The sequence below is a fragment of the Toxorhynchites rutilus genome, chromosome 2 (assembly GCF_029784135.1).
Source record: "Toxorhynchites rutilus septentrionalis strain SRP chromosome 2, ASM2978413v1, whole genome shotgun sequence".
NCBI classification, from domain to species: domain Eukaryota; kingdom Metazoa; phylum Arthropoda; class Insecta; order Diptera; family Culicidae; genus Toxorhynchites; species Toxorhynchites rutilus.
In genome coordinates, this window is record NC_073745.1 from 140,595,410 (window position 1) to 141,172,125 (window position 576,716).

At 39.0% G+C, this 576,716-nt stretch overlaps 11 protein-coding genes across 27 annotated transcripts in view; 4 read left to right on the plus strand and 7 right to left on the minus strand.

Annotated features, from left to right (window-relative positions):
- Positions 1 to 45,011: 45,011 nt before the first annotated feature.
- On the minus strand, positions 45,012 to 46,206 carry LOC129764337 (histone H3.3A-like). Its single transcript, XM_055763310.1, has one exon. It carries the CDS (start codon positions 46,154 to 46,156, stop codon positions 45,746 to 45,748), a length of 411 nt encoding a protein of 136 aa, XP_055619285.1. The 5' UTR covers positions 46,157 to 46,206; the 3' UTR covers positions 45,012 to 45,745.
- Positions 46,207 to 52,244: 6,038 nt separating this feature from the next.
- LOC129764325 (FACT complex subunit Ssrp1) lies at positions 52,245 to 55,076 on the minus strand. The gene is made up of 5 exons (XM_055763290.1): positions 54,866 to 55,076; positions 54,638 to 54,801; positions 53,798 to 54,577; positions 52,592 to 53,741; positions 52,245 to 52,516 (listed from the first exon to the last, which is right to left on the minus strand). The coding sequence occupies exons 1-5, from the start codon at positions 54,920 to 54,922 to the stop codon at positions 52,421 to 52,423; spliced, it is 2,247 nt and encodes a 748-aa protein (XP_055619265.1). The 5' UTR covers positions 54,923 to 55,076; the 3' UTR covers positions 52,245 to 52,420.
- Positions 55,077 to 75,789: 20,713 nt separating this feature from the next.
- On the plus strand, positions 75,790 to 94,662 carry LOC129764334 (E3 ubiquitin-protein ligase RNF25). 2 transcript variants are annotated; one of them, XM_055763308.1, is made up of 5 exons: positions 75,793 to 75,902; positions 75,973 to 76,053; positions 76,189 to 76,257; positions 88,951 to 89,647; positions 89,704 to 94,662. In XM_055763308.1, exons 2-5 carry the CDS (start codon positions 76,046 to 76,048, stop codon positions 90,130 to 90,132), a joined length of 1,203 nt encoding a protein of 400 aa, XP_055619283.1. In that variant the 5' UTR covers positions 75,793 to 75,902; positions 75,973 to 76,045; the 3' UTR covers positions 90,133 to 94,662. The 2 variants fall into 2 exon arrangements, with proteins under 2 accessions (XP_055619282.1, XP_055619283.1); XM_055763307.1 differs by having other exon boundaries at positions 75,790 to 76,053.
- A 13,626-nt stretch (positions 94,663 to 108,288) lies between these two features.
- Positions 108,289 to 127,521, minus strand: LOC129764339 (high mobility group protein D-like). Of its 3 annotated transcripts, none has more exons than XM_055763314.1 (3): positions 127,364 to 127,521; positions 109,707 to 109,916; positions 108,289 to 109,623 (listed from the first exon to the last, which is right to left on the minus strand). In XM_055763314.1, the coding sequence occupies exons 2-3, from the start codon at positions 109,866 to 109,868 to the stop codon at positions 109,435 to 109,437; spliced, it is 351 nt and encodes a 116-aa protein (XP_055619289.1). In that variant the 5' UTR covers positions 109,869 to 109,916; positions 127,364 to 127,521; the 3' UTR covers positions 108,289 to 109,434. The 3 variants fall into 3 exon arrangements, with proteins under 3 accessions (XP_055619289.1, XP_055619288.1, XP_055619290.1); XM_055763313.1 differs by lacking the exon at positions 127,364 to 127,521 and adding an exon at positions 117,373 to 117,544; XM_055763315.1 differs by lacking the exon at positions 127,364 to 127,521 and adding an exon at positions 117,373 to 117,541 and having other exon boundaries at positions 109,719 to 109,916.
- Positions 127,522 to 137,535: 10,014 nt separating this feature from the next.
- LOC129764326 (uncharacterized) lies at positions 137,536 to 178,525 on the plus strand. Its single transcript, XM_055763292.1, has 6 exons — positions 137,536 to 137,650; positions 137,696 to 137,840; positions 137,898 to 138,750; positions 175,310 to 175,904; positions 175,963 to 176,229; positions 176,290 to 178,525. The coding sequence occupies exons 1-6, from the start codon at positions 137,648 to 137,650 to the stop codon at positions 176,530 to 176,532; spliced, it is 2,106 nt and encodes a 701-aa protein (XP_055619267.1). The 5' UTR covers positions 137,536 to 137,647; the 3' UTR covers positions 176,533 to 178,525.
- Positions 157,053 to 158,746, plus strand: LOC129764332 (multiple inositol polyphosphate phosphatase 1). Its single transcript, XM_055763304.1, has 3 exons — positions 157,053 to 157,114; positions 157,182 to 158,338; positions 158,403 to 158,746. Exons 1-3 carry the CDS (start codon positions 157,109 to 157,111, stop codon positions 158,584 to 158,586), a joined length of 1,347 nt encoding a protein of 448 aa, XP_055619279.1. The 5' UTR covers positions 157,053 to 157,108; the 3' UTR covers positions 158,587 to 158,746.
- LOC129764327 (facilitated trehalose transporter Tret1) lies at positions 176,536 to 398,873 on the minus strand. 5 transcript variants are annotated; one of them, XM_055763293.1, is made up of 6 exons: positions 202,014 to 202,115; positions 201,760 to 201,912; positions 200,778 to 201,105; positions 191,295 to 191,430; positions 183,020 to 183,228; positions 176,536 to 178,146 (listed from the first exon to the last, which is right to left on the minus strand). In XM_055763293.1, the coding sequence occupies exons 2-6, from the start codon at positions 201,774 to 201,776 to the stop codon at positions 177,073 to 177,075; spliced, it is 1,764 nt and encodes a 587-aa protein (XP_055619268.1). In that variant the 5' UTR covers positions 201,777 to 201,912; positions 202,014 to 202,115; the 3' UTR covers positions 176,536 to 177,072. The 5 variants fall into 5 exon arrangements, with proteins under 5 accessions (XP_055619268.1, XP_055619272.1, XP_055619270.1 ...); XM_055763297.1 differs by lacking the exons at positions 201,760 to 201,912; positions 202,014 to 202,115 and adding an exon at positions 398,851 to 398,873; XM_055763295.1 differs by lacking the exons at positions 201,760 to 201,912; positions 202,014 to 202,115 and adding an exon at positions 209,805 to 209,960.
- LOC129764329 (sterol O-acyltransferase 1) lies at positions 212,112 to 221,555 on the plus strand. The gene is made up of 5 exons (XM_055763298.1): positions 212,112 to 212,475; positions 219,469 to 219,536; positions 219,595 to 219,932; positions 219,990 to 220,135; positions 220,191 to 221,555. Exons 1-5 carry the CDS (start codon positions 212,391 to 212,393, stop codon positions 221,255 to 221,257), a joined length of 1,704 nt encoding a protein of 567 aa, XP_055619273.1. The 5' UTR covers positions 212,112 to 212,390; the 3' UTR covers positions 221,258 to 221,555.
- On the minus strand, positions 230,085 to 240,398 carry LOC129764324 (uncharacterized). The gene is made up of 4 exons (XM_055763289.1): positions 240,248 to 240,398; positions 239,985 to 240,181; positions 239,477 to 239,917; positions 230,085 to 233,159 (listed from the first exon to the last, which is right to left on the minus strand). Exons 1-4 carry the CDS (start codon positions 240,268 to 240,270, stop codon positions 230,119 to 230,121), a joined length of 3,702 nt encoding a protein of 1,233 aa, XP_055619264.1. The 5' UTR covers positions 240,271 to 240,398; the 3' UTR covers positions 230,085 to 230,118.
- Positions 242,870 to 371,681, minus strand: LOC129764340 (nuclear pore complex protein Nup98-Nup96-like). Of its 2 annotated transcripts, XM_055763316.1 has the most exons (3): positions 371,331 to 371,681; positions 243,526 to 243,645; positions 242,870 to 243,453 (listed from the first exon to the last, which is right to left on the minus strand). In XM_055763316.1, the coding sequence occupies exons 2-3, from the start codon at positions 243,529 to 243,531 to the stop codon at positions 243,178 to 243,180; spliced, it is 282 nt and encodes a 93-aa protein (XP_055619291.1). In that variant the 5' UTR covers positions 243,532 to 243,645; positions 371,331 to 371,681; the 3' UTR covers positions 242,870 to 243,177. The 2 variants fall into 2 exon arrangements, with proteins under 2 accessions (XP_055619291.1, XP_055619292.1); XM_055763317.1 differs by lacking the exon at positions 371,331 to 371,681 and having other exon boundaries at positions 243,526 to 243,658.
- Positions 398,874 to 527,418: 128,545 nt separating the features above from the next.
- LOC129770491 (ecdysone receptor) overlaps positions 527,419 to 576,716 on the minus strand; it is a 680,728-nt gene continuing 631,430 nt past the window's right edge. For 8 of the 9 annotated variants that reach the window (XM_055773363.1, XM_055773359.1, XM_055773361.1 and 5 more), the window contains 6 exons: positions 549,970 to 550,143; positions 549,595 to 549,905; positions 549,380 to 549,526; positions 540,219 to 540,371; positions 539,237 to 540,158; positions 527,419 to 539,178 (listed from right to left, as the gene is read on the minus strand). In XM_055773363.1, coding sequence (XP_055629338.1) covers positions 539,358 to 540,158; positions 540,219 to 540,371; positions 549,380 to 549,526; positions 549,595 to 549,905; positions 549,970 to 550,143 — 1,586 coding nt within the window. In that variant the 3' untranslated portion in view covers positions 527,419 to 539,178; positions 539,237 to 539,357. Of the gene's footprint in view, positions 539,182 to 539,236; positions 540,159 to 540,218; positions 540,372 to 549,379; positions 549,527 to 549,594; positions 549,906 to 549,969; positions 550,144 to 576,716 lie in introns of all 9 variants that reach the window. The other variant, XM_055773362.1, reaches the window with a different exon arrangement.

Below are 576,716 nucleotides of genomic sequence, written 5' to 3' on the forward strand. Positions count from 1 at the left end.
TCGATTGCTTGGAAACGTGGATCTATGCATAATCCTGCTGAAAAAACGACATCCTCGGTAGCGTTATTCTCAATATGGCCAATCAAAACGTCCTCCAGTAATTAAAGATACTTTTCGGAGTTCATTCGGGTGAAAATGAAACAAATGAGAAGCTTGCTATGATAGGAAACAGTTCCCCACACTGTCAAACTTCCGCCACCAAAGTTTCGCTTCAATCTCACGGCATGCTGTTGACTTAAATTGTACCAATAGCAACTGTAACAGTCCGGAACATCCAAATTGAACTCTTTTCGCTGGAAAATACAACATTTCTCCATTCTAGTTTCCATTCCATGTATTGCCGGGCGAAAATGGGATGGTTCTGCTTATGGGTGGCGGTCAGTTTCGGCTTCCCTTGAGGTTTCTTCCACATGATGTTTGGTGACTCATTCAAGATGCGCGCAATATGCCTCTTCGTTACTGGAACAACCGATTCTGCCATAATGTATGATCAGGACATCGTTTCCTGGTTGCTTCGTGTCTTATTCGACCTTTAAGACGCAAAGTAACTTTGGTGTTCCCATTTGTTGGTCGTTATATCCCATATTTCTGGCACTATTTAAAGAAATACCGTATCACTGTCTTAGACATTCTTTGTGTGGACACCGACTGGACAACATCGTTGCTGGACGAGCTGGACGGCGAGGGATCGAGTGCCTTTCTCAAGGCAAGAGGGCGGATGTGGTAGCGCTGGAATAGAGTAGAGTAGAGTTTTCAAAGGGCCTTTCTCAAGGCTAGAGACGAATGAACTGCAAAAGTTTAAAGTCTCTATAATACAATACCTTCCTTCCTTCCTGTCTCAGATAGACCAATTTTTGTTACGATCGAGCGATTAGAAAACTTTTGTTCACTGAAAATCTTCATTCTTTTCCGCCCCTCTTCCGTCAATAGAATACCTTTCGCCATTCCTTTAAATTCTACGTAAATCACTAATCTGACCAACTTCTTACGTTGCACATCTAATATTTATCTTGTAAATTGAACATTCCTAAGCATTTTGACGTAGGACTACGTCTAACCGGAAGATATAGGGGGTGAAATGGAAATCTAGGCACTGAACAAGTAGGAAAAAATGCAAGATTTGGAACGCTTATAACTCGAGCATTTCTCAATAGATCGCAAAGATTTTTGCATCAATTGATAGGAAATATATCTACGCATCTATCATAACGAATAACGTTTCATTTTTCCTGAGATAAATAATTGAATAATTGTGAAATATCAAGCATTGTCCAAATGCACTATGTGCCCATTTTTGATTGATCCATTTTGTGCTCCTCAAATCGTACCGACCAAACCGGGCAACCAGAGCAGCAACGAAATAGAATGAAGCACGATTGGAAAGGAAAAAGAAAAAATGAACGAAACATTGGTCGCAGTCTCACACATGTGTAATTCTCGAGTCAGCCAGTCAGCTTAAAAATCCCCGCTCCGCTGCCGTAACGATCATTTTCATTCAAACCGTACACCACATCGGTTCGCATCACAACACATCAACAAACCAACCCAAGCAGCCATGTCTGGACATGGTAAAGGAGGAAAAGTGAAGGGAAAGGCAAAATCCCGCTCGAACCGTGTTGATCTGGAGTTCCCCGCAAGGGTAGCTAGGCCGAGCGCGTTAGTACCAGTGCACCAGTCCACCTAGCCGGCGTTATATAGTTTCGGCCGCCGAAGTGATCGAGTTAGCTGGCAAAGCTGCTCGCGACGATAAGAAAACCCGCATTCGGAACAGAACACATTCGGTTCGGTGGACATCAAGACAACAACAGGCAGTTGCAGCGAATGGCGAGTGGCAAACGCAATCGCAAAACGGCATCAGGTAGCAGAAGAAAAAAGTTTGTTATTTATACAAACTGCTTTGGTGGCAAATCCAGAACAAGGCGGCATCGAGGTCGTTCGAAATGGTTTTTTTTCAAAACCACGAGTACTAAGTTTTCTAAATTGGAACCATTCCATAAAACAAGGCGCTTTTCAGGGCCATTAAACCTTCCAAAAAAGAGTTTAGGAAATACAGTTCAATGCTTTCTAAAACATTATCTAAAATAATAATAAAACACAAATTGATGTTTTCATAATTTGTTCGCCAGGATCTGATGAGTATGTGAATTTGGCAGTTGTTCTGAGCTTATTGATTGTCACCAATTCTTAAATTGTTTCTAGATTTAAAGTACAGTAATTTACACTTATCTCGACATTTAGCTAATTGGACGGACCTGTAATGCGACATATTTAGTTGGACATTTTTGTAAACATAGAGTTCGGGGTCCAAATTATGACCCCACATTGAAAGTCGACACTGTACCACTGTCATCGCAAATGTTCAATTACAGGTTAAAATTACCTCTAATCCGACACTGAGTGGTGGTAATACGACGTGCCATTGAATGTAATTTACTGTAAAATATGTCACAAGCTGGATGAGAAGAAATTTTCCAACTGTGAAAGCTATGGCGAGTGGCAAATGCAATCGCTAAACAGGAAGCTTTAGCCGAACAAGATGGGGATATCGAGTGATAACAAAACAATAAACTCTTTAGATTGAATATAATTTTGTGATCCTGAAAAGGACACTTTTTAGCCTGCATGTGAATCCAACGAGCGAACAAATCGTAATGAATGTATTTTCTTCTTCTTCTTTTTGGCTTTAAGAGGGTTTAAACTTTTCAGTTCATTCGCCTCTAGCTCTGAGAAGAGCCGTAGAGCACCAGTCTTGAGGAGGCTGGAGAAAAAGAAGAAAAAACCATATTCAGCGGACCTGTCTGTTCAGATGTAAAACCGTGCGAAGGTAGGAAAGAATCCTATGCCATGTAAGATGTTTAATATAAGCTGTAACGTAATTGTATTGTTATTAATGAGTACCAAAGCAGCGACAAAGCATCGTAGAACCTAGCTCTAGATCAAAAGGAAATATATGGGGAGGGGGAGGTGGGGTTAGGAAAAGGAAAGGAAAGGTTAGGAAAAGGGGTGGGATGGAGTGGGAAGGAATGATGTGATGTTGGATGATTTATAAATGTAGCTAAATTTAATGGTGTTAGTAAAATGAATGTTTTTTTTTGCCATCGCTCCCTTTTAACGCTCATTCGTTCGTCTCGTTGGACTCGCCCCTCTGGCTGAGTCTGCCGATTTGTCCCTATCCTGTGAGTGTGTACCGCTAGAGTATAAAACACGCGGACCCCAAAAAAATATCTTATTTTCTTTCAAACCGTAAACCCGTGTGGTTGTACGGCATCGGCATCGTGGACGTAACAAAGGAGGACAAGTTAAGGGAAAGGCAAAGTCTCACTCGAACCGTGCAGGTCTCCAGTTCCCTGTTGGTCGCATTCACTGATTGCTCCGCAAGGGTAACTAGGCCGAACGGATTGGTGCCGGAGCACCAGTATACCTAACAGCGATCATAGAGTTTCGGCCGTCGGAGTGCTCGAGTTGGCTTGCAAAGCTGCTCACGACAATCAGAAAACCCGCATCAAGAACAGAGCAGCTTAGTTTCAGTGAGTGGCAAAGTGTTTCTCCGGCACGTCGCATTAAATGTAATTTACTGAACAACATGTCACAAGCTGGATGGGAAGAAATTTTCCAACTGTGAAAGCTGTGGCGAGTGGCAAACGCAATAGCTAAACAGGAAGGTTTAACCGAACAACATGGGAATATCGAGTGATAACAAAAACACAACACCAAAGGTTCTTTTCAGAACCATCAACATATTCATAAAGAGTAAACAGTAAACTAATCCATTTTTCAGGTAGATAGGTAGTTATTCACGTAGGAGAAGAAAATAAAACAATATATTTAAAATATATGTTTAACAAAAGCTGTCCCCTTTGTATAGTCCTACGTCACTCCGGTTATGTCCCCGACATTACCCACCTGTCTTTTTTTAAAAAAACACAGATAAAGGCTTGGTGATTATGCGGAAACTAGATTTTTATGCCCTGCGGCTAAACGTGTGTCTAGGAACAAAACGATGTTTGAATGTTTATATCCACCGATGCCGCCTTGTGTGTGTGTGTGTGATTGTGACGCACGTCATTTCAATAAAAGTGACTTAAATATACTATCACTACAGCAAATAAGTATCCCAATAAAAAGAACATTCCTAGTTGTTTTGTAAGTGTTTCAAATTTTTTTTCAAGTGTGGCTAAACGTATGTCTATCAATGTATCACTTTTCACGAAAACCTGAGAACCACTATATCGGTTTTGCATGGAATGACTGAATTGGACTGTCCCCTGAATAGCTGCAACAGGTTTGTTAAACCTTGCAGCCAAACCCTCATGAACTGGTGGAAGTTCTACAAGTTTTTCTAGTGGACCGATTTCCACCCATATTTTCTTCGTGATTTTGGATATTTTTCTGTCATTGTACGCAGGATTTTTTAAAATAGGTATTAACTTTCGACGACATTTTTTGTAAAAAAAACGTAAAAAAAAGTTTATGGGTCTGGGCCTAGGGACACGGATGGGATCTTGACATAGGACTATGATTGTGTGTAGTAATTGCATTTGAGTTGAGTTTTTTTGTTGCTGTATTTTTCCTCTTTTGATAAAAAAATATCCTCTCGAACTTCTTTTTTGAATTAACTAAATGCATTTTTACGTAACCAAACAACATGCTCGATATAACGATATCCTGGACCACAATTACATAAATTGTTAGTAGCAAGACGTACACGATAAAACGTGAATTGAGCACGAATTGATGGCACAACAACCTAAACTTCAATCTAATAAAACCTTTGTCAACGTTTAACCTTTTGGGCCAAGCTTTCGTCAAATCTTTGGGGGGAATAGAGTGAAACCATCCAGTATCATCTTCAACACCATTCCTAGATCATCCCTCCATTGATTCTGCCAACTGATAAATGCCTATTATAGGCAAATTGAGAATAATTCATTTTACGTGTCTAATCACATTGTGAGCTAACGCCGAATTGCAGGCAAAAATATTGCTCGTTGCGTTGTGGGGGAAAACGAATAGTTAGGGTGCTCATACACTGTTTAACCGAAGCCAAATATTTGACTCTTTTTAACAGATAAAATTTGGTCAACGTGTACTGATCAAATATATTCTACACAAAACACGACAAGCAAATATTCAATTATTGGATGCCTAAAATATTTTTTCAGTCTGTTCTTCGAACCTGTCGGTACATGGTTAGGTTACCTTGGATATTTCAGTTGATTTTTTCCATGTTCGGTGTTTGATATTGTTTACTACTGTTGAAAATTGAAGAGTGGCAAACAAAATAGTGTTTGTACAAATATCAAATCAAACCTTATCTGTCAAAAAATATCAAATATTTGACCTCCGGGCAAACAGTGTACGGCCACCTTTAATAAAATCGAAATCAAATACCCATTTTAAACGTCAAATTGTTTACTTATTTTTACTTTATTCACTGTTCATGTCTTGAGCAAAAGCAAAAGCAAGCAAAAATGCTGGATAAATTCCCTGCCTAATGGTATATAACACAACATATGTCACAATGACGATTTTGAGTAATATGCGTTTGAACACTCTTAATGAATCGTTACATTTTTCGTAGAGTTACCCCCCTATATAAAAATCAAAGACATAGTCCTATGTCAAAAAGTAAAAAATTGGGGACAAAAACATTCACTAAAATTTTATTTCTAAAAATATCAAAAAATCCTGCGTACGATGATAGGAAATTTAGTGGAGAATCTGGGAAAAAAATTCATCATAATCGGATGAACCGTCCCGGAGGTAGAATTTCCACCAATTTGCAAAACAGGATTTTGAGGAAAACGCGTTTTAAATTATGGATACATTTATTTACTTTATTTAACATTGTATCTTCAGTCTGCAATCCCTGGACCCTAAAACTGTCTTTCAACGCATAAAAGGTGATCTTCCTGTCGCTTTTTTGTTGCTAAATTGGACTTGTGGGCTTCTCTAGCTATTGAAATTCATTCCCGGTCGCAATCTTAAGCTTAAGTTATTTCATTATCTCCAAAACGCCTTGTAGATCATCATTGTAGTTACAAGTGTTTGTGTTCGCCGCAATTTTTTAAAATTTTTGTGTACTACCCCCTTAAATGGTAATTCACGTGTACAAGTTAACAACAAGAACTGTATCGGTACTTACGTATTAGTGTCTCCGGATCCGAATATATGCTGAACATTTTACAATCATTCAATTCTTTATCACAATAAAAATAAAATGTTATTCATTGTGATAGATGCGTAGAAATAGTTCCTATCAATTCATGTAAACATCTTTACATTCTATTAAGAAATGTTCGAGTTACGAGTGCTTTAAATCTTTCATTTTTTCCCACATGTTCGGTGCCTAGATTTTCATATCATCCGGTTAGTTATACGTTAAAAAATTCACACGGAAGTAAATAAGCTCGCAAGTTTGTGTCAGAGAACGAATCCCGAAGCCGCCTGGGAGGATTAATTCGGTTGATTTAAGACAATAAATTTTTTTGTGAATTTTTGGGAGAAGAATAAAGTAAACCACAAAAAAACACTAGTATAAGTACTTCTGAAATGTTACTTTATTTTACAGAGTACAGAACAGAACAGAACGAGTTGTGGACATTCAGAGCCAAACACTGTAAAAGTTGACTCTATAATGACTGAAATTGCATCATATTCCGGGGTGTAAGTTCGAATTCGAAATACACTCGTCAAAAAATTAGAGCCAAAATCAACGCATATCGATGAGATGTGCATCTTTTTGAAGCTTTATCTTGGTGTGTGTAGGTGTAGTGGGAAACAATATTGAGAAGAAATGAAAAATCGATTTTTCTTTGTTTTTTTCAAAAATAATCTGGACTGACACAATTTTTCGCAATGATGAATCAAATTAACCTTATCAACCAGCTTTCATTTAGTTCCAAGAACGTTTCTGTAGGACCTTCCCACGCAGAGATGTTTCAATTTGAATGTAAAAATAACCTCTTCGTTTTTGATGATGAATAATTCAATAAACAACCATTGCACCGCAAACCGAAAAGCAGTTTTGAAACCTCCAATAAATTCTGCTCAAGGATAATTTGTTACTTTAACGAAAAAAAATTATTTATCGATTTCAAAAAAGTGTCATACAGGTTTTTTATAGTGCCATACAAAATCCACTGTAATTCTGCAAATATCGCAGTAAGTTCTAATGTTTGCAGACAAATTTTTAGCCGAGTGTATTCCCTAAACATCTGTGAACGTTTCATATTGATACGTTCAGCCGGTTTTTCTAGCCAATTTTTCAAAGTCTGTAGTACATTAAAGGGGCATTTAATCGCAAATCGTATCGGAAGTACAAAATCCTACGCGACTCTCAGAACGAATGATGCGTAACTTTCGTCTTTATGATTTTTTTTTATCTGTATTATAGTGACTTTTGGAAGAATGTCGGGAGTGAGAATTGAACTCGTGACCTTTAGCGTGAGAGGCATGGATGTTACCACTACGCCAGATCGGCTCCACTTTTATGAATTTGTGGGTGAAGAGTTCGTGTGTGTGTGGAAATGCGTATGTATATGTGTGAGTATCATCACTCCTTACAATATTTGTACCTACAAACGCATGAAAACGAAAGTTACGAATCGTCTGTTCTAATTTTTTTGTTTTTTTTGTCAAAGTAACAAATTACCCTTGTGCAGAATTTATTGGAGTTTTCAAAACTGTCTTTCGATTTGCGGTGCGATGGTTTTTTATTGAATTACTAGCTGACCCGACGAACTATAGATATTTTGATTTGAATACTTTCAAATATTCACGTTTTCTTACTCAGTGAACGTTAGTGAGTCCAGTCACTGAACTCTTCATTGATTGATTACCCTTTGACCCTTTACAATTTCCTTTTACTATAAATTGTCTAGTACTTCTACAACAATTCGTCCTTATAATATAAAATTATTTTCAGACACAATTCTCGTTCAAGATTCTTCAAACATTTGGAAATAACATGTTTCTCCGTTGCATGGAATACATGTTTGATACAGAGAATATTACAAAATAAAGACAGCTTAAATCGGACCATTCCTTCCTCGGGTTTAGGGCACACCAACAGATTTGGCCTTCCATTTTTTTTATATAGATAGAAGATATAGGAATGCGTTATTCCGTCTGAAAATCCTTTTCCACTTTCGAACAAAAATCAATTTCGTTAGCGCAAACATCAAATGGACTAACAACGCATAGCTAATTGTAGAACATATGGGAATGCAATTTTCCGAATTTTCCGATTTTTCTCTCCGCCATATTGATATACGGGAAGAGACGAATACAACGAAATATAGATGACTCAAATTGAACCATTCCTTCCTCGGGTTTTGCGCTTACCAACAGATTTTGCCTTACATTTTTATTTATATAGATATAAGATATGGAAATGCGTTATTTCAATAACGCAAACATCGAATGGACTAACAACGCTTATTATGATGTAATTTTCGAACATATGGGAATTCAATTTTCCGAATTTTCCGACCTTCCTTCAGGATTTTCCGAAAATTTTCCGATTTTTCTCTTCACTATATTGAGCTACGTGAAGAGACGAATACAACAAAATAAAGAAGGCTAAAATCGGACCATCACTTCTTCGGGTTTTCCGCTTACCAAAAAATTTTGCCTTACATTTTTATTTATATAGATTCATCATCAAAGACGAAGGGGTAATTTTTCATTCAAATGAAAATCTCTGTGTGGGAAGGTCCTACATGAGCGTTCTTAGAACCAAATAAAGGCTGGTCAATAAGGTTAATTGGATTTGCTATTGATTTGGTTAGCAAAAAAATGTGTTAGCCCAGAATATTCTTGAAAAGACAAAGAAATATCGATTTTTTTCTCTTCACAATATTGTTGCCCACTACACCTACACACACCACGATAAAAGTATGTACGTAAAATATTCTAATACCTGAAGGTTGTAGCTTCAAAATGATGCGCATCTTATCGATATGCGTTGATTTTCCACGAAGCTAAAGCATGTCAAAAATCACTTAAAATATCCGATTTCGCACTCTGTTCCTCTAATTTTTTTTGTCGAATGTATATCATATGAATAAAGAATATTTCATCATATCGAGCAGTTATAATATCATATGTACCCGAACGCCGCAATCGATTGATTCTAATTGCAGGGGAGGGGGTATTATTTGCGCTGGCTATTCCCGAGGAGAAATCGATTCTTATTTTGGACGTTAATATTTTTTCCCTGCTCAAGAAAGTGGTATGATAATCACTTTATTTGAAAGATAAAATATCTAAGAGTTATATGCTTGCTACTTATTGATCCGATAAACTTGTTTCAATAGCTTACAGATAGTTTTAAAAACAGACTATTGGAAGCAAGTGCCCGCTCTGAAATCCATTTGAGGTACGAATGACCTTTGGGTTAAAGTTCCTTTAAAAACAAGAACTGAACTGGAAATGCATTTAGTTATAATTATGAAGTTGGTGTAGAATGTTCTCGCTCGCTCACCAAAGAACCATTTCCCGTTTCTATTCTACTGTCGATCTGATCGGAGCTTCTAGTAAAAAACAAACTATCGATGATAAACCGATATAGATTGCATACAAAATGCCATTGGCTATGGTTTCGATAGCGGAGAATACGAATGATGATGATGATGTTGGATAAAGAGGCTTCAAACTTTTCAGTTCATTCGCCTCTAAGAATACGAAATGTTTGATATCTGTATAAATAAAAATGATTTGGTGTCCGTTACTCACAATTTAACTCAAGAACGGAGCAACGGATTTGAACAGTCAGTATCAGGATTGATGCGTCTTAGTCTGCGTCAGGATTATATACTAACAAAGTTATGAAAACCATTCGGAAAGTTGGAAAATGTGAAGGTAATTTTTGTATGAAAGTTGAAAAACTGGAAAGTCATTTTTAGCAAATTTGATGATTTGAATTGAACAGTCAGTATAAGGTTTGATGCGTCTTACTCTGCGTCATGTTTACATGTCAAAAAAGTTATGGAAACCATTCGGAAAGATGGAAAATTGAAAGTCATTTTTTAACAAATTTTGTATAATTATATAAATAAAAATGATTTGGTGTCCGTTCCTCACGATTTAACTCAAGAACGGAGCAACGGATTTGAACAGTCAGTATCTGATTTGATGTGTCTTAGTCTGCGTCAGGTTTATATGCCTAAACAGAAATTATATACCAGTGTTCGAAATTATTTAAATGAAAATATCAATTGTTGGTGGGACGAAATTCGCCGGCTCAGCTAATAGAGAGTATTTCACCATATCAAAAAGACCGCGTTGTTTGATAAAAGCAACAGTGCCAATGTTGATTGTTCACGAAAGCTTTGAACAGATTGGTGCGGAAGCTGACATGGGTTCCGCACATCGTTGGTTTTCATATCGTTAGATGCAGAGAGTTTATATACTGAATCGCACCAAAGGGTGGTTGATTTCAGACGTTGACAAAGATATTTTATGGTAATCGTTGAACAAATATAAAATCGTAGATAAAGGCAGTAAATCTCTAGAAGAAGAGACACATATTGACAATAATGACATATATCACGAGAATAAGGAATAATTATGTATCAACCATCTTCAATTGCTTTATCAAAGCCAATCATCGATCCTTTTCATGACACACGATGATGATGATGAGACAATGACACCAGTCAATTCAAAGGAATTTAACATTATGTTCTTCCTTGTATCAATTATAATCCAAAACTTATACTCATCAACTCCCTGTTAAAAGAAGTCCTACGTCGCAAAAAGGCGAAGCAGAAGTTTATTGAATACTTAGAGAAAGTTATGGCGACCATACTCCATCGTATTAGGGGCTGTCCACATACCACGTGGACAGAAAAAGCACAATTTTAGACACCCCCCTCTCCCCCTCCGTGGACAAGCGTGGACATTATCTATACCCCTCCCCCTGTTGTCCACGTGGACATTTCTCCATTTTTCGACAACAAATTTGGAAAATAATTCAGTTGCTATTAAATTCCATTTTAAATGTGTTTCTATTTTCTATTCTATGGCTTGACATTGATAGAAATGTTAGTTTTTAAAATAGTAGCGGTTTGTTCTCAATTTATCTGTTTAGTTTCTCTCAAATTCCATTAACGTTATTATTAAGTTATATTACGTTTTTTATTCTCATTTTTCTTAGATTTCCAGCTATCCTCTCCCCTGCTGAAACTCCTAAGCTGATTCGTCCCAGCAAGAACGATCTATCACCGATTACCAAGACCCAAGACCAATGGCGGTGAATCATGGAGGGGAAAAAACAAGGATCTTTGGATCACAATTTCTTGTTCAAATTTTCAAATACAAATTTTTTGAGAAAATAAAGCGGTGTAGCAGTTTATAAAGGGTTATCTTCAAGAATGACCACAGGCAAACACAAACGATTTGTTCGACCGAATTGCGGATCTCGCACAGATCGCAAAGGGGATGAAAGAATCTCATGTTGAGGTTATGTGATATTTTGCAGTGGCTGGTTCTTAGTCTGGACAGGATTCGCTGCCCCCTCATCGTTTTCACGTCTTTGATTCTGGTTATGGAGCCTTTGATTTTTCGAAGCCGCTTCAAAAAACAATTTTCGTGAGATGAATTAACAAAAATACATTTTAGGCCCACTAAGCTCGTCCCAGCTCTGAAGTTGTTCCTGATGGTCACTTGGTCCACTCGGACCACCAGCATCCCGTCACCTGTTGTAAGATTTTTTTTTTGTTAAGATAGTCAGATGCGTCTCCTCGCCTCCGCTGGTTTAGACAAGGAAGTTCGCAGTTCTGGAGATTTTCGCCGCGTCCACGAAGATGCCAAACGGTGGTTCCCGTACTTCAGCGCCGGACCTGTTGATATGGAATGTAGCAAGCCAAAGATGATTCGCAGTGAAGTTTACCTCTGGCCAGGCACGTCAGTTAGAGACCATCTCTGGCCACCCGTAAACGGATCATTAGGTATTACTCCGGCGAGGTTTGGTAATGGTTAAAAAAAACGAGAGACGCCGTTCATTCTCTGGTTGCCGTCGTATAGGTTGATGCGAACAATGGAATCTTGGAATCTGGATGGAATCTTGAGTTTCTTCTTGGAGGCGCCTAAAACTGGTTTACCCAACATTTACCTCGAAGGTTCGATTTGACGCCAGGTTTTGCACAAAGTGAAGCAGATTGCCGTCTATCCCCCAGTCTGTCATTGTATTCAGAACTAGAAATCCAGGTTCGGTTGTATATCTTCTCAAGTTTTAAGACTACAGTCTCCGCGTGTTGTCGATTGTTTCTAAATTTATAAAACAGAATACCCAATTCCACCAGACTCAATGAACGACTTCCTCCAAGTGAAGATCGGCTTCAGGGATAACTAATAGAGGTTCATTTCGCTTGCCCTAAAGAATTTTTCCGATCAACATTTTTATAAATAATTAAACTTTTCATCGTCCATCGCGATTTGTTTGAAAACTGCGAGTTTTCATTGCGTTTATAAAGCGAGTCGCTGATAGAGACACGATCCATTCATTTAACTTTCGATCAAATAGTGTAGAACCATACATTGCAGTGTTTTACGTAAGCAGGGTTCCCCACGTTCCAGGTTCACTCATGAAAATGAATGTTTGTAATGAATCTGCTATTTCATGTGTCGTGTACTGAGGATTACTCTTGATCGGCATCTCGATTTAATTATCATCAGTGGTGATACAAACTTCCTGGGCAAGCTAATAGTAGTGTTTTTGTGAACTTTCTTTCGCCAACCAACCCGAATGTAGCGCGGGATTTCTTGCGAAAGAGTGAAAAAAAGGAAGAACTTCCCAAACTTTTGCTTTGCTTTGACAGTTGCCTCTGCCCACATCAGAAAGTTGGAACCAGACAATCAAGATATGAACAATGTTGCTCAGTTTCACATCGATTGAACGATGTAAGTGGCTGTCCACATACCACGTGGACAACTTTACGCTGGGTAGGGGTTACAAAAATGTCCACGTTTGTCCAGGGTGAGGGGGGAGGGGGTATAAATTACATCCCGAGGAAACCCATAAATATTTTGAAAAACAAATATATATCTGTATTCAACAATATATAAAAAATATTCTGCATTGCAAGAAAATTTATCCGTGTTTCTGCTGTCTGATAGTACTGCGCGGTGGAAATTCCATATTTCTATCGTTGAAATTCTTTGCTGAAATTTGTATTCAGAGAGTATCGCACATGACCTTAGAGGGATCGATTTATTTTCATTGATTATGAAGAATCTTGCGTTATCATTATCGATCAGAATTGGGATGCTATTATCGGCAGGATTCAAATGCCGCCAAAGCATGTTGGAATGTTGTAATATTAAAAATACACGAAATTGTTTTCGATGTTTCGATTCAGTTTCCGCTCTCAATGTAAAAGCCGCTTCGTTTATGTCATTCAAGAACTCTAACAACAAATTCATTTACGGGGACCTATCTTTAGAGAAGTCTTTCTATCAGTGATGCTCTTCTTCGTTGAATTGTAAAATTTTCTGGAATACGCTTCTAGTTATTGGGTAGTCCAGCAAGTTTGTGTGCGCAACTGGTGATTATCGAATCGGGACACTGGAGGCGATCTGGCGTAGTGGTAACATCCATACCTCTCACGCAGAGATCACGAGTTCAATTCTCACTCCCGACATTCTTCCAAAAATGGAAGTAAAAGTGACGAACCAGCCGAAATGTGTTGAAAGTCACTATAATAAAGAAAAAAAAAAAAAAAAAGAATCGGGACACTGATGAAGAATAATCCTCGGTATACGACACATCAGTTAGCAGGTTCCTTACAAGTATCTATGTTCATGAGCACCTGGTGCAACTTGATTACGAAACGCTACAATGTATGAGTTCTACACCTTTTGACCGAAAACATAAAATGGATCATATCTCCATCAACAATTCGCTTCATAAATGCAATGAAAACTCGCAGTTTGAAGCAAATAGTGTCAGGTGAAAAAAAATATTACCCTTTACAACAATGTTGAGCTATAAAAAATCTTTGAGGTGAGCGCAATGAACCATCATTAGATATCTCCAAAGCCGATATTCACCTGCAGAAAGTCATTCTTTGTGTTTAGTGAGATAGGAGAAAAATTCTGCATTATAAGCTTCTACCAAACAGCCAATCGATAAATTTCAACGAGCCCGATTCGTAACTAAACGAATCAAAATCGTCAATCTAGAACAAACGTTCAAAATTGGTCAAGGCGTCCTCTTCCAGAATAATGCCAAACTTCATGTTTCTTTGAAAGCCCGCCAAAAATTTTTAGAGTTTGACTAGGATGTGATAGTCTACCCGCTATCATCAGATAGATTATTATCAATAAGATAACTCGTCTCGCTCAAACCTTTGCAGGGGAATGAGGTGGGACCATCATCATTTTATTATAACTAAATATTGCATTTTTTGTTTATCACTTGTTTAGACCCCCAATAAAAATATTGAAGTTAAAAAATTTCGACTCCGTAGCCACATTGATTGCGCGTTCACTTAGTAAGCGATCGATCGTGAGTTCAAAACTCAGGGTCCTCAATTGACCATCTTTGTGTTGTAACAGAATAACTACGTCCACGCAACAATTATCAGCGATGAAGATCGATCCACGGTCGAAATCAGATTCATCCTTACAACTGCTCTGCTCTGCAAGAAACATCGGGCTGTTGTTCTATTACAAACACAACAATGATCATATCAACTGTCTCCGCTGCCCGGTGGTCTAGCTGGACAATAGAAGAACAGATAGAATACTCTTACGCCTTAATGAATATTGTGTAATGTAACATATGCAATGGTATAAAAGGAATACTCTTACGCCTAATATGGCAACTGTGTAATGCGCTATTTATAGATTTGACAAAAACACGTTACATGTACACGATAAAATGCTAATAAACCTAAATAAATAAACAAATGAGATGAAAAAAAGAATTTCGACTAATTGGACACAGTTTTTTGACGAGAAAACAAATAAATTCTGCGATGATGAATTCTACAAGTTGCATGAAGAATTATGAAAGATTGTGAAACAAAACGGTGCACATAGAAACCTTAGTATTTTTCTTTCGATTTTTTCTTGAAAATCGGCATGATTATTCCAAACAACTCAATATTACCCAATATTTATTAAGTTGGACGAAGAAAAATCATTGGTAGATGAATCGCGGGGACTTATTATTGAAGCCCAGGCGTTGAAAAATTTTGCAATAGTAAACTGGTTTTAATGGGATGATGAATTTGAGGATCAGCTAAGTGAACGGCATCAGTTATTAGGCACTGACTTACATCTATTAGTTTGATCGGTAAATTTTGGAACTCGCCAACACTACATAGCACAACACAACATGTTTATATCCTTATACATGTTATGATTAGCGCAATCACTCCAATTACAAAGCACTTGATTTCATTGTCTGATTCTCTTGAAAACTCACAGTTCAGTCAGCTTGCGTCGGTTTATGATAGAAAATGTCCGAAATTAGATTCACATGTGATGTTTTGCTATAACGTAAATATTATGTTTTAAAACGTGATCACATGGTAAATGAAATTTGAAAAAAAAAACAGCAATACAAATAGCTTCACGAGTTGTTGTTCCACAAAGCTATTCAAAGAATTTAGAAGAAATCGCCTCTATCAATAATGTTTACAGGTTTATAATGTACACACATAGAATAGAGAATATAAACAAACATAAACTTAAATTTAGGCGCAATTCAACTATTTTTACGATTATTTTTTCCAAGAAATGGAGGAATGTCCACGTGGGCAACAGAGGGAGGGGTATAGAAAATGTCCTTGTTTGTCCACGGAGGGGGAGGGGGGTGTCTGAAATCATACTTTTTCTGTCCATGTGGTATGTGGACAGCCCCTAAGCAATATTCAAGCTTACTACAGGATAATAAATAATTTTACAAATTTCTATTTATATTCCACTGAATCGAGTCCGAATCGAGTCCGAGAAATACTTTAAGTCACATTTGTGATTGATATGAATTTCTTTCACCAGACTCGTACAACTTGTTTTCGTTGTAGGACGATTCGTTTGAATTCGTAATTCAACGTGAATGACTTTAGCGAAAACATTTCGCAAGAACCAATTTCTCATCTGAAAAATTCGCTCATTCTTAAAAAACATTACTAGGGCCACTTATCCAGAAATACGGTCTGTGCAGACCGTATTTGTTTTTCTTGCTCCATTTTCGCAAAACTTGGGAGTTCTAAAAAAAGAAACGTAGTTTTTACTTTGGTGGCGTCTTTATCTTTCATTTTCTTCAATTACTCTAAAGTAAATCGATCGCTTTCAGTTCATGTACGTCATTTTCAGAATACACATTTAGAAAAGAAATTCAATGATATCAGAAACGACTACCAGAGTATAAGGAAGCTCTACCATTTATTGATCAATATGGCTTCTCTTGGAAATGCAGAATAGGTTTCACGTATTGTTGAATACAGAAGTGATTCTTTTTTTTTTCAATATTCATTTAACGTGTCCACGTGGACATTATCTAATCCTCCTTCCTCCTCACCGTGGACAAGCGTGGACATTTTGGTTACCCATACACCCCCCCCCCCCCCCCCCTAAGGTGTCCACGTGGTATGTGGACAGCCCCTTACATGTGGTATGGTGGTATAGACGATTGAAATACAATAATTTGATTGTCAATGTAAAAACAAAATCGTGACAAACGAAAACTTCGAAGAAACTTCGAAACTCAGCCCTTTTTAATTTGTTTCAAAAATTTTGCATAGCATCTGAGCATTTTTCATCTTCAACATTGATTTTTTTTTAAACGTCTGAACAAGTATTATACGCGCTTCAGCTGCGATTTCTTCGAAAATATGTTAGTCCATAAATACATATGTATAAATACAATCTATGACAAATCATACTTCACTAGAATGCAACAAAGAACATATAAAAGTTTCCACCTTTTTCAGACGTAGTAGGAAGTAGGAAGTAGTGGAAGTAGGATTGTGCATCCCTACTACAGATTCCTATAAGCTCGGCGCGAGACGCTGAGTCACACAAGTGAGTTTACGCGTCACTAGTCGACCATCGTCAAACGCTGTCGTAGGAAAACTAACCACGACACATCTCTGAGAGATGAGGGTACATTTTCATCACGTTCTAATCCTAATCCATATGATAAGCACACACACAACAAATAGCACACCGAACCGTTTGAATGTCGATTTATCCCTTTAATGTAAAGTCGATAGTTTAGCGATAAAACGCGAGAGCAGAATAACCGCTATGAAGAGGAAGCAAACGACGTGTGCCTTATATGTGATACCTCGCAACAGGTTCTGTTCCACATTTGAAAGTGGCCGAACTGTGCGCCTGCGGAATAACGTAGAAATAAAGTGAAAGGGATTTGAGAATAGAAACTTAACTACATAATAGATAACAATGGAGTACTCTAGACCGCTTAATACTGGACTAATGTTGACTGGGACAATATTGTAAATATATGTTATTGTGGATGATGATTAGACTTTAGAGAGTGATGTACATAACTATTTTTTTGTCTAGAGTACCGTAGTGTATTTGCAATTTTTAGACTGCAAAAATGCGTTGTGTTTTCTTATCAGAGTAGGGTAAATTTTGTTGGTTTGTCGCTGTTGTGGTGAAGCTAACTTCGTTTATCATGAAAGCGCTGATGAACGGTGTCACCAAGAGCCTGTTTGTGCACCTTAGGCCGGAAGGGAATCCATCAGGAGGGGAGTGATGCCACAAACGGATCCGCTTGAGACATCGGAGCAGCCACCACACACACACATACACATACGGAACGATTTTCGTTTGGTTGCCATCCAGCATCGAGAAGATTCCGGAAAGATGTCATCGTTGCTGAAAAATAATTTCCCAATTCCCCTTGGAATTGAAAAATACATTCATGCGAAAGAGTTTATTTTAATTATATTCTATCCATATAATACTGCAACCAAATACATTTGGTTTTGTGATTTTTTCACGCAACGGAAAATGTTTCGCATCGCGAAAATCATATAATTTTCAATCATATGATTTTCAATCGATTATTGCTCAGTCGCTGAAAGTTTCAAACTCAGAGAGTTCATTCGCCTCTAGTTTACCTTCCAAATTTCCATCGTAAACTACACCTTCTCTCGATTCAATCACGGACAAAAAGCATACTTAAGCGATATTCTGGTGGTGAAACGCATTTAGAGGCGAATGAACTGCAAAGTTTAAAGCCTCTTAAAAACAAAGAAAAAGAAGAAACACATTTATTTTTCGTGAGGACATCGACAAGACAACATCGTTACTGAACGAGCTGAACGAGCTGGACGGCGAAGGGTCGAGGGATTAATTACCTGACCTGACCTGACCTGAAACGCATTCAGTTTGTTTGGAACTGTGAGGGAGGGAAGAAAAACCGATCCATCAGAAGGAGAAGAGAAGGCGACCAAGAGAGTATCAGCATCGAAAAACATCGGAGACATCGGAGCAGCCACCACACACACACACACACACGTGCGGAACTATTTTCGTTTGGTTGCCATCCAGCGTCGAGAAGATTCCGGAAAGATGTTATCGTTGCTGAAAAATATAATCTGCCAGTTCCCCTGGGAATTGAATAAAAACATTCAAGCGAAAGAGTTTATTTTAATGTTTTCTATCCATAAAACACTGCGACCAAATACATTGGGCCTGATCACGAACGTCACTTCACGGTGAAAACGAAGTAAATTGTATACAACCTTATTACGGCTGTCACCGTATGTGTAGAATCCAGAAGAGTTCATCCGTCGTGACAACTTTGATGAACTAGGTGTTATTATGAATACCACGATACTGTCATGTCACGGAGAAAAACAGGTATATTTGTCACTTGTGTTTTAGATGGTGAAAGCTAGTCACGCGGAATGGCGTAAGTTTAAATTCGTATTTATTTAGCTTTTTGCTAACATTTTGGATCTTGTCTTTTCTTGTTTAAGAAACAAAAGATAAACAAACAGCAATTTACCCGCTTGGTGGCATTTTTTTTGACGTATCCAGAGGACGTAAATTTGTTTATTTGGATTCGGTAAATGCGCTATGGGATGTAATTAAGGATTAAAAATTGTAGTTCCCGTAGGCCCATTGAAACATGGCGGAGGTCTACTTCCGATTGTCTTGAATGAACAGAAATTTTTTGTTTCTATTTTTAGGATTAAACTAAGAGAGAGTTGCAACACCATCAAATGGCAATGGAGGCCACTGGCCCAAATACGATCATGATTGATTATGTATAATGTTGATTTGTTGATATTTTGAAAAATAATAATAATAATAAAATAATAAAAATAATAACTGTAAAGTTTTTCCAAAAGTGCAGAGCTGGTTTTTTTGTAATTCAAACATTCACAATTGACGGCCCAGACCAGAATCAGGACGATAGTTATAACTTTTTACGTTATAGATATTTTCAACGGTATTGTTTTGAAGACATACTTTGAATGAAAGAATATCAAAAAAGTGATAATAAGTTTCAAACAAGGAAAAAATGAGTCAAAGCATTCACAAGATACTGTTTTTAAATTCTTCTCTAGTTCTTTTTCCATAATTTTTATATCCGTCTAAAGAAAATCTGAATCACTTTCCGCTTTTTTCAAATTCCTTAAACCCCATCAGATGTTTTCTATAAGGATTATGCTTCTGACCGACGCTGCTGACCAGTTTCTGTTTAAATAATTAAAAAATCAAACCTCATGTCCCGTATATCAAATTACACTAGAATGGGAAGGACAAGAGGATTAAACTTCAGAATCCCATATGGAAGTAGCTCAGATTATACTGATCGTGAGGTGGATAAATTCGGGTTTGTTCTGAGATATGGAAGATAATATTATTCATGAAAATTGTAGAAACGGTTCATAAAAAATGATTCTAAATATTTCTCACTATTAAAACGAGTAAGACGGAGCTAAGTACAAGAGTATGCGAGATTTCGATTATTAAACATAATAGTCATGTTTTATCTCTGGCGTAGAATTACATTCCCATATGTTTAACAACTACATTATTCCCGAGCAACCAAATATTCCTCCTCATCTTTGAGCCAGCATTTGATTCAGCAAACTAATCATCGGGGTATAATCGCAAACTTGTCGTTCTAAAATATACGATTAATTAAATGGAATATTATCTCATACGCTGTATTAATTTTACCTGCATAACGTTCAAACGTCCGAAATTATGCAACCGACACAACGTTCAAACATCCGACATTATGCATGTCTCTTATAAACGGGAATGAACACTATCACTTCACGGAGTTCATTTTCACACGCAACTCTCCGTGACAATGATGATAGGCACAAACAGATTAAGTGAAGTGTAAGTGACGTGAAAGCGTACGTGGCAGTGATGTTCGTGATCAGACCCATTTGCTTTTGTGATTTTTCAATCAAGTGCAATGAACATGTGGTTATCGAGTTAGCATTAACCACTGGTGGGCTTCGAGTATCTAGGAGAATCTGGAAAGATGTTATCGTTGCTGAAAAATAATCTGCCAGTTCCCTTGAAACTGAAAATTACATTCAAGCGAAAGAGTTTATTATGTTTTCTATCCATATAATACTGCGACGAAATACATTTAGTTTTGTGATTTTTCAATCAAGTGCGATCAACGTAAGACCACGTCTTTCGGATTATTGCAATGAATCTTAAGAAGGAATTTCCACTCTACGCGCACTGGCAAACGACTGAACAATTTCTCAAACGAGAAATGGGTGTTGTGAGAAAGGATGAACGAACGCAAAAATTATATAGACTGATTTGATGCAACAGATATTTTGTCTATTGGAAATAGAATACAAATCATATCACAATATAAGCAATGTACTTTCGTGTGATTGCTTCTTTTGCTGAATATTGTGCCTTCAACGTAACGCTCCCGTTTTTGAAGTCCCCCAAATATTCATTTATTCATTCATTCAGAATTGATTCAGATGCAACTAAAAACAAATGATCACTAACTCAACGATAGTCCTACGTCACCCTTGCGGTTATACCACAGATATAACCCACTTCCTGTTCTTTAACGATTTTTTTCAAAGATCATAATCACCTCTGATCTTGATTTGTCCGGAAAATGATCATGGTTTGTTCGGTTTTGGAAATCACCATTTTTGAATAAATAAATTCGAATTATCAATGTTGCATTTCTCATTGCTTCAGTTCACTGTCAGAATATTGATCCATTCATAATTTAGGCTTTTTTCAGAATATTGAACATTACTCAACGAAGAGAAACTTCATTTCTGCTTCGCGCGAAAGACAACAAAACAAAACAAACTGAGTGCGCCGAGCGACTGCCATAATATTCATGTGGACAAACCAACATCAGTGCATCGGACAAACCATGATCAGATTTGAGCTCATCGAGATGCATGAATTGCATGATTTAGATATATAAATCTGATACAAATGATCTGCAAGTATGATGTATACAATTTTTTTTGACGTAGGACTACGTCTAACCGGAAGATATAGGGGGTGAAATGGAAATCTAGGCACTGAACAAGTAGGAAAAAATGCAAGATTTGGAACGTATATAACTCGAGCATTTATCATCGCAAAGGTTTTTGCATCAATTGATTGGAAATATATCTACGCATCTATCATAACGAATAACATTTCATTTTTCTTGAGATAAATAATTGAATAATTGTGAAATATCAAGCATTGTCAAAATGCACTATGTGCCCATTTTTGATTGGTCCATTTTGTGCTCCTCAAATCGTATCGACCAAAACGGGCAACCAGAGCAGCAGCGAAATAGAATGAAGCACGATTGGAAAGGAAAAAGAAAAAAATGAACGAAACATTGGTCGCAGTCTCACACATGCGTAATTCTCGAGCCAGCCAGTCAGCTTAAAAATCCTCGCTCCGCTGCCGTAACGATCATTCTTTGTGTGGACACCGACTGGACAACATCGTTGCTGGACGGGCTGGACGGCGAGGGATCGAGTGCCTTTCTCAAGGCAAGAGGGCGGAGGTGGTAGCGCTGGAGTAGAATAGAGTAGAGTTTTCAAAGGGCCTTTCTCAAGGCTAGAGACGAATGAACTGCAAAAGTTTAAAGTCTTTATAATACAATACCTTCCTTCCGTAACGATCATTCTCATCCAAACCGTACACCACATCGGTTCGCATTACAACACATCAACAAACCAACCCAAGCAGCCATGTCTGGACATGGTAAAGGAGGAAAAGTGAAGGGAAAGGCAAAATCCCGCTCGAACCGTGTTGATCTGGAGTTTCCCGCAAGGTTAGCTAGGCCGAGCGCGTTAGTACCAGTGCACCAGTCCACCTAGCCGGCGTTATATAGTTTCGGCCGCTGAAGTGATCGAGTTAGCTGACAAAGCTGCTCGCGACGATAAGAAAACCCGCATTCGGAACAGAACACATTCGGTTCGGTGGACATCAAGACAACAACAGGCAGTTGCAGCGAGTGGCGAGTGGCAAACGCAATCGCAAAACGGCATTAGGTAGCAGATGAAAAAAGTTTGTTCTTTATACAACTGCTTTGGTGGCAAATCCAGAACAAGGCGGCATCGAGGGCGTTCGAAATGTTTTTTTTTCAAAACCACGAGTACTAAGTTTTCTAAATTGGAACCATTCCATAAAACAAGGCGTTTTTCAGGGCCATTAAACCTTCCAAAAAAGAGTTTAGGAAATACAGTTCAATGCTTTCTAAAACAATATCCAAAATAATAATAAAACACAAATTGATTTTTTCATAATTTGTTTGCCAGGATATGATGAGTATGTGAATTTGGCAGTTGTTCTGAGCTTATTGAATTCTTAAATTACTTCTAGATTGAAAGTACAATAATTTACACTTATCTCGACATTTAGCTAATTGGACGGACCTGTAATGCGACATATTTAGTTGGACATTTTTGTAAACATAGAGTTCGGGGTCCAAATTATGACCCCACATTGAAAGTCGACACTGTACCACTGTCATTGCAAATGTTCAATTACAGGTTATAATTACCTCCAATCCGATACTAAGTGTTGGTAATGCGACGTGCCATTGAATGTAATTTACTGTAAAATATGTCACAAGCTGGATAGGAAGAAATTTTCCAACTGTGAAAGCTGTGGCGAGTGGCAAATGCAATCGCTAAACAGAAAGGTTTAGCCGAACAAGATGGGGATATCGAGTGATAACAAAACAATAAACTCTTTAGATTGAAGATAATTTTGTGATCCTGAAAAAGACCCTTTTTAGCCTGCATGTGAATCCAACGAGCGAACAAATCGTAATGAATGTATTTTTTTGCCATCGCTCCCTTTTAACGCTCATTCGTTCGTCTCGTTGGACTCGCCCCTCTGGCTGAGTCTGCCGATTTGTCTCTATCCTGTGAGTGTGTACCGCTAGAGTATAAAACACGCGGACCCCAAAAAAATATCTTATTTTCTTTCAAACCGTAAACCCGTGTGGTTGTACGGCATCGGCATCGTGGACGTAACAAAGGAGGACAAGTTAAGGGAAAGGCAAAGTCTCACTCGAACCGTGCAGGTCTCCAGTTCCCTGTTGGTCGCATTCACTGATTGCTCCGCAAGGGTAACTAGGCCGAACGGATTGGTGCCGGAGCACCAGTATACCTAACAGCGATTATAGAGTTTCGGCCGTCGGAGTGCTCGAGTTGGCTTGCAAAGCTGCTCACGACAATCAGAAAACCCGCATCAAGAACAGAGCAGCTTCGGTTCGGCGCTCATCAAGGCAACAATTAGTTTCAGTGAGTGGCAAAGTGTTTCTCCGGCATGTCGCATTAAATGTAATTTACTGAACAATATGTCACAAGCTGGATGGGAAGAAATTTTCCAACTGTGAAAGCTGTGGCGAGTGGCAAACGCAATAGCTAAACAGGAAGGTTTAACCGAACAAGATGGGAATATTGAGTGATAAGAAAAACACAACACCAAAGGTTCTTTTCAGAACCATCAACATATTCATAAAGAGTAAACAGTAAACTAATCCATTTTTCAGGTAGATAGGTAGGTATTCACGTAGGAGAATAAAATAAAACAATATATTTAAAATATATATTTAACAAAAGCTGTCCCCTTTGTATAGTCCTACGTCACTCCGGTTATGTCCCCGACATTACCCACCCGTCTTTTTTTATCCAAAATATATATTTTTATTAAGGCTCATATGGCGTCAACCTGACGGGGCCGGGAGTTCAAGTGTTTTCGTAATTGTGATGTTGCTGTCTCCAATGCTCTGTACCTGTGCCCGACACGGGATACTTCCTATTGGGATGCAGCTGACCATTAATCAGCAACGCCCCCCTAGTCTGTACCCCATATCTAGCGTGGTGCGTCTTCTCGACTCGAGGAATCCAGGATAGAATGGTCACTAGCCGGTGCAAACATCAGCTCGTGTAGAGTTGTCATGAGCGGTACAACCTTTGGCTCTTGTTGAATGATCAGTGGACTGCACAACCTTTGGCCCGTGTGTCTGTAAAGAGTGTGTGTATGTATTGCCGCGACTAAGTAAAAGTTTATAGATTGGATAGGAGGGATATGAAACAGGGACACGGAAACATCATTAAACGTTGACATCGGCGTTTCTGAGGAACAGGTAGGGTAAATGATCTTGGTTTGTCCAGTCGAAAATATGATCATGGTTTGCCCACTTTTTTGAATGCTCTAATTCAGCGCTCCTGTGTCAAATAAGGCCTTCGAATGTTTCGAAACATATAAATGAAATTGCCTTTTACATGATTTATAGTAGTTTGATAGTATATTTTTACGAAATCACATGTTATAAAGGATTATAAAATACACCTTCTATTTGTGTCAATGCGCCCCTCATTCGAGCTAACTTTTAATCGATCACCAGATGATTATTTGGCACGTATTCAGACCTTTTCTGGATTACAACACTTATAAATATTGTAAACATCATGCTTGCTCACCATTTGTATCGGATTTACATAGCTAAACCATTAAATTAACGCATTTTGATGAACTCAATTCTGATCATGAGCTGTCCAATTCAATAATGTTGTTTTGTCCACATGACCGCTTGGCGCGCTGCAGTTTGTTTATGTTTGTTTATGGTGTGCTTCGCGCATAGCAGAAGTATGGTTTTTCTGTGTTGATTGTGTTGAGGTGAACACTTCTAAAATTCCCAAGAAAAGGCAATATTCTGAAGAAAGCCTAAATTATGAATGAATCAATATGATGACAGTAAACTCAAGCAATGATAAATGCAACATCTAATTGTGAATTCGAATGTTTTCATTCAAAAATGGAGATTTCTAAAACCGGACAAACCATGATCATTTTTTGAGCAAACCATGATCAGTGGTGGTCAAACCATGATCATAATTCTTCTTTAAGGAAAATCGTTAAAAAACATAAAAATTTGAATAATTTCAACACCTTATGGTAGTATAGGTAGTATATGGTATGGTAGTATAGCAACTAGAGACTTGGGGCTTTTCAACAAACCCAAACTCGTATCGATTATGTGTGATTTTCATGAAGAAAAATCGATTTGCATTTACTAGTTGCGTAAAAACACCCCAAATTGGACAAACCAAGATCATTTACCCTATAGATGAAGCAGAAGATCAGGATCACGGCTACCTAAGATATCCCGGACGGCTATATCCGATTGTCTGCCTTGTGCTCTCAGTGCTCTAGAGAACTGAGAGCGAGCAGCATCGAATCGAATACACGACCAGACAATATGCTCGATGTCGTGGTAGCCATCGCCACAATCACATAGATTGTTTGCTGCGAGCCCAATGCGATAGAGATACGCGTTTAGGTTGTAGTGATTGGACATAAGCCGAGATATCATGCGAATGAAATCACGACCTACATTCAATCCCTTAAACCAAGCTTTCGTCGAAACCTTAGGGATAATCGTGTGTAACCAGCGACCGAACTCATCTTCACTCCACATGCGCTGCCAACTAACGAGTGTTTCCTGACGAGGAATGTGAAAAAATTCGTTATAAGCAATTTGCCTTTCAAAAAGTGTGCCTTCTGAGGCGCCCACCTTAGCTAACGAGTCCGCTTTCTCATTCCCCGGAATCGAGCAATGAGAGGTAACCCATGCCAAGGTAATCTTGAATAATTTTTCGCCCAAAACACTCAATAGATGTCTTATTCTTGTTAGGAAATAAGATGAGCGTTTATCAACTTTCATTGAGCGGATTGCCTCTATTGAGCTGAGACTGTCTGAAAAAATAAAATAATGGTCGATGGACAGTGTTTCAATGATCCCTAGAGCATAGTATATCGCCCTCATTTCAGCGACATACACGGAACAAGGATCTTTGAGTTTGAAAGAGGCACTGGAATTTTCATTGAAAATGCCGAAGCCAGTGGTCCCGTTTATGCATGAACCGTCAGTAAAGAACATTTTATCAGATCTAACTTTCCCATGTTCTGCCGAAAATATCGGCGGAATATAATCGGAGCGTAGATGATCTGGGATTCCATGGATTCATGATCTTGCAAAGGATGAGAAATCTGTAGGATAATTCTGTGAACCGAAGAGAAAGCGGGGGTACTCCTGCCAAGACTTCGAGACTCATCGTATGTGTCGAATGCAAACACCCCATTGCTATACGCAAGCAACGATATTGTATTCTCTCCAGCTTGAGAATATGAATCCTGGCAGCTGATCGGAAGCAAAAAATATAGGAGGTTGTGTCCAAGATACGATCGCATTGTTGACTTAGAACTACACTGTTATTTTATATAAGTCGCCATACAATGATGGCTTGAAACTGCTAGGAATATAAACACTTCTCAACATTTTGCGCTCGAAAAAAGTTGCATTACTTTCTCATGCTCGAGAGAAGCGCAGCTGTCACCCTTAGTGGAGGAAGTTTTGCTACTGGCAAGCGAAACCTAATCACATACAAAATTCCAGAACGACATTTACTTCTTGGTGACTCAATAAACGAAATAAACTCTTTTTGTTAATAACAACATCGAAAACAGTAGCAATGCTTCATTATGATTAATATTAGCGCAAATGCAATCCTAGTTGATGGCAGTTTTGCGACTGGCACGCGAACCCATTCAAGATGCTTGGTATTCCCCAAATAATTTTCTGGCGCACAACCTTAACGCCTGCTTCGCCACAATGTCAGTTTAATGCATTGATGCATTCTTAAAGGCACCAACGAAGCCCTTATGATGACGGAAAACAAACAATGTTAACTGTTTGGAAAAAAACTGAATTATGCCACACAGCTTGTACACTGCTGTAACACCCATTGATGCGAATTCGCTGATGAGTTTGTCAAGAGCGACCGCCATCACCACCAGCGGGGGAGCTTGATTTTGGTTGCTGCCTGGGTAACGGCGTTTACATTTCGACCGACGCTCCGAAATCGCCTACTTCGCTGTTGTTCGATGCGGTGTCACACTCGCGAAGGCTCGGTTCAGTGCGAGTGCTTTTCACTGCACCAACATCGCGTACATCATTAGATGGCGCTTGCCTCGAAATTTTATTGCCCCTGGCAATGCGTTCGTTTTTTGCAGAGCTCGAGCCTGCTTTCCTCTTCTTCTTGCTCATCACACACTACGCGAAGCGTCCAATTTATGACGCGGGAAGAAAAACACACGATACGAATAACACGAACAACGAACAGAAAAACCAAACGACGATATCCAAGTTGAATTACCACTGGTGGGGTCCAATCTTAGATCGAAGCGCAGCGAAAGCAAAGTGAACTGGATTGCTCAACAGTCCGATGCCGAATGAAAGTTTCCCTTCTTCTTCTTCTTCTTCTTCTTCTTTGTTTTTAAGAGGCTTTAAACTTTGTAGTTCACTCGCCTACTGTTTATACTCTAGGCAAGTATTCCCCTTCATTCTTCTACTTTTCCTTTGTTCACGGAGACTTTAAATCCTACGATTTCCCCTCCGTTGGTCGTCGACAAGTTGCTCGTTATTGACAGCTCTGTTCGGGAAATCACACAAATGGACAGAACATTTGTATGGGAAAATGGAAACGCTTAAAGTTTTCATGAATTTTAACCATTTATAAACCAGGGGATTCTTATGTATAGTATATTAAACAAATCTTACGGAATTTCCGATTCGTTTAGTATGTACATCGCCAAAATCCGTTCGCGACAAAAATAGTTATATACGTGAACTTTATTTCATAAAAACGTGACCTGTTTTCTGAATTGGCACCCTTAATGAAAGACGTAGTTCTACGTCAAAACTGCCATATTCTAACACTGATAATATCGTTGTTTTGTACAACTGAATGAGGTTTCCTGGATGGGCGCCCCACCATGTTCCGGTTATTGTTTGGAGATAATTGATTCTTTGTCGAATTTCTGTTTCAAATACGCAATGTGTATTCCCCAGGTACATTTAGAGTCAAAATATACTCCAAGGTATTTGAAAAACATCGAGTGCCTGATCGCTTTGCGAATACAGGATAACATTGCAATCGGCCTATACGAATTGTGATCGCAAGCCGGCTTGTTGGGTTTTCGTATGGCTATCACTCTCACTTGTCTCCAGTCATGTGGGACTATATTCAGCTCCAGAAACGTGTTGAACAAGTTCAGCAAACGCTGTTCCGCCATGCCTCCTTTTTTATGCCTCCTTGGTTGATCTATGTTTACAATATTTGTACCAGTTATAATTCAGAAAAGGTCTGAACACGCACCAAATAATCATCTGGTAATTGATTAAAAGTTATGGGGTACCGAAATCGATTGACGCAAAAATCATGAAATGACTGAGCAATAAGTGAAATTGGACAATTTTTACAATGTGCTCGATTTTCGATTTTCAATTTGTACCCCAATATATTCCCGAAAGACGTAATCCTACGTTAAAAAACAAAACATCATTATTTTACTCGCTGCGCCATCTGGTTGCAATTCTAACGTAAATTCGTCAATTGAGCTTCGTGTCACGTCCTTGTGAAGCGGGAATAATAATGAATTTTAGATGGGATGTACACGCTTCTAAAATGAATATCTATATAAATAAAAATGATTTGGTGTCCGTTCCTCACGATTTAACTCAAGAACGAAGCAACGGATTTGAACAGTCAGTATCAGGATTGAAGTGTCTCAGTCTGCGTCAGATTTATATGCTAAAAAATATTATGAAAACCGTTCGGCAAGTTGGAAAATTAGAAAGTCATTTATTCGGAAAATGTTGCATATCTACAGGGTGGGCCATTTAAAGTGGAAGCATCTGGCAACCCCATAACTTTTGACAGAGATGTCAGATTAACAAATGTCATACCGCGTTGGAAGCGTCATTTCAGTACAATTATAACCATGGAACAATACACAACTAAACAACGCGCTGAAATTGTTCAGCTGTACATTCAAAATAACTTCTCAATTGTGTTAACTAAACGTGCGTGGAAAAATAAAAATAAAGTTAAAACATCGCCTGGAGACAACACTATACGTCGATTATATGCCAAATTTATATCGTCTGGTACTGTTGGTAATGCCAGTCATCTCTCCAGACAACGACCAAGGCGTTTCGACGAGAATATTGATGCCGTTCGAGACAGTGTTGCAGAGACTCCATCGACATCAGGTCGCCATCGTTCGCAAGAGTTAGGCATCGCTCGAACCACTCTCCGACGCATAATTCGTGTTGATTTGAAAATGTTCCCGTATAAAATTCAAATGGCTCAACAACTTAACCCATCTGACTTACCACGTCGACTTGATTTTGCGAAATGTTCCCCGGAAGATTAATATCGAAAAACGGCGATTATGACTGGCCACCGAGATCACCTGATTTGACGCCTCCTGACTTTTTTTTATGGGGATATTTAAAATCCATGGTATACACTGGTAAACCAAGGACCCTGGCTGCGCTGAAAGACAATATCCGACAAGAAATTGCTGCCATATCGGCCGAAACATTGGGCAAAGTGATGGAAAATGCTGACAAAAGGGCACATTTTGCGGTCAAGGCCAGAGGCGGTCATTTACGAGATATCATAATCAAAAAGTAGTTAGAACAAATCTCCTTGGACCAAAATAAATTAATTTCAAAAAAAATATTTAAATTCCACTTCTTTACTTTGCTATTGCAAAAACAAATCCTTCCACTTTAAATGGCCCACCCTGTATATAAATAAAAATGATTTAGTGTCCGTTCCTCACGATTTAACTCAAGAACGGAGCAACGGATTTGAACAGTCAGTATCAGGATTGAAGTGTCTCAGTCTGCGTCAGGTGTATATGTCAAGAAAAAATTATATACTGCGAATATAGATCGCGCATAGAAAAATAATTTTCGGGGAACATGAGTGTTCAAAATTATTCAAACTTCTTCTTCTTGAATGACGTTAACGTTCCCTGTGGAACTTTTGCCGTCTCAACGTATGCATTAACTAGCGTCATTTATTATTATTCATGACCCGCTCAGCTTTTGAGACGTGCAGACGTTTTTTCGATTGCGCATATCACAAGTGAAGTACCTACCGTTGTAAAATTCGAATTTATACAGTGCCGCGTCGCGTGATAAGTGTTCCGCGATGAGGCGAGAAAACACGTTCAAAATTGACTATTCTCAAATTGCCGCTAAGCCATCAGTAGAGAAACTTTTTGGCTTTTGTCGCTCAGTTCTCGGACTGAATAAAGAGGACATAAAAAGACTCCAGTGTCACAGAGGTGATGCGTGTGCGTTCGTTAAGGTCAGTGACTTGACACTCGCTCAAAAGATCGTTGACGAACAGACGGAAAAAATGAAGTGGAGAACGAAGGAAAAAAACTAAAACTTCGAATAACATTAGAGGATGGGAGTGTTGAAGTACGTGTTCACGATCTTCCCGAAGATGTGTCGGAAAGAAGGGTCGTCGAATTTCTAACACAGTTCGGAGAAGTATTCTCGATCCGCGAAGTTTCGTGGTGTGAAAACACCGAAGACGAAGGCATACCACTCGGTATTTGGTCTGCCCGTATGTTAGTGAAAAGGAACATTGACTCTTGGGTCACCATCGACGGAGAACAAGCGTTCGTTGTATACAAGGGACAGCTTCAATCATGTCGCCACTGCAAAGAACAAGCGCACACTGGCATATCATGTGCCCAGAATAAGAAACTACACTATCAAAAAAGCTACGCGAACGTGACGAAACAGAATAATAGGTCAACTACCGGTCAACAACCAAGAAAATCAGCTGGTGCGAGACCATCAAACACGAAGATCGTCGGTCAAAAGTCCTCCGTTCCATCACTGTCATCATCGAAGGCTTATCCAGAACTGCCGAGTGTCACAAGCCAAGCTGAACCTTCAGGTTCCAAATCGAATGTAAACAGCCAACCCGAAACCGCTCTAACTCCGAAAACGAACCCAAGCAGTCAGTCTGCAACTCAAATACAACGAACGAAATCTTCGTCGTCCCTACTAGCACCACCGCAAGCTGTCGTGGCGGTGGACGACTTTTTCAAAAAGCCAACGCTGCGATCGCAAAGCAAAAGCAGCAATGGTAACGAAACTGACGATTCTAATACATCTATGGGTAGCAGACAGAACCGAGGACGACCGGCTGGTAAAAAACCCCGCCGGGAGGACACCGACGAGGATAGGATTGAGGTAATGCTCATTTAAATGGCCCTCACATCGTACAACATTTCGTCCATCAACATCGCTACTATTACGAACCCCACGAAACTAAACGCGCTACGAAACTTCATCAACAGCCAAAGCCTCGACATCGTGTGTTTGCAAGAAGTAGAGAACGACCAGCTCTCCTTGCCAGGTTACGTCGTTTTCTGCAATGTAGACCACACGAGAAGAGGGACAGCTATCGCTTTGAAGGAACATATACAGGTATCTCACGTCGAGAGAAGCCTGGACAGCCGATTACTTGCGTTGCGAGTGAAAGATACGACGATTTGCAATATTTACGCGCCCTCCGGTTCTTCGTAACGCGCCGTTCGAGAGACTCTTCCATGAAACGCTTCCCTACTATCTTCGGCATCATACGACGAATGTGGTGTTGGCAGGTGATTTTAACTGCGTGATTCGAACATGCGACTCAAGCAGCCCGAATGCGAGCCCCGCTCTGAAAACAGTCGTCCAACAACTACAGCTGCATGACGTATGGGAGAAACTGTGTCCTCGTGACAATGGTTTTACGTACGTCTGTCGAAATGCTCAGTCGTGCCTGAACCGCATATATGTAAGCAGCGGTCTGCGCGACCATCTACGAGTGGCAAATGCCCATGTCTGTTCTTTCACTGACCACAAAGCGCTGACACTTCGACTTTGTCTCCCAAATCTTGGACTAGAGCATGGCCGTGGTTTTTGGTCCCTAAGACCATATCTCCTGACCGATGAGAACGTTGCGGAACTCCAGTACCAGTGGCAATACTGGACGCGTCAACGGAGAAATTATGGCTCTTGGATGGAATGGTGGATTTCGTTCGCGAAGCCAAAAATAAAAAGGTTTTTCAAGTGGAAGTCTCGAGCTGTCTTCAATGAATTCTACAGAGAACATCAGTGTCTTTACAGCGAGCTACGGCAAGCTTACGACGGGTACTACCAGCATCCAGAAATGTTGACCACTATCAACCGACTTAAAGGCGAAATGTTAGCGCTTCAACGAAGATTTTCTCACACATTTATGAGAATCAACGAAACGCACGTGGCGGGAGAACCCATATCCATATTCCAGTTAGGGGAGAGACGAAGAAAAAAACCATCATTACACAGCTACAGACAGAGGGAGATGAAACAATAACACATCCACGAGCGATCGAAGCGCACATGGTCTCCTACTTCTCGACACTCTACTCAGAGGAGACGAGAGAGGCAAATGGGAACAGATTTCTCTGCGAGAATATTGTTCCATCAAACGACGATGTCTGCATGCGTGACATCACGACGGCAGAAATCTGGGCTACAATAAGAACGAGCGCACCACGAAAGTCCCCTGGCTGCGACGGTATTCCAAGAGAATTTTACCACCGCATGTTTGATCTCATCCACCGTGAGTTAAACTTACTACTTAATGAGGCGCTCTGCGGTAATATTCCTGCAGCATTCGTGGAGGGCATCATCGTGCTGGTCAAGAAGAGAGGCGGCGATAACACAGCCCATTCATATCGGCCGATCTCACTGCTCAACAGCGATTACAAGCTGTTCTCCCGTATCTTAAAAACCAGACTGGAGCGGGTGATGAGAGAACACCACGTTCTAAGCGATGGACAGAAATGCTCGAACTCCGAGCGCAACATCTTCCAAGCCACTCTCGCTCTGAAAGATCGGATAGCGAGTCTTCGGCACAACCGTCGTGCTGGAAAGCTAATAAGCTTCGATCTCGATCATGCGTTCGATCGCGTCCGACACTCTTACCTCTTCGAGACCATGCGGTCGCTCGGCTTTAACCACGATTTTATTACACTACTCTCGCGCATTACTAGTCGATCCACTTCTCGACTACTAATCAACGGACATCTCTCTCGTTCGTTTCAAATACAACGATCGGTACGGCAGGGGGACCCTTTGTCTATGCACCTCTTCGTACTGTACCTTCATCCTCTGGTGAGCAGGCTTGAACGTGTGTGCGGCAACGATCTGCTGGTCGCGTACGCAGACGACATCAGTGTGATCGTCACATCGACAAATCAAATCGAAGAAATGTATGGTCTGTTCACTCACTTCGAGAGGGCTGCTGGAGCGAAATTGAACATACGCAAAACTGTTGCTATTGACGTTGGCTTTTGCGAAGGTGGAATTATCAATACTCAATGGCTACAAACAGCCAATGTAGTCAAGATATTGGGTGTTATTTTCACAAACTCCATACAGCAAATGACAACTTTAAACTGGAATGCGCTGGTGGGGAAATTTTCGCAACAATTGTGGCTGCAATCTCTTCGCACGCTGACGCTGCACCAAAAGATCATTATGCTGAATACTTTCGGTACCTCCAAGATATGGTACATTTCGTCGATTTTACCACCGTTATGCGTGCATACAGCAAGAATTACATCAACGATGGGATCGTTTCTTTGGAGAGGGATGGTAGCCCGTGTTCCAATGATGCAGCTGCCGCGCAATAAAGAAAAGGGAGGCCTGAAGCTACAATTACCAGCGCTTAAATGTAAAGCGCTCGCAATAAACCGACATTTGCAAGAGATCGAATCCCTTCCCTTCTATAGATCCCTTCTATTCCAAACAAATCCTCGACCGCGAATCCCAATAGATCTTCCTGACCTTAAACAAATCCTATCCAACTTGTCCCAAATTCCCCACCAAATACAAAGAAATCCCTCTGTCGGTCAAATCCACCAGCATTTCGTCAACCATACTGAACTGCCAAGGGTGGAACGGAAAAGTCCAACAGTGAACTGGTCACGCGCTTGGCGAAACATAGCAGTAAGGCAGCTCACTTCAACACAGCGGACTAAACTTTACTTGCTCGTGAACGAAAAAATCGAGCACCGAAAATTATTATGCGTGATGCGACGAGTAGACAATGAGAACTGCGAACATTGCACCAATCAAACAGAGACACTCATTCACAAATTTCGCACATGTGCTCGCGTCGTGCCGGCTTGGACGGCTCTTCAACAGAGAATTTTCGGCATTGTAGGTGGATGGAGAATGTTCGATTTTGAGGACCTGGTCAAACCTGTTTTAGCAGGAATAAGCAAAATACAAAGAGAGAAAATCTTGAAACTCTTTATTATTTACATCTGTTTTGTTAACGAGTGTAACGGTAGAATTAATGTAGATGAACTGAATTTTCACCTAGATATAAATGTTTGACGAAATGTAAGAACAAAACAATTTTTGTATAAATAAAGACAAGCAAAATAAACTACTTTTACAAAAAAAAAAAAAAATATTATTATATAGAGTTATGGCACTTCTCAGCATTGAGCTGGAATGTTCACCTACCCCCGGGCTTCTTAAATGCCAAAGGGGGATTAGGCTCTGTGGTATCTTTTTTTTTTCTTTTTTTCTCTTTATAATAGTGTCTGCACAATCATCGTTTTCTAATTATGGTGATTCAGGAACCGTCGCACTATGTTACACGTTCCAAGAATCACTGCTTTCTGCATAACCGCAAGCTGCTCTGTTACTTGCAGCTCCTCCAATGACTGCGTGAGAGAGTGTGGAACTAAACCAGTAGCAGAGATCACTACTGGTATAATACGGATGCCTTTCAAATGCCACATTTGTTTTAGTTCTTCTGCCAAGTCGTGATACTTGGTTATCTTGGCAGCAAACGTAGATTGTAGATTGTGGTCTAACGGTACTGCAATGTCTATTATCAGCACTTCTTTCTTATTTTTATCGTAGACCACAATATCAGGGCGATTAGCTGGTATTCGGACATCCGTAATAATCTCGCGATCCCAGTACAACTTGTAGCAGCTATTTTCCAAAACCGGATCCGGAATATACTTGTAGGAGGGTACCAACTGATTTACCAAGTTGCGTTTTGATGCTAGCTGTTGATGAACAATCTTGGCAACCGAGTTGTGACGATTGAGATAAGCTGATTCGGCTAGCGCTCCACAGCCGGTTATGACGTGTTCAATCGTCTCTCCTACTTTATTGCACTTTCTGCAACAGTCAACAACGTTTTCGTGCAAGATGTACTTCCGGTAGTTTTTAGTCGCTATTATCCGGTCCTGGATGGCTACCATATAAACCCTTCTGTTTCAGAAAAGAGTTCACCTCGCACCAGCCACGTGTTCGATAATACTTTGTCGATATGCGCTTGCTCTAAACGATGGGGGTGCGTCCCATGAAGTTCCTTTTGCTTCCATGATGTTGTTTTTTCTTCTATGGTCTGCAAATTGCAGCTAAGTTCGTACTGCTCCTGCGCCAGATGCAGGGCACTGAATCCACGGTCCGCTTCACAGACAGCGCGATAGATATCGTGACGGGTCTGACTTTCCACGAAGTAACTCCGCAACTGCTGGATCTGGGAACTGCAAAGCGCTCTAATGTCAGTGACACCTCTTCCTCCTTCAACACGTGGCAAGGTGAATCTTTCTATGGACGACTTTGGATGGTGCATACGGTGCTTTGTGAACGTCACTCTCATTGCTCTTTCTATTGTTTCTAAATCGGTTTTCGTCCACTTCAGCACCCCGAAACTGTACGTGAGTAAAGGAACGGCAAACGTATTGACGTATTGGTTTTTTTGCCGCCGCAGAGGTTTGTTTTCAAAACCTGGTTGATTCTGATCAAGAATTGTTCCTGGAGTTCCTTCTTGATTTCTGTGTGACAAATCCCTTTCAATTGCAGAAATCCCAGGTACTTATAGGATTCGCCTTCCACCAAATCTTGAATCACTTCACTCTCGTTAATGCGGAATCCTTCAGTCTCCACCAATCGTCTACGGTGGAGTTGTACTGCCTTACACTTTTCGATTCTAGTTCCATCCGCACATCGGAACTAAAGTCGCTAACACACTGTAGAAGACTATGTAGCGCTTCTGTTGATTCCGCAAACATTTTCAAGTCGTCCATATAGAAGGTATGGTTTATTGTCGTTGTTCTGTTGATATGGTAGCCATGGCTGCTTCGGTTGAGTGCTCTGCTCAAGGGGTTCATCGCAAGGCAAAACCACAAAGGACTGAATGTGTCACCTTGGAATATTCACCTGCGAATATTGAGAGTTCTGGATCTCAACATAGTTGTTCCGTCGGTGATACTAAGCGAGGTGCTCCAGTTTACCATTGCGTGTTCCATAAACCTGATGACGCCATCATGTATCTTGTACATTTTTAGTACCTTTATCAGGTACGTATGCGGTACTGAGTCGTATGCTTTTTTATAGTCAATGTACGCCATACTCAGGTTTCTTCTGTTTCGGCTTGCTTGTCCGACGATGACTGCATCGATAACGACTTGATCTTTGCAGCCCCGCGTGTTCTGTTTACAGCCTTTCTGTTCTTCTGTTAATATTTCGTTAACATCGCAATGGTTTTGTATCTTTTTATTAATCACCGACGTAAGTAGCTTGTACAGGCTCGTTAGACATGTTATTGGCCTGTACTTCGCCGCATTCGCTGTGTCTTGATCCTTTGGCATCAGATGAGTAATTCCCCTGGTCACGAACTCCGGTGTTGTTTGGGGATTTTCTAATACCTTATTGAAGCACTCTGCCATTCGCCCATGAGTTGAAGAAAACTTTTTGTACCAGAAATTGTGCACGAAATCTGGTCCTGGCGCAGCCCAATTCCTGGAATATCGAATGGCTTCGTTGATATCATGGGCGGTTACCATAACGGCAGGCATTGCTTCAAGTCCGTTTCCATATTCCTCTTCTTCTGCCAGCCACATCCTGTTACTTCGGTGTTGAATAGGGTTCTCCCATAAGCCTGACCAAAACTGGGTAACTTCGTCAATCTCAGGAAGACCACCATCGTAATTATTGCGTTTCTTTTTGATGCGGCTGTAGAACTCCCTTTCGTTCATACTGAACATACGATTATCCGCATGCCTTTTCGTACATTCCGTATAACGTCTTAACCTTTTTGATAGAGCACTCAACCGTTGTACATGGGTGTCGAGGATCTCAATGATGCGGTTTTCATTAAGATCCGAGAGCTCTGCCGGCTTCACAATTTCAGCAACTCCACGAATCAGCTTTCGCGATCGACTTCCCCTCTTGTACTGCGTTAGTCGACCGATTTTTACTCGGAGCGTTTGGATACGACCTTCCAGGCGTCTCATCCAAGCAGGTTTCGGTTTTTTGGAGAGTACGCGGTTCTGTCTATCGTCTTGGTGAAAGGTGCGCATTCCTAACGTCCGTACAACAGCTACAGTTCCACAATAAACGATAAATTGCAGCTCCTCTAGATTCTCTACCACTTCCAGGTACACAGGTAGAACTTCCTGGTCGAGTACTTGGACGGCACTCGTTAGTCGGTGGGAATACTGCAACTTCGGAATCTTGTGTCGGGTTAAGGGGTCCGTTCCGTAAAACTGGGTCACTGCTGCATCCATGTGGAAAGCCAATTCATTCTTTAATTGACCTCGTTGTTGATCCTCTGCCGGCTCTTGTCCTCTAGGCTCATCCACTGGATCCGGTGGTGGTGCAATAGATTCGCGCCTTTCACTAGCGAACGATGCACTCAGCCTAGCAGAGCTCCTTCTCGACATATCGCTCGATCTTCCACTCTCTCTACGCAGTTCTCGTTGCACTTCCAACTTGATGGCCTCTATTTCAGCCGGGGACAGCATGTTGTGTGACAAAATCGCTCGTCTCCGTGTGTAGAGCTTATTCCGATCTAGTTGGCCGGCAAATCGTGGGAACTGCTCGTTGAACATTTCCAGCATTCTTGGTCTGCCGGTCATGTCCGTCTCCAATCTTGTGCAGACATAATAGCAACGAATCACGAATTCATTCATCTCTCTCGTCCACATGATTCGTTGCCGTTGGCGGCCTGTCAATGTGAGCGACTGACGTCGTCCAATCGCAGCATCATTTGCAGGTGCAGCATTGCCATTGTGATTTCTTGTGCTGCGGGTTCTGTTTAGCGTTCGGTTTACGGGCTGAGCCCGATGACTAGGGGTCCGCTCTTGCACCAATTCCTCTAGCCGCTGGCCGCTCGCATGTACGCCCGTTCCAGGACCAGCTCCAGTCCGGGGGCCCTCCTCAGGCGATCGCATTACTATAATTCTCCGATTTCTCAATTGCATTATTGGTAGTTTTCCTTTTCCCGGGAAAACACGGGTTGGCACAGGTTGCTTCTTAGAGTCCTCAACCTGCCTGAAGGACGGTATCTCAGCCGTTCCTAACCTGGAATACAGACGCTGTTGTGGGCCGCTCCTAACATGGAGAACAGACGCTACACTAGTCCCCCTTCCCTGTTTGCATACGACCCAAGGTCCCACCGGGGTAGGTTACCCGATCTTTCCAAGGGTTGCTCGCATCTCAGCTAGTACCTCGTGAAGGTAGGGATCGGAGTTCCTGGGCAGAGGCTGAAGGTCGCAATGGGAACTACGAGACACGTGCACCAGGCTTAACTAACCTTATTATTATGCTTAACTAATAACTTATTAATAACTTATTATTCAGGCTTAACTAACCTTATAATAATTAACATTATTATTATTATTATATAGAGTTATGGCACTTCTCAGCATTGAGCTGGAATATTCACCTACCCCCGGGCTTCTTAAATGCCAAAGGGGGATTAGGCTCTGTGGTATCTTTTTTTTTTTTTTTCTTTTTTTCTCTTTATAATAGTGTCTGCACAATCATCGTGTTCTAATTATGGTGATTCAGGAACCGTCGCACTATGTTACACGTTCCAAGAATCACCGCTTTCTGCATAACCGCAAGCTGCTCTGTTACTTGCAGCTCCTCCAATGACTGCGTGAGAGAGTGTGGAACTAAACCAGTAGCAGAGATCACTACTGGTATAATACGGATGCCTTTCAAATGCCACATTTGTTTTAGTTCTTCTGCCAAGTCGTGATACTTGGTTATCTTGGCAGCAAACGTAGATTGTAGATTGTGGTCTAACGGTACTGCAATGTCTATTATCAGCACTTCTTTCTTATTTTTATCGTAGACCACAATATCAGGGCGATTAGCTGGTATTCGGACATCCGTAATAATCTCGCGATCCCAGTACAACTTGTAGCAGCTATTTTCCAAAACCGGATCCGGAATATACTTGTAGTAGGGTACCAACTGATTTACCAAGTTGCGTTTTGATGCTAGCTGTTGATGAACAATCTTGGCAACCGAGTTGTGACGATTGAGATAAGCTGATTCGGCTAGCGCTCCACAGCCGGCTATGACGTGTTCTATCGTCTCTCCTACTTTATTGCACTTTCTGCAACAGTCAACAACGTTTTCGTGCAAGATGTACTTCCGGTAGTTTTTGGTCGCTATTATCCGGTCCTGGATGGCTACCATAAACCCTTCTGTTTCAGAAAAGAGTTCACCTCGCACCAGCCACGTGTTCGATAATACTTTGTCGATATGCGCTTGCTCTAAACGATGGGGGTGTGTCCCATGAAGTTCCTTTTGCTTCCATGATGTTGTTTTTTCTTCTATGGTCTGCAAATTGCAGCTAAGTTCGTACTGCTCCTGCGCCAGATGCAGGGCACTGAATCCACGGTCCGCTTCACAGACAGCGCGATAGATATCGTGACGGGTCTGACTTTCCACGAAGTAACTCCGCAACTGCTGGATCTGGGAACTGCAAAGCGCTCTAATGTCAGTGACACCTCTTCCTCCTTCAACACGTGGCAAGGTGAATCTTTCTATGGACGACTTTGGATGGTGCATACGGTGCTTTGTGAACGTCACTCTCATTGCTCTTTCTATTGTTTCTAAATCGGTTTTCGTCCACTTCAGCACCCCGAAACTGTACGTGAGTAAAGGAACGGCAAACGTATTGACGGCTTTGATTTTTTTGCCGCCGCAGAGGTTTGTTTTCAAAACCTGGTTGATTCTGATCAAGAATTGTTCATGGAGTTCCTTCTTGATTTTTGTGTGACAAATCCCTTTCAATTGCAGAAATCCCAGGTACTTATAGGATTCGCCTTCCACCAAATCTTGAATCACTTCACTCTCGTTAATGCGGAATCCTTCAGTCTCCACCAATCGTCCACGGTGGAGCTGTACTGCCTTACACTTTTCGATTCCGAGTTCCATCCGCACATCGGAACTAAAGTCGCTAACACACTGTAGAAGACTATGTAGCGCTTCTGTTGATTCCGCAAACAGTTTCAAGTCGTCCATATAGAAGGTATGGTTTATTGTCGTTGTTCTGTTGATATGGTAGCCATGGCTGCTTCGGTTGAGTGCTCTGCTCAAGGGGTTCATCGCAAGGCAAAACCACAAAGGACTGAATGTGTCACCTTGGAATATTCCCCTGCGAATATTGAGAGTTCTGGATCTCAACATAGTTGTTCCGTCGGTGATACTAAGCGAGGTGCTCCAGTTTACCATTGCGTGTTCCATAAACCTGATGACGCCATCATGTATCTTGTACATTTTTAGTACCTTTATCAGGTACGTATGCGGTACTGAGTCGTATGCTTTTTTATAGTCAATGTACGCCATACTCAGGTTCCTTCTGTTTCGGCTTGCTTGTCCGACGATGACTGCATCGATAACGACTTGATCTTTGCAGCCCCGCGTGTTCTGTTTACAGCCTTTCTGTTCTTCTGTTAATATTTCGTTAACTTCGCAATGGTTTTGTATCTTTTTATTAATCACCGACGTAAGTAGCTTGTACAGGCTCGTTAGACATGTTATTGGCCTGTACTTCGCCGCATTCGCTGTGTCTTGATCCTTTGGCATCAGATGAGTAATTCCCCTGGTCACGAACTCCGGTGTTGTTTGGGGATTTTCTAATACCTTATTGAAGCACTCTGCCATTCGCCCATGAGTTGAAGAAAACTTTTTGTACCAGAAATTGTGCACGAAATCTGGTCCTGGCGCAGCCCAATTCCTGGAATATCGAATGGCTTCGTTGATATCATGGGCGGTTACCATAACGGCAGGCATTGCTTCAAGTCCGTTTCCATATTCCTCTTCTTCTGCCAGCCACATCCTGTTACTTCGGTGTTGAATAGGGTTCTCCCATAAGCCTGACCAAAACTGGGTAACTTCGTCAATCTCAGGAAGACCACCATCGTAATTATTGCGTTTCTTTTTGATGCGGCTGTAGAACTCCCTTTCGTTCATACTGAACATACGATTATCCGCATGCCTTTTCGTACATTCCGTATAACGTCTTAACCTTTTTGATAGAGCACTCAACCGTTGTACATGGGTGTCGAGGATCTCAATGATGCGGTTTTCATTAAGATCAGAGAGCTCTGCCGGCTTCACAATTTCAGCAACTCCACGAATCAGCTTTCGCGATCGACTTCCCCTCTTGTACTGCGTTAGTCGACCGATTTTTACTCGGAGCGTTTGGATACGACCTTCCAGGCGTCTCATCCAAGCAGGTTTCGGTTTTTTGGAGAGTACGCGGTTCTGTCTATCGTCTTGGTGAAAGGTGCGCATTCCTAACGTCCGTACAACAGCTACAGTTCCACAATAAACGATAAATTGCAGCTCCTCTAGATTCTCTACCACTTCCAGGTACACAGGTAGTACTTCCTGGTCGAGTACTTGGACGGCACTCGTTAGTCGGTGGGAATACTGCAACTTCGGAATCTTGTGTCGGGTTAAGGGGTCCGTTCCGTAAAACTGGGTCACTGCTGCATCCATGTGGAAAGCCAATTCGTTCTTTAATTGACCTCGTTGTTGATCCTCTGCCGGCTCTTGTCCTCTAGGCTCATCCACTGGATCCGGTGGTGGTGCAATAGATTCGCGCCTTTCACTAGCGAACGATGCACTCAGCCTAGCAGAGCTCCTTCTCGACATATCGCTCGATCTTCCACTCTCTCTACGCAGTTCTCGTTGCACTTCCAACTTGATGGCCTCTATTTCAGCCGGGGACAGCATGTTGTGTGACAAAATCGCTCGTCTCCGTGTGTAGAGCTTATTCCGATCTAGTTGGCCGGCAAATCGTGGGAACTGCTCGTTGAACATTTCCAGCATTCTTGGTCTGCCGGACATGTCCGTCTCCAATCTTGTGCAGACATAATAGCAACGAATCACGAATTCATTCATCTCTCTCGTCCACATGATTCGTTGCCGTTGGCGGCCTGTCAATGTGAGCGACTGACGTCGTCCAATCGCAGCATCATTTGCAGGTGCAGCATTGCCATTGTGATTTCTTGTGCTGCGGGTTCTGTTTAGCATTCGGTTTACGGGCTGAGCCCGATGACTAGGGGTCCGCTCTTGCACCAATTCCTCTAGCCGCTGGCCGCTCGCATGTACGCCCGTTCCAGGACCAGCTCCAGTCCGGGGGCCCTCCTCAGGCGATCGCATTACTATAATTCTCCGATTTCTCAATTGCATTATTGGTAGTTTTCCTTTTCCCGGGAAAACACGGGTTGGCACAGGTTGCTTCTTAGAGTCCTCAACCTGCCTGAAGGACGGTATCTCAGCCGTTCCTAACCTGGAATACAGACGCTGTTGTGGGCCGCTCCTAACATGGAGAACAGACGCTACACTAGTCCCCCTTCCCTGTTTGCATACGACCCAAGGTCCCACCGGGGTTGGTTACCCGATCTTTCCAAGGGTTGCTCGCATCTCAGCTAGTACCTCGTGAAGGTAGGGATCGGAGTTCCTGGGCAGAGGCTGAAGGTCGCAATGGGAACTACGAGACACGTGCACCAGGCTTAACTAACCTTATTATTATTATTATTATTATTATTATTATTATTTGTTTTATTTCATCCAACGTTATATAGTCTAAATGAAGGGTACTTAATTCTAATTTCTTCGTAGCCTTGTGCGAAACTGAGATGAGTTCTTGTTAAAATCAAATAGATAAAACACGGAATTAAAATGACGCATGATTGCTCGTATTGGTTCATTACCACTGTAGTCCTGTCTCCATCGTGGCAGGCGAAAGAATTGGAAGGTCCTAAGTGCGTAGCCAGGAACGTTTATGTCCACTAGTGCCAGGAGGTTAGGAGCGTCGAGTTCGGCGTTTAGCAGCTTAGCGGCAAAAACAGCCTTCGCATTCTTCCTCCTTTGTTCTAATGTTTCCAGTCCTAGTAACTGGCATCTGTCCTGGTAGGGCGGCAGATTGACCGGATCGTTCCACGGCAAGTTGCGAAGGGCAAATCTCACAAATTTACGCTGAATGGCCTCTATGCGATCGGTTACGGTACTGTGAAACGGATCCCATATGATCGAACCCGTCTCAAGAATGAGACGAACCAGACTGACATACAGCGATTTCAGTGTGTAGGGATCTTTGAACTCCTTCGTTACCTTTCCAATAAAACCAAGCTGTCGTCGTGCCTTCGAAATTACTTCTGAATGATGGTTTTTGAATGTTAAGCTCGAGTCCAAAGTAATTCCGAGATCGCGCACCGTCTGCACGCGCGTTAAGGGTTGTTCCATTGATAGTGTATTGGAATTGTACTTTGGAACGCTGAGAGTCATGTTGTTGGCACGGCACCATAATGCAAACTTGTCCAGTAGCTCCTGAAGCCGGCGACAATCATCTTCGTTATCAACGATCACGACAATTTTTGTGTCGTCAGCGTATATCAGATAGCACCCGTTCTCCAGAAGTAAAGTTGCGTCATTCATGTAGAGCGAGAATAACAGAGGGCCAAGATTGCTTCCCTGAGACACTCCTGAGAGATTACAGAACCAGTCTGACGTTGATGATCCAACCTTGACCGCAAGAGCTCTATTACAGAGATACGACTCCAGCCATTGAACAAAATTTTCAGACGAGCCCATTTTACGCAGTTTACGTAGAAGAATTGAGTGGTCAACCCGATCAAAAGCTGCTTTCAAATCGGTGTAGATTGTGTCCACTTGTTTGCACTGACCAACATTACTGAGACAGATCGAGGTAAAGTAAAATTTGTGGTTACACTCCTTCCGGGATAGAAACCATGCTGGTTAGTAGAAATGTGTCCTTTTATTCTGTTAAACATAAAGTTGGAAACAATGATCTCCAGCAATTTTGAACATGCACAAAGAGACGTGATTCCACGGTAGCAACTGACATCCGTTTTGCTTCCCTTCTTGTGGACAGGAAACATGTAAGATGATTTCCAGTTAGTCGGGAATTTAGCCAACGACATGGACAAGTTGAATATGCGCAGCAGTGGTCTCATAAGTTGGACAGAGCATTTTTTAATAACACATGCTGGTATTCCATCTGGGCCGGGACTATTCGACGATTTTAGTTTCTTTACAGCTTTTGCGAATTCTTCAGTTGAGACCTCAAACTTAGTTGAGATTCCTCAAGCCAAATAACAGGGGCAAGCTCTAGAATACGCGTGGTCACAATGCAAGTCGAAGGAAATTTCTCTGACGAAAAATCACCCGACCAGAACGGGAATCGAACCCGAACACACATTCAAACACGAAAAGCAATTGTGGGCGGGACGAAGTTTGCCGGGTCAGCTAGTTATGAATAAAAACTAACTTTTCCATACCGAATATGTATTGTATTTAATCGAGCAATACGTTTTTCTAATGAAATCTTGAGCAAAACTTGTGTGATAATTATTTTATATTATAAGATAAGTTTTAATACAAACATTTGTAAGGAAACTTATAAAAGAATTATTGAATAAGAGTCAACACTCAGATAACATTATGGAAATTATGGAATTATGGAAACGAGCCTACTTCTTTAAAAAGAATCTCCACAAATGCAAATATCGCCACCAGATATCGACCCTGTACCTTCTTTATCTTGAATACCATAATGAATAATGCAGCTATTCGCCGTCGATGAGCAAGGGGCAGCACGCTAAAGTGCTTTAATTGTGCGTAGAGCATGAAATGATGAAATGTTAAATGTGTGTCCACTAGTGTCCGTATATATACGCTAGTAAACAGGCGTCCGAGCTCATTTTCATTACATCACGGAGATGAAATTGTTTAGCGCTTCATTAGATATCTCAACATACGATGAACGAATTATCCAGATTCTATTTTCATTCACTCTTTTCAGCACTAATAGTATATATAAATTCTTTATTCTTGACATAATCTCTATAATCTATTTCGTATTAATAAAAAGCAATACATTAAAAACGTGTAATTTGCACCAGATTTGGCAACATTCAATATGAATGAAAAACTTCGTATAACTCTTTGTTTTTTTGGGGCCCTGAAAAGGGCCGTTTTTTTGTTAGTATGTCCTCTAGTTCTTTACGCACGTTCTCCACGGATTCGTCGGGCCAGCTGGATGTCTTTCGGCATAATGGTAACTCGTTTCGCATGGATAGCACACAGATTAGTATCCTCAAACAATCCCACTAGGTACGCCTCGCTCGCTTCCTGCAAGGCGGCAACAGCTGCACTCTGGAAGCGGAGATCCGTTTTGAAATCCTGAGCAATTTCACGTACCAATCGCTGGAATGGCAGCTTGCGAATAAGAAGCTCGGTGGACTTCTGGTAGCGACGAATCTCACGCAGCGCGACTGTTCCTGGCCGGTAACGATGAGGCTTCTTCACTCCTCCGGTGGATGGGGCGCTCTTACGGGCAGCCTTGGTGGCCAGCTGCTTTCGGGGAGCTTTTCCACCCGTCGATTTGCGAGCCGTTTGCTTGGTTCGAGCCATTGCGCCTTCTTCTCTTACGTATGCCTTTCACTGATCTTTGCACGTCGAAATCTCGAATATAACTAAATGCTGTTCTATTGGCCAGTATATACTTTTATACCCAATAAAAAGCGGGAAAATAGCGTATTCCCCTCGATGCATTATGTTTTGTTCTGTGCTCTCACGCACACACATGCAAACTTTTTTGCTTCCTAGCAATTCATTAATGGATCATGCTATTTACTACGCACCCTTCGTAATTGAAAACAAAAAGGAATGGAAAGGACGAAAGTAAATAGTCCGAAATTTAGGGTTGAGTGTGTACTGCACTGCATATTAATGCGTGACCTTGTGATTCTAAGTAAAACAGAATTCAGAAGAAAATCGAATTCAATTGTGATGCCTTTCATGTCACCAACATCTACAGTCAATCGCATATTTGATGTACACCCCGTGTTGATTTGTATGTTTGAGCTTTCCGGAGCTAACAAGTAAAAAAATTAAAAGCGACATATTAAATGTAATGTAATGTAATGTAATGATGAGAAAAAAGAGCACATTTCTACTTCATGTTTAAAAACCAAAAAAAAAATCTTCATTTCTGTCGTGACAAAATTGAGTGTAAAATTTTTCTTAAAACGAAAATTGAAATCAGTTCAGGAATGTTAACAGATGACAAAAATCTGACTGCCGCCGCCATGTTTTACTGTGGAAACCAAATACTGAACTTGGAGCACCGATCCTGGTTTCATCCACACCATCTGTCTTCCATCCGATTCAGAGAGATTGGTTTTCGTCCCATCCGTATAAAGGACCTTGTTCCAGAACTACTTAGGTCTGTTTACATATGCCTGAGCAAACATATGGCTTAGTAAACTGTAAACCTCGCAGATTGTCCCTGTATGCTACTCTCCGGACAGTGTTTGCACTGACAGATCTTCCAATGGTGCCGGCTACTTCGGTTGTCAATTTAGGAATGTTTGTGTTAGGGTTTTTTCGAAGTGTTCGCACAATTACCCGTTTATCATCAAAAGACAGGTTCCTTTTGTATCCTTTACCTGGGAGATTTACTATGGTTCTTTCGTATTTCCACTTATTTATGATTTTCTTTACTGTAGAATGCAACTTCCACAGCAACTGCTATTTTCCGCAATGTCTTTGCTCGACAAGTCTTACTTGTTATTATTGTACGTGTAACAATATCTATTTCATTTCTCTTACTTGCCATTTTGATAAAAACTTTTACAAACATCAAAACTTGAAATCAATAAAATTTTAAATATCTTCTCCAACAACGATACTTCGGCATAAAAATCATATATTCATCTATTTATAGTAGACTATCATTTTTTCTAGCATTTAACATGAAAACTACACAAAAATACTGAAGAATTAAAGATGCTTGTTTTTTTTTACGAAATTTGCTAACTCAAACATTTTATCGCTGGTTTTGACAGTATTTTTTTTGTAAATCCTTAGTATTATAAATTATAGGCTGTAAATGATGTTAAAATGAAACCTATCCCCCAAAGAATGTCAGGATTTAAGTAATGTCCGGAATTTTAATCAAGTTTCGACGCATGGTTCAAATTCCGAACAGGAAATGTTCGGTAATGGCAAGTATAGCAATATTTGACAAATTGGGGTACAATGACATATCATAAAACCGAAGTTTCTTATACCCAATTGCAACTTAATATGTTATGATAAATAAAATGAAATTTTCACTTTTCATACGATTTCAGATATACACGATGTATGCTCTGATCGACATTATATACGATACTTTTTCTACGACTTAGAATATGCCAAGTTACACAGTTAATGTTTTCTGGAAAGTGCCGGTCACAAGAAACATCCTTAGTTTTTATTTATTCATTTTGTCTTAACGTCTTTACAACATGGCCTAATTCATAATGTTTTTCCAACTGGCTACCTCTCTCCAATTCCGCGGGCCCCGTTCTCATCAGATCCTGTTTCACTTGGTCTACACTCTGTCCAACTTCCATAAGACCACCCTGATTATAGTTCATTGCAACACAAACAGTTAGAATTTCAACAAGATACATTCATGCATTGTTGAATGCTTAGTATAGGGTTGGGGAAAAAGATATGTCGTATTTCTGATCGAAATTTGACGCTTTATTTAACATACTTAAAATTGTCCAATTTAAGTCAAATATGCGCCGTTTTGTTCGCAAACTTGTTGCCATTTAGAAGGTAACTTCATAAGTTTTTTGGTCCTTAATCCATTGCTTAGTTTACTTGCTGGTATGAATAGTAGCATTGTTTTACTAGAATGTGATTTTTTTGTGACGATATCCACACAAAAATGGTAGGAGAGTGGATTCCAGAACATATATGTAACCCTTGAATTATGTGAAGGTTGCACAGAATCCCGCCCAAACCCTGCACGAAACCAAAGATAACCTGAACATTGAAGAACTTTTCGTTATGGTATATAGCAAAATGTATTCTTCTGGAAATATTTTTACATACCATGTCCCACTGTCGGTTCATGTGAACTGTAAGATGAGGAGCTTTAACCTTTTGAGTCCTCTTTATGTGAGGATTTTTTACCAAAAATCCAAATTGAATTCCGTTTGGTTTGGAGGAAATATGAGTTTTCCACAACAATTGGGAATTTTTTGACCCAAGTGTAACTTCTGGAAAGAGCGTTTCGATAATCGTACCGAAATAGTGTCAATCCATCCGATATTCGCAAACCACACTGTATTTTATCCATCTTAGCCTTACTAAGTGCTTTCAGCTTCCCGGGAAGCCGTTTTCGTCCATGATTCTCCATATTCTCAACATTGGGCCTGATCACGAAACGTCACTTCACGGTGAAAACGAAGAGAATTGTATACAACGATATTACGGCTGCCACCGTGTGTGTAAAATCCGGAAGAGTTCATTCGTCGTAACAATTTTGATGAACTCGATGTTATTATGAATATCACGATATTGTCACGTCACGGGGAAAAACAAGTATATTTGTCACTAGTGTTTTAGATGGTGAAAGCTAGTCACGCGGAATGGAGTAAGTTTAATTTCGGATTTATTTAGCTTTTTTTGTTAACATGTTGAATCTTGTCTTGCTTTTTAACCCTCCTGTACTCGCGTGCAGAATCATAACACGTATACTCGCGCACGGTGTCACAGACCGAAAATTGAACTTCTCTGTAATGTTGCCATTGTATATTTTTCAGGCTTTATTGGCATTTATTTGAAGAAGAGGGTGTTATTAAATGAAAAAACTCCGAAAAATATGTTTTCTTCGTCTTTATTACGTTTTAATAGTCATCTAATTCAGCCTCCTCAAAACAGAGTAATTTTTGATACTTCAACACAAATAACGAAATTCGATCTTTTCTGTTATTAATTAAAAGTAAGCAACTGAATATTATTCATGGAAGTATAAAGATATATAAAATAACAAAAAAACGTATTAATCGAATGTGATTTCATTGGAGTTAGAATCAGAACATAGCATAACTGCATGCTCGAAACAAACATATTTTTTACATATCATGCAGTTGTAGCGCGTTTTTCGGGTCTTTTATCGAAGAGAAGAATGTATAACGACCTTCTAGATAATTTCCAGATGATAAAGGTTCTGGAATATAAAGTTTGCATATTTCTAATATTCTTTGTCTCTGTATTCATGGTAAACTAAGAATTAATGCCTTTTTTTAGATGGGGCATAAAAAGATTATATAAAAGGATTTCTAAGAACTTCCTTTTCTTTTTCTTGTAGATATTGTTCACTATAAAAAAATATCCCCGAGACTGTAACTGTTAAAAATAACCATAAGCCACCGATTAGTTTATAGTTTACTGTTTGCAATTCTTCCACAAGTGAAACTATTTCACAAGTGTGTATATGTATGACCATTATATTTGGCGAATAACCATACAAAATTCAAACATTTATATTTCGCTTGTGAACGTATGAATCTAACGACGAATAGTTAATATATGGATCCGTTCAATTCAGGTACAGAAGGGACTGAAATCAAATAAGAATAGTCCGGTAATGACCTTATGCATTATATTCAATAAAAATTCCACGCCACTAACATTTTTTTCAACAATATTCTAGAATATGAAAAAAGGCACTTGTTCAAAAAAGTTACTCCTATACTCGCGTCGGTGTGTCAGACCGAAAGTGTTAAAAAAGTGGCACACGTCTGCTTTGTACCAACACATGCGATACGCTTAACGATGACGAACGACAAATAACGAAGCTAGAGCGAATCGCAAAGTCGTAGTGTTGATATTTTCTGAGATATGATCGAATTATTGATTTCTCGGTCTGACAGACCAATGCGCGAGTATAGGAGTGTTAAGAAAGAAAAGATTAACAAACAGCAATTTACCCGCTTGGTGGCATTTTTAGAACGAAATCCTGATGTATCCATAGGACGTCAATTTGTTTATTTGGATTCGATAATTGCGCTATGGGATGTAATTGAGAACTAGAAATGTAGCTCCCGTAGACCGATTGTAACTTGGCGTAAGATCTAATTTCGATTGTCCTAAATGAATAGAATTTTTTTGTTTCTATTTTAAGGATTAGACTCACAGAGAGTTGCAACCCCATAAAATGGCAGTGGAGACCACTGGCCCAAAACGATCATTATGAATATGATACTTCTCACTATTCAAACGAGTAAGACAGAGCTGAGAACAAGAGTATGCGAGATATCGATTATTAAACTCATGATAGTCATGCTTTATCTCTAGAGTAATTTATAGAAAGAGGAAATAAAATTACATTCTCATATGTCCAACAACTATATTATACAAGTATTCCTCCTCATCTTTGAGCCACCGTTTGATTCAGCAAACTAACGCATCAGCAAATGATTCATGGAATGAGTTGGCATTGAAATACCGAATCATCGAGGTATAATCGCAAACTTATCATTCTGAAACATACGTTCAACTAAATGGAATATTATCTCCTACACTTATTAATTTTACCTACATAACGTTCTAACGTTATGCAACTGACATGTCTCTTATAAACGGGAATGTACTCTTTCACTTCACGGAGGTTATTTTTACACGCAACTGTCCGTGACAATGATGATAGACACAAAAAGATTAAGTGAAGTGTAAGTGACGTGAAAGCGTTTGTGACAGTGATGGGATCAGGCCCATTATTAAAACATTTGCGGCTTTAAAGTCGATGAATAGATGGTTCTTGTTGTTCTGTTCTTTGTTTTAGAGAGGCTTCAAACTTTTCAGTTCATACTCCTCTAATGAATAGATGGTGCGTTGGGACTCTGTACTCACGGCATTTCGGGAGGATCTGCCACAAAATGAAGATCTGGTCAGTAGTAGACCGACCTTCGATGAAGCCAGCCAGATAACCTACCACGAATCTGTTTGTAAGTGGCGATAGACGATGGAAGATTATTTGGGAGAGCACTTTGTAGGCGGCATTCAGGACGTTGATTGCACGGAAGTTTTCACAGCCTAGTTTGTCATCTTTCTTGAAGATAGGGCAAATAAAACCATATTTCCACTCCTCCGGTAGCTGTTCTGTTTCCAAAATTCTAATAATCAGCCGATGCAGACAGTTAATCAACTTTCCGGGGCCCATCTTGATAAGGTAAAAGCGCACCTTACACGAGCATTAATGGTGAGGATTCATCATTAGAATTTCTCCAATAATGCTCAACGAATTTTCCACTGATTTTTATAATTTTCTATTTTGAAGAATATAATGATGCACACAACACTCAATTGAGAGAATATGGCGGAATACATGCAATAAAATTTCCAGTACCAATAAGAAAGTTAGAAAATAATTTCGTGTTGCTCAAATAAGTAGGTGGCAATCTAGTTAATAGCAAAAGCATGTTCTGCTTAATAGTAGGAGATGAAAATCTCGTAGTTAGCGAAATCCTGACTCGGCATAAAATGATATTCAAAATTACTAACTTTTCTAACTGTAGAATGTGGTTGATTCCTTCATATTTAGGAATGAAAAATTAATGCTTAAGAAACGTACATCATTCCGAGCTGAAAATGGGAGACATTTCTTCATGTAGGTTTAGGATGTGATCGAATTGTTCATACAGTTCCTACATATGAATCGGTTTCTTCCAGTGTAGTGTATATTAAAATGATCATGTTTTCTAATACTAGTTCGAGAGTTTATCAAACTACAAATGTGTTGCGGGTTAGTAAAGCATAGTTTTGTCCATATTTGTTGATCGATCACTCGCGATTACCATCACTCAGTCATAAGCCGCTGCCGGTTCGAGATACCTAGTCACTTCCCGCATCGTCTGCCTCTTCTTCATCTTCACCAGAATCACTCATGGATTCTTCCGACTCAGCGTCTGATTCTGATTTTTTAGGTTTCTGGCGAAAACAAGGAATTATAAATACAGACAAAATGGAGGAAACATTGTTGGTAATCTCAAATCGATACTATACCTTTTTCTCATCCTGCTTATTTTTATCACTCTTCTTGGCATCTTTCTGCTTATCTGCTTTTTTGTCGTCCTCTGCTCCAGAGTCGGACTTCTTGGACTTTTTCGTATCCTTTGCTTCATCCTCACCACTACTCGAATCATCTCCGGAAATGTACTCTTTGCTTTTGAAACCATCACCCTTCATTGCAGCAGCAGGCTTTTTGGGTGAAGCCGCTTCCTTCTTTCTCTTGGTGACAGTCGTTTTAGCTTCGTTATCACTGCCCCCGCCACCAGCGGCTTTGTAAGCCTTCACCGCCTCTACATATTCTTCTTTCGCCTTCGCTGCCTTTCCCTCCCACTCCGATTTATCCTTCATCTCTTTCCACATCTCTCCACCCTTCTTTGCGATCTCAGTGATCGAGATGCCAGGATGATCCTTGCGGATTTTCTCCCGAGTTGCATTCAGCCACAACATGAAAGCTGTTGCCGGTCGCTTCGGACCTCCGCTTTTGGCTTTCTTAGTTTTTTTCTCCGCCCGTTCTTTCGGTTCCTTCTTTTTCCTTTCTTTCTTCTCCTTTGGTTCAGGCTTTTCTTTCTTCTTCTTTGAGCCAGCATCGGAACCGCTACCATCGCCGGCGCCACCACCACCACCACCCTCTTCAGAATCCTCATCCGAGCTGGATTCCACATTGGAGTCAAACTCTTCCGCTACATCCGATTCCTGCTGGTTCGGATTGAAATCTTCGTCGGTTGATTCCTCCGAGTCGCTACCGTCGTCGTCATCTCGCTCCTTGGCCTCGGCCTTCACGCGTGCCAAGTATGCATCCGGTTCACCCTCGTTGTCCGAATCGGCAAAGTCCTCCTTGTAGTTGTTCTTACCGTCCTTACCGGTGTTTTTAACGTGGAGCTTTTTGGACGAGATGAAATCGAACAACTTGCCATACTCTTCCTTCTCGATGCTAGAAAACGTATAAATGGTACCGATTTTCAGTTCGATCTCGAAATCAAAACTTCTGGTGGAACCACCACTACGAGCAAAATTAACCGAGGAAATCTCCTCGAAGCGAATGTGCACCGGCGGTTTATGAACATAGATGAATCCACGTTCGAGTGGGTATATGTAACCGGCGGCGGCCTTATACGAGCAGCCAATCGCGGGGGTACCAGAGTGACTGAAATAAATGAAATTGTTATACTAGAAAACCACTAACGAACAATCCTCATTTACCCTATAAACGTGCCAGGTCCAGTCAATTTTCTGTTGATGATCACTTTCATGATTTTTCCGAGTACTTCATACACCGGTCCGGACAGCTCCTTGGTTAACTTATCCTCGTATTTCTCCTTCAGCTCTTCCTCTGTGAACGGCAGCTCGATATTGGTTTCCTCGTCCATCTGGAACAGTGTCACCAGGAAGTGATATCGGGTCTGGCCCTGCTTGATCGGAGGATCCAACGAAATGACGAAGAACATCTGCCGGTTGTCCTTGTGCGGGAGCAGAAACAATCGCAGCACGGACGACGTTGGAATCTTGAAATCATACGTCTTACCGTGCAGCTGGAAGAAACTTTGAAACACCTTGATATCATAGCGACCACGAGGCGTGAGACAATGAATTTCGCGGAAAATAGCAATTGCATCGCCGGAGGCAGATATGACCGACGCTTGCTTCATAACCTGCTCCTGGAATGCCTCGACGGGGTCGGTTTCCACCGACTCTGACGTTGGAATGTGGAATCGCATCTCCATCAAGCTGACGGGAGCTTCGTCATTCCGATGGAACTCGACCGTCACTTCGTTCTTGCCACTGTTACACTGGGACACATGGTTCAAAGGAATCTCAAAACTGGTTTTGCCTTCCACATCGAAGGACAGAACACTGCCTTTGAAATGGACCGTTCCCCAGTTCCATCCACGCATCGATAATTCTTTCTCCAGCATGTCGAGTTTGTAATTCTTCTTGACAAAGTCAGCAATCTTCTGCTCATCGCCCGTGAAACCCAGAAATCTAATTGTAACCAATAAAATAAATTCAAACGAATCGAGCATAGCTTCGTTTTATAATCACCTGTGCAACATTCCATTTTTCATGAAAACTCTCAACCCGAAACTTCCGACACATTTCTGATAGTTTATCAAATCAATATCCGATGCGTTGATTTGCTCCACTTTGCCGGTTTTATCATTTTTGAACACGATCGCCGAGTCAGTCATTTTCAGCTTGCCGGGGCACTGCAATTTTTTTATCAAAGGTAAACGCACCGCGAGAAATACAGAAACAATGCACAAAACTTACCATAGCCCCTCGGACTTCCGAGCTGATGGAGGAATATTCCAGGACGTCCAACGCCATTTTTGTATCCACCAATAACTACAAATCAGAGCGAAATGTGGTTTTGGGCTGCAAATAAAACCACGAATGCACAGGAATAAGCGCTATTTTGGCAAAACAAACGCGCTCAATGCTTTGCTTCGGCCGGTTTGACTGTTGTCACAGAAGGCTAGGGAGTGTATTGGAATGCTGTCAAATGTGTTTCGCGTTGGTGACAGCGACGCCTGGATTTGAATAAAGTTAACTCTGCCAGCAATGCAATGCATCCAAGTTTCTACACTAGAATAAAAAAATGTAAATTCAATGTTGAAATATTAATGAGAACCAATTCTTAACCAGATGTGAAATACATTATGGGCACCTTACACGATCAACCGGATTGACAATAAGTGTCTTCAATATCGTGACAGCTAGGCTTTCAACATCTGATCTAACCTCAATCAATATTTTTCCACCTTACACGGTCAATATCGCCCTCAACCCGAGACAACGAAAATATCCGCGATGGCTAGTGGCGACATTCGAGTTTGGGATCCAAACTATTCTCTATCAGATTAGAAGGCTAAAAGGCAATTTTCAATTGGTAAAATTTGAATGAAAATATCTACTTGGTATTATTTAATAAGTTGAAGCGCGTAGTCCTAACCTTAACTTAACCTACTTCCTCTGAATTTTCAGATATTCCTACTAAACAGTATTATTATAATATAACGTCAATTTCAGACATAATTTTTGTATGGGATTTTCTCACCACTTGCGGAAAAAAAAAAGTGATTTGCATTCACATAGAATACTAATTTGATTCGTAAAAGTTAATTTTCATTCATAATTTACACTTTAGAATTCGGTTTTTCTTCTCAAAAATACATCATAATACTCGTTTCACAAATACAGACTGTTCCTTTCAGTTTCAGAGATGCCAGATTATTTTAGTTTGCCAAAATATATGCAAGTTATTTTATCTGCAAGCAAATGTTTTTATTCCATAAATGAGACTATGACAGTAGAACCCCGATTATCCACGAGCGGGTGATCCGCCCTGCGGATTATTCGTGACTGCGAGTTCCATAGTAAATCAATAGGCCTTTCCGGAATTTGTTAGTGAGTGGTAGGCCCATGCTCTTTTGTTGTGGTCATGGCTTTTACATTATTTAGCCACTGGTGTACACGACCTTATAGATGGATAGTTGATTGATTTTTGTATTGATAGAACATAGTTTTTATGTTGAAACATCTCTTTTCGTGTTTGCATTTTTTTGTCCTTTAATGGGTCATCGCGATATTCGTTAATCGCGGTGAGTTTGCCCGACTATTCCGTGGATAATCGGGATTCTACTGTAGCTTGAATTAACACATGATGTTTTTTCATCTGTGATTTCCCCAGATCTTCTCATTCTCCAAATTTTATAGCGGAGTGTGAAGAAACACACAACCCGCTCACTAGCGCAAAGAATGACCGAGTTCAACGTTAAAAAATTCCTAAAACGTTGTTAAGTTTCATCCACTCTCTCACCATCACATTGTCAGTTTACTTTGAAGTTTTGATTTGTATCGTGAAAAGTACCGTATTTTGCTATTCAAAGTATCGGTTTTCCAAACCAAAAGCTTCCATTTATGATTCCTACAATTTCAGTAGTTTATAAATTTTAATTGCAATCGCAAAAAAGACTAACAAAAATTAAATGTGCGCTTGCATATCTGACAACTCAGTCTGGAAGTCCGTGAGGTAAAACGTCAACATCATGCATCTATATGAAATGTCACGATATTGATGCTCGAAAATCAGAAAATCCGGATTTCTGCGTCGTCGGCCATGTTCAGCTGTCATTATGCTCTCAAATGTCATCATATTGTCAATAAAGTTGACCGTGTAAGGTCCGCTTTAGAGACTGTCCACATACCAAATGGACAACTTGAATGGTGCTAGGGGGCAAAGTACGTGGAATAAGAAGGTAGTCTACTCCCTGCTTTGTTCAAGTGTGGTAGGCAAAGGAAAAAAGCAAGAAATAGTAATAAACCATCGATCGAATCCATATAATAAATTTAAACATTTTTTAATTTTTCAAATTATAATACAAGAACTGTCTCCAAAAATGTTTCAAAATGATGAAATAGCAGTTTACTTAATTATTTTAAAATTTAAAACTGTAAAATTATCGCACCTGTACTATAAAAATAATGCAATCCGATAAACAAATGTGTTGAGAGGTTATATCGAAGCAGTGTCGTTCCCGTTCCCGAGCCATGGAGCGAATGCATGGGATAACTGAAAACGTCTCCGATTAGTTTATCTCATTCGAAATTATTCTGTTCCGGCATGGCGGGACGTGGTACTTCAACATTTCGCTGAAGTAAACTAAACCTGTTCAGTATGAAATCGATAAAAAACCACATAAAAACTTACTTGCACTGAAAAAGCGGTATATTATCGTGTTTACCGTCGGCACGACTTACGATTTTGTCTCTTTTCAGGATTTTTGGAACTTTTAAAATCGAGAAATATTGAAAAAAACTTCAGTACTTCGAACTAATTGAGGATTTGTTATTACTAACTTCGTTGTGTGTGTAACACATGCGCTCTCCGTGTGTATACACAGGAGATATCCCTTACCTTCTATTCTATGTACTTTGGCTAGGGGGTGCAAATGTCCACGCTTGTCCACGGTTATGGAGGTGGGGACATACAGTGTCGGACAAAACATTAAGACCACCGCTAAAGCAAAAAAAAAAGACAAAATTTTGAAAAAAAACTTTTAGGAGGTTGTGTCTAAGATACCACCGCATTGTTGACGTAGAACTACGCTGTTGTTTTATATAAGTCGCTTGTCTATAACTTTGGATATTATTTCATAATGCTGTGAAATTTTAGAAATAACTGTTTGAAACAATGGTTCGATCGCCCTGAAATATTTTTTTATTGTAGAATCAGTTGACGATTATTGATTGATGATTCATCCTTGCCCTCGCAGAACAATACACTAACTGATCGTATGTTGCGATTTATTTCATGTTAATGCATTGAAAATTTACCTCGAACACTATTCGGTGGCCTTTTTCGACATTGACATAGACTCGGCTACAGTCCACATCTCATAACTACATCAATATATCTTTGGCATCGCATGGAAACAACAACAATGACAATACTTGCAAGTATCAAATATCATGCTACATGTTATTTAGTAAAGTCTCAGTGGAATCGCATCGTTCGTACAACGTAAACCAAGCGCCAAACAAGCGTTCGCCGTAGCATGCATACAGAGCCATACATTGGTGGTTTAAAGCTACTAGAAATATAAACACATCTCATCATTTTGCGCTATTCACAAAGGAAACGCTTCTGTTAATATTACTGGCCTCGAAAAAAGTTACATTACTTTCTCATGCTCAAGATAAGCGCAGCTGTCATCCTTAATGAAGAAAGTTTTGCTACTGACAAGCGAAACCACATCACAGGCAACATTCCAGAACATTTATTTTCTTGGTGAGCCGAAGATAGCCTAGTTTGATGGTTCCCCACACAATTGTGTAATTCAAAACATTAAGTTGAAGGTGGAAGCTAGCCACAATGGTGCTCATTTCTTTCATCTCCCTTCCTCACCCCTCGCCCAAAAATCAATAATTTTGCGAAACAGTGTGAAGAAAATTATCGTTTTCGCACACTTCTCATCAAGTAATATCAATCAAACTCTAATCGATTACTCACAAGATATTAAATTTGCATCTGCTGTCGCACTGTATAATGAAAAACGTCGGAAAACTCGAGCTGGTGCTCTGAAAGTAAATTGAAGAAAATTGTAAAAAAAATGCAGAGCTCGGAAAACTGCCACGGCTGCCTATGCTTTCAAAAACAGTAAACGGAAAAGTATTACATTCAATCAAAATATCTCGGCCAACGAAGAGAAGGGTTAAGGCTCTCCAACGTGAATATGTGAAAACAATACGATCAACGAAGGAAAATATTAAGGAATTATCAACATCGAGTTACTACGCGGAAGAACTTGTTAATACCAATAGAGCCCCAATTCGCATGTGTTATAAATTTGCTCATGTTACGTTCGCGTATAATCAGAATTTTACTTCATATGCAAATGCACTTTCTATATATATTTATATTTGCAATTGTTCATCGAAACATACCGTTCATACATTTTATTTTAGTGTTTAATTGTTATTTTTTTTTCAAATGTTTTCAAAGACTCGTGTCAATGAAGCGCCACACAATCTGATAAGTGAATTGATCTATTTACGCGTGCTTTGCTCTTCTCTCACAAACACTATTACCCCATTTTTACACGTGGGTTTATACTACTACAATGGCTAGCTTCTACCTTCACCCTCATGCAATGCCGTCAGTTTGATGCAATGATTGCCTTGCCAGAGACATAAACGAGTGAGTAATTTGGTCGCGTCCACAGCTCAATCCGAAACGAAGAAATATGATAGCGCAAAACACAAGCGATGTTCATTGCTTCGTATCTAGAACGATACTGAATGTCTCAGCGCTTATACTCAAGGTCTAGGCAAATAATCCCTTTCGTTCTTCTTCTTTTCCTTTGTTCACGGAGACTTTAAATCTTACGATTTGCCCTCCGTTGCTCGTCGATAAGTTGCCCGTTATTGACGGCACGGGTAGAGAAGCTCCCTAATCAATAGAACAAATGTATGGGAAAATGGAAACGCTTATAGTTATCATGAATTTTAACCATGTACACACCAGGGGATTGTAATGTATAGCATATCAAACAAAAATTTCCGATTCGTTTGGTATGTGAATCGTCAAAATCCACTCGCGGCAAAAATAATTATTAACGTTAACTTTATTTCATAAAACGTGACCTGTTTTTTGATTTGGCACCCTTAATGAAAGACGTAGTTCTACTTCAATAATCCAATCCAGTTATTCAATCGATCTATATAAATTTATATTTTTTTGGGGCCGGGGAAGGTTCTTATGATGGTACGCGAGAGGGTTGTTATACAAATCAAACACAAATTTCTGTAAAACTCGATAACTAATCAAGCAAATGGAGTCAAATTCGGTAATTGTAGGTTTCAGGGGACAAGAAATGGTTCTATGGTGGTTTAACACTTCTCCCCTCTCTAATGGGAGCTGCTATACAAATGAAGCACATATTTCTGCATAACACGAGATCTAATCAAGCAAATTTAACCAAATTTGGCATGTGGAGGTTTCAGGGGGCAAGAAATGGTGGTTCGACACTACTTCCCCCTCTCTAAGGAAAGCGAGAGGGGAGGGGGCTAACATACAAATGAAACACAAATTTCTTCATAACTAATCATGCAAATGGAGCCAAACTAGACATGTGAGGGTTTTTGAATACATGAAATATCTCTGTGGATCCTATAATTTTCGGAAATCTCTGAAGGAAGATGGAAGAATTCGGAAAATTGAATTACCATATATTCTACAATTTCATCGTGACAACAGTTGTTGGTTAATATGATGTTTGCGTTAACGAAGGTGATCTTTTTTTCGGAAGTGGAAATTGATTTTCAGATGAAAAAACGCTCCTATATCTTTTATCTATATAAATAAAAACGGCTCGGAAAATGTGATGGTAAGTACAAAACTCGAGGAAGAAATCGTCCGATTAGAAATGTCTTCATTTTATTATATTTCTGGATAAAACAAGTATTCTATGTAACGGAAAAAAATATTATACAGGGTGGGCCATTTAAAGTGGAAGCATCTGGCAACCCCATAACTTTTGACTGAGATGTCAGATTAACAAATGTCATACCGCGTTGGAAGCGTCATTTTAGTACAATTTTAACCATGGAACAATAGACACCTAAACAACGCGCTGAAATTGTTCAGCTGTACATTCAAAATAACTTCTCAATTGTGTTAACTAAACGTGCGTGAAAAAATAAAAATAAAGTTAAAACATCGCCTGGAGACAACACTATACGTCGATTATATGCCAAATTTATATCGTCTGGTAGTGTTGGTAATGCCAGTGTACGTATATGTAATCCGGCTAAGTGTGTTAGTGGCGTTTACGTTTTTATCGCCGGTATTTTTCGAACCGATGGGTAGCATTTACTTTTCGCCACCGACCGTTGGAATCGAGAAAAAATACGTTGAAATAGTGCATATAAGCGGAAAAACTGACATATTTCAACGCACATTTCGATGGCCAAACGTTGAAAAATCGATTTTATTACTAGTCAGTCATACGATTAGCGGAGTCTTGCTGACGTTGCTGCTAGTGTGTGCTGATAGCGTAGCGGGTGGTGGCAGCGGGGAGAGTAGAGGTGACCCTCTCTGTGGTGTGGAAGCGCAAGCAGCGAATGCTGGGACGCGCGCGCTTTACACAAACTTTGGTCGTCCATTTTGTACCAGTAGAGCAGCGATATGATGGCATATATGCTGCTTTGGGAACGCAAGCTAAAAGCACGCGCGCGTCAGCATTATTTTATAACGGCGAACGAAATTTGGTTTGATGCGCTCTAGCGATATGCGAGTAAAAAGAAGTCGCTGCTGCTAAATAATAAAAACATTGTCGAAATATTGAACTCCCGGCCCGGTTAGGCTGACGCCATATGAGCCTTAATAAAAATATATATTTTGGATAAAAAAAAAGGTCCATCCAATTATCTAACTGTCGAGCTAAATATAAATTACTGTACTTTCAATCTAGAAGCAATTTAAGAATTGGTGAAAATTGAACAATCGGGAAAATCTCCCCAAAAGCTCAGCACAACTGCCAAATTCTCATACTCATCATATCCTGGCAAACAAATTATGAAAAAATCAATTTGTGTTTTATTATTATTTTGGATATTATTTTAGAAAGCATTGAACTGTATTTCGTAAACTTTTTTTGAAAGGTTTAATGGCCCTGAAAAGCGCCGTGGTTTATGGTGGCTGCTTTTGCCACCAAAGCAGTCTGTATAGACAAACTTTTACCTTCTTCTACCAGCTGTCGTTTTGCGATTGCGTTTGCCACTCACTGAAACTAATTGTTGCCTTGATGAGCGCCGAATCGAAGCTGCTCTGTTCTTGATGCGGGTTTTCTGATTGTCGTGAGCAGCTTTGCAAGCCAACTCGAGCACTCCGACGGCCGAAACTCTACAATCGCTGTTAGGTATACTGGTGCTCCGGCACCAATCCGTTCGGCCTAGTTACCCTTGCGGAGCAATCAGTGAATGCGACCAACAGGGAACTGGAGACCTGCACGGTTCGAGTGAGACTTTGCCTTTCCCTTAACTTGTCCTCCTTTGTTACGTCCACGATGCTGATGCCGTACAACCACACGGGTTTACGGTTTGAAAGAAAATAAGATATTTTTTTGGGGTCCGCGTGTTTTATACTCTAGCGGTACACACTCACAGGATAGAGACAAATCGGCAGACTCAGCCAGAGGGGCGAGTCCAACGAGACGAACGAATGAGCGTTAAAAGGGAGCGATGGCAAAAAAATACATTCATTACGATTTGTTCGCTCGTTGGATTCACATGCAGGCTAAAAAGGGTCCTTTTCAGGATCACAAAATTATCTTCAATCTAAAGAGTTTATTGTTTTGTTATCACTCGATATCCCCATCTTGTTCGGCTAAACCTTCCTGTTTAACGATTTGTTGCCACTCGCCACAGCTTTCACAGTTGGAAAATTTCTTCCCATCCAGCTTTGTGACATGTTGTACAGTAAATTACATTCAATGCGACGTGCCGAAGCGCCACTCAGTGTCGCATTGGAGGCGATTTTAACCTGTAATGGAACATTTGCGATGACAGTGGACAGTGTCGACTTTCAATGTGGGGTCATAATTTGGATCTCTATGTTCACAAATGTCCAACTAAATAAGTCGCATTACATGTCCGTCCAATTAGCTAAATGTCGAACTAATTGTAAATTACTGTACTTTCAATCTGGAAACAATTTAAGAATTGGTAAAAATTGGATAATCAGGAAAGTCCCAAACTATCGATAAGCTCAGAACAACTGCCAAATTCACATACTCACCAGATCCTGGCAAACAAATTATGAAAAAATCAATTTGTGTTTTATTATTATTTTGGATAATGTTTTAGAAAGCATTGAACTGTATTTCCAAAACTCTTTTTTGGAAGGTTTAATGGCCCTGAAAAGCGCTTTGTTTTATGGAATGGTTCCAATTTAGAAAACTTAGTACTCGTGGTTTTGAAAAAAAAACCATTTCGAACGCCCTCGATGCCGCCTTGTTCTGGATTTGCCACCAAAGCAGTTTGTATAAAGAACAAACTTTTTTCTTCTGCTACCTGATGCCGTTTTGCGATTGCGTTTGCCACTCGCCACTCGCTGCAACTGCCTGTTGTCTTGATGTCCACCGAACCGAATGTGTTCTGTTCCGAATGCGGGTTTTCTTATCGTCGCGAGCAGCTTTGCCAGCTAACTCGATCACTTCGGCTGCCGAAACTATATAACGCCGGCTAGGTGGACTGGTGCACTGGTACTAACGCGCTCGGCCTAGCTACCCTTGCGGGGAACTCCAGACCAACGCGCTCGAATCGCGTTGCCGTTGCCGGATTTTGCCTTTCCCTTCACTTTTCCTCCTTTGCCATGTCCAGACATGGCTGCTTGGGTTGGTTTGTTGATGTGTTGTGATGCGAACCGATGTGGTGTACGGTTTGGATGAGATTGATCGTTGCGGCAGCGGAGCGGGGATTTTTAAACTGACTGGCTGGCTCGAGAATTACGCATGTGTGAGACTGCGACCAATGTTTCGTTATTTTTTTCTTTTTCCTTTCCAATCGTGCTTCATTCTAATTCGCTGCTGCTCTGGTTGCCCGTTTTGGTCGGTACGATTTGAGGAGCACAAAATGGACCAATCAAAAATGGGCACATAGTGCATTTTGACAATGCTTGATATTTCACAATTATTCAATTATTTATCTCAAGAAAAATGAAATGTTATTCGTTATGATAGATGCGTAGATATATTTCCTATCAATTGATGCAAAAACCTTTGCGATCTATTGAGAAATGCTCGAGTTATAAGCGTTCCAAATCTTGCATTTTTTCCTACTTGTTCAGTGCCTAGATTTCCATTTCACCCCCTATATCTTCCGGTTAGACGTAGTCCTACGTCAAAAACGCAACCAATGGTAGTTTTTCAGTCGGGAAGCTTAAGAAACGATATCTGTTGAACAACGCGCATATAAACCACAGCACTTGGTTTTTCGCGAGAGATGTGACGACGGGATAGCCGCGGAACAAATTCCATTAATTCTAACGTTTTTCGTCTGATAAAATTTACACATCCTGATGCCAGATGAAGAGAAATAGGTGACTCGACGACAACAAATAAAAGGGGCTTCAACTCCCGATGTTTTACTTTCTCTCTACACCGCGTTTGAGAAACGAGAACTCACAAAAATTCCCCCCTTTTATTTTGTAAGGAAGGCCATGTAATATTAACGCAAGAAAAGTAAGAAAATTTTAAAAAACAAAAAAAAGCGTCTAATTTTAAGTGATTTAAACTGTGTATGGAACAGAAATCAACAAAAAAAAGTAATCTAAGGTCAAGAAAACAAATATAAGACATAGGTGTACTCACAGGACAACAAACAAAAAAGAAGCGTAAATATACTTAGAAAAAAGGAACGTTATGAGTAGTGACTAGTAATGGTTTTTTTTTCCTACGGTGAAACTTCTTAAAATAAAACGAGAAACCAACTTGTTTAAAAAATACGACTTAGTATTTTCTCATTTTTGTTTTCTCCTCTCAATCGTGTCGATTGACTGCGGTGCAAAGAACATTCATTATTAACACATAATCTGTTACACGTGTTAGCATAGTGAGTGTGGATTCCTTCCCACTCTACTACTTGTGGGAGTTGGTATGGTTTGCTCCGATTCTTTGAATACTTTTTTCTTATGTTGCTCAAGGGGGCTCCAGAAATGTGGAACATCATACAAAATATGTGAATGTAACAAAGGAAGTTAGTTTAAATAAAATTTAAGACTGTAAACCTTAGTTCCCATTTTATTCAATCGGTGATTTCCTTGATGTGCTGCTTCCTGTTCTCTAGTGCGCTGATCATGCTGCGGAGAATATGTGGTCTCTCTATGAAGCATGAGATTATCTCCGTCTAAATCCGAACAATTTTTGCTGCATGATCAATGTAGACGTGTAGTGTTCTTCAAACATCGATGACTGTCCATTCTTGCCTAGAGATATGTATTGACGAAGAAATTCTGATAAAATTAACATTTTACAAATATTCACTCATTGACCATCTTTGTGTTGTTACAGAATAGCTACGTCCACGCAACAATCATCAGCGATGGAGATCGATCCACGGTCGAAATAAGATCGATTCATCCATACAACTGCTCTGCTCTGCCAGACACATCGGGCTACTGTTCTATAAATAACTCAACAATGATCAAACAACTGTCTCCGCTGTCCGGTGGTCCAACTGGATAATGGAAGAACAGAAAGAATACCCTTACGCCTAAATGGCTACTGTGTGAATGTACCATATGTAATGGTATAGAAGGAATACTGGCGAATGGCAACTGTGTAATATGCTAATTATAGATATGATAACCATGTGACATGTACACGATTAAAATTCGGCTCTGTTATAGCTAAAATGCTAATGAGCCTTAAATAAATAAATGGGATAAAAAAATATATATATATATTCACTCCGGAGTTCTTTTCGTTTTAAGAATTTTCAAACATGTTGGTTTCAGTTACGCTTCTTGCGACTAACGGCTTTTTCCCTAATTCTCGTGTAAGTTTTGAAAAGGTCCTTGTTAACATTTGCGTTAAATCGAGAAAAACATACATACTACGTGGACAGAAAAAGCGTGAATTTAGACACGCCCCTCCCCCTCCGTGGACAAGCGTGGACATTTTCTATACCCCTCCCTCTGTTGTCCACGTGGACATTTCTTCTCTTCTTGGAAACAAAATTCGGGGAAAAAATTGTGTTGCGTATAAATTCTATTTTAAATTCGTTTTTATTTTGTATTCTCTGTTTTTACTTGATAAAAATGTTAGCTCCATTAGTAATAGCGGTTTGTAATCAATTTTTGATTTATTGCCTAACATTGCCCGTGAAGTTATTTGTATCACTGTTTAGTTAGAAACAACCAGATGGAAAACTATCAACTCCTTTCCAAAATTTAAATCGATTTTGCATGAATTACAATCAGTTTCTAATCCGTAACTCATTTTTAGTTCAATGTCCGTTCAAATAATGATATTGCTTTTTAGATACATCTGCCCTTCATGAGATTATTCATCACAAGTTCTCGAATGGGTTTTGATCTGGGAAGTCCCTAGTCCCTGAGGACCGTCCGGATTTCGTTAACTGGTGGCCAATTATCCATTAATCGCGTTGGTTTTGACACAAAAACAGCAACAATTCCGAAATACTTCATTCTACTCCTGACTTTTCTATCTGGTTCTATAGTTATGAAACACTGACGGTTTTTTTTAATGTTTGGCGCCTGAATAGAACAAATAAATTCAAATAGCCAATCTTATACAGTAAAACCTGTTTTTGTGCAAAATTTTTGTGCGATTTACATGGCAAATGCTTACATTTTTTTTTTTTAAATTAAATTCATTTTTATTTACCAATTTTTGTTTTACAATAGGTTTTTGCAATTTAAGTGATTCCGCAGTATTTTGCTTTTCATGCTTTTGTTAAATTATTTATTCTATGTGGAATTGGATTTGATTTTACTCATTGGGATTTTATAGCTGCTTGACATCTACGGATGTATGTTTGAGTTTTAATACTATACAAAAAATTTATTATTCTAGGGGTAGAGTTCTGCAATCGTTTGCCATTCTGATTGTTGACATCTTTCTATGTGCCTTCGTTCAAAATTATTTATTCTAGATTCGATTGGGTCAAATCCCGCTAGCCGGTGTACCTCGGTAGTTCTAGTGTGCCACGGGAGGCTTAGGATTAGCTTTAAGAACCGGTTTTGAATGATCTGGAGCTTTTTCATGTGTGATTTAGCACAACTCTTCCAAACAGGAGAGGCGTACTCAAGCATCGGCGAAATTATCTGTTTGAAAATGGCGAGTTTGTTTATAGTTGATGTTTTGGCCCGCCGGGCGATGATCGGGTAAAGGCTTTTGAGTATATTTATAGCTTTAGTGACCCGGTCGTTTATGTGAGACCTAAAGAGCAGTTTCATATCGAGGATTAGTCCAAGATACCGAACCGTAGACGTCCACTCGATTTCACATCCCTGCACCTTTACCTTTGAGGTGGGCTTCAGTCGGTTCGAGTTTCGATGTGGAAACACAATGGTTTGCGTTTTGGCTGCGTTTACCCGAATCTTCCACGTCGACAGGTATTCGACGTAAGAATCGAGTCCAGCTTGCAGTTTCGCCACGAGAACCCGGATAACTCGTCCTTTGTAACTAATTGCAGAATCATCGGCAAATAGCGAGAGTGTTCCTCCATCTGGTAGAGCCGGGATGTCCGAGGTATACAAGCTATACAGCAGCGGACCCAATATGCTGCCCTGCGGCACTCCAGCAATGACTTGGTATGGTTCGGAGAGGGCACCAGTGACAAAGACTTTTGACTTCCTTTCCTGGAGGTAGTTTTGGATGACTTTCACCAGGTAAACTGGGTAGTTGAAGCGTCTCAGTTTGTGGATCAGTCCGCCATGCCAGACGTTATCAAAAGCATTTTCTATATCCATCATGGCCATGACTGTGGTCTTCGAGAGATCTTTGGAACGTCTCACCTGATTCACTACCCTCTGGAGCTGATGTACAGTGGAGTGCCCTCGACGGAAGCCAAATTGCACGTCAAGGAGAATATTGTTCTCCTCAGTGTGCTTGAGGAGCATGGTATATATGATTCATTCGAACAATTTACTTGCCGACGAGAGGAGGCTGATCGGGCGATAACTTGACGGGCTCGTGGGGTCCTTCCCCGGTTTGAGGATAGGTACCACTTCCTCAACCGGGGAGCCGGCCCCGGTTGGAGAGTAGTAGGTTGGCGTATCTGGGTGAAGAACCACATAGTGTCCCGCCTGGAGGTCCTCAGCGAGCACTGCTCCGTTTCGGTTGCCACGAATGTTCCCCCACGTGGAGTGGCGGGCGTTGATGTCCCCGGAGATGACGAATTTACCACTGCGTCGAGTCAGCCTCTGGATGTCGTTTTTAAATTGCACTGAGGTACCGTCAGAGACCTTGCACTGAATCGGACAGTACACGGCAAACATGGTTATCAGTCCCTCAGGAGTATTAAGCTCAATGCGGCCTCGATGATGGATAAGCGGAAGTCGGGCAGAGTTTTGAATTCCAGTCCTTTGCGAACGGCTATTGCAACGCCACCTTTGGAAGCTTCAGCTCGATCGAGTCTGTAAATGGCGTGATGAGGCAGAGTGAAGTTAACGGAAGGCTTGAGGTGCGTTTCGGTTAAGAACGCGACGTCGATTTGGATATTTTGCAGAAATTCGATGAGTTCTAACTTTTTGGCTGCTATAGAGCAGGCGTTCCAATTAAGGATTCTGGTGGTGAATTTTGAGCTGCGTAAAGAGATGCATCATCTGCACCATCATTTTTTGGAGTTCGGCCACGATGCTTGCCAGGTGAACAATCGTCTGATTCGATGGATCTGTGCATGTCTTTTGAAAATTTGCTTCGGACGGCCATTGATTTGTGTCAACGGAGGGCTGAACTCTAAACCCGGAAGAGCGGTCAACTATTGATGGATTTCGTGTCTGCTGATGATTCGGAAGTGGAAGGGGCGCGAAATTGGGTACCGGTCTCGGACGCGGAGGTGGCAGTTCCGGGAAGGCATCCAAATTGATGTTTTCTTGCTTCTTCTTCTTGCGCTGGATTGGCTGCTGATTCTTCGTAGAGGCATCGTAGCGGATGCGGCGATATTCCTCGCGCTTGGCACAATTCCTGTTCGTGGACATATGGGCCCCACTGCAATTTGCACATTTGAAGGCTTCAGGTTCCTTCATCGGGCATTGGTCGGTGAGATGAACAGCAGCACAAACATTGCATCTTGGTTTCAAATGGCAGTTCCGTGTGCCGTGGCCAAAGTTGAGACAGCGCATGCACTGTGTCACGCTCCGATTCGGTCCTCTGTATGCCTCCCATTTAACCTTCACGTCGCTAATCATGCGGATGGCTTGCAGGGTACGTAGTGATGCACTGCCCTTGGCGAAGTGTACCAAGTACAGGCAATCACGATATGTCAGCTCTTTGTTCCGACGGTTAATAGGGAATACCGCCAGAGGCTGTAGCTTGTACATGTCGTGCAACTCGGCTATAATTTCCTCGGGTTCCATAGCCGTAAGCCCCCTAACTACCACTTTAACCGGTTTGTCTGCTGGCACGTCATGCGTGTAGAATGGAATACCAGCCTTGGTTAGGTAGGTTTTACATTTGCTGTATTCGTCTCGGCTTGCCGTGAGGATCTTAATTCCCATCCTAGTGATTTGATAAATGGCTTTTACGCCGATCGCTAGCATTGTACGCTTGAGCTTATCCAGAGGGACCGATGCAACCACCAGAGGGGGTAGCTTCAGTTTCTCCTTTGCCGGGGGTTGGATTCCAGATAGTACTCCGCTGGGATCCGCGTTGTTGTTTCCCATCGCTGCCGTGGTTCGATTTGATGTAAGTTCTTCTTCTGCATCCGTCAGGATCGCAAATCGGTTACTGATGCGGTCTGATTGGTCTACGCTTCCGGTGAGCGAGGCCGGCGGACGGATAGACACGATGCTGCTTCGTTTACCTCTCTTCTCATCGGGACTGTTACTAGAGTCATTGGGGTTGAGACTCTTCTTCTTTCTCTTTCCCATGTTCACACTTGACTGTTCTACGCTTGATGAAAAATCCAATACGTCTTTACTCGGTGAAAGCTAACACTGAATGGCAAATGCTTACCGAATTAGTTTGGATGAATATGCAACTTTGACCGGCTATAATAGCGATTATGTTGGAATTGAATTGCGATCTAATATGAATATATTCATGAATTGTCAAAGCACCCAATACGACTTTTGCCATACTCATATACGATTTATTACAGACATAGAAAAAAAAAACAAATGGCGCAAAATATTTTCGTGAAATGTTTATTATAACCTCTCGAATCGCCATTTTTATATATGAGTATTAATGTTCGTAGAAATAATAATTGATTGATTGACTTATGTTGGGAGTGGAATATGAATGTTTAAAATGACAAAATGACACAGAGTGATGTTTGGTGGAAACTGCTCCGATGTGGGTTCGAACTCCGGTCGTCTGGATTATCATCCACCAGCTATCTCGCGCGGCTATCTGAAATTTAATTCAACAGCGGAAAAAACTTTCGCATCAGCATTTCATTGACATTTAAGTATGATGTAATATGTTCTTTATTAGGATCTTATATGATTTACTGTTTCATGATTTTCTTCAACATGCAACACGATTTACTACAGTACTGAATCGATTTAAATTATACGCTTATACGACACACAAACTGCATCAGCGTAATATACTCATATGATGCGGATTAAATATATTTTACGACAATATACATCATAAAATTGATGTTTACGACTTAATTTGATAATGATATATAAAATCGTGTTTTTACATTTTATGCGATTTCAAATATACACGATACATACTTTGATTGATATTATATGCGATTATGATTTATTCTGATTTCTTGTTGTCGTAGCCAGGTTCTTCAGCTTGTCCAAAACCAACCGCTCGCAACAACTTTAATCCAGAGAATGAATCTCAATCTTCAAGCCACAATTATTTCATGTGTCTGAACTTTCATTTTTCTTTCTGGCAGTCTCCCGTTTTCTTCTCCCTCCTTAAGTGTAACACAAATAATGAGAGATTAAATCTCCCAGTATACGTTCCTAACTTGCTCTTTCGTTTAGTTTTCTAGTCGTTGACAAGTTCGCTCTCAACTCTTTTGAACTTGTCCAATTCAAATATTGTCAAAGATCAGGACAGATGCACTGCTAATGGTTTAATACACAAATGTATTAGCCAAGTAACATATTTCGTGCAGTGTCGTGGAACTCTATAATTCATTCCTATGATTGACTCTTATCTCCCACATTACTCCCCGTCTCCATTCTACGAGATAATTCTGATTAAACATTTTTCAAAACAGAATGAACACATTCTACAGATTCTCCTTATAAAAAATATATTAGTTTTTCGTATGCTCCTTTATAAGACCATTTTGTATTCCCATGTATTTTCAGCTAAGATATACTTTTCGAATACCTTGACGAACGAAAAGATGTTACAGCCGAATTATCAACTTTTTTTTCTTCCATATTATATTTCAAATTATAACCATATCACCATATAACACATGGATTGAAATCAGTGAAGGTACGCATACAATTAAATTTAGCTCTTCTAACCAGAATCAAAATTCATGTAAAGTTATTTTTACCCTTGTATCCAAGTGTAGGTGTTGTATCGAAGAACAGTATAAATATACAATATCCATCTTAATTCATCACATTCTTCATCATCTCCTGCGCAACCCAATCATATTTAAACATACCCCATTCTTCGACGTAAACAATGTATACAAATTTAATTTGGAGGTTTTTTTTTCTAATTTAACAACTGGAATAGTCCACAAATAAAACCTCTTCTACCAGCTATACTACACCAATCTTCACTCCATCATAGGTTTACGATAATTCAACTTTTCCAGTACATGACACGGTCGCAGAAATTAATAGAACAGCATTTCCAATCGTACAACCAAAATCTGGCAACCATCAGGTACGAGGAATCTCAATTGATTTCACAAACCTTCGAAATGACATCTAGAATTAATCAACATTCAACAAAAAATGCCGTTTTAGTACGATTCTTGATTGATCACAGAATTCTATGTTACGAATTCACAAAGCCATCGCCATATTATTCTTTTCACTTTTCGTTACAAGGAATAGCTTCAAAATGATAACACTTCAAATCATCCACTTATTTCACTTTTACAATTAGCATAATTTACTTTGCAATAAAACGACCGACGAATGGGCATACGTCGATCGAAATCAACAGATCGAAATTCAGTAACTTCCACATTTTTATACAGCAATCTATATGACCGATAGATACATATTTATCCCATAACCAGTAACCGCAAATAGGCACGACTTATTTCATAAGGTATCCGTTTGCCATTTCTAAATCTTTCCGCATAGAAAAAATATTACATATTCTTCCATTAGTTATTACATACGGATAAAATCCAAAGATTATTCACAATTTCCACAGCCAACACAGTCAGATTCATCCCATTGTTAATATCACTTGATTTGTTTTTTTTATTTTCATGATTGACGAAATCATATTCGCCCCACGGTTTCGTTCTTCCGTCTCATATATATTCACGACTGACAACTCAGTGCATATAAACAATAAACCTGATCAAATTACGCGATTCCTATGGCCGATGTAAAATTATCGCCCCACATCATCACAAACAACGCTGATTTCGCACCACAATTTCTTTTATTTGTTCCACGAATAATCATGACCGAGAAAATATTACCTATTCACTTACATGGCCGATAAGTTTGAGGTTATCCCACGATTTTGTTTTCTCCATGGCCGACGAAATAATATTCGTCCCACGATTTATTATGTCCCACGAATAGTCATGGCCGACGTCCTATTTTGCACTCATGGCCGATAAGTCTGAACTTATCCCACGATTTTGTTTTCTCTATGGCCAACGAAATGATATCCGTCCCACGATTTATATGTACCACGAATAATCATGGCCGACAAAATAATTCGTTCCACACATTGTATGGCCAACGATAATCACTACCGGAACTTTCTTTCTGTGTTCCATCAATTAGTATACTCACAAACGTATGCGACGCTACCAACTGCGCCATTGTCGTAGCCAGGTTCTTCAGCTTGTCCAAAACCAACCGCTCGCAACAACTTTAATCCAGAGAATGAATCTCAATCTTCAAGCCACAATTATTTCATGTGTCTGAACTTTCATTTTTCTTTCTGGCAGTCTCCCGTTTTCTTCTCCCTCCTTAAGTGTAACACAAATAATGAGAGATTAAATCTCCCAGTATACGTTCCTAACTCGCTCTTTCGTTTAGTTTTCTAGTGACAAGTTCGCTCTCAACTCTTTTGAACTTGTCCAATTCAAATATTGTCAAAGATCAGGACAGATGCACTGCTAATGGTTTAATACACAAATGTATTAGCCAAGTAACATATTTCGTGCAGTGTCGTGGAACTCTATAATTCATTCCTATGATTGACTCTTATCTCCCACACTTGTAAGACTCGGCACGTGCAAAATTATACGATTTAATGTTTGCTGGGTATATACGCTTGATATGCGATTTAATTCCAGTATCGAGGAAAATGTGGAAATATCTAATCGTTGCTGGAAAATAATCTGTCAGTTCCCCTTGGAATTGAAAATCACATTCAAACGAAAGAGTTTATTTTAATGTTTTCTATCCATAAAATATCCATATAATACATTTGGTTTTGTGATTTGTCAATCAAGTGCAGTTAGCAGGAAAGCGTCTGAAGATTATTCTTCAGAACAAGGTTTTGGTATCCTATATTGGATGCATAAAACCTTGTGTCTCCAACGTAACGCTCTCGTTTTCGAAGTCCCCCAAATATTCATTTATTCATTCATTCAGAATGGATTTTGATTCAACTTCAAACAAATGATCTCTAAATCAACGATAGTCCTTCGTCACCCTTGCGGTTATACCATGGATATAACCCACTTCCTATTTTTTAATTGTAGAATCATTTGACGATGATTGTTTGATGATTCATTCTTGTGCTCGCAGAACAATACACCCTCGAGATAAGAGCAGCTGTCATCCTTAGTGGAGAAAGTTTTGCTACGGCAGGCGAAACCAAATCACATACAAAATTTCAGATCGACATTTACTTTTTTGGTGACTAAATAAACGAAATAAACTCTGTCTGTTAATCTCAACAACCTCGAAAAGAGTAGCACTGTAGCACAAGATAAGCGCAAATGCAATCCTAGTTGAAAGCAGTTTTGCGACTGGCACGCGAGCCCAAATAAATTAATAACTTAATCTAACCTATTGATTAACTTGGTATTCTTCAAATAATTTTTGGTGCACAACCTTAACACCTGCTTCGCCATAGTGTCAGTTCAATGCATTGATGACAGAAAACAAACAATGTTAACTGCTTGGAAAAAGGCTGAATATTTGCCTCAGCAGAGATTCATTACCAATACTCTAGTGTGAATATTTCTCCCGCTATCTTCCCTCCTTGTTTATATTTATCATTACGATTGCATAATTTGCAACACCCCACAATCGTCAATCATAGCATAAAAAAAATAACCGATTGTTGCATCGTTACAGGGCCAATGCACACGGGAGCAGTTACAAATGGGGTTTCAGCGTAGTGAAGTGAATTATTTTTACGTACGGCTTATGAAGTACGCACGTACGCATACAAATAGCAACTAAATATACATACACTTATCTCCGTTTTGCGCTCTTCTCAACAGAAGCCCTTTCTGTTAATATTGCCGGCCTGATTAGCTTAGCTGTCATCCTTTGCGGAGAGAGTTTTCCTACCGTCATGCGAAACCAAATAACTGATAAAATTTCAGAACATTTATTTTTTTGGTGAGCTGACGATAGCCTAGCTTGATGATTCCCCATACAATTGTGTAGCTCAGAACCTTAATGCAATGGCGTTAGTTTGATGCAATGATTGCAATACCAGAGACATCAGCGAGTGAGTAATTTGGTCGCGTCCACAGCTCAATCCGAAACGAAGACATGTGATGACGCAAAACAAGGAAGAACAAGCGATATTCATTGTTTTGAATACAGAACGATACTGAAAGTTAGCCTTCCTTCCTTGCTTGAGACTTTAAACTTTTCAGTTCATTCGTCTTCGCCCTCAAAAAGACCCTTGGAAAGTTTTACTTTATCGATAATATTACGCCTCCACCCCCATCGCCTCGAGAAAGGCATTCGATCCCTCGCCGTCCAGCTCGCTCAGCAACGATGTTGTTCAGATGATTTCCTCACAAAGAATAAAAGTTTGCCTCAGCGATAATGATGATGTTGAATTAGAGAGACTTTAACTTTTTCAGTTCATTCGTCTCTAGCCTTGAGAAAGGCCCTTGGAAAACTTTACACTACTCCTGCATTACACCTCCATTCTCGCTGCCTTGGGAAAGGTACTCGATTCCTCGTTATTCAGCTCGTCCAACAACGATGTTGTCCAGTTGGTATCCACACAAAGAATAACCTTTGCCTCAGCGAGATCCACTGTTTATACTCTAGGCAAATATTCCCCTGCGTTCTTCTTCTTTTCCTTTGTTCATGGAAATTTTACATCTTACGATTTCCCCTTCGTTGCTAGTCGATAAGTTGCTCGTTATTGACAGCTCTGTTCGGGAAAGCACACAAATGGACAGAACAAATGTATGAGGAAATGGGAATACTTCCAATTTTCATCAATTTAAACCATATACAGATTATGGGATTGTAATGTATATCATATCAAACAAATCTTAGGGAGTTTCCGATTCGTTTGGTATGTAAATCGCCAAAATCCGTTCTAGGCAAAAATAGTTGGTAACGTAAACTGATTTCAAAAAGAAGTCTAAAAGAAGAAGACAATATTTCGCATGTTTTGAAATGACTTCATAGTAATTCGAATGGCCTCAAATAAAGCCAAATTATCGCGTCTGGCATCTCTAGAAACTAGGAACTAAACGCACTGTCGATTTTACCGATTCGCTGATTTTACCGTCCACAATTACGTGACAGATTTGTCATCATTCTGTTGCTACGTTTGTTGTTTTTTTCCTCCTTCCCTGCTCGTGCCCACAGACTTTGATGTTCCGAACGTTGTTTCCCTAGCCATCGATCGTATCCCTGATGCTGTATATTCCTCGCAGATGTGTGTTTTCATTCGCGTCTAAAACACGCGACGTCGAGACGGATATAGGCTAGGTGTGGAAAAATTGATTTTTCCTTGTGTGGAAAACTGATCAGTAGTAAATCGTTTGATTGCGATTTTCAGCTACGAGTTTGTTTTGTTTTGCACAAATCGTCGATCCAAGGAAAGGATTCTGTTGATTACAGCCTGAGCAGAAATGGATGCGTACGTATTTTAATTTTGTTCTAAGTGAAAAATTTTGGGAGTTTTTCTTCCAAAACTCGGATTTTAAAGTCGAATACTACCGTGAAACAGTCCTACGGCACGTTTTAATGTATTCTTCGCTTTTAACCGATGCAGATTAATGGATGAGGTCGAGTCGCTCGAGGCAATCCTGATGGAGGATGTTTTTGTTACCAGGAATGACGGGTGAGTTCCAATCGGATTTGGTGTTTTTTTTATTCGTCTTTTTGGCGAAAAATCGATTGCACAACTGCAGCTGCAAGATGAACTTGGTTCTAATGCATCCTTCTTTTTTTGTTTATATGCATTCCAATTTTCATGTTTCTTTGTCCAGAAACTGATCGTAAAAGTAGAACGAGGATACGATGCCAGGCTAGCTTCCGTAACAACGTTTCTTATTGTTACATTTCTGCTTTTGAAATAACAATGAAAAGAATATTTTAATTATATAATGTTGTTTCTTAGGATAAGAATGTTTTGGATTGATAGTCTGAAACAAGTTACAATTATAACATTGGTTTTTTGGAAAATCTATCAACTCTTTCTTGAGCAATATATTCTGTGCCAAAGTCGGCGACTTTATCATTGCGTTGTATTGTAAGAATCTTTTACTCTGTTTTTACCAGTTGATGTGGTTCAAGGGTTCAATAATTGCTATATACATATAGTGACTCAAACCCGTAGTCGTACTCCACCATGCAGATCTCTTTTCCCTTCTTTTGAAAATCGGAAACAACCTTTCGGAACATTCTATTTAGATAAAGTCATAGTGTCATATGAGAGTTAAAAGGTTTGCTATCTGTTTTCAGAATAATGGTTTTTATTTCTCTAAAAGTTGCGAATGTATGAAAATTGACTCAAACTCATAATCGTACGCTAGTTGAAATCTCTGCTCGATTTCGAAGGCGTTGGCCAATTTCCAAATTCCATCACTTGAACATCCTGAAGGAAAATATGAAGCAAAGTGTCAACAAAATGGGATGGAATCGAGTATTCATATTTTGCCAAAGTTATTGATATTCCTCCGCAATCTTCTGACATCAATTCCAGTAAAAAAGCTAACGAAGCTATCTGTGTAGGAAATTTAGAAACCATTAAGTTTCTAAAAATAACGATTTTAAAAACCACTTGATGAAAAAAATGATAAATATTCCTTCCGAATACACCAAAAACTTGTAGATAAGTTCAAAGACAGCTAAAGATAGTTGCAATGAACTAATTATACTAATTATACTAATGATGGAATTCAGGAATTGGCTAACGCCTTCGAAATCGAGCAGAGATTTCAACTAGCGTACGATTGAGTTTGAGTCAATTTTCATACATTCGCAATTTTTAAAGAAATAAAAACCATTATTCTGAAAACAGATAGCAAACCTTTTAACTCTCATGTGACAGTATGACTTCATCTAAAAAAAATGTTCCGAAAGCTTGTATTCGATTTTCAAAAGAAGGGAAAAGAGATCTGCATGGTGGAGTAGGACTATGGGTTTGAATCACTGTATATTTCAATATTTTCGATTGACGCCCCGTAAATTCCCGCTGATCCCGTATATGTTAATTGGGTCCTTGTACTTCTGGCAAACGCACTAAAAATGCTCGACAAAGTTGTGGATTTTGCAGTGGTTGCAGAGTTGGTGGTCACCTGTTGAAGCCGTGTGAAACTGAGGAGTGTCTGGACAGTATTCGCTGCTCCTCATTACTCCGACATCTTCGAACCTGGTGATGGAACCTTTTATTTTCCGCAGAAATTTACTGCTCTCTTTCTTTTGGGACGAAAGGAGTTGGTGATCCATAATTTCACGTCGTCCAGCGACACCTCCCGTGCAAGAAATTGTCTCGTGTGACCAATTCCAATAAACCGGTCGGCAGTTTCGTTACATGCAATGCCACTGCGTCCAGGAATCCACATGAGGACAGTGTCAGGCAATGGGTAGTTCCTGACTGCTTGTACTCATGTGTTTGGATTTGGCTGTACCAATGAGTCGATGACACTCGCCGAGTCGGAGACGACCATCAGCAGCTCTGTTGACAGGATTGTAGCTGCCATCTAGATATCGGCAAGTTTTTTTTTTGCAGAAAAATAGTCTTTATTTCTGTTACTTAGCCCAAATCCAACTTCCGATGATCTCTTAGAGTTTTAGAGATGTATCACATGGAAATATTATTTACCTGTTGTCATGAAAGTCTGTTGCAGGTCTACCGAGCTCACCCCAGCTCGGAATCTGACGTAATGCTACGTAGTTTGTTGACAACCCCGCAATATTTAAATACAGAACATGAAATTGATTCACAATTCTTCTGGAACATGATTGCTATTTATTGAAATGTAAGCTGACTTTTTTCAATTCATAAAGTCTTTTGTATACTAAACATTCAGAACTAAATGCGGCATGGTTGACGTCCAAATTCATTTTACGTTCTCTATTCATTTTCAAACAATTAACACATTTCAATACAGTTGACCTGCACTCAGATGTCTTGTGTTTCTGACTACACCTAGAACACGTTTCACAATTTTGTTTGCAATCCGTACTCTTATGGCCAAATTCTCCGCATTTGAAGCATCTTAACACACTAATCGCGGGAACTGCGGAGCACCGATCAAACCCCACATTTATTTTTTTCGCACTCAGTAAATTATTATATGTGTCAACATCTACTTTAATCATAGCGCTATACTTGTTGTATGTGAAGCGTGGATTTTCGAAAACTTTCAATACTTTTACATCTTTAATTGCGATGTTTTCATTTTGACTCTTTAAATAGTCAGAATGCTGATCGCTCATGCCCACAATTTTTAATATTGGCACCGATATGGGAACAACAACAGTTGAACACTCAACAATGATGGAGCCATCTCTACCATTCCTAAAATTACCAATTTTGTGTGTTTTTGGATCTAGTTTCGTTTTTAAATGCTTACGAGTTTCCTCGCAAGCTTGTTTGGACTCTTTGGGTTTTATTACAATAACCGACTGAGTCTTACGACTATTTTGCTTGATACTATTACTCTTTATATTATTATCATTACCATTGTTGGAACTTTTTACTACATCCGCGAAACTTATGTTATTTAGAATGACATCATCGTTATCATTGTTCTGATATTTTCGTTTCTTCCGTTTAGGAATGTTTTGATGCGATTCAGAAGGAATTGCACCAGGTTCATTGAGCGAATCATTCCTTGCAGCTAAATTATTCTGCGCGGTAAATGTTAAAAATGAACTTGTCACAGAATCCAATCTTTCACATATCAATTTTTCAAGAGACTCACATATATTTTGTCTCAAATCTTTCATGCCGCACTTTAGCGCGCTGTCTAGCTGAGCCGTAATGTGATCTCGCATGTCTGTAAGCGAGTCAGAGAGTGAAGATAATTTCATCACCTCCTTCTCTACCTTTCGCACACCCGAGATAAGATCACTTTGCTCCCCACATCCCTGGTCTGATAGACAGTCATTACATTTGAAAAAAAACATTTACGTTCTCCGTAATAAGCTTTGCTGTCGGCCTGCTCAGAAGTGTGCATTTGTAGTGGAACACTCCGCTACACTTACCGATACAGCAAACCGGCAGATCGCTTACCATTATCCCCAGTTTACACACCGAACATTCCATAGCCAACACAGATTAAAGCGGGACGCTATACAACCATACAGAGAAGAGAAATAAAGGAAGAATGAACCGCCACGGCTGCTATACAAGAAAAACAGCAAGCCGGGGCCGGCTGAAAAAGGCAAAATTAAACAAGAATCGGTTGTTTTGGGCAACCGATCTCCTACTTATCCTGATTTCTCAACACAATGGGCACACGAACGAAGATTTCTTTCGCTGCACAGGGCAATATTTCACACTAAATATTGATAAACTATCACAGCACAAAACACAATACTATGTCCACCATGATAATTTTTCAACATTTATCCATTGTGATACCGTTGCAAGATAGAGTTACTAAGTATAGTCAAAGGTGTTTCCTCCCTACCGCTGGGTTTTGCAAGATAATTTGCCGTTTGCATCGAATCGTTACTGACGATGAATAGTGGGTCCATTACGACAATCCTAAATGTCGGGCAACGTATGAATGCATCAACCATGCATCAACATCGACGGCCGCGCGGAATATTCACGGCCAGAAGGTTATGCCGTCTATTTGGTGGGACCAGCTGGCTGTGGTGTACTATGAGCTGTTAAAACCGAATGAAGCCATTACGGGGGACCTCTACCGACGACAATTGATGCGTTTGAGCCGTGCACTGAGAGAAAAACGGTCACAATACGAGCAGAGGCACGATGGAGTTATTTTGCAGCACGACAATGCTCGGCCGCATGTTGCGAAACCGCTCAAAACATACTTGGAAACACTGAATTGGGAGGCCCTATCCCACCCATTGTATTCTCCAAACATTGCTCCGTCCGATTACTACCTTTTTCGATCGATGCAACATGGCCTGGTTGACCAGCACTTCTTCAATTTTGATGAAGTCAAAAATTGGATTTATTCGTGGTTGGCCGACAAACCGGCCGATTATTTCCGCAAAGGGATCCGTGAATTGCCACAAAGATGGGAAAAAGTTGTGATTAACGATGGGCAATACTTTGAATATTAAATTTGTAACCATTTTTGCAGAATGAATCATTAATTTTTGAAAAAAAAAACGAAGAAACTTACCAGAACTCCTATTAAGTTTGTGGTCGATCAATATTCCAAGGATCTCCTCCCTCTTTAACACGCTGACTGCCGCGTCAGTCACCGGTGACTGACATCGAGTTTTCGTTCAGGCTGCGTCGGTCACCTGCGACTGACAGTATAACATATGATTATAAAGGTAACTAATATAAGCATATAAGCTTATAATCTTTCCTTTTCGAACAAAAATACATTTAACTACGATAAAAAAAGATGGCCCTAAAGCGGCCCTTACAAGATCAGTAGCATTGACCCATCCGACATTATCATTATTCTTGAACCCTACACGATCATTTTTATTGCTTTGAAAAATGCAGCAACTCTAGCTTTCATAGTCGTAAGAGAAATAGACATATTTTCGAAATGAAAATTATCAATGAAAATCAATTTTATTATATCAAATAAATATCCACATGAATAATTTGAAAGGTTTTCTGCGACCAATGAAAAAATCTAGAACAAAAGTTGTTCCTAATAATGGTTTCTAATTATAATTTCAACAATTTGATCTGCTATTTGAATGTCTTTCAGTGATGGATGAAGAAAGTTCAGAACAATATGTTGTGAGCCATGTTGAAATTCTTTTCATTGATCTATTAACAATTTATTATATATATAATGTATTTTTCAATAGTAATCTTAATAGCTTATGCTCGATTCATTACCATTCAATACCTTCGTAGATGTCGACACCGTATCTTACCCGTATGCTTCACCCACTCATTTGGGCAATAGATGTCGACACTACCGTCGCCACCGCGAATTGACATCTCAAGTATCGTGCTTCATCGTTGTGAAGCAATCTTCGAAAATCAAAAAGTATAAATGAAAATCATTTTTCCGCATATATGTTGCTCTATTTAATAGAGTAACAGGTTTTTCGTAAATGGTTAAAAAGTATTGAGATAAAACTAATTCTGGTGATAATTTTATTTTATACTAATGAGTTTTGGTAGGGATTTCAGAAAAATTATAAAAAAATGATCAAGTAAGGTTCATTGCTACGTGTTTTATGCATTCAAGTAACAGCAAATAACAACTTTCATTCAAATTTTAAGAATTTTAAATTGTCTTGGACACACTAACCAGATAGAGTAAATTACCTCATAAACATAGATGTTAACATAAGATGTCGCACAGTATCCTAGACACCTCGAATGATAGTGTCCCTGCTCTTTTACAGTAATGATGGAGCGATATCAGAAAATCCGGATTTGCATCATTATTGCCCATCATATCAATTTTGTTAACCTTACACGATCATTGTTATTGTCATTCTGATGAAGTAGTGTAATTATTATTTATCGTGTAAGGGACCCTTAATACTTAAAAATTTCCATAGAGTCGCTATATAACCGTGGCACTCAACGTATTAAACTGTCCATTGGCCGACAGCTTTGGTAGCTACCTGAATTCTGATGCGTGGGACATCCAACAGCAAGGAAATCATGTTCCATACAAACTGAAAGCGAGAGATGTCGAACGGCAATTCTGCATGTCCGAAATGTTGTTCGAACGGCACAAGAAAAAAAAATTCGAATCGTAACCGGGGACGAACAATTGATCTACTTCGATAATCCAAAACGAAAAAGATCGTTTGTAAAGCCCGGCCAACTAGGAGCATCACCGCCGAAGCCGAATATCCACTGTGCCAAAGTAATTCTTTGTATTTGGTGGGATCAGAATGGTGTGATCCACTATGAGCTGCTAAAACCTAATCAAACCAGAATAGAGAAGAAACGGATATCCGGTGACTATACGGCATCGCGCCTATCCGGCCAATATCTCCGGCCAGGAAAACGGATAGTGAAAGTGAATTACTATTCGGCCGCATACCGGATATGAGATTTTACGGACTCCTCATCCTAGTTACATCCATGTTTCATTAAATTATCATATTAGGTATGTTTAAATATTAAATCAATGTATTCATTTGAATTTAGAATTTTCAACGTATATAAATCAACTGGAACATGATTGCTATTTATTGAAATGTAAGCTGACTTTTTTCAATTCATAAAGTCTTTTGTATACTAAACATTCAGAACTAAATGCGGCATGGTTGACGTCCAAATTCATTTTACGTTCTCTATTCATTTTCAAACAATTAACACATTTCAATACAGTTGACCTGCACTCAGATGTCTTGTGTTTCTGACTACACCTAGAACACGTTTCACAATTTTGTTTGCAATCCGTACTCTTATGGCCAAATTCTCCGCATTTGAAGCATCTTAACACACTAATCGCGGGAACTGCGGAGCACCGATCAAACCCCACATTTATTTTTTTCGCACTCAGTAAATTATTATATGTGTCAACATCTACTTTAATCATAGCGCTATACTTGTTGTATGTGAAGCGTGGATTTTCGAAAACTTTCAATACTTTTACATCTTTAATTGCGATGTTTTCATTTTGACTCTTTAAATAGTCAGAATGCTGATCGCTCATGCCCACAATTTTTAATATTGGCACCGATATGGGAACAACAACAGTTGAACACTCAACAATGATGGAGCCATCTCTACCATTCCTAAAATTACCAATTTTGTGTGTTTTTGGATCTAGTTTCGTTTTTAAATGCTTACGAGTTTCCTCGCAAGCTTGTTTGGACTCTTTGGGTTTTATTACAATAACCGACTGAGTCTTACGACTATTTTGCTTGATACTATTACTCTTTATATTATTATCATTACCATTGTTGGAACTTTTTACTACATCCGCGAAACTTATGTTATTTAGAATGACATCATCGTTATCATTGTTCTGATATTTTCGTTTCTTCCGTTTAGGAATGTTTTGATGCGATTCAGAAGGAATTGCACCAGGTTCATTGAGCGAATCATTCCTTGCAGCTAAATTATTCTGCGCGGTAAATGTTAAAAATGAACTTGTCACAGAATCCAATCTTTCACATATCAATTTTTCAAGAGACTCACATATATTTTGTCTCAAATCTTTCATGCCGCACTTTAGCGCGCTGTCTAGCTGAGCCGTAATGTGATCTCGCATGTCTGTAAGCGAGTCAGAGAGTGAAGATAATTTCATCACCTCCTTCTCTACCTTTCGCACACCCGAGATAAGATCACTTTGCTCCCCACATCCCTGGTCTGATAGACAGTCATTACATTTGAAAAAAAACATTTACGTTCTCCGTAATAAGCTTTGCTGTCGGCCTGCTCAGAAGTGTGCATTTGTAGTGGAACACTCCGCTACACTTACCGATACAGCAAACCGGCAGATCGCTTACCATTATCCCCAGTTTACACACCGAACATTCCATAGCCAACACAGATTAAAGCGGGACGCTATACAACCATACAGAGAAGAGAAATAAAGGAAGAATGAACCTGATGAAGTAGTGTAATTATTATTTATCGTGTAAGGGACCCTTAATACTTAAAAATTTCCATAGAGTCGCTATATAACCGTGGCACTCAACGTATTAAACTGTCCATTGGCCGACAGCTTTGGTAGCTACCTGAATTCTGATGCGTGGGACATCCAACAGCAAGGAAATCATGTTCCATACAAACTGAAAGCGAGAGATGTCGAACGGCAATTCTGCATGTCCGAAATGTTGTTCGAACGGCACAAGAAAAAAAAATTCGAATCGTAACCGGGGACGAACAATTGATCTACTTCGATAATCCAAAACGAAAAAGATCGTTTGTAAAGCCCGGCCAACTAGGAGCATCACCGCCGAAGCCGAATATCCACTGTGCCAAAGTAATTCTTTGTATTTGGTGGGATCAGAATGGTGTGATCCACTATGAGCTGCTAAAACCTAATCAAACCAGAATAGAGAAGAAACGGATATCCGGTGACTATACGGCATCGCGCCTATCCGGCCAATATCTCCGGCCAGGAAAACGGATAGTGAAAGTGAATTACTATTCGGCCGCATACCGGATATGAGATTTTACGGACTCCTCATCCTAGTTACATCCATGTTTCATTAAATTATCATATTAGGTATGTTTAAATATTAAATCAATGTATTCATTTGAATTTAGAATTTTCAACGTATATAAATCAACTGCAATTAATAGAAACTAATTGTGAGGAACAACAAATATTGTTGGCTGAAATGATATTTTTCTGGGACCCCTCTTCCCCTTCCAGAGAAGGGAAAGATGTCATACCATCATAGGAAAACATTTATTATACTGTAAAATCCTCACATTCCAATTTTGGTTCCATTTGCTCTATTATTTCTCGAGTTATGTAGTTTGTTCTATTATTTCTGCAGTTATGCATTTTGTTTGTACGGTTTGTACTCTTTCAGAGGAGGAAGGTATTTCAATCCATCATAGAAACATTTTTTGTCCCTCGTTCCCAACACATGCCAAATTTTACTCCATTTGCTTTATTAGTTCTCGAGTTATGCTTAAATTTGTGTTTCATCTGTATAGCAAGCCCGCTTTTAGAGAGCGGAAATGAGTGTCGAACCACCATAGAAACATTAATTGACCGCTATAACTTATATTTGCTCAATTTGCTTGATTAGTTCTCAAGTTATGCAAAAATTTGTTTTTCATTTGTACGGCAGCTCCCCTTCCCAAAAAAATGGGGGAGGAGTTTAGAAGATTAGAAGTCAAAATCGACACTGACACTGAGTGGTGCCTCGGCATGTCGCAATAAATGTAAATTACTGTATAAACGGTAGTTATCGTAGTGTTTTGTTCTCGTCACAGCAATGTTACCAGTGAGTGTACTCAATATACGCGGAGGATTCAGGAGCCCATTTGAGTTAGTGTGAGTGAGCAATTGAGAGGAAATGGAAAAGGAAAAGAAAGAGGAAAAGAGTTGCTGCTGGCAGCAACTAAAGAGGTTTAAAATGCATCACAGGTGTGCTAGTTTTTAGTGTCGTACAACACTTTGTGAATCAGATTAAGTTGAACACGCTTTTTGACCAAATTGTGAAGAAACGATCTGGAAAGCAATAATTATTACCCGTTTCGCCTTTTTGGACTTTCGCGTTTGGATTTTGATAAAAATGCGATAAATAATAAAATATATAGCCGGACTGATCTATTTTACAGGTTTCCCTTATCAGGATACCTAAATAATATCTGCTACAAAATTCAAATACAAAAAAAACAAATTCAATTTTCTGATTTTCGTTCGATAGTTCGCGTTTACATAACCACATCACTTACCTCAGTGAATTCTGATTCTTACCTCTCCCCACTAACACATATCCCTTCCTTGATAACACTAGGGAACCACGCTATAGAGGCGACCCTTCTGGCCTTCGGGCGGCGAATATCATACTAACATTCCTTCCCTTCCCCTGGTGACTGTAATAGCGAATTCGTTTTTGTTCAGTTTCAACCCCAGTGCCGCACTAACTGCTGTCAAAACGTTTTTTTTATTCACTCAGTTTCGCACTCAGTGTCGCACTAGTTCGTCCAGAAAGCTGTTAGTTTCGCACTGAGATGTTTCACGGGTTGGCACTCTGGTTCACCAATACAACTATACTGAACTGTCAAGTTCCGAGTATTGTTTTGGAAAATCTAAAAATAAAGACTATGAAAATGCAAAACCTGCTGCTTTTGCTTTTGTATTATTGGAATCGTAATCCAATTCGGGTTCTGATTTTGGAGAGTATATTCGAGTAGACGGCATTAAGCTACGTGTGCTTTCATTGGGAGACGAAAATAATGATGGATATTCAGGTGGAATAAACCTGTTTTCAAAATCAAAATTATGAATGAAAATTTACTTTAACGTATCGAATATTTATTTTATGTGATGAAATAAGAGTTTTTTTCCGATATCGCAGAAACATATTGAACGAAAACTGTGTCTGATGATGATTTTATATTATAATAGTAATTATTTGTGGAACAAACAGGAAATGCATCGACAAATGGTTAAATGAGTGTCAGAACTACATGTGTTAGGTAATCAAACAATATGAAGTAAAAATTTTCATTCAAACTTTTATATTTTTACACTGCACTTGGCCCTTCTGATCTGATAGAGAATAATTTACCTCCCAAGCACTAATATCGCCACCAGACGTCGACACTGTACTTTTGTCGTCGCAAATATAAACAAATCAGACTATATAACGCACACCAACAAACCACCGCATTCGTGAAACTGAAAACGTTTTTTTATTACAGAGCCAGTTTGGCACTGACTTAGTTTCCTAAGTTTCCTTAGTTTCCTAATAACACACTTATAGCGAATTCGTTTTTAAAACTGAGTCAGTGCCACACTGACTCTGTAATAAAAAAACGTTTTCAGTTTCACGAATGCGGTGGTTTGTTGGTGTGCGTTGTATAGTCTGATTTGTTTATATTTGCGACGACAAATGTACAGTGTCGACGTCTGGTGGAGATATTAGTGCTTGGGAGGTAAAGTATTCTCTATAAGATCAGAAGGGCCAAGTGCAGTGTAAAAATATAAAAGTTTGAATGAAAATTTTTACTTCATATTGTTTGATGAATAAAAAAACGTTTTGACAGCAGTTAGTGCGGCACTGGGGTTGAAACTGAACAAAAACGAATTCGCTATTAATTTTAAAATCGAATTCGCTTTAAAAATGTGTTCGGCGTTGTTATTGACTATTTAAAGTTCGAATTACCGAAACTTACAAAACGAGAATGATTTGCTACTCCCAAGCGTCATTCAGTGTGTTCTTTGTGCAATTTCGTTGGTTCACGTCAATCACGGAGAGCAGCTACGAATTATACAGTTTACCCAAGCTCAAACTCACTACTTTCTTCCTTCTATGGACTTTCTAACTTCTTTCGCGAAGAATCTGTAAATTGCCAGAAAGATAGGAAAAAGTAGTGGCTAATGATGGCCAATACACTGAAAAATGTGTTAATTTATTTTCTTATTCAAATAAATGTGTTTTTCACGCAGAAAAAAACCGTACAAGTATTGTGATGCATGAGGTCGTGGAAGCAGTATCCACCAATACGAATAACGTTGCAAATTGTTCAGTTGAAAGCGGCCCGTAGACATTCAATAGTATTGCGCAATATTTTGGTTTATGCAATTTAATTGTTCGTCTAGAGGCTATATTTTGCAGGAGATTTTCCAGTCGTACAGTTATTTGAACCGAATCTCGTTCGGCTTGATCATTTTTTACGAAAATTCCTATAGCCAAAAAATAGCTTCGAATGACGAAAAAATGCTTGTTTGCGGTTCTTAATTCCTCGTTTCTTCCGCTCACTTACCGACATGACGAGATATTTTAAAGCATACATAGCCTAACACCGCCCGGTGTGTTTTCAAACTAAGGAAACAAATTGCGACATATAGACAGCTTGTATATTGTTCATAGCGAGGGCAAGAATGAATCGTCATTCAACCCTCTTCAAGCGCGTCTAAAAACAATCGGCCCTTTTCAGGATCACTTGCTTGTAAAATAAATCAAGGGTACCATGAAATCCATCGAGTTAGGAGAAATATCGAGATGCAGAACATCTAGTTGACGGGAGAGTTGACTTTATTAAGCTCATTTAGCAATTTTTCTATTTAACGATAATTTTGTTGTATATTACACAGTAGTCATTTTTGGCGTAAGAGTATTTCTATTCTATCGATACACATTTTTATCTATTACACAGTAGCCATTTAGGCGTAAGAGTATTCCTAATGTATCGATACACATGTCGCTTTTTTTCGGCGTGAGAATATTCCTATTGTTCGAATTTTCACAATTGGACCATACACAGCGGGACTGTTGATATGAGGCTTCCATTGTTGTGTTATTAATAGTACCAAATACTGATGCGCAGATCGTAATGTGAGCGGTAAGGGACTGGGATTACCGTCACATGATGATTGTTGCGTGGACTTAGTAGCTAGAATAACACACAAAGATGGTCACAACTGAGGGCCTTGAGTTATAAGCTCATGATCGTTCGCTTAGTAACGGACACGCAAACAATTAGACTACGAAGACCCCCGTCTAGTTGTCTTACCAGGATCGGTTGATGAAGCCCAGAGTAAATAGAGCTCCTGCAATGGTAAACGAAAACTTGAGCGAGAAATGAACAGATTTTGAATGTGGAGTACCGATCCTTGATTACCTATTTCGTTGAATCTCGTTCTGTTTTTAATATTTATTCTTGGTACTTAGTGATGGACACTATATTGAATTTACTGTTTGTAGAATTATCTAATCGGAACATTTAAAAACCAATTTTCACTTCCAGTGGTTTTCCGGAACTGATCGAGACGACCGTATTTCCAACGGTGGGAGAGGAGTTGGACAGCCAGTATGTGTGTATCACGCTACAGGTGCTGCCCCCCGTTGGATATCCTGATCTGAAACCTAACATTAAGTTGAAAAATCCACGCGGGTTGGACGATCACAGCATCAACGCTATCGAAGCGGCCGTGAGGCAAAAATTGGAAGAATCACTCGGTCAACCGGTGGTGTTCGATCTGATTGACATCATCCGGGAGCATCTGACGGAGAGCAATCTTCCGTCGGGCCAGTGTGTTATTTGTTTGTATGGCTTCCAGGAGGGTGATGATTTCACGAAAACTGTCTGCTATCACTACTTGCACAGTCATTGCTTGGTTTGTCATCTGAGGGCTTCGAAGCGAAACTATGAGGAGGAGTTGAGTAAAATGCCCGTTTGGAAGCAGAAGGAAGCAAAGCCCTATCAGGCACTGTGTCCGGTTTGCAGGGAACCGATCGACGTCGATATTGAACCGTTGATGAGATGCAAACCACCTAGCGAGCTTGTGAATGCTCCCAAATTTCGGTTGACCGATGAGCTGAAGTCGTTGCAAGCACAAATGACTCGTCTGTATCTGCACCAAAAAAGTCGCGGAGGGATCATTGATTTGAATGCAGAGGAAGGAAATGTTATTGCGATTGAAACCGAAAATGCCAATAGTGAGGTAAAGTAGTGAGATACTCTTATTCTATTGAAGTTATAATTTGGTTTTCGTTTTAGTCTCCAAAGAGCACAAATGATACCGTTCAGGACGGTAACGTACCGGATACTGCCAATGTTTCGGTACAGCAAATGCATAAACAGAACAGTGCATCTTCGTTGAACTCGCACCATCACGATCGTGGTAGTAATTCACGTCATTCCGGTGCAGGTCCCGGTGGCAGTAGAAACTTTCATCCGAATCATAATCGCTCGGTACGTCCCCAAAACGGTGCTACCGGAGGAGCGAACGTGAGCGGCGACGCTGGCGTCGCTGATGCTTCACAACCACAACAGCAGCATCATCGTGGAGGGCATCGTCATCGGCGTGGTAATAGCCACCACCACCACCACCATCATCACCATCATCACAGAGGTTCAGGTGGCGGATCGAATGCTACTACGTCCCAGAAAAACTTGAACAATCCTTGCAGCTCCGGTGCTAGGTGACAATTGTTACCCCCGGAACACGAACGCTGGAATGGGATGCAGTTCAACGCATTGGGCACCGAGCTGCTGCAGATATTCCCAATTAATAATCAATTGAACAGGGGACACACTAAACATGACCCTGTACATCAGTATCAACTATTGCAGCAAACTCGCAATCTGCTGGACGACACTTCAACAGATAAAAATCTACTGTTAATATAACATTTCGCCCAAGGTAAGCTTGAACCAGCACCACATGCGGACCCTCTTGGGTTCCGGAATTATAACGTTGAAAGTTCTATCACCCCAACACTACTACTCATTGAAACTACTACTAGTACTATTACCCAAAGCAGTGACGATATTTGTAGTGATTGTAATTGTCAATGGATTGGTACTCATGCCAATAGCACTAGCGTAAATCGATGTAATACTGTAGCTATTATCAGTGCCAATAGCAACGCACTCAAACCCCCCTCACGACTGATTAGAATATCATCATTTTTTTCGAGCGTGCCAACTGTTGCGGCCAAAGAGGAAAAACTGCTGCGGGTGCCACTGTTGGCACTGCTAGGGTTTTTAGTTAGTTCGAATCGCAAGAAGGCGCTGGATGATTTGTGGGAGTGTTCACCCGAACCACAGTTCGCCGGTTCTAGCTGCAGTGTTCCTCTATTGGACCTTTTCGTGTGAACTGATTTGTGATTTTTTAAACTTATGTAGATTTGAAAGATTTTAGGGTTTATTCTAATTGGATAGTGTTGAAGGAAAGGGCGCTGACTACGAGAGAATGGCGATAGCCAGTGACATTAAAAACATTCGCCGGAATTTGCTCGTTTATGTTCATGGTATCGGAACTTACAATGGCAACTCACATAAATGCAAAAATGTTGCATCTCTTGGTTCGAAAAACATTATTTGAGTCTTCTATTAGTCTTAACTTCTCGATTATCGAGAAGCTTGATATATTTTTATTAATTTTATGAGGAACTAACCAAAGAACTCTCTCGGATTATAATGAGCCACTGTACGCTATCGCCTTAGTGGCAGTGTTACCACACGTACAGATTTCGTACGGTACAGATTACAGATTTTTGTACAAAGCGACTGTCCACATACCACGTGGATAACTTTAGAGGAAGTAGGGGTTACGAGAATATCCACGCTTGTTCATGGAGAGGGGAGAGGGGGCTTAGAAAATGTCTATGTGGACACGTTAAATGAATATTGAAAAAAAAACAATTACTTCTGTATTCAAAAATACGTGAAATCTTTTCTGCATTTCCAAGAAAAGCCATATTTATCAATAAAAGATTTGAACTGTCGATCATCCATATTGGTTCTGATTCTTGAATACACTTTTAGATAAGTTTTAGTGGGAAACTAATTTCGTATCCAGGAGCGTGTTCGGATTTCATGGTGTGTAATGATGATGATGATGTTTTGAATCATAGAGACTTTCTCAGACTCTCAGATTTTCTCAGTCTAATGAACTGAGGCTAATGACCTCTAGTTTTATAAAAGGAGAATTCGGAAAACTAAACTAAACACTCGGCCTTGAGGAAGGTCAAAGTGCAGTGCCATTCAAGCCGGATGTGGAAAAGGCATTTTCAGCGGTGAGAGCTGCGTTCTTCGGTGGAAAAGTGAAAGTAAAAGTTGTTCCGCAGCTGTTGCTGTAGACGCTGCCACCCTGCCATGAACCCGATTCGTTTCAGATTTTCCGTTGCCGTTCTGAGTGTTCTTTGAAGCGTTGGAAATTTATTGGCCCTTGTCAATGCTATCAAATGTTTGTACTAAACTGTTTCATTCTTGAACACTACGATCGATTCTTGTGCGTTACCCTTCTATGACACTATGACTAGCACGTGTTTGTGGCCCTTCTGAAAAAAGGTTGAGTATCACTGATCTAAATCGACAAAGCAACGATACAATGATCGTAATGTTGCATTCTAAATATTCGATCAAACAGCATAGGAAAGATCGAATCTTTTCATAACTGATGCAGTCAAGGTTATCAAGAGTGTGTATATCAATCATCAAAGATTTTGATTTTCATCGATGGTGTATTGGATCATAATGTATACTTGAACATTCTAAAGAAAAACATGTAGCAAGGTGTGAACAAAATGAGATTAAATCAAGGCTTCAAGTTTTACCAAGACAATAACCCTAAGCACAAGTCACATATAGTTCGCACATGGTTACATTATAATTACAAAAAAGTTATTGACACTTTTCCCCAATCTCCCAGCATCAATCCCAGTTCTTCTTTCTTCTTTCTTTGTTTTTAAGAGGCTTTAAACTTTGCAGTTCATTCGCCTCTAATCCCAGTTAAAAAATATGGCAGTTATCTGTGTATGAAATTTGGAAACCATCCAATTTCTAAAAATTACGATTTTAAGAACGACTTGATCAAAAAATGGATGAATTTTCCTTCCGAATACACCTGAAAAGTCGTAGATAACGGCTAAAGACAGCTAAAGATAGTTGCAATGAACAAGGGATATTATACTAATGATGGAATCCTGAAATTGCCTTATGAATCGAGTTGAAACTTCAACCAGAGTACGATTATGAGTTTGAATCAATTTTCATACATTTGCACATACATTCGCAATTCTTAGAGAAATGAAAGGAAGGAAGGAAGGTATTGAATTAGAGAGACTTTAAACTCTGAGAGTTCATTCGTCTCTAGAAATGAAAATCATTATTCTGAAAACAGATAGCAAACCTTTTAACCCTCATATGACACTATGACTTCACCTAAAAAGAATGTTCCGAAATCTTGTTTTCGACTTCCAAAAGAAGGGAAAAAAGAGCAGCATGGTGGAGTACGACTACGAGTTTGTATCACAATTTCTTGCAGAATACTGACCGCCCTCAAAGATTCAATAACATAGCCTCTGTTGCTTTTTTGGAGTATATTTTGCTCTAGATCAGCAGATTGAATTGTTTGTTCTAGGCTGACAACCCTGAATTCCCAATGCTACGTGAATAGCTGAAAGAGTTTTTTTCCTAACCATTTTCACTAATATCGGTGAAGAATTTTACGTTGTTTGAATCTCCAATGCTGCCAAATTTGAAGATATTTTGAAAAATGGCAATGATATTTATGTTGGGATGGCAACAGAAAAACTATCAGAACAATGGATGTCGAAGGCAGATAATTTTTGAGGATATTTGTAGCAGTTTTTGGTGGAGCTAATCAAGCGAATGAGGAAAAGATTCGATTTTAATTATGCGACGCTCAACGCGGCTGTTTCTTACGATCCCACTATGCCTCACTCCTCGGCATACGTCGAGCGATTTATTTTTCTGAATATAATCAAAACAAGAATAAACTTGAAAATCGGTTTACCAACGATACGAGGGAAACAATTCAAAGGATTCGAAAAGACCACGATGTTCGATGATAGCTCGAGAATTTAATTGAATGATAGTATGGAATGTACTATCATTCAATAAAAAATATAAGCAAAACATAAGCATAATAAATAAATATAAGATTGCAAATGTGAATGTAAATTTACAGCAAATGTAGCATTTGTAGTCAGTAAATGTAATATTTTGCAAATATATGCATATAAAATAGAATTTTCTCTGCAATGAATGTTTTCGATGGTAAGATTTTTGGATCAAAAAGTACATTTGAAAAAGATTTTTACCCCTTCCGGTACAGATGAAAATGTGGCAACACTGCTCAGTGGTGGAATTGGTGATATGGGCGCAAATAATGTGATGTTATTTCTAAGCCAGCAAGTTAGTTGTTTCATCAATGTGTGTCTAGTGTTTGTATTCAGTTGTAATAGTTTATTTTCTATTTTTATTTGAAAAACTTTAAAAGTAGCATCGAAACGAATGATATTCTAATTCTTCGATTCCGCGAAATATGAATTGAAAAGTATAAACAAAAACTAATCAATATGATACACTAACGTTTACAGTTAAAATTCATTAAAATAATAGATACTCTAATACCAGTAGGGAGTAACAGCAGAACATCTGTAACATTCCTAGCCCTAGAAAGTTGCGAATCCCACTTAAATGTGTGATTGTAGTAAAAATGTGTTCCTCTCGTTTTATTTGTCAAAAACACGTAAAAACATCTTTTCTCAAATGTTATTGCAATTGATTTCTTGGTTTGGATGTTTTCAATTTAAAAAAAAACAACATGATAAACAAAATTTATATCCAATTTTAGACGCTTCAAGAGTGTGTCAATATCATCACAAATAACATGAATAACTTATTGGGAAAAATCTATGAGAACATAACACACGAAATGGTGAATACGAGCAACCATTATGAACATATTATCAGACAAATATTGTAGAGAAATTTTTTAACGATTCCGACTTTGAAAAAAAAAACAAATTTCAACATTACATACAATTCAATCTACATGATCAGAATTATTATAATGGAACAAACCAAATTTGGTAAACTTGAACGCAGGTAACTCAGATATAATAATCCAATTTCAATGTAATTTCAATGAAATGAGAAAAAAAGGGATGCTGCAAATAAAAAATTGCGTATCGAGGCCATGAAGACGCATTCAAATAAATCATTATTATGGGTTTGTTCCCACTGAAACCTTCCGAAATGTCCCAAATTATGATGACAAATTACAATGATGAGTACAAAAAAATTTCACCCCCATAATAATTGGTAATCGTTTCATGATCGCAATTCATGACTGGTTTGGCGACTGTGATTTAAGGTGTTCTACATCGAATTCAGAAGTCCTTTCACTGCGGGGCGTGTCATCGACGTCAAAGTCGCCATTTTTGAACTTTGCGAAACATTTCCGTGCTGTAGACTTGCCTATGACACCTTCTCCATACTCGTCACAAATGTCCCGGATTCTACAGCTTTTTGACCTCGATGAAAAGCAAAGAATAGCAGTTGTCGAAAATGTTGCTTTTGGCTCCTGGGTATTCCATTTCTAAACCTTAAAACTAATAAAAAGAAGTTATATAATATTATTATTGTATTAGCTCAAAAATACAATTAACATGCTTTTGTAGAACAGAAAGAGTTCTATCGAATGAGTACTTACCCTTTGCCAAAAATAAACAAATCGTTGTAAAATAAAAGGAATATAAAAACGCTATGAACTTATTCCCCAAACCAATATATTAAAAAAAACACAAAACGGCTTTTGTTCTTAAATGGGTACTTTTAGGGTATGACATGAAAAATTCCACTTGCGTAAATTTGTTTTACCCTGTTTTGTTCATCGTTGTACCCCTCGATTTTGACAGCTGGTTGTGTACATCTGACACAAACATAATTTTCCTCCCAGGGGGGTCTCCGTAGCCACATTGGTTGCGCGTTCGCTTAGTAAGCGATCGATCGTGAGTTCAAAACTCAGGGCCCTCATTAACCATCTTTGTGTTGTTACAGAATAGCTACGTCCACGCAACAATCATCAGCGATGGAGATCGATCCACGGTCGAAATAAGATCGATTCATCCATACAACTGCTCTGCTCTGCCAGACACATCGGGCTACTGTTCTATAAATAACTCAACAATGATCAATCAACTGTCTCCGCTGTCCGGTGATCCAACAACGGTGGAAGAACAGAAAGAATACTCTTACGCCTAAATGGCTACTGTGTGAATGTACCATATGTAATGGTATAGAAGGAATACTGGTGAATGGCAACTGTGTAATGTGCTAATTATAGATATGATAACCATGTGACATGTACACGATTAAAATTCGACTCTGTCACAGCTAAAATGCTAAAGAGCCTTAAATAAATAAATGGAATAAAAAAAAATAATTTTCCTAGCTGTTTAGTTAACTTTTCGTGCGTAGTGGTGTGCTTCTGACGCTGAGAGATCTTTCGGAAAATGGGTGGAAGCAAATTTCAACACAGGTCCGAAATTTGATTGTACGTGACTTCCAGCGTAAGGAGGCTCAACGAAACATGACTGAGAAGTATGGGGTAAGCCGTTGTGCGATCCAGCTGGTTATTCGGAAGTCTCAGGTGCTCGACAGCGTGGCCGATCGACCGGGAAGAGAACCGAAACGTAAGACTGATGCAAGAACGGACACGCTAATTATTCCGGGAAGTAAAAAAAACAAACGACCATTCCGGCGATTAAAGAAAGGTTAGATCTGAACCTTTCCAATCGCACCATTCGACGGCGCTTGGTTGAACGGGACTTGAAGAGCCAAAAAGCCGATGATCAGCAACACCAACAAAAACGACTTCAATTTGTGAGAAACCATGTCGACAAACCGCTGGAGTACTGGATGTATGTTATGTGTTCGGACGAGTCCAAGTTAGAGTTTTTTGATAGGGGGGATCCCCGTATGGAAGTTTTTTTTTAATTGTTAGGAAGTTTATGCTTTCAGAAATGTCGTCCTACATGGATTGTTAGATAATTGATTTCGTTGGAAAGTTACAGCCAAAAGTATGATGTCCCCTCATAGGACATAGTATTGCTGCATGAATTTTTAAACACGTTTTCTCGGAACCATGTTTTTTAGCTAGTGATATCGATATTTCAGGATCTACTCGACCGATTTGGCTAAAAATTTTTATTGGCATGTAAAAGTAAATTATCTAAAGCGTTACGTAGGCGTTTTTTGATACCTATTTTTTCAGTTTTTATGAGCCTCTAAACAGTGATTTTCCATGAAAAATAACTCAGTTTTAACGAAATTGTTCGAATTTCCAAAAAACCATATGTTACACTTTAGGTATTGTCCTAAAGTTTCAAAATATTCATTGGAATTCATTCTGCGACACCCCGTTGCTTCAGAACCAATATCATCAACAAGGTGCCGTTTTTCAGACAGCATCTACTCATCCAGCTGTCAACAGTCTAATAATCATTCATCATTCATTCATTAATTATCATTCATGCTTCAAAGAACGGAAAATACATCTTCGAATATACCTTAACAACCCCCCCCCCCCCTAATATAAGCATGAAAGCTTATGAGCTTTTGGGGGGGGGTGAAGTGATGCGTAACACCAGGTACACCAGATACAAACCCTAGAAGCTTTTCACGGTATAAATTTTCTTATTTTCATTGATTTACCATGAATTTTAAAACCAAGTCTTAATTTTTGTTTTTTAGTTGTTAAGTATGCTTAAAACACATTTTTCAATGAATGACTATTGTTTTAACTACAGATGTTATAAATTTATTCGGACAATGCAAATAAATTATTATAAACTGACCTGGCAAACTTCGTCCCCTCAAAATTGATTAGTTGTTATCAATAACATCTATATTTTCTTACTAAGCGAACGATCATAGGTCCTGAACTGTTCATTGATTTATCTTCTAATTGACGTTTTACAATTTACTTTTAATATAAATTTCCTAGCACCAAAACTCGTCATTGTGATATTAAATTATTTTCAGAGACAATTCCCGTTCAAGATTTTTCAATCGCTTGCAAATACAGGGTGGGCCATTTAAAGTGGAAGCATCTGGCAACCCCATAACTTTTGACAGAGATGTCAGATTAACAAATGTCATACCGCGTTGGAAGCGTCATTTCAGTACAATTTTAACCATGGAATAATACACCTAAACAACGCGCTGAAATTGTTCAGCTGTACATTCAAAATAACTTCTCAACTGTGTTAACTAAACGTGCGTGGAAAAATAAAAATAAAGTTAAAACATCGCCTGGAGACAACACTATACGTCGATTATATGCCAAATTTATATCGTCTGGTAGTGTTGGTAATGCCAGTCATCTGTCCAGACAACGACCAAGACGTTTCGACGAGAATATTGATGCCGTTCGAGCCAGTGTTGCAGAGACTCCATCGACATCAGGTCGCCATCGTTCGCAAGAGTTAGGCATCGCTCGAACCACTCTCCGACGCATAATTCGTGTTGATTTGAAAATGTTTCCGTATAAAATTCAAATGGCTCAACAACTTAACCCATCTGACTTACCACGTCGACTTGATTTTGCGAAATGGACCATCGAAATGGCCAAAAATGAACGTGGCTTTTGGCAAAAAATCATAATGTCTGATGAGGCGCATTTCAACTTGAATGGAGGAGTGAATAAACAAAATTGTCGGTTTTATGCTACTGAAAACCCTCAATTCATCGAAACGCAACCTCTTTACGACCAAAAAGTTACTGTGTGGTGTGGCATTTATGCCGATAAAGTCATCGGCCCGTACTTCTTTGAAAACGAAAATGGAGCAACGGTAACCGTGAATGGGGAGCGTTATCGGACAATGATAACCGATTTTTTTGCCATTTGTTCGTGAAAATGAGTTGGACAATTACTGGTTCCAACAGGACGGCGCTACATGCCATACAGCGGCTGCCACGACCAAATTATTGCGCGAAATGTTCCCCGGAAGATTAATATCGAAAAACGGCGATTATGACTGGCCACCGAGATCACCTGATTTGACGCGTCCTGACTTTTGTTCTATGGGGATATTTCAAATCCAAGGTATACACTGGGGGGTCTCCGTAGCCACATTGGTTGCGCGTTCGCTTAGTAAGCGATCGATCGTGAGTTCAAAACTCAGGGCCCTCATTGACCATCTTTGTGTTGTTACAGAATAGCTACGTCCACGCAACAATCATCAGCGATGGAGATCGATCCACGGTCGAAAAAAGATCGATTCATCCATACAACTGCTCTGCTCTGCCAGACACATCGGGCTACTGTTCTATAAATAACTCAACAATGATCAAACAACTGTCTCCGCTGTCCGGTCTAACTGGATAATGAAAGAACAGATAGAAAACTCTTACGCCTAAATGGCTATTGTGTGAATGTACCATATGTAATGGTATAGAAGGAATACTGGCGAATGGCAACTGTGTAATGTGCTAATTATAGATATGATAACCATGTGACATGTACACGATTAAAATTCGGCTCTGTTACAGCTAAAATACTAATGAGCCTTAAATAAATAAATGGGATAAAAAAAAGGTATACACTAGTAAACCAAGGACCCTGGCTGCGCTGAAAGACAATATCCGACAAGAAATTTCTGCCATATCGGCCGAAACATTGGGCAAAGTGATGGAAAATGCCGAAAAATGGGCACATTTTGCGGTCAAGGCCAGAGGCGGTCATTTACGAGTTATCATAATCAAAAAGTAGTTAGAACAAATCTCCTTGGACCAAAATAAATGAATTTCAAAAATTTTTTTTTTAAATTCCACTTCTTTATTTTGCTATTGCAAAAACAAATCCTTCCACTTTAAATGGCCCACCCTGTATATACGCTTGTTATGCGATTTAATGTTTGCTGGGTAGTGTCATCTCGAAAAAAAAAATTGTCAAAGATCGGTATTCTGGGACTTTTTACGGAGTACGAAACGAGAAGTATGTATTATCTCATTCGGGCTTCATTTACTGGTGTCATAAACGTTAAAGTTTGCGTTTATTTTTTTGAAAAACAAAAACCACCGAAAATGGAGGTTTTCAAAAACAAAAAAATTATGCCAAATGTCTTAAAATTGCATTACTCGTCGAGCTTTACTTATAGGAAAACTTTTTAAAATTTAAGGGTCGATTTTTTCCCATACATTCATTGGCACCCTAGTCGTTACGTTGCCGGTATATGTGAATGTTTTCTAAGAATTGCATGGTAGAATAACTGACGTGAAGTGGATGTTGTATGTGAATCGCACATAAAGGGTGTGTCACATCAAATTGCATCACGGAAAAAACGCTGTAGAAATTTAATTTTTAGGAATTATATTATCAGCTTTGGTTTTATAATCAGATAAGAGTGTATAGATCACGTTGGCCATGCTTCACTGTCAATTTTACGTAAATTTGGAAAAATGTCGTCGAACGAAAAAGAGCGTCGTGAATTAATCTTGTACACTCATTTCGAGAATCCGGAGTTGTCACATCGGGACATCGGTAAGATGCTGGGAATCGTCCAATCCACGGTCAGCAGAGTACTTAAACGATACTTCGAGAACCGAACCATCGACCGGAAGGTGAAGAAAGGCAAAAATGGATGCTCCGTCAGTGAAAAAGATCACAAGCGCGTAGTTAAGCAGTTTAGACGTGATCCGAGAAGTTCGGTCCGGGGTGTCGCCAATAAGCTGAATCTGTCAAGTTCATTCGTCCAGCGGACCAAGCAGCGGGAGGGCCTGCGTACATACAAGGTTCAGAAGGCTCCTAACCGCGACGAAAGGCAAAACATGGTGGGGAAGACGCGAGCCCGGAAGCTGTACACCAAAATGCTGACGAAGCCGCATTGCCTGGTAATGGACGACGAAACCTACGTCAAAGCGGACTTTCATCAGCTGCCGGGCCTGTTGTTCTTCTCCGCAGAGGACAAATTCAGCGTTCCGGAGGAGATTCGCAAGCAGAAACTATCCAAGTTTGCCAAAAAGTACATGGTGTGGCAAGCGAGCTGCTCTTGCGAAAAGCGGAGCGCCCCCTTCGTGATGACCGGCACGGTAAACGGGCAGGTTTACCTTAAGGAGTGCCTACAGAAGCGCTTACTACCACTATTGAAGCAGCACGAGGGCCCGACCATCTTCTGGCCGGATCTCGCTTCGTGCCACTATTCAAAGGACGTGTTGGAGTGGTACGAAGCCAACGGGGTCACCTTCGTGCCAAAGGAAATGAACCCGCCCAACGCGCCGGAGCTTCGCCCAATAGAGAAATATTGGGCGATTATGAAGCAGGCCCTCCGGAAGAACCCAAAAGTTGTCAAATCGGAGGCGGACTTCAAGAGAAAATGGATTTCTGTTAAAAAAAAACTACAACCTGACGTTGTACAGAACCTTATGGACGGGGTAAAGAGGAAGGTGCGAGCATACGGGCTTGGGCTCGAAGTATAAATAAAAAGAAAATGCCAAAAGTTGTTTAATAGTTTTTATTTTACTGTCTAAAATTTTCAAAAGGATCGGTCTACTGGGCGAATTTCTACAGCGTTTTTTCTGTGATGCAATTTGATGTGACACACCCTTTAAGAGTGTGTCTCACTCGCACCAAGATTTCTCCCAACTAGCGCACAGTGGCTTTATATATATTCGACGGTGATAGGGAAAAGCGCATGGTTTCTCTTTGGTGAGTGATTACTATATCCTCAGTTTAATCATGAAACTCGCGCGCGGGTGTATCATATTTCAGTGAAAATGCCATCACTGATTACTAGTGAACAAAGGAAAGGTGACAGAACACCTCTTTGTAGGCAACCGTTTGTTGCAATTTACATTTACATTTATTCACAAAACGTCAACAGGATTTACATGAGTGCCCTAATGATCGAACCTTACTACTAATCTACAAATACTTCTTAAAACTAACTTATTCGTAAATTAAATCTATGTGAGGACTACAGAGTACAGAGCTTCGAGGAACGAACGAGAAAGATGACAATCGAAACAGGAACTATAAACACACGACACATACTAGAAACGGGTTCATTATAACCGTAATTATTGCGTGATGATGGGAGGAACAAGAAATTATTGGTACGCAAATAACGTCGGCCAATGTTGAAATTTATTAACCGAAGAAGTTCAGGACTATGGCAATATCACAGTCATTCAAAATTTCATTCCAATCGATGCTACGAAAAAAACCGTCCATTGATGAGAAATATGCTTTCCGATAATCATAAAAGGTTGACCCTGCGGTGCAAACGAAACCAAGAGGAGAAGGAGCAGATATAGAAACCAGAAGCGGAGGGTGATCACGACATAACTTCACCAGAGGAGCAGGTGCTTGGGTTACAACTGTGCTGTGAACGATTTCCGATCTTACGAAGCATAGGTCGAGCGTGTGGTGGTTATCATTAAGGATTTCATTCATCTGACACAATACAGCGGTACTAACGCCATCTAAAAGACTGAAATGAGTAGAGTTCATAGTAGACTATGAATAAATAGGATAAACAATCACAGGATAGCAATCACAGTATCCGACGACCCACCCAGCTCCGAGGTGATTTGTCTGTGTTTGAGCATGCCGTGGATCTATCCGACTATACAGTTATCGAAGTGTTTTCTTCTCAAAGCATGTAGGGAAAAGGGGGGAATTTGGACCACCTAAGCAAATCGCCTAATATTTCCAAACCAATACGGTCTAAATAAAAAATGTCACATTGTATAATGAGCTACACTTGTTTTCTCTCAATAAATAATGTTTAATCATTATATAAAGCTTCAATCTACCGAATATATCATAAAATAAAAGAGATGATTTTTGGACATTAAAGTTTGATGCGGGGTGATTTGGACCGTCTGTGGGGTGATTTTGTCCAGTGTGTGTTTCATCGAAAAAACATACTTATGTTTAGGTAAAGTATTTTGGGATAATGTTACAATCAGTAACAATGTTTTGAGATCGATACCAGGTGTCTTGGCCAGATTCCAGACCAGAAAAGTTGGATTGACACCATCTCGAATTCTGCATGAATCTTCACTGTTGATCGAGCATTTTCAAACGCTTTTGATGCTTAGTCAAAGAAAATCCGTTCTCGATGGCCTGCGTTGCTCTTTCAAGCTCTTCCTTCTTCCAACGTTGTCTGTCCATCCTCTTTTTGTAATTCAGCGGCATCTGGAACCAATTAGACCAAAGAAAAGTTTCAATCCTGTAGGTCCAATTCACCCCACAGAAACACGCAAAAATTAAAATGCAATTAATTTCATTCATTGTCATCAAACTTACAGTTTCGCTACATCAAATTGTTCCTCTCCTGTAGGCGAACAGAACTTTACCGCACAATACACGAAAAGTTTGTTTAATTAGCGGGAAAAACCTTCCCAGCAAACATTAAATCGTATAATTTTGCACGTGCCAAGTCTTACAAGAAATCCGAATAAATCATAATCGCATATAATATCAATCAAAGTATGTATCGTGTATATTTGAAATCGTATAAAATGTAAAAACTCGATTTTATATACCATTATCAAATTAAGTCGCAATTCGGTATAATAAACATCAGTTTTATGATGTACATTGTCGTAAAATATATTTAATCCGCATCATATGCGTATCTTTGCGTAACTTTGCACATGATAAGTTACATATAAATTCGTATCAAATCACAATCGCATAAAATATCAATCAAAATATCGATCATATATATCTAAAATCGCATAAAATGCAAAAACACAATTTACCATATATTTGATGAATTGAGTGGTAACATTGTCGGATCAAATCGCATATCAGTCCGAATAGCATCGTATATCGTTATATACGGCTTTATATGCGTACGAAATATGACATATACGTATATCCCCTCCACATTTGCGTGTATATGCTAGCATCATATATCATCCAAATGTGTCTTGGTTGTATGTATATCGCCTCCAATTAAAGCTATTCATACGACTTAATGTTTGCTGGGATATTACTCTGATGCAGTTTGTGTGTCGTATAAGCGTATAATTTTAATCGATTCAGTACTGTAGTAAATCGTGTTGCATGCTGAAGAAAATCATGAAACAGTAAATCATATTAGATCCTAATAAAGAACATATTACATCATATTGAAATGTCAATGAAAGGCTGATGCACTTGAAAGTTTTAACCGCTGTTGAATCAAATTTCAGATAGCCGCGCGAGATAGCTGGTGGATGATAATCCAGACGACCGGAGTTCGAACGCGCATCGGAGCAGTTTTCACCAAACATCAATCTGTGCCATTTTAAACATTCATATTCCACTCCCAACACAACCCAGCAAACATTAAATCGTATAACTTTGCACATGATAAGTCACATATAATTTCGTATCAAATCACAATCGCATAAAATATCAATCAAAATATCGATCATATATATCTAAAATCGCATAAAATGCAAAAACACGATTTTCCATGTTATCGATGGATTGAGTGGTAACGTTGTCGTATCAAATCGCATATCAGTCCAAAAAGCATCGCATATCGTTATATACGGCTTTATATGCGTACAAAATATGGCATATACGTATATCGCCTCCACTTTTGTGTGTATATGCTAGTTATCTGCGTCATATATCATACAAATGTGTCTTGGTTGTATGTATATCGCCTCCAATTATAGCTATTCATACGACTTAATGTTTGCTGGGAAGTCAATCAAACAATTATTATTTCTACAAACATAAATACTCATATATAAAAATGGAGATTCGTGAGGCTATAATAAATATTTCACGAAAATATTTTGCGCCATTTGCCCAGCAAACATTAAATCGCATAACAAGCGTATATATAACATCATATGCCCTAAAATTTGGTTGGCATATAATGCGCCTAACTGGCATATGCATGCAAAAGTGGAGGCCATATACATACATGGCAAATGCTTACCGAATTTGTTTGGATGAATATGCAACTTTGACCGGCTATAATAGCGATTATGTTGGAATTGAATTGCGATCTAATATGAATATATTCATGGATTGTCAAAGCACCAAAGCACCAGACATAGAAAAAAACCAATGGCGCAAAATATTTTCGTGAAATGTTTATTATAACCTCACGAATCGCCATTTTTATATATGAGTATTTATGTTCGTAGAAATAATAATTGATTGATTGACTTATGTTGGGAATGGAATATGAATGTTTAAAATGACACAGATTGATGTTTGGTGAAAACTGCTCCGATGTGGGTTCGAACTCACGTCGTGTGGATTATCATCCATCAGCTATCTCGCGCGGCTATCAGAAATTTAATTCAACAGCGGTTAAAACTTTCAAGTGCATCAGCATTTCATTGACATTTCAATATGATGTAATATGTTCTTTATTAGGATCTAATATGATTACTGTTCCATGATTTTCTTCAGCATGCAACACGATTTACTACAGTACTGAATCGATTAAAATTATACGCTTATACGACACATAAACTGCATCAGCGTAATATACGCATATGATGCGGATTAAATATATTTTACGACAATATACATCATAAAATTGATGTTTATTATACCGAATTGCGACTTAATTTGATAATGGTATATAAAATCGAGTTTTTACACTTTATGCGATTTCAAATATACACGATACATACTTTGATTGATATTATATGCGATTCTGATTTATTCGGATTTCTTGTAAGACTTGGCACGTGCAAAATTATACGATTTAATGTTTGCTGGGTGTTTTTTTTCTATATCTGTAATAAATCGTATATGAGTATGGCAAAAGTCGTATTGGGTGCTTTGACAATTCATGAATATATTCATATTAGATCGCAATTCAATTTCAACATAATCGCTATTATATCCGGTCAAAGTTGTATATTCATCCAAACAAATTCGGTAAGCATTTGCCATGTATGTATATGGCCTCCACTTTTGCATGCATATGCCAGTTAGGCGCATTATATGCCAACCAAAATTTAGGGCATATGATGTTGTATATACGTTTGTTATGCGATTTAATGTTTGCTGGGAGCTATCCCCAAAACTGGTCTTCACCCGGAGAAAGTCATCTTTGTATCTGGTGAGATTCGAACGGAATTCTGCATTATGCATCATAAATTCCAGCAAGTTCAAGTACACAACTAAACGAACCAAAATCAACGATTTATAATTAGTGAATATGATAGGTAAGCTGTTCAACCAGAATTATGCCAAATCCCATGCTTCTTTGACAGCCTGAAAAAAATTCTTGGAGTTTGACTGGGATGTGATACTCGGTGGAGTACCTATTTGGGCCGTACTCACCAGATATTGCATCTTCAGATGCCGTTGAAAAAAAAAAGCAAGAATTTCGAGTCATTAGTTGGCATAAAAAGTATCTTGCACAGTTTTTTGACGAGAAAACAAAAGGTCTGGATTTGTGGAGAAAAAACGGTGCACGTACAGTACCTTTCAAGAAGTTAAAACCACTCAAGTTTTTGATTTTTTCAACGATCAGGAAAAGCTCGGTTGAAACGAAGTGTTAAGATTAACTATCTTCGTTAATTTTATAAAGGAATGATAATGTTAAATGGGGGGTAACATCTGGTTCTAAAGTTATGAAATACAGATACTTTGATTTTTGAAGGGTTACAAAACAATGAAGGTTACAAAGTTTGTTTTTTAAACGAAAATAGTCATTGTATACCATTTTATCATTTGGACCGATATTTTTCGCATCTCTAAAAGGCTAAAAAAATGAGTGGTTCTATAGTTATTAAACGAAGTGTAGAATCGTATTAGTGTGTATCCTAAAAATAATGCTTTTGTTTTTCTCCTAAAAATTGGCAAAAATATTTCGAATGACCCTACATATCCCAAAACTTACCAAGTTGTACAGACAAATCATTGGTAGATTTTTGTAGTGCAGATTGATGATCAGACGAAGATAGATTTTTTTTTCGAAAAGTTAAGTGAACAGCATCAACTATTGGGGACAGATTAATTTTAGCGTTTACAGGCAAACTTTTTTGTGCGGGGAATAGGGACCGCATAAAAAATCGTGCAAAACTTCACCAGTTGCTTGAAAAAATGGTGTTCGGTGCACATTTTGAAAAAAACTTTTCTTGTGCGGTAGATAGGGACCGCGTAAAAGAAGTTTCCCCCCAGAAAACAACTCAAATCCACGCCGTTCGCCGTTCAATTTCCTTTTGTTTCCCTGCTTTGCGACGGGACAGTTTGCCTTTTCGGTTGCACGTGGCTGTTTTGTGCTTTTAGTTGTATGTCGAAACGTGTTGCTGTTAGAAATCATTTCATGCAAACACTTAGAAAAACTTAGAGCATTTAATGGGAGGAAAGGAATTATTTCAGATGTGGATAATTGAGACGCAAATACAGTGGAATCCGTTTATAATGACATCGAAGGGAATTGATAAACGCGTCATAATAAGCGGACGTCATACAAAGCGTTTTGTTTCTTACAAAGAATTTGAAATGAAAACCAAACTTCGTTTGTAATTACGTCATAATAAGCGGTTTGTCAATATAAACGGAGTCATACTAAACGGATTCTACTGTATGCTTTTTGGCACTGAAATGCATATAAATCATCGAAAAAAACTAAATGGACGATTACTTCGTCAAATATGCTTCTCTTCATATACCACACAAAAAAAACCGCACAAGAACAGAAAACCACACACAAAAAAATCGCACAAAAACAGGTTTTACTGTATAAGATTGGCTATTTGAATTTAATTGTTCTATTCAGGCGCCAAACATTAAAAAAAACCGTCAGTGTTTCATAACTATAGAACCAGATAGAAAAGTCAGGAGTAGAACGAAGTATTTCGGAATTGTTGCTGTTTTTGTGTCAAAACCAACGCGATTAATGGATAATTGGCCACCAGTTAACGAAATCCGGACGGTCCTCAGGGACTAGAGACTTCCCAGATCAAAACCCATTCGAGAACTTGTAATGAATAATCTCATGAAGGGCAGATGTAGCTAAAAAGCAGTATCATTATTTGAACGGACATTGAACTAAAAATGAGTTACGGATTAGAAACTGGTTGTAATTCATGCAAAATCGATTTAAATTTTGGAAAGGAGTTGATAGTTTTCCATCTGGTTGTTTCTAACTAAACAGTGATACAAATAACTTCACGGGTAATGTTAGGCAATAAATCAAAAATTGATTGCAAACCGCTATTACTAATGCAGCTAACATTTTTATCAAGTAAAAACAGAGAATACAAAATAAAAACGAATTTAAAATAGAATTTATACGCAACACAATTTTTTCCCCGAATTTTGTTTCCAAGAAGAGAAGAAATGTCCACGTGGACAACAGAGGGAGGGGTATAGAAAATGTCCACGCTTGTCAACGGAGGGGGAGGGGCGTGTCTAAAATAACGCTTTTTCTGTCCACGTGGTATGTATGTTTTTCTCGATTTAACGCAAATGTTAACAAGGACCTTTTCAAAACTTACACGAGAATTAGGGAAAAAGCCGTTAGTCGCAAGAAGCGTAACTGAAACCAACATGTTTGAAAATTCTTAAGACGAAAAGAACTCCGGAGTGAATATTTGTAAAATGTTAAATTTACCAGAATTTCTTCGTCAATACATATCTCTAGGCAAGAATGGTCAGTCATCGATGTTTGAAGAACACTACACGTCTACATTGATCATGCAGCAAAAATTGTTCGGATTTAGACGGAGATAATCTCATGCTTCATAGAGAGACAACATATTCTCCGCAGCTGATCAGCGCACTAGAGAACAGGAAGCAGCACATCAAGGAAACCACCGATTGAATAAAATGGGAACTAAGGATTACAGTCTTAAATTTTATTTAAACTAACTTCCTTTGTTACATTCACATATTTTGTATGATGTTCCACATTTCTGGAGCCCCCTTGAGCAACATAAGAAAAAAGTATTCAAAGAATCGGAGCAAACCATACCAACTCCCACAAGTAGTAGAGTGGGAAGGAATCCACACTCACTAGGCTAACACGTGTAACAGATTATGTGTTAATAATGAATGTTCTTTGCGCCGCAGTCAATCGACACGATTGAGGAGAAAACAAAAATGAGGAAATACTAAGTCGTATTTTTTAAACAAGTTGGTTTCTCGTTTTATTTTAAGAAGTTTCACCGTAGGAAAAAAAACCATTACTAGTCACTACTCATAACGTTCCTTTTTTCTAAGTATATTTACGCTTCTTTTTTGTTTGTTGTCCTGTGAGTACACCTATGTCTTATTTTTGTTTTCTTGACCTTAGATTACTTTTTTTTGTTGATTTTTGTTCCATACACAGTTTAAATCACTTAAAATTAGACGCTTTTTTTTTGTTTTTTAAAATTTTCTTACTTTTCTTGCGTTAATATTACATGGCCTTCCTTACAAAATAAAGGGGGGGATTTTTGTGAGTTCTCGTTTCTCAAACGCGGTGTAGAGAGAAAGTAAAACATCGGGAGTTGAAGCCCCTTTTATTTGTTGTCGTCGAGTCACCTATTTCTCTTCATCTGGCACCAGGATGTGTAAATTTTATCAGACGAAAAACGTTAGAATTAATGGAATTTGTTCCGCGGCTATCCCGTCGTCACATCTCTCGCGAAAAACCAAGTGCTGTGGTTTATATGCGCGTTGTTCAACAGATATCGTTTCTTAAGCTTCCCGACTGAAAAATTACCATTGGTTGCGTTTTTTTTTTTTGAGTGGTGTGTTCTGTTGTGTTTTGTAGTATTCGTGTGTAGTATGGGATTTTGTGTTTTCAATGATTTTTTTTTTTGTTTTGTATACGAGAAAGCCGATGCGGATCGCGTGAAGCGCTCAGCCGCTTCGGCCCTTCCGAGTGTCTAGAGACTGATGCTGCTTTTTGAGAAGTAAGGCCCCGAACATTTATACAATAAATTAAAAATATTTTTTTTGTTATTTTGTTTTTACTTTACTTTAGAGTAGGGTGTTTTATTAGTTCACTCGCTTTCCTCCCCAGACTCATCATCGTCATCGTCGGAGTCCTTCTTTTTGCTCTTCTTGACTACCTTTTTGGCGCCCTTGCTCTTCTTCTTGTTGCCGGCATCTTTGCTGCCACCATTTCGCTCGAACTCCTGGACGGCCTTGTTGTATTCGTCCTTCATTTTGGCGGCTTTGTTTTCCCATTCCTGTGGCGCGCAATTGGGTTGAGAGAAAGAGGTAAACATTATAGTTCCATTTGTTGAGCGGTCAAAGGATTCGTAAAATTTACCGCGATACTTACGGTCTTGTCCTTCATTCCTCTCCACAGCTCACCACCCTTCTTGGCGATCTCGGTGACCTTGATGCCGGGGTTATCCTTCTTGATCTGTTCGCGGGCAGAATTCAGCCACAGCATGTACGCGGATAGTGGACGCTTTGGTCTCTCGGCCATTTTGAATGTGGTGTTTAGAGTTTGGTTTTGCGCGGAAATATGAAGATTCTGGAATGAATAACGGAAGGGGGAAAAACGTTAGACTTTTTACAAGATGAACCTAAATTTAGTTCAATAAATTTTCATTTCTGTTCTTACGAACAACTAATGTATATCAGCGAGGTTTAATATTTATATACCACTGTGAAACAGGCACGCGTAAATTACAATTGTGTATAAATAAGCGATCCGAAATTTTAAATATAATTCAATAGTTTATAAAATCTTTATTCAAATATACACTCAAGCTCCAGCTAGCGAGCGAACAACAGTCTTTTCAAATGCTGTCGATTTTTAATGCCGTATGGTGGGGAGTGCTTCTTTATTTTTGCATCACTTGCTTTTGAATGTGCCCTGCAGTTCATTGTCAAGTTACTCCCAATGATTCTGCAAGCTCGGTTTGCGATTGACACAATCGAGTAAAGTCTCTAATTCTTCGTCTTCATTTTTTTCCGATTGAGCCGGACGCTTTTTTTCTTTAGCACTAAAATCACCTCTTTGAAAGCGACCAAACCATTTCCTCCTAGGAAATCTATCCAATGGTGCATAAAAGAGTATAGTCACTACAAACTTCCACGAGCATTCGATGCGCTGCACTCTTCTTCTATTGAAAATTAGAACTTCCCGCAAATGGTGCTTATTTGTAACGAAACTCGTCATTTTCAACGCAGTAAAAATTGAACTTGTACTCAATCATTAGTAAACGAAATATGAATCGATAAATCGATTATTTTGAGACGATTAATCGCATCAATTAATAGACAGCTGAAAATGATGAACAATATTGATTTGAAAAATCGGACATCGCTATGTATGTCACGAGCAGCTAAAAGCACATTAATTATCGAGAGCAACAAGCTTGATTTTCATATCTCATGATTAGTGACGCACACACTCACACACATGCCACGACAGAGCGCGCAAGAGCGAGACAGCAGCCACAAAAAGGGGAATAATAAATGCAAATCAAAATGGACGCCGCCAGTGTGCTCATCGTTCCCCCATGGTCCCACCCTGTGTTTTCTCCTCTATGGAGAGAAAAATGGATGAAAACCATTCACGAGAATGAATCCGGTATTCATGCGGTATAGCAACACCAGGCGCATCGTTTTAGCAGTTTCAAAATGATTCTACTTGACGAAATGTCGTTGCATTCCCCAAAACGAAGAACGTGATCAACCGACATGTTCATTTATGGACTGAAAGAAAATGAAAGCACCGCACTGATGTGCGTGAATCAAATGAATCTTCACATCAATCGATAAAAGCTGCCTTTATCGCTCGCTCTCCAGTTAGCACACATCCGCGCGTGAATTGAAAAATGTGAACAAAAATGGCGGGATTTTGGAGCGTTCGCGTTGAACGGGATCATGTGGTGGGGTGATGTGTTCTCTATTAACGTTTTCAAATGTAGTTTTTTCGATAGAACTGAACAATTATTGGCTTCTTACAATTCTTGTGTTAAAATTCGGTTCCATGTGAGACAAATCGGGGTATTTGGGTCATTTCTAACACTTCCCCCCATAACAACTGCGCGATATTTTCGGTCGATGGCGTCTGGGGACAAATAAGTGTTGCAGCGCCTTTAAACTATTAACGACCAAGCACTACAAATAATATTTTAATGAAAGCTTTTGGTTTAATTTTGATTATTGGTGTTACAGAAACCCCAATCATTAAGAATTGTTTTTTTCGTATTTCCGTTTTCCAGAAAATGACAAAAAATCGAAAAATTGCCAAACAAATCATTGGTCAGAACCTACATTTTTGTTTCTGTAAGAGGTTCAATCCAATGATTTTTTTCTACATCACAATACATGTTCATTTATTAAAGTAATACTGTAGGAAGATTCACATACTTTCCGCATTTTATAAGGTTTTGTTTTTTGTTTGGCTATGTGAGGTTATGTACTTTCCGCACATAGTTGCGTTAACCCTTTTTACGGGTAGTGGCAACTATATCGCCACCAACTATTCTATAATTTTTTTCTCTTCTTTAACAATGAATTATCACTTCTAGCCTTATGTGGCAACTAGTTGTGATATCTAGCAACATGCCTGATTTTTTTTTATATAAATCGTTTATTTTTACAGGCTCAGTTACATAAGTTTAAAGGAGCCGAACTCCGAATGCCTGATTTTTTGAACGCTAAAAAATTAAAAACTATTCATTTTGGAGTCATGTTTGTGTTAACAACTCCCAATTTAGAGCAACAAGAGCAAATTTTCCGAAAAATCATTGAAAACCAGTCAGTTTGTTGAAGATCCCAATACATATGAACTGTTTAGGACTTGCTGAGTCTGATCATGATTTTTATTAGTTGCTTTTATTGAAACAAACATCAAAAATATCATGTTTACCATCAAGTGTATGTACGGATTTCGCGCCAACTCGACCAGATGTTGGCATGACCTTCTCAAAATTGAATGAAACTTTCTGGGCGTGAAGACGAAGTGATCTATGGAAAAGTTTTAGGAGAATTGAATTTTCAGAAAAAAATTCTTAAAAATATTTTTGAAATCCTGCACTGAAAAAAACCATTTTAAAAACTAATAGTCGATTTTCTCAAAATGGTCATCTCAGATTTTGATGATTTTTTTATGGTGGTTTTTGGTTTTGGTTTTCGAAACATTTTTTCAGTGTATTTTTCTTTTAAATTTGTTAGCTATTTTTAATGAAAGCTTGTACAATTTCCTATATTTCATTGTCTGGCCCAGATTCTGTGGTTTGTATAGTCCTTAAGTTGGACTTTAAGTTTTTTGAAGTTTTAAGCTTTTTTCGACTATCTATCTAATATCTTAAAAACCTACAAACCTATAAAAACTTATTCTGAGAATGAAATACAGGACGGACTCGATTATATACAGTCTCGGATTACTTTTCACTGTATTTAATCAAATGCTGTATATAATCGAGTCAAAAAAAACATTTTTCATTCTTTTTTTTATGAATATATTTTTCGTTGTTTGAAAATACCTTTCTAACATGAAAAAATAAATTTATCCAAAATTCCTCAGGAGATGAGAGAGCACCTCCGAACCTCCTACGTACATGTTCGAATTCAACAATGACAGTTTTTTTTTGCTTCGAACTCTGTTGCCTGAAACTGGCTCTACATTATAGTATATGTATATGAAATAATTTAATCTTTCATAAAAAATACAAGAAAAAAATAATACTGAAAAAAATCATTTTTCTGGTTTTTTTCATTCTGAACGAAAATTATATGAATAATCCATAAAACTACCAACAAGTATCCCAAACATCGGATAAACGGTGCTGTTACTGGGAAAAAGATTTTTTAGCAAGCAAGCCGATATTTTTATCTATTTACCCTCAATCAACAGTATGAAAGAAACATCATGAGAAAAGTTGGCTTCACCTTCTAGTTGGATTTTTTTATCTGAGTTAGTAAACGTGTACAATTAAGCAATATGAGCCATGTTTCTGAGTTTGAATGTGAAATGTATGTTACTTCGAAGTTTCCGTGTAGTGAATGGTAGCTAATAAGCTATCATTTGATTCGAAAACCTTACCATATGGTTATTTTCCAAAGCCATGAAAAATTACCAAAGTAGCTATTCGATTTTTCGAACACTTGGCCTAATAACAGTTCAGCTGAAAGGTTCATGGCGCCTCTTGCAAAAATCTACTTGACTTTCACAAAGCACCATCTTTCAATGGACACGTGTCAAAATTTGACAGCAATCGGTCGATTGGTTCGTAAGTTACAGCATTGAGAGTGAAGCAACTTTTGTTATTGTGAAAAAAATTGGAAAATCACAAATCAATAAAAACGATTGCATGAATCGGGCTTCGAAAGTTTTTTTATTACGTTACGTACGGAAGGCAACCACAATCCCGTTATCAAGGTTGTCAAGTATTCTTCATATTTGTGAGGTTCACAATTGAACTTGAAAATTTTTGTAACATCTGTGAACATACAAGGTATGGCTATTAAATAACGAGACTGGTTACGAAAAAAGGTTATATTTTAAAGAAATAACGAGACTGGTTACGAAAAAATGTTATATTTTAAATAAATAACGAGACTGGTTACGAAAAAAGGTTATATTTTAAATAAATAACGAGACTGGTTACGAAAAAAGGTTATATTTTAAAAATTACGGTACAACGATATGCTCCCCTTGGCTCCTCACACACCTTCCCATACGGTTTTTCCATTGTTCGAAGCAGTGCTGAAACTCTTTTGTGATGGCGTTCAAAAACCGCGTCGCTTTTTCCTTCGCCTCTTCTACTGACTAAAATTGGGTACATTTAAACACGGATTTTATCTTGGGGAATAGAAAAAAAATCGCATAGCGCTAGATCTGGCAAGCACGGGGCATGCTCGAGCACTGGAATGCCCTTATCGGCTAAACATTGCCTCACCGACAACGCGTTATGGGCAGATGCGATGTCCTGGTGTAAGATCCACGACTTGTTTTTCCACAACTCGGGCCGTCTCCTTCCAACTCGTTCACGCAGTGTTGCCAAAACTGATAAATAGTAAGTTTGGTTGACAGTCTGACCCCCTGGAACCCATTCGATCATCACGATACCGTTTATGTCGAAAAAAAAAACGATCAACTTGAATTGATTTGATTTGGACATCCTTGCATTTTTCATTCTGGACGATGCAGGCTTCTTCCAATGCCGCTTTTTTTTGACATCATTTTGAGATATCCAAGTTCCGTCACATTTAATAATGTTATTTACCAGTTCTGGGTACTCTTCGAACTTCTCAAGCGTGTCCAAGCAGACCTGATGACGCACGAACTTTTGATCAGGTGTCAAGTTTTTTGGCTCCATTTTCGCACACACTTTGCTCATGTGCAAATCGTCGTGTAAAATTTTTCGAACGGTTTCCTTATCAGCATGTACGGTCTTAGCTATCATCCGGATGCTCAATCGACGATCTGCACGCACAATTTCATTAATTTTGGCCACTGTTTGCGGAGTTGAAACGCTGACCGGGCGGCCTGGACGCTGGCCATCTTTAGTGCTCTCTCGGCCTTCACTGAAGCGCTTACACCACTCGAAAACACGTGCACGAGATAAAGAATCATCGCCATAAACCTCTTTTAACAAATTATAACACTCGGTAGGCGTTTTTTTCAACTTGATGAGAAATTTGAGGTTGATACGTTGTTCGTGTTTTTCGTCACACATGATTTCCGACGCGCACTACAAACCACGTTCCATTCAAACCACTGCTGCTCGCAAACTACTATAGTGCAAAAACGTGTTTTCGTACGTTTATAAGACACTTCAAGATACCGAACGCACTATTCGTTTTACCCCAGGCGCGCAGTCTCGTTATTTAATAGCCCTACCTCGTATGAGAGAATTCATGTATGAGAAAAACAACACAAATGCGGGCAAAATCCGATCCTCAGTCGCCTTTTAGTAGGGAAAAACAATATTGTTATAGAAACATTGTTTGATCCCCTTCGATTCGAATATCATAATTAGGGGGCATTATTCCCGAATGCACTACTCTTGGAAACAATGTGGAGTGAGTAGTATCTTTCTCCGGATAACACGCAACTGTAAACATTTGGTAGAATTAATTATGAATACACCGAGTTCATCCATCGATTAAATTCTGCTATGCCTCAGTCGCAGTTTAGTTCGCAATCAATTAATTTGAATACCTCCATCAGTAGAAATGCTAAATTTGAATACATTTGATCTGTAGAGAAGTTCAAAATATTTGAAAACATTCGTATGTTTCCAGAATTATACTTAACATTGACACACACACACACATAAAAATTTCGAAAATGAAGCTAATTGACTCTTTTTTTTTAGTGTGGTTTGAGACCAATTTTTCCTATCAGTGTAACAAAGTAATCTGTTCGCGTTGGCATTGAGCTTCAGTTTCCGAGTTTGCGAAGCGACAATGGCAATCATGAATTTTCAGGTAAAATGAACACACTTTTAATATAAAAATTTTGAATGAAATCAAATTGTCGAAAAATGTGTTAAATGTTTGCGATAGAAAATGCCTTTTGATTCACATTTCCCGCTAAATATTTGTGTAAATTGTTTCGATAATAAGTACGAGCAGTTGAGAATGAAATGTTAAGGGCTTATTTTGTGTGTGCAATGTTGGAATGAAAATGTTGATTGATTAATGTTTTACTCCTTACTAATATCCCACTTTTTGGTTAGTCTGCTCTTTCCAAATATAAAATGGAGCACTCACTTCTCGAGTTACAAAACAAATTCATTCATTAATTTCATCAATGTTTCATATTTATACATGCAAATAATAAAGACACAACTATTAGAGATCGATAAAAAAATTATTCAAGCTGAGAAATGGTGGACAAATGAGACTCAATCAAATGAGCTTTTTTGTCGATGCATAGTCAACAACTATGGGTGTTTAATAGTTCTACTAACCAGGATATTGGAAGGATATATAAGAGCAGCTTGAAAACAAATTCATATAAACAGAAAATATGTTAATCTTCAGCGCTTCTGAAAATTCACTGCTTATAATGAAAATTGATAAACTTGGAAGCACTCTTTGAGAGGAAAACCAGAAGGAAATCGCTGAACATTGAACGAATTTATATAACAATTCACATGAAGTTATAATAAGATGATCAATCAACGACGAATCACTAAAAATTGTTGGATTTGGTTCACTTTTTTTCCGTTACAACAGACCTCTCTCGCCTCACTGGAGAATTAATTCATTTGAAAAGTTATGTTGCTTCGAACCGATCTGCTACTCACAATCGCTCTCGAAAGCACCATTTTGCGCGCAACGGCAGCTAAACACATCCGGATAGACTCCAAGCGGACTAAACGCGCGCTGTGCGCACACACATACACACACACACAGTAGGTAGGTAGTAGGCGTCGTCATCTTGTTATCTGAGACAAATTTTGTCCGTTACAAGTAGCAGCAGCGACTTCTTTTTACTCGCATATCGCTGAGCGCATCAAACCAAATTTCGTTCGCCGTTATAAAATAATGCTGACGCGCGCGTGCTTTCAGCTTGCGTTCCCAAAGCAGCATATATGCCATCATATCGCTGCTCTACTGGTACAAAATGGACGACCAAAGTTTGTGTAAAGCGCGCGCGTCCCAGCATTCGCTGCTTGCGCTTCCACACCACAGAGAGGGTCACCTCTACTCTCCCCGCTGCCACCACCCGCTACGCTATCAGCACACACTAGCAGCAACGTCAGCAAGACTCCGCTAATCGTATGACTGACTAGTAATAAAATCGATTTTTCAACGTTTGGCCATTGAAATGTGCGTTGAAATATGTCAGTTTTTCCGCTTATATGCACTATTTCAACGTATTTTTTCTCGATTCCAACGGTCGGTGGCGAAAAGTAAATGCTACCCATCGGTTCGAAAAATACCGGCGATAAAAACGTAAACGCCACTAACACACTTAGCCGGATTACATATACGTAGTAAGCAAGCAAAAAACGCACCTTTTCTTCAAACTGTTGTATCAAAGCTTCTCAACTGCTGCTGTTCACTAGAAACACTAACACCAGTTTAACGCGAGACTTGTAGAAAATTTTCTTCCTTCCAACAACTCAAGAGAGCAATTTTCAAAACACAACCGACTCGGTGAACGAATGGGACTACAACTGAATCGATGCAGCTCGCCAAAACCAGCTCCGTGTTCGACTACTGGTCGACCCCGCTGCCAGGTAACGAAATTTACACCGATTCTCTGTTCATACAGCCTTCGCGCCGTCGGGAGTGTGCGTATAGCTAGGGGTCTGCTACACACACCACCCAAGGCTGGCCATGTGCCGTAGAATGGATACAACCAAAGCGGCGGTAAATCAGCCTCTTTGTTCGGTTGTGTTGAATGAACTTTTCGCCAGTGTCGGGCCCGTTCAATGGCGTCGGTTGAGCGGTCTCCTCGACTCATGCGGTTTTGATTGGGACGTAACGCATGTTTGCTTGATGTGATGTTGGGAGAAACCGTTTACTGAGAAAGCACTTTTATTGAAAATTGTCAATTAAAACAGACTTGATTTCAATCAACGCCGAATAAAACAGATGCTATTCATTGTCAGGAAGCCTTCAATGCGTACAATTTTGCATACAATAGTTTTCCAAGAGAAATATCATGATTTTCTGACCAGCACATAGAAACGCCATTTTAGCTGTTAATAAGCAGAAAATTAGGACGTGCACTATGCTGGATGTTAAAATTAGTGTCACCCTACTCCCTATTATCTCCTGAACGGGTTGACATTCTCTTAAAATCAATAAAATCCCTAAAAATCAGTACCACAATAATCGCCAATAATAACCGCCATTGCCCCATACATTTTGCTTTCCAGTTCAGTTTACACTCTTGTCGAACTGACACATTTTAAAAAGTAGCGACGCCATTTTGCGACCGAGACACAGCCCGAAAGTTATTTGGCTGAGAAGAGGAACCAGCCAGCAAGCAACATATACACATCACTTTGGGGTTCATCATCATGAGGAGGGACCATTCAATCAAGCGCGCTTTGGTTCATCCCGTGCAACCACCAACCAACAACCAACCATGCGCTTGTGTTGCTTCTTGGGACCGATGTGAGTGAACGCTCTCTAGAGAGGGTTCACCCCAAGCAACGGTAATCAGGGAATAGTTGTAGATGGATGATTTGATATTTTAAAAATCATTTTCACGCAGGCGACATTTATTCACCTTAGCTATTCAATGTTTTCACAAACAAACTCTTTTAAAATTATATGTTCTTTAACATTTCTTATAGAGTAACTGTTTGGTGTTGGTGCTTTTTCGCCTAGGTTGCCTTTAAAAAGCTTCTCCTACTGTTCATTGAAACAATAAAAATTCCAAGAGTCACGCTGAAATATTTACGGCTCCAGAAACATTTGCTCTATCATCATGAGCATTGTTTTCACCATTTATAAATTATTTTATGTTGATAAACATCTAAAAAAAAATATGATTCGTTTCAACAGCAGTTGCGTTGATTTCACGTTGAAATCAGTGTTTTTTTTCACAAAAAGGCAAAGGCGATAAATTCGCACCGTCCGCCCTATATGTTTCTTTACGTTTTTCCGAGCAGGATTGAACTACAAAAATGCCGTAATGGAGGAATTTCTCTAGCAGAAGCTGCAAAACAATGATGGATTGCCACTCCCGTGAGAGTTCTGCGAATGCAACAATCTGGAAGCACTTATTGGTGAACTTTTAGGACCATACACGATATATATCGCATACATTCCGGAATATATCGAAGAATCATATCGTGGAAACTCCATCAGAGCGATTGATGGAAAAGGAATACGATTGCTGGAGGGATTCCTAAAACAATATCATAACGGTTCATCGGCTGTCCAAGGAAATTTAAAAATTTCCACTTGTAATGTGTGTCTCATTCAATGAAAATTCTAAACGTGATTTGAAGACGCTAATATTCGAACGCTATATGAACATAATTTTTACGTAGGATTACGCCTTTCGGGAACATAGTATCCTATTCCAGAAAACGAGACGAGCAATTCGTCTCGTCTCGGATTCAGTCACTATCGTGAGTAGTGATCCTCGATAATCGTTCGTTCGATCGAACGAATACTGCGCAACCAATAATCGAAAGAAACTAATAATTAACGTCGATTAATCCAAACCCAGAGAAAAAAACAGGAAGTGGGTTATATCTATGGTATAACCGCAAGGGTGACGTAGGACTATCGTTGATTTAGAGATCATTTGTATGAAGTTGAATCTGAATTCATTCTGAATGAATGAATATTTGGAAAACTTCGAAAACGAGAGCGTTACGTTGGAGGCACAAGGTTTTATGCATCCAATATTGGATACGGAAATATCCTACTGATGGGGAAGAATAATCTTCAGAAGCTATCTTGTTGATTGCGATTGATTGAAAAACCACAAAACCAAATGTATTTGGTCACAGTGTTACATGGATAGAAAACATTCAATTAAACTCTTTCACATGAATATATTTTGAAAATTCCCAAAGGAACTGGCAGATTATTTTCAGTAATGATTAGTTATTTCCACATTTTCCTCGATACTGGAAGCCCACCAGTGGTTAATGCCAACTCGATAACCACCTGTTAATAGCACTTGATTGAAACATATTTGGTCACAGTGTTACATGGATAGAAAACATTCAATTAAACTCTTTCACATGAATATATTTTGAAAATTCCCAAAGGAACTGGCAGATTATTTTCCAGCAATGATTAGATCTTTCCGGAACTTTCTCGATGCTGAATGGCATCCTAACGAAAAAAGTTCTGCGCGTGTATGTGTCGATCCTTCGCCGTCCACCTCCTCCAGCACGTTAGGCAACGATGTTGTCTTGTCGATGTCCTCACGAAAAATGAATGTGTCTCACCACCAGAATATCGCTTAAGTATGCTTTTTGTGTGTGATTGAATCGAGAGAAGGTGTGGTTTACGATGGCAATTTGGAAGGCAAACTAGAGGGGAATGAACTCTCTGAGCTCGGAACTTTCGGCGACTGAGCAATAATCGATTGCGGGCGCATACAATATTGGATACGGAAATATCCTACTGATGGGGAAGAATAATCTTCTGAAGCTATCCTGTTAATTGCGATTGATTGAAAAACCCACAAAACCAAATGTATTTGGTCACAGTGTTACATGGATAGAAAACATTCAATTAAACTCTTTCACATGAATATATTTTGAAAATTCCCAGAGGAACTGGCAGATTATTTTCAGTAACGATTAGTTATTTCCACATTTTCCTCGATACTGGAAGCCCACCAGTGGTTAATGCCAACTCGATAACCACCTGTTAATAGCACTTGATTGAAACATATTTGGTCACAGTGTTACATGGATAGAAAACATTCAATTAAACTCTTTCACATGAATATATTTTGAAAATTCCCAAAGGAACTGGCAGATTATTTTCCAGCATTGATTAGATCTTTCCGGAACTTTCTCGATGCTGAATGGCATCCTAACGGAAAGAGTTCTGCGCGTGTATGTGTCGATCCTTCGCCGTCCACCTCCTCCAGCACGTTAGGCAACGATGTTGTCTTGTCGATGTCCTCACGAAAAATGAATGTGTCTCACCACCAGAATATCGCTTAAGTATGCTTTTTGTGTGTGATTGAATCGAGAGAAGGTGTGGTTTACGATGGCAATTTGGAAGGCAAACTAGAGGGGAATGAACTCTCTGAGCTCGGAACTTTCGGCGACTGAGCAATAATCGATTGCGGGCGCATACAATATTGGATACGGAAATATCCTACTGATGGGGAAGAATAATCTTCTGAAGCTATCCTGTTAATTGCGATTGATTGAAAAACCACAAAACCAAATGTATTTGGTCACAGTGTTACATGGATAGAAAACATTCAATTAAACTCTTTCACATGAATATATTTTGAAAATTCCCAGAGGAACTGGCAGATTATTTTCAGTAACGATTAGTTATTTCCACATTTTCCTCGATACTGGAAGCCCACCAGTGGTTAATACCAACTCGATAACCACCTGTTAATAGCACTTGATTGAAACATATTTGGTCACAGTGTTACATGGATAGAAAACATTCAATTAAACTCTTTCACATGAATATATTTTGAAAATTCCCAAAGGAACTGGCAGATTATTTTCCAGCAATGATTAGATCTTTCCGGACCTTTCTCGATGCTGAATGGCATCCTAACGGAAAGAGTTCTGCGCGTGTATGTGTCGATCCTTTGCCGTCCACCTCCTCCAGCACGTTAGGCAACGATGTTGTCTTGTCGATGTCCTCACGAAAAATGAATGTGTCTCACCACCAGAATATCGCTTAAGTATGCTTTTTGTGTGTGATTGAATCGAGAGAAGGTGTGGTTTACGATGGCAATTTGGAAGGCAAACTAGAGGGGAATGAACTCTCTGAGCTCGGAACTTTCGGCGACTGAGTAATAATCGATTGCGGGCGCATACAATATTGGATACGGAAATATCCTACTGATGGGGAAGAATAATCTTCTGAAGCTATCCTGTTAATTGCGATTGATTGAAAAACCACAAAACCAAATGTATTTGGTCACAGTGTTACATGGATAGAAAACATTCAATTAAACTCTTTCACATGAATATATTTTGAAAATTCCCAGAGGAACTGGCAGATTATTTTCAGTAACAATTAGATATTTCCACATTTTCCTCGATACTGGAAGCCCACCAGTGGTTAATGCCAACTCGATAACCACCTGTTAATAGCCGCGCGTGTATGTGTGTGTAGCGATGTCTTCCCAGGGAACCGTTTGTGGCATCACTCTCCTCCTGATAGATTCCCTTCTGGCCTAGGGTGCACAAACAGGCTCTTGGTGACACCGTTCATCCGCGCTTTCATGATAAATAAAGAGCTTCACCGCAACAGCGACAACATGCTCCAATCGCTGTTCAATTAGAACTGAGTGGATTTCCGAGCGCCGCTCGCTTATATACCGATTGGTGATTTCAATAGCCTGTTTTGAAAGCAATTTTAAGACTATTGAAACAAGTTTTTGGATCAAAAAGTAACAAGTATATAACGCGTAGACATTTTATCTTTCGAATGAAGTGTTTATCATACCATTTCGTTCAGTTGTTTAGGAGCTATTAACGCTCAAAGTCTCGGTCTCCGGCGTAACGCTTTCGTTTTCGAAACTTTGATTTTACACCCCGGTATAGAAATGAAAGACGTAGTCCTACGTCAAAAACGTACGGCCGCTGCAGTTAACGGCATTGAGCTTCGTTCACGGGTTTAGGGGGGCATCAAAGATAATAATTGATTTTCAGGCGGAATGAACACTTTTTTGATTCCAGATGGCTATCTAGCAAATGAGAAATATTAGTCTAACTATTTATTTCTCTCAGTGTGACGAATAATCGATTATTTGGGGCGATTAATCGTATCTAATAACAAACTGTTGAAAATCATTCGATTAGTTGATGAACGATTAATTTGAAAAGTCGGGGATCACTAGTCAAGACGAGCAAAATATTCTATTCCAGTACACGAGTTTCATTGAATTGTTTTCTTTGGTAGACTGAAGAGACTTCTATCACTTTTTCTCGGTATGATCAGTGATGTCAGATGTGAAGACGTTTTTATTTTGAGAAAAAAAAATGAACATTTTTAAAATTGATCAATCGATACCCTTTTCTCAGTTCCAAAATATTAAAATCAAAACAAAAAGGAATAAGTTTCATATATCATTGATATTTTTTTACCAGCATATGATTTCATCACTTAGATGTTTTGTTATTATGGATTTATTCAGCCGGGTTCTATGATTGAAGAACTGGCAGTGGGGAACCCAATTCAGGGCAAAACAAAAGGGAAATTGTCAGTTAAGAACTCGATATGTTGGCTTCAGCCTGGGTTCAATTTGGACCTCACCAACGTGGATTTGTTTGTCCACCTAATCAACTATTTAACGAGAAAAGTTTTAAATTCATCTGCATGTATTTACATTAACAGTTATACAATAAAGTGATCTAGTTTTTTTCACATTCACAGTAATAAACATGGATATTTGAGGGTACGACGAATGAAACGCATTAATGTAAAATAGAAATCAGTAGAAAAAACATCCGACCGACAGTTGACTTTTCATTTGGGGTGTTGGGAAAGGAAATGATAACAACAAAGTTAGCAAATGATTTTAGAAAAGTCCACTATTTATTCATAGGGACCGACTTGAGCCGGACGAAAAGTTCATTTTCGATCGGCTCGATTCGGGCTCAACGTGTTAATCATTTGCAAAAACATGTTACATGCAATACATATTCGAGACGGAAAAGTTAATTCATCATATTATTATTATCAAAATTTTCGAATTTTTCTCGCTTTCTCCCATTAATCAAAACAGTGCTCATGGCTTAGTAGTATGACGATCAAAAAAAAAAACCACTAGAAAAAATACTTAGAATGTGATGAAGAATTTTATTTGATGATAAAAATCTTTTAACGCACATGATCAAATCTCAACTATGACAGAGTTATTGAATTTCTACGACTTTCCGTATGATTGTCAAATCAGAAAACAAGCCAGATATTTATGAAATAGTTTTGATGTTAGTAACTAATTAACAAAAAATGGAAGCAGTCCAATTTTCCCATTCATTGATTTTCTTCCATTATAGAGGCTTTAAACTACACAGTTCATTTGCTCTTAATCTTGAAAATGCTTATTAGAAGATCAACCAATGAAGAGTCAACTCATATCATCAAAGTTTTGTTCAGCTCCATCGCTTTCGTTTCGTTTCACGACTCGTTGAAGAGGGCAATGAGCTGTTATTCTCAGAAGATTCGTTTGTTTACGTTTCGAGAACACCTAAATGGTCTGACCTGAACCTCGGGTCTAAAAAGGATTTGCTAATAAAGAGCCTAATATCCGATATCCGATATCCGGTATCCAGCAAAACCATTATCCGTTTCATCACTAATTGACATAGCGAAAGATATTGCTACAAATACTCTGTTGTGCTCACGAGACAGAATGAATCTTCAATCAACCACCTTCAACTGCTTCAATATCACCACGCAAATCATTGGCCCTTTTATGTTGCTGGTCATTCTCTTGGACGGCATTAACGTTCCCAGTGGAACTTGTGCCTTCTCAACGAAGGTATTACTTGTGTCATTTTTATTAGTAGTACTTAATTCAGATTTCTATACCGGATAACACGCCTCGAATAAATTCTGGAGTGGCAAGCTCTAGAATACGCGTGACCAAAGTGCAAGTCGGAAGAAATTTTCTTTGACCCCCCGCACACTACAGACTTTTTTTCAGCCGACAGTTTGGTCGGATCGGCCTACTGGTGCAAAAACCGACCCAACTGAATCGGTGTAATGTGCGCACATGCATACCTCTTCGTACTGATTAAGAAGCCTACCGAACTATCGGTCGACAAGTCAGTCTGCAGTCTGCGGAGGCTCTAAAAGTACGCTACTTAGAACGATTATGTTTATTTTTTTTTTCATTTAAGAGATTAGACAATTTAATACTGAATGACAGTTGTAAAACATTCAAATTGATGGAATTAAATAACATTCTACAAGTAAAAACATGAGAATTAATGTTGTCTTAGGCGTTTTATTTTTTTTTTCAAATATGCATGATAAACGTGATTGTTTATCAATAAAACTAAAATTCTCTACGCTCCACAATTCGTTTTTTGGGACCCAATTCCCAAATAAATTCGTTATGGTATCGTCTCAAACACTTGCTCATCAATTATAACCTTCAAAAACTATTTGTTCTACTGTTTTCGCGTGCAGAGTTGCTCCCCTTGCGCCTCAAAACAATAACAAACCAATCAAGTATGCCGTGGAAATATAGTGGAGTAAAAATCGTGATTTTTGAGGGTTTAAAATGATATTGCAGTATCATTTGCTGCAAGTTGGGCGTCAAATAATGGATTATAGAGCGCTTAGAGAACTATTATTCGGCTGATGGAAACCACATAGTTTATCATGCATTTTTTGAAGGAAATGAAAACGCCTAAGAAAACACTTCCAAGTTTTTACTGCTAACATCCTAACCCTCCAGCACCACATTGTCTCATCTTTCAAATTATAGCAACAAATTTTTTCTAAGCAGCGTGTTTTTGTTCTGCTTTGAGCCAATTTTAGAAAGAGCCAAAAACAAGAAATGTGAAATAACTGGATAACAGTTGAGATTTGACCATTTGCAAAGGATTTTTTTCTTATCAAAAATCATCCTCTACAGCAGCGACTCTCAAACTATTTTGGGCAAGAGACCCCTTCTCCAGAATGAAGTGCTACCATCGATCCCCAAAAACTTTGTGGTTGGTCAAGTGAGTAAACTTGATATCATTTTCTCATCAATAGACGACCCCAAGGAGTATCGGGGATATTGACCACTTTGGGAATCCCTATTCTACAGCCTTCTAAACTTTGTATTGTGCAACAGATATTAGCGGAGGTCAAAAATGATTGAAGAAAATTCATCAAGCAAAGTCTGAACAGTAAGCAATCAAAATTGTACAATTTTCGTGACGCGACCGATATTTAGTTTTTAAATTCTTACCCTCACTATGTACTTGAATGACGTAATCCGACGCAAAAGCAGTTTGATAAATGAGATTCATACATGAAAACCTAGGTACGTTTTCTGAATTTGAAGTAAACAGAATCGCTCTTCGATTCACTTTAGTTTTACTTGATTCAACTTGACTAATCTTATTTTTACAAAAGCTAAAAATAATTTGATCAATAGAGAGAAAAACATAAATTTCATGTTATGTTTCATAACACATGACACCTATCACGATAGAAATATGTAAGAATTTTTAATGTTAAAAATATTTATTTTTCTATATTTTCATATTTGGTTGGAGGTAAAGATTTTTTTTGAACTTTCGATACTAGTTGACGTAAAATTTCGACAAACCGACCAAATACATAAAGCCTTGAATGTATTTATGCAAACAAAGTTAAATTTATTTTCTCCCAAATTGATTTCAAACATGAATGTCTCATCCTCTAATAGAAAACCACATAAACGAATGTATCGCAAACCCTACCCAAGCGTACAATTTTACACTGAAGAGCCATAGAGTTTACTGCGATTCATTTAATCACCCCCATTCGCTTGATTGTTCATTGATGCTTCTTATTGGATAAGGATCGCATACACCAAGAGTTCATCCCGTGCGCCACGATTGTGTGCGCTCGCTATCAGCTCGAACGCACACCAGATGCCAGGATGCCGTGTAGTGCTTCCATGCAAATGTGTGCGGCAACCAAAAGCGGCGGCGTCAGAGTGTGCGTGTACTTCCACTCTAGTCAATGAAAATCGGTTTCCACCAGCCATCGTCATAGGAGGCCGTCATGTTCGAACAAAAATTTTTGCTCGAACGATGGGCAAAGAAAAATTATTTTGGCGCGAAATGGGTCTAACTCGGAACATTTCCTCCGGAGACCCTGGAACAATGGTACCAATCGATGCGGCAGGAAAAATTAGCACGATCGTGGAACACGGTTTTCCGTTTTGGGCGACTTCGTTGAAGAAATTTATTTTTTAAATTTCGCCCCTTGCAATTTGTTCGAGGGCTAGTACTAGAGCGGTAGCCATTTGTTCGACAGCTTGAGCCATTTTGCTTTTCGATTAATTTTTTTCATCGACCGAAAATAGAAGTGGAACATGAATGGACCACCAGTGGCTAGCTGGGAGATGCGAAATACCGCTCGGCCACCGTTTTGTCCTTATCGGGCCATATTTTCGACGGAAAATGGCTCGCTCCGAGTGCGGCTCGGTCACGAACAATCGTCTATGGCGGCCATAGAACAAATTTGTTCGTGAACCCACGCCAGCCAGGCACTTGGAAATTGTCAAATTTACCACTGAAAAGCGTGCCAGATTTTTGCGACCAGCGCGAAAAAAACCCTTTGAAAGGTGTGGTAATAAATTGTAGAAAGCGAAAATTGACTTACCGGAGCAAATTCCTGGAGAAATTCACTGTTCAAATCACACTAATTTATGATCACTTTTTTCCTATGGAAAGAACACTTCGAACAAATTTGTACCGAACTGCTTGCTTTGGCTACTATGGGCAGAAGAGAAGCTCGAACAAGGCAGCGAAATCTTATTGGCCTGGCTTGCACAAGAGCTGTCGTATAGTGCTATAGTGGAAGTGTGTATAATTTGTCGTGTTCATCCAATTGCGCGCCTTGTCCGGCACGCACACAACAATCGAGCGGAAGCTTTTCTATGCGTGGCGCGTTTGTTTTTCTCGTTGGTTTAGGCGAGGGGCAATGGGAATATATTGGCGGGCCGCTGGGAGTAGTAACCCATAACGGTGTGAGTGGGAGATTGGATGAATGTTGTGCAATGAAAGCTCACCTCGCGTGATGACAGTTGCGCTGTCACATACGGGTGGACGTGGTTCGTGACTTTCCTCTAGTCTACTATGCGAGGGATGTTTATTGATAGCATGATGATAGGTGCGAATGTCTTGAGTAATTTGCTTTTAGGGATTGTTGACAAGCAACTTTCTATCCAGGGGTAATTCCAATTCGATTCAACGAATTCTAGATCAGATTGAACATTACGTATTTTTTGTGGAACAAGCATCCAAATTAGTAAGAACAATAATTGCATTCATTCATCTATTTTACTACTTCCATTCAGCACCATGAGAACAGTGCTATTTTGGCGCCAACAAAGGTCACTTTCAAAATGTTATTATTTTTTTTTTGAAGGCCAGTAATAGAACTTCGGAAAGCCTGATATATTGAACGGAAATCATGTAGTAGCATATCTACTCAATAAGGTGTCATGAATTCAAATTAAACCCCGGAAAAGCCACAAACGGCTGTTAAAATTAAAGAAATTCATAATTCAACCTAACTCCAAACGAAATATTAACATAAAACAATGTTACACATTTGGAGATTTAAGTATCCCGGTCTTCGACCATCGTTCGAATACAACCGTTGCCTTAGGAGATAACTGTTCACAGCTACGAAATGCATTTCCCGCCAGATTCTGTCTGGCCCATTCTGATGACAAGCCAACAAGAAAAAAAATAGTTTGGCGCGATCAATGAACCTCTCACATCGGGCGCACCAGTTTGAACCCCCGATTTCGTTGACTAAATATAGGGCAGATGATTGCACAATAAATCAGGACACAATCACACAGGATCGACGGTTGACGGTTTTGCGGCGTGGTGAGATTCACTCCCGAGCAGCTGGTTGCAACCAGTAGAGTGTGCAGCGTTTTGAATTTTTTGGATAATAATCCGATACTGTACCGACAGGCAGGCAGAGCAAAGCGTCGTACGGAAGGGACACACTATTTGTTGTATGGGAGAACCGAAAGGGATTGAAGAATTTACGAATAAAAAAAAGGTCCCTTTCGCATGTGCAACTGTGCACGTTAAGTGTACTGTTTTAGACCTGGACGGAATGAAATTATGAAGTTGAGAAAAGAGCGGCAAATGGCAAGCATAGAATCTTTGTGATTGTACTTCCTGGATTTTTAGCTGTGAAGCGTACTCGAGCTTATTTAACAATTGTTTCTAAAATTTATTACACAAATCTTAATGTTTTATGCTTGTGTATAGTGTATTTGTATATCGGGCCATCTTCATTTTCTGTTAATATTCATCTAGAAACGTTATGATTTCCCTCTAAAATCAGCATGCTAAAGCATGAACAACATTCTCTTGACGTAGGAGTACGTCTTTCGGGATCATAGTGAGGGTACAAATTGAAAAACGAAAATCGATCGCATCGTGAAAAATATCCAATTTCAAACGCTTAGGCGCCGTGCACTAATTACGTAACGCGAGAAGGGGGGGGGGAAAGGAGGGCTAGAGATTGCATTACTCAACGTGTATTAGAGATTGGAAATTGCGTTACGTAGGGGGGGGGGGGGTCCAAAATCCGGATTTTTAGCGTTACGTAATTTGAGCATGACGCCTTATTGCTCAGTCATTTCATGATGAATTTATGAGATTTTTGCGTCAGTCGATTGCGATACTCCATAACACTTTTTTTAATCGAATAAAATAATATGTGTCATAAAAATTACTATTAAACAATTGTAAAATCTGAACCACACGAAAATGTCTCGTTCTGATTGGTTGAAATAGAATATACAAGCTTATTCTTATATTCACAATTATTGCTCAGTCATTTTCTGATAGATTTACGAGAGTTTTGACCAATCATTTTGAGCACTCCATAACAATTAATTACAGTGAAGATGAATAAACGCCCGCTTCCACACACACTCAATACAAAACTACGAGCCCGATTCGGCTGAAATATTGACAGTACACCCATACCTCGCTATACGCCGTATAAAGAGGGCTTTTCGTTGAACAAGCTTGGAATCGATCCGATAGAGTTTGTATGAATTTGTATTGGAATAATTGATTCGTTATACGGCTTTTTTTCTTAGCGGCCCAGGAACGTATCTAGGCCGTAAAGCGAGGAATGGGTGTAGCCGTTTACGAGAAGGTACTACACGATAAGTAATCTCTCTTGCGATATTGACACCATCGGGCGACGAGGCTAAGTTCTCATCGGACCGCCCTCGTAGGTATAATAATTGAAGCCTACCCAGCAAACATTAAATCTTATAATTTTGCACGTGCCTAGTCTTACAAGAAATCCGAATAAATCATAATGGATGATGGTGGATGATAATCCACACGACCGGAGTTGGAACCCACGTCGGAGCAGTTTTCACCAAACATCAATCTGTACCATTTTAAACATTCATATTCCACTCGCAACACAAGTCAAACAACAATTATAATTTCTACAAACATAAATACTCATATATAAAAATGGCGATTCGTGAGGCTATAATAAACATTTCACGAAAATATTTTGCGCCATTTGTTTTTTTCTATGTCTGTAATAAATCGTATATGAGTATGGCAAAAGTCGTATTTGGTGCTTTGACAATTCATGAATATATTCATATAAGATCACAATTCAATTTCAACATAATCGCTATTATAGCCGGTCAAAGTTGCATATTCATCCAAACAAATTCGGTAAGCATTTGCCATGTATGTATATGGCCTCCACTTTTGCATGCATATGCCAGTTAGGCGCATTATATGCCAACCAAATTTTAGGGCATATGATGTTATATATACGCTTGCTATGCGATTTAATGTTTGCTGGGTCTAATAATAAGGTTCATTCAAAGATTCAATAACTGAGATTGATCCAACCATTGCCATTTGACGTTCATTCCTGTTATGTTTGCCGTCTGCTCGTTTAGCAGTTTTGATTGATTCTCCTGCTATATGTTTGCCTTGAAGTTGTGCACCAGTGGCCGAGTGGTTAGCGTCTCACATTATTATGCCGGATGTTCGGGTTCGATTCCCGTCTGGCCGGGGGATTTTTCGTCAAAGAATTTTTTTTCGATTTGCACTGTGGTCACGCGTATTCAAGAGCTTGCCCATCGGAATACATTCAAGGCTTAAGAAATCTCAACTAAGTATTAATAAATGACGCTAGTTAAGGCATACGTTGAGACAGCAAAAGTTCCATAGGGAACGTTAACGCCATTTAAGAAGAAGAAGAATGTTTGCCTTGAGGTAGTATGTACAAACTTCTATCACTCAAATTGTGTTCCGTTAGTAAAATCATTGTTTCCTCCAGATTGTGATCCAATGGTTTAGTATATTTCCTTTTGTCGGCCTCAGTAATATGTGGAACTGACTTGAACTTGCTAAACTTATCGTTTGCATCCTCCAAAATCTGAGCGGATTGCTTCAATGCGATTGAAAATTGTAAAGTGCCTATTAGAACGTTGAACGTTCGCTTATTAAGAAAACGTGAGTGTTTGAGAGTGTTTATAACAAAAAATGCATTTGAAGTTTGCCGGGTCAGCTAGTTATAATATAAATTGATTTTCAGACACAATTTTCGATCAAGATTTCTGGTTCGCTTGTTTGTCCGATACATGAAATACATGTTTGATACGGAAAAGTAAATTTTCATTTCTTATTTTTATTTTCAAAGCGTGTTATTTCACATGAGAATCTATTGTCATTTTCGCTTAATTCTTCTTTCCGCAAACGCGAAATCCAACTGGGTTGATAACGATGTCGTAGTGGAACACATGGGCATTTTTTTCGAACTTTCTCTCAAAGCTTTTCAAAAATTTCAAAATTTCAACCATAACATAACATTGATCTACAATCCATTCCTCGGAATTGTACTTACCAATACATTTGGCCTTCCATTTTTATTTATATAGATAAAAAACCTTTTTTATTTTATTTTTATTATACATTGAGTTGGCTCTTAAGATTTTTTTTAGAGCTACTGATTTAATGAATCAGGCGCCAAATACCACCAAATGTTTTCCCAACACATCAGAGAAATGTTTAAATTTAACTCACGAAAATCAACAGTCACATTACACTTTTCAAAAGATGGAAGACGTACCCCGATATAGTATACAATTGTATCAGTCTTCTATTTTGTCTTAATTTTAAGAAGTGACACTTCCATGGATTTATGGAAATAGCGACTCTTCTGCTTACAAAAAAACTGCTCCAGTATGTTTTAGTGCAGGTGAATAATATCGAAATCATGCATGTCTCTGCAAGTAGGTATATACCTACAAAATGAGAGAATGTTTAGGTTTTTAAAGATGCCCTTTCAATGTAACTTCGTCAACTGTGTTTTTGTGCTCTTTTACCGTTCCGCGTTGAATTTAATAACTGCTCTTCGTTCCATAATAAGATTTCTACATCAAACAAAAACATCTTCCCGAAAAAGAAACACTGGCATGTCTGTCATGACACTCAAAACTAAATGTTTCGACAGATTATCATAACCTGATTGAATTCTCAATAATTATGATATCAATAGATTGTTAGTTACTAAAATATTATTTGAGTCTCGCCACTAAAATAAAAAACTGTGTATATTAAAACATATTTAACTGTCGGTATAACATGAATTCACGTACAGTCAGTATAACTTATTGCAATTTACATTATTTGAACTTCATTCCTTACTTTCGTGTAATTGATTTTGGAAGATGGTATCAAGAAAAAGATGTGTAAAGAAAAAAGAACAGCAATATGAAGATATCCTGAGAAAAAATCATGCCATAAGCAACTTTGACTCTTAGAAGATACGAAGAAGTGTTCGGATATTAGAGAGGAAAAGATTACCTGCAATCAGGTCTTTTTTCGTGATTCTGGTCCTCAGCGAATGAGACAATACGCGAAAGAGGAAACTTGGCAACTGTCCGTTTCATGATGCTAATAAGTTTGGCTTGACTTGGTATGCTACAACACAGCGTCCGCAAAAAGGATATGTGGTGTACAGTTCTTTTTTGAGGGGACGTTATGTTGACTGCACTCAACATGTAAGCTCAAACCATGAGTAAAAAGTAAAGCTTCTGCATACAACGTTGTTTGATAATCATTGACATCCACGTTTATGATTACAACGTTTTACTTTTGATATAAAAAATGGAAATACAATACTAATTTTATGAGATAAAAATTAAACACACTTGTTGTGGTTATGTGGGTCATCTTCATCCATTTATTGCTGTCACTTATATAACAGTATCATCTCGCGGGTTCTTATATAATCAGCCAAAAAATTTTTTTCTCATTACAGTAGAACCTCAATTATTCGCGGAAACAAGCCCCATAGTAATTCTACAGGCTTTGCCTAAATTGGTCAGTGAGTGATAGACTCTTGCTCTTTTGTTTTGGTCATGGTTTTCTCATTATCAAACCGTTGATGAATACAAGCTTACAGATGGATATTTGATTGATTTCTGCATTGATAAAACATAGTTTAGAAAAATAAATTCATTTAAACATTAATCAAAAATGGTCGTACTAAAAAAAATTTGAAATATTAATTTTTTTTGAGGTATTTAGAGATTCAGTACTACTCTAATTCATGTATAAATGTGTTCCTACATCTTTAATAAATATGTGTGTTTTTTTTTTAATTTTAGCAGTGTTGCGCCGTGCAAAAAAAATCTCTTTTTTTCAACTTTAAGACCTAGAGTTTAATTTATATTCAAATATGTTCGTATGTGTTTTTTGATATTTGTAATTCTTGTTCAGAAAATTTCAAGAGCTGCGCGGTATCAAACTATCTAATAAGTTTTGAATATTTTTTTTTGTTTCTATTTTTGTATTGTATTGACAGCATTGAGGCAGTTAAAACACAATTATTTGCACTCCGTAAGTTGAACTGGACCTCATTTCCACTTCCTTCATATGGAGTACGCTGCGTGCTCATAAACATCCAAGCACTAAAAGAACGCCTTAAATTTGCAATGCTTTCTCTTGTTAATGGCCTAATTTTGCAACGAGTACAATCAGCTGAATTACTAGAAAAATTAAATTTCAACTAACTCAACTAAAAACACGCAATTTGTTTCTAACCAAAACATTTGGTCGCATGATGCGTATATACAATCAACACTGCGAAATAATTGACCCAACAATGAATAAAAAACAGCTAGAAAGAAACATGTACCGTAGGAATAATATTTAACTTAAGAAAACATTGTAACATTAACATATAAGTATGTAGTCTCTATTTGTTTGACGAAATGAATAAATGAAATCTATATATTAGGCTGTCAAAAAAGTCCTGCGGTATTTCCGCGAGGTGTCGTTGTAAGCGTGTAGTTCTAGTTGTATTCATTGTATCGAGTCATACTATAGCTTGTTGGAAAGGTATTTTTGCGCGCTATAATATAGTCCTTGACAGTGTTTTGTTTGGTTAAATCGTTCGTGAGTTATAGTGTCGCAAATATGGAGCAAAATAAAGAGAAAATCCGACATATTTTACAGCACTACTATGACAAAGGCAAAAATGCATCTCAAGCTGCCAATAAAATTTGTGCAGTTTATGGACCCGATACAGTTTCCATTTCCACCGCACAACGATGGTTTCAACGTTTTCGTTCTGGTGTACCACTGGTGTACCATGCGCCACGCTCCGGAAGGCCTGTCGTCGAAAATTGCGACAAAATCGCTGAATTAGCCGAGAAAGACCGGCATAGTAGCAGCCGTAGCATCGGCCAAGAGCTGGGGATAAGTCATCAAACCGTTATTAACCATTTGAAGAAGCTTGGATTCACAAAGAAGCTCGATGTATGGGTGCCACACACGTTGACGCAAAAAAAACATCTTTGACCGTATCGACGCATGTAAATCGCTGCTGGATCGCAACAAAATCGACCCGTTTCTGAAGCGGATGGTGACTGGCGATGAAAAGTGGGTCACTCACGACAACGTGAAGCGCAAACGGTCGTGGTCGAAGCCCGCTGAAGCGGCTCAGATGGTGGCCAAGCCCTCATTAACGGCCAGGAAGGTTCTGATCTATTATGAGCTGCTTCCCTATGGCCAAACGCTCAATTCGGACCTGTACTGCCAACAACTGGACCGCTTGAAGGTAGCACTCATGAAGAAGAGGCCATCTTTGATAAACAGAGGCCGCATTGTCTTCCATCAGGACAACGCCAGGCCACACACTTCTTTGGTAACGTGCCAGAAGCTCCGGGAGCTCGGATGGGAGGTTCTTTTGCATCCGCCGTATAGTCCGGACCTTGCACCAAGTGACTACCACCTGTTTTTGTCCATGGCGAACGAGCTAGTCAGAAGTTAGCCACAAAAGAGGCCTGTGAAAATTGGCTATCCGTGTTTTTTGTCAATAAGGAAGCAAGCTTCTATAACAGGGGTATTATGAAGTTGCCATCTCGTTGGGAACAAGTCATCGAACAAAACGGCGCATATTTGACTTAAAACAGATGATTGTAACTAATTTTATGAACAAATGAAAATTAAAAAAAAAATACCGCAGGACTTTTTTGACAGCCTAATATAAAAATGGATTTCTGTCTGTCTGATTCTTATGGACTCCGAAACTACTGAATCGATTGACATGGAAATTGGTATGTAGTGGTTTTTGGGGCCGGGGATGGTTTTCAAGATAGTTTGAGACCCCTCGCCCCTCTCTAAGGGGGGGCTGCCATACAAATGAAACACAAATTTCTACATTACTCGAAAATTAATCAAGCAAATGGAACGAAATTAGGCATCTGGAGGTTTTAGGGTGAAAAAAAATTATTTTATGGTGGTTAGATACTCCGCCCCCCTCTCCACCATACAACTGAAACACAAATTTCTGCATAACTCGAGAACTAATCAAGCAAACGAAACCAAATGTGGCATGTGGAGGTTTAAGGATGCAATAAATGTTTCTATGGTGGTTCGACACTCCTCCCCCTCTCTCAGGGTGGGCTGTCATACAAATGAAAAACAAATTTCGGCATAACTCGAAAGCTAATCAAGCAAATGGAGCCAAATTTGGCATGTGAAGATTTTCGGGTGCACGAAACGTTTCTATGGTGAATGGACACTCCTGCCCTCTCTCTAAGGGGAGAAGAGGGGAGGGGTCTGTCTTTATTCTATCATATTTTCTGTATCAAACATTTATTCCATGTAACGGAGAAACATGTTATTTGCAAGTGGTTGAAAATTTTGAACGAGAATTGTGTCTAAAAAAATATTCTGATATTATAATGATGAGTTTTGATAGAAGTACTAGGAGTTTTTTTAGTAAAAGGTAAATTCAACGGGGTCGATTAGAAGATCAATCAATGGACAGTTCTGCGATTGGACTCATGAACTTGCGCTTAGTAAGAAAACGTGAATGTATGAAGGTATTGATAACAAAAAATAAATTTTGGGCGGGACGAAGTTTGCCGGGTCAGCTAGTAAAAAATAAAAATACTCTTACTATGATTTACCACGACATATCCTGCTCCAGAATTCGGACGCGATGGATGTTTCTTAATAGACGATGAAACTGATGCGAGAGCCGCTTACAACCAAATCCTGGAAGTCAAATTATACAAGGCTCCTGCTCGTGGCACGGTTCCTAGAAGATTTAGGTTGTTTTTCGCGGATAAGTTTGCAAAAAAAATCATAATTTAGTAAAAAATCTGGTCCTGTGGCAAGAAAACCAACATTCATGTGATCATAAGATAATGATTTCGGTAGTATACCAAAGGGCCTTGTGATACAGTTTCTTTCTGCTCGGCCGGATCAAAGAAAGTCGAATCGGAACAAAACGAAGTTCATTCATGTTGACGGCATTGTGCTTCATGTGTTCAATTTGTGAAGCAAAAATGATAACGGATTGTCAGGTAGAATGAACACACATTTTAAAACAGAAATTATGAATGAAAATAAATCTTCTCATATCAAATGATTTTTCCGTTTTAAATACCTATTAAAAGTAAAACATACTGTGTTTGAATTACCGTTTAGAAATTATGTAAGGAAGAAAACACTGATATACATATACATCATCATGCATTTGAGGGTTAATACTAAGCTGCGCTGAAACCGATGGGACGTTCACATCACATGACGAACCGAACATGCCGCCCGATACAGGCTGATCGGCATCATTCTGCATAATGTGGACGCGCCTTTAGAGTTTCTGAATTAGCTACTTTAGAATCATTTACTGCCGTTTTTGTAGCGTCATGCTGGTGTATTCCAACAGGATATAACATGCTTATTAAGCAGGGGCCTAATATTCTGCTCATCTACCGAATAAAAACCCAATCCAGAACCTAGGGGAGGGATCTTACGAAGAGTGGATGCATCTAACAAACAGTATGAGAGTGTTCAAAAGCTCAAACGAGCAAACGAGCAAACGGAAGATTGATTGAAAAATAAAGAAAGACCTACGAATTATAAACTTGTTGTAATTCATGCGAAATAGTTGTGTCATCTAATTTTATAGTTATGAAACACTGGCGCTTTTGTTTTTTGAATGATTCGCGCCTGAACCAAACATTGAAGTTCATATGGTTAGTCTTAAAAACGGAGATAATTATTATACCCTGTATTATAAACATTATTTCAACCGAGTTCCTACATATCTCGAATGAAAATTTCCATATAGAATCAATATCCTATGCTATAGAGTGGCGTTACGTAATATGTGTACGAAGCCTTACTTCATTGCAATTCAAAACTGTTGAAAGCGGTGAAACTGCACCTTCGAAAAGGCGAATAGTAGGCCTGTCCGTCGAGAACATCAAGTTCGAAATTTATGCTTCATGTCTTTTAACTCAGCAGTTCATGTAATTTTTTCGTTACCAAATTGAAAATCAGGTTCTCGCAACTGTATCAAATAGATTTTTTTGAAAAAAAAATCAGCTCAAATTATCCAACCATGGTGAGTCTCGAATCAAATGACAGCTTGCTAAAAATTCAAAAATAGTTCAATATTCAGCCCAAATCCAAATTTACCGATCGGAAGTCTTCGTGGCAATCTGAGAATGAAATTTTTGATGCGAAATATAAAGCTGCGGTGAAGGCGTACCACAACTACATGGAGGGTTTTCATTTCATGCTCTCTGAGAATGGTTTGGATTCAGTTTGTGTGTACTTTTATCGATTTTAAATTATTTTTTTGCTTTCAGAACGAAGAATGGGTAAAATTCTTATGCGTCGTGCCATTCCTCTCTGGTTCCAAGAGCTTTCAAACGAACAAATTAAAACAATTGATCAACTTTTGACGGAAATCCGGGATGATTTGGATGAGGATACCGTTCATCGCTGTCAGGCTGTCATACGTCATTTGGGCGTTTATCCGCTTTGTCCGTCGACGGTTTTTCGAAAAGCTTTGATATTTTCACGTGGGAATGATTTATCCTTCATTTGGTTCCTGCTTGAACTGTTCTACTCTAAAAGCGAAACTGATGACATGGTCGTTGATTACACCAACAATGAACGTTTGCTGATGTCCTCGATCTGCCACCTGGATATGATGACCACGTTAAGAGGTCTGGAATCAGTTCTCCCACCACCAAACCAAAAGGAAGAGAAATGTTCATCATCGTGTAGTCACCACGAATCATTCGATTGGACATCGGATACTCGTTATTGCTCTCCCTATTTGAAACCGTTACATGTCTCGGAACCTCGTTCTGCAGAAATCCATAAGTTTCGTCCGAGAGTGGCATTTTGCATCGCTCGCTATGAGCGCTATCGTGATCCGGATTTCGTTATTCCAAACGAGGCTTCCCGTTGGTTTGCAAAGCAAACACGCTCGAATCAAACCTCGTTTGATAGCGTTGAGAAGACCAAACGAAGTGTTCCTCTGACCAGCGCTTGCGATAGTGCGGAGGTGATTGTGAAGGAACTGTTGAACGACCAAATAGCGCTGATGGTTGGTCGGGAGGTTGATCGGAGGGAACTTTGCAGGAAACATCAAGATATGGAAAAGAGACGCCAGAAGTTGATGAATTTGCTGACTAAGAGAACGAAAGTGAGGTGAGTTTCGTAGGCGTAGATTCGTTAATTTATATTGTTACTAGCTGAGCCGGCAAACGTTGTTCTGCCATATAAATTACTTCTAGTGAAAATTTTGACTGTTGAATAAAAAATAACTAATGTATTGCAATACATGTACATACAAGCATAGATTCCACGTGGATATCGAACAGATACGTGAAGATTTGACCGTGTATTGCATTGGACCGTGGGAACTTTCCGAACCTGAGTGTGATGTGGAGATGGAGATGAGATCTATGATATACAGTGAAATGGACCGGATCGATCGGATCTCAGGATTCGTCTTTTGCATTCAGAAATCTGATCATTCGTGCTATGAAATGTAGCAACCTTGCCTCGGCGCAAAATAAACTTCAAAAAATAAGTAATCCGTATTCGTGGAGCAATTTAATCTGTATCAGATTAGCAGACACGAAAATAATTTTAAATTGCTTAAATTTGGATGAAAATCATTACTCGATGTTGTTTAAATACTTAGAACAGTCCGAACTTACCGATTCTTCTATAAATCTTGTATACATTTCTTTTGTTTGAACACACGTGCTGTCGTTTGAACAAAGGCTGTGTAGGTGTTACTCATGATAGCGTCTCGCTATCATTCCTCGAACCGCTTCTGTTGATTGTACCATAGGAATCGCAGTCGTTCGCTCTCTACCTTTGCGAATATGTTGACCACAGCTCAAGAAATCCTAGAATGACGTTGTCCTGACTGCGCCAATTCATCAAACGACACACATAAGAATCCATCGAGGGCACTCTCTTGTTTGTTTCGTCTCCTCCAACCACATAATATTAAAATATTAATTCAAAATGAGTAATGATGTTCCTAATAATTAAAGTAACTGTGTGATTAGAATAATTTCAATAATTCATTGTGCTCATCCAAAAAGGCTTCCAGCTCGCCGGCGATATTCCTAGTTTTAGTCGAATTGAGGTTACTTGCGTATGTGTAGGGTGAAATTCGATGAAGAGGACGAAGTGCCATCTGGCATTGAACAACGTAATTAAATTCGTCCTCTTTAAAAAACGAACGACGAATCAATTATTTGGTATCGTTTATATAAAAATACAGATATCGCGATAAAAAAAGGAGATAAGGATGAAAATTGGTTATATATGGTTATAAGTTTTTTTTCAAGCCAAATTTATGCAAAAAATACGAAAACAAAGTTATTCAGATTTTATTTGCATGGAACCACCCTAATCGGTATCAAATATAAAGTAATAGGTATCCTAGCGGTATCATATATAGTTTACGACCTATTCTCATGCCTACCAATTTTTCTGAGTATAATATCATCAAAATCGGTCGAGCCGTTTCGGAGGAGTTTGACTACGATCATCGTGATACGAGCATTTTATATATAAGATTATAAATGAGTGCAGCAAGCGGAAAGCATGCTGCTTGTCTATTTCAAGTTTCAAGCCTCTTCAATACAGAGGAGAAGAAGAAGAAGTAGGCACAATTTTCACCAGACGATGCTCTGCTACCGTACATATTGATTGTTTCGATCCTGGTCGGGAGCTTTTTTGTTAAAAAAATCTTCCTTCTTTCGCCCTGGTCACGCGAGCACTATTTAGTTTCTTTTAAAAGTATTAGCGGCAAAATATCTTCATATGTGCCAGACCATGTAACGAGTAATTTCTCATTTGAAGGTTTCCAAGTAAGTTAAACCAGGTTTTGGCAACATGGGGCCGAGCATTGGTCATGATGTAGAATCACTTTTCCGTGCAACTGCGTCCAGGATATATCGAAATCGACCAGTACTTCCTGTTGGAAATATCTGTTAACTAACAGTGGGAGATTAATTGCGGAAAACTTCTTAAGATATAATAAATTCCATATTATAAAAATCATATTACTGGAATTTTTTACGTAGAACTACGTCTTTCATTAAGGGTGCCAAATCAGAAAACAGTTCACATTTTTATGAAATAAAGTTAACGGTAATAACTAGTTTTGCTTTGCTGTTTTGCTTCTCTAAGATTTCTTCGGTATGCTATGCATTACAATCTCCAGGTGTATAAAGTTTTCAGAATGATGAAAACTAGAAGCATTCCCATTTCCCATACATTTGTTCTGTTTATTTGTGTGCGTACCTAACCGTTCTGTCAATAAAGGCAACTTATGCAGACGCGAGAGTATTTGCGACTCTACTCTTGCACAGTAAGTACGCTGTCGTCAGCGTATAAATATTGCATATCCTCTGAGGAAAATTATCACAGTCAAGTGTGAACATGGGAAAGAGAAAGAAGAAGATCTGCGATCCTGGCGGATGCAGAAGAAGAACTTACATCAAATCGAACCACGGCAGCGATGGGAAACAACAACGCGGATCCCAGCGTAGTACTATCTGGAATCCAACCCCCGGCAAAGGAGAAACTGAAGCTACCCCCTCTGGTGGTTGCATCGGTCCCTCTGGATAAGCTCAAGCGTACAATGCTAGCGATCGGCGTAAAAGCCATTTATCAAGTCACTAGGATGGGAATTAAGATCTTCACGGCAAGCCGAGACGAATACAGCAAATGTAAAACCTACCTAACCAAGGCTGGTATTTCATTCTACACGCATGACGTGCCAGCAGACAAACCGTTTAAAGTGGTAGTCAGGGGGCTTCCGGCTATGGAACCCGAGGAAATTATAGCCGAGTTGCGCGACATGTACAAGCTACAGCCTATGGCGGTATTCCCTATTAACCGTCGGAACAAAGAGCTGACATATCGTGATTGCCTGTACTTGGTACACTTCGCCAAGGGCAGTGCATCACTACGTGCCCTGCAAGCCATCCGCATGATTAGCGATGTGAAGGTTAAATGGGAGGCATACAGAGGACCGAATCGGAGCGTGACACAGTGCATGCGCTGTCTCAACTTTGGCCACGGCACTCGGAACTGCCATTTGAAACCAAGATGCAACGTTTGTGCTGCTGTTCGTCTCACCGACCAATGCCCGATGAAGGAACCTGAAGCCTTCAAATGCGCAAATTGCAGTGGGGCCCATATGTCCACGAACAGGAATTGTGCCAAGCGCGAGGAATATCGCCGCATCCGCGACGATGCCTCTACGAAGAATCACCAGCCAATCCAGCGCAAGAAGAAGAAGCAAGAAAACATAAATTTGGATGCCTTCCCGGAACTGCCACCTCCGCGGCCAAGACCGGTACCCAATCTCGCGCCCCTTCCACTTCCGAATCATCAGCAGACGCGAAATCCATCAATAGTTGACCGCTCTTTCGGGTTTAGAGTTCAGCCCTCCGTTGACACAAATCAATGGCCGTCCGAAGCGAATTTTCAAAAGACATGCACAGATCCATCGAATCAGACGATTGTTCACCTGGCAAGCATCGTGGCCGAACTCCAAAAAATGATGGTGCAGATGATGCATCTCTTTACGCAGCTCAAAATTCACCACCAGAATCCTTAATTGGAACACCTGCTCTATAGCAGCCAAAAAGTTAGAACTCATCGAATTTCTGCAAAATATCCAAATCGACGTCAAATCGAAACGCACCTCAAGCCTTCCGTTAACTTCACTCTGCCTCATCACGCCATTTACAGACTCAATCGAGCTGGAGCTTCCAAAGGTGGCGTTGCAATAGCCGTTCGCAAAGGACTGGAATTCAAAACTCTGCCCGACTTCCGCTTATCCATCACCGAGGCCGTTGGCATTGAGCTAAATACTCCTGAGGGACTGATAACAATGATTGCCGTGTACTGTCCGATTCAGTGCAAGGTCTCAGACGGTACCTCAGTGCAATTTAAAAACGACATCCAGAGGCTGACTCGATGCAGTGGTAAATTCGTCATCTCCGGAGACATCAACGCCCGCCACTCCACGTGGGGGAACATTCGTGGCAACCGAAACGGAGCAGTGCTCGCTGAGGACCTCCAGGCGGGACACTATGTGGTTTTTCACCCAGATACGCCAACCTACTACTCTCCAACCAGGGCCGGCTCGACACTCGACATCACTCTTATTAACATCAGCGATGGCTGCTCTCGTCCCTCTGCAATCACCAACCTATCCAGCGACCACCTCCCGGTGGTATTTGAACTGAATCAAGCAATCAACCACCGACAGCAGTACCGCAGGCGGAACTATCATCAAGGCAACTGGTCCCGGTTTCAGCGGTTCGTGGAGGACCGCGTCAGATCCCCTGCCTGGCAGCGGTAGAAGACATCGATAGGGTGTTGCAAGCACTCTCCCACGACATCAGCGAGGCGGAGGATCGCTTCATCCCGACGACGACTGTGAATTGTAAGTTTTTACCCCTGGATACAGTAACCAAACACATACTTTCGTTGAGGAATTGCGTCAGACGCCAGTCCCAAAGGACAGGAAATCCTTCTAGGAAAATTCTTTTCAAAAAACTCAACGAAATAATCGCAACTAGAGTAGAAAAATTAAAAAAACATGCAATTCAGCAAGGAACTTAGAAATACACCTAATTATTCTAGGCCTTACTGGCGACTCGCTAAATTCCTTAAGAAAAAACCCAAGCCTGTGCCTCCCCTCAGAACTGATAATCATTCATTCCTAACATCTGGTGAAAAGGCTAACGTTTTAGCTGTTCATTTCAAAGCTGCTCACGAATTGGGTTAAAATATCGCTAGTCCGATGGAAGCGTCAGTCGAACAAAGTGTTGCTCAACTTGCATCTGTGCCAATCGAACTAGCCGAGGAACAACGGGTTACGGAATACGAAATTGCTCAAGCTATCAAGAACACCCGCAACATGAAGGCTCCTGGCTTTGATGGGAATTTCAACATTGCGCTCAAGAACCTTGGGCCCAAATCGCACGTTCTCCTAGCGAATGTCTTCAACTGCTGTCTGGAACTAGGTTATTTCCCAGCAGCTTGGGAAATGTCTAAAGTGGTACCTATCCTCAAACCGGGGATGGACCCCACGAGCCCGTCAAGTTATCGCCCGATCAGCCTCCTCTCGTCGGCAAGTAAATTGTTCGAAAGAATCATATATACAGGGTTTTCCAACTTTAAATTCCGAAAGTAAATTGAAATAAAACACACTTAGAATTCGAATTTCGATGAAACTTTTATTTCAAATTAAAGTTTGGTTTATGCCATTATGTGTGAAATACAACATCATTCAAATGTCCACCTAGGGCTTCCTCGCACACCTTGATCCGGAACAGGTAATATTCGATGACTTTTCGGCACATATGGGGTGGTATCTCGGTCATAACTTCACGAATGTTGTCTTTCAAATGTTCAAGAGTTTGCGGAGAGTTGGCATAGACACGGTCTTTCGCATAACCCCACAAAAAAAACAGGAAGTGGGTTATATCTATGGTATAACCGCAAGGGTGACGTAGGACTATTGTTGATTTAGAGATCATTTGTTTGAAGTTGAATCTGAATTCATTCTGAATGAATGAATATTTGGGGGACTTCGAAAACGAGAGCGTTACGTTGGAGGCACAAGGTTTTATGCATCCAATATTGGATACGCAAATATCTTACTGATGGGGAAGAATAATCTTCAGAAGCTATCCTGTTAATTGCAATTGATTGAAAAATCACAAAACCAAATGTATTTGGTCACAGTGTTACATGGATAGAAAACATTCAAATAAACTTTTTCACATGAATGTAATTTTAAATTCCCAGAGGAACTGGCAGATTATTTTCAGTAACGATTAGATATTTCCACATTTTCATCGATACTGGAAGCCCACCAGTGGTTTATGCTAACTCGATAACCATCTGTTAATACCACTTGATTGAAACATATTTGGTCACAGTGTTACATGGATAGAAAACAGATGCTAACATGCTGCAGATGCTAATAAACTCTTTCACATGAATGTATTTTTAAATTCCCAGAGGAACTGGCAGATTATTTTCCGGATCTTTCTCGATGCTGAATGGCATCCAAACGGAAAGAATTCCGCGCGTGTATGTGTGTGTGTATGTGTGTGTGTGTGTGTGTGTAGCGGCTGCTTCGAGAGCTTCCCGGGGAACCGTTTGTGGCATCACTCTCCTCCTGATGGATTCATGTCTAGCCTAAGGTGCACAAACAGGCTCTTGGTGACACCGTTCATCCGCGCTTTCATGATAAACGAAGAGCTTCACCACAACAGCGACAACATGCTCCAATCGTTGTTCAATTTGAAGTGAGTGGATTTCCGAGCGGCGCTCGCTTATATACCGATTGGTGATTTCAATAGCCTGTTTTGAAAGCAATTTTAAGACTATTGAAACAAGTTTTTGGATCAGAAAGTAACAAGTATAGAACGCGTAGACATTTTATCTTTCGAATGAAGTGTTTATCATACCATTTCGTTCAGTTGTTTAGGAGCTATTAACGCTCAAAATCTCGGTCTCCGGCGTAACGCTTTCGTTTTCGAAACTTTGATTTTACACCCCGGTATAGAAATGAAAGACGTAGTCCTACGTCAAAAGTCTAGCGGGTTCAAATCGCATGATCTGGACGGCCAATTGGCATCACCAAAACGCGAAATTATGCGTCCCTCAAATTTCGTTCGCAATATGGCCATGTTCGGTCGTGTTGTGTGGCACGTGGCGCCGTTCTGCTGAAACCACATGTCATCCGTATCCATATCTTCAATTTATGGCAAAAAAATCGGTTAACATGCGGTCATACCGTCTCGCCGTCCTCATTTTCAAAGAAATACGGCCCGATGACTCCACCAGACCATAATGCGCACCAAACAGTGACTTTTGGCGGATGCAATGGCCTCTCAACAATCACGTGTGGATTTTCTGAGCCCCATATACGGAAAATTTGGGTGTTCACATAGCCACCGAGCTCGAAATGTGCCTCATCGCTGAAGAAAATTTGATGCGAAAATTTCAGCATTTTGCTGCTGTTGTTCGTTCACCCAATCGACGTATGCCCGACGCTTTCCATGGTCACCACGCTCTAATTTTTGTACCAGTTGGACTTTATATATAGGATATAGGTGCTAGTCCAAATGCAAAATTCGCCACAATGATGTGTTTGACAAGCCCAATTGCTGAGCACGCTGTGGAATCGAAACATTCGGGTCATCCTCCACACTGGCAGCAACAGCAGCAATATTTTCGGCCGAACGCACATTACGATGATGCACAGGTTTCACAATATCCGCTACGAATCCAGTTTGTTCGAATTTACGCACTACATTAGCGATTGTGTGCTCTGTAGGCCGTCCATGACGACCAAAATCCGTCCGTAATGCTTGAAAAACATTTGCCGGCTTTTCATCATTTTTATAGTATAATTTAACAAAATTAACACGTTGTGCGATGCCAAAACGATCCATATTGTAAAATGGCAGACATTCAACTAACGATATGACGCTTTGGTTGACAGCTATGTCAAACGGTTGTCAGCGCAGGGCTGTATACTTTCGGAAGCCCGAAATGGAAAACCCTGTACCAGGCTCCTCAAGCACACTGAGGAGAACAATATCCTCCTTGACGTGCAATTTGGCTTCCGTCGAGGGCACTCCACTGTACATCAGCTCCAGAGGGTAATGAATCAGGTGAGACGTTCCAAAGATCTCTCGAAGACCACAGTCATGGCCATGATGGTAAAAAGGTAAAGGTAAAGGTGCAGGGATGTGAAATCGAGTGGACGTCTGCCGTTCGGTTTCTTGGACTAATCCTCGATATGAAACTGCTCTTTAGGTCTCACATAGACGACCGGGTCACTAAAGCTATAAATATTTTCAAAAGCCTCTACCCGATCATCGCCCGGCGGGCCAAAACATCAACTATAAACAAACTCGCCGTTTTCAAACAGATAATTTAGCCGATGCTTGAGTACGCCTCCCCTGTTTGGAGGAGTTGTGCTAAATCACACATGAAAAAGCTCCAGATCATTCAAAACCGGTTCTTAAAGCTAATCCTAAACCTCCCGTGGCACACTTGAACTACCGAGGTACACCGGCTAGCGGGATTTGACCCAATCGAATCTAGAATAAATAATTTTGAACGGAGGCACATAGAAAGATGTCTACAATCAGAATGGCAAACGATTGCAGAACTCTACCCCTAGAATAATACATTTTTTGTATTGTAGTTTAAGCTAGTAGGTTAGGTTAGAATATCAAATTAAAACTTAAACATACATCCGTAGATGTCAAGCAGCTATAAAATCCCAATGAGCAAAATCAAATCCAATTCCACATAGAATAAATAATTTAACATAAGCATGAAAAGTAAAATACTGCGGAATCACTAAAATTGCAAAAACCTATTGTAAAACAAAAATTGGAAAATAAAAATGAATTTAATGAAAATGAGGAAAATTATCACTTCCCAATTTGTGGTCATCGAAGCCACATCGTTGCCGGCGAGCGTCGAGTGAGAATGAATTGTCTTTCTCATCCTGTTCAATTTGTGTCATCTTCATTTTCTCTAGAACTGTGGGCTACATTGTTGATGGAACAAATATTTAATCGCACGTGACCACCGGGAGCGCGATAAACACTCAGTCCAATGCGTGCATTGACATGAAGAAACAAATTGTGACATATGGCCAGTTCGTGTATTGTTCTCGTAAAGGCAAGAAAGAATCGCTGCTTCTAGAACAGCTTCCACAAAGCCAAGGGTTAAAGATTTACTCTTTTACCTTTTTCATGCTCACCGAAACTAATCTTGTAAAGAGTGATTTATCAAATGTCTCTGCATTTATAAATAATATCCGAAATGATAAACAAGCAAATTAAATAAAACGAATGCGTAGTCTATTACTATTAAATGGTTTGTTCTATTTCGACGTGGGACTACGTCTAACCGGAGTATATGGGGGGTAAAATGAAACACTAAACAAACAACATGCAGGAAAAAATGAAAGATTCCGAATGCTTATAACTCGAACATTTCTTACTGGATCGGAAAGATGTTTGCATCAACTGATAGGGAATATTTCTACGCTTCTATCGCAATTAATAAAATGTTATTTTTCATTTGATAAACAATTGAATAACTGTAAAATGTTAAGCGTTATCTAAACTTCGTAACTACCTCATTTTGATTTGCCCGATCTACGGTTTCCCTAACACAGCCATCAAACCCAAGCAGCCTTGGGGAAATCGGCATTGCAAATACATGAAAGTCGAGGGAACTTTTGTTCCGATTGAATAGTGTTTCCCCAACACAGACTTCAGAACCAAGGTGTCTGAGGAAATTGGTATTGCAAATTCAGTGGCATTTTTGTTCCGACTGAAATGTGTTTGTTTAACACAGACTTCAAAACCAAGATGTATGAGAAAATCGGCTCTGCAAATAAATGCAAGCTTCGAGTATTTTTGTACTCGCTTGACTTTGTGCAAACTAGAATATGTTTCCTTAATACGGTCTCCTAAACTTAGGAACCTGGGAAAATTGAGCAGACACTAGAGACGAATGAACTTTCAAGTTTAAATCCTTTATAGTATATAAAGTAGAAGTTGAAGTTTTTGATTCATGCAAGCCGGGGGTACTTCTGCACCCGCATTTTTTTTGCACTCCGCAAAGTGTTTTCCTGTGCTCCCGTGGCTGAGTGGTGCGTCAAACGTAACATGCCGGGGGTTCGGATTCGATTCCCGTTCTGGTCGGGGGAATTTTTCGTAAAGGAAGTACTAATGAAATGACGCAAGTAATACTACATTCAGACGGCGAAGCTCCTCTAGGAACGTTAGTGCCATTCAAGAAGAAAAAGGGTTTTCCTAGCACGAATTACAAAAGCGGGTACGAACGCAACGCTTGGGTCGGTTATTCATTATTGTATTGAAGAATATGTCTTCATATCTTCTGCTCACTGAATTTCTACGCATACCATTTGATGATTAGGCAAAATGCTGTCATCAAATTTACTTGTAACGAAGAAAATTTAATCAATACAAACAAATGATTGCTAAGCTAAGGTAGTCCCACGTCAACCTTGCGGTTATATCATAGATATAACCCACCCATTTTTTTAATTTATTACCGAGCTCGGGAAGCTCTTTAATTTTTTTTGTCCGATGAAGTCCAAATAAAAATATTACTCATGGATCTAATCTCGCATATTTTTATTAAAAGTCGAAGCAAATTTGTTTGATTCTTTAAAAACCAGGCAATTAACTGAAGGGCTTCGTTTAGAAACAGTTATTGGAATTTATCAAAGAAAGACGAATTTCGAAACAGTGGTATAAATACAAATCGATATGGATATAATCATGCTGTTCAAGTCATTCATGTGTTCTGTTGTATTTCGTAGACTGGCTCGTTGAACGGGCGAATTGCCGCTCAAACTCATAGACGTTAGTCAGTGCCCGATTTCTGACGCCGTTCACTGAACCGATTCGCAGATTCATCATAACCAGCAAGATTAGTCTCTTTATATTAAATATTTTCCCTTCTAAGCATCATTTACATTACACAATACCAGGTTGAGTAGTGCATGGTGGCTACACTGAACCTAGTCAACACTAAACACTTGTATTATCATCGTGATTGATAATTTCATCCACCAAATTTTTTTTCTGTACAGCTTCGTTAATCGTGAGAAATATTGGGTAGCTTGGAAAACTCGTGCCGATTTAATGGAGAAAAAAATCAAGCACATCATTTTTATAGACATTAATTTCTTCAATTATATATGCGCCGTTTTGTATTTTTATTCCATCTAGTGAGCTTCTTACAGGATCCTGAACAAGTGATAATCTGAGGAAGGAATATCGGGTAAATACGGCGGGTCCAGCCAAACCCCAAAAATGTTTTGCGGATTTGTCTAACATACATTAGGTTTGGCATTGTCCTGAAGGAATACGACCCCCATCATATTGGATAATTCTTGCCTTGAGGGGGGACCCCTGTCTGGAATGTCGGAAAACAAATTCCAATGAATATTTCGAAACTTTAGGACAATACCTAAAGCGTTACATAGGTGTTTTTGAAAATTCGAAAGATTGCCAAAATGGCCGTAATTTTTGATAAAAATGACTAATTTTTCATGAAAAGTCGCAAGTTAGAAGCTCATAAAAAATCAAAAAAATCAGATATCAAAAAACGGCTTCGTAACGCTTTAGATATTTTTTACATGCAGAACGCGCAGTGAACACATCGTATAACTAATAAAACTTTAATTAATCCGTTTAATTATTTAAACTTGGCCTTTCATTCCATTGGAACCTCAGCCCAACACATTTCTGAGGGCATAAGATTCCCAAAAATGCAAAAAACAAAAATTCGATTTTTCGATTTTCTAGACCGGGGTCCCCCTTAAACGCGCCTCAGCAGTGTTCAGCTGCCATGTAGGTACTTGGACAGTTTTCGAACTCCGCTGAAAGCTGAGATTTACGCAGTTTAACAGTTTAACAGTTTCTGAAGTAAACTAACAGTTGAGATGTTGGCATTTTCCGAGCAGAGTCCATAAGATAAGGCCTAGAAGGGTAGGCGCTCGTAATACAGTTTTTTTTCCAATCCAGCCAGACACAGTGTATGTTTTCTTCGTGGCAAAACACGATATGTATTGTAGTTGCGTTTATAAAGCGAATCTCAAATGGAGATGCGTTTAATCAAATGTTTTTGGTCAAATAATATGTAACCCATCCATTACAGCGTTTGATGTAACCATACTTCACCAGGTGCTCATGATCGGTGGTTTTGGCTATCTGCTGTATCGTGTGTCGTGTACCGAGGATTATTTTTGATCAGTATCTTGATTGGATTGTCATCAGTGTTCCCAGACAACCCAATAGAAGCGTAATGCAAAAATTCCTTCATCAAAAAAAGAGCATCGTTACCAGGTATAGATCTGCAGAGATATAGCCCATGCATCAAACAATGTGTCGATCGCCTTCCATTTTCGCAAAATCTCAGTTCATAGAAGCTGAATCGAAACCCACACCTATAAAAATAATGTCGTGCTTTCAATACATTTGAGAAAAAAAATTAAAGGTACAGAGTGCGAAATCGAAATTTTTAAATAATTTTTGAAATGCTGTAACTTCGTGAAAAATCAACGCATTAATATGAAATTTGCATAATTTAAAACTTGAATTTTCAACACATACACAAGAAACGAATTGTACTTCTGGCATAATTTTTAATGAAGTGCTTCTCTAGTTTATTCAAAACTTTCATCGATTTGTTAAAAGAATGGCTAAACGTATCATTATGAAACGTTTACAGGGGTTTAGAGGATATACTAGGCTCAAAATGTTCTGCTAACATCGAAACATGCTGCAATATTTGCAAAATAACAGACACAACAACAACAGATTTTCTAAAACACTACAGCAAAACTGTTTTTGGCGCTTTTTCAAAATCGATGCAAACAAATTTTATTGAATTAAATTTCGTGCGTTTTTCGTAGAATCAACGAATTAACTTTGCACACACACACACACACACACACACACACAGCACCCGGCCCCGACGGAATCCCCAATGTGGCCCTGAAATCGGCGATCCTTGCTTTCCCCGACATGTTCAGGGTGGTGCTGCAGAAATGCCTGGATGACGGTCTCTTCCCTGCGGAATGGAAGATACAAAAGTTGGTGCTGCTCCCGAAACCAGGAAAGCCACCTGGAGATCCAGCGTCGTATAGGCCTATTTGTTTGTTGGATACTTTGGGAAAGCTCTTGGAAAGGGTTATTCTCAACAGACTGGTGAAATGCACGGAGGATGACCACGGATTGTCGAAAATGCAGTTCGGGTTCCGGAAAGGAAAGTCGACAGTGGACGCTATTCGGACAGTTATCGAGAAAGCTCAGGTCTCGCTTAAACAAAAACGAAGAGGCGACCGTTACTGCGCGGTGATTTTGATTGACGTGAAGAACGCCTTCAATAGTGCCAGCTGGGAGGCCATCGCCGAGGCGCTACACAGATTGAAGGTCCCTAGCTACCTGTACAGGATACTGAGGAGTTATTTCCAGAATCGGATCCTGGTATACAACACAGACAGGGGACAGATAGTGAAGAATATCTCGGCGGGAGTTCCACAAGGCTCCATCCTAGGTCCTACGCTTTGGAACACGATGTACGACGGTGTTCTAAGGCTGAAGCTACCCAGAGGTGTGGAGATCGTGGGCTTCGCGGACGACATCGTAACAACGGTAATCGGCGAGACGCTTCAGGAGGTGGAAATGTTGGCGACTGAGGCTGTAGACATGATCGGTAGTTGGATGGACAGCGTAAAGCTCCAGATGGCACATCACAAAACCGAGGTGCTGTTAGTGAGCAATTGTAAGGCAGTGCTGCGGGCAGAGGTATCGGTCGGAGGACATACCATCGTTTCGAAGCGGGCGGTGAAGTACCTCGGAGTCATGATCGACGACCGGCTGAACTTCAACCAGCACGTCGACTATGCATGTGGGAAGGCGTCAAAGGCCATCAACGTGGTGGCGAGGATCATGCCAAATAGCTTTGGCCCAAGCAGCAGCAAGAGGCGTCTCTTGGCAAGTGTATCTTCGTCGATACTGAGGTATGGTGGCCCTGCCTGGTTGGCGGCTCTGGAAACCCACCGAAATCGGAGGAAGCTGAACAGCACATTCCGACTCATGGCCATGCGAGTCGTAAGTGCTTATAGGACCATTTCGACAGAAGCTGTGTGTGTAATCGCCGGAATGATTCCCATCTGCATCACTCTGGCGGAAGATAGCGAGTGCTACAAGCGACGGGAAAGCAGAGGTATCCGGAAATTGATGAGAGCGGAGTCGTTGGACAAATGGCAGTATGAATGGGATACGGCAGAAAATGGTAGATGGACGTACAGGCTGATACCGGTACTTTCGACCTGGTTGAACAGGAAACACGGTGAAGTTAACTTTTACTTGACGCAGTTTCTGTCTGGGCATGGCTGTTTCAGGCAATATCTACACCGGTTCGGGCACGCAGTTTCACCCCTCTGTCCGGAGTGTGGAGATATGGAGGAAACACCGGAGCACGTCGTTTTTGTCTGTCCCAGGTTCATCGAAAGGCGCGAGGGGCTGCCTGCACTTCATGTCGAGAATATTGTGGAGGAGATGTGTCGCGACGAGATGATCTGGAATGCCGTGAGCAGTGCAATCACACAAATCATGTCGGAGCTGCAGCGAAGGTGGAGGGCTGACCAAAGTGCTGACAACGTCCGACGGTGAAAGGTGAACAACGGCGACGGCTGTTGCAAGAGATGGTACCTCACGAGAGTAGCTGTGACGGGGTGCGCGTTGTGTTGGAGGGCACCACCTAATCGGCTCTCCGCTGGGAAGAGAAATCCTGCGAGGGTGACTGTGACGGGGCGCGCGTCAAGTTGGAGGGCGCTTCCTAATCGGTGCACGTCTCGACAGGTAAACGGATACTGCCGCGAAGAACAGCAAAAGGCCTACCTGACAACGCCTGATCGTGGCCTGGATGGAGGAACACCGCGAACATTTCGAAGGAACGAGCATCAAGGATGAAGCCACGATCAAAATGGTGAATACCCCACGAGAGTAGCTGTGACGGAGTGCGCGTCAGGTTGGAGGGCACTGCCTAATCGGCGCTCCGTTGGGAAGAGAAATCCTGCGAGGGTGACTGTGACGGGGCGCGCGTCAAGTTGGAGGGCGCTTCCTAATCGGTTCACGTCTCGACAGGTGAGAAACCCCGCGAGGGTGGCTGTGACGGGTTGCGCGTCAAGTTGGAGGGCAATTCCTAATCGGTTCACGTCTCGACGGGTAAATTCAAAATGCCTGCGAAGAGGACATCAGCGCAGTGGAATTAATAACGAATGGAAAGAAAAAAATATTGAGAAAAAGGGAAGGACAACGCTAGTTTGCGTTGAAAACTCGAGAAGTGCATGAGCACAGCCGCCCCCTGAAGTAGTCGCCTAGATGTGGTCCCAGGGGGAATAAGGCAACGAGTAGAGGGCTTGGTTTTTGTGGGTGCGATCCCCACTCGACGTCTGGGTTAACCCTTCCCAGGTAAGGCTGGTAGAGCGTTCCTCACCTCTTTAAAAAAAAAAAAAAAAAAAAAAAAAAAAAAAACACACACACACACACACACACACACACACACACACATTGTAGTTCTCCAAACTGCCTCCCGATAAGCGGAGCGTTAATCATTTATTGAATTATTAACCATCGAAGAAGCGAAGCGAATGGAACGCTTTTCATACATACAAAAATAGCTTTGTAGTGAAAGCCTGGAAATTTTTTAAAATCTTATAAAAGCTGGTTGATAAGGTTAATTGTTTTTTTGCTGGTTTAGCTAGCTGAAAGTATCAAAAAACCTAGAAATTCCAGAAAGAAATCGTTTTTTCTTCTATTGTTCCTATATTGTTATTCACTACATTTACACAAACCAAGATAAAAATCCGTCCGTAGATATTCCGAACTTAAAGCTTTGAAATGTTGAAGTTGAAGCTTTGAAATTATGGGTATCCATCTTCATAGGTTGATTTTTCACCAATGGAAATAAATCGATTGCTCTCAATTCATGTGAATGACTTTTAAAACACACGTTTCAGGGAAGAAGTACAACCATATGGAAAAATATGGATGTTTGCCGCACTCAGGTAGCTCAAGCCTTCTTTTATAAACACTGAATACAAAGAGCGGGCGGAAAATTCGATAATTCTTGAAAATAAAGCACATCATTTAAAAAATATGAATAGTGCCCACGTGGATAGTATCTAAACCCCTTCCTCCCCCACTGTGGACAACCGTGGACATTTTCGTAATCCCTACCCCCCTAAAGTTGACCACGGGATATGTGGACAACCCCTTTCTTATAGTTCAATATATTGGTTCTCGAAATAATTGGCCAAATGTATTATAAAAATGTGGTTTTTCATGTTTTTTACTGAAAATAAGCAAGTCAGAAAGTAGAACGCTTTTATCGATGCGTGTATAATGGACATGTAGTGGGGGGAATATGGACAGGTTAATAATATACGAAGCGTAGAAGTTTATCGCTCGCGAGAGGAATTATTTCGCTCTCTCTCGGTGTTTGTGTGTCCAATAACTGAAATAGACAAAAAAAAAGAAATATTAAAATGAGTTGAATATTCTTCCCTTCACTTTCCATCATGAATTGGATGTGATTGTGGATATGACTGTCCATTTCAACCCCACCAGTGCAACTATTTCAATAATTTAAATTTACCACTTACAAATAAATTTACTTTTCCGCACATACCTAATATCGCTTCTCTGTCAACTCACAAATCGAAATATAATCATCAGAGAATTCAATTTTGTAATTAAACCACTCAAATGATGTTTGATTTTCAGTTTTTGGTTCACTATTCCACTTTTGATCAGCATTCATTGTCATAGAATGGTTCAAATATTATAGAATAGCATGCAGAAGGAGTTCCCATCAACAGGAATTTGAAATTCATAATGCAATTATACAAATCAACCACCTATCCATTATACCCCCACTGTCCGTCCTACGCGCGGTTCCCCTATATTGATCCTATAATGGGCACCTTACACGATCAAAATGATTGACAATAAGTGTCTTCAATATCGTGACAGCTAGGCTTTCGACATCCGATTTAACCTCAATCAATATTTTGCCACCTTACACGGTCAATATCATCCTCAACCGGAGACAACGAAAATATCCGCGATGGCTAGTGGCGACATTCGAGTTTGGGATCCAAACTATTCTCCATCAGATTAGAAGGATAAAAGGCAATTTTTAATTGGTAAAATTTGAATGAAAGTATCTACTTGGTATTATTTAATTAGCTGAAGCGCGTAGTCTTCACCCTAACTTAACCTATTTCCTCTGAATTTTCAGATATTCCTACTAAAATTTGTTATTATAATATAACGTCAATTTCGGACACAATTTTTGTATGGGATTTTCTCACCACTTGCAGAAAAAAAAGTGATTTGCATTCACATAGAATACTAACTTGATTCGGAAAAGTTTATTTTCATTCATAATTTACACTTTGAAACTCGTTTTTCCTTCTCATAAACACATCATAATATTCGCTTCACAAATACAGACTATTCCTTTCAGTTTCAGAGATGCCAGATTATTTTAGTTTGCGAGAATATATGCAAGTTATATAATCTACAAGTAAATGTTTTTATTCCATATATAAGACTATGACAGTAGAACCCCGATTATCCGCGAGCGGGTGATCCACCGTGCGGATTATTCGCGACTGCGAGTTCCATAGTAAATCAATAGGCCTTTCCGGAATTTGTGAGTGAGTGGTAGGCCCATGATCTTTTGTTGTGGTCATGGCTTTTACATTATTTAGCCACTGTTATACACGACCCTATAGATGAATAGTTTAATAATTTATGTGTTGATAAAACATAGTTTTTATGTTGAAACCTCTTTTTTCGCATTTCTTTTTTTTGGTCCTTTAATGGGTCATCCGCGATTTTCGTTATTCGCGGTGAGTTTAACCGACTATTCCGCGGATAGTCGGGATTCTACTATAACTTGAATTAACACGTGATGTTTTTTCACGTGTGATTTTCCCAGATCTTCGCATTCTCCAAATTTTATAGCGGAGTGTGAAGAATCACACAACTTAGATTAAAGTGCATTCGTTAGCGCCGAGTTCAACGTTAAAAAAGTCCTAAGACGTTGTTTATTTTCATTCACTCTCTCACCATTACATTGTCAGTTTACTTTGAGGTTTTGATTTGTATCGTGAAAAGTACCGTATTTTGCTATTTAAATTACAGTAATTTACATTTAATGCGACATTTTTCTGATTGGACAGACCTGTAGTGCTTTCATTTATGATTCCTACAATTTCAGAAGTTTATAAATTTTAAGTGCAATCGCAAAAAAGGCTAACAAAAATTAAATGTCCGCTTGCAAATCTGGCAGCTCAGTCTGGAAGTCCGTGAGGTAAAACGTCAACATCATGCATCCATATGAAATGTCACGATATTAATGCCCGAAAATCATAAAATCCGGATTTCTGCGTTGTCGGCCATGTTCAGCTGTCATTATGCTTTCGAATGTCATCATATTGTCTATAAAGCTTTCCGCTTTAAGCTAACTTCAAAGCTAAGCTAAGATTTTTTGAAAAATGTAACTTGTTTCGAACATTTAAATAGCAATCAATAACTTTCATTGTAGACTTCAAAATTTAGAAATGTCTTCAGGAGTGCTAATCTGAACGCGGATACATTCCATTTTAACTCAAAATTATTGTAGGAGGCGAAATCTTCAAAGATGTGAGTAGATGGAAGCACTATAGCATTATAACTCTCGACTACAGTGTTTCCATCTATTGGACAATATCGTCACTTTTGTAGGCGGCATGCGGCCAAAATTTGAATGAACATATATTGGGCCAAAAAATGAATGAACTGAGCAATTGTGCGCGTATTGATGAATGAATCTGGTCTACCACTATTTGTTTTGATTCCAAGCATGTTTCGCTTTGACTTCAATGCTCGTAAGTATTGAGACGCGACTCCGTGATTTGTTATAGCAGAAAATTTGCTTTTTATTTAAACCTTTAGTTTCAGTGCAATGTTAAAATGTGCTCATCGAAAATGGTTTTGCTACATTTGCTGATATATGCCTGCTCACTCTTGGTACTAGTACAGTCTCAGTCTTGTGCAGAAAAGCCTTGGGAGGTGGTCCATCGGCATTTGGCCACCAAAACACCATACAGACATTTGGAACAAGAGCGAGAAACACCACCAATCCGTTTCGATGGTTGTCAGGTGACCAAAATCTGGGGTCTGTTTCGACATGGAACCCGTAATCCTTCACGGAAAGTTATCGAACGAATGAATAGCGATTTGGTACAGATTCGCGATGAAATTCTGCTGCATGCAAGATTGTGCAGGAAAGAATTGGCATTGTTCGAACAGTGGAAACCGCGATTAGAGCCCGACCAGGAGAAATTATTGGTCAAGGAAGGAGCACACGAACTTCTGCAAATTGGGCGACGTTTTAGACAACGCTTCGGTGATGACGTGATACCGAAAAGGTACGAGAAAACACTCTTCAATATAAAATTCACCAAAACAGAGCGGGCGGAATACAGTGCCCGAAATTTTAGCTTGGGACTGTTCGGTCAACTAGAGGATATCAATTTTCCTACACCACTATCGAAAGATCCGGTTCTGCGGTTTTATAAGCTCTGTGAGCGATGGAAGGGTGATGTTAAGCATAATCCAGAGGCCGTACGAGAAGTCGATTTGTTTTACAATAGCAAAACAATGAAAGACGTCATCGCTAAAATTTCCAAAAAAGTTGGAACTTTTCTGGATGCGGAGAGCATACATTTGATGTACCAAACGTGTGCATTCGAGACGGCTTGGGTCAAGAAACATGTCTCGCCTTGGTGCATGTTGTTTGATAAAGCCACTATCAAAGCACTCGAGTTTGGGGAAGATTTGGAGTATTATTGGATCGACGGTTACGGCTACGAGTTAACGTACAAACAGTCCTGCAACGCCTTCCGGGATTTATTCCGACGATTCGACGAGGACTTAGAACCATTTACATTCTATTTCACTCACTCTGGGACACTGCTTAAGTCGTTAGCGTTTTTAGGACTGTATCGGGATGAGTTCCCCTTAACGCACCGAGATTTTGGACAAAAGAGATTGTGGAAAGTAAGCGAAATTGACGCGTTCGCGACGAATCTTGTATTCAGTAAACTAGAGTAAGTATTTAATAGATTTATTCTCAAATTGGAGCTAGAGCTGAATAGTAAAAATTGATTTCAGATGCAATAACGGCACTCACGTGATGCTGATGCACCAGGAGCGGCCTGTGCACATTCCTGGCTGCCCGAAGGGTAAAGTGTTGTGTGATTATAGCCACTTTAAACGATTATTCAGCGACAGAATCGAAAATTGTGCTTTTGAAGCGATGTGCTCAATAGGTGTGCCTAGAAATGACGAATTTTGAAAGTAAATGATGCCATATCAAAGTCTACGATAGCGATATATAATATTTAGCCATATTCAGGACATAGAACTAATATTAACTGCTTTTTGAAGGACAAATAAAACCAAATCAGTTGCTTATTTTGAGTAGCTGTAGACATAAGACAGTGGTACTCTGGAAAATAACAAGAAGATGGTTTTTCATTTTTGATCACGATACACCTGGGCAGGCGATGTTCTTTTCTTGTTGCAGAAGATAATTCAGTTTTAGGTTACGTTAATTTTGAATCCAAACTGTTCGTGTGGGACGACTGTTCTGTTCTGTTGAACCCCCTGGTTCGACTTGCATCGACTGAACAAGAGTTCTTCTGGCAACACTGCGTAACGTCATATCGTTTGTAACAAAAACGTTAATAAAATTCTCTTCTTGTCTGTAGCGTACTAGGATCTACACGTATTTATATTTTTCTCAACTGAGCCCTCATTTTCCACAGTTCCCTTATTTTTAACAGGTTATGTGTTCAGCTTTGGGGCCAATGATTGCGGAAAAGTGTGCGACGCGATTCGAAAAATAGAAAGTTTTTGACGTAGGACTACGTCTCTCATTTCTATACCGGGGTGTAAAATCAAAGTTTCGAAAACGAAAGCGTTACGCCGGAGACCGAGATTTTGAGCGTTAATAGCTCCCAAACAACTGAACGAAATGGTATGATAAACACTTCATTCGAAAGATAAAATGTCTACGCGTTCTATACTTGTTACTTTTTGATCCAAAAACTTGTTTCAATAGTCATAAAATTGCTTTCGAAACAGGCTATTGAAATCACCAATCAGTATACAAGCGAGCGCCGCTCGGAAATCCACTCAGTTCTAATTGAACAGCGATTGGAGCATGTTGTCGCTGTTGTGGTGAAGCTCTTCGTTTATCATGAAAGCGCTGATGAACGGTGTCACCAAGAGCCTGTTTGTGCACCTTAGGCTAGACATGAATCCATCAGGAGGAGAGTGATGCCACAAACGGTTCCCCGGGAAGCTCTCGAAGCAGCCGCTACACACACACACACACACATACACGCGCGGAATTCTTTCCGTTTGGATGCCATTCAGCATCGAGAAAGATCCGGAAAATAATCTGCCAGTTCGTCTGGGAATTTAAAAATACATTCATGTGAAAGAGTTTATTTGAATGTTTTCTATCCATGTAACACTGTGACCAAATATGTTTCAATCAAGTGCTATTAACAGGTGGTTATCGAATTAGTATTAACCACTGGTGGGCTTCCAGTATCGAGGAAAATGTGGAAATATCTAATCGTTACTGAAAATAATCTGCCAGTACCTCTGGGAATTTAAAAATACATTCATGTGTAATAGTTTTTTTTGAATGTTTTCTATCCATGTAACACTGTGACCAAATACATTTGGTTTTGTGATTTTTCAATCAATCGCAATTAACAGGATAGCTTCTGAAGATTATTTTTCCCAATCAGTAGGATATTTCCGTATCCAATATTGTATGCGCCCGCAATCGATTCTTGCTCTGTCGCCGAAAATTCCGAGCTCAGAGAGTTCATTCCCCTCTAGTTTGCCTTCCAAATTGCCATCGTAAACCACACCTTCTCTCGATTCAATCACACACAAAAAGGATACTTAAGCGATATTCTGGTGGTGAGACACATTCATTTTTCGTGAGGACATCGACAAGACAACATTGTTGCCTAACGTGCTGGAGGAGGTGGACGGCGAAGGATCGACACATACACGCGCAGAATTCTTTCCGTTTGGATGCCATTCAGCATCGAGAAAGTTCCGGAAAGATCTAATCATTGCTGGGAAATAATCAGCCAGTTCCTCTGGGAATTTAAAAATACATCCATGTGAAAGAGTTTATTTGAATGTTTTCTATTCATGTAATACTGTGACCAAATATTTTTCAATCAAGTACTATTAACAGGTGGTTATCGAGTTAGTATTAACCACTGGTGGGCTTCCAGTATCGAGGAAAATGTGGAAATATCTAATCGTTACTGAAAATAATCTGCCAGTTCCTCTGGGAATTTAAAAATACATTCATGTGAAAAAGTTTATTTGAATGTTTTCTATTCATGTAATACTGTGACCAAATATTTTTCAATCAAGTACTATTAACAGGTGGTTATCGAGTTAGTATTAACCACAGGTGGGCTTCCAGTATCGAGGAAAATGTGGAAATATCTAATCGTTACTGAAAATAATCTGCCAGTTCCTCTGGGAATTTAAAAATACATTCATGTGAAAGAGTTTATTTGATTGTTTTCTATCCATGTAACACTGTGACCAAATACATTTGGTTTTGTGGTTTTTCAATCAATCGCAATTAACAGGATAGCTTCTGAAGATTATTCTTCCCATCAGTAGGATATTTCCGTATCCAATATTGTATGCGCCCGCAATCGATTATTGCTCAGTCGCCGAAAGTTCCGAGCTCAGAGAGTTCATTCCCCTCTAGTTTGCCTTCGTAAACCACACCATCTCTCGATTCAATCACACACAAAAAGCATACTTAAGCGATATTCTGATTGGGGAGACACATTCATTATTCGTGAGGACATCGACAAGACAACATCGTTGCCTAACGTGCTGGAGGAGGTGGACGGCGAAGGATCGACACATACACGCGCAGAATTCTTTCCGTTTGGATGCCATTCAGCATCGAGAAAGTTCCGGAAAGATCTAATCATTGTTGGGAAATAATCAGCCAGTTCCTCTGGGAATTTAAAAATACATTCATGTGAAAGAGTTTATTTGAATGTTTTCTATTCATGTAACACTGTGACCAAATATTTTTCAATCAAGTACTATTAACAGGTGGTTATCGAGTTAGTATTAACCACTGGTGGGCTTCCAGTATCGAGGAAAATGTGGAAATATCTAATCGTTACTGAAAATAATCTGCCAGTTCCTCTGGGAATTTAAAAATACATTCATGTGAAAAAGTTTATTTGAATGTTTTCTATCCATGTAACACTGTGACCAAATATGTTTCAAGCAAGTGCTATTAACAGATGGTTATCGAATTAGCATTAACCACAGGTGGGCTTCCAGTATCGAGGAAAATGTGGAAATATCTAATCGTTACTGAAAATAATCTGCCAGTTCCTCTGGGAATTTAAAAATACATTCATGTGAAAGAGTTTATTTGAATGTTTTCTATCCATGTAACACTGTGACCAAATACATTTGGTTTTGTGGTTTTTCAATCAATCGCAATTAACAGGATAGCTTCTGAAGATTATTCTTCCCATCAGTAGGATATTTCCGTATCCAATATTGTATGCGCCCGCAATCGATTCTTGCTCAGTCGCCGAAAGTTCCGAGCTCAGAGAGTTCATTCCCCTCTAGTTTGCCTTCCAAATTGCCATCGTAAACCACACCATCTCTCGATTCAATCACACACAAAAAGAATACTTAAGCGATATTCTGGTGGTGAGACACATTCATTTTTCGTGAGGACATTGACAAGACAACATCGTTGCCTAACGTGCTGGAGGAGGTGGACGGTGAAGGATCGACACATACACGCGCAGAATTCTTTCCGTTTGGATGCCATTCAGCATCGAGAAAGTTCCGGAAAGATCTAATCATTGCTGGGAAATAATCAGCCAGTTCCTCTGGGAATTTAAAAATACATTCATGTGAAAGAGTTTATTTGAATGTTTTCTATTCATGTAACACTGTGACCAAATATTTTTCAATCAAGTACTATTAACAGGTGGTTATCGAGTTAGTATTAACCACTGGTGGGCTTCCAGTATCGAGGAAAATGTGGAAATATCTAATCGTTACTGAAAATAATCTGCCAGTTCCTCTGGGAATTTAAAATTACATTCATGTGAAAAAGTTTATTTTAATGTTTTCTATCCATAAAATATCCATATAATACATTTGGGTTTGTGATTTGTCAATCAAGTACAGTTAGCAGGTTAGCTTCTGAAGATTATTCTTCAGAACAAGGTTTTTCGTATCCTATATTGGATGCATAAAACCTTGTGCCTCCAACGTAACGCTCTCGTTTTCGAAGTCTCCCAAATATTCATTTATTCATTCATTCAGAATGGATTTAGATTCAACTTCAAACAAATGATCTCTAAATCAACGATAGTCCTACGTCACCCTTGCGGTTATACCATAGATATAGCCCACTTCCTGTTTTTAGTACGGGAGAAAAGTTTTGTCCGGAAAAGTACGCGGTGCGGGGGAGAAAACGTTTACTTTTGTCGCGGAAGTGTATTTGTCTGAAAAAAACCTTTGCGGTAACGAAGATGGATTTTTCGAAGGTCAGCGTCATCCGGCTTAACAACAAGAACTACCGTTCATGGGCTTTCAAAATGCAAATGCTGATGATGAGAGAGGGCATGTGGTCTTACGCAAGACGGGTCTATGGTACTAGGTGAGGCCGTTTCGTCACTAAGTTGGTTAGGGGAGCGGTATATGAAAACAGTACGGAAGAAAGCAGAAGGGGAATTATTTGCTTGTAGCGTGAAAGAGACAGACTGATCACGAGCGAGCTTCGGCACTAGCGTATTGTGTTTTGTTTACAAACAAAGCACAGTAGACTTCCAAGATGGCTGAAGAGTGGTTTTAGCAAGTTGGCCCACCTTAGGATATACTTCTAGGCGCCTTGGTCTTACGTTGACCCAGGTGCTCCTCCGACACCGGTCACTACGGCTTGAACGGAAGGTGATACGAAGGCGCGGGTCACCATTGAATTGTTGGTTGAAGACAACTAACATAACCTCATCATGTCAAAAACAGGGGTATGACTAAAACGTCAAATCCCTTATATTGCCAGTGTACCCAATATTGTTGCGGTTCACTGACATTTTGGTTCTATCAATTACTGTTGTTTACAACTCGGTCCGGTTACATAGTCGAATAGTGGCTAACTTTAAACTCCATGTTAAATGTAAACAGCTCCATGTGAACGAGGAGGCGATCTGGCGTAGCGGTAACATCCATACCTCTCACGAGTTCAATTCTCACTCCCGACATTCTTCCGAAATGGAAGGTAAAAGTGACGAACCAGCCAAATGTGTTGAAAATCACTATAATACAGAAATAAAAAAAAAAAAAAAAGCTCCATGTGAAACCGAAATATGAAAATCGCTCATGCAGTTAGGAATAAAGCAAACTATCTCCGTGATTTCAACGATTTCAATCCTCGCAAATGATATGTTGGTAAACAAATGACGCCATATTGATTTTGATTTTGGGTAGCCTATATTCAATTGATGTCTAACCCCTGGTCAAAAACCACATGGAATGCGCCTAAAACTCACCATCAACAGGCGACTCTCACCGGGAAGGTATCGCTTTTGAAAGAAGTTTGCAACACGAATTACCGCGAAGGTGAGAATATGGAAGAGTTTTTGTACGGCATGGAGGAGCTCTATTCCCGGTTGGAGAATTCGGGAGAAAAATTATCCGTGAGCTTGCAAGTGGCCATGATTTTGCGGAGCCTCCCGAAGGCATTCGATGCTACAACCGCGATGGAGAGCCGATCAGATAAGGAGCTGACGATGGATCTTGTGCGGGCGAAACTCATCGACGAAAGCTTTAGGAGGAGCGGGTGCTGAAGGCAAAGAATGAGGTGAAATCGGCAGGTGTGTGTTTCTTTTGCGGTCACGCCGGACATAAGAAGCGCGACTGCAAGGAGTTCCTGGCACGGAAGAATAGCAGCGACAGTGATGATAAAAAGAAGAAGAGCAAACCGAAAAAAGAAAAAGTGAAACAAGTGCGCGAAAACGACACAAGATCGTTCACGTTCATGGTGCGTCGGCATGACAGTTGGTCGACTCTGGTGCTACATCGCACATGTGTAGTGACAAGAGTGCGTTCACTGCTTTATACTTATGACAGACATACAGCTGTACTACCGTTGTACTTCGAAAATTGTATGTCTGTCACCATGTACAGCGCTAGAACCATGCAAGCAACTCGGTACAATCGCTGTACCTGTACCGACCTATTTTACCGCTGTACATGGCTACAGTTGTACTGTGCGCAGCGCCATAGATGGTTAGTGGTGGGTAGCATAAACAAATCGAATCAAAACACTTGGTAAACATTCTTTTCATTGACTTTCTCTTGAGTTAATAACTTTGACTGGAAACTTGCTTGTTGTGTTTGATAGCTAAGACGCTAAATAAAAACCTTTTTCATTGAAATATGTGGTGAAAATTGGAAAAAATTCTGATTGTCAGTTTGACATACGGTACAATGTACAACCAAAGTATGTCTGTCATGGTACGATGGTACCTGTACAACGCTGTACACGTACAACGCAAGTACAGCTGTATGTCTGTCCCTGGTATTAGATCGAAGTAAGCGTTCGAGTGTAATCGTCGCGGATGGCAGTGAAAATCGCGTAGAAGGTGTTGGCGATTGTTTGATCAAGTGTGTGGGTCACAGTGGAGAGATTATCGAACTACCACTACGAGGTGTACTGTATGTACCCAATCTAGATGGTAATTTGATATCGATCGCAAAACTTGCGTCGAAAGGTGTGCGCACAGTTTTGACAGTTTTTGAAACGAGTTTGCAACACCGGTTGCAAACTCGTTTATGACAGTACGGTAGTCGCAATCGCGGATAAAGGGAATGAAATGTATTGGCTACGAGGTGTGGAGGATCGCGTGTTGAAAACCGAGGAACGGCAACATACGAAAAATTGCCAGCATACCTGGCATCGCCGCCTGGGACACAGGGATCCAGAAATTCTCGGCAAAATCAGACGACATGATTTGGTGACGGGTTTGAACGTTGTGGATTGCGGCATTCGCTGGACCTGTGAATGCTGTATCGAAGGGAAAATGACTCGACCATCATTCCCACAGGCTGCCGAGAAAACATCGACCGAAGTGCTGGATATAATACACAGCGATGTTTGCGGGCCAATGGAGGAAAAGACCCCAGGAGGATGTCGCTATTATTAGACACTGATAGACGATCACAGTCGTTACACTTACGTTCATTTCCTAAAACACAAATACTCAAGCAAGGCACTTCGGAAGTTCTATGCGGACGTAGGGATAAAGGCGGAGTACACCGCTGCATACTCACCCCAGCAGTCGCTAAGCGAGATGGGCCGATGTATGCTTCTGGATGCAGGCATGCACAAGCGATTTTGGGCGGAATGAAATAAACACCGCTTGTTACCTGCAGAATCGTTTGCCATCTGCAGCAGTAGACCGTTCACCATATGAGATTTGGTTCGGCAGAAAACCAGATTTGAGTTACCTGCGATAGTTCGGATGCGCTGGCTACGTGCTGGTTCCGTCGACAAAACGAAAGAAGTTGGACATCAAGGCAGTGAGAATGACATTCGTCGGTTATTCCGCCGAGCATAAAGCATATAGGATGCTGAACACGAAGACGGGAGAGATCCAAATCAGCCGGGACATTCGTTTTATTGAGCTTAGAGACGGATCCAAGCAAGGCTGTGGAGTCGAACTGAAGCAGATTCCGGAAGGCAACGACGAAATCGAGTGGACTCTCGATAAAGTGATGAAGCAAGACGACGAATCCCATGAGGTGGATGATACAAACTCCGAAGGTTATTTTTATGGCTGGGACGAAGAAGACGTTGATGTGCGACAAGGCTTTTGGCAAGACAATGACAACGACTGGCTTCGCGGACTGTGGAATAATGATGACGTAGGTGATACGATGCATGTAGACGTGGTGCCAGTTCCACCTCAACCCGCTCGTCGTTCACAGAGGGCAATAGCTGGTATTACACCGGCGCGGTACTCTGAAGGAATGAAATCGGTGGAAGAATTTTTTGTTGAACCGAGATCGTATAGAGAAGCTGTATCCGGTCCGCAATGTGCTGAATGGAAATCAGGAATAAATGGATTTTTAAGTGTAAGTCAAATGAGGAAGGTAATTTGGTTCGGTTCAAAGCGCGGCTGGTGGCACAGGGCTTCTGCCAAAAATTCGGGACCAATTACGATCTGGTCTTCGCCCCCGTAGTGAAGCAGCTTACGTTCCGAACGATGCTGGTAGTGGCAAGCAAGCGGAAGATGTAAACAAAGCACGTAGACATCAAAACGGCCTATCTTCACAGCCAGCTACAGGAGGAGATCTTTATGCGTCAGCCTCCGGGGAATGAGAACGGAAGGCAGAACGAAGTCTGCCGGTTGCGACGCAGTATCTATGGACTCAAACAGGCAGCCCGCGTCTGGAACATGAAGCTCGACGAGGTGTTGAAACATATGGGCTTCAAGCAGTCGTAGGCAGATCCGTGCCTCTACATTCGGCAGAGAGCGGGTAAAAGTGTCTTTGTGCTTATTTACGTTGACGACGTCATTGTCATCTGCTACAAGGAGGATGAGTTCGCTGAGGTGGTCGAGAAACTGAAACGAAACTTCACGATCAGCGTCATGGGTAACCTGCGATTTTTCCTCGGAATACGTGTTCGTATGAATAACGGATACTACTGCCTTGACCAGCAGGCCTATTTAGAGCGAGTTTTAAAGCGGTTCGGCATGCATGATGCGAAGCCGTCCAAATACCCGATGGATCCTGGCTTCCTGAAACAAAAAACTGATCGGGGCTTTGCTCTAGGTCGCTGTTATCACCAGACCTGATGTCTCTATTGCTACGTCGATTCTGGGCAGAAAAGTACAGCAGCCATCCGAGGCGGATTGGAACGAGGCCAAGCGCATATTGCGCTACCTCAAAGGCACACTGGACACGGTGCTGCACCTAGGCGGCGATGGTCAGCAGCTTGAGTGTTTTGTGGATGCCGACTGGGCAGGCGACGTCAGCGACCGCAAGTCAAACACGGGATATTTGTTTAAGTTCGGTGGCGGACTCATCGGATGGTGTTGCCACAAACAGAAGTGTGTTGCCCTGTCTAGCACCGAGGCTGAATACGTGGCGCTTGCAGAGTGTCTGCAGGAGATAAAATGGATCCAGAAGTTGATGTTCGACGTCGGTGTACACCTGGTTCTCCCAACAGGGTTTAACGAGGACAACCAGAGTTGTATTGCATTGCCTCGAGGAGACCGATCCGAGCGCAAGGCAAAACACATCGACACTAAATTTAACTTCGTCAAAGATATGGTTCGAGACGACATCATAAAACTGCAGTATTGCTCGACCGAGCACATGGAAGCTGATTTGCTAACAAAGCCGTTACAAGCTGTGAGACTTCGACAACTACGGGAGGCGATCGGCATCAAATCATTCAGCGTTGAGGAGGAGTGTTGAACCCCCTGGTTCGACTTGCATCGACTGAACAAGAGCCCTTCTGGCAACACTGCGTAACGTCATATCGTTTGTAACAAAAACGTTAATGAAACTCTCTTCTTTTTTTCATCCAAAATATATATTTTTATTAAGGCTCATATGGCGTCAGCCTAACGGGGCCGGGAGTTCAATATTTTGACAATGTTTGCTTATAACTATGTTAGTAATATGTAACTGATTACTCGCGGTTGGCTCGAGGTTAGTATTACAAGTGTTCTCATAATTGGGATGTTGCAGTCTTCAGTGCTCTGTACGTGTGCCCGACATGGGATACTTCCTATTGGGATGCAGCTGACCGTTAATCTGCAACGCCCCCCTAGTCTGCACCCCATATCTAGCGTGGTGCGTCTTTTTCGACTCGAGGAATCCAGGATAGAATGATCACTAGCCGGCGCAATCATCAGCTCGTATAGAGTTGTCATGAGCGGTACAACCTTTGGCTCTTGTTGAATCATCACTGAACCGCACAACCTACTCTCTTCTTGTCTGTAGCGTACTAGCATCCAGACGTATTTATATTCTTCTCAACTGAGCCCTCATTTTCCACAGTTCCCTTATTCTTAACAATATCGGTTTCCAGATGCCTACTAATTCTGGTTAGAAGAAACAAGAATAATGGAGCTTAGATCATAGGGAATTCGTATTCGGGTGTTTAACTATATCTATAGATACTTGATACATTGAAATATTAGAATGGAATAAATTTGAAGTTGAAGTTTGAGTTGCATGAATTGTACGAAATTATTCCCCTTTATTACGCGCGGCGCGTGACGTAAGATTGCAAAGTTTACTACTTTATTCTGGAAGCCACCTTTCTTTTTAGCTCCTATTTGAGATTTGAAGTCGTATCGACTCGGGTGTGAAAAAGAAGATGAAAAGTAAGGTAGCTTCCACAACGAAGCGAGAAACTTTGCTATCTCACGTCACTCGCCGCGTGGAATAATGGGGGAATATACATTTAAAACATCTATCGGTGTCGGTAGTTGTGTGAATACGATACGTCTATTTAGAGACGACAATCTGTGCTACAAGTGTCGTTTTGACAGTGCCAAGCACCAAGCAAGAAATTCGCCATATTTTACGTTTTTACTACCTGCGAGGTAAAACTGCAAAGAAGGCGGCCGAAAAAAATCGTGTAGTTTATGGACCTGATATTGTAACGATTCGCACAGCACAGCGTCGGTTTGGTCGATTTCGTTCTGGTGTAGTGGCTGTCGAAGATAAACTCCGTACTGGTAGGCCAATCGTCGTGGGAACCGATCAAATCGTTGAAATCTTCCAAGTAGACCGGCATGTGAGCACTCGCTGGATTTGCCAGGAACTGGGTATAGACCATAAAACCGTTTGGAACCATTTGCAGAAGATTGGATTCCAAAAAAAGCTGGATGTATGGGTGCCACACGAGTTGACGCAAAACAATATTTTAGACCGAATCAACGCCTGCGATGCACTGCTGAAACGGAACGAACTCGATCCATTTTTTAAGAAGATAGTGATTGGTGATGAAAAGTGGATCACGTACGACAACCTAATGCGAAAAAAGTCGTGGTCGAAGTGCGGTGAGCCGGCCCAAACCATCGCCAAGCCCGGATTGACGGCCAGGAAGGTTTTGCTGTGGTTTGGTGGGATTGGAAGGGAATCATCCACTATGAGCTGCTCAACTATGGCCAGACCCTTAACTCGGTTCTCTACTGTGAGCAGCTTGACCGTTTGAAGCAGGCGATTGACCAGAAGCGGCCAGAAATGATGAATAGGAATGGTGTTGTTTTCCACCAGGACAACGCTCGGCCTCACATATCTTTGATGACCCGCCAGAAGCTACGGGAGCTCGGATGGGATGTCCTATTGCACCCATCGTATAGTCCGGACCTGGCTCCAAGTGATTATCATCTCTTCCGGTCCATGCAAAACGCTCTTGGTGATACTGAGTTGGCCTAAAAAGAGGCTTGCGAAAACTGGCTGTCTGATTTTTTTTGCAAATAAGGAGTAGGGGGGGGGGGTATAATGAAGTTGCTTTCTAAAATGGCAACAAGTTTGCGAACAAAACGGCGCATATTTGACTTAAATTGGATAATTTTAGGTATGTTAAATAAAGCGTCAAATTTCGATCAGAAATACGACATTTCTTTTTTCCCAACACAATATGTAGGTGAAATTAGGATCTTTGTGCGGTCGCATAGAAGAGGAAACCATCAGATCATGAGATGGACACACAGTTGTTACATGCTAGTGTTTAGGTTAAAGTTTCGAGACCAAATTTTCTACGCACATGATCCTTATCTCTACTCAAAAAGCAATCATGAGCTTGTGTGGATGTTGAATGTAACCTCAAGGACAAAGTTGTTCTTCGTTTTGGCTTTAAGAATGTTAAAATTTTTCAGTTCATTCGCCTCTAGCATTCGTGTTTTTTACGACTGTTTAGAACGTATCCAAAATGGCTGGGGTCAGCTGTCAGTTGAATAATGGTCGAAGAATAGTATCTAGCTATATCTAGTGCTTAATAAGATAATCTGCTGAACTATACGTTGTATAAAACTTTTTTAGAGAAAATTGAAGCTTTGTTCAATCATTGATATTTATGTAGCAGACAGAAATTTTTGCTCGGGATATCACTACCATCCTATACAGTAAACATTCGCTAACTAGGCGAAAAGGGAAGACCAGTTATCGACATTCACGTATTAACTGGTCCGGCATGCAAAACGTCAAATAAAATCAAGGGGAAATTCAATGAATTGTTTGATTCGCGTTGATTATGAAATTGGATAAACAAAAGGATTCCAATGGAAGTTTCGCATTGAGTGCGACAACATTTATAGCATATAATTCGAGGAAATCATTTTTCTGTAATTTAATCAATGTATCTGTCATACAAAAATAATGTCAATTTTCATAACATATCAAATGACATTCGAATGCCCCTCACAGCAAATCTTTATAAAAATCTGCTTTTTAACTGGTCCAAGGACCAGTTAACGTTCGCCCAGTTAAACCAGGACCAGTTAGCGAACGATTACTGTACTACTTATGCTGTCAGTTAGGTTTGTGTATCATCGTCATCCATCGCCGTCACGGCCAGTGAGCTGATCTTCATTATATTACATACGGTCAAAGCATTGAGAACAATAAACGTTTAGCTGTAGTTTTTTTTCCATTCGGTTTGTTTTATTCTGATTTTCGTGATCCGCCCCGAACGACCCGGCGACGTATTCCGGCAGTTTAAATCTCACAGGATGAAGCGGAATCTCATCTATACCACCATCCGTCGGTACCGGGAGACGGGCTCGGACGAGGACCATGTAAGATCTAGCCGGCCGCGTTCGTCAAGGACGCCAGAAGCCATCAAGGTGGTTAGGGAGCGGGTTCGTCGAAAAATGAACCGCTCGATCCGGAAGACCGCAGTTGATCTGGATGTGTCGATCGGGACTGCCCATACCATCATGACGAAAGACCTGGGATACAAACTGTACCAGAAACGCAAGGTTCACGGTGTAATGAAAGCTAAAACGAAGAAGAGGGTGGACAGAGTCAAACCGATACTTTCATGGCACGTAGATCAGGAGTTGGTGCTTTCTGATGAGAAACTCTTTGTCTTACTATAGCCGCACAACGTCCAAAATGATCTCTGACCAAAATGATTTCTGACTTGTTCTTCAACACTCTCTGGCATTGCACCCAAAGCTTCGATTTGTTCCAGGGTCTGATTTTTCCTTTAAGATTCGACGTTGAAGTGCATTTGAAGAACAGCCTTCTACTAACAGCCTCAATCGTAGCACATATTGAGCAAATCTTTCATCTTTTCTTTGCTTCACCTCTCTCAACCGATGACGTTCAACCGTGTCCTGACGAGTAGGTGTGAAAAACTCGTCCAACTTTTCAGTTGCCACATCGTACCACCTTCTATCCCATGCGAATTGTCTTTGTCTAATGGGACTTTGTCGATATCCAGGAAATTTGTGAACACACGCTGTAACTGCAGCCCCCCAGCTACCAGCTATTATGTCGTAAAAGTTCTCGGTAAACATTTCCTCTATAAAAATTGACGCAGAAAAGAATATCTTGTATTTTCATTTTTCAACACATTTTTAGAGTGTATTCGAACTTTTTGAACATGGAATTAGTGTATTTAAAGAAAATGCTTTTTCCAACAAACAATCCAGACATCGAAACACTTTTTTTTGGCTGCATTCAAGGGTTGCCTTCAGTTCACGCAGCGAATTTGTTTTTGCGAATATAATATCAATGAAAGTATGTATCGTGTATATTTGCAATCGCATAAAATGCAAAAACTCGATTTTATATACCATTATCAAATTAAGTCGCAATTCGGTATAACAAACATCAATTTTATGATGTACATTGTCGTAAAATATATTTAATCCGCATCATATGCGTATATTACGCTGATGCAGTTTGTGTGTCGTATAAGCGTAAAATTTAAATCGATTCAGTACTGTAGCAAATCGTGTTGCATGCTGAAGAAAATCATGAAACAGTAAATAATATTAGATCCTAATAAAGAACATATTACATCATATTGAAATGTCAATGAAATTCTGATGCACTCGAAAGTTTCAACCGCTGTTGAATTAAATTTCAGATAGCCGCGCGAGATAGCTGGTGGATGATAATCCAGACGACCGGAGCAGTTTTCACCAAACATAAATCTGTGCCATTTTAAACATTCATATTCCACTCCCAACACAAGTCAATCAAACAATTATTATTTCTACAAACATAAATACTCATATATAAAAATGGCGATTCGTGAGGCTATAATAAACATTTCACGAAAATATTTTGCGCCATTTGTTTTTTTCTATGTCTGTAATAAACCGTATATGAGTATGACAAAAGTCGCTATTATAGCCGGTCAAAGTTGCATATTCATCCAAACAAATTCGGTAAGCATTTGCCATGTATGTATATGGCCTCCACTTTTGCATGCATATGCCAGTTAGGCCCATTATATGCCAACCAAATTTTAGGGCATATGATGTTGTATATACGCTTGTTATGCGATTTAATGTTTGCTGGGATTATCACTACTTTTACCACTAGTAGTCAATAATAACTCTGAAAAACCAATCTTAACTGTTGTTATGTGATTTTAGTTTGAAATTGAAGCCTCCGAGCGAAAAATATTACATTGGATGTTTTGATTGGCGGCTTGGTACATTGGACAAATTACGTTGCACGATGAACATTTGAAAATAACTACTGAACAACGATCCAAATACTTACACGTCGTGCTAAAAGCAGATCATTGTTGTTATAATTCGTTGAATTGCACTAAAAACGATATCAACCCCCGAAAATAACAAAAACTCTAAATGTCTGAATTGCGACTTAGTGTTGTTTTGATTGCTTTGTTACTTCGGACGTATCGAGCGTCATAGGAAAGTGACGTCCGAAGTAACAGTCGAATGCTTAAAATTCGAATCTGTACTTTGGACATTTTTTGTATCGGTGATAAAAGGGTGAAAAGGATAGATATTTGAACGGTTGTTTTCGCAATGCATTCAATGATTGAGAACTAAGAGTGTGCATTCATTAACTCGATTCGTTTACACTTAGGACATTTTCAAAAGTTACGCGAAAATTGTTCTTAATGACGCTGTAAACAAATCAAATGACAGATCGCGCTCAAAATTGACATGAAGACAGTAGTACCAACTTGAAACAAAATACCCAGCAAACATTAAATCGTATAACTTTGCACATGATAAGTTACATATAATTTCGTAACAAATCACAATCGCATAAAATATGAATCAAAATATCGATCATATATATCTAAAATCGCATAAAATGCAAAAACACGATTTTCCATGTCATCGATGGATTGAGTGGTAACGTTGTCGTATCAAATCGCATATCAGTCCAAAAAGCATCGCATATCGTTATATACGGCTTTATATGCGTACAAAATATGGCATATACGTATATCGCCTCCACTTTTGTGTGTATATGCAAGTTATCTGCATCATATATCATACAAATGTGTCTTGGTTGTATGTATATCGCCTCCAATTATAGCTATTCATACGACTTAATGTTTGCTGGGTAACGACATTGAAAAATGTTGGCCCACGAAAAATGACCTGAGCTCAATCGGACATGATCTAGGGGTGTCTCAAAGCAGTTTTGATTTTTTAATCCTTCGAAAATCTTCAAAGGAAATTTGATAAAACGTAATTTGTTTTTTCGATTACTTAAAAATGCATGCATGAGAGATCTGGTGTCATCTCGAAAAAAAACATTTTGACCGACTTTGAGTGCTTTGAGGCACCCCTAAATCATGTCGGATTGAGCTGAAACTCTGCACAGGTAATTTATTTGGACCAAAAAAACAAATTGTAGGGGAACCGCGGGTAATAAGGACAGTGAGGGTAATATGGACAGGTGGTTGATTTGTATAGATACAATTTGAATTTCCGATTTCTGTTAATGAGAACACCTTCTACATGTTATTCTATAATATTCAAGCCACCCTATGGCAATGAATACTGATCAAAAGTGGAAAGGGAAACAAAAACCGAAAATCATACATGATTCCGCGTGAGGATGTAATTGTAACTGCTTCGATATTAAGCATTTTGAGTGGTTTAATATCAAAATTCAATTCGCTGATGGTTATATTTCGGTTTGTGAATTAACAGAGAAGCAATATTAGGTATGTACGGAAAAGTAAATTCATTTTTGAGTGGAAAAATTTATTATTGAAATATTTGTACTGGTGGGGTAAAACGGACAGTTGCCAGTGGGAGTAAGATGAACTGTGAAGAGTCTGTTTAATCTATTCCTAAGGAATGCCCTGTGTCTATAAATGGAAATCAAATCGCCAAATGTGGAGTGTTTAGAAACTCACTGGAACCAAAAGCAAAATAGTTGAGAGTCTGTCCGTTATACTACTGAAAAGCACGATATCACTTCTAGGCGGATTAATTCGATTTTTTCATCATTCAACGGACATTCGTGATGAGTTCAGACCTTGGTTGAATAAAATTATTCCTCTCGCGATCGATAAACCTCTACGCTTCATATACTACAAACCTGTCCATATTACCCCCACTGTCCATTATACCCGCATCGAAAAAAAAGTTGTACTTTTCGGTCTGTTTGAATTTAGTAAAAACATTGAAAACCCCTGTTTTTAAATATTTGGCCAATTAGGTAGAGAAAAGGTATATTGAATTGCAAGAAACTGCATCAAAGTTTTGGGAAACTTTAGTTTCCAAAGATATAATTGAAGTTCTTCTTAACACGTCCGTTTTACCCCCACCTCCCCTACATGGTCGGTTTTCGGCGCATGGATAGTAAACTGGAGTTCACCACAATAGATCAAACTAATGGTTGCAGTACAAAAAAATGGTCGGTTTTTGAAATTCGATGATGATTTTTTTTTTCCATACACTCATTGCCACGCTAATGTAATGTACCCATTCTAGGGAGCAGCTCACCGACGGAGCCGCCCGCATTCGTGCCGAGCGGAAGCATGCCGAACAAATTATTCGCGAAAACCGTATGATCCAGTTATTGCTTCGTAGGATAGTTGACCACGCGATCATCTCCTGCATGCTCACCCCGAGGAGCAATTGCCCCGAGTGTTGGGCATCGTACGAGCGCCAGCGCAGACTACTGGCTGGCACCAAATGTTCTTGCGAGGGGGAGCGTGGTGTTTTCTGCATGAGGAGCATGCTGGAGGTTAATCAAAGTACGGCACAGAAGTATTTTAAGTGTGGCTGCGGGGGTGTGCCGTACCAGTTTGACTACAAGAAAATTCTAGAAGACGACAGTATGCGACCAGTTTGTCCAGTGAAAAAGGCCATTCGAGTGGCACTCGGGATGGAGGAAGATGACTTGGACGAAGGACAGGCCATCGCGCGGTGTATGAAGGAGATGTGGCGTTGTGAACTGAAGCTGTGGAATGACAAATTTTTGAAAGGTCGTGAGGACGTTCGGAACAAAGCTACTGGAATTGATATGCTGGATTATGAGTTTGTCGATTCCAAGGATCCAGTGTGTTTACAGAATCTATTGAAGGTAATTTAGAAGCTGATACAAGATTGTGAATATTTTAATGAATGTCGGCGTTTTTCAGAGAGCTCTGCTTAAGCTATGCGAAGATTCGAAATATGTCCTAGCGACGTTTCCAGATGCCTACAAGATTCCATTTTTGAACTCGTGGATTCAAAATTACTACGGAGCACGAGTCACCCAAAAAACCAAAGATGACACATTACAAGAAAGTAAATACTTCTGGGATTGGCTCATACCAAAGGCGACCGCAATGCGATGGCCGGTTTGCAAGGATCTGGGAATGCAAGGGAGGGTTAACTGGAATTACAAAAAACGCCTGGAAAATAAGGTAAGTGTCCACAATATTGCATTTAATACTACTTCACGAATTTTATTCGTCCACAACCAGGCTCAACAAGAATTAGCCAAATTTTATCGCAAGTTCAAAAGAATTCAAATGCAGGAAGCCCGTCTATACTGGTCAACTATGGACCCTTACCACACCAATGTGGATCGATTCCGTCAAGTTTTCTTCGATTATTTGCCGAACTGTGAACCACTGATAGGGCCCATGATTCGTCCTTGGCATCCTTTTGAGTATCGTCCGGTTTCGAATGTATTGAAGGGCAGTGATAGTAAAACGCAATGTTAGGTGTTCTCTAACATCTCCATCTTCTAAATTTATATTTGTATTTTGTTCGTAGCTTACACTGGTACTATTTTAGTTCACTATAGATCTCTTGTGCTCTAATTCTGGTTTATAATTATTTTCAATTATTTTGTCATACAAATAGTTACAAGTGGCCATAACTTAGTATCTAACAAGTAATATCACAATTGATTTCTACTTTGCGGTAGCACTGGGAAGCAGTTGTCGGTGAGTGGGTGAACTTCCTTTTTTCGTGCATTTACATTTACCATATCCCATGTTTATTATGTGGAATGTTAGAAAGAAAACATTACAAGACGAATGAGTGTTCAAAGTTTACATTTTAAAGTGTTTTAGACGTCGATTTAAATAAGTGTTCCTTTGGGTGTTTTCAGATTACTTGAATTCCATTGAATTTTCAGGGATTCCAAGTGTACTCATACAAAACAAAAAAAAACTTTATTCTTCACACTCACGCATTAAAAAGGTTATTCACCCGTCAATAGTTGTTTGTGGCTTACTCAATATATGAATATCTGTTCCCTAAACTCCATTACTTTTCAACGGTTCTCTAGCATCTGACGCCTGTTCAGTATCTCTTTCCTTACTTCTCATTATCCAAAACCAGTTTCGCTGCTGGAAGTAATCTTCGATGTCGTGTAGAGTTCTTCCCTTGGTTTCGGGCAGCATGAGATACATCAGGAGCGAGGCCCCGAAAGACGCGGTGCCGAAAATGAGGAACAGCCCCTGCGTTCGGAATGCTTGCTTGGCGTACGGAAATCCTTTGGCTACCCCAAACAGTACGAGATTGAATACTGTAAATAAATACCCCGCTATCCGTCCTCGGATTTTGGCCGGCAAAAGCTCTCCGATCATGATGCCAGGCATTGTCATGAAGCCGGTGTTGGTGCCTATGTAGAGTAGGATGAAAGCAGCGGCCACATAGGTGTCAATCGGCGTTTTAATGGCGTCCAGACGCACATACATAAAAATGGAAATCGCTAAACAGCTGATCCCAGATCCGATTCCGCTGCCGATAACCATCATCCGGCGCGGCATTACCAGTAGCAAAAAGCAGTACAGGAAGGTGAAGGCAAGCCGAACGGCAGCTGTGAGAACTGCCGCCTGCATTGTGTTGATATCGGTTCCGCCCATGTCGGAAATAATGTCGACCGCGTAGAATACTACCAGGTACGTTCCGGAAAGTATTTGTAGAATGTGGAATCCGTTGATAATGATCAGTGGTTTGATGAGTGAGACTTCCGTCAACGTTTTCCAGATGCCCCCGTTGGAGCCTTCCTGAGTTTCACTCTCGAATCGTTCGATCAGTTGAAGCAACTCACGTTTTGCCTGGATAGGACTACCACGCAACCAAGTAAGTGCTCTGGCGGCTTGCTCTAGTTTATTGTTTCTAGCGAGATAAACCGGAGTCTCGGGAGCGAATGCGAGCGCCACAAAGGACAGTATCGGAAGAATGATGCCACCCCACGCCACTTCTCTCCAATGAAGATAACTGCCCATCGCATAGACCAACAGTATTCCCATGGAGTATGAGACAAAGGGAGCGCCGATCAGAAGCCCACGCAAACGCGGTTCAGCGATCTCTGCCAGTAGTACCTGCGAAAGAGAGAGAGAGTGGATACGATTAATGTGTGTTTCGGGATTGGTTCAATTTGAATATTTGAGCGCTAAGGTTTCGTCCATACATTCCTCGATGGTTTCATTCCAAAGCTAAATTCAGTCGAAGATGTATGTAATCTCTGGACCGCCTGTAATGTTAGCAGGAAAAAGCACTTAGAATCGTTTAGCCTTCGTCATTGACAATGTCGCGCTGCACTCACCCACCCTTCTTTGCACTGGTTTCGGTAAACGGTAAACGTTGCTAACCTTGACCTGTTTTTGTGGGTCTCTTCCCGACCACGCGCGTTTTGTTTTGTATGGATGTATTGAATTTGCATTCTCGTTGCAATGGTAAGGTCAGGGTCATTAACCGCGCATGCCGACTGCCGAGGTTGATTTACCAGCAGTTTCAATTTAATTTGTGAGAATTTATTCGAATTTATTCACTGATTGAATTCAGACTCAATAATATCAGTTATTTGTGTATGAGTAATTCTAATTCTTAATTCATAAAGCTTTAATCTTAAGGAAATATTTTTCTCTTTCACAATTGCAGCCATTTTACTATTTATCACGACAATTGGCAGCTTCATCAAATTTTCATTTCAAAATGTTGATTTTGTCCAATGCTTAATGTTTTTGTTTTGTTTTGTTCAAATCTGTAATTCAGAATTTATTTCCAATATTGGTGCTAGCAGATTTCCTCGTTGTTAATATTAGGTTCAGGAAAAAGAAATCCATCATTTTCTGGATAGATAGGCTGTGGTAATCGAAAACTCGCGTAATATCTATCGTACAATTTCAATTTTATGCTAGTTGTATATGTGACATTTTACACTAAAAAACTTTTGGTTTTATTTTTGTTTATTCCATTCAGTTGTGAGTTACAGGTTGTTAACAATGGAAGTTAACAAAGACAAAATTCGGTACATTTTACAGTTATCAAATGGTTTAGAACTGATCGATCTTTAGACCCTAGGCGATGCTACGACTATTTTTTTCTATTATTTTATCGACATTTTCGACGACGGGTCTGCCTGTGTGAGGTTTATCTTTAATATGCCTGAGCGTAATCGACAAAACGAATTGAACATAATTAGCTGCTACAGTATCTGCACTAGAGATGGGCAAACCGTTCACGAACGGTACGAACGAACTAGTTCGCCGAAAAGAGTGAACGAACGGTCGTTCTTTTTCAAAGAACGGTAGTTCTCCCCACGAACTGATTGCGAGCGAACGGTTTGTGAACGAACTGATTCCGAAAGAACGGTTTGCGAGTGAACTGTTTGAGAGTGAACTGATGGAGAGTGAACTGCTTGTGAACGAACTGGTTCAGAACGAACTGTTTGCGAGTGAACTGTATGGGAAAGAACTGATTGAGAGTGAACTGTTTGGGAACGAACTGTTTGAGAACGAAGTGTTTGCGGGCGAACTGTTTGCGAACGAACTAGTGCAGCTGAACTGATTTGCGCTGGACGGAATGAACAAATATAACGAGAACGCTTGTAAGGAAAATAAAACGATATTGTCATGATGAGCAAAATGCATCTAACGCAGGGTTTATTTTGTTAATGTATACTCAATTTTGTGTTAAAAGTAGCAAATATTTGTGTAGTTTTAAAAGCAAAAATATATATTTTCAATTACATGTATTCTTTCAATTCCGCCTAACATTCATATATTTCGTGATTATCAGAAAAAAATCTGGGGGAAGCTGGGGCGATTCATGGATTAGGTAAACATAAAATTTTATAGTGAGGGCATATTGAGAAAAAAGATTTTTCGTGGCTTTCAATTCATTGATTGGCCTATTGCGTGTACGTGTTATTGTGATTGTTTGTATGATTGATTGTAGTGAAAATCGCTGTTGATTTTTTTCCCTGAATGAACATTATGAAATATGTAATCTTACATGGAACCAGTGTGTTGTCCAAAAAGAGAATATGAAAAATTGCACATATTTTGTGCGGATCAAATTATTACATAAATACCATACGTACACTATCCAATCCAACGATATCAATAGCTATTAATTCTATTGATGTTGGGTTCCAGCCAACATTCTATGTTGTTCTTAATACCGCTGAACGAAAGAACGGTTCAAAAGAAACTGATTCACGTAGATGAACGGTTCACTCACTAACCGTTCATCAAAGTGAACTGTTTTGCCCATCTCTAATCTGCACCATAAACACCATTTACATTATCGGCGACTTGGCGTGCATTTTCATCTTTACTACCGTTGCACCTTTGATACCCATTTTTTGGTGATAATCGGATAAAAACTCGAAAACTTTTTGCAAATTTTAAACGGTACGCCATTCACGGCAAAGGTTCTTCTGAGAACCTTAATGCCATTCCAGGGATGATATGAAGAAAATAATTTATTGCTGTGTAGAGGCGAATGCCATACAAATGAAACATAAATTTCTGCATAGCTCGAGAACTAATCAAGTAAGTCGAGCCAAATTTGGCATGTAGAGGTTTTAGGGAATGGTGAATCGACACTCCTCCTCTATAAGGGTGGGGGCGCCATTCAAATGAAGCATGAATTTCTGCAAAACTCATGAACTAATCAAGCAAATGGAGTCAAATTGGACATGCGAAGGATTTAGAAGGCATTAAACGTTTCTATGGTGAATAAACACTCCTCCCTCATCTCTAAGGGGGGCTGCCATACAAATGAAACACAAATTTCTGAATAACTCGAGAGTTAGAAATTTTGGGCGGGACGAAGTCGTTCTATAAAACATCTAATGGATTTCTAGACAGAAAATGATGCAGATTTTCTGTAGATGGATATCAAAATTATTCTGTAGTAATGGCAATCCTGCGATAGTGGTGTCTGAGGTAGTAAATGTTTTAGGGTTGTTCATAAACTACACACAAACATCTGAAGTGGCCGTTCATGTTCTACGTGGACAGTTCAGAAAAAAATCGCGGGGAGCATACAAAATTTGCAAACCAAGCTGATGCATATTCTGATAGCAATGCCGATGTCCACATACCACAAGATGCCATGACTCGGAGTCGTCTTGTCTTGTTAAACAGCTCGAACTTGGACTCGTCCGACCAAATAACGCGCTTCCAGAACTCCAGTTGACATGGTCCCTCGGTTGATCATCGGTTGCTTTTTGGCGAAGTAGCTCTTCAGGTTTCGTTCCACCAAGCGTTGTTGAATGGTGCGATTGGAAGGGTCCAGATGGAACCTTTCTTTAATCGGCCGAATGGTCGTTGGGGGATTTTTCATTACTTCTCGGATGATTAGCGTGTCGGTTATTGCATCAGTCTTACGTTTCGATCCTTTTCCCGGTCGATCGGGAAAACGCTGTCGAGCATCTGATGCTTCCAAATGTGCAGCTGGACCGCATCACGGCTTACCCCATACTTCCCAGCAATGTTGCGTTGAGACCTTCAATCACGCACAATCACATTTCGGATCTGTGTTGAGATTTGCTTTCCAACCATTTTCCGGAAGCTTCCTCAGCGTCGAAAACATGTCTCTACGCACTAAAAATTAACTTTACAGCTACGGAAATTATGTTTGTGTCAGATGTAAACAACTAGCTGTCAAAACCGGGGGATGCATCGATGAACAAAACACGATAAAGAAAATTTACGCAAATGGATTTTTTTATATCGTACCCTAAAAGTACCAATTAAGGAACAAAAGTTGTTTTTCAGCTTTTCTAAGAAATAAATCAACGATGCTGAAATGCCACAGACGATGAACGGAAAAAAATCGCACCTGTTTTGCAAATGAATTTGTCGTTACCCATGTGTGCAAAAAGTAATTAAAAAATACGAGAAAAGGATGAAGATCTGCATACGTGCCGAGCGGCCATGTCGAAGATGTCGTATTCCTAACTCATATAGTGTACTTCAGAACACAACCAATAAAATAATATCAATCAATGAGATGAAAACATCTCGAGAACTGTTTATTTTATTAGGAATTTTAACAGTCCTCAATGAGATTTACTTATCAATTTTAGCAGTGCTATCGATTATCGAACTGCAAAAAAGGTCAATTAAATAAACTACCAAATACTTGAAAATACCAAATGCGTCCCGGAACAGAACTGTACATCGTCGTTCACACTGAATTTATGTCATTATGACTTCCATTAAAAGCTTTATCCGTCATTCAATAAACGCCACAGTCGCTCGCCGACCATTCAAGCCAAACCAAGAGTGAGGTTCACGGTCAATAATCGCTTTCTTCCACGTTGGCGACCACCGCGCATAATCGTCCAGATATCCATAAGCAAACAAGCTGTCACGTAAGTCGAACGATTTAGCATTTCCCAGCGGCTATTGCATTCGAACGGTATGGAGTGAACTCTGGCGTTGATGCGGGCGCACATTATCATACATACACAAGTCACTTGAGCGGTCATCATCGCCGTCCAGCGCCGCCACACGCAAATAAATTGAGATTTGTGAGAAATGGTTCCGGGTTTTTCGGGGCGGATTGCTACCGAACTGGGAATATTCAATTCATATGAATGTTTTGCTTTGTTGAGGCGTTCATTGTGCCAAACAACCGAATTTATGTTTAATTTAGATGACATCAACTGAAGAGGGTGTCTGATCTATAAATAGGTAGCAAAACTTGAACATCACTATTCCGTAAGTTCTTTGGAAAGCAGAGAATAAGAACTCTGGTCTTGAAAATTTGATATCGCATGGGGATTTACTGTCACACTCTGTAGTCGGGAATCGGATAACTGTCTGGCAAGGTCGTTCGTTGGCACTGCAAATGCGATGGCGCAGCGCGCGATTTTTGAATTAATATTCAACAAATTTTGTCATGAGTTTGCAGAAGCTGTGATGTGATACACAGTTACACATATATGGTTTAACGTACCTGAGCGGGGGCGGCGATTAATCCTACGGAAATACCCGCGACGACTCGTCCCACGAGAATCAGGAAATGCGATGATGCCGTTGCGAGAAAGATCCATCCACTCAGCAGAGGAACGATGGCGAGCAGCAAGGCAGGTTTCCGACCCCACCGATCCATAATTGGACCGGAAGCGAACGAACCAATAGGTGTAGCGAGGCTGTGGACGCTGGCTTGAGGATTGAAATATAGAAAAAAATATTGTAGGTTTGCGGAACGAGAAATATCGGTAAACAGATTAATATTCAAATATGAATGAAACGGTGGCTGATTGTTTGGGCTAATCAACGGTATGAATAGGAAATACTTTAAATGCTATTAAGGTCTGTATCCGCAAAATTCTGGACACCCAGAAACGGTAGTAAAATGTAACTTAATGTTAAAGTTAACGTAAACGTTAGCTTTAAAATTTCCAATGTAACCATATGATCCATAAATTTTGATTATGGTTTACGAATTCACACGTTGAGTCATTCATATGAAACACATTCTGCATTCATATGAAACACTGGAAATTTGTGCTTCACTCCATCCATAAGAATTTGTACAGACTCCTCAATGGCGTTACCGGCAGCTCTTGTCCAGGACTGTTGGAAATGTTTGACTTTTGAGTCTTCTGCTTTCAAGAAAGCGCCCACTTCATCAGAGACCAATATTTTTTGGTTGTGCGTAACTCAGGAGAATTGGGAGGATTGGCAGGTTTTAGTAAAATTATCTTATTAACTTCATACCACTCCATCATGGTTTTAGCATAGTGACATGGTGCCAAATCGAACCAATTCAAAGGAATAATATTGTGACTTAGGATGAATATCCTTCCTAATTATGCATGTGATAGGGTAGATGATTGTTCGCGCCCGACGCTCCGAGTGCCGAACAAAAATTCAGCAAACGAAACCACGCCTATCGAAAATACGCAACACTGCAATCCACTATAAAAGTGGCGAGCACGATGCGCTACACATCAGTGTTTCGATAACCACTTTAAGAGTTTTTTTACTTTAAGAGTTTAAGTTTTCTAGCGAGTGATAATTTGCAATTTATTCTGACAGGTAACGTCTGTGCCCGAACAATGATGTTGGTTTGTTCGATTTTGTATGTATTCACGCAACTAGTAAATGCAGATCGATTTTTCTTTAAGAAAATCACATGTAATTAAGACGAATTCTATCAAAGTTTTTTCACGTTAGGTACATACGGTTCAACAATAAAAAACCAAGTTGAGCCGTACTTTTTGAGATAAATGGGTGTTCCAAATCAACCCATATGACCAATTCACCCCGACTTACCCTACATTTCTACCACACAATGTTTGCATGTTTACTCAAAATTCTGTATCTATTACGATCGCGTCAAATTAACGCATATTAGTAGCGATAGGTATACCACATAGAGAATTTCGATATTTCAGCTCTTTTGAAAAAAAATAGACGTCAATATATATTTACCTCGATCATAAAAATGCACACGGTTTTTGTAATTTTTCTTATAAAATTCGAATTGCGTCAAAATGACGCGTTCAGTAAACCCAGTGTTAAAGTGCTCACGTTGCTGAGTGGTTAGCGCCACACATTATATGCTGTGAGTTCCGCTCTGGCCGGGTAATTTTTCGACAAAAAAATTCTTCCGACTTGCACTGTGGTCATGCGTATTCTAGAGCTTTCAACTTCAGAAGATATTCATGGCGTATTTTTCGGCATAGAAATCTAAACTGTACAAGGGGAACTGGGGGTAAGTTCGGTCCCATAAGCGAAAGTGTTGTTTTGTGAGATCTGAGGGCACATATTGTTATGTTTCCCTTATAGAATCATTGTCTAGATCAGTGGTGGCCAGGTATAGACATGGTGCGGGCCATATTAGAGTTTTTAATATAGCCGCGGGCCCTAATGATTTTTTTCTCACTACTTCTCATAATGAAATGTAAAATTTACATATTTTACCGGTATCTTCTAGACTCACTTTTTATTGTAAATTAGAAAGAATACAATTCTATACCTGTGAAATTAATAACTCGAGTACAAAATGAGATAAAAACCCAAATCTTTTATTGAAGGTATAGAAGTATCCAGAATTAACATTTTTGGCAAAATTATTCGACCATCTTTTCTTCAAGCAGAGTCGAAAACGTTAAGGCCAATCGTCAATCGCTTCAGCATCTCGATAGAATTCTTCAACAATTGGTAGTTCCAATGAGAATTTTCCACACGCACGCTCCTTCAACTTTGCCAAAAGTGAATAATACGATGGATTGGCAAATGGCCAATCCATTGTATCATCTCATCAGCTGTTTTTTTTGTACTGTTGTAGTGTACGGAACACGAATCGTTCATCGATAGAAAACGGCTTGAGCAGCTCCTAGATCTGTTTTGCCCGTTTTCCGCATTTAAATAACGTGACAGTTGCCACAAGCTTCACGTACAGACCGAACTTTATCGTTGCTACACTGGAGGAAAACATTAGTAAGCGCAGCTACCAAACCTTTAGTAGTCGAAACATTGGTAAAATGTACACATTTTTTGTACATGTTACCAAAACTTTGTTAAACTGATGTCAGATGCAATATACATCCCTACCAATGATTTGTACATTTTACTTCATAGGATAAGTAACCTTGAGTATTTTCATTCCTAGCAACTGTGTGTGTGCAATCGCCATTTGTCTAGTGGAAGCGAAACGATTCGGAGGTAAACATTTTGCTTTTGTTATGATTCATTTTAACTAAATATTTTCCTTTTTTCAGCTTTTGTTTATAGAAAACAATAGCAAGGGTTCACGCAGTCGTAAAAACTGCACTAGCTACTTTATTACGCAATTCGTTCTATTTTGTAGAAGTCTCGCTATTCTGTGTGGTTGTCATATTTGACAACGTATTCGCATAAGATCCCCCGCAGACTGCATACTTTTATCGGCAGAAAATTTGATCGAGCTGGACTGTTAGTGCAAAAACCAACCCAACTGAATCGGTATAATGTGCGCATATGCATATCTCTCCATACTGATTAAGTTGGCCGATCAAACTATCGGCCGTAAAACAATCTGCAGTCTGCGGGGGCTCTATGAGACACCCGTAACCAACAAGGAAAACGAAGAGCGTGCGACATGCATTATCGAGGATTACTGTTTTGATGTCCCATCCGAGTACGTACGACGTGGTGCCGATTTGAGGAAACAGGAAAGGGAAAGGAAAACCTACAGGAAAAGCTTTTTCAATAATTTTATAAAATTAAGAATGGAATAAGAATATCAATAAGAATAAAAATATTCACAATACAAAATAATTATTTGAAAAAGATCGTCATTATCCAACCAATGGAGGACCAACAAATCAGCCATTACTAAGTTCGAAATTGAGCCAACATTAGACCTACAAACTGTAGTTTTGTTTGACATTTATGCCTACCAATTTTTATTCGTAGGATGTACCAATGATTAGTAGGGTAGAAAATGACTAACGAATTGGTAATATTTACCAAAAAATTGGTCATATATACTAATTATTCCTCTCAGTGTAGGAAACAGAACAAGTATCGATGGGACCATGAAACATGGTGAGAGAGAAAAGGGGAATTGACAACACGACTGCAGTGTTACCACTTTTCTTTGCTCCAAATTTCTCCGCTGAGAGCAGTCGCGATTTCGCTGACAGAATTATGGCTATATTTGATAATATGAAATACGGTATCAAGATTAAATTGGACGTTCTTTCAATCATCAAAAAGGGTCTACAATATTTTTTGTTTGTTTCAATATACGTTTGTATAAATCCTTCAATACAAACGTACTCCAACACTGTTTCGACTTCACTCGAACTACTTTTTTGAGCCATTTTATCTAAACCAGCTTAAATGTGAGAGATAGCGATGCAAAGCGTGTTTCCGAAATGACTTTCAGTGATTTTGTTCCTTGACTTTGATTTCATAACTGAAACAATTGCTCACAAATATTTGTGGATTCAAACAAAGAAGTAATAAAATGAGCACGTTTTATTAGTTCTGAAAACCGTGCTTTTGGAACATATCTGGAGTAGAAATCCAAGACATAATGGTTTTCAAATTTGTCACGCAGCTCACACACTGAGTTTCAATGAGTTACATTTGCGGCGTATACATCATCGAAACTCAATGCGGTAGAAAAAATTGGAGAAATATTTCATGTGTTTTGAAGTACCAAAATCTGCGAGAAAAATCAGCATTAATCGGCTGGTCATTTTTCAAGTAATAGTCAATTTTCATAGCTGACATAAGAACAGAGTTTACCAACCAGTGCGGGTGAAACCGGCAGTGGTTCTTTTAAGAGCCTCGGCTTATTTGTAAAGAACCGTGGATCGTACGCTCGTTCTGACGCACCGTGGCTCGCGGCAGTGCGGGAGAAATATATGTTTCCCATTATAAATTTCCCATCAGAATATTTATATGGGCCTTATTCTCGTATCCGCTTACACTTAGGGGAAGTGGGGGCAAATTGGTCATGGGGGGGCAAAGTGGTCACCTGCTTGTTTGGTAGTATTACCATTGACTATTAACACCGTATTGATAGGCACCTTATGTTTGAAGAATTTCATGAATTTTGACTCACCCTGTACTTCAGTAGAGCTGTCGCATGTCGAAATATAAATATAAACAGAAATTGCTCTCTCGATAGCCATTCGGCCGTAGTTTTGTGCGCAAGATATCTAAGCAATTTCTCGTGAAATTTAGTTTATTCAATCTGATATGTTGGACAAATCATCAGTTTGGACGACTGTTCACATATTCTAGGAGAGGTGAACATAAATTTTGTTCACTCTCAGCGATTAATTAGCATAGAAATTACTTTGATGTTTGGGGGCAAAGTGGTCATAGGTGCATACAATTTTGGCATCACTACTTGTATATAAACAAACTGCATTTTCTGGTCGTACTATTTGTATTTTGAGTCAGCTATAAATCATCTCATACACCGATACAGCCTACTTGCCGGCGTTAATCATTGCCATCTATCTCAAGCGCAATGGCTAGTTAAGTTTAAGTTTTAAGTTTTGGTTGTATTTATCTCGTTTGAAACCACTAATCTCTGACAGTGACGTGCAAAATATTGTGTCGCGCTGTTTGGATACCGTTGATTCTGTAAACGTTTTCCGATTGGTTCCTAAAGGCAGGGATACAAGCAACATGACATTTGTGTCATTCAAGATCGGTCTGGATCCTAGTATGAGAGATTTGGCACTCGATCCGGCCTCATGGCCTGCCGGGTTACAATTCCGAGAATTTGTTGACCTGGCAAAAAACTAATTCATCACAGCTCCGCCGTTCCTATCATGTCCACTACATCGCTGGCTCCGGGACACTCTGTAACAGGTATCAAGGAAACCCCTACACCTCCCGACTTAGTCCTGCTTTCTGTTAACGCCAGTCATTATCACCGTCATCCCGGTCCTACAGTTGGTGTTGGTAAAGGGGGCTTCCTACCTGCAACTGCATGTTCTGGTTGCCGTCTAACCCGAGTACAACACCTCAAGGATCTCATAGTTATCCTGGATAGTGGACTATCCTATCGGATTCATTACCACGATATTGTTGCTAGATCCAATCGCCAATTAGGTTTCATGTTCAAAATTGCCGACGAATTTCGTGACCCAATGTGTCTCAGGTCCCTGTACTGTTCACTTGTTCGGTCAATATTGGAATCGAATTTAGTTATATGGTGTCCTTATCACGCCAGATGGATCGCCCGTTTTGAAGCTATACAGTTAGACGCAAGATCGCTCAAGCTACATTTGCCGCTAAATTAATTGCAGGAGAAATTGACTGCCATCCATTGCTGGCTCAACTGAATGTGTATGTACCTGAAAGACCACTTCGCCAACGTGATTTTTTGCTGTTGGAACCACGAAGCAGAAATTATGGATTACATGAGTCCTTTCGTTCAATCTGCCAGCTCTTCAACGACAATTTCGATCTCTTCGACTTCAATATTTCTGCCAGCAATTTCTGACAACGGCTCCTTGATCTATTCCGTACTGCTGGCCAACAAAGATAAGTATAAATATTTATTCATTGAGACACCAATTTTACGAATGTGAAATGTTTACTTAAGCTAATATACGTTATCACATTCTGCAAACGAGAAAAACGCTTAAATCTGTCCGATTTAGCTTGATATGTGCGAGTGACCACTTTGTCCCCACTAGGTGACCACTTTACCTCCATGCAAAAAAAAGTTCTATTTTTCACCTTTTTTCTAATGATGAAAAATGTACTATTTTTTAATTTTATAGTAAAAGCCGTATGCTATCCTTAACAACAATATGTTGAACTATAATATTCTTAGAAAAACGGAAATTGTAGCGGTATGTGAACGCTGGAAATGGACATATTCCTTAGGGCAACCACTATGCCCCCACTTCCCCTAATAATATTTTCTCTACGTGTAGGAGAAGTGCAACTCTTGTACACGTTGAGCCTTGCTTTGGTCTCTGGAACAGACGACTTTTCGTTTGGAGAGCTTGGGAACAACAGTAACAAAGTTATAAATTTATTTTTAGTTTAGTCCACAGGGAACCACGCAGGTCACACGGAAAGATCATTCCCAGCTCGGTCGGGGAAAAACGTGATGAACGAGGTCTATGTCATTGATATACGATAACGCATAAACAACAAAACATTTGGGGTCTTTTAAGTTTAATTCCCAATACCATGTGCTGTATATTGCGATATGGCACGATTTCGATTCACCCTGAGTTTATCCCCAACCCACTTGGGGTTTATTACACAAGTGACTTGAACCGCAATTTATAATTGATCGCCAATTGTTTGTATAACCGACAGTACAGTCCAAGTGTGAAAATCCCTTGCGTTACGGCATGTTGTGCAGTGTACAATGCCCTACATTTGTTCCAATTGATTTATTTATCATTTGCCGTGGGCAAATCACTGACAATTTGTGCAAGATTAATAGTTTGCAACATTGCACTGTTCTGTTGGGTGTGACAATACATGAAGCCCAAGTAAAATATGTGTAATTAACGAGGGGCGTCATTTGTCGGTTGAGCCCAGCCGGGTGACGTCTTTAGAGAACCCCTATTGAACTGACAGGAGCCAACATATTGGGTATCCCACTGACATTTTCCCTTTGTTTTCATATGAATTGGGTATCCCACTCTGCTTGAGATTTTGCTAACGATCCTAGCATCAATCATAGCACCCGGCTGGTTGAGCCGGTTTAGTCGTCGCAGTTTCATAGATTTATATTCAATGCCAGTAATTGACATATAACTACGTAGTGAAATAATGTCAAGAGTAGAATAAAGAAGATGTAGTTTATGGATGCGATGAAATGGAAGATTTTTAGATCCAAGATTGGGTAAATCTGTAAATCGATTGAGTCTCAAGGAATAATAGTACTAAACGAGTCTTCATCAACCATTATGTGGCGAATTTTTAAAGCATAGGATAGCAGTACAACGATCCAAGCGTTCTTAATAACACGGTTTGACATCTGTCGATACGCCACAGGCGAAAACAAATGGCGCACGACTACTTGCTATTGACCCTGGATTCCGGTTGGATGCTGTTGATGCTAATGCGCAGGAGTAGAGGAGCGACTCTCTTAGTTGTAGGCAAATAAATTCCTATCAAGGCTCATGATAGACCGGAATAAAACAGAACAATCATTTAATTTTCGACAATTTTGGATGATGGGTGAGTGTTGCGAGTCACCCATACATATTTCCGTACATCGAAGGTTGACCTCAGGCGCGCGACAACTCCTGAGGAAGAGAAATATTTCCAACAGGGGCCATACGTTTAATACGCCGGCTTACGTCATTGTTGTCTGCTGATTATCTGTATGCACTTGGCCGCTGCTGTGCGCTATCGAGTGGTTGTATTTGACCTACTTTTTTCCCGCGACGCTGCTCTCCTCCACATAAAAGCTAATAAGGTTTTTATTTTCGATTCATTAGAATCATCTGGGGGTCGGACCTTCGTCGACATTCGCTAGCATCGGGTGTAATTGTGTTTACGCAGTGGCCGCATACGGAAGGAAAGTACCATATCGCACAGCATGTAATCATTGATAATTATCAGTTGCATGGTGTTGCAGAAAAATGCATTTGTGTCAGCCGCACGAGAAAAAAATATCTGAAGAATTTCGACCCCGTATTCAAGTCGGAAATCTTTGGAATACCAATTTGTTAAATTAAACCAAAATTTCTTACCGTTTCCCATATCAGCATATTTGAACAAATTGTTAAACTTACCAATCCACGACCCCATCTCGACATCGATGTACAATGGTTCGCTCACGTTGTATAGCTGGGGAAGCAGAACCGCTGAGTATCCGATGGGCATCCCGCAGGCCGCGGCCAATAGTAGCACCGCACATGTCACCAGAATCTGTCCGGGAGAAGAAGAATCATGGAGCCACTGTGAGTTGAATGGGGTTCATCAATATAATTATTTTGTTTTTATTGCCGATACGTCGTACAAGTTTTGCGCTTTGGTTAAGTGAGATGGAGACAGAGGCGATGTTGTGACTGTAAATATCAGCAGTTGATCAATTTGTTGCCACAGAATATATCGGTCTCAGCTGATTGAAGCAGTTTGTTCCTCCCTGCTCCATGAAAGCTGTCTGACGCAATCTTCTGGACGCCTGGAAAATTAATGACGATGGGGTGAAGCCAGTTCGCCACGTGTTCTTCGTTTAACGAGTGTTGTTGATGTTATTGAGCCATGACTTGTATAATTTTTCAACGAAATTCGTTTTCACAACCGCTGCTTTAACGATCGGGTTCGTTGCGCAAGAGCTTGCAAATGCACGTGGAATCGTTTCTGTATTCTGTTTCTGCTAGCAGGGAATGAAGATTTGTTTTATTGTGATGTAAATGAGTCGCCGTTGGATGTTTTACGTCAATATTTTCAAGCGTATGAGATTTACCAAACATTTAAAAAGACATTATTTCTGAATAATTTCTTAGCCTAGTACCTCTGTGGCCGGACGGTTACCGTCAGAGATATCATGCCGGGGTTCGGGTACCCGTTCTGGCCGAGGGAGTTTCCGTCGAAGAAATTTCTTCCGACATGCACTTGTACACGAATATTCTCCAATTTGTTACTCAGAAATAACGCAAGTAATACACTGCGTTTCATAACTATAGAACCACTCCATTTCTCTGAGTTTCCAGGATATGTAAGAAGACGGTTGAAGTATGTAGTATAGGGTATAAAAAATATTTTCAATTATAAGACTGGCATCAATTAATAAAATCCGGAAGATCATGGCATGGTTTAATGATTAGGGGCTTCAGATTCTGGACTGGTTAGCTTGTTTACTAGATCATACCCCTATTGAGAGCTTATGCGGAGTGATCGTACGAATAGTAGACGCAGCTTACAGTATGAGTGATTTGAAGAGTTTAAACGAGCAGTATCCTCTCCGTAGAACAAGATACACACTACAACATGGCGCAGCTTGGTCGAAACAACATTGAATGGGTTATTTGAACTGATTGAGAACTAAAGATGACCTACAAATTAGAAACTTATCGTAATTCATGTGAAATTGACGTAAATTTTGTAAAGAAGTGAGAATTTTTCCCTCTGGTTCTATAGTTATGAAACACTGGAATTTTTGTTTTTTGAATGTTTCGTGTGTGGACACAACAATAAAGTTCAAATTGCCAGTCTTATAAATGAATAAAGTTATTATATTTTACCTATCTACTTCAGTTCAACCGACTTCTTACATATCTCTGGAAACTCAGAAAAAATGAATGGTTCTATAGTTATGAAACTCAGTGTATGCTTCAGTAACAACAGAGCTAGCGATGCGTCGAGACGAGATTTAGTACGGTTGACTAATTCATCTGCGAGTGGGACTCACGAATCGCTAGCACTATCTCAGATAGTAGTGAAATGTTGTGGGTGTAAAGACATGGGACATTTAAGCTACTTTGCATGCTTGAAATATTCGAAAAATAATTAGACAACTTTTTGGAAAATGTCAATTTTTTTTTATCCCATTTATTTATTAGGCTCATTAGTATTTAGCTGTAACAGAGCCGGGTTTAATCGTGTACATGTACATATGTTTATGTTTCTATAAATTGTGAATTACACAGTAGTTAGTAATAGCCATTTAGGCGTTATGTTTTCTGTTCCATTACATTATGGTAAATTACACAGCATTAGCCATTTAGGCGTAAGGGTATTCTTTGTGTTCTTCCATTTTTCAGCAGACCGGACAGCGGAGACAGTTGATATTGATCATTGTTGAGTTATTTATAGAACAGAAGCCCGATGTTTCTTGCAGAGCAGAGCAGTTGTATGGATGAATCGATCTTTGTTCCACCGTGGATCGATTTCCATCGCTGATGATGGTTGCGTGGACGTAGTTATTCTATAACAACACAAAGATGGTCAATTGAGGGCCCTGAGTTTGAACTCACGATCGATCGCTTGGTAAGCGAACGCGTAACCAAGTGGCTACAAAGACCCCCCCAAAATGTCAAATTGTTTTTTTAAATTTTTTACAAAAATTTATAACTTAAAAACTATGATACCTACAAAATTCATGTCAAAGGATGGAATGTAGGAAATTGTTGAAATTTTCATTTTCTGACATACAAAAGAAACTCAAATTTCTGCATTACTCGGAAATTAGTTAAGCAAATGGAACCAAATTTGGCATGAGGAGGTTTTAGGGGGCAAAAAAACATTTCTAAAGTGGTTCCTCCCACCTTTCTGAGGGGGGTGGTCTGTCATAAAAATTTTGCATTTTTGCATAATTCGAGAACTAATCAAGCAAATGGAAACAAATAAGGCATATGAAGGTTTTAGGGTACAATAAATGTTTCTATTGTGTTTAAACACTCCACCACCCTCTCTAAGGGGGGGCTGCCATACAAATGAAACACAAATTACAGAGGGGAACACAAGCACAAACTTCTGCCTAACTCGAGAACTAATCAAGCACAATTTGGGATGTGAGGCTTTTTGGGTATGAGAAATGTTTCTATGATGGTATGACACCCCTCCATCCTCTGAAATGATGAGGGGGTCCCGTAAAAATAATACACATATTTCAACCAAACATGACAGTTGAATTTTTTTTAATGTGATAAAACGCACTCCTATATCTTCTTCTATCTATATACATGAAAATGGATCACTGAATGTGTTGATAGGAGCAGAACTCGAGGAAGGAATTGTCCGATTTAGGGTTGTTTTTATTCTATCATATTTTCTGTATCAAACATTTATTCCATGTAACGGAGAAACATGTTATTTACAAGTGGTTGAAAAAACGTGAATGAGAATTGTGTCTGCAAATTATCTGATATTATAATGATGACTTTTGTTAGAAATACTAGGAGTTTTATAGTAAAAGGTAAATTCAACGGGGTCGATTAGAAGATCAATCAATGAACAGTTCTGCGATTGGACCCATGAACTTGCTCACAGTAAGAAAACGCGAATGTTTGAAAGTATTGATAACAGAAAATAAATTTTGGGCGGGACGAAGTTTGCCGGGTCAGCTAGTTTATACATAAAAATGTTACGAAATAAACATCAATAGTATTTTTTCAATGAAAAAAATGAAAATGTTGTTGTTCGAAAAACTTTTTCCATGTTAATTTACCCATCTTTCGATGTATGGGTGACTTAATAAGTAATATCAATTTTTTCAGAATTTTAAAAACGTATGTTTTCGAGAAAAAATAATTTTAATTTTCAAAATATTTTATTTTCAATGAAATTTTTTTTCCAAAATGCGATAATTTCCAAATGCGATAATTTATACATAAAAATTCAACGAATTGGACATTAACAGCATTTTTTTCAAAGAAAAACCTCATCATCATTGCTCATCGTCCGATGTATGGACAACTTATTGGAAATTTTAAGCGCTATTTACATCAATTTTTTCAGGATCTCAAAAGAATATGTTTTCGAGAAAAATGAATTTTAATTTTGAAAATTTTTTTTTCAATGAATTTTTTTTCCAAAAAATTATTTGATATTTTTTAATGAAGTACCTAATAATAATAATAAACCTAAGTAATTTCCTACCTTTCATTTTCTGACCATTTTTTTGCAGATCTTATAGTTTTTAAATTAAGATTTTTCGAAAAAAAAGTTGAAAAAACTCAAAATTTAAAAAAAAAACACACAAAACAATTAAACAGGACTACAAAATTTTAGTCAAAGGACAGAATATAGGAATTTTTTTTGGGTTTCATTAAAAATTATCAAATAATTTTTTGGAAAAAAAGTTCTTTGAAAAAAAAAATTTCAAAATTAAAATTCATTTTTCTCGAAAACATATTCTTTTGAAATCCTTAAAAAATTGATGTAAATAGCCCTTAAAATTTCCAACAAGTTGTCCATACATCGGACGATGAGCAAATTTACATGGAAAAAGTTTTTTGACAACTTTTTATGTTTTTCTTTGAAAAAAATGCTGTTAATGTCCAATTCGTTGAATTTTTATGTATAAATTATCGCATTTTTAATGCTCTGCTAATTTTTCTCTGTTTAGAAACATGTCAAACGTGAGAATTTACACACAAAAATGTTACGAGCAAAACATTATAAAACTAAAAAGATAGAAAGTTGATGAAAGTTTATGTTTTAATAAGATCTAAAACTTTGTCGGATACACTATACCGCTATTTTTACTTTAAACTAAATTAGGATAAGTTGTATTTTTTTCAAAGCAAACGTGAAAAAGTTGTCGTTCGAGGGCTGTAAAAGGGCTCATCTTCCGATTTATGGACGAATTGTTGCAAATTGTAAAGGCTATTCATATATATATTTTTGAAAATTTAAAAAAAATACGTTTTTGAGAAAAATAATTTTAATTTTTAAAACAACTTTTTTGTCAGAAAATTTTTTTTCCAAAAAATTTTTGGTATTTTTTTGAGAAAATTTAAACAATTTCCTACGTTTCATCCTTTGACATGAATTTTGTAGATATCATAGTTTTAAGTTATAAACTTTTGTAAAAAATTAAGAAAAAAAATAGCTTTTTCCAAAACAGTAGTCCAATTATTTTTGGAATATTTCAAGTATGCAAAGTAGCTTAAATGACCCATGTCTTTACACCCACAACGTTTCACTACTATCTGAGATAGTGCTGCTAACTCCCAAGACGAGTTAGCATGAAATTCGTCAGTAGCGTTTTACGACCACATTATTGACGAGGAGACCTCGTGTCTCTCGGCGCATGAATGATCTCAAGGTGGGCAGCACTGGGCCCCGATGGTTTTTAACACTTCTGACACACAAAACTGCCGAAGTACATACTAAAATAGCTGAGTGCTTCAACAGAAGCTACGTGACTCACATAACCTCGTCGCCAGTGGAGCGCAGCTGGGTCGAAACAACCCCGAATGGATTATTTGAACTGATTGAGAACTAAAGATGACCTCAATTGTAATTCGTGTGGAATTAACGTTAATTTTGTGAAGGAGTGAGAGTTTTTCCATCTGGTGGTATAGTTATGAAGCACTGGAATTTTTGTTTTCTGAATGTTTCGCGCCTGAACACAACAATAAAGTTCAAATGGTCAGTATTATAAATGAAGATAGTTATTGTATTCTACACTATATACTTCAATTCACATATCTTCTCACATATCTCTGAAAACTCAGAAAAATGGAGTGGTTCTATAGTTGTGAAACGCAGTGTATAACGAATATTTTCGATTGTACAGATTTTTGAAAGAAAAAGTACAGATAAGAAAGATTTTTAACCCCTCTGGTACAGATTTAAATGTGGCAACACTGGCTCCCACGACTTATTCTCAACGAGATGAATCCGGGCAGTACTTCGGAACTAAGGCCAATTGAGGAATTCTGGTCAATTGTGAAGCAAAACTGATCAGAAAAAGGTGGAACTGCATTTGAACTAAAGGATTTCAAACAGAAATGAAAGTCAAACAAGTGGTAACACGACTCGTGCAAAGAGATCATCTCGGGAACCTTCAACCCGAAAGTCGTTTGTCCCTTTATGGTTACCCGCAGTGAAGGCACAATTTATTGCATAGTAATTCATATTCAACTGAGGATCGTTAGGGGACTGTGGACTATACTAATAGCCCTTCCCTTCCTCTGGAAACTGTAAGAACGTGAGAATGGCTTGCCACTCTCAAATGTCATTCGATGTGTCTTCGTACAATTTCGCTAGTTCAGGTCCAACACGGCGAGCAACTAGAAAGTGTGCAGTCTACTCAAGCTTTAGTTCAATTCCAAATTTATTCCAAAATTCATCTAGCACCTTTTAACACAGGCGTAATTCTACAAAAAAGAAAAGTTGCGCTGTATTATCAATACAGGAAATTTTTGAGGCCATGTTAAATTGAATCTAGGAATACAGACCCATGTACAGCGCAAAACTTTTTTAATTTATCACTCATGCACAGTGTTGCCACATTTAAATCTGTACCAGAGAGCTCAAAAATCTTTCTCATCTGTACTTTTTTCCCAAAAATCTGTACCATCAAAAATATTAGTTGTAGGGAAAAAATAATTATTAGCATGAAAAAAAATCTACTATTTTATTTACTACAAATACTACGTTTACATTTGCAAGTCATTCGTGTGTTTGATGAAGCTTATACATAGGTTTTCTGAATCTAAATTGCAAATTCTACCTTTTTAAAAATTTCGAGCTGCCGCTACAATGTTTGACCCAATCTTTTGATCTCAAAATAGCGTTCATTGAACCCTTGCTGAACCGATTTCGAAGCTTATTTTTGTTCTGATTATATTCAGAAAAAAATCGCTTGGCAGTTGCCGATGAGTGAGGCATAGTGAGAACGTTACAAACAAGGCATCGAAGCGCCGAAAAGGCGAGCGAACCATCAATTCTTTTCAGACATCCAATTTTTGTCCACCAATCCTGCACATGCTCGTTTTCTGAAATTGTGATTCCCTTACGGAGTAATTTCATCTTTAGGGTACGGAATTCATTCTCCAGATCTTGTACATTCCCATAGTAGAATCCTGGAAACGTTACAACGTTAATGCTGGCCAAATTGGAAAAGTTTCTGGTATTCAACATGGCCGCAGACTTGAGGGTCGAATCATCAAAATTGAATCTTTTTTCTAATTTGTTTGAATAGCTCCACGAAAAAAAACTGCGATAAATATCCTTTGAAATTATTTTCCTTTCGCTGTCTATTATTCTGATAAGTTCTTCTGTTGCTATTCCAACCTGAAATTATTGTCGCTTTTCAAATGATCTTCATATTTAATAGCATTGAACATTGAAACAACGTTAGACTCCTCGCAGATATTAATGAGAATGATCAAATAAAAAATTTTCAGCTCTTCATATAGCATCGAGAATTCAAGGTTTTTCAGCATGGGACAAACGATTCAATATGTTTTTTTTATCCGATTTATTTATTTAAGGCTCATTAGCATTTCAGCTATAACAGAGCCGAATTTGAATGGTGTACATGTCACATGGTTATCATATCTATAATTAGCACATTACACAGTTGTCGTTCGCCAGTATTCCTTCTATACCATTACATATGGTACATCCACCCAGTAGCCATTTAGGCGTAAGAGTATTCTTTCTGTTCTTCCATTATCCAGTTGGACCACCGGACAGCGGAGACAGTTGATTGATCATTGTTGAGTTATTTATAGAACAGCAGCCCGATGTGTCTTGCAGAGCAGAGCAGTTGCATGGATGAATCGATCTTATTTCGACCGTGGATCGATCTCCATCGCTGATGATTGTTGCGTGGACGTAGCTATTCTGTAACAACACAAAGATGGTCAATGAGGGTCCTGAGTTTTGAGCTCACGATCGATCACTTACTAAGCGAACGCGCAACCAATGTGGCTACGGAGACCCCCGATTCAATCTGTTGATCTGGGGCAAAACATACGTCGCACCGTCCGACGGGAATCCTTTCAGACGATCCTTGTAAGGAATTCTGTCCTTATGAAACCGATCAATCATTGCATTGTAAATGATTTTATGATCAGCAGCACCAAACGATACTGCGGTGTAAAAGTCGTCATGTACCTCGATGTTTCTTTGTTTAAATGTAAGAAATTTCACACATGGAAAAAAATCTGTACCAACCTTCACTTTTTGACGAAAATCTGTACTCTGTACCGTCCATAATCTGTACCAAAAATAACGAAAAAATCTGTACCATTCCAGATAAATCTGTACTTGTGGCAACACTGCTCATGCATTTAACAATTGTTGATGGCGTTAGCAGTATAATTGCCGAGTGTTTTCCAGTAAAGTCTGGATGCGGGTTTTCATTCATTTAAAAAAAACCTTTTTAAAATTTTTGACGTAGAACAACGTCTTTCAGGGAGGGTGCCAAATCAGAAAACAGGTCACGTTTTTATGAAATAAAGATAACGATAATAACTATTTCCACTGTGAACGAATTCTCATGATTTGCATACCAATCGAATCGAAAATTCTCTAAGATTTGTTTGATACATTACAATTCGTTAATCTCTAAACGTTTTAAATTCATGAAAACTGGAAGAACTTCCTTTTTTCCCATACATTTGTTCTGCCGATTTGTGTGCTGATCCTACCTATATTTTGAATGCTTATAACTCGAACACTTCTTAACAGATCGGAAAGATGTTTGCATCAATTGATAGGATAGATTTCTGCGCGTATATCACAATTAATAAAATATTATTTTTCATTAGATGAACAATTAAATAACTGTAAAATGTCAAGCGTTATCTAAACGCCCTAACTGCCAAGCTTTGATTGGCCCGATTTACGGTTTCCCCAACACAGGCTTCCAAATCGATGTACCTGTGGAAATCCGCTCTGCAAATATGCATGCAAGTCGGGGGTATTTTTATTTCCACCAAGCTGTGTTTCCCTAACACGGACTTCAAAATCAATGTGCCTGGGGGAATCTGCTTTGTCAAAACATGCAAGTCGGGGGTGTTTTTCCCACTGAGCTGTGTTTTCCTAACACGGACTTCAAAATTAATGTATTTTTTGGTGTACTCGCTTCATCTGTACTCGCTTGTCCTTGTGCAGACCGGAATATGTAAACGTACTTTTAAACTGAGAAAAGCCTGGGAAAATCTTCATTTCGGATACTAGAGGTTAATGAACTTTCGCGGTTCGAAAACTACGTAAACATGAGATGTGCAATAATTTCATAGGGAAATGTAAAATACAATGATCGTTTGACAATTCTTCCGTTCACATATTTTGGTAGTCCTAGGCATCATATCAAACGTAAAAGGACGTTCATCAAATTTATTTGTAAGGAAGAACAAAATCTATTACAACAATTTCGATGCATTCTAAAATAATATTCGAAGTGGTAAACAAGTGGATTACATAATATAATTACGAAGTTCTATGTCAAAAATATGCGGTCGTGTCCTAGATACAACCCCTTACAATTTTTTGTTGATTGAATTGCGATTTTTTAATGGTTTAAAATATCTGATACATATGGAACGACATTGGCACACCAAGACAAGACAAATAGCTGTGTTCATAGTAAGAGTTCACATAAATAATTCTGCGTACTTATGACGCAAATATTTCAATTGAATATGATAGCCTTCCGAACGGGTTAGGCTTTCAGGTTGACAACTCAAAAATCGAAGCACTCGTGTACACAAAAGCGCATGACTTGCCAAGTCTCCAACGAATAATGATAACATCAAATCGCACTGTCATTGTTTCTAATGAGGTATTGACGCACATTTGGTTCTTACCTGATGAAACACTCCACGTGGGGTGGAATGTACCTCTCCTCCTTCGGCATGAGGAGACCTGCAGTCACCGTCTTTCGTTTGATGCAGAGGCACTACTTTTCCATTCGTGTGCAACGTTATCATCCGCTCGTTTTCCGGTTCTCGCCTGTCACTGTGGGGAAAATTTTCACCTTCACTAAGCGGTTGCAACATTGCGCTATGTGATGCATTTAGTGGCGCTAATAGGACCTCCCGCTGTTTCTGTTCGGTGTTATGCTGAAGCCTGTCATTATTGTTGTCGGCATTTCTGATATCAGGGAATATCGCGGTATCATCGGTTGGCGTGGCACTAGCAACAGAGAAATAATGACAATTATATGAAAAGTTTTGCCATACCCATTCGTTTAAAGCGTATAGACTTTATCGGTCGATCTTGAGATGTGTTATTGATTGAAGTAACGTGAGCAATTGTCAACAATAAACATGCTGCATGGTTGTCTTTTACAATTTTACAAAAAAATAATTCGAATGAATAAAAAATTGATGGTTTGGCAAAGAATAGCGAACGTTACGAGTCCATCATCGTTCGAAAACAATTTGACATTTCATCTTTCTAGAAATTCAAATTCCATTTCTCGTCCCAGATTGCCTAATTTAATGGTTGATAATACGCTCGCACAATGCCCAACAGAAAATGATGCCATTGCCACCGTTTATCGTAAATTCGGTGCTCTCATTTCTCGCTTTACTTCCACTCTCGATTGCTCGAGCACCAACGACAAACGTTCGCGACAGCGCTACTTTTTTCGCATCATCTAACACGCATCCTTCCTTTTCATCTTTATTATCCTTCAGAAAAAGGGGGTTTTCGTTTCGCGCAATTTCCGTTCATTGACCCTGTGCATACTGACACATATACACGATCGAACAAAACTATGGCGAAACTAGCTGCGTCGATTTCAACCTCGCTTCGCTACTACACTTTCTTGGCACTTGCATTTACCTTTCTTCGAACTTCATTTTCCTTTCCTTATGCTTTTATGTTTTAATCTTTATGCTTTCCAATTCACTAAGCGACCAAACAGCGAACCATTATTCAGATTTCCCGAAAAGAACATCGATGCAATGGTCTAAACTCTTCTCTTTTTCACAGAACCTTGAAAGTACAAATCACGTTACTATCGAACAGTCATGCAGGTTTATCAACAAGATTCACTCAGCCTTCAAACCGAATGGAATGTGTGTTTGGTAAGATACCTAACGAAGACACCGTTCGAACATCTTATCGCAGCGACGGTCGCGAAACGAATGCCTCCTGTTGCTAGAATTGATTTCGTATATGCACATTCCAACTTCCTTTGCGTCAACATTGTCAGTCAGCGCCACCGCTCAAATGCCTTTCTCGTTATCATCTTTCTCGTCTCGTCATCATCTACTGGATTGGGAAGAGATGATGTTGAGCATAAGGGGCGAGTGGGGGTAGGTCGAATCAACCCCCGATGACGTAGCATGTTCCAATATAATTGAGAAATGAAAGAGAGGAAGAGAAAAGACAACAAGAGAACGCATGGTGGGTACTCCACGTCGTGTAGTGACTCTCTGTTTACGTTTCGGTGCGATTATTCCTCCCTTCATGCCACGGTGTCATTGAAACGAAAGCGAAAGTTTGGTAAACAATGCCGGCGACGCTACACCCATCAGCTGACGCCACGCTTTCGAGTGTAGTGGTGGTCGCAGCGGACCCTTTCGGAACTGAGGTTCATGTTTTAACCTTCCTATACTCGCGCATAGGTCTGTCAGACCGAGAATAAATGAGGTGGATGAATCAAATGACTATTAACCCTTTCATTAGGGGCTGTCCACATACCACGCGGACAACTTTAGTGGGGGTAGGAGTCACGAAATGTCCACGCTTGTCCACGGTGAGGGGCGAGGGGATACAGATAATTTCCACGTGGACACTGTTTTTTTAAACGTTACGTCTAATCTGTATGCATGTATGTGGCGATTGGCCCGTGTCAAAACAAAAAAAAACTTTTAAGTAGGTAGAATGTATTTTTCAGAACCGACTCGCACTCGTTTCTAATCGATTCGACCGATTCAGCAGTGGCTGGCACTGTGTAAAGAGACTCTGATAGTGCCGGTCGGGCATGCTTCTCTTATTTTTCTCTTCTTGATATTTTTCATTGAAATCTATATGCTGAAACTAATGCACATAAATTGTGAGCGATCGATTTATTTTCATTGTTAGTGAAGGATAATTTATTCCGTCAGGATGAAGATAACATCACAGGCTTAGTATTGTAATATAAAAAATGGTCGACATTGTTTTCTTAGATGTGGGATTTGATCCAGTTTCTGTTCATAATAAAAAAACTACTTCGTTTCTATCTTTTCAGAACTTCCAAGGTTTTACAAAATTGGAAGACGAACAACAAATTCTTTAAAAGGTGCACGGCTCGTATCTTTGAAGAAGGGTTACGAGCAGCGAAGCTCTTTATTGCCCTCTATTGAAATGTGGTAGTTTGTGAAATACTATAGTTTGTGTTCTATGGGTTGGACCGGAAAGTTCGTGCCGCTATTTATGTCAATCAAATCGAGGAATCCATTAAGAATATTATTCGGTACACGACAGATCAGTTAACAGATTCGATACAAATATCCAAAAACCACCGTCCCTGAGCATCTGGTGCAGCTACCAAATTGCTACGGCTTATGAGTTCCACATTATTTGACCGAAATAAACTCAATGAATTACATCTTTATCTGCGACTTGTTCTATACACGTTAAAAAACGTCGTTTTTGTAAAAAAAATCGTGATGGGCGATGAAAAGTCTTATAATTTATAACAATTTTGAATGGAAAATTGTCGGTATAACCGACATAAACCGTTATCTATTACCAAAGTCAGCCCTCACCCGCAAAAGGTCATCTTCTATGTCAGGAACAGCACATGCCTGTCAAACTCCAAAATTGCTTGCCAGATTGTCGAGGAGACATGAGGTTTGACGTTCCTGTTATGAGCTTCTTACAAACAATCAGTCGTTAATTTCCAATAAATACAGCTCGACAATCATGTGGTCGAAGCTATCAAATACACTTACTGTAGCAATTATGAACATTCGACAAGCGTAAGTTTTAAAAAAGTGTGATCAGGAGTTGAATTAATTTGCGACTTTTCTGATCTTGGGATGCAATTACGAGCAATTAACTGCAGGTCATTTTGTAAATTCATAACGAAATGACCGAACAATTTCGAGATGCTGAATGTATACGCATTATCAGGAACAGTTATAGCATTATATTTTTTTATGCACAGAAGCTAACTGTAGACATCATAAATGGAATTCGGAAGAATCTGAAGAGTGTTACAAATGTGTTACAAATATCCTACGTCAACTATGTGGTCATGGTTCGGATACAACCCTACAACTTTCTTGGTTTTCCAAAACAAAAACAAATAGGAAAAAAAATCGATTTTTTCTCCAAAAAAGATAGGAATGTCCACGTGGACAAAAAGAGGAGGGGTATAATAAATGTCCACGCTTGTCCACTTTTTCTGTCCACGTGGTATGTGGACAGCCCCTAACGGCAGTGTGCTCTGCCGAAGTGCTGCCCTGTACGGAGCACTGCGCCGAAAAGTATGCACATCGCGCTGGTGTGATCGAAGAGCAGTATGAATTTCATGTCGTATAAAGAAGACGCTCGTACACACAGCTCATCGTGCGGATGTCGTCTATAGATGACACACCTAACGAAAGGGTTAAAACTAAATGAAGTTGAATAAAAATATTTTCTGGAGTTTTTTCATTCAATCAGCGTTCTGAATCATATTTCGGACACTTTGTTCTAATATCTTGAAATGCTTAATACACTGATGATATAACTATAAAATTAATATCACAATTGCTTCTTTAGAGTAATTCCTAGGTTTCACTATCATTTCACATGAGAACTACATTTCAATTATAACATAATCGGCAAAAATATTACAACACTACTCATTATCGTTTGTGTTTGACGTTTGCTTAGCGTGAGCACGAAGAATTTACCCGTTCATAAATATTTAAATTTCTCCCATGTTTCACCAGTTCTCATCATCGTTAACAGTTCACTGTGATTGCTTGGTAAGTGTTTCGCAGTTCACTATAAAATATAATCAAGTGTAATGTAATTTTCGTCCAAAAAATTACAAAATAAAGTGTCCGAAATATGAATTCAATCTGTCCGAAATTTGATTCTTATTCGCTTCATTTGAAAAGCATTTTGTTCGATGATTTTTTTATGTTTTCAATCAAATAGGTACCAAAGTAGAAAGCTTAAAAGCATATTGAATTAATTTATTAAAAATATCAACCAAATAATATCTGTGCATAAAGTTTAAACCTGTTTCCTGCATCATATGCCTTAAGCGTTCGAAATATGATTCAGAACGGTATATCTTTTTCTTTAAATAAATACCAACCACGCCTAAAAATACATAATAGCAATATTACAGAGACACGCACAGTCTGTGAGTATACGAGTTACGAGTTTTCGCGCGAGTATAGAAGAGTTAACGGCACTAAATTTTTGAGAAATCTTCTTATCGAACTATAAGGTGCCGAAAACCGACTCGAAACAAACCGAACCCAATCCGAAACAAGTGGGTCCGGTTCGAGAAAGTCGAACCAAAACAAAACGAAGTAAATTAGGGTTGACGACATGGTGCTTCGTTTGTTCGTGACGGCTTCGTACATTCGATGGGGCTTCGGCTTCGTGCACCCGATGTGGTGCCCACATTACATAACGAACCGAATATGCCGCCTGGTACAGGCCGATCGGCATCATTCGGCATAATGTGGACGCGCCTTTAGGGTTAATTGAGTGGAGCCACCGGCCCAATTCATCTTCGTTCCATTTGCGTTGCCAGTTAGCGATGGTTTTTTTACGGACTAAAGAATAAAATCCACCACCACCGCACCCACCTTTGCTAATGAGTCAGCCCTCTCATTACCCGGAAGTGAGCAATGTGAAGGGACCCAGACAAAGGTGATGACATAACAGCATCTGGATAAAGCACTCAAAATTTCTCGTATTCTCTCAAGGAAGTACGGCGAGTGCTTTTCCGGCCTCACTAAACGGATAGCTTCGACCAAGGCGCCTCTATATATACATTTATACAAGCTCCTTGGCTTCAACAGAGCTAAGACTATCCGTTACAATGTAATAGTGTTCAACAGGTCGTGAGGCGACGCTGTCCAGCGCCCAGTGTATCACTGCCAATTCAGCACTATATACTGAGCAAGGATACTGGATACTGTGTGAGGTGCTAAAAAATACGTTGAACACTCCAAATCCTGTGGACTTATTCATAGAGGACCCATCTGTGTGACATCTATTACGGAGGAATCACCCAACACGCTATGCGAAGCCGAATCACTCTTTCGTTATGGGGCGATACTTGTTGCTGTATGACTGGATGTGGGTAACGTGCGTTTGTGTGTGCATCAAGTATATGCATAAAAGGTGGGATATTACTGTGAGGCATAACAGGCGATATCGGCCAGGTTATTATTATAGCTTATGGTGCCACACATCCTCCCCCATCCCAAAAATAAAGAAGTGCAAAGTAAAACATGAAATAATGAAATGATCATTTGGCTAACCTTTCATCGGTTTCACATAGAATATTTCTAAAAAAAATCTATTGCTATACCTATCGTTCGGTAATTCACTGTCAAACTGTCAGTTTTCAAAAGCGTGACTGATCTGGAACCACACAAGATTCTGATCTGGAACCACAACAAAATTCTACGCAATCATCCCAATCCGCTATAGACAAAATTGCGCATACTCATTCCAGGCCGCTAACGATCAAATCCTGCGCAGTCATTCCGAGTCGCTATCGACAGAATCCTACGCGGTCATCATGATCCACTATCGAAAAAAATTTTGCGTGGTCATCCCAAACTGCTATCTACAAAATTCTACATGGTCATCCCGAGCCGCTTTTAACCATGCATGGTCGATTCGATCCGCTGTTGATTTAAGAAAAAAATTCAGTCACCTGCGTCATCGAGTCACCATTCCAGCCCGCTGCCGAATGAGAACAACAAATATATCCTATCAGGATCTGCTGACGACAGTATGTTGTAGATAAATTTAATATGTTTAATGAAGCGACCCAGACGGCGCCAGTGGTTGTATGGTTAGCGTAACAGCCTCACAATCCGATCGGCCTGGGTTCAATCCCAGCTGGCGTCGTTGGGATTTTCTGAGGCGAAAAATCTCTGGTTACGTCTTCCTTCGGAGCGGAAGTAAAAGAAGTTGGCCCGGCTCATGAGTTGTTGAGTCTGATAGGTAGGAGCAGGTGGAGTCGCCTCCCTGATGTCGGTGATTGGCACTAAAGTGGCGGAAATAGGCCGACGAAAAATAAGCGAAGATAAAAAAAAAAAAAAAAAAAAAATGAAGCGACCCTAATTCCTCCATATATGTGTGTAAAGATGCTTGGAGAATACCTCGCCAAACCATTCTTCATATTTCATTAAAGCAGACTTGCGCTTTGTCGTCAAGTTCCAAAAGTGCATCACCCTTGTCGAAAATCGAACACTTCTCTAATTATATTTTTGTTCAACTTATGTTGTTACCAAGTCTCCATTTTTTTACTGACATCAATTTTGTTATTTTTGTGCGAGTGAAACAAATCTCAAGTTTCCACTCGGTTCGTGGCAGTTCAACACACACGGGACATTTTTTGATTACTCGGCGCATAATTATTTATCGGCAGATATAGCAGGGTAACTCCAAGCGCCTTCCCAGAAATTTGAAGGTAGAAGAATTAGCTTGTAGAATTAATTTCGGAAAAATAAGACAGTTGAGTGTTGCACGCTAACAGGATTGGTCGAGTTTTAGTTGTATGAAAGAAAGCCAAGACCGTTCAGACACGCTACATTCATGAAATATTTCAACCACATTTGGGATATATTGAGGTTTAACTAACAAAATATCGAGTCAAGTTCTGTTCTCCATACGGTCGTCCCAAGCCGTACTTGTTCTGCGCTTTTGTTCCGATCCGCCAATAATTTTATTTCCACATTCTTAGCATTATAATTTTTTCATACGGTCGTCCCGAACTGTATTTGTTCTGCGCGGTCATCCCGACCCGCAAATAATTTTACTTCCATTTTCACACAGCACGGTCGTCCCGATCCGCACTTTTATCATTATAATTTTTTCTACGGTCGTCCCGATCCGTACTTTTTCTGCGCGGTCGTCCCGATCCGCATATAACTTTACTTCCATTTTTAACACAGCACGGTCGTCCCGATCCGCACTTTTATCATTATATTTTTTTTCTACGGTCGTCCCGATACGTACTTTTTCTGCGCGGTCGTCCTGATCCGCAAATAATTTTACTTCCATTTTCACACAGCACGGTCGTCCCGATCCGCACTCTTATTATTATTTTCTTATTATTTTTCACTCTTATAATTTTTTTATATGGTCGTCCAAAGCCGTACTTGTTTGTGTCCCGATCCGCGCATACCCACTTTTATTCTACCGTAATTATGTGTACTTATTATAAAAGATTTACCTATTTTTACCTTGCTATGTTTAAAAAAAAGTGGAACATATCGGTGTTAATAATTTGTTCGTTTTCCTTTAGAGTAACGCTTATTGTTATATGACTCGGTATCTTGAGTTTCAATGTCCCCGTCGCTCAAGAGAACCACTTACGTCCAGAAATGCCTCGTTTGAAGACATGTTCTTCTTCTTCTTCAATGGCACTAACGTTCCTAGAGGAACTTCTCCGTCTCAACGTAGTATTACTTGCGTCATTTTTATTAGTACTTAGTTGAGATTTCTATGCCAAATAACACGCCTTGAATGCATTTTGAGTGGCAAGCTCTAGAATACGCGTGATCACAGTGCAAGTCGGAGGAAATTTCTTTGACGAAAAATCCCCCCGACCAGAACGGGAATCGAACCCGAACACCCGGCATGTTAGTTATGACGCTAACCACTCGGCCAAGGGAGCACCACATGAAGACATGTCCTCATTTTGAAAACACTTGACTCATTGTGAAGATAATTTGATTTTGTGAAGTCATTTTGAAGACACTACGAAATTTGTGAAGACATTTCAGTATGATAGCGTACCTGGGTTTTTGAGAGGTACTTCTACTTCCATGAATTTTCAACTATCGCTCAAAAATATTGTAAAAAAAAGAGGGCTTTCGCCCCAGTGCTATTCGCTTGCTTTTCTATCAGTGTCACCTGTCCAGTTTCGCTCCCAGAAATCAACAGAGACCTTTGTCCCGGGGTCATTCACTTGCTTTTTCCAAACCTTTCCATGCAGAAGAATCCACATGCATATAGAATGAATTCAACAAAAAAGTGACTTCCAGCGGTCTGAATACATATTTTCTCTAGATCACATTAGTTCATTTGCACTCGAAAGTTCTTATGATTGTGACATTGTTTTTTTTATTATTGGACCTATAATATACAATAGGGTAACCTATATTTTTCAAACGCCCACTTCACAAATCGAAGATTTTCCGATCACGTACCTAATCAACAACTAGCTCTATGAACATGGTCTGGGTCACAACCAAAACTGCGAAGCTGAACAAATTGAGTTATCACAGTTCCGCTTCTGTGGGACTACATCCACTCAGGCACAGTCCATCTAGCCAACCATCATTTCCAAACCCATAAAACATAATTCGCCGTTGCGCAATACATGCATTCCCCACACCCACCGAAACAAACCTCAAAATCTCAAGGCAAGTCAAATTAAACGCGCCATACAACAATATCAATCAGAATAAACACTGAAATTCTAAACCTTGTTAAAAAGTTAGTTACGAATACCAGTCTCCCTCGATATGACTGTGAAGATATTTGTATACACTTTTTTTACGCACCATATGAAAAACATTAAAAAAAATACCTTGCATCCCTGCTTACGTCAGCGATGGCGATTTATCAGCGACCACTTTCCGGATCATGCTTCAGATTCCACCTTTTAACAAAATTTAACCTTTTGTTGGAAAACTCACCTGCGGTGTGGGTGATTCCTCAGTAAAGAAGAGAAAGCTCAGAATTTCTGCTGAAAATTCAGCAGTCTGGTAGGATCGCCAAAATGTGTGACATCTATTACGGAGGAATCATCCAACACGCTCGGCGAATCCGAATCACTCTTTCGTTATGGGGCTATACTTGTTGCTGTCTGACTGGATGTGGGTAAGGTGCGTGTGTGTGCATCAAGTATATGCATAAAAGGTGGGATATTACCGTGAGGTATGCTATAATAACAACCAGGCGATATCGGCCAGGTTGTTATTATAGCTTATTGGCGATCTAACGCAAAACGTAAACGATCGGTGAGACATCTGGATTTTGTTTTTGAACTAAGAAAATGATGGTAATGTAACCTAAAACTCAAAAACAAATCACGTATATCTTACTTCCGGGCTTTCCAAGGTAGTTCTCACATGCAAGAACCATGCATTTTTCTACTTGTTTTTGATGGTGCTCTCGAATTTCCGTCTTTAATTCAACCATTGTCAACATTTTTATAGTATTCACTACTGAAAGAGGTAAATAAATAACATGTTATATATAAAATTGCGCAGAATTAAATTTCTTACAAACTTATCGCAATCAAATAATCTTTTATGATTATAACATTGTAATTTATGGAAAGAACTACAAACCTTCCATAAGCTCACATGGCAAAATTTAAAACCATCATCACTTTCACCGCAGCGCCTCCTAGGTGTAGATTTGTACGTTAGATCGCCATATGGTGCCACACACCATCAGTAAAGTACATATTATCACAATTTATACGCCCATACTTTGCATTGAAGATCGTAGGAACGATCCTCGATAGAAGATAATCTGGAATTTCATGGATTTTTTACTTCATGAACAGATCAAAATGTACAGAGGAATTGATGTAGTCAGGAAAACAAACACGGTTGGGAATATATTTTAGATGCTTGATGACCGTTATAATATCGGTGATTGCATCAAGACCACCTTCCTCTACATGAAGGTTTATCTCAATCAATCTAATGGAGATTCTAGTAATACGGGATGACCTGCTTTTTCAGTGACACTTTCATCGTTGGACCATATCCAACAAGAAGGTATAGGTTGTAAAAGGAAACTAAAGAAAGAAGTCATGTAACGAACAAATGTAAGATTTTGAACGCTTATAATTCGAATATTACATGATAGATCGCAAATATGTTTGAAATAATCGATTAGGAATATTTCTAAACATCTGTTGTAATAAAAATAATTACATTTTTAGAAACAAACTATTGCATGATTGTAAAATGTCATATAGTAGCTGACCTAAAAATCAAAGTTTTGATTGGTTCATTGGAATGTTGTTTTTGAAATTGAACCTGTTGTTTTTGTCGAAACAAAAATCACAGAAGTGACTGGACCAACGACTGGTCGTGAGCTTCCTCAAAGCTTGGATAGTTTTAGTTTTCCTCTTGTTGGTCTTTTCCAAGACAAGAAGCGCATGAGCTGAAAAGTTGGGGCGTTTAACTATAATATAAAAACTAAACTAAACTGAAAAAAAAATCCTTCAAGAAGCGAATGAACTTTGTAGCCAAGTAGCTATTTGTGTCATGCTTCCGAATGCAGTCATCCCGGTTTTTTCGTCTACAGCCTGGTGTTATTATTTACGCTAAGATAGCCTTCATGAACTAAATAGCTATCACTTATTCTTCCGGCGACTCCAGTTTATATTACAGCACTGATAACGATTAGCATGTGCGAAAGGTTTTGGACCCTGTACTTTGTGCCTTTTTGTGAAAACATAAAAATATTACCAAAAATGGTTTACAATGTATTCCTCACTGATAAAAGAAATGCAATCCATTCATTATTTGTTAACTCAATTAAGTTATAGCTGGCTAAAATGTTCTGTCGGTACGAATGAACTGTGATGTACTGTTCGACGTCATAAGCTCACGGAATCAGCATGTGGATGTGACTAAGCGCATCGTCCCAGCATTCCTACCGACAAGCGCCGAAGCCGAGTGCGCATGTCCTTAAAGTACACGTGCACTCAAAGTGGTGTACACCGCGGGTTTTATTTACTGCCCTGTACCTATCTTCCACATTATTATGGTACAATCATTTTCCCGCGTAAGAAACGATAAAAAGAAACTGGAAGCCGGCGGTGCGTGATTAGGATCGCTACCGGCATCAATGACCTAAACTCCAAAAGTGTATCGTTCCCAGTGCATCTGCCTATTGGACATTCCGCCGCTTTTGCGATTCTGTTAGCGCCCTGGATTTGTTCTGATACGTACGTTCCCCAGGAGGCAAGCAGGGGCTTCCACTAGCTGTGGTTGGAATACAGAGAATATAAGGAACATATTAACTGATTACGCGCAAAGAATGGTGTTGCCCATTGTTTGTTGTATTTTTTCCCCATCGGTAGTATGACTGACTACTGGACGGGATCCATAGGGCACGGCTTTAGTTTGTTCTTGTCGGTCAGTCTGTTCAGAACGTATTGTTCCGATTCGAGCGGTTGGTATTTACTTTGTCCGCATGAAAGTAGATCCGGAGTGCAAGAAGATCTGTATTTGTGGGGTGCCTAAGTGAATTGGACCATGGTTGTGGATTTGAAACATCTGAACGATAGTTCCAGTTCAGGTGGGGATGCTGAAGGAGAAAACAATGGAACAGAACAGCGCGGTAATTGGAACTTTGCGGTGTAAGGAAATGTGTGGTTCTTCATCTATTGTTTACATTCAGCGACAAAAGATGTTATACAGATAAAATGCTATCCAGATTCTCAGAACTGACTCATGTGTAATGATGGATAGGGGAAAGCGATTGCCACCTAATAATTAACTGAATGATATCATATGAGGAAGCATTTCATTTGATCAGCTGAAATCTATTTAATCAATTATGTGATTTTCCGTGCAAACGATGTCAAACGATTTCTCCGTTATCGACTTAATATTTTTTACTTGGTGCACCGCACTATGTATCGAAACAAATTATAACGTGAGTAACATCCGATTAGTTCGATGAATGAATCTCCCTCGTTCTGTTCTTCTGTATAATTCTTCCTGGAGTTATTATGCTTTTATTCATGTTGTGTTTTTCTTCAAGGCGAAATGTCCTCGGTAATAGTGTCTGAAATTACATCAGTCAATAAATAATTAAATGTCCTGCGAAACGCACGAAACTAATGAATTATGCGAAATATACGAACACTTATTACAATCCGCCCTGTAGCTGTTCTATCCGTCGGATTAAAATTTATCAATTCAAAGGACGTTTTTCAGAGAGATGAACTTCTTCTTCTTCTTCTTAAATGGCACTAACGTTCCTAGAGGAACTTCGCCGTCTCAACGTATTATTACTTGCGTCATTTTTATTAGTACTTTGTTGAGATTTCTGAAAGTGAGAGTGGCAAGCGGAATACGGGTGACCACAGTGCAAGTCGGAGGAAATTTATTTGAACAAAATCCCCCCGACCAGAATGGGAATCGATCCCGAACCTCCGGCATGTTAGGTGTGACGCTAGCCACTCAGTCACAGGACCACACAGAGGCATGAACATAAAATTTAAATAAAACAGAAATGAATGGTGTTAGTTGCCATGAATTTCTCTTAGTTCAAAAGATAATGCTTTACAATTTTTATTCGAATATGACTACCGGTATATAGCTCCTTCAGCTGGCTCGGAAGAAGATCAATTTCCTATTAATTTTTACAACAGTGGAGGTTGTTAATCAGTGTTAACGTGGCGAATGTTGTTTTGCAAGGCGTCAATCGTTTACGACTGAATGGCGAAAATCGGAGACTTCACAAAGCCCGACAAAAATAGTTCAACGGTGATGAATGATCTCTCTCTTGGGATTATCGGAGAGGAGATTTGTATATGTGTTATTTGTTGCAGCTCAAATTACTTTTATTCAGGCTGACCAAGCGTACCGTTTTTTTTGACGTAGAACTACGTCTTTCATTAAGGGTGCCAAATCAGAAAACAGGTCACGTTTTTATGAAATAAAGTTAACGTTAATAACTATTTTTGCCGCGAACGGATTTTGGCGATTCACTTACTAAACGAATCGGAAATTCCCTATGACTTGTTTAATATGCTATACATTAGAATCCCTTGATTTGTAAATGGTTAAAATTGATGAAAACTTTAAGCGTTTACATTTTGTAATACAAATGAAACACAAATTTCTGCATTTCTCGAGAATTAATCAAGTAAATGAAACCAAATTTGGCATGTGAAGGTTTTAGTGTGCAATCAATGAGGTACATATAGAGGTGGAGCAGTAGGCGAAGTGTATCTGTATTGGCAAACAAAATATCGTATCGTAATTATTTGCATCCAATATGGAATGTATATGGAAGAAACACAACAATGTTGAGAGTACTCACGGTTGCATGATAATTTGAGCCAAAGTTCTCATGAAATCATTCAACTGGTTGTTTTTTAACAGATGACAATTATATCGTGGCTTATTTCAATTATTCATGTGGCAAAAAGGTCCAGAGAGCAGTCGTATGCTTAGTTCTCGAAAACAGTAACATTTTCGGTGAAATTTTGATTAATTGGCGATTATTATCTCACAACATACACACCGACACTGAGAGCCTTCGAAAAATCAACTTCATAACGGTAAAATAATGAAACTTTGTTTGTTTCCATGAACATGGGGAGCGAAAATGCCGCATGGAAATATCACTTTTATCCGTCTTCTTCGACGTGATTTCACTAGTATTCCCTCCACGCTATCACATTAGCCTCATAGTCAGCGGGAGCTCTACAAAAATGAACGTTTTTAATTGATAAATTACTTCCTGAAAACAGCATTTTCACGTGAATGCGGTGGGCAATCAAAGATAAACACAACGACTGACGTCACCATTTGCGAAATAGTTATGGCAGCGCATGCTATGTCACTCGAAACTCGACCATCTTCATTACCTTTTTTGTGTGCAATGGTGTGTGCAATAAATTTTTTTACGGTGGTTAGATACTCCTCCCCCCTCTCTAAGGGGGTGCTGCCATACAAATGAAACACAAATTTGTGAATTACTCGAGAATTAATCAAGCAAACGGAACCAAATTTGGTGTGTGGAGGTTTTAGAATGCAATAAATATTTCTATGGTGGTTAGACACTCTTCTCGCTCTCTAAGGGTGAGCTATCACACAAATGAAACACAAATTTCTGCATCACTCAAAAACTAATCAAGCAAATGGAGCCAAATTTTACGGTGCATGAAACGTTTCTATGGTGAATACACTTCTCCCCCCTCTCTAAGAGGGGCTGCCATACAAACGGAAAACACAAACTTCTGCATAACTCGAGAACTAATCAAGCACAATTTGGGATGCGAGGGTTTTTGGGTATGAGAAATGTTTCTATAATGGTATAATACCCCTCCCTCCTCTGGAATGGAAAGGGGGAAATATTACACATATTTCAACCAAAAATGTTCCAACCAAACATGACAATTGAAAATTTTCGGAAAACTCTGATGGAAAAAGGGAAAATTCGGAAAATTAAATTCCCATATGTTCTACAATTACATAGTGACAAGTGCTGTTAGTACATTTGATGTTTACGCTAGCGAAATTGATATTCGTTCGAAACTGGAAATGGATTTTAATGTGATGAAACGCACTCCTATATCTTCTGTACCAAAAAAAAAAGGATCGCTGGATGTGTTGATAAGAGCAGAACTCGAGGAAGGAATTGTCTGATTGAGGGCTGTCTTTATTCTATCATATTTTCCGTATAAAACATTTATTCCATGGAATGGAGAAACATGTTATTTGCAAGTGGTTGAAAAATCTTGAACGAGAATTGTGTTTGAAAATATGTAATCTGATATTATAATGATGAGTTTTGTTAGAAATACTAGAAATTTTATAGTAAAAGGTAAATTCAACGGGGTCGAAAAGAAGATCAATCAATGAACAGTTCTGCGATTGGATCCATGAACTTGCTCATAGTAAGAAAACGTGAATGTTTGAAGGTATTGCTAACAAAAAAACAAATTTTGGGCGGGACGAAGTTTTTTGTCGAGTCAGCTAGTAAGTTATAATGAAGATCACTTCCGCCTAGGTAGGGTTGCAAACAAGCAGAACTTTCGGTAGTGGGATGCTGCTAAGGGCACCCAATGTAATATATTTATACTCTCCAAAGGTCAACAGTCATCAACACTAATCAACAAAAAAACACTTTTATAAAAAATTATAATTAATGCGATGAAAAGGTGAAGCAAAATATCCGTACCAATTGCAACTCTTTGTGGGCAAATATTTTCAGAAAAGAAACAAATTTCATAAAGCTTACTGATTATAGTTTGTGTTTGCCTGATAGTATCGGCATCAGTCGATAGGAGTTTTCTACGATGATCAATATATGGACAAAAGAAAAGATAAATGCTATGATTGTCAATCAGAACTTTGATCTGAAATTTGTCAAATTTTATGATAAAATTTTCAAAATCTTCCTCGTAAAGTCTCTTCAGCATTCAAATATTACTTCGTTATAGGGAGCTATGCGGGTATATTCAAGAATGTTTGATTGATTGTATTTACCCTCGTTTTTATTCACTCAATAAAATTCTCCGGATAGGGAAACCGACGGATTTACCATCTGCGCTCTCAAGGCCCTTGTTTTAAAGTCAAGTAATACCTCAAATAATATTTTATTCTGCAATTGCTAAAAAAGAGTTATGAGACACGTGAATATTCTATACTCATTCAATGAAACAAATTGTATTTGCAAGCGAACTTTTAAACGATTTTATTGGATAATTCATGACATGAACCTTGTTACTTAAACTGGATTCTAGGTCATTTTCATCCTGGATTTCTGTTACATGTAGGCCAATCTGTCGATATTTCGTTCCTTAGCGTTAACTTAGCGATATAATCTCAATTAGAAATGTAGGCTTTCAACTACCTGATGTCCTCGATTTGCTTTATGTTGATCGGAGCTTTCTCATCTGGATTTGCGGGATTGACAGGAAGACTCAATTGTTGTGGTTTCGATAGGAGGAACAGAAAAGTACTGTTTTGCCGTTCTACGCATAGTTGTCCCATGTTCCAAAATCAGCATTTGAGAAAAACGTAATCAAAGTTTTCTAGCATATTTGTCTAACAGAAGCTTTAAGTATTTCAGTTTTGCAACACAACGGAGTTTTTTTATGAGCAGTAAATTATTGTCTAATGAAATGTGAAAAGTTCCCCTCACTTGAATCAATGAAGCTTGATTATAAGAATAAAAATTCATGGTGGGACAGCTGTGCCTAGAATATCAACATGGGACAATTGGACTTGATGATGTTTTTGAAACACTGAGAACAAACAATGAGTTTTTTTGGTGTTTTCCGAAAGATTATGCATGGAAACATCGTTTTGTGAAGAAGGGAGTGATCTACATCACCTATCATTGTTATTAGGCATTCGCTAACAAAGTGTACACGTGTTCTGTTAAATTTTTTTGAATTTTTTTGAGAATTGGTTCATTCTTCCAAACCAAAAATGGGTGCATTAGCCCTGCTGAAAGCGTGGCATTAAATTATTGTACTTGAACCGATTTATTTGTAATAGATCTACAAAAAATACATGGCGAGACAGTTGTGCCTAGAATATCAACATGGGACAATTGAACTTGGTATTGTTTTTTAAAATCTGGGAACAAACAATAACTTTTTTTGTGTTTTTCCAGAAGATTAGGCATAAAAACATCGTTTTATGAAGAAAAGTGAAAACTGTCAAAAAGTAACATGGGACAACTATGCGTAGAACGGCAGTGATGTTGGCGTCACTTTTGGGGTTCCTCAAACAAACGAATATTTGCAATCCCAATTTCAGGGGTTTCATAAACCTAATTTTTTTCTGAAATTTTGACAGTTGTTGTAGGTACCCTCAAGGATTCAAAAACTGCCAAAAAGTCTATATCGATAAATATGGCGTTTATGGGGTTTCTCATACAAACAATTCAATTGTGGTACCAACATGTCGTTCATCATAACCCGGTCACCACTGGTCACGTTTTGGGCGGCATCTTTTTTGAAGAAAATGATGATTCCACTGGCCCATGAAGCGCACCAAGCGTCGTCACGCACTGTACGGCGACTCTGAAAATGCGTGTTAAGAGCGATACACATACAACGTCACCGTTACCGTCTCGTCAACCATTCTCTTGGACTTATTTTGCCGACGTCTCAGTTGACTTTGATGGTGTATGTGAATGCTACCATATGATTTCCATGGCATAATATTTGATGTTTCATTCCTTTACGTTGACTTCACGGTGACGGGACGTTGTATGTGTATGGCACTATATCGTGTAGAGTAAAAGTAGTGCACAGTGATGTGCAAATTAATCGCTCTGATAAATGATTATGTCAACCATAAAATGGACGAACCTTAGGGTAAATGATCTTGGTTTGTCCAATTTGGGGTGTTTTTACGCAACTAGTAAATGCAAATCGATTTTTCTTCATGAAAATCACACATAATCGATACGAGTTTGGGTTTGTTGAAAAGCCCCAAGTCTCTAGTTGCTAATACTACCATAAGGTGTTGAAATTATTCAAATTTTTATGTTTTTTAACGATTTTCCTTAAAGAAGAATTATGATCATGGTTTGACCACCTCTGATCATGGTTTGCCCAAAAAAATGATCATGGTTTGTCCAGTTTTAGAAATCTCCATTTTTGAATGAAAACATTCGAATTCACAATTAGATGTTGCATTTATCATTGCTTGAGTTTACTGTCATCATATTGATTCATTCATAATTTAGGCTTTCTTCAGAATATTGCCTTTTCTTGGGCATTTTGAAAGTGTTCACCTCAATACAATCAACACAGAAAAACCATACTTCTGCTATGCGCGAAGCACACCATAAATAAACATAAACAAACTGCAGCGCGCCAAGCGGTTGCAATAGAAATCATGTGGACAAAACAACATTATTGAATTGGACAACTCATGATCAGAATTGAGTTCATCAAAATACGTTAATTTAATGGTTTAGCTATGTAAATCCGATACAAATGGAGAGCAAGCATGATGTTTACAATATTTATAAGTGTTGTAATCCAGAAAAGGTCTGAATACGTGCCAAATAATCATCTGGTGATCGATTAAAAGTTAGCTCGAATGAGGGGCGCATTGACACAAATAGAAGGTGTATTTTATAATCCTTTAAAACATGTGATTTCGTAAAAATATACTATCAAACTACTATAAATCATGTAAAAGGCAATTTCATTTATATGTTTCGAAACATTCGAAGGCCTTATTTGACACAGGAGCGCTGAATTAGAGCATTCAAAAAAGTGGGCAAACCATGATCATATTTTCGACTGGACAAACCAAGATCATTTACTCTAGTTTCTAGAACTAAACCATAGTTTACGAAAAAAAATTGTACAATTTGCGGGTGCTGTTCAGGTGTATCAGTCTATTTATGATGAAATTTCCAATCAAAATAAATACAAAACAATGGCCATTTATTTTTTAAATTGTTCCGTGCGTTATGTGTGAAAATTTCTCTGATTTAAGATTATCACAAAGACCAAGCATACTCATTTAAGACTTGAATACGTCGTCCTAGATAATATAGATCTGAACCACGCATTTTATGAGCCAATTGAATCATAATTGTTAATAAATTCATTACCCCCAGTACTACGTGAGAGCAGGGACCATATCGTGATGGACATGGCCATTGAGAAGATGCACCAGAAGATGCGGGTAAGCCGGTTAGGTTAATCTTGGTCACAAGCAAAACTACTCCTCTTTTTCTCCGTAGACAATCGTTGGAAGGCTTGAGAAAGACATCGAGCGCAAGCTGGATATCCTGGTAGACGACGTGGTGGATGAGGTAAAACTTTTTAACCTCAAAAACAACGAACTAAGACGGTTGTTTAAGGACACGAGTTTATCTTCCGCGAAGAAATCATTAGACAAGCGAGGGGTGAAAAGCACCGATCGACGACAACTGCCGGAGAAGGAATTCACAGCCCGAAACTCGCTCCTGACGGACCTGTTCGAGGTGAAGCACATCAAAACAATTTATCACATATTCGTCGTGATACTTATCATCATGTTTCTAAACACCGTGGTGCATGACTTCGTTGACCGTGGAAGGTTTGATTGAACCGCATTCATAATTTCGTTGTAATTTGTTAATGTATACCTTTGCAGCATTAATCTAGGTCTACGCCCTATCAAAGCCGGATTTGGCCGGTTTCACATAGCTCTTCTAGTTTGGAGTTGCATGCAAACATCCACGTTTTGTGTATATCCGTGTTTCTGTGCGTGGGCCATTATCCGGAAACGGTTCGGCAGGAGTATGTATAATAAACTAAGATCTGACAGTTCACTTATTTCAACGTATTCTTGCAGAAGTGAGAAAAATCTGGGACCTGACCTTCACCCTGGGGCTAGTGCTCTACCAAATTCTTTTTATTGTCCTTGTGATCAAAGCAGTTCTGATGTGGGATCTACCACCCGCATCTTCCGTTGCAGTGCTGATGGAGATGACGAGATTTGTCATGAAAGTGCATGCCTTCGTTCGGAGTAACGTGCCGCGTGCGTGTTCCGAATCGCGGAAAAGGCATTCCGAAGCTAAGCCCACCCATTCAACACTGGTCCCACCACGTTATAAATTTTTATACTTCTTGTTCGCACCAACTCTTGTCTACCGTGACGAATATCCACGAACGAAACGCATTCGCTGGCCGGTAGTATTTCGACACGTACTGGAAGTGGTTGGAGTAATCTTCTACATCAGCTTCATCTTCGAGAGATTTCTGACGCCACTGTTCGACCGTTTCGGAGATGCCCAAATCAGCTCGGGAAAACTTGTGTTGACTCTGTTCAGCAGCATAATGCCCGGATCGCTCTCTTTTTTGGCTGGTTTCTACTGTCTGCTTCACGCTTGGATGAACGCCAGCTCCGAATTGCTGCGATTCGCCGATCGCATGTTCTATCGGGATTGGTGGAATGCGTCGACATTTCCGGACTACATCCGATCCTGGAATCTGGTGGTACACGATTGGTTGTATACGTACATCTACAAGGACTCCTGTGAGCATTGGTTCAAGAATTGTCGTTCGCTGGCGACCATTTTGGTGTTCACCGTTTCGGCAGTGTTCCACGAGGTGATTCTTGCCTTCGCGTTCCGGTTCTTCTACCCGGTGATGTTCGTACAATTTGAATGTATGGGACTGGTTCTGATGTCTTTGACGCGCAACCTGAACAAAGGCATTGGTAATATTTTCCTGTGGTTTATGCTTTGCGTCGGAAATGGTATTCAGCTGTGTTTGTACAATATGGAGTACTACGCGAGGAGAAATTGTCCGGTTAGTGGGACTTCGCTCGTAGACTATCTGGTGCCTGTGTCGTGGACCTGTAACGGGATCTCTCATAACCCGAATTGGACAATCACTGCGCCGTGGGATATGGGATGAATGGGGGCTAGATAATTAGATAGTTTGTATAGCCGTAGATAGTATATAAATTAGGTTTATGAAATTGTAGGATATTGAATGGTTTTGCCACTAGCAATAATAGCGAATTTATGTAGTATTACATAATTTATAGTTTAATTTTAAAAGCGAGAGTTTGAATCAAACGATGAGTAGTTCATTTGCGCTAGCAGTGATTGATTCGCGGTTAATTAAGTCCTACATCATCCTACATCACTGATAAGCTGCGAAGATGAGACTGTCTATGAAACTCGGTCCTAAACAATAAATCAGTTTTCAAAACATATTCATAGCGTTCTTTTTTCAATCCAATGTTTTGTCTTTGGGGTAAATGTGGTTCGTTTACAGTGTTCGTCTGATGACAGCTTTCGGGATAACTGGAATAATGCCGAATCGCATCACTTCAGATAATTCAATGGACCGGATTTTCCTTAAATCCTACGTTTATTGGGCCTTCTACAGAAATGATTCGACGCTCTTATCAGTTGATTTGCAGCAGCCTTCACCTTCACCAGAGTCACCAAATGGGGTAAGCGTTTCGCCGCCACTTCGCGTTAGTCTCGATATTCTAGAGATAGACTGGATGGATTTGTTTGGGTTGTGGAATCAGCCAACTACATCATTCTGCAACCAGGACTTCGCTCAACCAAGACAGTCGTTGGCTATTCTCCAAGCCCAGTTCCCTGAAAGTTTTCACTAGCAAGAAGGCTCCCTTCTAGCTGATCCTCAAGGGCGATACGAAACTAGTCTTCAAGCCGAAGCGTTCGATAGCGTACTGCATGGAAGGTGTAATAGAGGATAAATTTGTCGCTTAGAGAACCTGGGCATTCTGGAGAAGGTGGATTACGCTGAATAGGCAGCCCTAATCGTTGTGGTCCGGAAACTCAATGGGACCGTCCGGATTTGTGATGAATTCTAGACTGAACAGCGTGTTTGAGCCGAGTCAGTACTCTCTACCGTTACCCGAAGATATATTCGCCAAAATGTCCGGATGTTGGGACATTTTGACTCACAGGACGAAGTTGATCCGGAAAGTCTACCGTCGCTCACTATAAACACGCACAAAGGGCCTGGCCGTGTATAGGGAGTATAAAGTGCCCCCTAACCAAATCACCAGCTCTATGGCAAATATTGTATAGGATGTTAAATGAGAAATTTTGACGGTTTATTTGAACCCCTATGTGGTTTAACATGGGATCTATAGTGAAAAACGTACTTTTTCGTTTATTTCACGCCATCCCCAAAAGCTTCGAGATAAAAATTTGAAAAAAATACTGAATGTGTATCTTACTACGGTGTGTCAAGGAAAATTATCAAAAAAATATTTCATTAAAAATTGAAGTACTAAAAAAATATTGGAATTTTTATTTTTTTTTGAGATTTAGAGATTTAGTACTACTCTAATTCATATTAAAATTAGTTCCTACGGCTTTTCTAGATATGTGTGATTTTTTTCAGTGTTGCACGGTACAAAAAAAATATTTTTTTTATATTTCCAAAGGGTCTGGCTGGGTAAGGGAGTAAAAAGTCCCCCAAACCAAGCTGTATGGAAAATATTATATAGGTATACTAAATAAAACATCTTGGCAGTAGTACCATATATTTTAGTCCTTATATGGTACACCATAGGATCTATAGTGAAAAATGCACCTTTTCCTTTTTTTTCACGCCATTCTCAATAGCTTTGAGACAAAAATATGAACAAACACTGAAAGTACATACTAAGGTGTATCGATAAATATCTTCAAACAATTTTTTCATAAAAAAATCTAATAATAATAAAAAAAAATTAAATACGCAGTACAAAATTTTTTAATATATGTTCTGGCATTTCGAAATTTTGAAAAAAATATGGGTCTCAAACTTCTGCCCTAATTTTTATTTAAATGCGTTCATATGTGTCTTTTTTTCTACATGTGGCGTAAAATTTCCTGAATTTTCAAGAGCATTGCGAGACACAAAAATAATTTTCTTCATCGTCTGCATTATTATATTTATTTTCTTGAAATCGATTATTTTATTGTTTTCGTGGTTTTCAATTGTAAGATTAAAATAAGAAAAATAAAAATAATAAAATAATTAATATGTTCTTCTCATTTATCTGAATGATCTTTCCACAAGGACTTTATTTTTTCTCACAGAGCGTTATCGTACTGCTTACTCCTATGAATATGGTAGATGGTAGACCATCTAAATCTAATGTAAAGATAATCTCATATATTTGAGGATACGAGAAAAAAATCTTTGTACACCGCAATGCTCTAAATATACCGACAAAATTTAGACATATGAAAAACAAAATTTAAAAAATATTAGAGCAGTAACGGGTCTCTAAATTCGAACCAAATCAAAAATGCCCCAAGGCTAAGAAAACATTTTTTTGCGCAATCCTCTTAAAAATTCAAGAATAAATTACGCTACATGTGGAAAAAACAACACATACGAACGCATTTAAATAAAAATTAAAGTAAAACTAGGTCTCACATAATTTTGTTTTGCAAAATTTCGAAATATATATATTTTTTTGTACCGCGAAAAACACTCTAAAAATTCTGAAAAAAATCAAATATACCTGAAATCTTCTTCTTGAATAGCACTAACGTTCCTAGAGGAACTTCGACGTCTTAACGTAGTATTACTTGCGTCATTTTTATTCGCACTTAGTTGAGATTTCTATGCCAAAGAACACGCCTTGAATTCATTCTGAGTGGCAAGCTCTAGAATACGCGTGACCACAGTGCAAGACGGAAGAAATTTTTTTGACGAAAAATTCCCCCGACCAGAACGGAAATCGAACCCGAACCTCCGGCATGTTATGTTTGGCGCTAGCCACTCGGCCACGGGAGAACATATACATTAAATAGATGTAGGAAAAAAAGGCTAGATAATTAGATGTTTATAGATATATATTCAAATTTGAATACAAACTAGATTAGTACTGAATCTCAAAATAAAAAAAAAATATAGCAAGTTGTATCCAAGACACGACCACATTGTTGACTTAGAACTACGCTGTTATTTCATTCAAGTCTCGATTAGCTTAGCTGTCATCCATGATGGAGATAGTTCTGCTACTGTCATGCGAAACCAAATCACACACAAAATTCCTGAACAACTAATTTCTTGGCGAGCCGATGATAGCCTAGTTTGATGATTCCCAACACAATTGTGTAGTTCAGAGCCTTAATGGAATGGCGTCAGTTTGATGAAATGATTGCAATGCCAGAGAAATCAGCGAGTAAGTAATTTGGTCGCGTCGACAGCTCAGTAACAGTAACTTGGTCGCGATGTTCATAGCTTTGTATCTAAAACGATACTGAACGTTTCCCTTTCCTTTCCTTTTTGACTTAAAGAGACTTTAAACTTCTTTAGTTTATTCGTCTTTAGCCTTCAAAAAGGTCATTGGAAAACTCTACTCTTTCCTCATATTACTTCTCTACCCCAATTGCCTTGAGAAAGGCACTCGATCCCTCGCCGTCCAGCTCGTCCAGCAACGATGTTGTCCAGTCGGTGTCCTCGCGAAGAATGAACGTTTGCCTCAGCGAGATACACTGTTTATACTCTTGGCAAATATTCCCCTTCGTTCTTCTTCTTTTCCTTTCTTCACGGACACTTTAAATCTTACGATTTCCCTTTCGTTCTTCTTCTTCTTTTCCTTTGTTTACGGAGACTTTAAATCTAACGATTCATTCGTCTCCGATATTCTTTTGATTTCAACTTTTTTGTTTGTTTCTCAAATTTCTTTATAAAGTTCTGTTTCTTTTAAAAATTGAATTAGATTTTTTTCTTGTGTTTTATCATTACTTAAAATGTCCCTTAAGTTCTGTCCAATATTATTCCTAATTCTAGCTTCTTTTGTGTGCTGACAATCCAGTAAAAGGTGACTTACAGAAATGGGGGCCTCGTTGCAAGAGCATTGAGGTTTTTCTTTGTTTCATTGAAAAAGATATGTATGAGTGACCTTTGTATGGCCGATTCTAAGACGGGTGAGAAGCCGTCTTTCCTTACTGTTATTTCTGTCATGCCATGGAAGAGTAGTGTTTTTAATTCTTTGAAGAAAAGTTGTTCTACTGTTTCTCCAGGCTATGTACCAACTTTGGCGAATCTGCTGTTTTACCCATCGTTTCGCATCAGAGCGAGGAATGGGAATATTAGGGGGTTCTTGTGCTCTGCCTCTACCGGCCAATTTGTCGGCGGCAATATTTCCAGTAATTCCGGTATGACCGGGAACCCAACAGAAGGTAATATTTTTATTAGAAGCAGCCTCTTCTATTTGAGTAATCCACGGGTGAAGGTTTTTGCCTTTTTGAATAGCCCGGAGACAGCACGCGGAATCAGAAAATATAACAGTAGGAAGTGAATCATGTGTGCATTCTTGAGTAGCGATTAGAAGCGAAAAAGCTTCTGCGCTAAAAATAGAACATTGGTGAGAAAGAGAAAAACTATCAGTATAACGGTTTTCAAAAATTCCGCAACCGACACCGTCAGTGCTTACAGAACCATCAGTGTATACTTGATGTTCAAACTGGAATTTTATTTCTACGAGGTGATTGAAACAGGCCTTCACTTTTGATGGGAGATCTCCTGCACGAACTTCCTCGAGTAAATCAAGGTTAACATTCGGCGGTTTTACATTCCAATTCCTTTCCATGACCGTCAAATGTACACATATATCGGGCAGATCCTGATTCGTGTGTTCTTTGAATCGGTCCTTTGCCTGAGATATTAATGGAACATCATGGTCACGGTCAGGAATTGAATGGTAACGAATAGCTCTATTTGTTACAATCTTCGTAACGAGTCGATCAAATGGTAGTTGCCCACTCTCTGCCATAACAGCGAGGGTAGGACTTGTAACAAAGGCACCGATGGCTATCTTTATTGCCTTGTTATATACCGGTTCGATCGTTTTTAGTGGTTTTTCACCACCGCGGCTGAAGATGCTTACTCCATAGAGGATTTTTGGTATTAACCAAGCATTTACTATCCGTAAAAGAGATTCCCTATGTCCGGAAGCTAGGTTACCAGAAATCGCCTTCAATAGATTCAATCTATTGCGAGCATCTTTTTTGACCATCTGAGCATGTGGTATAAAACTCAGTCTCTTATCAAAAGTTACTCCAAGTATTTCGAGAGTTTTGACTGAGGGGATTTGGGTTTCGAAAACTTTGAAGTGAGCGTTGGGATTACATATATGCAGAAGTTTTGATTTTTCCGGGGATATTTCGAAACCAATATTTTAAGCCCAGTTTTGAACTGAATCAATTGCTTTTTGAAGTCTTTTCCTTGTTGTTGATGCAGCGACGCTAAATGAAACTAGCACAATGTCATCTGCATAAACAAGGATTTTTACATTCTCTGGAATTTTTGCAAAAAGGGATTGCATAATAATGATGAGGAGGGTTGTTGATATAACCGAGCCTTGGGGAATGCCATTCTCTTGGACTTTTAATGAAGATTTCGTGTTGTTGACTATGGTTCTGAAAGTTATGTTTTCAAGAAAACTTTTAATGTAAAAACCTAGTGTTTCACGGATCCCCCAGTCGAAGAGACTCTTCAATACTGGATACCTCCATGCTCGATCAAATGCCTTACTTAGATCAAATGATGCCACATCTGCGTGGTGATCTTTCTTAATAACGTCATGTACAGTAGCCTCCAACTCTTCTAGGTGATCTTCTGTGCATTTTCCGCTGGACCATACCTCATTATAAAGTTTCAATAAGACTTTTTTTTCCAAGGTAGGTCAGGTTTCTCAACATAGGATAGCTAATCTCATCTGGTCCTGCAGAGCCTTCTTTAACTCTACTAAGTGCCCATTCAAGATCGACGATGGAAAATTCCCTGTTGTAATCAAACTCAGAATCGGAGTTGAAGTCAACGAGTTCCTTTTCACATTCGGCTTTTCTGGTTTGTAAAAGACTTTTGTAGTTATGGTTGGACGAGGCTTTGTCAAAATTTTCCCCAAAAGCTTCTGCTATTGTTTTATGGTCAATAGTATATTGACCGTCAATAAGGAGATTGTATTGTTTTTTTTTCTCTTTTTGCCATTTAGCCTTCCGATTTTACTCCATAACTCTTTCGATGACGTTTGAGGGTTGATGTCTTCAACAAATTTGGCCCAGTTTTCTTGTTTGGCTTTAAATATGGCAGACCTAGCTTCACTGCGTGCCTTCTGGAATTCCTTCAACAGAATGGGCTTGAGCGGACTATTTGAGTTGGCGTTCCTCAATTTTCGTAAAGCCTTTCTTCTGCATTTAATAGCAGTTTTTACCTCGGGGGTCCACCAAGGGACGCACCTCTTTCCAGGGTTTCCACTGGTTCTTGGAATGTGTTTTAATGCAATTTCGAGGATGGTTTGAGAAAAGGTTTCTGAAGACCAATCCTGTCTGGATAGGAGGCAGTTTTCAGTATCCAATTGGTAACTAGTCCAATCTGCATGTTCAAATTTCCACCTTGGTCTAGTGGGGACTTCCGGAGAAGTCTGACCAAGGGAAATAATAATGGGGAAATGATCACTATTACAGTTGTCTTCATAGACATTCCATAATAGCTTCGAAACAAGTTGACTAGAAGCGATAGTCAGATCAATGGCGGTTGTGAGACCATTAGAAGAGTGTAATCTGGTATGTTGACTATTTTTCAAAATTTGAAGGTAGTGATCAGAAGTGAAATCTTCAATTATCTCTCCTCTTCGATCAAGGTGTGTGCTTCCCCAAGTATGAGAGTGAGCGTTGAGATCACCCGTAATTATAAATGGTGAGCGAAGCTGGCTCACAAGATGATCCAGTTGACCACCTAGTGCAGCCAAGTCGGCATGATGTGGAATGTACAGGCTCACAACTGTAACTGCAATTGGGAATTTAACTAAAATTCCTATTGCTTGCATCGAAGTGTTAAGTTTAAGCAGCTTATAGGGAGTCCCAGTTTTTATTGCAATTGCTACCCCATTTGAAGAGGGGGTGGGACCTTCTTTGAAGTAAGTTACATAGTTTTTAATGTAATCAGAGCAAAAATTACCAGGAGTCATTGTTTCCTGGATGCATAAAACAATGGGATTTATTTCTGAAATTAGAAGTTGCAAGTCAGAAAGTCTACTTCTGAGACCTCTTACGTTCCATTGGACGGCTAGATTAGTAAAATTATTGAAATTAATTCTTGTAATATTATTGGCCATTTTTAAAATTTAGTTTTGGGAGGGGCAGATGTACTGCTACCAGAAGCGGATGACTGTAGCCTCATTTTATTAAAAGAATTCTCGCGTAACTTTTGAAAAGGTCCTATGTAACAAATCTAAACAAATCGAGTTAATGGATGCACGCTATTAGTTTTCAATCATTGAATGTATTACAAAAACAATCGTTCACGTATCTATCTTCTTCATCTTTTTGTCGCCGATACAAAAAATATCCAATGTACAGATTCGAATTTTAAGCACCCGGCTGTTACTTCGGACGCCACTTTCCTCCGACGGCCGAAACGTCCGAAGTAACAAAGCAGTCAAAACAACTCGCAGTCGTACTTCGGTTGTTTTGGAATTTGTTTCTTACAGGTGTTGTTATCTATTTCAGTGCAATTCAACTAGTGATAACAATAATAATCAGTCTTTAGAACGAAATGCTGATATTTGGATTGTTGTTTATTAGTTAGTTTCAAATTTTTATAGTGCAACGTAATATGTCCAATGTGCAAACTCGGGCAGTCAAAACGTCCAATGTAACATTTTTCGCTCCGAGGCTTCAACCTTAATCTCAAATCACGGAACAATAGTTACGATTGGTTTTACGAAGTTATTCTTGACAGCTAGTGGTGAAAACAGCGATAAAGATTGATAGCTTTTAAGACAATTCGCGAAAGAATGTTCGGGTCTTCAACTACGTTTTTCTCGAGTTGGCGAAAATGTTACATTGGACCTTTTCAAAAGTTACGCGAGAATTGTCAATTTCCATATTCGTTTCCATTTGTGTGTTGTTGGGTTCGATTATGTGTGGTTCTTTGTTAATTTGTTTTGTTTTTGGCGGAGTTTTTAAGTTTTCTCTTGTCGGAGTTTTTTTAGCTGGTTGTTGTCCGTTGTCAATGGTTAAATGTCGTTTGTGTTTCTTTGTCCGTTTTTTGTTAATGTATATGGTGTGTTCTGTCGGTTGTTCAGTGTTATTTTCAGTGTTAATGTTTTCGCGTTCACTTTCCGTGTCCATTTCTGTCAAAGATTCGTTTACGCCACGGATTCGTACAGCACAGGTCAACGACAACAAATCTTATTTGTTACACCCGCGTTCTTTTCGATGAAGTCGAGAAAAAAATCAGGTTGATTCCATCTACGTTGACTTTTCCAATAACGCTAAGGTTTTACATCGTCAATCGCTGCAGCTTTTCGATAGAATTCTTTAACGATTGGTAATTCCAATTAAATAAATGGAGAGCATCGTCAAGTAGTATAATCAGTTTTGGGATTGACTCTATCTATACCGACGGACTCAAAGTACTTGACGATGTCCACTTCTTCGCAACGGGATGGAGCTCCCAGTACGTATGAATTTTGTATGAAAACTCAAGGATTATTATGATTGACAATGCACAAGTGGTCTCATCAGCAGGCGTGAACGCAGGAAAAATTTGCCCATTTCTGTAATGTAAGCGTTAGATTGGAAGAGCATTCTTCATATTTCGGTTTCACATTTACACACTAGATATTGTTTTTGTATCTCTTTTAAATCTTACATTTCAAAACATAAAACAATACTGTATGGAAGAACCAAAATAAACTAATTCTCGAAATTATGTAGTTTTTAAGAAAGTACTTTATTTATACATTTTTACAAAAACGCAAGCCAAGCTTAGCCTCGTCACCAGCAGGCTCCACCGGCTATGGCATGTCTCGAGGATCCCGTCGTCGTAGAACCGCCGCCATCACCACCACCACTCTTCTCGTTGATCTCCGGACAAATACTGCTAAGGTTAAAATTCGTCAACGAATTACCGCCGCCGCCGCTTGCACCAGTCGGTTGACTGCTGCTGCTGCTGTTAGTTGGGTAGGCCGGCTGATTGCCATTTCCAAAGGAATAGTTTGGGTACGATTGATGGTAGCTTCTGGAGGGAACAGAGCTCTTTCCCGCGGTTGAGGATGGGTTGAAACCGAAAGCTGTGTTGAAACAGAGCGGGTCATCGGTGATAGCGGAAGGTGTTGGAATAATCGCGGGGAAATAGTTGGAGCTGGTAGATGGAACGGTCGGCAAAGATGGGTTATATTCGCTCGAAGATGCAGGTTTAACGTGGTGTTTCTTGGATTTGTTTGTTGGTGCAGCCGATGCAGGCTGCTGGTGGTTGTGGTTTCGTTTCTCGCTGGATGGAACATAGTACGGAATGTCCGAAGCGTGGCTTGTTTGGTAACTTATGTTCTGGTAGTAGCTGCTGGATTGTTTCTTCTCCGATGGTGTGTTAACGTAGCTGGAATAGGTGGCGATCGAAGAGGTTGTTGTGACCACCGGAGCCGAAAGTGTGGATATATTGTAACTGTTATCAATCAGAGAAGGCATGTAATTTTGCTGACAGCTGTAGTTGTAATTTTTGTTGTAATCCGTGCCGTAGTCGAAGTTGAAGCCGATGCCGGAAGTCCCACCGGAAGCTTGTTCGTTGTTGTACGCACTGTAGTTATTGTAGCTCGCATCGTTGAAGTATTTATCTTTCTTTGTTGAGCTACTACTGGGAGCAGCGATTAGCGCCTCCGCCGAGTAGTTATTGTTCAGAGGTTTCTGGGTGGAGGTAAAGTTAGCGCAACTGTTGGAGTAGCTCTTGGTGGTGGTATTCTTCCGAGGTTGATCGACCAATTGCTGCACCGAAAGGAATGTGCTCCCGGAATCGTGCACTTTTTGTTGAGTTGAGTTTTTGGCGGATGCTGACTGACAATTGGGGATGATGTTCAATGCCAAGTCTCCGTTGAGATTGGGTAGAGTGGAGGCAGTCGATGGGAAGTATGACGATGACGTATCGTTGAGGATGTTGGTCAATTTGTTGGGAGACCAAGAAGCGAGGTTATCTTCGCCACTTGGATGGGCGAAGAATATATCCGATTTTCGACTCAGATCGAAATTTGTCTGATAAGAGTGGGTTTGTGTGGTGTTGAAATCGAACGTTGGAACGACTTGACCATAGTCTTGGTTCGTGATTGGCTTTGGATCTTGTGATGCCATCCAACTGATGTCATACTTAGATTGTGATTGAACGTTATTATGGGTTTGAAAAGTGGACTGTGCACTTGAAACAACTGGGAACGGATGCGATTTTTGCTTTGGAGGTGTTTTATACAGACTATAATCGGGATTAGCGGGTTTATTTGTTTTATACAAACAATCCTCGACTTGAGAGCAGGATGATGTCAGAGTAGATATTGTGTGTTGGATAGTGGGCGCTGCTGATGTGATAGCATTAGATGGATATGTGTACTTGGGTAGCGTATTCGTGCTTGATGTCAACGAAAACGTAAAACTGGTCGCAGGTTTCTCCGTTTCCAAAAAGTCATACTTTTTGGGAGTGCGCGTTTCGCTTTCAGGAATATAATTGGAATTATAACTTGCCACTTTGCTGTTATTTTTTGGGTTAAATCCGTATGTACTGTAGGAAGGTGTGGTAATGGTCGACGAGCAAATGATGCTGTTTGTGTATTGCGATTGAACGGTCTTGGGAGCACTTGAAGTTGTACTTGTTAAGGAAAATGTGAACTCACTTGCTATAGGTGCTTTCAAAAGGCAATAATCATCAGCCGGTTTCGCAGTTGTTGTGGTGCCATAGAAATAGGTAGATGACGTAGAATGTCTGAAGTCATGAGACGTTTGTGTTGAGAACTTTGCGCTGGTGGATGTTAACGTGAAAGTGAAGGGCGTGGTGCTATATTTACAATCGGAATTATTCACTTGTTTGGACGGCTTATGGTCCAACATGCTGTCTATAGACTGATAGATTGTGGAAAAGTTTGTCGAAGTAACTACCGAAGATACTACTGTATCTAAATTTGTCTGCAATGGATTATCTAAAACGCCATAGACATTCGGCGTAAAATACGACGAAAAATTGTCCAGCAACAGGTTATTGTCATTGCTTTGCGGAGGATGTGTCTTTTTATCGCTTTCTGCGTCGTCCGCTACCTCTTCGTCAATAGGCACATCAACATGAATTCCACTGGCCTTTCCTCCTGTCGCAACTAGAGGAAAATTCATCAGATAAGCCGCTGTCGGGGATAGTGATCCTTGGTTGTTCCCCGACACGTCGTCGGGAACTTGGAGATTGGCAAAAATGTCGGCCGATAAATCGCCTTGATTGAGATTCATGTCTAAAGAATTTGCTTGATCCTCGATTTGATTTTCTTCACTTCCGATATTTGCATTACTATCTTTTGAAGTTTGATTCACCTCAACAGATTTTTGTGACATCAATTCCGAGCCAGTTTCCGAAATAGGATAGGTTTCCACAATTTTTCCACCTTCATCCAGTTTAGCTTTCTTTGATTCACAATGATCGATTTCCTCATGTTCAACCACCTTCCGTTTCACTCGTTTCTTCCGTCCCTCTTTCCTCACATTCTTCATCTCGAGCAGCGGTGTTCTTTTGAGCGGTGGTATCGGAATCTTCCCATTCACTATCCGTCCGGGGATTATATCGATCGATTTGATGGTAAATTTCCCTTTGCGAGACAATTTAGCCTTCGGACAGTCCTTCGCCGAAGATGCGCGGGTCTTTTTCATACATACCTTAGCTCGCACATCTTCATTGCTCACGATCAGTAGCGAGGACGAAGGTGGAACGATAGGCATCTGGAGAACGTTCCCGTTGTTGGATATCAGCATTCCGGTGGCCATTATGGGCGTTGAAAGCAGCGCCGAGGTAACGTTCACTGAAACGTAATGAAATAACTATACTCCAATTTTATCGTATAATTCGGTTATGGGTAGGGATACCATCTGTCCTGATTTAGCTGGACATGTCCTGATTTTGCATCCTTTTGTGGGGTCCTTTTTCATATTCTAGCATTTGTAATGATTTTCATAAGAAATTTAATTTCGTTGACGAATCATATTTCTTATCAGTGTATTTTGTTTTTGGGTAAAAACTTTTCTAATGAGGCATTCCACCAATCACCACGAAACCATTTTAATTTCATATTTTTTATTTAGCTGAAACTTTGCTAACTTGTTCAACACTAGCTACAGTGCCATTTTATGGTATTAGTTTTCTAAATACGACCACGATTAATTTTTTAAAAGGGCTCATGCAAAACTGGTATCACAATAAGGTTTAAAAATAGCATATCTCAAAAACAATATTTTTTTTATCTAAATTTTTGACACAATAAAGCTTATATTGTCTCTAACAACTGGTTTTTCATTTTGTCCTGTGCAAATCGGAATCTTCTTTTGGGAACATATGGGGTACAAATAGAAAATCGAAAATCGAGCACATCGTGAAAATTGTCCAATTTCAAACGCTTATTGCTCCTCTGTCATTTCATGTTGGATTGATGAGATTTTTGCGTCAATCAATTCCGGCACTCCATAACAACTTTTTACATTGAATAAAATGTCTTGAAACTAACATTTGAACAATTGAAAAATCTCAACCCCTATCCTAACGGAAATACCCACTTCTGATTGGTCGAAATTGACGACACATGCGGCGGCTCATGTACTTACAATTATTGGTTAGTTATTTCCTGATGGATATACAAGATATTTGCATCAATCGATCTGAGCACTCCATAACATTTATCACAATTGAAAAATTAATATATCATATTAAACTAATTATCAAACAATCGAAAAATTTCCAAACGGAAATACCTCGTTCTGATTGGTCGAAATTTAAGATATGGTGAAATCGGCATTGCAAATACATCAAAGTAAAGGGAACTTTTGTTCCCACCGAAGTGTGTTCCCTAACAGAGACATTAAAACCTAGCTGCCTGGGGGAAATCGGTATTGCAAACACATGGAAGTAGGGGGAGCTTTTGTTCCCATTGAAATGTGATCTCTAACAGAGACATCAAAACCAAGCTGCCGGGGGGAAATTGGTATTGCAACTACATGAACGTAGGGGGAGCTTTTGTTCCCACCGACATGTATTCCCTAACAGAGATTTCAAATTCAAGATACCTCATATAAATACCCTCGTGGTCGATAGTTTAAAAAACGACGCGGACAAAAAAAAATCAACATTTCAGCAATACCAAGGAGATATTCACCCCTATTCTGTATTTCGATCGATTCGAAATATTTCGAACGACTTGATAAAATTCCATTCTGTATTCCGTTCGAGTTGTTTTTTGCATTCCGTTCGATCTGTTTCTCTTCGAACATGAAATAGGCAAAACGTTCGAAGCAGGGGATGTGAAATTATAACTCCTAGCGGAGCCTTGCACTAACTGTTGCAGAACGTGTTAGGTGGTACAGAAAACGAAAGCTAGGAGAAACGGTTTCATTGACGTCTGACTTACCACTTCAATTGGTACAAGCCGTTTGAGGAATATCAGTCCATATAACAATCAGCTCTTTCCAGGGCCACCAACGAAACGAAAAGTACATTAAAAAAAATTCGAGGGGTTGTATGCGAGACACGACCGCTTAGGAAGTAGGACTACGCAATCTTTTTTTTTTAATTTGTTGGTATCATTTCGGATATTATTTGCGAATACGTCAAAATTCCATAAATAACTGTTCGGTAAAAAGTTCCGGAGACCTTGAAAAGTTTTAATGGCTTGCGTGGTTTTGTAGAATCATTTCGAGAAGCAACGAGTCTTCCTTGCCTTTGCGAGAATGATACACTAATTGGTCATATGTCACAATTTGTTGCTTTATATCAGTGCACGCTTTGCACTGAGTATTTAACGAGAGACATCTTCCGTGCATCGCCATTCAACAAGTTTACTCACTATGCAAAGTCGGAGTTTACTTCCCAAATATTCTCTTTTCGCTATCTCCTTTCGTTGTTTCTATTCTAGCGGCTGCATAGGTTGCCTGTTATTGACACCTCTGTTCGAGAAAGCACAAAAATGGACAGAACAAATGTATGGGGAAATGGGAATGCTTCCAATTTTCATCAATTCAAATCATATATAGACTATGAGATTGTAATGTATAGCATATCAAACAAATCAGAAAATTTCCGATTCGATTGGTACATAAATCATTAAAATCCGTTCGCAGTAAAAATAGTTATTAACGTTAACTTTATTTCATAAAAACGTGACCTGTTTTCTGATTTGACACCGTTAATGTAAGACGTAGTTCTACGTCAAAAAACCAATTGTTTCGAACAATCGCAGTACTACGTCAAACTTACGTCCGTGCCACTAGATTCAGACCCTCCAATTTTTTAAGCCCATGCTCTGCTTGGCATTGCATTTTAAGTATTCTAACAGAGTAAATGGTTTGATGGAGGATCATCGATGCAAAGTAAATTTGAATCTTGGCCATTTTTTTTAAAAGTTCATCAGACAAGTTTTATCTAGTGACTGTGAAAGCCTCTAACAAGGGTTTGTCAATGTTCTAGATAACTAATTCTATTTAGTTGTTGACTAAACAGCTACGAAAATTTTGTTTGTGTCAGATGTAAACAACCAGCTGTCAAAACCGAGGAGTGCATCGATGAAGAAATCAAATATAGGATAACGTTTTAGGGAGAAATAAACACATTTTTACATTAACATAAAAAGCGGTGATTAAATTCACCGTTTAGCATATATATTCTTTAGCCCTACCGGTCGTATTGAATGTTGTTATAGATGCCGTTTTCATCGGAATTTCACTTGAAATTGATGGATTAGAGATGTTATATGAACATTATATTTCATAGTTAACAAAATCGTGACTATCCTCTCATCTTTCCACGTTAATAATCTTTTGTTCATACCGAATACCGTTATCTATCATTCATGGTAAATTATTACTATAATATTACGTTTTAATTCGTGTTTACAACGACTGTTCTCTGAAGTTGGGCTGGTGTGCAAAGCAACGTTTCATCGGTTAATTTAGAGTCCAGTACTGCCGTTCTACGCATAGTTGTCCCATGTAACTTTTTGACAATTTTCACTTTTCTTCATAAAACGATGTTCTACTGGAAAAACATTAAAAAAAGTTATAGTTTGTTCCCAGCTTTAAAAAAAAATAACATCAAGCTCAATTGTCCCATGTTGATATTCTATTCATAACTGTTCCACTATGATTTTTTGAGCCCGTAACCAAGATTGATTGAGTCAAATGAGGGGATCTTTTCACATTTGATTATACAATATTTCTCTGCTTATAAAAAACCTAGTGTATTGCTAAACCGAAATGCTTAAAACTTCTGTTAGACAAATATGCTAGAAAACTTTGAATGCGTTTTTCTCAGTTGCTGTTTTTGGAACATGGGACAACTATGCGTAGAACGGCAGAGTAAACGTTCGGTAACTGACTCACTTCAACTGGACTGCTCTCTAACAGAGCCTTTGGTTAACTAGGCTGCATCAGATTTATGTACCAATACAGGGTGTCGACTCAAAATCCGAAAAAAACTCCCTGATATTCTCTGATTTTCCAGCGAAAATTCCAGAAAAAATCCAGATGTAGACTAGTAAACTTTAGCAGACTTTACTAGTACTTTAACTGTAGTTCCTGAAACATTTAGTTAGCCTAAACAATTAAATTTAAGAACGTCTGTCGATATCTGGCAATGAATTAATTGTTTATGGTTTTTAATTGAGTGAAGCGACGACTGAGATGTTTCGTAAAAGATTTAAAAAATGGATTTACTAATACAGTTCATCTTACAGTTATCTTGAAGAAATCTTAAACACTAGTACAGAATGAGTACAGGATCAATTTCATGAACTGTAACGATTTTAACGAAATGCTTTATCTTGCAATCTTTCGACTTTCTTCCGTGCGTTTTCCATTTTTTTTTCCAGAAGATTTGGTTTCCACACGAGAGACAGAAGACCTTTTTTGGTAAAAAGTTCCGTAAACCTATCCTTTCCGAAAATGCTCCAGTAGTTAATTTCTCAGATCATAGTGAGCAAACTTGTTTCTGTTGCCAGTGATATTGTTTCAGTGATAAGTCTGCAGGAGCTCTACTGATACGTTCAAAATCCTACAAATATCAATAAAGTCAAAAGTCAAAAGCTCGAATCGTTCTACCTCCAATTTTCTATCGAAATCAATGACGAAAAGATCAAGAATACATCAACGTTTCATAAGCTTTAAAACCAGTGCTTCGCATGCCAGACGAAATTTCAAGCTTTGTCTGTCGTAGTTGGAGAGGTTTTTTTTATTCCAATCAATCCTTTGATGAACCGTGTAAAATGTCCAATCCGAAGCTAACCAAATTCAAGAGTTTTTCTTCGCCATTTTGAAAGACCCGTTGCAGTTCGTGTAATATTTCATGTTGATACCTTCCATCGACACAAGAAAAAGTTTGTTCAAATATATAATTCCCATGCCTTCTTTAGAAGTTGCAAGCTGATATCTGATGCTCGAGAACGTCCCAAGAACATTGACGTCATGTAACCAAATCATCCCAAAATCTAGCATTCATCCATCTGCAGCCTCATCGTTTCACTTTCATCGAGGTCAGATTTCGAATTCGGGACAAAGCCAAACATCATCTTAGAGCTCATTTTATTCACGCCCTATTTAGACCTTCTCAGTTTTTTGGCTGTCATGAAACATTCTTCTTAATACAACCATGTGCGGAGTGATTTGTGACACATAAATGGTTCCAGACACCACAGGATATCAGCTTTGATAGTATGATTTTCAAGCACTAATTTATCTATAGTTTTCGATGAAGAAAAGGGAAGGGAATTGGTTGAAGCTGAACTGCAGATACTGATGTCAAAGCCGTCTACTTTTGCGTTGTTTATCCATCGAAAAGACTAAGTTCACTTACAGGCAAGGGCAAACAACATATACTGAAAAAGCTACAGAGAGCCAAACTAGTCAAATAATACTTTTTTGGTATCATTATCTTTTTAATTACAGCTATAATCAAAATTCTAATTGGCGGAATTTATTATTTTTCCAGATTGGTGACGAAATTCTTTGATATTCCCTGACGTGGTTTGAATTCCCTGATATCCTCTGATGTTCAAGGTTTTTCAAGATAGTCGACACCCTGCAATAATATGCGCCATATTCAATTTGAAGTTTTTTAGTTCAATTTACGAGCTGAATTTGATAATTGGGAGTAATGTACTGCTAATAAACTAATGATTATGGGATTTTAGTAATCAGAACATATCTTTATTTTGTTAATGAGGATTTTTCTTTTAATTTATCTTATGTGAATGAGATTTTTTTTTAATTCAGCATTCGAATAGTAGGTCACTATCCGGCATCCGGCCGGATGGGTCAGGTACCGGATATCCGTTTCATCTATAACTATAATTCAGAAGCAACTTCGAACAAATGATCACTGAACCAACGGTTGTCCTACGTCAACCTTGCGGTTATGTCACAGACACAACCCACTTCCAGTTTTTAAAAGTCTAAATATTATTTACCGACAAATTACGCCGGCAGTAACCTTGTTCCACAGAAGGACGCAATGATTATGAGGCTAAATGCAACACAATGACGATTCGTACGTTTTGGTGGCTGATAACGGTATGCACATTTTGTCGTTTTGTTGAAACAGAAATTTGAAATCAACAATGAACAATTACAGATAAATCTGATTTTGAAAAGCATATCCAAACACCAGAACAATGGCAGAAATATTCAATGAGGATCCACTTCAAAATCCGTGCTGAACCATGTGGTGCAAATATCGAATCCAATCGTTTAGAATACTCGAGCTGCAGAAGGAACTCTTGCGTATTATATCGTGATGCGTCATAATAGTTTCAAATCCATGGATTGTACTCCGGAACTATTGCGCATGATGTTTGATGACTAGGAAAGCATAAAAAATCTCCTGTGCTCGTTCAAAGACAGTAGCCATCATTTCCGGAGTGTTTTCACCGCATGGATCATCTGAGTATTGAGAATTTGGTCTCGTGAAATGCAAATCACATACAAGAATGACAATGGTTTGGTCATAATCTTCATGTTCATTGTTTTTAAGAGGCTTCAAACAGAGGCAGTTCATTCGTCTCTAGATCATAACCATAGCTGTGACATGTGTCCCATTTTTAACTCTGGTCAGATGGTATCCCTAGTTATGGGTGCAACTTACCACCACTGGTCTGCTTCAGTGTCCCCAGGATTTGGTTGTTGGACATTACAAAACAGGTATTAGGAAGGCTAGCAACAACAATTGAGGCTGCAGCAGACGTTACCGCAACTGTGTCGCAGGAAATCGTGACTACTCTAGACGAAACAATTCCAGTACTAGAAGCAGTGCTTTTTATCACAGAATCTGTTGAAACGGGGACGATCTGTTCTGCCTTTTTCTCCGACGAGTCCTCATCCAAATTTTTTCTAGAAGATTTCTTGGGTGATTCAACTGTCTCCTGAAAAGCGACATCCGCACGCTTTTTCTCGGGTGCTTCCTTCGTCTCAGGCGCTGCATATTTGCACGGAGGAACATTTATATTGGATTTCTTCAGCAATGCTGCAAGATCCTCATTCCTGGCGATCAACACTTGCAGACGTTCTTCTAATTCTTCGACATGTTCTGAAACAAAACAAGAAAAAAACAATTGTGGTTTGTTCATCCTATTCAGTTCACATTATCGTAATACTTTTCAACAGCGCATCCCGCTCTTCCAGGGATGCCTTGATCTTGTTCTCTAGCTTCTCCACGTATTCGATGGTTCGCTGGAGGATTTCAATTTTGCTGAGCTGGGTGGCTGGCTCATACTCTGGCAGCAGCTTCGACAGACTGTCGAAGGTTTGGTTCAACCGATCGCGACGTTCCTTCTCCCAAATGCGATTTTGGCTATCAAGCAGTGGATGGTATCACTATACTTATTATGGGACGTAAAACAAATCATTTTTTACTTACGGCGAGGGCTTCTTTTTTGTCATTCTAATATTTGCAGCGGCATAATGATGGGGTCAACATTTTATAAATGTTGAAAACCATTCAAAACACTTTGAGACCTAACATTTTTGCAATAACACTCTACCTGTAGGCACGGATTTGTTTATTTACATTTTGAACGTCAAAAAGTAGCATGGTGAATTTCGACGAGAAGGATGTCTTGAGCGGTTATTTGTGATGTGAAACAGGGTGGTGGTGTTCTTACAAGTTCCATTGCTGAAATATAGATGTCAGTAAAATGTGTATGGGAGAAATGATTTTTTATTAAAGCAGTTCACTTCGCTTGTTACTTTGCTGATCGGTATTTCCGGAAATATACGCACATGTAAAATTGCGCACATGGAATGAAACTCTTACTGAAAAAAAAATTCACGGGGATGAAATGAAAACCTGAACACAGAACCAGTCTTGCTAATGGTTACCATCGTATGACTATTTATGGAGACGTATGTGCTGTGTCATTAATGAACATCATAACATGAACCGTCAAAGTACCGTCGAACTAAAAATGTCATATGACATTTCGTTCTTTTTTCGTCTTATTCATTAGCTATTCATCATTCCGTAACTAAACAACAGTGTTCACGGGGAACGCTTACCGCATAAGGCAAGGCGCAAATTGAGAAGCGTATAGCGCTCGTAAACGAACACGAGACTACCAACACGATTCATACGTGCCACAAACGTAGCGTGGTGGAGCGCATATTCAGTCACAGTTTGGTGTAAATAACATGCCACTCGCATACAATGTCTGATTCACACAGATTTGCGCGATATATTTATTTACTAACACAATCACCCGACCGGTACGACCACACAGTGCCAAACTCACCGCACTATATGATTGTTCAACACAACTACCACAACCGGTACGACCAGCACGAGAAACTGTGGTTCAGTCACAGCGTCACGCGAGTCGTGCCTCACGAGCGCTCCACAATCTCGCGTCATCTGGCCAATTTGCGCCGTTCTATCTGTTTTCATTAGCCACAAAAACAGGCGCTATATCGCGGCAAGTTACTCGCGCTATACGCGTCTCAATTTGCGCCTGGCCTAAGGCCGATTACACATTATCCGGTTTCTGCCGGACCGGTTTCAAAAAACGCCGCTGGTTTGGACGGATAACCGGATAACAATGTGAAAGAGACCTCGCACTACACAAAACCGTACATCTCTCACATACACATACATGCATTTATTTATATAGTGGATTGGCAGATAAACGTCCCTGCAAATCGAGATGGAAAATGAAAGGTGGGAAGATTTTTTAAATCTGTGACGTCACAGATTTTGTTTATGTATGTTACTTTTCTTATAATAGTTCACTACATAGGAAAAGTGTTGTTACTAAAAGTAAAAATAAGCAAATGAAATGAACGAACTAGTTTTTTTTCTTCCCTAAATCAATGCTGGCGTTCAAAATCATAAAGGCCCGACATTTTAACAGAAACTGAAATTTCAGTATTTTTGAAGTGTTCTAAATTTAAGTTCAATTCAATTTTACTTCTCGTTACGTCGACCAAAAACGAACAAAGTCAGAGTCACACAATCTTTTGTTCCTTTGACGGATAAACATTTGACAGTGCATGGGAAAATGCATGGGAAAAGTTGCAAGTTTTTTTCATGTAGAATGAACTTGAAAAATAAATTCAATTGACTCCGTATGACTTAGATTGAGACGAAAAGTTTTCCGCTTGCGTCTTAATTTTAGACGACTGAAGTTTTCAGCACCTTAATTGTGAAAAAAATAATTACAATTGCTGACAAAAATCAAACTTCCATGAAGTTGCTCTAGAATCCAAACATAGTAGACATTAGAATACTATTTCTGAAATCAAAGAAAAAAAATAAACATTTTAGTTCGTAATATGTTCTGTTTGTTTCATAATGCGAAAAAAATGATTTGAAAATCTTTAATTAGCTTCTGTATATCCTCTTTCAACGTTATTCGTTGACACATTCAATTTTGTACCATTTGAGTAACTGACTGGTATGCCTGGTATGTGAACCTCCTATCTTCCTGGCTACTAACACAATCAAAGTTCAACACAACCAAAACCTGTGAATCTTCCCACCTTCTATTTTTCATCTCGCCTGCAAATATTCCTGCTACATGCAGCTGATTGCTGTTGGGTGGCTGGCCCAATTCGCTCAATTGTTCTTGTTGCCTGTGGTATAGCTGCACCGAGCTGATCGAGCCCGTGTTTATTGAATTCCTACTATTATTTCTAATTAGACATTCACCCTCTCATGATGTGCCTTTTGAGGGTGATTTTGGGGATGGGTCATGAACAATATTGCATATGGAAAATTGTGAAACCACAGCTGCTGCGGCAATCACGAGCCTACTCAAATTTACGTCCCTTGGAGAGTACATACGACCCATTTCAAAATACGTTCGCAAACCTTTTCCGTAATTCGCAGAGCACAAATTTTCATCTTAGGCCCATATGGTTCTACAAGGGTTCCCACAACGACGGCAATGTAAATTTACAATGGTAAATGAACATGAAAAACTTACTGGACAAAAAACTTGGCCGTCATCAACAGTATTACAAAAACTAACTTTTGTCCAGTTACTGTGTATGATTTATTCCACACGCTCTGTTGCCACATATTTTTTCAACAGTCTCAGCAACACGTTAAGATAAAAGGGTACAATTTTATGAACCAATAATAATAATATTTCGTAACAAGCTAGGGGAACTACGTATTTATATGTATTATGTGTTTACTTCTTGTAATTATCTTGAAATTTGCAAAAAAATCATTCTAGTGTGTTTTTTTATTTCACCATTGCAGTAATTATTTTTGCGATTAAAATTACATCATACTTTTCCTTCAAACACTATCTCATTGCTGCTTCCGCAGATCCTTGTTCAGAAACACACTCAGCCGCAATTCCTTGAGGACGTACTCCTGGGGCAGGGCAGCTTCTCGAACGTATTTCGCATCAATGCACGGCTATTAATACGCGGATCCTGGGCGACGGATGACCGGATCAGATATGCCAACAGCTGGGTGATTTCGTCTTGACAGAGCCGATGCCTCAGCGTCGGGGAGGGGAACATCTTGATCACCGAGCACAGATCGGACAGTTCGGGCTTAAGTTTCTCGAGCCGAGTCGCGGCCATCTTATCGTCGATCGTGTTCCGGGTCAGGTCGAACTGTATGGAATACCAAATGAGAATACTAGATGAGAGAACAATTTTGGTGTGTTCAAATTAACAATAACTCACCTTCATATTCAGCTGGATGAAGTCACTTAAAATCTACCCCTTGATGAACCAGTTGAACATTTGTTTAACATCCTCGAACTAGTTCAGTAGCGATATCAAATGAGGAAAGTTGTCTGTGAACTAAACAAAAACAGAAGTTAATTGAGGAGCTCGATAAATTTGTCAAAAGACAAATTAATCGATTAATCTACACATCAACGGTCCATGGCAAAACACTCCATGACGACCTCGTGCGCCTGTGATCATTGCTTCGTTTTGAGCAGAGACTTTCGTCACTGAACATGTTCCACTGCAGCTAAATAAAGAAGCGAAACAAAAATTTCAGTGTCCATATCACTTGCAAATTCTGATTAGAGATGTGCCATCCGCTCATGAGCTGTTCATTCGAATCGCTTCATCATAGTGAGCGGAGTCGGATCGGCTCGCAATAAAAAAACGCAGTTCATCAGCTCATTACGGAGCTGGAGCTGCTGAGCTGTTGAGCTGATGAGCTGATGAGCTGTTGAGCTGATGAGCTGATGAGCTGTTGAGCTGTTGAGCTGTTGAGCTGATGAGCTGCTGAGCTGTTGAGCTGAAGAGCTGTTGAGCTGCTGAGCTGTTGAGCTGTTGAGCTGCATAGCTGTGGAGCGCAAAAGCTGCATAGCTGTGTAGCGCAAAAGCTGCAGAGAGTGTGAATTGCGAGACGCGAAAGGATTTTTCGTCTCCCGCGCTTCATGGCATGACGTCAGTTTGTTTTCGTGTATCCCTCTTCGTACTTTAGCTTTAGCAGAGATGCCAGATAGGAAAAATGGTTTTTGTTTTGAAGATATTCAATCGTTCGTTACTTCATTAAATTTTTCTTATATGGCCAATCAAAATAATAAACATTATTATATGCTTGTAAATAAATTTAATATATTACATTGTTATTTAAACATTACTGTGGAAACACATACATTTATTTCCGCGTGCTGAATCAAAATAATTCAGAAAACCACCCGGCATAAATGATGATGATTGATACTGGTCCTTTTGTTACCTTTGTGATCGCGAATAATTATTTCTCGTAGCACCTATTAGTGGATTTATTTTTATATCCTCGGATGCAAAAAAAATCTCGATGGTTTTTTTTACAAAACGTTGTCTCGGCCAATATTCCTGGAGGCATTCTATTTGGCTACTGCTGGTTTTGACGTAGGACTACGTCTTACATTAAGGGTGCTAAATCAGAAAACAGGTCACGTTTTTATGAAATAAAGTTAACGTTAATAACTATTTTTGCTGCGAACGGATTTTAACGATTTGCATACCAATCGAATCGGAAACTTTCTAAGATTTGTTTGATATGCTATACATTACAATCCCATAGTCTGTATATGATTTAAATTGATGAAAATTAGAAGCATTTCCATTTTCCCATACATTTGTTCAGTCATTTGTGCGCTTACCCGAACAGAGCTGTCAATAACGAGCAACTTATGCAGCCGCTAGAATTGAAACAGTCGGAGACCAATGAATCGTTGCGTTCAAAGTCTCCGTAAATAAAGGAAAAGAAGAAGAAGAAGAATAGAAACAACGAGGAAGGATAGCGAAAAGAGAATATTTGCGATGTAAGTAAGCTGTCGCTAGCGTATAAGTATTGCATCTCCTCTGAGGAAAATTCTTAGAATCTATCTGTGCCCGAAACAACAAAGGTCACTTATTCTGTTCGATTTGTTTTATGTTTCCCCTCAAGCTGGGAACGCTAGCGAATATTTCACTTGAAGTTTGTCGCTGCAACTGTGTGCATCTGTTAGATGCGTGTTTGATGCTTGTTGAATGGCGATGCACGGAAGATGCCTCTAGTTAAATATTCAGTGCAATGCGTGCATTGATATAAAGAAACAAATTGCGGCATATGACCAATTAGTGTATTATTCTCGCGAAGGCAAGAAAGAATCGTTGCTTCTCGAAATGATTCCACAAAACCACGCAAGCCATTAAACCATTTCAGGGTCCCCGGAGCTTTTTACTAAAGAGCTATTTATGAACTTTCGACGTTCACAAATAATATCCGAAATGATAAACCAACAAATTCAAAAAAAAAGATTGCGTAGTCCTACGTCCTAGGCGGTCGTGTCTCGGATACAACCCCTCGAATTTTTTCTGTTGTTTAAGTTCAGCATATCCTAAGCATCTTCTATGTTGGATTTCAGCATTCAGTATTTGTTGTATATTATATTATTAGAATTCATATCAGTTTTATTTTGTACAATTACGAATTAAATTCGTTTATTTTTTGCTTTCCGTCTATTAAGAAAATGCACACTATGCAATGTCCCATGGTGATTACGTTTCATATGCAATTGTGTGGACAACTGCAAAATTCAACTGAGCTGAAGAGCTGTTCCAAATGAGCAGCTCACTTGTATGAGCTGAACGGCTCTGAGCCGCTCACCATGATGAGCTGATTTGCCCATCTCTAATTCTGATTGATTCCAAAATCAACAAATAAACGTCAAACGGCACACACATACTAATATATGGGGCGAAAAATTGCCTGAATTGTACTAAGGGTGCTCATACACTGTTTGACCGAAGCCAAATATTTGACTCTTTTTGACAGATAAAATTTTGTCAACGTGTACTGATCAAATATATTCTACACAAAACACGACAAGCAAATATTCAATTATTGGATGTCTAAAATATTTTTTCAGTCTGTTATTCGAACCTGTCGATACATGGTTAGGTTACCTTGAATATTTCAGCGGATTTTTTCCATGTTCGGTGTTTGACATTGTTTACCACTGTTGAAAATTGAAGAGTGGCAAACAAAATAGTGTTTGTACGAATATCAAATCAAACCTTATCTGTCAAAAAATATCAAATATTTGACCTCCGGGCAAACAGTGTACGGCCACCTTAATATTAACAGACATGAAAAACAACTGTCAATTCGCGTGGAGCTTCGTGCTACGCTTTTGGGAAATGATAGTGATAATTGATTTTCGGGTGCAGTTAACACACATTTAAAAATAAAAATTATGAATGAAAATTAACATTTTCTTATAAAATATGTTCTTAATGCAATAGAGTTACACGTTCTCTTGCAAGTGAGGGAAACCCCCTGAACAAGAATTGTGTTTGATAATGATTTTATATTACAAAGATGAGTTTTAGTGAAAATATCAAGAAAATTATACAAAAATGGTTAAGTAAGAATCAGTTCTACGGGTTTCAAGTAATCAAATAACATAAAGTAGAAATTTTCATTAAAATTTTAAACAACTTAAAACTGTCTTAAGATCTGCTAAGCTTATAGAGAATGATTTGCTTTCCCAAACCGAAGTCTCCACCAAACGTCGACACAGTGCTACTGTCGTCGCGTATAATGCTTGTCACTGCGCCGTAAAGAGGTTGGTCCGGTCGAAATTTGCCATTTGGGTTTCGAACCGGTCCGGCAGAAACCGGATAATGTGTAATCGGCCTAAAACGTTCATTCAATACATTCGCACATGATAGGGGAGAGTTTGTCGTTTATTTTGATCTAAGCAATCCGTTTAAATATCATCCATCGTGTATGGATGTATGAGTAAGAAGGTGGATGTATGTGCGCAGCTACGCTTGAATGCAGAATAAAGAGAGAGAGAGAGAGAGAGAGAGAGAGAGAGAGAGAGAAAAAAAAAGAATGCACTGCAGTTTTAATGTCAAATGACATTGAAACTACAGTCATATTAGCCGGAATAAAAGGATGGTTATGAGCACGAATAGTAGAATGGAAATAGCATGTTTTCACCGTTCTTCTGGGTACGTTCGACAGAAAGAGAGAATATATAAACGTTCAATTGATGGTCTTGTTTGCGGCTGTGCTTGAATTTCTGAGGTGACTGTTGGAACCAAGCAATGCATTCTTGGTCACATTCGCAATACATATTGAGCCGTGACTCTCGCGCAAGTGCAATATGTGATGGTTGAGAGAAATGTCGACTGACAACACTGCACAGAACATGCAGGAGAAAATGAAAGATTTCGAATGTTTATCACTCGAACATTTCTTAATAGATCGGATAGATGTTTGCTTCAATTGATAGGAAATATTTCTACGCACCTATCACAGTGAACGAAATGTTATTTTTCATTAGATAAACAATTGAATGACTCTGAAATGTCAAGCGTTATCTACACGCCCTAACTGCCACGTTTTGATTAGCCCGATTTATGGTTTCACCAACACAGACCTCAAAATCAATGTACGTGGAGAAATCCGCTTTGCAAATACATGCAAGTTAGGGGTATTTTTGTTCCCACCGAAATGTGTTTCCCTAACACGTACTTCTAAACTGAGGTGCCTGGGAAAATCGTCATTTCAGATAGTAGAGACAAATGAACTTTCAAGTTTGAAGCCTCTATAGTATAAAAAGTAGAAATTGAAGTTGTTGATTCATGCAAGCCGGGGGTACTCCTGTACCCGCATGTTTTTTTGCACTTCGTATGTTATTGAAGTAGGATTACGTCTTTCGGGAACATATTGGGGTACAAATTGAAAATCGAAAATCAAGAGTACCGTGAAAATTGTCCAATTTCAAATGCTTATTGCTCAGTCATTTCATGATGGATTGATGAGATTTTTATGTCATTCAATTTCGGCACTCCATAACAATTTCTTACATTGAATAAAATTATATGTGTCATGAAACTAACTATCGAACAATTGAAAAATCTCAACCCTTATCCAAACCGAAATACCCACTTCTGATTGGTCGAAATTGACGACACATGCGGCGGGTCCCTAACAGAGACACCAAAACCAAGCTGCCTGAGGGAAATCGGCATTGCAAAGACATGAAAGTAGGAGGAGCTTTTGTTCCCATCGAAATGTATTCCCTAACAAAGATTTCAAATCCAAGGAGTCTGAGGGAAATCAGCATGTAAATACCCTCGTGGTCGATAGTTTAACTAACGACGCGCACCAATGGATAGTGCTCATCGTAACTGGGGTGAACATTGCTGATTGCATACGTGTTGGCGAATAAGTAGGGAGCGATGATCGAGTGTTTTTTTTTTTGTTATTTTCGTTCCAATAAGAATCTTTCGATGGGTTGATTGAAGAATGATGTTGGGTTTAAAGCGAAAAGGAAATGGGTTGAATAAACATTCAGAAAATAAAAAATTATGAATGAAATTACCTTTTCCATTTCAAATATATTTTCTCTATACTAAAGTAACTTTTTTTCTGGTGAGAAAACTTGTGTTCGATAATGATAATTATCTTAGATTACATTGATGAGCTTTTTTTCTTTATTTCATCCATACATAACACAGGAGCCATCACGTCCAGGACCACAGAGGGCGACTTTGGTACGTGATACGCGCCATCTAATGACTATTCATCATCCTTCTATCAATATCACTCGGTTATGGACACTGGTGGAGTGAACAAACAATACCTAACAACCAGACAAAACAGACCCAAATCATTATCGAAGAGTTTAACAATGTTATTCTTGAAACATATCCAAAATCAGCAAGGCAGCAGATAGCCTAACGAAATCCTACGTCAACTATGCGGTCGTGTCTTGGACACAACCCTCCTGTGACTTTTATTCCAACACGGACTATAAAAGCAGGTGCGAACACATGCTTTGGCTCGATTATTTAAAACTGCATTGGAAGATATGCCTTCATATCTTCTGCTCACTGAATTACTACGCATATAGCCGGGTTCAGACGGTGCGAGTAAGCATACGAGTCGGTCTAGTCAGTTACTGCAGTGCAGCTACTCACACCGTGTGAACACATCATGCCAGTTATTGTCATGTGTGATCCGGCGTGCGAGCTACTTCAAAGTTTTTTGAATTTACTCGCACTTGCATGCTTCACAACGTCAAAAACAGAATTTAGCGTTCGAATCAGTGATGCCAAATGTAATGAAATGTCTCTATTTTTAAGATATTTGAAAATATGTGAAGATATTTATAGACTTGAAAATTATTGGAAAAACAAATAAAACCCTCATAGTTTCTAAACGAAATAATTGTTATTTCGTTTTGCACGCTGGCGGGGCACGCTTTCTTTTTGAGATAGTTTTCTTGAGAATCTCTAATATAGAATCATTATCAGATCACAACTTACAAAAAAAAGTATTGTTCTAAGAAACAGAATACATATTCGATTTAAAAAAGTACATTTTCATTCATTATTAAAATTTTTGAAGCGTATTTATTGCACCTGCAAATCGACTATCATTTTCATTTCACAAAATAAATAAAATTAAAAAAAAAAATCTTTTAGACTACCATTTATAACATCACATCCTTTCGGAATTATCTGAGCTATGGATGTTTTCGAGATTCTAAAAAATATCGACAACAATCCCAACGATATTCCAAAACAAAGGCACATCAATGTCATTTCTAATTTAACTCTTGCAGGTACAGCATCCCTCATGACTGTATCTTGGCGTTGTATTCGTGGAGCAATTAAATCCAACAGTTTTTTCACTTGTTCAGGTGTTATTATCAACACTGCTCTGTAATCTCGGGGATCCTCATCGTAGAGTTCCTTCAATATTGTATTTGTTGCTCCTTTTCTTTGCATCTAATTCCTGGCCCGAATCCTTTTCTCTTTCTGCTTTTTCGGATAGTACCTTCAGTTCAAAGAAATTCAGCACAAAGTATGTATTTTTAAACACGATCAGCGTTTGTTTTGCTATAAAATTGTGTGATGATACATTCAACTGAAAACCTAGGATGAAAACTGCCAATAAAGAAGTCGATTTTGGACCAATCATTTGACAAATTCGGACCTGATTGCTGTTTCTGACTATTTGATGGACATTTGAAAAGTCGCCTGGCATCCCTGGTAAACCCGTGCCGTAGTATCTAGTTTCTCGCCAGCAGCTCACACTGTGTGAACGGACAAGGCGAGTCAACCAATTGTCAAGCGAGTCCACCGGGTCAGTAGCTGCTCATTGTCAAGTCAGCTACTAGCAACGTATAAATGGGCCTTATCGCCTGATGATTAGGCAAAATATTGATGTACTCCACATCCCGTACATGAAATTTGGTAAATCGAAAATTTCTTTTCGATGCGAAATGACTTAAAAATACATAAAACGTCGAGATCTGGAGTCATCTTAAAACAAATTTTTGGCCGAAAATTGACTTTCTGGGACTTATGTCTATGGTAAAGGGTGTGTCACATCAAATTGCATCACGGAAAAAAACACTGTAGAAAATTTAATTTTTAGGAATTATATCTTCAGCTTTCGCTTATAATCAGATAAGAGTGTATAGATCACGTTGGCGTTGCTTCACTGTTAATTTTTCGTAAATTTGGAAAAATGTCGTCGAACGAAAAAGAGCGTCGTGAATTAATCCTGCGCACTCAGAAAACTCTGATTGCGTTTTTTTCAGTTGCTGATTTTGGAACAGGGGACAACTATACGTAGAACGGCAGACTGTACGTCAAACTTTGTGAAATTGGAAAATTACATTAGGTATACATGTGTTATGTTAAACTTTTTTTTATTGGTTTAAGAATTAGTACGTTCTTTCAAACCAGAAATGAGTGCATTAGCCCTGCTGAAAGCGTGACATAAAATTGATGTACTTGAACCGATTTATTTATTATGAATCTACAAAAAAACGTGGTGGGACAGTTAATCTTAGAATATCAACATGGGACAATTGAGCTTGATGTTATTTTTTTTCAAAGCAATAAGCACAATAAATTTTTTGTGCTTCTCCGACAGATTAGGCATAAAAAACATAGTTTTATGAAGAGAAGTAAAAATTATCAAAAAGCAACATGGGTAGAACGGCAGAGTGGTGCCGTGATAAACTCACCAAAAAGGAGATGTGAAGTTTTAAAAATTTGTGGAATTTCAATACTTTGTGAAATCTATTTGAGAAAAATCACATGAATAATGGGCCTGATTCTCGAATACACTTCACGGTGTAAACGAAATGAACGGCACGCCATTGAACTACATTTTACGAGTTAGTGAAGCGTAAAAGATAAGAATGGGTTCTCAAGCAGAATGAGCACTTTTCAAATAAAAATTATCAATGAAAATTAACTTCTCGGTATCAAATTAGTGCTCAATGCGAATGAAAAACTTTGTTTTCTTCACTTGGTAAAATAATCTTATACCAAAATTTTATCTGAAGTTAATTTTATATTATAATGGTAGTTTTAAGGGGAAACTAATTTCGTATCCAGATGTTTCATTTCCACCGTGAAGTGTATTCGAGAATCAGGCCCAATGAAATTTACATGCGATTCAACATGAAAAACTACATGTTATGAATTAACCTAGGACTAGCCGTTTTCGAGATATGATGTGATAATAAAAATTGTGATATTACGTAGTTTCCATTAGTTCCAAGTTCTAAGTCAGCGGCCGACTAATTTGGCGTGGAATTGCTCCATAGCCAAATTGTTTGGCGGAACAGTGTTGGTAGTGTTACACTGATAGGCATGAAAAGGCCACCTTGCATATTTTAAAACTTTTCTGAATTTCTGGACTATTTCATCAAGAACTACTACCGTAATTTGAGAGGATTGTATATTTACTATTACTCTTTCAAGTAATTAACAAGTTTTGTCACATGACTTCTTTAATGTGCAAATATGCGAAAAATTAAGACCACCCCCAAAAAATAATATATTAAAATCGTTCAAAACATTTGAGTAACCCTTCGTTTCCACATGTTATGACAACTAGGGTTGTGTGATAGTATTGACGCGATAGAAACAAAGCGTTGTTTAAGTTGGCACATAAAAGTAGATTGTTGTTGTCTATACAAATAGTTTTCATGCGAGTCCAAAATTTTGTTATTCAGGATCATTAGAAGCAGATTTCACAGCGAAAGGTTGCAGAATAGTTTGTAATAAGCCGATAGTTCGGAATAAGCCGGGGAGCAGTCCGTGAAATTGTGCACAAGCACAAAGGTTACGGTTCGCTTGCTGACAGATCCGGAAGAAGCTGTCGGCGGAAGACCGATAGCCGGACGGATCAACGAATTATCCGGGAAATGAAAAAACCTCCGAAAATCTCAGTTAAAGTCATTCTGGAAAACCTCTTAATGGCGGTATCGACCAGAACCGTACGCCACTGACTAACTGAGCATGCACTCAAGAGCAGATTCACAAAAGAAATGCCCGTTTATCAGCAAGAAAAATAAACTAAAACAGCTGGATTTTGCTCTGAAACATGTTAACAAACTCAAAGTAAAGACTTCTGGAAAGTAATGTAATGGTGTGATACTTTTCCTGGGCTGGTGTTGGAAATCTGGTGCGAATTCGCGAATCATGACAGTAGATATCCTTAACACTAGATTGCCCAAGCAAATCATTTTGTCTACTTTTCAATTTCATTTACAAAAATAATTATGACACAAATTCCTAATAAACGTATATATAAGTTGTACAAAAAGTCACATCTTTTTAAGAAATTGTGTCATCATTATTTTTCTAATTGAAATTGAAAAATAGTCAAAATGACTCGCTAGGGCAATCTAGTGGTCAGGACAATCTGAACCGCTTCGAAAAACTGGACCACGAAACAGCGTAGTTTTCCAACAGGACAACGACCCGAAACATAATGCTAAGAATACCAAAGCCTATTTCCGTTCGCGCAGAATAAAAGCCGTAGAATGGCTACCACAAAGTCCTGCTCTCAACCCAATTGAGAACCTGTGAGTTATTCTCGACAACAAAGCGGTGAAAGATGGTGTTACTAATAAGGACACTTATTTCATGGCTCATCAGAAGGAGTGGAACAAAATCGACCCTTTTCACTTCTAGAGCTCGGTTGATAGTATGTCCAAACGTCTTCAACAGGCCATTGAAGATTCAGGAGGCTACACTAAATATTGATGTTGCTGCAAGCTTCGAAGGATTCGAAGGTCAACGACCACAAACTTGCTGTCTTTTTGTAATTACGTCGTCGACAGCATGGTCGAAAGGTCCCAAACCGACGCTATATATACCGATCTAACAGCCGCCTTCGACAAGATTCATCACGACATCGCTATAGCCAAGTTGACAAAGCTAGGCGTCACTGGAACTTTACTAATTTGGTTCGAATCCTAACTCAAAGGACGTCGATTAACTGTTTCAGTTGGAGACAACAGCTCGGAACCGTTCGGAGCAACTTCTGGGATACCACAAGGAAGCCATTTGGATTCTCTAGTTTTCCTGGTTTACTTTAACGACATTTGTTAGTGCTAGAGGGACCCCAAGCTTCATTCGTCGACGATTTGAAGATATTTCTTCGGATCCGTTCAACCACCGATACTATCTTTCTTCAACGGCAGTTGGATACATTCGCTTCTTGGTGTTCTGCCAATTGGATGTCAATCAACCCTTCCAAGTGTACGACGGTTACCTTCGGTAGGAAGAAGGAGCTTATTATGCATAATTATACCCTATCTGATGTCAAAATTGAACGGAGAACGGAGATTAAAGATCTTACAGTGGTTCTAGATTCAAAATTGGAATTTAAACAACACGTTTCACACATCGTTGGTAAGGCATAAAAAATTTGGGTTTCATCTTTAGAGTCTCCAAAAGTTTCACCGATGTCTACTGTCTCAAATCGCTATATTGCGCTCTGGTTCGACCAACCCTGGAGTATGGAAGCGTCATCTGGAATCAGTGCTTTCAGAACGGGGCGACGCGAATCGAATCAGTGCAACGACGGTTTGTTAGATACGCTCTCCGACTGTTGCCTTGGCGTGATCCGCTTCGGCTTCCAAGCTACGAGAGTCGCATCTTGCTGATCCATCTGGACTCTCTACATACCAGACGAAATCTAGCGAGGTCATTGTTTGTTGCAGATCTCATAACCAACCGCATCGATTGCCCGCAACTGCTGGAAAACTGAACTTCAATGTTCCTCCACGACGTCTGAGAAATACACCGTTCTTGCGAATGTTACCTCAGTGATCGAACTACGGCATGCATTCCAGAATAACGGGACTACAGCGCACCTTCAATACGATTGCTCCCGTATTTGATCTCAATTCCTCCAGAAGCATGTTAAAGCAGCGATTCTTAAGTTTAATTAGGTTAAGTTGAAATCATTAGGACCTTGGAGGTCTGTTGATATAAACAATAAACAATGTAAACAACACTTTGTTGATATCGCTTCAATATCGTTTGCTAACAATACCACATAGCTCTAACTGTCATAACCTGAGGAAACGAGGGGTTACCCAAAGGTTTTGAATGATTTGAATATTTTTTTATTGGGGTGGGCTTTTATTTTTGTCAACACATATTTGCACACACTGAAGAAACAAAATAGTAGTAAACCAAATTCTATATCATTACGGTTGTATTTTTTGATAAAATAGTCCCGAAATTGAGAAAAATTTCTAAACATCCAAGGTTAATATATTCTCAGTGGTTAATTGAAGAAGTATTTTAAATGAACACCGTCTGTATCAGCTAACGCCATCTGTGCAGACAAATTATGAATTGTCGCACTATTCATTTGCAATGACAGGAAATCACAGCAAAGTTCCTTTTCCATTCGAGCTGTAATGTCCAATGAACAGAGACGAGTGGATCATCTTGACGTTCGGTGGCGACTCTTGTTTTCAGTTTCCAGTTACTGCAAAATAACACACACGTGTGCTTTCGTGGATAAGCAAAGGATGAGAAGAGGTTAAATACATATTTGCACATAAAGTGTTCATTTTGCACGATGGTTTCTCGGACCTCCTCTCTACGTAGGGATGTGCGAAATGTCCGTTTTTTATCAATATACGAGATAAAACAGAATATCAAACGTGTTTAATGAGAATAAATGTTGAACACGCATAGTTCTTTGTTGTATTTATTTTATTTGGGTTGGTATACTTTTTTTTCTGATTTTCCGTCAAACTGATTTCTCAGGAAGTATTTGAATGACTACCCCAGGAAAAAAAACCAACACGTCTTTTGAAGCTCCATTTTTGACATATTCCTTAGAATGAAGACGCAGATCAGCTGGGTTATATTGCATCTGTGAAACTGGTGCTCTACGTTGAATGATGAATAGGAGTGTCCATCGTCTTATCGAAGCTCCCAGCAAGTTTCAAACGATTCTGGTATACCGTATGCGATCCGTACATCACGCCACACACACTCATAGTTGCCCGTATAAGTCGGGATGTCGTGATCGCCAATGAATTTCGAAGTTCTACGTTCATAGTGCGATCGGTCTTATTCTTGCTTCTGATTTCTGAACACCCCAACCGACAGCCCGCATAAGTTCATGTAATTACACGATACTCACCTTGGTAATATGTTTTTCAATAGGGAATTCGGGAATTGTTGCGGGAGAGGCAATGGGGCGACATCCATTCACGCGTAAAACAATTTTCCTCCGATCGCGTGTTCGATATACCGTTGTTTTCCTCCGCTGCTGCTGAGGACGGGCTGCCGATGCGTGACGTTTGGCTTTGTTCAAAAGGGATGGGACGAATGGCAGGGATGGCGTGTGCTCCAATTAGCATACAGGTAAGAGCCATTATCTGTATACACATATATTGCTTTCGTAACTCCACGACGCGAAGCACAAAGAAGCCTACAAGGGGATGATTCGTATGTTTGTATATATATTTTTCACGCTGTGGAAATTTCTCTTTCAGTCCACCTCAACTGTGCACGGCTAGGATATTTGTCGTTCCCATGAGTGGAAATGCTCCTACTCACGCACCTATTCGGGTATTCGCGTGCGTGAGTGTTGGTGCTGCCACGATAAACGATGAAGTCATGTATAGTGCTAGACTCTCCCACTAATTGGCTCTGAATACGTGGGTGTGAAATAATTGAAAATGTTGGAAAATTTGTCACTTTGCGACTAGTTGCAAAAATCAAAAAAATCAATTTCCAGTTGTTTGCTTACTTGTTCACAATCGCAGTGATTTCCCATATATCCTTCGAAGCTTGCATGACTGCTGGCGGAATTATTTTAATATGAATCTATTTCATTCGGTCACTTTCATTGGCGTCACATGCCCCAGAACGCATTATGCAAAGCGTGCAGCCTAATTAACAGCTACAGCCCGAGGCAGCTGTAAATTTCCATCGTCAAATTAATCGTGACTGACCGGGGCAGAAGTCGTCCTTTGTATGTGGCATTTCGAAAATTAGTCATGCATCCGAAGGCTCTCTCCCAAATTGGAGTACTCCCATGGGGAGGTTTCCAGGGAATGTGTGTGTGTGGTTGTATACATATGTGCAAGGCTTACCGTATTTTTATGATTATTCAACATCACAAACGCGCCTCACGCGATGTAATGTGAGAGCTTTTCCTCAATCATCGTATTGCACCCGCCGGGGAATAAATTAACCGGTTTCAGGGTGACCACCAAATCCTGACTAGCAGTGAACAAAAAATAGGTGGTAGATTTATGGGCCTACGAGCCTCAATTATTATAATTAACATTTGAAATTCCGTGGGATGCAATCTTTGTGATTTGGCTGTTAACTTTATGGTGACAGATTGTACATTTATTAAATTAAGTTTCGGTTCTGGTCGTATATCAGAATAAATCTTCTGATGTTCGAAGAACGTTTCAGAAATTTGCAAAAATTTAACAAATTTTTCATGTGTATGTTCCGCAATAAACCACCTCTCTAAGTGTTATAAAGTATACACGATAAACCTCCCACGGTTACTTTCCCAGGTTATCCAGCCTATGGTCGTCGTGATTCGGGTCAGCGAAACCGTCAGTGAGCTGGGCAACAAAAATTGTAAAATTATATCATGCATCATGCAATATATTCGATGCCAGAATCCATAAATCCTTGCAGCGACAACAGCAGTAGACATACATGCAAGCATACCAGCACACCTGCATACCTACCACCCCCACTCGTAAGGATATCATTCGCTAGGAATTGTCGCGTGGGGATTCTAGTAGTGCTGCACCGGAATCTGATCGCCCAAAAGTGAAACATTCAATTTGACCATTGAACGCCTGAAGTTTCTCCCATATGGTGCCGCATTTCTCAGCGTTCGCTGTTCCCAAGCGTTCGGACTTGTGATCCTGGCGAAGTTTTGGGACACACTAGGAAGAACGGAAGGAAGGAAGGAAGGAAAAGACACAAACTGGCTCCCGTTCCGCAAAGTGCCCGTGGAAAGCGGAAAAAACACTTCCATATATGCTGCATTCCTACTTATCGGATTACACGTAAGCCGGCGTCCGTGTGACTGGGTCATGCAGCCGACAAATGCCTTCATACCGGTGAGTTGCGGGCACGATATGGCCACTACACTACTTTGTTCAGAGGTGTGCTCAGCTTGAAGGGAATAATTTCATGAGAATGTCGTAGTTTGCGGGGCTTATTTTAGTGTTTCCGATTTGCATGATTTGAAGAGTAGAACGGTAGCTCCCGTGGCCGAGTGGTTGGCGTCCCACACTATCATGCCGGGGGTTCGGGTTTGATTCCCGTTCTGGCCGGGGGATTTTTCGTCAAAGAAAATTTTTCCGGCTTGCACTGTGGTCACGCGTATTCTAGAGCTTGCCACTCCAGAGTACATTTAAGGCGTGTTATTCGGCATAGAAATCTCAAACAAGTAAAAGTAAGTAATAAAAATGACGCAAGTAATGCTACGTTGAGAAGGCAAAAGATCCACTGGAACGTTAGAGCCATCCAAGAAGAAGAAGAATCCACTTGTTTACAACTTCGAATATCATTTTAGAATGCATCGAAATTTTTGTAATAGATTATGTTCTTCGTTACAAATAAATTTGATGAATGTCCTTTTACGTTTGATATGTTGTCTAGGGCTACCAAAATATGTGAACGGAAGAATTGTCAAACGATCATTGTATTTTACATTTCCGTCTGAAATTATTGCACATCTCATGTTTACGTAGTTCTCGAACCGCGAAAGTTCATTCACCTCTAGTATCTGAAATGACGATTTTCCCAGGCTTATCAGTTTAAAAGTACGTTTCAGGGAAACATATTCCGGTCTGCACAACAACAAGCGAGTATAAAAATACTTAACAGCAAAAAATACCCCCGACTTGCATATATTTGCGGATTACTCCAGGCACATTAATTTAGAAGTCCGTGTTAGGGAAACACAGCTCGGTGGGAACAAAAATACCCCTGACTTGCATGCATATTTGTAGAGCGGATTTCCACAGGTACATCGATTTTGAAGTCTATGTTGGGGAAATCGTAAATCAGGCCAATCAAAACATGGCATTTAGGGCGTTTAGATAACGCTTGACATTTTACAATTATTTAATTGTTCTTCTCACGAAAAATAACATTTTATTAATTGTGATAGACGCGTAGAAATATTTCCTATCAATTGATGCAAACATCTTTCCGATTTGTTAAGAAATGTTCGAGTTATAAGCATCCGAAATACGGGTAGGGTTAGCACACAAAGCGACAGAACAAATGTATGGGTAAAAAGGAAGTTTTCCCAGTTTTCATGAATTTAAACCGTTTATTGATTGGCGAATTGTAATGTATAGCATATCAAACAAATCTTAGAGAATTTCCGATTCGATTGGTATACAATCATGAGAATTCGTTCACAGTGAAAATAGTTATTAACGTTAACTTTTTTTTTCATAAAAACGTGACCTGTGAACGGTTTGGCACCCTTCCTGAAAGACGTAGTTCTACGTCAAAAAAATCAAAACAAAACTTTTGAGCATCAACAAGCAACAAATTTTATTATTATTGATTAAATATCATTATATTTTACAAAAATTTCCTACTAAAACACCTAAAATCTACTAGCGAAATTTTACACGGACTGTTTCCACATTGCTGATCGGATTGCTCTCGCACAGACGCTCTGCTACTGGCAACGAGAAAGCATCGGTACAACAGGAATACCCTGACCCCGAAAAAGCGACATTGTACAATTAACAACATGTTATCAATAGGATAAAAATGTGCACGAATAAATTCGGCTCTGTTACAGCTGAAGTGCTCAATTAGCCTAAACAAATAAAATTTAAGGTAAGATTAATAAGTGGTAGGATGTACAGGGTTTTCCATTTCGGGATTCCGAAAGTATACAGCCCTGCGCTGACAACCGTTTGACATAGCTGTCAACCAAAGCGTCATATCGTTAGTTGAATGTCTGCCATTTTACAATATGGGTCGTTTTAGCATCGCACAACGTGTTAATTTTGTTAAATTATACTATAAAAATAATGAAAAACCGGCAAATGTTTTTCCAGCATTACGGACGGATTTTGGTCGTCATGGACGGCCTACAGAGCACACAATCGCTAATGTAGTGCGTAAATTCGAACAAACTGGATCCGTAGCGGATATTGTGAAACCTGTGCATCATCGTAATGTGCGTTCGGCCGAAAATATTGCTGCTGTTGCTGCCAGTGTGGAGGATGACCCGAATGTTTCGATTCCACGACGTGCTCAGCAATTGGGCTTGTCAAACACATCATTGTGGCGAATTTAGCATTTGGACTTGCACCTACATCCATATAAAGTCCAACTGGTACAAAAAATAGAGCGTGGTGACCATGGAATGCGTCGGGCATTCGTCGATTGGGTGAACGAACAACAGCAGCAAAATGCTGAATTTTCGCATCAAATTTTCTTCAGCGATAAGGCACATTTCGAGCTCGGTGGCTATGTGAACACCCAAAATTTCCGTATATGGGGCTCAGAAAATCCACACGATTGTTGAGAGGCCATTGTATCCGCCAAAAGTCACTGTTTGGTGCGCATTATAGTCTGGTGGAGTCATAGGGCCGTATTTCTTTGAAAATGAGGACGGCGAGACGGTAACTGTGAATGGTGAGCGCTATGGCCACATGTTAACCGATTTTTTTTTGCCACAAATTGAAGATATGGATACGGATGACATGTGGTTTCAGCAGGACGGCGCCACGTGCCACACAACACGACCGAACATGGCCATATTGCGAACGAAATTTGAGGGACGCATAATTTCGCGTTTTGGTGATGCCAATTGGCCGTCCAGATCATGCGATTTGAACCCTCTAGACTTTTGTTTTGTGGGGTTATGCGAAAGACCGTGTCTATGCCAACTCTCCGCAAACTCTTGAACATTTGAAATACAACATTCGTGAAGTTATGACCGAGATACCGCCCCATATGTGCCGAAAAGTCATTGAAAATAACCTGTTCCGGATCAAGATGTGCGAGGAAGCCCTAGGTGAACATTTGAATGATGTTGTATTTCACACATAATGGCATAAACCAAACTTTAATTTGAAATAAAAGTTTCATCGAAATTCGAATTCTGTGTGTTTTTTTTCAATTTACTTTCGGAATTTAAAGTTGGAAAACCTTGTATATAAAAATGGATTTCTGTCTGTCTGTCTGTCTGTCTGTCTGTCTGATTCTTATGGGCTCGGAAACTACTGAACCGATCAACATGAAAATTGGTATGTAGGGGTTTTTGGGGCCGGGGAAGGTTTTCGTGATAGTTTGAGACCACTCCCACTGATAGTTTGAGACCACTGTATGGCGGTCTGCCATACAAATGAAACACAAATTTCTGCATTACTCGGAAATTAGTCAAGTAAACGAAACCAAAGTTGGCTTGTGAGGGTTCTAGGGTGCAATAAATGTTTCAATAGTAGTTAGACACTTCTCTCCCCTCTCTAAAGGGAGGCTGCCATACAAATGAACACAAATTTCTGCATTACTCGGAAATTAGTCGAGCAAACGAAACCAAAGTTGGCATGTGAAGGTTTTAGGGTGCAATAAATATTTCTATAGTAGTTAGACACTTCTCCCCCTCTCTAAGGAGGGGGGCTGCCATTTATTTGTTTATTTGTTCTGGCATCAACAGACTACAGTGGTCCAAATGATACAATTATCTAACTCTAATTGATTCTAAAAACCGTTGTTTCAATGTAACACGCGAAACGTTAAAATCAAACGCCGAAGAAACTGTGTTGAATGCACGCTGAAGGCTTGCTATTGCTGTGTACATGCCATAATTCGTTCGTCGAAGTATGGTCCGCAGAAAAGGAACTCTCCGCAACCGTCGAGGTGGTACGTTGAGATTTAGGTGGCTTAAAATTTCTGGAGAATCGACGCGACCAGTGAGTGTATCCGCTACAAACAAAGACTTAGCTAGCTTTCTTCTGCAGTGCAGTGAATCCAGATGGATCAACAAGCATCGGGTTTCGTAACTTCCAAGCTAATGAAACATAAATATCTGCATAGCTCGAAAACTAATCAAGCAAACAGAACAAAGTTGGCATGTGAAGGTTTTAGGGGGCACGAGATGTTCCTATGGTGAATAGACACTCCTCCCCTCTCGCTAAGGGGTGGCTGCCATACAAATAAAACACAAACTTCTGTATAACTCGAGAAATAATCAAGCAAATTGAGTCAAATTTGGTATGTGAGGGTTTTTGGGTACGAGAAATGTTTCTATGGTGACACCCCTCCTTCCTCTGGAATGTAGAGGAGGTCCCATAAAAATAATACACATATTTCAACCAAACATATTCCAACCAAACATGACAATTGAAAATTTTCGGAAAACTCTGAAAAAAATGGAAAAGTTCAAAAAATTTAATTCGCAATTGTTTTACAATTACATATTGACAAACGTTATTAGTCCATTTGATGTTTGCGCTAACGAAATTGATCTTCGTTCGAAAGTGGAATGGATTTTTAAACATGTGATAAAACACACTCCTATATCGTCTTTCATCTATATATAAATTAAAATGGATCACAGAATGTGTTGATAAGAGCAAAACTCTAGAAAGGAATTGTCTGATTTGGGGCTGTCTTTATTCTATCATATTTTCTGTATCAAACATTTATTCCATGTAACGGAGAAACATGTTATTTGCAAGTGGTTGAAATATCTTGATCGAGAATTGTATCTGAAAATAATCTGATTTTATAATTACGAGTTTTGGTAGAAGTACAAGGAATTTTATAGTAAAAGGTAATTTTAAAGGGTAGATTAATAAGAAAACGTGGATGTGACAACGAAAAATAAATTTTGGGCGAGACGAAGTTTGCCGGGTCAGTTAGTATATACATATTTCTATACACTTCGAGTAACCCTACAGCTGTGGAAGTCGCTTTGCTGTAAAAACAAATAACAAATCAGAAACTTTCAGAAAACAGAAGACTTTCAGATGCGAGTGCTATGTGATTCAATAAGCCAACTGTGAACAGCTTTTGTTTGCAGTCGAAATACGTGCATTTTTTTGGCTTTCTATCCTTCAAAATCTTTGCAATCTTATTATGTATCATTTGCAAATATTCCGCCGTGCCCACATAGTATATGGGTCTTACTACTTTGAAATTATTGTAAAAAGTTTTCATTCGTTTATTTAAAAGTGTCCATTTTACCCACACTCTCATTTATTTCACTTCAAAACATTAATGTTTATATAATTTTTTTTCTTTCTTCATTATAGATACTTTTAGCCGTATTCTTCCAAAATTCGGGTTTTACTCAAAAATTTATCAACAGATACTGTAGAATAGTTCATGCAGAGTTTAGGAGAGGTTCTGTAACGTCTTGAAGCCGAAGAAACATGGGAGGTCTTGGGAATATGTGAAAATCCTGAGGGTGTCGGTTTTACCCTGTTTTCTCCTATATGATATAGTGTTACATAGTTATTGGACAACCATTTCTGCCGTGGGAGAAGACCCCATTTACTAGAGACGGGACAACCGGATAGAACCGATGTTTTCATTTACGATTTGTTGGAACGCTAGGGGCATATCCCACTCACAAATTACTTCACATGGAACTAGTTCTCAGGAGTGGTGCTGCTTTCGTCACGACACGTGGGCAAAGGATACAGGTTGAAAACGGAGACGTATTATCACCGATACCAACACCAAGTGAAATTCTATGAATACAAATATTCAATTATTCAAATTATCATAATACATTTTTCCTCGAATGGGACGGGGTAATTTCATTATATTAGGCTGTCAAAAAAGTCCTGCGGTATTTTCGCGAGGTGTCGTTGTAAGCGCGTAGTCCTAGTTGTATTCATTGTATCGAGTCATACTATAGCTTGTTGGAAAGGTATTATAATATAGTCCGCGCTATAATATAGTCCTTGACAGTGTTTTGTTTGGTTAAGTCGTTCGTGAGTTATAGTGTCGCAAATATGGAGCAAAATAAAGAGAAAATCCGACATATTTTACAGTACTACTATGACAAAGGCAAAAATGCATCTCAAGCTGCCAAAAAAATTTGTGCAGTTTATGGACCCGATACAGTTTCCATTTCCACCGCACAACGATGGTTTCAACGTTTTCGTTCTGGTGTAGAGGTCGTCGAAGATGTTGATGGTGTAGAGGTCGTGGTCGAAGCCCGCTGAAGCGGCTCAGACGGTGGCCAAGCCCTCATTAACGGCCAGGAAGGTTCTGCTGTGTGTTTGGTGGGATTGTCAAGGAATAATCTATTATGAGCTGCTTCCCTATGGCCAAACGCTCAATTCGGACCTGTACTGCCAACAACTGGACCGCTTGAAGGTAGCACTCATGAAGAAGAGGCTTGGGATGGGAGGATGGGAGGTTCTTTTACATCCGCCGTATAGTCCGGACCTTGCACCAAGTGACTACCACCTGTTTTTGTCCATGGCGAACGAGCTAGGTAGTCAGAAGTTAGCCACAAAAAAAGGCCTGTGAAAATTGGCTATGCGAGTTTTTTTGCCAATAAGGAAGCGAGCTTCTATAACAGGGGTATTATGAAGTTGGCATCTCGTTGGGAACAAGTCATCGAACAAAACGGCGCATATTTGACTTAAAACAGATGATTGTAACTAATTTTATGATCAAATGAAAATTCAAAAAAAAATACCGCAGGACTTTTTTGACAGCCTAATATTTGAATCGGGATAAATTTTACAGTGGTATACAAAATGCTTTTTAACGCATTAATGTCGGCACGTTTTGGGGCAAACTTGCACGCTTCATTTGTTCGGATTCTACGTTTCCCTCGGTGTGGATGAGACGAAGACGAGCCATCGGTAGGTCTCATTAGATTCTTGACAAACCAAGGATTTAACCATCAAGTGTAGAAAACATGGGTTATTTCGTGATCCATCCGCAACAGAAGGAACGCGAAACACGAGAAAACTCGTGAGCGGTCAGCAATATGTTAGAGCAAATTCGATTATGATGGCGCCACCTAGTGGTGGCTACCTATATTATAAGAAACTAGCTGACCCGGCAAACTTCGTCCCGCCCAACATTTGTTTTTTTTGTTATCAATACCTTCAAACATTCACGTTCTCTTACTATGAGCAAGTTCATGGGTCCAATCGCAGAACTGTTCATTGAATGATCATCTATTGGACCCCGTTGAATTTACCTATAAAATTCCTAGTATTACCAACAAAACTCATCATTATAATATCAGATTATTTTCATACACAATTCTCGTCAAGATTTTTCAACCACATGCAAATAACATGTTTCACCGTTAAATAGAATAAAAGACAGCCCTAAATCGGACAATTCCTTCCTCGAGTTCTGCTCTTATCAATGCATTCGGCGATACTTTTTTATTGGTATAGATAGAAGAAGATAGGAGTGAGTTTTATCACATTAAAATCCATTTCCAGTTTCGAACAAAGATCATTATAGAAACATTCCCCTCTCCTCTCAGAATGGTGGGAGGAGTGTTGAGCCACTCTAGAAATGTTTCTTGCCCCCTAAAACTCCCACATACCAAATTTGGATTCATTTGCTTCATTAATTCTCGAGATATGCAGAAATTCGTGTTTCATTTGTATGGCAGCCCTCCCTTAGAGAGGGGGGGGGGATGGAGAGTCTAACCACCATAGAAACATTTATTGCACCTTAAAACCTTCACATGCCAAATTTGGTTTCATTTGCTTGATTACTTCTCGAGTAATATAGAAATTTGTGTTTCATTTGTATGGCAGCCCCCCCTTAGAGAGGGGGAGGGGTATCAAACTATCACGAAAACCTTCCCCGGACCCAAAAATCCCTACATACCAACTTTCATGATGATCGGTTCAGTAGTTTCCGAGTCCATAAGAATCAGACATACAGACAGACAGAAATCCATTTTTATATATATATATATATATATATATATATATATATATATATATATATATATATATATATATATATATATATATATATATATATATATATATATATATATATATAGATCAATCAGCACTAAAGTTCTGACGAAATATCATGGATGGGTGACAATGTCTTTGTTTCGATGCAAGAACAAAGATCGTACATTATTATTATATGTTATGTTGGGTATAATTTGTACAATGATAAAGTGGCTCATCGACACTGACTACAACACATCCTTACATCAAACTGGGACTTGTAGAAACCTAAACTGATTTGTGAAGAACGATAAAAAAGAAATTCTGTCACAACCAGTCTATCAAAAAAAAAATCAACCCTTTCCGGTGCAGAAAATGTGTCATTGCCACTTTCTAGCGCAAGACACCGGAAGGTATAAAATAAAAAAAAATTATATTCAGGTTGCTGTCTGTCGTCGAGACAACTTATCACCGGAATGTAACAGCTATTATTTTCGCGGAAGTCATGAAAAATGAAAAAAAAACTATACATCGGAAGTACACCCGAATTCGATGATGAATTGCTTGCGCTTTGGCTTGGGTGTTTTTTTTTCCTAACGAGCCAAAACGCTTCCACCGTTCTTGCCTTGGTAATTTGTGCGAAATTGATTCACCATCCTTGGAACCAATGTTGTTGGAGCCATCATGCCCTCAACAAATTTCGGAAGGAGTCTCGATTGAAGATTGGAAGTTGCAACTGATAGCCTCTATCCGTTCCACCGTATGTATTCCATTTTTTATTAGATTCGGGCGCAAGGAATTTTTCGTAACACCCACTTTCGTTAGCATATTTCGATTATTACACTACGGTCGGATAGCTTGTCAACTTGGCACAATATTTGGCAATTGCTATTGACGGCGTTCTTTCGTTTCTCCCCGCGTAGCTGTATACACAATCTCTGAACCTCGGGGTGTATGTTTCGGTTGAAAAATACCCCTAAAGGGGATGGGGAACGAAAGCCAAGTATTCGCTGATAAATAAATAATGCTTGCGGGTCTTGAAGGTGAAGAAAAGTGAAAGCACGTCAGGATGGGAACCGTAGTGTTCTGAAAAAGTGTTCCGCGAATGACGGTTATGAAGAAACGAACGAGAATATCAACTGACAGGATAATAATGACGGCGCTAAAATATCACCCATGGTTGAGACACATGTCAAGGAACGGATTTGAAATATTGAGAATGAAAATAACACTAATTACAAAATCAATGGATGTTTGAAACTACTCCAATGTATATATTTGATGGTAGGTTGTGCAACATTGATGTTTCCATTTTGTAGTTGATAGCCAGACAGTGGATGCATTGTCTTTTTTCTGTTTTCGAATAATCAGCCTTACTTAACCTTCAACGGCATGGGGTTATCGTGCGGTTTAACCGAGTGTCTCGTGGAGATGGCTGAATGGTAGCGCCATTCTAAGACAGAGTCTCACAAGCTCGATTCAAATCAGCTGCCATTCGGGCACAGCGAGCGGATCAAGAGGTCAGCCCGATTGGACAGAATAAATACAGACGAAATGAGGTGATAATAAAATAAAACCGTTGCCTGCTCTTGCTCTGAACAGTTGAGCTGCACAAACCAAGATGGTGCTACATATTTGGTAAACATGTTGACGATTGGCGAATGACAGCAAGAATAAGCTGCTAATCGATGCGCATGCTCTAATTATAGCGGAAAATGGCAAGATTGTGTTTTCCTTTCCACCACGGTGATGCTTTGCTATTGGATGCTGCGACCCCTTATCGCGAATGGGTCAGCTGAAACGAAAGTACACGCCGCCGTGAGTTGCGAGGCGCCATTTTGGATGCTGCTATGACTGACGGTTGCCACGTGATGGGCTGGAGAAAACAGAGTTACGTAATGCATTGTGCGCATGGAGGTTGATTTGATACATTCTTATCATGGCGTTGTAGTAATGTGCCAATAACCAACCATTATTATACCTATCGACGGTTATTTTGTGTTGCAGAAATATTTTCAACATGATGTTTGTAAATATGATGGAAAGCATTCTTAAAAAAATATTATTGGGAAATACTGATATTGGCAAATTTATTTATTTATTGTCGTCAATCAAAATTGTAGACCGATACATTCTTAATACTACTTAAACTAAAAAAAAATAAAGAGAGCTGGCTCGATAATTTATCCGTTTAATTTAGAAGAGGATTTTAACAAGTTACATAATCAAAAAAAAAGTTTTTTATTTATTCATTTATTTCGTCAAACCAGCGTAGACTAAATAGGCTGCCCAAATATTACAGTGAAATTTAACTATATCTTATTCTATTCAGATAGTCTTTAAGCATTGACCATGACATGGTTACATCAATTATTTCACTGTGTTACAGAGGCTCATCATATGATTAATCATCATATGATTAATAGGACTATATTTGGCATAATTCGTATTATAATGATCAACGAAGGTTAGTTTCGAATCTAAGACCACACCTAAGTCTCTTACTCGTTGACATCTATTGATGGGTTTATTTCCCAGCTTAACACCATTGCTCAAGTGTGTTCTTCTTCTTGTAAAAGTCATCAAAGTGCATTTCCTAACATTTAGCTGTAATAAACTCTTAGTGCACCATTTATAAAATATGTCAACTTCATTTTTGAATGTTTGATAGTCTTCTTCATTCTTTATTTCCATATACAGCTTTATATCATCTGCGTAGATAAGTGCTTTAATACTGTTAAGAAAAACGGAAACGTCATTAAAAAATAAAATGAACAAAAAGCGGCCCCAAATGAGAGCCTTGAGGAACACCGGATGTAACAAATTTTGGCTCTGAAATTTTACCATTAAATCTCACCATTTGCGTGAAGTCAGTTAAATATGATTCTAGCCATTTCAATAGCTTGACTTCTATCCCTTTTTTTTAAGTTTAAGAAGGAGTAAGGGTATATCAACATGAACGAAAGTGTATATAGCTTCAACTTGATTACCATTATCCATTGCATTCAAAGTGAATGTGACAAATTCCAGGAAATTTATTGTCGTTGATCGTCCTTTGAAAAAACCGTGTTGCTTATTCGTAATTCGTGTCTTTAGTTGTTGAAAAAGTTTTTGGTTTATTATGGCTTCAAAGGGTTTTGTAATGCAAGAAATAATTGCTACTTCACGATAATTTCTTACATCAGATCTATAACGGAATTTGAGTATTGGTACAAGAAAAGAGTTTTTTCATATTTTTGGGAACCTTTCTGATTCCAATGACTTATTGAAAAGCCATAAAAGTGAATGAGTTAATTCAGATGCCAAATAATTTTATAAGAACCGGTGGAATTCCGTCAGGACCTGGCCCTTTCGAGACATCAAGCTTATTTAATACGTCAAAAAATTCAATGTAAGTTAGTTTTCTGACTCTAACATCACATGGAAATACTGGAAGAAATGCAAAGAGGTCACGATCTCGGTCATCCTCAGCTGTTACAATATAAACTTCTTGAAAAAATGTTGCAAAGAGGTTGCAAATCTTTTCTGGGTCATTCCCCACGGTATCGTCAAGGTGCATGCGTGATAGAAAACCATTGCTTTTTAATTTTGTTTTTATGTAATTAAAGTAACTTTTCGGGTTAGACCTTGTGTCCGACTCTGTTTTTAAGTTGTAACCTTCAAAAACGCTTTTAACAGTTGAGTTGAGCTGTTCGCAAATGTTCATATATTTATCGAGATTAACGTCAGATTTGTATTTCTTATAAATTTTATATGCCTTCTGTTTTTTTTAATTTTTTAGATTCTTTATGTTTTGATTGAACCAAATCGGATATTTTGTGTTTATATTTCTCCTTTTTCGTTTTGTTGTTATCTCCTCCTCTATAATTTCATTGATCATCGAGTAAAAAGTCGTCACTGCTACTTAAATGTTTTCCACACTTCTAAATAAATCCTGCCAATTGATATGGTTTAGCTTACACCTAATTGATTGGTAATTTGCTCTAGTGTAATCAGAGACTTCCTCGAAAATTCATAATCAAATGGTTTTTGGGTGTTATCTATAAATATAGAATATTTGAATATATCTAAATTGAAAAAAAATATAGAACGTTGTGTCCAAGACAAGACCACACACGATTAGCTTAACTGTCCTCCTTGATGGAGATAGCTTTGCTAGTGTCATGCGAAACCAAATGACACACAAAATTCCCAAACAATTATTTTCTTGGTAGGCTGATGATAGCTTCGTTTGATGATTCCCCACACAATTGTGTAGTTCAGAAATTTAATGGAATGGCGTCAGTTTGGTGTAATGATTGCAATAACGCCAGAGATATAAGCGAGTAAGTAATTTGGTCGCGTCCACAGTTCAACCCGAAACGAAGACATGTGATGACGCAAAACGAGGAAGAACAAGCGATGTTCATTGCTTCGTATCTAGAATGATACTGAAAGATTGCCTCAGCGAGATCCAATATTTATGCTCTAGGCAAATATTCCCCTTCGTTCTTCAAATTTTTCTTTTCTTTATTCACGGTGACTTTTCCCCTTCGATGATCGCCAATAAGTTGCTTGTTATTGACGGCATGGGTAGGGAAGCTCGCAAATGAGCAGAACAAATGTATGGGAAAATGGAAATGCTTCCATTTTTCATCAATTTAAACCATTTACATCAGGGGATTGTAATATATAGCATAAAAAACAAATTTTAGGGAAGTTCCGATTCGTTTGGTATGTGAATCGTCTAAATCTGTTTGCGGCAAAAATAGTTAATAACGTTAACTTTATTTCATTAAAACGTGACCTGTTTTCTGATTTTGGCCCCTCATGAAAGACGTAGTTCTACGTCAAAAAAAATATTCGAAACAATCGGAAATAATAATTTAACAGCTCAATTTTAATTTTCGTTCGACGAGTTTGATTGTGAAGATATTTATGAAAATCGTCTGGCAATCATCACTTGCGTTCACTCGCGGCAAAACCGAGATGAAGAATAGAAGGTGGGAAGATTCACGGGGTTTGGTTGTGTGAAACTTTGATTGTATTAGTAGCCAGGAAGATAGGAAGCTCACATATCAGGCAGTCTTCTTCTTCTTCAATGGCACTAACGTTCCTAGAGGAACTTCGCCGTCTCAACGTAGTATTACTTGCGTCATTTTTATTAGTACTTAGTTGAGATTTCTATGCCACGATTTCTAACACGCCTTGAATGCATTCTGAGTGGCAAGTTCTAGAATACGCGTGATCACAGTGCAAGTCGGAGGAAATTTCTTTGACGAAAAATTCCCCCGACCAGAACGGGAATCGAACCCGAACACCCGGCATGTTAGTTATGACGCTAACCACTCGACCAAGGGAGCACAAGGCAGTCAGTTAACTCAAATGGTACAAAATTTAATGTGTCAACGAATAACGTTGAAAGAGGATACACAGAAACTAATTACATATTTCCAAAAAATATTTTTCGCATTATAAAAAAAACAGAACATGTCATAAACTAATATGTTTAATTTTTCTTTGATTTCTTCTCATATCAGAAATAGTATTCTAATGTCTACTATGTTTGGATTCTAGAGCAACTAGGGTGCTGAACACTTCATTCGTCTAAAACTGAGACACAAGCGGAAAACTTTTCGTCTCAATCTACGGAGACAATTAATTTTTTTTTCAAGTGCATTTTACATGAAAACAAAACATGCTAACTTTTTTTCATGCACTGTCGAATGTTTCTCCGTCAAAAGATTCTGTGACTCTGACTTTGTTCATTTACGTTTTTGGTCGACGTAGCGAGAAGTAAAATTGAATTGAAATTATGTATAGAACACCTGAACAATACTGAATTTCAGTTTCTGCTAAAATGTCAATTGGGCAAGTAACATACATAAACAAAATCTGTGACGTCACAGAGTTAAGAATCTTCCCACCTTTCATTACCCATCTTGCGGCAAAACACTCCGCAAACAGTTTCACCGCATTGAGATCCACATCGCATCGCATTTACTATGTAAGGTCCGAGCGGTTTGCATTTGATTCCCGCATAAGTAAACGAAAGAGCTTTCCCGCAAACGAGCTCGCGCCCGCATCGCATCGCATTCACTATATCCTCGGCCTTAGTGTTACAATTGGAGCATTTTGGGTCGTTCTCCTGTGGAAGGGCAAAACTATTTCCTAATCCATTTTTTCATTGAGGTTTCTTCAAGGATATAAATGTATAAATTAGCTAACATTGTATCAATGATTATGATAAAATTTTCACCTTTTTTCGCTTCGAAGAAGACGCTACAAATAATGCAAGTTGCTGCTCTGCTTCCTTGTAGATCCCAAAACGTTCGCTTCGAAACGCATGGTCAGACATACCATAGAAGCGATAAGCACTTGCGCATTCGTCAAACACGAACATGTCACGACAACGATTCGAATGCTGAGAATAGATTTTGTCCAAATTGCGTTTTTCAATGCTATGCGAGTGTTTCTTTTTCGACGTGAGATTATGTCTCCGGGAGCGGATTGAGAGTATATATTGGGCTGTCAAAAAAGTCCTGCGGTATTTTTTTTGAATTTTCATTTGTTCATAAAATTAGTTACAATCATCTGTTTTAAGTCATATATGCGCCGTTTTGTTCGAAGACTTGTTCCCAGCGAGATGCCAACTTCATAATACCCCTGTTATAGAAGCTCGCTTCCTTATTGGCAAAAAACTCGGATAGCCAATTTTCACAGGCCTCTTTTGTGGCTAACTTCTGACTACCTAGCTCGTTCGCCATGGACAAAAACAGGTGGTAGTCACTTGGTGCAAGGTCCGGACTATACGGCGGATGCAAAAGAACCTGCCATCCGAGCTCCCGGAGCTTCTGGCGCGTCACCAAAGAAGTGTGTGGCCTGGCGTTGTCCTGATGGAAGACAATGCGGCCTCTGTTTATCAAAGATGGCCTCTTCTTCATGAGTGCTACCTTCAAGCGGTCCAGTTGTTGGCAGTACAGGTCCGAATTGAGCGTTTGGCCATAAGGAAGCAGCTCATAATAGATTATTCCTTGACAATCCCACCAAACATACAGCAGAACCTTCCTGGCCGTTAATGAGGGCTTGGCCACCGTCTGAGCCGCTTCAGCGAGCTTCGACCACGACCGTTTGCGCTTCACGTTGTCGTTAGTGACCCACTTTTCATCGCCAGTCACCATCCGCTTCAGAAACGGGTCGATTTTGTTGCGATTCAGCAGCGATTCACATGCGTCGATACGGTCAAAGATGTTTTTTTGCGTCAACGTGTGTGGCACCCATACATCGAGCTTCTTTGTGAATCCAAGCTTCTTCAAATGGTTAATAACGGTTTGATGACTTATCCCCAGCTCTTGGCCGATGCTACGGCTGCTACTATGCCGGTCTTTCTCGGCTAATTCAGCGATTTTGTCGCAATTTTCGACGACAGGCCTTCCGGAGCGTGACGCATCTTCGACGACCTCTACACCAGAACGAAAACGTTGAAACCATCGTTGTGCGGTGGAAATGGAAACTGTCCATAAACTGCACAAATTTTATTGGCAGCTTGAGATGCATTTTTGCCTTTGTCATAGTAGTACTGTAAAATATGTCGGATTTTCTCTTTATTTTGCTCCATATTTGCGACACTATAACTCACGAACGACTTAACCAAACAAAACACTGTCAAGGACTATATTATAGCGCGTAAAAATACATTTCCAACAAGCTATAGTATGACTCGATACAATGAATACAACTAGAACTACGCGCTTACAACGACACCTCGCGGAAATACCGCAGGACTTTTTTGACAGCCTAATATATGCCATTCCAATCAAATACAAATTTCTGCATATCTCGAGAACTGATCAAGCAAAGGGAGCCCAATTTGGCATGTGTAGGGTTTAGAATGCAATAAATGTTTCTATGATAGTCCGGAGATCATCCCCCTCTCTAAGGGGATGGCTGCCTTACAAATGAAACACAAATTTTTGCATAACTCGCGAACTAATCAAGTAAAGGGAGCTAAATTTTTTATTTATTTATTTCACTTCGTCTTAGATTTAAAAAAAAACATCTCACAGACTGACAAATCTTAAATACTACCTAATATTCCTAATTCTACGTTTAAAAACACATTTAGATACATTAAAATCGAAGTGACATTGAACTTCATTAAACGCACGGAAGCAGCTGTACGACGTACGACGTTGTATGCGGCCGTATCGCCAATAGCTGTCTTTCGCGAAGCTGTTTGGTGGGAGCGTAAAACCGTATCTTGCTGATTAACTCCGCACAGTCGATGTTTCCGGACAGTAAATCGAAGACGAACAGACGTTGAATTTTCTTCCGCCTCGCCGAAAGCGTTTCTATGTCAATAAGCATGCAGCGACTTTCGTAATCAGGAAGATGAGCGGGATCATTCAATGGCAGTTGTCTTAAGGCGTAGCGAATAAAACAGCGTTGCACTTTTTCGATCCTGATGATGTGCGTTGTATGGTAAGGAGCCCACACGCATGCTGCGTATTCAAGGACACTTCGAACCATTGAGCTGTACAGAGCCTTCAGCGTGTACGGGTCACGGAAGGACTGCGTGTTCCGCCGGATAAACCCTAGAACAGCGTATCCTTTTGCGATGACGTTGTTGATGTGTTCGGTAAACTTTAGTTTGATGTCGAGAATTACCCCGAGATCTCGAATGGAGGTAACGCGATCGATAACAGCAGAACCGATTATGTAGTCATGGGACAGAAACGATTGGCGCCTTGTAAATGTGATTGTCTTGCACTTGCTGATGTTCAACTCCATGCCATTATCAGCACACCATGCAACCAATTCATTCACGTCAGCTTGTAGAGCATAGCAGTCCAATATGGAAGAGATTTTCCTAAATATTTTTAGGTCATCAGCGTAGAAAAGCTTACCAGACCTCAGCCGGCTGGCGAGATCATTGACGAAGAGAATGAAAATCAAGGGCCCAAGAACGCTCCCTTGAGGGACGCCGGATGAAATAAGATATGTACGGGAACGAGCACTTCCAACTCTCACGAAAGCTTTTCTATCGGTTAGATACGATCTGAGCCACTCAGTTATCCATTCAGGAAATCCAATATGTTTGAGTTTCGCGATAGCCAGTTCGTGGGGGACTTTATCAAAAGCTTTCGAGAAATCAAAATAGATAGCATCTACCTGACTGCGACTTTCTACAGTTTCCGACAGAACGCTCATGTAACTCATCAGATTTGAAACGGTTGAACATTTCTTCACAAAACCATGTTGAGCATCAGTTATGAACGAACGAACCGCATTAAAGAGACTCCGGTGGACGAGTCCTTCAAAAATTTTAGCAATGCAGCATAATATCGAGATTCCTCGGTAGTTACAAATGGCGTGAACACTACCAGACTTGTGAATTGAAGTGATCGATGCCATCTTCCACACCTCTGGAAACCTACGCTCGCTCAGGGAACGATTGAAGATTGTGCTGATAGGAGTTTTTAATGCATCTGCACATTCCTTTAGAAATGCTGGAGGTAGACAGTCTGTACCGGCACCCTTGGAAGCGTCAAGGTTTTTCAAAACTGCAGCTACGTCATTTGGGGCGAAAGTTAATAGCGGAAGGTTTATGTCAAACGATGGAATGTTTCGACCAGCCGCTGATAAACTGGGAGTGTCACGATTGTGCACGCTACTAAAAAAGTCCGCGAAAAAGTCAGCGATATTCTCGGGCGAGTCCGCAGTAGCTCCATCATGCGTCATTCCTGAGAGAATTCGAGTAGTATTTTTCAGGTTCCTAATGTAGGACCAGAAAGATGCTGGATCACGTTTCAAGTTTGATTCGGTGCGGTTGTTGTAACTTCGAAACGCGTTTTCTTGACATTCATTGTAGATCGTTTCAAGGTGTTTTAATCTATCCCTGTTGCACGAAGATCTTTCGCGGAAAAAACGTTTACGTGATTTCCGAACGTAATTCGAAGGTGTCGTAGTTCTGGTGTCCACCAAGGGAGTTTTGAGTGAATTGCGGAACTCCTGTGTTTTCGTGGAACTTGATCGTCGAGTAATTTAAAAACCTTTTCATAGAACAGTGCAGCTGTCTGGTCTGTGGATGCGTCGCCGAGTATTGCATCCCAGTCAACCGCCGCAAGCAGGTCATTAAGCGCTACGAAGTCACATCGTTTAAAATCGAAATCATCAACATCACTTACGCCGATATGGTTTTGATTTCCAGCCACGATTTCAAGCCGGAGAACAAACGGGTTATGGTGAGGATCAATTTTTAAAAGCGAAGATGGTGGATCGATGAGCTCTACATAGGTAGATTCACTCACAAACGCCAGGTCAAGAAGACGTCCGTTTGCGTTACGAACTGAGTTGATTTGGTGAAGTCCGGATGTGAGGATGGATTCTGCAAATGCAATTTCAGATTCGGTAGAGGCGTTGATTGGCAGGTAACTGTTGCAGTCGTCGTCGAAACACCATGATAGATGTGGGAGATTATAGTCGCCAAGTACAACAATGACGTCGTTTGCGGAGGACAGGTCGCAAATCTCTTGAACAGCAGCTGCGTGCAATTCATAAATATCAGGACGAGAGCTCGGGCGAATATAAATTCCGCAGCCGTAAATAGTTGTCCCGGGAAGACTAATAGAAACAACCGTAAATTTGGCATGTGAGGATTTTTGTGTACGAGAAATGTGGAGGAATAGTCCTCCTCCATATTTCAACCAAACATGGAAATTAAAAATTTTCGAAAAACTCTGAAAGAAAATAGGAAAATTCGGAAATTACATCGTGATAAGCGTTTTCAGTCCATTTGATGTGTGCGCTAACGGAATTGATAAATAACAAAATTATAAATAAAAATAAATCGCCAAATGTGTCGGTAAGCGCAAAACCTCGAGAAAGGAATTGTCCGATTTGAGCTGTCCTAATTTTTTTTTATATCTTCTGTATCGAACATATATTCCATGCAACGGTGGAACATGTTATTTGCAAGTGATTGATTAATCTTGAAAGAGAATTGTGTCTGAAAATAATTTTATAATGTAATTATGAGTTTTGGTAGAAGTACCAGGAAATTAATATTAAAAGGAAATCGTAAACGGTCAATTATAAGACCAATCAATGCATAGTTTTGCGATTGGACCCATAAACGTTCGCTTGGTAAGAAAGCGAGAATGTTTGAAAGTATTGATAACAAAAAATTAATTTTGGGCGAAACGAAGTTTGCCAGGTCAGCTAGGTTATAATAATTTTTCTGCATTTTCGAAGAAATTTATAACATTTGTAGTTAAGACAATAGTCGTTGATTAAAAAATGCGTTTCAAGCATACTTAACAATTAAAATCACGCGACAAAAATTGAGACCGGTTTTAAAAATTAATAGTAAAAAAACAAAAAAAAACTCATGCCGTGAAAAGCTTCTAGGGTTAGTACTTGATCGAGTACTAACTTTTGTTACGCATCACTTCACGCACCCGGTTCGGCATGGATTCCACTAGCTTCTGGCACGTGGTGACCGGATGCTTGGTACCAACAAGCTTGGATTCTATCCCACAGATGCTGCTTATTCTTTGACTTCTCCGTGTGTGGGTTCAGATCCGGTTATTGCGCTGGCCGAAGCGTTTTCCGTTCGAGCCGGTGAGGTTTACCTTCGTACCATAAGACCACAGTATATTTCGCCACTGCTTTTCCTTCTCCGAACAGATCCAATCGAAGTGGTCTTTCGCGAACTTCAGCCGCGCCTTCAGATACTTCGGCGTCAGCATCGGGACCTTCCGGGGGCTTTTATCGCCAGCCCCTGCTCCACCAGCCGCCGATGAACTGCAAAGTTGCTCAAATGACCAATGTTTTTACACCCACAACGTTTCACTGCAATCTGAGATGGTCTGGATTCGTCCATTGGAAATGTGTTCGTTATATCGAATGGGTCCATCATTCTGGGAGCCGACCGATTTCTGAATTTTGTTTTGTTGGCATTGTAAAGCGAGAATATTCACTCAATATACGCTGATAAATGTGGAATTATCAAAAAGTGTACCACAAACGACCCAAGCCGGCGTGGACAGGTGAGGTGACACTTCATATGGTTTTATAAATCAAGGTATCTTAATGACTCAACGAAAAAAACAAAGTTTATTAGTAACATGGTATCTTTATTGGGAATCTCTAATTCTGTATATACAGCTTCTATATCTGAAATTTGGCAAAAAATCTGTAAAATACAGAACATTCTGTATATTTGGCAATCATGATGTATTCGAAATAAATTTTGCTGGTATCTCAAAAATTTTGAATTGTTTCTAGGAATAATCAGTTTTATGTTTACTCCACTGAAAGATAAACAAAACAACACTGAAAAAAACAACATGTTTACAAGCTAAAATACACAAACAATAATTTTCAATATGTAAAACAGTTTAAAACATTGAAAAAGTTAGTAGCAATACAGTTGCCATCTGTTCGGGTAGCGTAAAATGTTGGTGGCAATATAGTTGCCACCTTCCCGTCTAGCGGAAAACACCTGATGAGAAAAAGTTTTTTTTTGTATTTGAATTGAAACTAACATGTTTCAACAAAAACTACTAATAAAACTCGTAATCAGACTCAGCAGGCCCTTAACAGTTCATATGTGTTGAAAAATTCAACAAAATGACTGTTTTTCAATGACTTTACGGGAAATTTGCTCTTGATGGTCTAAATTGTGAGTTTTTAACACAAAAAGGGCTCCAGAATGAATAGTTTTTGATTTTTTCGCGCTCAAAAAAAATCAGGCTTGTTGCTAGACAACAGAACAAGTTGCTACATAACAGTCCCGCTGTGAACAGTCCAACTGCGAATATTCGAACAAGAGGAATATTCTTACGCCGTAAAAGGCGACATGTGTTGTGTATCGATAGAATAGGAATACTCTTAAGTCTAAACACCTACTGTGTAATAGATAAAACAAATGTTTATCGATAGATAGGAATACTCTTACGCCTGAAATGGCTACAGTGTAATATACAACACAAGTTCTCTTAAGGTAAAAATGTACACGAATAAATTCGGCTCAGTTACAGCTGAATTGCTAAAGGAGCCTAATAATAAAATAAACAGATGGGTTAAATTTTTTTTGATAATTTATTGTTAAAGAAAAGAAAAAAATTAAATCGTTGGTGGCAATATAGTTGCCAGTACCCGGTCAAGGGTTAAAGCTCGAATCACCGAAACTTGCAAAATGAAAATGATTTGCTACTCCCAGGTGTCATTCAATGTATTCTTTGTGTATTCATTTTCGCTGGTTCTGGTCAATCACGGATAGCAACTACGAATTGTACAGTCTACCCAGGCTCAAAATCAAGCTCAACGATGGGCATTTAGGCGTATCTATCCATACTGTCGAAGACATAAGTCACCCAACGAGAATAAAGAAAAAGGCTTAGGCATGAAGTTCGGGCTAGACAAATGCCACTGTGTCCATCTACTGAATGGACAACTTAGCGAATCCGGAGACTACGAGGGCTACGAGGGCTAGTTTGAAGGGTTTATAATTCCGGTAGCTCGCTGGGATTCGCCAGGCCAACATCAAGATGGGACTGGAAGAGAACTGCGCCCCGAAGGCTTTTCTGAACGCAGGGAACAAGATATGCGCGATCAACACTTTCGTGGTTTTCCTGTCGACATTTAGTTTGTTAAGTAGTTAGTTTTGTAGTTAAGAGGGGACTTCGCCGACATTTCTGCACTATGTGTTGTCCAAGTACGACAGCTGCGTGAGTAGTTCGTAGAATGCGCCCACCGAAAAATACTGAGCTGTCTGCGCCACGGACAGAGGTTACAGTGCTCTGCGTTTGGCGCAAGCGGAGTATCAGCTCAACTGTAATCTGCAGACATTGGAGGAAAAGTTGCAGATAGGAAGTGTCCATGGTGTCCATCCCCATGATCTGGAGCGGTCACACGTCAACAGGACCGCATCAAATCTGTGGCTAGCGCTTTGGGAACTCTCCTCTGTGATACAAGTCAACATGATAGTCATCCAGAACATTATTTTGCCGTGAAGAAACTTCAGATGATAAGTCTGGCATCAAAACGTTTAAGACGTATGTCGAAAGTGTCATCAGCAAGAAGAAAACATAGATTACACAATGGCAACCTACCCTGTTCAAACAACGCAATCTGCACCGAGCGTTTCAACATGGTGTGACATCTATAACCGAGAAATCACCCAGCGCGCTCTGAGAAGCCAAATCACTTTTTCGTTACGGTTGGTATGTTAATGGGGCGATGTTTATTGCTGTACCACTGAATGTAGGTAACGTGTGTGTGTGTATCAAGTATATATAACGTAAACTAACGAAATGATCATTTGCAAAATAACGAAAACAGCTGCTTCTAAATCTTTCGCGAATTTATTTGCTTGCTATCAGTTATCAAAAACGCGACTGAACTGGAACCACTATCAACAAGATTCTGCGCAATCATCTCGATTCGCTATCGACAAAATTGATTGCGCGCACTCATTCCGAGCCGCTATCGATTGAATCCTGCGCAGTCTTTTCCAGTCGCTATCGATCATTCCGAGGCGCGATCATTCCGAGGCGCTACCGACTAACTTCTACGCGATCAGCCTTCATAAACAAAACCATGGTGCATGGTCATTCAGTCACTATCCCGGCCCGCTGCCGAATGAGAACAACAAATATATCCTATGAAGATCTGCTGATGGCAATGTGTTGTGGTATGTTGCGTACTTGTTTTGCGCTTTTGTCCCGATCCGCAAATAATTTTACTTCCATTTTAACACAGCACGGTCGTCCCGATCCCCGCTCTGATTATTATATTTTTTTTCTATACGGTCGTCCCGATCCTCATTCCTTTTATTATCATTTTTTCATACGGTCGTACCGATTCACATATAATTTTACTTCCATTTTTATGCAGCACGATCGTCTCGATCCGCACTCTTATCATTACCATTTTTTTATACGGTCGTCCCGATCCGCATATCATTTTATTTCCATTTTTACACAGCATAGTCGTCCCGATCCGCACTCTTATCATTACAATTTTTTCATAGGGTCGTCCCGATCCGCCATTTTTTTCATTTTCTTTTCAAAACTACCAGTTCGTCAAATGTTCTTAGGATAACAGATTTGCATGAAAATTTCGGTCAGGTGCTCAAACTACTAGATCAAAAGGAGTATGTTCATAGAATTATTGGCCACTGATACGGTAGATTTCACTCAGTACTCAGAATGTTTAACGACGAAGTCTCAAAAAATATAGTACTTATTATTGCTGAAAGTCGTATAAACAGTCGATCAAAAAAAAATCCGGGTGGCGTGTTGTTGATGTTAGATGATTGCTGGATAAAAAAAAGGATAGCCTTATTCTTAACATAAGAAATGGCTCCTAGTTTTAATCATCACAGTAAACGCCTCCATTTATCATATGTATTCATATTTCGATTTTGCATTATTCGATACAAAATTACTCGATTATAAAATGCGGATATTCGATTACTTGGATAGATTAAGCGAATAACCGACATCTCTACTTACGTCGGCGATAGCGATTGATCAGCGGCCACTCTTCTAACTTTTTCACAAAATTACACTTCCTATTAGAAAACTCACTTGCGGTGTGGGTGATTCCTCAGTAAAGAAAAAGAATATTCAAATTTCTGCCTTGATGCCCTTTCATGCGATACCCATATTGATGGGGCTTTGAAAAATATATATGGCGCCATCTTGTGGTGACGGCCATTTTGCATTTTTCATAAATAACTGGGTTCTAGCCCTTTCATTTGATACCCATATTGATTATTGAATATGGAATTATTATACAAATTATTCAAAATTTCCGATCTAAAAATAAGAGAAATCTAAAATAAAATACACCGGATAATCGAATCCGGATAATCGAGTCTGACCTGTATTGTGAACATAAGGATTTTGATTTTTGAATTATAAATTATAATAAAATAATCAATTATCGTGGAAAGTGAAATTAATGCGAATAAATAATTCTATCCGTTTGTCTATGGTGTACTAAATATTATCCCACATTCACATTCACCAGCTATTATATTTGCGCACTTGCAAGTAATGTTTCATTGCTCCGTTAATCATCATTCTGTTCCGATCTCCAGCCTTTCGTAACAATTATTCTATTCACACCGATCGTGTGGGATGATTCGCAGCTAGCGAATATATGATCATCACGGCGGAGTATCTCATCTCTCCAGGAACGCAGTTGACAGTTTTACGATTGCTTCAGAATGCCCTGCAAGTTAAAGAGTTACAATACGACGAGCATTCATGTGGTGAAACATGTTTGAATGACGCACGCTGTAATTGCGGGCGGAATTTGAATTATTTCCAAAGTTTTCGGAGTGTGAACACACCGACTCGCATTCGCTCTGAAATGGTGTAATGAAATATGACAATACGACGACATTGATTATTTATTTATTCATGTACTATCATTTAATTATTTCATGCTTGTCGCAACTGACGGCTGATTTGCTACCGTGCTGTAATGGTTGAATTCACTCAATGATTATATCGTTCATTTTGTTGACGAGATCTTTATCGTAGTTCCCAAACGTATCAGCCACACCTATCAGTGGCATTTACACGCGAAAACGACTTCGGAACGGCGTCTCCGTCGTTTGCTTATTGTTATTGCATCGGGACCCTTTTTGGGAAACTTTTTGTGTATAATTTGTCTGTCGTTATGTCATCGCCGCTAGGATCAGGTGACATCGTTATTCCGGTCCGGAATTTAGTCATCAAATGGCTTTCGCAATTGTTCTTATCTCGTGGAGTACAATCCGCGAAATCGCGCTAGCGCATGGTCACCATTCGAATTTCATCATGCGAAAGGGTAATTATGAGCAACGTCATCCGAAGAACAGTTCAAGAGGAGACTGAACCCTGGTGTGTATGTGTGTCTCACGTTCTTGAACGGTTTCAAATGGGACACATAAAGTCAATAGCAGGAGGCTTTCGTCTTTCATTCTGTGGAGTAGCAGCGAAAGAAAGTCAGCAGACCAGTGGACCACATGGTACCAGCAGTAGCAACACTTGTTTCAACTTGGAATTGTTTTTTTCTGGTTCATATTCCTAGTCTTTCTGGACAAAATTGCCGAGGGTATTTATAGTCGTTCATATTATGAAAAAAGAATAATGTGAACGGTGCACATTTGGAACGAAGATACAGATGATGCCTCCTGTCATATCCTGCACATTTGAGTAGATCAGCTGAGGGAAATGCTTGAGGAGCATTCGTAGTGATTATGAGAAGGGGCTTATGAATATGATTGTGGCTAGTTCTAGTATTGGTATTGGTATTTTTTAAAATTATTTGCACCGATTAACTCTGTTATCAACGGCTATAAATATGACTGACTATTATTCTAACGGTTCATATAAATTTAAGGTGATATATTATGGAGAATATACTTACGTGATGATGCCATAACAAAATAAACGACAAATTGTTAGTGTACACCATAATACACGCGGTCCATAACCCTGGACTGGATTGATATTCAGTTGAAAACAGTCAAAATTAACGTTTCGCAGGGCATATTGATGAAAAGACTGCTAGAACTCATAGTATTCCACGATGAACGATCACCGGCCACATCTCCGATGGATGTTCTTCAAAGCTAAAGGGTATCCCACATCAAATTGCATTACAGATAAAACGCTGTAGAAAACTACTTAGTTGACCGGTCCTTTTCAAACTTTTAGACAATAAAATATAACCCACTAACGTTTGCATAAAAGGAACTTTCTTCGGATGGTGATAAAAAAAACTTAGACAGATAGGGTAAATGATCTTGATTTGTTCAATTCAGGGTGTTTTCACGCAACTAGTATATGCAAATCGACTTTTCTTCATGAGAATCACATATAAAAAAGACGAGTTTGGGTTTGTTGAAAAGACCTAAGTCTCTAGTTTCTAATTCTACCATAACGCGTTGAAATTATTCAAATATTTGTGTTTTTCAACGATTTTCCTCAAAGAGAAATTATGATCATGGTCCAAAAAATGATCATGGTTTGTCCAGTTTTAGAAATCACTATTTTTGAATGAAGAAAAATCGAATTTAAAAGTAGATGTTGCGTTTCTCATTGCTTGAGTTTACTGTCATCATATTTTAGGCTTTCTTCAGAATATTGCCTTTTCTTGGGCATTTTCACCTCAACACGGAGAAATTTTATTTCTGCTATGCGCGAAGGACACCATAAATAAACTACGGATTGCCAATCCGTAAAATATACTATAAAACTACTGTAAATCATGAAAAAGACAATATTATTTATATGTTTTGAAATATTCGAGTACCTAATTTAACAATCGTGCGCTGAACTAGAGCATTTGAAAACGAGGATAAACCATGATCATATTTTGGACTGGACAAACCAAAATCATTTACCATAATTGAGTTTGATAAATTTCCCATGGAAGGTAATTATGTTAGCATACTTGCAAAAAAAATTCTACGTCCTTGCGAGTGGCCTTCCGGCAGTTCACCGGAACATTCGACATGGCGTACGAAAATATTCGTGTAAGTATGTTTTTGAGTTCGTTTTTCGTTTCATTTATCAATTCCTTCTCAGTTTTCGCGACAAAATTGTTGGAGTAGACCTAACACTTCAGGTTTGCCCAGAAATTCTCGATGGGACGCAGCTGGGGTTTGGCCGGGTTTGCCGACTGGGGTACCACGTCGATATTCAGCCGCTCCATCTCCTCTAACGATTGCTCCGAGAAGTGGACCGACGCCAGATCCGGCCAGAACACCGCGTCTTCGTCCTTATGGCATTTCTTGATGAACGACGCAATTTGCGGCAGGCACTTCGTACTATTAATTTCCCCTTTCACGACCAGTCCGGAGCTACAGAAGAGCGGCTTTGACATCCCCTTCTCGCTGATTGTCAGCCACAGCTGCACCTTCTTGGGGAACTTGATGTCTGGAATAAACTTTACTTCGGAGCTCACTTCCTTCGTGGGGGAAGTAAAATACGAAGTGCCCAGCCAGTCGTTGCCATCAAGGGTGAGATAGATCTCGTCGTCCATCACCACCGCCACGTCACGATTCGCCGGGAAAATGGATTGACTATCTTATTCTGCCGCTGCCGCTTCGTCATTGCCTGCAGCTCCGAGACTAATGGACGGGACTTCCGCTTCCTGACATGTAGGTAGATCTGCCCGTTTAAAGTCCCGGTAGTAACGAATACATACTCCGCACGTTTGCCACATGCGCAGATCGCTGGCCAAATTATGAATTTCTTGGAAAACTTCGATAGTTTCTGCTTCCTTCCTGCCTTCGGAACATCAAACTTGTGCTGGACGATGAAGAAGAGTAGTCCTGGAAGCTGTTGGAAGTATATGCACTTTGTACATATGCAGTCCTTCCCGGTCCTTGGCTCTCTGAACGAAAAACTTGGACAGATTCAACTTTCCGGCCACATCCCTGACGCTTTCGCGATTTCTGGATTCGTAGTCTCTTTTGGCCTTCCAGAGCGAGGTGCATCTGCGGTGCTTGTACGGCATATTTTAATTTCACTAAACCACCGATAAAATGTTGTTCTCGAAGGAACAGAAGTGGAATAACATTTCGTCAACCACTGCATTGATGGTTTAGGAGTTTTCTCATCAAAAAACAATGTTTGATCAAAATTCGATATTTCTATTTTCCCATTTTCTATACGAATGTTCTTTATTCTTTATTGTTATTTAATTAATCTGACAGAAATAGTCTAATCAATAGTCAATCACGTTTAAAAACACACGCAGTCTTCTTATTCTACTTACAAATTGTGACGTGGACATTCCAAATTCAAACACTGATTCAACAGACGAAAACATGTGGACCATTGCTCAAATAGGTTGGTTGTATCCATACAAAGTACGATGAAATCTCAGCTGCATTAGGGATCGATATCTCAGCATCCTACCCGAGGCCCGAAAGTCCAAAAGCGATAAGTGATAAGAGCAGTCGACATCGCCATTGGGTAGTTTAACTACAAACGTAGCTTGTTGAATATTTCGTCTCCGATCAAGTCCAAGCAGGCGACATCTGTCAGGATATGTAGGTAGGTTCCTCGAGAATCAATCAACCAAATGAAACGAAATTTGGCATCTGGAGGTTTAAGGGTGCAATAAATGATTTTATGGTGGTTAGATACTCCTCCCCCTCTCTTAGGAAGGGCTGCCATACAAATGAAACACAAATTTGTGCCTTACTCGAGAATTAATGAAGCAAATGTAACCAAATTAGGAATATTGAGGTTTTAGGGTGCAATAAATGTTTCTATGGTGGTTAGACACTCCACCATCCTCTCTAAAAGGTGGCTGCCATACAAATGGAACACAAATTTCTGCATAACTCGAAAACTAATCAAACAAATGGAGCCAAATTTGGCATGTGAAGATTTTAGGGGGCACGAAACGTTTCTATGGTGAATAGATACTCCTCCCCCCTCTCTAAGGGGAGAAGAGGGCAGGGGTCTCTCTTTATTCTATCATATTTTCTGTATCAAACATTTATTCCATGTAACGGAGAAACATGTTATTTGCAAGTGGTTGAAAAATCTTGAACGAGAATTGTGTCTGAAAATAATCTGATATTATAATGATGAGTTTTGTTAGAAATACTAGAAATTTTATAGTAAAAGGTAAATTCAACGGGGTCGAAAAGAAGATCAATCAATGAACAGTTCTGCGATTGGACTCATAAACTTGCGCTTAGTAAGGAAACGTGAATGTTTGAAGGTATTGATAACAAAAAACAAATTCTGGGCGGGACGAAGTTTGCCGGGTCAGCTAGTAATAAATAAATCGGTTCAAGTACAAGAATTTTATGTCACGCTTTCGGCAGGACTTATTGTCAAACAACTAAAAAAAAGTTTAACAGAACACGTGTAACCTTGTTAGCGAATGTGTAATAACAATGAGATTTATATTCCGCAAAAGTGTAGCAGATCACTCCTTTCTTCATAAAACGATATTTTTATGCATGATCTTACGGAAAAACACAAAAAAACTTATTTTTTGTTCCCAGTATATCAAGAAACAACATCTAGTTCAATTGTCCCATGTTGATATTCTAGGCATAACTGACCCTCCTCCTATTAAGCCCGTAACCAAGATTGATTGATTCAAGTAAAGTGATCAGTTCACATTTCATTAAACAATAGTTTTCTGCTCATAAAAACCCAATGCATTGCTAAACTGAAATGCTTTAAGCTTCTGGTAGACAAATATGGTAGAAAACTTTGATGGCGTTTTCCTCAGTTGCCGATTTTGGAACATGGGACAACTATGCGTAGAACGACAATTAAGTTCTCAATCAATTCAAATAACCCATTCGGGGTGGTTTTGACCAAGCTGCGCCATGTTGTAGTGTGTATCACGTTCTACGCAGAGGATCCTGCTCGTTGAGGTTCTTCAAATCACTCATACTGCTTGTAAGCTAAATTTACTATTCGTACGATCACTCCTCACTCCTCACACAAGTTCTTGATTGAGCCCAGAATCTGAAGCCCCAATTCATTAAACCATGTCATGACCTTCCGGATTTTATGGATTGATGTCAACGTACCTAATTATCACGGTGTTTTTGATGCAAAACAGAATTAAATGATTTTGAAGTACTCCGTTGCATTTCTGGTTTACTTCTACAACATATCAAAAGACCCCTCGATGGACGAACTCTCCGGAAAAATCATATAAAAACTACATCTTCAAACACGTGGAGAATGTTTTTCTTGTTTTTCCTCGCATGCTGTCGCTTCGTCAGATACAAATGAAAATACTGATCTTCAATTGGATTTTTTTCTCACCAAGGGTGGTTTAAAGTTGTATCGGTACATCCTCATGGAAAACACGTTTGTTCGCTTGAGTTTTTGTGTTCATCATACTTTCAATGCAACCGTGATGACAAGTAAGGAGTTTCATTCATCAATTTGAACAAACGATAGATCACCCTGATTGAGTAATTCGAGACGAGATTTCGGGGAACTCGACCGATGGAACTCTGTCAAGCCGTATTTCAATATTAGAGATCTTGGCTTCTTGTGGAAACGAATTAGAAATTCGACTCGCGCCTTTTTTTCCATTGTCAGTTTGAATTGGGAAAATGGATGATCTCGGTGCAGCTGTCGCTGATTTATTATGGTCTATTTTCTTTCTGGTAATCATGAAACAGAAAGAAAAAACCTACAAAAACAAAACATTTGTGTTCCGCATCGTGTCGGACTTCAGATTCCTTGAAATGAGCACCGCAATTAAACGCAATCGTTTCTGGATACAGACATCCAGATTTTCCTTCTGCGATGGCGGTGGGGATTTCATAAACTCTTCTGCTCGCTCGCTCGGTAACTACGTTACGTACGTTTGGATGCCATAAATTTTATCCCGTCGCTCGCATCTGATGGAGGACACTAATGCGACCGGGGGCCATTCGTGTGGCAAATTTATGAAGACAAATTTCACACTTTGCACTGTTTTGGCGTGGCATGTGGTCAACTCGAGTCTCTCGACCGACCGTTGTTGGCCAACGGCCGAGCGGGGCTGTATTTTGGTCGCCGTTTGTGATTGACCAAGTTTGCCCCGCACAATGCTGACGGAGGCAGTGTGGAAAGGGTGTGTCCCCGAAGGCATATCCCACCATGTAAATCTTCCTTTTGGGATATTTTTGGCGAAATGAATTTAGAGAGGTTAGGAAAGACCATATGGGCACACCTAAATCAAATGAATCAAAGGCCGTGTTCAGATTGGTGACATATAGCGCGGTATCGATGCAGTTCTTGTTTCGAGTAAGAAAGAAAGAAAATAAGTGGATGTATTTATTATATTATCCGATTTGTGTCATGATTTTTGATCCGGGTACTTTTTCAATCATGATTTGAATTTCGGAACTTTTGCTTTTAATTCCGGACGCATGTTGTCTGCAGCATTTCTTTGAGAGAAACTATTTATTGATTACTAGCTGACCCGGCAAACTTCGTCCCGCCCAAAATTTGCTTTTTTGTTATCAATGCCTTCAAACATTCACGATTTCTTACTATGAGCAAGTTCTTGGTTCCAATCGCAGAACTGTTCATTGATTGATCTTCCAATCGACCCCGTTGAATTTACCTTTTACCTTTTACTATTTACATTCCTAGTTTTTCTAACAAAACTCATCATCATAATATCAGATTATTTTCAGCCACAATTCTCGGTCAAGATTTTTCAACCACTTGCAAATAACATGTTTTCCCGTTACATGGAATAAATGTTTGATACAAAAAATATGATAGAATAAAGGCAGCCCTACATTGAACAATTTTTTTCCGCTCAGAAAAGTGGGAGGAGTGTTGAATCACTTTAGAAATGTGTCTTGTCCCCTAAAACCTCCACATGCCAAATTTGGTTCAGTTTGCTTGATTAGTTCTTGAATAATGCAGAAATGCATGCTTCATTTGTATGACAGTCCCCTCCCCCCCTCAGAGAGAAGGGAGGAGTGTCTATTCACCATGGAAACGTTTCGTGTCCCCTAAAACATTCGCATGACAAATTTGGCCCCATTTGCTTGATTAGTTTTCGAAGCAAAAGTTTGTCTTTCGTTTGTATGGCAGCTCCCCCTTAGAGAGGGGGTGAAGTGTCTAACAACCGTAGAAACATTTATTGCACCCTAAAACCTCTACATGCCAACTTTGGTTTCATTTGCTTGATTAATATAGATATGCAGAAATTTGTGTTTCATTTTTGTGGCAGTCCCACCTAAGAGAGGGGGAGGAGTATCTAACCACCATAGAATCATTTATTGCACCCTAAAATCTCCACATGCAAAATTTGGTTTCATTGGTTGAATAATTCTAGGGTAATGCCGAAATTTGTGTTTCATTTGTATGGCAGCCCCCCCCCCCTTAGAGAGGGGTGCGGAGAGTATAACCACCATAGAAACATTTATTGCACCCTAAAACCTCCATACGCCAAATTTCTTTTCATTTGCTCGATTAATTCCCGAGTAATGTAGAAATTTGTGTTTAATTTGTATGGCAGCCCCCCCCCCCCCCTTAGAGAAGGGGGAGGGGTCTCAAGCTATCACGGAAACCTTCCCCGGCCCCAAAAACCCCTACATACCAATTTTCACATATATATATATATATATATATATATATATATATATATATATATATATATATATATATATATATATATATATATATATATATATATATGTATATATATATATGTTTTAAGTCAAATATGCGCCGTTTTGTTCGATGACTTGTTCCCAACGAGATGCTAACTTCATAATACCCCTGTTATAGAAGCTCGCTTCCTTATTGGCAAAACACACGGATAGCCAATTTTCACAGGCCTCTTTTGTGGCTAACTTCTGACTACCTAGCTCGTTCGCCATGGACAAAAACAGGTGGTAGTCACTTGGTGCAAGGTCCGGACTATACGGCGGATGCAAAAGAACCTCCCATCCGAGCTCCCGGAGCTTCTGTGTATAAACATCATCAAACACACGAATGAAATGTAAATGTTATATTTGTAGTAAATAAATCAGTACTTTTTGTGCTAATAAAATGGATTTTTCTCCACAACGAATATTTTCGATGGTACAGATTTTTGGTACAGATTTTCTGAAGAAAAAGTACAGATGAGAAATATTTTTAACCCTTCTGGTACAGATTAAAATGTGACAACACTGTTTCCAAGTATGTTTTGACCGGTTTCGCGGAAGCTGCTTGAGGCATTAGAAGGTTTGGAGGACCCCATAGTCATCTTGGGGGACTTCAACACTCATCACCGCAATTGGGGCATGCAATCATCAGACGTCAGGGGAAATATCATAGCAGACCTCTTGGAGGAGCAGGAGCTCACGGTCTTAAACGACGGAACGGACACTTTTTGTAGAGTCACCAGCACAACAGCCATTGATATCTCAGCAGCCAGTCTCAACTTGGTGGGTAGACTAGGCTGGAACAAAGCCGACGATCTTCATGGCAGTGACCACCACCCAATAACCATTAGCTTCAACGGCCCGCCACCGTTCACGACTCGCAGACCCAGATGGATCTTCGAAAAAGTTGAGTGGGTAGCATTTCGAACAACCTCTGACTTCTTGCTATCTAGGGACAACCCGACCACCGTCGCCACTTTCAACAAAATCATCATGGAGGCCGCCGAAGCCGCCATCCTGAGAACGAAAACCACTCCGGGCAAAAAAGCGCTGCATTGGTGGTCCGAGGATATCAAAGGGGAAGTCAGGAAGCGGAGGAAGTTTCTTCGTGCGGCTAAACGATTGCCACTCGGAGACCCAATGAAGGAAGCTGCCATGAACAGATATCGAGCGCAACACATCAGGGTACGGCGGTTAATACGGAAGGCGAAACTTGACAGTTGGACTGGTTTTCTGGAATCTATCAACAAGAACCAATCCTCTGAATGGAAAGAGGAAACCACACAACCCCATCCTTCAAGTGAACGGTAACCCTTAACGATCCGGTAAATACCTCGAACACAGTCGGAGAATATTTTGCGGGACTTTCCTCCATCTCTGAATATGACCCCGAGTTCATCCGCCGACAGGGAGAAAATACCGCTTCGCTCACCAACTTCGTGGTCCCGGTGAGCCGCCCCAATAATCCTCTTAGCCGGAACTTTATCTACGAGGAACTTTCCGTCGCTCTACGTTCTGCGGAAGGTGAATCAACCGGCCCTGACGGTATCGGCTATAAGATGCCGTAACAACTGTCCCTGCTTGGACAGTCTGTCCTTCTCAGCATCTTCAACGACCTGTGGAGTTCACACGAGTTTCCGAAGGTTGGAGATACAGCCTAGTAATACCCATACCTAAGGTCGGCCAAAGCAGCAATATCGTCAAAGGCTACCGTCAAATTTCCTTAACCTCCTGTGCATCCAAAATTCTGGAAATAATGGCGAACAGACGCCTGGTCACCTTTCTGTCCGAAAACAGAAAATTGCACTATCGGCAGTTCGTCTTCCGGCCGGGTATGGGCACCAACATCTATTTCGCGACTCTCGGAGACGCGATAGCCGACGCCAACAGGAACCGTCAACATGTGGAGATGGTAGTACTGAACCTGGAAAAGGCGTATAACAGAACATGGATCCCGTTAGTATTGAAAACTCTGGCAGAATGGGGAATTGACGGCAAACTACTTCATTCATCAAAAACTTCGCCACACGCCGAACCTTTGAAGTCAAAATCGGTAACATCAGCTCCCGAGTTTTCCTCGAGGAGACAGGAGTACCTCAAGGTTCTGTTCTTGCCGTCACCCTCTTTCTCGTCGCCATGAATAGTCTTTTCCAGGTCCTGCCTAGGGGAGTCTTCGTGTTCGTCTACGCGGATGACATTGTTCTGATGGTCGTGGGTGACACCCACAGGATCCCACGCAACAGGATACAGGCAGCTACCAACGCCATTGGCCGGTGGGCGACCGAGAGAGAATTCAAACTTTCAGCGCAGAAGAGCGGCCATATGGTAATTTGCGGCCACAGACACCAAGGTCCCACCTCCAGGATCCAACTATACAAAGAACACATTCCTCGTCGAAAAACATTCAATATCCTCGGGGTGTTGGTCGACCACAAACTTAGTTTCCTCCGCCATTTCGAGGAAGTTAAAAAGAGCTGTGTCACCCGGTTGAACCTTCCGAAAACCATTTCCAAACCGCACCGGAGCAACAACAGGAAGATCAGGTTACGGGTGGCCAAAGCTATCATCAGCAGCCGCCTCACCTATGGTCTCGAGCTGACATGTTTGGCCGGAGATAAGCTCCCAAAAACTCTGGAACCGATTTATAATAAGGCACTACGGACTGTCTCCGGCCTCCTGCCATCAACACCAACTGCCTCCGTCTGCGCTGAAATTGGGGAACCCCTCTTCAACCTAATCATCGACTCGACCATTGTAACTAGGACTGCCAGTTTTTTGTCGAAAACCAGCGGTAGGGGAGAGACCCACCTGATCGTTCCTAATAACACGATATTGCAGTGGGTGGCGCATTCCAACCTTTCCCCGATGGCAAAACAATCCTGGTTTGAGGTAAACGACTGAAGGATCCCAACTGTTCTCGTGGAGAACGGTATCAGGAACAACTTCCGAGCCGGGGTGAGCTCGACCGGTCTGCCAGAGCACTTCAATGCCATCATTGCAGAAAAATACACGAAGTCAGGTATACGGACGGCTCAAAAGGACCATCTGGAGTTGGATTTGGGGTAAGCGATGGCTATAACAGATTAATTTCCAGCAAAAAAGTCGCAGACATCTGCCAGGTCTTCTCGGCAGAGGTGGCCGGCATTTTCGAGGCAACCACCATCCCATCTCCCGAGCCGCTGCTGGTCGTTTCCGATTCTGCAAGTGCCATTGATGCCATCGGTGCGACTAGGTCCAGACACCCATGGGTACAGGCCGTCAGGAAGAACCTATTGCCCGACACCGTGCTCATGTGGGTTCCAGGACATAGTGGCATTGCAGGGAACGAAGCGGCCGACCGATTTGCCGGAATTTGCCGGTCACATCGGACCGTTTTTCACTCGGGAGGTGCCGCTTGATAACATGAAGTTGTGGATCACCAACTCTTTCCACACCTTCTGGCCCGAACTGTGGTTTGCAGAGAGAGGGCAGTTCCTCAGAAAGGTTAAGGACTCGATTGCAGGATTCAAGGACGTTAAAATGATGCGAGAACGACGAATCCTGTCCAGACTGATAACCGGCCACTTCTCGGTCTCGTACGGTTTCAACGGAGGACCTTTCCGTCTACTCTGCGACCACTGCCAAATCCACAACACCGTCGAACATTTCTTTTGTGGCTGCCCCAGATTTAATGATCTGCGAAATTGCTATGGAATCAGCGGGAGTGTACGGGACATATTAAGCGACGATTCGGCGAGGGTAGCAGCGCTTTTCTGCTATTTAAAAGATGCCGAATTGTTCTTCAGAATCTAACATCTGAACAATGGATCAGCCACGAAGATCCTTGTACCTTCCCCTCCACGATGAAGGAGAATATGAACACTTCGGCATCTTCAACGGCAAGGCTTCCTCTCCACTAGCCTGGAGCCATGGTCCGAGGACATCCTAGCTATCTGATCCAGCAAGTAGGCAGCAAGTGAAGAAACACCAATAATTTTTATTCAATTATTTAAAAATGTTTTAAAATGTTTTTAATGTTATTATTCTAGTTCAAATTGTTGTTTGTTCAATTTCAAATTTATGTTGATTTTCATATATATGTTATGTTATTTGTCTAACCATGCGGCAATGTCTACTGCCGTCGCTACAGAGGCGAACCAGCCCAGGAGGCTGAAAACCTCTCAAATAAAGAATGAAAAAAAACATGCGGCCGAGCATTGTTTTTCGTCTTGAAAGTCAAAATTACCGCTTTTAAACCGTGCACATCACGTCTGACTCGTTCGCCCAGTTGGAGCATGTTCACCAGAAACTTCCACCAAAATGCGATGACTTCCCGCAGCTTTTTTCTTCATATTTAAATAATGAAGTAACACTCCCCACAAAAATACTCTCGTTGGTACGAAATTCGACATATCTGAAGTGACAAAAAACTATGTTGTTTACGCTTCAACTTTTTGACATATACTGAAAAAGATGCGCAAAGACAGTAGCTTTCCAATGAATGTCTGGAAATTTGATTCACTGGAATAAAAATCAAGTTACGCCATCTATTGTAAAACCGAAGAAACTTACCGGTACACATAATATAAAGGCGAAAATGCGAACCAGACTGCTGAAATTGTGAATGGTGTTTATGGTGCCGATACTGCAACATTAAAATACGTGCAATTCAATTTATTTAAAAAAAAAAAAATTTCAATTTTTTTGTTTAGTGCAATACACTAAATTCAGATCTCTACTGTCAACAAATGGACCGATTCAAGCCAGCGATTGACCATTAATGTCTAGAATTGGGCAAAAGAAGAGGCGTTGTGTTCCATTAGGATAACGCCACACAATTCCAAGAGCTTGATTGGGATGCTTTAATGCATTCACCATATAGTCCGGACTAGGATTGGGCGATCTCGAATCGATTTTCAGAAAATCGATCTTTTCCATTTCGATTTCCGATTTTCCGTACCCGAAAAAATCGTAAAGATCGATCTTTTTCCTTCGATTTTTTCGATCTTAGAGTTTTCATTTCAATGTACACCGGTTTTAATTTCACCTGACAAATTTTATGAACATAATGTCAACATTTGGATAGCTTTCGAGGATGTCATATTAGTGATAGTGAATAGGATTGAGCTATCTTGGATCGATTTGTAGAAGATCGATCTTATTCTCTCCGATTTTCGATTTTTCGGATCGATTCTACCTACTTCAAATAAAATTGCTAAAATCGATCATTTCCTTGCTATATTTCCGGCCTTTTTGACCTTAGAAAAAATTGTAAATTTGTTTTTTTTGTGAAAATCCACTTGACAAATTTTATAAACATTGGATCCCTTTCAAGGTGGTCAAATTAGTGGTCGTAAATTTAGGAGAATCAGTTTTGTAAGTTTGGACATTACAAAACAAGTGGTCACAAGTTATATATTTACACCATTTACACCATCAAATTCACTTGGCTGACAGTGAAAATTGTGACGAGATGGGATGTTGACATCAGGTTCAGCTGAAGTATTCTTTTTTTAGAACTGGAACCACTAGCAAAATTTCGACTAAATGCTAGGCGTATAATACGATTGGATTCAACGGGATTATTGTCAGTAGAGTTCCGGATGAACATCAGTTGTTGAATTTATGATAATAATTTTCAATTCATTTATTTGATTAAATAATTCCATGGAGATTTTCAAGTTTTTTTGTAACTTTCATTCTGAGAATCAAACTGAAATGCCTTTGATATTTGAATAGAAATGTGAAATGTTTATTACATGTTCAAAGAAAAGACAATAGTTATATAGAACAAGTAAATAAATTGGAAAAAAGGCATTCGATTTTTCAAAGATCGATTCTTTGGTACCGATTTATTCAGTGAATCGATCCCTGCGCCGTTTACAAAATCGATCCATCAAGATCGATCTTTTTTTAAAGATCGCCCAACCCTAGTCCGGACCTGGCACCATACGATTGCCACCTTTTTATCGCATTGACAAATTTCCAGAGTGATAAGAAATTGAGATCAAGAGAAGGTTCTAAAAATCTATTGCTAGAGTTTTTCATCACTAAGGACCAAGATGACTAAAAAAAGTAGTCTTACCACTACTCAATCTATATATATAAAAATGGAGTGATTTCTGTCTGTCTGATTCTTATGGACTCGGAAACTACAGAACCGATCAACATGAAAATTGGTATGTAGGGGTTTTTGGAGCCGGGGAAGGTTTTCGTGACAGTTTGAGACCCCTCCCCCCTCTTTAAGGGGAGCTGCCATACAAATAAATACAAATTTCTAAATTTCTCGAGAATTAATCAAACAAATGAAATGAAATTTACCGTGTGGAGGTTTTAGGGTGCAATAAATGATGGTGGTTAGATACCCCTCCCTCCTCTCTAAGGTGGGAGGGGGGGGGTGTGCTCTTAACCAAATTAGGCATACGGAAACTTTAGGGTGCAATAAATGTTTCTACGGTGGTTAGATACCCCTCCCTCTCTTAGGGGAGGGGGTGCCATACAAATGAAGCACAAATTTCTGCATTACTCGAGAATTATTCAAGCAAATGAAATCAAATTAGGCATATTACTCGAGAATTAATCAAGCAAATAAAACCAAATTTGGCATGTGGAGGTTTTAGGGTATAATAAATGTTTATACGGTAGTGAGACACTACACCCCCTCTCTAAGAGGGGGCTGCCATACAAATGAAACACAAACTTCTGCATTACTCGAGAATTAATCGAACAAATGAAATGAAATTTGGCATGTGGAGGTTTAGGGTGCAATAAATGAATCTATGGTGGTTAGAAACTCCTCCCCCCTCTCTTAAGGGGAAGGAGGGGGGGCTAGTTCTGCCATACAAATGAAACACAAATTTCTGCCTTACTCGAGAATTAGAGAGAAGCAAATAAAACGCCAATTTTTTTTTGCTTGATTTTTGATAGATTCAACCAAATTTGGCATGCAACGTAATGGAGAAACATGTTATTTGCAAGTGGTTGAAAAATCTTGAATGAGAATTGTGTCTGAAAATAATCTGATATTATAATGTCGAGTTTTGGTAGAAGTACTGGGAATTTTATAGTAAAAGGTAATTTTAAAGGATAGATTAGAAGATCAATCAATGAAAAAAAATCTACGATTGGACCCATGAATAGCGCTCAGTAAGAAAACGTGGATGTGATAACGAAAAATAAATTTTGGGCGGGACGAAGTTTGCCGGGTCAGCTAGTATTCTATAAAAAAGAAACAGCATCGAAAAAATGGAAAATATTTTTAGGATCGAAACTGTTTTTTTTGTCAAACTTGTCAAAGATGAAATTATTAAGAGTTTTTTGTATCGCCATTGTTCGTCTCCGAAATCTTGACAAGAAATTCACACTATCAAATCATTCGAAAGTGAGCCTATCTCTCAAGTTCACTCTTCAGTCCCCAGTGACTGCGCTTTGGAAACATGGTCAACTATTCGATGCTGTTTAGAGCAATTCGTCGGAATATGCCGACATGGAGAAATTCCTTGCACACCATTGACCGTCCATCATTTTGAGTGTTGCAGTAGCAGAAGCAGAAGATTTTGATGCACTGCATGGCGAGAGTTATGTTTAATCTCCGCTGTTGGTGGCGCGAGAGCGTGCGTGTCTTTGCACCTCGCGAACATGCGCTCGGAACAAACGTGATGATGCATCGGGAGCTCCCCCAAAACACACATATTTCATTAATTGGACACGCCGTGAGCAAAAGTTTGCTTTTTATGATTTGTTTTGATTTTCACCAGTCTGTTGAATGAGTACTTTGATTGCCAACGGTGATGACGGTTTGTGGAAAACGGCAGGAGGGTACATGGACAGAACCAGCTGGGTAAGGGTGTGCGAAATTCCGTGCAGGCAATGGCAGGTAGCGAACGGGTGGAAATTGCATGCCGTAAACAATCAAATTCAATCAACGGAAAAGTTTTCAAGGAAAATCTATATTTAATTGTTTCGCGCGACGAATCGAAAATAAATGTTGGTGAACATAAGAACAGCATATCGTTGAGAGTTTTTTACGGCATTCTATTGAACTCGTTGTTATAGTGATTGTTTTTTTCTTGTATTCATATTTTTTATTTGATAGTTGTTTTACGAGAGCATCATCTGAATCAGGGATTCTCAAACTGTTTTGGGTAAGAAAGCCCTTTTCCAGAATGAAGTGATACCATCGACCCCTATAGCCAAATTTCTTTGGAAATTCTACCTCTTGTTTTTTTTCTTATACATACAAAATACTTTCCAATTTGAAAACTTTGCGTTTGTTTGAGTAAATAAACTTGCTAACATTTCTAGGTCAAAATTCAACAATATAAATAGACAAAAAAATCAGTAAACATCTAAGATTTAAGTAACTAAGATTTATTCATACAAATTACATACGAAAATTCAGTGTGAAGGATGAACCTGATGACTTTCTACCAATCTCTTCAAATCCGGTTCAATATTGGTAAGTTGAAGCCTTAAATCTTCCCGTTCGTTGATTTTCAATCGATTTCTTTGTTTTGTCAAAATGTTTGTTACCACACTAGAGCATTTTCGACAAGGTATGATGATGGAAAAGCGATAAGGTATTTTCCAGCAACGTTCCACAATGCAGGATACTGTGTTGCAATGTAACGTTGCAACCAGAACTTCTGATAGCCTCTGTTGAACTTCGACTTAAGCTCCTCATCCGTGCTTCGTTCATGGCTGAGATACTGTACGGATTTATTATCGATTAAGGTATTTTTAAATTTAGGAGATCCACAAACCACTCAGTAAAATCTTTGTGTAATGCATCCAAGTAAGTGACATATGATAAAAGAACATCGTCTTGAAACTTTTGTGACAATTTCGACAAATGCGGAAACTGTGAGTATTCTTTTCTGCCTAAATTTTGATTATAAAGAATGAGTTTGCTCACAAATGCCGATATTATTGATTAAGTTTCAATCAAGTTGAATTGTTACCAAATTTACTTTGATCAACATACCAAAGAGATCAGTCATGTAATAAATATTTGTTTTACAATTGCTCAGATTTTCTTTCAAATTCGGATCTCTTTCTTGTAAGAACTCCAATACAGATTCAAAAACAGCAGAGAATCATTTTAAGCAAGACCCTCTTGATAGCCAGCGAATTTCAGTATGCAGAAGTAACCGAGTGAAGACTTCTTCGTTTTCCTCACATAGCTGAGTAAATAGCCGATAAATCGAATCTTGTTGATAGCATTAATAAAATATTGTAAAGACTGATGTAGCCTGGGACTCGGATTTTTTGCTACCAAATGCTGTCTGTGAATCACACAGTGAATAACCAGTACTTTTTTTCCTTATTCAATTTATTTATTTTATTTTCATCAGTTACAATTCATTACCTGTGCTTTGAATTAGCATTTTTGTTTGCTAAAACGAGTAGAAAACCTTAACCTAACTTAACCTACCCTAACCTAATCTAAACCTAAGGTTAGCAATACCGATTACCCGCGGCAACTCGGGGTTAATAATTAACGTATTACGAACCAGTGAGACCCAATTTCTCCAAGCAAAACCTAACCGACTTTAGCAGATATCGTACTTCAGGCAGTTTTTTTTGTTTATTTGTTTATTTATTAACAGGCTAGAAACCACAATGGTAGTCTTAGTATCTAAATTAACTTTACATAAATATTGCATTAAATTACAAAATTACATTAAAAATTTGCATTGCCTAGTAAGTTGTCCAAAGTCAAGGTCTAAAAAACATTAAAAATTTACGCTTAATACAAATACGGGACAGGTTAAAGTCAAACATAGAGACTATACGGTTGAAAATGCGCAGCAGACCTGTAACAGCACCGTAAACACCGTAGTTAGTTCGCCGGGTGGGAAACCAGAGAAGTGCAGCATTCCGAAGCTGCCTTGGCCGAGCCAGAAGATTGATCCTTTGGAGAATGGCAGGACAGTCGATTAGTGAGGTTAAAACGTCAGATATCACCATGGCTCGGGCAGTGTTCCGACGCACTTCCAGAGTGTCTAAATTGATTAGCTGACAGCGGCTTTCATAGCTGGGAAGGCTATACGGATCTCGCCACGGCAGTAAACGCAAAGCGAAACGGATAAACCGTCGTTGCACGTTTTCAATGCGGTACACACTGTTCTGGTAGTACGGGTTCCAGACGGCAGAGCAATACTCCAGTATGGAGCGAACGAGGCCACAGTAAACAGCCTTCAGACAGTAAATGTCTGTAAATGATTTCGTCGTTCGAAGGATAAAACCAAGTTGTCTCGATGCCTTGTTGACAATATATGCGATGTGATCCTTGTATGTAAGTTTTGCATCCAGGAGCACACCAAGGTTGTTAACGCACTTCACGCGAGGTAGAACCACGTTTGAAAGCCGGTAATCGAAGGAGATAGGATTCCGTTTTCTTGCAAACGACACGACTGAGCATTTATTGGGATTCAGTACCATCCTATTCGTTTCACACCAAGCTGCAAAGAAGTCCAGTTGCCTTTGGAGGAACATGGCATCGTCAATCGATCTGATGTGGCAGAAGATTTTCATGTCATCAGCGTAAAGTAATCGGGGACTCTCTAATAGATTATTGCAATCGTTGAAGTGACATAAAAAAAACAAGTGGACCGAGATGGCTGCCCTGTGGTATTCCGGAAAACGATGCAAAACATGAGGATAGACGATTCAGGTAAGTCAGGTAAGATTGGAACCATTGCAGCAGACTACCGCAGACTCCCATGCGTTTCAACTTGGGCACTGCGATTGCGTGGTTCAGCTTGTCGAAGGCAGCTGTCAAGTCGGTATAGATGGCGTCAGTCTGGCATCCCTCCGAGAAGCCATCGATGACATGCGATGTGAAGACAAGCAGGTTCCTTGTTGTGGAGCGTCCAGGCATGAATCCATGCTGATCGTTGCTGATTAGTTCCTTAAAATGGAACAACATAGACGGCAGAACTACGAATTCAAACATTTTTGACGTGGCGCACAAGCTGGAAATTCCCCTGTAGTTGTCAATATTCGATTTGTCTTCTTTCTTGTGTACCGGGAACATATACGCAGTTTTCCAAAGGATCGGAAATTTTCCACTAGACAACGAAAGGCCAAACAAGTGGCGGAGCGGGGCGTGCAGCGGTTGGGCACACTTCTTCAGTATGAATGAGGGTATCCCATCGGGGCCCGCTGACATTGATGACTTCAATTTGGCCACAGCCTTGAGGATACACTCATCGTTTACGAGAATTCGGCTCAACAAAATCTCATTAACCGGAACATTTCTGGCGGCTGTCGATACTTCTTCGGGTGATAGCGTGGCATTATCAAACATTCCCGAGAATTTGAGTGCGAAAAGTCGTCGAATCTCTTCAGTATCAGTATCATCCTTGTAGAACATTGATGAGGGCATGCCGTTTTCCTTTCGTTGATCGTTGACATATTTCCAGAAGGCTTTCGGGTTTGATTTCAGCTTTTGCTGGATGCGAGTCTGATGTTTGATAAAGCTGCGTCTACTTTTTAACTTATAAATTTGGTTCAGTCTACGGTAGTGTTCTCTAAGCGATAACACAACGTGATTCGCCGAGCGACGTGTTCTAGCCCTGGTATACTGACTGAGTGCTGCTCTCTTTAAGGTCTTCATTTTTCTAAGCTCATTTGTCATCCACGGAACTCGATTATCGGGAGAATACTGTTTCGGAACATGCCTGTCGATCACATAACCGAGAATATGTGAATATGTCTGCACTGCGAGGTCCATATCATCCTTGTCATGGACAGTATTCCAATCAACACTCGATAATACTGCACACATGCTTTCGATGTCAGCTTTGAAGAAATTATAGTTGACGGGAACAGTAGTTGATTCGAAAGTAGTGAGTGTCTTCGTATTAAGGGATAGCAGCAGAGGAGGATGATGTGGGACGTGTTTCACAAGTGGCGCGGGAGCCTCGGATATGACTGGGACATGATCATGTTGTGAAACGAAACAGAGGTCCAACATGCGACCGTTCTCATTTTCGATGTTATTGATTTCACGAAGTGTGGCTGCGCTTATATGTTATTTTATTTTATTTTATTTTATTTTACAAACATCAACAGGCTTAACATGTTTGCCCTAATGACCGAGAATTAATGATTAAATAATAAAACTAATAATAAAACTATAGAACTAAATATTAAACCTATAACAATTATAACTACTTAAGAACAGCAGAATAGAGCGCTTTAAGGGACGAACGGGAAAGGTGATAATCAAAAGACGAACTACAAAGATTGAACACACGACACATACTGGTTACGGGTTCATTGTAGTCGTAATTTGTTCGAGATGGTGGAAGGTACAAGTAGTTACGGGTACGCAAATTGCGCCGACTAATGTTAAAATTAATTAAGTATAGCAATTCGGGGCAATCGATATTTGATAAAATAAAATCAGATACAAAAAGCGCATTGTTAACATTCCTTCGAGAGCCCAATGAATCCAATCCTATGAGACTACAGCGATCCTCGTAGCTGGGCAGATTAAATGGATCATTCCATGGCAGATTACGCAAGGAAAATCGAACAAATTTTCGCTGAATCGACTCAATACGTTGTACACTATTTGGGTAATATGGTGGCCATACAACGCAAGCATATTCTAGAATGGATCGAACCAATGCACAATATAGGGCCTTGATGCAATGTACATCTGTGAATTGCTTCGTGACACGGAAAATAAAGCCGAGGACTTTGGATGCTTTAGAAGTAATGTAAGCTATATGATCACAAAAGGTTAGTTTAGAGTCTAACATAACTCCAAGGTCTTTAATAATGTCTTCACGTCTCAAAATTTCACCGTCTATATTCAAGTCTATATTCAAAGCATATCAATGTGCGCTTTCGAGAAAACGAAATAACCGAACATTTGGATAGATTTAAAATCATTCTATTCGTTGCGCACCATTCAGCAAAAATATTCAGCTGCTCTTGCAGAAACTCCGCATCTCCAGTGGAATTCACACGGAAAAACAACTTGAAGTCATCGGCGTAGGAGAGCTTCAGGCACTTCAGACGAAAATTAATGTCATTAAGGTATAGCAGAAAAACATATGGGCCGAGGTGGCTCCCTTGCGGAACACCAGACGTTACACGAAAAGGAGAAGATATAGTGTCTCAAATTTTCACCGACATAATACGATCAGTGAGATAAGACCGTAGCCAGAATAAGAAGGGACCTTTAATGTTGTGGTTGATTTTGTCGAATGCTGCGGAGAAATCGGTATATACCGCATCGATTTGCTGTCGCAGCTCAAGTGAACGAGCGATGTATGATGTGTACAGAAGAAGATTCGTGGAAGTCTACCGTTTAGACACGAAACCATGTTGTTCCTCTACGATGTAATTGTTGCAAGCATGGGTTATAAAATCCAATACGATGAGTTCGAATAGCTTGGAAATGGCACAAAGGCACGCGATTCCTCTATAATTAGTTACATCCTTCCTAGAGCCTTTTTTGAAGACAGGGAAAAAAAGAATTTTTCCAAGCAGTCGGGAAAGTCCCACTCAGGATGGAGCGGTGGAACAAAATACTCAACGGTAGCGAGAGGCTACTGGAACACATCTTCAGTACGATAGATGGAATGCTGTCGGGTCCAGCATTCGTAGATTTCTTCAATCTAGAGCAGGCATTACGATTACAACATTACGATTAATCGTAGGGCAGGCTCCGACCGATGACAGGCTGGGTACATTTTTAACGGTTGCAGAGACTTGATCACTATCAAGACTTTCACTGACAAAAACACCACTGAATTGCTTACGAAACAACTCGCAAATGCTTTCACTGGTGGAAGCTTCAGTATCGTTACGTGTCATCACGGTGGGTAAACCAAACTCTTTCCTTTGTTTATCGACGTATTTCCAGAACCCACTTGGGTGAGCACGCAGATTCGTTTGAATGCCATTTAAATAGTCGGCGTGTAAAACTTTGTTCAGGCGTTTGTAGGTTTTGTTCACAAAAGAATACTGACTTCTCCAAAAATCATTGCGACACTTAGCAAATTTTCGAAGGTATGATCTTTTCAGTTGAAGTCACTGCGTTTGAGATTAGCATTTGCCCACGGAGGGTTGAGCGACTTCTTAGCCTTCTTCTTGGGAACAAACTGTTCAATCGCGTAAAGTAAAACATTGGACATTGATAACGTGGCGTTGTCTATATCCTGGTTCTCCAAAATATCGTTCCAGTTGATACCAAGAAAAAAACGGTTCATACCAAGAAAAAAACGGTTCATTGACGGTTCATCAGCTTTTCGATAATTGTAATAAGTTGATTCAGCAGTGATGGCGAAGACGAGCGGTGGCGAAATAGATATAGATATCAGAAGTGGGGGATGATGTCGACATAATTTCACCAGAGGAGCGGGTGCTTTAATGACTACCGTGTTGTGAGCGAGTTCTGAACTGATGAAACACAAATCAAGAATGTGGTTGTTGTTATTGAAGATATGATTCTTCTGACATAAACCGGCCGTGCTGACACTATCAAGAAGCCGTTCCGACAAACGATTCAGAGTAGAATGTGAATGAACTGGATACAAGTAATCTGAGGCGTGCTGTGTCCAATCGATACCGGGTAAATTAAAATCTCCGAGCAAGACTATGTTGTCACTTACTATGTTGTGCGCTATACGTATCAAGCAAATTAGAGATGATGGCGGGATGGGTCGTTAGCGATGGATCTGCGTACAGAAAACCATCGCGAAGTGGACGCCATTTGATTCCAGGTAGATTAAAATCGCCGAGAATAACAATGTCGTCGCAAGTGGAAATGCTTGATAGTACTGGGGATACTGAACGGGAATGCTCTTCAATCAGGGCTGTGTCTCGAATACGGTCCGGAGGAATGTAGACGGCTCAAAAGGTACAGCTCACGGTCACATAATGCCAGGGAAATCCAGACTTGTTCCACACCAGTCCAGTTATTGTTGTCGAGCATCAGCGCCTTCCAGTTTCGGCGAACTGCGATAGCAACGCCTCCTCCTGACGTCTTTCGGCTGTTTTTTGGACTACGGTCAGCTCAGTTGTCGCTTTAAGTGAGATATAAAACCACGATAACGACCAACCATAGATGGTGCACCATCAGTCGCAACAGAAACAAAGTTCTTCCATTGAATAGCTTTGTCGGAAAAAAATTGTCGAACGGCCTGAAAGATCGATTCTCCTCTTGTATAAGTTTTTAAATATGTAGCAAGAAACAGTTCTTGGCACATAAAGGGTGTGTCACATCAAATTGCATTACGGAAAAAACGCTGTAGAAATTTAATTTTTAGGAATTATATCTTCAGCTTTCGCTTATAATCATATAATTGTAATATATAGTTACGCACCAGACCCGTATGATTACGCTCAGCCAACAAGTATCGACATCACTATCTTGTCACGCTATCAACAAGCCGCGCTATCACCAAGCCACGCCATCACTAAGCCACCATCATTGCTTATGTCACCACTACCAACGTACCATCAGAACTAGGTAGAACGTAGCCTAGGTAAAGGAACAACTGGGCAGCATCAGAAAGCAGGAACGATACGTCAGTCATGATTTAGACACTAGTGTTTAAGTACCTTTTTTGTAAGGATTATAAGAATAATAAATGCTAAATTTATTTCCTTATAATGTGATTCTATAATTATATATAGATCACGTTGGCCATGCTTCACTGTCAATTTTTCGTAAATTTGGAAAAATGTCGTCGAACGAAAAAGAGCGTCGTGAATTAATCCTGTGCACTCATTTCGAGAATCCGGAGTTGTCACATCGGGACATCGGTAAGATGCTGGGAATCGTCCAATCCAAGGTCAGCAGAGTACTAAAACGATACTTCGAGAACCTAACCATCGACCGGAAGGTGAAGAACGGCAAAAAAGGATGCTCCGTCAGTGAAAAAGATCACAAGCGCGTAGTTAAGCAGTTTAGACGTGATCCGAGAAGTTCGGTCCGGGATGTCGCCAATAAGCTGAATTTGTCAAGTTCATTCGTCCAGCGGACCAAGCAGCGGGAGGGCCTGCGTACATACAAGGTTCAGAAGGCTCCTAACCGCGACGAAAGGCAAAACATGGTGGGGAAGACGCGAGCCCGGAAGCTGTACACCGAAATGCTGACGAAGCCGCATTGCCTGGTAATGGACGACGAAACCTACGTCAAAGCGGACTTTCGTCAGCTGCCGGGCCTGTTGTTCTTCTCCGCAGAGGACAAATTCGGCGTTCCGGAGGAGATTCGCAAGCAGAAACTATCCAAGTTTGCCAAAAAGTACATGGTGTGGCAAGCGATCTGCTCTTGCGGAAAGCGGAGCGCCCTTCGTGATGACCGGCACGGTAAACGGGCAGGTTTACCTTAAGGAGTGCCTACAGAAGCGCTTACTACCACTATTGAAGCAGCACGAGGGCCCGACCATCTTCTGGCCGGATCTGGCTTCGTGCCACTATTCAAAGGACGTGTTGGAGTGGTACGAAGCCAACGGGGTCACCTTTGTGCCAAAGGAAATGAACCCACCCAACGCGCCGGAGCTTCGCCCAATAGAGAAATATTGGGCGATTATGAAGCAGGACCTCCGGAAGAACCCAAAAGTTGTCAAATCGGAGGCGGACTTCAAGAGAAAATGGATTTCTGTTCAAAAAAAAGACGGGTGGGTAAAGTCGGGGACATAACCGGAGTGACGTAGGACTATACAAAGGGGACAGCTTTTGTTAAATATATATATTTTAAATATATTGTTTTATTTTCTTCTCCTACTTGAATACCTACCTATCTACCTGAAAAATGGATTAGTTTACTGTTTACTCTTTATGAATATGTTGATGGTTCTGAAAAGAACCTTTGGTGTTGTGTTTTTGTTATCACTCGATATTCCCATCTTGTTCGGTTAAACCTTCCTGTTTAGTTATTGCGTTTGCCACTCGCCACAGCTTTCAAATTTGGAAAATTTCTTCCCATCCAGCTTGTGACGTGTTGTTCAGTAAATTACATTTAATACGACGTGTCGGAGAAACACTTTGCCACTCACTGAAACTAATTCTTACCTTGATGAGCGCCGAACCGAAGCTGCTCTGTTCTTGATGCGGGTTTTCTGATTGTCGTGAGCAGCTTTGCAAGCCAACTCGAGCACTCCGACGGCCGAAACTCTATAATCGTTGTTAGGTATACTGGTGCTCCGGCACCAATCCGTTCGGCCTAGTTACCCTTGCGGAGCAATCAGTGAATGCGACCAACAGGGAACTGGAGACCTGCACGGTTCGAATGAGACTTTGCCTTTCCCTTAACTTGTCCTCCTTTGTTACGTCCACGATGCCGATTTACGGGTTTACGGTTTGAAAGAAAATAAGATATTTTTTTGGGGTCCGCGTGTTTTATACTCTAGCGGTACACACTCACAGGATAGAGACAAATCGGCAGACTCAGCCAGAGGGGCGAGTCCAACGAGACGAACGAATGAGCGTTAAAAGGGAGCGATGGCAAAAAAATACATTCATTACGATTTGTTCGCTCGTTGGATTCACATGCAGGCTAAAAAGGGTCCTTTTCAGGATCACAAAATTATCTTCAATCTAAAGAGTTTATTGTTTTGTTGTCACTCGATATCAACATCTTGTTCGGCTAAACCTTCCTGTTTAGCGATTGCATTTGCCACTCGCCACAGCTTTCACAGTTGGAAAATTTCTTCCCATCCAGCTTGTGACATATTTTACAGTAAATTACATTCAATGGCACGTCGCATTACCACCACTCAGTATCGGATTGGAGGTAATTTTAACCTGTAATTGAACATTTGCGATAACAGTGGTACAGTGTTGACTTTCAATGTGGGGTCATAATTTGGACCCCGAACTCTATGTTTACAAAAATGTCCAACTAAATATGTCGCACCTGTAGGTCCGTCCAATTAGCTAAATGTCGAGATAAGTGTAAATTACTGTACTTTCGATCTAGAAGCAATTTAAGAATTGGTGAAAATCAATAAGCTCAGAACAACTGCCAAATTCACATACTCATCATATCCTGGCAAATAAATTATGAAAAAATCAATTTGTGTTTTATTATTATTTTGGATATTGTTTTAGAAAGCATTGAACTGTATTTTCTAAACTCTTTTTTGGAAGGTTTAATGGCCCTGAAAAGCGCCTTGTTTCATGGAATGGTTCCAATTTAGAAAACTTTGTACTCGTGGTTTTGAAAAAAACCTTTACGAACGCCATCGATGCCGCCTTGTTCTGGATTTGCCACCAAAGCAGTTTGTATAAAGAACAAACGTTTTTCTTCTGCTACATGCTGCCGTTTCGCGATTGCGTTTGCCACTCGCTGCAACTGCCTGTTGTTGTCTTGATGTCCACCGAACCGAATGTGGTCTGTTCTGAATGCAGGTTTTCTTATCGTCGCGAGCAGCTTTGTCAGTCAACTCGATCACTTCAGCGGCCGAAAATATATAACGCCGGCTAGGTGGACTGGTGCACTGGTACTAACGCGCTCGGCCTAGCTACCCTTGCGGGGAACTCCAGATCAACACGGTTCGAGCGGGATTTTGCCTTTCCCTTCACTTTTCCTCCTTTACCATGTCCAGACATGGCTGCTTGGGTTGGTTTGTTGATGTGTTGTGATGCGAACCGATATGGTGTACGGTTTGAATGAGAATGATCGTTACGGCAGCGGAGCGGGGAGTTTTGAGCTGACTGGCTGGCTCGAGAATTACACATGTGTGAGACTGCGACCAATGTTTCGTTCATTTTTTCTTTTTCCTTTCCAATCGTGCTTCATTCTATTTCGTCGCTGCTCTGGTTGCCCGGTTTGGTCGGTACGATTTGAGGAGCACAAAATGGACCAATCAAAAATGGGCACATAGTGCATTTTGACAATGCTTGATATTTCACAATTATTCAATTATTTATCTCAAGAAAAATGAAATGTTATTCGTAATGATAGATGCGTAGATATATTTCCTATCAATTGATGCAAAAACCTTTGCGATCTATTGAGAAATGCTCGAGTTATAAGTGTTCCAAATCTTGCATTTTTTCCTACTTGTTCAGTGCCTAGATTTCCATTTCACCCCCTATATCTTCCGGTTAGACGTAGTCCTACGTCAAAAACTACAACCTGACGTTGTACAGAACCTTATGGACAGGGTAAAGATGAAGGTGCGAGCATACGGGCTTGGGCTCGAAGTATGAATAAAAAGAAAATGCCAAAAGTTGTTTAATAGTTTTTATTTTACTGTCTAAAATTTTCAAAAGGATTGGTCTACTGAGCGAATTTCTACAGCGTTTTTTCCGTGATGCAATTTGATGTGACACACCGTTTATTTTCATCTCTGATATATCGAACATACCCTAATCACTGAAGAGAAAATCTGTTGGTCCGCAATAAATTGCATAAAATATTTTCCACTGGTAACTGGCTGGTAAAATAAGTTGCTCTCCAATTGTGTGTGGTTTCCCCGACTTCGCTATTAGTAAAGATATATTGTAGGGCGCTCGCATACTATGACGTCATGCATGAATGATGATGCAAGCATCGATCTTTCTCTAATTTTTCTTTGACTGCTTGAAATGATGACAAGGGTTTTCCTTTTTTGTCAGCGTGGTTGTATCTAGGACACGACCGCATGTTTTCGACGTAGAACTACGTAATTATATAATGCAATCCACTTGTTTACCACTTCGAATATTATTCTAGAATGCATCGAAATTTTTGTGATAGATTATGTTCTTCGTTACAAATAAATTTATTGAACGTCCTTTTACGTTTGATATGATGCCTAGGGCTACCAAAATATGTGAACGGAAGAATTGTCAAACGATCATTGTATTTTACATTTCCCTCTGAAATTATTGCATATTTCATGTTCACGTAGTTCTCGAACCACGAAAGTTCGAAAACTATCTGAAATGACGATTTTCCCAGGCTTCTCAGTTTAAAAGTACATATTCATATTACATATTCCGGTCTGCACAACTAAAAGCGAGTACAAAAGTACTCAACACCAAAAATACCCCCGACTTGCATGTCGTTGCAAAGCGGATTAACCCAGGCACACTAAATTCGAATTCCGCGTTAGGGAAACACAGCTCGGTGGGAGCAAAAATACCCCCAACTTGCATGAATATTTGCAGAGCGGATTCCCACAGGTACATCGATTTTGAAGTCGGTGTTGGGGAAACCGTAAATCGGGCTAATCAAAATTTGGCAGTTAGGGTGTTTAGATAACGCTTAACAATTTACAGTTATTCAATTGTTCATCTCATGAAAAATAACATTTTATTAATTGTGATAGACGCGTAGAAATATTTCCTATCAATTGATGCAAACATTTTTCCGATCTGTTAAGAAATGTTCGAGTTATAAACATTCGAAATACGGGTAGGGTTAGCAAACAAATCGGCAGAACAAATGTATGAGAAAAAAGGAAGTTCCTCCAGTTTTTGTGAATTTAAACCATTTAGAGATTAACGAATTGTAATGTATAGCATATCAAACAAATCTTAGAGAATTGCCGATTCGATTGGTATGCAAATCATGAGAATTCGTTCACAGTGAAAATAACTATTAACGCTAACTTTATTTCATAAAAACGTGACGTGATTATGATTTGGTACGAACGAAAGCCAGGTACGGCCGTAAACAAGAATAAGGGTTATTGTTACATGAACACGTGAGCTAAAACGCAAAAGCGACGAGAAAACAAAACATCCGATTCATTTTCAACTCGAGGAAGCCAGTATTGCTGTTGCCATCGAAGTAGATGATTTCAGTAGATTCGAGGATCTCCTGGTCGAAAAGCTTGTTCTGGTGTGTGCCTTTCTCAGCTGCTATGCTGTCTAGCTTATCTTTCACTTTTTCCTCTTTAAGCAGGTAGCAATCGTACATCGAGAAGGAGAACTTCGCTCAGAATAAATTGTTGGCATTCCTTCCGCAGATATGCTGCTGCATATAAAAATCGGTGAAGCCCATCTTGGGAATTTTGTCATTTCTGTACATTCTACCAATGATTGGACTTGTTTTTTTTTCTGGGTATGCTCACGAGCGTACTCCTAGGTAAACTTAGAGTCACTTAAAGGGGTATTCTAGTGTAGAGACACGCATTTTGGACGTTTTTTCGAGCTCCGTAAAAATAAAACAAAGCATATATTTAGTATCCATTATATCATTATTTGTTCATCTATCTTCATGTTTTAACAATAGAACAATAGAAAAAAAAATTGAACGGAGAAAAAATATTCATAACTAGAATAGTTAAGAGCTGATGAAGTGAGAGGGTTCAAAAAAAGTTATGCCATGGCGTACACGATTAAAGCCCTTCTGGTGATTTGAAACAAAAAAATCGAACAGATTCTGAATCAGTAAAGATGCCGCAACCGCATGAACCTCGGACAAGCCAAAAACATTTTTAAAAAATAGTAAAACTTAAAAAATGTCATATTTTAGAGATTCATGCGATAGTGAGATGCCTGCAGATTGTTTCCATATAAATTCGACATGAATCGGTTCAGTAGAACTTGAAATATCGTGTACGCCAGTTAGAAAAACTAGTTTCGAGACAAACCCGTCTGAAGTTCATTGCTATGGCCGTACCAGGTTAGATACCGCATCACTAAAATGGCTCTAACTCGGTAAATAATGGGGTTTTCGATAAGTCCTTTCTATGGTTTATTCTTGGATGCCTAAACTACAGAAATATGAAAGAATTTTTTTTATGTTTTTCCAATTTCTAGACTAGAATGCCTTGCCTGCCTGCCTTCAAGTTATAGGATAGAGTCAATATTGTATAGAAAATTTGAATTATTTAAATTTAGACAAATATAAAAATATATATGAGGCACCCCTAAATCATGTTCGATTGAGCTGAAACTTTGCACAGGTCGTTGTTTTGAGTCAATAAACAAAATGTACATGATCGGTTTTTGAAATTTCACATGACCATTTTCGCTGCTACCCTAATGTACATCGGATTGTTTCAATGATTTGCTAATATAAAGATTTATAAAAAAGAAATCCATTGTTTTTCAACAGATGACATTAGTAATATTTATCTTGCTTATCTGTAAAAGTGCGATTTAGGAACAGAAACAGAAATTGACAAAGAGTGGTTCTATAGTTATGACCAGCGTTGCCAATGTTCCAGTTTAAACTGGATTCTTCCATTTTTTTTTCTCGATCCAGTTAAACAGTTAAATGCTGAAAATTCAAATATCATCAAGTTTTATCCAGTTTTTTTATATGTGTGCTTCAATTTAAAAAAAAAATCGCAATGCATAAATATTACCTCTTCCAGGGTCTTTTTTTGCTCCAAAAAAATCTTTTCATCTAAGTTTTTTTTTCAACAAATCTGTATTGATATCTGTATCAAAGTTTTGTCCAATTTTGAAAAATGATCTTAGCTTCAGTATCATTTAGTATCAGTATGTATAAATATTGGTCGACCTTCGATCAATATTTAGAAGTTCAAGGCACACGACACACGATTAAATTTCTGGGAAATTATTTTATTCTGGATTCTGAGAAACAGAACAAAATGTTTCGATGTTTGAATGGTGATATGAAAATGTTTAATATTTTTTGTTAGAATGAGAAGATAAATGGAAATGGCTTTCGATTTTTGGTACCGATTTATTCAATGAATCGATCCCTAAGCCGTTTAGAAAATCGATTCGTCAAGATGGATCGTTTTGTAAAGATCGTGCAATACTTGTCATATCATAGCATATATACATACGCTTATGATACGGATAGATTATGACAGAATTTTCTAATTCTAAATAAAATAATCGGGTATGTTTTGATTAAAATTAATATTTTTTTTTCGAACTTCCGTTGTTCAATCGGCTCCGCAGATAGTCTAAAAAGTTATTTTTCTACTCTCGCTCAATTATTAGCTGTTGTTCCTACAACTTCAACACCGATGTAAAGATATTAGGCTTCTTTAAATGCTGTTCGAAATCTCCAAAGTCCAAACCAGCTACCGTTCTGAATCATATATCGGACACTAATATCTAATATCTTGAAATGCCTAATGCACTACCATACAAATGAAACACAAATTTCTACAACACTCGAGAATTAATCAAGTAAATGCAACCAAATTAGGAACGTGGAGGTTTTAGGGTGCAATAAATGTTTCTATGGTGGTTAGATACTCCTCCGCCCTCTCTTAGGGTGGGCTGTCATACAAATGAAAAACAAATTTCTGCATAACTCGAAAACTAATCAAGCAAATGGAGCCAAATTTGGCATGTGAAGATTTTAGGGGGCACGAAACGTTTCTATGGTGAATAGACACTACTCCCCCCTCTCTAAGGGAAGAAGAGGGCAGGGGTCTGTCTTTGTTATATCATATTTTCTGTATCAAACATTTATTCCATGTAACGGAGAAACATGTTATTTGCGAGTGATTGAAAAATCTTGAACGAGAATTGAGCCTGAAAATAATCTGATATTATAATGATGATTTTTGGTATGGGTACTAGGAATTTTTTAGTAAAAGGTAAATTCAACGGGGTTGATTAGAAGATCAAACGTGAATGTTTGAAGGTATTGATAACAAAAAATAAATTTTGGGCGGGACGAAGTTTGCCGGGTTAGCTAGTTTATTAAAATATCAACCAAATAATACCTGTGCAGAAAGCTGAGACCTGTTTTCTGCATCATATACCTTAAGCGTCCGAAATATGATTCAGAACGGTACCTTATTTTGATTTGTGTGTTATTCTGGAGATATATTGCTCAAGAGAGAAAGATCAATTGTTCTGGTTTCCGAGTGTTTCAGTTTGTTTTGTTCAACTTAATAATCAATAGCGAAACGCTGTACAACAAGAAGGTTTGGTAATTGAGTCGTTCAAATGATACAAAATAACTTTCACTATTTGGTTCAGTCGTAGTTGTAGAGTCATATTGTTGCGGACGAGTTCAGTATTTTCAATGGTGGCTTTGTGAAAGATGAGAACTATGAATGTGTAGACCACAATAAATTGTCATAACACGGATTAGACCTAACCCGGTCTTGTCCGTGTTAGGAAAAAAAATATGGGTGGGTTATATCTATGATATAACCGCAAGGTTGACGTGGGACTATCTTAGCTTAACAATAATTTATTTGATTAAAATTTGGATTGATTGAAACAATTTCCGAATTCAATTGAATTTAATATATTTACTTTGTGAGTATAAATATTGTAAAATGCCATGTAAGGTCAATTCATGCAATAGATTATGTTCTTCATTACAAATAAATTTAATGACTGCCTTTTTACGTTTGGTATGATGACACCTTGGTTTAGAAGTCTGTATTAGGTAAACACATTTCAGTCGGAACAAAAATGCACCAGTGTATTTTGTATTTTTTTTTTACATGTATTTTCAATGCCAATTTCCCACGCTCCTTGGATTTAAAGTCAGTGTTAGGAAAACACATTTCAGAAAAAGAAAAATACCCCCGACCTGCATGAGTTTGCAATGCCAATTTTCTCAGACACATTGGTTCTGAAGTCTGTGTTGGGGAAACACATTTCAGTCGGAACAAAAATACCTCCGACCTGCATGAATTTGCAATGCTAATTTCACCAGACATTTTGATTCTGAAGGCTGTGTTGGGGAAACACATTTCAGTCGGAATACTTTTATGTGTTTGTAATGCCACTTTCCCCACGCTGCATGGATTTGAAGTCTGTGTTAGGAAAACACACCGCAGTGGGAACAAAAGTTCCCCCGACTTTCATTTATTTGAAATACCGATTTCCCCAAGGCTGCTTGGTTTGATGGCTGTGTTGGGGAAACCGCAAATCGGGCCAATCAAAACGAGGTAGTTAGGGCGTTTAGATATGGCTTAACATTTTACAGTTATTCAATTGTTTATCTAATGAAAAAGAATTTTTTTTAATTGCGATAGAAGCGTAGAAATATTCCGTATCAATTGATGCAAACATCTTTCCGATCCTATAAGAAATGTTCGAGTTATAAGCATTCAAAATCTTTCATTTTATCCTACATGTTCTGTGTTTAGGTTTTCATTTTTTTTCTTTTTTTTTTAATTTGTACTTTCTATATATTCCCGAAAACGTTATCCAAAGTCAATACGTATCGTTGGTTCTTTCAGAGAGTTTCAATCGATAATTTCAATACCAAAGTCATACTTGAGCAGTGTTGTATTGGTATTGAATGTGCTCATTTTACTAACGAAATAATATTGAGAGACGATTGTTGCAGTTTTGTGACAATCTTTTATCGACGAATTTAAGGACATGAATCAATAAATACGAGATGTTTCAAGTTTTATCCAGATAAAACCGTATGTTCTAGAGGTTCTAGAAGAAAATATTCTCAGATATTTTTCCATAGTAATGTTCGAGTGGTGGGAAAAAAAAGTATGTTACACCATTTGATGAACTACATATAAGGCGCTGTCCACATACCACGTGGACAGAAAAAGAGTGATTTTAGACACATCCCTCCCCCTCCGTGGACAAGCATGGACATTTTCTATACCCCTCCCTCTGTTGTCCACGTGGACATTTCTTCTCTTCTTGGAAATAAAATTCGGGTAAAAAATTGTGTTGCGTATAAATTCTATTTTAAATTCGTTTTTATTTTCTATTCTCTGTTTTACTTGTTAAAAATGTTAGCTTCATCAGTAATAGCGGTTTGTAATCAATTTTTGGTTTATTGCCTAACATTGCCCGTGAAGTTATTTGTATCACTGTTTAGGTAGAAACATCACTAGTGAATCTAGTCTCGGACATTTTAAGTCATAAATCAACGTAAGCTGGTTGAAGAGGCGAATGAACTGCAAAGTTTAAAGCCTCTTAAAAACAAAGAAAGAAAGAAGCTGGTTGAGCTGTTTTAGTTTTGAAGCTGGAATGTTCTTTAAGCTTCCGACTGAAATGGAGTATATAATTAGCATATAATAACATTTGTAAGACAGCCCATTTGAACTTTATTATTTTGTTCAGGCGCTAAAAATTCCAATAAAACAAAAAAATCCGATGATTCATAAATAAAGAACTAGATGGAAAACTATTACACCTTTCCAAAATTTAAATCGATTTTGCATGAATTACAACCAGTTTCTAATCCATAACTCATTTTTAGTTCAATGTCCGTTCAAATAATGATACTGCTTTTCAGCTTCATCTACCCTTCATAAGATTATTCGTCACAAGTTCTCGAATGGATTTTGATTTGGGAAGTCCCTAGTCCCTGAAGAACATCCGGATTTCGTTAACTGGTGGCCAATTACCGCGTTAATCGCGTTGGTTTCGACACAAAAACATCAACAAATGATTACGAAATACTTCGTTCTACTCCTGACTTTTCTATCTGGTTCTATAATTATGAAACACTGGCGGTTTTGTATTTTCTAATGTTTCGCGCCTGAATACGAGGTATGGCTATTAAATAACGAGACTGGTTACGAAAAAGGGTTATATTTTAAAAATTACGGTACAACGATATGCTCTCCTTCAATATACTCCCCTTGGCTCCTCACACACCTTTCCATACGTTTTTTTTCCATTGTTCAAAGCAGTACTGAAACTCTTCTTTTGTGATGGCGAAAGATATCGGTTCAAATGATAAAATGGTATACAATGACTATTTTCGTTTATAAAACAAACTTTGTAACCTTCATTGTTTTGAAATCCTTCAATAAAAAAAACAAAGTATCGGTGTTTCATAACTTTAGAACCAGATGTTACTCTCCATTTAACATTATCACTCCTTTATAAAATTAACGAAGATAGTTAATGCTAACACTTCGTTTCAACCGAGCTTTTATTGATCGCTGAAAAATTCAATATCTGGTGAGTACGGCCCAAATAGGTACTCCACCGAGTACCACATCCCAGTCAAACTCCAAGAATTTTTTTTCAGGCTGTCAAAGAAACATTGGATTTGCCATAACCTTACCTGTCATATTGACTAATTATAAATCGCTGATTTTGGTTCGTTTAGTTGCATACTTGAACTTGCTGGAATTTATAATGCGTAATGAAGAATTCCGTTCGAATCTCACCAGATACAAAGATGACTTTCTCCGGGTGAATACCAGTTTTGGGGATGGCTGATTATGGTTAATTCCGCTTGCCTCAATACCCTCAATATAGATATTGTCTATACCCCTTCCCCCCACCCCGTGGACAAGCGTGGACATTTCCGTAACCCCTACCCACCTAAAGTTGTCCCTAAACACTACACGAAACTTTGAAGGAAATTATATTTTTCAAGCATTAGAATGGACAAAAAAAATCATTCTAGATAAATCAAAGCCGATCTTCTTAAAATGGGACAGTTTTACAGGATCCAGTTTTCTTCTATTTTTTTTAAGAGCAATCTTCCAGTTTTTTGAAAAATATTATTGGCAGCCCTGGTTATGACACGGAGTGTAATTTTAAGTTACAGAACATTACGATGATCTAGAAATAAAAATCGCAAGCTTCATTTTAACTATTTTTCAGTAACAGTATAAAAATTTGCCGACAGAAACGTCAGAAGTCACACAGTTGTGTACATATCATTGCCCTCTTGCCGACCGATTCCAGAACCGTTTCAGATATTTTTCACATCGATTATGAATGAATTCAACGACTCCGTGCATGTTGACTCTGTGCATAATTTCGGTCGACATGCACAAACATGTTATAGCGTCGTTTGTTTCTTTTAAGAAGTGTAAAAAGTGATCTTTTGTTTGTAATTACGGCGTTGAGCACCTTTCTCAAGCTTCTAGAAGTGCGTTCCTTCGTTGCAATGCCATTTATACCTGTTTTACCGTGATTTTACGGCTTCATCGAGAGGAAATAAAAACGATTATGAGAAAAACGAAGCTGCGTTACGTGGAATAGTTAATTGAAACGAAACGAGAGATTTTTTTTTTCAAAATCGGGCGGGTTTTCCAAAGTGATTGGTGATCGATGCGCGTTGAAGTGCAATGAAAGTTGAATTTCACGGGAGAAAATTTCAGTGAAAATCATTGCAAAGTCAGGTGTCGAGGAGGTTTAAAACTCTTTTTTTCACGCTTCAAGCGACACCAGTGTTTGGCTCAGTGTGCGTGTTATAAACCTCTGTATGGGGTAGAGCATGCTGGTGTGTGTGCGTTTGCGTTACGTTATCTACGACCATAATGTCTACAGTATCTCGCGAATGAGTGTGCAATCTATATACAATCTAGGCGTGTACGTGTTGGTCGTTGGAAATAGTGGTTTGATATTCAGAGAACTCTGCATTGGTGCAGCCGAATTTGCGGAAATCAAATACTCGATCGGACTATTTCTAATTTCAGTTTATACTGCGAGTTTGTTGTAAATTCGTAAATAACAGAAGGCTTATATTCATCGTATGCACGAGTGAATCATCATTAATACTATTAAAAGCAGTGATGTGTCATTCTGGCGTGTTTACGCAAGTGTTTGTTTGCTCGTTCCTTTGGCGTGGATGCACTGATACTAACGGGACTTTTTTACAGGCAGGGAAGAGTCGCGCAGGGGCAGTTTTTTTTTATTAATTCGTTTAAAGTTTAAAGGAGCCGAATTCTTAAATATAATTTTAATAGGGGCAGATTTGTCTGTGATTATATTTGGTGTTTTTGTGCACATTTTTTTATTTCGTTTGTTATCTGTGATTTTTTATTCATTTGTTATTCGCGATGAGTAATTAAATACATCGCTGGCCTAACATTTGTTAGTGTATGTCATACATAGCAAGATAAGTACTTATGATAAAATTCGAAATTACTATTTAAAATCATAAATCATATGTGTAGTAATCATGTTGTTTTTTTTTTCCTTTAGAAAATCGACCACTCGAACCAACAATAATCCAGAGAATGAATTGAGTTTGTGGCTCACGTATTAAACATGAAAAATATGCCCTCGTTCATGACTCTCATTTTACCACAACCTCCAATTACATTTTACATTTCTCTCCGTCAGTTTCCCCCGGTTTTCCTTTTTATCGTGAAAAGAGAATACAAAGATTTTCAGCAGTTGAGTCAAAGCTATGTAACAGATAATCCGATTCAACGAAGCTGCAATTAATTCGAAACACTAGGATTCCCAATTTCGTTCATATTCTTCCAAAAATGTACGATTAATGCTCTCTCCCACAATATGGTTCAATTTAACGGAAGGTATTTTTTCGGTGATCTTGTCAGGTTTCCCAAAAATAACACTCCGTCGTCGCGATTGAAGTTCGATACAGAACAGGCGTGATTATTAATGGAACATATTGCCGACTCGATTGGCTCTACAGGAATTCTGTCGGTTACCTACCTTCTTAGGTTCCCCACAGTTAAATCTCCGCCGGAGTGATTGAATGATATAAGTGCGATGAATACTAGAATAAAAGCCGGACCAATCTATCTGACAGGTTTTCCTTCTCGGGATACCATAATCTTTGCCGCGTATTGTAAAACATGCTGTTTTCGGGTTTTTGTTTCGTCGAGTGGTCGATAGTTCGCGTTTAAATAATCACATCACTTACCTCAGTGAATCCTGATTTTTACCTCTCCCCACTAACAACTATCCCTCCCATGATAAACGCTAGGGAACCACGCTATAGAGGCGACCCTTCTGGCCTTCGGGCGGCGAATATCATACTAACATTCCTTCCCTTCCCCCGGTGACTGTAAGGACGTGGCCGGCGTCGTTATTGACCATTTAAAGCTCGAATCACCGAAAATTGCACAACTAGAATGATTTGCTAGTCCCAAGCGTCATTCTGTGTGTTCTTTGTGCAATTTGGTTGGTTCTGGTCAATCACGGAGAGCAATTACGAAGTGTACAGTCTACCCAAGCTCAAGCTCAAGCTCAATTCAACGACTCCGTGCATGTCTAATGGCAAATACAATTTGATGACAATCGAAAAACAATCGAGATGAACGCTAGACGTATCAATTCATGGCTCATCCTTATTCATGCTTAGTCCGATTGGAAGATAAAAACAAATTGGAAAAGAAGAAAGCATTCGTAGCGCTGGACTCAAACCAAAAAAATCTGGGTTAATTCTGGTTCGCTACTGAATTGAAAACTTTCAGCTAGTTTGAATAATCGGATGCGCGTCGACCCAGGTGTTAAATCAATGCTCTTTTTTTTCCATTTCATAAATACATTCCAAGCCGCTGTCGCTTTAAACGATTTGACGTGCGAAGGAGGGGTGAACAAAAGGAAGGTCCTCCGAAACGGGACGAATAAGTTTTCCTTCGCCTGAAAGCCAATACCGCTGTACACAACTATTGGACTATTTTCTCTTGATGGGTGTGTAAGGTTTCGACATTTGTGGAATTCCTACAAGCATTTTCTTTTTCCACTTTTGTCCGAAGCATTCATTGTTCCTTGCGCTATTTTCCAACGGATGGAAATGTCATATTTATAATTGCAAGCTGATTTACGTTAGGAGTTGTGAAAATGTAGGCGACACCGATCGGTTGCACTTCGTTCACTCGGCTGTTGACGTCCGATTCTTGATACAGGAAAAAAAGGAAATAAAAATTGATGCACCCCCTTTTCCTCACGGTGAGTCAAACGTGGCTTAAACTTCGACCGAGAGTGTGACTGCCATCCGCTGTCCGGCGGTTCCCGTGAGCGTTAGTGCGCCGGAAGAAAGAAGGGCACACAACGCGGCAAGAAAATGAATTTATTTATAGCTCCGTTGATGACCCCAGCCGACCCGGAATATCTTTGCATTTCGTCAACGCGTTGCTGCGTTGTGTTCGCGCAGGATATGGTGATTACCGTGTGTTTGGGTTCACGGCAGTTTACCGAAAAATTCGGTTAAGATCGGCTGAATTGTCCTATTCAATATTTCCTGTCGATACAGAGAACGAGGGAAATGTGGTTAGATTGTGACGAATGCATGAGCCGACAATAGAGACGCGCCCATTATCATTCCTTATAGTTGATTCCTTTTTATAAAGGATTATATTTCGATATGTTACTGTTTCAACATCAATGAAAGTTTAAAAACCCACGTTTTTTAAGGCCTTCTACAAAAATGCTTCGAGTTCTTTATCAGTTACCATGTCAGTTTTTCAAATTCATATGATATTACAATCCTTGATTCTGATTGATAAGATTCCACTAAATAAAAAAAAATCGAATATAGAAAACACATAAACGTTTGGATTTACTCTCGCAATCAAGATAAACAAAACCTTCCTATAATTAATTGCCCTATTCGCTGCACTATTTCAAACTGTTTCAGGATACTTCTTTCTCTGTTGAACGGTTCTCACTAGACAACAGAGGCACTGTCCAAAAACGACGCTATCAGCTGTTCCTATCTTCATTGAGATAAATTGCATCGTTTTGATATTTTTGATTGTTTTTCTTCCTCTCTATTCTACGGAAAGCAAACGGAGCGTGAAAAAGTCTGAAGATGAAGTCTATACCTATCCGGGGCCCGGAGTTGACTTTACGATAAGCCATCATCGCAGCGCAGATCGGCGGTTGGACATGTCACATAACAGAGAATAAAAGTGTATCAAGATAAGATGAAATGTGTCAGTTAGAAAGTACGCCGTAAATAACCACTGGTAAATGTGTGGTAAATGTATTCGTGTGAATGAAGGATTAGAACTATGATAATCTCGGTATCTCGGTTTCCCGAAATCGGACGGAAGAGATAAATATCTTATCGGAGGTCACTTCAGAGAACATTGTCAGCATCATTTTTTACGTTGAGTCCGATCAATCAACAAGATACGTACGAGTTCTATTTCAACAGATTTGATTTCCGGGTTATTTGTGAGATTATAAATCAGGCCGATCGCTATCGAAAAAAGGACTGCTGGGAATGTGTAGAGCAAGAAATGCTTTGGTTTGTTTTTGATAGAATTTATTCAACCGCCGCGCTTTCTAACCGTTTCTTCGGTAATTGCGCGTGGCGGTAGACAGTGATCTGTATGTCACTCCAACAACGACGTCTTCTCGAAATCTTGCCACCACTTACGAGTTTTCTGACAGTTTATTTTTATCGCAATGATTGTCGTTGTGTTTTTTTTGTTTCAAGAGCGGTAGGAGAGAGTAAGCACATGATTGAGTACAGGACAAGAATTAAGTTAAATTAGACACACAGTTTTCGATACAGACTGAGCAATACATCGGAATACACGTGTAAAATTTTGAAACAATTGTTAGAAATCAAATAAAACAGCCACAAATTGACAAATGTTGTGACAAACTGTATTATTAGTGAACTTAATCATAAATCAAATCTTTGTTGGTTGACAAAAAAAGGTAACAGACTATAATTCAAAATTGTGGCCTCATAAAATATGGATAAAGAAACTAACAAAGTAATTTTCTTTCCCAGATTTCTTGTTATACCGATCCCCACTCTAGTAGTTTCTTGTTCTTTTTACAACCGTTGGTGCTGGGTTGTTCACGATTCAATCTTCGGGGGAGGCGTAATTTCCATCACTTATCTCGCTAAATGATCAACGCGACGCATCGTGTTGTACAGCACACTTTCAGCTGATGTTTTCGGATTTTCCTCTGAATTAATGACACAAATGGTGGTCCCACTCCAAAAGTAGGTGGGTAGGGGAACCCGGGGCAAGAGTTTTATTTAAATTATTTCACTCTGCGATTATATACCCTAGGTTCGGGATGTCGTGTGTTGTCAGCCCATAAAATAACTTCTGCATATTAAGGATGTGACTCACGAGTTTCTCCTCCTGTTGTTTAGAAAACACAGTTTTAAAACGGCCTAACTTCTGCACATATTTGGCCAATGTTCTTTTGGGCAAACTATATTCCTCCGCAGCTTGTCTCCATGATTTACAGAATGTACAGCAACAACCATAGTCTCCATCTGCCACTGGTTTCGGAACGAAATCCGTTCATATTTACAAACCATGACCACAACAAACACAACCACGAAATCTAACACTATTTGTGTTAGACATATCGAATTCGAGATTACGACTATGGCATTTTTACCCCGGTAATAATGGCTCCTTTTGCCCCGGAAGTTGAGAGATAACAAATTTATTTTTTATTGAAATAAATGCGTACGATTTAAATTAGTTCATACAGTTAGTTGAAGCGTTCTTATATAGATTGCAGTTGTAAGAAGCTCAGTTAGTATTTACCTGTTTTCCAATATTTAAGGTTCTGGCTGATAATATGTGAGATATATGCAGTATCTGTATAAAACAAAGTTCTGTAGTTATATAATTGTAAAAGATAAAAATAGGCAAAATAATCAGATGGACACACTTGCCCCGTATGGCACTCTTGCCCCGGGTTCCCCTACGAACGATGCGACATTTGAATGATGAGCAGTTTCTATCGAACTTTGGCTCGGACGCTTAAGAATACTAAGTACAATGAGGATGAAATTGGGAATATTTGCAATTGACGAGAGTTATTCTCTATTTAATGTTAACCAGGAACTAATCAATTATTATTCGTTTGCCTTTAGCGTTTATTCATAACAATCACTTGGTTGATCCATTTACTTAAAAATTTATCAATTACAGTTTAGTAGAATATTTTGGTGGGCTCAACATTTGGCGTTGGCTAATTACTACATATGTTTTATCTCGCATTCCGAAAAATAGTCCCAGAGTGTCGATTTTTGAAAAAGAGAAAATTCGAGATTACAGTAAAACTCGATGTTTCATGCAATTTTAAGACATTTGGCATAAACCTTTTTTTTTGAAAACCCCGAATTCCTTTACATGCATGGAGATTTTTCGATTTTCAAAAAACTCAAACTTTAACCGCTTTGCGCCACTCTTACTTATGTCTCATTGAGCTGAAATTTTGCATACAATGTCTTTTCGAGGCGGTGAATCGGGATTGCATTACAGTGCCAAAATTTCAATAACCGGTTATTCGGTAAATAAAATGGTAATGAAACCCGGTGAAAAAATACTTTGAAATAAACCATTTTCTTGAAGAAACGACTTTTATTGATAATACTACTTAGGGACACAAATAATGTTAATTCTATCGTTTTCTAATCTTAATCGGATCTCATGAACGAAATTTCCAGGAGAGAGAAACGCATGTTCATAGTTCAATGATTTTGGGCGTACAGTACGAAAAGCATCGAATACCATTGTCATGTATTTGCCTCTGATGCCTTCTGTTAATACCTTTGATTGCTGCAGTCGTCGTTCAAGTTTTCTCTTGATGCTCAACTATTCTGCGGGTTCTGCATCGTCCAATGGATTTTTCCCTCCTGTTGTCCAGCTACTGAAGTCTGAAGTCACGAATGATTTCAAATGCCTGCTTGATCAATGCATTCCGTGACATTTGATGGAAGACGCCGAAGTCATCATTTATTATGTCACGACTAGGAATGGGCGCTCTTTAGAAAAAGATCGATCTTGACGGATCGATTTTCTAAACGGCGTAGGGATCGATCCACTGATTAAATCGGTACCAAAGAATCGATCTTTGAGAAATCAAATGTATTTTTTACTTTTTCTTTATTTACTCTATATGAGAGCCGTCTTTTCTTTAAACAGGGAATATAAATACAAATTTTATATTTCTATTCAAACATCAAAGACATTTAATTTTGTTACTCATTATGAAGGCCACATAAAATTATTTGGTATTTGGTCAGAACTCAGCTAGCAAACATCCCATGAAATCCGACCGTGCTACACTGGAAAACAAATATATAAAAAGTTTTTCTAAAATCGAAAAAATCGGAAGAAAAAGATCGATTTTCGCACAAAGTACAAAGTACAAAGAATCGATCCAAAAAATCGAAATGGAAAAGATCGATCTCTTAAAAATCGATCCAAGATCGCCCAATCCTAGTCGCGATCACGAGCAAAAATTCATATACGCGAGCAAAAAAATACAAAACGTTTATCCTTTCCTTCAGGGTTCCAAGCAGCTGCTTCGAAATTTCTGATGGTTGCTCCGATAGCTGTTCTAACAAAAATTGAAATCCGACGTCTGGTTCATAAAGGGTGCAGTTCTTCCGCCATAGCAGTTCAACAGCAATAAGAACTGGTTCGAGGGCATCGCTGGCATGTCTCGTCTTCAGATTGAACAGCTTTGAAGCTGAAGCTCGGAGGTCCTAGAATCGGCGCAACACTACCAGTTGTACCGGTTAACAATCCCTAGCGGTGAACATTTTTATGGGGTAACTTTTTGAAATTTTAAGGCCGATTTCTCCCATACACCCAAATCTACACACACTAAGAATATAATATGTTCGTAATGTTCCAGTTGTGGGTTACAGGGTGTTAACAACGGAAGTTAACAAAGAGAAAATTCGGTACATTTTACAGTTTTCCTTTGATAAAGGCGAAAATGCAAGCCAGACCAGGCTGAAATTGTGAATGCTTTTTTGGTGCCGATACTGTAACTTTATGAAGCTACCATCAAAATGGCAATAAATTTTACAATGAAATGATGCATAATCGACCCGAAACGAACAATCCGAAACATTTTGAATGAAGTTTGAATTTCACCCAAAAATAAAGCAATTCGTTTTTCCTAACCTAATATGTACCGAAAACTTGTATTTTTAAATCTTCCCGCTGCACATTTCTAATTTTTTCTTTTTTTTTAAGTTGATACTACAGTCAGGGGTCTTAATTTCAATTTTGAGCCGATCTGTCATTTAGTTTGTTACATTATGAACAAGTTAACTTTTTTTTTGTTTGGCGATTCTTGATATGATGTTGTCCATTCAGAATTCTTTCCGGATGGCCAAACGGTGAATTAAGAGTATTACTTTGGCGTTACGAGGCGTTTGAGAGAGAAAAAGTTCGTTTGATTCTATGAAGGTGATGGAGTGACACAAGACACAAGACAAGACACAAGAAAAAATCACTTTTATGTTTATTTTCCCGACGTAATTCTAGAAATATCCACTGGACACTGTCAAGTTATACTCTTATTTGTCGGGAACTAACAAAAAACGTATATTTTTAGTTGGTAGAAAAACTTACTGAAAATGGAGTTTTCATATGAAAGCGGTTGCCAAATGGAGACGCAGCGATCTCACTCCACCTATTTCCACCCTTATTTCCAACACACCGCACTGAACTGGTTCATCTAATGACACAGCTTGCAGTGATTGTCGAGGGTGATCATCAGAGCTGCTGTCCTGAACAGACAGCCTCCGCCACCGGTTGGTGAAATATGTGGAATATTTGAGGGTCTGTGACGCGATTAGTTACGGAAGAGATGAGCCAGTCTGCGAATGAAAATCACTTTAATAAAGACAAAAAAAGATTTGTTGTGAAATATATCATAGTTTATATATAAAAGAGAGTTCGGTAAGGCGTCCTCTTTTGCATAAACATACTTGTTCCCATAGTACAATCTGATCTTTGCTTCTCCTTTACCAACAAATATACATTCCATGATCACCACATAAGAAACCACGCTGTAGAAGCAAACTGAAGCAAACCGCTTGTGTTAGACCAACATTACTTCCTTTCTCTATCATCTCATAAGGTTCTTGTATATCAGTTGTTGAACAGAGATGTTCAGAGAATCCTGTGTCGTCACGGATCATTTGTAAAATGGATAATATCTACAAGCTCATCCTTGTATACGCTTTCTTCAACTCATTGATAACAATAACATGTATTTCTAATCAACATATGCTCCGAACCCACAAGTTCCTAATGTGCAATTCCAAATGAAATCGAACTAAAAATGCAGATTTTAAAAACTTGTATTTTTGATTTGAACGAAAGATTGTAATCCGTTTGGGTTGGAGGAAATATGCGTTTTCCACAGCATTTGGGAATTTTTTGACTCAAGTGTAACTTTTGAAAGGGCGTATCGATTTTAGTAAGAGAAATCTTCGTCAATTTATATCTCAAAAACTATGAGTCCTACCGAAATAGTGTCTTAGAAAGAGTTATAGAGTATTGATGTCCAAACGTGAAAACAATATATACGCTAAGAAAAACAATGAGTAGTTTTTTTTATTTACAAAAAAAACTTTAATTTGCAATATCTAAAATACATATTATTGTCATATTTCCTCCAACCCAAACGGAATACAAACTTTTATTTGCATCAAAAATACTCATTTTTTGTCATTTTCCGATTTCATTTGGAATTGCTCTAATGAGAAGCGGACTCTCAAACCAATAAAGAGTGCTATCATTCGTGCATGCATAATTTTACCATCACTTTCTTCGGCGAACAGCGCTTTTCCTTTATGTTTATCACAAGCGTATTTAGCATACATTGATTTCGCACTTCCAACAAATCGGTGGCATTAACTCGTGCTTCAACCCTATTGGGGCCGGGTTGGACGCGCGGCTTAGCGCACCAGAGAGACGGAGAGATCGAGAGTTTAAGGAATGTGTCGCTATTTTTATCTTAATCAAATCTGCCCCCTCCACGCCAGGCTTTCCCATTACGATTTGTTGCTTTGTGTGAAGACGATTTCGAGATTTCGGTTTTGTTATTTCAAGCGACAGTAGAATTAGGGAGGAAAAAAATCGCAGCCAATTAGAAGAAAGCAGACGATTTGTGTCGAAAACATTCGATCCGTCAAAGTGAGTGCGTCATTTTCCGTCAAGGGGGGAAAACGTTTGTCAAAATGGTAAAATAAGGTTTCAAATTACAAAACAACGCGTTTTATACTTTGACCGTCGGTTTCTCAGGCCATGTTTTACAACAGCCGTGTCAATTTTTAATTGACGCACGATGATTACACCCATTAAACCCTTCCATCTATTTTGCTAACATAAGCTTTGCTGATATGTAAATATCAGTTTGTTGCCGCTTTGAAAGTGCCTTGAGAGCTGCTTACTTACTACTGCCAGAACAACCTGCTGCTGATCATGATGATCATGATGATGATGTTGATGTTGATGATGTCCATCGTGCCGATTCGTGTAAAAACTGTATATATACACAGACGATGTTTGCTTTCTATTTATATATGAATTTATACATTTCATTGTTGATGTTAAAGTTCTAGAAGCAGAAAAACAGGTCCCCGCTATTGTCGTTGGAGATTGTGATTGATTGATTCGCGCGCTTGCGATTGAATTGCTGTTGGGTTATCAAATATTTGAACTGTAGTTAGCGTCCATAATTGAGCCCCACAGTCAATAGTTTCATACGATAAATTCGATTAATCTGTTCGTGAGCAAGCAGCGTTTTTTTTTGAATTCCATCCGTTACCTCGCGTACATATGTTTGCCTTTCCTTTCCGCGTAACACACAAGTTGAGGAGTTTTTTTTTCGTTCAACAAACGGCACACGTTTTTCCTGAAAATAATATTGTCTATGTTTTGCGTTTCTTCATCTTCCCCCCAAGCGCTAGGTGTTAAACAAGGGACCTCGTGCGTCGTAATGGTCATAAAGTTGTGACAGCACGAATATACTATAATAAACATTGAAAGAATTTAAACGGAGGCCGCCACAAAGTTGCTTACTTCTTCGGTTGCCTCTGTTGGTGGGTCATAAAGTGTATTTGGTGCGTCCAGTGACGGGGATACGATGCACTATGTGTCCAGAGCAAGAGACGAGCGAAGAAAGCAAAAAAATGTAGAGAAAAAAAAACGCTAGGAGAAATTATAATGAGATGCAACACCTCCTGCAGTGGCAAATGGACGATGGGTTTTGGGAAGAAAGTGGCCTTTTCTGTCAACTGACAGCAATGCGGTATCGTATTTCTGTCGGCTCCGACATGTGCTTGATGGCCGCATGGAAGCATGCCTCGTTGGGATGACTTTATTCAAATAATGGATTTTAATATTCGTCTTTGGGATATTTCAAGTGATTTTCAGAGACCTAAATCGAAGCTATAATTCGTAATAATTTATGGGACTCTCGTATCAAGATAGCTACTGTATATAGCGTAGACAATATATGCAATCTATATATATACATAAATGGATTTCGCTCTGTCTGTCTGTCTGTCTGTCAGATTCTTATGGACTCGGAAACTACTGAACCGATTAACATGAAAATTGGTATGTAAGGGTTTTTGGGGCCGGCGGAGGTTTTCGTGATAGTTTGAAATCCCTCCCCTTCAAATGAAACACAAATTTCTGCATTACTCGAGAATTAATCAAGCAAATGAAACCAAATTTGGCATGTGAAGATTTTAGGGTGCAATAAATGTTTCTATGGTGGTTAGACTATCCACTCCCTCTCTAAGGGGGGCTGCCATACAAACGAAACACAAATTTCTGCATTACTCGAGAATTAATCCAGCAAATGTAACCAAATTAGGCATCTGGAGGTTTTAGGGTACAATGAATGATTCTATGGTGGTTAGACTATCCACCCTCTCTCCAAGAAGGGCTGCTCTACAAATGAAACACAAATTTCTACATAACTCGAGAATTAATCAAGTAAATGAAACCAAATAACAATTTATTTGAATTGCGAACATGGTAGCTTGTGTAGAAATTGTGCTCCGTTCAATTTAATATTTTGTATGTGAAATTGTGTGCAAACGTGAAAAAAGTTGTGTCCAACGTTTAATTAAACCGATGATCCAGATAAGTATAAGTGCATGCTTTCATTTACTCTGGTTTTCATCATTTAAATTGAAAATAACGCTACGGTCTGCTATCGCTTTGGTGGCGGCTGTAGCGATAAAATTGTTTGGTTGTCCCTTTGTGTTCAATGTGTGTTTTGTTCTTAGCTATTGCTGGCGCTTGCACGGGATATTGTATGCAAGATGAGTGTGTGCAGAGTGTGTGAAAGTAAAATAATGATCAATGATGATCCAGTTGTTTGCGGGGGAATTTGCGGCGCTCGATATCATCGGCGCTGTACATCCCTCACAAAAGCAGCTGCGAAACTTATAGCTGAGAATGAAAATGTTCAGTTTAAGTGTACTGAATGTTTGTCGGATAAGAGTTATTGTTCGCGAGATGATATTCTGGACTTCGGAGAAGTGAAGAAAGAGATGGAAAAAATCTCTTCTCTCTCACTTTCTTTAAGCGAGATCCAGAAAAACATCGATGATCAAATAAAGATTGCAATGGAAAGAGAGATGGAGAAACTGATCAGATCTTTCGATGAACGGCTAGTTCAGAAGATGGGAAGTATTGATATCAGTATTTCTCAACATTTGAAAGAATTGAAAAGTTCATTTGTTGAAAATAGTAACGATGATAAAAAATTAGCTGGGATGAACAGGAAACGTACTCTGAGTAATAGAACAGCTGGTTCGGAACCGGACTGCCCTAGTAGGAAAAAACAAATTATAATGAATAAGCGCGAGGAACCGATACAAATAGAAATTAATGACAATGGTAATGACGAAAAGGTTGAAAACAATGCACGCCCGTATGCAAGTGTATTAAGAGTTCAAAATCCGTAAAAAAAACGTAAGGTTTGCCCTGTTATCGTGATTAAACCTGTCGAGTCGCAAAATAATGACGAAACCAGAAAATTTTTAAAAGAAAAATTAAATCCAAGAATCCATAAAATTAGCAATTTTAGGAACGGGAAAGACGGCTCGATTATTGTTGAGTGTGCGGCAGGGGATAACATTGAAAACTTGAAAAATAACATAGAAAGTAATCTGGGAGAAAAGTTTAGCGCTGTTGTTCCCAAACCATTAAAACCAAGATTGAAGATATTAGGAATGAGTGATCGATATTCCTCAGACGTTTTCGTAGATCTTTTAAAAAGTCAAAATGATGACATCAAGATTGGAGATGTTAAAGTTGTTGCAGAATATGAAAATCCACGTTTAAAGTACAACAAATATAATACGATTATTGAAGTAGATCATGACACTTATGGATGTCTGATGAGTACTCGTAAAGTAAGCATCGGATGGGATAAGTGTTCAGTTGCTGAGGCCTTTATTGTTCTACGTTGTTTCAAATGTGGAGAATTCGGGCACAAGAGCAAAGTTTGTAGTAATGAAGATAAATGCTCAAGATGTAATGAACAACATATAACATCTAGATGCTCGTCAACTGAGTTTAAGTGCGTAAATTGTTTAAAAGTGAATCAAGAGCAAAAATTTAAATTGGACATAAACCACCCAGCTTATAGTACACAGTGTCCAGTGTATCGGAGGCTGTTAGAAAAGAAAAAAAGCAACATTTTTTCTAGTAAATAGCAACCCAAGGAAAGAAGATGTGATAGGAAGTTTGAAATGTTGTACTTCAATATAGCTGGGCTTTCTACAAATTATGTGGCAATGCGCCAACTTGTAGAAAATTTCCGTCCACGATTAGTCTTTCTTTCTGAAACTCATATTGTTGATGAGAATTCATTTGATCAATATGGCATCCCGGGTTACAAAGTTGCTTTTTGCCTTTCACATTCCAGACACACTGGAGGAGTTGCTATTTACGCAAAAGAATCGATTAAATTCAACATTCGGTTAAACGAATCTGTTGAAAATAATTGGTTCTTGGCAATTTCAGTTGAAAGAGGTATGCAGATGGGAAATTTTGGAATTTTGTATCATTCCCCCAGTTCTAGTGATCAGCGATTTTTAGAAATTTTAGAAAACTGGTGGGAGAGTTTCATTGACTCCAGTAAATTGAATGTAATTGCTGGTGACTTCAATATTGACTGGCTCAACGTGCAGAATTCGAAGCAATTGAAGCAACTATCTGAATTTTACAACTTGAAACAGACTGTAACAGAAGTTACAAGAATTTCGAAAAACAGTAGATCTTTGATAGACCACGTTTTCTCTAATTTTAATACAGTTCATTCTTTGATAGAGGCCAAATTGAAAATAACGGATCATGAGACAATTTTTATTTATATTGAGAACGAACAGAGTGAACGTGAAGAAAATAGAGTTAAAATCAAGTGCTGGAACAAGTATTCAAAGGAAGCACTGTCTCATCTTGTTGCTAGAAACCTGGATTTTACTGCAATAACGGACAATCTGGATTTGAAAGCAGCTGTTCTCACTAATATCTTGAAAGTGTGTACCAATAGCCTAGTTTTTGAGAAACAAATCAATTTGAAAAATTCGAACAGCTGGTACACTTTATCACTCTTGCGTCTCAAACGTAAACGAGATAAAATGTACTCAAAATTTTGTAGAAGTAATATAGAAAACGATTGGAAAAGGTACACCTGCGCGCGGAATATATATTCACAAGCCTTGAAAAAGACAAGATGTGAATATATACAGAGGAAAATCGATCAACATCAGAATAACAGCAAGGAGTTATGGAAAATACTAAAAAGTTTACTTAACACTAAAAATAGTTTATCGCGGTCCATAACTTTTGAAGGTTCAGAAGAACATTCGGAACAAATCATTGCGGAAAAATTCAACAGTTATTTCGTGAATAGTGTTCAATTGATCAATCAAAGTATTGAATTGGTCAGTGAGCCATACGAAATAATACAGCCGATAAGCAGCAATTGCAGATTAGAATGTTTTCTACCCATCACATTTGCAGAGTTGAGAGATATTTGTTTTTCTTTGCATAAATCGGCTGGTATCGACAATGTCAACGCAAAAGTGATACAAGATTGCTTTCATGTTATTGGACACGAATTGCTAGGCCTGATAAATGAATCATTGCAAACTGGGCACGTGCCTGAAGTTTGGAAGGAATCTCTTGTGGTTCCCATCCCCAAAGTTAATGGGACGGATAAAGCCGAAGAGTTCCGCCCCATTAACATGTTGCACACATTAGAAAAAATTTTAGAACTTGTTGTGAAAGGCCAGCTGATGAAATTTATTGACAATAACAGTTTGCTGATACCGGAACAGTCGGGATATCGAGAGGGACACTCTTGTGAGACCGCACTAAATCTGGTGTTGGCAAAATGGAAAGAGAATATCGAGGCTAAAGAAACTATTTTTGCGGTGTTCTTGGATTTGAAACGCGCTTTTGAAACAATTTCTAGGGCCTTATTGTTGCAAACATTGAAGCGCTTTGGAATTGTAGGGACATCATACAAATGGTTTGAAAGCTACTTGTGTGATAGAACTCAAAAGACTCGTTTCAACGATTTTATTTCTACTCCCATCGATAACACACTTGGTGTACCACAGGGAAGTGTGTTAGGGCCCATTTTATTCATTTTATATATTAATGATATGCGGCGGGTTTTACGTTTTTGTGATATCAACTTGTTCGCGGATGACACTGTTCTGTTCATCGCAGCTAAGGAGTTGAATGTAATCGCGGAGCACTTGAACGAAGATCTTCATTCTCTCGCTCGGTGGTTGAAATTCAAACAATTAAAGTTGAATGTTAATAAAACAAAATACATGCTCATTTCTTCAGCAAACTTCAGATATAACGGTAATTTTGAAATCGATGGTGAGACTATTGAACGGGTTAAAGAAATAAAATATCTGGGAGTAGTTATTGATGACAGACTAACTTTTAAGTCTCACATTGATAATGTCATCAAAAAGGTTGCTAAAAAGTACGGCGTCATTTGTCGTTTGAAGAATGAGTTAAACGCAATTAGTAAAGTCAAACTATATAAATCACTCGTCTCACCACACATAGATTTCTGCTCATCCATCCTGTTTCTTGCAAATAATACACAACTATTGCGATTGCAGCGGTTACAAAATAAAATCATGCGATTAATTTTAAGATGTCATAGGTACACTTCCTCTGTCATAATGTTGGACGCGCTACAGTGGTTATCTGTGAAGCAAAGGATTTATTACTTGACAATGGTGTTCATCTTTAAAATTTTGAATGATATGCTGCCTCGATACTTGTGTGATCGAATTGAACGAGGAAGTGATTTGCATAGATATAATACAAGAAACGCGATTGATGCAAGAACACCTAACTTTTTATTTAGCAGGTCCCAAAATTCACTATTGTATAAAGGATTAAAATTCTTCAATTCGATGCCCAGAAATATCAAACGAGCGGCAACAATAGCTGAGTTCAAAGAATTGTGTCTGTCACATGTGAAATCTGTGTTATGAACTTGTAAAAATGTTTCAATGTTTCTATGTTTGCATAAGCTATCATGTTCGTATTGATGATGATGGATTTTTGTTACATTATTGTTGTTGTAAGTTAGAATTGAAAAAAAAAATAAATGAGTAGTCTACAAAAGCTTGAGCCACGCGCGCGTTTCGGTAGACATAGATAACTTGATTTTGAACACTGGCGAAAATCGTTATACAATGAAATGTTCTAGGGTCTTCAGTGGAAACCGGATTCGAACCAGGGATAGTCCAGACGGAATACTTGTAAACTATCGTATTAGCAGATGGTTATATCGAGTTTTTTCTGTACCGCGGCAGATCTCAGTGTAAGTATCTAGTGGAAACTTGAGGATATCGGGTTCGATTCCCGATCAGTCAAGGATCTTCCCGGGTTGGAAATTTGCTCGACATGCCTTGGGATTATATCTTTACTTTTCGGTTTCCGTCTTTTGTTTAATGTTCTTATGATATCAATTTATGTCTGCAACAGAACCAGTTCGTTTTATTTTGCATACTGGTTCCAGATGTGCTTTGTTAAACTTTAAAAATTATCTTAATGATAAATCGTCCTGCTCAAACCATTGTAGGGGTATGAGGTGGGACCATCATCATCATCATCATCAAATTAGGCATATTGAGGTTTTAGGGTGCAATAAATGCTTCTATGATGGTTAGACTCTCCACCCCCTTCTTAAGGGGGTGGCTGCCATACAAATGAAACACAAATTACTGCATAACACGAGAATTAATCAAACAAATTAAACCAAATTAGGCATATTGAGGTTTTAAGGTGCAATAAATGTTTCTATGATGGTTAGACTTTCCATCCACCTTTCTAAGGGGGGGCTGCCATACAAATGAGACACAAATTTCTGCATTACTCGGGAATTAATCAAGTAAATGAAACCAAATTAGGCATCTGGAGGTTTTAGGGTGCAATAAATGTTTCTATGGTGGTCAGATTCTCCACCCCCTTCTCTAAGGAGGAGCTGCCATACAAACGAAACACAAATTACAGGGGGCGCACAAACACAAACTTCTGCATAACTCGAGAATTAATCAAGCGAATTGAGCCAAATTTGGGATGTGAGGGTTTTTGTGTATGAGAAATGTTTCTATGATGGTATGACACCCCTCCCTCATCTGGAATGGAGAGAGGGTCCCATAAAAATATTACGCCAAACCAAAAATATTCCAACCAAACATGACAAAGAGAAAATTAGGAAAATTAATTTCTCATATGTTCTACAATTACATAGTGACAAGTGCTGTTAGTCCATTTGATGTTTGTGCTAGCGAAATTGATCTTTGTTCGAAACTGGAATTGGATTTTAATGTGATGAAACGAACTCCTATATCTTCTTCATTCTATACCAATAAAAAAGTATCGCCGAATGTGTTGATAAGAGCAGAACTCGAGGAAGGAATTTCCGATTTAGGGCTGTCTTTATTCTATCATATTTTCGGTATCAAACATTTATGCCATGTAACGGAGAAACATGTTATTTGCAAATGGTTGAAAAATCTTGAACGAGAATTGTGTCTGAAAATAATCTGATATTATAATGATGAGTTTTGTTAGAAATACTAGGAATTTTATAGTAAACGGGTTCGTTGAGGGTTCGATTAGAAGATCAATCAATGAACAGTTCTGCGATTGGACCTATGAACTTGCTCATAGTAAGGAAACGTGAATGTTGGAAGGTATTGATAACAAAAAACAAATTTTGGGCGGGACGAAGTTTGCCGGGTCAGCTAGTCTATCTATGAAATTGCTCATTGGGTATTTTCTCTTGATAATTTGGGTAGAAGTAGTTTAGAGTGTATTGTTTACACTGTATTTTTATCGCTGTCAGCTTTTCGAAAATTGGAAAAAATGACGTCATCCGAAAAGGAACGTCACGAATTGATTTTGTGCAAGCCCCTAAAACATCCTCAACTTTCTCATCGGGACATCGGAAATCAACTCGGAATCGTGCAGTCAACGGTGAGTCGTGTGATTAGACTTAACAACGAAACTCTGAGCATCGAACAGAAGGAGAAATGCGATCAGAATGGATGTTCTATTAGTGGTGAGGATCACAAGTGTGTCGTGAAAGCGCTCAAGCGGGATTCCAATGCTTCGGTCAGGAATGTAGCCAAAAAGTTGAATCTGTCCAAGTCTTTCGTTCAGAGAGCCAAGGACCGAGAGGGACTGTATACGTACAAAGTGCATAAAGCTCCAAAGTTTGCCAAGAAATACATGATCGATTTGCTCATATGGCAAACGGATTGCGCCGTTCGTGACTACCCGGACTATAAACGGGCAGATCTACTTCAAGGAGTGTCTACAGAAGCGTCTGCTTCCTCTGTTGAAGCAACACAAGAGCCCTGCGATCTTCTGGCCGGTTCTAGATAGTGCCACAGCCAACGGGGTAACTTTCGTACCCAAGGACATGAACCTTACCAACGCACCAGAACTAAGGCCCATCGAACAATACTGGGCTATTATGAAGCAGACACTATGGAAGCACCCCAAGGAGGTCAAATCTAAGGATGACATAAAGAAAAAGTAGGTTTACGTACAGAAGATGCTGCAGCCAGATGTTGTACAGAACCTTAGGTGCGTGCATATGGTTATGGTATTAAAGTTGAATGAAATAAATATGCCAAAAGCTTACTAATAGGTTATTTTTATTGCTTGCTATTGAGCTGAGCAGTCCAGTCTTTTTTTACCCTCTCAAGCCCGTGGCAAGTTGGTTCGTTGCGATAGTGTACGCGTTCGCACTCTATTTCGCGCTCGTTTCTGGCGCTTTTTCAAGAGTGTTAGTAGAGAGTGAGAAGGACGAAGTATCCTCGTAGTGAAATGAACGGAGAACAAGTCAATCCGTTCGTAAAATCTGACCTTTCTAGAACGCCGAGGAAAAAAACAGAAGGTAGGTTATATCTGTGGTATAACCGCAAGGGTGACGTAGGACTATCTTTGATTTAGTAATCATTTGTTTTTAGTAGTATCTGAATCAATTCTCAATGAATCTGAAATTGGTGAAAGTTCTTGTAGATCTGTGAGCGGATGAGTATATGTATGAAATTATCATATATATTTAGAAAACTTCAATTGAACTCTTTCATAGTTGTGAAGTGGTCCTGAAAAGAACCGGTTTGGTGTTATGTGGGCTTGAAATGAGTGATTGCCGGATGGTTTGATTGGTGAGCCCATGTGAGGATCTGAAAAGAAACGATTGGTATAAATAAAGTCATTACAAGATCTATGTGAAATGTGTGTGTGTGCGTGTGTGTGTATTGTCTGCTATGTGTGTGTTCTAGTTTTCTTTCCTGTCGGTACATTCTGAGTAGTTGTTTTCTTCTGCCCAAGGTTTTATGATGTTTTTCAGATCTCGGAAATCGCAAGGATATTTTTCTTTGATGAGGGGTCTTCCTGGGCAGTTAAACCGCGCTCCATCAGTAGATTAAATTTTTGATGGTTCAGGTGCTTCGATTGCGAGCGTAGACAATATTGGTCTGTGATACGAAAAGTATGCACAATTTCGTTTACATCCCACGCTGATGTGTTTAGCAAACGTCAGATCGATGCAAGAACTACCAAGCATGGTAGCCTCGTTTCGATTATTTGCTAGTCTCAAATTCAAATAGTTCTCCATGAAGTCGAGAAACTCTGAGTTTTTTGGCTTGGAAACGTCAATGTTGAATTACCAGTGACCACCATTGGCATAACCTGTTTAGCATAACAAAACAGGTTGCGCGTCTTAAAACACTTTATATTTTTAGTACTAGTACCTGATGGAATGTATACCGACACTAGCACTGCCGTGATCTCGCAAAGTGACGCAAGCGCCAAAATTGACATTTTACTTTTTATGTTATAAATCGATAAAAATTACCAAATCCTTTCAAACGACTGCGAAGTTTTATAGAAATTTGGAAAAATGACCCCGTAAAAACTTGAAAACGGAATGGCGTAAGCGCCATTTCCACTGTGATGTGGCGCAAGCGCCACTTCCCTTATAATGTGACGTAATTTGGAATCTGATGAGATATGATTTTTAATCCGTCCTGATGGCATAGAATGAACGAGAAGGGACAACAAATTTCAAATAACAACATCAATCAAGTTATATAACTTGCTTTGTGAGAAACATTTGAACTTTTCTCACGGAGATTCGGCAGTAAGTTAGGTCTCTTACATGGGCCTCCCCCAGGGCTCATGTTTAAGCCCCCTTTTGTACAACTTCTACGTAAGCGACATTGACAATTGCCTTACACAAAATTGCAGCCTAAGACAACTTGCAGATGATGGAGTGGTGTCTGTCGTAGGATCAAACGAATCCGACCTGCAAGGACCCTTACAAGATACTTTGAACGATTTTTCAACCTGGGCCATTGGGCTAGGGATCGAATTCTCCACGGAGAAAACAGAGATGGTGGTTTTTTCTAGGAAGCATAGACCAGCAAAACCAAAGCTTCAACTTTTGGGTAAACCGATCACTCATGCTATGCCATTCAAGTATCTTGGGGTCTGGTTCGACTCCAAATGTACTTGGGGGCACATATTGGGTATCTGAGTAAAAAATGCCAACAAAGAATAAACTTTCTCCGTACAATTACCGGCACCTGGTGGGGAGCCCACCCAGAAGATCTTATAATGTTGTATCGAACAACTATTCTCTCAGTGATGGAGTATGGCAGTCTCTGTTTTCAATCAGCTGCCAAAATACACCTCATTAACTTCGAGCGAATTCAGTATCTTTGTCTCCGTATCGCGTTGGGATGTATGCCCTCAACGCATACCATGAGTCTCGAGGTTTTGGCAGGCCTACTCCCACTAAAATATCGCTTCAATTTATTATCTCTTCGGTTCTTCATCCGGTGTAAGGTCATGAACCCATTGGTGATCGGAAATTTTGAGCAGATGATCGAGCTAAATTTTCACTCCGGATTCATGAGTTCATATCATGAATTCAGCTCCATGCAGGTTGATCCTTCTTCGTATATTCCCAACCGTGTTTGTTTCCCTGACTACATCAATTCCTCTGTGCATTTTGATCTGTCCATGAAGCAAGATATCCATGGATATTCAGATTACCAACGATCGAGGATCGCTCCAACGATCTTCGATGAAAAGTATGGGGGTATCAATTGTGATAGTATGTACTTTACTGATGGGTCCACTATAAACGAGTCCACAGGATTTGGAGTGTTCAACGAACTTTTTAGCACCTCACACAGTCTTCAGAATCCTTGCTCAGTGTATATTGCTGAATTGGCAGCAATTCATTGGGCGCTGGACAGCGTCGCCTCACGACCTGTTGAACACTATTACATTGTAACGGATAGTCTTAGCTCTGTCGAAGCTATCCGTTCAGTGAGGCCGGAAAAGCACTCGCCGTACTTCCTTGAGAGAATACGAGAAATTTTGAGTGCTTTATCCAGACGCTGTTATGTCATTACCTTTATCTGGGACCCTTCACATTGCTCCATTCCGGGTAATGAGAGGGCTGACTCATTAGCAAAGGTAGGTGCAATTGAAGGCGATATTTATCAGCGTCAAATCGCCTTCAATGAATTTTATTCTTTAGTCCGCAAAAATACCATCGCTAACTGGCAACGCAAGTGGAATGAAGATGAATTGGGCCGGTGGTTTCACTCGATTATCCCTAAGGTTAGTCTCAAACCGTGGTTCAAAAGTCTAGGCTTGAGTCGGGACTTTATCCGCACCTTCTCCCGACTCATGTCCAATCACTGTTCGTTAGATGCACTACTCTTTCGTTTCAATCTTGCCAGCAGCAATCTCTGCGTTTGTGGCCAAGGTTATCACGACATCGAGCACATTGTTTGGTCGTGCGAGGTGTATCTGGTCGCCAGATCGAATTTAGAAAACTCCCTTCGGGCCCGAGGAAGACAGCCCAAAGTGCCGGTGAGAGATGTGTTGGCTCGGTTAGACCTTGATTACATGTCCCATATATATGTTTTCCTTAAAACTATAGATCTTCGTGTGTGATTGTCCCTACATCCTTATACCCTCCTTTCCTTCCTTTGCGGGTAATTCGTCCCCTTGCTATAAATAGTAGAATAAGTTGAAATGTAAATACACTATAGATATACGAATAGATTTATGAAATGAGTGTTCATTTACATTGTTACAATTTCCTATATCCCATCCTTCTCCTAAAAATATGTCACCCTCCTAAACTCGAGTACACCGCGAGTAATCGGTTTTCCACCTTACTAACCATAGATGTAAGAAAATTGTTTATATATATATAGTTTTAAAATTATATTTAAGAATTCGGCTCCTTTAAACTTAAGTAACTGAGCCTGTAAAAATAAACGAATTAATAAAAAAAAACATCAATCAAGGGTCAAAGCATCTTGACGATGTTCACTTACCTCACTTGCTCAATGTCTTTTTCGGATGAATTGAAGCTGAGAGTTGATCGAAGGGTAATGTCTAAAATCTCCATCGAAACGCATCTTATAACAAAACTCAGAACATCCTCGCGTAAACTGTATTTGCTTTACATCGGATAATTTCGGACGGAATTATCTAATTCAACACGGATGTTTTCAATTGCATTTAGGATTGGAATAGAAGATGCTGTCCATAGTTGTTACAATCGGGCTCTCAACTACGTTGGCCCGCTCGACACACGCTACAAAGACGGAAAATGTGTAGAACTCTTCTCTTTGATGCTACCTCATGCTCCACTCAACGGTGACATGTTGTTGAAAATATTTGGAAACCGATTCTCCCATACTTTGATGGATGAACGCCAATCGGTTGTGGAAACAGCGATTAAAATTTGCTGTTTTCACAACAAACTGGCGTTGGTAACATAGCTTAAATAAAACTGCATTTTTTCAAAAATCGAGCCGATGGCAATGTTTTTCCATCAATTGTAAACAATTTGTACAGATCAGATTTTCGTAATGTACGCGTGTGCTGATTATACATGCAATTTTGTGAAAAGTCTCGTACTGAAAATTTCTCCCTCTGGCGCTTGCGCCACTTCGCGAGATTACGGCAGAGCAGTACTTCGGTATTCATTACTATCACCTTAGCAGCAGAAAATGTCTCCAAATCCGCCGGTTATACCGAGCATTTCATCACGTTCCTCACTTAACTGTTGGATCGTGTGAGATATAGCCAAAGTGGATGCCGTGGTTTTTTGGTAGATTGCTACACCATCAGCTCTCGTATCGGTATGCTTGAACTGTATGATGCAGCTATAACCGTCGATATCGACTGTAATATGATTATCTTGCCAAGTCTCGCATAGCGCGAATAACTCTACGCTGGTCAGAATTTTGTCTGTGGAGATGTCCAATGCGTGAGCGTTTAAACTCTGTACATTGATGCTCATCAATGTGCTTGCAGAGCCATTGCTGTTCACAACATCCCATAATACATCTCCAAGCGTACGTAATTTGTGGTTGCCTAAGTGCTGCAATTCACTCCTTAGGTCCACCATCTTAGGCAAATTACTTCCTTTAGCATGATAGAACCTAAATGAATTTTTGGAGTTTGTCAAATAAAGCCCCTGAAGCGACGAAACGCGTGACAAACCAACGTAATCGAATATCTGCCGGTGATCTCCAGGAGGACTAAATGGTTCCAAGACGTCCCAGCGATCAAGGAGAATGCACTGGTTTTGATAGTGGACGGGTGAGTCCGCGACCAGTGGATCCGAGATCGTGTAATCCGCACCTATCCGGGGAAAGAGAGAATGGTTCAGCGAGCAGACGTAGAGATATCTGACGGAGTTATGCAGAGGCCCGTCTGTAAGTTATTTGTTCTTGATGTTTGTGGGGAACTTGGGATTGAAGTACGATACAGTAGAATCAGAGGTTGGGAGATGGTTCCGAAGATAAACCTTATTCAATTACTCACGGCAGTAACGTAGATACGATCAAAGATGGTAGATAGCGTATGGTGGGCAAGTGAAGTGCACCAAAAGCAACAGGAACAACGAGGAAGCGCCTCTCTGGCAAGCCCGGATCGGTGGCCTGTTTATTCCACCTGAATGCCTCCAACAAAACAGAGAAGTATAACACAATAGATTTTGCCGTCGCGCTACAGTGTTTACCTCGTAGCGCGCGGCTTTGTATCGCTCCCTGAATAGGGGTGTTCAAGGTTGTTCGGACACATCAACTTATTTTTTTTCGAAGATTTTTTTTAAAGAAAATTTTAGTTTTGAGCATGTTTTTTAGTTTTAGTTAATCTCAAGTCTAAGTCAGTTTTAAGTTGAGTATTTGAGCGCGCGTGTTTGTGTGTGTGTGTGAGTGAGTTTTTCTTTATTTTTCATAGACGGTTGCGCACCGTTTGCGCAACCGTTACGGTCCCCAGCACAATTACAACTTTAACTTTTGGGCAGAAGCTGTAACAGGTGTACATTTGTGTATTGTAGTATTTAGCATTTCTTGTTTTTCTGGTTGTTTTTGTATTGTACATAAATACTTACTTTTGAGTTAAATTATTTATTTATTTTATTTATTTATTTATTTATTTATTTATTTATTCGTTGGTGGAATTATTATGTTAATATTTAAATGTTGTTCCGTGCATGATTTAATTTTCCTATTCACATTTGCCAAACTTCTGCTGCAACATAATAACTCAGTATAAATGAAACGGGCTTTTTCTTCGTGGAAATTGCACGCAACGGGTTTCATATATTGCATGAAATCGTTGTGTTGTTGTACGCAACACCACATCGAAGAGCGCGAGTAAAGCTCATGTTCCGCCACACCAACACATGCTAAGAGCGAGTAGCTTAAGCGACGCTCCAAGTGGTCACTCATGCGCGAGGAAAATAAAGAAGTCAGGTTTCGTGGAAGAATCGCGAGAATTAGCTCAACCTTGACAAAAAAGAGCGGACAATTATGACTTGTTTGGCTGCGTGACTGGGGGTTTGGGGAAATTCGCGGTTCAAAAAGAACATTATTTGCTCCGGCAAATATTATTCTCCTGAAGTAAAAAGGCTAATTGTTTCAAGGAACTCGAACGCTTTTGCTTGTCCACTTTGATCCAATCAGTGGAAGAGGCAGTAGTGCGATTTTTCAAAATCGCGTCGCGGTGTGACTTTACAAGTAAATTCTGTATAAACGTTTTTTTTTTCAAATGTGCTTAATGTTGTTTGTTGTTGATAGGGAATTCAACGAAAGTTTTCGAAGCCTTTAGAAATCCTTTAAGTGTCTGTGCTTGTGAAATAAAGCTCAAACAGGTAAAGTTTAGTTTGTTAGTCATAAGTTCAAATTCTTATTGCGTCGAACAGCCGTTCGACGGCTGTTTGTTAGGGATTATTTCCCAGGTAGACACTCCTTGGAAGCTCGGCGCATCGCACTCAATCAACCACTCAAGCTGGACGCACTTCTGACCCCACGGTTGGAGTCAAAGTTTCCCGACAAGCCTATTTAAATCGGAAGAGAGTGCTACGTCACTACAGCACTCCGGACAGAGCAAGCAGAGCGATAAAGTCAAAACGTGAGTACCCATCCCGTTATAACATGCGCATGTGGGTGGTTATTTTTAAACTTGGAACTGATGAGACAGTGATCACTGAAATAAAGTTTACGCTTAGGAAAATGGAGACGCACGTGGCACGGAATTGTTAGGGACATTAGGGAAAATGAAATTGTAATTTAGCTAGTTAATAAATGTTTAAATGATATTTAGTTTTGTTATTTGGAGAAACCGATCGTTTTATGATCGTTCGTGCTACTGTAGTCTGTTTGATTTTTGGGATATATGTTTGGAGTCTCACTCTTGTTTCTGAAGAGAGAGGTAATATTTGGACAGCAGAAGAATTCGAGTGTAGAGCAATTTGTTGTGCCTTTTTATCCAGGTTCAGCTGCGAATTTCCTCCGATCCTTTGAGCGAGTAGCCGAGCAAGTCATAGGAACGCGTTTAGGAAACATTTTGGAAAGAGTCACTGTTCGAGCGATTTTTTGACAATTTTCAGAGGCCAGTTTCAAGACTGGTCCTTTGCCGGGCAAATCTCGCGCAAGTAGTCCTCTTGGAGGTGGCGCTTAAGCTACTCGCCTTCAAAAATCCTCAGAACAGTGGCGGAACCGTAGCTGTGAATTCGGCACGCTACAAAGCATTACCCAATCATTGACCTTCAAGTACCTTGGTGTCTGGTTTGATTTAAAATGCACTTGGAATACCCACATTACGTATTTGAAGCAAAAATGTCAAGGGAGGGTTAACTTTTCTATGCTTGATTTGCGGCACGTGATGGGGAGCTCATCCGGGAGATAACGCTTTATAAAACAAATATTCTGTCTATTTTGGAGATGGCTCTTTCTGCTTTCTCTCAGCAGCTGAAAGTCACCTCCTAAAATTGGAACGAATTCAATATCATTGTCCGCGTATAGCTCTCGGCTGTATGCACTCAACGCATAACATGAGTCTCGAGGTTCTGGCAGGATTAACTCCTCTACAGAACCGATTCTGGGAACTTTCTCTCAGAATACTGGTGAAATGCGGAGTCACGAACATACTTGTGATTGAAAACTTTGAAAAAATTCTTCAACTAAATATACAAGCTCGGTTTATGAGAATTTATCACCACTATATTTCGTCAGATATTTGTCTTCCATCGTTTACTCCAGACCGTGCTCACTTCACCATCAGCAGTTCCTAAATTGAATACGATCTGTCGATTAAACAAGCAATACGTGGGATTTCAGATCAGCTTCGACCAACTTTCATTCCCCGTATTTTTAACCGAAAGTACCTAAATGTCAATTGCATGAAAAGATACTTCACTGATGGGTCTCGCCTCAATTGATCCACTGGCTTCGGTGTTCTCAATAGAAATTCGAGCGCAGGAACCTTGTTGAGCTGGCAGCAATCGACTTCGCATAAGGGATGATCTCCAACAAGCCTGCAGACCATTACTTCATTTTCTCGGATAGTCTCAGTTCGCTTGAGGCTCTCCAGTCGATCAAAACTAGTAGGCACTCATCTTATTTCCTCACAAAAATGAGGCAGCAGATGATTGCACTGATCGAAAGATGTTATAAGATAACCTTTGTATGGGTCCCCTCTCATTGCTCAATTCCTAGCAATGAGAAGGCAGACACTCTCGCAAAGATGGGTGCCCAGGAAGGTTGAATTGTAGACAGATTTCATACGATGATTTTTTGCGTCAGAATTCCCTCTTGAATTGGCAAACTGATCGGGACACTGGAAGTCTTGGGTGGTGGTTATATTCAATTATTCCAAATGTTTCTTCGAGAGCGTGATTCAAAGGTTTGGACGTAAGTCGTGACTTCATTCGTGTAATGAGTAAACTTATGTCCAACCACTACTCGCTAGATGTGCATCTCCGCAGAATAAATCTTCAAAGCAATGTCTGTCGGTGTAGAAACGGTTACGATGACATCGGTCACGCAGTTTGGCAATGTACAGATAATTACGCCAGCCAGAGAGTACTTTTTGAAGACAACCCTATGTTCCTGTTAGAGACGTGCTGGGAACTCGCGACATCTGCTATATGCAGTCGATCTATGTGTTTGTGAAACGGACTAGTATAAGAATTTAATGCCTTTGTGTTTTTCTTTTTCGTTATTAGTATATTTGTCTTGCCCCCTCATCTCACCGTCGCACGGTGCTTCTGACATTCAACCGAGACGGTCATGTTTTTAGCGCCCCTTTGAAAAGAGTAGCGAAAAATAGAAGTTTTCTCCTCACACAACTGGTTCTATGCTAAAGGAAATTCCTTGAGGCTCTAATCAGTCCTAAATAAAGTTTTTTCTCGCAGGTGTACAAGACGAGGACAAGAAGGAGGCCACCGAATAGCCTAGACGGTTGGTGGCTTTCGATACCGGCAGTTTTCACTGCCCCTAGCGTCGGTCCCTGTTTTTGGCGCGTTTTTTGCAGCTCACTTATATATACCCCACATTATTATTACTGGTTACTTATCTCTGGTGGTGGTTTTTATTTTCAGCTGGTGTTTGATCCTGGATTGCAGAGTGGTGGTGTACCCACACTACGGATTCTCCGGTGCGGGGGCACACCCCCCCCCCTGCAGCAGTACATAGTGTTAGTGATATTTATAACAGTTTTTATTTAAACCTCATAGACATTATAGTAGTGTTTCATTGCATTGAAAGTAGTGTTTCTAGTAAAATTTAATAACTTTTTTGAAACAAGCTCCGAAACTGTTGAGCCTTTTCTTTATTTTTTATTCTGCATTAGTGCCATTTTTAGTGTGTATCTCTACATCAACCTTCCTGGCTGTACCTCCCGGGTATAGCCAGCCTCTACCATGGCTTCCAGCAGTGCCGGTAAGTCCACAAACCTTTATAATGGCGTGCCCACCACACGCACCTCTCCTCTCTGGGCCGACCCCTTATGTGGGGAGCTCCAAATTTTATTGCTTAAAGCAACTGGCAAGAATACTCTACCATCAAACCCTTTCGTTGTTTCCAAAACCATCCAAGCTGTTACGGATCGCGATTTCAAGGACGCGAGACCACAGCGCGATGAGAACAATAACCTACAATATGTGATCCATATTCGTAACAAAGAATATGTGGATGCACTCCTGGGTATTAAGTCTTTAATTGACAAGACTCCCGTGGAGATAAATTTTCACCCTACCTTGAACCAGCGCAAATGCGTAGTATCGTGTAGGGATGTTATTGATTTGGCAGAAGCTGTACTTTTGAAAGAGCTTGCTGACCAAAGAGTTATTGCGATCAAACGAATTTCCCGTATGAACCCAACCAAGAAGGAATTAATTCCAACTCCAACCCTGATTTTGACCATCAGAGGTACTGTTATTCCTGAATACATCAATTTTGGCTTTATCCGCGCCCCCACTCGCAATTTTTATCCGAATCCGATGCAGTGCTTCGGCTGCTACAAATTCGGACATACTTCTAAAAAATGTAGGACCAAGGTCCAATTATGCCGAAACTGTGGACAAGCACACCCAGAACTAGGCAATGAAGAAACTGCCAAGAGCTTTATTTGCAACGCTCCTGCCTTCTGTGTAAATTGCAGTGGCAACCACCCTTCTACTAATAGAAAATGCCCAGCATGGGTCATGGAAAACAACATCACCAAAGTGAGAGTTGATCAAGGCATATCCTACAAGGAAGCCAAACTAAGTTACCAGGCCAAGGTAAATGGATCCTCTTACGCAAGCAAAGTCCAAGAGAGACTTAATGTAGCCCAAAGCACAGGATGCAATCGCTGCAAGTGTAACTGCACGCAGCCCAACCCTACCCCAATCACCCAAACGGTTTCCACATCGATAGTTAACCAGCCAGACATTGAATATACCATCTCCACTTCCGATTCCGAAACTGATTCAGAAATTCCCATGGAAACTGAATCAGCAAAATTAAATAAACGTAAGATCAAAAATTCAAAAACTTCAACTTCAGATGATTTGAAATCATCTGAAGATGAAAATTTCCGCGTTAATGATAAAACAAGGAAAAGATATAAAAACCAACAACCAGAAATCTCTCAACCGGCCGCCCCACAACAGGCCGACCCTCAACCATCTACTTCATACAAAACAGTACCCAATACGAATCGAACAATACTAAATTATTTAAAATTTGACCCTAGACTGAAGACCAAGACTTCCAAAGGTAACAAACAGTCAAAATAATTTCAGTTATACCTCCTTCCACATTAATTAAACCCTTCAAGAGCCTCCATAACATTTCTTAAAATTCAACACTCCACACAAAAACAGTACACCTGTTGTCCAAGATTCAACATCCAACCGAAAACTTGCCATTCAATGGAATTTGCGTGTGCTTAGTAGGTCAATGGATGAAATTAAATTAATGTTAGCTGAGGAGAAACATCTCCCACTAACACTTGTATTCCAAGAAGCCAGAGTGACTAAGATTACACCCGATTTTAATCTTTCACTACAAGGTAAATACAAGTGGTACTTCCGTGAGGGACTTACCTCACGCCAGGGTGGAGTATGCCTCGCTGTTTTGAGCCATCTCCCACATACCCTCATCCAAATTTCATCACAGTTACAGATATGCGCAATCCAACTCACGGGACCGTTACGGTTAACCCTCGCTTCTATATACATTTCCCCAACGCATAGTAACAGTAATTTGGAAGCAGAAATGAACAATGCCATCCAACAATTACCACACCCTTTCATAATCATGGGTGATTTTAACGCCTACCATACTGTATGGGGTGGCCAAAGATGCAATTTAAGAGGTAAAATTATTTTAAAAATCGTTGAACAACTTAACCTCATCATCCTGAACGACTTCCAACATACTCGTATGGATGAACACTCTGGCTCTACTTCTGCAATTGATTTAACGATTACCTCATGGGACCTTGCGCCCAGAGTCAGATGGTGTTGATGATGATCTAAGAGGAAGTGATCATTTTCCCATTCACATCCGAACACTGACCAGTAATCCAAAAATCCTCCTGCGAAGGAGATGGTTGTACCAATTTGCCGACTGGGATGGTTTCGAATCAACCATTTCGCATCTGTTACCTGCACAGGGTAACTATTCAGTAGAGGAGTTTTCCCAAGCCGTTTTCGCAGCTGCGAAAGCTAATATACCCCGCACTAGTGGTATCTCCGGCCGGAAGGCAGTCCCATGGTGGAATAATGATGTCAAACAGGCCATTAAATCCAGAAGAAAAGCGCTAGGGAAGCTTAGAAGACAACTGGACTGTAGTGAGACAAAAGTACTTGCCCTAGCTGATTTTCAATCTGCTAGAGCTAGAGCAAGGAAAATTATAGCGGAAGCTAAACAAAATAGCTGGCTTATATTTCTTGATAGCTTTTGCCCTCAGACAACTTCTAGTGATCTGTGGAGCAAGGTTAATGCAATCAGTGGCAAAAGAAGATCCACTACCGATGATCCCGGAACCATTGCTGAACATTTAGCTGACCATTTTGCTAGTACTTCTGCCACCTCCAACTACAAAAGCGACTTCAAAGCTCGTAAAACTGCCGCGGAGACTACAGAGTTTCCCTCGGACTCTGGGGAACCTCATATTTACAATATCAGGTTCTCTATGAAAGAAATGTTGTGGTCCATTAGTAAGTCCAAAGGCAAATCAGCCGGACCAGACGAAATAGAATATAGCATGTTAAAACATTTACCTTTCCACGTCAAAACGTCGCTGCTCCAAATTTATAATAACCTTTGGGCTAGCAAATGTTTCCCCGACTCATGGAAGGAAGGCCTAGTCATTCCCATCCCTAAACCGATGGAGAAAAAACCTCTAGCAACTAGTTTTCGTCCCATCACCCTTCTCAATTGCCTAGGTAAGGTCTTCGAAAGAATGAACAAACGGAGATTGATGACGAACCTTGAAGAACGTCATCTCCTGGATCCTCGACAATGGTACCAATACGTACTTCAGCCAACTTGATCAACACCTTCACGTGATCACGCGAGACCACCTCCACGGGGAACTCGCTCTGTTGGACATATCCAAAGCCTACGATACAACCTGGAGATATAATATCTTGGACCAACTCCATCAATGGGGTATCGAAGGTAATTTGTTCGAGATAATTCGCAGTTTTCTACAAAATCGTAGTTTCAAAGTTCTTCTCGGAGTAGTCACCTCCACCAGTAAACTGCAAGAAAATGGAGTGCCACAGGGTTCTGTGCTATCGGTTGCTCTTTTCCTGATAGCGATGCAATCATTATTTGGTGCCATACCCTAAAATATTGAAGCTTTGCTATACGAAGATGATATTCTGCTAATTTCAAAAAACTCATTCCCAGAACTAGCAAGAAGAAGACTTCAGGAAGGAATCTCGTCTGTTAATAACTGGGCGAATTCCGTGGGGTTTAGGATCTCAGCTGAAAAATCTCAAGTTCTTCATTGCTGCAACAATAAGCGTCACAGGAAAAAATTACGTTCTATCTTCTGAACGGTAGTTCCATTAAACGAGTCAATTCTGCACGAATTCTCGGTGTAATGGTGGACAAAAAACTCACGTTCAATAAACATATTAAGAGTACAATATCGGACATTAAAAACCGCCTTAACTTAGTTAGCGTTATAAGCGGTCGAAGCCGAACAGGATCCCGCAAAACTATCTTCAACATTGGAAGAAGCTTAGTCTATTCCAAACTTACATACGGTATTGAACTCTTCTGCCGTGCCACCTGGAAAACGCTTGAAGAACTGAGGCCTAGCTATCAAAAGATAATAAGACTAGCATCAGGGGCCTTTGGAACTAGCCCAAGTAAAGCGTTACTCGCTGAGTCAGGCAATTTACCCTTCAAATTGTTCCTCACGAGATTCTACAGCACGCGCGCGATACGAACGCTCGAGAAACATCCAACAGTTGAATCCTCTCTTGTGAGAGTGAATAACTGGTTGCAGGATACATGCCGAACCACTCTTCCAACGATTGTACCAATTCCCATTATTAACCTTCGACCGTGGTATAAACGGGAACCTCAGATTGATTGGTCAATTAAAAACTCTGTGCGAGCTGGTGAAAACAGCAGCATAGTTTTGGCCATTTTCAACGACCACATCCACAGTAAATACTTTTTTCACCACAAGATCTTTACAGATGGATCCTTTGATGGTTTACAAGTAGGTATCGGCATTTTTGCTAATAACCTGCAAGTTAAGTTCCAACTCCCAAGTATCTGTTCGGTATTTTCAGCTGAATTAGCGGCACTTCTTATCGCTACATCAAAGTGCGAACACAACAGAAAGACGGTTATTTTCACCGATTCTGCTAGCGCGCTTCTTGCTCTTGAGAGCGGAAGTAGCAAACATCATTGGGTACTCGCAATTGAAGAGAAAACTGCCCAAAATGATATCACCTTCTGCTGGATCTCAGGTCACTGTGGAATCCGCGGTAACGAAGAGGCTGATCGCCTAGCCAAAGAAGGGAGAACATCCGAACTATGGAGCACAAGCGTCCCATCTGATGATATAATCAGATGGGTTAACTCATCTATGATGACGTGCTGGGAGAACGAATGGAACATCTGCAGAGATACTTTTTTGAGAAAAATTAAAAACACTACCCATCCTTGGATGGATAGAAACCAAAGATCTTTTCAAGTATGTCTAACACGTCTTCGTATTGGGCATACCAAATTAACGCACAGGTTCTTGTTTGAAAAAACCGAACCACCCATTTGTAGTACCTGTAACGTCAGGCTGACCGTAGAACATTTTTTAGTATTATAACATAAATTGTATATTATATTCAACATTGGCAAAAAACATTCAAGCTTTGAGCTAACATGAAAAAACGTATCTCACGGAGCAACTAGCTTCAAGGACCTTAACAAAAGATGTACAACATACATCTTCAGTTCGTTGTTGGGTGAGCTTGAACTGATCCAGGTACCTTTCTTCGTCCGTCAATGAAAATAGACTACGAGTAAATTTGTCAATATGCATGTCGAATATTAGATTTTTAGATTTTAGATTTTCACGGTTTTCAGAGGCGGAAGTGATCTTCATTTTTTACCGCTGCACGTGGTGGTTGCCCGCGTTTGGCCGTTTGTCTGGGTTTTGAGTATACATCTTTTGTACAACTCTGTTAAAATAGTGTCCCCATTATCGTAACGAGAAGGATTTGACTGATTGACAAAAGAATGCTAAATTGGTTGAATGATAATGGGTTTTGAACAACTTGGCTGCCCACGTTACAACCTTATGAGAACTAAGTTTCAGATAGCTGACAACCCAAGGACAGCCCTAGCAAGAGATAACTTGGAGGAGGACAAATCACAACATTTCAGTGCGTTTGGCAACTCTCGGTTGAGACTTTACCCAATTTCCATATCCCGAACCTGACCAGTCCCACAAAATTGTTGCCCCCTTAACCTCGAGTAAACCACGAGTAATCGGTCAAATCCTTCTAACCATAGATGAAGATTAAATAATGTAAACAAAACTGAATTAGCGGCTCCGCAAAGCTTCTGCCTTACAAATAAACGATTTGGAAAAAAATAGCGTATGGTGAGAGAAATTGTCATTAGATAACGATAATGGCAATAGATCAAAATCCATATTTGTTATCATTTGATATATCAAGTGAATTGAAATTGTATTTTACTAATTATTGAAATACTAAATTTATAGTAGATTACAGATGAAATTTGTTAAACTATAAATTAAATTTCGAGCCCGATCGAGAATGTATGTGAATTATATATGAGACTAATTGTAAGGAGAGTTTTAGTATTATAACATAAATTGTATATTATATTCAACATTGGCAAAAAACATTCAAGCTTTGAGCTAACATGAAAAAACGTATCTCACGGAGCAACTAGCTTCAAGGACCTTAACAAAAGATGTACAACATACATCTTCAGTTCGTTGTTGGGTGAGCTTGAACTGATCCAGGTACCTTTCTTCGTCCGTCAATGAAAATAGACTACGAGTAAATTTGTCAATATGCATATCGAATATTCATTCATTTTTTTCAATTTGGATATTACGCTCACTTCAACGGACGATTTCGGGGTTCGGTTCATGCTTCATGTACATCCGTGGACTCGTGATATCAAATCGGATAATATTCGGCCGAGAATAATTTACGGCGTAAAATAATTGTAAAGGGTGTGTCACATCAAATTGCATCACGGAAAAAACGCTGTAGAAATTCGCCCAGTAGACCGATCCTTTTGAAAATTTTAGACAGTAAAGTAAAAACTATTAAACAACTTTTGGCATTTTCTTTTTATTCATACTTCGAGCCCAAGCCCGTATGCTCGCACCTTCCTCTTTACCCCGTCCGTAAGGTTCTGTACAACGTCAGGTTGTAGTTTTTTTTTGAACAGAAATCCATTTTCTCTTGAAGTCCGCCTCCGATTTTACAACTTTTGGGTTCTTCCGGAGGGCCTGCTTCATAATCGCCCAATATTTCTCTATTGGGCGAAGCTCCGGCGCGTTGGGCGGGTTCATTTCCTTTGGCACGAAGGTGACCCCGTTGGCTTCGTACCACTCCAACACGTCCTTTGAATAGTGGCACGAAGCGAGATCCGGCCAGAAGATGGTCGGGCCCTCGTGCTGCTTCAATAGTGGTAGTAAGCGCTTCTGTAGGCACTCCTTAAGGTAAACCTGCCCGTTTACCGTGCCGGTCATCACGAAGGGGGCGCTCCGCTTTCCGCAAGAGCAGATCGCTTGCCACACCATGTACTTTTTGGCAAACTTGGATAGTTTCTGCTTGCGAATCTCCTCCGGAACGCTGAATTTGTCCTCTGCGGAGAAGAACAACAGGCCCGGCAGCTGACGAAAGTCCGCTTTGGCGTAGGTTTCGTCGTCCATTACCAGGCAATGCGGCTTCGTCAGCATTTCGGTGTACAGCTTCCGGGCTCGCGTCTTCCCCACCATGTTTTGCCTTTCGTCGCGGTTAGGAGCCTTCTGAACCTTGTATGTACGCAGGCCCTCCCGCTGCTTGGTCCGCTGGACGAATGAACTTGACAAATTCAGCTTATTGGCGACATCCCGGACCGAACTTCTCGGATCACGTCTAAACTGCTTAACTACGCGCTTGTGATCTTTTTCACTGACGGAGCATCCATTTTTGCCGTTCTTCACCTTCCGGTCGATGGTTAGGTTCTCGAAGTATCATTTTAGTACTCTGCTGACCGTGGATTGGACTATTCCCAGCATCTTACCGATGTCCCGATTTGACAACTCCGGATTCTCGAAATGAGTGCACAGGATTAATTCACGACGCTCTTTTTCGTTCGACGACATTTTTCCAAATTTACGAAAAATTGACAGTGAAGCATGGCCAACGTGATCTATACACTCTTATCTGATTATAAGCGAAAGCTGAAGATATAATTTCTAAAAATTAAATTTCTACAGCGTTTTTTCCGTGATGCAATTTGATGTGACATACCCTTTACTAACGAGTTAGCTCCGTTTCATTATGAAATAATTTCCGAAGTAAATAGGAAGCGAATTAAATGGAAAAATTCCCTATATAATTATTTGACCAACAACTTTGTTGAACATTTTATTTTACTCAGACAGCTGGATTGTAAGCTGAAATTTTCTTAAAAGTTGTCAATGTCAATGAAAAAAATGGGAAAATAGTCATGTTTATGAATTTCTCACAACAAAATTTTGTACCAACATCAACCATCAACATCAGCAAAAAAATTCGGATAATCATTTATTACATCAAGCAGTTCATTCAACTGCTTGCGAAATGATGACCGGAGAAAACTTTGATTCAAAACCAATACAATCCAACCAGAAGTGAAAACGAAATTCTGCTAAATTGATTGCGGTACGTGTGTGGAAACAGGTGTGTGCGTATAGGAGGGAATGGAAATGATTTACGTAAATTTCGATGACACCCGAGTCGCCTTATGCTGCTGGCATCTATTAATTTGCATACCATCGTTTGATGATTTTGGTGAATCTCCGTTATGCTGTTATTCAACGAAATCATTGAGTTTCTTCGCGACTATCGCTGATCTCTGGTCTGACACCTAGACGCTGCCTGAACTGAAATGAAAATTAAACCGAATTCTCATATCGCTAAACGCAATATAAATGAGTGTAATACGAAACTGAAAAATTCGCCCAGAATTTCCGCCACACTGCACGTCTCTTGTCTAATGTCCCCATCCTCATTTGTCACACTCAGCTGAACCACACGACCATTCGAATACCGTTTTTCTTCCTCTTCTGACAGTTTTTGTGGTGGGTTTTGTTCTATCTGCGAGAAGCTCAGACTAATACAACACATTCACCATTTCAGCGAGAACAGCACCAACAAAAACTTTTACTTCTGCCGGTGGATTGATGAACATATGTTTTGTTTGAATATTTTAGCGTTTACTTCTTGTTGCTGTTCCTCTTTGGCGCTGCTCATGTCATTACTATAACTTCTTCCTCCTCCCTCCCTCGCTTTCCACCCCAACCATATCATCCACACACATAACACTCAGTGGTATTTTTCAGATATCCCAAAAAACCGCTCTCTCGTCGACATCTCCGTGACTCGGGGATCAACCAAGGGAACCACGCGGCGGAAAAGCGAAAAATCGAAAACGAACCAGAAGGAAGCGAAACACAAAAAAAATACGTAAAACAATTTCTGTTCCGCTACATTAGATATGTGAAATTTGAACAACTGAGTCAAATGAGTGAAGGAAAGCAATAAAAAATACGAACAAACGACGATGTCGAGCCAACAACGAACTCACAGTGCACCAACGCCACCGGCCAAGGAGAACCCAACCAGGCGAACCTATTTTATTCGCCTCGGGTGAGGAAGAATCAAATTTTTGTCACAGTTCTTTTTTTTCCGGGGCACACACAATTCAGACTAAATATTTAAGTAAGTGTGTTTAGACGAAAGCAAACAACGCAGCGGGAACGGGTAGATTTTTCACGGTTTTCAGAGGCGGAAGTGATCTTCATTTTTTACAGCTGCACGTGGTGGTTGCCCGCGTTTGGCCGTTTGTCTGGGTTTTGAGTATACATCTTTTGTACAACTCTGTTAAAATTGTGTCCCCATTATCGTAACGAGAAGGATTTGACTGATTGACAAAAGAATGCTAAATTGGTTGAATGTTAATGGGTTTTGAACAAGTGGTGGTCGACGATTTTAGTGGAAAATTTCGGGAAATGTGTGAAAAAACTGCTTGCATTGTAAATTCTAGGAGAAAGGTTTGGGTAATTACTCTTTAACTCATTAAATCTAGTATTGGTTCGTAGTGCAGCTACTTCATAAATCACGTTCAAACTCAATGTATGCTGTACTACTGAGCAGTTTTTCTAATTAAAGTTTTAGAAACTTAACTACTTAACTTAACTTACTACATAAACCGTTTTGTTTCAAATTTCGAACACTATATGATTTTTATGATTTTTATATGATTTTTGAATGAATTGAGTATGCTCTCCACTTAAACAAAATAAAGTTGTTTTGCAAGTCACTATCCATGGCAGATAACCAACAATTGTTGAAATTATATAAATCACTATGGTTAGTCTGATATCACAGTTTTATTAGATATATATTACGTGACAAACAAACAAAAAATGGTGTCAATTGAACTGTCCCCTGAATAGCCGCAACCGGTTTGTTGAGCCATTGCAGCCAAAAACTTGTAAACTGATGAGAGCTCTACAAGTTTTTCTAGTGGACCGATTTCATCCAATGATTTTTTTACGTAATCTTGGATATTTCCTGTCTTCGTACGTAGGATTTTTTCAAAATATTGATTTTTGACGAAATGGCGACATTTTTTGTAAAAAAAAATGCGTTTTTGCCTCAAAAATCGACACAAAAACATTCACCAAAATTTTATCTTTCAAAATATCGAAAAAATTCTACGTACGATGACAGAAAATTTAATGGAGAATCTGGGAAAACCTATTCCATCGAAATCGAATGGACCGTTGCGGAGGTAGAACTCCCACCAGTTTGCAAAACATGGTTTCGAGAAAAACGCATTTTAAATTTTGGATCCGCACTCCTAATCCACTAATCGGCTTGTAACTTCGGAACGGAGCATTGGGTAAACCTGGGCTCAAAACTACAGTGAAGTAGACATCCCAGAGAACATTTTAGGCCAGAAATATATTTTTTTAATTTTTTTCAAGTTTCCATAGTGTACTACCCCTTTAATCAGTATTTCGTCTATATGTTCCATTGACTCTAAGACTGTGTTTACACTTTAAGGACCGGGAAGAAATCTGTAAGACATACGCCTGGGACCACACGTTTTGACTTGTGTGAAGTTGCTTGCTCTGCTTGCAAGTTTTTAAGAGGCTTTAAACTTTGCAGTTCTTTCGCCTCTATGTGTGAAGTTAGCGAACGAAAGCTCAGCGGATAAAAGTTTTTGTTGCGTGCAAGTTTCTGTTCAACGTCTTGCTGGATTTAATGAATAATGAATATTCACGGCCAGAAGGTTATGCTGTCTATTTGGTGGGACCAGCTGGGTGTGGTGTACTCTACAGAATAATCTGTATTTATACAGATTTTTCTGTCTTTTTGAAACCAAGAATCTGTGGATACAGATTACAGATTATTGAGGTTTCCATGCAGATTTACAGATTTTTCAAAATAACGATCCAACTAATATTGGCTACGATCACTTGATCACAATAATATGAGGCTGTCAAAAAAGTCCTGCGGTATTTTTTTTTTAATTTTCATTTGTTCATAAAATTAGTTACAATCATCTGTTTTAAGGGGGGTCTCCGTAGCCACATTGGTTGCGCGTTCGCTTAGTAAGCGATCGATCGTGAGTTCAAAACTCAGGACCCTCATTGACCATCTTTGTGTTGTTACAGAATAGCTACGTCCACGCAACAATCATCAGCGATGGAGATCGATCCACGGTCGAAATTAGATCGATTCATCCATACAACTGCTCTGCTCTGCAAGACACATCGGGCTGCTGTTCTATAAATAGCTCAACAATGATCAATCAACTTTCTCCGCTGTCCGGTGGTCTAACTTGGATAATGGAAGAAAAATACAATACAGAATACTCTTACGCCTAAATGGCTACTGTGTAAATGTACCATATGCAATGGTATAGAAGGAATACTGGCGAATGGCAACTGTGTAATGTAATGTGCTATAATTATAGATATGATAACCATGTGACATGTACACGATTAAAATTCGGCTCTGTTACAGCTAAAATGCTAATGAGCCTGAAATAAATAAATGGGATAAAAAAAAATCTGTTTTAAGTCAAATATGCGCCGTTTTGTTCGATGACTTGTTCCCAACGAGATGCCAGCTTCATAATACCCCTGTTATAGAAGCTCGCTTCCTTATTGGCGAAAAACTGGAAAGCCAATTTTCACAGGTCTCTTTTGTGGCTAACTTCTGACTACCTAGCTCGTTCGCCATGGACAAAAACAGGTGGTAGTCACTTGGTGCAAGGTCCGGACTATACAGCGGATGCTGCAAAAGAATCTCCCATCCGAGCTCCCGGAGCTTCTGGCGCGTCACCAAAGAAGTGTGTGGCCTGGCGTTGTCCTGATGGAAGACAATGCGGCCTCTGTTTATCAAAGATGGCCTCTTCTTCATGAGTGCTACCTTCAAGCGGTCCAGTTGTTGGCAGTACAGGTCCGAATTGAGCGTTTGGCCATAGGGAAGCAGCTCATAACAGATTATTCCTTGACAATCCCACCAAACACACAGCAGAACCTTCCTGGCCGTTAATGAGGGCTTGGCCACCGTCTGAGCCGCTTCAGCGGGCTTCGACCACGACCGTTTGCGCTTCACGTTGTCGTAAGTGACCCACTTTTCATCGCCAGTCACCATCCGCTTCAAAAACGGGTCGATTTTGTTGCGATTCAGCAGCGATTCACATGCGTCGATACGGTCAAAGATGTTTTTTTGCGTCAACATGTGTGGCACCCATACATCGAGCTTCTTTGTGAATCCAAGCTTCTTCAAATGGTTAATAATGGTTTGATGACTTATCCGAACGCATTCAAATAAAAATTAGGCTAAAATTGGGTCTTAGAGTAATTTTTTTTTCAAAATTTCAAAATGTCTGAAAATATATATAATTTCCTGTTACCGCGAAAAACACTCTAAAAATTCTGAAAAAAAATCACATATACCTAAAATAGACGTAGGAAGAAATTTGAATACAAACTAGAGTAGTACTGAATCTCAAAATAAAAAAATTAAAATTTAATCTATATATATAAAAATGGATTTCTGTCTGTCTGTCTGTCTGATTCGTATGGACTCGGAACTGAACTACTGAATCGATCAACATGAAAATTTGTATGTAGGGGTTTTTGGGGCCGGGGAAGGTTTTCGTGATAGTTTGAGACCCCTCCCCCCTCTTTAAAAGGGGGCTGCCATACAAATGAAACACAAGTTTCTGCATATCTCGAGTTAATCATACTAATCATACAAATGGCACCAAATTAGGCATATGTAGCTTTTAGGGTGCAATAAATGTTTCTGTGATGGTTAGATAGCAGCCCCCCTTAGAGAGGGGGGTGGAGAGCCCTCTCTAAGGGGGGCTGCCATACAAATGAAACACAAATTTCTGCATAACTCGAAAACTAATGAAGCACAAATTTTGGATGTGAGGGTTTTTGGGTATGAGGTCCTTGGAATGAAGAGGGGGTCTCATAAAAATATTACACATATGTCAACTAAAAATATTCCAACCAAACATGACAATTGAAAATTTTCGGAAAACTCTGGAGGAAAAAGGGAAAATTCGGAAAATTAAATTTCCATATGTTTTACAATTACATAGTGACAAGCGTTGTTAGTCCATTTGATGTTTGCGCTAGCTAGGATTTTAATGTGATGAAACGCACTCCTATATCTTCTTCTATCTATACCAAAAAAAAAAAATCGCCAGATGTGTTGATAAGAGCAGAACTCGAGGAAGGAATTGTCCGATTTAGGGTTGTCTTCATTCTATCATATTTTCTGTATAAAACATTTATTCCATGTAACGAAGAAACATGTTTTTTGCAAAGTGGTTGAAAAATCTTGAACGAGAATTGTGTCTGAAAATAATCTGATATTATAATGATGAGTTTTGTTAGAAATACTAGGAATTTTATAGTAAAAAGAACATTCAACGGGGACGAATAGAAGATCAATCAATGAACAGATCTGCGATTGGACCCATGAACTTGCTCATAGTAAGAAAACATGAATTTTTGAAGGTATTGATAACAAAAAACAAATTTTGGGCGGGACGAAGTTTGTTTAATTTAAAATTTTTTTTAGTGTTTGATTTTCTAATGAAAAAATTGTTTGAAAATATTGATCGATACACCTAAGTAAGACTTTCAGTATTTTTTTCATATTTTTGTCTCAAAGCTATTGAGAATGGCGTGAAAAAAACGAAAAGGTACATTTTTCACCATAGAACCTACGGTGTACCATATAAGGACTCAAACATATGGTACTACTGCCAAAATGTTTTATTTAGTACCCTATACAATATTTTCCATACAGCTGGTGATTTGGTTTGGGGGACTTTTCACTCTCTTACCCAGCCAGACTCTTTGAAAATATAAAAAAAATATTTTTTTGTACCGCGCAACGCTGGAAAAATCTTAAAAAAATCACACATGTCTAGAAAAAAGCCGTAGAAACACATTTAAATATGAATTAGAGTAGTACTGAATCTCTAAATCCAAAAAAAATTCAAAATTTCAATATTTTTTCGTACGAATATTTTAATCAAATTTTTTTTTGATAATTTTGCTTGATACATCGTCGTAAGATGCACATTCAGTATTTTTTTCAAATTTTTATCCCGAAGCTTTTGAGAATGGCGTGGAATAAACGAAAAAGTACGTTTTTCACTATAGATCCTATGTTAAACCACATAGGGGTTCAAAGAAACCGTCAAAATTTCTTATTTGATATTCTATACAATATTTGCCATACAGCTAGTGATTTGGTTTGGGGGCACTTTTTACTCCCTTACTCAGCCAGGCCCTTTTCGGCCGTAATAATCGCGTAGTTTAGTAACCGAAGTGAAAAGTCCAGTTGGATGTTTCTGTGCCAACGAGAAGCCGCCCAGCACGAAGCAACGAAAATATTGCAGCCGCTGGTGAATCTTTCCGAAACGATCCAAATCAGTCAATTGCACGACGTTCTCAAGAATTGGGCATCTCCCAAACTCCATTGTGGCGCATTTTATAATTGTGAAGTAATGTAATGTAATGTGAAGATCTTGGGTTGCATCCATACAAGATCAAATTGACTCGAGAACTAAAACCACTTGACCATATGAAGCGTCGAAACTTCTCCGAATGGGCTCTGGCGAATCTTGAAGAAAATCATGATCTACATCACAAAATCATCATCAGCGAGGAAGCTCATTTCTGGTTTAATGGCTTTGTCATCAAGCAAAATATGCGTTATTGGTCAGATGCAAACCCACATGTGCTTCAAGAAACATCATTGAATCCATGAAAAAAATACTATTTCTTGTGGTTTTCATGCCGGAGGAGTGATTGGGCCGCATTTCTTCGTCAATGAGAACGACAGTCATGGTACCGTCAATGAAGAGTGATATCGCGACACAAATTCTACCATCAATGATATGTGGTTTCATCAAGACGGTGCCACTTGCCACACAGCGTTACGACGGATTTGTTGAAAAGTAAGTTTGATGAACGTGTTATTTCGAGAAATGATCCTGTCGATTGGCCGCCTCGTTTATGCGATTTGAGGCTATTGGATTTCTTTTTATCCGGCTATGCCAAGTCACTGGTCTATGCCAACAAGCCGGCAACATTAGAAGAGCTCAGACACAACATCCAACAACGCGAAATTTGCAACATTCCGGTCGAATGTGTGGCCAAGTAGTGAAAAATTGGGTCCAACGGATCGATCGCTGTATAACACAATTATTAAATGCAATTTTCATACAATTCATCTATTTTAAGTATCTACACAAAACAATTCCGAAAGTATTAATCCAGTGAACATTTTTGTACAAACTCTTTGAATAATTTAATAAATTTCATAATACAGCCACTTCATGCCAGATCGATATAGTGATTCTAGGATTTTCGTGAAAAGTGGTAGTTTTGTTCCTTGTCGCAAAATATTAGACCAGTACTTTTTGTATTTTTTATTAGAGTGCCCATTTCAATTTTAGTGTTTTTGATGAATTTCAATTCATTAATTTTCGAATAAGACGTGGTGCACTAATGACGTAACGCCAAAAATTCGAACATCATGAAAAAAATCAAAAATTCGAAGTCGGATTTTCCAACTATTATGTTGGAAGACCCTATATCAATTACGTTGACCCAATTTCCCTTATCCAACCTTACCACACCATGAAGTATGAAGGGCAGTAAATTTCTTTGGCAATATAACGTAAATTTGTGAAGATAGTGTTACAATGAGTGTTCCTATGATGATCCGTGTAGTGTTAATATCTGCACAAATATAAATTAAATATAATCATAAATTGTTATATAAAAAGTAAAAGAGCAAAAATGAAACACAGATAAATCTGGTAGGACAATAAAAAAAAAGATGATGACAGTGATACTGCCGATACCGAATATCTGTTTGTGTGAAGATAATAAGTGAAAACACAGGAAATAAAAACTCTGAATTTCAAGAATGAATTATGGTAAAAGAAGGCAATATACACAGATTTATTGGTCAATATTAATAATGCTTGAGCATATTTTACCATAAGAAAAAAAGAATATTTTACCATAAGTTTTTCATTGATATATATTGCACATGGTCTTTCAGATTAAACGATCACGCAACAAATTTTAATAACTTCTACATAAGTGAACCGATTTTTATTAAAAAAACGAAAATAAAGCTTGTTTTAGGATATTTTCGATGTGACCACCCCTTTTTTTTTGATAACGCGAACAAAATTCTTCACGCACAACTCTAACATTACGACTTCGATGCTTTCGGTTATTTCTTCTTCAAGTTCCTCCAAATTTCGTGGCTTATTAACATAGCAACGGTCCTTCACGTACCCCCAGAGAAAGTGATCGACGACGAGAAATGTTGAAATTCTTACCATAAGAGAACAAAGTTTCATTAAGGCTTCGGTTGCTCGGCATGCATGTAAATGTCGCATGTTGTAAATGATACATATTGACGCTAAAAACCATCCGATCAGACTGAAACGAGTAGCCGAATACTATCGTACCGAAGTGAGGAATGCAGTGTTACCATCGATTTTTTTTTATTAGGAACTAGCTGACCCGACGAACTTCGTCCCGCCCAAAATAGATTTTTTTATTTTAATACTTTCAAACATCCACATTTTCTTACTAAGTGAACGTTAGTGAGTCCAATCACTGAACTCTTCATTGATTGATTACCTTTTGACTCTTTACAATTTCCTTTTACTATAAATTGTCTAGTACTTCTACAAAATTTCGTCCTTATAAAATAAAATTATTTTCAGACACAATTCTCGTTCAAGATTCTTCAAGCATTTGGAAATAATATGTTTCTTCTTGCATGGAATACATGTTTGATACAGAGAATATCACAAAATAAAGACAGCTCAAATCGGACCATTCCTTCCTCAGGCCTAGGGCACACCAACACATTTGGCCTTCCATTTTTGTTTATAGAGATAAAAGATATAGGAATGCGTTATTCCGTCTGAAAATCATTTGTATGAAGGAACTAGCTGACCCAGCAAAAGTCGTTCTGCCATATATTTTTTTCAAGTGAATATTTTGGTTGGGCAAAACATGAATAATGTATTTCAACCCTTTGCGGTCGTTTGTCTGCTCTCAGCCCCCACAGCAAGGAAGTATACTTATCTTCTACTTTATGCAACAATATATCAGTTCAGTTCAGTCAAGCATAGTACCAAGCTGTTGACAAAAAATGTCAAAAATCAAAACAAATATTTGTGTATCACAAACTCCTGTCCGAAATAAAAAACACAGTCTGAAGATGATTTTGAATCCGGACGGATCAAAAGTTAACGAATGTTTTTTTCATTGAACGAGTTGCATAAGAGGATGTGCATAAAATAATAATCATAAAATAAACTTCATGACAATGAAATAATAAACTCTACAAAAATAGATCATCAATTTTTCTAAAAGGAATGCTTCTGACAAAATGTGTCCTGAATTTGAAGCAAAAGTGTCCAGATTTCAAATCACAGCACGAAAATAAATTTACAAATTTTGAACAAATATCACATGGTTTTGTGGAATTCTGTGATTCATAACTTACATGAATGCCTTCTACTTCCATAGTAATGGTAATTCTTGCTATGATAAGTCACTATTTTTGAGTAGTTGAAGTTATCATCGTAAGCGCTCAAGTGTCCGGATTTTTATGCATGACGATATCGGTAAAATGTACGTGGAGAATAATGTGACTAATTAGAGAAAAACGTTTGTAGAAACCGATTGAAATCGGTCAAGGAGAAAGTGAAGCGAAATCTAGTGAGACCAATCAGCTGGCTAAAGAAGCGGATATATCGAGAATTTCGATACATGCATCGATCAGTCAAAGATGACTTGAAAGCATCGTCCAGGGCCTAGGGTGAAGCGCTATTTGACAACGGAACGGGTCAAAGTACTGCTCCTTGAGCACTCGATATAATAAACTCTAGAACAGGGTTTCTCAAAGTGATCGATATCGACCCCCTGGGGTCGATTTCGGTTTCCCAGAGGTCGACAGAAACGAAAATTGATTTTGAGGGCCGACGGGGTCTGAATATCGACCCCTATAAAATAACCCAAGTTCTTATTTGAATAATTTAAGATGCTCCATAAGTTGTGTTACGTGAACCACCCTGTTATAAGAATGATCAGGATTGCCACATTTGATTCTGTAAAATTTTTGAAAAAAATATTTATATCTGTATTTTTAGCAAAAAAAAATCTGTATCAACTAACGGAAAAAATGGAATGAAAGGTTTATTCCCATTTGAAATTTATTGTTCTTATTTATGGTTTGCATAAATCATATCAATACAACACAATAAATCATAAAAAAAGCTTTCTAATAATAAATTGTATGATGGTTTTCTTGAACTTTGCTTTTCCCGTCAATTCCATCCTTGACGCTTCTCTTTGAGCTGATACATATTTAACAGTTATCTCAAAACTCAAATTTTAGCGTTTGCAACACTAATCAATGAGATTCGAATGAGCTAATCTTTTGCATAGGGTATGTTACCGTGCAAATCAACATTTTGTAGCAAGTTCCGAATGAAAAATCAAGATAACTTTTTTTATTGGCACCCAAAACCATACGTTTGGTCTAGTATTCCGAAAAATCAACTAAGTGACGATCTTTGACAAAAATTTTGTTTTCGAGATGACGGTAGATCTTGACTCGAGAACCCCGATTGGGTGATTTTTCGATTTAAAAAAAAAATAATCAAACTTTCACCGCTTTGCGCCACTCTCCATTAAATTCGATTAAGCTGATGTTTTGCATAGGGTGTTTTTTTCGAGGTGGTGAACATTTTCTATGGGGTAACTTTTTGGAATTCGAGATGACCATTTTCATTGGCACCCTAAAATACGCGATTTAACACGAAAGAAGTCATCATAAAATTCATGTCCAAACATGCTCCTGATATTTTGCTGTATCATGAGATGAACAATTGAATAACTGTAAAATGTCAAGCGTTATCGCCCTAAGTGCCATGTTTTGGTTGGCCCGATTTACGGTTTCCCCAACACAGACTTCAAAATCGATGTACCTGTGGAAATTCGCTCTACAAATATACATGCAAGTCGGGGGTATTTTTGTTCCCATCGAACTGTGTTTCACGGACTTTAAAATCAATGTGCCTAGGGGAATCCGCTTCGCAAATACAGTCAACTCACCCTAACTCGATGTTCTGTATCTCGATATTTTCCCTAACTCGATGGATTTTATGGCATTCCATGGCATGTTTTGGCGTGTTTTGATTCATTTTTCCATGGACTCGATTGATTTTCGCGTACATGTTTTTGTGGAACGATGAACATTTCAAGCGAACAATCAAAACGCTATCCATTGCGCAACGTTTGAGCATCATCGAGCAGGTCGAAAAGTATGGACGGAAGGGTTCTGAAGCTGCAAATAATTTCAGTATTGCACAAAGTACGGTATCAAAACTATTCAAACTAAGTAAAAATGGAATCGGAATGGAAAATTGAGTCTAGACCAAAAGCATATAAGGTTGGTCAGAATCGGAAAGCTGGAGCGGTCAATGGGTTTTTGTCTTATCAAGCCAGAGAGAATAATTTACCTCTTTCAGGTTCCATTCTTCGAAATATGGCTTGCGAATTTGTGCAGGAACTGGGAATTCCCTACTTTAAAGCACAACCAACATGGAAGGGAGCAATAAACTACCGTTGCTGATCAATGGAAAGAGTAAAAACCCACGATAACCCACCAATAAGAAGAAGTCATTACCAGTGATATACGAGAGCAACACCAAGGTCTGGATGGCCTTAATGCTTTTTGAGGAATGGGTCATGCAATTTGACGAAAAATTTTTCAATGGATATAGAAAGGTATTATTTCTGGAATTATGTGTTATGGTAATGTATCATACTTATATCTATTTCTTCTCAAAGGTGGTCACGTTCGTTGATAAATATACAGCGCACCCAAAATCTCTCCGACCATAGCTCAAATCGATAAATTTACAATTTACATATACATATACAGTTTGATAAGAAAGTTTTTTTATAATTCAAATATGAACAATTTCAAGAAAAAAAATTAACCTTTCAACATCAAAGTGAAATTTAAGTGGCTTTTATAAGTACAGTGGGGTCAAAATCGTGATTTTTAGAATTTGATTTAGTTTTCATCCGGAATTGTTTATATCGATAATGCAGCGAAATTAAGAGAGATAGAAGTTGGGCGTCAAAGAACAAATTGTAGAGGGGTTGGTATGCATTTTTGGGATAAAATTAATAATTACAAATTAAAAAAACAATAACTTTTAAATTTTCCACTTCCAACATGTTATTTTGATCCACTAATTTAGATGTTCAACTACTATATCCTATACTAAACTTTCTCATCTTTCAAAAGAAAGCATCAGACTCTTCAATGTAGAGTCAGTTTGAGCCAACAGAGTCCGAAACAAAGAAAAATTTCTATAACTCTGTCATCGTTGAAGTTCGAACATATGCGTAGAGGGTTTTTTTTCGTGAAATATAACCGTCTATCACTTCCAGAGAGATTCTGGAAAAAAAAAATTATATGAGAAAGGTGTTTTTCACTTTAAGGGAATGAATCAAAAATTCAAATTCATACCATAATTCAAAAAATGTTCTGTATCTCGATACCTCCCTAACTCGATGGTCCCTCTGGATATCGAGTTACGGAGAGTTGACTGTACATGCAGGTCGGGGATATTTTTTGGTGTTGAGTACTTTTGTACTCGCTTGTCGTTATGCAGACCGGAATATGTTTCACTACTTTTAAACTTAGAATCTTGGGATAATCGTCATTTCAGATACTAGAGGTCAATGAGTTATCGCGGTTCGAGAACTACGTAACCATGAGATGTGCAATAATTTTAGAAGTAAATGTAAAATACAATGTTCGTTTGACAATACTTCTGTTCACATATTTTGGTAGTCCCAGGCATATCAAACGTAAAAAGACGTTGATCGAATTTATTTGTTACGAAGAACATAATCTATTACAAAAATTTCGATGCATTCTAAAATAATATTTGAAGTGGTAAACAAGTGGATTGCATAATATAATTGCGTAGTTCTACGTCGAGAATATGCGGTCGTGTCCTAGATACAAACCTTTACATTTTTTTTTGGATTTGTGTTTCAGCTGCGGGGTAACGATTACAACTTGATTGTAACAATATCAATAATATCGGTCCTTCTAACAAAACTTTCAAAACAAAATTTAAGCAGAAGAGAATATTCACAGTTTTCGCATTTGTCAAAATTATCACAAAATCTTTAAGACTATGTCATATTATCATATGTCACTCACTTGGACGCATTACACAAGGATTTTACTAAAATGTTTTTAGATTTTCAAAATTTTCAAATTCCTCAATGGATAATAAATCAGTAGAGTATTTAGTACGGGGCAAAGGAATTGCCCTTTTCGAATCAAACAAGCCTGAAATTTTGACAACAGTGTATTCGTTTGATACATTATTATACCAGCAGCTCACACATATAAACAAGATACATTTCATGAAAGTGGCAAAAAAGTAATGAGGTAAGAAGAGATTTGCGATATTTTGATCCACTTTTTTCAGTTTTGGAGATGATGATTAACTTACCTAAAATAACTGGGAAGTTCAAAACTACACTGTCAATAAAACCTCCATTCTATAGCAAATGATAGTGCGTATTCGTTTTTGTGGAGGCGATCTGGCGTAGTGGTAACATCCATGCCTCTCACGCTAAAGGTCACGAGTTCAATTCTCACTCCCGACATTCTTCCAAAAATGGAAGTAAAAGTGACGAATCAGCCAAATGAGTTGAAAGTCACTATAATACAGATAAAAAAAAAAAAAAAATTCGTTTTTGTGAAAAAGTTCAAGAGCTTTTTTTAAAAACTCGATTAGTTCAAAAATTGCTTGTGGGGCAAAGTTGTGGGTAGGTTTGCCACATATACAGACTATTCTGTATTTTACAGATTTTTTTGCCAAATTTCAGATACAGAATCTGTATATACAGAATTACAGATTTTCAGCAAAAATATAGAATTTACAGATTTTTTTGTAATTTAATTTTAAATATTAAATTTATTACTGTGCACACATAGATACCTTGATTTATAAAAAAGTTGGACGCAGCGCAATGAGATGGCTTTTGTTGGAGACAGTTATTAAACGAAATCTAGAGCGATTTGAAGAGCTTAAACTATTGTTTTCTTTCCAAGTTATGTATGACCATAATCAATCCGCCAATCGTATATTAACTCATTTATACGACCCTATGACTAATATGACTAAACCGATTATACTGTTCCTAAACTATGTTCTACCGCTCATCAATAATGTCAATCGCTCCTTTCAATCAGAAATTTCTCAATTTTGCGAACTTTATAATGAGAGAAGACGGTTATTGTTGATCATGTTGGGTAAGTAATGTTTGGAGAGCTACGTGCAACGATTCGTTGATGCTGACCTTGATGTGAAAGATTTTGAAGACTTTCTGAAGAAGCTTGAGGATGTTTGCGATGGTGTCGATGCAAAGAAGCTGAAGAAAGATTGGGTGCAGCTAGGAAGTTGATCTTCAAAACGATTTGTTGTGGCTTCTATATTGCATTGGTGAAACATAGTTGCAGCCTAGATAAACCCTCAAAATGTCTTCAAGCTACCAAACCTTATTGATTTGATGCTAAAATTTCCTCAATTCGTTTAAACAGGTAATAGACAAGGCCTGGATTACGAATTTAGGCTACTCAAGTCGAATATTATGGGGCAAAAATTGAGTGTCTCGGATATAACTTGGTCCCAGCTGTTGGATGTCAAAAGGCGTGATGAGAAATTTGTGTATCCAGTAGTCGTTTGTAAGACATGTTTTACGGTTTCGCAAAGCTTATGCGATTGAGCCTTACAAATAAATGAATTGGAAAAAAAGACATTTGATGACATTCATCGGTATGTGTTGAGCGAATATTTTTGCTCTGCAAAACGAAGTCCGGAAATCGGTTGGTTCCCACAACTATGGACTCTATTTTGAGAGCGAAGAACTATGTATCGGCGGAAGGAGGAGCGTCAAAAATGAAGTTGAAGAAATATTTTAAGGCAAAGTACAACAAAACCATGTAAAAACATCGTACAATTCAGAGGCGAAAAACTTTCCTATTGACACGACTTTAACAATCCATAAATAAGAAAAATGAGTTCAAAGTGAAAATAAACCTTTATTTTCATTTTTTTTCCCTTAACTCTCCGATACAGATTTTCTATACAGATTTTTTGGCTTAGAACACATATGTATAGTTTTTTTCAAAAATTTTTACAGAATTAAATGTGGCAACCCTGGCTGTGGAGGAAAAGCTCGCACCAGCGTTTTCGTCTCGAAAAAATTTATAAAATGCCAAATTTCAACCAATTTTTTTACGGGACCCACAAGAAGAAAACTAGTTTCAAGAAATGCACTCCAGAAATGCTCAAATTGTCCGACAGAGGCTTCGGGAGGGAGTATCAAAAGTCGGATTGCGGCAGACCTCGGTATTTCTGAATCAGCTCTAAGGAAGAGGCTCATGTGATTTGAATCTTCTTTTGTTGACATTTCTACTTCTGCTGGGATGTACCAGCGAGCACCTGGGACGGTTCAGACAAGTATTTACGAGTGAGCAGTCTGAGGATCTGGCGGATCAGCTTTCTATGGTATGATTCTCAAAGATTTACGGCGCCTGGCGTTTGATTTAGTGGAAGCCAACAACCTCCAGCATGAATTCAACCAAGTTGTAAAACTGCCAGGAAGAGATTGGGCTTCTTGCTTCATGAGGAACCATCGTGTGTCTCTTCGAACCCCAATGTAATGGAACAGAAAAAACTTAACGCCTATATGGCTACTACTAACGACTGTGTAATTTATAATTTATAGAAACATAAACATATGTACATGTACACGATTAAAACCCGGCTCTGTTACAGCTAAAATGCTAATTAGCCTAATAAATAAATAAATGAGATAAAAAAAAACGCGTAACCGAAGGAACCATTTGAAAATCAACGAAAGGGGAGATTTAGGGCTTTGACTGACCAATATTGAACCGTATTTTGATATTTTGGTAGTTGTGGATAGATTGATTTGCGATTTGAATGTTTTTAAAGTTTGTAAGTAATTTGTATTTGAATTTTGTTACACTTGAGATTTACTAAACATTATCTCTATTTATTTTGTTGAAATGATGAGAAAATGATTTGTTTTCTGTATTATAGTGACTTTCAACACTTTGGCTGGTCACATTACTTCCTTTTTCTTTTGGAAGAATGACGGGAGTGTGAATTGAACTCGCGATCTTTTGCGTGAGAGGTGCGGATATTACCACTATGCCAGATCGCCTCCGTGAGAAAATAATGTCAAGTTTATTCATTGACCCACTGCGATTTTTTGAAATTGATAATTTATCAGTAAGAAAAAAAAACTAAGGATAGGATTTTAAAAAAAAATTGGTTATGGGGGTCTAAGAGATGACTTCATTCTGGAAAAGGGGTCTCTTGTCCAATACAGTTTGAGAACCCCTGCTCTAGAAGAACCCAAACGGCGAGTGTTCAACGGAAGGCTTGCGGATCCTTACAACCGAGTACTGATGCTCTGAAAGCCATCACCAAGGCGTGGGCTTGAATATCAGAGGACCGTGCATTAGATATCGCAATCGCCTGGAGAGAGTAATTAAGAAGTAATTAATGAATATTGAGTAATTATTTCTGAATTGGCTGAAGTGCTTGAATAAATGAAAAAGTTTTTCAATTTTCAAAAAAAAAAAAAGGTGAATGTTGTGGGAATTCCATTTTTCAAATTTTTTTATATGACACAACACAACACAACAGGACACAAATATGTCGTTTTATTTGAAACAAAATTTATCCTCACTCAGAGATTTTCTGACGGTATTTTGAAGTATATTTTTGTGACTACATGTGAAATTAAGTCCCAGCGGAACTTCACTCAAAAACTGTATAGTGTGAGATGCTGAGGATTATGAACATCACATCAGGAATATTTCCGATAGCTTAAACTAAGAACTCGAATCATCTTTCATTGCATATCCTCCGTTTGGTTATTGAGAGATCTCATTAGCGTTTCATAGCTCAATTGTATAAAAGTAACAAGTGCTAGTTTGGAAGACACCGGCAATAAATTATACTTGGTTTGCAATAATCGGAAGTAGCTTCGCTCAATCGAACATCCAGCTCAAGTGGGAAAAAATTTCTCCTCCCGTTACAGTCATATTTCACGCCAATCGACGGGTCTATATAAATATACGTACATATCGGTATACATATCTGTTTCAATAACGAATTTTCTCCTTTTCATCCATGTGTGTATACATTTCGTTCCCGGGCCGCAATCGCGCCCCGTGGAAAGAAGCCGAACAAAAATCATATCAATTTAACCAATTATGCTTCTCACTGTGCAGCGCTTTTTCTCCGCTATTTGTAGCCATTCGGTTGTAAGCGACTCCACACATATGTTTGTTTGCCCCCTGCCTAGTTCATAACTTTGTCCAAAAGAAATTGTCCCTCTGTGGCACTCTGTGACTCTCTGTGTCTCTCTCTTCCTCGCCTCTGTTTGTCTGGTCCAAAACTAACCGTCAACTCCGGAGCACTCTCAGAAGGTCTTCAGAAGGTTCAGTGTTTTTTTTTGCTCGCCGTTACTCACTTGCAGAGTTACAGAACCGTACAGGAAGTATTTCATAAATCAGCACAATATTACTCTGGAGGGAAACGGGAGATTCCGCACTTTGAGTTAAAACGAAGAAGCAAAAAACAATGATTCCCCGTTTTTTTCTTATCACCAAGCGGTCCACACTTCTTATGCCAGTTTGTCATGTTGTGTGCGCGATCATAAAGTGCCAATTACTGCACGAAATACATTCCGTCACATATCACATTTCACTTATCACAGATACACTGCCCACGGAAGGTTTCGAGCCGTCTCGACGCTACCGCGAAGTTGGGGCTTGCGGATTTTTTTTTGTCCGAACCGCGGAATCGTGCAAAGCTTTCCTGATGTCATTGGGCTCGGACGACATCTTTACCTGACAGTATTAGAAGTATTTCAAAAATATCTAATGCTGCCCGGTAAGATGTGAACAGATACCCCACTAGGTGTGTCTTTTCCATCGTGTCTTTTTGTCCTCCCAGGTCCTTGCGCTTGGGCACTTGGAATTCAGATATGGTCCCACGATTGTCACTACACTTAATCCATCTTCCAGCTGTCTGCGTTTCGTCCGCCACGGGGGTGTCTAACTGTCTATCACCCAGAACGATGTTGTGCCCATTTTTGGACCGAATTCGAGGCACACACACTCTGTCTGCTGTCAAGAACTCCGGAGCGTTGCGGCAGCGGAACGCGAAAGACACGATGCGCGCGCGAGCGACTTAAAATAAGACTGATGTCTAACTGTGGTGGCTGGTGAGCTGCAAAGGAAAATGTGCTTCTTCGAAAAATTCAAATCATCTCCGAACGGGAATCCAAGGCGGAGGGGGAAAGAGAAAGAGCTACCCAGCGAGCGAGCGAAAAGAAAAGCATTTGCGATAAGGGAAAACTGACACACGGCCGCGTTGGGGGAAAAAGAAAGTGTGAATGGGCCAGCGATTGGTGCATTCCGTTGGCGTTTAGCTTGTTGTCCCACTCTGGTTACGGGAGAGAACAAGAGGATGTGCGGGTGTGTGTGAAACGAATACGGTGACAGGCGAGCGATAAGCAATTGACTTAAATGGGAGAGCGACCGAAACGGAAAAAGTGACTAAGTCAAACACGTGTCTACTTCGGAACCGGGTTTTCTGTTGCTCCTTTACTCCTCTTGCCTCGTTTAGCATGGTTTTGTCCGGCGAGGCGATATCGTACGAAAGTGACCGATACGTTCCAGTGGTCATGGCTAATCGAAAACCAGCCAAAAGGCAATTTAATTGATGTGCGTAAATAAACAGCGCGAAAATTGAACCGTTACCCTGGGCGCCGCCACGCGTTCACTGCGCGCTGTTCATCACATCGATCACATCGGTCAGCCGCATGAACTTTGGGTGTGTGTTTTCGTTGCTAATTTTCTTTTGTTCGTCTCGGAACCAGAAGAGAGGCGCATGCGCACGATGAGTATGAGTATTCCTGACACTTCTTCTCGCCAGAGTTTGCTACTCAAATGTGCAATCTCACTTGATGACTAAAAACTTTGAACAGGCGTTTGTGAGTGAGTGCGTGCGTGCGCCACGCCAGCTAGGCGAGATTTGCGCCCCTGCAGCGGGTCTACGGACTGTCAATCATTCTATAATTAAGTAATTTTACGAGATTCGAATACTGATGATGCTCTTGCTCAAATCTTCTACTCGATCGGTTGGCTGCTGCGTAAGCGCGAGGCGCATGTGCACACAGGCGTTTTTTGTCACCACCACGGCATCGCGCGTTTTGTTTTGTTCTTTGCGATCAGTGTTGGCAGGTAAAATGTTTCGACTCTGCTACAAAAAGATTAACAATTTGAGCAACTCCACGCCAAACCAGCCGGCCACTATCCCGACCATCTCCGATTTTTTTGAAACTTGATTATATACAGACTCGATTATATGTGATTCGATTATATACAATTTTGGATTTATATATTTCAAATATGACTTATTTCAAGAAAAAATGTAACCTTTCAACGTTAAGGTGAAGATTGAGTGGCTATTACCCCACTGTATAAAAATCGTGATTTTTAAAGATTTTGCTTGAATTTTCACCAGGAATTATTTATATCGGTATTGCAGTCAAATAAGAAAGATAGGAGTTGGAGGCAAAGACCTCTATATTGTCAACATGTATTGGCCTCCGAGAGCTGCGGTTAGCCGCAAACAACTTGATGACATGTGCTCACTCCTTCCTGAGCCACGATTGATCTTGGGAGACTTCAACTCTCATGGAACTGCCTGGGGAGAACAGTACGACGACAATAGTTCATTGTTGATATATGACCTTTGTAACAGCTTCAATATGACCGTTTTGAATAATGGGGAAACAACACCTAACCTCCTGCTAACCCAAGCGCTCTTGACCTCTCGCTCTGCTCGAATTCACTATCGTTAGATTGCAAGTGGAATGTAATTCAGGATCCCAACGGTAGTGATCACTTACCAATCAAAGTTTCCATCACCATTGGGTCGAATTCTTCTGAATCTATAAACATGGCATATGACCTCACAAAACACATTGACTGGAAAAAATATGCGGACGCGATTGCTCTAGCCATCAATTCCAGAGATGGTTTACCTCCATTGGAGGAGTATAGCTTCTTTTCTCGTTCGATATATGACAGCGCGGTTCGCGTTCAAACGAAACCCATCCCAGGTTCCATTATTCGTCGAAGGCCTCCCAATCCATGGTGGGATAGCCAATGTTCCAAGCTTTATCAGGATAAATCGAATGCATTCAAAGCTTTTCGGAAACGTGGAACCATTGAGAATTTTTAAACGTATTTAGCCCTTGAATATCAATTGAAAAACTTGATCAAAGGGAAAAAACGTGCTTATTGGCGGAGTTTCGTGGGAGGTTTGTCACGAGAAACGGCAATGAAAAAATTATGGAAAGTGGCTCGAAACATGAGAAATCGCTCTTCAACGAATGAAAGCGAAGAATATTCACATCGATGAATTTTGAATTTTGCACGAAAGGTTTGTCCCGATTCCGCTCCCGTGAAAAAAATTGTTCGAGATATACCACAAGATAGGTGCGATCTTGATTCCGAGTTTTCGATGGTAGAATTCTCTCTTGCTCTCCTTTCATGTAACAATTCTGCTCCGGGATCGGATAGAATTAGGTTCAACTTGCCGAAAAATCTCCCTGATGTGGCGAAACATCGCTTGTTGAACTTATTCAATCGGTTTCTGGAGCATAATATTGTTCCAGATGATTGGAGACAAGTACGAGTTATAGCTATTCAAAAACCCGGAAAACCCGCGTCCGACATCAATTCGTACCGCCCAATAGCAATGCTGTCTTGTATACGGAAATTGTTGGAGAAAATGATCTTGTTTCGCCTTGATCGATGGGTTGAAACGAATGGCCTACTCTCAGATACACAATATGGGTTCCGCAGGGGCAAGGGAACGAATGAGTGTCTTGTGTTGCTTTCTTCAGAAATTCAAATGGCTTACGCAAAAAAAAACAAATGGCTTCAGTATTCTTGGACATAAAGGGGGCCTTTGATTCTGTTTCAATAGAGGTTTTGTCAGACAAATTACACTCTCGGGGTCTGCCGCCTCTATTGAATAATATGTTATATAACTTGCTTTGTGAGAAACATTTGGATTTTTCTCACAGGAATTCGACAGTAAGTCGGGTCTCCTACATGGGACTCCCCCAGGGCTCATGTTTAAGCCCCCTTTTGTACAACTTCTATGTAAGCGACATTGACAATTGCCTTACACAAAATTGCAGCCTGAGACAACTTGCAGATGATGGAGTGGTGTCTGTCGTAGGATCAAACGAATCCGACCTGCAAGGACCCTTACAAGATACATTGAACAATTTTTCTCTCAGTGATGGAGTATGGCAGTTTCTGTTTTCAATCAGCTACCAAAACACACCTCATTAAACTCGAGCGAATTCAGTATCTTTGTCTCCGTATTGCGTTGGGATGTATGCCCTCAACGCATACCATGAGTCTCGAGGTTTTGGCAAGCGTACTCCCACTAAAAGATCGCTTCAATTTATTATCTCTTCGGTTCCTCATCCGGTGTAAGGTTATGAACCCATTGGTGTTCGGAAATTTTGAGCAATTTTTTTTTATTTAAATCGTTTATTTTTACAGGCTCAGTTACATAGGTTTAAAGGAGCCGAACTCCTTACTGTATTGTTACTAGTATATATACATTTTCCCTTAATTCTAATGTTAATAATATAGGAAACCGATTACTCGCGGTCGACTCGAGTTTAGAAGGGTGACATATTTTCTTCAGGAAAAGGAGGGGATATGAGGATATGTTGACAATGATCACACTCACACTCTCAATTCTTAAACCTATCTTATATCTAATATGTATTTACATTTCATCTTATTCTTAAGAAGGGATCCGATCTCTCACAAAGGAAAAGGAAAAGGAAAAACTAAGGGTATAAGGACAATCACACACGAAGATCGATAGCTTTAAGGAATACATATATTTGGGACATGTAATCAAGGTCTAACCGAGCCAACACGTCTCTCACCGGCATCATGGGCTGCCTTCCTCGGGCCCGAAGGGTGACTACTAAATTCGATCTGGCGACAAGATACACCTCGCACGACCAAACAACGTGCTCGATGTCGTGGTAACCTTGGCCACAAACACAAAGATTGTTGTCGGCAAGATTAATACGAAAGAGTAGCGCATCTAACGAACAGTGAATGGACATGAGTCGAGAGAAGGTGCGAATAAAGTCCCGACTCAAGTCCAAACTTTTGAACCATGGTTTGAGGCTAACCTTAGGGATAATCGAGTGGAGCCACCGGCCCAATTCATCTTCGTTCCATTTGCGTTGCCAGTTAACTTTTAATTTTTGCGGACTAAAGAATAAAATTCATTGAAGGCGATTTGACGCTGATAAATATCGCCTTCAATTGCACCTACCTTTGCTAATGAGTCATTACTCTCATTAAAGGAAGTACGGCGAGTGCTTTTCCGGCCTCACTGAACGGATAGCTTCGACAGAGCTAAGACTATCCGTTACAATGTAATAGTGTTCAACAGGTCGTGAGGCGCCGCTGTCCAGCGCCCAGTGCATCGCTGCCAATTCAGCAGTATACACTGAGCAAGGATTCTGAAGACTGTGGGAGGTGCTGAAAATTTCGTTGAACACTCCAAATCCTGTGGACTCATTCATAGAGGACCCATCAGTAAAGTACATATTATCACAATTGATATCCCCATACTTTGCATCGAAGATCGTTGGAACGATCCTCGATCGAAGATAATCTGATGTTCCATGGATATCCTGCTTCATGGACAGATCAAAATGCACAGAGGAATTGATGTAGTCAGGAAAACAAACACGGTTGGGAATATACGAAGAAGGATCAACCTGCATGGAGATGAATTCATGATATGGACTCATGAACCCAGATTGAAAATGTAGCTCGATCAGCTGTTCAAAATTTCCGATCACCAATGGGTTCATAACCTTACACCTGATGAGGAACCGAAGAGATAATAAATTGAAGCGATCTTTTAGTGGGAGTACGCCTGCCAAAACCTCGAGGCTCATGGTATGCGTTGAGGGCATACATCCCAACGCAATACGGAGACAAAGATACTGAATTCGCTCGAGTTTAATGAGGTGTGTTTTGGCAGCTGATTGAAAACAGAAACTGCCATACTCCATCACTGAGAGAATAGTTCGATACAACATTTTAAGATCTTCTGGATGGGCTCCCCACCAGGTGCCGGTAATTGTACGGAGAAAGTTTATTCTTTGTTGACATTTTTTACTCAGATACCTAATATGGGCCCCCCAAGTACATTTGGAGTCGAACCAGACCCCAAGATACTTGAATGACATAGCATGAGTGATCGGTTTACCCAAAAGTTGAAGCTTTGGTTTTGCTGGTTTATGCTTCCTAGAAAAAACCACCATCTCTGTTTTCTCCGTGGAGAATTCGATCCCTAGCCCAATGGCCCAGGTTGAAAAATTGTTCAAAGTATCTTGTAAGGGTTCTTGCAGGTCGGATTCGTTTGATCCTACGACAGACACCACTCCATCATCTGCAAGTTGTCTTAGGCTGCAATTTTATGTAAGGCAATTGTCGATGTCGCTTACATAGAAGTTGTACAAAAGGGGGCTTAAACATGAGCCCTGGGGGAGTCCCATGTAGGAGACCCGATTTACTGTCGAATCCCCGTGAGAAAAATTTAAATGTTTCTCACAAAGCAAGTTATATAACATATTATTCAATAGAGGCGGCAGACCCCGAGAGTGTAATTTGTCTGACAGTACCTCTATTGAAACTGAATCAAAGGCCCCATTTATGTCCAAGAATACTGAAGCCATTTGTTTTTTTTTTCGGCGTAAGCCATTTGAATTTGTGAAGAAAGCAACGCAAGACAATCATTCGTCCCCTTGCCCCTGCGGAACCCATATTGTGTATCTGAGAGTAGGCCATTCGTTTCAACCCATCGATCAAGGCGAAACAAGATCATTTTCTCCAACAATTTCCGTATACAAGACAACATTGCTATTGGGCGGTACGAATTGATGTCGGACGCGGGTTTTCCGGGTTTTTGAATAGCTATAACTCGTACTTGTCTCCAATCATCTGGAACAATATTATGCTCCAGAAACCGATTGAATAAGTTCAACAAGCGATGTTTCGCCACATCAGGGGGATTTTTCAGCAAGTTGAACCTAATTCTATCCGATCCCGGAGCAGAATTGTTACATGAAAGGAGAGCAAGAGAGAATTCTACCATCGAAAACTCGGAATCAAGATCGCACCTATCTTGTGGTATATCTCGAACAATTTTTTTCACGGGAGCGGAATCGGGACAAACCTTTCGTGCAAAATTAAAAATCCATCGATGTGAATATTCCTCGCTTTCATTGGATGAAGAGCGATTTCTCATGTTTCGAGCCACTTTCCATAATTTTTTCATTGACGTTTCTCGTGACAAACCTCCCACGAAATTTCGCCAATAAGCACGTTTTTTCCCTTTGATCAAGTTTTTAAATTGATTTTCAAGGTCCAAATACGTTTGAAAATTCTCAATGGTTCCACGTTTCCGAAACGCTTTAAATGCATTCGATTTATCTCCATAAAGCTTGGAACACTGGCTATCCCATCATGGATTGGGAGGCCTTCGAAGAATAGTGGAACCTGGGATGGGTTTCGTTTGAGCGCGAACCGCGCTGTCATAGATCAAACGAGAAATGAAGTTATACTCCTCCAATGGAGGCAAACCATCTCTGGAATTGATGGCTAAAGCAATCGCGTCCGCATATTTTTTCCAGTCAATGTGTCTGGTGAGGTCGTATGCCATGTTTATTGATTCAGAAGAATTCAACCCATTGGTGATAGAAATTTTGATTGGCAAGTGGTCACTACCGTTGGGATCCTGGATTACATTCCACTTGCAATCTAACGATAGTGAATTCGAGCAAAGCGAGAGGTCAAGAGCACTTGGGTTAGCAGGAGGTTTAGGTACACGTGTTGTTTCATCAGTGTTCAAAACGGTCATATTGAAGCTGTTACAAAGGTCATATATCAACGATGAACGATTGCCGTCGTACTGTTCCCCCCAGGCAGTTCCGTGAGAGTTGAAGTCTCCCAAGATTAATCGTGGCTCAGGAAGGAGTGAGCACATGTCAACAAGTTGCTTGCGGCTAACCGCAGCTCTCGGAGGCCAATACAAGCTGACTATACAGATCATCAGAGGTCTTTGCCTCTGATGTTTGCATGACAAGCAACAGCTTCGATCCCTCCAATAGGTGGAAGGTCAATTCTAAAAAATGAGTGACACTTATTGATCCCCAATAGTACCCCTCCGTATCTGTCATCGCGGTCCAAGCGTATAATATTAAAATCGTGGAAAGAGAGATCATTTTGAGAAGAGAGCCAGATTTCGGACAGAGCAAAAACATCACAATTGAGTTAATGAATTAGAAATTTGAATGTATCTAATTCAGGCATAAGACTACGACAGTTCCACTGTAAAACAGTGATATCTCCGACCTCTCTATTTAAATTAGACATCAAGAGAGATAATCATTGCAAGGAGGGGCCATGTTTGCATCAATTGCTGCAAAATTGTCTTTAATACTGGAAGCATTGCGGTGACAATGGTTCTGATGGAGTCGGAAACATTAAAACACGTGAAGATTTGATCCACAAGGTCAGATAACTTTATAAATCCCGATTGGGAAGTTGAACTTGACGGAAAAACAGGGACATTTGGGGTTTTTAATGTTCCCTCGAGTGCTGGGTCGTTCGGAGGTGAATCATTCCCACGGAAGCCAGGAGGAACCTGATTTTGCTTGTCCGCTGCACTCGTTTTTTTAGGCAAACTAACAGGGGGTATCACCGGAGGGACTTGTCCTTGAACTTTGGGAGTGGTCACATTTTTGCGCCGGGGATTCCCTTGAGAAATAAACGGCGTGTCCACGTTAGCTGTATCCGCTTCCATTTCGTCAACTGGCAATGTAGCGAAGACATTGTGTGTATTGATTGGTTGTTGTTCTTGAGCCAGTGGAGAAGCGCCCTTCAAAATTTCTGCGAAAGTGCGTTTAGAGCGTTCCCTCAAAGAGCGCTTCTGTTTCTCCCAGCGAGCCTTGTATGTTTCACAAGCTGAGAGCACGTGTGGGGATCCCCCGCAATATGGACACTTATGCTCAGTCGCACTGCAGGATTTCCCCTCATGTAGTTCTCCGCAAGTGGCACATCGTTCTTTATTGGCACAATAAGCAGCCGTGTGACCAACTGACTTGCACTTTAGACAAGTCATTGGCTGTGGAATAAAAAGTCGCACGGCTAACTTAAATTTATCTACCATCACGTTGTCAGGGAGAGCTGAACCAGCGAAGGTAACTCGAAACGAGTTGGACGGCGTAAATTTCTTTTCTTCTCCTTCATGTTCCGAGCTGTTGGCAACCCAAGATCTTAACAGTCGTCGAGGGCAGTTTTTTAAAACGGCCGGTACCTTCACTCGTAATGTATTCGCACGTCAAGCCCGTTTCGGTTATCACACCCTCAATTTCGACTATGTGAGAGGGAATGTAAACCCGATACTCAATTGTAAAATGCTGATCGACAACAATCTTGTTTGCGTCTTTTCGATCAGTCACGACAACTCGCAATTTGTATGGTCTAACCTTCGAAATTTCCGAAACGGAGGTATACCTTGCCAGATCTTTCGCGATCTGCATGACTCTCAACGCCTTTCCATTTGGCTTAGGCCTGAAGAAAACAACCCAGGGACCAGTTCCGGGCGCATCTTCTGGATAGACCTTTACACGGGGAGTGGGAATAACAGGAAGGACAAGGACGGGGATTGAGAGGGATCGGGGACAGTAGAGTGGGAAGGCGAAGGTTGAGAAGGAGCGGGAAGAACAGATTGAGCAGACGAGGTTGAAGGTAGAGTGGGATCGTTAAGGGCAGATGGGAGATTTGCTAGTTTTTTGGAGGGAGGCTTGGTAGGGTTAGCTGACTCGTCCCCAGAAGAAGTATCTTCCGTATTTGGAACACGTTTGAGTGACTTTATTTATCCGTTAGGAGGGAACTAGAGTCAGAGACCTCCATATCCGAAGGTCCCCCACTCTCTGCCATTTTAAAATTTGCACTTATATTCTAAGTATTTTTTTAAACAATATTTCACAATAAAATAATTCACAAAAACAAAACAAAAAAATTATAATTATTAAATATTTTCTCTCAGTATATTTAATGTTATTCACCTATGAACGCACTCCAGTGCAGATGAACAGGAGCGTGCTGAAAGCTCGTTGGTGGTGGGAATATGCCTACGACACCACTACACACAGTCGGTGAAAGCTTACCCGCACTGTCACTGTTGGCACGATGACTCGGCGAAATCTCCAATGTCGGCGAAGCAGCGACAAAACAAAAACCAATGCTTGGCTTTCCGAGGATGAAAGCCTCTATCCACTTGCAGGCAGGGCACTTCACTCACTATCCAGATAGCGAAATGAACTCTTCAGCGGCAAAAAAAACAACAATCACGCGGTAACCGATAACGGAACTTGGACGCGACTTTCCTTCGTCTGGTTACTTCGGGCAATCGGCAAAGAATGATTTTTTTTGAGCAATTGATCGAGTTAAATTTTCATTCTGGATTCATGAGTTCATATCATGAATTCACCTCCATGCAGGTTGTTCCTTCTTCGTATATTCCCAACCGTGTACATCAATTCCTCTGTACATTTCGATCTGTTCATGAAGGAGAAAATCCATGAAAATCCAGATTATCTTAGATTGGGGTTCGTTCCTACGATCTTCAATGCAAAGTATGGGCGTATCAATTGTAATAATATGTATTTTACTGATGGGTCCTCTATGAATGAGTCCATAGGATTTGGAGTGTTCAACGAAATTTTCAGCACCTCCCACAGTCTTCAGTATCCTTGTTCAGTGTATATTGCTGAATTGGCAGCGATTCACTGGGCGCTGGACAGCGTCGCCTCACGACCAGTTGAACACTATTACATTGTAACGGATAGTCTTAGCTCTGTCGAAGCTATCCGTTCAGTGAGGCCGGAAAAGCACTCGCCGTACTTCCTTGAGAGAATACGAGAAATTTTGAGTGCTTCATCCAGACGCTGTTATGTCATTACCTTTGTCTGGGTCCCATTTCATTGCTCAATTCCGGGTAATGAGAGGGCTGACTCATTAGCAAAGGTAGGTGCGATTGAAGGAGACATTTATCAGCGTCAAATCACCTTCAATGAATTTTATGTTTTAGTCCGTAAAAATACCATCGCTAATTGGCAACGCAAATGGAATGAAGATGAATTGGGCCGGTGGTTTCACTCAATTTCCCCTAAGGTTAGCCTCAAACCGTGGTTCAAAAGTCTGGACTTAAGTCGGGACTTTATTCGCACCTTCTCCTGACTCATGTCCAATCACTGTTCGTTAGATGCGCTACTCTTTCGCTTCAATCTTGCCAGTAGCAATCTCTGTGTTTGTAGCCAAGGTTACCATGACATCGAGCACGTTGTTTGGTCGTGCGAGGTGTATCTTGTTGCCAGATCGAATTTAGAAAACTCCCTTCGGGCCCGAGGATGACAGCCCAATGTACCGGTGAGAGATGTGTTGGCTCGGTTAGACCTCGATTACATGCCCCTAATATATGTTTTCCTTAAAACTATCGATCTTCGTGTGTGATTGTCCGTATCTTTACAGACACACGGGCCAAAGGTTGTGCAGTCCACTGATCATTCAACAAGAGCCAAAGGTTGTGCCGCTCATGACAACTCTACACGAACTGATGATTGCGCCGGCTAGTGACCATTCTATCCTGGATTCCTCGAGTCGAGAAAGACGCACCACGCTAGATATGAGGTACAGACTAGGGGGGCGTTGCTGAATAATGGTCAGCTGCATCCCAATAGGAAGTATCCCGTGTCGGGCACACGTACAGAGCATTGGAGACAGCAACATCCCAATTACAAAAACACTTGTAATACTAACCTCGAGCCAACCGCGAGTAATCGGTTACATATTACTAACATAGATAATAAGAAAAATTGTCAAAGTATTGAACTCCCGGCCCCGTGAGGCTAACGCCATATGAGCCTTTATAAAAATATATATTTTGGAAAAAAAAATCACTTTTTTTTTCCTTCGCGAGCGATTGTTTCCCTTCTGACAAACTATAGAATAAGCTGAAATGTAAATACATAATAGATTTAAGAATTGAGTGTAATGAGCGTGAGTGTTAATGTGAGTGTGAACATTGTATAATATTCTTATAAACCCTCCTTTTCCAAAAGGAAATATGTCACCCTTCTAATCTCGAGTCGGCCGCGAGTAATCGGTTTCCTACTTTATTAACCCTAGAATTAAGGAAACATGTTGAAATTTACTAATAAAATAATAATAATAATAGTTAACAGTTCGGCTCCTTTAAACCTATGTAACTGAGCCTGTAGAAATAAATGACTTAAATGAAAAAAAGAAGAAAGATAAGAGTTGGGCATCAAAGAACAAATTGTAGACTTCAATCTAATTTATAGAAACAATCTAAATTAAAATAATTTTTTAGGATAAAATTAATAATAACACATTAAAAATTATTAACTTTTAAGTTTTTCACTTCCGAAATGTTATTAAAATCCACTTATTTAGTTGTTCCACTACTATATCCTGTACTCAATTTTCTCATTTTTAAAATGAAAGCATCAGAATCTTCTTCCGTAGCGTACTTTTTAACGTAGAGCCAGTTTGAGGCAACAGAGTCCGAAACAAAAAAAAAAGTTCTATAACTCTGTCATTGTTGAAATTCGAACATATGCGTAGGAGGATTTTTTCATCAAATATTATCGTCTATCACCTCTAGAGAGAATCTGGATTAATTATTTTTTTTTTATGTGAGAAAGGTGTTTTCTGACTTTAAGGGGATGAATCAAAAATCAAATTCCTCTCTTATTTTCAAAAAACCAAAAAAATAAATGCAAAAAAAAAACAAATAAAATTTTTTTTTTACTCGATTATATACAGTGAAAAGAAATCAAAAACTGTATATAATCGAGTCCGCACTGCATTTCCTATCATTTGATGGAAACATCCTTGCGATATATTAAGAAATGCCAGAGTTATAAGCGTTCGAAATTCTTCATTTTTTCCCACATGTTCAGTGCCTTGATTTCTATTTCACCTCCTCTTTCTTCCGGTTAGATGTAGTCCTACGTCAAAAACCCCCTATGTGGTTTGACGTAGGATTTAAAGTGAAAACGTACTTTTTCGTTTATTTCACGCCATCCTGAAAAGCTTCGAGATAAAAATTTGGAAAAAAAACTGAATGTGAACCTTACTACGGTGTATCAAGAAAAAAATTTTGAAAAAATTTTTATCTAAAATTGAAGTACTAAAAAAATATAGTAATTTTGGAAAAAAAAAATTTGGGATTTTGAAATTCAGTACTACTCTAAGTCATATTTAATTGTGTTCCTACGGCTTTTCTAGATATGTGTGATTTTTTCCAGATTTTTTTCAGTGTTGCGCGGTACAATTTTTTTTTATATTTCCAAAGTGTTTGGCTGGGTAAGGGAGTAAAAAGTGCCCTCAACCCAAATCACCAGCTGTATGAAAAATATTGTATAGAGTACTAAATAAAACATTTTGGCAGTAGTACCATATATTTGAGTCCTTATATGGAACACCATAGGATCTATGGTGAAAAATACACCTCGTTTTTTTCACGCCATTCTTAATAGTTTTGAGACAAAAATATGGAAAAAAATACTGAAAGTACATCTTACTAATGTGTGTCGATAAATATTTTCAAACAATTTCTTCATAAAAAAATCAAATATTAAAAAAAAAATAAATTAATTCTTATTTTAATTTTAAATTAAATTTTCATTTTTTTTATTCTGAGATTCAGTACTACTCTAGTTTCTATTCAAATTTCTTCCTACGTCTATTTTAGGTATATGTGATTTTTTTTCAGAATTTTTAGAGTGTTTTTCGCGGTACAATATAAATTATATATATTTTCAAGCATTTAGAATTTTTTTAAGAAATATTACTTTGAGACCCACTTTTGCTCTAATTTTTATTCAAACACATTCGTATGTGTTGTTTTTTCCCCATGTAGCGTAATTTTTTCTTGAAGTTTTAAGAGGATTGCGCGAAAAAAAACAATTTTTTTGGCCTTTGGGCATTTTTAGTTCATTTTGAATTTAAAGACCCAGTACTGCTCTGATATTTATTTAAATTTTGTTTTTTTATTTGTCTAAATTTTGTCGATATTTAGAGCATTGCGCTGTACAAAGATTTTTTCTCATATCTTGAAATATATGAGATTATCTTTACATCGATCATTCGATGTAATCATTCGGATTAATGAGAAAACATCCAAATTATATAAATTATTGTCATTTTTTTTAATTTTAATCTTACAATTGAAAAACACGAATACAATAAAATAATCGATTTCAAGAAAATAAAAACAATAATGCAGACGAAGAAGAAAATTATGTTTGTGTCTCGCAATGCTCTTAAACATTCAGAAAAAAATTGCACCACATGTAGAAAAAAAGACACATACGAACGCATTTAAATAAAAATTAGAACAGAAGCGGGTCTCAAAGTTATTTTTTTTTTTGCAATATTTCGAAATGCCACAAAATATATTAAATTTTTTTGTACCGCATATTTAAGTTTTTTTATGATTACATTTCTTGATGAAAAAATTGTTTGAAGATATTTATCGATACACCTTAGTAGGATGTACTTTTAGTATTTTTTCCATATTTTTGTCTCAAAGCTATTGAGAATGGCGTGAAAAAAACAAGAAGGTGCATTTTTTTTTATCATTGATCCTATGGTGTTCCATATGAGGACTCAAATATATGGTACTACTGCCGAAATGTTTTATTTAGTACTCTATACAATATTTTCCATACAGCTGGTGATTTGGGTTGAGGGCACTTTTTAAACGGCTGTAGCGCTGTCCCACAGTAATAGAAGTTTGACCCCCTTCCTGTTGACTGATTGATCTGAAATTTGGAACACACCTTTATCTCTGCAGTCACTATAAAACTGCGTATTTCTTGATCTTGAAAATCCAAGATGGCGGCCGCTACAAAATGGCGGATTATATATTTTTAGATCGTGAAAAATCCAAAGCCCCTAAAAACCCCCAAAAAACCAATTACTTTTTTCAATGCCTTCATTCAGCTTGACCTGCTTGTGTGTCTGTGGGGTAGGTATCATGTTATTTTCAAATCCCTATCAATGTCGATATTGAATGATATTATTTGACTAACAGAATACAGTACATCATAAAAATATTCCGAGGAAAATTAGGTAAGAAATAAAAAAAAAAATTATGGTTTTATTATAGAGAAATATGCTAAAGATACAAATAATGTACTAAAAACTAGTAAATAAAACAAGTAATAAAAACTTAAGTTAAACGGTTTCTTTGTAACTAAACATAATAATAATACAGATAATGTACTAAAAACTAGAGAATAATTAGTAAGGTAGCAGCTAGCAGTTATCATACCCCTTCCGGAATTAATCAAGTACATTGTTGAGACTAAAATAAAATCGTGGGGTACATTGGATTTCCATTATCCGCATTTAATGGTTTCATCGTATGCCCCGCGATTTTATTTTAGTCTCATCAATGTCCTTGATTGATGAAGGAAGGGGTGTGATAACTTCCTACTGCTACTTGTCTAATTATTTCCTAGCTTTTAGGACATTATCTGTATTATTATTATGTTCAATTACAAAGAAACCGTTTAACCGTTTTAATTTTTTTTTACTTATTTTATTATATTGAAAGTAATGTGAGTGATACGATGATTTCTAGCAAATCAAATTCAAATTTGGAATGTTAATGTTGGTTGCTTCGTGAAATTTCATATCAATGACCGACCATGTATTTTGAAAAATTTAACACAAGTGTAAGTGTAAAATTGTATATGGTAGCATAAGTGTTAAAAATGACTTGATATATGAATTGATTCAAAATTATTTGTTTCAATTTCCATAAATAAAAACCAAGGTGTGCTCCCGCTCGAGAACGGGTCGTTAGGTTTAAGCTGTCTGTGTTGTTGTGTTCATTTTCACCCAAGAATAGTTTATACCGCGAGAAAAATCGGAAAAGTGAAGAAATATTAGAAAAAGTGATTTCCCATATGGTCTACATATAGTATTAGGTGTTGTTAGTACAAAATTCGTATTGGGTTAAATAAACACTCAGAAAGTAAAAATTATAAAACAAAATTGCGTTTTCCATTTCAAATATGTTTTCTCTATATTAAAGTATCATGTTTTTACTGGTGTGAAAAATTGACAATTGTGTTCGGTATTGGTAATTATCTTATATTACATTGAAGATTTTTTTTCTTTATTTCATCCGTACATAATAAAGTAAGCATCTCGTCTAGGGTCACAGAGGACGGTTTTCATCATATCTCATTCCGCTTCGACATCTTTTATCTGATACGCACCATTCAACGACTGTTTAGCATCCTTCTGTCATCATTACTCGGTAAACACTGGTGAAGTGAACAAACAATACCCAACAACCAAACAAAACGGCCCTTCTCAGGGCCACCAAATCATTATCAAACGATGTAATTCTTCAAACATATCCAAAATCACCAGATAGCCTAACGGAATCCTACGTCAAATATGCGGTCGTGTCTCCGACACAACCTTCCTGTGATTTTTTTTCGATGGTTTATACGCATTTCAGTGCGACAAAAGCATATTTGCGACTAAATTATCCACCTTTCAAATCATTCCCAACCTTCCATCAAATGCTCTAAGTTGCGCATGCGGATTTCTAACAGCAACAAGTTTCGGCATGCAACTAAAAGCACAACACAACCACGCGCAACCAAAAAGGCAAACTGTTCCATCGTAAAGCAGGAAAACAAAAGGCAATCGAATGGTGAACGGCGTGGATTTGAGTTAATCTCTTGGGGGAAACTTTTTTTATGCGGTCCCTATCTACCGCACAAAAAAGTTTTTGACGTAGAACTACGTCTTTCATTAAGGGTGCCAAATCAGAAAACAGGTCACGTTTTTATGAAATAAAGTTAACGTTAATAATTATATTTGTCGTGAACGGATTCTGTCGATTTACATACCAAACGAATCGGAAATTCCCTAAGATTTGTTTGATATGCTATACATTACAATCCCATAGTCTGTATAAGGTTTTGGTGTATAAGTGTATAGGTGTATTTGGTGTATAAGGATTGATGAATTGTGGAAGCATTTCCATTTCCTCATACATTTGTTCTGTCCATTTGTGTGATTTCCCGAACAGAGCTGTCAATAACGAGCAACTTATAGACGAGCAGCGAAGGGGAAATCGTAAGATGTAAAGTCTCATTGGAAAAGAAGAAGAACGATGGGGAATATTTGCCTACAGTATAAACAGTGGATCTTGCTGAGGCAAACTTAATTCTTCGTGAAGACACCGTTGCTGGGCGAGCTGGACGGCGAGGAATCGAATGGTTTTCTCAAGGCAATGGGGGTGGAGGAGTAATATGAGGAAAGAGTACAGATTTGCAAAGGCTTTTTTGAAGGCTAGAGACGAATGAACTGAAGAAGTTTAAAGTCTCTTTAATTCAACAAGGAAAGGAAGGAAAGGCGAGCTTTCAGTATCGTTCTAGATACGTATGACTCATACGGTATGAGGCATGATGTCGACGCCAACCTCTCTCAGTTTCTATTCTGTTTTCGCATTTTCTCATGACATTGTCATGATAAATGGTTTGCTTGGGTATTAGTAATGAATCTCTGCTGAGGCACATATTCAGCCTTTTTCTAAGCAGTTAACATTGTTTGTTTTCTGTCATCATAAAGGCTACGTTGGTGCCTTTGACATTGCTTCAAAAAAAAAGACATTGCATTGAACTGACGCTATGGTTAGTTATAAACAGGCGACTTGAATTAAACTACAGCGTAGTTCTACGTCAACAATGCGGTCGTGTTTTGAATACAACATCCTATAATTTTGTTTTATTTATAAACATTATCTTTTCAATGTTATCTGATGAAAGTCTACTACATCTTCCACTGCAAACTTATCCTGCTTCCGGAAACACTCGCTCACGTGGTACTGAAATCAGGAATACATAATATAAAAAAAAATTCCACGGAGAGATAGATTTCCTTTCCTTCCACCAAAGCTAAGGGTCGCTTATTCTCAGCAAATGTGGTTCCGCTAAATATTTATCTGCAATAGATATTGCAACAGCTTTTGGATCATGTGAGGATCGAAGATTGCCAACCAATGCATCAAGCTCCTCCCATACAGATGACCGCGCTTCACCACCAACGATTTGTAGTAGTTTCGTAGGCGTTTAGTCTATGGATGTCATTTTTAGCGTCCTTATCAACGACTTGTGTGCATAGTTGTACTTTCTGTTATCCCCAAAACCTTGCTGCTTGAAGCGAGGATCTAGCAGTATTGGTTAGGCTACTAATTCGTCTGACTCAAGATTTGTGAAAAAAAACATTACCAGCTCCGAAATGAATTCATTACAGAGCTTTTTTATAGTCACTAGAACTGATTGATCTTGATCCGTATAATGTTGATCATGTCGAATTATCAGTCGGGAGAGTATAGCAGTTTTCGATAACAACACAGTTTTCTCCCCGCTTTACATCCCAAAATTTTTTTGGAATGGAATGTTTTCATGATTAACTGTATTATATTAATCGAATTATTTCATTCGATACTCATATGCGGGAGTTGCACGAAAAAAGTAATTGGCCATTTTGGAGTTGGATTTATCATGAATAACTGTGCCCTAATAATCGAGCCCTTTCATCTGATACCTATGTGATGGGGTTTACAGAAGAAATATAGTCTGCCATTTTGTAATGGTCGCCATTTTGGATTTACATTTTTCATAAACATCTGTGTAAAGACCTTTCATTAGATACTCATATTGATGGGGTTTCGAAAAAATACATATTTCGCCATTTTGGGGCGACAGCCATTTTGGATTTGCATTTTTCACAAATAACTGTGTTCTATTAGTCAGGCCATTTCAGGTTTTATGTAGTCTGTCATTTTATAACGGCAGAACTTCCTATAATTTTTTTTTTCTAATTGTGTACCGAACACGATTTTTTGAAGCTACTGGTGAAGTTTTGCACGATTTTTTATGCGATTTTTTTGTGCGGTCCCTATCCCCTGCACAAAAAAAGATTTACATTTATTTTCTTAAACAACAATCGGAATTCCTTTTCTAAATGAGGGACGAATCTAACTAATGAAAATTCAACCGGTGGAAGACGAGACCCAAAGTACCGTCACAAAACTGGGAGGTATCAATTTATGACCACAGAAGTATTTACGATATTCATATTACAGCCTCATTTATCGCATCCCATAACTCAAAAATGCGATAATGAATTGTAATGAAGTAGGACTAGCTTTCAACACCCATCAAATTTCGCCACAAATCTCAACATTCGTATTTTAATGTGATCAGTAGTCTAACAATCGGACGAATTCGAACGGCGTTTCCGTCCCATACACAAACGCTTATGAAAACACGATGCTCTGCCTCTGAAAGCAGCAAGAGAGAAATACAAAGCCGCGCATAGCCAAAAATAAATTGTCGCACTTAGAAAAATTTGCTCACTATTTTTAAATTGTCACACCCGTTGGTTGACTGTCGGTGTGATTCGTTTTTTTCTTGTTTTGCTGTTGCTCTATTGCCTTTGGCTTTCGCTTAGTTTTTGTTTTAGATTAGCTCTTGGTAGCTCTGAATACAGCGCGCTGCGCTCGAATATCTTCAAGTCATTTAAGACAAAGTAACAAAAACTACCACCACTCATAGTGAGAGTGAAATTTTCTGTTCTGTTTAGTATTTTTGTGATTTATTTATTTATTTGTTCGTTTAGTGCTATTCTTATTGTTCTCTTCCTCTCTTCGTTGGTTGGCGATAGTCTCGTATGCTATATCTCACTTTGTTTTTCTCGCAGCCGAGTCTAAATATCTTAACAAAACCGCATGGTGTTGGTGAGATCGAGCGAAAATTGCGTTTGCGGCGGCTGCTGCTGCATATATTGACGAGTTGAGACGCATCAGCAACACGCGGTTTTTTTGCCTTCAGGACATTTCTTCGTTTAAGTTGAGGTTTGTTTTCCCTTGTCAGTTGCTTTTGCATCCGAGTTGTTCGCCCCTCTGCTGTTGCGTTCAAAGAAGGTAGCAAATAAGCTAATGAGATGTCGTGACATTTCTGTGTCATTCAGCAGTCGTCCTGTTACGTCATTGCGGGCAACAGGCGAGTGAATAAGCAAATGACTCCATACGAGTCGGGAGAAATTCTGAAATGTGATGATTGTGGCAGCTTATCTGTAATGTTTTGATTGTTTTTTTTTAATTGACGATGGCTTCAAAGAATCCCCGGGTAAATCATTTGAACAGAGGTTATCAAAGGTCCTCTGCCGAAGGCGATAATTTAATGTTTCAATACGATGAAGATTAAGACACTCTGCATGATGCTTCTTCTATTTTCAAAATGCGCTCAAAGTCGTCCGTCCGCCATGCCAAACAATGTGTTTTCACTGATAAGATGGCTATATTTAGTCGCTCTACTGTATCTGTTACTGTTCACCGCCTCGGGAGACCACGGACGGCAAAATGTGTTTCAATTTCAACAAAACGCTCAAATTACTTTTCAAATCTGGCTGTTATCACTGATAGTCAAACGATGGTCTGGATTAACTCGGCAGAGAATTCTAATCTTGCGTGTCTAATCTGGCCTTGAAAGGGAATGTGGTGTAGGATCAAGTGTCACCTTCTTGCCAGCCCGAGAAACCCGAAGAAGACGTGGGAAATTGTGTTTATCGAAGCTACCTGATTATGGCTGCGATAACTTATCAGACACTGCTTGAGATTACACTTTCACGAATACTTGACGGCACGACATGACGTCTCCCCCGCGGTTGACAAAATCAAGCCACGCAACCTGTTGATTCATTGGATGTGTGCGCAATGTGTTTTTTTTCAGCTGCATTGAGAGAAGTTCAAGAGGGAAATGATAAAGGAGCTGGTGAACCGATCTGAGTCACATAAGACGCTGATAAGCTGCCAACGATTGCATCGAGTGCGGAAAGCGTGATGAGAAGTTCCGTGGTTCAAATTTCAATTGGCTGCTTGCCGTGGGTACGAAACATGTTCCAGATGATTCACGGAGTAAGGAATTAATTGGTGAAATTGGTCGGATATGTTGCACCATTCGCTATTTGAATTATTAGGCGAATTGTGAAATAGAAGAAGGTCAACGTTTGTGAGATATTTTCGAAGGTCGGGCTAAATTATATACAGACAGATTTGCAGATACAGATTTTATATGATTCGATTATATACAATTTTGGACTCGATTATATACAGTTTGAATTTTTTTTATATTAGGATGTCAAAAAAGTCCTGCGGTATTTTTTTTAAATTTTCATTTGTTCATAAAATTAGTTACAATCATCTGTTTTAAGTCAAATATGCGCCGTTTTGTTCGATGACTTGTTCCCAACGAGATGCCAACTTCATAATACCCCTGTTATAGAAGCTCGCTTCCTTATTGGCAAAAAACTCGGATAGCCAATTTTCACAGGCCTCTTTTGTGGCTAACTTCTGACTACCTAGCTCGTTCGCCATGGACAAAAACAGGTGGTAGTCACTTGGTGCAAGGTCCGGACTATACGGCGGATGCAAAAGAACCTCCCATCCGAGCTCCCGGAGCTTCTGGCGCGTCACCAAAGAAGTGTGTGGCCTAGCGTTGTCCTGATGGAAGACAATGCGGCCTCTGTTTATCAAAGATGGCCTCTTCTTCATGAGTGCTACCTCCAAGCGGTCCAGTTGTTGGCAGTACAGGTCCAAATTGAGCGTTTGGCCATAGGGAAGCAGCTCATGATAGATTATTCCTTGACAATCCCACCAAACACACAGCAGAACCTTCCTGGCCGTTAATGAGGGCGACCACGACCGTTTGCGCTTCACGTTGTCGTAAGTGACCCACTTTTCATCGCCAGTCACCATCCGCTTCAGAAACGGGTCGATTTTGTTGCGATTCAGCAGCGATTCACATGCGTCGATACGGTCAAAGATGTTTTTTTGCGTCAACGTGTGTGGCACCCATACATCGAGTTTCTTTGTGAATCCAAGCTTCTTCAAATGGTTAATAACGGTTTGATGACTTATCCCCAGCTCTTGGCCGATGCTACGGCTGCTACTATGCCGGTCTTTCTCGGCTAATTCAGCGGTTTTGTCGCAATTTTCGACGACAGGCCTTCCGGAGCGTGGCGCATCTTCGACGACCTCAACACCAGAACGAAAACGTTGAAACCATCGTTGTGCGGTGGAAATGGAAACTGTCCATAAACTGCACAAATTTTATTGGCAGCTTGAGATGCATTTTTGCTTTTGTCATAGTAGTACTGTAAAATATGTCGGATTTTCTCTTTATTTTGCTCCATATTTGCGACACTATAACTCACGAACGACTTAACCAAACAAAACACAAACAAAACACTGTCAAGGACTATATTATAGCGCGCAAAAATACCTTTCCAACAAGCTACAGTATGACTCGATACAATGAATACAACTAGAACTACGCGCTTACAACGACACCTCGCGGAAATACCGCAGGACTTTTTTGACAGCCTAATATTTCAAATATAGGGTTGGGGAAAAAAATGTCGTATTTCTGATCGAAATTTGACGCTTTATCTAACATCTTAAAATTATCCAATTGAGTTCAGATATGCGCCGTTTTGTTCGCAAACTTGTTGCCATTTAGAAGGCAACTTTATTATCCCCCCCTTATAAAATCCCCCTCCTTATTTGCAAAAAACTCAGACAGCCAGTTTTCGCAAGCCTGTTTTGAGGCCAGCTTAGTATCACCAAGAGCGTTTTGCATGGACCGGCAGAGATAATAATCACTTGGAGCCAGGTCCGGACTATACGGTGGGTGCAATAGGACATCCCATCCGAGCTCCCGTAACTTCTGGCGGGTCATCAAAGATGTGTAAGGCCGAGCGTTGTCCTGGTGGAAAACAACACCATTCCTATTGATCATTTCTGGCCGCTTCTGGTCAATCGCCTGCTTCAAACGGTCAAGCTTCTCACAGTAGAGAACCGAGTTGAGGGTCTGGCCATAGTTGAGCAGCTCATAGTGGATGACCTTCCTGGCCGTCAATTCGGGCTTGGCGATGGTTTGGGCCGGCTCACCGCGCTTCGACCACGACTTTTTTTGCTTTAGGTTGTCGTACGTGATCAACTTTTCTTCACCAGTCACCATCTTCTTCAAAAATGGGAACGTTACAAATGCGGCTGATGTCTCACCAGCTATCCACACGCATGACTTCGATCCTCCCAGTTTCATACGACTCAGCTTAATTAGTTTCGTCGGAAGACCGTGTTCCAGCATAATCTGCCACAGCTCGTTTCTTTTCACTGAGTCGTATGCCGCCTTAAAATCTACAAACTGATGGTGAGTCTGCAAGTTATACTCCCGGAATTTGTTGACGATCTGTCGCAGGGTGAACATTTTTACCAGCCTGGTATTCGCCGACGAAGGATTCGGTCTCAATCTGCAGAACATCCGCCCAGATCCTCAACATGATCTGGTGTATCGCATCGTACAGCCGCTCGCTTCCCGCTTTTAGATCGGCTTTATATCGGCTCACCAAACTAATCAATTAGCAATAATTGCCCAATTTATGTCACGCAGGCGTTTCCCATGGGTCGTAAATATTTGACAGTCGCGTTATACAATCATTTCAAGTCAATATAAACTATGTGATAATTTTTACCAAATCATCAATCACGAAACTGAACGGTTTAAATCATCCCGCCAGCCATTAAAGAAGTACCAACAACCCGCTACAATCCCATCAGTGAATTACTATTGGGAAGGAGGCACGTAGGGTGCAAATACATTGTGTTGTGGCCAGTGGGAACATGTATACACCCGAAAGCCATGCCGGGGAATGGAAAGCGGTAGTGCAGATAAATCGAAACTGGAAGTAATTAACATTTTATTCAGCCACTTAGCACGTCGTTACTGGGTATGAAAGCGAATCCGAATGGACGCGGGTGGAGGCATGCTTGCTCTCGCTTTCCGTGCAGCCCCGGCGCTTGGATCAATTTTTTAGGTTGCAATTGGGAATGCCAAGATCGGATTCCACTGGCCCCCGGGTGCGAATGTGTTCATTTCATGTTTGCTCATTTTACGCGTGGCTGCTTTAGATATGAAGTGCTTTCATGCTTTGAGGAGGACCCACATTGTTGAAAATCAATCGAGATACTTATTGTTAATCACAACCATGCGTTGCACGGAGCGCATGGTGAAAAGACAGTCCAATAACCCCTGCTATCCTCCCCAACACCCAATATAGTTTGTCTAACTGGCCATTCAAATCAGCGGTCATCGGTAGAAAGCGGTCGGTTGGGTTGTTTAAGTTTAATGCCTTTTTTGTTGCGCTTTTAACCATCATCAAGGCATCCAAACTCACACTCACAGAGAAAATAAGACAGACAGCGTGGATGGAAGATGAGCAAACGGATCTTGATTATGATCGGTTGGTGCACAGTAGCAGTAGATATGAGCAGCCAATAATTTACCAATCAATAACCACTAGCTCGGAAATGGCCCCCAGCTACGCCACTTGAATACACAGTTTTATTACGACGGGGCAACAAGAGGAACAGAGACTGGGGGCGCGAGAAAAGGGCGAAAATCTTAGACAATAATTTTAAACTTCACCGGGCTAACCGCTTGTGTCATTCGGAGGCACACTTGAAGCCGGGAGGTGTGCACTAAGTAAAAAGGTTGTTTACCAAGTGATGAGTGATTATCGTAATTTGTTTACCAATCTTCTCGCCTTCGTCTCACTAGCATAAATCGATCGACGGTGCGTTAATGTGTGTTAATTGATGTCTGTTGGGCTTAATAATGGGCGTCCTTGGTGGGCAATCGTTCGGATATATTGTTCGAGGGGCGATACTTTTAAATTGCTTTCGGTTGACACCTTGGAGCTAATTGAATTTACTAATATTACACTACTCATACTAAAGTTTAGTTTAGAGAAATGGGACACCCACTTTTGGGCGATTGCCGTGGAGATGCTTTTCAGAATTTCAGAACGCATTTTCAGAATTTGAAACTTTCTGAAAAAAACCATGGTCCATTCAATAATGAAACAATAGCATTCGTGCGTAATTCGGACCAAAATTGCCGTCTTGAAAAGCTATTTTCAGTACGGCAGATTAGCTTGTTGTTAGTCACGACACCTGACTTTTTGCTGTTTCCGACTTTTGAACATTAATGTTCTTATTCTCAGTTCCGTTTCATAGCATACAAATGAACTTTCTTCTGTGTTTCTCCAACAATAGATAGACGTAGGTCTATAGGAATATAGAATATAATATATAATCTTGTTTCGATTTCCGATTTCCTGATAATAGTATTGATTGACAAATAAATATGGAAAACTCTTACGATATGGGAACAGGTGTCTTACCAGCGAAAGTCGAATATCGTATACCGATGCAAATTTGGAATCGAGGAAGTTGACTTCCGGTTCGTTGAAAACGGTACCATCGGGGGTGGTAGTGTTGGCATATATCCATGGTGCGCGAAGAAGAACGAAAAAAGAGAATAAAGTTTGATAGTGAGCAGATAGGATTTAAGCGAGAGGGAGAAAACATTTGAGTGGTAAGAACTTAGCCTAAGAGCGACGCATGTGGAGATCGACAAAGAAAGTGCATACGGCCAACGACCAAAGTCAAAGTCAAAGTCATCTTCAACACGCCCTTACACAGGTAGGCGCACATGCACACGGTTGCATACAAAGAGTTTATCAAAAGTTTCTGATAGCAAAATCAAATGCGTTCCCCCTGTAGTGAGCGCCACTCGATGAACCAGGATTGTGCTAGCCATTGATTGAAAGCAATTGCTAAGCAATCACGATGCGAAAACTGGGGGGCGGTTGAGGACCACCCCGACTTTTTACAAATAAATTCATGCCGGGTACTACAGACAACAGGTAGATTCAATTTAAATAGCTTATTTTGATGAACATACCATAAGCAATCAAAATGTAATAAAAAAACATACGAGGGTCGTTCAAAAAATAAGTTTCAGTACCTCAGAAATCGCGGAAAAATAAAGTTAGGACCAAAAACCAGGTGATTTTCGTAATCTACGTTTTATTTTCTATTTCTCTACACAATCGCCAATTTCTCTACACAAAACGTTCGAGGCATTTTTCATAGCATGGCAAGAGTTTTTCTATTCCGAGCACGAAGTGCGTAGCGTCCAACTTTTTGAAGTACGATGTAACTGCGTCACGAATTTCTTCAGTTTTTTCGAATCGTTGACCGCCGAACGCCTGTTTCATCACCGTACTATTGTGAAGTTTTGGACCGATTAAGAACAAAAGGTCAGGTTTCTTGACGAAAGAAATGTTCCTCATCCACGATAATGCGCGGCCCCATTCTTCTCGCGTAACTCAAGAGCAATTGAAAAAATTCAAATTGATTGTGTTCGAGCATCCTCCTTACTCCCCAAACCTCGCCTCTAGCGACTATCGCTTATTCCCGGTGATAATACAGGCGTTTGGCGGCCATCGATTCGATAACAATGAAGAAATGACGTGACGCAGTTACATCGTACTTCAAAAAGTTGGACGCTACGCACTTCGCGCTTGGGATAGAAAAACTCTTGCCACGCTATGAAAAATGCCTTGAACGTTACGGCGATTATGTAGAAAATTAGAAAATAAAACGTAGATTTCGAAAATCACCTTGTTTTTTGCTCTAACCTTATTTTTCCGCGATTTCTGAGGAACTGAAACTTTTTTTTTGAACGACCCTCGTATATAGCTTGCTACAATAAGGTGAAATCCTTGTTTAATACAACTTATTGACTGTGTGACGTGACAACGCTTTGTGGAGACTGTTTTTCGCACATGTATGCCGATTTTGGCAAAGTTTTGGTGAGTTTTTGATAAACTGAATATACAGGAATCCACGTTCATCATTTGTTGACAAATCATAGAACAAAGTATATTTGTATGTTTCGAAACGGAACTGCAAATACAACATTGATGTTCAAAAGTCGGAAACCGCAAACAGACAGGTGTTATCACGCCACAAAATTGTAGACTAGCAACAAGCGAATTCAACTGAAAATAAAAATTCAACGTAAAATATTCTCTAACTAAATAATCTTGTAAGAAATTTTCTCAATTTTACTTTGATATCGTTTACTATTTGGGAATCGTGTAGGGACAAGAAAAAAAACCCTGTTTTAATGGGTCAAAACGTTGTCACGTCACGTTGGAATGGGTAACCTGGTAGACTTCTATCACGCCTTATTTTTTCCATCCAGCTTCAACCGCTAACAAAGTTGTAAATAAACGGGAAAAATGTTTAAAAGAAACCGTACATTGCATACTTTCACTACCGTTTAATTAAAATTACATTATCAATCAATTTATCATCGCATTAAAACTGCAACGTTTCTTTCACCTGCACCACTCGCGCAGCATTTCACCTGTGCAATCCATAATCGTCTCCGATTGCCATTAAAATGCTTTCGAGAAATTATCCGTGATCACGGCAAGGTTAGTTTACGAGGTGGCCAATACATTTATTTTGTAACTCAACGTTTCGAATGTTTTGTTTTCCTTTTCACAAAATCTTTCAGATGTTCCTTCCACAACACAATGTCATGAAGGCGCGCTTCTCGTGGAGGCGCTATCTGCATATTTTATGCTCTCTCTCTCAAACACAGACAGGTGCTGCTCATCTCTGCCTTCACTGCTACCATAGGTACCCACTGTATACCACACGTTTTTAGTCACACCTAAGTAATAAAATAATGGGAGAGCGAAAACCAACCTTCACGAAATAACGGTCAACCTCTCATTTTCATGTTTGTTTTTATTATCATTGTTTTTATTTTTTGCTGTAAAAGTGCAAAAATTGGTGGAAAAACTTACCTTATTATTTTTACGAGCAGCAAACAGGTTCGCCGCGTTGCGCTCTGATGTCCGTTGCTTGACACTTAGAGAGGTACTGCTCGAATGACCCTGAAAGTGGTGAAACGAAAAAAAAACGATCAAAACAAAATTAGTCTCGTGGCGAGGATAAAATACTTTCGGAGGAAAAAAAACTCTGAGTGCTCTATGAAAGTCGCCATGCTAATGAATAATGATTGTAACATTTCGCGACACTGCCGGTTTTTATCGGTAAAATCGTATCTTTGTTTTTTGATTATAAACTTTTTTCTGTCCATATATATATATGGCACATTATCTATCGATTTTTGGTACAGGGTGATTTTTTGGAGGTTCGTTTTTCAACCTCAAAGATGCTCAGTTTCTATTACCATTCCATCGCGAAAACTTTACAGACGAGCAATTTTTACACAGTATTATTGGAATGCGAAACACATTCATACTTGGGACTCGGAGAGGCGAGCACCGTATTCACCAACTTATTCATTCATACACTCGCGAGCTCGGCTCTACATATCTAATGAGTCATTACTTTTCCCCCGTACAAAACATAACTCATCAGTTTCACCGAAAACCTTTCTCATATGCATATTTATTTAATTACCGCCACCGCCCGACTCGTCCCCATTCCTTAGTGAGCGATCAACAAGTAAAACTTTCGCCCATTTCATTGACCACAGACCGATCTGTGGTCAGAGCAATAGTAGCAGTTGGTGTGGAAAGGGAATAGTGCCTCTTCAGAGGTTTGCCTTCAAACCAAAACGTCCATGTTTGTTTTAGAGATAATATTTTTATTTTCTCTGCCGCTGTTGGACCAACTTAAACCTTCCTTTTCGGTTGTTGTTCGGGGCAGGTTTTTTGTTTACCTATTCATCGCGTATCTCACGAACCGAGGAAACATATGTGAATACAATTTGATGCAGCAGTTACAGTGACCGACAAAAAATAAAGTTGGACCAAGTTTTAATTCATTTGCTCCAATTTTACGCCACGGTTGGATTATCTACTTGCCGGTAACACTGGTAGACTTCCCGGAGACGGATTCTCCGAACAGCACAGAGCATTCAGTTGCCAAATCATAAATCGAGATGTTTGGATCAACTTTGACTATCCGAATGATATTCAACCACAGTTGACGATCAAGGGTTCCACTCTGATGCTTGGAGCGACAAGAAGCTCCAAAGGAAGATCGAGGGAAAAGTGGCTAAATCGCTGCGTGCGCTTGGCCGGGAGGTCGGTACATAATTACGTATAGTGTTAGCAAACTTTTGGTTTCTGGCAGCAGTGCATTCTTCACGGATGGGGACATTTGAAGATTGCACTAATTCAGAAGGGAATGGATCTCGAGTTCAGAAACATTGACGACGACGTTGATTTCGTAGACAAATCAGCCGACGAGTCGATACCGGTAATTGAACCTCTTCATAAGGTCTCACAGCTACGCCAGAGATTGCAATAGATAGGGCCTCAGTGAACGAAGTTGAAAAAAACTCCACACATTTATCGATATCATTGGAATTGAGGATAGACGTTAACAGAGGAGACAACAGGTTGATTTTATCACTCCAGACATATTTGAGCTATTGCCAATTTGCACGATTGTAGCACAAAAACTTCGGTATATCCAAAACGAAAGGGCACTGCTACTTCAACGTAAAACTTCACAGGTAAGTGATCGGACGACAGCTCGTTGATGACTTCCACAGATGACATGTTCACGATATTGTTGGAAAGTACCAAATTTAGCGACGATGTTTGACGACTTCCAGGAGGGTAATACCTCTCAAGCAATTGGAGAAGATTCTGGTTCCGTACTTGGAGGAACATCATTATGATGGTAAATACGTCTTCTGGCCGGACAAGGCGTCTTCCCATTACGGCAAGAAGACGTTGGAGTACCTCGAGGAAAAAAAGATACCGTACGTACCCAAGGAACAGACCCCGGCGAACTTGCCCCAGTGCCGCCTGATCGTGGATTTTTTAGGCTCCTTCAGTTCCCTGGTGTACAAGAATAACGGGCCACGGGCTGCTCTTGTGAGAGCATCTCCACTATGTGGCGCCGTACGGCTAAGCACGGCCCCTTTGCCAACATTCACTGACTTTTTTTGAAGAACAATCGTTATGTTTTTAATAAAAAAAAACTAAATTGCTTGAGATCATTTTTTTTACTATTAGGTGTACCAGTAAGTTTCTTCGGTTTTATAACAGATGGCGTAACATGATTATTATTCCAGTGAATCAAATTTCCAGACATTCGTTGGAAAGCTACTATCATTGCACGTCTTTCCAGTATATGCCAAAAAGTTGAAGCGTAAACAACATAGTTTTTTGCCACTTCGAGTATGTCGAATTACGTACCAACGAGAGTGTTTTTGCGGGGAATGTTACTTCAATATGAAGAAAAAAAGCTGCGGAAAGTCATCGCATTTTGGTGGAAGTTTATGATGTCTATGCTCCAACTGAGCGAACATGTCAAACGTGGTTTGCACAGTTTAAAAGTGGTAATTTTGAAGAATTGGAGGCTTTACTCGATCAAGATCCATCACAAACGCAACGAGAACTTGCAGATACACTTGGAATAGCTCAGCATACCATATCCGATCGTTTGAAAACAATGGGAATGATCCGAAAGATAGGACATTGGGTGCCGTATGAATTGAAGCCACGTGACGTCGAACGCCGTTTTTTTACGTGCGAACAACTGCTCCAACGGCATAAAAGAAAGGTTTTTTTTTGCATCAAATCGTTACTGGTGATGAAAAGTGGGTCCATTACGACAGTCCTAAACGTCGGACAACGTATGGACACCCCGGCATTGCATCAATATCGACGGCCGCGCGGAATATTCTCGACCAGAAGGTTATGCTGTCTATTTGGTGGGACCAGCTGGGTGTGGTGTACTATGAGCTGCTAAAACCGAATGAAACCTTTACGGGGGAACTTTACCGACGACAATTCATGCTGTTACCGATCATTTTTTTATTATCGGTCACGAATAGTTGTCTGTTTAATGTTTTCTGTTTAGCGTGTAAGTTAAATTTTGTTTTGTTCTGAACTGGTTTGATTATTGTCGATAAATGTAGAGTTCTTGTGGACCAATAATTGTCAGATACTAACGCTGCGTGAGTCCGACAACAATTAGACCAGTCTGTCAGATTTGACAGCCAAAAACGGGAGGAAGTTCCGGGAGGATTGAAGGAAGCGGAAGAAGAAAGAAACAGGAAAGGAAGATGGGATGGAAAAAAGACGTCGAGGAAAGAAATTTTGAGTGGGCTCGGTCATTACTTCTGGAGCCAGCAAGCGATCCAAATCAACTAAGGAAGAGCGAAAGTAAAAGTTGAAGAAATCGTGGATAGAGAGCTGTAGTCGAAGTTGAAAGAAAGCTGAAGTTTAAGTTTAAAGAAGAAGAGAAGAGACTGATAGAAGAGCTAATAGAAGTAAAAGCGAAGTGGAAAGTCGCTTGAGTGCAGCCGAGTGGAACGGTGAAGAGGTCTTCCAGCTCATGCCAGGTGTTCCAGGAAAACACACGCCATCGTTTGATCTGGTGTTAGACCACGCCACGTCACCCAGCGAGGAAAAAGGACGTCCCTCTCCCGACCGAGAATACATCTCCAGTGCGACCTCATCGAGGACATCGAAGGGCCCCAACGTCACGGTACCAATACTAACCCCAAACAAAATTATAGAAAATATAAAAAAAGGAAAACTAATTCCCTATCTTTTCGCTCTATCCTCAAAACCAGTCCTTCATTGCTTAGACAATTTCTCGTGTCCGCTTTCCGCTGTTAATTCCACCGGTGTTTAAACAGGTCGACACAATCTTCCCGAGGACCAAAGCCGACCCTGAGAGTGAGTAAAAACGAGGTGAGCTAAGCCGGGCAGTACGGCTGAAGCCGTAGTTAACAATGCACTGAAGGAAAAACGGCCACATTACGAGCAAAGACACGATAAAGTTGTTTTACAGCACGACAATGCTCGGCCGCATGTCACCGGTCAAAACAAACATTCATCAAATGGGAGGTCCTATCCCACCTGCCGTACTCTCCAGACATTGCTCCGTCCGATTACTACCTTTTTCGATCGATGCAACATGGCCTGGTTGACCAGCACTCCTCCAATTTTGATGAAGTCAAAAATTGGATCGATTCGTGGTTAGCGAAAAAACCGGCCGATTATTTCCGCAAAGTGATTCGTGAATTGCCAGAAAGATTGGAAAAATTGTGACTTGCAATGTGCAATACTTTGAATATTAAATTTGTAACCATTTTTGCATAGTAAAGCATTAATTTTTGAAAAAAACGAAGAAACTTACCGGTACTCATATTATATTCCTGATGAATTTTTTTATTTCATATAAATAATATTTCATTTTTTTATAGAACACCCGTTAATAAGTTGTTAAATGATTGCAAGAGAGAAGGATAATGCGCTTGTTTAGAATCAAAATCATTCTGTGTACGTCGCACCACGCAGCATTTATTCGAATACAAATCAGCCTTTTCCTTCAACCTCACTGCAATTCACATTTCTACTCCCCCTAGGAACGAAATTGTTACCCGCGTACACAATCTTATTTTTACTTCCATATAAAGTGAAACGAAAACATGATTTCTGATGCAAAAAGTAGTTACACCATTAATTGTTAACGTGAACTCAAACCAATGAACATAAACAGTAGGGAAGAGGGGGACACATTCGGACACTTTTTTTCCTTGATTATTAATATTTTTCGTAATTTTTTTTTGTTTGTTCGAATTTGTGTGGGGTAGTTTCGGTCAGTCCTGGGGCACTTTCGAACAACGAAAAAAAAATTATTTTTATCAACAATTACTTCCGTTTCCTCTTATTTTCAGCATATTGTTCATCAGTATTTGTTTTTGCTTTTTTTCCGTTTTCGAGTGGTGGTTTTCCGCGGTGAAGTTTTTGGAAAAGGGTCAACATTTTCCGAGGACATAGTTGCCAAAGTAAAATCTATCTGTGCTGTAGAGGCAATATTTTGCAGCATTGTTGTATTACCCGATGAGACATCATTTGAGCATTCAAAATGCTTGTCCGAAAAAACCTTTCTTGAGAATGGATAGCAACATGAATGGATAGCAACATTTTGAATCCAGCTAGGATATTACTCAGATTGAAAGAAGCATTATAAACCGAAGCAACTATACCTGAAAGGTCGCCTATAGAAATAGTTTTTCCAGGATAGTTGAGTAGCCAATCGTTCTGGGAAACTGAGAGCTTTTATTTGAAAGGGCCCATAAGCAGGGTTGCCAACTTTAATTTTTAAAAATCAGGGAGAATGAAAATAAAAATCAGGATAAATCAGGATAGCTCATATTGGGTTGTTCGAAAAATCAATGTCGATTTTTGAGAAAACAATTAGAACATTTTCAATCAAAGCATTATAATTAAATTTTAAATCCATAGTTCTGTTTCACAATCTTTCACCATCTTTCACACAGCTTGAATATTCTATCCTCCCAGAACATGTTTGCTTCCTCGTCGAAGGCTGCTGTGAGCCATACATATGAGAAACAGGTTGCTTGGCAGTAGCTCATAAGACAGAATCCATTCCAAATCTCACCATAAACAGAGAGTATCTTCCTTCGGGCGAAGACCGGATATGTAAAATAATTAATAAGCATGGTATAAATCCTCGCATAAGCGGAAATGCTAGTGTTTCACCTGACTTTTTGATCGTTTATTTTTTTTCCGAAAAACCTACAGCATCACTACAGTGCAGAGTTGCAGAGAAATCAATATTCAAATTTTCATTGAATTCAAATGAATGAATCGGGGGGTCTTCGTAGCCACTTGGTTACGCGTTCGCTTACCAAGCGATCGATCGTGAGTTCAAACTCAGGGCCCTCAATAACCATCTTTGTGTTATTATAGAATAACTACGTCCACGCAACAATCATCAGCGATAGAGAATGATCCACGGTCGAAATAAGATCGATTCATCCATACAATTGCTCTGCTCTGCAAGACACATAGGACTGCTGTTCTATAAATAACCCAACAATGATCAATATCAACTGTCTCCGCTGTCCGGTCTGCTGAACAATGGAAGAACAGAAAGAATACCCTTACGCCTAAATGGCTACTACTGTGTAATTTACCATAATGAAATGGAACAGAAAACTTAACGCCTAAATGGCTACTACTAACTACTGTGTAATATACAATTTATAGAAACATAAACATATGTACATGTACACGATTAAAACCCGGTTCTGTTACAGCTAAAATGCTAATGAGCCTAATAAATAAATAAATGGGAAAAAAAATGAATGAATCTTTGCTCGACAAATGAGGAAAGCATATCAGCAGTGGAAGACTTGTTGAACTTTTCCTAATTTTTATGGTATTTAGTACTGCTATAGATATATTTACAATAGTCCCATCATTAAAGTTGATTCTACTTTGAATCAGATGAACAAATTATCTTTTTATATTGACTGTGGATTCAAAAACTTTCGGTTGAGTAATTTTGGAAAACCACGAAACAATTGAGGGTAGAGATAAAAAAAAAGTTAAGTACAGATTTGCGTCTAGAGAATTTAGCTTAATGTATGATACAATGCATATACAAGTGCGAACCGGAGAACTATCATGAAAGAAAACTTTGGCATATAAACCAGTATATTTATTACAAATAATGTAAAGAGTACAAAAATCAGGATCATTTCAGAAAAATCAGGATAAATTAAGTGTTCGTCAGGATATCAGGGAGCGTGCTAAAAAGTCTGGGAAATCCTGAAAAATCAGGAATGTTGGCATCTCCGCTCATAACTGAAACATCCAGCGGTTGTAAGCGAATTGTGACATAAGGCGGAAAAGATTCATGAATTGTGCAATTTTCTCGGCAATATTAATTGTTTCCAAAGTGCAATGACTTTTTGATTGATTTTTGATTTTTTGAAATCGATTCGTTTACGTTGCTTTTTGCTACCTCTTTCAAATGCTCCAGAACATGGAGAAACAGTTTTCCTGTTATGCAACCGTTAGTTGGGAAATTAGCAAAGACAATGGACCCAGTTGAACCACATGTGAGCTAGAATCATGAAAACGTTCTATTCGAAACTAGTCCGATAGCTCGTTCCATCTCATCTTCGTTGCTGCTGGTTCTATTGGTTTTATTTTTGTAGTTTCGAACCATCAATAGGTCTGAGAATCAGACTAAATTGATGTTTGTTAGTAAACAACAATCAGACACAAATTTTATGAGGTATTAAACAGTGTCCGAATGTGCCCCACCACCATCCGAAGACAAATCATAATTTTATCTAATAAATAGACCTTTATTTCCTCGTTGTATGTACGTTTTTTTCATTTCATATTAGTCACTAACTGAGGTGGTGTTCTTAAACCTGTAAATCGTTCACAAAGGAATTATCCCCTATGCTATAAAGGACCTCACGTTAGTATTAGTAAATAGTGTGCAGTTTGGAAGAAATTCTAAACGAAATTTTAGTTCATTTTGTCTCCGAGTTCAATTTTGTGAAAAAAAACACACAGAAAAACGGGTTTATGTAAACAAAATTCACAAATTAGTCAAAAATGAAATGAGATAGTTGAGCCGTAGAGTGGGATAGCAACTAAACGCCCGAATGACTGTTGAGTTATGTTGATAGAGGAACTGTTGGAAAAGCCAAAACTCATTTCCAATTGAATACGAAGGCGAATTTCTTCATAGTCCGCTGACTATCCTCAGTTGAATATGACTTTGCCGAGCACTGCCCAAGACATTGAAATTTGACGATTGTTATCTAATGGTATCGAAAGCAGCCGAAAGTTCAATATATACGCTTTAGTTACGCAAACTGTTGAACTCGGGAAATCAAAGATATACCGTTTTGTCTCATATTCCGAACATTTAAGCTTTGATGGGCATTAAACAGTGTCTCATTACTCAAAATAGTACTCTTTCGCGAAATTAATTTGATTTTAGATACAATAGAGCCTTTCTTTTTCATTTGACTACAATAAAATTGAATTAAAAATACATTTTCATGGTGAAAAACTTAAAATATGTTTGATAACTTTTGTCTCAAGTTCCGTACACCATTTTTGTCACTGACTCATATTCCGAACACTTTTGTCTCAAATTCCGAACAGCAAAAATGTGTTTTTTTTTTGAAATCATAACTTCTAAACTATTGGACCGATTCATATGATCGATGTATCAAATTAAAGTTAATTAGCTAGTCTTTTTTGGAAAAAAAATTGGATTTCGTCATTATTGATTGTATTTGTTTCTTATAGTTTACATGGTTTCGGGACCAAGGGCGCTACAACGGTATCGATACCTGTAAATGATGTTAAAATGAAGCCTTTAACCCAAAGAATGTCAGGGTTTAGAATATTAAATTATTTATAACATTAAAGTTCAGTAAATTCACATTTAAAAATGAAGTGCTCTCAATTTGAATCGTGCGTAGAAACTTGATTCATACTCCTAACACTAATGTTATTGAAGGTTTCTGCATAAAATATTTATTTTATTTCACTTTATTTCACTCATTTATTATAGATTCTTACCATTTCTAGCACTTAACATGAAAACAACAAACAAAATAGTAAAAAAAATACAAAAACTGAAAAATTAACGACGCTTGTTTTTATACAGAATTTTCTAACGCAAACATTTTACCATTGCTTTTGACTGTCACTTTTTTGCAAACACTTAATATTATAAATTAAAGGCTGTATCGAAACCTGTAAATGATGTTAAAATGAAGACTATAACCCAAGGAATTTCAGGGTTTTGATTATTCAATTAATTATAACATCAAAGTACAATAAATTTACATTTGAAAATGAAGTGTTCGGAATCTGAATCATGCGTAGAAACTTGATTCATGTTCCGAACACTACTTCAATATTAATTTTAATGAAGATTTCTGCATAAAATATCATTTTTTTTACCCATTTATTGTAGGTTCGTACATTCTCTAGCACTTAACATGAAAACAACAAACAAAATAGTATGAACAACTACAAAAACTGAAAAATTAACGATGCGTGTTTTTACGGAATTTACTAACGCAAACATTTTATCATTGGTTTTGACTATCATTTTGTTTGCAAATGTTTAATATTATAAATTATAGGCTGTATCGATAATACCTGTGCACCCGTGGCCGAGTGGTTAGTGTCTCACATTATCATGCCGGGTGTTCGGGTTCGATTCCCGTTCTGGCCGGGGGATTTTTCGTCAAAGAAATTTTCTTCGACTTGCACTGTGGTCACGCGTATTCTAGAGCTTGCCCCTCGGAATACATTCAAGGCGTGTTATTTGGCTTAAGAAATCTGAACTAAGTATTAATAAATTACGCTAGTTAATGCATACGTTGAGACGGCAAAAGTTCCACAGGGAACGTTAACGCCATTCAAGTAAGTAAGTATCGATAATACCTGTAAATAATGTTAAAATGAAGTCTATACCCCAAAAAATGTCAGGGTTTTTATTATTCAATTATTTATAAGTGTTCGGAATTTGAGACAAACTGGTATAAACAATCAAATTCGTGTATGTGGATCGATTGGAACTGAATCCTTATTGCCTTGTTGCTGTACCATGTTACTTTTTATGCATAATCTTCCGGAAAAAACACACAAAAAAGTGTTTGTTCATTCTTAGCTTTTAAAAAAACAACATCAATTGTCCTATGTTGAAATTTTAGGCATAACTGTCCCACCATGTATTTTGACGTAGGATTACAACATATTGGGGTACAAATTGAAAATCGAAAATCGAACAAATCGTGAAAATTGTCCAATTTCAAATGCTTATTGCTCAGTCATTTCATGATGGATTGTTGAGATTTTTGTGTCAATCTATTTCGGCACTCCATAACAATTTTTTACATTGAATAAAATTATATATGTCATGAAACTAACCATCGAAAAATTGGAGAATCTCAACCTCTATCCTAAAGGAAATACCCACTTCTGATTGGTCGAAATTGACGACACATGCGGCGGCTCATGTACTTACAATTATTGATCAGTTATTTACTGATGGATTTACGAGACATTTGCATCAATCGATCTGAGCACTCCATAACAATCCATCAAAATTGATTATATATTAATATCATATGAAACTAGCTAGCAAACAATCAAAAAATCTCCAAACGGAAATACCTCGTTCTGATTGGTCGAAATTGAAGATACGGAGAAATCGGCACATCAAAGTATAGGGAACTTTTGTTCCCATCGAAGTGTATTCCCTAACAGAGACATGAAAACCAAGCTGCCTGGGGGAAATCGGCATTGCAATTACATGAAAGTAGGGGGAGCTTTTGTTTCTACCGACATGTATTCCCTAACAGAGATTTCAAATCCAAGGTGTCTGGGGGAAATCAGCATGTAGATAACCTCGTGGTCGATATTTGACTAACAACGCGCACAAATGGATAGTGCTCATTGTAACTAGCGTGGGCATTGCTGATTGCATACGTGCTGGCGAATAAGTAGGGAGCGATAAGTGTTTTTTTTTATTTTCGTTCCGATAAGAATCTTTCGATGGATTAATTGAAAAATGATATTTCAATGAACTGAATAGAACTAATGTTTGATAGAATATAAATAAAATTTAAATTTGGAACTTTTATGTTGGTTGCTTCGTGATATTTCATATCAATGTCCAATTTAAATTCGCATTGAGGCATGTAGCATCGCATTTCGTTAGGTTTAAAGCGAAAATGGAAATGGGTTGAGTAAACACTTAGAAAGTAAGAATTATAAATGAAATTACCTTTTCCATTTCAAATATATTTTCTCTATAAAAAATAAAACTTTTTTTTTCTGGTGAGAAAACTTGATAATTGTTTTCGATAATGATAATTATCTTATATTACATTGATGAGGTTTTTTCTTTCCTTATTTTATCCGTACATAACACAGAAGCCACCTAGTCCAGGGCCACAGAGGGCGGCTTTCATCTCATTTCACTTAGGCATCTTCTATCGTGATACGCACCATCAAATTACTAATCACCATCTTTCTATCATTATCACTCGGTTATGGACATTGGTGGAATGAACAAACAATACCTAACAACCAGACAAAACGGCCCTTTTCAGGGCCACCAAATCACTATCGAAGAGTTTAACAATGTAATTTTTCAAACATATCCAAAATAGCATGTAACAGATAGCCTAACGGAATCCTACGTCAGCTATGCGGTCGTGTCTCGGACACAACCCTCCTGTGACTTTTTTGTGATCCATAAGAATGAAATCGGGTCAAGTACAAGATCCATTTCTGGTTTGGAAGAACGAACTTATTCTCGAACAAATAAAAAAAAAATTAATACTAGCTCTACCGACTGTTTTTATATACCTTTTTCTACCAAACCGATCATTCTGACCGGTGAGATAGTTTGTTGTCAGAATATAAAAATTTCAAAAGATATAAACTATATTTAGAAAGAATAACATTATTAAAAAATATTTAATAAAATTCAAGATGAATTCTTGTGAACAAATGTTACAAACGGTCGTTTTAACCGGTTGGTAGTTCTAGTGTTAACAGAACACGTGTACTCCTGTTGACGAATGGCTAATAACAATGAGGTTCATATTCTGCAAAGGTGTTGCAGATCGCTCCCTTCTTCGTAGAACGATGTTTTTATGCATAATCTTTCGGATAAAAAACACAAAAAAAATTGTTTGTTCCCAGTATTTCAAAAATCAACATCAAGTTCAATTGTCCCATGTTGATATTCTAGGAATAATTGTCTCACCACGAATTTTTAAATCCCTCATCAAGCTTGATTGATTCAAGTGAGAAGAACTTTTCACATTTCATTAGACAATAGTTGACTGCTTTCAAAAACTAAACTGAAAAGCTTAAAGCTGGTAAATAAATATGATAGAAAACTTTGAAAGCGTATTAATCAGTTGCATATTTTAAAACATGGGACCACTATGCGTAGAACGGTAGTATGATTTTTTTACAGGCATGAGGAACGCATACAGTAGGAATACCATCCTGAAACTACGTTGCACAATTTCTTCAGTGCGCCGGTCACTGTGCGGTGGCATGATATATGCTTTTGCCATCCAGTGTGTAGCATCGTAGAAAAGGGGCGCGTGCTCGTTCACCTGAGCCACCTGTGTTTGGTAAATGAAAGAAGAAGACACAGGGGCCGGTGTGCGAAGGTCACTAGTACTGTTGGTTAGATAACAGAAACGTTTTCAACTCCTCTTCATCTCTCTTCGTGCCATGCAACTCTCAGATGAAATTTGTTAATACCCTGAATAGGGTTGATTGTGTGTCATTTTGATTATCTTTCACCTTTCTCTGAATGTTCATGATTCGTATCTTGATCTTCTCCTCCTTTTCTGCTACAATGAATCAAATAATTAAAATCGAAATGATTTCAAGATTGCAGAAGTCGTTCGGTATAATCGGAACGGACATCGCCTACGCAGAACGTGTTTTCATAACGGGGTCCGTACAACGAGCTGCTTACCACCGAGAATGTACACCCATACAACAGGTTCCTGCCATCTCCCGCAAATGGAAGAATCATCCGGCATCGAGCCACCGAAAGTCAACAAGGAATCGTACGGCGTTGACCGGTTTTGGGCGTTTCAAAAGCAGCTCTCCGTCGTTTCTGCGCCCCGCAAGCTTCGATCACTCGACCCAAACAAGTTCTGCCAGTTAATTTTTAATATTTTCAACCCGAGTCGATATATTTTATATCCCCACCGCCTCATTGTGTCACCCTGCTGCCCCTATTTCAGATGCTAAACTCCTTCATCTGCATTTCAATATAAGCGGGAAAGAACCACACCTTTCCCCCGTCCTCGGCTCGGCTTCTCATTAATACTCTCCACTTGTCATGTGCCCCGCGGGATGAAAGACAGGAAAAGTTTTGCCAAAACCTTCGTCATCTATCCGGACCATAACGCGTTGATTCACCTGTGTGTATCTTGTATCTTGTTCGCCATCTCATGCCCACATCGGGACAGGCAGGACAAGGGCAGGTTTCCTGGTCCAGGCAGAAAACGACAAATGCACGGATCGAGGAGATTCGCGCGACCGCTTGGCGGCCTTATACTTGGTGAACCGGCTTCGATAGTTTGGATGTAAATGCGAAAGTTCAATGAACCGATTATTTTCGTTCTGCCTCGCAGTGCGTTGTTACATCATGGGAATTTGGCATTTTTACTTTTACTTTGCAGGAACAGAATAATAAATAGAAGCTAACGTGGAGAACAGTATTCAATTTCTTTTTTATACAATCTAATAAAATCTCCCACGCCTCGAATTACCAGCACTAAGCCGAAAGTAATCGCTACCTTTCGATGCCACTGAACATTAGTTTTACAGTTTCAGTTTACTGCTGTCATAATCAACGTATTCAATCAATATTATTCAGATGGAGCTTGATGATTCCGTGATCAACTTCATTTATATTACCCTAAAATTGGAACGAAACTGAACGATTAGAGCGGAAGCTGAATAATCAACACTTTGCTCACTTTGCTTTGTTTGTTGATAATAACCGACAGGCTCTAATCAGCGATTATGATCGATTCCAACGAACCGGATTTATATTTGTTTTCGAATCATGAAGCATTGGGACAACAAGTTGTTGCATCCATAATACGTTTGAGATATTTTGGGACAGATTTAGTCAAAATGAGGGAAAGGATGTTTGACATTGTTGTTTGCATCATTATTTTCGATGGTGAATTTTTTGAAAATCACACAGTACTTTACAGTATTTACAAGCATAATTTCCCTCAATAATTATTATTTGAGACTGTTTACTTTCATTAGAAAAATGGCACACACATAAATAAGGCCTGCAAAACTAGTTTCTTGTTAATTTGATTTGAATTGCAATAAAACTTCAAAGAAGAAAGTTTCTATAACATAGCACCAAAACTCTCCACTGTGATTAGAACTACATGTCACACACACACGCACTTTGCCCGTCAACTCACTTGTAGAGCAATCCCAAGCGCCTAACAAAAAAAGGTCACTTATCTCGTGTTCCACATCTGAAGTTTACGAAGCCAGGAGGCTCACCTGGAAACAAAAAGAACTTCAAATAGCGCACGCCACATAAGACGCTAATGGACTTTACCAACAACAGAACAAAGCATGTGAATTATACTTGTGGCTCCATCGGCCCCTGCAAATTGGCGTGTTAGCAATCATTCGAACAAACTGATTTTTCTGAGCGTCACGATAAAATTAAATAGAATATTCTATTGGCTTGTACAATTTGTTTTCATTGGCACTTTAACTGCTTGAAATTCCTGTTGGTTTTTACCCAACAAGGTTTTTTTTACGATCACATGGCTAATTATATGCATGAAAAATGTACAAAAAAAACATAAAACTGTCTAAGGAAGAGAAAAAAAATGACACAGAACATGACTTTCACTGCCGCGGGTGAATTTCGCTGATCAAAAAGATAAACGAAATACTCGCTTATTTCAGTTCAACGCCGTTTGGTTCCGAAGAGGCGATGCTTTTTTCGAAAAAATGAAGAAGGAAGTTTATTTTCTGCCATTATCGGCAACAATTCGACTGACACACCCGATGCACACATATCGGTGCAGATATCACATTACCTGTCGATTGGCAAGCGTTTCTCCTCTCACATGATGGCCAGGGATGGTCGTAGTCACCAGTAGTGACCACAACCATGAGCACCTAATTGATGGGCTGTTTCAATTGGAAATTAGATTGCATAAATGGGCCTTGCATGGAATGAATACGAAAGCCTCAAGCCCACACATATACACTGCGTTTCACAACTATAGAACCACTCATTTTTTTCTGTGTTTCCAGAAACATGAAAGAAGTCGGTTGAATTGAAGTATATAGTGTAGAATACAATAACATTTAAAAGACTGGACTGGACTTCATTGTTGTGTTCAGGTGCGAAACGTTCAAAAACCTAAAATTCCAGTGTTTCATTCAATTCGATTCTTTGTTTTTAAGAGGCTTTAAACTTTGCAGTTCATTCGCCTCTTCCAGTGTTTCATCACTATAGAACTAGGGATTGTTAACCGGTTTTATCCGGTAATACCGGTTCATTTTTCTATACCGAATTACCGGTAATTTTACAATCAATAACCGGTAATTTCGGTAATTTTCATTTTTACACCATGCATAATATTTGCCTTTATGCCGCTTTGTAATATTAAGGTGAATGTGGAGCCGATCTGGCGTAGTGGTAACATCCATACCTCTCACGCTGAAGATTACGAGTTCAATTCTCACTCCCAACATTCTTCCAAAATTGGAAGTAAAAAGTGACGAACCAGCCAAAAGTGTTGAAAGTCACTATAATAGAGATATAAAAAAAAATATTAAGGTAAATGATTTTGGTTTGTCCAGTCGAAAATATGATCATGGAATGCTCTAATTCAGCACACCTTTGTCAAATCAGGTATTCGAATGTTTCAAAACATATAAATAAAATTGTCTTTTTCATGATTTACAATATTTTTATAATATACTAGCTGACCCGGCAAACTTCGTCCCGCCCAAAATTTGTTTCCTGTTTTATTTTTTAATTTCATTCATGTTTTCTTACTATGAGCAAGTTCATGAGTCCAATCGCAGAACTGTTCATTATATGATCTTCTAATCGACCCCGTTTAATTTTGTATGGCAGTTCCTCCTCAGAGAGGGGGGTGGAGAGTCTAACCACCATAGCAACATTTATTGCACCCTAAAACCTCCATATGCTTAATTCGGTTTCACATGCTTGATTAATTCTCGAGTAATGCAGAAATTTGTGTTTCATTTGTATAGCAGCCCCGCCTTAGTGAGGGGGTGGAGAGTCTAACCACCATAGAAACTATTGTTGCACCCTAAAACCTCAATATGCCAAATTTCGTTTCATTTGCTTGATTAATTCCCGAGTAATGTAGAAATTTGTGTTTAATTTGTATGGCAGCCCCCCCTTAGAGGGGGGGGAGGGGTCTCAAACTATCACGAAAACCTTCCTCGGCCCCATAAACCCCTACATACCATTTTTCATGTTGATCGGTTCAGTAGTTTCCGAGTTCATAAGAATCAGACATACAGACAGACAGACAGAAATCCATTTATATATTAGGCTGTCAAAAAAGTCCTGCGGTATTTCCGCGAGGTGTCGTTGTAAGCGCGTAGTTCTAGTTGTATTCATTGTATCGAGTCATACTATAGCTTGTTGGAAAGGTATTTTTGCGCGCTATAGTATAGTCCTTGACAGTTTGGTTAAGTCGTTCGTGAGTTATAGTGTCGCAAATATGGAGCAAAATAAAGAGAAAATCCGACATATTTTACAGTACTACTATGACAAAGGCAAAAATGCATCTCAAGCTGCCAATAAAATGTGTGCAGTTTATGGACCCGATACAGTTTCCATTTCCACCGCACAACGATGGTTTCAACGTTTTCGTTCTGGTGTAGAGGTCGTCGAAGATGCGCCACGCTCCGGAAGGCCTGTCGTCGAAAATTGCGACAAAATCGCTGAATTAGCCGAGAAAGACCGGCATAGTAGCAGCCGTAGCATCCGCCAAGAGCTGGGGATAAGTCATCAAACCGTTATTAACCATTTGAAGAAGCTTGGATTCACAAAGAAGCTCGATGTATGGGTAACACACACGTTGACGCAAAAAAACATCTTTGACCGTATCGACGCATGTGAATCGCTACAAAATCGACCCGTTTCTGAAGCGGATGGTGACTGGCGATGAAAAGTGGGTCACTTACGACAACGTGAAGCGCAAACGGTCGTGGTCGAAGCCCGCTGAAGCGGCTCAGACGGTGGCCAAGCCCTCATTAACGGCCAGGAAGGTTCTGCTGTGTGTTTGGTGGGATTATAAAGGAATAATCTATCATGAGCTGCTTCCCTATGGCCAAACGCTCAATTCGGACCTGTACTGCCAACAACTGGACCGCTTGAAGGTAGCACTCATGAAGAAGAGGCCATCTTTGATAAACAGAGGCCGCATTGTCTTCCATCAGGACAACGCCAGGCCACACACTTCTTTGGTGACGCGCCAGAAGCTCCGGGAGCTCGGATGGGAGGTTCTTTTGCATCCGCCGTATAGTCCGGACCTTGCACCAAGTGACTATCACCTGTGTTTGTCCATGGCGAACGAGCTAGGTAGTCAGAAGTTAGCCACAAATGAGGCCTGTGAAAATTGGCTATCCGAGTTTTTTGCCAATAAGGAAGCGAGCTTCTATAACAGGGGTATTATGAAGTTGGCATCTCGTTGGGAACAAGTCATCGAACAAAACGGCGCATATTTGACTTAAAACAGATTTTTTTTTCCCAAAATATATATTTTATCCAGGCACATGTGGCGTTAGCCTGACGGGGCCGGGAGTCCAATATTTTGACAATTTTTGTCTTACAACTATGTTAGTAATATGTAACCGATTACTCGCGGTTGGCTCGAGGTTAGTATTACAAGTGTTCTCATAATTGGTATGTTGCAGTCTTCGATGCTCTGTACGTGTGCCCGACACGGGATACTTCCTATTGGGATGCAGCTGACCATTAATCAGCAACGCCCCCCTAGTCTGTACCCCATATCTAGCGTGGTGCGTCTTTCTCGACTCGAGGAATCCAGGATAGAATGGTCACTAGCCGGCGCAATCATCAGCTCGTGTAGAGTTGTCATGAGCGGTACAACCTTTGGCTCTTGTTGAATGATCAGTGGACTGCACAACCTTCGGCCCGTGCATCTGTAAAGAGTGTGTGACTTAAAACAGATGATTGTAACGCACCCAATTCCATCAATTGTGCCACAAAACGACACAAACATTTCGCTGGTTTTTTCCCTGACCAACAGGAATTGTACTTTTTTCCCTATTTTCATTCCGATAATTGCTGGTATCATTTACTGCATGATAGAGCTATTTATTATATTGTCTCACTGATCCTCTCAGTTGCTGTAAATGCAACAGATGTTACATGGTCGCACGAAAACACATACACATACATATATTCCAACATGGTACCTCACCTTTTGGTCTAGTGCTTGGAGGCTTCCAACTCGCTCCGTCAACGCCTTTTATTCTATGAGCTGCTTCGTCTGCCTAGCTACCGGAAGCTTTTTCTTTGTGGCTCTATTGAAGCGGAAACCAATTACCCAAAAATATGCGCGTCTCTTCAATGATTCGATATTACGAAAATATTCCCTCTGTGGGCCCTGGAAAATTCATCTGTTTCCACGTTAGGTGATACTATACTTGCGAAATATGGCGGGAAAACTTCACTCGTTGTTATTAATATTCGCGTAATCCAGGCAACCCCGTAATTTTTCCTGCCTGCGTACACTGTACACTTAGAAAAATCCTCGGTCGAAAACTACAAATGCAAACTTGCAAACTTTAGTAGAATGTACAAATGCAAACTTTAGTAGAATGTACAAATTTTTTGTACATATTGTCAACAAACCGACATCCCTACCAGAGGTTAGTATATTTTACTCGATAACATTGGTAAACTTGAATGTTGTCAAATCTGAAAACTGGCGCGAAAAGTGCGTATTAACCATTTTAATTGTTGCCATAAGGCGATACGGAGGTATAATATGTTTATTAGTACGGTAGAAAATGACTATGGATTGGTAACATTTACCAAAAATCTCGTTATATTTACTAATTATTTCTCACAGTGTACCTCCATCAGCTTCAAGGACACACATTTGATATTCCAACCATATTATATTGTAAATTTTCTTTATCACCAAACTCGCTCCATACTGGGACAGTCGCAATCAAACCCGCTTCGATGAATTCAGCTGTAACAACCACATTAACGAGAACCGCTATGCAATGTCACACAAACGACCGCTTTCGGTAAAAGAATGAAATCAAGGCAAGCCAATGTTTTCAATTATTTCGAGCTGGATGATATATACCGATTACCTTGCTGCAAAATTTCAGCGTTGATCCGAGAAAGTATTCATTATTTGGTTTGTTGTTGGACCGTCGCCGTTTACCACCAACATTTTCTCATAATATCATTCGGCTGCCGATAACGGACCTCCACCGTAACCAAAGTTGCATGAGAGAGCAATACTGTTTTGAGTTGCAAGCAAATCTTACTTACTAACTTACTAACGTAACAACCAATTTACCCCAGCTTGTGGGCAGCCTATGATGCATATATACACTCACACACCGATATTGTTATGTTGTGATACTTTTTAATCCCTTCGGATAGACTTTCTTGGAATTGCCATGTTAATTTCGCTCCCAACAAGTACATCTCGTTTCACTATTTTCGTGCGGACATCCCGTCTCGCTATTTCCGTGCGGACATCCCGTCTCGCCATTTCCGTGCGGACATCCCGTCTCGCGATTTCCGTGCGGACATCCCGTCTCGCCTTTTCCGTGCGGGCATCCCGTCTCGCTATTTCCGTGCGGACATCCCGTCTCGCTTTTCCGTGCGGACATCCCGTCTCGCTTTTCCGTCTGGACTTCCTGTTTCGCCATTTACGCGCGGACATCCCGTCTCGCTATTGCCGTGCGGACATCGTAACTCGCTATTTCTGTACAGACAACTCGTCACGCCATTTCCGTGCGGACATTCCATCTCGCTTTTACCTCGCTCAATTTTAAAATTATTTAATTTTACTTACATCGTTTGTATGAGGGATTTCCTTCCTTCCAAGAGCGTGAGAAATAATAGTCCGGATAAAGAACGTAATAAACTTTTCAATTATACCTCCTGGCAGGATCGCCAATGTGCAATTCTCGCTCTGAAGGGAAATTCCCCAATGTTAGAGCACGTCTTACCAGTACGAATGCCGAAGAGGAAAAGAGGACGAGTCATGATTATACGCGTTAACCAAAACATCGACGGCTGTGATGTACGTCGAGTTCAGTTCGATTGACACTATCAAATCAATAAGCTCAATAATCACACAATAATCACACTACCTTAATGACGTATACCACACAATACCCTCGAACCAGCCCCGATCGCTGTTGAACTTCTATTGCGGAAGAACTGCAATTTATGCTAGAACAGCTATCGGAGCAACCATCAGAAATTTCGAAGCAGCTTCTTGCAGCCCTGATTGGAAGGATTGCAGAAAGACGTTTCGTACACTCTGTCCAACTTCTATAAGACCACCCTGATTATATTTTGTTGCAACACAAACGGTTAGAATTTCAACAAGATACATTCATATATTGTAGAATGCTTAGAATAAAGTATATTTAACGTCAATTTCGTTCAAAACAGTTGTTTGTTTATTTATTGTGCTCAAATGCGATAATTTGCAGCTATCCAGTTTCTATAAGACCATTCCAAAATTCATAAGAATTATCAATGAAAAATTCAAAACGATCGGTTGATTTACATGGCAATAATTAGCAGTCTTGCCATTTCGACTAATAACCTGGAAAATTCGTGTTGGCATACCATTTACCGAATTCTGCAGAACGGATTCTCGATATTTTTCAATGTCTCCGAAATTGCGACCTTGAGCTCTTCAATCGTGTTGTGCCGTTCTCTCTCAGTGTGGATTCTGCGTACAAGACTCTTTCTAAGATTTTCAAAAGGATTCAAGTCTGGAAAGCGAGCCGGCCAGTTCAAAAAATCAAGTTTTTGGTCCATTGCATTGCAGGAAATAGTAGCTGCTGTCCGAAGAACCCACTCTACAGTAAAGAAAATCATAAGCAAAGTAGAAAATACGAACGAACCATGAAAAATCTCCTGGGTAGAGAACGCAAACGGATCCTATCTTCTGATGATGAACGGATAATTGTTCGAACATTGCAAAAGAACCCTAAACCAAGCATTTCTAAATTGACTACCGGCATCATTGGAAGACCTGTCTGCGCAGACACTGTCCGGAGAGCAGCATACAGAAACAATCTGAGAGCTCGTGTTGGCCGTGAAAAGAATTACAACTCAAAACAACTCCGAAATCACCGAACTTGAACACTATTGAGTATATATGGTGGGAAATCAAGAACCATCCATCCATTAAAAACCAGGGAACGAAGCGGAACTCAAAACGACGATTACGGATATCTGAGAGGCACTTCCTTCTACAGTACCCAAAATCTCACCACGGCGCTTGCAGGAAGTTCTGGTCACCAAAGGGGAGCCTTTCAAATACTAGGAGATTGATTTTTGTTATCTATATTAACATTTCTGAACTGATTTCAATTTTCGTTTTAAGAAAAACTTGATCTGTACACTCAATTTTGCAACGTCTTAATTGGAGATTTTTTGTTTGTATTTTAAACATGAAGTAGAAATGCGACCATTTTTTTTCCTATCACTAGATGAGAGTAAAATGGATCGATTTTACGATGAATATAAGTCGCATTTAATTATTTAAATTTTAACCCCAAAAAACTGTATGTAATCCTTGCTTTTCGGTGGCACAGAAACCCGTCCAAACAATACACGAGCCTCCACCAAAATTCCTGGTTGAAAAATACTGTTCCTCTTTCCGTAAACCACGCCAGTACCCGTTGAAACCATCAGCATCATCCAAATTGAACTTTTTGTTGTCAGTGAAGATAACTTATACATTGAAGAACTTTTCGTTATGGTATATAGTGGTATATAGCACAATGTATTCTTTTGAAAACATTCTTTGTCATAACATACCATGCCCCACTGTTGATCCATGTGAGCTTCGACAAAACTCAGACGTTTTCCGATGTGAGATGGTGTAAAATTAGGAGCTTCAACCTTGCAAAGTTACGAGTTGAAAAATTACATGACAAGTTCCGTTAGTCCTTCCAGTATGAAGAAATTCTATTTAAGTTGGATTTATCTTTATTAGAGAAGTTCTCCTGAAATAGTGAAACCCATGGGATTAGCTTCCGCATTAGTTTTCGGGCCCACAGCTTTAGAGATGGGATTTTTATGGTTTGGGAAGAATTTTCTCAAAAAGGCCTGGTTTAGGTAGCTTACCATCAACACGAAAGAACAGTCAGAAGAGCAACGAAGTACTTCAGAATCATTTACTTCTGTTTTTACATCAAAAACAATGTGATAATTGGGTAATTCGACATCAATTCATTAAATCCGGAAGATCGTAGCATGGTTTGATGAATATGGGGCTTCAGATTCTGGACTGGTGAGCTTGTTTAACAGATCAAAACCCTATCAAGAACTTATGAGGAGTGATCGTACGAATAGTAGAAGCATACGGCTGAGTGACTTGATGAGCTTAAACGAGCAGTATCCTCTGCGTTGAATGAGATAAAGGGTGTGTCACATCAAATTGCATCACGGAAAAAACGCTGTAGAAATTCGCCCAGTAGACCGATCCTTTTGAAAATTTTAGACAGTAAAATAAAAACTATTAAACAACTTTTGGCATTTTCTTTTTATTCATACTTCGAGCCCAAGCACGTATGCTCGCACCTTCCTCTATACCCCGTCCATAAGGTTCTGTACAACGTCAGGTTGTAGTTTTTTTTGAACAGAAATCCATTTTCTCTTGAAGTCCGCCTCCGATTTGACAACTTTTGGGTTCTTCCGGAGGGCCTGCTTCATAATCGCCCAATATTTCTCTATTGGGCGAAGCTCCGGCGCGTTGGGCGGGTTCATTTCCTTTGGCACGAAGGTGACCCCGTTGGCTTCGTACCACTCCAACACGTCCTTTGAATAGTGGCACGAAGCGAGATCCGGCCAGAAGATGGTCGTAAACCTGCCCGTTTACCGTGCCGGTCATCACGAAGGGGGCGCTCCGCTTTCCGCAAGAGCAGATCGCTTACCACACCATGTACTTTTTGGCAAACTTGGATAGTTTCTGCTTGCGAATCTCCTCCGGAACGCTGAATTTGTCCTCTGCGGAGAAGAACAACAGGCCCGGCAGCTGACGAAAGTCCGCTTCGACGTAGGTTTCATCATCCATTACCAGGCAATGCGGCTTCGTCAGCATTTCGGTGTACAGCTTCCGGGCTCGCGTCTTCCCCACCATGTTTTGCCTTTCGTCGCGGTTAGGAGCCTTCTGAACCTTGTATGTACGCAGGCCCTCCCGCTGCTTGGTCCGCTGGACGAATGAACTTGACAAATTCAGCTTATTGGCGACATCCCGGACCGAACTTCTCGGATCACGTCTAAACTGCTTAACTACGCGCTTGTGATCTTTTTCACTGACGGAGCATCAGATACTTGTATGAATGACCGTAATCACTTGTGTTACACTAAATGATTGAACCAAGAGAGGAGCGAACACTGTTGTTTGCATATTCGAGCTGTACCAAACATCGCACACCATTTTCGAAGCCTGCATACAAGCTTGAACCGCATATATCATCCCGTTCTATTATAGCGAAACCCACTACACAGACAAGTGCAAAGCAATAAATGATACAAGAAAAATTACGTCATCATTCGATCACCATTTGCGGAGAGCAACGAATGGGAAAAGAGATAAAATGAGAGAGTTTTTGTTTCTCACTGGAGCGGTGTTGGTAGTAAAACTATGCGATCTATATAAAAATATATATTTCAAGGGATAGCAGCGTTAAAAATGGAAAATATAATCTGGCTACTCTTCCCTTAGCCTCTATCTAGCCAAATGATCATATAGTTTGCACTCTCTGAGACTTAAAAAATCAGGATCTGCTACATTAGCTGAATATGAATCATTCGCTTTGCGTAGTCCGTACGATCCTGCTGTTTCTTGATACATGGAGTGGTTCGGTATGTATATGTTAGAGGCAAAGAAGAAAATACACTTTCTGCACCGAAAGCCTATATGATGGTTTTGCTTGCGTGCTTGTGTATCATGAAGTGCGAACCGATGCAGAGTTGTCTCGTTCTATTTTGTGTCGTGATTTGTAGCATGTAAAAACAAAAGAATGCCGCTGGGGGAAATGATTTCTGTATGATCATATTTGAACGAACGAAAGCGATTTTTTCTGTGAATCAATTTGGATCATTTGGTAAACACTGTATGAATGTCTTCCTTAAAAAGCCACTTCACTTCCTCGAATGCACTTGCCCATTCTTTTTTCCCTTTCCTATACATAAGCAGAACTTAGCACTCAATGAGACCAGTTCACTACAGCAGCTACACGAAATAGAGCACTCACGGCCATAGGATACTCAATATACATCACCTGGCCATAAATTTATTACAACCCTCTACAAACAATGTTCCGGACAATGTGACAACGAAAGAGAAATGCTATTTTTAACTATATTATATTTCTGTAGTCATAGTTTTATTTGACTCAGGCTTATATTTATGTAGGTCATAACTATTTTTTGTTCAAAAATGATAAATGATAACTCCTTATCTTCTTCTGCATAATTGAATGAACAGAAGAGAAGGGTATTAATGGCTTTAATGGTATTTTTGTGTACATTTTTTTAACAGAATCATCTAACCCGTTCAAAGGATACAAGTTCATACAAGAAACAGTTTTTTAGGGCTTCCATTTGATGTATCAAAAGAGAAAAAATACAGATTTTGATCAATGAAAAAACTCAATTCAAATGCAACACAATCACAGTCCTACGTCAAAATCCCGTCCGTGCCCCTAGGCTCAGACCCATCAACTTTTGTTTTTTTATAATTCAAACTAATCAAAAATAATTCAAATAAATAAAAAGGGACTCTTTGTTGCCTGATTGGTTGCGTGTCCGCTACTAAGCGAACGATCATGAGCTCATAACTCAGGATCATCAATTGAATATCTTTGTGTGTTATTCTAGCTGCTACGTCCACGCAACAATCATCATGTGACGGTAATCCCAGTTCCTTACCGTTCACACTACGGTCTGCTGCATCGGTGATTGGAGCTATTAATAACAGTCCCGCTGTGTAAAATTCAACTTTGAACATTATGTGTGTATCGATAGAATAGGAATACTCTTACGCCTATATGGCCACTGTTTAATAAATAAAAATGTGTATCGAAAAGATAGGAATACTCTTACGGCTAAAATGGCCACTGTGTAATACACACTCAAAATTATCGTCAGATAAAAATGTGCACGAATAAATTCGGCTCTGTTACAGCTGAATTGCTAAATATGCCTAATAAAATAAACAGATGGAATAAAAAAAATACTCTTCATGTCACGGTCTCGCTCCAGCTAGCAGACAGCGGTCTTTCTCATTGCTGATGTCAGACACAGCAGTTCTGCTCGATACAGAAGAAGAATGGAAGGTAGACATCGCACACAGCGGTGCAGTTTTGTTCAGTGGAGGCACCGCGTTTAGTATTTTTGCACCACATCATTTCTGCATCTGTACTGGAATGTAAGTTTGAAGTTGCGAAAACAAAAGAGATACGTTTGGGGTGCAAGGATTTGAGCGAGAATACTTTATTGTCGACTTAACAAAGTGGTATGGCGATCAAATAATAGTATTAAGATTGAAATTATTAGGTCTTAATAATGAATGTAGAGCAAAGTAGAAGAGAAATATTAAATAAATGACCTTGTCGGTGTCAGACCACTATGGCAATAGGGACATGAAATAGATTGATTGAATCACATGAACAATTTTTTTGATTTTGTGCATTATCAATTAGATTACCGCTATCTATATATATAAATAGATTTCTGTCTATCTGTCTGTCTGATTCTTATGGACTCGGAAACTACTGAACTGATCGACATGAAAATTGGTATGTAGGGGTTTTTGGGATTCTTATGATAATTCAGACCTTATGATAATTCAGATTTGTATGGCAGACCCCAAATGACACACAAATTTCTGCATTACTCGAGAATTAATCAAGCAAATGAAACCAAATTAGTTAGTTGGATGTTTTAGGGGGCAATAAATGTTTCTATGGTGGTTAGACACTCCATCCTCCTCTCTAAGATTGAAAAAATTCAAATGGACTGTGATAGAGTATCCTTCTTACTTTCCAGACCTCGCCCCTAGCGACTATCACTTATTCCAGGTGATGTAACAGGCGTTCGGCGGTCAACGATTCGATAACACTGAAGAAATTCGTGACGCAATTACATCGTACTTCAAAAAGTTGGGGACGCTACGCACTTCGCGCTCGGAATAGAAAAACTCGTGCCACGCTATGAAAAATGCCTCGAACGTTACGGCGATTATGTAGAAAAATAGAAAATAAAACGTAGATTACGAAAATCATCTTGTTTTTTGTCCTAACTTTATTTTTCCGCGATTTCTGAGGCACTGAAACTTATTTTTTGAACGACCCTCGTATTTCGCGTGTGGCTGCACTATTTCAAGAGTTACAGTGTTTGAACGTGATCAGAAGTTCGAAGATTAAGATTAATGCTTTTTAAAATCACTGGACATTCTGTATTATTCGTCAATATGTTAGTGAGATGTGGATATAATTCGTCCTTACGTGTAAGGTATTAATCAGCTCTATTCAGGTAGTACGAATCCCAAACAGACGAACAGTATTTCAGTGTAAGTGAACTAAAATCTAGTGGATTGTGGCCACTATTGTGTTTACCAACTGTTGTAGACCTAGAACGACTGAATTTGCATCCATGACTACTACGGTCTGTAAATATACGCAATAATCAAACACAGATAAAGAACAAACAATACAGATAAAGAAGATAAAACACAGATGAAGAAGAACTCCTAAGACGAGTTGGCATGAATTCATCATATATCTCCCATGCCAGGCTCTCGAAAAAGGTCTTTCTGTGGCAGACGATCAGCGCGAAGATGTCTTTGGAGCTCGTGGTGAATTTGGAATATACATTGCGAAGTGCCTATCGGAAGTTGCCGCCTTCATCAAGAAGTGTCACGCGAAGGAGGCTGTAGTCTTTTGACCGATCCTGCCATTAGATCACTGGAATTTTAGGGAAATTTTAGGCGAACCTCAAACGAACGATCTACTTCAAGAACTTTGTGGCAAAAACGGAGGAGCAAAATTTTATCGGTCATGGTTAAGGGTCCGTCCATTCCGTTTTTCATCGCCATCCGAAATTTGTCATTTTTTTCTGAAGCACATGTTATCAACATTGCAACGACAGTAGTATTTCAATTGTCTCCCATCTCCCACTGCTTACTCCTTCCCCTCCTGGACACAGCTGTTATGCCAATCGACGATTACAAGCAATGAACACTTCTCTCCGGCCAACCGATGGATACGCGATACACGGAGCAAGCCGCGATAAGCGCGAATGTCAAAGGCAGGTATTTGAAGCAATGTGGAGAAGAGTGAGGAACAACTGAAAAAAAACATGTTTACTCACATGGGGAAAGCGTCAGCGGCATGCGAACGGATAGAAATTTGAACCATATGTTACGGAACCAACCGGTGGTACCCAATACCGTATGTGTGTACCTCTCCGAAAGTGTTTCTCGAGCGCATTGATGCGCATCCAAGAGTGCATCAACAACGGCGCATGACTGGACCTGTCTCGGGTTTTCCTTTATCCTATTGTATTGTTTTCGTCTAATTTATAGCGATGGATAGTTTATTTCTCTAATTTACTGCGTCCATTTGTTTCTGGCCGCAGCAGTGAAGAGGATCCGCGAGATAACGGCAGTTTTTCAGGGGGTGAAAGCTTGACGCGCAAACGCTTGGGACGGATCGAAAAATCGAACGGATTGTGTCAGCGCGCGCCTGGTGTCTCGGTGATAAGAAAACTGGTCCCGGAACGAGGACCGCGCGGGATCGCAACCAAACCGGTACAACCACATAAGCACCCGGACCAGGCACCAGTCAGGCCGAGGAGTTCAATTTGCATACTAATAGCCACCTGGCAGTGGAAGTCGACGGTGGCAAGAAATGATATAATTTACAACGAGATCTCGACAAATGTTTGAGATGTGTATGTGTGTGTATGTATGTGCAAAGGGTATCGGATGGGTCCGATGAAAAAGGCACAAAACATGTCCATTAGAGCAGAACCCTTCTTAGTAGTGGTTGTGGACTCGCGCTGATGCGTGAGCTTCAGATGATCTTTCAGTGCATTACACAGCACAAACAAAAACAGCAGTAGTGGAGGCAAGGACAACGAGTTTTTCTTGCGCTGGATTGCCGGCTAAGCCAACGCAAAACAGCTCTCACCCGATCGATACATATTACACGTGCTCCCACCCCGCAGCAGCAGCACCAGCGGTGGCAGCAGCGATGGGACATCGGAAGGGCAATTAGTTGCAATATGCGCCAGGGCTGCGATATGTATTTACGCTAATTAATCCTACATCGTTTTTTACCTATCCCAGCGAGGGTTAGGGTTGGGGTTGATTAAGATTAAGTGGGAAATGCAAAACTGCGAACCAGCCGCAGCTTCGCCAGGTGGGTTGTCGATCGACTACTTGACGGATCAGGAACAGGTGCGGATCAAGCCTGGTTTGGCTAGTGAATGAATATTTCATTATGACTGTGGCATGAACTATTAGCAATGACTGTCGATAATTTCTACGTACCTGTAATACGTTCGAACTGTTTGTGTTAATATTTTCCATGAGTGTATAAGGCTGGCATACAGCTCAGGCAAGATGCAAGTTAACAAACAGGTCGAGAATTGTGCTTTGTAACTGACGATTGTGTTACAATTGGGTAAATATAAAAGTTTTTGAATATTACTTCTTATTTGGAAGAATGAAACACAGTTGGTTTAAGAAATCCATATACACCCATACCTCGCTTTACGGCCTAGATAGGTTCCATGAAACTTGGCCGCAAAGCGAAAAGCCGTATAAGGAATCAATAAATATAATAAAAATTCATACAAATTCAATCAGATCGGTCCCAAATTTGTTGAATATGTAACATGGTTTATTATTAAAATTGAATGAAAATAACATAACATAATAACGGACTCAAAAAACCAACAATGATCTAAAAACAAACCTGGGGGTCTCCGTAGCCACAATGGTTGCACGTTCGCTTAGTAAGCGATCGATCGTGAGTTCAAAACTCAGGGCCCTCATTGACCATCTTTGTGTTGTTACAGAATAGCTACGTCCACGCAACAATCATCAGCGATGGAGATCGATCCACGGTCGAAATAAGATCGATTCATCCATACAACTGCTCTGCTCTGCAAGACACATCGGGCTGCTGTTCTATAAATAACTGAACAATGATCAATCAACTGTCTCCGCTGTCCGGTGGTCTAGCTGGATAATGGAAGAACAGAAAAGAATACTCTTACGCCTAAATGGCTACTGTGTGAATGTACCATATGTAATGGTATAGAAGGAATACTGGCGAATGGCAACTGTGTGTAATGTGCTAATTATAGATATGATAACCATGTGACATGTACACGATTAAAATTCGGCTCTGTTACAGCAAAAATGCTAATGAGCCTCAAATAAAATAAATGGGATAAAAACAAACATGAAACAACTCCATGTTACATAAAATATGTGTATGTATATTAGAGTGCCAATAAAAATGGCAATCTCGAATTTCGAAACGGGACATTTTTGAAAATGTTGATTCCTGCGAAAAACTACACTATGCAAAATTTAAGTTCAATCTTTAGTTCCTAGTGTGACTGAATATCAGCAACTTTTTTCATCAGTCTCCGAAGCCGATAATCGTTCCGGCGGCATTTTGTCTGAAAAATAATGAAATTATAAAATAAATTTATTACAAAAATACATATTAAAAATGTACTTACATACCAAAAATGTCTTTAATTGTTTCCATTTTTCTCAGGTAAAATACTCACAGACAAGTTTGAACCACACACTGAATTTTTTTTTGTCGCAATAGCGAAAAATTTTAGGCCGTAAATCGAAAACTTGCCTCAATAGAAGAGGGCCGTTATAGCGAAATGCCGTATAAAGAGCGGCCGTATAGCGAGGTATGGGTGTATATAAAAATGGATTTCTGTCTGTCTGTCTGTTCTTATAGACTCAGAAACTACTGAACCGATCGTCATGAAAATTGGTATGTAAAGGTTTTTGGGGCCGGGGAAGGTTTTCATGATAGTTTGAGACCCCTCCCCCTTCTCCAAGGGGGGGCTGCCATACACATGAAACACAAATTTTTACATTAATCGAGAATTAATCAAGCAAATGAAACGAAATTTGGCATGTGAAGGTTTTAGGATGCAATAAATGTTTTTACGGTGGTTAAATACTCCTCCCCCACTCTTATGGGGCGCTGCCATACAAATGAAACGCAAATTTTTGCATTACTCGAGAATTAATCGAGCAAATGAAACCAAATTAGGTATATAGAGGTTTCAGGACGTAATAAATGTTTTGACGGTGGTTAGACACTCCATCCTCCTCTCTAAGAAAACTTTCCGCACAGTATGTCCCTTATACGAGCAAAATTTTACTTTTTTATTGTGATATTTTCAAACTATCTTGATTTTGGTAGAATCTAAAGCAGATGTACAGTAAATCGAGAAATTGAGTATAAAACTCGTGCTGGTTTGTTATTGTTGTGTTTTTCGGGGTTAAAAAATAAATATTTCAATGGGACTTATATTCATCGTAAAATTGATCCATTTTACTCTCATGTAGTAATGAGAAAAAAAATTAAAATGTTCACGTTTCTACTTTATGTTTAAAATACAAACAAAAAATCTCCAATTAAGACGTTGCAAAATTGAGTGTACAGTTCAAGTTTTTCCTAAAACGAAAATTGAAATCCCCTAGTATTTGGTATTTCCCCCCTTTGGCGTCCAGCACTTTCTGCAAGCACCGAGGTGAGATTTCTGGTCACTGTAGACGGAGGTACCTTCCAGATCTCCGTAATCGTCGTTTTGAGTTCCGCTTCGTTCCCTGGATTTTGATGAACGGATGGCTCTTGATTTCCCACCATATATACTCAATAGTGTTCAATTTCGGTGATTTCGGAGGTGTTTTGAGTTGATTGGGACATAATAGAGCAGACATTCCAGCGCCACGAAGTCAGGTTGCTTCGGGTCATTATTCTGTTGAAAGTAGTAATCACGAGGGAGACCCAATTTCTGAAAGGGAGACTGCAGGCTACGTTCCAGGACGATCAATTAAGCCATCTTGTTCATCGCCGAATCGATAAACATCATGGTTTCAGTTTCAGAAGTCGCCAATGTACCATGCATCATCTGTTTTACTGTGATAACCAAATGCTGAATCTAAAGCACCGATCCTGGTTTCCTCCACGCCATCTGTCTTCCAATCGATTCAAAGATCGGTTCATTCGTATAGAAGACCTTGTTCCCGAACTCCCTAGGTCTGTTTACATATCCCTTAGCAAACTGTAGTCTTGTTTTCATATTCACCTTTGAGATGTAATACTTTTCACGGCTAACACGACCTCTCAGACTGTTCCTGTATACTGCTCTCGTATCGCATGGTGCTGCTCTGCCCATGGAGACGTAATCACCAACACCATTAGTGTTGGGAAAACGCAATTTTGTGTTTTTTTGCCTACAAGCGTAACCATGCTAATTCTCAATGAAATAATCTGTCCAGTTGAAGGATAATATCAAAAAGAGGACCTAAGAGATTATGTGGATTAAAATATATTTTTTCCATTTGGAAACCGCTTGCGTCTATTTATGCGGACAATGAACATTTGTTCGCATAGCTAGACGTAATCACCAGGTTGCTCTGTTTGTAGCGTTTGTAGCGTAGCGTTTGTAGCGTAGCGTTTGTAGCGTAGCGTTATTGTAAATATTCCGATAATAGTCAAAACGTCTCCGTCGGTAGTCATCGGATAAAATCAAAAAGGTTTAGAAGAAATTTAGTGAAATGTCTGGAAAAGGTGCTCTGGATTTGTTGCGAGTCTGTGATAGTACTTTTTTCCTGAATACTCTGGGATATGATAAGATCAGCAGGTTCGTAGTAAGGTAATTAATTGAATTTGTAAAGGCAATCTGCAATGTTGGTAATTTTAGCAACATGATTTACCGATATCACGATCAATAGCATAAAGATGGTGGAGTGACTTACGCCAATTGTATGAGTAAATGTTGAGTATGTGGAACAATTCATTGTCGAATCCGAGGAGTTATAATGCTAAGAACCTATATTATTTTAATTTTAGATAATGAAACAATCAGATCAGTTGTTTCATTATCTACTTGAAGCTTCAAATGCAGAAATTTAGATAATTATAACATTGGAAAACACAATTGCTTTTTCTCTTTTTCATCGCAGTGCAGTTTACAGAAAATAGTAACTATATGAGCAGTGTTCCAGTGGTTTCTTATATTCATCTTTTAGAAAACACTAAGTAATAAGACACTATCGTGACAATCATGTTTGGACTCTACGAAGAATGTGATTCAAATGTAGATTTAACATATATAGCACATGATACCTATAGTTGTTGATTTTCGAACGATGTATGAAAGCTGTATGGAACTACGTCTGTTATGCGGACAAACAGTGATTTTTCGGAAACGTTTTGTCAAAATTGCTCAAATGTTTTCGAACAAAAAATATTTGTTTGCATGCTGAGCAAACGTATTACATTGCGTAGAATGCAAAACGGCGAAAAAGTCGATTTTGTTCATTTTGTCACTTACGTCTTCTATACAAACGTAGGCAGTGCTGATCATAACAGCATTTACAACGCAATGATTGATCAGTTTCATACAAGGATCGTCTGAAAGGATTCGCGTGCGAAATATGTTTTGCTCCGGATCAACAGATTGAATAGCTTGTTCCAGGCTGAAAAATCTGAATTCACCATGCTGGAAGCTGACAAGAGCTGAAAGATTTTCATTTGATCATTCTCACTAATATCTGCGAGGAATCTTACGTTGTTCCAATGTCCAATGCTATTGCACATGAATATCATTTGAAAAGCGACAAGAATTTAAGTTTGGAATAGCAGCCGAAGAAATTTATCAGAACAATGGACAGCGAAAGGCGAATCATTTCAAAGGATATTTGTCGCAGTTCTTTCATGGAGCTGATCAAACAAATGAGAAAAAGATTCGATTTTGATGATTCGACGCTCAAGCCAGCGGCAATGCTAAATGCCAAAAACAATTTGACCAGCGTTAACGTTGTGTTAGTAGCGTTTCCAGGATTCTACAATGGGAATGCACAAGATATTGTTTTACTCCGTGAGGAAATCACAATTTCAGAAAACGAGAATGTGGTGGACAGAAATTGGATGCCTAAAAAGAATTGAGGGTTCGTTCGCCTTTTCGGCGCTTCGATGCCTTGTTTGTAACGTTCTCACTATGCCTCACTCCTCGGCAACTGTCGAGCGATTTTTTTCTGAATATAATCAGAACAAAAATTAGAATTGAAATCGGCTCAGCTACGATACGATGAACGCTATTTTGAGATTAAAGGATTTGGTCAAACATCGTGATGGCAGCTCGAAAATTTTAAAAAATGATAGTATGCAATCTAGATTTAAAAAAAAACTATGTATAAGCATCATCAAACACACAAATAACTTGCAAATGTAAATGTAGTATTTGTAGTAAATAAATGAGTGTTATTTTCGTGCTAATAAATTAGGAGTTGGTATTCATCCAGGGTTTTTCTAAAGCTCCAAACAGTTTATATTGATCCAAAATGTGACACAAATTTTCTATTGGATTTAAATCCGGGTTTTGTGGTGGCCATACCAATAGATTAATACGTGAAGCACGGAAGAACGCAGTGGTTTAGTGGGCGGTATGCGGTATGAATCGTTATCTTGTTGGAAAATGTACTTCTTCTCTAGGCCAATTTTTCTCGCCGACTCTTTAAATATTTTTTTCTCAAAATACTATAGTGATAGTCTGCCGTCATTATGCCATAACTTTTCTTAAGACTACCGACACCCGACGAAGCGAAGAACCCCTACACGATGATACTGCCACCTCCGTGCTTGACCACCAGGTTTGGTCCAAACTCTTGTTCTTTGTTTACGGGGCGAAGAGCTCAAATTTACTTTTATCGCTTCAGATGAGAGACTATCCACATACCACGTGGACAGAAAAGAGCATTATTTTATATTCCATTATAGGTTAGTTGCATTTTATACTAGCTAACCCGGCGAACTTCGTCCCACCAACATTTGATATTTTCATTTCAATAATTTCGAACACTCAAGTCCCCACAGAAATTATTTTTCTGTACGTGATATATATTCGTGGTATATAATTTCTTTTTAGGCATATAAGATGCTGACTAAGACGCATCAAACCTGATACTGAGTGTTAAATCCGTTGCTCCGTTCTTGGGTAAATCATGAGGAACAAAAATTGAGTTAATTAATTATTATTAATTTTATTCATATTATTATAAATTTATTCAATTAATTATTCTTTATTCTATGCTTTATTCTAATTTACATGATGCATATCATGAACACCACTTTTGATGTTTTAATGTTTCTGGCAATGGGTTCTAGCCATGTTTACAGAAAAAATGAACTTCATTATCGTCGACCGTGGCTTATAATAAAGCTTTCAGGTAAATACATGCAGATGAAAATGAAAATTGCCATTGAGTGAATGAAAAATAATAGATAGGGGATTAAAATAAAAGGGGTGTAAGTGATTTGATCGATTTCTCTACATCGACTCTCTCTTTTGGTCTTTACCTAGCTGCAAACTCATTCCCGGCTGTATTTGACAATGTGGAAGATAGGTCAGAACCTCATCTATCGGATTCTATAGCAAACTAAAATTGAAACGTTTTTGCAGTTGAGTTATTAATCAAAGGAAAAATTGACGAAGAGAAATCGATCAAGTCACTTACACCCCTTGTATTCTAAGCCCCTCATATATAATAGTACACTGGAGAAAAGTAACTAAATGGTACTGGGGAAAATGTTTCATTTGCTATACCTTAAATTTAGATGTCCCGTTGTAGTTTTTCTGAGAAAAATATCGCCTGCTTATACATTTTTGTACTAGAATAACTATATGACAAAAATTCAATTGTTTACAAAATGAAGACATGTTATCATATCTGGCCTTCTTGTGCTGGGCTGTTAACATGGGAATGTACTGGATTGTGCTCGAGCAGAAGAATAGAAGGTGGGAAGATTCACGGGTTTTGGGTGTGTTAAACTTTGATTGTATTAGTAGCCAGGAAGATAGGAAGTTCACATACCAGGCATACCAGTCAGTTACTCAAATGGTACAATATTGAATGTGTTAACGAATAACGTTGAAAGAGAATATAAAGAAACTAATTACATATTTCCAAAAAAATATTTTCCGCATTATAAAAAAACAGACCATGTCACGAACTAAAATGTTTATTTTTTTCTTTGATTTCTACTTATATCAGAAATAGTATTCTAATGTCTACTATATTGGATTTTAGAGCAACTTCATGGAAGTTTATCTCTTGTCAGTAATTGTTTTTTTTTTCACAGTTAGGGTGCTGAACACTTTATTTGCCTAAAATTAAAACATAAGCGGAAAACTTTTTGTCTCTATCTAGGTCAGCGGTACTCAACCTTTTTTTCATATGGGCCACAAACACGTGTTAGTCATGATGCCGCAAAGAAAATAAAAGATAAATGAAGAAGGGTGATGTTCAAGATACGACCACACTGTTAACATAGAACTACGAAATTATTGCCGGCGAGCACTAACATTGAAGAAATTTCATAATAAAACTCTTTGATACAAATATTCGATAGCAATGACAAGGGCCGACAAATGAATGCTTTCACTGAGTGAGGAGCGCGAACGCCTCGCGAAACAATTTTAGTAGATCGAGATTCATTCTTGTTCTCGCGAGAACAGTACACGCACTCAGAACAATACACGTAACACATTCAATATGTATTGCGGATTTTCTCCCGTACTACATAGAGAGCGGTTCCAGTCGATTATATATCTGTCCCATACTACTGCTATCTATGTGATAACGCATAACGCATTAAATCAACAATTCTTATGTCCAATATGCAAACGCGGCAGTCAAAACGTCCAATGTAACATTTTACGTTTCTAGGCTTCATATTTAAGCTCAAATCACGGAACAACAGTTACGATTGGTTTTTCAGAGTTATTCTTAACTGCTAGTGGTGAAAGTAGTGATAGAGATCGATACCTTTCAAAACAATTCGCGGATTAATGTTCGGGTCTTCAACTTCGTTTTTCTCGAGTTGACGAAAATGTTACATTGGACCTTTTCAAAAGTTACGCGAGAATTCATAAAATCTCCACGGTATGAAAACCGACGACGTAATTCCTTTTTAATATATCTTTTCTGCTTTGATTCCACTCTACACTATGCTTGCTTCTTGCATATTCTGAAGATGAAAATTAACAAACACAGTAGCAAAACACATACTGAGTATGGACAGGACGAACACAATTTTTATAGAACATTCGCTGACAGATTTTATTTTTCGGGTAAAGTGATTAAAGTTATTAAGTGATTAAAGTGATTGAGAGGTATGGATGTTAGCACTACGCCAGATCGCCTCCAATGATGATGATGATGTTTTGAATTATAGAGACTTTTAAATTGATCAGCTCATTCGCCTCGAGCCTTGAAAAAGACCAATTTGGAAAACTCAACTATACACTCGACCATGAGACAGGTTTTTCGAAAGATTCGCTACCGTTTGATCGCTAGCCATGACTGATGAATTGTGAATACTGTGTTTTGAAATCGCGAATGGTTTGTTTATACTCAATGAATAAAATACGAGGGAACTATGTTTGCAATATTAGTAGGGTAAATGATCTTGGTTTGTTCAGTCAAAAATATGATCATGGTTTGCCCACTTTTTTGAATGCTCTAATTCAGCGCTCCTGTGTCAAATAAGGCCTTTGAATGATTCGAAACATATAAATGAAATTGCCCTTTACATGATTTATAGTAGTTTGATAGTATATTTTTACGAAATCATATGTTTTAAAGGATTATAAAATACACCTTCTATTTGTGTCAATGCGCCCCTCATTCGAGCTAACTTTTAATCGATCACCAGATGATTATTTCGCACGTATTCAGACCTTTTCTGGATTACAACACTTATAAATATTGTTAACATCATGCTTGCTCACCATTTGTATCGGATTTACATAGCTAAACCATTAAATTAACGCATTTTGATGAACTCAATTCTGATCATGAGTTGTCCAATTCAATAATGTTGTTTTGTCCACATGATTTCTATGGCAACCGCTTGGCGCGCTGCAGTTTGTTCATGTTTGTTTATGGTGTGCTTCGCGCATAGCAGAAGTACGGTTTTTCTGTGTTGATTGTGTTGAGGTGGACACTTTAAAAATGCCCAAAAAAAGGCAATATTCTGAAGAAAGCCTAAATTATGAATGAATCAATATGATGACAGTAAACTCAAGCAATGATAAATGCAACATCTAATTGTGAATTCGAATGTTTTCATTCAAAAATGGAGATTTCTAAAACCGGACAAACCATGATAATTTTTTTGGGCAAACCATGATCAGAGGTGGTCAAACCATGATCATAATTCTTCTTTAAGGAAAATCGTTAAAAAACATAAAAATTTAAATAACTTCAACACCTTATGGTAGTATTAGCAACTAGAGACTTGGGGCTTTTCAACAAACCCAAACTTGTATCGATTATGTGTGATTTTCATGAAGAAAAATCGATTTGCATTTACTAGTTGCGTAAAAACACCCCAAATTGGACAAACCAAGATCATTTACCCTAATTGCATTTCGAGCGACCAATTTACACTTGTCTTATTAGCAGTGATATATGAATATTGCACGTCCTAAATACATACTCGGCCACAAGAACATGATAGAAAAATGTGTATTCATTCAATTTCTCTCAATTTAAATCATTTATGGGTTAGGGAACCGTCATGTATGAAATACCGAAAAAATGGATTGGAATGCAGACTATCAAAATTAATGTCAAATGTAATCAAAATTAAATAAGAAATTTTGGCGGTTTATTTGAACCCTTATGTGGTTTGACGTAGGATCTATAGTGAAAAACGTACTTTTTCGTTTATTTCACGCCAAGAAGTTAAATTAAAATGATAAAAAAAGATCCGAGATAAAAATTTGACAAAAATTATGAATGTGCATCTTACTACGGTGTATCAAGAAAAATTATCAAAAAAAATTTCATCAAAAATTTTAGTACCAAAAATAATATTGAAATTCTGAAAAAAAATTTTGGGATTTAGAGATTCAGTACTACTCAAATTCATATTTAAATGTGCTCTTACGGCTTTTCTAGATTGATAAATATCTTCAAACTGTTTTTTTTTCAAATATCTAATAATAAAAATAAAATTAAAAAAAATACACAGTACAAAAAAATGTTATAGATTTTCTGGCATTTCGAAATTTTGAAAAAAAATATAACTTTGAGACCCACTCCGGCTCAAATTTTTATTTAAATGCGTTCTTATGTGTCTTTTTTCTACATGTGGCGTAATTTTTCCTGAATTTTTAAGAGCATTGTGTGACACAAAAATAATTTTCTTCATAGTCTGCATTATTATTTTTTTTCCAAATTTCGAAATTCCAGAAAATCTATAAATTTTTTTTGTACTGTGTATTATTTTTTTTTATTATTTTATTTTTATTATTAGATATTTGAAAAAAAAAAACAGCTTGAAGATATTTATCAATCTTGAAAAGCCGTAAGAGCACATTTAAATATGAATTAGAGTAGTACTTTTTTTTTTTTTTATCTGTATTATAGTGACTTTCAACTCATTTGGCTGGTTCGTCACTTTTACTTCCATTTTTGGAAGAATGTCGGGAGTGAGAATTGAACTCGTGACCTTTAGCGTGAGAGGCATGGATGTTACCACTACGCCAGATCGCCTCCACATAGAGTAGTACTGAATCTCTAAATACCAAAAAAAAAATTCAAAATTTAAATATTTTTTTTTTAGTACTAAAATTTTTGATGAAATATTTTTTTGATATTTTTTCTTGATACACCGTGGTAAGATGCACATTCAGTATTTATTTCAAATTTTTATCTTGGATCTATTGAGGATGGCGTGAAATAAACGAAAAAGTACGTTTTTCACTATAGATCCTACGACAAACCACATAGGGGTTCAAATAAACCGCCAAAATTTCTTATTTAATATCCTTTACAATATTTGGTAAAGAGTCTAACCATCATAGAATCATTTATTGCACCCTAAAACCTTCATATGCCAAATTTCGTTTCATTTGCTTGATTAATTCCCGAGTAATGTAGAAATTTGTGTTTAACTTGTATGTAACTTGTATGTACACATTTGGCCCGCTTAGAGAGGGGGGGAGGGGTCTCCAACTATCACGAAAACCTTCCCCGGCCTATACTTTCAAACATCCACGTTTTCTTACTAAGTGAACGTTAGTGAGTCCAATCACTGAACTCTTCATTGATTGATTACCCTTTGACCCTTTACAATTTCCTTTTACTATAAATTGTCTAGTACTTCTACAAAAATTGGTCCTTAAAATATAAAATTATTTTCAGACACAATTCTCGTTCCATATTCTTCAAGCATTTGGGAATAACATGTTTCTCCGTTGCATGGAATACATGTTTGATACAGATAATATTACAAAATAAAGACAGCTCAAATCGGACCATTCCTTCCTCGAGTTTAGGGCACACCAGCACATTTGGCCTTTCATTTTTATTTATAGACTAGCTGCCCCGGTAAACTTCGTCCCGCCCACAATTTATTTTTTGTTATCAATTCCATCAAACATTTACGTTTACTTACTAAGCGCAAGTTCATGAGGGCAATCGCAGAACTGTTGATTGATCTTCTAATCGACCTCGTTGAATTTATCTTTTACTCAAAAAATACCTAGTACTTCTACCAAAACTCATCATTATAATATCAGATTATTTTCAGACACAATTCTCGTTCAAGATTTTTCAACCACTTGCAAATAACATGATTCTCCGTTACATGGAATAAATGTTTGATACAGAAAATATGATAGAATAAAAACAGACCCCTCCCCTCTCCTTCCCTTAGAGAGGGGTGAGGAGTGTCTATTCACCATAGAAATGTTTCGTGCCCCCTAAAATTCTCGAGTAATGCAGAAATTTGTGTTTCATTTGAATGTATTTGATATTTAACCTACTAATACCACTAGACAACTGAGCCGGGTGGGCCGCATGCAGCCCGCGGGTCGCAGGTTGAGTATAGCTGATCTAGGCCATACGGAGTCAATTAAATTTATTTCTCAAGTGCATTTTACGTGAAAAAAACTAGCAACCTTTTTTCACATGCTTTTCACATGTTGAGTATAGCTGATCTAGGCCATACGGAGTCAATTAAATTTATTTCTCAAGTGCATTTTACGTGAAAAAAACTAGCAACCTTTTTTCACATGCACTGTCAAATGTTTCTCCGTCAAATGAACAAAAGATACTATGACTCCGACGTAACTAGAAGTAAAATTGAATTAAGTTCAGAACCCCTTTTTAAAACTGAAATTTCAGTTTCTGCTAATATGTCAGTTGGGCCCTTATGATTTTGGACGCTAGCATTCATTAAAGTATAAAAAACTAGTTCGTCCATTACATCTGCTTATTTTTACTTTTAATAGCAACACTTTCCCTATGTAGTGGGCTATTATAAGAAAAGTAACATGCATAAACAAAATCTGTGATGTAATAGATTTAAAAATCTTGCCTTTCATTTTCCATCTCGGATTGTGATATTATTGAAAAGTCAAGAAACGCGCGATCTAAAATGATCAGTATGTCATAGCACACGATGAGCTTCAATTAATCGCTTCGCATCGCATCGCAACGCGTTTAATGTGTCCTCGGCCCAAGAGATCCTCGATAAGTTACCTAACACTCTGTATTTAATATTAGAGGAATTTGTAACGGAATAAATTTGAGGATGTTTACTTATATAAATCGAGTTTCATTCCATCAGGTTGAAGAAACCGCCAATCAACAAGTTCTGCTATTATACGCCAAATTAACACCGACTGTTTTACACTATTTGGAAACCATCCGGTTTTCATCCTCTACTGTCAATGGTATCTGGATCATTCACAGTTACTTTCAAAATATGGTATCAACGATATGATCATAATATGGATGTTCTACCAAACTCAGTCATATAAACCCCCTCTATTGATAGATAAAAAAGTACTCAGGGTAAGCAGAAAGTGTGAAAATTCTTGAAAATGCAAAGTAGATTTAAATTATTTTTGAATATAGATGTGAAGGCATTAGTTTCAATATTTATTGAACGTGTCCACGTAGACATTTTTTATCCCCTCCCTCATAGGCGTAAGACAAGCAAGCCTGGCCATTGTCGTAACCCCTAAAAGTTGTACACGTGGTTTGTGGACAGCCCCTTACCTGTTACCAGAGCTAGCTGAATTGTAAACTTTTTCAATACATTGGTTGGAGCGGTTGTAGATTCATCTAAATTACTAACCTTGGAAACTACTAATTACTAATGGAAAACTGGATTTAAACTATAGAGTTAATTCGTCCATAGTTTGAAAAAGGTCAATTCTCAGTATTAAAAATGTCTGATGTAGTAAAGTCCGTTTTGGGCAGTCAAGCAATCTTATTGAGTCTTCTTGAATTCTCCTCATCCCCATTTAGGTTCTCCAATCTTTATGTCTTTGTTTCGTTGATGTGGGTTCTGAAGTAACCAAGGTCTCCTCAATATCAGGTTAGAGTCACTATAATCTGAATTCGAACGAGCGTCGATACTCAATCGATAAAATGTTGATTGGATCATACGATAACTCCTCTCCCCCTTTCTATGAACACCACATTCGAAGTATGTCATTTTGTACCTAATAGCTGTACGCTACGCAGAACAATGCTGCTAATCGTCTTCAGCTATGCATAGTTTTCGTTCGGACGAGAATACAAACTGAAAAAAAAATAATCCCACCCCATCGCAACCACAGAACGCAGTAATTGAAGTTCTGGGCACGTCCTGTCCGAGTACACAATCTGATATGCACTGATGGTGGCTGCGTGAGGTGAAAACGTCTGGGACGACGTTCGGCTGCCAGAGAACGTCAGAGCAGTCGGAGACGATAATCGGTTTTCGATTAACAGCAACGATTCGTACGAGTGAATACAGGAATAATTGTTCGAAAGAATGTGAATCATTGAGTTTCAATAAGCATTCCCACAAAATCGTTGCTCCCGATTGAGATGCAGATATATTTTTGAGCAGCTTATAAGATGAATAGGAATAGTTTACAATATGGATTATAAGCTGTGGTATGAGTTTCGCAAGACACACTTTTTTACCCAATTATAGCACCTCGAACTCACCTTGGCTCCAAAGTCATCTATAGTGAGTGATAAAAACATCAACCGGAATGCATGTGTCCCACACACAAAAAGGGGTAATTCGCTTACCTGCGAGCTTTGAAATTGATTGCTACCGCAGTCAGTATATGTGGCGCGCATAAGCACACCGAAAGATGTCTTTTTTCGGACACTGTTCGGTTTCAAAGTGTGGAATCAAACAAAGACACTCTCTAGACGCGGGACATTTGAGCAAACAATCCGTGAAATCGGTAGTTCGTTGTCGCTGCGTCTCGTGGCTGCCACTCGGTCAATGGCTACTGGCCGGGTCTGGTTGGGCAGGGCGTATGGGGGGAGGGAAAACTGCACCCGGAAAGGGCACATGCGCAGATCCTGTCTGTGCACACCGCGGCTGCTACTGACTTGCCAGCCGATCACCCCTTGTAACGTAGATTGCATGCACCAGCAAATTCCGTCAGCACCATGTCAATATCCGGATCGTCGGACCAACTGGCGAAAATGAAAACGAATGGACAAACTGGCGATATATTGGCGGTGTTAAACGCGGAGGGGTTGTTCATTTGAATATCGTTAGAAATCTTCACACCTTTTATCTGTGGGGCAATTGGTGCAATTTTCAGTGTGTCGTTTTCATGATACTGATATATGCAATGACAGGACTTCCGGTGTTGATAGCTGCTGTTCACGCGTTGCACATTATTCGCATATGGAGGGTGAGAGTTTGTTTTTATTGGCATCAGTTCGATGATATAAAGTAAGTTCAGTAAATTTGTTGCGTTGGTTCTGCATTTGAGAACACAGGCGTCTTTTGCCGTTCTTACAGCAGCACGACGAAGCTCCGCTATTTTGGCCAGATTTGGCATCATGCCACTATTCTAAAAGTGTCCTGGAGTGGTATGAGGCCAATTATGTCCATTTTGTTCCAAAGGACATGAACCCGCCAAACTGTCCGGAACTGCGCCCGGTGGAGTAGTACTGGGCAATAATGAAGCGGGAACTTCGGAAGAGCAAGAAGACAGTCAAAGACGAAATAGACATGTTAAGAAAATGGAAAAAAAAAACTGAGAAACTGGTACCAGGTAACACTGTAGAGACAATGATGGAGGGCATCAAGCGAAAATGCGTTCAATTTTACACTCAAGGCTCCATCGATTAACTTTTCTTTTGATTTTTTAAGTAAATATATGTATAAAACTACCCTAAAATTTTGGTTTGATTCTAAACATTATAAGAAAATTGGCATGATATTTTCGGTGTCGCAATAATTTCGTGTTCGCCCTTTATGAATGGATTAATATGATTACATTAAGGCGTTGTGCACAAATTACGTAACGGATTTTGGACCCCCTCCCCCCCTACGTAACGCAATTTCCTATCTCTAATACACAGAAAGTAACGCAACCTCGACTCAAGCAATGCGAAATGCAACATCTACTTGAAAATTCTATTTTTATTCAGAAATAGTGATTTCTAAAATCGGACAAACCATGATCATTTTTTGGACAATCCATGATCATAATTTCTCTTTGAGGAAAATTGTTAAAAAAACAAAAATTTGAATAATTTCAACACCTTATGGTAACGGGTGTTAAATAAAAAATGAGAATTTTTTCAATCACATATAAAAAAAAATATTTTTTTTCATCGATTTCAGTATTTTTTATTAATAACATAATGTATTTTCTTCAAAAAAATGTCAGTGAATGTTTGAGTAAGGGCCGTGGTCTGCTGTTCGACGCAACTTTGTCGCGATGCTCTCACAAGAACGTTGTACGGCACTTACGTCCATTTTCCGGATACAATTCCGGATTCTTGTAGTCAGTTGCTTCGTGTCCTTGGCCCTCCAATTGTTTTTATACACTAGGGCACTGAGTGAGCCAAAGAAATCCTCTATTGGGCGACACTGGGGCAAGTTTGTTGGGTTACGATCTTTCGGCACGAACGGTATCTTTTTCTCCTCAAGATACCCAGCGTCTTCTTGGCGTAATGGGAAGACGCCTTGCCCGGCCAGAAGACGTACTTCCGATCCGCGTGATGCTCGTTCAGGAACGGCAGCAGGATTTTATCGAGGCACTCTTCTCAATAGATTTGTTGGTTGATTGCCAGACCGCTCGGCTTAAACCAAGGCTTTGAAATGCCCCGGTCGGAAATGGCGATGTTGAACATAACCTTTTTTTCAAACTTGTGCTTGAACTTGTATTTCTCTTCAGGCGGTGTGGATGACTTGTCGCTGGAGTAGTAATTATCATTTCCTGGAATATGCATTTTGGACAGCGGAAAATAGCTTTCGTCGTCCAGAACGAAAGACGTCCCGCGGTATTTTTTGGTCATCCACCGACACTGTGATTTAACCGTCTCAATCTGCTCCTCCGTGTACTCCGGCGACCTCGTCTTCTTCCTGCAGACGATTCCTTCCATCTTGAGGGTCCGATGGATCAATACGTGGGAGCAGCCATATTTCCGATCGGCGTCACGCAGGCTGGTTGCGTCCTTGTTGTCAAACAGCTTCTTTAACGATGTCTTCCTCTGTTTCGTCATTATCGTCACCGGACGACCACTTCCGACCTTCCGCTCTACGTTCAGGGAACCCAGGATACGATATACCGTACTAACAGGTACATTTTCTTCCTTAAAATGTGCCACCGTGAACTTTTTTCCTTGCTGGAAATGCGTTTCGTAGAACCGTACAATGCGTTCGCGGAGCACGTGCTGTTTCGACGCCATCTTTGCTTTGACTAAATTCAAACTAGCAAAACCAAACACGCCTACTGTTTCTAGGGAGCACAAAGAGCAATTTTCTTGGAGAATGAAAATTTTACGCACTTTATTTGAGTTACTGAAAGGTATTGAAAAAATTCTCTTTTTTTATTTAACACCCGTTAGTACAGGTCGGACTCGATTATCCGGAGTTTTGTTTTATTTTTCACTCCGGATAATCGAGTCAAAAAAAAACAATTTTCTCTCGATAAACATAACATAATTATGATTTGCACTTATTTATTAAACGGTTTTATCTAGGTTGACCCGTTTGTATGTTGGTGACTTTGTAAGTTTGTAACTTTTTAACTTTGTCTGTAGCGCTATACAACATTAATAGAAATTTAACCCCCTTTCTGTTGACCGATTGATCTGATATTTAGAACACATGTTTACCTTTGGTGTCATTATAAAACTGCGTATTCCGTGGCCTTGAAAATCAAAGATGGCGGCCGCTACAAAATTGCGGATTATGCACATATTTTCTCAAAATCCCATCAATATGGGTTTTCCCAAAACCCCATCAATATGGGTATCGAATGATAGGACTTGACCAGTAGAACACAATTATTTATGGAAAATGTGAATCAAAGATGGCGATCGCTACAAAATGGCGGATTACATATTTTCTCAGAACTCCGTCAATATGTATATCAAATGAAAGGGATTGACTAGTAGAACACAGTTATTTCATTCGCTATCCAACTCTTGACGAGTAAAGTTCAGTTTCGTTATTGTGCGTTGCCACTTTTACTATTGTGCGATTGGTATAGTGTACGAGTGAAGGTCATTGCTGTCCGCTTTCGAATTGACCTTTTGTGAAGTGGAACAAAGGATGCAGCGCTCTTGCAGCTTGCAGCCCTTGGCGGCTGTTGAACATTGGCATAACGGGATCGCCATCGTGTGGCTGTCGTTAACGGGAATTATCATCACGTGACCGTGTGAGCTATTCTTGCGCTATTGTGTTGATCCATAGCGCGTAGCCTCTGTCTCTCCCTGGTTAGGGCAGTAGAGCGCAGTATCGGAACAACTTTTATATTAAGGTACACATATTTAATATTAATATTATTGTTCAACTCATATGTTCATTGCTTAATATTATCATCATAATTTTTTGTTTGTTTGTTTTGTTATGTTTTTTTTTTTAGATTATTGTTAAAATCAATAATAGATTAGAAATAAGACAAAAATTTTTGTAAAATGGAGAATAGTGGAGGATCTCCAGAGATGGAGATCTCCGATAATGAATCCCATTCAAGATCTGGGAAAAAACATAAACGAGTCCCTCAAAAGAAGATAATTCTTCTGGGGACGAATCTGCTCATCCTTCCAAGCCCCCCTCTAAGAAAATAGCAAGCCTCCCTTCTGAACCCACTGTTACTTCCACTCCCCCTCTCCCATCATCGATTTCGCTTCCCCCTTCTGATGTTTCCGATCCAACCCAATCCTCGTCCTCGTCCTCGTCTTCTCCCTCTGTTGTCTCCGCTCCACGTGTCAGAGTTTATCCAGAAGATGCACCTGGAACTGGCCCTTGGGTTGTTTTCCTCCGGCCAAAACCAAAAGGAAAAAGCCTTAACGTGATTCAGATCATGAAAGATCTGGCCAGATACACTTCTGTATCTGAAATTCGCAGGGTTAGACCGAACAAATTGCGGGTTGTCGTGAATGAACGGAAACACGCAAACGAGATTGTTGCTGACCAACACTTCACTCTCGAATATAGAACATTTATACCCTCCCATAACGTAGAAATTGAGGGGGTGATAACTGAAACGGGTCTGACGAGCGAACAAATAAAAAAAGAAGGAAAAGGCAAGTTCAAGAAGCTTCCCTCAATGGAAGTAAAGATCTTGGACTGTCGCCAACTCGGGAAACTCTCCCATGATGGGGACCAAACTAAATTTACGCCGTCAGACTCGTTTCGAGTCACCTTTGCTGGTGCCGCCCTCCCTGACTACGTTATGGTGGACAAATTGAGACTACCTGTGCGACTCTTCGTGCCAAAGCCCATGACTTGCAACAAATGCAAGTCAGTTGGTCACACTTCAGATTATTGTGCCAATAAGGAGCGCTGTGCCACTTGCGGAGAGCAACATGAGGGGAAATCCTGCAGTGCGACTGAGCATAAGTGTCCATATTGCGGAGGATCCCCACACGCGCTCTCAGCTTGTGAAACTTACAAGAGTCGCTGGGAGAAACAGAAGCGCTCTTTAAAGGAACGCTCGAAGCGCACTTTTGCGGATATTTTAAAGGGCGCTTCTCCACTGGCCCAACAACAACAACAACCAATCTCAACACACAATATCTTTTCCACGTTGCCAGTTGATGAAATGGAAGCGGACACAGCTAGCGGGGGCACACCGTTTATTTTCAAAGGGAATCCCCGGCGCAAAAATGTGACCACTCTCAAAGTTCAAGAACAAGTCCCCCCGGTGATACCCCCAGTTAGCTTGCCTAAAAAACCGAGTGCAGCGGAAAAGCAAAATCAGGTTCCTCCTGGTTTCCGTGGGAATAGTTCACCTTCGAACGACCCAGCACTCGAGGGGACATCAAAAACCCCAACTGTCCCTGTTTTTCCGTCCAGCTCAACTTCCCAATCGGGATTTATAAAGTTGTCTGACCTTTTGGATCAAATCTTCAAGTGTTTTAATGATTCCGACTCCATCAGAACCCTTGTCATCTCAATGCTTCCAGTATTAAAGACAATTTTACAGCAATTTATGCAAACATGGCCCCTCCTTGCAATGATTATCTCTCTTGATGTCTAATTTAGATAGAGAGGTCGGAGATATCACTGTTTTTCAGTGGAATTGTCGTAGTCTTATCCCTAAATTGGATACATTCAAATTTTTAATCCATAACTTCAATTGTGATGTTTTTGCTCTGTTCGAAACTTGGCTTTCTTCGCGAGATGATATCTCTTTCCACGATTTTAATATTATACGCTTGGACCGTGATGATAGATACGGAGGGGTGCTTTTGGGGATCAATAAGTGCCACTCATTTTTTCGAATTGACCTTCCACCTATTGGAGCGATCGAAGCTGTTGCTTGTCATGCAAACATCAGAGGCAAAGACCTCTGTATTGTCAGCTTGTATTGGCCTCCGAGAGCTGCGGTTAGCCGCAAACAACTTGATGACATGTGCTCACTCCTTCCTGAGCCACGATTGATCTTGGGAGACTTCAACTCTCATGGAACTGCCTGGGGGGAACAGTACGACGACAATCGTTCATTGTTGATATATGACCTTTGTAACAACTTCAATATGACCGTTTTGAACACTGGGGAAACAACACGTGTGCCTAAACCTCCTGCTAACCCAAGTGCTCTTGACCTCTCGCTTTGCTCGAATTCACTATCGTTAGATTGCAAGTGGAATGTAATCCAGGACCCCAACGGTAGTGATCACTTGCCAATCAAAATTTCCATCACCATTGGGTCGAATTCTTCTGAATCTATAAACATGGCATATGACCTCACAAGACACATTGACTGGAAAAAATATGCGGACGCGGTTGCTCTAGCCATCAATTCCAGAGATGGTTTACCTCCATTGGAGGAGTATAACTTCCTTTCTCGTTTGATCTATGACAGCGCGGTTCGCGCTCAAACGAAACCCATCCCAGGTTCCACTATTCGTCGAAGGCCTCCCAATCTATGGTGGGATAGCATATGTTCCAAGCTTTATGTAGAAAAATCGAATGCATTTAAAGCTTTTCGGAAACGTGGAACCCCTGAAAATTTTCAGACGTATTTGGACCTTGAAAATCAATTTAAAAACTTGATCAAAGGGAAAAAACGTGCTTATTGGCGAAATTTCGTGGGTGGTTTGTCACGAGAAACGTCAATGAAAAAATTATGGAAAGTGGCTCGAAACATGAGAAATCGCTCTTCAACGAATGAAAGCGAAGAATATTCACATCGATGGATTTTGAATTTTGCACGAAAGGTTTGTCCTGATTCCGCTCCTGTGCAAAAAATTGTTCGAGATATACCACAAGATAGGTGCGATCTTGATTCCGAGTTTTCGATGGTAGAATTCTCTCTTGCTCTGCTCTCATGTAACAATTCTGCTCCGGGATCGGATAGAATTAAGTTCAACTTGCTGAAAAACCTCCCTGATGTGGCGAAACATCGCTTGTTGAATTTATTCAATCGGTTTCTGGAGAATAATATTGTTCCAGATGATTGGAGACAAGTACGAGTTATAGCTATTCAAAAACCCGGAAAACCCGCGTCCGACTTCAATTCGTACCGCCCAATAGCAATGCTGTCTTGTATACGGAAATTGTTGGAGAAAATGATCTTGTTTCGCCTTGATCGATGGGTTGAAACGAATGGCCTACTCTCAGATACACAATATGGGTTCCGCAGGGGCAAGGGGACGAATGATTGTCTTGCGTTGCTTTCTTCAGAAATTCAAATGGCTTACGCCGGAAAAAAACAAATGGCTTCAGTATTCTTGGACATAAAGGGGGCCTTTGATTCAGTTTCAAGAGAGGTCCTGTCAGACAAATTACACTCTCGGGGTCTGCCGCCTCTATTGAATAATATGTTATATAACTTGCTTTGTGAGAAACATTTGAACTTTTCTCACGGAGATTCGGCAGTAAGTCGGGTCTCTTACATGGGCCTCCCCCAGGGCTCATGTTTAAGCCCCCTTTTGTACAACTTCTATGTAAGCGACATCGACAATTGTCTTACACAAAATTGCAGCCTAAGACAACTTGCAGATGATGGAGTGGTGTCTGTCGTAGGATCAAACGAATCCGACCTGCAAGGACCCTTACAAGATACTTTGAACAATTTTTCAACCTGGGCCATTGGGCTAGGGATCGAATTCTCCACGGAGAAAACAGAGATGATGGTTTTTTCTAGGAAGCATAGACCAGCAAAACCAAAGCTTCAACATTTGGGTAAACCGATCACTCATGCTATGTCATTCAAGTATCTTGGGGTCTGGTTCGACTCCAAATGTACTTGGGGGGCCCATATTAGTTATCTGAGTAAAAAATGTCAACAAAGAATAAACTTTCTCCGTACAATTACCGGCACCTGGTGGGGAACCCATCCCGAAGATCTTATTATGTTGTATCGAACAACTATTCTCTCAGTGATGGAGTATGGCAGTTTCTGTTTTCAATCAGCTGCCAAAACACACCTCATTAAACTCGAGCGAATTCAGTATATTTGTCTCCGTATTGCGTTGGGATGTATGCCCTCAACGCATACCATGAGCCTCGAGGTTTTGGCAGGCCTACTCCCACTAAAAGATCGCTTCAATTTATTATCTCTTCGGTTCCTCATCCGGTGTAAGGTTATGAATCCATTGGTGATCGGAAATTTTGAGCAATTGATCGAGCTAAATTTTCATTCTGGATTCATGAATTCATATCATGAATTCACCTCTATGCAGGTTGTTCCTTCTTCGTATATTCCCAACCGTGTTTGTTTTCCTGACTACATCAATTCCTCTGTACATTTCGATCTGTTCATGAAGGAGAAAATCCATGAAAATCCAGATTATCTTAGATTGGGGTTCGTTCCTACAATCTTCAATGCAAAGTATGGGCGTATCAATTGTGATAATATATACTTTACTGATGGATCCTCTATGAATGAGTCCACAGGATTTGGAGTGTTCAACGTATTTTTTAGCACCTCACACAGTCTTCAGAATCCTTGCTCGGTATATATTGCTGAATTGGCAACGATATACTGGGCGCTGGACAGCGTCGCCTCACGACCTGTTGAACACTATTACATTGTAACGGATAGTCTTAGCTCTGTCGAAGCTTCAGTTCAGTGAGGCCGGAAAAGCACTCGCCGTACTTCCTTGAGAGAATACGAGAAATTTTGAGTGCTTTATCCAGACGCTGTTATGTCATTACCTTTATCTGGGTCCCTTCACATTGCTCCATTCCGGGTAATGAGAGGGCTGACTCATTAGCAAAGGTAGGTGCAATTGAAGGCGATATTTATCAGCGTCAAATCGCCTTCAATGAATTTTATTCTTTAGTCCGCAAAAATACCATCGCTAACTGGCAACGCAAGTGGAATGAAGATGAATTGGGCCGGTGGTTTCACTCGATTATCCCTAAGGTTAGTCTCAAACCGTGGTTCAAAAGTCTAGACTTGAGTCGGGACTTTATCCGCACCTTCTCCCGACTCATGTCCAATCACTGTTCGTTAGATACACTACTCTTTCGTTTCAATCTTGCCAGCAGCAATCTCTGCGTTTGTGGCCAAGGTTATCACGACATCGAGCACATTGTGCGAGGTGTATCTGGTCGCCAGATCGAATTTAGAAAACTCCCTTCGGGCCCAAGGAAGACAGCCCAATGTGCCGGTGAGAGATGTGTTGGCTCGGTTAGACCTTGATTACATGTCCCATATATATGTTTTCCTTAAAGCTATAGATCTTCGTGTGTGATTGTCCCTACATCCTAATACCCTCCTTTCCTTCCTTTGCGGGTAATTCGTCCCCTTGCTATAAATAGTAGAATAAGTTGAAATGTAAATAAACTATAGATATACGAATAGATTTAAGAATTGAGTGTTCATCAACATTGTTACAATTTCCTTATATCCCATCCTTCTCCTAAAAATATGTCACCCTTCTAAACTCGAGTACACCGCGAGTAATCGGTTTTCCACCTTACTAACCATAGATGTAAGAAAATTGTTTTTATATATATATATATAGTTTTAAAAATATATTTAAGAATTCGGCTCCTTTAAACTTAAGTAACTGAGCCTGTAAAAATAAACGAATTAAAAAAAAAACACACAGTTATTTATGCAAAATGCAAATCCGAATCGGCTGCCACCAGAAAATGGTGTCATATATATTTTTTTTCAAAACCTTCAAATGATCTACTGTGTTCTACCAGTCGAGCACTTTCATGGGATATCCATATTGATGGGGTTCTGAGACAATATATAATCCGCCATTTTGTAGTGCGGTTCGATTTGCATTTTTCATAAATAACTGTATTCCACTAGTCAAGCCCTTTCATTTGATACCTGTGGGGCATAGGCAAGACAACCCGATGAAGGTCTACTATCAGTTCAACTGTGCGCACGTAAGTTGTCACGTGATGTGCTTACACTCACACCAATGCACACAGTTAGCACTGAACCGAACGAGGCCTTTCATCTCCCTTGCTCGTCAAGTCTTTCGTCAGCAGTCGCACAGGCAGGACGTGCGCTATATAGCTCCGCGATGCTCGGGCGATTGCTACCACGAAAATGGCGGATTCCACAATACCCATATCTATTGGATTGTGAAAAAATATATATGGCGTTATCTTGCTGTGTCGGCCATTTTGGATTTGCATTTTTCATAAATAACTGTGTTCTACTAGTCAAGCCCTTTCGTTTAATACCTATATTTCTGGGGTTCTGAGAAAATATGTAATCCGCCATTTTGTAGATTTAGCTAATTTCCCTCCTACAACTTGTATACATTTTGACCCATACCTTTTCCCAGACTCTTTTCCGGCCAACAAAGATTTAGCTAAAGATGGATAAAAGTATTCTATATCGAATAAGTACTATCTCGAGAGTGTGTTTTGGGTCCTTTCAAATATCTTTTTTCAATTTTCTTTAACATAATCAATTTCTTCCATATAACTTGGCTTATAACTTTTCTCCTACCCTTTTTCGATTAATAAAATTGTGACTGGAAGATAGGTAAAATAACTACGATAATTCTATTCGAACAACATTTCTTGATTTTCAAAATTCTGTAAATTTTCCTATATTGACCTAGTCTATAACTTTTCTCTGTCACGATCAAGCAAAAAATGAATTATATGGAAAGATGAATGATTCAATTCTCTATCTAATGAGCATGATTTTGAAGGTTGTTACTTGATAAACAATCAATTTATTTCAATTGAAATAATTCATTATTCATTAAATACAGCAAGACGTTGAACAGAAACTTGCACGCAACAAAAACTTTTATCCGCTAATTTCACACAAGTTCATAAAGAAGGAACGCGAAAACGAGAAATCTCGTGAGCGGTCCGCGAAGTGTTAACAAATAGTTGTAATTGATTCATGATGAGGTCATATATGTACTGCGAACCTGTAAAAAACACTAAATATGTAAGTTTACACTACTATCACATACCTGTTGAATGAAGATCATTGAATAATAAAATTACAGCTTTATAGCTGCTAATTAGGCAACTGAAAGAACGTGTTTCATTCACCCGGGTCGCGGTAACAAAGGGATATCTTCCAATGCAGTCTTGAATAACCGAGTTGGTTCATAACGTTTTTGAAGACCGCACACATTCCGAATTGCAAAAATGGTCGCACCTTGCAACGCCGGTTTCCCCAGACTCCTTGGCTTTGGAAACCAAGGTCCAACCGAAATGCATGCGAGTACAAAGCAATGGCTTACATATGTTTGCAATGCTGATTTCTCCAGGCTTTTTGGTTTTGAAGTAATGCACACAGTTAGCACTGAACCGAACGAGGCCTTTCATCTCCCTTGCTCGTCAAGTCTTTCGTCAGCAGTCGCACAGGCAGGACGTGCGCTATATAGCTCCGCGATGCTCGGGCGATTGCTACCACGAAAATGGCGGATTCCACAATACCCATATCTATTGGATTGTGAAAAAATATATATGGCGTTATCTTGCTGTGTCGGCCATTTTGGATTTGCATTTTTCATAAATAACTGTGTTCTACTAGTCAAGCCCTTTCGTTTAATACCTATATTTCTGGGGTTCTGAGAAAATATGTAATCCGCCATTTTGTAGTGGCCGCCATCTTGGATTTTCAAAATTTCTGAAAATCAAAAATAAAATACTCCGGATAATCGAGTCCCGGATAATCGAGTCCGATTTGTTTGCACAAACTCAATTTTTTATTAAAAATAATTGGATATTGTGTATTCCAAACACAATATCCAATTATTTTCAATAGAAAATTGAGTTTGTGCAAACAAATCGTCATGGCATAGAAAAACTCAAAGACATTGATGTCGCCCGAGATTCTTCTAAGCGGGATGCAAAACAGTAAGTCTCACAGAGTCAACCTCATGACCTGGACTTGCTTTGCGAGGTTTGACGTTGAGGAACTCGCTTAAATCGTAGGAATTATGGATAGGTTGCCAATCAAATCTATGAAAATTTGGAAAAAGCTAAAGATTTCCAGGCTGAAAGTTAGTCTAAGATAGATAGATGATGATGTAGTGATTTGTAGGGCTATGAGGTGGGTCATCATCATCATCATCATCATCATCATCATCTATCTATCTATCTATCTATCTATATATATATCTATCTAATTACATATTTCAACAAGATAATGATTTTGAACAAAGCACGAGTTAAACGGTTATTTTTTTTACGTGTTTCAACCCAATCAATCAATCAATCTGAAAGCTGTCCCAATCATCAGAATCTATGATCGGTTCTGGATCAGAAAATGAATACAAATGACATCTCCAACAAAAACCAACCAGTTCACGCTTTGAGAAGACTTGGGAGAATATTTGTGGGTAATTATCTTGGAAATCTAGTGGAAAGAATGTCTGAGCGTCATTAACGCAAGAGGAAGGCACATTAATCACTAGAATCTGCTAACTTATTTTTGATTTTTTTTGTTTTTCATCTATATATATATAAATGGAATGTTGTCTGCCTTCTTTCGTTCATCATTCTCGTCCAAACCGTACAGACACATTTCTTTGTGTGGACATCGACTGGACAACATCGTTGCTGGACGAGCTGGACGGCGAGGGATCGAGTGCCTTTCTCAAGGCAATGGGGGCGGAGGTGTAATGAAGGAGTTAGAGTAGAGTTCCAAGGGCCTTCCTCAAGCCTAGAGACGAATAAACTAAAAAGTTTTTAAGTCTCTCTAATACAAAACCACCACCGCCACCTGTCTTTCTGTCTTTCTGTCTGTCTGATTCATATGGACTCGAAAACTACTGAACCGATCGACATGAAAATTGGTATGTAGGTGATTTTGGGGTCGGGGAAGGTTCGTATGATAGTGCGAACCCCTCCCCCCTCTCTAATAGGGGGGGGGGGGTCTACCATACAAATGTAACACAAATTTCTGCATTATTCGAGAATTTAAAGATGTAGAACCCTAGGTTGATCACTTGAAATGTAGTATTATATTATAATGTAAACCAAATTGAGAAATAAAAAGAATTTAAGTGAAAAAGAAGTGCATTATTCGAGAATTAATCAAGCAAACGAAACTAAATTTCTATGGTGGTTAGACACTCCTCCCCCTTCTCTAAGGGGGGTCCACCATACAAATGAATCAGAAATTTCTGCATAACTTGAGAAGTAATCAAGCAAATGGAGCCAAATTTGGCATGTGAAGGTTTTAGGAGGCAAGAAACGTCTCTATGGTGGTAAGACATACCTCCCCCTTCTCAAAAGGGGGGCTGCCATACGAATGAAACACATATTTCTGCATACCTCGAAAACCAATCAAGCAAATGAAGCCTAATTTGGCATGTGAAGGTTTTAGGGGTAGAAACGATTCCATGGTGGTTCAACACTCCCCCCCCCCCTCTTCAAGGGGTGGGTGGGTGTTGTCTGCCGTATACATGAAGCATAAATTTCTGCATAATTCAAGAACAAATCAACAAAATGGAATCAAACTTGGCATATAGAGGTTTTAGGGATCGATTAACGATTCTATGGTGGTTCGACACTCCACCACCTTCCCTTCCACCCATGTCAAGGAGAGGCTGCCATACAAAAAAAAACACAAATTTCTGTATAACTTGATAACTAATCAAGCAAAACGAGCCAAATTTGGCATGTGGCGGTTTTTATCGTGATTCAACACTCCCCCATTCTCTCATACATATGAAGCAATCAATCAATCACGCAAACGGAGCCAAATTTGGGATGTGAGGATTTTGGGTATGAGAAATGTTTCTATGTTTCTATCAAACATATTCCAGTCAAATTTTCGGGCCTATAGCTTCTTCTATCTATATAAATAAAAATGGATCGCCGAATGTGTTGATAAGAGCAAAACTCGAGGAAGGAATTGTCCGATTTAGGGCTGTCTTTATTCTATCATCATCTGTATCAAACATTTATTCTAAGTAAAGGAGAAACATGTTATTTGCAAGTGGTCGGAAAATCTTGAACAAGAATTGTGTCCGAAAATAATCCCCTAATAATAATATCATAATGACGAGTTTTGGTAGAAGTACTAGGAATTTTATAGTAAAATCAATGAACAGTTCTGCGATTGGACCCACGAACGTGCGCTTAGTAAGAAAACGTAAATGTTATAACGAAAAATAAATTCTGGGCGGGTCGAGGTTTGCCGGATCAGCTAGTATTTTATATTTTTACGTTGTTGAGTCAACCAAAAAACTATGGGTAATACTTAAAAAAAAATTGCGAGATTGACGTGGAACTACCATTGGCTTAGTAGTCATTTGTGTGTATTAATTAAATTATTCATTAAACCAGTGATTGAATGAAACAATTTCTGAACTCAATTGCGAACAATTTAGGTAAATTCATGCATTGTGGTAGATTACGTTCTTCGTTGCTAGTCTGACGTATGGCATGATGCCTTGTTCGTTTCATTAATTTATCGTGGACTGCCAAAATATGTGAACGGAAGAATTGCTAAACGATAAATTTCATTTCCCTCTGAAGTTGTTCTATCTCCCAGGTGTACGCACCGCAAATTTGCTTGATTTGATGATCTTGAGGCACTTTTTTTTTTATCCCAACAGTTTATTTCATTAGGCTTATTTAGCAATTCAGCTGTAACAGAGCCGAATTCTTTCGTGTACATTTTTTATCTTAAGATAACTTTTGTTGTATATAACACTGTTACCATTTTGAGGCGTAAGAGTATCGCTATCTATCGATAAACGATTGTTTTATCTTCTTTCTTTCTTTCTTTGTTTTTAAGAGGCTTTAAACTTTGCAGTTCATTCGCCTCTAAGTTGTTTTATCTATAACACAGTAGCCGTTTAGACGCAAAAGAATTCCTATTCTATCGATGTACAACACATGTCGCCTTTTTTTCGGCGTAAGAATATTGCTATTGTTCGAATGTTCACAGTTGGGCTGTTCACAGCGGGACTGTTGATATGAGGCTTTCTTTGTTGCGTTATTAATAGTGCCAATTACCGATGCAGCAGACCGAAAGTGTGAGCGGTAAGGGACTGGGATTACCGACACATGATGATTGTTGCGTGGACATAGTAGCTAGAATAACATACTAAGATGGTCAGTTGAGGGGCCCTGAATTATGAGCTCATGATCGTTCGCTTAGTAGCGGACACGCAACCAATCAGGCTACGAAGACCCCCCTTAGCACTTAGTTTTAATTTTGACATGCAAGTTCACCTATCTTCCAGCCACAATTTGATTAATCAGAAGGTCTGAGAAAATTTATAGGCTAAGTTGTATGGGAGGGAGTCAACCGCGAGTAATTGGTTTTCTACCTTACTAACCATAGAATAAGGAAATTGTTTATATATAGTTATAAAAATATATTTAAGAATCTCCTTAAAACTTATGTAACTGAGCCTGTAAAAATAAACGAATTAATAAAAAATAAGTTGTATGGGAGAAATTAATTATTTTAAAGAAAATTGAAAAAAATTATTTGAAAGGACCGAAAACACATTCTCGATACAGGACTCATTCGATAAAGAATATTTTTATTCATCTTCAGCCAAATTTTCATTGGTCCGAAAAGGGTATGAGAAAAGTTATTGGCCAAAACGTTCACGAGTTGTATGGGGAAAAGGGTCTGGCTGGGTAAGAAAGTAATAAGAAAAAATTAAAGATAAAGAAAGTAAAAAGTAAATTTCTACGAAGATAGTTGATGACGTTAATTGGATTTGCTATCTTTGAAAAAAACAGAAAGAAATCGATTTCTCATTTCTTCTCGATATTTTTATCCACTACATCTACATACATCGAAATACAAATTTCTCTGTAAAATATTCCGTGTAAATCCATGTAAATTATGCTATAAAGAGATTTATATCCCATCTTCATGCGTGGATATAGAGTTGGGAAAAAAGAAATGTCGTATTTCTGCCCAACCGCCTTCGTTGCAGTTTTACCTCGCAGGTAGTAAAAACGTAAAATATGGCGAATTTATTGCTTGGTGGACTCCATCTTTGACGCGCTATAACTTGAGACTGAAAAGGACAATCACAACAACAAGTGTCAAAACGACACTTGTAGCACAGATTGTTGTCTTTAAATAGCCGTATAGTATGACCCGATGCGATAAGTACAACACAAGATATGTTTAAGTGTTGCCATATATTGACAATATACGACATTTCTTTTTCCCCATCCCATAATTTCCCGATTTTGAAGCATTTTAAAGATCGCCTAAAAATTTCAACTTCGCACTCTGTTCTTTAATTTTTTTTCGAGTATGAAAAAGTTTTATTTCCATTTTCGATAAATTTATTAATTTCCCTCCTACAACTTGTATACATTTTGACCCATACCTTTTCCCAGACTCTTTTCCGGCCAACAAAGATTTAGCTAAAGATGGATAAAAGTATTCTATATCGAATAAGTACTATCTCGAGAGTGTGTTTTGGGTCCTTTCAAATATCTTTTTTCAATTTTCTTTAACATAATCAATTTCTTCCATATAACTTGGCTTATAACTTTTCTCCTACCCTTTTTCGATTAATAAAATTGTGACTGGAAGATAGGTAAAATAACTACGATAATTCTATTCGAACAACATTTCTTGATTTTCAAAATTCTGTAAATTTTCCTATATTGACCTAGTCTATAACTTTTCTCTGTCACGATCAAGCAAAAAATGAATTATATGGAAAGATGAATGATTCAATTCTCTATCTAATGAGCATGATTTTGAAGGTTGTTACTTGATAAACAATCAATTTATTTCAATTGAAATAATTCATTATTCATTAAATACAGCAAGACGTTGAACAGAAACTTGCACGCAACAAAAACTTTTATCCGCTAATTTCACACAAGTTCATAAAGAAGGAACGCGAAAACGAGAAATCTCGTGAGCGGTCCGCGAAGTGTTAACAAATAGTTGTAATTGATTCATGATGAGGTCATATATGTACTGCGAACCTGTAAAAAACACTAAATATGTAAGTTTACACTACTATCACATACCTGTTGAATGAAGATCATTGAATAATAAAATTACAGCTTTATAGCTGCTAATTAGGCAACTGAAAGAACGTGTTTCATTCACCCGGGTCGCGGTAACAAAGGGATATCTTCCAATGCAGTCTTGAATAACCGAGTTGGTTCATAACGTTTTTGAAGACCGCACACATTCCGAATTGCAAAAATGGTCGCACCTTGCAACGCCGGTTTCCCCAGACTCCTTGGCTTTGGAAACCAAGGTCCAACCGAAATGCATGCGAGTACAAAGCAATGGCTTACATATGTTTGCAATGCTGATTTCTCCAGGCTTTTTGGTTTTGAAGTATGTGCTGAGGAAACACACATATTCCAGCGATCGTACATCAACCGCTTTGAATCATAACTGAGTGGATTTCCGAGCTGGCATTCCTTTATATACAGATTTGTGTGATTTCCGATTGGTCAAAATTGGTCTATTTTCAAACCAATTTTGAAGCTATTGAAACAAGTTTACGGGTCAATAATTAACAATAATTTAACTCTTTATTTTATCTTTCGAATGAAGTGATTATCATGCCACTCCGTACAGCCGGCAAAGAGTTGTTAACGTCCAAAACCTTGCACTCCAAATGTAACGCTCTCGTTTTAGAAACTTTGAACTTACACCCCGGTACAGGAGTTGAAAATGGCTAGAACCATCGTCTGTGCAGTGCAGAAACGTTTCAAAAAACATCTGTCTGTTTTCCGTTCAATTCAAGCTGCGGAGCAGAACAGTGGACCGGAAACTGCGTCAGAACATTATGAAGGCTTCACAAATATGAAAGTTGTAGTATTTGTATATCGAGCTATTTATCAACCCGACTTATATATCAATAAATTAGTTTCTTTCGTGTATCTGCTATAGAGACAGTCAAGTTTAACATAAAATTAATTTGTGAGAATCACATAGACGTTGTTTCGACAATACATCACAGATCAGCTCAACATCATATTGTAAGGATAAAAACAAAAAAAAACTTATCCCCCACCGGCGTCATAAATAGCAACAGCGCCGTTTGTTAGTTTTTCCTTCCCATTCGCCATCCAATTTTCTTTTATAGTTTGGCAATTGGCTCCCTCCTTCCCCGGATCCCACTGCGACTCAACAGCGCGGTTGGTTGGTTGGTTGGGTGGGTCGGCTCTGCGATGATCATTAAATTAATTTGTCATCGTCATTTGCCACCGCTGGCTTGGTCCGGAGACCCATGCCAAGACGAACCACACAATCCAACCATCTCCAAGGGAAAGGCGGAGGCGTGTAAATGGCGACGACCAAACGTCGACGGGGTTCGGTAATTGAGATCTTTTTGAAGTTTTTCCGTCACATTTGGTTTGGCGAGCGAACGAACGCTTTTCATTCACTTCTTCTTTGTTTCTGCTGTTCAAGTTGGTCATTTTCGGGGCTCCACTTGGCGTGATAATTGATTTTTCTTTCTCTCATGTTTTTTTTGCTTTTTTCTCCATCTCACTTCTGCCAACTGAAATCGACTTTGATACGGATTCTCTTAATAGAGCAGACTCGTTAAGTCGTTGTCTATCAATGTTCAATTATATTTAGCCTGTTGTCTACCCACACATCGATAGGTGTAAAGTGTGATCCATAACCGAACAAAGCGCTTTAACAGGATTGTTGAGTTTCGTTGTATTTGCTGCTACCTTTCAATCGCTTCGACGGCTTGGCGATGGCTTACGTTAGGAAGTGAAAGCAAGTGCATCTACAAGCGGAAGCGGATTAAAGCAGGACGCTTGTATGTTTGCGATAAGCGTGTTGTTTGATGCATAATATTACAACATAGGAGAAACTAGTCATTTTTTCGTTTGAATAGATCTATATCGATAACACAGAGCAGTAGATTAACACGTTAAAAAAACATAATAGCATTCGATAATAATCTACGCTACGTATAAACTCTTTACAATCCTTGCATCCGTAGTAATCTGGATCCTTTATCAGATCACATTTGAGGAATTGGCAATTGTTGGTATCATATTGACTTAGTTATGTAAATCCATTGAGTATACTTTTCACTTTGCTTTCTTACTTGATTGAGTTCAGTGATAGAAATCCAGCAAAAATATTCGCACGGGAAAAAATCCCTAACTCGTGTGGGTTCTCCTACTCGTCATCGCTGGGAATGGAAGCCATAGTGAGAACGGCAACTGACAGCCCGAGCAAGTGGACCAATATTAGTGCCGTGATCCATGCCATTCAACGAATATAGGAGGAAAGTGTCACACCCATATGAGACGGGTCAAGACTGGGTGTACGTTTCGTAAGTTGAGTGCGTGCACGCGTGCGTGTTACTCCGGCCCATCCCATGATCCCATGGGCAGCCATCAGAAGTGGGCGAGCGTTTCGTGGAGAATAATCGTTTTGCTGTACGAACTTTCTTTGGAAACAGGCAGTAAATGTCAGTATTATTTCACATAATTTTCACTCCAGTGGTGGTGTAAAATATGACCATTCGCTAGGTACATCCATATTTTAACTCGCCATTGTCCACTTTCTCACGTGTTTTCACATGCTTCCTCCTGTTTGACACAAATTAATCCGCGTTATACATGCAAATTTTTCTTGCTCGGCACGGCTACAATTTTCCTTCAGAAAACTCCTTTGGGATTTTTTACTCTAACCCAAACAATTTTCTCTAAAAGCGGTGTTCGTGTGAGTTTGCTCATGTGTGTTTATACGTATTTATTATTTTATGATTCAAAAGTGGTGGTTAGTTACATTCCATTTTGCTCCTATCACAAAAGCGCATGTTAACCGACAATTTTCTGTTTTATTTTCCTGATGGAAAACTAATGCGGAGTCTATTTTCCACTGAATGAGGCCACAAAACGGGAGTGATATCGTAGTAGTGCTCGGGGGATACTTTACATTTGACGATAAATCATTCGGGTTCGAATAGCTGTGAACGCAATGGAAATTCGTTACTTTCATTTTCTACTTGGTGTTGTGAATGTGTCAAATTTAATTCGCATAATAGAATGTATATCCAGAACGAATCAATCTTACTCCCGATTGTAGGCGAAAATGAGACATTGCAACTTATTTTCGATAAAACAAGCCAACTAGGTCTATGTCAAATCAATCCTATTCCAAATGAACTAAATTGTTTCCCAGACTTGTTGTTTACTAATAGCACATAAGATTTCCATGTTTCGAAAGCTGAATGTACTCTTTGGAAAAATGAAAAATTCCACACCGCTATCGAACACTCTTTATTTATCGATAGCACAAGTACACGCCCCGCCGATTGTGATTTTGAGATCAATTTTGATTACAAAAAGGCAGACTACGAACAAATTAATTGTAAGCTTGATAATATAAATTGGTCATTTCTACTTAAAGATGAAAGGAACATAGACAAAGCTGTTGAAATTTTTGATAATAATCTGTATAGAATCATAAGCGAACATGTTCCAACAAGAAAGAAAAAAAATAATACAAATTAAAAAAACACCAGTATGGTACACTCGTGATATTAAAAATCTCGAAAACAAAAAAAAAACAAAAAGCTCAAAAAAGATACAAAGCAAGCGAAACTTTGAATAATTTGAACATATACAAAGATATAATATTTCTAAAAACCTTGTTGAGGAAATATCACTACAACATGAAAGCTATATTACAAGGATAGAAAATAATATTAATTCCGATCCTAAGAAATTTTTCAATTTTGCCAGCGATAAGATGAAATCTTGAAATTTGGAGAATACGTTGCATCAAATGATAGTGATATTAGTAATCAATTCGCCCGTTTTTTCAAGGTAACTACACAACAAATAACGTGGTTCGAGATCACGGTTATTTTTCGGTTTTACCCAATTGGGTCTCAATTGATAATATTACCGCTAACGAACTTCTTATCGCGCTGGAGGATCTAGATTCATCTAAAGGACCCGGGCCGGATGGTATCCCTCCAATGTTGTAGAAAAAGTTGGCATCGGCTTTTTCTGATTCCTACTACCCATATTCAAATCAGGTAACCGTTCTGACATAAATAACTATCGTGGCATCGCGATATTATCTTGTATTCCCAAATTATTTGAATCCATTGTCAATACTAAAATGTTCAATCAGTTAAGACATTATATTTCACCGAATCAACATGGTTTTTATGAAGGAAGATCCACTGCCACAAATCTGAATTTGTATCCTATTCTCTTGCGGTAATGGATAGAGGCAACGTTGTCGAGACTCTTTACGTATCTTTACGTATCTCCAACGTATGGGAGTAACTGGAACTTTATTGAAGTGGGTAGAATCTTACCTCACCAATAGAACACAGTTTGTTCGCTTTAGAGGAGAAAATCTCTAGTCCAGTGAATGTCACATCCGGAGTTCCACAAGGTTCTCACTTAGGCCCTCTACTATCCATTCTATTCGTAAATGATGTGTCACTAGTACTAACTAATCTCAACATTCTTATATATGCTGATGATATGAAATTGTACATGGAAATAACCAAATGTAGTGACCTTGTGATTTTCCTACAAGAAATAGTTGTTTTCCTCGAATGGTATGTGAGAAGTCTTTTAGATATGAATGCGAAAAAAGTCACAGGAGGGTTGTGTCCGAGACACGACCGCATAGTTGACGTAGGATTCCATTAGGCTATCTGTTGCATGCTGATTTTGGATATGTTTGAAGGATTACAAAGTTATGGTAGTTATGGGATGTGGAATAATGGTGCTGGTGCAACATGTATATAATCGACTCTAGCCGAGTCTATGTCAATTGCGAAAAAAGCAAAAATCCCCAAATAACTTATAACATTCCAGTAAGACATTCAAGATGCTTGGTATTCCCCAAATATTTTTTTGACGCACAACCTTAACGCCTGCTTCGCCATAACGTCAGTTTAATGCATTGATGCATTCTCAAAGGCACCAACGAAGCCCTTATGATGACGGAAAATAAACAATGTTAACTGCTTGGAAAAAGACTGAATTATGCCACACAGCTTGTACTCTGCTGTAACACCCATCGATGCGAATTCGCTGATGAGTTTGTCAAGAGCGACCGCCTTCACCACCAACGGGGGGGAGCTTGATTTTGGTTGCTGTCTGGGTAACGGCGTTTACATTTTCGACCGACGCGCCGAAATCGTCTACTTCACTGATGTGCGATGCGGTGTTACACTCACGAAGGCTCGGTTCAGTGCGAGCGCTTTTCACTGCACCAACATCGTGTGCATCATTGGATGACACTTGCCTCGAAATATTATTGCCCCTGGCAATGCGTTCGTTTTTTGCAGGGCTCGAGCCTGCCTTCCTCTTCTTCTTGCTCATCATACACTACGTCCGCGTCCAATTTATGACGCGGAAAGAAAAACACACGATACGAATAACGTGAAAAACGAGCAGAAAAACCAAACGACGATATCCAAGTTGGATTACCACTGGTGGGGTCCAATCTTAGATCGAAGCGCAGCGAAAGCAAAGTGAACTGGACTGCTCAACAGTCCGATGCTGAATGAAAGTTTGCCTCAGCGAGATCCACTGTTTATACTCTAGGCTAGTATTCCCCTTCATTCTTCTACTTTTCCTTTGTTCATGGGGACTTTGAATCCTACGATTTCCCCTCCGTTGGTCGTCGATAAGTTGCTCGTTATTGACATGTCTGTTCGGGAAAGCACACAAATGGACAGAACAAATGTATGGGAAAATGGAAACGCCTCAAGTTTTCATGAATTTTAACCATTTACAAACCAGGAGATTCTAATGTATAGCAAATTAAACAAATCTTACGTAATTTCCGATTCGTTTAGTATGTAAATCGCCAAAATCCGTTCGCGGCAAAAATAGTTATAAACGTTAACTTTATTTCATAAAAACGTGACCTGTTTTCTGATTTGGCACCCTTAATGAAAGACGTAGTTCTTCGTCAAAAAAACACTCGTTCATCGCTCCCAGCTTATTCGCCTGCACGAATGCAATCAGCAATGGCCACGCTAGTTACAATGAGCACTATCCATTTGTACGCGTCGTTTGTTAAGCTATCGACCACGAGGGCATTTACATGCTGATTTCCCACAGGTACAGGTACATACATTAATGAGATATTGTTTTCTTGAGATTCCATTATGTATAGGGCTTGAATATAATTGTTGAAAAAAATTGTAAGGGGTTGTATCTAGGACACGACCGCAATTTTTCGACGTAGAACTACGCAATTATATTATGCAATCCACTTGTTTACCACTTCGATTATTACTTTAGAGTGCATCGAAATTTTTGTAATAGATTATGTTCTTCGTTACAAATAAATTTGACGTCATTCTACGTTTGATATGATGCCTAGGACTATCAAAATATGTGAACGGAACAATTGTCAAATGATCATTGTTTTTTACGTTACAATCTGAAATTATTGCACATCTCATGTTTACGTACTTCTCGAACCGCGAAAATTCATTTACCTCTAATATCTGAATTGACGATTTTCCCAGGCTTCTCAGTTTAAACTCACGTTTTAAGGAAACATATTCCGGTCTGCACGGAGCGGATTCCTCCAGGCACATTAATTTTGTCCGTGTTAGGGAAACACAGCTCGATGGGAACAAAAATACCCCCGACTTGCATGTTTTGACAAAGCGGATTCCCCTAGCCACGTATTTTGAAGTCCGTGTTAGGGAAACACTGCTTGGTTGGAACAAAAATACCCCCGACTTGCATGTATATTTGCAGAGCGGATTTCCGCAGGTACATCGATTTTTAAGTCTGTGTTGGGGAAACCGTAAATCGGGCCAATCGGAACATGGCAGTTAGGGCGTTTAGATAACGCTTGACATTTTATAGTTATTCAATTGTTCATCTCATGAAAATTAACATTTTATTAATTGTGATAGACACGTAGAAATATTTCCTATCAATTGATGAAAACATCTTTCCGATCTGTTAAGAAATGTTCGAGTTGAAAGCATTCGAAATACGGGTAGGGTTAGCACACAAATCGGCAGAACAAATGTATGGGAAAAAAGGAAGTTCTTCCAGTTTACATGAATTTAAACCGGTTAGGGATTAGCGAATTGTAATGAATAGCATATCAAACAAATCTTAGAGAATTTCCGATTCGATTGGTGCAAATCATGAGAATTCATTCACAGTGAAAATAATTATTAACGTTAACTTTATTTCATAAAAACGTGACCTGTTTTCGGATTTGGCACCCGTTTTGAAAGACGTAGTTCTACGTCAAAAAAATGGTCGACTATATATAATCGAGTCCGACATGTACCATTAACTTAAAATCTCTGTTAGGGAATACATGTCGTAGGAAACAAAAGCTTCCCCTACTTTCATGTATTTACAATTTCGATTTCCCCCAGGCAGCTTGGTTTTGATGTCTCTGTTAGGGAACACATTTCGGTGGGAACAAAAGCTCCCCCTACTTTCATGTGTTTGCAATGCCGATTTCCCCCAAGCAGCTTGGTTTTGATGTCTCTGTCAGGGGACACACTTTGGTGGGAACAACAGTTCCCTCTAGTTTGATGTGATCTCCATATCTTCAATTTCGACCAATCAGAACGAGGTATTCCCGTTTTGGGATTTTTCGATTGTTTGATAGTTAGTTTCATTATTATATTTTATTTTATCTATTGTGATGAATTGTTATGAAGTGCTCAGAACGATTGGTGCAAATATGTCGTAAATCCTTCAGGAGATACTTGTAAGTACATGAGCCGCCGCATGTGCCGTCAATTTCGACCATTCAGAAGTGGGTATTTTCGTTAGGATTGAGGTTGACATTTTCCAATTGTTCGATAGTTAATTTCATGACATATATTATTTTATTCAATGTAAAAAAATGTTATGAGGCGCCGAAATCGATTGACGCAAAAATTTCATCAATCCATCATAAAATGACTGAAGGAAGGAAGGAAGGTATTGTATTATAGAGACTTTAAACTTTTGCAGTTCATTCGTCTCTAGCCTTGAGAAAGGCCCTTTGAAAACTCTACTCTATTCTACTCCAGCGCTACCACCTCCGCCCTCTTGCCTTGAGAAAGGCACTCGATCCCTCGCCGTCCAGCCCCTCCAGCAACGATGTTGTCCAGTCGGTGTCCACACAAAGAATGTGATGATAAAATGACTGAGCAATAAGCGTTTGAAATTGGACAATTTTCACGATATGCTCGATTTTCGATTTTCAATTTGTACCCCAATATGTTCCCGAAAGATGTAATCCTACGTCAAAATGTAATATTATATCGTATACACGAAAACATGAAACTTATGACTTCATATGTTCTCTAAGATTTGAAACTGTAGAGAGATGCGTCAAAATCGAGATTTAGGTATAATTCTTGATTTGAAACTCACTTTTAACGAACATTACAATACAATGATCAATAAAGCAAATAGTATGCTCGGTTTCATAAAAAGATTTAGTTACAATTTCAGGAATCCATACACAATAGAAACATTGTATATAAGTTTTGTAAGATCTATTTTAGAATATTTCAGTGTTGTATGGGCACCCTATCAAGAACTGTACTCCAATCGAATAGAATCAGTACAAAAACAATTCTTATTATTTGCCTTGAGAAAGTTTTGCTGGACAACATCTCCCTTTCCCCTATATGAAGCTCGTTGTATGTTAATAAATATTGAAACACTTGAGAAACGCAGAGAAAATGCCACAATTTCAGGTTTAATTGACTTGGTTTCACACAGGATTAGTTCTGAAAACTTACTTGAAAATCTAAATTGTTATGCACCAACACGAGCCTTGCGGGCATGGAATTTGTTCAAACCAACTTCATTCCACGATCGTGAGTTCAAAACTCAGGGTCCTCATTGACCATCTTTGTGTTGTTACAGAATAACTACGTCCACGCAACAATCATCAGCGATGGAGATCGATCCACGGTCGAAATAAGATCGATTCATCCATACAACTGCTCTGCTCTGCAAGACACATCGGGCTGCTGTTCTATAAATAACTCAACAATGATCAATCAACTGTCTCCGCTGTCCGGTGGTCCAACTGGATAATGGAAGAACAGAAAGAATACTCTTACGCCTAAAGGGCTACTGTGTGAATGTACCATATGTAATGGTATAGAAGGAATACTGGCGAATGGCAACTGTGTAATGTACTAATTATAGATATGATAACCATGTGACATGTATACGATTAAAATTCGGCTCTGTTACAGCTAAAATGCAAATGAGCCTAAAATAAATAAATGGGATAAAAAAACAGAAAGTGGGTTATAGAACTATCGTTGATTCAGTGATCCTTTGTTTGAAGTTGAATCTGAATCCATTCTGAATGAATGAATAAATGAATATTTGGGGGACTTCGAAAATGAGAGCGTTACGTTGGAGGTACAAGGTTTTATGCATCCAATATTGGATACGAAAATATCCTACTGATGGGGAAGAATAATCTTCAGAAGCTATCCTGTTAATTGCGATTGTTTAAAAAAATCACAAAACCAATAGAAATCAATAGAGTCAATAGAAAACATTCAAATAAACTCTTTCACATGAATGTAATTTTAAATTCCCAGAGGAACTGGCAGATTATTTTCAGTAACGATTAGATATTTCCACATTTTCCTCGATACTGGAAGCCCACCAGTGGTTTATGCTAACTCGATAACCATCTGTTAATAGCACTTGATTGAAACATATTTGATCACAGTGTTACATGGATAGAAAACATTCAAATAAACTCTTTCACATGAATGTATTTTTAAATTCCCAGAGGAACTGGCAGATTATTTTCCGGATCATTCTCGATGCTGAATGGCATCCAAACGGAAAGAATTCCGCGCGTGTATGTGTGTGTGTGTAGCGGCTGCTTCGAGATCTTCCCGGGGAACCGTTTGTGGCATCACTCTCCTCCTGATGGATTCATGTCTGGCCTAAGGTGCACAAACAGGCTCTTGGTGACACCGTTCATCAGCGCTTTCATGATAAACGAAGAGCTTCACCACAACAGCGACAACATGCTCCAATCGCTATTAACGCTCAAAATCTCGGTCTCCTGCGTAACGCTTTCGTTTTCGAAACTTTGATTTAACACCCCGGTATAGAAATGAAAGACGTAGTCCTACGTCAAAAAAAACTTCATTCCGAACTTTATATGCTATGAATGGTCCACTTAATAGAATGATGAGAACGTACAATAAGTACGGTAATGTAATTGATGTGACAATGACGAAGAAATTATTGAAAAAGTCATTGACTGAAAGATCATTGTATTCGTGAATTACAGTTTTGTCATATATGTTTACTGCGTTGCATTTCGTAATTCATTATTAATACAAAATACATGGTACCTCTTAAAATTGATTTTCATAAATATAGCTATAAATTATTCATTAAGTATATTGTAATTGTAATATAATGTATGTAATAGTTGTCTACTATAGTTTGAAATAAAGACTGCTGAAATAAAGAAATAAAGAAAACCGGTTTAAATATGAAAAGGTTTTTTTTATTATTTTGACAGGCTCAGTTACATAAGTTTTAATGAGCCGAATTCTTAATAAGATGTATAAAAAAATTATTGCGTAAAAAAATCATGGAAGAATTATGGCGAGCTGCAAAACTGTATCGCTTACAACTTTTGAATATTGTCGAAAGAAGAAAATTTCGACAAAAATTTACTGTCTCTGGATGCTGCAGAGAGGAAGAGAAAAAAATAGAAGAGAATTATTTCAAATCAAACCCTTCGGAATGGAAATGTAAAAATCAATTGGGTAATTTCTCAGTGAACTATTAGCAATGCAATCCCAAAACGCAAAATACAAACGAAACGATTTGAATAGATGAAAAAACCCAGAAAAGATTGCTATAAATGACTGAATAAGCTGAATACTATCAGATAAAAAGAGGATCGAGCTGCCACAAATTGTTTCAATTCAATATGTGAAAATGTGTAAAATCTGTTCATCGTGTCGTTTCTGACCCTATTTCAAAGATAAGTTTAGTTATTGTATAATAGAAAAAAAATCACTCGACGAATCATATTAAAAGCGAGGCCTCGATGGCACCGGAAACATGAGCGAACCGTCGATTCTGCACTTTTTCATGACGGTGATTTTCTTTCGAAGTAAATTTACTTCTAGAGTGCAGAATTTAGAATCCTTCAACACTTTCAAATCTCCATCATAGAAAATTCGAAACGTTCCCAATACTACATTAATTCTTGTTAGATTGGAAAAGTTTGTGGGCGATTTGCTCTGAGCAATTCCACGCTAAATTAGCCGAAAAACAGCAAATTTTGACGCGACTTTCTTCGATTTTATTGAAACTTGGTACATATTTATATTTATATTTATTATTAACAAAATCATCTGACGACATGGTTTACATGATAAAATGTTACATGATTAGGTACTAAACTACACTAAATCTTGATTACGCAAGCGATTCTTGAAAGTTTCACAACTAATATTGAAGTCGAACAAATGAAAAACAGAATTAAACATATAACACATAGCACAAATTGGTTCGTTTTGTCCGTAAACTGCCCGGTGGAAAGGAATACGAAGAAAAGTCGTAGAACGGAGAAATCTCGAAGTCACATTCACGTTTAGTTTAGCTAGAATTTTAGGAGCGTCGATTGTCCCAAGAAGCAGTTTTCCAACGAAGATCGCGCGCATATTGTCTCTTCTTTTAGCCAGTGTGTCCATGTTCAGCAGCTTGCATCGACTTTCGTATGGAGGAAGCGCCATCGGGTCCCTCCAAGGAAGATTCCGAAGCGCAAACCTGATAAATTTCTTCTGAACAGACTCAATCCGTACGGACCAAATATCAGTGTAAGGACTCCAGACAACCACTGCCGTTTCAAGGATTGAGCGGACGAGTGCATAGAAAAGAGCTCTTAAGCAGTACGGATCACGAAAGTTCTTAGCGATTCTCATTATGAATCCCAGATTTTTGTTTGCTTTAGCGATGATATTACTGTAGTGATTCTGGAAGGTAAGTCCACTATCCAAAAGGACACCTAAATCTTTGACTACTTTCACTCGTTGAATTTTTTGCTGGTTAATAGAATAGTCATATTGTATCGGAGTTTTCTTCTTACTGTAGCTGATTACTGCACACTTCGCAACGCTGACGCTAAGTAGATTACATGTGCACCATTCGTAGAAAACGTTAATCAATTTCTGCAGTTCGGAGCAATCGGTAACTGAATGAACAGCAAGGAATATTTTGAGGTCATCAGCGTACATGATGCTGCATCCTGGGGGGAGTATCAGACATACATCATTGTAGAAAATCGAGAAGAGTAGCGGTCCAACGTTACTTCCTTGCGGAACGCCTGATGTACTCTGAAAGTCACGGGAACGATTGTTCCCTAATTTCACAGAGAGTGAGCGGTCTACGAGGAAGGATTCCAACCATCGGGCGAAAACATCAGAGGCTCCCAAACGTTTGAATTTTGCAATCAGTATGGCGTGGTCAACCCGATCGAATGCAGCTTTGATGTCGGTGTACACGGTATCAACTTGTGCTCCATCCTCCAAATGATTCAGACAGAAGGAACTGAACTCCACTAAGTTTGTGTTAATTGAGCGACCAGGAAAGAATCCATGCTGATCTGTTGATATGTAGTGCGCAACACGTTTTTGTAATGAGTCACCAATTAGGATCTCGAAAAGTTTCGATCCGGCACAAAGAGAAGTAATTCCACGATAGTTATTGATATCGCATTTGTTTCCCTTCTTGAATACAGGAAAAATGAAGCACTCGGGAAATGTTTTCTGAAGAAGCGATCGATTAATGATCATCTGTAGCGGTTCCGAAAGATAGGTAGCACGATTTTTCAGTACAATCGAAGATATCCCATCTGGCCCCGGCGTCACTGACTTTTTCAATTGTTTCATGGCAGTAGAAACTTCACTTTGCGAAAAGTTGGTTATGTTTATGTCACATACGTTTTCAGGAACATATTTCAAGGCTTCCTTTACTTGCTGAATAGACGTATTGCCAGCGGCAAATACACTCGAAAAATGCATAGCGAAGAGATTGCAAATTTCCTCAGGGTCGCTGGAAGTTTGGTCACCAAGGTTCATTTGCGCTGGAAATCCGGTTTCATTGCGTTTTTCGTTAACGAATGACCAGAAACGTTTAGGAAACTTGGTACATATGTAAACTAACTAAAAATCATAACTTTAATTATCATATGACCAATTCGAATTACGAATGATTCTTCAGAAAGTCGTATTGAAAATCATTGATCTTCTTTCCAAGAGATCGTAACTCAAAATCCGGATGTCTGATTAACTCATTTATACTCGCGCAGACCGAGAATCAATGAGGTGGCTGAATTAAACGATTATTGTATTGTTTTCTTTAAATAAAAAGTCACAGACGAGATGGCATTTGTAAATAAAAAAAATAAAAAAAAGGTAAACTTTTCCTTTTAAGTTGTCCATCACTTTATTTACTTTATTTACTTACTTTCCAGCTCTTCGATAGTAACTACGTCGTTTTCCGACAAGATCGATCAGCATACAACAGCAACAAAAGTTCTGACGGCGGAGTTTTGTTGGCTATTCGTTCTCGCTATAAGTCGCGATTACTGTCTCCTCCCGAAAGCGTGTCTGTTGAACAATTGTGGGTGTCGGTTAATGCGGGCGACTCAACGCTCTTTATTTGCGTGGTATACATTCCTCCGGATCGTGTGAACGATAATACCCTCATCGAGAAGCACTCGCAGTCGCTTGACTGGGTTGTTTCTCTAATGGACGCGAAAGACAATTTGTTGATCATGGGTGACTTCAACCTACGTAACGTTGGATGGGAGCTGAATACCCACGGCTTTTATTTTCCCTCATCCGACTCGTCGATTGGACTCGTATCTCGCAAACTATTGGACGCATATCGCACTTCAAGACTCGGACAGAAGAATGGAGTTTTCAACCGTAACAATCGTATGCTAGACCTCTGCTTTGTAAGTGAGGAAATGTGCTACAGTTGCTCAGTAATACCAGCTCCATCTCCGCTCGTCAAATGTTGCGTGCATCACCCACCTTTGTTGGTCAGCAGTGATTCCTGTGTACACTGTGATCACAATGACACGACAGAGAGAATGTTTTACGACTTCGGCAGAGCAAACTTCGACGAGATGAACAACTTCCTCTCGAACGTTAATTGGGAGGAACTTGCCAATCGAGACGCTAATGTCGCGGCGTCGACGGTATCGTGCATCATAACGTGCGCAATCGATCAATTTGTCCCTAAGCGTATCAACCGTGAGCCTATCAAACCTGCCTGGTCAAACTCGGAACTTAGACGTTTGAAAAGGAAGAAACGTGCAGCTCTTCGAAAACACGCTAAAATTCGTACTGACTCTACGAGAGCGCGTTTTTTCGAGGCCAATTCGGACTACAAACGGCTGAACGATCAACTGTTTCAAGCGCACCAAACACAGTTGCAACGTCATCTGGAATCCAATCCTAAGAGGTTCTGGCAATACGTAAACACACAAAGGAAGGAAACAGGGTTACCCTCAAGCATGACCAATGGTGAAATGGATGCTGCCACCATCGCCGATATTGCATACATGTTTCGCACACACTTCAGAAGCGTTTTCAGCAATGAACGAATTAGCAATCAGGACGTAGAAGCTGCATCTCGCAATGTACCTCCCTCAGCTTTCTCAAGTCATCCGTTTTCGATCACCAGGGAAATGATTGTCTCAGCTGGGAATCAACTGAAGAGCTCAAAGGGTTCCGGTCCAAATGGCATTCCGTCATTGGTCCTCAAACGCTGTTTGCCTGTGCTCGCAATGCCTCTGATCAGTGTTTTCAACTGCTCCATCCTATCCGGTATGTCTGTTAAAATTGGAGACTATGTTTCTTCTCCCTTCCCCGTGACATCCGGCGTTCCTCAAGGCAGCCAACTCGGACCATTTCTGTTTCTGTTATATATGAACGATGTTAACACTATTCTGAAATGCCTTAAGTTGTCGTACGCTGATGACCTAAAACTGTATTTGATGATACGGAAACCAGGCGATGCTAGTTTCCTACAGGATCAATTGGAAGTTTTCGCCGAGTGGTGCCAACTGAACCGCATGGTACTCAATGTTTCGAAATGCTCCGTAATATCATTCGGCAGAAATCGTGCATTGATTCATCATAACTATGTTCTATTGGGCACTAGCTTGCAACGGGAATCAACTGTTAAGGATTTGGGAATACTCATTGATTCTAAGCTCACATTCAAGAATCATGTCGCTTACGTGGTAGCTTTATATTGCTCATTGGTGCGGCCCCTTTTGGAATACTCGGCTGTAGTGTGGTGTACATACTACCAAAATGAGACGAATCGCATCGAAACTATTCAACGGAAATTTATTCGTTTCGCTCTGAAGCATCTTCCGTGGAATGACACCAACAATTTGCCCAGCTATGAAAGCCGTTGTATGCTTATACATCTGGAGCTACTGGAGGCGAGAAGCAACATTGCGATGGCAAGCTTCATCGGTGATCTGATTCAGGGAAACATCGACTGCACTTCGCTGTTAAGTTGCCTTCACATAAACACCCGCTGTCGTAATTTACGTTCACAGATTTTCTTGTATATTCGTCCCTCACGAACCAACTACGGGCATAACGAGCCGAATCTTCAACAGATGCTACGATGTGTTTGACTTCAATGTTTCGCGTTACAAAAATAAGTGTAGTTATCGTAGTGTTCGTAATTAATGTGTAGTGCTAGTATATTTTTTGTCATTGGGGTGAATATTTTACCTGTTGACTAAATAAATAAATAAATAAATAAATAACAACCCTTTTGCATGGTTTATTGGCACTTTCGGGTACTACCGTTCTACGCATAATAGTCCCACGTTTCATAGGGATTGCATAGAACATAGTACAGTTATGCGTAGAACGGAAGTGTATCGGATTTAGTATCACTGAGTATGGTACCGGAAAAAGCACTCCGAAGGGTGCAAACCCACATCACACTTCAAGCAAATATACGTCGTACATCGGTTACAATACGAACACCTTTGTTGGGTACCAGTTGGATTCGTATTAATGAAATGATTTATTCCATCAAACCTAACTTCCGATGACTTCGAGTGTTTAGGATTGATCTGCATGAACTCGATCCTTGCTGGATTTATGACACTCATCCGAATTTAAGGTAATTTTTTTCCCAGTGTCTGGCTCTCCGCTTCTTGGTGCTGCCCGAGGAGCTTTCTTGAGATTGGCCTCGTTCAATGTTGCTCTCGATATTCACTTGTTTGCCAAAATCGGAAGGGCCGTCCTCCGAGTCACTATTTCCAACACCCACATCGCTGTCTCCACCGCTTGAGGGCACGATGACAAAGTCAATATCATTTGTTGACACTAGATTTTCGAAAGCATCTTCGTCCAAATCAATCAGATAATTGTACAGCTCTTCCGGATTATCGGGTAGCTGATATATTTTATTCAGAAAAAAATATACCGTAGTTGCACAGGGTATGAAAATTCATACGCTCAAAAGTAAACATATTTTTTTTTGCGGTTTCATAATTTTCCTCGGATTTTTCGCTAGATATCATTTTTTACACTCGTCTAATAGAGTTGTGTCACAGATTTGAGCAATTTAGAATCCTTTAAGAGGTAAAACTTTGATAAATTTATGTTTACTCTTGCGACTCCAATCAACTCGAACTTTGCAAGCTTCAATACACAACAAAACAACAAAAATGACACTGACACAAAAAAAAACACTCTTAAATTGTCATGTGGTATCATTTAAAATGCGCTTAACACTTTAGTTTCATCAAAAACAGTTTTTCAAAAACGGGCATTTTTGCGTACTAAATTTCATACGCTGGGCACTAATGGGTTAGTCAACTGTAGTTGTGAACAAATAAACGAAATATCATGAAACTTCACACATAAGTATTGTATGAATCAGCGAGCCTTTGGGATCTTTTCCGATGAAATTCTGACCAAAATGAATCTGATGAACAATTTATACTTGCTAGTGGTGCATTCTGATTGATTATTTTCTATAATCAGCACCAATGACAATAATACAGATTACAACCCACGAATCGAAATAGATAGATTCGAATCAAAGGAAGAAGGTTCGAAGTATTATATAGAACAAATCGAATATACAGGTAAGGTTTATAATAAAAATCAAGGACTGCGAATGGTGTAATCGGATCAGCTTCTGTAGCTGTCTTAACATTAAAGCTTCGTGTCGTAGATCAATGGGTTGTCGCTAACAACCCTTTCACGATACCCTTTCAATAACAAATGTAAAACGTATAACTAAATTATAGAAATATTATAATAAATAATTATTTGCAGACATCCCTCGGACAAAATTAAATATTAGAACTGAGAATTTATCACATTTTACAATCAAGCTCCTCCATCTCAAACAACGATCCGTCGGCTCCCACGTCCATAACCGATTCGGATCGTTTGTTGCCTCTTTATTTGTTGCCTCTTTATTCTGTTTGGTAAATATTGACTTACCCGCTAGTGTGACAAACATATCTTTACGATGTCACTCTGCGCTCTGATTCCACCTCTGGGCAATTATCGATCACAGCCAACTAGATAGGGGCGCGTCCAGAGCACACCGCAACCCAACCCTATTCGATCGTATTCGGTATGCGGCGCGCACACACACGTTTGTCACTCACCACGTGCACTACTGTGGCAGTATTTAATCTTGTTTGTTCGAGACTTTTTTTCCTCTTCTCATTTTGATTTCTTCGTTCGTCGTTTGCCGCGAATTGTGTGATTTAATTTCATTTTAATGCTGTTTTTTTTCTGCTTCGCTTCAGTCTTTGCATAACACTGGTTCGGATGTTTTTCGAATTCTTGTTCTTTCTAATGAATTTAAGTTTGCTCGTCTCACGCGCGCTTTCCTGAATTTGATACCCGGCGACAGCCACACGCATACACGATGAGGCCATGTTTTGAGACAGAAGAACCGCACGCACCAAAACTCCGAGTCTCCGAAAAGCGCGACTCGTTACTCGGACAATGATGACGATGAACGACAACACAACGCCTAGCGCACGGGGACGAGCGAGAATGGGATGTCGACGTTATTTTTAGAAGCCACATAATTTCCCGTTGGCGTACAAAAATCCCGAAGCCGTAAATTAAACGCTGCGTAGATATCTCGGTAGGACCCAGACCAAGCTGGGTCGATGGGACCGCGATCTGCAACCACTCGGAGGGTTTGCGACTCTCGCACTCACAGATCTCTTCATCTTCATGCACACAGCAGGCTTTTTGCTCCCGAAGCTAATTTTGGAATCCCTTCCGCCCAGGCAGCGAGTTCCGATCCAACCAGGATCCACTCCTGGAAGCTCCAATGGAGCCCGTGTGTGTTCCGTCACCAGACTGCAATAACAAACTAAACTGATTTGATGTTGTCACAAAACTAATTTCATTTTTCAAACTTTTCCCCGGTCCATGTCTCGACGTTTCTTGTTGTCGGTTGTTTGCTATTATTGTTGCTGTTAGTGTTTTTTATCGACATTCTTCGGTCGTTCTGACACGCTGTGGCCATAGAGAGCCCAAACCCACCCAGTCCAGGACTTGGTTGTTGGATTTATTGCCGACCGATTCTCAACACGCCGTGCCGGTGTTCCTGTCGACTACTCTCGTGTGCTCAGTAATCTCCAGCAGCGCGATGTGGTCTCTTTCTACGAAGACATGCTTGTTTGGAGCAAACTCGAACCGGGCATTCGCAACCTGGATACATAGTGGTCTCGTTTCCTCGCGCTTTCCCCTGTGGAGATGATATCGTCTCTTTCTGGCGCCAAGTTGAATGTGATGGTATATCCATCGCGTGGGTTGCAATTCTCTCCTTCCATCTGAAAACGTGGAGCGGAGCACTAAGCGGAGGGTAACATCTGCACGCTGGGGGAGGTCAGAATGTCAGCGCGGGCAGGGATTGGAAATGCAGGCTGGAAAGTACCGAAAGAAAAACGTGGCCCTGCTGGGTGTACTTTGCATGGTATGAATTGGAAATTCCTACGGTAGGGTGGATCTCGCTATCCGATACGTGCTACATGAAAATTGAAAAATAAATTGTTTGCGTAGGAAATTGTTTTTGAAAATACATACAAATATAGCTTCAGGACTAATAGTGAAAACGATTTAATTTAACAAATCAACAAATTATTCAAATACATATTTATTGATTCATACTTCATAAACTTCATACACTTTTCCCTTCTACTTGGGGGCTGTCCACATACCACGTGGACAACTTTAGGGGGGGGGGGGGTGTTGGGAGTAAGACAATGTCCACGCTTGACCACGGAGAGGGGGGAGGGGGTATAGATCGAGTCCACGTGGACAGGGAGAGTATTTTTTTTTCAATACAACCAACTATACATTGAAAATTAAATCAAATAACACATATTCAAGCATTTCTAAACTCTCCGTATTTATCAATAAACGGATTGAGCCACCTGAGAGTGCTGCCCAGTCAAACGTTCATATTTTTTTCTCATATAATTGATCTTCTTCAGTGTAAACTGTTCTGTAAAAATATTTCACGTAAACTGTTAATGACAAAGCTGTTTCCTGTGATCGAACTTTTATAGCTACGGGGTATGCATAGACACTCATAGTTCAAACTTATAAAAATTAAACGATTCCATAATGGTTGAGATTTCATGATAAGCGTAAATGATTTTTCATCAAATATAATTTTCTATACACTTTGTTATATCTCGAGAACAGTTAGTCTTAGGATAATAATGTCTGTATAGTTTTTCAGTTTTGTTTTCCTTTTTTTCAGAATTGCGTGTAAAATCATTTTTCCAAAGTAGTTTAATTTCATCAATTTCCACTATTGGGTGATTTCAATTCACATGGTGTGGCCTGGGGGGCACTCTATGATGATAACCGTTCCTCAATCATCTACGATCTATGCGATAATTTCAATTTATCAATTTTGAACATTGGCGAAGCTACAAGAGTACTCAAATCTCCTTCAAGAGAAAGTACATTAGACCTGTGACTCTGTTCGTCTACTTTATTGTTAGATTGTATGTGGGAAATAATCCAAGATCCTCACGGTAGCGATCACTTACCAATCCTTGTTTCTATTGCCAATGAGATGTGTCCACAGAAATTGGTCGAAGTTGTAAACGATCTTACCCATAATATTGACTGGGAGAAATTTGCTAGTATTATATCAGAGAGCATCAATTCGACTCCTGAACTTCAAACTATCGAAGAATATGATTTCATTGCTAGTTAGATTTACCACACTGCCGTTCAAGCTCAAACGAATCGTTTCCCTGGTGCAAAACTTCGCCGACGCCCTGGTGCTCCTTGGTGGGACAAAGAGTGCTCGAATGCTTATTTCAATAAATCCTCTGCTTTCAAAAATTTTCGCAAAAATGGCTCAATGGAAAATTTTGATAAGTATGAACTTTTGGAGACCAAATTCAAAAATATTATTGGAGCGAAAAAACGCAGTTACTGGCGACGATATGTCAATGGTTTGTCAAGGGAAACATCTATGAGTACCCTGTGGAACACAGCCAGGTGTTTGCGAAACAAAAACCATACAAACGAAAACAAAGAGTATTCCGACCGATGGATTCTTGATTTTGCCAAAAAAGTATGTCCAGATTTTGTCCCTGCAGAAGACCTATCTCGTAATACATCGTCTTCCAATAGTAATAACGAGACATTGTTTTCAATGACTGAATTCTCACATGCACTTCTTTCGTGCAATAATTCAGCTCCTGGTTCCGATGGAATCAAATTTAATCTTCCAAACCTTCCAAACGTCGCTTAGAAACGTTTATCAAGGTTATTTAATAAGTTTATTGAGCAAAATATTGCCCCTTTCGAGTGGAGACAAGTGAGAGTAATAGCCATTCAAAAACCGAATAAGCCAGCTTCCCACCATAACTCATACAGACCAATAGCCATGCTATCTTGCATCCGTAAGTTATTGGAAAAAATGATACTCCGACGTTGAAGAGAATAACTTTTTATCAGATACGCAGTTCGGTTTCCGCAAGGGCAAAGGGACAAATGATTGTCTCGCGTTACTTGCTTCCGAAATTCAGACGACCTTTGGTAATGAAAAACAGATGGCTTCTGTTTTCTTAGACATTAAAGGGGCGTTTGACTCAGTATCTATAAGAATTTTATCCGATAAACTTCACAACCATGGATTTTCACCAATTTTAAACAACTTTTTGTTTAATCTGTTATCCGAAAAGCACATGCACTTTTCTCATGGAAATTTTGCCGTTTCTAGGACTAGCTACATAGGTCTCCCTCAAGGTTCTTGCTTAAGTCCTCTTCTGTATAATTTCTATATTAATGATATTTAAGATCATCTTGCAGATGGATGTACTTTGAGGCAACTGGCAGATGATAGTGTTGTATCCATATCAGGTACTAAAACTATTGATTTGCAAAGACCGCTGCAAATTTTCTGAAATATTTTATCTACATGGGCTGTGAAGCTAGGTATTGAATTCTCAACTGAGAAAACAGAAATGGTTGTATTTTCTAGGAAGCACTAACCTTCCGAACTTCAGCTTCAATTGTTCAACAAAACCATCGTTCAATCCACGAGTTTCAAATATCTTGGAGTTTGGTTTGATTCTAAATGTACATGGGGAAAACATATTGCGTATCTGAATAAAAAATTTCAACAGAGAACAAATTTTCTCCGGACAGTTACTGGAACATGGTGGGGTGCTCATCCAGAAGACCTAATACGGCTGTACAAAACTACAATACTGTCAGTCATGGAGTATGGTTCGTTTTGTTTCCGTTCTGCTGCTAAAACCCACATCATTAAACTGGAGAGGATACAGTACCGTTGCTTACGTTTAGCCTTAGGGTGCATGCAATCAACACACAACATGAGCATTGAAGTCTTGGCAGGTGTTTTACCATTACAGGTTCGGTTTTGGGAACTGTCCTATCGCTTCTTAATCCGAAGCGAAATCATGAACCCATTAGTAATTGAGAATTGTAAGAAGCTTCACGAATTGAACCAACGGTCGAGATCCATGGATCTGTACTCTCATTACATTTCTCAAGAAATAAAACCTTCAGCAGATATCTTCAATAATGTTACCTTTCCGAACTTTTGCAGATCTTCCGTTGATTTCGATCTTTCTATGAAAGATGAAACTCGAGACATTTCAGATCATCTTCGATCATCGTTAATCCCTAATATTTTCGCTTCAAAATATAATCATATCAATTATTCAAGAATGTTTTTCACTGATGGTTCAAGAATCAACGGATCCACTGGTTTTGGTATCTTTAATGAACATTACACTAGCTTTCATAAACTTGAAGACCCTTGTTCAGTGTATGTTGCCGAACTGGCTGCAATATAGCATGCAATTAAGACCATTGAGTCCTTACCACCTGATCAATATTTTATTTTCTCGGATAGTCTTAGCAGTATACAAGCCATTCAATCCTTGAAACAACAGACGAAACCATCATATTTTCTTATCGAAATTAGGAATGCATTGAATTTTCTTGTTGATAAAAGTATTCGAATCACTTTCATTCGGATTCCTTCCCATTGCTCTATTCCTGGTAATGAGAAAGCGGATACACTCGCAAAGATGGGTAGTATGCAGGGCACAGTTTTTGAAAGACGAATAGCGTATCGGGAATTCTTATCCATTTCCCGACAGCAGTCACTCGCCTGTTGGCAAAACCAATGGAACAGAGATGAGCTTGGGAGATGGCTATACTCTATTATCCCCAAAGTTTCAACGAAGGCCTGGTTTAAAGGGTTAGATCTTGACAGAAATTTGATTAGAACTATGTCATTCCGTCATGTCATTCCGCGCTAAATGTGCATCTCTTCCGCATAGGGGTTGATACTAACAATCTATGCAATTGTGGTCAAGGATATCATGACATCGAGCACGTTGTCTGGTCATGTAATGAATTTTGCAATGAAAGAATTAAACTGGTTGCCGATTTGGAGGCTCAAGGAGTACACTCACGCATGTTAGTTCGCGATATCTTAGCTACTCGCGACCCTAATTTTATGTTCCCCATATATGTCTTCCTAAGAAGCGCCTTAGGTCTCATTTTCTACTCCCACTGTCCATTCTCCCTACCTTTCCTATTACACAAGCAGAACTTAGTACCCGTTGAGATAAGATCATTACAGGAGCTATTAACATAACAAGGAGGCACTCACTACCAAAGGATACCGTTGCTACATCAACTGGCGATGTAGTTGTTACGACCCACCACAGGCACTGTCCCAGACAAGGATAATACCGACGAGGCAACGAAGGAATAAATTATTTTTTTTATATTGTACTGTAGTTTTAGCTAATTAGACTTAAGTTAATAATTATGTAGTTATAATATATTCAAATAGTTTTAAAATGTATTGCTTGATGGTGGCTCTTTATCCACTTGAGCCTAATTAAATCAATAAAGGAAAAAAAAAATTCCACTAGTCGTCAAAAAATGGAGTTCTGATAAAAATATACGTGGAATTAGGAAGCTGATTCTGAATATTCCAGGAGGTGATAGAGGATCATATTTGATGAAAAAATTCTACGCAATTGGTCAATTCTCAACTAGAGTTGTTGAACTTTTTTTGAGTCGAATTTTATGTCTTGAACTGACTCTAATTTAGAAAGTACGCTACTTAAAATAATTATGCTACTCATTTGAAAGATAAAATAAAATGCGTAGAATGCAGTTGTAAAACATTTAAATTAATGGAACCAAGGTAAAGAAGAAACATAATTTTTTGTGCTTTTATAGGTTTTTATAAATTTTCCAAAAATGGATGACAAACTGGATTGTTTCTTTTAACCAAATTGAAGCTGTCCAACCATTCTACAATTCTTTTCTTGACACTACACTGTTATCCTTCTTGTCATCTTGCAAAAATTTGAATAATTCACAACATAATTTATGCACAATTTTCTCAAATGAAAGCAATTGAATCAAACTAAGCAGCGTAATTTTTGAATTAAACTCAGTTTAAGGCAAACAAAATGGTCTCAAGTTCAATAATTCTTTCGTGGATGAGATTTGACCATAAGCGTGGAAGATTTTTTTCATCAAATACGATCCTCTATCACCTGAAATATTTCGGATCTTTCGGACCTAACAACTTGTATATAACAATATTTCAAGCAGATATAATAGTTTTCGATATTCTATTCAATTTATGAGAAAGTTTTCTCAGCAGCTTAACCCATTAACGACCAAGCTGTAAAAATGAACTTTTTAACGAACACCATTGGTGTAATTTTGATTCTTGGCGTTACAGAAACCCAAATCTTCAAGAATTATTTTTTTCCGTCCTTCCGTTTTCCGGAAAATGACAAAAAACCGAAAAATCGCCAAACAAAAACATTGGCTGAAACCTACATTTATGATCCTGTAAGAGGTTCAATCCAATGGTTTTTTTCTACTTCACAATGTGTGTTCTTTTATCACAGTATTACTGTAAGAAAGTTTACATATTTTTGCTTTTTAGAAGGTTTTGTTTTTATTAGGTTATGTGAGGTTATGTACTTTTCGCACATAGCACATTTAATCCGAATTTATTGTCCAATAAAGTTATACAAAATTGAATGAAATTGATGGTAAGTGATAGTTAAAAAATTGAGCTATCATTTGATGCCAAAACCTTACCATATGATAGCTTTCCAAAGCCATGAAAAATTATTAAAGTTTGAGTTCGATTTTTCAAACCATTAGCCTGAAATGGGTTAAACATTTCTTCATGTTTTTGAGGAATCAATTAACTTTCTATTAAATTAATTGATTTCTCAAAAACTTAGTTCAATCGGGCAGCAAATTTCAAACTAAAAATGTACAAATTAAAAAAAATGGGGATGATCGGGGCGACTGATTAATCTGGCGTTGCATTGTTCTTTAGTAAACTGTTTCAATTTGATAAGCGATGTTTTGATAAGGATTTTACCGGAGGAAAACCAAAGAGCAATACAAATAACTTTTCGGACAAGGTTAGTAAAAAATCAATGAGTCGTTAATTTTCTAATGTATACCCCTATTCTGCATTCCGCCGGATTTGCATTCCGTTCGAAACCATTCTTTCGTTCGAGATATAATTTTGCATTCCCTATTTTTTGCCAATTTAATGTTCGAAGAGAAGCAGATTGAACGAAATGCAAAAGCAACTTGAGCGGAACACAGAATGGAATTTTATCAAGTCGATCGAAATATTTCGAATCTATCTAAATGCAGAATAGGGGTGGTAGTTTTTCCCCGCGAGCATTTTGAAAGTCATCTAGACACTCAATGAAGAATGGTCAATAAGCAGTTGAAAAATTAAAAAATATACATTGAAAATATTTCTAATACGCTATTAGTACCCTCTGAAAATTCCCGGAATTATTGCGGAAAATGTTTCGCATTGCGCTGATGACTTAAAGTGAAGCGAATGTGTAAATGAATCGATATTTCCTGTGTCCAATCGTAGTCCAGAGTGGGCAAAAAACTACACTCCACAAATCCACTCGATATCCATAAACCAGAAATTTGCTGAATTTTTTGCCTTCATGTCATGATTTATATCGAAAGTACAGGCGTTTCGAAATCACTTAGAAATTTCGACCCTTCACATCTCAATTCTTTATCAAATGAAGATCCTTAGAAATCAGTGCATGGTCTCTATTCCATCTTTTCTTCTTTTTAATTGATAAAAAAATCTATGCATATAAAATTGTTCTGTTTGTTTTTGTGCGCCTCATAAACTCAAAAAGTTCGCCACTGATGGAGCTCATATTATGACACAATATAAAATCCACTTCAAGGATTGTTGTTGCTACTGCCTACCCCTCAGGAAGCTTAAAGATTTTCAGATGGAATAAGCACACTTCTGAAGTAAAGCTGTGAGCGTAAATCAAATTTCTAGTACTGAATACGTATTCTACGTGGTAGCAACACATTTTTTTGCAAGTGTTTAAGGTGAAGGTGGAAGCTAGCCATTGTAGTAGTATAGGTAAACCCACGTGTAAAAATGGGGTAATAGTGTTTGTGAGAGAAGAGCAAAGCACACGTAAATAGATCAATCCACTTATCAGACTGTGTGGCGCATCATTGACACGAGTCTTGAATACATTTGATGAAAAAATAACAATTCAATACTAAAGTAGAATGTATGAACGATATGTTCCGATGAACAATTGCAAACATAAATATATATAGAAGGTGCATTTGCATATGAAGTAAAATTCTGATTATACGGGAGCGTAACATGAGCAAATTTATAATGACGGCGCCAGTGGTTGTATGGTTAGCGTAACAGCCTCACAATCCGATCGGCCTGGGTTCAATCCCAGCTGGCGTCGTTGGGATTTTCTGAGGCGAAAAATCTCTGGTTACGTCTTCCTTCGGAGCGGAAGTAAAAGAAGTTGGCCCGGCTCATGAGTTGTTGAGTCTGATAGGTAGGAACAGGTGGAGTCGCCTCCCTGATGTCGGTGATTGGCACTAAAGTGGCGGAAATAGGCCGACGAAAAATAAGCGAAGATAAAAAAAAAAAAAAATGAGCAAATTTATAACACATACGAATTGGGGCTCTTTTGGTATTGTTTTCACATAAAGGGTGTGTCACATCAAATTGCATCACGGAAAAAACGCTGTAGAAATTCGCCCAGTAGACCGATCTTTTTGAAAATTTTAGACAGTAAAATAAAAACTATTAAACAACTTTTGGCATTTTCTTTTTATTCATACTTCGAGCCCAAGCCCGTATGCTCGCACCTTCCTCTTTACCCCGTCCATAAGGTTCTGTACAACGTCAGGTTGTAGTTTTTTTTGAACAGAAATCGATTTTCTCTTGAAGTCCGCCTCCGATTTGACAACTTTTGGGTTCTTCCGGAGGGCCTGCTTCATAATCGCCCAATATTTCTCTATTGGGCGAAGCTCCGGCGCGTTGGGCGGGTTCATTTCCTTTGGCACGAAGGTGACCCCGTTGGCTTCGTACCACTCCAACACGTCCTTTGAATAGTGGCACGAAGCGAGATCCGGCCAGAAGATGGTCGGGCCCTCGTGCTGCTTCAATAGTGGTAGTAAGCGCTTCTGTAGGCACTCCTTAAGGTAAACCTGCCCGTTTACCATGCCGGTCATCACGAAGGGGGCGCTCCGCTTTCCGCAAGAGCAGATCGCTTGCCACACCATGTACTTTTTGGCAAACTTGGATAGTTTCTGCTTGCGAATCTCCTCCGGAACGCTGAATTTGTCCTTTGCGGAGAAGAACAACAGGCCCGGCAGCTGACGAAAGTCCGCTTTGACGTAGGTTTCGTCGTCCATTACCAGGCAATGCGGCTTCGTCAGCATTTCGATGTACAGCTTCCGGGCTCGCGTCTTCCCCACCATGTTTTGTCTTTCGTCGCGGTTAGGAGCCTTCTGAACCTTGTATGTACGCAGGCCCTCCCGCTGCTTGGTCCGCTGGACGAATGAACTTGACAAATTCAGCTTATTGGCGACATTCCGGACTGAACTTCTCGGATCGCGTCTAAACTACTTAACTACGCGCTTGTGATCTTTTTCACTGACGGAGCATCCATTTTTGCCGTTCTTCACCTTCCGGTCGATTGTTAGGTTCTCGAAGTATCGTTTTAGTACTCTGCTGACCGTGGATTGGACGATTCCCAGCATCTTACCGATGTCCCGATGTGACAACTCCGGATTCTCGAAATGAGTGCACAGGATTAATTCACGACGCTCTTTTACGTTCGACGACATTTTTCCAAATTTTCGAAAAATTGACAGTGAAGCATGGCCAACGTGATCTATACACTCTTATCTGATTATAAGCGAAAGCTGAAGATATAATTCCTAAAAATTAAATTTCTACAGCATTTTTTCCGTGATGCAATTTGATGTGACACACCCTTTATTCACTCTGGAGAGCCATGACCCCTCTCTTCGTTGGCCGTGGCATTTTGATTGAATGTAATACTTTTCCGTTTACTGCTTTTGAAAGCATAGGCAGCCGTGGCAGTGTTCCGAGCTCTGCAATACACTTTTCTTACCCAATGTTAAAGTTTCTAAAACTCATGTCATGAAAATCAATAGAATAAAATTGTGTTGATATCAATACAATTTTTTTTTTACGTTTAATGGGTCCATAACCCATTAAACGTAAAAAAAAAATTGTATTGATATCAACACAATTTTATTCTATTGATTTTCATGACATGAAACGCTATGACTCAGAAATTACATTTTATTGAGTGGTTTCTATAGCAGTTTCGCTGATGTTGTCTGGCATCAGTGTCGAAAAAATAACGATGCTTTCACCAACACAAACAAAACCATTGCCGAAGATTGAAAGATGAAAATTTAACTTTCAGAGCACTTGCTCGAGTTTTCCGACGTTTTTCACTATACAGTGCGACAGCAGATGAAACTTATCTTGTGAGTAATCGATTAGAGTTTGGTTGATATTATTTGATAGGAAGTGTGCGAAAATGATCATTTTCTTCACACTGTTTCGCAAAATTATTGATTTTCTGGCGAGGGGTGAGGGAGGGAGATGAAAGAAATGAGCGCCATTGTGGCTAGCTTCCACCTTCACCTTAAAGAATCGTGAACTAAAATTTTATCCGATAATGATTTTAAATCCATTTAATTTTATTCAATTGGCGTTGCTCTAGAACGATCTTTGGAATTGGGTGATGTAGATTCGGGTGCGGATTGTTGAACTGTATATTGCGCGTTTCCGTGTTGGCATACTAGATACCCTGCCACGCGTACAGCTAGTAAAAATTAAAAAAAAATTTAATGGAATTAAAATTTAATGTAAGCGCAATCCAGTTATTTCCTCAATTATTCTAATTAAATAACCAAAATTGTCCACGTGGACAACAGGGGGAGGGGTATGAAAATGTCCACGCTTGTCCACGGAGGGGGAGGAGGGAGTGTAAAATCGTGCTTTTTCTGTCCACGTGGTATGTGGACAGCCCCTTGTAAGCGATTCAAATATGTTCTCTAGCAAATTTTGGATCTAACGTTTAACGTTGGTCGATGATATTTTCATTTTGCCCTAATTTTTGGCGAAAGTGAAAAGTCACAGTGTGCCAATTCAGGCGAATGCGGCAGATGATTTCGGACACTGAAGCGATTTCGAGCATTATTGTGTGGAAGAACCTAACATGCTGGATTGTGATAGTCAGGTCGATTGTGGCGAGGAAAATTGTTAGATTAAAAATGTGGTCTGAGCCCGGTCTTAATTGTAACAGATATGTGCGGATTCCAGTATTGGTTTGTTTTTTCTGTTTGGACTCGAACACCGACTGGAATTCGAAGCTATTTCACACGACCACGCTATCCATATAGCTGCCAGTGATGTTAAATAAAAGCGTGATAATATTACACCTCATCATAAAATGAAGTTGGAAAGTGTTTCCTAAGAGGATAAAGAAGAACATGAACGAGAATATATCTTTCTTGGTCTGTGCCGTGTATTTGACAAACTATACGAAAAACTTTCATATGTTTTCATTTAAATGTGTCTCCTGTAGTAGAACATTTCCTGTTATTTTTTGGCTCATTCAATGTAATAAATCGGGATGTCATAACTTGTGCTAAAAATTAACTTTGGGTGTAGTAATGTGGGAATTCTCATGTAAATTCACAGATGTACTGAAAACAGATTTTGTGTTAAATTTCCGATCGTTCAAGATTTTTTTGACGTAGAACTACGTCTTTCAGGAAGGGTGCCAAATCAGAAAACAGGTCACGTTTTTATGAAATAAAGTTAACGTTAATAACTATTTTTGCCGCGAATGGATTTTGGCGATTTACATACTAAACGAATCGGAAATTACGTAAGATTTGTTTAATTTGCTATACATTAGAATCTCCTGGTTTGTAAATGGTTAAAATTCATGAAAACTTGAGGCGTTTCCATTTTCCCATACATTTGTTCTGTCCATTTGAGTGCTTTCCCGAACAGAGCTATCAATAACGAGCAACTTATCGACGACCAACGGAGGGGAAATCGTAGGATTTAAAGTCTCCGTGAACAAAGGAAAAGAAGAAGAATGAAGGGGAATACTTGTCTAGAGTATAAACAGTGGATCTCGCTGAGGCAAACTTTCATTCGGCATCGGACTGTTGAGTAATCTAGTTCACTTTGCTTTCGCTGCGCTGCGATCTAAGATTGGACCCCACCAGTGGTAATCCAACTTGGAAATCGTCGTTTGATTTTTCTGTTCGTTTTTCGCGTTATTCGTATCGTGTGTTCTTCTTTCCGCGTCATAAATTGGACGCTTCGCGTAGTGTGCGATGAGCAAGAAGAAAAGGAAGGCAGGCTCGAGCCCTGCAAAAAACGAACGCATTTCCAGGGGCAATAAAATTAAGAGGTAAGCGTCATCTAATGATACACGTGGTGTTGGTGCAGTGAAAAGCGCTCGCACTGAACCGAGCCTTCGCGAATGTGGCACCGCATCGAACAACAGCGAAGTAGGCGATTTCGGCGCGTCGGTCGAAAATGTAAACGCCCAGGCAGCAACCAAAATCAAGCTCCCCCCGCTGGTAGTGAAGGCAGTCGCTCTTGACAAACTCATCAGCGAATTCGCATCGATGGGTGTTACAGCAGAGTACAAGCTGTGTGGCATAATTCAGTCTTTTTCCAAGCAGTTAACATTGTTCATTTTCCGTCTTCATAAGGGCTTCGTTGGTGCCTTTGGGAATGCATCAATGCATTAAACTGACGTTATGGCGAAGCAGACGTTAAGGTTGTGCACCAAAAAATTATTTGGGAATACCAAGCATCTTGAATGTCTTACTGGAATGTTATAAGTTATTTGGGTTCGCGTGCCAGTCGCAAAACTGCCTTCAACTAGGATTGCATTTGCGCTAATATTGATCATAATGAAGCATTGCTACTGTTTTCGAGGTTGTTATTAACAAAAAGAGTTTATTTCTCTTGTTTAGTCATCAAAAAAAGTAAATGTTCTGGAATTTTGTATGTGATTAGGTTTTGCTTGCCAGTAGCAAAACTTCCTCCACTAAGGGTGACAGCTGCGCTTCTCTCGAGCATGAGAAAGTAATGCAACTCTTTTCGAGGCCAGTAATATTAACAGAAGCGTTTCTTTGGGAATAGCGCAAAATGATGAGAAAAGTTTATATTGCTAGTAGTTTCAAGCCATCAATGTATGGCTCTGTATGCATGCTATGGTGAACGCTTGTTTGGCGCTTGGTTTACGTTGTACGAACGATGCCTAGAGGTGCGATCCCTTTGAGGCAATACTAAATAACATGTAGCATGATATTTGATACTTCCAAGTGTTATCATTGTTGTTGTTTCCTCGCGGTGCCAAAGATATATTGATGTAGTTATGAGATGTGGAATAAAGGTGCTGGTGCAACATGTATATAATCGACTGTAACCGAGTCTATGTCTATTGCGAAAAAGGCCGCCGGAATAGCGTTCGAGGTAAATTTTCAATGCATTGACATGAAACAAATTGTGACATACGATAGGACTAGGGTATAGTTTTGCGAGGGCAAGAATGAATCATCAATCAATTATCGTCAACTGATCCTACAATGAAAAAAACATTTCAGAGATTATTCTACCAAGCAGTTGTTTCTAAAATTTCACAGCATTATAGAATAATATTTGAAGGTATATACAAGCGACTTATATAAAATAACAGCGTAGTTCTACGTCAACAATTCGGTCGTATCTTGGACACAACCTCCTATAATTTTTTTTTCAGGTTGGGGATTTTCTTGACTTTGACATAGTCAAGTCAATCTTTTTCCACACTATCTGTGAATTTACAAGAGACTTCGACTTCCCACTTTATACAGACGCTCACGTAATGCCATTTTGTCGATTTGGTGAAAATTATATGTCGTTCACACAATAATTGGTTGGTAAACAATTGGACTAAGCGTACCATCAGGCATAATATAGACCCCTTTCGTGGTTTTTAGCTTCTTGTCCAGTAGCTCCTATCCCCGCCTCCCCACGGTGCCGACTGGGGTACGAGTAACGGTAGTTGGTCGCATGTTGACAGGGAAGAGAGCCTCTCCAAGCGTCTGTTCCCCATGTCAGAGGTGGCTGCTCACTGTCCTCGTGCCAGCGGTGACTCTGAATAGAGCTGTCCACGATGGTCCTCCGGCGAGACAAGGGGTTGGTGCAGGTCCTGCAAGCAAATCATTAAAAAGAAACGTACAGGAAAATTCACAAAGAAATTCGAAACAGGACAATCGGACTAGTCCCACGCGAAAAACACGGACTAGAGATTGGAAACTCGGGACATTGAACTGAAAGTCTCTCAACTTTCTTGTGAGTACCCGAATTCTTTTGGAAATATTGAATACCCGCAATTTCAACATCGTAGGAGGTGTGCTGGAAAGTTTCGATGGTGCGATCGTTTCTAGGTGGTTACACCATTTACCAGAGCTGCGGCAACACACACGAGCTGGGTACAGCTTTCGTCGTAATGGGAGAGACGCAGAAACGGGTGATTGGCAGGTGGGCAATCAACGTAAGAATGTGCAAACTGTGGATGCGAGGCCACTTCTACAACATCAACGCCCACAGCCCCCATCTAGCTAACATCGATGACGATGAAGAAGAATTCTATACGCAACAAGAGTGTCAATACTATCGCTGCCCAAAACACGACATCAAAATCGTCATCGGTGATTTGAACGCTCAGGTCGGCCAAGAGGAGGAGTTCAGCTCGGTAATTGATAGGTTCAGCGCCCATCAACGAACCAACGAAAACGGCCTAAGACGTATCGACTTCGCTGCCTCCAAGAACATGGCCATAAGTAGCACCTTCTTCCAGCGCAGCCTCCAGTACCGTTACACCTGGATATCACCTCAGCAAACAGAAACACAAATTGACCACGTTTTGATCGACGATCGACAGCTCTCGGATATCATCGACGTCAGAACGTATCGTGGCGCTAACATCGATTCAGACCACTATCTGGTGATGGTCGAACTACGTTCTAAACTGTCACTCGTCAATAACATAAGATGCCACCGCTCACCACGATACCACCTACGACGACTGCAAGAGCCGAATGTTTTTGCAACATACTCGAGGTATCGCTGCGTCACCGGGGGTACACGAGCTAGATGCTGCTCCCCTCGATGAATGCTGGAACACATTGAAAGCAGCAATTAGCAGCACAGCAGATACCGTCATCGATTCTTCTTGGTAGTAGGGTTGTGATCGACGGCGACGAGCTCAAAGTGGTAGGGGAATTTGTCTACCTTGACTCGTTGATAACAACTGACAACAACAGCCGTGAAATTCGAAGACGCATTGTCAATGGTCATGCCTACTATGGGCTCCGCAAATCCTTGAGGTCCAACAAACATCGATCCCGTACGAAGTGTACCATGTACAAATCCCTAATTCGACCGCTTGTTCTCTATGGGCACGAAGCATGAACGATGCTTGAAGAGGACTCACAAGCGCTTGGTTTTTTCGAACGCCGATTTTCGAACATCTTTTCATTGCGAATTCGATCGGTAATCACCAAAATAAACATGGCTGGAACAATGACACCATTATTTCTACTTGTTTTTTATTCCACCCAACAGATTTCATTTGTTAGATTGCGATGAGTAAAACAAACGCAAAATATAAATATAAAATATAAAAAAATATAAATAAAATATGGTTTATTTGTGGATGTCGAAATGTGACTCAAATAAATCTTATCAAATAAATATCTTTGGGATCTGACACCGACACTGATATTGTATAAGTGCTTTCGTTAAGTGAGCCTTCGCTCCCTTGTTGCGGGCTCAACGGAATGCGCAGCAATAATGGTACGGGATTGAACGTGTTTAATATGTCTGACGCATCGTTAACCGCAAATTTTGGATTAATTTCATCTCTATTAAGCCTCTCCACAAGATGCCGCAAAAACGTACACGGTTAGAACACATCTAATGCAATCTCACTAATGACATCATTAGAAATAATTCCAGCGACCTTCAAATGTCTACGAAGTCTTGGTATCTCTAGCAAACGCTGCCTTTCCGAAACTTCGTAGTTGCCAATTTGTCAAATCAACTTTTTCATTTCGCTGGCAGGTACTTAATACATGTGTCGAGCTTCAATTGCTTCCAAAATTTTTGCCTCTTCTGTTGATTTTGACCGTTCTTGTAATTCCCGACGAAAATGACTAATGCACTCCAACATTCCCTCTTGGTTTACTCATCTGTGTATGTGTGTATGTGTGTAGAATGAGACGCGTATCACACAAGTGAGAAGAATATTTAGTATCTGAGTTTTGCGCCGGGTACATTTTGCGCTGTCGTGCTTATGAATTTTGTGCTCTTCGCACCCAGAGAGAATACAAGTTTTCTTTGAGGGCGCGCTGATGAAAATTAAACTCAAGCGCAGTGCTGCGTTTGTTTTCTGAAGACTGCTGTTCCTTCCAACAGCGAGAAAAGTACCAGTGCATTGAGTCTGTTCAATGATGATGTTTTCTTTGAGCGCGCGCTGATGAAAATTAAACTCAAGCGCAGTGCTGCGTTTGTTTTCTGAAGACTGCTGTTCCTTCCAACAGCGAGAAAAATACCAGTGCATTGAGTCTGTTCTCAACGTTACTCAGAGATGGTCCTACGGTTTTCAAATATCCTGCGTTAGATCTTATCCATGTAGTACAACGCATCAGAAGTACAAGTAACACAGAAGTATTAAATTATAAACTTCTGGTAGGAGGGACCGTGCACGTGATCCAGTATTTGAGCCGCACAATACTCCAGTAGTTGTGGTTAGGGATTGCAAAAAAAAATCATTACCGGTATACTTTAAAATAAACCATTTTCTTGAAGAAATGGCTTTTAATTATAACGATTAGTTTACAAAAAACAAGTTTTTGCTGGTTAAAGTAATGCTTAAGGACACAGAGAATGTTAATTTTATCGTCTTCTAATCTAGATCGGATCTCATTAATAAAGTTTCCAGAAAAGGAAAACACCTGTTCCCAGTCCAATTATGTTGGGCGTGCAATACGAAGAGCATCGAATACCATTGTCATGTATTTGCCTCTGATGCCCTCTGTACGAAAACTCTTGTCCGAGGGTTTTTATCAATCCGTTTATAGACGTTGAGCTTGGGCTGGACGTTGACACCTTTGATTGTCGCAATCGTCACTCAAGATTTTCCTTGATGCTCAACTGTTCTGCAGGTTTTGCATCGTCCAGTGGATTTCTTTCCCTCTGTTGTCCAGCTACTGAATCAATATCATCATCGTCAAATTTGATCAAGGCAGGAACAAAAAGTCATTATTCATTGTGTCACGACCACGAGCGAAATGATTATTCATATACAAGAACAAATCTGCATATACGAAACGTCTTTCTGCAATCCTTCCAGTCAGGGCTAAGAAAGATTCTATAACATGAACTTTTTCATAATGAGTTGTTTTGTTAGACAATACCATTAGTAAGAACCGGTTAAATTCATTCAACATTATGGCTTTTTTTCAATGTAATATACTCGTCATGGTCGTGGGAAAATTAATTCGTAGAGTTCATGGTGTTGACAATGGAAGATGTTTCTCACAGCGCTGCAGTTTTATTCGGTGGAGACATCGTGTCGATTTTCATGCCGTCTAGTGAAAAGTGCTTCTGTATTACTACATCACACGCACACATTGTTGTTGAGTTTAAAAGGTTGCCAAAGGTAGTGGTAGTTGTTAAGCAATGTGCAGTAATGGTGCTGGTGGAGTTAAAATGTAATCACTTGTGATCGAATGTGGGTCAGCTGTAAAAAGTCCGTCGCGACACTAATACTCAGTATTGGTGAAATGTTGAAAAAAAGCGTTAGAAATTAATGCTCAATAATGTGCATCGACATAAGGGAACAAATTGCGACATATTACCAGCTTTTGGATTGGGAAAAACGGTTCATCAAACAAACTTCTTTACAAAATCGTGCAAACCGTCGTGTCCAAATGTTTCTACTAAAGAGTTATTTCTAAAATTTCGATTGATTCTTTGAATTATTACTTTATTAACACAAAATTGATTTGATTTTCTAAAGTAATTTTAACGGTATCAGAAACGAGTTGCTTTTAATTTTTTAGAAAATTTATTGGAATTTTACAAATATGACAGTAATCTTTCAACACCTTTTCGCTTTTGAAAGGTACACTGTTTTGAAATGTAATTTCAGTTTCACTGACAACGTTGTTGGTTTAATAATTTAAACTTGGAGGATTTGAACATTTATGGATGGTTTCGAAGAGTTTCGCATTTTATATCCTTGTGGAAATTTGAGTCGTTCAATCATCATTGCTCTCATATTTGTTCAACGTCGTTTCCTGTTTGGTTGTCCTACGAACGAATATTATTTGCAAATCTGTTCTAACGAACACTCGCTGTTTGCTGGGAAGTTATTTGGTTGGCATGAATGTAATACGAAAACTAAACTGCAGATTATCACATAACCCAGAGGAATCATGTTGCTCATAAGAGAGGTCTGCCATACAGTCGGATTCAACAATGTCATGAAATAATCAGTTCAAATACCTCTTGTTGAAATTCGAATAATGTTTCATACAGTTCTTCCCGGTCTTATCAAACCAAATAACGCAACCTAACAGTTTCCAGCTGCAGTTGAGCATAATGTCCTCCGGAGCCGATAGAGCCCAGATAGGCTTCGGAGGACGGTAAAAACGCGATGAGCATCGGAAAATTTTCACTTGACCTATCGACATTCTCCTATCTCAAACAACATCCAGCAACATACACACCCGAGACCACTGATAACCTCTGTGTGGTCAATGTGTGCCGCCATCGTTGGCCCTTCATTTATTATTAATAGTGATATGGCATTTGAGCGTGGCAAACGATGCAACATCAGTCATCAACAACAGCAGCAGCAGTCTTATCGCGGTGAAGATTGAACCGAACACGCTATTAACCACAATTTAACGAGAAACGAGGAACAGATCAACGCGCGTGGTTTAGAATTGTTGCTGATAAGACACAATCTGTGAGGTCATAATCGCTCACCAAACCACACGGTCCCTAACGTTTCCCACGATGCCGAAACCAGGGACAAAACTTCGAAGACAACAAGTGAGAAAAAATACCCGTACCCGGTATAGTATATTCAGATCATAATATATAGTTTTATTAAGATTTCTTATTTCTCTTTTTTGTATGCAGTTCTCTCATTTTTTTCCAGATTTTCTCCTCGCTATAATGTGGTAATAATATAATATTTTGTTCTTTCCCATATACTAGCTCATACCAATAAACTCTCATTCACGCACTTCCCAATGGCTGCATACTTTTTTGTTTGTTTTCTTATTTTCTTATTATACTTTTGTTCATAGAATCCTTCATAAATGAATCGGTACGATTCGGCAATGAGAAAAAAGAGCTTCTTGGTTGTTTGTTTCGTTTTATGTACTATATGGTTTCTCTGTACTTTTCATTACGTAAGTTGCCACGAAAATGAAACAAGGTGCAGTTCTGATTTGTTAGGTTTTTTTGTTGTTACTGTTTGTTTGTTTTACTTTCATGCTTAACTGCTTGCAACTCATTTGTGTACTCGTTTGTAATGGTGATCGCTTGTGTTGCTTCCTGACATCAGTTTTGGTTTGTTTCGTACAGGTTTTTTTTTAACATATTTATTTTTATTCTTCATGTATAAAAATAAGACTTCTTATGTTCCATTGTTTCAACGGTTTTTGTTCATTGTGGTTTGTTTCATCTGAGTTCTTTTCCGCGTTTTTTCTTTGTCATCTAGTTCCCTTGCTGCACGTGTCTGAGTTGTGGAAATCTGGAACTGGTGAGATACTTGTTCTGTCGTTCTGTTGTTTGTATATGCTTGCCGACTTTTCGTCGGCGTTTGTCTGTTTTGCTTTTGAATCCTGCGTGTGACACAAGATGGTTGCGTTTTTTCTTCTTAAAATAGTTTCATATAAGATCCCATTTTATTCGATCATAAATGTACAACGGGACCCTCCTTTGCATCATTTTACTTTTTTCGTTAGGAAGGGAGTATCGATAATAGATTATAAAGAGAAATTTATACAATTACTTGCATTAAAGTTTTATATAGGTCTTTATAAAAATGAACAACTAAACATTCTATTAACAACTATCTCAATTTATGTTTGTATCATGAGGGTTTTTTCATTTGGTTTGGAATGATTATATACATGCTTGAATATACGCGTCCGGGCTTGACATTATTGACACGTTCGATGAAAGAATAACATTTACATTCAACAAATTATGATACTCTAGTAACGAATTAGGAGAGGCGGTTTCCTACGGAGGCAGGAAATACTCGGAGGAGGATTTGATTATTTTTGCTTTGTTTATTCCATCCATTCTTTTTTCCACTTGCATTTCATTTGAGGACGTTCTTTAATTGTTTACATTCAGTCGTTTTTGTTCTCGTTTTTTTTAAATGCATCGTTCTTTCGCTTGCTCTTTATTCACTATAACTAGCCAAATTTTTAATTTAAAAAAATGTTTTGTGAGAATTCATTATAATATGAGACGACTATAACCGAAGACAGAAATCTGAAGACGGCGCTACCTTTTCATCATAACTGTTTTAAAAGACATCTGCAGCTACAATTTGAAGATGTTATTGAGTGTTCGGTTCGCTAGAATCATTGCTCACGCGTTTACATTAAAATGTCAAAGCTTCCATTCGATAATATCATGTACCAGCGAGTTCTTTTCCGCGACAGTGTTCAGAATGCTGTTGAAGCATGAACAAATAAAGTATTTATTTTACTATTTTATTAATGAAAACATTTGAACCAACCCAAAGGAATTTATAATAACCATAATTCGATTTGATGAACAAATTTGTATCGACAAATAATATAATCCGACGTGACTTCAAAAATATTAAATTTTTTAGCGTTTTTGTAACGTGTTCGCACTTTTGAGCCGTTTAATTTCGGATTATGAAAAACCCGTCGTTTGAAAAAAGAAATCCGTTGTGTATCCGTAAATTGATGGCTAGAAATGAGCAAAATGGTGAATCGCAGTGGAATATATGAATCAGTGGTGAATCGGCCCGGTAGAGCTTGAACTTGAGCATAACTGAACTGTACAGTAGCCACTACAACGTTGCTCTCCGTGTTTGACGTATTTAAAATCATTGATCTTAAAAAATCGTAGCTCAAAAACCAGATGGCTGATCAAACTATGATGTTTCACAAAGTTGTTGCAAAATCAATGAAGTATTTAGGATAAATAGCATTTCGAGTGCACAGTTAAAAAAGCCTACTCAAAAAGAATTTTTAATTTTAAAACATTTATGTTTCCTTTCGATATTTTTCATTATACTTTTATTGAAAAACACTTTAAACTCAAGCTTGACGTATAATGGTGCCGTGTCGGACTCACCAAAATAAAGATATGAATTATTGGAAATTTATGTAAATTTACTTTGTGAAATCGTAACCATTTCAGAAAAGTAACATGAAAAAGTCACAGGAGGGTTGTGTCTGAGACACGACCGCATAGTTGACGTAGGATTCCGTTAGGCTATCTATTGATTTTGGATATGTTTTAAGAATTTAACTCTTTGATAATGATTTGGTGGCCCCGAAAAGGGCCGTTTTGTTTGGTTGTTGGGTATTGTTTGTTCACTCCACCAGTGTTTACAACCGAGTGATGATGACTGAAGGATGGTAATTAGTCGTTAGATAGTGCGTATCAGACAGCAGAGGCCGGAATGGAATGGAATTAGATATGTTGAAAACCGCCCTCTGTTACCCTAGACGAGATGCCTCCAGTGTTATGTATGGATGAAAATAGAAAAAAAAAACTCATCAATGTTATATAAGATAATTATGAATACCGAATACAATTATCAATTTTTATCATCAGTAAAAACATGTTAATTTAATATAGAGAAAACATATTTGAAATGGGAAAGGTAATTTTATTTCATAACTTTTAGTTCCTGAGTGTTTATTCAACCCAATGCGAATTTTAATTGGACTAACAACACCTAATACTATACTGCTATACTGCTACCATATACAATTTTACACTTACACTTGTGCTAAATTTTTCACAATACACGATCAGTCATTGATATGAAATTTCACGAAGCAACCAACATTGAAGTTCCAAATTTAAATTTAATTTGCTAGAATTAATCGTATCACTCACCTTACTTGCAATATAAAAATGCCCCTGACTTGCATATATTTATAATGCCGATTTCCCTCGAGCACCTTGGTTTTGATGTCTTTGTTAGGGAAAACACTTCGGTGGGAACAAAAGTATGTATTTGCAATGTCGATTTCCCCCAGGCAGCTTGGTTTTGATGTCTCTGTTAGGGAACCGCCGCATGTGTCGTCAATTTTGACCACTCAGAAGTTGGTATTTCCGTTAGGATAGGGGTTAAGATTTTTTAATTGTTCGATGGTTAGTTTTATGACATATATAATTTTATTCAATATAAAAAATTGTTATGGAGTTCCGAAATCGATTGACGCAAAAATTTCATCAATCCATCATGAAATGACTGAGCAATAAGCGTTTGAATTGGACAATTTTCACGATGTGCTCGATTTTCGATTTTAAATTTGTACCCCAATATGTTCCCGAAAGACGTAATCCTACGTCAAAATTCAACGATTCAACATGAAAAACAATGCAAACAATTTCTTATTATGAAAATAACGTTAGTGGAATCATAAGTACCAAGTTTCAAAAAAAAAACGGAAAGGGTCGGGTCAAAATTTGCTGTTTTTTGGTCGATTTGTCGTGTAATTGCTCTGAAGCAGGGTTTCTCAAAGTGGTCGATATCGACCCCCTGGGATCGATTTCGGTTTTCAAGGGGTCGACATAAACGAAAATTGATTTTGGGGGTCGACGAGGTCTGAAAATCGACCCCTATTAACAATAGGTTTACGGGACGCATCATTTTGAAGCATTTCGAATTTTATAAGGAAAATTACAAAAATCGTCTGAATTTTTTTCCATCTCTTATAATGACTTTTATGCATTCATCGAGGTAAATATATATTGATGTCTATTTTCTTTCAAAGCGTTGTTATATTGAATTCATCTATGTGGTATACCAATCTCTAGGGATATGCGTCAATTTGACGCGATCGTAATGTAGACAAAATTTTGCGTAACATCACAACAATAATAAATAGGAATGTACCGACAATGCTTCGATCCGTTATCGTCGTTATCCGATATCGTTATCTCAAATGAAACAAGCAATAAACAACTGTTGCCGAGATGGAACAATAAAAACAACCAATATCAATATGAACTCAGAGTGCGAAGAGGTTTCAAAAATTTCAGTTGCTTAGTTCTAGTATTGGAAAATGAAATACTAGAATATTTTTTGAATCAGTATCACTTATTATGTTATTGTGAACCTCAATTATAAATATTTTCATTTTTACTTATAGCATACTCAGTGTTGTTGTGTGTATTCGTCCACGCGTCGAATTGAGATAGGTATACAGTAGAGTGCCAATGAAAATAGCCATCTCGAATTTTCAAAGCGAACTTGATTAAAAATTTTGATTCCCACGAAAAACTACCCTATGCAAAATATCAGCTCAATCGGACTTCATTTACTAGTGTCGCACAGCGGTCAAAGTTTGAGTTCTTTTAAACCGAAAAATCACCCAAGGGGGGAGTAAAGAAAATCGAAGTTTTCAAAAAAAAAAATATTGATGCCAAATGTCTTCAAATTGCATGAAACGTCGAGATTTACTATTATCTCCAAAAAAAAATTTTTTGTCAAAACTTCGGCACTTTGTCGTCTTTGTCTGAAAATTCGATTTTTGACGAATTTTTTTTTGCGCGATAACTAGTCTCAGAGTGTCGATTTTTGACAAAAAGTCACAGGAGTGTTGTGTCCGAGACACGACCGTATAATTGACGTAGGATTCCGTTGGGCTATCTGTTGATTTTGAATATGTTTGAAGAATTACATCGTTAAACTCTTTGATAACGATTTGATGACCCTGAAAAGGGCAATTACAATGTTGGGTATTGTTTGTTCACTCCTCCAGTGTTTACCGAGTGATGATGACAGAAGTATGGTAAACAGTCGTTGGGTGGTGCGTATCAGATAGAAAATGCCCAAGTAGAACGAGATATAATGAGATAAAACCTGCCTCCGTGACCCTAGACGAGAAGCATCCTGTGTTATGTATGGATGAAATAAAGAAAAAAAAAATCACCAATGTAATATAAGATAATAACCAATACCGAATTATTATCAATAACAATAATCAATTTTTCTCATCAGTAAAAACATGGTACTTTAATGTAGAGAAAACATATTTGAAATGAAAAAGGTAATTTTGTTTTATAATTTTTACTTTCTGGGTGTTTATTCAACCCAATGCGAATTTTAATTGGACTAACAACACCTAATATTATATGCATATGGGAAATCCCTTTTTAGAATATTTCTTTACTTTTCCAATTTTTTCTCGTCGCATGGGCTTTGTTTACCGTTTCATTGGGTGAAAATGAACACAACATAACAGACAGCTTAAGCCAAACTACCCGTTCTCGAGCGGAAACACACCTTGGTTGTTATTAATGAAAATTGAAATAAATCGTTTCATATATTATGTCATTTTTAACACAACTGCTACCATATACAATTTTACAATTACACTTGTGCTAAATTTTTAACAATACACGATCGGTCATTGATATGCAATTTCGCGAAGCAACCAACATTAAAGTTCCAAATTTATAATTTTATTTTGCTAGAACTAATCGTATCACTCACCCTACTTAGAATATAAAAATACCCTTGACTTGCATATATTTGCAATGCCGATTTCACTCGGGCAGCTTGGTTTTGATGTCTCTGTTAGGGAACCGCCGCATGTATCATCAATTTCGACCAATTAGAAGTGGATATTTCCGTTAGGATAGGCGTTGAGATTTTTCAATTGTTCGATAGTTAGTTTCATGACATATATTATTTTATTCAATATAGAAAATTGTTATGGAGTGCCGAAATCGAAATCGAAATGTTATGGAGTGCCGAAAATGCCGAAATCGCAAAATAATCATCAATCCATCATGAAATGACTGAGCAATAAGCGTTTGAAATTGGACAAATTTCCCGATGTGCTCGATTTTCGATTTTCAATTTATACCCCAATATGTTCCCGAAAGACGTAATCCTACGTCAAAAAAAAATCGAAATGACAGTAGATCTCGACGATTCATGCAATTTGAAGACATTTGGCATCAAAAAAAAATTCGTGATTTTTCGGTTTTCAAAAAATTCAAACTTTGACCGCTGTGCGACACTAGTAAATGAAATCCGATTGAGCTGATATTTTGCATAGGGTAGGTTTCAGGGTAGGGAATCAACATTTTTAATCAAGTTCGCTTTCAAAATTCGACTTCATACATCCATTGGCACTTTAGTATACAGCCATTCCATGTTAATCCGATATGGTATCCGGTTCCATGTTGCTCGCTCTCAGCTCTCTAGAGCACTGAGAGCAAAAGGCAGACAATCGGATATCCCCGTCCGGGATATCTTAGGTAGCCGTGATCCTGATCTTCTGCTTCATCTATACCTGTTCCTCAGAAACGCCGATGTCAACGTTTAATGATGTTTCCTTCGTTGTGACCCTGTTTCATATCCCTCCCATCCGATCTATAAACTTTTACTTAATCGCGGCAATACATACACACACTCTTTACAGATACACGGGCCAAAGGTTGTGCAGTCCACTGATGATTCAACAAAAGCCAAAGGTTTACCGCTCATGACAACTCTACACGAGCTGATGATTGCGCCGGCTAGTGACCATTCTATCCTGGATTCCTCGAGAAGACGCACCACGCTAGATATGGGGTACAGACTAGGGGGGCGTTGCTGATTAATGGTCAGCTGCATCCCAATAGGAAGTATCCCGTGTCGGGCACAGGTACAGATCATTGAAGAGCAACATCACAATTACGAAAACACTTGTAATACTAACCTCGAGCCAACCGCGAGTAATCGGATACATATTACTAACATAGTTGTAAGGCAAACATTGTCGAAATATTGAACTCCCGGCCCCGTCAGGTTGACGCCATATGAGCCTTAATAAAAATATATATTTTGGATAAACAAAAAAAAAAAATTGTATAGTTCATATAATCGATATACTCAACAGTCAAAATATTCTCCTGTCTTCTCTGAAGTATATGTTTTTGAATAGCAAATTGATTTCTACCAAATTATAGAGGTCCAAATCCAACCTACAGGAAATATTTAAACAGCACCACTTTCTTGGGAGAAAATATTCGTTTTTTGTGAAGTTGTACACAATTTTTTGTGATTAACCCTCCAGTACTCGCGCGCAAAATCGTAATTCGTATAGGGGTAGAGGGGGTAAATTGGTCAAGGAGGGCAAAAGTTCACCTGCTTGTTGGGTAGTATAACTATTGACTCTAGATGCCGCATTGATAGTCACCTTATGCTTGAAGATTTTCATGACTTTTGCGCCAGCCTGTACTTCAGTGGAACTGTCGCATGTTAAAATATAAATGAAAACAGAAATCGCTCTCTCGAGTTTGTGCACATCGTATTTAAGGGATTTCTCGTGAAATTTAGTCGAATCCAGAGAGATTATTTGCCTGCTCTTGGAGATTCCATGAATCTGCCAACCAACAGCGAAGTATTTTCGTAAATTCTAAACTGGCCACAGATGAAGAACAAAAACATTGTGTATTGCAGCTAGTTGAAGAGCATAGAAAAACCTATAAAACATCTATAAAACAAGATGTTTTGCAAACTATGTACAAACCATGTATAAATTAAAAGCTAAAAGCAGTTTTTCTAAACTTTTTGTACCGATTAAAAAATAGGGTTTGGTATGTGGTTTGCAACGAGTTGTGAAGCCAATTTTAAAATTTTCCAAATCAGGCCCAAATCAGGTTGCCAAAAATGGCCAAGTTCCAGAAGTTCAATTTTCGACCAAATTTTTTTTTCTAAATAACACCAAATCTCGACATTTTAAGCATTTTTATGTCATTTGGCATCGAATTTATTTTCTATTTTCCTATTTTCATGTAGACCAACCAAAACCAAAGGAGATTTTCGAGGGTCAAAAAATCGAAACTTTGAGCGCTTTTTGAGGCATTTCTAAATCATGTCCGATTGAGCTGATATTTCGCACAAGTAATTTTTTTGGACCCACAAAAGAAAGGGACAGTTTTTGTCATTTGACATGACCATTTTCGCGGCCACTTTAATATAAACTGACCAGACGTCCCGCATTTCAACAAAATGTCCCGCGTAAGATTATGTCCTGCGAAACGTCCCGCAATTGGCAAAAGAAGCGAAAATGTCCCGCGATATCAATATATTTTAATATTACAATTTGATCATGTTGATTTTGTTAAAAATATGAACCTCAAAAATAACTTTTAGCGCTTCCAATGCATCCGACGGCTAACACGTTGAGCTGGGGTGACATTGCGCATTTCGAAACGAGTAACTCGTTTCATGTTGTTGCATGTTGTGTGGGGTGACATGGACACGTTTTTGTGGGGTGAATTGGTCCTACAGATTTGAGGTTTTTCTTTGGTCTAATTGATTCCAGATGTCGCTGAATTACAAAAAGAGGATGGGCAGACAACGTTGGAAGAAAAAGGTGCTCGAAAGAGCAACGCAGGCCATCAAGAACGGATTTTCTTTGACCAAGCATCGAAAGTGTTTGAAAATGCTCAAACAACAGTGAAAAAATCCATGCAGGATTCGAGATGGTCTCAATCCAATTTTTCTGGCCTGGAATCTGGCCAAGACACCAGGTATCGATCCCAGAACACTGTTACTGGTTGTAACATTATTCCAGAATACTTTACATAAACATAAGTATGTTATTTTCGATGAAACACACACTGAACCAAATCACCCCACAGATGGTCCAAATCACCCCGCATCAATGTCCAAAAATCATCTCTTCCAATTTATGATATACTAGCTGACCCGACAAACTTCGTCCCGCCCAACATTTGTTTTTTGTTATCAATACCTTCAAACATTCACGTTTTCTTACTAAGCGTAAGTTCATGAGTCCACTTGCAGAACTGTTCATTGCTTGATCTTCTAATCGACCCCGTTGAATTTATCTTTTACTGAAAAATTCCTAGTACTTCTACCAAAACTCATCATTATAATATCAGATTATTTTCAGACACAGACCCCTCCCTCTTCTCCCCTTCAGAGAGGAGGGAGTAGTGTCTATTGACCATAGAAACGTTTCGTGCCCACTAAAATCTTAACATGCCAAATTTGGCTCCATTTGCTTGATTAGTTTTCGAGTTATGCAGAAATTTGTTTTTCATTTGTCATTTGTCAGTTTTTCATTTGACAGCCCACCCTAAGAGAGGGAGAAGTATCTAACTACCATAGAAACATTTATTGCACTCTGAAACCTCCAGATGCCTAATTTGGTTTCATTTGCTTGATTAATTCTCGAGTAATGTAGAAATTTGTGTGAATTTTTTTTTTCAATTGTATGGCAGCCCCCCCTTAGAGAGAAGGAGGGGTCTCAAACTGTCACGAAAACCTTCCCCGGCCCCAAAAACCCCTACATACTAATTTTCATGTCGATCGGTTCAATATTTTCAGAGTCCATAAGAATCAACAGACAGAAATCCATTTTTATATATATATAGACTAGCTGACCAGGCAAACGTTGTTCTGCCAAATAAATTATTTCTAGTGAATATTTTGGGTGTTGAATAAAACACACTAATGTATTGTAAGTGTGTTTGAATATTTCAACGATCTTTGAAATAAATCGAATGTGACCGATAAAAAAACGAATTAAATGATTTGAACGAAAGGTTATATGATGTTTCTTGGCGTATTTCATTAACGTAACTGACATGTTTGATCTCTTAAAAGTTAAACGTCAACTGAAAAAAGTAATTTAAGTTTGTCGTAAAGTAGAAAAAATGAAATATAGAAAATCAATATTTATTGCTGTCTCCATGTTAGAAAATACGTGCATGTGATTTTCAACATGGCTTAGTTTATAACAGCTTGGTCTCGTTCATAAATTGGAAAACAGCGAAACGCCAGCTAACTTCAATGGAGCTGATTAATCGGCCTGTTTGGAATCGCGTTATTTTATCGTTGTCATTCAATCGAGGAGTATTCACATCGGTAATCTAAGTTTGAAACACAGCCATATTGCTTCCTTTATTCATGGATGTTTTTATGACTCTTCACCGATTTGTAGAACTCAATATTCATATATGCATATGAGTGATCGGATTTTACAATTCGATCGAAATCGACTTTTACACTCTTAAATTCGTTCGACTTGTCGCGAAACAATGGTCAAAATAAGTCATCCGTATTTGTGGTTCAATTTACTCTCTATCTGATTGGCATAATTCCGGAAATAATTCTAAATTGTTGAAATTTGAATGAAAATTATTATTCGATTTCGTTTGGATGCTAAATTTGTTTTGAATGCTAAATTTTGCGTGTTTATTCCACCCGAAAAACCATTACTATTTTTGCTTCATAGAAATGGAACATGGAGACCAATGTTATTTACGTCGAATTGCGTGGCAAGGTTGTTACATTTGCTCAACTCGATTGGACTTGAGCTTGAACAGAATGCAAAATTGCGCTTTTTCCATTCAACAGAATACAACCAACAATATGTGGGGACGAATACGATCGAACTTCATTTTGTGTTTGAACACACGCGCAATGTCATGACAATGCATTGCGCTTTGGCCTGGCTATAACTAAAGCTGTGTCGGCGTTGCTCATGATAGTGTCTCGCAAGTGAATGTATTATTCCTCGCACCGCTTTTGTTGATTGTGTAGTAAGAATTGCAGTCGTTCAATCTCTACCTTCACGTATATGTCGACCATAAATCGTTGGCACAGCTTACGATATCTTGGCGTTTCTTGACCATGTCAAATCACCATATGATAAACATAAAAATCCTTCGAGCGCGCCCTCTGTTTGTTTCGTCGCATGTTCATAAATATTAAATCAAAATGAGAAATGGTGTTCATAATGAATTAAGTATCTGTGACGGGGTCTCGTTGGTCTAATGTTTATGCAAGAGATTTTTCGGTAAACAAACCCTTCTGACTTGCACTGTAGTCTCGCGTATTCTTGAGCTTGCCACTCTAGAATACATTCATGGCGTATTGTTCGTCATAGAAATCTCAACTAATAAAAATGACGCAAGTAGTACTACGTTGAGAAGGCAAACCTTGGGAACGTTAGTGCCATTGAAGAAGAACATAGCGAGGGTCGTATGAACGGTGTGTGTCAACGATGAATTCCAGATTATTGTTTTTTCTTCGCATTAAATTTCTCGTGTCACCGTGCTATCATGATTCCAGCAGCGCTTGTGCTTTGGATCTACACACGTGCTCTCCAGCTGATGTTTTATCAGGGTTGATGGTAATAGCGTGATTGTCATTTTGTAATCCGAGCAAATGTGATTTGAAGAATTTCGATAACTCATTGTGCTCATTCAAAAAGGCTTTCAGCTCGTCGGAGATGCTCCCTGCTTTAGATGAATTGATGTTACTTGTGTATTTGTAGATGGTTACGCCATCAGTCATTGAACAACTTAAATAAATTCGCTCTGTTAAAAAAATGAACAACGGTTAAATTATTAGAATATTTTTGACAAAAAAATAATAAAATCGCAATTAAAAATAGGGAGTTGGGGTCAACATCAAACAACTCTCAGAAGCACTGCTACTCCTGCAGCTTTGGAATTGGCGGCCGTTTTGAATCTTCTGGCTTCTGGTCGTACCAAATTAATGTAATGAAGGAGGAAACTTTTTACTTGGTATGATTTAACCAACAGTTTCATCAGTGTTCGATGAAATGATGCCACTTCTGGAAAGAAGCATATGCGAAAAATGGATCGAATTGGATACAACATCGTTTAATGAAACAATGCAATATTTCTTCGACAAATTCAAGATACCCGGTGTGTTGATGGTACTCATATAACCATTCTAAGGCTTACGAAAAATGAACAAATGTACTACAAATGTGATGCTTATTGTATTTCTTTGTGATTCCATAGTGCTGAAATAAAAGTATTCGATTCAAACTCACATACTTGTACAAATAGACGTCAAAACTAAAGGAAATGCAATTGAAATTTTCTTTGATGTAAGGTTTAGCATTAAAATCAACGTTTCACTAGCATTTTCCCATACGACGATCAACCATTTCTTGTCGAGACATTTGTTCTCGTTTCGAGTTAAAAAATTCTCGAACACAATGTTACGTAATGTCAAACTTTGCTCGAAATTCTACTACTACCTTATTCATTTCACTCGTTTCGAGCTCGCTTCGAGATTCAAAATGGCAAAAGTGGTCGAAACGAACAAAAATCACTCGTTTCGAGATGCGCAATGTCACCCCTGGTTTCATCGCACCGACAGTGGACTTTTTGTTTAGAGAGTGTCAACTAGGAACGATATCAACAAAATTGGAAAATGATTTTTATAAAAATGCTCTAATGATCCGCTGGGACCAGCGTGAGTCAGACGAAAGGTTCATCTTCGGTCCCCTAGCTCGGTCAGGGCTTAACGTGTTAAATAAGCCGGGAGAACTGTTGTGTGCTGGACAGGAAGATGCAGAGTTGTTTGATGATCTATCGTAAATGAAGCGGCCCAACGGAAGTTGACCGGAACCTCAACCATGGCCGATGAAAAGATGAATGACGGCATGTTCTTTAAGTTTTTCGTGGTCAGCTGTCTCTCCGTTTTGGCCATGAAATTATTGGAGAAAATCTTCCGTTTGAGGTTCACACAAATGTTTTTTATGGGTCGCAGCTGGGGGATGTTGGGAAGGTTGGCGGTCTTCGCTACAATGCTTATCACCAACCGATCTCCAGTGATCTTTCGGCATAACGGGCTGCTGTCAAATTCAGCACCTTAGGCGGCAACTTCTGACTAAGCATTTCGTACTATATATCTCCCCGTTCACCGTAAGACCCCAAAGAAGAGCGGCTTAGACATTCCCTTCTCGTCTGTCAGCTAAGGACATTCTTCGAGCACTTGGTGTGTAAGATATATTTGACGTCATCGCTTACCTGGGGAACGTAAAGTACCCGGTCCCCTGTCAAAAATCACCAAGTCGCTTGGCTGCTGCTGCGAATCAACAGCCTTGAATTATTTTTGTTGTTGGCTTAATAAACGTAAGATTTAAGAACAATTCGTTTCATTAAATCATCTTTTTTGTTTTCATCTTCTTCTTCTTCAATGGCACTAACGTTCCTAGAGGAACTTCGCCGTCTCAACATAGTATAACTTGCGTCATTTTTATTAGTACCTAGTTGAGATTTCTATGCCAAATAACACGCCTTGAATGCATTCTGAGTGGCAAGATCTAGAATACGCGTGATCACAGTGCAAGTCGGAGGAAATTTCTTTGACGAAAAATTCCCCCGACCAGAACGGGAATCGAACCCGAACACCCGGCATGTTAGTTATGACGCTAACCACTCGGCCACGGGAGCACGTAGCCGAGTGGTTAGCGTGGTTTTGTTTTCATCCGCTTCCGAAATTAGTTCATTTCTTTGATGCATACGTTAAAACTAAAATCATCAAAAAATTGATTGGAATTTTCAAGCATTTCATTCGGTAATTTGAAGAAAATGGTAAAATTAGAATCGTGCTTGCCAGGCTGAAATGCTCTGACTGAGCGAGTTTTTTTAGACGTAAACAAAATCTAGACCACCGAAAAATCACAACTAAGATACGTTGAAAGAAATAATAATACAGATCAGGTTTAATTGCAAGAACACATGTTAATAGTTTCACGAATAAATGAGGCTCGCTAAACTATGGTTCATGTTCACATAACGTTTTTTTGGCGTCCCGCGTGAGACCTCTGACCATCTGGTCACTTTACTTTAATACACATGAAATTCTAGTTGGTGGTCCTGAATAGAACCGAGGGGCTTTTATTTTGCGCCCGTGTTCGATAACAAACATTCTTTTCACCAAAAATAAGAGAGAATAAAAGAGTACTCACAGCATGCATGTATCTGTTGTGACGATTTCGCCAGGAGCTTCGATTTCAATTTAATCCGGCGCCAGAAAAGGCATGGAATTGGGAGAGAAGAGCATAGTGCTTTGGCGAGCGAGCGAGATCAGTCACTCCAATCACATTGCAATCACAACTAAATGGATTTCCGAGCGGGCACCGGCTTTTATACAGATTTGTGTGATCTCAACATTCTATTTTCAAAGCTTTTTGACGTAGGACTACGTCTTTCATTTCTATACCGGGGTGTAAAATCGAAGTTTCGAAAACGAAAGCGTTACGCCGGAGACCGAGATTTTGTGTGTTAATAGCTCCTAAACAACTGAACGAAATGGTATGATAAACACTTCATTCGAAAGATAAAATGTCTACGCGTTCTATACTTGTTACTTTCTGATCCAAAAACTTGTTTCAATAGTCTTAAATTTGCTTTCAAAATAGGCTATTGAAATCACCAATCGGTATATAAGCGAGCGCCGCTCGGAAATCCACTCAGTTCTAATTGAACAGCGATTGGAGCATGTTGTCGCTGTTGTGGTGAAGCTCTTCATTTATCATGAAAGCGCGGATGAACGGTGTCACCAAGAGCCTGTTTGTGCACCTTAGGCCAGAAGGGAATCCATCAAGAGGAGAGTAATGCCACAAACGGTTCCCCGGGAAGATCTCGAAGCAGCCGCTACACACATACACGCGCGGAATTCTTTCCGTTTGGATGCCATTCAGCATCGAGAAAGATCCGGAAAATAATCTGCCAGTTCCTCTGGCAATTTAAAAATACATTCATGTGAAAGAGTTTATGTGAATGTTTTCTATCCATGTAACACTGTGACCAAATATGTTTCAATCAAGTGCTATTAACAGATGGTTATCGAGTTAGCATTAACCACTGGTGGGCTTCCAGTATCGAGGAAAATGTGGAAATATCTAATCGTTACTGAAAATAATCTGCCAGTTCCTTTGGGAATTTAAAATTACATTCATGTGAAAGAGTTTATTTTAATGTTTTCTATCCATGTAACACTGTGACCAAATACATTTGGTTTTGTGATTTTTCAATCAATCGCAATTAAAAAGATAGCTTCTGAAGATTATTCTTCCTCATCAGTAGGACATTTCCGTATCCGATATTGGATGCATAAAACCTTGTGCCTCCAACGTAACGCTCTCGTTTTCGAATATTCATTCATTGAGAATGAATTCAGATTCAACTTCAAACAAATGATCTCTAAATCAACGATAGTCCTACGTCACCCTTGCGGTTATACCATAGATATAACCCACTTCCTGTTTTTAAGTTGGAACAATGTTTTGGATCAATGAGTAACAAGCATAGAACGCGTATATATTTTATCCTTTGAATGAAGTTGTAAACATTTCGATCAGCCGGCAAAGAGGAAAAATGCTCAAAATATTGTTTCTCTAATATAACCCTCTCGTTTTCGAAACATTGAACTTACACCCAGTATAGAAATAAAAGACGTAGTCCTACGTCAAAAACGGTTTCGTATTTGGTCGGAGTTCTGCTAAAACGAACCAACCGCCATTTTTTTCAAAGTTGAGTTACTTACACCACTGAATGCAGAATTTGATAACCCATCGACTGTAAAATCAACTTGTCATTCGGACAATTGACAACGGCTCCAAAAAAAAATCCTTTTTGTTTTATTAGCTTTTTCTCAAAAAATTATAACTCGAAATCAACATGTCTGATTGAAAAATAGCGCAAAGTTGTTGAAAAATCAATGAAAACTAATATTTTGAACACACCGTTAAAAAATCCTACTAAAAACATTAATATAATTTCAAAAAGTGTGTAGCTCAAAACATGTCACCTTCGATATCTATCAAAATGTTTTTTATTAAAAAAACCCTGTTAATTCAACAAAGTTTGAAGTATAGTGGTGCCGTGTCAGACTCGCCAAAATGTAGATATGAATTTACAATAAATTACAGAAATTTTCATACTCTGAGAAATTGTAACCAAGTATCGTAACCAATCGCAGTTTTTATATTGCTTTTATTACAATATAAAAACTGCGATGGCGATTTTACATAAAAACAAATTTAACGTTTTGCCCTAGGACTAACCGTTCTCGAAATATAGTAGGTAGGGCTGGTCTGCCATAAATATTAGGCTGTCAAAAAAGTCCTTCGGTATTTCCGCGCGGTGTCGTTGTAAGCGCGTAGTTCTAGTTGTATTCATTGTATCGAGTCATATACAATAGCTTGTTGGAAAGGTATTAATATAATATATAGTCCTTGACAGTGTTTTGTTTGGTTAAGTCGTTCGTGAGTTATAGTATCGCAAATATGGAGCAAAATAAAGAGAAAATCCGACATATTTTACAGTACTACTATGACAAAGGCAAAAATGCATCTCAAGCTGCCAATAAAATGTGTGCAGTTTATGGACCCGATACAGTTTCCATTTCCACCGCACAACGATGGTTTCAACGTTTTCGTTCTGGAGTAGAGGTCGTCGAAGATGCGCCACGCTCCGGAAGGCCTGTCGTCGAAAATTGCGACAAAATCGCTGAATTAGCCGAGAAAGACCGGCATAGTAGCAGCCGTAGCATCGGCCAAGAGCTGGGGATAAGTCATCAAACCGTTATTAACCATTTGAAGAAGCTTGGATTCACAAAGAAGCTCGATGTATGGGTGCCACACAGGTTGACGCAAAAAAAACATCTTTGACCGTATCGACGCATGTGAATCGCTGCTGAATCGCAACAAAATCGACCCGTTTCTGAAGCGGATGGTGACTGGCGATGAAAAGTGGGTCACTGCCATGGGGCTGCCATATAAATGAATTTCAAATTTCATAGATATAACCCACTTCCAGTGTCGAAACATCATAAAAACACTTCTTGCACCCTAAAACAAAAACCTCCTTATGCCAAATTTGGCTTCGTTTGCATGTTTAGTTCTTAAGTTATGCAGAAATTTGTGCTTCATATTAGGCTGTCAAAAAAGTCCTGCGGTATTTTTTTTTGAATTTTCATTTGTTCATAAAATTTGTTACAATCATCTGTTTTAAGTCAAATATGCGCCGTTTCGTTCGATGACTTGTTCCCAACGAGATGCTAACTTCATAATACCCCTGTTATAGAAGCTCGCTTCCTTATTGGTAAAAAAAACTCGGATAGCCAATTTTCACAGGCCTCTTTTGTGGCTAACTTCTGACTACCTAGCTCGTTCGCCATGGACAAAAACAGGTGGTAGTCACTTGGTGCAAGGTCCGGACTATACGGCGGATGCAAAAGAACCTCCCATCCGAGCTCCCGGAGTTTCTGGCACGTCACCAAAGCAGTGTGTGGCCTGGCGTTGTCCTGATGGAAGACAATGCGGCCTCTGTTTATCAAAGATGGCCTCTTCTTCATGAGTGCTACCTTCAAGCGGTCCAGTTGTTGGCAGTACAGGTCCGAATTGAGCGTTTGGCCATAGGGAAGCAGCTCATAACAGATTATTCCTTGACAATCCCACCAAACACACAGCAGAACCTTCCTGGCCGTTAATGAGGGCTTGGCCACCGTCTGAGCCGCTTCCGCCCGGATATCAAATAGTGTTCTACTATCCGACCGGATATTAGAAAATATAAATAATTTCTAATTAACACAAGATAAACCATAGCAAAATAGCTCATTAATACCGTTCTGAATCATATTTCGGACAGCATCATATTTCGGACACTTTGTAATAATATCTTGAAATGCTTAATGCCCTGATGATATAACTGTGAAATTAATATCACAATTGATTCTTTAGATTATCCCCTTGGTTTCACTATCATTTTATATTAGATTTACTTTTAAATTATAACATAGTAGGCAAAAATCTAACAGCACTACTCATGATTGTTTGTTTTTGACGTTCGCTTAGCGTGAGCAGGTAGAATATAACCGTTTATTAATAGTTCAATTTATCTCGTGTTTCATCCCTGATCACCATCGTTATCATTAAACTGTTATTGCTAGGTAAGTGTTTTACAGTTGATTATAAAACATAATGAAGTATATTGTAATTTTTCTTCAAAAAATTATAATATAAAATGTCCGAAATATGATTCGAATTTTTTTCCTACGATTCATATTTCGGACAATTGAAATTGGTGATACTGCAATGTGTGTTTTCAGGTTTATTATGGATGCAAAGTGAAAATACAACTAGGACAAAATTAAAGACGCTTTGGATGCCATTCGAGCAGGATCATCTATCCATACTGCTGCAACCCAAAATCCAAAATCATCAGGAAACCCTCAGAATCAGTGTTGGCCAACATGCAAAACGGATGTGGGCGGATGGAAGCGGATGGATGAGAGCGCATTTGATATATATAAATATATACTAGTAATATTGTAACTAATATCAATAAACATCATGTTAATTAATAGTAATAGAATATATTTTTTGAGGGACGAACGAAACAGAATGTTACAGTCAAAAGTATGAGATCACCATATCCCTTAAGGTATTGTTGTACGAATTTTTGAACGCGTTTTTCTCGAAACCATGGTTTTTCAGCTGGTGGTATCGATCTTCTTCTTATTCTTCAATGGCACTAACGTTCCTAGAGGAACTTCGCCGTCTCAACGTAGTATTACTTGCGTCATTTTTATTAGTACTTAGTTGAGATTTCTATGCCAAATAACACGCCTTGAATGCATTCTGAGTGGCAAGCTCTAGAATACGCGTGATCACAGTGCAAGTGGTGGTATCGATATCTAAGGAATTAATCGACCGATTTAGCAATTTTGGAATTTTTTCGAATTTTCAAAAAACCCTATGTAACGCTTTAGGTGTTGTCCTGAAGTTTCAAAATATTATTATATCGTTCTGCGACACGCCATTGCTTCAGAACCGATACCACCATCAAGGTACCGATTATTCGTTAACGTTAACTTTTTTTACTTGACTACTAAGACGTTTCAACAACGACTCTATTCAAGACGATAACTGTTTGTATTGTTTATTGTGTGAAATTTTGTTCGTAGAGTATAAGAATTGAAATGTTCAATATGACAAAAAAAAGTCAGTTGAAGAAATATTAAAAAAAATAAAACTCAAAAAATGAAAAAAACATCTTCAAATGTACCTTAAACAATAACCAAATATCCGAACACTTAATTTTTCTCATGTATGATCATTTTATTGCATTAGTAATTGAACAGAACAACAAGTTGAGCTTAAAATCACAAGAAACCGTTATTCAAACAGAGTGTCCGAAATTTGAGTTCACTCTGTCCGGAATTTGTTTTTTTTTCATAAATAGTGTCCGAAATTTGATTCTTGTCCGCTTCAATTTAAAAACATTTTTATTCAATTATTGTTCATGTTTTTAATCAAATAGGCACCAAAGTAGGAAGCTTGAATGCTTATTTAACTAATTTAGTAAACATTTCAACCAAATAGTACTTGTGCATAAAGTTTAGATCTGTTTTCTGCATCAAATGCCTTAAGCGTCCGAAATATGATTCAGAACGGTATTAACATTTATACATAATGAAAAGTAATGTTTGATTACTGAAATGCCAGATTTTGTTCCCAAAATTGAATTATCATTATTTCTAGCAAATCTTGTCAATTGAATAAACTCCTTAGAATTGCCACCAAATGTAAGAATCGTGATTGCGATCGATTCGAAATGCTTTTACATAACAGTCGATTTCGTTTGCAATGAAATATTTTCTCTGAACGCGATACTGACTATTATTTTTGTTTGCGATTTCGTTGAAACCGTCTAAAAAGATGTCATAAGCTGCTCGTGTAAGGTTTCGTTCTCTTTTGCTTAGTTTCAAGAACTTCTAAACAGTCTGAAATGATCCTCGGGTCCAGAAACTTTGCATTAAGTAATTTGGATTTTTCCCAAGTAGTTGATACGGCTTCCTAATATAATGCTAAATATGCTTTCATGCGAGGTTAGTTCGATGTTCTATGTGCAGTCTCGTCTTAGTCCAAATGCTTCTTTATGCAGCAAAATGTGACATTACCTCCTATATACAATATCAGAAGCCAAATGCATTGTTCCATAAAGCCATGTAGCATGTTTTGTACTGAATATCTCAGATTATCATACCTGGAGACACATTCCACAAAAATCTCATCATTGTGATAGAAAATCGTTATCAGAAAAAAAAACTTTTTCCACAAATTCCTGACTTTTGAACTACTGGACCGATTCAGTTGATTGACAAACACATATGCCATGATTTTTATCACAAATCAAAAGTTTCAGTAGCAATGTTTCCATGTTTCATTTGAAATTCCATAACAGTTTGTTGCTCCATTGATTGTTAAACTCAAACCATATTTTCAACGAATGAATTAATCTTTCAATTTCTCAAACTAATAACTGACGAAACGAATAAATTGATTGCCTTTTCGATAACTCAGCTAAATTTTATTAAGTACCTTAACACTGAGGAGTTAAAGGCAGCGTTCGTTGGAATCAGCTGGGTGGAAAAGACTAAAACTTTCCCACGTTTTGAAACCATCTCATTTTTTTAGTCTGTGGTGTAATTTTATTCCAGTTATGATTCATTGTAGCGCAGTGTGGTTTCTCCCATTCAAAGTTCTAAGTAAACCATATGATCGTTTTCCAATGAGTAATACCAATCGCCAAAAAAGAAATCACCTACCTTAATTTTGTGAATGCCAATATTCAGAGTTCCTTATTTAGTTGATTTTTGAGTAATCTATCTTAATACAATTTTGTTTCATATTATAAATACCAATAGCTTTACCTTCTACTAATTATCCACTGGGATTACATTTTTTCTTAAAAGAACTTTTCCTTAAATGAAGAGCACCGCAATCAGTCATTTGATTTGTTTGATTCCATTTTCTTGTGGTTGTTGTTGTTGTTGTTTATGTTTCTGTTATTACTTCCCTACGCAATGGTTGATTTCCTAATGTGTTTCGACAAAATCAAAAACTAGTACCAAAAAAACAGTGCGCGTGTTTTTTTTTGTTTTGTTTTAATATATTTTTCGATTCGTTCGTTCTGATAAATTTTCAAAATACATACCCCGAATAAGTCTTTTGTTGTGTATTGTGCCGATTTTCCGAATGGTTGTTTTTTTTTCTTGGTTCGATCATGTCTATCGCTAATTGTTGGTATGTTGTTTTTCCAGTTGTTGTGTGGGAGCTGAAAAATAACGTCCAACGGAACACACAGCAAACGGTGCCCATTAACAGGTTCTGACCCAGCGAAAGAGTGTTTCGTTGTCACAAACCACTCCTTCCCCGATTCAAAACTTTCCAGTCTCATCGAAATGTTGATTCATTTTCTTATTTAATGGTTACAATTAGCGATAAGTTAGATCTAGTCTAATACTTTTAAATAACACTTTTTTTCTCACGTTAAATGATAGAATTTTGCTGCATTTGTATGCAATCATTTCCAATAAGCTTATTACGATTACCAAGCATATCGTTGGAACAATGTTCCTGGCAAGCATGTCCTTTGGCGGACATGTTGTTTCGTTTTTTGTAATGCCCATTCAATGGTTTTGGTTCACACTTAGACACAGAATGTAGTCGTTATGTATTGTTTATTACTCATATGCCGATGCCAATAGTAGCAGAGCTTTTTTATGGGATAACGTTTGAGATCGACGATTTGGTCGCCTCCAAGCTGTCACTTTCGATGACGTGGGAAACCAGAAAGCTAATGTTGTTTATAAAAAATCCTACCAGCACTTACGACGTAAACATTATCCGCTAAAACTGGCAGTTTCTCCTTATCTGTTCTAAATATTTAAACATCTACGTGGGTGATGGGTTTGAATCGAAATTAAGTTTTGGGTGAAATCGAGCGATTGTTTTGTGTTGATGGGCATAAAACCAAATTTGACGACATCGAGCAATGTAGCTTACATTTTAATACACGAATTTTTAAAAAAATGTCCTCAATAATGGCAGTGTTTCCTGTTTTTTTTCCTCATTTATTAGTTCTTAATTTTACCTTTATATACTAAGTATCGTGGTACCTATGATAAGTTGCAGCAACACTTACATAGCGCTCGTGTAGCGAAATTTCATTTCTGTTTTCGTTTTATTTATTTTTTAGAGAGCGTTCAAGCCTATAAATCGAGTTCTGAAAGAGAATTATTGTGCGATTAATGTGTGATTATATTCTTCCGTTTTCACCACTGTCTTTTCCCAACCATCGAAAGTGACAGCTTAACGCGTTTTGCATCAGGCCGCACAACATAACCCCAAACTTTTCTTTCGTATTTGCGTATTTGCTCGTTCATTTGAGCTTTCTTTGTAACTGTTGATTGTTATTCGTTTGTTTGTCTTTTTTTTCTGCGAGAGTCTCTGATCTCTTCACTTTTGCAGTCGATAAGACTAGTGACGACAGTGCTGGTGATTATCTTGACAATAAGTTACTCAAATGCCTTAAGTTATATGGTTTTATATGCTGTTTCTGCTTGTTCACTTGGAGGACTAACGATTCATATTTTTTAGCATTGTTACAAGAGACTGGATCTTAAAATCTGATGCTTAGCATTATTCAAATTACGGTATTTGGTTATGTTTTGTCCTTACGTACGTAAATCAAAGATATTTTAAAACCTTAAAATACTATCTGTATAATTTCGGGTTCTGTATGCTGTTCGTCTTCCAGCGGTGACATTCGAAATGGTTTGCTGCTTTTTGTCGTTATTTTTCACACTTATTGCCTAGGAATTAACTTTGATCTTGTATGTCCATAATGTGTGTTAGCCTATGGATTGAACGTCCGAATATTATCGTCTCTGTACGAGCATCGTAATTCAGACAGTATAAACGGCAGTGGTAAATATAAAAATGCGCTACACGTCTGGTTTTTGCCCTTTCCAAAACATTGTACTGGTTGTCCGCTTTATCTATAGCTTCCAATGTTGTTGTCACAAAATTTTCCCAGGAAAGAAATGAAAATAATAACACAAAGTCATTGTAAATTAAAAAAGAGACGCTTTCGACGTTGTTCGTTGAGCATTTGGTAAGGAACTTTCAAATTTAGAAAATCAACAAAACAACAATCAAATAAAATCTTATAAATATGATGATAATGAGACTTGGGTAGCCTTTACACTTCGTAGTTACTCTCCGTAACTGACCTGGATCAGCGAGATAGCACAAAATACAAACTGAATAAAGCTTGATGATCAGTCAGAAGGAAATGTTCGCATCATGAGTATACTCGCGAGTAAATATTCACTTTATTCACATTTGCCACGTTCGCGAGTTTCTCTAAACGACCCGCTCCTCCATCGATAGTTCAAAAACAAAAATGAACTTAAAAACTAGTTCATCGTGGTTTACGCACATGCGAAATTGTTCGCATAATTCAATTCACGTTCACCATTACAGTTTTTATGAATTGTCGTACTTTACTTCGAATACCCTCCATCAAAGTTTGGACTCTCTGTTGGTCAACCTCAGCGGCCATTTTATTCCTCGATCTCTTCATGTCTGCAGCATCCTGAATCACTTTGGCACCCTTCTTCAATTTCCCCTTGATAATTGGCCTGTATTTTTCGACTGGGCTACACGGTCTATTTAGCCATTTTCAACGATTTCGCGATGTTAAGGACCGTATCGTTATTTATGGGTACGCCTTAGAGTCTCCGTCTGAAAAAGACTATAGCTTGTTTTGACAGCTGTTTATTTTTCTCCTGTTGTTGACACAGTTAGCGTTCAGTTAGCATTGTTAAAAGATCGTTTTTTCCTAAAAGTGCAATCATGAGAGGGCTAACAGAAGAAAAACGAAAATCCATTGTGACCAGATACTGCTCCGAAACAGGAATATCAATGAGAAAATTGGCGAAGGCGGAAGGAGTAAGCGTCCATGCGGTCCAAAACGCTATCAAGCGATTTGGTATGTATAATACATTGAAGGATCTACCCGGTCGCGGCAGAAAACCTGGGCCATCCAAGCCAAACTTGGATAAAAAGATTTGCAGGCAATTTGAAAGAAAAAAGGAATTATCGATACGGGATTGCGCAAAAAAGTGTGGAACATCAATCGGTATGGTTCAACGTGCCAAAGAACGTAACTCACTGAAGGCATATAGAAAGCAAAAATGTCCCAAACGCAGCCAAATTCAGGCAAGTTCCGTGAAAACCCGTGCCCGTAAGCTTTACGATGGGATTTTAAGCAAACGCGAACTGTGCATCGTCATGGATGATGAAACCTACGTCAAACTGGACTACAAAACTCTTCCTGGGGCACAGTTTTACACTGTAAAGCAAGGAACAGATGTCCCGAACGCGGAGAAGTCAATTTTTTGCGAAAAATTCGGTAAGAAAGTGCTGGTTTGGCAAGCTGTTTGTCAATGTGGCATGAAATCATCTCCTTTCTTCACTCTCGGGAATATGAATGGTGAAATTTACCGGAAAGAATGTCTCCAAAAGCGTGTGTTACCGCTCATCCGAAAGCACACTGGTCCGACACTATTTTGGCCTGATTTGGCATCATGCCACTATGCACGTTTGACCTTGGATTGGTATCGCGAGAATAATGTCGATTTTGTGGAAAAGGAGATGAATCCTCCAAATTGTCCGCAAATAAGACCTATTGAAAAATTTTGGGCTTTGATGAAGGGACGACTGCGGAAGAAGGACAAGGCAGCCGATGACCTTGAGCAGTTCAAAAAGGATTGGATAAATGTGAGCAAACAAGTCGATGAGACGGTTGTCCAGAACCTAATGAGGGACATCAAGAAGCAGGTGCGATCATTGGCGCGAAAATCAGAATCTTGATTATTTTTTACTGTTACTCCTTTCTTTCATTCATAAGATACAATATTTTGATATCAGAACTGAAAAATAAATGCAATATTTGAAATAAAGCTGTGTTTTGAGCGTACCCATAATTAACGATACGGTCCTTAGTACCTGACCGCGGCGGATTTTGTATGTCCGGTGTCCGAAATTAAATTTCTTCTTTCAGCTTTCATCCTGTACAATTTTATAAAAGCAAAACGGATCAACGTGAAATTTTTACCGTCGAAATATACACGTGTTACAAACAATTTGTTGTCAAAAACAGATACGCCTGCTACGACCGCTACTACAAAATAAACAGCGATTCTGGATTCTAACAGAATTGGTCGGTGTTAAGTCAGACCGGACCATGTGACATTTTTAAGATTTCGAGAAAAACGAGGTTGAAGTTTAGCGCTCTGCAATTTTCTAAGCATTAAATTTTTTCGTTCAATATAGTTCTAAGAAATTTCAGCTACTCTCTGGCAATACTGTGACGTGATAAAATTGTAAAAAACATCACGTTTTATACTCTAAACAGACAGTTATTTGGCATGCTATGTACATAACATAGCCCACTCTGACTGAACCAATGAAGCACTTTTTAAGACTTGGTTCACTATGACTGAATAGTTTTGAAATATTTTTCAATCAATGAACAGTTATGCAGTCAAAATGTGTTTCATCACATTTTTTCAATATTTGAAATCAATATTCAGCAAATAATATCAATATTCGGCAATTAATATCCACTATTTTTCATTTTATTTTGCAGTAAATTTTTCACTCGAGAGGATATATTTTGTTCGAATAAAATGACCATGTGCTACGTGATATTGATTGAAATAAGTTGAAATTAACTTCATTCAATTAATGCATTCTCCCTGTCTTCGTCTACTCGTAAATTCTCATAGAATCCATGGTGTACCGGAGGAACGTATTTATGGAGGTGCATGATGTCACTGTATTTCATTTTTGAAATACCATGCCCGTTAGGATACAGCGGTTTCGCAACTGCCTCTTGGAAATTGGGCACAGGTCCTCCAAGTCTTTTTCTCACGTCTAACTCTGCGAAGGGCGTATCGGGGTCGTGGCTATATTTGCACTGAATAATTCCAGGCTTCGACTTGTCAATACGAATCACCTGCAAATTAAGTGACATTTGTTAATTTAGAAATTGGTTCTGAAAATGTATTGTAGTTTAAACGCGAAAAGATTGAATGATGAATATCAATAAACACCTTCATTGATAGCCAGTTCAGCTGTTCTTTCTTCTTGTTCTTCTTCCTATTAGTGATTAAAACTTCGAAATCCTTCATAGAAAATAATATGCTGCTGTCCATTTCCTTCACTTCGAACCTCTTTTTGTTCTGTTTGCAGGATTTTACAATCTGATAAAATTCCTCAAACGATAACATGTTAGCCACTTTCCTGGTTCTATTCTCAATTTGACTGAAATCGCGGTCGTTTGGGAGATAGCTATGGCCACTAACGCAAAACTTGTGCTCTATCACATCAATGAGACAATCATGTAGATCCACTATATACATCCAGATCAAAGCAATTTTTATATTTCTATTCTGACCACCGCATGCATCAGACCAACAGACCTAGATCGACTTGACATTAGATTTTATATAATTAATTAAACAAGAACCCACTTCCTGGGCTCCTCTCGAAGCAATTGCCTCATGCCATAAATACATGAATCCTTGTTTCGTACCAGAGTCATTCCGTATTCCGAGGTTGAAGATCGACAGTTGTCGTTTGTAATAAGCTTCGCTGGTGGGAACTTTTGGCAACGGAAATGTTTTTTGTAAGTCAAATGAGATCACGTGTATTGCGGTCTTCTTTGCAAGCTCAGCATATATGGCCCGACTGTTGGTCATCAGATCCACTTGTTTGAAGTGATCTTCCTTTTCCCTCTCAAGCTTGAGGATTTCTTCCGGATTGGCGTTTGACGCTGACAAGGCATCAATTCGAATTTTGAGACTGTCACACATCTTGCAGGCGTCCTTTTTCGGGCCTTTAAATTTGAGGTTGAAATGCTTGTAGAACACTCTCTTGTAGGTGGCAAAGCTTACACAACGCAAATCGGGTGTGTTTTCTCTTTCATTTTTAATCCACTCTTCATACAGGGAAAACATTTTGCTCAGATTGAGGTCTTCCGAAAGGTAATGAGAATCAGGTGTATCGCTTCGCCAATAATGACTTTGATAGGATAAAAAGGATTCAATATGCTGATGAATCTTAAGCCTATTTGCTTCGGATATAGCTCTGTGGATTCTTGCACTGCTGACGATCAGTGTGTTCTTGAACATCACATTTGAATCAAAATAAATGATGGAAATAATAAAAATGAAAAAAATGAAACACACCTTGAACACTTCAAGTTCAATCGAGTGAGCTCGAAGGAAATATTGACGAGAAAAATTTCTCGTGTAATGCGTAGCGCTCTTATCCCTTCTGCGGTTTACGTTTCTAACTCTGACCGAATTTATCAGAATCGCCGTTTGAGTTTCCCAAGTTGCATTGCTGTAAAAGTTCTGAAAATTTCCGCAACGTTGCATGAAACTGATTTTTTCCGAACAGTTAAGACGACATTTGCAGTCGAAATCTACGCAAATTTTCGTTGGAATAACGCGTCCCTGAGTGATGATCTACTCTAAACCAGAATTCCTCTTCTTTTTTCTCTGATTTTTCTTCCACAACGTAGGGTCTGCATATTTGCGTTTCTTGGGGCGCTCGATAGGACCATATTCTGGGAGTATAGGTTGGTTTTTCACTTCTGTCCAGTGAAATAAACAGCAAATTTAGATTCAGTCAGTATATGAATGATCTGAATAAGTTTACCTTCGTCAAATTGCTCGAGACAATCTACTGTGCTGCGTCCAGTATAATCTCTCTGTCATCTACAGGCATAAATGTGATTACACGGTTTTAACATGTAATGCATATACCTACCATTTTCAACCATCGGAGGGCAGTATTTCTCAATAGTATCATCGAATTCGAATTCAGTGCCATCGCTGCATACTAAACTGCACTCTAAAATAGTACAATTTGCGATCACTAATATTGAAGACTAGCATTTTTCACTGAACCGTGCAGTCAGAATGAACCAAGTTAATTCTTTAATTTAATCCAAATGTGTACTTTCTACGAAAACGGGTTTAAGCACATTTCAACGGGGTATCAAGTAGCTTCATGAAAAAGTGCTGTTTGTTTGAATTTTGTGCTTGAAAATCGTTTCAATTTAATATATAACTCATTGACACATGGTCCATTCTGTCTGCGCATAATATAGATGAATATCTGGTCTGCTTACAGACAGCAAATAATAATCGTAAATACACTCCCAGTGTACTGCAGTGCATGAAACCTACCAGAAATCGATGATGGGAAGAACGAAGATTCCTCTGATACAGAAAAATCTGAAAAATCGCTGAGAAAATCTTCCATTTTCTCGTTTTTACCAGTGCATGATTTGTTTACACTCGCCATGGTCGATGGTACATGGTTCGCTCTGACTGCATACTATGATCGGTTTTCGTTGTCCATTCAAAACAATTTCTATCCGTTATTCCTGCTGTTCGTGTAATTTTTCTAATCTGATAAATGTAGAATGCAGCTTTCAAACTGCTTAACCTAATGCCATCAATAACTCGATTTTTTTTTTTTAATTTTGCGACTTGGTCCCCTCTGACTTAACACCGACCAATTAAACCTTAAGCACACAGTAGCTACCACTGTTAAACCGTGCGAACCACGTCTGACACGTTCACTCAGTTGGAGCATGGTCACCATAAACTTTCACCAAAATGCGATGACTTTCCGCAGCTTTTTTCTTCATGTTAAAGTAATGGAGTAACACTCCCCGCTAAAACACTCTCGTTGGTACGAAATTCGACATATTCGAAGTGGAAAAAACTATGTTGTTTACGCTTCATCTTTTTGACATATACTGAAAAAGACGCGCAATGATAGTAGCTTTCCATCGAATGTCTAGACATTTGACTGACTGGAATAATAATCAAGTTACGCCATCTGTTGTAAAACCGAAGAAACTTACCGGTACACTGTAATAGCAGATCTCTTTTATGTTCTAAGTAAAAACTTTTAGATATTGGGTTCAATTCCCAATCAGTCAAGGATCTTCCCGCGTTGTAAATTTTCTTGGCATGCAGACTATGTCAATGTCAATATGGATAGGAACATTGTTTATTTTTTCGCAGTTTATGCCTATTTTTACTGTTCTATCAATAGATATTTATGCCAGTAACAGAGAAATTTCTTTATAAAGTTCTGTTTCTCTGGAAAATTGAATTAGATTGTTTCCTTGTATTTCATCATCACTCAATATGTCCCTTAAGTTCTGTCCAATATTATTCCTAATTCTAGCGTCTTTTGTGTGCTGGCAATTCAGTAAAAAGAGACATACAGAAATGGGGGCCTCATTGCAAAAGCATTGAGGTTTCTCTTTCCTTTGAAAAATATATGTATGAGTGACCTTGGTATGGCCGATTCCCGACGGAGCAGAACCATTCCAACTTGGTCCATCGCAGGAGATACATAGAAATGAAGAAGATTTTCAGCCCTATTCTGTATTCCGACGGATTTCCACTTCGTTCGAAACCGTTGTTTCGTTCGAGTTATGATTGCGCATTCCCTATTTCGAACCTTTTGTCCATTGATTGTTCGAAGTGAAACAGATCGAACGAAAAGCAAATCAACTCGAGCGGAATACAGAATGGAATTTCATTAAGTCGTTCGAAATATTTCGAATCGATCGAAATACAGAATAGGGGTGTGTGTCTGTTCTATGTGAATTTCATATCTGTAATCTGGAATAAAAATGTTGTAAAGTCCTATTGTATGAATAAGTGTTAATTTACTGAACAAAATTATAACCCGATATGGGAATCGCCGCTTCAACACTTGGACACCCCGCCAACAGCCAAATGGTTGCAGATTCAATTTAATCTTAAATAACATTACGCTATCTGAAGGCAACTACACCCAAACTAGCGTTGGCAGAAAACATTTCATCTTTGGCCGAAATGATGCCATTTCGTGTGCTGGAGGGTTAAATGCGCAAATAATGAGCTGTTTTAAAAGCTTAAAAATGGTTTGTATGTATGCGAGCAGACATCTCTTTCTGTTTTATTTTCTCATTTAATTGGGGATTGTGCCAAAAAAAAGGTCCATGCGACGTCAATGGGGGGATCGAACCAAGGCCGGCTGGAATGCAAAGCTATTTCACACGACCACGCTATCTATATAGCTGCCAGTGCTGTTATAAAGAAGTGTGATAATTTTACACCTCATCATAACATGAAGTTGGAAAGTCTTTTTTAAGAGGATAAAGAAGAACATGAACGAGAATATATCTTTCTCTGTCTGAGCCGTGTATTTGGCAAACTATACGAAAAGCTTTCATATGCTTTCATTCAAATGTGTCTCCTGTTTCGCTCGCTCATATTGGCTCTAGCATATATATTATACAAATGATATACATTTTTTGTTATTTTTCAGCTCATTTAATGTAATAAATCGGGATGCCATAACATGTGCTAAAAATTAACTTTGGATGTAGTGAATTAGAGCGGGAAAATACCCAGGGTTGCATCAAGCTACTCAATCAAACCATCGAAAAGCGCTGTACACACATGAACACTAATTTCAATTTGTCGAGGACCTCTGGAGACCTCCAAATAAATTGACGTTAGCTATCATTCATCTAAAGATATGCTTGCGGATATCCTGATCTGCAACGTTTTGGGCGTCTGGATCAGACGCTGAAATATGCCCATGCATGCAGTACACCCCTGAACGGTCGCACACACCACATCTGTCACGGCGACAACATTGGACGGTGACAGAAGAAACAAGGAGGAAGAAAAAAAAAGGTGTTTTCGGGGTTGTTCGATATTATCTGTCGTCCGAGACGGACGTGAATTAGCGCTGGTGCGCGTATCGGAAAGTCTCTCGTAAGAAAAAAGTTCAGCTGCCATCCGAACGGATCCGTTTCGGACGGGGTACGCTGCGTCTGCCGTAGAAGGAAAAAGTGTGAATCTGCTGGTGCTGTAGCTGTTGGTGGTGGAAATCGTGGCTGCCGGGACGGACTCGTTTAATCTTGTGCTGGAGTGCGGAGCAAAATTTGGCCGGCCAGGAGTTGCCGCGGCTGCAGAGGATCCTCAGCGCAGCGTGTTAGTTTTCCCGCAGGAAGTAAGCCGGGACGGGGCTGCGAAGGAGCATACTGGAATCTTGGAGGCGACCCCGCCGGGACGTTCGACCGTGGTCGGATGATGACAACCGCGTGACGGTGGCACAGGAAGAAAGATTCGGTGAGTGCGGAGGTGACCCCTTTTCTTTCTTTACTGTATGCATGAGGTATGCGTGAAAAGCGCAGATTATCATAACCAATATTTCCACAAGTCTTTGAACCATATGAGATCCTGCGAGAAGAATTGGTTTCCACCCAACACTTGATAAAGAGCAATGATGGCACGTGTAGGCTTTGAAATCACACATTATTTTTTATACCCTTTTCTCTAGCATGAATAAGAAATCAACCAATTGCAAGAGACTATACAGGGTGATCCTGAAACGGAATATGAGCTTTAACACAGGCAATGAGCATCGTCTCATCAACCATTAAGCTGTCTTCAAATAAAGTTCCTCGTTCCTCAAATTTACTAGAGATGTGAGAGTCTGCTTTAAAACGCACTGACAAAACGTAAAGATGGACTTGACTGAAAAGGCACTATATTACCCAAAAGTATCACTGTTACCAAAAACACCCAGTAGATCATTATTGTATTATCACAGCCATGTCATTCTTTGTGTGGAAGGAAGGAAGGTATTGTATTATAGAGACTTTAAACTTTTGCAGTTCATTCGTCTCTAGCCTTGAGAAAGGCTCTTTGAAAACTCTACTCTATTCTACTCCAGCGCTACCACCTCCACCCTCTTGCCTTGAGAAAGGCACTCGATCCCTCGCCGTCCAGCCCGTCCAGCAACGATGTTGTCCAGTCGGTGTCCACACAAAGAACACATTCTTTTCAAAGGGCCTTTCTCAAGGATAGAGACGAATGAACTGCAAACGTTTAAAGTCTCTATAATACAATACCTTCCTTCCTTGTATTATCAAAAATAACCGACCTTTCCATATTCGCTGATGCACCTTCACATAGCTACATTTTCATTGCCGAATTCGTTCTTCAGATGCGTCTTCTCCTGTAGATATGATCACCTATAAAAAAAACAGTGTTCGTAATTTGATATCGTGATATCGTCATTACGTTTAGTATAATAAATATAGATTTCGGTGTTACAATTCGAATGCTACTACACAAAAAAGAATTACACAGGAACAGGGCGTTTACAAAGTGCTTACCGCGCAACAGCAATTTATAAAGAAAAATAATGGCTTATCAGTTAGTTTCTCACTATGCCTGATATTGCTATAAGAATAGGATGTTACGGATGTTACGATGACGATATTGCAACGGATGAAAAAGATGAAATTGTAATAATTGTCTAACTCTTGTCTTGTCTGAACAAGATGATGGGATTGAGTAAAATGTTCTTTTCTTGTTAAAGATACCTGGAAATGCACTGTTCAAAGGACAATAATTGATCACGATCCTCAATTCCATACCAAATGCTCTTCAAACAGATATAGAAACGAACAGAATACAAACAAAATAAAACTACTACAAAGCTAGAAAAACACAATAGTAAACAAAAACACAGCTCGGAAATTGTTAAAAAATATTTTATTACAAAAAATAAAATAAAATAATATAGCAATAATAATAGTAACTAATACAAATATTAATAGTATTTGAGAAATTTCTTATTTTGCACATATCCCAATTCTGTCTTATCAAGTATTTACTCACTTTTGCTCTGCACTCACAGTGTGTATGTGTATGCGTGTTGGGTGGAAGTTTCATGTTCCTACCCAAACCGCGTCTCGCATACACCACTCCTATCTTGAAATTTTCTTTTCATGTCGTCCATACCATTGATTGAAAGCTTTCCACGAGATATTTGCGAGTCGTTTGCGGATTCCGCCCCTGCCAGCACTTTTGCTTGACTCTGTTTTTTCTCTTTCTCTCTGTCTCACTGTATCTGTGTGTTTTGTGGTTTTGTGAATCAGTCATTTTCATCTGTGTGTTTGTTTCCTACGTGTCTAGTGGGTTGTCTCTTATTCTACTTCCTTGTAAGGTCTTGTTTTTACTGGTTCCTGGATTTACTACTCTTTTTTTTCTTAATTTGCTCTTGATTTTCGATTTGCACTTCACTCTAACAACTGCACTTTATCTGTCTTTTGTATTCGTTTGCTATAAAAATCAGTTTTTTATTCCGCTCTCTCTCTCTCGTCCTAGTGGTTCATATTCTCCTCTTTATTGTTAAACTTTTTGTTCTATCCTTTGTATGTTCATTCGATCATTATTTGTGTATGCTTGTGTGTCTGTTTAACTCTTTACTAAAGGCACCTCCGTTTCCGAAATATAATCTTATTCATCAAAAACCGATTTCCTACTTGTTTTTATTTTTTTTTCTTCGTTTCTCTCGTTATCCTTTGTGTCGCGTCTGATTTAGACTACTCATTCTTTTCGTGAAGAGAAGTAAATCCTGCTGACGAAACTGATTCCGTTGTTACTTGTCAGCATTGGTTGCGTTTTTTTCCCTCTCATAATTGGAAGTACATTCTCCCAGGCAGGCAGAAACAAACCATTAATTGACTAACTTTGCTCATAACATTTTTCTTCCTTCTGCTAACTCTCGGGGCTCGGGTAGAGGAAACAAAAATCGACAAAAGAGGTACGCTAAAAAATTTACTAAAATATTTTGATACGTGCGAGTTTCACTTCCCTTTCTCTTCTTTGCTACTTATACTTTTGACGTCCATTTTGATTTCAGGCGAAATAAAGAAGGCCATAAAGTTACACGGATTAAAAAATTTTCCTAAAAGTGACCTCTGTCCAAAGAAACACAAACTGCGGCGGTGTGCCTCGACTCATCACAACACACACAGATTTCTCGCTTTGTCCCAAAGCAGCGACAACTTCCGCAACAACTCTCATCGCATTGCCACCCCTCCACATGATCATCATTGCGGCAGTTTAGTTTTGTTTTCTTTTTTGCATTTTATGATTTCCGTTTTGGGAAACCAATAGATATTGCTTACGAGTCGCCTCCAATCGTACGTTTCCTCTCTCACTCACAAACACTCCTCTCCCCCACACAACAGACACGCGCACTAATATATTCAATATATTCAAATCTGATTGTTTTCTTTTCTAAAAAGAAATAAACTTAAACACGCTAGGTTCCTCTATCCATTCGACTATGAAGAGAAGGCATAAACAAGGCGTTGTAACTTTAGCTAGATAATAGGTTAGTTAAATTTACACTAGGAGCGATCATCAGTTGTGGATTAGAGCGAAAGGTGCGGAGCCCGCGATGCAAAACGAAAAACTTAAAAGAACGATGTAAACGAAGAGAAGAGAGTTGGGCGTGAAGGACTTAAACTCACAAGTATACCGGAGCTTGAGAGGAGCATTTGTTTGTTTGTTTGTCTAAACTTGGAATTTCTATCGACTACTGTTGCGCCTAGTGCTACCTACAGCTTTCGATTTTATACACAAACAATAATTAAACCGAACGAATAATACAGTTACTATTTACAAGGAGTGTTCTTTTTGTGTTTTCAAACGTTTGATTTTGTTCTGCTCCTGTGTGACACACACAGTGCAAGATGTACACACACACACATGCGCGCGTTTACGAGAATCGCTCTCACGCACACACCCCACAATACGTTAAAAAGATATTGGGCCTGATCACGATCGTCACTTCAAGGTGAAAACGAAATGAAGTGCATATAACCGTGCATACAAATCATTTCGTTTTCACCGTGAAGTGACTTTCCTGATCAGACCCATTATAGCGGGTGAGGGTAAGAAATAAGAAACTAGTAAATCCTCTGAGTTTGTTTTCCGAGCAGCGACTCGAATGAGTTGGATTGTGGTGGATTGCTGTTCTGACGAACGGTTTGTAGGTTTATCTCATGGTTTAGCTGACAGAAATAGATCAAAATGGAAATGGATTCATCACAGTTTTACTGTCAATTTCAAAGAAGAAGTGTTGCGAATTCAGGTTACTTTTTCCCAACGAATTCGCGGCGGCTTTCCTTTGAAATTGACATTGGAACTGTGAAGAAACCATTCCCAATTAGAGCTGCTACTTAAGGTTGCCGTACACTATTTGCCCGGAGGTCAAATATTTGATATTTTTTGACAGATAAGGTTTGATTTGATATTTGTACAAACACTATTTTGTTTGCCACTCTTCAATTTTCAACAGTAGTAAACAATATCAAACACCGAACATGGAAAAAATCAACTGAAATATTCAAGGTAACCTAACTATGTACCGACAGGTTCGAAGAACAGACTGAAAAAATATTCTAGGCATCCAATAATTGAATATTTGCTTGTCGTGTTTTGTGTAGAAAATATATGATCAGTACACGTTGACCAAATTTTATCTGTCAAAAAGAGTCAAATATTTGGCTTCGGTCAAACAGTGTATGAGCACCCTTAGAATATAGGCTGAACAAATTTGTAAACTCAGTTATTTTTTATTCGACGACGAAAATGAATAAGACAATGTTTGATGCGACAACGAGCGCAAAACTTTGTTAGTTCAATTTTCTACGAGATTGAATACAGAATTTCGATAAACTCCACAAAACATGAAGCAAATATGAGAGTGGGTTTCAATTAGGAATAAAATCATTGGAAGTTGGCTACTCGTCTACTTTTCTGTATAAATCACAAAAAACATACACAAATGAGAAAAAAGAAAGTGGAATAATTCGTTTTTGCCTTTTCTTGGCAAACTGCTCACCTTGAATTGAATTGTATTTTTCTTTCTTAATGGAACCTCACCTTTAGTCTCTATCCAATAAACATTTCTAAGTCACAGAAAAAACTGCCAATGCCGAAAAATAAACAGACTTCGGACGAACAATCTACAGCTTTGGCCATTAGAAAAAATGGCTGAATTTGCTCAAGAAAAGAATTGAAATAATTGTCTCACTTTCATACGCCTCGTTCGCTCATCAAAGTTTTTTGGGGATCCCCAAATACGAAATGTACGAAATGAACGCATGCAAACTAACTCACTAATGTTCTAACTGTTCAGCATTATTTTTTGGGATTATTTCTAATGAGCAATTACATTCCAAATCAGCCGAAAAACAGCAGATTTTGACGCGAACCCATCCGATTTTTCTAAAACATTGTACATAAGATGGTAGCCACCCAAAATCACAACGTTCATTACCAGATGATAAATTTAAAACACGGCGGGCTTTTCATAAGGGTGTATTCAAAATATTTTTTTTTGCAAAAAAGTATAACTCGAATCCCGATGCCTGATTTGAAAAGGATGTACAGAAAAGTTGTTGGAAAATTTTAATTTAGAAAAACTAATATTTATTTACCACCGTTAGAAAATCTAACTAAAAAAAATTAATTTAATATTAAAAGTGTTCATAACGCAAAACATGTCACCTTCGATATATTGTTAAATATTTTCATTAGAAAGCTCTATTAATTCAACAAAGTTTAACGTATAGTAGAGCCGTGTCGGACTCTCAAGAATGAAGATATGATTGTTTTTTTAAATTTATGAACATTCAATACTTTGCAAAATCGTAACCATTTAAGGAAAGTAATATGGAAAATAGTATCTACATGCGCTTCTACAAGAAAAGCTATGTTTAACGTTTTATCTTAGGACTAACCATTCTCGAAATATTACAAATTCCATTTGATGATAGGGCTTTCTAGTGAAAATATTTAACAAAATATCGAAGGAACATGTTTTGAGTTATAAACATTCTTAATACTGAATGAAATTTTTGAGTAAGATTTTTTAACGATGTATTTTAAATGGTATTTTTCCTAAATAGTTTATCGATTTTCTTCCAATAACTTTTTTGTACATCATGTTTGAAGCAGACATCTAAATTTGGAGTTATTATTTCTTGCAAAAAGTGGTCAATTATTCCCTTATAAAACGTCAATCGTATTTAAAATTGGTCATCTGATAATGAAATTTTATGATGTTAGGTAGCTACCAGTGGTAGTGGTAGCCTACCACCGTATGTACAAAGTTTCAAAAAAATCAAGGAGGGTCGAGTCAGCGGCTGACTGATCTGGTGTGGAATTACTTTAATGGAATCACACCCTAAAGCATGAAATATTCATCACCACAAATAGCTCAAATATGATCATATAAATAAATTAAATTCTGTATTGTAGATGTACTCACGGACACGGATGGATTTTTCAACAGATGGCACCACTAAAAAATGAACAAGATTCATTTCTGTCACTGGCTTATGAGTGTTTCATGACGTTTCGTTTATTTGTTCACAAACTACAGTTGTTTAAGTATCACTAACTGAGCATTTGTATAGAAAATGGAAAAAGAGGAATATCAAACAATGTTTCTGGATGAAAAAAACTCCTGGACGATCAATGCTGATCAATGTGAAGCTATTCCTTTCAGAAGTGTGCGCGTTCAAAGAACGGTGCCCCGTCGCGTCGAAAACGGACATCGTGCGGCACTTTGTGGACGCCGGATACTCCCGTTTCGATATATACAACATCTTGGCGCTATTGGACAACAATCAGAACATTGAAAGCAAGCTCGGTTCCGGACGGCCGACGACCCTGAGCGACAAGAATCTCCAAAGGATGCCGAAGAGGAATATCCAAGGAAAAGTGGATACATCGCTGCGTGCGCTTGGCCGGGCGGTCGGTGCAACCGGCCAAACAGTGAAAATATACCTGGCGAACATGGACATACATGTCGGGGGCGGAAGTTCTGTCCACTGGTCTCATAGCTGCAGGCAATGACGCAGCGGCAGCGGCTGAACAAGATGGTCAAGTCGATTTTCCCGAAGAATCGCGACGTGGCGGTGGTGATGGACGACGCGACCTATCTCAACCTGGATGGCAATGCCTGGCAGGGCACTTCGTATTTTACTTCCCCCACAAAGGAAGTGAGCTCCGAAGTGAAGTTTATTTCAAACACCAAGTTTCCCAGGAAGGTGCTGCTGTGGCTCGCAATCAGCGAGAAGAGGATAAATACCATAAGGGCGAAGACGCGGTGTTCTAGCCGGATCTGGTGTCGTCCCACTACTCGAAGCGATCGTTAGAGATGGGGCAGCTAAATAACGATTTGGTACCCAAGTCGGCGAACTCGCCCAACGCTCCCCAGCTACAAACCAGTTTTGTCGCGAAACCTGAGAAGGAATTGGTAAATGAAACGAAGAAAGAACTCGTCCGCCATGGCGAATGTTCCGGTTAACTGCCGGAAGGCCGCTCGCAAGGGCGTAGATTTTTTTGCAAGTAGGCTAATATAATTACCTTCCATGGGAAATTTATCAAACTCAATTATCTGTGTTAGCTATTTTTTTTATCACCATCCGAAAAAAAATCCATTTTTTAATGCAAACGTTAGCTGTCACCTTATGTATAACGTTTAAAAAAATCGAAGAATCGGGCCAAAATTGGCTGACTTGACGCGAGATTGCTCCATAAACTTTAGTCTTGAATATACAGTAGTCGTTCGATAACTGGGAAAGAAGGGAAGCCTAATTATCGACTTCCACTTTCTAAATAAACCGGCAAGCAAAACGTCAAATAAAATCGTCAGGAACTTCAATAAATTGTTCCTTTACTGTTTCTCTGTAAACGAAAATCACTTTTTTCCGCAAGTGGTGAAAACAATCCTCTACGGAAATTTGTCTCAAGATGATTTCGTATTATAATGATAAGTTTTAGTAGGAATAACAGAATATTCTGAAAAAAAGAATATGTTCGGGTCAGGACCACGAGCTTGAATTTACTAAATAATGCCATGCAAAATTTTCATTGAACTTTCAGCAATTAAAAACTTCGTTTGGGCCTTTTAATCCGATAGAGAATAATTTGGATTCCAAACTCGAAGAAGGTTTAGCATTGAGCTCGACAACAGGTATGAAATATAATCTGGGTAAATTATTTTTCTTTAATTTATTCAATGTTTGCGAAAATAATGACAATTTTTAAAACTTCTTTAATTACATTCGAATTCCCCTCACAGCAAAATATTTACGTAGAATATGACAAATTGCTGCTTCCAGTAAAAGCAGGTCAATCTATCGAACGGCTACTGTATTTTTCATTCGATTGTTCGTCCATGCCGTCATTTATTTGCATACAACATTGTACTGAACCCAAAAATTCACCCACCATATGTGGGTAGCTGAGACACAAACCTCGTCTGAAAGGAGTTGGTCTGATGAATGGTAGAAAATTAAAACGGTCTCGCGTTTGCCCAACAATTACTCCATGATAATTGTGTTATTTTGTTCAGCATCTATATTCCTCTGAAAAGCTATTTACTGTTGCGTATCTAATTACATAAATTTTGCCTTTGGTCCACTATTTCAAAAATTAAATCGTGTGCCAAGGGATATTCTAAATTGAAACACTGAATAACCTTGTGTGGCGATGAGATGGCTCGGGTCCCAGTATTCCCAAAGGCAAATTGAGTAAGTATAATTTGTCATAAGATGAGATCTGTAATCAATCGTTTCCTCTTGTGTTGTCGGTTCGGGTATAGATTGTGAGTTAGAAGTTAAGGCTGGTTTAGAGTTCCGGTGAACGTGAACATGAACACGGTGGTGAAAAAGTACGATTATATCACGGTGAGCAGCATTGTGAACAAACATCTCAGAAAATCGTGGTGAATAAAATGTTGTTCACTTTCACATTCACGTTCCCATTGAATGTTCGCCAGTAAACGTGAAGTAAATAAACAAGTAAAGCTTCAACAAAGTAATTCAGATAAAATATACAGTTGTTCACGAAGCAACGAAGTTTTTTGACACGTGCAGAGATCCGATTGAATGAAATTGCATTAATATGAAAAAAATCACTGAAAACTCGAGAGTTGCTTAACGTATCCTTTTACAGTTCACGGTGAAACAATCTTCAGAATGCCTTGCGACATTCGAACGTGAACATGAACGGGGAAATATTTTAACGTCTATATTCCACTGTTTTTGCGTTCACGTTCACCAAAGCCGGCGAACTATGGTGAATCTTCTCCTTCTTCTTCTTCTTTTTGGCTTTAAGAGGATTTAAACTTTTCAGTTCATTCGCCTCTAATCTATGGTGAATTCACCAACATCTCGATTCCACGGTGGAAATTCAGAACAGTAGCGAAATATTGAATTAATCAATTTTTATCACTATGAATTGTGTTTACATATGTTTTTCGACTAGAAAATGTTTCTTCTTATCGTTTCAAGTTGTTTTTCCCTCGTTTTATATATGACCTGATGAATTATCAACAAAAAAAATGGTTGTTCACGTTCACGAGAACTCAAAATCTGTCTTTAGGCGGTTTCTGAGTAAATCGAGGGACTTTGCTATCTCATATCACATGCGGTACAGAGGGCCGAACGGCATTTCACGAGGAACACGAAATGAAGTGTATATAACCTTGCATAAAGTTCATTTCGTTTTCAACGTGAAGTGGCTTTCGTGATCAGACTCAGAATAAGTGAGAATGTTTCGAGAACAATAAACAATAAACATTTTCATACACCAGTTCTTCTACGCAGTTTATGAAACATGACTGTTATGCGAGAAAACACCGCTTTCAGGGTGTCATAGACTTCCTGGAATTATAGCACGGTTCGAGAATTCAAATTTAAAAAAAATCTTTTCAGACCAGGTGAGAAAAGTTATTATATGAGTTAGCGACAGCCCAAACGTAAACATAAACAAGGAGTTAGCAGCAGCCATAACCGATATCGCGAGAACGGAGCTCGCCAGCATAAACATAATAACTCATCAAAACAACGATATGAGCTAGCCGCCGGTCAGCATTATTTCAAGGACAGAAATCAGGCCACCCGAAAAGATAAACACAGCACGCAAGCTGACTTTAGAGCTTAAGATCAAATTGTATTTTAGTCTTTAAGCAAGCGTGAATAAAAGAGCACAAGCTCTAGTAAAATATTTTTTTTAGTTCTTAGTGATCCGAAAATATTAACTTATGTAACATGATCAAAACATCGACATGTGAGAAGACTCGTTGTCATGTTGAAGGATACAATTGTCTTTGACGGAGCATTCCGACACAAGACAGACACATTTGACGGAAACAGGAAGCCATCCTCAAATTGTTTTTGGATCACTTCTTCTAGAGAACTTCATTGAATAACGCCTTCAACAAATGGTGCTGAATTTTCGACTAATCGAGTTTTTGGTGAGGTCAACGACAGATACTCATGCCACTAGCAAACAGATCAAAGCGTCTTTCGAACAGCTGACTGTTGAACATGCTCGTTTTTTTCCTACTCAGGAAAAACTTCTCTCGCTTTAACAAGTCTGACTCGTGGCGTGAAAAAAAAGCTGAAAAGCCACCCTCGAGAACAGATAATCGGATCAATCATAAACATCAAGATCCCAGCTTAATTTTATTGTGCTAAACACACGAGATATGCGCCTACCTACGTAGAACATTGGGAAACGAGTTTTGTCTATTCGAAAGATGAAAAATATTGACAACCAGTGGCATCAATTTGCAGAACGTGAATCTTTCAAAACGATTTTCCCTCAACCATCGACCATTCCTCTTATTGTGGAATTGATTATCAAAAAGTAATGACGAATTCGAATCAGTTTAGTGAATAATATAAATTATAATGACAGGTGAAGTAATTCGATAGGAACAAAGCGAAACTGTACACGCTCTGATACCACTGCGACAATATTTCTGTCCTTTCAAGCTCATGCTTTTAAGGCCAGAGCTCCTTTCCAATGTATTCTTTTTCTGGGACATCGATTCTTAGTTCTTCACTCACTTCTTCTTCTTCTTCTTCTTGGATGGAATTAACGTTCCCAGTGGAACTTTTTCCTTCTCATCGTGAGTATTACTTGCGTCATTCTATTAGTACTACTTAGTTGAGATTTCTATCTCCCGGATCTCTGTCAGTAATCAACATGTTGAGCCTTTGTTACAGTACTTCAAACGGTGAGACTTATAGCGAATTCGTTTTTGTTCAGTTTCAATCCCAGTGCCGCACTAACTGCTGTCAAATCGTTTTTTTATTCACTCAGTTTCACACTCAGTGCCGCACTAGTTCGCCCCGAAAACTGTTAGTTTCGCACTGAGATGTTTCACGGGTTGGCACTCGGGTTCACCAATACAACTATACTGAACTGTCATGTTCCGAGTATTATTTTGGAAAATCTAAAAATAAAGACTATGAAAATGGAAAACCTGCTGCTTTTGCTTTTGTATTATTGGAATCGTAATCCAATTCGGATTCTGATTTCGAGGAGTATATTCGAGTAGACGGCTATGTGTGCTTTCATTGGGAGGCGAAAATAATGATGTATATTCAGGTGGAATAAACACGCTTTCAAAATCAAAATTATGAATGAAAATTACTTTACTTTAACGTATCGAATATTTATTCTATGTGATGAAATAAGAGGTTTTTTCCGATATCGCAGAAACATATTGAACGAAAACTGTGTTTAATGATGATTTTATATTATAATAGTAATTATTTTTGGAACAAACAGGAAATGCATCGACAAATGGTTAAATGAGTGTCAACACTGCATGTGTTAGGTAATCAAACAATATGAAGTAAAAATTTTCATTCAAAATTTAATATTTTTCCACTGCACTTGGCCCTACTAATCTGATAGAGGATAATTTACCTCCCAAGCACTAATATCGCCACCAGATGTCGACACTGTACATTTGTCGTCGCAAATATAAACAAAGCAGACTATATAACGCACACCAACAAACCACCGCATTCGTGAAACTGAAAACGTTTTTTTATTACAGAGTCAGTTTGGCACTGATTTAGTTTTAAAAACGAATTCGCTATTAGTAATTGGCACCGGATTTAACCATGGCTTTGTGCTGAGTTTGAAAGACCGAAAATCAACTTAAAATCGGACAATTTGCATTGGCTGAGTTTTTGTTGTTGTACATTTCAGTACATTTTTGATCACGAGTCGGATTGACGACAATTTTTGACGCAACCAATAACGAATACTTTTAATTCCCGTAAAACACATTAAGTTTGTGATTCGTTCTGCACTGGATGAATTCAAATGTAGTACATTCTACACTTCGAATCAGATCAAAACTGAAAAAGGCGTTGATCGAAAAACAAGATAAAAAAAGAATTAATAATTTGAATTCGTCTTTCAGACACTAATCCTGCAATCCAACTCATTCACCGCTGTCCTCGAGTACGGTTTAGCAGACTCTGTATGTATATTCATAGTATCCACTTAACAGGTCGTAGAATAGATGTTTGTTTTATTTTTCTACAAAGTATTTCCCCATTCCACTTTGCACAAATCGGAAACAAAAAAGTGTGCTGAGGATGTGTTAAGTTTAGTTTCAAACCGCTGCTTAGACAACGCAACGGTAAAGTTTTAAAAAAACGTCAACGTTTTTTTTTTCTTCGTTTTCAAATTTACAATTACTTTGTTGGTTTGTTTGTGTGTAGGTATGCTGTGTGTTTTACGTGTGTGTTGTTCTTTTTTTGCTTACAAACTATGAGAGATAGATTCATTCCCTTCTTCAAAAACAGTTTGTTCCTTCCTAACGCGAATAATTACTTACATCTAGTATCTCTCTCTCTCCTCTCCTAATGTTCATCATTAAAACCTAGAAAATGTACAACTTGAAGTTCTTTCTCTCTGTGTATGTGTATGGGTATGTGTCCGTTCGCTTCCTTCAGAACATTGCATACACGTGTTCCACCACTCTGATCATATGTTTTGTTTTTACCAATATGATTCACATTCTCTTTTCATTCGTTCAACGCATTTTGTTTGTTTGTTCTCATTTTTTGTTTCCTCCACTAAACTAATATAGTATCATCTTAAAAATATTAACAAGTCACAGCCAAACGATCCGAAAGAGGTGTCTCGGTTGGGGGGCGGCCACTCCTTCTAGATGACCTCGGCTCCCTCCTCTCTCTCCCTCAGCATTGAAACTCTTTTCCGAACTCGTGTCTTCGGAACAGAGGGGGAAGAGCCGGATAGACAAACAGAATGGTAGTAGTGGCTAGTATCCGGTGTTGGTATTGGTTTTTTTGTTGTTGTTGGATCCCACTCTTTTGCTCGAAAAGAAGGGGAGCAAAGCTGGCAGCATTTGTTTTGTTGTTGTTTCATCCGAGCATTAATTAATGTCATGATGATCAGCGGGCCCTTTTACTTGCTTCTTTGCGCACAAACATCAAACCTTGATCCCTCTTTCATCTCATCTTTCCTTACCATCTACGTTGTTGTAAACTCACACTGAATACACACAACAGTGTGTTTTGTTTTTTTGTCTTTGTCTTGCGTGTGTATCTCTGTCCTGCTGGATGCTAGCCAGGATTTCGGTGTGGTTTCTGCTGGAAAATGCGAAAATAATAAGCGAATTGACTGAAGCCAGACACCGACACTCACCTTAACTCTCTACGATAAATAATATGTCCTCCCCGTGGAAGGGCACGTCCTCTACGATCGACTCGGTTTCGCTGGCCAGCAGTGGAATAGGAACCGGCCCGGAAACCGTGTCCTACACTAGCTATACCTGATCGAGCATGCCGAGTCCGGAGACGTTACCACTACTGCTACCGTTGCCGCCGCCACCACCAACACTACTACCACTTCCTCCGTTGGCGTGAACATGCTGGAGCTGACTGTGCTGCTGTTGCTGCTGCTGATTTGGCGTTAATTGCTGTTGCTGCCCGTGTGAACTAACATTATTATTACTATTACTATTATTACTACTACTGCTGCTGCTGCTGCTACTACTACTACTGCTGTTATTATTACTGGAGGACGATGATGATGATGTCGATAACTGCGTGGAGGTTGACTGTTGCTGTATTTGGGCCTGCATCGAGGGCGGTATGTCCTGGACGTCCCAGATTTCCTCCAGGAACCGCGGCAGTTTGCGGTTCTTCAGTTTGAGCGAGAAGCACATCTCGGAGTTCTGGTTGCCCAGCGTTCGTAGCTCGGTCAGTATCGACAGAAGCTTCGCAAATATCACACTACACTTTTGATCACCCCCGTGCCTGTTGAGGATATAGATCCGCAGCGTATCGATGTAGTAGCTCTGGATGTGCTCCACCAGTTCGGCCTGCTCGAGACCGGGCCGATCGGAGAAGATCACTATCGCCGTCAACAGCGCGTACTCCACGTTGTCCACCGTGAGCGAGTACATCTGCCGGCAGAAGTGCAAACTGTCCTCGATCATGTCCGCCATGCCGGCCATCCGGTACGAGTCTCGCGTGTACGATCGATTGTTCGCGAACAGGATTGAATCGGTGGCGGCATCGTAGCGGCGGGCCATTCGCAGCATCATCACCTCACTTGAGCAGGCCTGTCGAAGATCATTCGTATATAATATTGAGATCAAGTGTTTGTAAACATTGAACGTTACCTTCAGCAACGTTATCTGGTCCTCCTGTGGAATCTTGGTAAATGCTGGCAGTCCCTTGGCGAACTCCACGATTAATTGTACTGTTAAGATTGTGATTTCCGTTATGTGCCGGAAGTGCACGTCATGCTGATCCTCTTCCTCGTTGGGTGAGCCCTAAAAAATCGGTTTGTTAGTTCACTTATCCTCATTTTATTAAAAGAAAAGAATCAAAAGCAAGAATTGGGCGGTTGTATACCGATACTCGCAAAAGGTTAAGATTCGATTAATATACAATTCAAACCAACGCTGAGTTAATCAAATAGTCGGTCATTGTGAATGCCAGTGAATACTAGAGTCTTGGTATCATGGAACCAACGATGTAGGACCCGGATAAGAATTTTGGTGACCAAAATCATGAAAATATAAAAACATATTCGATTCGAAGCCGTCTTAATTAGTACATCAAATTTCATTGTACGAATAATGTAAAGTACCCAATTCCAAAATGAAAGATGATTGAAATGGAGAACCCAACACTCTTGTATTGTGCTACAGGAAAACATAACACCGTTTCCACAATAACATGTGAATCATGTTACTCAAATGCTTGATAAGGGATGGACCGATAAATGACCAGAAAAAATAAAAAACAACTCTTTGTTCAAGCTATTCTGATTAACACTAGATTGCCCAAGCAAGTCATTTTGACTGTTTTTCAATTTCATTTAGAAAAATAATGATGCCACATTGTGACACAATTTCTTAAAAAGTTGTGACTTTTTGTACAACGTATTATTACGTTTATCAATGAGTTTTACAAAAAGTTCACATTCTAGCAGGTCATCAGCTTATCAAGTAGTTATGTTATCTGCCTAATACAGACAAAACTTTATGAGCGAGTGTTAGGATCACATTGCAAAGTAGTAATTTATTCATTCGAAATATTAAAACGGCTAAATGATAATGGTCATAATATTGAGTTCCGACATTTGTATTAGCTACAACTAAAGTTTGTGCCAAGTTCACAGCTGCGTCAACCACACGGGTCTGAATGATAGACACAGCATGTTATTTTGTTCTCCCAATTCAAGAAAAACTTCAACAACTTTTCTTAAATGATTCCGATTTTATAAAGTATTGAAATTTCATAAATTTTCAAAAAATCATATCTCCATTTTGGCAAGATAGCTACGGCACCACAGTACGTTAAACTTTGCTAAATTGAAAGGGCTTTCCAATGAAAACATACAAAAAAATATCAAAGAGGAGTGTTTTGAGATATAAAAGTTTTTAATATTAAATTCCATTTTTTGAGTATGATTTTTGAACAGTGCATTCCTAAAATAGTTCATTAACTCCACTAACTTCAACTTCATACTTCAAACATCATATTTCCAACAGACATCTGAATGTTGAGTTACGATTTTTTTGAATGACCAATGATTTTGAATACGCCCTTTTAAAAAATCAGTCGTAATTTAAATTGGTCATATGATAATGAAAATTGTGATTTTGGGTAGCTTCCATCATATGTACCAAGTTTAAAAAAAAATATTTTTTTTTGTTTTTAAGCCGATTTGGCATGGAATTGACCAATCTGATGAAAAAATGCTTCCACGCATATGGTTGAATGTCAACAATGACAGATTGAACATTTTATTTGTCTTGTACTCTGTTTGCCCTCAACCAGCTCTACTTCGAAAAGTACACTACGTAGGACGATGCCTTCGATTAGGTTCTTCAAAAATCAAAATTTACAATTTATGGTAAATTATTGCCCAATTGGACTTCTGGATAAGCAACTTGAGTCGTGTTCGCTTGATGTCATGCGCCGTTTCCTTCCTCATTGGATATGAGTCGTCTTCCCTATGAAGTACAGGATGAATATTTGGACATTGAATATGTGTCAGCTTCGTACTAAAAAATTGGTAGCTTAAACGCAGCCGCATTAAATGGGTTTTTGAATTACACACCAAGGTAAATACTATGAAATAGAAACGACGGTTTTTATCAATTTAAACGTTATTTATGTATCATATTAGAAGGGGGTCGCCATACACTCAATTATAATCATAATATATTGCAAAAGTTGGTTTGACTGCTTTAGAAGAACGCATCATCATTTGTTTGCTCAAGGTGTTCGGTAAAATGAGAAAAATACAGATGTGTCACATTTATTTGAACAAACGACTATTTAAACATTTTATGAATATGTCATTGGCATTAGCAACAAATGTGTAATGGTTAAAATGAAAACTAAAATCATTTCCATTTTCCCACACATTTGTTCTGCTCATTTGTTAGCTTTCCTACCCGTGTCGTCAATAACGAGCGACTTATCGACCAGCAACGATGAGGAATATTTACCTAGAGTATAAAAATTGAATCGCACTAAGGCAAACTTTCAATATCGCTTCTGTTGAGGAAGCTTTTGCTTCTGTTGAGGAGAGTGCAAAACGGAGAGAAGTGTATATATATATTTAGTCCCATCAAGCCATCGATATATGACTTTGTGTGCGCACGTGCGTGTTTCATAACCTGTACGTACAAATAGTACATCTTCGCTACGCTACTAAAACTCCATTTGAATCTGCTCCGGTGTGCATGGGTCCTGTCGCGGTGCAACAATCGCCTAATTTTTTGATGCTATGATGGACAATTGTTTGGAGGCGCAAATCATGCAGCAGCGATAATATAAACAAAGAGATCATAATGAAGCAATCATCTTCTCGAGTTTATTAAAATTAACAGAAAGAGGTTATTTTGTTTATTTAGTCATCAAGAAAATAAATGTCGTTCTGGTACTGTGTATGTAATTTGGTTTCACATGTCAGTAGTAAAACTTTCTCCACTTCTTCACTTTCTCCACGCTGTGCTTATCTAGCGCATGAGGAAGTAATGCAACTTTTGACGTAGAACTACGTATTTCAGGAAGGGTGCCATATCAGAAACAGGTCACGTTTATGTGAAATAAAATTAACGTTAATAACTATTTTCACAGCGAACAAATTCTGATACTTTGCATACCAATGGAATCGGAAATTCTCTAAGATTCGTTTTATTTACTATACAGTACAATCCACTAATGCCTAAACAGTTAAATTAATGAAAACTGGAAGCATTCTCATTTTCCAATACATTTGTTCTGCCGATTTGTGTGCATTCCCGAACAGAGCTATCAATAACGAGCAACTGATACATTAGTTTCTGCCCATTTTCAACATATTTGGTTTAAATAAGCCATCCGCAATTTGGAGCCATCATTCTTTGTGTGGACACCGACTGGACAACATCGTTGCTGGACGAGCTGAACAACGAGGGATCGAGTGACTTTCTCATGGCAATGAGGGTGGAGGTGTAGTGTAGGAATAAAGTAAAGTTTTTCCAAGGGCTTTTCACAAGCTTAGAGATGAATGAACTGAAAAAATTTACAATCTCTATACACCCAGGTTTTTTTTACGCGGGTTACGCGGTTTTTTTAATTGGAAAATCGGCGTAAAAAACCAGGTCACCTAAAATCTACGTAAGCAACGTTATAGAGTGCGGCACTAATTTCCGTCCTAAGCGCTAAGCTCTATCGCTAGCACTGATAACACTTGGGAAAAAATAGAGTTTTGTTTTCGTAATTATTGGTTGTAATTATTTTTCATAGTTTACATGGTTTCGGAACCAAAGGCACCATATTTTTTCATATCATTTCTTGAAAGCTGAGGTTTTTTTCACATAACATATCCGAATTTCAGAGAGGTGACCTTTTTCGTGTATGAGTTATGATTTTTCAAAGATAACATGTTTTCAGTTTTCTTTCAATATTCCTATGTGACTATACTACATCTATGCAATTAGAATCCAATTTCCACGCAAGTGTGGTATTTTTTCAAAGAAAACCAACTCATTGGCTTCAAATTGATATATTGATCATCGGTCAAGTATTTCAAATGTATGAATTTTTGAAAAAAAGGGGAACAATTATTTTTCATACCATCGGTTGACTTTGAAAAATCATAACTTGAGAACAAATAAGAACGCCTCCCTGAATTCTGGATATGTTATGTAAAAAATCCTCAGCTTCCAAGAAAAATTGGGCTCTTGGTCCCGAGACCATGAAAACTATAAAAAACAAATCTTCCCGGATGAAGTTCTTGCTATTAATCTTTAAGTATATGGAAGCTATCTTGAGCTTTCGCCTGCACAAATTTCTGCCCATACCACGCATGAAAAAAGTTAAAAGTATCTACCAAAAAAAATTCTGGTGTTTTTTCATGCATCTTTCACAGTTTATCGTCAATGACGAAAACACTGTATGGGGTTGTGACCACGAACGCTTTTTTAATGTAGGACTAAGAAGAATTAATCAATTCGATCGCTTATTACTTCGGATATTTTTAAGAAGCATCAAATTTTTTGAAATAATTTCTTACTATAAACTTTTGGTGGTCCTCAAAAGGCCGATCAGCTGAACATGGTTGTTTCATGATTTCACGATTACGAGAATAATTAGCAAACATGCTGACTAATTGACTGACTATATCCATAGTCAGTTTGTAATGACTTTTGACTTCTTCGCGCAGTTTTTCCGCCAAAACGACTAAACATTCAGTCGGGCGTTTAGTCGCTATCTCCCTCTACCGACTCGACTATATCATTTCATTCTTCCCAGTCAAATTGTCCTCATCGCATTTTGAAGTGACTTCCCCCAAAATGAAATTCGTTCCTCTCTTTCCCTCTTCCATGTACATGTGCATGCATCGATGTTTGAGTTCAACGAGGTTTGCCATACGCTACAGGTGAGCTAGATTCTTTTGTATCGTACACGGAAATTACTTACACGTATAAAATAACGTGCAGTGTGTGTGCGCTATTTTGCACGCCTAATACTAAAGGTGGGACCAGAATGCCGCGCATGCGTCGCGTTGCGACAATTATGCTTTGACACTTCATTTTAAATATTGGTATTTCCATTTAGTCGAACCCAATAATGCGTTGCGTCATTAGCACCGTTGTGCTAAACGCTAACATTTGTTCTAAACTGCTTGCGCCGAATTCGCGATGACAATGGCATGGTGTCGACGTCTGGTGGCAACTTCAAAATCGGGCCATAATTTGGGTCCCAAACTCGTCAGTGTAATCTCTATCAGATTAGAAGACACGAAGCCGGTTTTCAAATTCTAAAATTTGAATGAAAATTTTCACATCATGTTATTTGATTACTTGAAACACGTGTTTCTGACTTTCATTCAACCATATGGCTAAACAATTCCAACATTGTTGCTGAATTTTTTCATTATAATACAGAGTTGTCTTCATAAACAATTTTCGTATGAGACTTTGCAACAAACAAAAAATGTTTTTCATTAAAATAGAATACTAGTTTGATATGCAAAAGCTAATTTTCATTCATAATTTTAATTTTGAAAACGTGTTTATTCCGACTGAAAATCAGCTATTCTTTCACGCTCCCCTAAACTAGTAAATGAAGCTCAATGCCGCCAGCGCGGATATGTCAATGTATTGTTTTTAAAAACATTCAACTGATCCGTAGACACAACAAGAACAAGATTTTCATACGAATTTTATTTTGTTTTTGTTTACATGAAAAGTGGTGACGCGAATGCTATATTGTGACTGCAAATCAACAGACTGCGTCGGGCGAATGTTTTAGTACAAAACGCAAGCAATGACAGCTGATGAGAAGCAACGCACAACGCGGCATTCTGTTTCTACCTTAACTAATACTAACGCGAGGACCTTTATAGCATACTTGATAAATGTCTAAGTTCGTTGGTTTAAGTTCACGATGGGTAGACAATAAACCGTCCATTGATGGGGTATCTTCTTTTCTGCATCAGAAATCATGTTTTCGTTCCTCTTTATATGGACGTAAAGATTGTGTACGCGGATATGAATTAGTGTCAGGGGAAAATGGAAGTGTGGATTGAAGTCAGTTGAATGAAGAGGCAGATTTGTATTCATTAGTCGAGTCAGTTAAAATAACCACAGACTGGACTAGTTCACCAGTCATCCTCGCTAGTCAACGCTAGTCAATTCATTTTCTAGTCTTTTTGTTGGCGGCGACTGCCGAAGCAGTTCTAGTCGAAGCGAAGCTGCTGAGAGTAGAGTCGGTCCTCATTTTTCATTTTCGAAGATTTCGGGCCCTGGTATGGAGAATGGGAAAATGAGGATGCTTCTGACGGATGAATGAATTTTCATCAGTTGAGGCCCTTTACAGGCTAGGGAAATGTAAAGTATAGAATATCAAAAAAATCTTAGAGGGTTTCCGATTCGATTGGTATGCAAATCATCAAAATACGCTCGCAGCAGAAATAGTTATTATTTTTTTTATAAAAAACTGGATTAAACTGGATTATAGAACCAAAAAACACATTTGCTGAACTGGAGAGCTTGCATTGCTTGGTCTTAAGCTCAGGGCGAAACATTAAGTTTAAAGGATTTACATCGTGGAGAAGCAGTACAGAAAACCCTTTTTTGTGCGGGGGACAGAGACCGCACAAAAAAATTGCATAAAAAAATCGTACAAAACATCCTCAGTAACTTAAAAAAATCGTGTTTGGTACGCAGTTTGAAAAAAGAAACTTGTTTATGTGCCGTAGATAGGGACCGCATAAAAAAAGTTTCTCCTAGAAAATAACCCAAATCCTAATGATTCCATTCGTGATCAACATTCGATTTCCGTTTTACACATTAATAAGCGGCCTGCTCACTTGCGCAGATCATAAAATCAACTTTTTGCTCCTTTCAATAAGCCCCTACTGACACCTTAAAACAAACAAACATGAGAAACATGAGAATAGAAAAATAATTATATTCGAATCTCAGAACACAATGTAAGATCCAGTCAAACCGAATTAGTGTTGAATTAATGCTACTAGAAGTACCCAATAATGTATCAACACACTTACTCTTACCTCCTATGGTTTGCTATGTAAGATATTATGACCGGTTGAATAGAAGGTATTGGGATGTTCAATAGAATAGCTACTATAATCATTAAATGATACTTAAATAGAAATTAAATTTTCTGCAATTCCATGAAAATCCCTAATGTGATATCAAATCACATACCAACCGTGTGCCACAGGTGTAAATAACTTATCTGGCACAAAGGTGGTTGTTCGAATGCGAATATCCACTACGGAGATTCGAGATAAATGCTTGTTAACATTCAACATTCCACATTTAATATTCGAAACAAAAATGCGTAAAAAATGTACATTGAATTCGACAAAAATCATCTCTTTTCAGGTTTTTGAGAAAACTGACCTCTCATAGAGATATTACTCACTAAGTCTGTAGATATCGACACCGTACTTTCGTAGCCCTAAATCGGACAATTTCTTTCTCGAGTTTTGCTCTTATCAACACATTCGGCGATCCATTTTTATTTATATAGATAGAAAACGATATAGGAGTGCGTTTTATCACATTGAAATTCATTTCCACTTTCGAACGAAAATCAATTTCGTTATCACAAACATCAAATGGACTAACAACGCTTGTCAATATGTAATTGTAGAACACATGCGAATTGAATTTTTTGAATTTTACGAATTGCGAATTGATTTTTTTGAATTTTTCCTTAAGAGTTTCCCGAAAATCTTCAATTGTCATGTTTGGGAATATGTGTATTATTTTTATGGAACCCGCTCTCCATTCCAGAGAAGGGAGGAGTGTCTAACCACCATAGAAAAAATTATTGCGCCCTAAAACCTCCATATGCCTTATTTGGTTTCGTTTGCTTGATTAATTCTCGAGTAATGCAGGAATTTATGTTTCATTTGTATGGCTCGTCATTTTTTCAAAAAAGGCTAACTAAATGGCTTTAATTTGATGTATCGATCATCCCAATCGGTCCAGTAGTTCAAAAGTAATAAATTTTTGAACGAAGTCATTTTTGGAAAAAATAAATGAAAAATGATTTTTTGGACCATCGGTTAACTTTGAAAAATCATGACTCAATAACGAAGAAAAACGCCTCTCTGGTTTCGACATATTTTATGCGAAAAATCCTCAGCTTTTCAGAAAAAATATGAAAAAATATAGCGCCCTTGGTCCCGAGACTATGAAAACAATAAAAAACGAATACAATCAATAATAACGAGAACAGAACTCGAATTTTCTGCAGGTGTAGTATTTTTTCAAAAACGGCCAGGGTATTGGCTTTGATTTGATATGTCTGTTGACGTTTCTAGTGTTCGCTAAGAGATATGAGCAGGCATATTAGAGTTAGCTAAAATCTACTTTAGACTCGATTTGCTTCTATAAAAGCTCAACAGTAGATTTTATATTATCTGTATTTTATATGTGTTGGTAATTGCGTACAATAGGGGAAAGTAATGCTTTGTGCTATGCAAGAGCTTAAAGCTACTTTTCAAATTCACTCCTTTTTTGTCTCCGTTGCTGTTCAGTTCGGCCACCGAATATATAATGTATAAATTTATGTAGTTTATGTATTAAGTTGTATTAAATATAATTGTTATCCCATGCTCTAGGGAACAAATCGCGAAGTGAACGAAAGCTGCGTCACGGAATCCGGTACAAATCGAAACACGATCACTTATGCGTCGCAACAATGTCGATCATCTGAATCGGTCCAGTAGTTCAAACGTCATGAATTTCAAAAAAGAGTCATTTTTGGAAAAAAGAGGAAAAATTTGATTTTTCGGCCCACCCTAAAATGGAAATGGCCACCCTAAAAAAAAAAACGGGTCTAATGGTTTGCGACAAAGAACAAAATTTCCACTTCCCACGAGAATCTGAGAACCACTATATCGGTTTGGCATGGAATGGCTGTATAGATATGTCGATATCAGAAAACCAGACTTCGTACCATTGTTGCCATTCATTCCAACCCTGAAACCTCACAGGTTCATTATTAATTCCATTCTAATTAGGTTTAATGCCACTGCACTGACTCTCATTGAAACTATGTCAACAAAAGATTTAACTGATCGTGCAATAGGTGCAAGCATCTTTTAAAAATGAAAAAAGATAGGAAAGGTTTCTTATCAAAATACGACCATGAGCGTGGCTATAAAGGCTAGTTTTTATCCGTACTTTGTGTACAAACCGTTTATCAAATTGAACTCGTATTCTCAAAAAAACATATTTTGCATTAACGCAAATTCGCCACTATGAGTCCTAGTAAAAAAATATCAACTTACGATCATTATCCTTTTGAGATCTTCCTCCGAGGGTTGTTCATAGCCATCCTGGTACCAGATTAGCTTGTATATGACGGCCATCTGGTTCGCCGTCAATAGAGGTATATTTCTTAGCCTATTCTCGTTCAGCAGCTTTTCTGGTAAGAGCTAAAATTAAATAAAAAAATAGTGGCTGACTCTTAATCAATCTAGTCAAAGCGGCGTCATCTCCTTACAGGTATCGCTGCGTGTGGCGGTGGATCACATTTCATCAAGACCGGCAGTATGTCCGTCTTGTAGGTGTTGTTCGTTGTACTAACGGTTGCGTTCGTCTGCAGCTTGTCCTTCTCCTTCTGGGCCTTCTTCTCCTTCCGCTTGATCGCACACTGGTTCTCGGGCACCACACACTCCGGCCGCATCCCGACGGCGAGACACTTCTTGAGGCGGCACTCCTGGCACTTCCGCCGCATGTACATGTCCATCTCGCACGCATGCCCAAACTTGCAGCAGTAGACCGCATTCTTGGTTACGCTGCGCCGGAAGAACCCTGTGGAAACAGAAAGCCGGAGATGGTGAGTGGTTAGATTGGACCCTGTCGCACTCATACTTACCTTTGCATCCTTCACAGGTGAGTGCGTTGTAGTGGTAGCCGGACGCTCGGTCTCCACACACCAGACAAAGTTCTTCCTGCTGCCGCGGGGTTGGACCTTTCTTCTGCTTCTTGGCGTCGTTACCGTCCGGCGTGTACCCATTGAGACTGCTGGAAGGCGACAGATCTTCGCGACCTGCAAAACAAACAAACAAGAAAATGCGGAAACGATTGATTAGAATCAATATTGTCAAAATTTGCATTCAATAACGCGATGATTATACTTTTGAGGAAGCAGCGCTGCTGACCAGCAGCAGTCGGAATTGCATAATTTATTGCAGTATTATTGTTCTAAGACCACGTGCCGCTGGTTGGGTGTGAGGGCTGCGCTTTTCATTCATGAATGGAATACGTGATGGTGGTTAAGGAGATTTGATGGCTCATCGCCGAGTATGAATATGATGAAGACAGAAATCACAAAGCATCGCGCAACCCGATACGATTTTGGGTATCCTTTCAGATTCACTTCTAAATTTGGAAAATCATTACTTTTGCATAGTATGATTCGAATGAGTATCTCCAAATCAAATTTAGGATTCCTCGACTAATTGTGGATTCATTTAAATCTCAGTCCAAAATCCGACTGGACGTCAATCCGCCCGAAAGGTCCAAGGTGATTGACTACTGATTGCTGGCATTTACACAAATAAATATCCAGGAAGCCAGCATCTTCGAATGGTATAAAAACAAACTAGCCAGTGACCGCGCGTATCGCGTCGCGTGGTCGCCACGAAATCCACGGAACGGCGGAATGATTGAACAGATTTCGCAAGGTTAAATTCTAATCGCTCGCATTATTTGTTCGCGGGGGGAGTTGTTGTATAATTGGGAACTGTGTTTCGAACGGGAATCACAGATATAAGATACAGACCGGTCTGTTCAGATCGTATGTTGTACTATGTTTGGCGCGTAGGTAAGAATGTGTAACGATCCTCATTTAGTTTCCGTTCTAAATCATTTTTGTTACGTGTAAACGTTTTGATACATCTGTTTCAGTAACTCCTGGCACGTTTCCAAATTCTTTCAAAGTTTGAAAAAAGTTTTCATGCAAAATGCAATTAATTCATCATCTTAGAATTTATTCGATAGGCTTGGCTTTTCTAAGAATCAAAGTATTGTAAAAGTGTAAGTAAAAATTGAAACAAAATATAGTTATTTGATCCCGATTTCAAGCGGACATATTTTCATAATCTGCGTCCTCATCTATGAGCCTCCGATCAGAAGTCACCGAACTGATTCAAGGCGTGTTTTTTTTCTTCCTTCGAGCAAACCTTGTTTCGACCGCTGTTGAATATGCACATATCAGATTATTCTACGTGATACACAGCAAGGTATTCAATCCGAGAGAATGATGCCCGAACAATTGAAATGTGTGACATTTACAATCTCTTCACACACGGCCCAAAAAACAAAACAAAACAGCATAATCGGGAGAAATTTGACGAAACAATCATTGCGTAAAAATTGTGACTCTTGCGTGTTTACCGAGTGTGTGATGACATACTCATGAATTGTAGATCAGTTGAATTCCGTAACCTCTTTATGTTATTGTTAAATTACAGGATATTTACTCATAGAGGAAGCGAGCGCAACGATCACCGATAATTTTAATCTGCACCCAGTGAAGATTTAACGATCGATCAAAAGGCAAGAGATGGAAGCGATAAGGGCTACTTGCCAGCCAGATGAATTGGGGCCAAAGTGGGGGTAATCCCGATCCTGTGGGAAAAACCTTTTGCATTTCTTCGTTGGAAGCGATAAGTCACCTAAGTTCTTTTTTCGCCCCGTGTGCGGGTCTATTTTACGTCACGGAAAAATAATACACGACCGGGTCTAACCTGTGCTCTGGAAGATAGCTAATCGTGAAGACAAGAAAACTCGAGCCATAAACCATTTTAATTGCCATACTTTTACGAGTACGCGCGCATAAAGAGATCACAAGCTTTTTTTTTGTGTGTGTTAATATTTTATTGTTTGCTCTTCTGGACAGAACAAACAGAACCAGTGACGACAATTTTTGAAACACGGAAATGCACATATTTGATGGCATCTTTTCGCTTTCCACGCGTTCTAATTGTTGGACATATGTTGCATTTGTGCGAAAGAGGAAATTTGTGACGGAGAGTTCTTGAAAGTGCGCGCATTTGCATTTCCAGTTAATTTTATTGCGCCGCTGTCATCTAGTTTTGTCCGCGTGATCGCGGCTGTTTTTATGTTAGTAAGTAAAAGATCGAAAGCGATGGTAATTTTTGGTAAGAGATGAACAGTAATGATCAATCATTGAACTGATTCCGAAAACTTCTGAACATAGACGTATCCGTACTGAACGTACAATCATCCTTTAACCCATTTACGATCAACTGTTCGAAAAATCGAACAGCAACTTTAATCATTTTCATGTCCTTGAAAAGCCACCATATGGTGATGTTTTTGCACCAAATGATAGTTTAATTAACTAGCTTAAACATATTTTTTCATTAATTTTATGAAACGTTATTGGGCAATAAATTAGGTTTAAGTTAAAAATATGTGTGATCCTTTTAGCAGAGTTACTGTGATAAAAGAACACATATTTTGATGTAGGGCAAAAACAATTCGATTAAGACTCCTACAGAAAAAAGGTGGGAAAATCGAGTGTTTAAAAAATGAATCGTGACAACTAAAATATTGGAATTTGTTTCTCAAGCCGTCAAAAATAAACTCAAACATACTTGAAGAAGATCAGATTTATTGAAATTTAAGATACCTTATCCATTGTTCAAAAAATTAATGAACATTTGAAAACAATCTGTAACCAGCTTGTTCGGCGTAGATTCCGTCTGATGTCGGAACTGGAGCGTTCTATGGTTTTTATTTCAACTTTGCGAATGCATCTATTGATTGTACCAATCAACTGTTTGCAATTCATTGCTCTGCAGTTATTTTTGTACACCAAGGAACTCAAAATCCCGATGAAATCTTCGATTGGGGGACACTGAGGCAGAATTGTCGGGTTGAGATTTTTTCGACACGTGTTGTCCATCTGCACGATGTGTTTTGTTGAAACATGATCAAAATTTTCCTCTAACATTCATTCTGGTACACATCTTGATTGATAGTCAAACTAGAGGGCTTGAACCATGGCTCGGAAACACCTCTCTTGAAAAGGGCGATGTACAGCATCACTTTCTGTTTAAACTTATGTTTGAACTTATTTTTTATGTTCGTAGATGCAGTAGAGCTATCCATGGAATAGTATCGATCGTTTCCGGGAATGGGCATCTTCGAAAAAGGGAACTCATTTTCGTCGTCCAAAACAAAACACTTTCCGGAATATTTTTTTTATCAACCAGCGGCATTGGGATTTCAGCATCGAAATCTGATTCTCAGTGCATTCCGGAGTTCTTGTCTTCTATCGGCACTATATTCTGACTCTTTTCAATGTTTTAAAGATCTCTGGTGACAACAGTAGAACTTTTTTTGCAGCATTCCGTTAGCTCAGTGAATTCTTGTTGTTGAAGGCATGAGAAAGAGAACGAAGTCTTTTTGCTTCCACAACAACAATTTGGCTGACATACATATCTAAATACGTAGGGGAGCCGCGGGTAAGGCGGACAGTGGGGGTATGATGGACAGGTGGTTGATTTGTATAGCTGCATTATGAATTTCAAATTTCTGTTGATGGGAAACCCTTCTAAATGCTATTCTATAGTATTTAAACCATCCTATGACAATGAATACTGATCAAAAGTGGAATAGAGAGACAAAAACCGAAAATCGAACATGATTCCGCGTGTGGATGTAACTTTTGCGGCTTCGATATTAAGCATTAAGAGTGGTTTAATACCAAAATTGAATGCGCTGATGGTTATATTTCGGTTTGTGAGTTGACAGAGAAGCGATATTAGGTATGTGATAAATTTAAATTATTGAAATAATTGCACTGGGGGTGAAATGGACAGTCACATTCATAATCACATCCAATGCATGATGGAAAGTGAAGGGAATAATATTGAACTCTTTTTTATATTGCCTTCTCTTTTTGTTCTATTTCAGTTACTGCATGCACAAACACTGAGAGAGAGCGAAATTATTTAAACCTCTAAGCTTCGTATATTATAAACCTAATTAAACCTCTAAGCTTCGTATATTATGAACCTGTCCATATCCCCCTCACTACATGTCAATTATACCCGCACCGATAAAAATGTTGTACTTTTCGGCTTGTTTTAATTTCAGTAAAAAACATGGAAAAACACATTTTTATAAAACATTTGGCCAGTTATTTCGAAAACCAGTATATTGAACTGTGAGAAACTGCTTTTAAATTTTTGAAAACATGAGTTTCCAAAGATACAATTGAAGTTTTGCTTAACATGTCCGTCTTACCCCAATCTCTCAAACATTTATTTTTTTAATAATAAACTATTTTATTTAAACAATTTATCAAAAAAAAAATAGATTTTGAGAACTTTTTTCAAGAGTACAGAGAGTTTGTTTTTGTTTTTTAATGTATATTATAAGTTTGTTCATAAAAATAAAGTCTGCAAAATAATAATCTTTTAGATTTTTTTATTTCAGATGACTTCGGAAGACTAAGTGCTTCCCCGAACCAGTTCATCTTCTTTTCGAGGACTCCACACTGACGTCAAATATTAAAAACAAATTTATGTAAAATGAACTAAAATTTTTTTTTCTATATTTTGAAACACTATTGAAAAAACATGCAAAAGTGTTAAAACGATCACATTTTATTTTCTTATTATAAAAATTTTATGAAAAAACGTCGAAATTTCGGTCGTCACAGCGGGCTACCTACTACCTTAACAACAACCTCAGCAGCAGAGAAGCCAGGTTTGAAAAAATGTCTTCATTTTGAAGCCATTTGAACTTGTGAAGACATATTGAAGACATATAGTAGACTTTTCGCACAGTGTTTATTCTCTCGCTTTTTTACGACCACTTCACAAATCTAAGGTTTTCTGGTTACATACCGATTCAATCATTATTTTTATGGATATGGTTCAAGTTGCAACCAAAACTCCAAAGCTGAAATACACAATATAGTTATTTTTAAAAATTGTTTGTCAAATGAGAGTCATCCATTTTATTTTTTGGCATTGGAGCCTACCTTAAGAGAACTAGGATTGGGCGATTTTTAGAAAAAGATCGATCTTGATGGATCGATTTTCTGAACGGTGCAGGGATCGATTCATTGATTAAATCGGTACCAAAGAATCGATCTTTTCTGAATCGACCTTTGAAAAATCGAATGCCTTTTTTTTCAATTTATATACTTTTTTTTATCCCATTTATTTATTTATTAGGCTCATTAGCATTTAGCTGTAACAGAGCCGGGTTTAATCGTGTACATGTACATATGTTTATGTTTCTATAAATTGTTAATTACCAGTTGTTAGTAGTAGCCATTTAGGCGTTAAGTTTTCTGTTCCATTGAATTATGGTAAATTACACAGTAGTAGCCATTTAGGCGTAAGGGTATTCTTTCTGTTCTTCCATTGTTCAGCAGACCGAACAGCGGATAAAGTTGATATTGATCATTGTTGGGTTATTTATAGAACAGCAGCCCGATGTTTCTTGCAGAGCAGAGCAGTTGTATGGATGAATCGATCTTTGTTCCACCGTGGATCGATTTCCATCGCTGATAATGGTTGCGTGGACGTAGCTATTCTATAACAACACAAAGATGGTCAATTGAGGGCCCTGAGTTTGAACTCACGATCGATCGCTTGGTAAGCGAACACGTAACCAAGTGGCTACGAAGACCCCCGAATTTATATACTTGTTCTATATAAGTGTTGTCTTTTCTTTAAACATGGAATAAACATTTACTCATTTCTATTCAAACATCAAAGCCATTTCAGTTTGATTCTCAAAATGATGGTCACAGAAAAAAAAAACTTGAAAGCCCAGAAAAAATTTATTGTTCATCTTAAACCGTCATGGAATTATTTAATTAAATAAGTTTATAAAAAAAAATAATAATAGAAATTCAACAACTGATATTCATCCAGAACTCCGCCGACAATAATCTTGTTGAATCCAATTGCATGATATCGAAGGAAAAATATTGACCTTCACGATTTTTCCGGGAACAATGAATCGATCCAAAAAATCGGAAATATAAATGAAAAAGATCGATCTTCTGAAAATCGATCCAAGATCGCCCAATCCCAAATAGAACACTTATCATCGTTCCGTTTTTGTGGATGGTTTGGGACGGTGAACGGTTTAGTCAATTATCATTTCTAATCTCATGAAATTTAATTCTCTGTTGTGCAATATATTCTTTGTTCACATTTATTGAAATAAACTTCAAGGAAAGTTTAATGTAACGCGCTACATAACAATATCAAATCTATCAAACATTTATCAAAATTGAGTTATGAATTTTAGTTTCCTCCAAGATTTTTTTTTTCGTACCATCTGAAAAAATCACCTGGCATCCCTATTCAGCGGTAACAAAAACAGTAACAAAAGAGTTTCATTTTCCCTGCCACAACCTGAACGAAAATACAACTCGTGTGTCTGTGCTTCGCTCCTGTCGCAACGTGTTTTATTCCACCGCTTACCAAGCAGATGAAGTTAATTTATCACTTCTTTTCAGAACTATTTTTCCAAAAGAATTCCCGCCGTGAACTTGTCAGTTCTAGCGTCCTCCGGAGAATCGGTTCCAATACAGATCCAATACAAAATTACGCAATTTTGTTCGGTTGAGCCACCGCTTCGATTTTCATGCCGTTTGGTGGGTGCTTCTGTATTTTTTACATCACACGCACACATTGTTGTTTCAATGCGTTGCCAAGGGTAAATTGAGGTTGTTGAGAAATATGGAATAATGGTACTGATGGAACAAAATATAATCGTCGCATGTAAACCATCGAAAAAAAAATAAATGGACGATAACTTCGTCAAATATGCTTCTTTTCAAACACCACACAAAAAAACGCACAAAAACCGCACAACAAAAACCGCACTAAACCAGGTTTTACTGTATTAGGGTACCAATGAAAATGGTCATCTCGAATTTCGAAAGGTTATCCCATACAAAATGTTCATCACCTCAAAAACGTCGAGATCTACTGTCATCTCGGGAAAAAAATGTAATAAATTGACACTCTGGGCCTTTTCGGAATACGAGGCAAAACGTATGGTTTTGAGTACCAATAAAAAGAGTTATTTTTTTTAAAAACCGAAAAATCACCGGAAATCGGGGTTTTCGAAAAAAAATCTATGTTAATCTAAAAAAAAGTTATGTCAAAAAAAATTTTTTTTCTATGCAATCTCAAGTCATGTCATTATTCATTATAAAAAAAGTGTCATTATATATTCACATTTATATCAAATTCTAAAACTGCAGTATCTATTAGCCCATTTGTTTTATTGATGAATTCAACATAATTGATGAAGGTTCTCAATAATTTAATTCGCATTTAATTCTCTTGTGTTGTGTAATGAGGGTCGTAGTAATTCATCAAAGGAAGGACGTTGCCAACCTCCCAAAATAGCTGTCATTTTTCGCTGCATTAATCTTCAGGGTGCTGCCACTCGAGGACACTAACCAAATTTGTGGGTTATTGTTTCCACAGCTACAAAAATCAACTTTTCAGATGGAAAAACGACCGAGTGCCAAAAAAATTTTTTTCACAGATCTATTTTTTTTGGAGACAACAATAAATATCGACGTTTCGTGCAAATATAAGACATATGGCATCATTTCCAATGATTTTTCGGTTTTCAAAAAACTCAAAAATTTTTGGCCGAAAATCGACTTTTTGGGACTTAGCCTGAGTGGGCAAAAAATCAAAATTTTAAGTGCTTTGAGGCACCCCTCAATCATGTCCGATTGAGCTGAAACTTTGCCCAGGTCATTTTTTGAGCCAATAAACAAGATTTACATGGTCGGTTCTTTATATTCGATAATTATTTTTTTCCATATCTTCATTGGCTCTCGGGCTAAGTGCCCCAAAAGGTCGATTTTCGGTCAAACAATTTTTTTCGAGATGACACCAGATCTCGACGTTCCATGCATTTTGAAGTCATTTGGCATCGAAAAAAAATTCAATCTTCCAAATTTCATCATCTTTCCGAAAAAACGAGAAAATATATATATATATATAATGATGATATAATTCAACAGAACGGATTTATACTAAAATATTCTTAGATGTTTCTTAGCTTCAAAATTTTCAATAGAGAAAACCTCCTCCTTGAAGCTATGGGTTTAATCAAGAGGAATGTATACATTTAGTTTCTTTTTTGAAATTTGAACTCGTCAATAACCCTAGATTTATTTATAACTTTATAACTCTAATCCAAAATGGATTTAAAAAAAAAAAAGTTCTACAATGTCATAGTTGTTGGTCTAATTTCGCGTTTGCGGAAAATTTTAGTCCGAAAATGTGAATGTTCAAATGAATTCATATTAAAAAATCCATTTTGGATTAGAGTTATAAAGTTATAAATAAATCTATGGTTATTGACGAGTTCCAATTTCAAAAAAGAAACTAAATGTATACATTCCTCTTAATTAAACCCATAGCTTCAAGGAGGAGGTTTTCTCTATTGAAAATTTTGAAGCTAAGAAACTTCTAAGAATATTTTATTATAAATCCGTTCTGTTGAATTATATCATCATTGTCTATATTTTCACGTCGGAAAGATAATAAGGCTTTAATGATTATTTGGGAAAGAACGTCTCACAACATTTACAATCCCTAAACACGGCTCATTAATACTTTTCAGCTCAAAACTACAATTTCACAAGCTTTCAAAAATTGTTAAGAATCCTTAAATATGCCCTTTAGTAATATCGACGCCATTTTTTTTAGGAAGGAAGCGATGTTAATTGGACAAGAGTAATTCTCAGATTTTTTTTGTTTTGTTGGCACCAGTGGACAATGATAAGGAAGAGTAAGCTGGATGAGATGAGAAAGCATAAATAATTGTTAGTGGCTCTGGACATTGATGGGAATGGCGGATTCTTCCACTGAAGGTGGCTTCGATGATGATAGCTCAGGAAACGGCAGTCTCAGTGGTGTTTCCATATTGCTTTGTTCATGACGTTCTGAGTGTTTGTTATTCCTTGTTTCTCTTATCTGTAGCGTCACAGTTTACAGCGGCTTCCAGCACTCTTTCTCAAAATACTTGAGTATGAAAAATATCTTTCCTAGTCATGATCTTCATTGAATTCTGGAGAGGTTGAGCCCATCAGCGCCAGTTGTCTACAAGAAGTACACGAACGCACATACTAAATCATCGCACGAAACATAAAATATTATGTTCAAACAAGAAAAAGAAACTCGACACAACATGCACTGCTACGAATTAATTACAATCAAAATCTGCACTCGCTGACAAGTAAAGGTCACACCGCGAGACGATTTGAAGTGCTTCCGCCAACCAACCAACCGAACCCACTGTTTTCTTGTTGATGTGAGGGTAGAATCGCATATTCGCGTCCCAATGTGGAACCCATCGAGAGGAAAACATCGGCACAAACTGAATGCAACGCAAATTCAGGACATTTATGAGTTTCCTATCGACAAGCGAATGCAATTTTGATTTTTTTCCGTTTCGCACAAAGTCTTGCATTTGACATAGTCCCGACGCTCGCCAAATTAATTAGATTCTAGCAGAGGACTAAATCAACTGAATTTGCCGGCGTCTTGACATGTCTCTCTCCTCGGTTTTAATGGCTCTCGCATAGGGAGACGGCGAAGATGATGACGACGATGCTGCGATGAATATGTGCAGCGAAGATTTATGATTGTTGTTTTCTTCGAGAGAGCAGAATCGCGATTGGAGCTTTTTGTTTTTCTTTGCTTCGTGTCGCCGGGGGAAAATATACGAGAGCTGAATGAAATGAATGTCCCAAGAATTCGTGTAATGACATGCGTGAATTTTTGGGTGAAATTCGGAGCATTGCAGCTGAAATACGATCCCGTGGAACGAGACAGCGTTAGATAGGGAAGATGCACATAATTTAAATGGACGCAGTTTATCTGATCAACAAAAGGAATTCCAACCATCCATCTGCGATAATGGAAGTAACGTTTTAATTGCTTCTTATTTGCATTCCTCGCCATTATCGGGATGCTTCAATGCTGCACATGAAACAATATTACAAATACCAAACTGCAAAGCACCGGGGGCACACTTTATAGCGCTAGTTTTCATTTTTACGATCGTTATTTTTCTTCAGTGTGAGAAATATTTGCCTGAGCGCCAATGTATTGTTGACTTACATTCGGAAATAGAGCTGCTGCAAAGTGCACGTGAAGAGAGCTCAATGGGATCGTAAAAGTAAAGTGCAAATGCCGCCACAAATCATAGATTAGTGATGAGAATCAAGCGTGAGATTGGAAATGCAATATGCAATACAAATTTCAAATTTCGTTGAATGGCAGAATCCAATCCTGACCTTCAAGCAATTTATGAATTATCCTCAGCAATTAAACTTCAACAACGATCATTCCACAACATATTTTTTTCCCGAAAGGCCATTTATTTCATCATGCCTCATGCCTAGCCTTAAGTAATTCCGAGAAGTTACGATCGAATTAAGTCCCGTCAATGCCACGACAAATGGTCGACTGCAGCAATCGCGTAGTCCCCGATCGGGTGTTAAATTTCTTGTCAATCAAAAACGAGCAATCAATAAACCTGCTGTTGCCATCGCCAACATCATCGTTATCACGGACAATGTCACCGCACTTGTGATGGGCTCGAGTGCTGGGAGACCCAACGAAACCCCGGGTCGACACAAAAGCGGTAATACGCGCGCACGAGAAGAAAGGCCCCTTTTTTACGCCACAACCTACAAGAGCAAGTCGCGATCAATCGAAGGACACAAGCACTCGATCGTAATTAATCTTCTAGGAATGATCGCACGCTTCTGGTCCAGCCTCAGAAGTCCATTTAAAGGAGCGTCGGGCGACGGCAGAAAAGGGCATGTCTAACGGAGAGCGTTTAGCGTTTCACGTCGCAGGAAATTAATTTCCACACTTATGTGTAAACGCCATTACCGTGGACCACTACTGCAGGCCAAAGTGTGCAACTTCAGCCCGAGTGAAAACCAGAAATTCAACTCTCGCTGCGATTCGCAGAACGAATCATGTCCCTCTCTGTGTGCGCTGAAGGTAGACGAGGGTCATTGCGAGCGCGCGAAAGGGGTTCTTTCGGAATACCCACAAACCCCCGCGCGCACACACACACGAACACTGACTCCTCGGCACATGTTCAAGTCATCCACAGCAAGTTCGAGGGGTACGCATAGAATCGGGTTTGTTCTTAGCTTTTACACGAATAAATAAAAGTGAGTGGCTTTTAGTGTCCGCGCTTAAGAGCGCCATTCATCTGGTTCAAATGTGCAGCTTTTTATTTTTATTAACACGAAACAATTAGATTAGCACTACCCGTAATGGGGAGGAATTGAGCCCACATGGGAATCTCAATCAGCAAGGTATATCTTTACGATTTATCGGAGCGCGGTGCGACGCACAAGATCTGAAATCATCTTAGCTCGTTTCTGTTGATTGTTCTCGTTTGTGAGATACTTTTTTTTGCTGTCTTTTCGCGCAGAGTAAAACGAATCGTGAAACAATCACTCCAGAACCTGACAGGAATAAATTACAAAACGCGTCGTGGGAGCGCACAAAAGACCGCGGCGACCCAACGGATACCAGTTATATGGTTAATGAGTCCTGTTGTCGTGGATGACCAATAAAATAACTCGCAATTAAAGCTCAGGAAGCATATGAACACTCGCGGCCAAAATGTTGCTCATTTTTGGATGCCACAGAAGCGTGTCGTTGGTCTCTTTGTTTCTTTTTTGGCTGCTGTTGCTGCTGTTGTTGTTAGTGGAATTCGCGGACGCAAACTGGCCGAAAATAATGGGTACTCCATCAGTTCTCTTGTGGCGAGACGGAGGAGGAGGGAAGACCAGCAAGTGAGCCACGTAGAGCTCAAATTAGGAGCGCTTAATTAAAACGGATCCACGCGTTCAAAAATTTTGGATATCCGCGGCCGCAACCATGGGGAACCGCACGTCATAATTACGATAAATTGTCTGCTTTTTGAGCTGGATTCAAGATAAATAACGAGTAATGGGTAGATTGATTTTATTTTTTATTTTTAACACAATACATTGATATCAGACATTCCATGCCAAACCGATATAGTGTATAACAAGTTAACTTTGAAAAATAATAATTCTGAAACGAAAAAAAAACACCTCTCTAGTTTTTGGATATGTTATGTGAAAAAAACCTGGGCTCTCAAAAAAAACATTATAAAAAACTAGCTGATCAGGCAAGCGTTGTACTGCCATATACATTATTTCAAGTGAATATGTTGTCGTTAAACAAAAAATAAATAATTAAAAATAATAGAATAACGACATAAAATGAAAAAAAAAGGAATATATTCTCGTAAAGTCATATCATCTCCCTCCATATGAAGCTAATGCTCATGATTCTATTTATTATTGATATCATATCACAACGAGTGGACTCAGAAGAAATATTAGGAAACCTAAATTTTAACGCACCGATTAGAAATATGAGAAACCCTAACATTTTCTTCATAGATTACCGAAGAATGAATTATGCCAAATATAGTCCTATTAATCGTATGGTGAGCCTCTGTAACGAACACAGTGAAATAATTGAGGCTGCCATACAAATGAAACACAAATTTCTGCATTACTCGAGAATTAATCAAGCAAATGAAACCAAATTTGGCATGTGGAGGTTTTAGGATGCAATAAATGTTTCTATGGTGATAAGATACTCCTTCCCCCTCTCTTAGAGGGGGCTGCCGTACAAATGAAACACAAATTTTTGCATTACCCGAGAATTAATCAAGCAAATTAAACCAAATTAGGCATATGGAAACTTTAGGGTGCAATGAATGTTTCTATGGTGGTTAGATACCCCTCCCCCCTCTCTTAGGGGTGGCTGCCATACAAATAAAACACAAATTTCTGCATTACTCGAGAATTAATCAAGCAAATGAAACCAAATTTGGCAGGTGGAGGTTTTAGGATGCAATAAATGTTTCTATGGTGATAAGATACTCCTTCCCCCTCTCTTAGAGGGGGCTGCTATACAAATGAAACATAATTTTTTGCATTACTCGGAAATTAATCAATCAAACGAAACCAAAGTTGGCATGTGAAAGTTTTAGGGTGCAATAAATGTTTCTATGATGGTTAGACAGTCCTTCCCCCACTCAAAGGGGGGGGCTGCCATACAAATGAAACACAAATTTCTGCATTACTCGAGAATTAATCAAGCAAATGAAACCAAATTTGGCATGTGGAGGTTTTAGGATGCAATAAATGTTTCTATGGTGTTAAGATACTCCTTCCCCCTCTCTTAGAGGGGGCTGCCATACAAATGAAACACAAATTTTTGCATTACCCGAGAATTAATCAAGCAAATTAAACCAAATCAGGCATATCGAAACTTTAGGGTGCAATGAATGTTTCTATGGTGGTTAGATACCCCTCCCCCCTCTCTTAGGGGTGGCTGCCATACAAATAAAACACAAATTTCTGCATTACTCGAGAATTAATCAAGTAAATGGGCGGGACGAAGTTTGCCGGGTTAGCTAGTAAATAAATAAAAGTAGATAAATGGAATACAGGAAATCAATATTTATTTCGTTTAAATGCTGTCTCGTTGGTGACGAAAGATGGACGGCAAAATTTCCGTCCAATAACTTCATTGGAGCTGATGTACCGACCAATTTGATAGTGCATTATGTTGTCTTTGTCATTCAATCGAGGAATATTCACAGACTTGCAAATGTATTTATTGATCATCATCGAACTGCAAACCTCAACATTAATATAAGTATTGAATGTTTTGCGAATATGACACCACCCAACGATTGTTAATGCCAATGTCTGCGTTGTTGTGAATGGTAATCGCTAATATATTGGACATCCGCCTACGCTTGCGATCTTATTTTTGGTGTCTTAGAAACATATTTGTGGTAAGAATATCTAACAGTCACCCAAATTACGAAATTCGAATCATCTGAACCTCGATCGGATCGTGAGACTCTTGCATTCTGAAATCCATTCGACTTAAAATCAATTGTACTATGAAATGTGACAATCTTGCTTTGACGCAAAATAAACGTCAAAATAATTCATTCGTATTTGTGGATCAATTCAATCTCTATTAGCAGACCCGAAAACAATTTTAATATGTTAAAATTTGAATGAAAATGAATACTTGATGTTGCTTAAACACTTGGAAAACATAGTCCTAACTTAACTATATTTCTAGAAATCTCCTTGCTTTTACGTCAAAATTTTAACAATAATATAAAATCGTATGATTTGAGAGACAATTTTCGTTCAAAATCTCTACCCACTTTCCTATTTTCATTCATAGATGTTTTTTCCTGGATATTCATTAGGATGCCAATAAATGTGTATGAAAAAAAATCGACCCTAAAATTTTAAAAAGTTACCCTATACAAAATGTTTACCACCTCGAAAAAACACGCTATGGCAAATATCAGCTCAATCAGACTTAAGAGAGAGTGGCGCAAAGCGGTCAAAATTTGAGTTTTTTGAAAATAGAAAAATCACCCAAGGGGGAAGTAAAGGAAATCGGGGTTTTCGAAAAAAAAATTTGATGCCAAATGTCTTGAAATTGCATGAAACGTCGAGATCCAGTGGCATCTCGAAAAAAAAAAATTGCAAAAATCAATACTCTGGGACTTGTCGAGATTTACTGATACCAAAAAAAATTTGTCAAAAAAAATTTTTTTTTTCGCGCTTAGTTGTTTTTCCGTCTGAAAAGTCGATTTTTAACAAAAATTTTTTTTTTACATAACTGTAAATCTCGATATGCCATGCAGTTTTAAGACATTTGGCACCAAACAATTTTTTTAAAAACTCCGATTTCATGTGATTTTTCGATTTTCAAAAAAACTCAAACTTTGACCGCTTGGCGTCACTCTCCTTTAAGTCAGATTGAGCTAATATTTGGCATAGGGTGTTTTTTCGAGGTGGTGGACATTTTTTATGAGGTAACTTTTTGAAATTAGAGATGACCATTTTCATTTGCACCCTAGTATTCATCTTATACCGTCATGGAATTATTTAATTTAAAAATTAATTGAAAATTATTTTTAGAAATTCGACAACTGATATTTGTTCAGAACGCAGTTAGCAAAAATTCCATTAAATCCGTCTGGGATTTAGTCGAAACCTGTACTAGAAAATAATATGTTGGCTGGAACTGATGTCATCATCCAATTTCGTCGCAAACTTTCACTTTTAGCCTAGTGAATGTAATGGTATAAATTTATCTTGTAATCGCTTGATTTGTGATGACCGAATTTACACCACTGTTTCTCCAAGATTTACGACTGTACGGATCGATTCTTAAAATACCGTAGGGATCAATTCGCTGTTTAAATCGCTACCGCTCCTCAGTAGCTGTCGCTAGTTGTGATCCTCCTGTCAGCACTTGTACGGAAGTAAATCAAAGAAGAATCTGATTAAGCAAGCTAATTGTCAGCAAGCTTAATGAAGCGATCCAAATGAAGGCATTATGTTTATAGAATTTGTTAGGTGGTTTTTGGTTAGATTAAAAAATTGATATACACTGAGAAACAATTCTACAAAAAGTTATTCTAAGATCGAAAAAAAACGGAAGAAAAAGTTCGATTTTTGCGATTTTTTTCGAGTACAAAGAGTCGATACAAAAATCAAAAATCGGAATATAAAAGGTCGATCTTCTACAAATCGCTCCAAGATCGCCCATGCCTGCAGTCGCTTACCATAATTGCAGGGTTGCCACATTTAATTCTGTAAAATTTTCTGAAAAAAATCTGTAGATCTGTATTTTTAGCAAAAAAAAATCTGTATAAACAATCTGTATCAAAAAAAAAACATTTTTTTTTTCTCTATTATAGTGATTTTCAACACATTTCGGCGAGTTCTTCACTTTTACTTCCATTTTTGGAAGAATGTCGGGAGTGAGAATTAAACTCGTGACCTTCAGCGCGAGAGATATGGATGTTACCACTATGCCAGATCGCCTCCACAGGAAAATAAAATAAAATATAGGTTTATTTTCATTTTGAATTGTCTGTTAATGTCGTATCAATACAACAAATTAAATCATAAAAAGGTTTTCTCAAAATCTTCTGGATTGTATGATGTTTATACATGGTTTTGTTGAACTTTGCCTTCAAATTTTTCGTCAATTTCATCCTTAAGCCGATACATAGTACTTCGTTTTAAAAATAGAGTCTATAAATGTGGGTACCAACCGAATTCCTGACTTTGGTTGGCCTGGTAGTCGAGAATAATCAACAACAATTTCTCATCACGCCTTTTGACATCCAATAGCTGGGACCAAGTTATATCTAAGTCACTTAATTTTTGTCCAACAAGATTCGTCTTGAGTAGCCTGAATTCGTTATCCAAGCGTTGTCTATTACCTGCTTCAACGAATCGAGGAAATTGGCGCATCATCGCAATCATTAAGGTTTGGTAGCTTGACGAAATTTTGAGTGGTTTATCGAAGCCGCAGTTTTGATATCCGGATAGCTGAAATCAAATCGCTTTGAAATCGGTTTCACGAGTTCAATATAGAAGTCACGACAAATCAATTTGAAGGTCAGCTTCCTAGCTGCATTCAATCCTTTTTCAGCTCCCCCTGCATCGAAACCAACGTACACATCCGCAGGCCACTCCAAAAAAATCCTCAATGATGTGAAAGATTAGTTCCAATTAGCTCAAGTTGCATCGATGCGGCATCGTTGTACGTAGCTCTTCAAACATAAATTACCCAACATGATCAACAATAACATTCTTGTTTCATAAGAAAGTACGCAGAATTGAGAACTTTCTGATTGAAAAGTGCAATTGACGTTATTGATGAGCTGTAGCACAAAGTTCAGGAACTGCATAGTCGGTTTAGTCATAGGATAGTTGAAATGAGTCAATTGGCGGATTGATTATGGTCATATTTAACTTGGAACGAAAAGAATAGTTTAACCTGTTCAAATCGCTCAATATTTCGCATAACTGCCTCCAACTGTCATCTCGTTGCGTTGCGTTCAAAAATTTTGTAAATCAAGGTATCCACTGTAATGAAATTAATATTTAAATTTGAATTTCAAAAATAATCTGTAAATTCTATAGCTTTGCTGAAAATTTGTAATTCTGTGTATACAGATTCTGTATCCGAAATTTGTCGAAAATTCTGTAAAATACAGAATATTCTGTATATGTGGCAACCCTGCATAATTGTATCTATGTCTTCAACAACAAGCTCATGGGATCTACACACGTGCTCTACAGCCAGCGTTTAACCAGGATTGATGACATTAGGGGGATTGTCATTTTCCAATCCGAGCGCGTGTGTTTTGAAGAATTTCAATAATTCATTGTGCTGAACCAAGAAATCTTCCAGCTCGCCGACGATTCGACTGGCTTTAGGTAAATAGAGATTACTTGCACATGTGTGGATGAATGTTCGATGAAGTGTCATCTGTCATTTAGTATCGGTAATAAATTCGTTCTGTTCGAAAAACGAACGACAGTTAAATTATTTGGATATTGTTTGTACAAAAATACTAAAATCTACTGGTTCAAATGAGGATGGAGGTAAAAAAAAATCTAGTTTATTTTTATTGTATTTTTATATGTATTTTTAGCAGCCCAATTAAAAAGATATAGAAATAAAATTATTCAGGTTTTTTTTTAGGGCCACCCTAATCGGTATCAATTATATAGTAATCGGTATTCAAGCGATATCATAAAAAATGACATTCCATCGGTTACAAAAAATAGTTGCCATAGGACTTGACCATTTTCGTAAATTTCTTGAAATTTCAGATGGTTCCTATGACCAGATGGCTCAGTTTCAAGACACCACCACCTCAGAATATTCTTATAGGATGGTATGATTCATATGACCATGGTGTGGATGGTATGATTCATATGACCAGATTAGTCAGTCCCAAGACTCCACCACCTCAGATTATTTTCGGAAGAAGGTGTCAGGTGTCAGTCGTAATTAAAAGTTATTGGTATCTTCACTGACGAAGTTTTATTGCAATTTTTTTTTCTAAAGGAATTAATAGCTGATAGCCATCATTTTCCTATCGAATCATTTATGGGCAAGCATGTCTGGTATCAAAGATTCGGAAAGAATGATTTTGACTTAGAAGATAAAGAACATGAAAAGACACTGAAAGGAAATCAAGATTGGAAGCACCTGCTGTCTGAAACAATCAGTGGTGGATGGAATCGACTACAGTTAATACGTTTGAACAGAGTCAAGAAACGACCGGAATGAGAGAATAGAAATGAAAAATAATTTTACAGCATGTAAACGCCTGACAACATGCTCATAGATCTGTCAAGCATTATCTAGAAAGAGTGAACTGAGAGGTTCCGATTTGTAAGAAGAATTTTGGAGTCAGAAATTGACCCCATAACTGGATCGCTTCAAAACAACTAGACCTCTCACAGCATGAATTTTCTGAAAATCATCTAACTTTAATTCTGTCGTTTCCAGTGCCGACGTTCTCAAAACGAAAAATCCGCTATCGATCCGATGAGACCAGGGCGAAAAAATTTCAGTTCTCTGGGACCGACGCGGGACTCAACGTGTTCATTAAGGGGGACCCTACTCTAGAAGGTCGAAAATTAACGGATTTTCTTTAATTTTTTTCAGCATGTTGGAATTAGAGTTGAATATTGGGATATTTTGATATATTTATGTATATTCGAAGAAGTATTTTTTAATTTTTGAATGCCAATGTAGTGATTATTATAATTGTGTCACATTTACCCGAAAGGCAGTTATCCAAACGACAACTACCCGAAAGACATTCACCCGAATTTCAATCACCCGAATGTAACAAATACCCGAATGCGACATTTACCCAAAGTTGCCAATTTCAAACAATTGCCATAATTTTTTCTAAAATGAAATATTGAAATCTGGCAGATAATGCGTTGGAAGGACATAAAAGAACAGTATTATAACACAACGAAATTCTAGAATATTCACGAGAAACAAGGTAACTCGATATGGATAGAACCCGAATGGTAAAGGATCCCAAATGAGAAGGAGAAAAATATAAAAAAAAATATTTAGTAATATTTATACTAAATTAAAATCAGTTGACACATCCTAGCGGAGACGCTCATTCGTCAAAGAAGGAATAATTTTCTGTAATTATCGAACTAAGAAACTTACGTTTGTCAAATCCAATTCAAACATTGAGCACGAAGAAATTAACGCAAAAGAACAGCTCATGTTTAAGACAAAATAATTGTATATAATATAATTTTTTTTCGGTACTTACATACCGTTCTGAATCATATTTCGAACACTTAAGGCATATGATGCAGAAAACAGGTCGAAACTTTATACACAGGTATTATTTGGTTGATATTTTTGATAAATTAGTTCAATATGCTTCTCAGCTTTCTACTTTGGTACCTATTTGATTGAAAAAATAAAAAAATCATCGAATAAAATGCTTTTCAAATGAAGCGAATAAAAATCAACCTTCGGACACTAAATCAAATTTCGGACAGATTGAATTCAAATTTCGGACACTATATTTTGTAATTTTTTGAACGAAAATTACATTACACTTGATTATATTTTATAGTCAACTGCGAAACACTTATCATGCAATCACAGTAAACTGTTAACGATGATGAGAACTGATGAAACACGGGAGAAATTCAAATATTGATGAACGGGTAAATTCTACGTGCTCACGCTAAGCAAACGTCAAACACAAACGATAGTGAGTAGTGTTGATAGATTTTTGCCGATTATGTTATAATTCAAATGTAGTTCTCATGTGAAATGATAGTGAAACCAAGGGAATACTCTAAAGAAGCAATTGTGATATTTATTTTATAGTTATATCATCAGTGCATTAAGCATTTCAAGATATTAGAACGAAGTGTCCGAAATATGATGTTGTCCGAAATATGAACGGTATTTGCGCCACCGCAGCGCGATTTTTATAATAAGTTTTTTTTCCGTTATGAAATTTATTCTGTGATCCAGGAGATGCATTGAAGTGGAAATTAGCATTTAGAGCTCGACAGTTATTCTCTAGACAAAAACTGTCTTAGACAAAGTTGTTACAAAGTAGAGCGCTCGTTTTTATGTTGTCAAAAATAGGGTGACCAAAATTGTCGATGAAATAAAAAATATAACTTTCTTATCTTTATAGATAGAGGTAAACATAGATCGACAATGTTGTAGTTCTAATTATTTGAGACATCTTTGTAGAACAAAGTTTTTCTCTATCTCTTGAAACAACCGATAAAGCGCCTTTTTTTCTAAGTTACGTTAGGGTCACCATAAAAAAAATGTTGTTGCGCTAACTTTTATATTTCTAATTTTACATGCAAACTGTCTTCGAAAGACTTTTAGAACTTACTAAATAAATTTGTCGATGCAGAACTTGTCAATATCTCAACTTAACTCAAAGTTATTGATATTTCTTCCCAAAAACATGTTCTTTTCATTTGTTTGTCATTCTTTCTGGGGCAAACGTAAACAAAGTTTATTGGCGGCATTTGACAAAGCATATTTCACTCTACATGATGTGTGATTTTCAAAACTATGTTATTTTTTGTGCTTGAGTAAATTAAAATTGAAATCATGGGTTTTTGGGTAAAAAACCATCAATCACTTTGAGTAGGATTAAGATATAGACAAGTTCTGCATCACAAAATGTTGGTATCGATAAGCTCTAAAAGTCGTACAAAGACAGTTTTGATGTAGAATTTGAAATATAAAAGTTAAAGCAGAAAAACACGTTTTTTCATGGTCACCCTAATGCATCTTAGAAAAAAGCGTTGAATCGATTATTTTAATAGATAGAAAAAATCTTTGTTCTACAAAGTTGTTTAAAGTAACTGGGGTTACAACATTGTTGAACTATGTTTATCTCTATCTATAAAGATAAGAAAGTGAGCTTTTTCATTTCATCCACAATTTTGGTCACCCTATTTTTTATAACATAAAAATGAGTGCTCTATCGTATGTAACAACTTTGTTTTAGACAGTTTTTGTCTAAACAATAAGTATCTCCCACAAAGTTGTTTTTAGTGCCTTCTATCTGAGTTGCTCTAGGGTAACTATGAAAAAACGGGGTTTTTCACTCTAACTTTTGTATTTAAAATTCTACATCAAAATGGTCTTCGTACGACTTTTAGAACATATCAATACCAACATTTAGCGATACAAAACATGTCAATATCTTAATCCTGCTCAAAGTGATTGATGGGTTTTCATCCAAAAACTCATGATTTCAATTTTAATTTACTCAAACACAAAAAATGACATAGTTTTGAAAATCACATATTGTATAGAGTGAAATCTGTTCTTTCAAATTCCGTCAACAAACATTTTTATGTTTGCCCCAGAAACAATGATAAGCAAATGAAAAGAGCATGTTTTTTTGGGAAGACATATCAATAACTTTGAGTAAAATTGAGATATTGACAAGTTCTGCATCGAAAAATGTTTCTATTAGTAAGCTCTAAAAGTCTTTCGAAGACAGTTTGCATATAGAATTTTAAATATAAAATTTAGAGCAAAAAACAGTTTTTTTTTCATGGCGACCCTAACGTAACTTAGAAAAAAGGCGCTATATCGGTTATTTCAAGAGATAGAGAAAAACTTTGTTCTACAAAGATGTCTCAAATAATTGGAGCTACAACATTGTCGAACTATGTTTACCTCTATCTACAAAGATAAGAAAGTTATATTTTTTATTTCATCGACAATTTTGGTCACCCTATTTTTGATAACACAAAAACGAGCGCTCTATCATGAGTAACAACTTTGTCTAAGACAATTTTTGTCTAGAGAACAACGGTCAAGCTCTAAATGCTAATTTCCACTAGAATGCATCTCCTAGACCATTGTGCAATGTAATGGGGACGAAATTCCCATATAACGAGGATAAGGAAGAGAGGTGGCCCCAAACCGCCGAGGTGACGCGATCCGAGTAGCCCGCGACCCTGTGTTCCCTGTGACCCTGTGTTCGCCGACCGACGATCTTTTAGTAAGGTCCGATCAAACGCTAACGAGCGTCGGGCGGCAAATGTTTGTACGGAACATCGTCTCCATCTCATTGACCTCAGAATAAATTCATAATAATAATTGCGCTGCGGTGCCATTCATACGTAAGCGCTATTTATTTCCTTGCCAATTTTTCCACATTTTCATTTCCATTTTTTAATTTCTTAACCTCTTTCTTTTCCGTATTGCCCGGAAAGGTAAGAAAACGGCATAATGATTGTACCTACATTAATTTCTCAAAATGATCCAGCAAAGTATCTATCATTTGAAGTTTCTTCAATACAAATTTTCATTTTACTTCGTATTATGTTGCTCTCTCATGTTGTTTCGATTCAATTTTATTTATCAACAGGAGATTCGGCAAAACTCAGAATTAATTTATGCAACAAAAGTCACTTTCGAACTGTAAAAAACTACTCAGAGATAAAGCAAACTAAACCTCAAAATTCGTTCATAAATCAATCGAAGAAACTCGTTCAACTTAATGATCTATACAAAGACTCACGATAGATCAAATCAAACACTCGCGCGCTCAGGTGAGGTGATTCATCCCGATCTGTTTGTCAACACTGCTGCTTATGCTTTTGTTGCTCTTGACTTTTTCTCACCATACAACAGGCTCACTGAACTATTAGCACACAAGTTGTACGATACCAACACACCGTTCATCATCATCATCATCATCTACATGAAAAGAAATTGTCGAGAGAAAATTAGCAGAACTCGAAGGTGGCGGCAGGAGGCGAGTGTGGACGGACGACAGAAACAATCCAACGCTTATTTTTAGCTTTTGCGAGCACATACATAATTGGCGGGGATAGAATTGCATTCGCCTGCCGTTTGTGAGCGGAAAGGGGATATTTCTATGCACAGATCGAACCAATACCACAGCCGCCAGCGTATCGTAGAAGCGCTGAGAAGCCGGTATTCTCACACAGAACACATTAAGGTTCTAGCGATGGAAACGATCGACAGGTTCAAGTTGAGGTGCACTTGTGAACGCGTTCCATGCGTTGAGAGTGAATGTTTTATTGGGGTAGTAGTGGTTGTTGCGTGGATTTATGTTTTTTTGCTTGACAATTAAATGATAGTTTAGTTCTCTGGATGCTGATGAACTCATCGCTGTGGCACGTGAACAACTGATGGTGCACGTTTGTTAACGACTTTCGGTAAATAACACAAAGTTCATCAAAACTTATATTTTCTCCAAACAACAAATAAATCCAAACTGCGACATTCAGCGCAAGAAAATTAGAATTCAACGCAGAAAACAAAAGCGCTGAGTAGAAAATATCCCGCAAAAGGAAGATAAAAAAAACAAGTCAGGTGAAACTGAGCGAATAAACAACCATGAAGAAACGAGCTATTCCGTTTTCGTTGGTTCCTCTTCCTCCTGATCCCCCCTCGATGGATATCCGAGATTTGTTACGAAATCGAAACGTGAGCAGAATCTAAAATCTACCCAGAAAACCATCATGGAATCATGGAAACAGAAAAAAAAATTGAAGTCAGCTACTGATAGAATCCGTCGGCCACTTTCTAACGCTTGCAGAGTACTGCGCGTTGTGTGGAACAAATAATGAATTAATTATATACCATTGTATGTTCCATCTCCTTTTCCCAGTTTCGGTGGCCCCTCAGGCGTTCTTCCTGTTTTCGAAGAACTCCGAGATAGCAACAATGTTGCAACAGCAGCGGCGGCGGCAGCCGCAGAATGACCGTAAAAGAGTAGATTTACAGACCGATTCTAGATCAGCATGATGATGAGCGATGATGACGCTTATTCACAATTCCATCTTTTTGCGTGGTCTTCGCGGTATTTCTCTCCCGCTCCCGCCTCAGGAATTGTAAATTAACTTGACTTCCTGCATTCGACTCACCTTGGAGAGGGTTTGGAGAGGGCGAGAAGGGGGTTAAGTGCCTCGGCTCGAGAGCAGAGGCCGACCCCTCCATAAACAATCCCCGAACGGGTGGCCACCACCAAGTTCACGAATAGCTTGGAATGACTTTCGATTCTTCGGGTTTTCCTCTCCTGTGGTGTGAAGAAATTAGATTTGTTCGCTTGGCACGAAACGTTTAACTAGTTGCAGGTCGAGGAGCGTATCCTGGATTTATTTACTAGTCATTTACCAAACCGACAGCCATCACCACGCAGCAGGGTTGTGTGCTGTGATTTCGTTGCGGTCAATATAACCCCAGCATTTTGATAAGAACCCTCTCTGAAGATCGTGATAAGAAATATACTTTGCTTATTATCTAAGTTTGAGAGTAGGAGACAATTTTCACGTCAACTTCTTTACTAGTTGTGTCTAACTCTAAGGGAACATCGATTTAAATATCTATGAACAAACTGTGCGTCGAATACTGTATAAAATTGGTTATGAAATGAAACGGCTTTGCTTTGATCGAATTCGTAATTTATTTTGCCTTGATTTTAATTTCTATACGATTATTGGAGGGGCTGGGTGAATTTTAATCATCAACACATCCTTGTTGAAAGTATGCCACGACGCCTGCAATCCGCAACTGGGGCTAAAGGTGATTGTACTACAGTCAACCCTCCTATAAAGCGGTACTCTCAGATCGCGGTTTCCATATAACGCGGAGATGAAATTGCGACAGCCGTCCTATAACGCACTACTCTTATAGCGCGGTTTCCGTTCAACAACATCTTATCAGTACTTTTCGTGCACTGAAATGCATGATTTTAACTGGATATGATAATATAAACATTCAAGCTTATCTCTCAGCCATTTACGATATCGGTTTCAGGCAAGCTCCGGCTTAGAGAATATGATTCGCAAGTCAAGATGTGCTGCAAAATTAGCTGTCATTGGCAAACCTTTCAAACTACTCGATGAGCTTAAGGCAGATCTATGGAAAAATAGTATTCAGCTGCCACTAGTACTTTATTCGAAGATACACGTTTCGCGTGTAGGAAAAATGAAAATATTATTGCTCTTCATACTACGCGGCACGAATGATGTAATTTGTACTCATTCAGAGTTTCTTATAGCGCGGTTTCCATAAAACACAGAAGATGGTTTAGCCTGGTTTGTAAGTTAAAGTCGAGTTTCTTATAGCGCGGTTTCCATATAACGCGGTACGCACTCACCGCGTTATAGGAGGGCTGACTGTATAAACTACTGCGTACTACATAAGTGTCAAGAACATACAACTAAAAAGGCGAATTATTGCAATGAATACTTGATTTTGTTCAGCAAAAAGGGACAATTTTACAATAAATACATCTTCACTAATTTATTGCTCACAAGTCTTGGTACTAAACATATCTTGAAACTACCGTTCTGAATCATACTTCGGACAGCTTCATATTTCGGACACTTTGTTCTAATATCTTGAAATGCTTGGTAAGTGTTTCGCAGTTGATTATAAAATATAATCAAGTGTAATGTAATATTCGTCCAATTACAAAATAAAGTGTCCGAAATTTAAATTCAATCTGTCCGAAATTTGATTTAGTGTCCGAAGTTTGATTTTTATTCGCTTCATTTGAAAAGCATTATTTTATGTTTCCAATCAAATAGGTACCAAAGTAGATAGCTTAAAAGCATATTGAACTAATTTATTAAAAATATCAACCAAATAATACCTGTGCATAAAGTTTAGATCTGTTTTTGCATCATATGCCTTAGGCTTCCAAATTATGATTCAGAACGGTACCTACCAGCAAATTTGTTTCAAATTATTAGGGATGCGTACTTTATTTTGTTCAGTACTGTATAATAATGCGAAGAAATATTTGTTTACATATAGCTGAACAGGGTGGTCTTTTGCATCGATTTTTGAAAATTTGTTGCTTTTGAACTGTTAAATTGGTTTTCGATTTTTTATCAGTGAGTTGAGTGCGAAACTTGCAATAATCAGTTTTAAACTTTGATTTTTGACGTGTTTTTGCGGTATCATGAAAAAAGAGACCCTATCAATTTATGCCGTTTTGGAAAGCTCACTCTTTTTACAAAATATTGAGTCTGTAATTAAATTCGTTCTGTTTTTATAAGGAGGCTCAAGGTTCTATAAATAGTAGATGGCGATAGCCGATTTGTGCTGAATCGTGAAGTGTCAACATCTGTCAACCAAATATTTGTTTGCAAGTCTTTCAGTTTTGCACAGCGATATCAATTTTTACAAATGAGCACAAATAAATTTTGTAGGGAATGGTTTGGACGATTTAAAAGTGATGATCTTAGTGTTAGAGACAAAAGTCGCCCGGGTTTTCGATATTTTTACAAAAAAAAAATTTATTTTAAAAATAGATGGCATTCCTAGGACAAGGCGTACTTTTAATGAATAATATATCCATTTCCCAAACCATCTGAATTTTGGTTTACAGTAGAATCCGTTAATTGTGACTCCGCTTGTATTGACCTACCGGCTATTGTTACGTAAATACACAATGACGTTTGATTTTCATATTAATTTTATTGTAAAAAAAAGTCGGTTATAATGACTTCTTTACATATATAAGTACATATAGCCATTCCATGCCAAACCGATATGGTGGTTCTCAAATTTTCGTGAAAACTGGTAGTTTTGTTTTTTATCGTAGAACATTAGACCAGTATTTTTTTATTTTAAG

What these genes read in the sequence shown, in the direction of transcription:
- LOC129764337 (XM_055763310.1), bottom strand. Translation starts at nt 46,156, where the DNA reads ATGGCTCGAACCAAGCAAACGGCTCGCAAATCGACGGGTGGAAAAGCT.
- LOC129764325 (XM_055763290.1), bottom strand. Translation starts at nt 54,922, where the DNA reads ATGGCGTTGGACGTCCTGGAATATTCCTCCATCAGCTCGGAAGTCCGA. An exon ending in AAAAATGGAATGTTGCACAG is followed by an intron (nt 54,578 to 54,637) that starts GTGATTATAAAA and finishes GGTTACAATTAG; the next exon opens with ATTTCTGGGTTTCACGGGCG. An exon ending in ATAAGCAGGATGAGAAAAAG is followed by an intron (nt 52,517 to 52,591) that starts GTATAGTATCGA and finishes TGTTTTCGCCAG; the next exon opens with AAACCTAAAAAATCAGAATC.
- LOC129764334 (XM_055763307.1), top strand. An exon ending in TTTGTTACCAGGAATGACGG is followed by an intron (nt 76,258 to 88,950) that starts GTGAGTTCCAAT and finishes TTTCACTTCCAG; the next exon opens with TGGTTTTCCGGAACTGATCG. An exon ending in CCGAAAATGCCAATAGTGAG is followed by an intron (nt 89,648 to 89,703) that starts GTAAAGTAGTGA and finishes TTTTCGTTTTAG; the next exon opens with TCTCCAAAGAGCACAAATGA.
- LOC129764339 (XM_055763314.1), bottom strand. Translation starts at nt 109,868, where the DNA reads ATGGCCGAGAGACCAAAGCGTCCACTATCCGCGTACATGCTGTGGCTG. An exon ending in ACAAGACCGTAAGTATCGCG is followed by an intron (nt 109,624 to 109,706) that starts GTAAATTTTACG and finishes TGCGCGCCACAG; the next exon opens with GAATGGGAAAACAAAGCCGC.
- LOC129764326 (XM_055763292.1), top strand. An exon ending in TTTCATGCTCTCTGAGAATG is followed by an intron (nt 137,841 to 137,897) that starts GTTTGGATTCAG and finishes TTTTGCTTTCAG; the next exon opens with AACGAAGAATGGGTAAAATT. An exon ending in AAAAACGCCTGGAAAATAAG is followed by an intron (nt 176,230 to 176,289) that starts GTAAGTGTCCAC and finishes GTCCACAACCAG; the next exon opens with GCTCAACAAGAATTAGCCAA.
- LOC129764332 (XM_055763304.1), top strand. An exon ending in CTTGTATTCAGTAAACTAGA is followed by an intron (nt 158,339 to 158,402) that starts GTAAGTATTTAA and finishes AATTGATTTCAG; the next exon opens with ATGCAATAACGGCACTCACG.
- LOC129764327 (XM_055763293.1), bottom strand. An exon ending in CGAGATGGGGTCGTGGATTG is followed by an intron (nt 183,229 to 191,294) that starts GTAAGTTTAACA and finishes TCAATCCTCAAG; the next exon opens with CCAGCGTCCACAGCCTCGCT. An exon ending in TAATCGCCGCCCCCGCTCAG is followed by an intron (nt 178,147 to 183,019) that starts GTACGTTAAACC and finishes TCTCTTTCGCAG; the next exon opens with GTACTACTGGCAGAGATCGC.
- LOC129764329 (XM_055763298.1), top strand. Translation starts at nt 212,391, where the DNA reads ATGGTTGTGGATTTGAAACATCTGAACGATAGTTCCAGTTCAGGTGGG. An exon ending in CAATGGAACAGAACAGCGCG is followed by an intron (nt 212,476 to 219,468) that starts GTAATTGGAACT and finishes CATTACCCCCAG; the next exon opens with TACTACGTGAGAGCAGGGAC. An exon ending in GACTTCGTTGACCGTGGAAG is followed by an intron (nt 219,933 to 219,989) that starts GTTTGATTGAAC and finishes ATACCTTTGCAG; the next exon opens with CATTAATCTAGGTCTACGCC.
- LOC129764324 (XM_055763289.1), bottom strand. Translation starts at nt 240,270, where the DNA reads ATGACAAAAAAGAAGCCCTCGCC. An exon ending in GCGGGATGCGCTGTTGAAAA is followed by an intron (nt 239,918 to 239,984) that starts GTATTACGATAA and finishes GTTTTGTTTCAG; the next exon opens with AACATGTCGAAGAATTAGAA. An exon ending in ACTGAAGCAGACCAGTGGTG is followed by an intron (nt 233,160 to 239,476) that starts GTAAGTTGCACC and finishes ATTACGTTTCAG; the next exon opens with TGAACGTTACCTCGGCGCTG.